Consider the following 545,033-nt stretch of genomic DNA (forward strand, 5'->3'; position numbering starts at 1 on the left):
ACACAGCGGCGCTCAGGATTCACTGGAGTCCGTCTGTCAGTGTCTGCTGCGCTGCTGCGACTCTGTGTGGATACCAACCGTGCTCGTAAGGCCCAAAACACGACTACAGAGCTGATGTCTGAATGATGGAATCCAAACTTTGTGACAATTTGTAAAAAAAAAAAAAATTACGCAATATTATAGATTTGGAAAAGTATACAGAAATTGTGAAAAATGTCATGGCAAAAACACAACACCACATGCACCAGTTTATCTGCAGGAGATTTCCCTTGTTTGGATTTCATAATCAGCTGGTTTTCCCCAGTTCATCCATGCATCATCACTAAAAACCCTCATCTAAACCTGTCACAATAAACAATAAATCAACTAATTGCATGATAAATTAAAGCGAGCTCAATAATTTTCATTTGCATAATTTATTGTTTTTTTCTCTCTCTCTTTCTACCAAAAACTGGATGAAGAAAGTCTTCACTCGGGTGCATTGGTTTCCTCCAAGAGACAATAAAGTATATTCTGTTTTTATTTCAACTAAAACCTTCTTTTTTTTGTTGAAGGACAATTTTGTTTATGGAGACTCCATAATTCATTATATTAGTTGTTTCTGTTTTGTTTATTTTGACATTCAAAATGTCTTCCAGTTCCAGTGTTAAATATTCATTAGAATTTGTATTAATTTTTGAGAGAGTGAACTTGCATTATAGTGCCATTACCATTATATTAGTTTAAAATGGTCTCTAAATGACAATATTTTATTGCAATAACTTCTTGAACAATTTATTAATCTGTTATTTTGACAGGCCTACTCTCGTTACTTTCTGTCTAAAGGCAGCTCCTTTTTTTAGTTGAATAAAAATAATATAAAGGTTAGGAAGATGATTATTAATACAAAAGAAGTTGCAATTCCTTATTGTTGGTTTGAAAATTAATACCCAATCAAATGAATGTGTCGCTCTGCCTTACATTTATGTTTTATAGTTCTTACAAAAATTTATCAGAATTGGAAACAGCAAGTAAAATATTAAATGTCATGGCAAATCCATGCTGACCAGCAGCAGCCTAATTGGTTCATTTCTAGATCTCAGTCTTATTAATAAAACATGGAAGCTTGCGAATGTTTATCAATGTCTGTGTCGTAACTAATTCTGTTCTTGGAACCGTTTTGTGTTTCACCCCACAGAGAACATGTGATGGTCCGCCTAGCGCCCAGATTCTGGAGTCGCTCTACTCCATCCTGTGTTCACAGTTTGTCCTTCTTCCATCTCTCATGCCACAGTTTGCAAGAAAACTGGGTGAGCTTCAATAACTCTGTGTAGGTAAATGTAAGATGTAGCTGTTTTTCAGACAAATATTTTGTTTTCAAGTAGCTTCATAAAGTTTTAACTTTATGAAAAGTTAGTAAAAATTCACTCTGTAACGGACATTAAAGTGACATGTAATATGATTTATATAATGCCTATTTAAAAGTATTCGCCACCATGGATGTTTTATCCTTTTTATTGCTTTTACAAACAAATCATGATCAACTCAATTTGGCTTTTTTGACAAAAGAAATTGCAACAAAAACCCTTTAATTTGAAGGTGAAATCTAATTTCTGCAAAATAATAATTAAATAAATATACATAACATACAATAGGTGAATACTTCTTGCATGTTTTTAAGGTTATCAGATGTAAAGTCTAACACGTCTTACAGTCAAGTCAAGAAACATTTACCTAAATAATACTATTTATAACCAGATTTACTTTAATTTCTGAGTTCTAAATGTCATATATGATGTATGATCACTTAGTAAATCTTAGTTTCTTCTAGTTTGTATACTTATTCATCTTGAAAGTTTTGCTTCTTCCAACTGAAAGTTCCTCTGTGACACACACTGGCCACTTTATTAGGTTCACTTTGCTATTATTAGTTTAACCCTTTAGGTTCCAGACCTGCTGTAATTCTTTGCTACATAAATTCAACAAGGTGTTAGAAATGTCAAAAAATTCTATATTGGATGGAGATCAGCTCACTGTGGAGGCAATTGTAACTTATTGTCATGGTTACAAACCCATTTTAAAATGTTTTGCATTTTATCACGCAGTGCATTACGTGAACTCCACCAAGTTGTATTTGCCGTGTCTAGACGGTTGAACGAATTGAGTTGCTGCGCTGTGATTGGCTGCTTTGCTATTTTTGATAAACAACTGAACAATTGTAGCTAATAAAGTGGCCTTTCAGTGTTCATATCAAAGTATTGCATTAATGTAATTTTCTTTTCCTGTTATGGTGACCCTTTACTGTCTGACAGTGGCAAATTTTTTTATTAAACTTTAAAAAATGCTAAACTTGTTATAGAGCTTTAAATACAAGATTAAATCATGCACATGAAAGCAGACACAACATGTTTAAGTTTAATCAACTAATCCTAATTGTTTTACAATCTTATATTAACTTCTAATATTAACGTTTATTTTTGTGCCTGTGTATATGGCAGCAGCAGAAACCTTAGTACTTACTGCTGACCTGCTTTCATCAAAAACTAAAAAGAATGAATCAATGAATACAATCAGACTTAATTATTAAAGAGAAGTTGGTCACCAGAAAGGCAGCTTTGAATAAAACAAGGCAGAGAAGAACCAACCGTGTTCTGCAGGATTGATGCAGAACATTTCCATAAAACGGAAGGAAAAAAAACCCTTAGCAGAGCATTTTTTTCACCACCCTGTAGCATTTTTAGTGGACTGCTGTGGCCATGTTTCACTCTGATCGTTCAAAATGCTTTCAACTTCAAAATAGAGTTTATATGTAAAGTATGAATGCTATATACAGTATGTACTATAAACCTAGTTGGATTTATCCTACACATTACTAATTCAACAGATGTCTCTCTTCATGTTCCACCTTCATAGTGTTTTTAGATGTTTTTCTTTGTAGGTTTCACTCACAAAGTTTGGTTTGGAGTAATATAAACATGTCCTTTTTAATTTTACTGTCTTTCTGAAGGTGTTTTTCATTTTGATATTGCGAGTCCGTTTGGTATGTCTCTATAAATATAAATATAAAGATGCACTTTAATTATGAGACCCAGAGCAGTTTTACCCAGAGCCTTCAGGTTCTCCGCAGGGCTTTCAAAAGCGTCAAATTTAATCATCCCAATTTTAGACATCAGGAAATCTTAAACAAGCCCAGATTTCTCACACAAGGTCTCAAATTAAATTTCATTACATGTCAAATTTAGTTCATTATTGCTTCTACCATTGACTTTTATTTCTGGCGTCTACGCATGCCAGAAGTTTCAGTATAAAGCATTTCAGCTTTATACTGAAACTATTTAAACTGGCCTGTTATAATTTTGTGAAGAAAATAAAACTGATTAAAAATAATTCCTGTAAGGTATTTATGATTAAGTATTTCAGAGAAAGCATACAGTATACTGAACAAGGTTTGGCTTCAAGTAACAATTGACTAAAACTCAACAGCCCTCATGATAGTTTATTGGTGTGTGGAACTTTTCAAATCACACTTTAAAAACAAGCGTTAGTGGATAAACTTGTTTTCTTGCTTGCAAGTTAAATACAACAAAGTGGAAGACATTCTGTCTCAGAGGAAGTTAAATGTAAAGACACAAGCTGTGGATTGTCCTGGAAGACGTCCTGGAGTCTCTGGAATAATTACCGTTGTCTCATTGTCAAATAATTGCTCTCCTCCTCACCTTCTCACCCCTCCAGTGTCTTCTGGTTTCTATCGGCTGGCGGTGGAGCATAAAGCCCTCCTCTGTGCAGGAAACAGGTACACCCACAGAATACACAGAGACAGGGACTCTCATAAACAGCAATTAACAAAATGACTCCGTTTAGACGTGGAGGTGTTCATGTTCTGTGTCTTCAGTCAGAACTCAGTGACACAATTGAAAAAATAAAAACAAGACTGTGAAACACCACTACGGATTCTGAGGTAGCTTTTTCAGAAATGTGTTGTACCTGCAGTTTTAACATTCCCTGTCTTATATGTAAGCATATTGACTGTTATTTGCACTTGTCTGAGGCTGCACGTTTGTGCTGCTGTGTGCGACGGTGGTTGTGGTTGAAGAAGGCTTCAGGCCCCCCTGCTCTGAGCTGTAATGAAAGTGAACTGCACTCGGTCTGTCTTTCTCGTTGTGAAAGCACATCCTGTCCTGTGTCTCACAGTTCAGTCTTCCATATACCAGCCTTTCCTGGGGTATTTCTTAGCTTCCCTAAGAGGAGACAATGTCTCTGTTGTTGTTTTCTGCTATGATCTTATGCATTAATGGTTATATTTTGAGTTTTGTCAACATTTCTCCCTTCTGTGAATTGTTGCAGGAACCCAATTCTGAACGCAACTTGCTGTGGTTTTCTGCAGAAACTAAGCATGTGTCTACTCTTCCAGTCGGACGCTCACTGTGGCTCCAGTCATGGTATACACAGCTTGCATACATGGTTGCACCACAGTGCACAAAGTCAATTAGGAACTACTGAGAATAATGTGATTTTACTGTGTGTTGTCTAGAGTTACCGCTTGTTGGACCAGAGTTTTTTTTATATTTTAAGAAAAGTGTAAAGTAAATGTAGATGCTACTGACTGACACTTATGTGGTTGCTGGTGGTGTGCAGCACCTTGCAAAAATATTCACACCCCTTGAACTTTGCCATGGTGTGCCAGCCTGCAACCACACATTTAAATGTGTCTTATTGAGATTTTATGTGGTAGATCAAAGCAAAATGGCGCCTAACTTTGAGGCGGAAGGAAAAGGACTTTTTTTCTTTTCTACAAATAAAAAAATTTAAAAGCGTGGTGTGCACTTTACCTCCACCGGTTCAGTGGTTTGTAGAACCATCTTTAACTGCTATACAGCTGCAAATAATTTTGGTGGTGTTGAGTTTGGAGCAGGAATTTGGAAGTTAGTGGAGGAAAGAGCAGAGGCACAAGAATAATGAAAATAATTATCCAAGAGCCAAAGAGCTCTGACATTCAAACTCAAACATATTTTATTGATCTCAGAGGGAAATTAAATCTTGTTGAATTAAAGAGTTGGTGATGGCTGTGGGCAGGAAAGATCTCCTGTAGCAGTCTGTATTACAACAACTTTGAAGAAGCCTCTGAAGCTCATAAGCGCTTCAGAAAGACGTGGAATTGGCAGGGTCAGTTTCTCCATTGACATAATAAGTGATGCACTGTTACCTCTATTAAAGTTCACTGTGCAAGACTCCACTGCTGGAAAAAAAGCATGTTTTTTCTTTGTTAGAGTTTACTGCAGAAGATATCGACAAGCTAAAAAAAATACTGGGATTAAACAGCCTGCCACACCCCAATTTTGGAGGAATAGTGGTTAGGCCTGTCACAATAACAAATTTTACTGGACGATAAATTGTCCCAGATATTATAGCGATAAACGATAATATTTTTGTTTTCAGACCAGTTTCAAGTAATATAATGGCAATGGTACAATGGCGCAAGAACACATTATCAAAGATAAATAAACTTTAAATTCTAGTGAACATTTAACACTGATACTGGAAGACATTTTAAATATCCAAAATAAATAAACTAAACAACAAATAAAATGAATTACAAAGTCTCTGTAAAGAAAATTGTTCTTCAAAAAAGACCAAAGCACCAGACTGAAAGAGAAAAACAGCAAATGATGCAAATGGAAATTGAGCTTGCTTTCATTTATCATGCGGTTAAATGATGCGTTGCTTACTGAGACAATGGGCCCTAGAACATTAAAGTTGAATCGATGCCACACTTTTCAGAGTGTTATTTATTTTCTGTTTTGAAAACAATGTATCTATTTCCTTCTGTGACAAAATGTGGAGAAGGCTAAAGGGTTTGCATACTTTTGCAAGGCACTGTACATAACATAAAAGAAGAAGTGAAAGTGTGTTAAAAGCAGCATGGCCAAAAAAATAAACAAACACCCAACACAAACCAACTGTTGATGCTGCTCTTAGATAAAGTTAGCAAGGTCACATTCAGAAACTGCGGATGTATTGAATGTGTGAACATGCTCTGAAGCATCCACATAGGAGAAATATCAGTAAACTTTTGTACAGCACAAGTCCAAACAATAAGAATGAGAACCAAAACAGAATCAAAGTCATCACTGCTTCTGCTCTCACACTTTCCACATTACTGCCAAATGAAAAGCAAAATGTACAAAAGCATCTCAGTGACTGCAGCAGTACCCAGGGGACATGTTACACTGTTCAGTAAAATATTTCTTCCAAGCAATAAGATGTGAGATGTGTATCAGTAAGCATGTTTGTCTGTCTATTATGTATGTCTGGAGTTGTGTGTGTGTGTGTGTGTGTGTGTGTGTGTGTGTGTGTGTGGGTGTGTGTGTGTGTGTGTGTGGGTGTGGGTGTGTGTGTGTGTGTGTGTGTGTGTGTGTGTGTGTGTGTGTGTGTGTGTGTGTGTTAGCAGTGTGAGCTGGAGTTTTGTTTGCTCCATTTTCTGCCTTGCCACACTTTTATCATTGCTATCTGCACCATCTTCAGTTTCCTTGATTCAGATTTTTTTTACCTCCTTGTCTTTGTTTTAGAATCCATTCATTCATGTTTGTCTTCATTTTTAGTCTTCCTCTTCTTCTTCTGTCCTTTCCTGCACTTGCGCCACTCCGTTCTCTCTGCAATAATCAAAACTCTTCAGTCTTCTGTGTACCTTTATCTAAAACTCAATTTCTGCTAAAAAAAAAGAAAAATAGTTAAATCTGTCTTCTTTTTCTTCTTCTTCTTTTTTATGAAGCACTATTACTGTTATACAAATCAACACTCCTTGCCTTTTTCTCAAGATCCTAAATCATGAATTTTCTTTTTTGTTGAACTCTGTGGCTGTTCCAGTCAATTTATTCACTCATATATTTCTGCAGGTTTGTTCTGCATTTATCCTTCTGCTTCTGAAAGCTTAAACCCCTTTAAGTAAAATATTTGTTGCTGTGAATAACCTAAATCATTATAACATGACCGCAGTTTAAAGTAGGATAGGCATACGTTAACAAAATCTTTTATTCTATATTCGTTTCTTTTTTCAAACCTGGTATATAAATAACAAAAAGCCCTTCTATTATCATCCCTTAAAACCTCCATTTGTTAGATGTTTCAAGGAAGGAATAATATATATATATATTAAATATAACAATATGGTCATATGTGTGGATTTGGTCTCTATTTTAAAGCGGTAAACAACCAATAATCATCTAAAAGGATCGGATTCAAGCAAGAATATTAAAGTTCCTTTTTATTAATATTACTATCATAGCTCTTGGTAAATCTTTTCAACACTTCTTTCACACAAAATGTGACATTTACTATGTACAATTCAACAGAAAAACAAAAATCTTTAGACTTGGACTTCCTTTGTCTTACTGAGAGAAAACTTGGCAGTGAAGTGTCGTTGCTTTGCTACCGGAGTAAACAGAAAGAATACAGAAGATTATAAGTGTGACTGTATGTACTCGCACGTACATTCAAGTTTTACTGGTGTAGGTATAGAAAAAAATAGAATAAATATAACATAAATGACATATTGCTATGTATGTACAAGAGGCAATAACAAAAACAATATTGAACTATTAAGATGTTCAGTAAAGATATTAAACGTGACTTAGAGGAAACTATTTCTGAGTCTGGCTGAAATTATTATGCTGAAAATGTGAAAATAAAAAAGCACAAACACAAAACCGGTGGCATCGATGTTCACACCCTTTAAACTAATACTCAGGATTCTGTCTTTCTGGACTCACTTCTGACAGTTTTATTAGTTTAACTTTCATGACATTCCCTCCTTTTGCTGAAGAATTTTTAGGAGCGCATTGTTATTTAGGTATGTCTCATCTGATCTGTTTTTGCTTTCTTTTATGTCTACTTTGTTGATTTATTAGAGTTTGAAGCTCGGCTTACTCTGAAAATAGAGGTTTCCACAGACTGCGTGAGTCCTGTGTGTTTTGCAGCTGTTTGGTCTGAGCATTGTGCAGGCTACATCTGAAAATGCAACACCGTGCAAAGCGTAATGTATTTTTTTCTATTTTATGGAGAGTGAGAGAGATGCAGCATTGTAATATCTTGTAAGAGCCTCTTCAGATTCATCTCTTTTACCTCTCGCCTGCATGGAAGTACCGTTCTCCATAACAAATGAATCTAGAAGCCTGAAACTGGTCAGGGAGACTGCTAAGAGACCGACAGCAGCGCTGAAGTAGCAGCAGGAATTTCTGATTTCCACCTATCCTGTTTTACATGTGACAACATCCTCCTGCGTTCTCCATTAATGTGCACAAAGCATTTTCATCAGCAGGAAAGATCCAGGCCTGCCTGAAATCTTTACAAAAACCTCATGGTAGAATGCGCTACAATCTGACAAAACTGACCTTGAGCCTTTTGCTATATTTCCAAAAAATGTATGTTTGGCACAAAAACAGCAGCAACGAAATGTGGTGGCTGCATCAATATAATTTTTCTTTCCCAATTTTGCTGAATTCATCAGCACTTCCTGAAGATGAAGAGGGATTTTTATGTTTATCTTCACTGCGAGTCAGATCTCGTGTCAAAACTGGAAGAAGAACACCAGAAGAAAATGAATGTTTTGGGATGACATGGCCAGAGTTGCGACAGACTGGCGACCTTTCAAGGGTGAAGCCCACCTCTCGCCCGGAACGTTAGCCGGAGAAAGGGACCAGCACCTCCCGACCCCACTAAGGGACAAGGGTGTTAGAAAATGGATGGATGGTTTGCCAGTTTGAAGCTAAATCTGACAGAAAATCTCTGAAGTCAGCTGAAGGCAGTTTCAGCTCAGATTATGAAGTGTCCTCATAATCTGAGTTGAAGAACTTCTACATTAATGTCGTTGAGTTAAGATGTGAGACTCTTATAGACTCCTACCAAAGAAGACTGAACACTGAAGATTGAAAGGTGGATTTTTTTTAAGTATTGGTTTAAAGGTGTTCACCTTTATGCTACCTGACTTCTGCTGCTTGTTGAAAAATGGAAAGCTTGGAGAAATTCTCGTTGTAAAACCGTCTTTTCAGAGTTTCTTTAAGGAATGAAACTCAAAACATTTCTGTCAGTATTCCAAAATGTGTTCACTCGTCATAAAAAGCAAATATTTACACGTTTGTCTTCAGTAGTTGACTGAAGCCTAACAAAAGGTTAGGTAGGGTGACTGGAATCACATGCCAGATCATTTCAATACCTAGATGTTGATATCGTACGTTTTTTTAATCAGTTTGAGATCTAAATCTTAATTATCTTAAATTGAACATAGCAAATCTTGCCACAATCCATTTTGATTATCAATAGATGGATGTTACCACAGCAACAAATATTGGGTGAAAGTGTTTAAAAGAATTTTAAAAGCTTTAAGCTTTTAAAATTCATCTTTCTGCCATGTGTGCCTTTATTAAAGCACCTATTGTTTGCTGCTCTTGTCAACCGACTCTCCAGGGACCAACGCTGACTGCTCACATTACAGTTCCTCTGCGATACAGATATTGGTTCCACACATCCATGACAGCATTGTTCTCTAAAGAGACAGATATTGACCTAATTGATGGTTTTGCCAGAAAATATTGGAAAAGTGACAAATCAGCACAACCTCACAGTCGTGGCAATAAGCCGCACTGTATCTGCAGTAAATAGGCCTCAAAGGTGTTTCTGCTGCCCTCTATTTACACTCATAAAAACATTTTTTTTGTTTGTTTTTGGTCATAAGAATTCTTTGTGGTATTTTATTTCTCATCCCCAGATTTTGAGGAGGTGGAAACTCTTCTGCAGTACAACCTTTTCTCTCTGTGCTGTCACCTGTCAGACTGGCCGTCTCTGCTGTGTGAATATCAAGAACCGAGGGCTGTCCAGTACTGCCTGGTGATGATGCTCTTCCTGGCTCTAAAGCAAGGAGACAGGTAAAATTATTTATGGTATTGACTACAGCAAATACCTTCAAGCAATGAAACTGTAAAAGAAACTAAGTAATTTATGGCTTTAATTGTGTTTTGGAAACACTTTGGGGATGTGGAATAGCATTTTTTAGGAGCGCTTTCTTCTTCCCTGTTCTTGCGCAGTGCAGAATAAAAGAAACATACAGTATTAAGTTTTCCTGTAAACTGAAGCTATTACACATTGTTCTTGAATCTACAGTATTGAGCAATATCTTCTTTTACATGATGGAAGAGTTTTTATTTTCAACAGAAAATCTTTTTTCTAGCATCAGAAAGCTTTTCTCTCCTTGAAAATGGTCTCCAAGGAGAAGAGTGAAGTCTGCGTTTGCGCTCTTTTAGCCATTCTTACCACATGTTGCAAACTGTTTCTGCGCGTCGCTCTACTGTTGCCATACCAGAATGTAATCCACACACAATCTGCAGCGCAAATCGCCTTGTGTTTTACTTAAATGTCACGAAGAAATAATTATTTCAGCGTAAAGTGAAAACCGCCTTTCTTCTCCAGTCTCTTTGTGGAGAGTAGTTTGATAAGAAAAGCAATGGAAGTTCAGACTGGCCGCCTATAGCTACATGCAGTGTATCTGCGCTGCTACAAAAGGAGTCTTTGATCAGGAAAGTCATTTACTGGCTGTCGAGTTTCTCTGGGGAGAACTATATAAACTGTGCTGCCGGAATCAATTGGAAAAGTACAGCGTCACCAAACTTTGTTCTGCTCACTGCCAGTGGAAAAACATTCATCTTTGCTGTAGTTTATTGTCAGAACTTTTAAGTTACCGAAACCTTGATGTTGCTGAATGTGCCTCAGAAATTAGAACTTGGGCCTTTATTATTTATCTCCACAAATACCTTTTGGGAAGTGTCGATATGATTTTCTATTTTACAAGTTATTCTGTGTTTTTTTTTTTTTTTTCATGGGAATCTGCTGCTTCTGGTTCAAGATGTTTTTCTCCGTTTGTGAGAAAACGCACTATTGAGAGATGTTCAAAGCTGGGGATAATGTTTTATAACCTAACCAACTTCTCCAACACGTTCTCCCTGACCTGTCTGCTGCGTTTCTTTGGTCTTCATGATGCTGTTTATTGACTAATGTTCACTAGCAAGTAGTTTCATAGAGCAGCTATTTTGAAATTGAAGTTAAATTATGCCCCAATTGACTCTATTTACAGTTTAGGTAAAACATTTTTAAGGCAATTGTTTGTGCTGGATTTTATTTTGAGGTACCAGAGTAAAGCAGAGGTGAGTACAACTGCACACTGAACATCTCAGACATTTTAACTATTAAAGAAAAAAACAAGAAATTAAAATTTTTCTCACAAGCTATGTTTCCAATGACCATATATTTGCACAGTTTGAGATTTCAAAAATAAATTAGCTTCATGAAGAAAGGCCAATTTTGAAAAAACTCCTTTTTTGATAAACGGTTTTGGCTCTAGGATGAGATGGGGTTTTTTTGGGGGGGGGGGGGGGGGGGGGGGTTGGCCAAATCAAAATTGGTTTATTTCGCAAAAGTGCAAAGGAAACAATTTTTTGCGTCACACGAGTCACATGATCAACAATTGAATGTTGCCAAACTATGAAGAAGACAACAGGAGGTAGTTGGATTTTCGTGGCACGGCATGTCTGATCACCCCAACAAACTTAATCGCATATGATTTTAATTGTGTTTCTCATTTAATGGAAACACCACAAATTGCAATTTATTTATTTTTATTTTTTTTCAACATTAGCAATGTATCAAGATTTTGCATGACATTAGATATGGAAACGCAGCTACATTCAAACACTACTTCATGTTGGTTTGTCACCTCAGGTTTCTTTACAATATTTGTCTTAATGTGACGAAATTTTTAAAAAGGTACAGAGTGTACATGGGTTTGTAAGGGAGTGCAAAAAGTGTAAATGCTGTTTATCAACCTTACTTCAATTGTAATTCAGTGTTGCCGTATTACAGGGCACACTGTAAAACGTTATTTGCATGGTTGACATTCTCAATGTGGAGTTTAACAGTGCAGGGTGAGATGCACTGTTACAATGTGTCTGTTCAGGTTTATATTTCTGCCAGACTGCTATAGCACACTCACTATGTTTTGAAGTAGATATTTTATGGCCCTCAGAAATGTTTGTTTGTCCTCTTAAAAGTTTTATCAGTCTTTCTGTTGATCCGTGGGTTAGCTTTACCTCCAGGGTAGGGCAACAAAAACCTCTCTGTGCCTTTTTTGTGATCTCACCAAGATTTACAAGTAGGAGATCTACATTTTATTGGGAGGCTTAAAGTTGATTCTGTCTCTGCTTACAGATTAGAGTGTCTGAAACCTTCCTACCTGGATCTGTTTTTGTGTGTTTCTGTCTTATAGAAACCAGTAGAGGAGGACTTTTGTAGCCTTTTCACACACCTATGTGTGCCCGCTGCCTGTAACCTCATAAAAGTCCAAATAGAGGCTGTAAATGTGATCCTGTGAGTTGGTAGGTCGCGGCATTGCTCTGTTTGCTTATGACACCCAGGCTGCTCCCGGACCAGGCCGTGTTCTCCAGTGTGGTGGTGTTGCTGCAGTCGGTGCAGGAGCAGGGCGACTGCGTCCTTCCCCGCTCTGTTCTCCGCTCTGCCCTCTACTTGCTGGCAGTGACCCAAGACAGGAGCCCGAGTCTCGACGGGGTAAGTCTGATCAGCTCACCAAACAGAGAAGGACACACCGTTGCTCTGCGTCAGCTGCAATGCACAACTTCATCAACTTTACTGTTTGGCTTTGTTGCACCCGTTTTAATAATGCCCTCAATGCTGTGGAAACGAGGCTTCAAGCTCTCAAACGTACACGATTCAAATGTCCGGGTCCTTAGATGTGAAAAAATATTTACATTTTGCTGAATTATTTCAAAAATGTTTATACATGTAATGTGTTCAGATGAAAACATTGCATGTATTTTTTTAAATTAAAATGTGCAATAAGTTGGTTTCATATATTTGCCCACCCTGGAACTGAATTTTAGACGCAGTTGAGCGTTTATCCCCAGTCCTCACCTTCTGTCAGCAGTATAGCATTAAACCCAATTCAGCTGCTCTGGTAAGATTTTTTTTTTTTTTTGTTACATTAATTTATTTGTCAGGGTGCAGAGGATCAAAAGTATCTCACTACATTTGTTGCCAGTGATGATACAATTGCGCAAATTGGAATCGTAAAAATAAATTTGCCACTGCTGCGCCCCGAAACACAATCAATTAAAAAAAAAAAAAAAAACGTATATTTTTCAATCAAAGGGTTTTGCGCCAAGATGAGGTTGTTTTTCAGCCATATTTAGATTTGTGTATTTTGCAAAACGGAAACACTTCTGTAGCAACGCAGCAGTTTGTAAACAGTACTAACGAGCTCACCTGCATGTACTAGAGCCCTCACAGGTATTGCTCAGTTAATGAAAATGTAAGTTTGTCATTCGAATTGAATCCAAAACTCTTCTCTGAAATCACCAAATACAATTTCTGCTTTTATGGGCTTCGCTCCCAAGTATAAGAGACTTGTCACTACAACGCCTGAAAAGATGCAGACGTCTCCTGTGACCACCAACTTGTGGTTTTTTTGCCAAAAAGAATAATCCTAGCACCCCTAAAATCCCTTGGATGATAAAACATCCAAGGATGTAAATAATTTTTAAAGGCACTGTAAATGCAAATTTGCTGAAGAGGCTAGATTTCCTTTGTTGTGAATTTGAGAATAATTGACTTTTCCCCAGAGAAGATGAACAGTTTATTCAAACGTAGAACGATAGAGCTGTCAACTTGAGTTGATTCACACATTCAAATGTGTGTTATCAACCAAAGTAGTAAAGATTTCCACAACGCGCTCTCTTTAAGGCACTATAGAATCTAATTAATTATTAGTAATTATTTCCAGCATTTTTATCTACTAAGCCATTATTCCACCCCAACAATTGCATTTTTAGCCATGTCAAATAGTCTGAGCTATAAATAGACTCCCGTTTTGGTTTTTTTTTTTCACTGACTCAGCTCTCACATTCTAAGGAAAATATTTAATCACTCTGCTTTCTTCGTGAAAGCTTTAATGGCAGCCAGCGCTGTTTTATTGTGTCCACGTTTTATCAGTACGACAGTACACAGACTGATGGATTTCCTGCACACAGAGGCAAAGATCAGCAGAAGCTCGATCTCTCTCTCTGAGATTTAATGTAAAAATCATTCAAGTGGAAGTCACGGGATGCTCATAATCCAAGATTAACGGGCGTTATCCATCTTTATGCACAAAAATCTCCTCGTGCTTTCCGTGATCCGGCACCCGTCTTAATCTTTAATATATTTTATCTAATGCTAAGCAGAACAAATAAAATTATCTGCAAATGTGTGCTGCTTTATTTCAAAGAGCATTAAACAGCTTTTCTGAAAGTGCTCAGAGGTAAATATTTCCTGAAAGATTAGATTATGTCATATCAACAGGGTAGATATTAAATTAGGCTGCTCTGACTCAGCTCGGTTTAAAAGCAATCTCCCTGCTTTGTATATTAATCTCGAAGAAAGCCCTTTGCTTTCATCATTCTTCATTTTGCTGGTCTTTTTTAGGCTCATTTGAACTACGTTAGCAAGGCGCTGTCGTCCTGCCAGAGCTTCGCCTCCCTCTACAGCCACCACCCTGCGCTGCTCCACTTCATCTGGCGCTATCCAGAGCTAGCGCAGAAGTATGGAGCCCTGGTCTTGGAGCTCTGGTTGGCCAAGAAATCGCAGACAGGAGCAAGGCAGGACACGGTACATACACGATATTACAGCTGCAACTAAAGATGGTTTTTGTTAGTGCTTAATCTATCACTTAGTTACGCAATTAATCGATTAATCAGATAAAAAAAATCAGTACATTCTGCAGATTTTTCATTTAAGCCTTTAAACCTTTAAGTCCTAAACGTAGCGCTGGTGGTCCAGCCAAATTTGCAGTACCGTAATTCCGCCACATTTTTTGCTATCTGAAAGTTTTCAACTGTACCACTTTATGAGTTTTGGGTACAACATATTTACAGACAAAGGTTTTATTTTCATCTTGAATCGAAAATGTGACTTATTTTTTGTACAGCTTTGGCTTAATTACTGTTTTTTTTTTTAATTGTGTATACTTCAGTCAACGATTAATCGATTACAAAATTAGTTGACGATTATTTCGAATAACTTATTAATCACGATTAATCGTTTCAGCCATACTCTATATTGTAATTAATAATAAAATAACCTTAATAATTTACCTTAATTTCTTTCCAGATCTTGCGATTAGAATAATGAAAAGTTTTTTTGTATATTACTCTTCCTTGCAGGCAGATGTGCAGGTGAGTGATGTAAACACAGGAAACCAAACACATCAGCAGGAGCAGAATCAGGAACCAGACTGGGAAACCTCAGAGCTGCTGGCTCTTATGGAGAAATACCCAAATGTGATGCTGACCCTTTTGGTGAGATTAATAAATTATTGCTACAGTTTAGAAATTTGTAAACCTTAAAATTAGCATTTAAAATCTATCCCATTTTCCGTAGGTGCTATTGTAACTTCTTTTCTTTATTGTAGTTATTTTTTTAAAGGTGATGCTTCTACTGTTTTGCCTGTGTTTATACAGGACATGGTTGTCGGCAGAGAAGCTCCTGTTGCAGAACATGTCCTGCATGTGCTAAAGGTTCTTCTGCTTGGACAAAGAGAGTTTGCGACAGATTTGTGCACAAGTCTTAGGCCAGCCCTGCTGCAGGCTTTGCAGTGGATCAGTGTGGACAACATGGCTAATGGGCCGGGACAAGGTCACGCTGCAGCAGGTACAAAACCTAATCCAAAATTACAGATATAAAGATTTACACAGCCATTATAGAATTAAAAAGATAGCTACTACATCACAATAAAAGACCATTCACTGGCTTCAGCGTATTGAATAGAATATTGTAAAATGTATCAAATTAAATCTATAAAACAAAGCAGTCAAATGAAATTGAATTATCCCTGCAGAAATAAAGTTGTCCTTGCTTGTAGGGCACTGACAAACCCAATAGATTAGTACATTTTAAATTTATCCGCCTCAGTTATAGATTCTCTCTTTATGTTTCTTTTAGAATGGACACATGTTGGTTAAATTTCATCACTGATTCAAGTTTGCAAGATAATGTCATATTTACTCAGACAAACTGCAATTTATCTCCATATATGCATCAGATAAACAGCTCCGGACTGGACTGACACGCATAATACTCACACTGTCAGGTTTAATTAGTGGATTTCTTCCTATAGGGGATATTTATTGCTGTAGATAAAATGTATTCATCGCTCCACCACTCAACAAACACTAAAGGATTTCACTCATTGCTTCAGGGGGAGGTTTAAATCCACTCATCGTAAGCGAGAATGTCATATTAAATATTGACCTTTTCTTTTTTTCTTTGCTGTGGTCTGATTATGCAGCATACATAACACATAGCAAATTATTAGGTTAAGTGTTTGTGCACTGATGCAACCAGATTGTTGGTTTTCCAGTCGATGTGTACATAATGGGACATTTTCATGTAGAAATAGTTCTGAAAATGTTTCATTCTTGATTTTTAAGTCACACAAAGCTGACATCTTGTAGTGATTTGAGTTTTTCTGTGTGTTTATTTTGGTTTCTGTGTTTTTGTGGAGTCTCTGTGTTGTCCCGTCTACCCCTTGATTAGTGACACCTGTCTCTTGTTTCCCCTGATTGTCTCCCTGTGTATTTAAACCCACCTGTGTTCCTTGTTCCTCATTAGGTCCTTGTCAGGTCTTGCGTCTTGTCTGTTGTCAAGCCGTCTTGGCTTGTTGTTCTCATGTCTATTGGACTGCCAGTTGCTACCAGTCATAACTCTTAGCCTTCAGCTCTTTCTGTGCTGCCTGGACAATGGATTGTGTATTTCTTCGTTAAATTCATCATTTCTTCACTTCAACCTGGGTCCACCGAGTCTTTCTCACCACCTTCACCGCAATTCATGACAGATCTATTTATTAGGTTTGATTTCTTCAGTTAATTTGTTCGATGAATTGTTCGTTTTAGTTTCAAACATCTCGTTCTTAATGACAGTCTACCTCATGTCTATATAACATTTATTTAAAGAAGTGTGTAATAATGAAAATGGTTAATTGGGGAGTGTTAACTTTCTGAATCCACTTCATATTTCGACATATTAAACCGTCCTAACTATTAGTATTAGCATAGGCTTTGTCACACTGTAGTAAACATGAGTAATCATACTACGGTTTTATCTGGAAATATACATGACGTCGGCATTAAAATCTGTGTTCATTTTTTCCCCATGTATTTATTGTGTCGATAAAAGTGGACCTATAATAAGAAACAATATTTATGTGTTTTCAATATTTATTTCTTTTTTAACGCAATTAAAATCACATGTGAATAAGTTGTTCACGCGAGAAGCGATTAAAAAACATGCTGCACCATCTTCCTCCTACCACTTCCTCCAGTAGCAACATCCGGTCGTTGATCATGTGATTTATGTGGTGCGGAAAAAGTGTCTGCATTGCAATTTTACGAAATAAACTAATCTCCATACAGCCGAAAAACCTCTTCCTCCCAGCGACAGAATTTTTTTCTGTCGATAAACGTGAGTTGCCATGTTTCCGTTAAGCAAATTTACTTTTGTAATTCAATTGAATTTGAATTATAATTATATGGCCAATGAAACACAACCTTTGTAGGTAAACATCACATTTAAGACAGAAAACAAAGGTGGGTGTGACAGCATTTGGGTTGCCATACAGAAATGTGACCCCAAAGACACACGGGTCACAAAACTTTCTGAAATAATTAAAAGGGTGGCGTGAAGTGCATGTGAGGATAAAAACTGGAAAGGTGTCTGTAAGGTCGGAAATTAAAATAAAAACCTTACCTCAGCTCCGACACAGCTGACTCAAATGGTTCGACTTCAAATGTCCAAGCTCTGCAGAGTAATGAACCATGATTGGATTCAGGTGTTGAGTCAGAGAGAGGACTAAAACATCGACTCTTGATCACCGACTTTAGGACACCACTGAGCTTTGACTTATCAGATATTCTATGAACTTGAGCTGCAGTTTTAAAGCACTATGCCAGTCGTGTAATGAAAAGTAGAGTGGCGGCTGCTGGAGAGAAAAATACACACACACACACACACACACGCACACACACCCCAACTTACAACTGAGCCCTGCCGAGACAGCAGCAGAGCTGTAAAGTGATCTCGAAGGTTTAATAGGTTAGTTTGGCACGGCGTGTTTTTGCAAAGCTTAATGGAAAGCACTTTGTTTAATTATTTTCAAATCTAAGAAAAGTCTTTAAAAAAAAAGTAGCTGCGCTGAATTATGTTTATGGGATAATTTTCCCTGGCAAGAGTTTTCTTTACAAATAGTGGCAAATTATGCTTTAAGATAAGATACAATGTTTCTTAAGGTGTTTTCAGGTACATTTATGCTGTATTTTCTCTTGTATCTTTTAAATAGGTTATTAGAAAACATTTAAAATAGACACAGAGTTAAGATTAATTCAAAGTTTTAAGTCCAAATGCTTTACTAAAATATTATGTAGCAGGTGTTTGTGGCTGTTTTTAAATAGAGTTTGTAACATAAATTCTTCCATAACGCTTTGAAGAGTATTGGAGTGTAATTAATAACAAAGCTATTAATGAAAACGTAGAATCATAAGTCTTATTTGCACTCATAAAACCTGCTGCCATCATCTCGGTAATCTCAAGTTTAGTCTGATTTAATGTCACAGTAAAATAACAAACATTTTGTCTTTACAGTGCATGTAACTATGGAAAGAACATTATTGAGCTCCTCAGACACGCTCGTTGATTTTTTTTTTTTTTTTTTTTTTTTTTTACCCCTCCAGGGGGTCTTTTGTGGGCTCTAGTGTCCCTTAAATCATAGTAGACTGACAGGAAACAGGGACGAAGAGGGGGGAAGACATGCGGCAAATGTCGTCGGGTCCGGGAGTCGAACCCGCGACGGCCGCGTCGAGGATTCAAGGCCTCCAAATACGGGTCGCACTAACCGCTACGCAACCACGGCACGCCCATTCGTTGATATTTTTAGTATTAACAATAACGCTGGGGAAAAAGCAGCCCAAGAAGCCATATTGTGTAAAGTCAACATTTAAGTTGTTTCGCTTTTATTCAAGCCTCAGCTGTTAGAAGCGGGAAAAGAGCAGAAGTCTCTTCTGAAAACGTGAATAAATTAATTAAAATGATTTTCTTGAAGTCTTTCTTGACTACCGTCGGACCAGACAATAATCAATTTCATTTATGTACCATGGAGTCCCCTCTGACAGCAAAGCCAGTGTGATGTAACACACTTGTTTACCTAGATAGAACTGCCATATTGATTTAGTTTCTTCAATTTTAGTATTGGTCTGCCTTCAGGGCTGAGATTTTTATTTTTTGTGCACATTGTTTATTTGGAAATATAGCTTCAGATTCACTGTTTAAACAGCATAACCTCGTCGTTAGGTTGACAACAGTGGGTCACATCAAGCACTCAACAGAAGCTACCAGGTAACGAACGGGTCAGATCTGTTTGATACGAGTCTGCTCCGCTCATATTTTCATTGCATTACCGACAGAGGCCGTGCGTTTTCTCTGAATTACTGATTTCCAAATACAGAAAACAAACTTTGTGTAGGCAAGCTGATGCTGCGGAGAAGGTAATTCTAATTAAGCGCACACCTCCTTGACATTTCAGCGAGCCTCCGCAACTGGTCTCTGCATCACTGGAGCAGGAATCTTCTCGTGTTGTTTTGTGAACAACAAAATAACAAGACACGATTTGAATCTTAATTAGGTATCAATTAGAAATTCAAGCAAAAGCGATCACAAAGAAGGCGCTTACGAAACGCTAATGTTTATTCAATAAAAAAAACAACATTGTTTTCATCGTTTAAGCTTCGGTTGTGTGGAAGTATAACAGATACGTACAGCGCCCTGAGATGATTTCACCGTGGAGTTTATTTGACCAGGTTAATGAGAACAGCTGAAGGGCAGAAACGGCAGCAGGCCAGCCAGGGCTTCAGCAACTGTTGCTGCGGTCAGCCTCTGACTTCTCTCTGCTCGTTTAGCGTCTGCAGGGAATTAAAGATGGCTATCTTTGCACATGTTCAAGTACAGTTCAATGTAATTTGCATTAATACACGCTCTATATTAGCTCCCATGTGGCAGCATCTCCAGGGGAGATATTTTAGTGCAATGCACTCCAGCAATAAAGAGAAAAAAAAAGACTGCTGGTCTTTTCTGTGTAACCGCTTTGTTTTCTCATTTCTTCGATTCCTTCTTCCTCCCTGGATTGGGATGCAAAGTATTTACTTTGCTCGATTCTTCCCAGCATTTTGGCTGCAAACCAAAACGTGATTAGATCCAGATGTGAATTTAGGAGTTTTCTCCAAACTAAGCTATGTTAGTTTAAAGCCATATTCTGTCTTTTTGGCTTTGACAAATGCTCTGAGAACATCCTTTGGGCTAAATAATGAGTTTATGCTAATTCTAGATGAGAAGTGGAAGTCTACACTGGTCTCTTGTCTTTCTCACACAGTACACCGCTTTCTCATTATTTTTATGCTTTTATGTTTTTTCCCCGTCTTTGTCAAGCGGCCAGCTCGCTCCCCGTGGTGCTGAAGCTGCTTTGTCTGACGCAGGCCAGTGACCCGCCTTCACCCTCCATCTGCAGTAGCATGGAGGGAGTGTGTTTCAAGCTGCTCTATCACGGTGAGATGGAAATGTAGCGTTAATAACTCCCTTTGTCACATTTACGTAGCCTGTCTGCGTCGTCTAACTCCCTACTTTCGATGTAACGCTTCATGAAAGCCCAGCAAAACATTTTGGAGAACGTTCCCCGTTCAGAGGAACGTTCCCAGAAATACAGCAGAAGAGATACTAAACTAGCTTATTTTTATAGATTATGGAAGCATAAGTGTATAGTACATCAGGAAATAAAGTTTATAATGTTCTTCTTTTACTTTCTCACATTTTGCTGTGTCATAATCGCAATTTTTATAGTAGTTTATTAGGATTTTATGGAATTGGTTGGATTTTTCTGTACTTTGTTAGAATGAAACCTTTGCTTTCAAAGAAAGTTGCCACGGTTACAAAAATGTTGACGATTATCTCATCGATGTTAATTTTCAGTACCCTACTTTGGATACAAATGCGTCTCTGTCTGAAGGCAAAATTCAAAGTTGCGCTTTTGTTGGTGTTGTTGTGTTACAAAAGCCAAGAGCAAATGTTCTCCGCATATCCTTCTCGATTAACGCACTTTGTTAGTTTCAATGAATTCATGAAACGAGTTCATTTCCTGATGGTTTTCTCGAGGTAGCATGCACAGCGGCATGCACTTAAACAATGAAATCGAGATTAATAGACACCAATCATGTCGGAATCTCAAGACAGCAAAGTTTGTTTTCTCGAGATTGACTCATTGACTCGAGGAAACCATCGGGGAAAAATATATGCGGAAGGTGTGTGGTTGTCGCATGACAAAATGTGACCAAAGGGGTAGAGTCAGTTTTTAAACACTGGTGCTAACACGGCCCTCTTTGCCACAAAGTATGTTACACATGGTGTGTTTTATTGTTTTTAATTTTCATTGACATGTATTTGATTATTGTGTTTGTGTAACAAATATGATTACATTTAAAATTGCAGATTTTGTTACAGAGGATTAACACACTCATTAAGCTACTCGGCCTATAAGAACTTAATTAATTTTGTTGATGTGCGTGTGTGTGTGTGTGTGTGTGCGTGTGTGTGTGCGTGTGTGTGTGCGTGTGTGTGTGTGTTTGTGTCAGTGAGTAGCCTCGCTGGGATGCTGAAGCCTACCAACACAGAGAGCCTGCTGCCTGCCTTCAACTTCTTGCAGTGCTGCCTGAGTCTGTCCCCAGCACACAGCAGTGACCGAGGTGAGGCACCTTTCTGTTTGAGTCGGCTCCCATTTATTTCTTTTGCTGTTTTGAAATCGCATCATTTAAAAGCGCTGCCTGTTTTTTTTTTTACCCCTGATCAAAACGTTAAGACTGAGGAAGGAATTATTCGCGTTCGGTACTGGTGGCGTCTAACAAGGTCAATAATTAGAGCTCCAAAAACGAAATAGCAGCAAGAGAAAAAAAATAGCGTAGATAAATTATGGCATTATACTCGTTAGGGATTCACACTGTCGTGAATCCCCGATGGGAATGTGGAAAAAAGACTTTATGTCTTTAAACACGGAAGGATTGTTGCACTGAATCATTTTAATCTTCTTAGCTGATTCAAGGGGTTGTTGTGGAATGTAAAAGTGATGTAGCAATGTTAGTAAATGTTGCAATTTAAGCTATGACTTGTGATAAATGAAAAAATAATTAAAAAGTCTCACTGCTTTTCTGTTTTGGGCTCACAGCAAACAAAGACCACAGATAACAAAAAATACAATTCTATATTTTTTCTCTTCTAAGCAACAAAAAAGTTGCTTCTGGTCAGTTCCTGCTGTTTGATAGTAAAACTTAGTTATAGTTTAAAACCCAGACCACATTACCACCTTTTTACCTTATAAAACTTTTCATGCTGCATTAAACAAATGTCACTGAATATATTACAGGTGTAGACCATGAATGCATAATACATAGTAATTAGTTTATTCTTATTGCAGTACAGCAACTACTGAGTCCTTTTTTAACGCTTTAAATTCTATATATATATATTTTTTTGTTTGTTTTTTGTTTTGTTTAATGGTTGATCAAGTATGGGTTTCAATAAATTAATCGCCCTGCTGTTTTTTTTGCTCTTGTTTCTTCATCTTGCATTTTGAAGCTTAATGTCCAGCATGGTTTTAATTCAAAGTTATGAAATGTTAAGGCTTTTTTCCTAGTTTTAATTTTCATATCAAGAGTCTAAACTCTACTTAATAAATTTCTCTGCCATCTGTCTGATAGGGTTTCATCATTTCATTATTACACCTCAGAAAATGTGAAAAATGAGAAAAATTTCAAATTTTGCTTTCACTCATTTCAGATCCCATTTATTATATAGATTCCTTAAACGTTAAATACTTTATTGCTTGTCATTTTGATGACTATAGCTTCCAGATAATGAAAACCAAAAATTGTGTTTTCACAACATTACATAGGATCAATAAAGAAATGACACTATATACAGAAATGTTTAAATTATTATTTAACTTATCAAACATGTTGCTATATGATTGATAAACTCTTACTGCATTACATGCCTGCATTAGACACAAATGTTACAAAAGACTAAATGGTGAAAATGCTTTTTTTCCCCGTGTTACATGCATCCCTAACTCTGATACTGACTTTTTCTTCTTTTTCTTTTGCTAGTTATCCAGAGTGATGTTGATAAAATTGCACCAAAACCTGCCGATCTCTACTTGTCATGAACAGCAAGAACAAATTTACTTGCTCACACAGAATCATGTTGATTAATTTCTGGCATTCCACAGGAACTGAAAAAAAGCTCCTATTTAAAATTTAAATGAATAAATAAAAATGTGGCTTATCTCCCAAAAACAGATAAACTGAAAATTTACATACCACAATTTGATTCGGCTCATGCATTATTGAACAAAAATAAAAAATTTGGGTGTTTTTTTTTTATTTTTTATGCGGCATATTCTAAATCCTAACCCTTTCTGACAAACGGTCCAGCAGAAATAAACATCAAATTAGTCAAAACAAGCTTTTTGGATTATCATCAATCGCTGCATGATGATTATGGAACAAAAACATTTTGTTAGCAATTTCCCAAAACTCAGTCAGACAAAAAGTAATTAGTGCCTCAGCTCTGAATATTTTTTTTGTTTTTATTTGATTTGCAGATGAACTTCAAAACTTTGTTTGCAGTTTTGTTCTCTGCTCAGACTCGCACAGGAATCCAAACAACCCAAATAAAAAAAATGTCTTCACTGAAATCCAAGACAAAACAAATATCTGAACAAAATTCCACACACACACACCATTTGATGTGACACAAGTTGAATCTTCCTGCTCATGCCCCCATGGAAAAGAAAAAACTCAGCAGAGGTCAGCAATGAGCTGCGTTGTGGTTAATAAGGTGGCGCTTGGCAGCAAGAGAGCAGGGATTCAGATGGGAGGGAAAGTCTTATTATGCCAGTAGTATTTTTCTGTATTAGTGCTTCTGCTGCTGCAGCCTGTCTGTTTTCTCTCTCTGCTGCTGCTTCATGTGTGGTGAGTTCAGTTGTTTCAGCCTGAGGCCACTGAGTGTTTGAGCCGATGGTGCGGCACGCGGGGATCCTACCAGATTCCTGTTTGTGAAATGGAAATCTTCTGCCAGGATGAAGCTAACCCATACACACACCACTTTACTGCTGGGCCATGTTTTCTATGACTACAGCCCAGATTTGCTGCGGCATCATTTTTGATAAGCCTAGGCGATGTAAAAAACTAAGAATGGGTCAGCTGATCGTAGCAATGTACGCTGCAAAGGGCTGCAAAAAGATGTCATCATAACTTTCCAAGGATTCAAAGTCCTATTGATGACATCTCAGAAAAACAGCAGGAGTAACCTCTTTTATTTTAGAGAAACTGCTCTCTCTCTCTCTCTCCGTTAACGTAACACTATTTTGAAATTACTCTTAGCTCAACGAGCCTTCTACAATCAGCTTGTTACAGTTTATAAAGGACAGAACTATAAAATGGTTCATTGTACAGGGGCATCAAAATAACAATAAGAAAATAGTTCAGATAACTAGGGATGCACATTATTATCGGCATGGTATCGGTATCGATCAATATTAGATGTAAAATTTTATTTAATATCTGCCATTCCGTGAAAATAACCAGTAGAAATAGTGTTTTTATATGGCAAACCAGTGACAATGAAGACTGCAGCACAGCACAACGTCTTGACTAAGTGTCCAGGTGGAAATGTCAGCAGTGTGGAAGTTTTTTTTAAAGTGTCAGAAGCTGACAGCAGAACTGCTATTTGCAATGAAAGCTCAGCATCACTGATGCAAGGAGGAACAACAACGACGTCCTCCAACACTTCGAACCTAATTAACCATCTCAAGAAGCACCATTCCGATCATGCGATGAGTTTATGGTGGCCAAAAGGAAAAGCGAGAGAACAGTTAAAAACCTCACCAGGAGTCCATTCTACAAGCTCTGGATAAATATCGGTATTGGTATCAGTTATTGGCCAAATGAGTTTTAGTATATCCGCATATCGGATATCAACCAAAAGTTGCATATTGTGCATCCCTACAGAAAACAATACCATTATTACATCAATCAGTGTGTTTTCTTTCAGCAGTAATTGTACAAATTGCTACTGTTATGTTTTTAAACCACTGTATTATGTTAAGCATTTTAGTTTTCAAAATTTGTCCTATTATTAAGATCCACATAGTAGGGATTAACAGATTACAGTTTTTTTTGGCCAGTCATAATCTTTAAAAAGTCTGACCTGCCGATTCTGAGCTTGACCGGTGTTATTGTTGGGATCTGGGGTTGTTTGAGTTTGGTTTTGGATTTTTGTCTTTTTTGGGGTCCCTTAGGTTTTTCTATTTAGTTTGCCCTGTTTTCCACAGCTGTTCTTCTGTAGTGATTCTAGTTATGTTCCTTGTTTCTAGTTATTCTAGTTTATCATGTTTCTTTAGTCTAATTATTCTTTAGTGTTAGAATTAATTCCTATTTCCCCGTATTCTCTCCCTCGCTCTCCTGTGTCACTTTCTCTTTCCCCCTCCTCAGCCTGGCTCCTACTTTTGCTGCTCACACCTGCAATTAATTAGCTCATCAGCCCAGGTCTTTTGTCAAGCTCACAACCTTCTCATTATTCATGCTCCTCTTGCCTGTTCATCTCGTTACTTTCTTTACTTCACTACTCCTCATGGTCCTCTGTGATCTCCTCGTGTCTGATTTTTTTTTTTTTGTACTTCTCTGGATGTTCCTTTTTGTAAGTTGGTTTCTGGTTTTTGTTTTATTAAGTATTCTCAACTATACTTTGTCTGTCACCTGCTGCATTTGGGTCCACTTCAACAATCCACCATGACAGCCATAAGGTCACAATACACCTTCAATCATTGATCTCACAACACAATGAAAAGTTGCTAAGTTGGCAACAGTGGGGTGACTATTGTTGACCACATACATGTAGCCGTGACCTGATGGGAACAGTGGCTGAGTTTTAGACCTTTGCAGAGGTAGATATGATCAGTTTCATATGTAAGTATCGCCCAATCAGACAAAATGTACTGAAGGTCAAGATCAGCCTACAAAGGCACAACTTTCCTTTCAGATCTGCATTAATTTCATTCTAGGTATTTCTTTTCTCATCTTGGAATGTTCACATTTAATATAGAAGGTGAAAAAAAAATCTGCTGATATACAAAAAAAATGATTCTTCACTGTTCTCAAAGCTGTATTTTTTTTGCATTACATAACTCTCCCCTCACAGCCATGTGTGGCTGACATTAGAAATGATCACTGCATCGCCTCATCTGGAGCCAAAGAAAATTTATCACCTTTTTCCACCGTTCGTAGATTGAAATCTTATTGCTATCTTGTAGTTTGAAGTTGGAGAGAGGTTACATTGTAGGAATATCTGCAATAAATTGAAAGTGAAGGTTTGTCTTTACTCGTCTTTACTCTGTAAAAATGGCTAAAAATGACCGGGAACTAAGCTTGAGCCTGGAATGGCATGAAGGAGCCGTGATTATGCTTTTAGATTTGCTTTCAGTGCACAACAAAGAAAAAGGCCCTGCTGGTCTGGCTGTGTGAAATTGGTGCCATAGAATTTGTCAAGCGAGCAATGAAATCAAAAGATTGTCCTAAAAAGTCTCTACTTATGACTCTGGTGCCCAAATGGCCCAAACAGGTGGCCTGTTGGTTTTTATTCATGTTCTTGGGGATTAAACGTCTTATCGCAAAATCCCCATTGCTCTACTTTGGGAAAATTAAAGAATGATTTGTGATGGGTTTTCTTTTCCATCAGTACAAAAGGCCACAAACTGAAAAATATTCAGTTAACATGACCTCTGTATGCAGCTGCATAACATAAAATAACAAATCCCATGAATGGTCTTCGTTCCAGCGGTCTCCATGTTGCTCTCCAACGGTGGGCTGATGGACCAGCTGCAGACAGTCGTCTCTTCCTCCTCCTCCTCGCCTTCCTCCTCCACTCCGTCCCCCCTTCCGTCCTCCTGTCCTCCTTTGGCTCTGCTGTGCTGCAGCCATCTTCTCCTATCCTCCCTCATTACCTTGCAGCGCGTTCACTCCACTCAGGTACATACCGCCGCTCGACTCAGCCTGGCTCTTATCACAACTCCGGGGCTGAACTTCACACAAAACAGAAATAGTCAAGGGCGAGACACACAACACTCAGCTAAAGTGACTAAAGAGCCGTCTGTGGCTGTGGAATAGGGAACAATTGCATTCATTTGATATGTATCACACTGCAAATCTGCTCTGCTTTATTCTGTTCACAATGGAGGTGTAATACATTCTTGAATATGACGATTTTAACCTTAACTCTCTGATTGCCTCACACTTACATTTTGTTCCATTTTTCCTCTCTCTCATATTTATCTCTTTTGTAAGGTTCATAAGAGTGTAATTTGGAGTCTGGACACGGCTGTGCACCGACTGTTTTGCCAAAAACGAAACACAGACAATCTCTTGCTGGGTAACGACAATGTTTTTAATGTTTTAAGACTAGTGCTTGCAGAAAAAAGGGTTTATCTAAGTGTGATTTTCTGGAGAATTTATTCATTTTTGATTGACTCGTGTTTTTGTTTTTGTTTTGTCTCTGTTCATGTCTGCAACCTGCCACTCACCAGCTGCGTTTCAATTGATTTTGAAATTACACAAATTGTAATTACAAAAATAAATTCACTAGATCGAGGCGAGCCAAATTCAGGTTTTTCGATTAACAAGAAAAAGAAAACTGCGCTATGATGATGTAGTTTTTCCATCGGCATCAAAATTGGTGCAATGGAAACTTATTTTTTTCTCATCACACCAGTTTGCATACAGCAGCAACATGCTGATTTCTTCAGACCTTTTCACACGAACAGCTTATTCACGTGTGATTTCAATTTAATCTCTTTTTAAATGAAAATGTGTGTTTTTCAACCTTAGCAGAATGTCGAGAATGTTTTGTGCACATTTGTAATGGAGACACAGCTAATGACACACACTTTAATGTTTTCCCATACAGTCTGGTTACCACAAGTTCTCCCAGAGTATGAAGCTTTTTTACATACTGCGTGAATCACAGGATGCTAATCTGGCTCTCTTGCCTCCAGTTTACATAAAGTTCTGCAAACTTCCTGTCAAAGCTTCATCTTTAGCGGAGTCTCCTAACCCCATGCTTGCGTTTCACACTCACTCATCATATTAAATGTCCCACAAACTACTGTAGCGCTCGTAGACGGATCATCCCTGCTGCTCCTGTGTCTCTGTCTGTCAGCTGAATAAGTAGCCTGTCAGGGTCACTGTGATTTATTGGCTCCCTCCTTCTGCGCACCGATCTCTCTTCCCCTCCCTCTCCGCTCGCTCAGCCTCCTCTTTGTCTCACTCTCTCAGTTTTTAGCTCCCCAATGTTTGCCGTTCCAGCACTGCTTTTTTGAATCTCTGTCTTAGTTTCCTCTTTTGTGCGCACTAATTAGGGCTCCTTCCTCAGGGCGATTACAGTAGATCTGGGTGTTCATGGCGTCAGTGTGTTTCAGATGTTTGGACCCTTTTAGTTTGGATTCTTCTCTTTTAGTAGCAGTTTTTGGGCTTTTTATGCTCTTTATTCTCCTGAAGATTTGGTTATTGCTCCTTAGACCCTCTCTCTCTTTCTCTCTCTGCACTCAGACATCTTCAACTCGTTGCCTGAGCTCTCCTACACATATCCGTTCAAAAATTGCTTTGATTTGCCTTTACTTGTTTCCACTCTGCCTCAGTTCCTGCTGCTGTTACGTTTTTCCAACCCTCCAGTCAGTCATGTACCACTCTGCGCTTTTACAACTTATGTTTGCTGTTTTCTCTTCATATCTGCCTTGTCTTTGTTCATCAGTTTATTCATCAGATCTTCTGGAACAAACAGTGAATGAAATGGTAAAAATAAAATTTCTGGCAATACTGTCAGTTTTTTAAATTTATTTAACATCATTAGATGAAATTTATTCATGCAACAATAAATCGAAATTTTTATCAGTCGTTTTTCACAATAAATGATAAACGATACGATTACCGAGGAGGTTCATGGCCTCCAAATATGTTTACCCACTTCTAAAACAGAGACTATATAAGAATACTGCACTGATGCAGTAATTCATGCAAAAGGAGCCCCAGCCAAGTCTTGAATGCATACACTGAACAGTACATGGAGGTACTTTCCATCCGCTGTAAGCCATATCCATTAATCTATAAACAATGCATGAGTTTTACTTTCTAAATTAAACTGCTAAAATAATTTATTGAAATGCGCCATTTTTCTTTTCTTTTTATCTTACCACTTTCTCATTTTCCTCTGTAGTCAGCTACCTTCGGATGCTGCAGGCTTTGCTTGATGCTGACCTGGCGTCACCAGTGGTGTGTCTGAGCACCGGCCCTGCACTAGTCGGGCCCCGGCCTCTGGAGCCTGAAGATGGAGCGCTGTACCCACTTGGCTCGACGGGGGCCCAGTGCCTCCTAATCACTCTCAGCGGTCTTCTTATGCAGGTGCTGCACAACATATGGAATCACATTCATACTTGCAATATTCATGTTAGCAATATCACAATCGCAAAGGAGTGCTTGAACGCTATTATTAAGCTGTAATTCAAATTCTATATGCAAGTTGTTCATGCCAACACTAAATATGACCTTCTGTCTCCTAGTACAGAGCTGTACAATATGTCTTGGATATATCATCATTGCAATGCAATGTCAGCGTGGGCTGCATGAATATCAAACTGTAAAAGTTAGTCATTGAAATTGAAAGTGTCACACTTTGCATACCAACGTTCTAGTATGTTGTAAGTTTATTTATTTTGCACCTTTCATAGATTAGGAACCTGAAGTGCTTCACAGAAAACATGATTAAATTAAAACATTAATAAAAAGACAAAGGGCAAATTAAATGATGGAAATAATGAGCTTGTTAATAGCTTAGGACCCGTTGAATTTGATCCAAGTGATAAGTGTGTTACTGTAGTTTAGGCAAGAGGAAAAATAAGCATCAATAACCGTCTCCATTGTTTAGAAATGTGTCTAAAATCAGAAACGGTGATGAACAAGTCGTTTTAAGAAACATTGATTGGTTGAAAAAAGATTATTTTTCAAGGTTTTTTTTTTTCAAGTTCTATGTGCTAAGAAGTTCAGCAGATAAAATCATAAGTCATGGATAAATAATCAACAAATTTTGGACACTTTAATTAGGATGAAACAACTGGGGTTTTTTTTTTGCCCTTTTTAAGACTTTACAGTTGGAGTTTAGGTATTGCTAAGAATATCTTCCAATAAGACATAATTACATGGTCATATATTCAAATTTTCTGTCTACTTTAAAAAAAAATTAACTCAAAAACACGGTGAGCTGCAGGATGACAGCCCTAGCGCTCCTACCGCCAGGCTTAGCAAGTTTTCTGTGGGAAACCCTGCTTCTGTTTTTAAAAGGATCAGCAGAAGTTGAAAATATTTCTATCTATTTCTGAATTGGTGATGAGATTTGTTCACAAAAACTACACGGCTATTTTGAAGCGAAGACTGTGTCTCTAGGAATGCAAAGATGATAGAAGCTATAAATGCACATCACAGTCTTTAGATTTTTAAGCACTACAAATACTTTTGCAAGGCCTGTATGTGTAATACTGTGTCTGTGCTGCACCGCACCAACCTTTGGCTCCTTATCTCCCCTTTGTGTAAAAAAATAAATAAATAAATAAAAGCGGTAGCGCGATGGTTCAGTGCTCTTTGGTCTGCTGCTCTGCAGCTGATATGAGTAACAGTTCCCAAACCACTCCTCTGCTATTTTGCTCTCTTTACTCTTGGTTCTTTGGTTCAGCTGCAGAAGGAAAGCGCCACAGCTCCTCTCTTCTCCCTCCGTTCATGTTTGCTGAAGGATTTGCTCCAGTCCCTTTCCCTTCACTGACTCTCGTCTCCTTCTGCCCGACCCGTTGACTCCTGTCTCTCTCCCTCTCTGACTGTAGCTTAGGTTATAGCTCCATCTTCCTGGCCTACTTCTGTAATTTTGGACACCATGCAGCGCTCCCTGTCAGCTTCTGTACTGTGGGAGAAGCATGCATTATTAAAACCTTGCTCAATCACTGTCACCCATGTCATCTTGTTGCCTCTTCTCTGTCTGAATGCATCTCTGTCCATCTGCGAGCATGCATCTGCGTGTATTTATTTTTTTCCCCCTCTGCATCTGTTGCTTTATTTTCTCCCAAGTGAGCTCACATTACTGGTATTGCTTCAACAAAATGATTTTATTTTTTTCAAAATTTGCAAGAGCTACCCTGCTTTACCTGCTTGAAGGATAGAATAAAATCCTCTCTACTGTTTTGTCCAGTAAACATTTGTGTTTCCCAGGATACGACTGTTTAAATACCCAAGACCGTCTGAGCTATTTGTTAAAAATCTGCCGATTGAGTTTTTACAGCAACGCGGTCTCTCAGGAGAGCTGGCGAAAAGGAGATTGAACAACTCGCACCTTTCTGCATCCGCCAGACAGCTTATCACAGCAATCTAATGACAAATGTAACTGCTGAAGACACATCAGGCCGTCACAGCTTGCAATTTGTCATTGTCGCCTCACTTTCTTACTGTTGTCAAGATGACATATGAGCGCAGTGACTGAGCGTTCCCGACTCCCTTATGCGTTTCCTTTTGTGTAGAAGAATCCTTTCATCAGTCCAGACCGGTCCTGTGATTAAGAAGTGGTGCTGAGCTCGGCCGTTCCTCACCTCTGTAGTTTCCTTAAAGAACTGTGGTAATAAAACATATTTTTTGTTGGGTTCATAAAAGATTTTCCAGTCAGTTTGTTTCCACATTGCTAGAAGAAATAGCTGGTACTTTTTTTTAAATAGTGTATCACAATACAGGCACAAACTTCACTATATTTCATTTGGATTTTAATTGATTAATCAAAAAAAGAAGTGACTTAAATTAATGGATATTCATGTGTTGGTACAGTCAAAGTCCAGATGTCTGTTGTAAGACATTGAAATTAATGTTCATAGATGCATTTGACTGAGGTTTAGATGTTTTGCAAAGCAGAATAAGGAGGAAAGACATGTCTTTAAGACTTAGCACAAAAGATTTGTAACGAAAATTGGTTCTTTACAGTATGAACACAGAAAGGCTGAAAAAATTCACAGATTATGTCAGATATTTTGATAATTTGCATCATTTTCTTTCCACTTCACAGTTACCTCGATATCGGTCCATCAATCCCATAAAATCCCCAAAAAACACGTCGAACGATGTAACAACTTGAAGCCTCTTGTTCTCAACCGTTTTTTGTAAACATGAGCTGTTGATATTTCACATAAGTTTTCTCAGATAAGTCATAATTTCAGCTCTCTAGTTCTGTATTGTTGGATTCTCAAACGGTCGTGCGGATGTTTTCCTTCTCAGAAACACGAGTTGCTGCTGAGAACGTCGGTCAACTGTCTGAGCTCCCTCCTGGGCTTCCTTAAAAGAAAGAATCCTGATTTAGGTACAAAACAGCTGAAATAGTTATAAAATTTCTGTTGTTAACACTGCAGCACAACCACGTTTTACAATCTTTGATGCTTTAGAACATTTTAGGCTTTTAGTTTTCTGTGGTTGGACTGTGAATTTTCATTTTCCTCTTTTTTTGGGTTTGTCTCCTGTTTTAATTAGCCAAGCAGGCAGTGTGTCAGCCTTGGTCTCAGTTCCTCCTCTACTGCAATTTCAGCTCAGGAGAGAAATGCCTTCTGCACCCCGCTCTTCTCAGACTCATCACACTTGTAAGATATTTCCCACAAACGCTTCTCTGGTCATGAAAATTTAATGTGTATCGTATTGTAAACGTGTTTACATAACCAGAGTAAAGGATGAATTTCGTGTTGTGTAGGTTAATGCAAGAGAACTACAGAAAAAGTCTTGAATGTTTCATTCAGATATTGCTGGGAAAGAATAGTTGGAACTACTAGATATCTCTAGTCCTGAAACAAACCAATGCATCTGAGATTTTCTGTCATGATTTAATTGATTTGGTAAAATAAAGTGTCATCTTAATTGTTCGCTTTGCAGTCTCACCAGGATGCTGCAAAGTTTTTTTGTGATTGTAGCGGCCTAAAATGACTGATTTTGCGGCACATTTTTCTAAAAGCTGTGGCCAGTGTTGCATATTTTTATAAACTTTATTTGATTTATTTTTTTTTTTACCCCTCCAGGGGGTCTTTTGTGGGCTCTAGTGTCCCTTATATGACAGTAGGCTGACAGGAAACGGGGAAGGAGAGGGGGGAAGACATGCGGCCGGGAGTCGAACATGCGACTGCCGCATCGAGGACCCCTACGCCACCACGGCACGCCCAATAAACTTTATTTTTGCAATAACATGTTTTCAGTATATTTAAAGTCCGAATAACATTTTCAAGTACTTTCTTGAAATAGCACACGTATCCTTTCCGCGGTCTTAAGAAACGGGGTCATTTTTTACTCCAGAAGTTTTTTAGTCTGTATACTGTCCCGCTTTTACAAGGTTTTTTTGTGTGTGGTTTCGGGAACTGACAGTCTGACGGGACAGTCCCCAACTTTTCCACTGTCTGACCGTGACATTTGGCGTGTTCCTTCTGAGCGTTACCCTTGCAACGCAGGAGGAATAATACAAATAAAATCATGGCCTGAGGAGTGACCAAAGTGCAAAAGAAGAATTCCATATTTGTCTTTTAAGTTAACATGAATAATATAAGCTAATCCTACAGAATAGACTCAAAACTGCTTTTGCAAATAAAAGAAAAAGGCCAATTTTACGGCTTGCTGTAACACATGCTTTTGGCCCCACAGACTCAGTAGCTAAGATAACTCACCGTTTTTATGGTTACCATCTTGAATAAATAGTATACAACACTGCAAAAGTGCCAGCTACCAGGATTGTTTAGGTCCTTTAGTCCTTATGGTGTTAATTAGTGTCACATTCAGTCTGCTGCATGGAACCATGACCAGTTTCAAAGGACTTTGTTCTGTGGTAAAAACAAAACAAAAAACAAGAGCCTAATTTAATGCATTTTGTGTTGTAATATATGCAAGACAAGATGGCCACTATTTTTAAATCCCACCCTAATGTACATTTAATGAAATATTAACTAACATATGATTGCCTGTATGTTTCAGAGACGACGCAGTTCTTCACAATCCGAAACCTCATTCTCTTGCTGTGCCTGCGGAGGGTTGTGCATTTCTATTTTTCTGGAGGGTTTTCTGATTGTGTGCCTTGTTTGCAGTTGTTGCAGTACGGCAGCACAGCGGTCCTGTGGGAGCCGGACCTGCTCCGTGTGATTGATACCGTGGAGAGGAGTGGGATAAAGGAGCTCAACCACGAGGCGGCACGGGCGCTAAGGTTGCTTCTTGCACAGGTGAGCCGTGTGCACAAATATTGTGAGGATTCTGACAGAATCCAAACAGGTGGAACCGTTATAGACCGCCATTTTCTCACCGTGGAACGTTCCCCTCAAAGCAGCAGCGCGTCGTCGGCCAGCAGAAATATACAGTTTATTGCCTCTGGGTGTTTCATGTAATTTATGAGTGCAGATTTATGGAAAGATCAAAACTAATCTGAGGGCAGTGATTACGGGTTAATGTTCGTGCAATCTAATTGCAAAACCGAATTATCACAATGGGGGGGTAATTACCTGAGCAGCGCGTCGCAGGTAATCAGCTTTTCAGAATAACTCTGTCGATAACGATGCAAACATGTCAAAAAACCAAATGATGTTGAAAAGGGTCTTCTGAAGTATGATTACATTTATGAAAAATAATGATGCGGTTATGTCCACAGCAGGCGTCCGATTTGCCATAGAGATGTGTGCCATTAAACTGGAAACTGAACAAATTTGCAAAGGAATAAATTACATTTCCTTTTTCTTCCTGTATAAAATCAGTTAGAGCCTTTGTTTGGCTCTTTGTGCACATTTTGTTGCAAACAAAAGAAGATGCACAAGAAGTACATTATTTTGGTCACTAGCCAATTTTCTCACTGCATCTTTAGTTAACATAAAAGCCTCACACTTTATGATTTCAATCTGGATAAATATAAATCAATTAGGGATGCACCTATCCACTTTTTCACCTTCTGATATTGATATAGATTTATGAGCTTTTGTACTGATCCGATTCAGAAAAATAGAGCTGAAATGACTTAAAACGTTTCTTCTTTTATTTTTTTAAAATACAGACATAAATGTACTGGTTAGTTGTACAAATGTATTCGATAACTGCACCGGTACAACACATGCACCACTAGCTTCATACGCTTGGTCAAACATGTAAAAACAATACAACTTTGATTTGTTCAGTCTGTTCAGATAGGGGTAAACAGCCAATGTAAAATAATAAAGAAATTCAGACAACAGGTTGACTAACTTGGTCAAACATGTAAAAAATAAACTGCAATAAACCTTCTGTTAAATGGTTCAGAAAGAGCAATTAGGTTATCTAAATATAATGTAAAATAAACAATAAACCCTGGCGTCACTGAGAGCACAAAGGATAGAATTAGACTGAATTTTGTTCAATATCGGTACCGATAGAGATATTAGTATCTTATTGGCGCAACTCTAATTTTTGGTAGACACAAACAATTTAATTGTATCATTTTCCTATATTGTTAGAGTTTCTCTGCTCTGTTGTCATCCCGGCTCTGACACGAACGTCCACCGCAGTTGGTGTCGTTTTGCCACGTCACTCAGATTATCCTCGCTAAAAATGTGCCGCCTAAACACACGCGTCCTGGTTGTCATCCTTGTCAGCTTTACAGCAAGGCCTGCTGGGATTGCTTGAGCACGTTACAAAACGCAGACGGCGTCAGGTCGAATAGATTGAATCTGAATCAGAAATGACCAGAACTGCATTTGGTATTCAGTAAAGAGCTCAGAGTACAAGAGTGACAGAATGATGGCATGATGGCACATTCACTGGAGCAGCTCCCAGTGCCCCAGTGAGTCATGAACTATGTGTCAGTCTGTCTGTGCCTTCGCGTACTGTTCCTTTAAATACATGTTTATATTTCCAAAAGCTTTGATTGATCAGATTCTGCCCTCACAGGTCGTTTGATGTTTTCCGCTGCTATCTCCGTTAGTTAAAACTGACACACATTAAGCTTCACAGTACAATGTGTTCACCAATGATGGATGTGGAACCAAATGATTGCTTTGAGCCGTGGCATATCATTCACCTGTGTGTCTGCGTGCTTTGAGGACATTTACCAGTTTAACTCTGGGTTGTTTACCAGTCTTCACTGGAAAACTACGGAGCCTCATAGTCAGTGTGTGTTTCCATATGGCTAATGGGCCACTTTGATTGGTCAAATGCCTCGTCTTTGGCAGCACATTTGGCTTTATCAAAGTGATAGCGCTTGAAAGATTTTCACTCAAATCTCTATTTGTTTCATTTGTTGGATACATTTGGTGATTTTTCACCTTCTTGCCTTTACTTCTACTCTGATTTCCTTTGCTTCCTCCATCTGTTTCGCACTCAAAATGATATGATGTAGCTTTAATCTTCCTTTCTTTTTCTTCCTTGCTTTTGAACATCTGACCAGATTAAAACCCAGAACATGCAATTTAAAAAATCGTTTCCCCTCTAATCACCGTCTTTTAGAGTCGGACAAAAAGAGCCGTTATATAAGCAGTGTTTTAGTGTTTTTTATTTCTGCTAACCTACGATGATATAATCAGTTTTTGTTTTATGAAAGGTTTAATATTTAATGAGTGCAGACAGTTTAGGAAGGCAGCCTGTTATTCCAAGTGATGTTTAAAAGCCTCAGTTCTGTTTTCATCAACTAGTACAAAACACACAAACCAGTTTGTTACATCAGCTTCATGTTGGGAGGTGGAGAACCTGAGTGAAGTTGCCCTGCACCTTCTTCAAATCAGACTAAATTGGTGTCAAATGTTTGTGCTGCAAAATGTTTTGTTTGTGATGCTATCATTTTAAAGATATTAAGAAATGTTTCTACAGGTCATGAAAGGTCAACCAGCCCCCCCTACGTTCTTCAAATCAAATAATTTGGTGCCAATCAACTCGACTATATTTGTGCTGCTTTGGCTTTGAAAATATTCATAAAACTTTAAAGGTAATTTTGATTTTGTAAAAGTGTGGGGCCTGGTCGACTTTTTGACCTTTAAACTTTCATTAATATCTTAAAAGCCAAAGCAGCACAAACAAAAACCTTTGCTGCACAAACCGCCACAAACATAGCCGAGTTGATTGACGCCAATTTCATCTGATTTGAAGAAGGGGCTGGTTGATCTTTCATGACCTCTGGAAACATTTCTTAATATCTTTAAAATGATAGCGGCACAAACAAAACATTTTGCTGCACAAACGTTTGACACCAATTTTGTGCCACACAACGTTTCCACATCATCTCAGGTTACAGCAACAAACCGACACCAAGAAGAGGGTAATGGTGAAAGAAAAAAATATGTGGTTTCCCAATAAATTTTTAAGTAAAAATATGAAAGAATCAATTTTCAAGTGAACTTTGACTGGGCCATTCTAGCACATTGCCACGCTTTGATCATTGTAGCTGTGGCCGTGTCCTCTAAGCTCAGTTCAACTTTCCTGTCCTCAATGAATCTCCGAGTTAAAGAGGATCTCTGTCTTCAAAGGTCTGTTAATGTCACTGGTCTCACCTGGCTTTAAACTTGAGATCATGTCGTTCTTTTAGATCCAGAGCAACGTTCCACTTCCTACGGAGGACCACAAGCTGAGAGTGAGAAAAATGGTGGAGTCGCTCGGACCACAGACATCTGCTGAGAACTGCAGTGTGTCCAACGTTTTGTATCCGTAGCCTGAAGTGAATCGAACTCGTTCACATGAAACACAGTCAGACAATCTAGTAGGTGGTAAACGCTTCCTTACACACAACCTGCAAAACTCCTAAACGAGACCCTGATTATTTCTGTAATATATGAGTTACAACATTTAATTTCATTTTGGGATCAAGAAAGTATTTTTGAATTGAATTAAAAGCATAAATACCAGTTATATGCTCAAATTAGACATGTGTTTATGTCTACACACTTCCATTTAGTTGATTTTTCTAGAAGTTTCTTTAATGTTTGTTGAATTTTTTCAACATAATCGGCTATGTTATTCGTCAGCACTTTTTCTAACACATACCATCACAGATATGATGTTTATTTCTTTTTTTGACTATTATTCTGAGACAGTTACAGCACAAAAAATTAGAATGTCATGAAAAACTTCAATATTTTCAGAAAGTAAAACTTATATAGATTCGATACGTCTGGTAATGAGCCATTCGTTCGATTCAGGTGTGGTGGAAAAGAAATTCATCTAAAATCTGAAGGTCAGCAGCTTTTGAGGGGTATTTTTTTTTAACTTTTGAATTTTTTTGACATTGAATTTTGGCTTTTGAGTATCTGTATATAAATATAATTATCAAAATTTGCAAATAAAAAAAATGGAGGCTGGAAATATTTGACTTTGTATGATAAGTCTGTAATATGAGTTTCATTTTCTGAAATGAGGGACAAGAAATATTGAACTTTTTCATAATTTTTTTTAGCTGTATCTCTACAGAGTTTCTAATATCGATTTTAATCTCATGATTCGTTTTGCTGCTGTACTAAGGAAATCTGACCCACGATAAAAGAATCCAAAGGATTCACAATAAGTTAAATTCTATGATCTGTGACAGAATATCTACCTGAATAAGTAATTGTGAGTTCATTTTGGAGAAAGTTGTTTCTTGTTTAAAGTGTTTGCTGCTAAATTATTCACATCCAAGCCGTCACCCTCTTCATTGACCCTTAACTCATCCCGTCAGAAACGTCGGCGATGTCTCCCTCTGTATGTCCGAGTTCTCTCTGAAAACACCCTGATTTTCTGTTATCTGTTTTATTTCTAAATCTCTTTCTTTCTTCTTTCTGGCTGCGTTCCTCACCATACCTCATTTATCTAACAGCCGCTCAGCAGATTACGATGAAGGTTTTTGTTGAAGGGAGAAAAAAAAAAACGATCTGACATTGTCTGTGCAGAGAGGATGGCCTTCGCTGCCAAAAAGGAGCAGATGTTGGTGTCGCTCCTGAGAGAGCAAGAAATGTCATTTTAGAACAAAAAATGTCCTTGGTGATGTTTTTCTGCAACATTTGTTGTATTTGCTGCTGGTGGATTGTTGTTTGGGCGTTCTTAGAAGACAATTAAACCACCGCTGCTGTTGTTCATGACTGACTGCTAATACCGTCTTTGTGTTTTTTAAAACTGTACATCTTCAGTGCCTCACGGAGGCATTTATAAACTTTCTTACTGTTGTGCACTAAAAATTATCGTCACGTGAATGCAAAAGTATTCATTCCTCAAACTTTTTCACATTTTGTGTCACGTCTAGGGAAGGATGATACAGAGCAAATATTTTATCAAAAATAATGTGGTGGCATTAAAAAATAGTTTAGCAAAAGTAATAAAGTTTTGCAAACTCTTGTTTATAACAATAAACCACAGCTCCTATCATATTTTTTTTTCTTCAGTAATTATAAACAATACAATAGTAACCACATCCTTAATTACAACTTTCTCCTTATTTTATTGGGATTTCATGTGAAACGGAGGGAAACTGATTCACGGTTTTCTTTTTTCCCTAAGAAGCGTGGTGGTGTTCATTCGGATTTAGCCCCCTGGTGGCAACATTTGGTGGTTGCCTTCTTGATGGGATTACATCTGCATGTTTTTGGGACGTCTCTACCAACTTCACACTTCTAATGACAAAAATGTCTGCCTTTGCTTCTTTGTAAACAAAGTGAAGTTCCGTCTTTGATTGAGATTTATTTGTGAAAATAGACTTTCCAAATGTCTCTTCTCAATTGGATTTAGGTCTGAACTTTGAGCTGAAAGGTGAAACTCTTTCCCAGTCCGAAGGCTTTTCCGACTTCTCATCATCTCTGTCCATCTCCTCATCGACTCTTACCAGTTTCCCCATTCCTGCTGAAGAGCAGCATTCCCACATCATGACCCTACTACCACCATTTCTTACCTTTGGGAGGGTGCGCTCACGGTAGCAATTTTCTAGCTTTGCTCACTTCACCCACGCTTTAGCCTGCTTTAGATTATTTACTAAAGCAGGCGAAATCATCTCAGAAACCGCCTGAAGCCTGGCTCAGTGGAAAAGGTTGTTTTTTTATCTTTAAGCAAGAATAAATAAAGTGTTGCCCTAGTGACATAAACACAGTTAAAAATTAAAACAAGCACATTCATGTAACAACCCTCTCTGCTTTCCCTTTGGTCCAGCTGTTGCATAATAAAGACTAAGGCTATGATTAGGATCATATTCAAAATGTATGTGCTGGCCTCACAACATATTTTTTTATTTACTCAATTTAAAGATTCACACATCAACATCTCATCCTAAGTCCTTACTATTATTCTGCTTGTTATAGGTTTATTGTCCACTTACTGTGCCACTGAAGCTTCAGCTCATGAGTGGACCAACAGGATAAAAAAAACTTCAGTTGTCACTTCATTTATCAGCCAAAAGGCGTGCTCAGTGTTTACGAAAGTAAACATGGATACTAATGATGAAGCATATCTTGAGATTTTAAAGTTGTCCAATCGTGGCTAGCACGATAAAAATTTAAGCCTCATTATCTTTGCTACGATTATTGTTTTTCTTCCCTCTTCCACATACCAGTAACGGAGAATAGAGACGTTTGACGAGTATCAATGGCGTACAGGTCGGATCAATGCAATCTGGCCATATTTGAAAAGATTCGATGCATATAAGATTTAGGACCACATGTTTAAGTGCCCTCGCCTCATTTGTTAAAATCCAATCTGTTTTGTTCAGATTGTTGTAAAAAGATCAGATATAAGATTGGGGCATAAAGGCAAAAAAAAAATCAGATTTGGATCACTAGGATTTAGTGTGAACATAGATTATTCGTGACCTGCTGAGGTTTGTTTACTAATGATCTCTAACAAGATGCATTCACAAAACAGCTGAATGTAATCAGTTCATCCGAGCAGGGTTTTTTTTTTGTTTGTTTTTGTTTTAGAAATATTAAAGGAAACCGAATACAAAAACACACCGCACTTTTCAGATTTTTATATGTGAGACCCCCCCAAAAATAAATAAAATACTTTATCATTTAAAATCCCTGAAGGATTTAGCGAACTGCAATATGATAAAGCAGGAAAAGGTTCGCCTACTTTAGCATGGTGGCAATAATTTCTACGTGGCAGCCAGAACTCACCCCTGTTGTGCTACAGTTTTCCCAAACCGGTTTTATATTTACTTAAACTATCTCTGGATCTTTTGTTGATTCTGTCTTTAAATATTTGCCTCTTATTTTTGTATATTTTATTATTATTTTTAACTTGACTAATTGAGACGTTAACATGGAATAAGGAAACTATGAGCCTCTATCGGTGCGTCTGTGTAAACCCGCCGTGTGGAAACCGCCTCCTCCTCCTCCTCCTCCGCGTTCAGCGCCCGCCCGGCCGCTGTCATTCGTCCAAGTCAAGCCAGCCGGTGCGATCGTGGCGCTGGTGGAGTGGAGCGTCGAGAGCCGCATGTAAATGAACCGCCTCCGCTTCTGTCACCTGAGGATCGAGTCGGGCGAACCGCATGTCCCGTCTTCCGCGGACGGACTCCTTTGACGCTTTGTGCGGGGGATCCGAAGAGATTAAACTGCGCTGCCGTGGAGCAAAACGCTGCCCGCTAATCGCCGCCTTTCCTCGGCGCTCGCTGTGCCTCGCTACAACACGGTGAGTGGACCTCGGGCTGCGTGGCTGCAACGTCCGGAGCTTGATCCCTTCTTCGCCTGCTTAGATAATGTTGCGTCGAAAAGCCGCTTAAATCCTTCATAAAGTCTTGTTTGCATGTTTGTCACTATAATCGCAGGGTTTTTTTTTTTCCTCGTTGTTGTATTTTTGTTAAGATCGAAACTAATGAATATTTGCCCCTATAGTTGGGTCAGAAAAGGGGACCGTGTAATCAATTAAGCAATCTTAATTAATGGTCCGCGTGACACTGTTTATTCAGACATCGTCATTACGCATGTCCGTGGATTTGCATGATTGATGACAAGAGATGAGGTGTCTTGGATGTGATGGAGAGAGAGAGAGAGAAAGATGAAGTGTCAGTCCTTGAACCTCAAGCCTCCCACAGCAGGCGCAGGCGCGCAGCCTGAGGGGGAGCAGCAGCATCTCCTCCTGCTGCACATCCAGCTGTCTGTCTGATGAGCGTCTTGCTTCGCCATTCACCTCACGGGTCAGCGTGCCTCATGAGATAGATGCTGGAGCGTTCCCCCCAAAGTGCATCAGAGCGTAGCCGTGTGTTGGATATTGTTGCATGCGTTTCCACAGCGCAGAGCAGAAGCACGTTTTTACAGGCTGGCTATGCCTAATTGACAATTGGCAGAACTCTTGAGTCTCCCACACACGAAACCCAAACTTGAGTCTCTCAGCCCCGGGAGGCTGTTGTTTGGCAGAGAAGGAAATCTACAGCCAGGGAAGGAGATTCACGTGGGCTTACATGGCTTTGGCGAGCTCTCCGCCGTCTTTAGCCCTCCACATTGCCGGGACACCTTGCCAACTTCAGAGCAAATCTGAAACAAGCCCACCTGGATGTTTGAACATCAGGAAAAACCATTGAATCCTGGACTCCGTACAGGAATGTGTGTTAGACAACCTGGATTGGACCCAGCGAACATCAGCCATCCTGTATAGTTTGTGTGCCGGGCTTCTGTTTTGAACCCTAAAGAATGAAAGGCGAATCACGCCGCAGGACACATTTATGGAGCTAGAAGTGTAGAAACCAATCATCGTTTTCAAGAGGCACAGTGTGTGTTGTGTCACAACCTCTGTAATATTGGTCTGGGTAGATCCAATAACCCCCACCAATAGATTTCCTGATGACTTGGATGGTGTAAAACTATCATCCTGTGTAATTAGAGTTTCCTGCTAACAGCTAATGGCTGCGTTTATACTCTGTGTCTGTGCGGCCCGCGCCACATTAGAAATGATTGATCTGCTGTTAATGTCCTGCTTACACTACTTATTAATGTCTCAGCACTTTGTTCTCGCTCTGATAGGCTGGGAGCTGTTGGATGCGCATTACCAGGATTCCTGCACAAACTCAAAAGTATGTGAAGAAGAATGAAACTTATTTTTATTTTTCAAAGTCTGGTTTTAGTATAAAATGGAAAATTACAAAAACAGTTTGTTTATCCAAACACTTCTCAAAGTGTAGTAGAGTAATTTTTGAAATATTTTAAGTATAAATAGAGTTTATAAACATATGGTCCTTTACTTCCTGCTGTGATACATTTATGTATTTTCTTCTAGGTTGGTCATCTTAAAATAATTACATAATAAAACCTTCATTATTAGAAAATTAATTGGGAAATCTTTAATCAACCAGGTTCTCCATAGAGTTCAGTGATATAATGAAACCAAATGTGCTTGATTAGTTTATTATCTTGCGATAATGAACGAACCAAACTGTTATCACTACATTTGCATCAAATGGTTCAATATATTACTCTAAATCAAGATGAAATATTGAAATTAATTATGACAAAACTCTTGAGCTTGAGTCCTTGTTGTCTTAAGAAAATGACACAATGAAACTGAAATCACACCAAGATAAGATTTAGAAATAAGGAAAGAGAGATTGTATTTGTGGGAAATCAACTCATCCAATTAATATCACAGCAAAGTTATCTTTAACACTTGTTTCTCATTAAAAAGAAAAAACAGTAAACATGAGATAAATATGGCATTACTGCAAATATGACATTTGTGACACTTATCCCATCTCAAGATTATGACCTAATCAAAATATTGTCATTATTTAACTGTCTTCATCTTATTATCTTGAAATAATGAGACTGGGAATTTAGGATCGCCATAAAAATGAAATCATTATGGTAACAAAAACAAATCTTACATTTTTGTATCAAGATAATACAACAGTACAACTATATTTGGAACCAAGAGTTCCACATCTTGTTAAACTGAGATGGTATAATAAAAAGGTAATGAGTATAAAGCTTAAGACTTTGCTTTGAGAAAATTACCTAATTGAACTGTTAACACAACAAACTAGGTTTTGTGATCTTAAGATAAGGAAATTTGTCAAACTTAAGAGATCTTGATCTCAATGTAATGGGATAAAAAAAAACGTATCTCGAAAATGTCATAAAAATAAAATGCTTATTCTTAATTATAGTTTAAAATTATTGATTGAGAACCAAACAATCCGCAAATTCTTACAAAGTTGCGTCTTTTATGAGAGGTTGTGGGTTAGGAGGTGAAATATGTTTCAAGGTTTCCCCAAAACATTTGCTAAGCCTGGTGGTTAGGGCGCTGAGACAGTCATTCATCCAGCAGCCCACCGTTTTTTTGAGTAAAATTTTTTTTAAAGTTGACAGGAAATTTAAAAATATCAATTGATAATTATGTGCTATTGAAATATTGGAAGATTAATATCTGAACACCAACTATAAAGCCTTTAAAAAACTTAAATAAGCAGTGCTTAGCCTGATGAGGGCACAAGTAAAGCCTGGTGGCCCACCAGGCTTATAAAACCCTGATGATTTGTACACAATGTGGGGGGCTTTTTGATGCTGACGGCACACTCATACTAAACCCCAATCGCTATAAAATAATACAACATATGACATTAAACGTTTTTATTTTTAATGGTCTGAAATTTGAGTAAAATGTTTGGAAGTTAATAATTGACAATGTGTAGGAATCATGCAGGATTTCCTGATTGTGCCAGTAACCATCCTGGTTTTGGTCAGAGGGCGCCATCCTCTGCCGTCGAGGCGAAACATTGAAGCTTCTTCTCAGCACTTAGTGTCATTTAAAGGAGCTTTTCTCAAAAAGCTTGGAGGCTGTCCAAATAATGGTCCCTAAATGAGCAATTGTCTTCACTCAGCTTTCTTCAGGAACGCTTGTTTCTGCTGACTGCGAAATAAAACCTTCTCCTGCTCTTTCATCTTCGGATGAGACACTCCAATGACCGCAGAGACTTCCGCGGTACGCAGAAACGGCTGCTAAAAAATGAAATTCTCACACTCGCATCTCTAGAAATAATATCTCAAGACCTTCTTCAGAGTTGGAGCGTTTGAGCAGCTGCCAAGCAGCTGTCAGGATGTGTCAGGAGCCCCCTGTTTAACAGAAGGCAGCTTTAGGGGAGGAAATGATTACTGTTTGTCTGTGTTATCAGCTCTTTTAAGACGGAAAGTGTGACTTTTTCTCATAGGACTCAAGTGAGACTCTCAAGGGGAATTGCTAAGTCTGAATTAACATTCACACCCCGAGACATTTGCTTACTTCCTAGTGCTTCAGATTCGAGAACGGGCACCCGAGCTTGTAGAGATTAACTCAGTTAGAGCAGAAATCCAGTCCCACTTGCTCATTATCTTCTTCCACTGATCCATGTTGCATTTGCTCTGCTCTCTGTGTCTTGGAGGAGGATGAAATATTCACCAGGAGAGCTGTTGTTTTCCCAGAGGAGCCCCCATCTTTACCTCGCATGCCCTGTCCCGCTTCCCGTCCGCTCAACCTTTCCGAGCCCTCTCTCCGTCCTCCTCACGGTCTCGGCGATGGAGCCCTTGCTAAATTATGCATGCGTTATGTGAATTATATCCTGTAGTTTTTCATCAAGCATTGTTCAGTCCTCCTTCAGTTTTCTGCTAATGGTATCTAAAAATGGGCTTCGGGAGGTTTCCATTTATTAGTTTCTATTTTTAGCGCTCCTTCTCGTTTTTATCTGTCGCTTTCAAATGTTTTTAAAAGCTCCAGAGGAGGAAAGGAAAATAGGAGTCGCAGACCAATGAAAGTGTTATATAGACCCCGTGTTTTCAGTGGGGCTTGAGCCGAGCAGGAGTCCGTTGCAGAGATTGTAAAAGTTCCTCTGGGGATTAAGCGAGCGCCAGACATCAAATGTGTCTTAAAAGGAACATAAGGGACCCCGTTTATGAACGCCGGCTACCCTCTACTCCTCCATATTGACCATATATCCCCTGTGTGTCTTTCTATTACATGTTGTACAAGTATCAGAGGAGCCAGGGAGATGGGCCAAGTGCTTTGGGAAAAGGAATGAGATATCATATCGTCGTCTTTCATTTCTGTGACGTTTCCACCATGTAAACCAATGTTTACATGAGAGATGATGAAATGAACGAATGGTGGGTTGTGGTAACCTGTGATTGTTTTACCTACCGAGACAACAGACTTGATGTCAGCTTTTGTGTAGCTTCAAGGTGCATTGCGCAGGAGAGTCAAGGCTGCATTGTTTTAGTTTTCTGGCTTTTTCTAGTTTAAAGAGAACAAAAAAGCTTAAGAACATTTCCTTTCTAGTGCTTTTGCATGTAGTGAAAATGATTTGGTCTTCAGCAATCTAAATCTAATCGCATGTATATGAAAAAATCCACAACAGATTTCTAAACAAAACCGAGGAACGTTGTGTGGAAAAATGAATTATATCCTGTTTGTTTTCACTAGATTTAGAAGGGAACGTTTTTCTTTTGCACTTTTTCTTTGCTCATAGCAGATTTGTTGCCACCTCTGTAGAAGCACTTGCTGTTCTGGAACGGGTGGAAATACTAAAGCACATCAGCAAGTAGTTTAAGGAAACAATTTTCAATCTGGCAAAAGTCACAAGACCATTTCCAACCAACCCGAAGTTCTTCATGCTACAACGACAATAGTCATTCACCAGTGGAAAACATTTTAGGCCTTCCCTGGAGTGTATTTTCCAGCAAAGCAGCAGCACCCTTTTCAGACTATGCAGAGCACAGAGAAACTGCAAAAGACCCAGGAGATGCGAAGGCCATGATCATTTTTCAGTTTTCAGTCTGAAAGAAAAGGCTGAAAACTGGTCCAAGTTTCCAAATGTTTGGCCAATGCTTAGATGAAAAACCAATCTTATCCACCAACCTCCTTAAAGGTCTGAAAATCAACCACTGTCCCTTTTTGCTCTTTTGTGAGACAGACCCGCCCACTTTTTACCAGGACAAAAGCCTTTTTCTCTCAAAAGAATATGATGGCACAATTTCTTTTTGCATCTGAATTAGTTATAAGCAGAGGAGATATGAAACTAAAGTAGAGATGTTCAATGTTTCATGAAAAGTGAGGTTTCCAGGCACAGTGGTGGAGGGGTGATGATTAATTAACTCGATGTCAAAGTTGTCTGGAGATAAACGCGAGAAAATCAATCCAAAAGTCAACACTTTAATTTCCACAATTAACAAAGCAGTGTCGTACAGAAGGCAATTCCATAGTTTTTCACAAATTGCTTTTCTATTTTAGCTTGTTCTGTGTTTAGTAAATAATGACAGTTGTAGTATGCCTTAATGTGTAAGAAAAGTGTGAGACTAAAGCTAGACTGAGTCTTTTTCCCGGCTGCCTCTGCTTCCACGGAGAATTTTAAAGTTGCTACGTTAGACGAAGGAGCGAGAAAAGTCATTTCAGTTAAAGTGGAAAAACATCCGAGGACGCGGCTCAGGCAGATTCCTATCCTGTGGTTTAAACTGGATTCGCTGGTCATGTGACTTAAGGTGAGGCCTGTGTGCTAAACCTACTGCAATAACCCTTAAAGTGAGAGATGCAGCCTCAGTGTGTGGCTGTGTTGTTCAACAGCTCCTTCTCCTCCCTAGGAGTGCTTCTCTGCTGCCCCCTGGTGACCATGTGGAGCGTGAGCGCTGTGATCCTGGCCCTGGCCGCCGTCGCCCTCGGCTCGACAGACCCCGACACGCAGAGACTGCGACACGACTCCAACTTGGAGATCTGTATCCTTCTGGTCGGTGTGCAGAGGAGGTGGGGGGAGAATCCGTGCTGCTTCTGATTCTCCCTGACCTCCTCCTGTTAGACAAGCGGCTGTTTGAGACGAAGAGGAAAGATCAGCTGAACGCCCTGAAGAACCTCGTGGAGCTGAACGACATCAACCAGCAGTACAAGATCATAGACATCATGCTCAAGGGGCTTTTCAAGGTGGGACGTCTTGCGTTTTCCTCTGGCGTAAGAACGCACCTTTTCTAAGAGTTCAGATGTCTTCTTTTTTTTTTTTTTTTTGGATGATACAAACGCTTTCCGCACAATGTTTTCCTTTGAATGGTAATTCAGAGTCCTTGCAGCACGATTTCACTCCGGGAGCTTTGATTTACAAGTCTATGTCGCCCTCCTTCTCCTTTTCCTCCTCCTCCCAGCAGACAGATGTCTGTGCATCCGCGCAAGGACACCAGGCGCAGGCAACCTTCGGTGGCAGGAAAAACATCGTCAGCACTTTCACACCACTCCATGTTAGCGTGATGGAGCGCTTCGCTGATGCCAGTCAGTGGATAGAAAGTATCACGTAGAAATACAGAGAGGGGGGAGAATTAGCATTAGATCAAAGCGGCACCGTGTGTGCAGAGCTTCTGTGACGTGGAAATTGTAGGAGACTCCATTTTTATATTGTTTTACGTTTAAACTCTTTAGCTCCTTTTGTACAATCACCTATTTTAGCAACTATAATCTGTAGGTCTTTTTAGATATTTTTTTATACCATCTTCAAACTAAATTGTTGTCCATTCTTCTTTAGAAAACACCTCAATCTCAGTCAGATTGAATAGAGAGCATCTCTGTTCAAGGATTTTCAATCCTTCCCAATTGACTTTAGGTCTGGACTTTGACTAAGCCATTCTATCAACTTAAAAACTGCAGCTCTGACTAGGTTTAGGGTTGTTCTCTAGCTGGATGATGAACCCTTTTTCTCACCGACTCTGATCAACTTCCCAAACACTGCTACACAGCGGCATGTTGCTGCCACCACTTTACTTTAACCTCGTATTTGAGGTGTTCGTGGTGACCGAGTTCATGGTTATTGCCGTTATTTTAAATAAATCAAACGCTTATCGCAGCATTTGCCTTCATTGCTGCATGTTTTGCTCATATTGTTTTGCTTGGAGTGCATGATTAGCAGTTATCCGTTAAGTGCGCCGCACTTTTCAGATTTTAGTTACCGGAATGTCTTAGAAACGATTCCCTTTTCCTTCCTCTCAACAGTTATACTCTACCTTGTGTTGAACTGTCACATAAAATCCCAATGCAGTACATTGACGGTTGTGTAATGTTGATCAAATGTGGAAAAACTGGAGAGTGTCTGAGCTGACTCTGATCTGGAGCTCTTGTCGTTAATCTGCAGGTGTTGGAGGACTCGAGACAAATCCTAGTGGCAGCTAACATGCAGCCTGATGCCCCCTTCCCTCTGGATGATAAGATCAAAGAAGGTCTGACTCACTTTTTCTTTTTTCTTCTCGCCAAAGAAAAAACAAACTCTACTTCTGCCTCCTGCCTACGTCTTTCTGCTGCAGCTTAACATCCCACGTTGCGTCAACGCGTTTTCTTTCATCAGCGCCGGTGCGTGTAGCAACCTCGGTTTTTCCTCTTACAGCTTACTCCCATGTGGTGGAGAACACGGCGTTTTTCGGCGACGTGGCGCTGCGCTTCCCACGCATCGTCCACCACTACTACGACCGCAACGCCGACTGGGGAGGGCTGCTGCGCTGGGGGCTGAATTTCTGCAACCAGACTGGAGTTTTCACAGGAGGAGCCCACCAGCATGTCCTCACACTCGTAAGACCACAAACACTCACACACACACTCCCCGTTCTGTCACGCACTGTACCTGTCAGTAGCACTCTTGTCAGAATTTGCTAACGTTCTGGAAACTTGTCCTTGTTTCAGTTTGCGACTTGTTTTTGCTTTGTTTTAATTTTGAATTCATTTGTTTTTAATTTTTAAAAAATCTAGTTAACTTGTTAGATGTTTCCGGGGGACATTCTGAAATGAAGCGCACCTTTTTGTTGCTAAAAGAAATACCGGGATTAACTTTGATTTGTTTCCATGATGCGCATAAGTCTGGCCTTTGAAGCAGAGACGAGCGCCGCTGATGAAACGGTGCCCCCCTGTTTTTATGTTAATTAACTCAACTCTTTCAGGATTACCCAGCAATTTTAATAATCTACCGAGAGGATTACAGAGTAGATTAATTTGGTCAAAGCGGCAGTTTGCTCCCTGAAAGTGTGAGTTCAACCCCACAGTGGCGCAACAGTAATCCCATGTTTAGTCTCTTCAAAGAAGAAGTGTTTCATCTCCTGATTCTCCTGCATCATCACGTCTTTTCTGTTCATCTCTCAGATGTCACAGGAGCTGGGAATCACGGAGAAATCCCCAGATTTTATAAATCCATACCGCACAGAGAGAGACGATGTGAGTATGATGCAGATATTTTGCCCCACATTTATCATTTTTGGTTTGCTCCCGATTCTGTGACAAACTAACGTCTATTTTCAATATAAATACGTCTTTCCTTTTGATTACAACAATATTTGTTTGTAGGGATGTGCTTATTTATTTTTAAAAGTATTTTTTTTTTTTAAATCAGTTGCAAAACTGTATTTTTGGCCTCCCAGATCATCTTATTCAGCTGATAAATCTTGGTTGACCCTAAAACTTCTGCCAGTTTTTGCAACTTTTCAATGATGTTGAGATTGAAAGCAGGACTGAATGAACTGCTTCAGCTCTTGTTTCCTTTGAATCACTTACTAAAACATTTTATGTGAAGTTTAAGGAGGAAAAAAGAGCCAAATTATCAACGAGTCGAAAACATTGTCTGTAGGAGTAAAGAAATATACACAAAAAAATTATTTAATTTTCAAACCTGACTGTTGGTTTCTTTTTTTTTCTAATTGAAACAATAGCCTTTGTCCTGTGTGCATATTTTTGCATTGAATTCTTGTGAAAATTAATGTTTTGAAGTCATTACAATTGTAACTTCATTACATTTTTCCCTCATTCCCTGATGTTAAAATCCCTTTACAGTTTGATATTTTATTGTTTTTCACAATGTGAAGATATTCTTTGCTTGCTGTAAAACTACCAATTTGCGTAAATGTGATATGGAAACAACATGAAGCGTTTTATCTACAAAAGAAATCATTTAATTGCCAAAACTGGCTGGTTAAAATAAAATAAAATACAAAAAAAAACATGTAATATTTGTTGTGTATTTTCGAGAACTGGTGCTATAATAATGGCATTCATATTAATGTATTGATACGTAATATTTTTATGGCAAGTAGAGCAGTTTATTTCAGTGCTTTAAGTCTGTAATTAGTTTTAAATGAAGACTTAAATTTCTCTAAATTACATTAGCAATTTTTTAATTCATGGAATTTTATGTTTTAGACTGCAAGTGCGTCATTGCATTGATTTTTTAAAAATGAAAAATATTTTTGACACATTTTTAAATAAAATCTAAAAGAATATTTTTTTTAATGTCGGATGAAATCAATCTGACTCAATCCTCCTGTGACGATCGGTTTTAGCACAACATTTCTTAAGAATAAAACAAAACAGCTGCAGCTTTCATACCAACACGGACCCCCTCTCGTCCGCTCCAGGTTCTTCACACGGCCGAAGCTTTCCAGAAGATCCTGAGGGAGGAGGAGAAGAGAAGGAGGAAGGAGGAGAAGAGGAAAGAAATCCGGAAAGGCCCCCGCATCTCCCGCTCTCGCTCCGAGCTATAGCGCCACCCCTCGGCGGTGGCGAGGAGCAAGAGAACAGGAGCGGGAGGATCTGGAGGAGCAAACACAGGAGTCCAAACGGAGTAGCCCGACATGCAGAACTGCGACGACGGTGAAGGAAACAAAAGCTGCTGTCAATTGTACCATACAGAAGGGAAGGCGCTCCGACGGAAAGAACAGAGGAGCCGTCGCTGTGACACGATAACGCGTTTATTCAGAGGTTAGTCAGGTTCTGATCGAGGCTCGACATCAGCGCCGATCTCTAATTGGAGAATCTAACTTTGTCCTCCAGGAGGATTCTGGGAAAACAACGGAAAGTCAAACTTCCAGAGGCGGACGGATTTATTGGCACGCCTGGTAAAGATGTGGAAAAGCATCTTTTATCCGACACTAGAAAAACCTGGTTCATGCTCAAACCTGCTTCGAGTGTTTGTCGCTGAAATCCCAAACTCAGCTACCAGTTAAAGTCCGAGCATGTTTACATTTGTGATGTTAGAACCTAAAAAGCCCTTTTCTTGTTCACTCCCAAACAATTGGAAACAGTTCATTGAAATTGATCAATTAAAAAAAAATCAAAGTATAAGAAATTCTTTTTCCGTACTTGTTTTAAAGAGATCACTACAAGCACCAATATTTGTCCTCTGTTGATTTTGTTAGAGTTATAAACTGAATAATAAAATTTAGCAACATTTTCTTAGTGCTAGATCATACTGTTGCGTTGAAAAATATAAATTTAAAGCAATATACACATCTTTACCTGGTGAGCCAACATACTTTCCAGTTTCCTGCACTGTATTGGGTTATATGGCTACTGAACTTTGGCATATTATTCATTTAAAAAGTTTACTTCAGAACTTTACAAACCCCTAAATGTATTGTCTGGTCCAGATCTAATATGTGTAAAACCCCATATGCTTTAAATATGTGTCGTTATTTAAACAATTATAAATTTGACCTCATTTAACCTTGGCCTGTTTTGTCATTTTGAGAGGTACCTTTTTTTCTTTTATTTTTTTTTGTAAAAATGAAAACTCTCCCTGTAATTGCTGCTTAAAGTTGTGGGGATGGCTCTTATTTTGTTTGCCTGAAAAAAAAAAAAACTTTATGATGTTTTTATTATTTTGAAGGGGATCGCCTCCATTTGCATTCTTTTTTTTTACCTTGTATTTGTTTGTGCTTAAAAGATTATTAACATTTCTTTCTTTCTGTTCCATCAGAATATAAATTGTTGGCCTTCACCTTGTCTCTGTTAAACATGTTTCTTGTTATCTTACCGGAGAGTTTTCCATTATTTAATGCTTTATATCTATGAAACTGAAGATCGGTGTAATTTTTAAAGTGGTTGAGCGACTGTTATAAAAAGTTATATGTATATTCAGAGAAGCGATATCATTGCTGCAAGACCAACAAGCCATTTTGTTGAGACATATGAAATAAAGTGATTCTGATATGTCCTAATGGAGAAGTCAGCTGGCCTGTGTTGTGTCAGATTTCAGAGATCAGCCAACAGAGGGCAGGCAGCTAGCAGCTTTCTGAAGCGAACAAAGTCCAAATGTTGGGTGTTTCAGACTCAGGCTGACCTCTGACGGAATTCCCTTAAAGGTTGGAAGCCAAATAATAAACTACAGGAGGAAATAACCCCGCTTTTAGCCTGGGAAATGTTTCCGCTGGAACATGGAGCGAGGTAAGATGATAGCCTTCTGTGTTAGCAGGATGCTAACAGTAGCGCGCAGATAATCTGATCCGATGATAAATGATTCCTCTTTTGGTTAAACGTGATCACTGCTTTTTGATTTTGATTTTTTTTTTTTTTAGTGTGTTGGCTGTGATTATAAATCAGCGCTGACGGTTTTACATGACGCTTCTCGACATTTCTGTGCAGAAAGTTCCTGAAGCGCCAGAAACGTGTCACTGTTTACAAACAACACTGCTAACATTGAAGTAGAAGCTGATTTTCGCCATTTTTACTGGGCTATATAGAACACATTTACAAATCCAGGGCCTAATCAGGTTATAAATTTAATCCAGGCCCGGCTCGAGGTAGAAGCAAACTTTGCGCCTGAAAAAGTTGTACAGATACTAGAGAAATCCTTCCAGCATTGAATGTTACTTAACTAGAGCAATAAGTCGAGGCTCATTTAATAAACCTGCTTATGTTTAGAGTCTAAGCCGTTTTCAGACACCTTACACTCAATGAAAATGTTTTAGAGCTGCCTATTTTAAGAGTAAAAACATCACATACAATAATATGCATTAATAAGGACAGTGGACGCCATCTTAGCACTAACATTGCAGTCTTCCCTATCTCCAGTCTTGGGGGTACAACCAAACAGCGCCAAGTAAAATAATGTTCCTGAATTAGCTGCTCTGCAAAACACAACAATCTGTTAAAATATTATTAACAGGGCCAGCCCAAGGCATAAGCAAACTAGGCAGCCGCATCACAATCTGACAAAAAACAATACATAGGCTACATGGGTCTACCTAATCAAAATGACATGAAGTAATAAGTTATTGAAGAAAAAGTGATAAGTAATAAACGGGACATGGGTAAGCTTTTCAAAAGTGTGCTGACTTTCCATCTCATGTTTTTATAAAGCCTTTGCTCTGCTGATGCCATTTGTGGCCAATTCTTAAATTATTTTTAAGAACCATAATGTGAGGGGGGAAAAAATCAGCAATTAAGATGTTTATTTCCAGCCTTTAAGCTGTGACCAGTTATTAATTATTTGTGTTCGGAGAGATGGCTCCATCACCCCACTAAGTGAGAAAACTGTCACCTCAAAGCATCTTTGAAAACATTGTAAACCGTCTTCAGCGTCATCAGTGGCCAGCATGTATAACAGGGTGTTAATTTAAAAATTATTATACATGTGAAACTTGTCAAAATTGGTTTATTTATTCTTTAAATTCAGTTTGGTTAGTCAAAAAGTATTTTCTTCTGAAAATAACACATTTGCTATGTTAGTTATGCTATGTTGCTTTGAACCGTTGGTGGTTACCACAGCAACCAGTAACGGCTTTTTCTGTTGCTAAGTGTGGTTTGTATTAAGTTCAACTCTATATTTTAGACACATTTGACTATATTCAGGGTTTCATGTGTAATTTTGCCGTGTTTTGTGCATGTGTTTTTTACTGTTACCATATTTAATGTGCTTTTTAGCTGTGTGTAATTTTACAGCTCTTAACCACTGTCAACTCTTCAATCAGAGCTATTGTTTGGTTTGTTTAGGGTTATTCATTGTATTTTGTTTAATGTGTAGGTGCTGAAGCTTATGGACTGATGTTAATCACCAACTTGATTTTTTTTCTTATTAGGTATGTTTTAATTTTAGATTCAAAGTAATGTTTCAGGTACTAATTGTGTGGTAGTCTTTGGATGTTATATGTGTGATTTTACATATTTTTCCAGAATAGACAGAGCAACAAACACTGCTGTAATATGTTCATTCTTATTGTTATCTGCTGAAGTCTTGCTCTCTCTCACTGCCTTGCAGCCAGAATGAACCACAGACATGTCTTTGCATATCAGTACAGTGTTCTTTAAAATAGTTTCTTATATATCTAAGCTTCTTTTAACACTTAGTGATATTGAAAATACCTCACTCAGTCTTCTTCATTCAGTAAGAGTCTTTGCACTGAAGAGTGTGGTTGATAACTAAGTCATGATAGCATGGGTTTTTGAGTTTCCGGTAATCGTTTGAGGCGGAGCAAACTGAAAATTGTCTAATTCTCGTCACCACCTAAAATCTTAGCGCACTGTAGGGTTGAGAGATGGAGATGTATTCTTCATTGCTACACAAATTTTACATTACCCAAGGTAGTTGTTGTTAAATGAGTAATGTTAATCAATAGTAATTTAGTGTAATTACCCTTCCTGTTACAGCATTCCCACCTGACAACAAGAACAGAGAGACCGGTGAAATGGAGGAGGACGTTGAAGGTACCTGGGGCGAAGAGCTCCGACTAGTCCTTGTCGGAAAGACCGGGTCTGGAAAAAGTGCATCTGGAAACACCATCCTGGGGCGCAGGCAGTTCCTGTCGCAGATCAGTGCCAGCTCTGTCACCCAGATCTGTGAGCTGGGCATTGCTTCAATGGCAGAAGAAGAGGACGCAGAGCAGGAAGGCAACGCTGTCCCACGAAGGAGGAAGAGGAAGATAATGGTGGTTGATATGCCAGGGTTTGGTGACACTCACCTGAGTGTGGAGCAGACCCACGCAGAGATAGCCAAATGTGTGTCTCTGTCAGCTCCCGGTCCACACGCATTCCTCCTTGTGGTGCCAGTTGGACGCTACACAGACAATGAGAACCAGGCAGTCTGCCAGTTGGGTGACATATTTGGAGCCGACGCGGTCTCCAACCACACTGTAGTTCTGTTTACCAGGGGGGACGATCTGGACGGGGTTGGGATCGAAAAGTACCTCAGAGAGACGGCACCTGATGGACTTAAAGCCCTGATTGAGAGGTGTGGGGGTAGATACCATGTACTCAACAACAGAGAGCCAAATAACTTGGAGCAGGTTAGACAGCTGGTGAGGAAGGTGGATGAAATGGTGAAGCAGAACAACGGAGGGTTTTATACCAATGCGGTGTTTCTAGAGGCAGAGGCCGCCATCACAGAGGAGCAGAACAAGATGTTGAGGGAGCGAGGGCAAACAGAGGGGGAAGACGAATCGGAGGGATCGAACAGTAGCAAAGTTGCAAAACGAAGAAAGTGTGAGTTGGAGTCGGATGGAGGTGATAAGGATTTTAAGGTTGAGAGATGGACGGAGGAAAGCAGGAGCAACCCCTTCCGACTCCTCAGAGACCGGTTCAGAGGCAGGAATCAGGGCATGGGCAGGAGGAGACAGGCTATCCATTCATCCTTGAGCCGCCTGAGGAGGGAAGCAGCTCTGTCCGCTAAAGTGCTGGACAGGGTGAAGATCCTGGTGGCTGCAGGGGCAACGGGCATGGCGGTTGGGGCCATGTTTGGGGCGGCTGCACCTCTGGCGGCGGCAGCAGGGGCCTCTCTCGTAGGGAACTCCGTTGGTTTTGCCGCGGGACAGATGGCAGGGATGTCTGTAGCTGGAGGTACCAGTGTTGGGAAAGCAGTTGGGGCCATAGTGGCGGCTGCCTCTGGAAAAACAGCAGTGGCTCTTGGGGCGGCGACAGGAGGGGTCTTGGGCGGCTCAGTGGGAATTGTCGCTGGCAGCGAGGCCACGAGTTCCCAGGAGGGCGTTTTAGACGCCCTGGGCCAGGTGAGCATGATAGGAACCTCTGCTGTGGGAGTGGCAGCTGGAGTGGGGTGTGCCATGGGAGCTGGAGCTGCTTTGGGTGCAGCTGTGGAGGGAGCAGCGGCACTCAGTGGAGCAGAAACTGCGGTGGCCTCTGCAGGAGGCGGAGCTGCAGGAGCTCTTCAGTGCTCCGCAGCCTTAGCGCCAAATGTCCCACCGGGGGCCGTGTGTGAAGTAGCGGGGCCTGCGTCGGGCCACTGGGGTACTGTGGCAGCAACTACTCGGATCTTAAACGCAGTGGCTGAGATCGGAAAAGCGGCAGCAGGTATTGCTCTGGCTGGTGGTTTGGTAGTGAAAGTGGTGAAGGAGAAAGTGAGATCTGGCACCAGCACTCAAGAGGCCAGTTATTCAGAGAGAAAGTCATATGAAGTCTACTGGAACAAATAAACTGGGACTTAATCTAGAGTGCAATGCCTCTAAATTAGATCATCTTCATGGAACTGCCCATTGTGATGCAGTGGGATATAGTGTAGCCTTATATTTCATACGGATGAAAAGATCCAGCATTTCATTGAAAAGATAAAAAAAGGGAAACAGAAAATCTCGACTGCAGTCCTGAAATCCACTTTTCTGTTTTTCGCACCATTTATCTTAATCAGATGTTAAAAAGTTGTGCCTCTGCTCTTTCCACTGGAACCAAAAGCAATTACATTATTTTTATTAGTAGTAGTAGAGGTGACATCACACCTGCTGTGGTAAATGATGAAATAATTACACAGTTGGCGTAATAAACCAGGTTTTGCAACCTATGTTAGCATATAGCGCTGCTAGCAATAAAAACAGCATACATACTTTTCTTAACTCTGAGATATCCAAAAGGCTGCCACCATTTCTACATCCAGAATTGTTAATAATACAGGGTATAAAAGCCAAAAAGAAAAAAAGGGTTTGCAGGTAATAGCCTTACTATTACCCGTGAAGGTCTTGTTCTCCCGTTAGACATGTTGTAAAAAGTACAGTTTTTACTTAAAGCTTTCTTTGACAGAATTTTGAACATATTACTAATCCTGAAAATATTTAACTTTAATTTTTCTTTGGTCTCCAGCAACTTCAACACTGATACTGAAACCAAAAGCACTTAGGTACAGGGGTTTTATAAAAAATAAAAAGTCACAAACTGATTTGGTGCATTTTGACCTTTGACATTGCTGAAAGAAAATATTTTTTTTAATTTATTTACTGATGTGTTGTTTTCAGTAGTGTGTGGCTTGAATTGAAACAGAAGCACTGAAGGTTCATAAGTATTTTAATAACAGGATTTTTCACTTCCAGAAAGCAGTGGATGTTTTTTGTGTTAGAAGAAGCCGATTTCAACTGGTATTCATTTCACTGTGGTAATAAAGTGTTCCTTTTCAAATACCACAAATGTTATTTTTCATTATTGTGTGTATTGATTGTGTTGTCTTTGTTTGATTAGATAATTGTAATAATAATCTATTTATTCAACTTTCTTGAGCTTATTACTAGTTGAGAGTTTCTGTCCTACTAATGGTATTAACCAGTAAGTGTTGTGTTATTTTAAAATTCAATAAATGTTCTTCAGTTCATCAATCATTTTCTTTTTCTGCTTTGTGTACGGTTTTATGTGGCAAAGGAAAATGATGTGTGGAGTTCAAAAGTTTTTTTTGTTTTTTTAAAATAAAAATCTGAAAAGCACAACATGCATTTCTTTTCTGCTACCGAGTCAACTTTTCAACCAGCTTTGCACATTCAGACTGAATTTAATTTTATGTCTTCTTAACATCAGTTGCTACTGGTTGCCAATTGGATTTAGTCTGGATTTAACTGGGCCATTTCGACTCTTTAAAATGCTTGGATCTAAACCACTTCCATAGTAACTCTGGCCGGATGGTTTGGTTACTGTCCTGCTGGAAGCTGAAGCTTCATCTCGGTCTCAAATTATATTTTGCAGCAATTTTTGGATTTAATTGTTGCAATCTCCATTTAAAGGGGCAGGACACTCACACAGGTTTGTATTATGATTAATTTTTTTTTATTGACTTTATATAGATAATTTGTAAACACGGGATGTGGAGTACTAATAAAAAAAAAACTCAGATTGCCAGCTGAACCAAGCTAGATGTTGTTTATTTATTCCCCTTCAATATTTCCAGGGTGGTGGATTTGACTCATGCGCCGGGTTTCTTTATAATAAGAAGATGGGGGCGCGGTTTATTCAAATGACACACAAGCTTCTGATGCTTGACGTACTATCAGACCACAGTGAATACGAGCCTCTCATTGGCCGAGGACGGCTGGTCTCATGACAAGAACGGCTGATGCCCAGCCAATCAGGCCTCGCTCTGGGCCACAGAGTGTGTTTGTGAATGACGTAATTAGCGTGAAACAAGATGGCGTCGCCTTGGAAATAATTTGCAGTTGACGAGTTTGGAGGCGGTAAAGTCTGCCTGCCGTCGGGCTTCAGTGTCGTATAGAGGCGGTTTTTTGATCAAGTACGTGTCGTCGGATTAGATAAGACCGCGGAGGGCGTTGGGAAGCGTCCAGGTGGAGCCCACCAATCTCTTGTTTGTTCCCTCCTCCGACCCTCCGGTGACAGCCGGAGAGGTGAGCCGCTGACAAACGGGATGGATCCTGGAGAGTTCATCTCTCCCATGGAGACCATGGACTCCACTTTAGCGGAATTAGGGGACGAATTCACTTTGGGAGACATTGACGGTGAGTAGACCTACCGCTGTCAACACTGTTCAGGGATGTTTACTAAACATTGGCCCGTTTCCATACAGTCTGCCCGCTGTGGACATCCTGACGACCCACCAGTCTGATTCATGACAACCATTATTTATTGTCAGAAGCATTAGCTTTTAGTCCTAAAGTTGGAGTTATTTTAGAAAAAAATATATATTTGTGAAAATTATTATTACTATTATAGAAAATATTGGCTGCATTTTTGTACTTCCTGTAATTATTCACTATCTTGAAGATATTTATACACTGTTGTCAGTTTTCTTCTCTCTAGAAATGAATACAAGATCAACACATATCTGGGTTTATTGTATTATTTAATTTTTTTTGTTTGTTTTAATGTAAGAAAAAAAAATTCTGGGGAAACATGAGATTAATTTAAGAGCTTTTAAAAATAAGATTTTAATAATAAAGGCCACATCTAAGAAAACAATGCCTCATGAAATGTTCTGGCTTGTTGTTTCTTTCCTGTTTTCTGCAAATCTGCATCCCTTTGGTTTTCCCCTCTTCCCTTTGCCAAGCTTGTTCTGCAGTGATAACCGATGAACCCTGCAAGCTTGGACCCACTGAGCAAATTTGGCAAAGAGGAAAAGATCCGAGCAAATGGTGGAATGCTGATCGGTGCAGCGTCAATAGATTTCCCATTAGGATGGGCAGGTTCTTGTCTGCTGTTGTTTTGAGTCACCTATTTCTAGTCTAGCAATGGGAGTTTTAGTTTTCAAAAGTAAGTAAATATTACTGTTGTAAGATTTAGCTGTTTTGTTTTTCCTCAAATGCTTCAATAAACAGCATGCAGAGCTGGATTGTTGTTAATAACATTCTTGTTATGTTATAAAAATGTAACAAGAATAATACTGAAGGGAGTTCAAATCTAGTTATATTTATTTCAGTCTTGACAAGAGAAATGTGATGCAAATGAGCAGATGGCAATCCGGGGCCAGGTTATGACTTCCCTCTAAATGCTGATGTCAAAAGAGAGGAATGTGTCGATGGCGTGAAAGAGAAGCGACAGATGATGGACTGGCAGGCGAACCGCAGCTTCACACTGTCCTCACCTGACTCAGACCCAACAGATTGAAACACTGAGGCCTGTTCATTTGGACTAACTAAGAAATAACAGGAAAGGATTTCTAACAACTTCTTTCAAAGAACTTGGAGAGCCTGTTATCACCTTCCTTTCGTTTGCCGAGCTACTGCAGATCTCATTATATAACTTATTTTCTTTTGAAACTGCTCTTGGTTTTATTCCTTTTTTATGCGTCCCCTGTTATTGTCAGCTCAACCGAATCTTTGGGGTCTAGAACGTGGACCAGCATGACTAAAGTAACCTTACATACACTATAACGTCTGAGGGACAAGCTAACAAATGTGTTACTGTGGTGTTGGCTTATTTGAATTTGTGAACTCCTTTGAGTTGCATCTATAATCTGCAATCTTTCCTGCTTGTCACCTTCTGTCTTTTGTAATCTCCATTCAGTGATGCTATTTGCTTTTTGATTGCGCCCATTCCTTTTTGAGGTAATCCACTGAGCCACAGAAGGGTGTGTCTTTATTTGTTTGCTGAAAAATAATATAATAAATGCAAAAGTTAAGCAATAGTGCCCTCCTTCAGCCTTTCACGCCTTTAGATAAAGCTCCCTCTTAGAAACATCGCCTGATCTTGTCTTGAATGTACTTTATTTGTTGTTCATGAAGCTCAAGCTAACACGGCCTCACCAACGTCTGTCTAGTACTGCCAGTCAGCTGGCTGAAAGAAGGCCGCTACAGTTTTCCTTTACTTGCAAGAAATATGCATTTTGTTGTTTGGAATAAGGCCGAAACAATTAATCGGGTTAATTTTGATGAATCAATTATTGAAATAACCATCAACTATCAACCATCAACTTTAGTTAATGATAAATGGTTAATGGTAACTGCAGACACAAAAAAGGCCCTTTGTTGAAAAAACCCCCAACATATTCAGAGCAGTAGTTTACCCATTACTGCTCGTTGGTACAGTTATGGGCAACATAAACCTATTTACTTTTGTCTGTTTTACCCAAAGCTTCTCAAGTGACGTAGGTTTAGTTTTACTCAGTTCAAATCCACTAAAAGAACGCCTTTTTGGCAGCAAGATGCTTATTTACTTTTTAATAAAGCAATTTAATTATTTATTTTCATCTTTTAATTTACTTCCTATATTGTATTTAAAAAAGCTTGAGTGGTTAAATGAAAAAATCTGTAGAATGTGCCAATTTCTTTTCTTTATCAAATTAATCAATAACTAAAATAATTTTTAGTTTTCGCCCTAGTTTGGAAATATTTTCACCCATTAAAACCCCTGATATGTCACAAAGCTGAAGAGTCACTCCTATGAAGTTGATGCTGTTTTAAACTGCTGTTGGCAAACGATGAGTGACATGTTTGTTAAACAATTACAGGTTAGCTACCAGAGCAGATAGCCCTGCTAAGCTAAGCTACTAGCTTAACCAGGTTGCTATACTTGTTGGACTCTTTGCTGTGCTTTAAACTACTACTAATTTTATCAGGTGTTTCTATTTCTCCTTAGGCTTACGAATCGCAGTAGAAATAAATAAATAAATGATACGGGAAACAGTCTTACATGTTTAATGATCAGTGTCACTATGGCAACATGGACATTGTTCAAAATGTGATTCAACACCAACTTGTTTTGCCTCATCAAAAATAGCCTGAAAAGGAAGGAGGATGTCCGCCATCAAAACAAGTCACTTCCTGTTTTTAGGGGGTGGAGCTAAAGTGATGTCAGCAAATGACCATGTTAATGCTGTTCTTATTTTGACTACTATTTCCACCATAGGGATTAGTACTGCCAGTCAGCTGCCTACATGGCATCTATTGCCGTCTATTCCATGGCGATAGATGCCATGGAAACAGAAGGGGGGTAAATAATGGATGCAACATTTTGGTGCAGTGTGTTCACATTCTGAATGCCCAAACTACACCAGGCCATCTGGATGGACATTTACTGCCCTTATGCTCGCATCTCGTCTAGATCTTAGTGACCAAGACGCTAAAGCGGTTTTGACTTGAAGAGTGAAAAAAAATGTGTTCATCACTGTTGATCAATATCAATATTAATCATCGTCAGTGTAGCAGTAAAACCTCTCTCCATGGAGCGTGAAGAGCACCTGACTGTTTTACAGATTCCAAAAATCAATAAAATGCTACAAAAGCCAGAGAGTTTAGCTCCAACCATGTTGGGAAAGTATATTTTTCTGCATGCAGAAACATTTTTAAGGGTTAATTCTCTGTATTTGTATTATTTGTCCTTCATTTTGTAATTTTTCTATTCTATCATTAACATATTCACAATCAAACTCTGTCCTCTGATTTTACCCTGTTTATGGTCTTAAATCATAAATTTGCATGGCTTTGCAAGTGTGTAGCAGCACAATAACTAACATAAAGATGTCAGTGTCTTCATTTGATCGAATTTCAGCTGCAGATGCACAGCAGAGTTGGAGGTTTGGGGTGAGACAGGATGTCTGCTACTTTACTGACACACTTGAGAGCATTGAAAGTTATTTTTAGCTTGGTTTACTCGGTTCATGGAGTAAGCACAAGTTATGAAGCACAGGTTTCAGAACCTGTGCTTGTTTTCTAGATAAGTTTCTCATTTATAACCAAATAAGCTGTACAAATAAAACGAGGAGAACATCTAAAGGTTTTACAGAATCTGAGTTTATATCACAAATCTAGGTTATATATGTGTGAAACAAAAAAAAACCCCAAACAATCAGCAGAACAAAGGATCCAGCTGATTGTAAAGTAATAACAGTGCGGAGACCGGCTCTCTGTCTGCTGGACTGAGTTCAAGGTTAGAGAATGCTGGTGACCCTGACATCCTACCCATCAGCCTTCAGTCAGGGAATCTTCACATGACCTGCGGAAAGCTGCAGGTCCATAAAGGCAACCTGTCGCAATAACAGCGTCTCTAATCCGGTTCCTTCAAGGCTCGGAGAAGATTCCAGATATTTAGCTGTAAAGGGAATACAAGATGTTCACAATTAGGCAGGCCTGTCACAGTGAATGATTTTATCAGAGAAATAAATTGTCCCAGAAAATGTTGCGATAAACGATAATATTGTTCTTTGGAAACTATTTCCAAGTAATATAGTGACGATGGGACGATGATTCAAGATTGTGCTCTGAAAGACCAGTGGATTTTAATTATGCAGAGGACATGGACATAGACTGGAAGTGGAAGACATTTTAAATATCCAAATTTAAACACACAACCAAAACCATAAATAAAATGGTTTTCAAACTCTCTAAACAAAATTGACCTTCAAAAAAATGTTAACAATCAAAATGGAAGCTATTGAGGTCGTTTTAATTTATCACGTACATTTGATGGGTTTTCTTGCTTTCTTCTTGAATTCTCATCACCTGTTGTTTTGGCATTTTAAGCGTGACACATCTCCATTTTTGACCTTTCAGAGGTCGTTTGTTAAATCTCTTTCCGCTTGACGAATAGAAGCTGCCTAATAATCATACCCACCTGGATATGAATATCCTGATCTCCTCAGGCCACCTCTTCTCATCACACAATTTAATCATGAGTTTCACCTGAAACTCATGATTAAATGAGTTGTGTTGTATTAGCAAATGTCTAAATGCACATCTATCTTCTTTCAAATAACATGTTGTCTTGTCTTTCCCTTTTTGAGGAGTAGCAAATAGATAGGACATTGCATCTTGTGTTTTTGCAACAAGGAATCGGATATAGTCACGGGTTACTACTAGATAAACATTCTTAAGCACAAAAATGTATAGTGTAAATTAACAAATATCTTAAAAAATAATAATTTTAAATAAATTCCAAAGAAACTCTTAAAGGAGGTCGGGGTTTCCTTGATAAGCCCTGTGGCAGGGAGGCCAGCAGTTCACCATGTTTTTGAGTTTAAAAAAATGTTTAAAGTTGACAGGAAACCTGAAAATATAGATAATTATGTGCTATTGGAAGACATTATTAACAATACTTTAACACAAAGTTAAGATATATTACAGTAATAAATAAATATATATTTTTTCACTTCAATGTCTAAATTGTTTTGACTTGTTTGCCTGACGGGGGCTCAAGTCGTCTGGTGGCCCGCCAGGCTTATTATGATAGCCTGTAGGTAATTTTGCATAAACAAATAAAACTGAATTTTCTGCTGCACAATGTTTTTGTATTGCTATGTACCATCAGGTATGTGGATTATTTCTGGCATGCGTTGACATATTATAGTTACACAATGGTATCTATCTGCCATCTGTAAATAAGGGTGATCTAGATTAGCAGCGTTTTTCAAGGCTGATTGTTTGAAGGCTACTTTCATATTGATTTATGAGCTGAACAGTACCAACACTTGAAGAAAGGTGCAGATTCAAGGTCACTGCTGACTCTTATCTGCCTGCAGGAATTAGAGATCTTAATAAGATGTTTTATTATGTCCATGACATCCATTTATACACATGGTTTCCCCCAGAACACTTGCTAATCCTGCTGGTTGAGCACTAAGGCAGTCATTCATCCAGCGGCCCGTCGCCTTTTTGAGTTAAATTTTTTTAAAAGTTGACAGGAAATGAGTTATTGGAAGATTAATACCTGAACACCAACAATAAAGTTTTAAAACATGCAAACATTTAAAAAATACTTAAATAAATATGCAATGCTTAGCCTGCTGGGGGCACAAGTAAAGCCTGGTGGCCCGCCAGGCTTATAGAACACTGGGGGGAAACCCTGATGCATCTAAAATTCAACTGTGGTGAATTTTTATCCTTCTTTAAAATCTGGGACATTCCCTCATTTGTTTTCCCACAGAGATGCTGCAGTTCGTCAGCAACCAGGTGGGGGACTTCCAGGACATGTTTGAGGACCAAATCTCCACGGGGGTCTCTGTCGTCGGCGCCCCCCAGCAGCCGGCCGTCCAGGCCCCGCCCACTCCCCAGACCCCAAGCACCGCAGCTTTCCAGACCTCCACCATGAGCCTCGTCTCATCCCAGACACTGTCTCCTCAGACTGTACCCCTCACGCCCCCCCTGACCCCGGCACAGACCCCGTCCCCCACCAACACCCCGCCGGTGCAGCAGCAGCAGCTGACCCGCAACCCGCCGCTGCTTCAGCCGCGGCCCCAGGTGGTCCAGGCCATCCAGCCTCAGCCTCAGCCTCAACAGACGGCCCAGGCGGCCATCCAGGTATTTAAACATCCACCTTTTATTAGGTCTCCAGCTTGGAAACATTGTTTAAATGTTACGACTTCATGTTTTTTGTGACTATAGATGCACACCCATGGGGTTCCGCTCCAGACCCAGAACTTCCCTGTCCAGACTTTGGTTCAGACCCACACCCAGACACCGCTCCCCATCCAGACACAGGCAGCCCAGACTGTGATGATCGCCTCCAGCGGGGGCCAGTCTCACTACATCCAGAACCCAGTCATCTGCCATCAGAGTCCTGCTCCCAGTTTCCAAGGTGAGCACACAGTGTTTGTTTTTTATTTTATTTTCTTTCTTCTTCAGGGTTCTCTCCCTCCCTGCATATTTTGAAAGCGTCTTTGTTTTTCCTCCAGTCCTCCAGCCACAAATGCAGAGCATCATGACATCACCACAGCTGCAGCCAGTCACCATTCAGCATCAGCGTGTTCTGACCCCAACATGTCAGACCATCCAGACTCTCTCTACAGCGCCCACTGCAGTCCACACCATGCAGCAGCAGATGCAACAAGTACCGGTCAGTGAGACTTCACACAGCAGCCAAATCTACTTAGGTGTTTTCCATCCATCGTTTTTTTTTGGCCTTTTATTCTTTCTTCCAGTTTTCACCTTTATTTTCTTTCTTTCTCTTTACCCTTCATTTCCTCCTTTTTTTCCCATTTATTTGTGTTCTATGACTTTGTATTTTTTGTGTTTTTATGATATAAAGCACTTTGAAATGTCTTGTTTCTGAAATGTGCTACACAAATAAAATTTGATTTGATTTTGATTTCCTTTAATTTCTTCCTTTTCCCATTTTTTCCCTTACTTTCTCCTTTCTTTTTTCTCTCTTGCTTTCTTTTACGTAATTTTTCACTTTTTTGTCGTTTTTTGCTTTTTCTGTTTTTTTCCATTTTCTTTTTTTGTTCTTTTTTTCCTTCTCTTTTTTCAATTTTTTACTTTTTATTTTTTCCCTTACTTTTCCTTTATCCTTTTTACTTTCTCCATTTTTTTCCTCTTGTCCTTTTTTGCTTTTACATTTTTGTTCTTTTTTCCTTCTTCTTGTCCTTAATTTTTTGCTTTTTTATCTTCCTTTTTTCTCTTTCTTTACTCTTTCACATTTTTTCTTTCTCCTTTCATTTTTTTCCTTTCCTCCTTTGTTCATGAATGTAGAAACCCTGCATGGAAGCGAATGTTAAATCTTCTTCTCCTCTTCTTAGGTTCTGGTCCAGCAGCCTCAGATTCTTAAGACGGACTCACTGGTCCTCACGACGCTCAAACCAGACGGGACTCAGGTGCTGTCCACCATGCAGAGCCCCGCAGGAATCACCACCCTGACCACGCCCATCCAGAACACGGCGCTACAAGTCCCGGTATGCGGAGCAGCCAAAAATCATCCCACGTTCTCTCCGATCGGTGACGATCGCTCCAGCATCATGTCTGATTTACTGTTCCCAGACTCTGATGGGCAGCAACATTCTGACCACAGTTCCGGTCATGATGGGAGGAGGAGACAAACTGCCCATCAAGCAGCTCCAGCCAGGCTCCGCCCCCTGCGCTACCGCCGTCCGACCGAGTATGGAGCAGAGCCCGGTGTTGGCAGGGCAAGGAGTCGTGGTGAAGGAGGGCGAAAGGAGGACAACCCACAACATCATCGAGAAGAGATACAGATCCTCCATCAATGATAAGATCGTGGAGCTCAGAGACCTGGTGATGGGCAGCGACGCCAAGGTGGTATCATAAAATAAAGCATCTAGAAAACACGCTTCAGTTCAGACAAACTTATTTTGCCTTTTTCCCCAACAGATGCACAAATCAGGCGTGCTGAGGAAAGCTATTGACTACATAAAGTACCTGCAGCAGGTCAACCACAAACTACGACAGGAGAACCTCTCCCTCAAGATGGCCAACCAGAAGAACAGTAAGGCTTAGTTTATGTTTCCGAGTGTGTTTGACCATCTGCTTGACAGGGAAGCTCACGTGATGTCAGTCGCAGAATCTGGACCTTCTTATTTGTACGGTAAATTCACGGGTCTTTACAGTAGGAACAGAGACAAAATAAAGCACCTCGGTCCGTCCAAAAGTCAAACTAAGCATTTCATAAAAACACGAGACACAAAAGATACAACAACATGACACATCATAAGCAAATCCATACCTAGTCATAATAAACGAGCTTGTCTGTGGTTAGGTAGCCTTTGGCATCACACAATCTTTCCTGCCTAACAGCTGGTCAAACCCTGAACCATGTATTAACCCTCGTTTTGTTGCCATTTGGACCAGTGGTGTCCAGTTCCAGTACTCGTGAGTCGCTTTTCCGTCCATTTTAGACCAGTTCCTCTTTCAACACTTCTATTCAAATGAAGCACAAATGAGAGATTGGTGGCACAGCTCAGTTGTTTAATAAAAGTTCTGACAGATGAATGCTGGTTTCATCCAGTTCAGATTTATTTTTGAGAACTACAAACAACATTGTTCAAAATATTTTTCCTAGCCTTTGTTCCTTGAGAGGCGGTTGTTTAATTTTATTAAGAGCAGAGGTCATGTTACACTGTGTGTGAGGGAAAACATTATTAGTTTTACTAGCTTAAAACAAAGAGAACATGATGAGGAGTTTACGTCTCAAGCTGCTAACATGTTAGCGATTAGCTACGCTTGGTTGTCTTCTGTCAGTTTTGTAGACCTGTAATTTTTACTCAGATATTTCCAAAAGTCTCAAAATGTCCAACTTGCAACATGTTCTACAAAAGACAGAGACTTAAAAAAGAATAAAGATTGTTCTTCCTTTTACCAGCTCAATCCTTAATTAGCCTACATAGTTTAAGGCTTATAGCATCTTGAGGATCAATACTTTGTGCTCCAGAGCCTGTGATCCTGTCCGAAGACGTCGATCTCAAACAGGAGGGAGTGATGATGTCTCCTCCGGCCTCGGATTCCGGCTCCAGCTCCCCGCACCAGTTCTCTCCGTACTGCGTCGACTCTGAGCCAGGCAGCCCCTTACTGGATCACCATCAGGTAAAGCACGTGAGGGCAGGATTAATGAAATATTTAGATGTTATCAGGACCGGCTTCATTCAGAATTTCATTGGTTTTTTTGTTGCGTCTCCAAGGTGAAGAGCGAGCCGGACTCTCCCTCCACGGTGGGAGTGATGGACCGTTCTCGGCTGCTGCTGTGCGCGCTGACCTTCTTCTGCCTGTCTCTAAACCCACTCCCCTCTTTGCTGGGCTCAGAGGACCCGGGTAGCCACGGCCTGGCGGCGGCCCACGTCCCAACCAGGACGCTCGTCTGGTTTCCAACTCACACACAGGACTTCGGTGAGCAGCAGTCACTCCCGCGTGCGTCAAGAGTTTGTGGCATAAGCTAAAATGACTTCATTAAATCTTCTTGTTCTGCAGCTTCTTGGCTGCGCTGCCTGTTGCCATGGGTGATTGTGTGGGTCCTGAGTGGGGTGGGGGCGCTGTGGGGATGTGTCAGGGTGTTGTACCTGTGGGAGCCTGTCACACCCCTTCACTCGCCCAAATCAGTGTCCTTCTGGAGGCACCGCAAACAAGCAGACCTGCATCTCAACAGGGTGAGTAGAGAAGGCAGAAGAAAAGAGTTTTTAACAGAGCAATATTATATAAATTCAACTTTTTTGAGCTGTACATCATGTTTTAATGTTATTCCCTCTTCAAAAACGTACCTGGAGTGTTGCCTTGATTCTTTCATGCATGCTTGAGAAATCCTTGGGTCTCCCGTGGCAACCAATCAGCTGGGCAAAACGCCTGGATGGACTCACAGAGCATCTCCCACTCAGTTCCTTCAGACTAGCCAGCAGCAATTAGCAAACACCTAGTGGACCTGAGCATCGGCTGAGCTCATCATAGCAGCTACTTTTAAGAGCAACGCTGCTAAAACGTTGTTAAAGGGTTAATAGAGGAGCCATGCTGTGATGACGTCCTGAAGGCGGAGTTTCAGAAAGAGCAGGAGTTTCTTAAAGAGGCAGAGGCCCAATTTCAATGTGGTAAATTACGTCAATTTTATTTTAAGTCATATTTGACATACAGTCTTTTTATAACAACTGAAGTCAGCATAGTTAGTTGAATGATATAAAATAGCACTATATGTCTGAAAAATACATAATTCTGCCCCTTTAATAATAAAAAAAGAGCAGCAGTATTCAAATCTCTTGAACTTTTTCTCTTAACACAAACTTCAATGTGTTGTTATTGGGGTTTATGTGATAGACCAAATGTTAGGTAAATTGTATTATTAGTATTATCAAATATTTGTTGTATCATGTAGCTTTGTAGTTACATTTAGATATTGTTTGCTTATATGCTTTTACTCTTTATTTTTAGTATAAGTAATGCTTCTGTGTGTTAAATAATTCTGATTCTTTCCTAAGGCTTCCTTGAGAGAGAGAGGTGATAGGTATTCTCAGCATGACTCCCTGGGAAATGGAGGTGTGAGTTGCTCCCAGCAGAGTTTTACAATCCTGCAATAAACTCTGCTTTGTGATACAAAGCCGTTGCTTTGAAGCTATGCAACGTGTCTTTTTCAACGCCGTGCCTGGAGAAAGAAAGATCTAGAGTCTAGATAACATGTGTCTAGATAGTGAATGTCATTAGCGCTGCAACGATGTGCCCCTCCATCCTTTTTAGAGTTGCAGCGCCCCGTGTGGCAGGGTTCCTAAAATCAATAAAAGAGAGGAACAGACAGATGTGTGGCAGAGCGGTCGGAGTTTTGTAACTGTAAACACATCTCTGTCTGCTCTCCTCGCGAGAAACAAAGAATCTAACTCTCTTGTCTTTCCTGTATTTGTTTAATTGTCTCTAATAGGTATTTAGACCTGACATTATTTGGTCCTTCGCAGCCGGATGCCAAAATACCGGAAGGATTCCAGCGGGCATGGTGGACCCCAGTAAAGACCGTGCGCACGGCAAGTTTCCTAGTGGAAGCTTATCAGAACCTGTTCAAGGGCTGGCGCTCTGCCTGCCTGCTGGGATCTTACGGTTGACGGCTCTGACGGGAAGACAGGAGAGGGTGAGTAGATTCTTGTTTAAAAGTGTGGCGAATGACTGCGGGTCATTGCGCGAATAAGAAAACCCTGGACATTCTAGACTCTAACAGGTAAAAAATAAAACTGAATCCGTGAAGGGCGTCCGAAGTCCTTACGTAAAAATTTCGTGGAAAAGGCGCACGGAGCCTAGTATTAACCTGCAGTAAAATTTAATAAATTGGAAGATAAAAAATAAAAATAATAAAATTTAATCAATTAGCCGATAAAAAATTAAAATAATAAAATTTCCTCAATTCGATATATAATAATAAACTTTAATCAATAATAAAAATATTTAAATCAGGCATTAAAATTGTAATTGGAACGGATGGCGGAGTCCGGCTGAGCAGGAGCTTAAATTCCGCAGCAACAAAACGTGTGATTGTGAGTGTGATTGGAGATATAAATACCACTTGGTGTTTTATCTCATATAAAAACAGTAGGGTTGTAACCAGCAAACCTGTCTTGGATGCAGAGGTAAGAACCCCCCACTCGAAAGAGTTGAAGCGGGGGTTACCACTACAGGTATTTTTAATTGCTGGCCTACTGAAAAGATCTCCAGTTTATAGGATTCCCTATGAGTCGGACAAACTGGGCTAAATTGTATAAAAACAAAAAAAAAAATGGGGAAGAGTCTAAGTAAAATTAAGCCGACAGCCAGTTTAAAATCAAATGACTGGAAATATGTTGAAAATCAGGATCCGCATAAAATAAAACATTTAGATAAATGGATAACAAACTATAACTTTGACGGCCGTCTAAACTCACAGAAACTAACAGTACTACAGGATGAAATAATGCAAAAAACAAAGTCAAACCCAAAGAAAATGCGCAAAGAAGGGTATGAGGATGTAAAATTTTGGTTGGAATTAGCACAAAAAAGAGAAGAGGAGGAAGAATCGTTTGATGAATACAGCCTGAGAATACATCAACATTACATAGGATTGAAAACTGGGATTTTAGATGGATGCATTAACCACGCTATACACGTAGAAAAGGTCTCAAAAGAACAGACAAAGGTTTCAGGAGCCTTTTTCCCAGATGAGGAGCAAATATTATATCATGACAGGAGAGGAAGAGGAAGATTTAGGGGTAGAGGTCAGAACCCCAGAGGACAGAGAGGGAGAATGGGAAGAGGGAACTACAGACAAAATAATTACAGACAAAATAATTTCAAACAAAATTATTTAGGATGTTGGTGTTGTGGGAAGGAAGGACACATAGCCAGACATTGCCCAGAAAAAATACATAGATCAGTCAGCATGACTAGAATCAGAAAGTTTAGAGAGTGAAGAAGTCCAATTTAAATCTACAGGATTTATTATCTATGGACAGTGTAAGACCAGAAATAACACTTTTCATGCAGGGATGGCCTTATGTAGCTAGGATTAGTTTTGATTCCAACCACTGATGGGCACATAGCGGTTAACAGGCAGTCGAGCAGCAGGAGGGGGAGGGGAAGTAGCTGAAATTACCAAATACCAACATAATAAAACAGAAGGGGAGGAAAAAATAGTACAAAATGCAAAACTATACCCCGACTTGCCCGCACCCCCACACTATGAGGAGAAAGGTAGTGAGGGGTCTAACACTAGATCACAAAAAAGCAAACTTTAAGTGGTCTAAGAACTGGGGAGAAACTTTTCTCCCTCCCCCATGTTGCCCTTTTAGAAGAGCCAAATAGTCAGCCACACACGACTGATCTTTATCCTATGATACAGTTAGCAAATCCAAATGTAGGGGAAGATGGAGCAGCGTCCACGATTCTGGTATATAGAACGTGGACCTCCCCGCATGTAACTTTGTTTAAATAAACTAAAAAAAAATAAAAAAAAACAAAAAAAAAAAAAACAAAAAAAAAAAACCCCAAAACACAGATGATGTCTTTTCTAGGGTTAACTAACTATTGTCGAGACTGGGTGCCTAATTCTGCAGTAATAGTGGTTCCTTTAAGCAAACTAATATATGAAAAAAAAAAAATTTAAAAATGTCTTCCTCTTTGGAATGGACAGAGGCAGCAGAAACAGCACTAAGTGAAATAAAGCAGGCCCTAGTGTCAAGTGCTGCGCTCGCCTTACCAGACTATAAAAAACATTTTTTCCAGATGGTGGATTGCAAAGGTCAGTATATGACCTCGGTGCTAGTTCAACAACATGGTGATAAAATGAGACCAATAGCTTATTTTTCTTCCAAACTTGATAGTGTGGCGTGCGCCCAACCTCCCTGTGTGAGAGCAGTGTTTGCTGCTTCTATGGCAGTAGAAGTTAGTGCTCCTATTGTACTGTTTCATCCGTTAACATTAAAAGTACCACATGCAGTTTCAGCACTATTATTACAAACAAATATGACTTTCTTATCGCCTGCGAGGCATCTCTCCTGTATGAGTACATTATTATCACAACCTCATCTAACTATTGAAAGATGCACGATTTTAAAATCCTGCAACTTTGTTACCTCTTCCAGATGATGGTACAAAGCATGATTGTCAGGCAGAACAAAATGCAAAGAGTAGAAATGATTTAAAAGATCTACCATTAGATCAAGGTGAAATACTTTTTTGTTGATGGTTCCTCAAAGAAGAATGTACAAGGGAAAACTCAAACCGGTTATGCAGTAGTGACTGAAAAAAAATAGTGTTAAAAGCTAAAAAACTTCCCTCACACTACTCGGCTCAGGCTGCAGCATTGATAGCGCTAACCACCGCTTGTAAACTAATGAAAGATAAAGCAGTGACGATTACACCGATAGTCAATATGCGTTTGCAACAGTACACACGTTTGCACAGTACTGGCAAAATAGGGGTATGATAACTTCTACAGGAAAACCAGTAACTCGTGCAGACCTATTAAAAGATTCTATTTATGGATTTATTTATTTTTTTAAGAACTTTTAATGCATTACAAAAGGTCATTTCATTTCAAAAAAGTGCCTACAGAAAGAAGAGAGGGCTGCAAATGAAATAAGGAAATAAAGTTAATAAATAAATAGAAACAGGCTCTAACTGTAAGAGGCATTGCTCCGATAACAACAAACTGCAGTATGCAACCGATTCTAGATAGTTTCAAAATCAGTCTTTTTAAACTGACCAAAACTTTAGGATAGATAAAATATTATTAAATCTACAGGAATTATGGATGAATAAGACAGAATACAATAGAAGTAACTCACTTGTTAACTAGAAATTGATTGAATATAGAAAAAGTTTGCTACACTGTACAAATTTGTTGTTGAAGGATAATATTAAGTTAGAAATAACTTATGGGTTAATTAAAGAGGATCTGGTGGAATTTTTGTAGTGAATGATGTAGATCAGGAGACTTGCAGCCCCCCCCTTGCAGCAGCTCCGCAGGGGGGCCACAGAGTTGGGCTGTAACTGCTACCCCACTAGATTCAACTAATTAACATGTGAAGCCTCCTTGCATACCACTAATTTTAAGTGCGAAGTAACCTCTGCTTACAGCAGTTCAGCAGAAAAGGACAAGCTGCTGTGAGGCACATCATTGTCTCTCCCATCTTTAAATTTGTTTTCATTAGTCTGACTTTTTATTTAAGCTATAAGTGTCAGTTCTTCTATATTTTGTTAAATATAACAAATTCATTTCTTTCTTTTGAGTTACCAGTTTCCTCTTGACCCGTTCAAAAAGGGGAGGGGAAATTTGGTTTTTATTTTAATTTCTTTCATTTGTAGATTTAGTGATATACTGACCAGTATTTGTTAGGGTTTTGTGTGTTTAATTGCCCCTTAGTGTGTGTTAATGGTCTGATCAGCCATTATCTAAGTTCCCCTCATGTCTTGTTAAGTCAGTTTGTGCTTGAGTTTGTTCTGTTACCGACTGCATTGTACTTTGTTATGTTGATTTTAGTTTGGGCCCAATTTATCATTTTTGATTTTTTGTTGACTATATTTTGAATTTTCTTCACCGTCTCTCTGGCTGGTTAATGCGAAACCTTCACAGAGTCTAAATTGGTAAGCACGCCTTGTCAAACACTAGTGAAAATTTTTGAGGAGTTTGTAAAATGAATTATTTGACAATCATAAGAGTTAAATGTGATAAGGAGCTTTAAAACTGTAATGTGAAGTGTTTTGGGAAAATAGTAATCTTGAAGATAAAGCATGCTAACATAAATTGTTTTGTTTGTTTTGACGAGTTTTACCTTTTGGGAAAAAGGCAGCATTGAATTTGGTAGAATTTCTCAGGGAACATCATAAACCTGTTTTATCAACATCGTTATTTAAAGTAGTAGAAGTATGATGCATTAGCGAGTAATGCATCATCTGGGGGGAGAATATTGTTATAGGTTTATCTTTTATATTACTTAAATAAGAATTTTTTTTATTTTGAAGAATTTTTTTATTTTGAAGAACATGTTTGATCCGTGTTACACATAAAAAGTGAAAGGAAAGATATGGTCTGGTGAAATATATGTTTCTTTTGAATGGTTTTGAGTCGTTCTCCATTGAAACATGTTCTGCAATGGGCTAAAGGATTTTGAAACAATAGATAACAAATTTATAGCGATTAATGAAGCATATTTTGGTAAATTAACTTAGGAAAACAATTACAGAAATTAAAAATATTATTGTGTTAGCCATTTTCAGAGCATTAATTTAATGGAGCAAGAATGTTTAAAGAAATGTTTTGAAGAATCTGTTATTGATTAAAGTTATCAGTAATCAGTAAAAGTACTCAGGTGGGATTATAATGATTTTTCTAGACTTGATTTTTGTTTTGATTTACATCCATTTAAAATGATTCTGAATAAAACTTTAAATTCAACGACAAGTAAAAGACCTAGGTAAAATTGGTATATTTTGAAAATGTCTAAATTTGTTAAATTATACATTGACATTATAATTTCTCTAAGTTTAATTCTTTTGAATTTTGTTTAAGGAATGCATGTTGAATGTTTTAGACAAATAACTAGTAAGATCCAGTTTGTACTATAAAAGTAATTTAAATTGGACTGTCTAGTTCACTTTGATATTCATTGTTTTGATGATAAATGTAAACTGTACAACTGCAACAAATTTTAAGCTTTTGTTTATTGTTTTGTTTTGTTTGTTTAGTTTTATTTTATAAGATTGGTTTAAGAGAAAGATCTGCATATGTTTAACATTTTGGCAAAACATTACTTTAGAAACATGTCTTTTGAAGCTGGTGGTAACGGGGTTTTGTGCATTAGTTTTCTCTGTTATTGCCTGTATATGTCTGTCCTACATCTGCTGAAGATCTAATACTTTCTTTGTCTAGTGTTTTGTTTCAGAAGAGGCAACACTTACAGAAACGTGAAGTGACATGGAAAATACAGATACTGATCCGACATACATCGATGCCATCGGAGTCCCTCGTGGAGTGCCTGATGAATATAAATTAGTTGATCAGGTTGGAGCTGGTTTTGAATCTACAATTTGTTGCTGGTGCACGATTAACAAAAGCGTAGACGGAATAAATTACATCCATTACAATGTGCAAAGACTGGGAAATTGGACACAGGCTGGTTTCGAGGCAGTGCATGAACAGCTGGCTGCTACTTCACTGATGGCTTTTCAGAACCGCATAGCTCTTGACATGCTGCTGGCTGAGAAAGGAGGGGTGTGCATGATTTTTGGAGAAAAATGTTGCACATTTTTACCAAACAATACAGCAGCTGATGGAAGCTTAACGAAGGCCATTACAGGGCTTCGCACCCTTGATGGCAAAATGAAGGAACACTCTGGAGTGGATACTTCCATGTGGGATGCATGGATGGATGCTTTTGGGAAGTATAGAAACCTTGTGTCCTCTGTCTTAGTATCAATTGCAGTTTTTGCTGCAATTTTGACTTTGTGTGGATGTTGTTTTGTTCTGTGCCTGCGTTCTTTGTTTAATCGTCTCATTACCACAGCGATTTCACCCATGGAGGACCAGATGGCACAGATGTATCCTTTATTAGAGAGAAAATCATTTGAAGAGACTGTTTTTGGAGTTATATGAGCGGGGCAACAAATATTTGTTAAACAGGGCGGAAATGTTAGGTAAATTGTATTATTAGTATTATCAAATATTTGTTGTATCATGTAGCTTTGTAGTTACATTTAGATATTGTTTGCTTATATGCTTTTACTCTTTATTTTTAGTATAAGTAATGCTTCTGTGTGTTAAATAATTCTGATTCTTTCCTAAGGCTTCCTTGAGAGAGAGAGGTGATAGGTATTCTCAGCATGACTCCCTGGGAAATGGAGGTGTGAGTTGCTCCCAGCAGAGTTTTACAATCCTGCAATAAACTCTGCTTTGTGATACAAAGCCGTTGCTTTGAAGCTATGCAACGTGTCTTTTTCAACGCCGTGCCTGGAGAAAGAAAGATCTAGAGTCTAGATAACATGTGTCTAGATAGTGAATGTCATTAGCGCTGCAACGATGTGCCCCTCCATCCTTTTTAGAGTTGCAGCGCCCCGTGTGGCAGGGTTCCTAAAATCAATAAAAGAGAGGAACAGACAGATGTGTGGCAGAGCGGTCGGAGTTTTGTAACTGTAAACACATCTCTGTCTGCTCTCCTCGCGAGAAACAAAGAATCTAACTCTCTTGTCTTTCCTGTATTTGTTTAATTGTCTCTAATAGGTATTTAGACCTGACACCAAAACAAAGTAGTGAGTTTTTGTGAAGTGGAAGAAAACCAATATGTGATTCTCAACATTTCTGTGATTTCTGTGCAGCATTGGTTTTTATTCAGCTCCATCGGGTCAATATTTATTTTCCTGCTAATGCAGCTGCAAGTCTTTTGGCTAGAGTCGCAGTGTTTGCACATTCTTCTTTGCACAATAGCTCAAGTCCATTTGGTTTGGACCAATATCGTGTGTAGACATCAGTTTTCAAGTTATGCCACAGATGTGTTGTTGGATTTAGATGTGAACTTTAACACGTGAATATGCTTTAGTGTAAAAAAAAAAAAAAAAAAAGCAGCAAATTAAATACATTTTTAAAAAATGAAGCAATATGAAGTCTTTGCACTTCACAATTATGCGCTACTTTGTGTTTGCCTGTCCCAAAAAGATGTTTGTGTTTGTATTGTGAAAACATGTAGAAAAGTCGGGTTTATTTTTTCCACCTGCTGCTTGTTCTCGTTTTCTGTCACTTGTTTCTGTTTTAATGTCTCGACTTGGCGTCCCTCCTCCATGTCTTGTTTTATTTTTAGCCTTTGTTCAAACGCCTTTTCATGTCTGAGTCGTGACGCCCTCCACTTTTCCCTGCGCTCCACACTGAGCGTCTCCTTTTCCCGCTTGCTCTCCGTTGCAGGGAGATTACACGGCGGCAATGGCCAGCTTGGAGACTTGCCTCTCCGTCTTGACGAGAGCTCTGCCCTCCAGCGTTCTGGACCTGCTTTGCTCCCTGTCCTGGAATTTCATCCGCTACTGTCTGCATCGTCCGGTGCCTTTCGGCTGGCTGGTCCACCAGGTCGGGGGGAAGCACGAGGGAGAAGAGGCGAGGACGAGCGCGAGGGACGCAGCGTTGGTTTATCACCAGCTGAGCCAGCTGCAGCTCACAGGTCAGGGAACAAAGTGAAGCGCAGAATCGAATTCGGCCGATAAGAGTTCATTCCCGACTATCAACAGGGAGTTCTCAAAAGGCCTTACACTCACGTATCTAAAATTAAAATGAAGGCCTTAAGATGTCTTAAATTCATTCAGTAAAAAAATATCTTAAGTTGGCCTTAATCAATCACAAGTCTTGAATTTTGTAGTGGCAAGACTATTTACTCAGACTGAGAGACAGTTGTCTAAATGTTTAGCATTAACTTCAGCTAAAAATTTTTGTCTGTGCTTAAGGGTTTACTTTAGCTTCTGTTAATTTTGTACATGCTTAGCGGTTTAACTTTAGCTTCCGCTAATTTTTTTGTATGTACTTAGGCGTATACTTCAGTTTCTACACATTTTTTTTTTACATCTTTAGCACTTTAGCTTCTGCTAATTTGGTTACATGCTTAGCAGTTTAGCTCTAGCTTCCTAACTAGCTGTTAATAGAGCTTTGTTAGCTAGCTAGCTTTTTTGCGTCTGTCATTGGTAAGTGTAAATTGTCGCCAGTTGGTCAGACATTGTTCTAATACAGCACATTACTGTGAAAAGGCGTTTTCATTGTGTTCTGTGGCTCTGGCTGAAAATGTGAGACAGTTGTTTTCATTTTTAGCTTCAGCTTCTGCAAATTGTCTTCTGTGTTTAGCATTAGCAGAGCTGAGAGTCTTGTTTAGCGGACAAGCGGTTAAACTAACAAATATTCTCCGTTGCAAGCTGTTGCCAACCCGTGCGTTCTTGGCAAAAAAATGTTTGACACTACTTTATGAAATGTGTGATTTTCTTTTGTGCATTTCTGTTACAGGTCCTAAATTTCAGTCATCATGGTCTTGAAAAAATGTCTTAAATTTGAGTTTGTGAAGCCTGCAGAGACTGCGGTCAGCAGCGTCCAGAGGGGATAAGTGTTTGTTTTTCTTCTCGTCTCTGTAGGGAAGCTGCCTCAGCGCAGCAGCCTTTGGGCTTTGTCTCTGTCTCTGAGCGCCGTCAACCTCAGCGAGAGCGCCCACGGCAAGATGGCGCCGGCTCAGTTCGCTCAGATCTATGTCACTGCAGCGACGGCCCTGCGCTGCGTCCTGGGACACCATCTCACGTTCCTGCCGGTACGTCTCTTCTTCTTCTGTCCTCTGTTGCTGATCCAAAAACAAAACGTCAGACAGGGAGATCATTCTGTCGTCCGTCTCCCAGGGATACCTCCTGGGTTGCGCAGAAAACGTGGCCAACCAGTCGGAGACCAAGCAGATCCCCGACTGCCTGCGCTGGCTCTTCACGCCGCTCGGCCGGCAGTTTTTCCTGAGCTGTGATTGGTCGGTGAAGTCGGACAGCAGCGATGAAGTGTTTACTTCTCAAAGAGACCCAGGTTCGATTCGTTGTGCCTCGTTTTTCCGCCTCTTTGACGTCCTGTTTCTCTACTCACCTGTTTCCGTTTTTGTTTTGTTTCGTTTCGTTTTGTTTTGCAGCCGACCCCATCGCCCAGCTGCACCGCTGCTTCTGCAGGAAGCTTCTGGAAAGAGCCGTTCACACCCTCATCCAGCCGCAGAGCGACGCCGACGCAGGCAGCTGCAAGAACAACTTGGGGTGAGAAGGAGAGAGCTGCCGTCTCTCCACCAGCGGGGCGCTGGCACTAATCATGTGATTTATTCGTTGTCTATAATTGCGTCATCTCATTTATTTATTTTTTTCCAGGGAATTCTCCAACGCCCTGGAGTTCCTGGAGTTGCTGAACAGCTGCACAGAGGACTCTCCTTCTCCACCCACCCCCTTCACGACTCCTCCCACTTACACCGCCATTCCAGGTTTGAACGACATCCAAAGAAACTCCTCATAAAGAATCACGCTGAATATTTACTTAGACGATACAGCAGAAACGTGACCGTGTTTACCATGCGCTTCCTTTAATATTCCTCCGTCGGTTTCCTGGTGGCCAGTGGGCGACCCGGTGAGCCGCTGGTGGGCTCTGGTGCTGAAGGCGGCTGCTCATTGGCTGCAGGGCGACGATGTCGCAGTGAGGTCCCTGTTGGCAGAAGCGGAGCGGATGCCGAGAGCTCTGCTCATTCTTGAGTGAGTATTAGAAATCAGCAGAATGTGCTGATTTGATCAAATTAATCGTCAGAATAACTGATTACTGAAATAATCATTAGTTGCAGCCTCAAACTTTGTAATTTTATTGTTTCGTTGTGTTGTTTAATTATTTTGGATATTTAATGTGCCTTCCAATTCCAGCCTTAATGAAGGTTTCTTGATCCTTGAGAGGCTATTACTTGCATTTGAAAATTGTCTCCAATCAACATTCTCGTTCCTAACGGGTCGGTCTCCCCCGTTCCAGCCGCCCGCTGCCCAAAGCCGTGCTGCTGCTCTGCAAGGTGGTCCAGATGAGCCTGTCTCCTCTGAAGGGGGACGGCGTGGCGGCCTGCCTGTCTCACTGCGACCGCTCCAGCAGCTACCTGCGCTCCAGCGTCTCCGTGCCGCTCGGCCCATCTGGGAACTGGCTCAGCAAGGTGCGGCGGACGAGACCCGTCAGAAGCTCTCCACTCTCTCCTCCGCTTTCAGATTGAAGCTCCCGCTGGCCGGGTTCTCGCTGGTTTTCGTTTCTGATTAGTACGACACAAACGCACTGCATGCTGGGTGGTGGAGAGGACAGGCTGGCCCGGGGCTGTGTGTGTGTGTGGGTGTATGCATGTGTGTGTGCGCGCGCAGTGTGGGTGGAAGGAGGTGGCTGTGGTGCATTGTAGTTGCATTGCATGATCCTCAGTCTGAGTGCAATGTCTCTGCAGTGCAGTACAGAGGCCTCTCCGATCCGCGCCACGCCCCGCCGCCCCGCCGCTGACAATCAGCAACACAATGGCTGCTTGATTTCTGCCACGCATGCCGGGGTTTGGTTGCAGGAGCTTCTGGTGATCGGGTTTTCTCTATTGTTTTCTTTTTTTTCCTCCCCAAATTTCAATCAAACTTCTGTATATATTTTTTTTCCTGATGTGGATGTTTGTGGTTTTATTTAAGGGGGTGGAGCTTCTTGTTTGTGATCTGCTGCTGACATTAAGGACCAGTTTATGGCAGCGAGGAGGCAGCAGCAACGGAGAGCCGGGTCCGGCCCCCGGATCCCAGCTGGCGGGTTTCCAGAGGGACCTGAGCGCTCTCAGGAGGCTCACACAGTGCTACAGACAGGCACAACACAAGGTACACACACATACTCACACACTGCTAGATCCACCTCCATATGCACGCCACTACCTGGATTTAAAAGGATTCAAAGCAGTTTGATGCTTTTACGTCTTCAATGAAGTAAAACTAACTGTGATTTTTTTTTTTCTTTTTTTTTTTCCGGGTTGTTCTGTTCAGGTTTTTCTTCATGAGACCACGGTGCGGCTGATAGCTGGAGCCAGTCCCACCAGGACGCACCAGCTGCTGGAGCACAACCTGCGGCGCAGGACGAACGGCTCGTACTCGGCCGGTGCGCACACTCTCACTCACACACACACACACACACACTCACACACACACTCTGGCTACAAGACCAGTGACGTACGACTGTGCTTTTAGGGACATTGTAGAAAGGAAAAAAAAGAGGAGTAAATTTGCTAAAATTTTTAGCTTTTGAAACTCAGTAATTTCCTTTTTTTTTCTTCCAAATGTTCAACTGTTTGAGTTCAGAAATTACCTACATTTTTTTTTAAAGAAGATTTCTGAGATCAATCTGAAATTTTCTGAAATTTTTCTCACAAATTAACTTTGTTTTCCTATCAACAGTATGCTGTCGTAGACTGTGAAGTATATTTTAACACCTAGAATCATATAAAACGAATGCATTATTATTATTATTATTATTATTATTATTCATGACCTGTCTAACTTATCAGAAATGTTTCCAAACTATTCCTGAGTAGACGCCATGGTTAAAAAACTTCACTTTAATACTCAAGTATTTTCGAAGGCACCTGTAGTTTCAGTAATTGACCATTTTTTTTCTTTTACTTTTACTTCAGTAATATTTGACCAGTAACGATGAAACTGAGTCCTGTATAAATCTAAAGCCAAACTGATCATTTCTTTTGTCTCCTCTCTGCCTTCGTGCTGCCGTCAGATGGCGAGTGCGTCGTCGGGGAGCGGGAGCGAGCTCACGCCATCCTGCTGGCCTGCCGCCACCTGCCCATGCCCCTGCTGACCCCACCGGGCCACCGGGCCCGCCTGCTGGCCGAGGCCAAGCGGACGCTGGAGCGGGTGGGCGACCGCCGGTCGGTCCAGGACTGCCAGCAGATCCTGCTGCGCCTCAGCGGGGGAACCACCATCGCTGCTTCCTGAAAACAGAAAGAAACACCGCTGAAACTTTTGTTTTCATGCTGAACAAAAAAAACAAACAAACAAAAAAAAAAAACACGGAATAGGGAAAACGGCTGATGATGTAGGGGTGAGATGAATGATCCCTACACATTTTCTAATTTATTGTTACAGTGCTGCGGCTCCACCGTCTGGACAGTAGTGGTACTGGCAGCCTCCTTTTGAAACCATTGAAACTCGTCGGTCAACTTTAATCCGAAAACAATCAGGAGCTACATCAGAATTTAGCTTCTTTATTCGCAAACAAGCCCACAAATGGATCCAGAGGAACAATCCAGGTCCAGAAAAACAGGATGATGCATCACAGCTGATGCAGTGCAGATCAGTTTTGGGTGATGACGTCGTTCAGTCATCATCGGCACGCGGTGATGAGTGGTTAAATCGCTGCTTCCTTTTTAATTTGCAAGCTCCCAGAGAGCGGAGGAGGCGTGCAGACCGGCTTGTTTTAACTGTGCAGTGCCGAGTGTTGTGTCGTCTTAATCTACCTCAAACACTGTCCAGTGGCAGCACCGTTTCATGCAGCAACATAGGAAAATGAAGCTGAAGGCTGAAATTTGACTCTTTACTTAACTCTGCAGACCCGTTGAACTCGGATCGTGGGGTTTCGGCAGAACGAATTCTTGTGACGTCTGCAGATGTCGAGAAAACGAATTCCGTTTTGATAAAATACAATTAAAGCAGATTATTACATTCGATGTGGTAGTTGTATATAAGTTGTACATAGGAGTAGATTAAAAAGACGACGTTCTTTGCTTGAGACGATGCACATTGAAGCGTCAGTGAGGCGAGGTCAACCGTCTGAGCCTTCCGGCGAATCGCGTCGCTGCAGCGCGGCAGTTCCCTGGAAGTGAGGACCATCTGAAGCTCTCAAGCAAAACAGCCTTTTATGTTCTGTACAAAGCAAATATTTTCTTATGTTGTATCAATTTTAAAAAAAATCGACAAGTTGTATCTTTTTAATTTCTTTTTTTTGTTCGATTAGCTTTTTACTTGTAATTATCGACGTGACGCGGCACTTTTTAGTTGTTGTTTCTTCGCTCTGGATATATTATTTAATGGTGGTGTGAGATAAATGCTTTTGGCCGGTCGGTTGTTATTGTTTTTGTATCTGTTAAAGCAGCATAGGGGCCAGAAACTGTAACATCAAGACATTTCTATTGTTTTTATACAAATGTAATCCCTTGTTTAGTCAAGAAAAGGTTACTTCTGTCAAGCAGATGGTTTTTTTTTTTAAAGATGTGCAAGAATAAGGACAGGATATTCTCCCACTATTGAAAACAAGTTAACGTTTAATTAGTACTGAAAATATTTTTGTGTATATTTAGTTAACTCTGCCTGCTAAATGGATTAAGCGAAAGGCAATGGCTCAGCTGAGAGTTTTCTGTTGATGTAGTTGTTACTTTCCCACCCCCGCCCCTCAAGGTGTTTTATTGTTTGAACAGTTTTTGTTTCATTTTATTCTTTTCTAATAAAACAGCAGAACGTTGTACAGCCAGTGTGGTTATTTTTTTTTATTTTGGTGCCTAAATATAAATGTATGAAACACACTTTAAAAATCTTTTTTCTGTGATCCACGCACCGTTTTCTTTCCACTTCTGCTATTTCCTGTTGAGCAATAACATAAAAATCACTATAAAGCAAATGAGTTTTGAGGATGTAATGGACAAAAGGATAAATAGTTATGAAAATCTCTTTGCAATGCGCTAAAGAGAGGAAACATTGTCACTCGGTTTGACACTGTGGTGGGTGTTGGTAGGTGTTACTCTCCTAACAGTCGCTGTGTAAAGTTCAATTTTTTTTTCTCTCTGTTTCAGATTGTTAATGTGGACCAAACTCATTAAAATTTCTTGGACAATTTAATTTCCTGACCCAATATGAGCCAGGCTTCAGCTGTTTAAAATACAAACCACAGCTTATAGACTGAGAGACGCTTAGACTCGAAAATAAACCCTAATCATCACACCTCCACCAACGTGCCAAACAGTTGGTATGAAGTGTTGGCACATATCCTGTTGTTGGGTTATACCAAATGCGCTTGAGTGCATTTTGGCCAAATATGTCAGGCGTGTAACTGTTTAGATGACGTGTTAACCAGATGATTGGTTTTACTCATCAAATATAAAATTTCAACAACAACAAAAACACCAATCATGGGCTAGAACCTGTTTCCAGTAAAGTATCACAGCTTGAATTTACCTCAGATAGTTTCAAAAGGATCAAAATGTATTTTCGTAGTACTGTTTTACAGTACTACTGTTAGTATGACGGTACTTGCTGCGAAAAGTTTGACAAGCATTCATCTATACTTTTTACAGAAATGTAAATTTCCGTCGTTGTTTGATGACGTGTCGTGACTTAGCGGACCACTGACTTACATGCGCGTGTTCCTTACCGGACATATTTTAATGACGGAACCGTGAAACGCCGTGAACTCACGTGTACAAGATGAAAAACCCAAAACACAACAACAACAACAACACTGCGTCGAAAAAGGCTAAATTTAAGCCTGGCTCGAAGAAAAGAGAAAACAAATGCGTCGTGATGTTTGACGACAAGGACAGACAGTGAGTAAATATGACGTCACTACCAGCAAATTTCGGATGTGTTAGCCAGCTGGCTAGCATGTTAGCTTAGCAGGATGGCAAGAATGTTCTTGTTTTTGTTCATTTTAACTCTTATCAGCGGGAACGCTGTGATCAAATTAAAGGGACTCATGTACATGTGAGTGAATACCACGTACAGTAGTGACGCTAAAACCCACAAGCTATCTTTAGCAAGTTTGACGACTAACCAGCGTCATTTTCTGTTTTTGTTCTCTATCAGGGACTATCTGACTGGATTTCATAAGCGAAAAATAGAAAGGAGAAAAGCAGCGGTGCAAGAAATTAAGAAGAAAATAAAGGAGGAGCAAAGCAGAGTTAGAGAAGAAGTAAGTGTAATTAAAGAAAAAAAAAAAAACAGAAACAAACATTGGGTTGCAGCTTTTCAGCTCTTATTGTTTTCTTTCAGCGTCATAAGGAATATGTGAAGATGTTGAAGGAGAGGGAAGAAGCTCTCGGTGAGTTTTAATGGAAGTATAATGTAACTTGTAATGTTTATTTTCTGTTTTTGTTTTAGTCACTTGATTTTTCTTCTCGTCTGCGTCTTTCTCCTGCAGCGGACGCAGAGGACGAGCTTGAAGATGCGGTGATCAGCACCACAGAGTCTGTTCAGTACGACCACCCGAACCACACTGTCACCGTGACAACCATTAGCGATCTGGACCTCTCGGGAGCTCACCTGTTCAGACCTGCGACAAGTGATGTAAGTGTTTACGTGCTTCTCTGACATGATTTATTTAGCTTGTCGTCGGGACTCCAACGTACATTTGTTTGTGATTTGAAGGCTGATGAAGAGAGAGAGGATGACAACAAGGAGGAAGAAGAGAAAAGACTTGCGATGCCAAAAAAACCGAGGGACTTGATCATGAACAAAAAGTAAGTTGGGTTTATTGAAGTTGGTCAACATTGGTGGGACAATGGATGAAATTATTTCTACATTTACCAGATTTAGGTGTAACCTAAACATTTTTAAAACATGTTGGTGAAATGTTATTGATTTGAATCTAGAGGAGGCTTGGAGGTCATCACCAAAGATAATTATCAAAAATGCAAAAAGATGTTCAGCAATAAGAAAAATTCAAAAGTAAAAGTAACATTTTCCCATTGTTTATTAAAAAGTAAATTGCTTTTGTTGTTGCACTTTTGTAATCTAATACAAATATAATCATATATATATATATTTTATGTTTTTTTTACTGAAACGTTACATTTGTCTTTTTTGAGTGGTTGTGTTTATTACCTATCAGAAATACGCTTCTTGGTTGAGTTGAAATAATTTGTCAAATAATCCTTTCACAGTATTTACTCCAAAAAAAAAATGTTACCAGAAAAGCAGCAATTGTGAAAATAAAATTACATATTTTTAATCATAGTTTTACTATTTTCTATTTGGTTCCAGGCTTAAGCAAAAAAAAAAAGAAGAAGAATAAACTCCAGTTTTATAGCCTAATGAATAGATTTCAAGTGGTAATTAGGCATAATATCATTTTTTTTAATTGTCCTACTATTTACAATGTGACAGAAATATAACACACTGATAATTGGTAAAAGTGTTTTTAAATTTTTTTGTTAATAGCCTTCTTTCAGGTTGCTGACCGGCAAAGCGGGTGATGGACACAAGTTTGTCCAGCACTTTAACATCTGCTGAGGAGTTTAAGTGCTGGAATGACATGATTTAACATTTTAGTGGTTTTAAAACAAACTTTCCCTTGCTCTTGTGGTGGGGAAAATGTTTCACTGCTTTATACCGCTGCCTTTATAGCATTGTTTATGTAATTTGTGTCACATTAGCTAGACTTGCTCAGACAATTTTTCTGTATTTCTTTGTTCCCAATAATAACACACCCATTATGTAATCGGCTAAAGTCATACCTGCTACCCCTCTCTCATTTTATTTTATTTTTTTTTTGCGCCGCAGAATCCGCTCCCTCACGACGGCACTCAGCTCGTGCACCAGCAAGCGGAGGAGGAAAGGGAAGCAGGAAGGCCGAGACAGACGAGGACGCCGGCCAGACAAGAGACCCGGTGTCACGGAGGGTGTACACAGAGGCGGGAGGACCAGCAAGAAACAGAGGCGGAGACAAACGGGGAAGAAGACGGACCATCTTGACTAAATGTGTGTGTGTGTTTTTGTATGGACATTTTATGTCAGAATCAGCCTGAGAGTCTGTGTTTTAAGCAGATGTTCAGCTGAACTCTCCATTTTGAATTCTTACAGTATTTGCCTCTGGAAATATCTTGTATATTTTTCAACAATTTTGAGTTTATATATATATATATATATATATATATATATATATATATATATATATATATATATATATATATATATATATATATATATATATATATAGTTCACAAAAATTACTGTATATGCTTAAAGTTGTGTCAAATAAAGTCGTTTTTTTCCGCTTGGGATTTGGTTCCTCTGCGTACTATTGTTTAATTAGGAAACCCGATGCTGTAGTCAACATCCTCTGCGGTGCATCAGGAAACGGAGCCTCGGCCGTGTTTTTCCTTCAAGCTCACCAACACCTTTCTGTATGTGAGCGTAGTTTAAAACGTCGCCATGTTTAGACGATATTTACTGCTCAGCTTGGCTCTGTGATGTACGTTAAACGCCCCCTGACTCACTTGTGTTTACTTATTTACGTTAACCCGAGCCGGGCGCGTGCCAGCTGTCACTCGCCCGCGCGTGTCATTTCGCTTTCTAAAGCCCATGATATTTAATACAGCTGAACGCCCTAGTGCGGGGAACCGGCAGGGGCCCACTGGTACCATGTTGGTTCTGGGCTCGTGGGCGCTTCGGGGTCAGCGGTGCGATAAGAGAGATCCACCATGGATGCTCCAGTGTCAGCCTCCGTCAGAGCAGCCAATCGGGTGGATCCGATGTTGGCTTGCCCCGCAGATCCAGGCGGGGGTCCGAGGAGCATTTTATCCTCAAATTCAAACAGCACAGCCCCTCTCGTCTGGTAATTACATTTTTTTTTCGTGTCTTCTACGTTGGAGGAAACATTTCTAGCAACCTAAAATTTAAATTTGTTAAAAACTGCTCAGGTATGTAAACATTAGCTGCATGACTGTGTCACTGTTTGTGTATTGTGGTTGGAAAGCAACCTCTATTGTTGTATTTCATGTCCATTTATCCATTTTTGTAACTTGTCAAGGGACTGTAGATGCAAATTAGCTTTTGCCATAATCTGGTACAGCTCATCCAATTGTGGCATTTTTGAGTTGTACATTATCACCTTTTCAAATAAAGTTTATCATTAATTTAATTGTTTTTTTTTTTTGTCACCTTAGAGGCTTCAGTTTGTAAATTAATCTTAATTTAAATGTAGTGTCTTGCAGTAATTGGGAGTCCTCTGACTGAATGTTCTCTCAAAATGTACAAGTCTAGCCTTATGTTGCGGATGAACAATGAAATTAATCATTCTTTTATTTATTTTTTTATTATTATTCGGAGCTTTTGCTCTTTGCTCAGCCACTACCTAAAAGTAGTTACAGTCCCGTAAGAAGATATGTATTGAAAATAACTGATGGGATGTACCAGATGATTTCTGTTTCTCTTCTATAGATTTTTCCACTTTTCTTTTGTTTTTAATTGGACCATATTTTTCTTTTGAGAACACCTGGAATGCCACGATCGTGCTCACCATGTCCCACTCCAGCGATGAGCCCACATGCCCCAAGTTCCAACCCAATATCTTTGACCCCTCCCGCTGCCACGAGTGCCTGCGCCAGAGGCACCTGCACGCGAGCGCAGGGGAAAGAACCGAGCTCGAGCCTCAACAGAAACCCCTGCCTGAGGATGGGGATGCAACTGGGAAAAGCTCTGGACTTGGAGGTGGGATCAGGTTGAGCAGAGCCGCGCTGCTGACGCCAATCTCTTCCCAGACAGAGGAAAGAGACACCAGCAGCAGCAGCAGCAAGGTAGGAAAGGACTCTGGGTAGCCTGGAGAAGAGATGCTTTGTGTAAAACCAGAGTACAACGGGTGCTGACTGATGAGATTAGCCTAGATTGGAGGAAAGCCTGGCAGGGGAGGCTCTTTTCAGGTCGGAGGTCAAGGTGGCAGACCTCCAACCTCATCGGTTAGATGAAAAACATCATAGTGGATTGTTATATCTAAGATCTAACACAAAACAAAATATTCTTTTTTTTTGTTGAGCTTAAAGTGATGTTTTGTTAAGTGTGAAAGTACACTGTGACAAATATGAAAATAGATTATGGGGTTATGCAGCAATCTGTTGCCTTTGAGTAAATTAAGAAAAATTTGACTCATTATAGCAGAGTTAATAATGTGGAGGAAGGCAGCAGCTGCGGCTCCTATTATAAATGAATGAAGTTGGATCACTTACTGGCCTCCAGGGAAACTGTAGCCTCTTAGAAAGAGGCGCAACGTACAGTAAGCAGGAGCAGGATGAGCCGGACTGAAGCTGTAAAACTGCCTGTTTGCTTCTTCTGCCTGCATTCGCAACAAAAATTACATGTGTGGTTGGTTTTCGTTAAATCAGGATATCATTATTTTTAAATAGTGCCAGCTTCTCGGTTTTAATAGTGGTTTCCTAAGAGACGACACTGTCTGACAAATGTGATAAATGGGTCTATTTTTTATCCCTTTTAACAGAAGGCAGTTAAAAGGAACCGGTTTTAGTGTAAAAACACAGGAGGTTGAAAAATTAATGAGGAAAGCCACGAGTCTGATCAAGTTACAGAGTGTAACCCTGATCAGACAGCAGCGTGAACATGTGAGCGTCTGACAGAGAGGACAGAGAGGAGAATCTCTACCACTTTCTAGGAGATGGAGTCAGTCAGAAATATGTGGAGCTGTTAACTTTGAACTCATCTGTACTTTCACATCCATCATCTTCATCCCATCTGTGGGGAGTTTTTTTTACCCTTTGCTTGAAGACCCAGCCTCAAAGATCAAAGATCAATGTCTTTGTGAGTGGGAGCTAGGTTGTGTTTCGACTTTGTGATTGGTCCATTTCTTCCAATCAGGAAGACTCTGACAGTGTTTCAGTGGTGAGCAGCTGCTGTGATGTCAACGGAGGCCAGGCGCGTAATGGGGAGACCTCTCTGTGCATCCTGAGCCCCGACTGCAAGTTCTACATCTGCGAGGACGACAACACCACCGACAGGTGAGAAACCTTTACAACCGGAACATTTGGATGAGCTAGAAATGTTCATTTTAGGGCTATATGCGGAATGTAAGTGGTCTACTGAGTTAGGTTTAGCAGCTAGTCATATGTAATAAAACACAAATTCTACATGCAAACATTACATTGCAGCTGTTTTGGTGTGTCTTGGTTGTGTTGATGTTGAAGTCTCACCATCCCACGTCTACATATGTCGATCTTCCAAACAGCTGTCGTGGCCAGAGTGAAGAGTTCAGTTGCTCTGTTAGTACCGACGAGGAGTACTTGCCTATTCAACGTCACCCCACCAAACTCAGGATGACCCGTCTGGACCCGCCACCTCACCGCCCTAACCCTCGGCAGGCCTGGATGGAAGAAACGCGAGGCGGCGGCAGCTTTAGTCGAGGCTCAGGTGCTTTCAAAACTGCTGACATAATTCTTTAACAAATCGATTTCATGAAAAAGAGCTGCGTGTTACGTACGAGTGACAAGACACTTGAACGTCAGAGAAAAGGATCACCTGATCTTTGATGTAATGTGGTTGTGGATATTATGTGAAGCAGCACACTGAGTCCTTAGTACACCTATGACTTACTGCACTTCTTTATCTATATCCAGTTACAACCAGAGGTGTCTTTTTCTTGGAGTCTTTTGGAGTCACCAGCTGAGGTGTCAGGGAGTAATTATCAGTAACACAATACAATACACACTCAGCGGCAACTTTATCAAGTAGACCTGTTGAATGTATGGAACCCAGCCAATCACATAACAGCGACTCAATATATTCAGTCAGCTAGCATGGGGAAGGCAACACATACAGTGGCAACCCTTAATGGCAGCCTTAATGGCAGAGGAGAAGGGCAGAGTGGTCCAGGATGGTGTCTACCCCTTTATGGCTGTAGTGTCACCATTCTCAAATTAGTTCCTTTACTCTTGTGGCCTTCACAGTAGTAAAAGGTAAAGAAGTGGGGTGATGGTAAAGTCATCAAGAAACTACAACTAAGTTGTTTCAGTGCGAAAACAACAGACCTTGTCTGGAAGCAACATTTTTAATAAAAGCTTGTTGTATTCTTTCATAAGCTGGATACTCATGATCTGAAGTCTGTGTTTGCTATAAACCTAAAGTAGATTACTTGTGGGTTGCAAGTCATTGATATTGCTGCACGGCATGTTTTCTTAATATTGTGTGGCCTTGCTCTACATACAACCACCAGGTCTCTGTAAAACAGCCACTATTGATATGTGGTCCAACAGCCACAAAAATATGGAGCAAGTTAAACTGTACACAATAAATTGGCCATTAGGTATATTTGGATGTAGGATTTGGATGTAGGCAGGCACCAGGAAAACCCTGGTGCCTGCACTTTGGTTGAACTTTACTTTATTCTTGTCTCTTTCTTATGACTTCTCCTCATTTCCAGTTCTCTCAAAATGCAAGTCATCACCAATTTTCGTGTTTCTTCCAGGATTAAAAGAAGACAGAGAGAAGCGTGAAAGTGGCTACTACTCCCTTGGGAGGGCAGCTGGTGCCCGTTTTACTGAAAAAAGCCCACCCACTCCTTTCCGCCATTTTGAAAGAGGTCATCCCATCTTTAGTCACAGAAACATTGAGCCAAAAGATACTATCCCCTTCAGAAATCCCAATCTTGGTGTTGCCTCAGAAAGGCCGATACCAGAAGTGCTCAATGAGGACCTTGCGGTGGAAATCCCTCCCCCAGACCCTTATGAAGTTGCGGTTGAAGTTGAAGCACAAGTTGGGCCTCGATCTCCCAGTCCTACTCCTTTTAAGATTGCGGAATCCCTGGCCTCAACTAGTCGAAAGGGTTTAAGTCGAACAAATCCTCTGAGTAACATCTCTTCCTATCAACAGTCAGGGCGATATGATTCCTCAAGGCAAGGCTCAACTCTCCAGTCTCGCTCTTCATCCCCCTCACGTGAAAACTTGCAGTTAAGACGCAGTGAGTCCAGCAGCATTCTCAGCAGAACAACCTTTGATGGTGGTGGTTGGTCTCAAGGACCAATGCAAGGATCACAAAGCTCCTTACAAGGAGCCCAAGCTCGACGTTTTGAGTCGGGAACTCTACCAAAAAACTTCAAATCCTTTGCTTCTTCTCTCAAGTCCCAGTCCAGTACTGTTTCTGATTTTCGGAGTGCCTTAAAGAAGACAGAAGCAAATAGTTCTTCAGCAGGACTAGGTAGTGACAAAAGGAGCTCATCACCTTTGAGGAGGGTATATAAGTCTTCAGTCCAAATGTCTCGCAGCACCGATGTAACCGCTAGTTCAACACATCATACTTTCTCCCCATCTAGAACTTATGATCGTTTTCAGGAGAGTCGCGCTTCCTCGCCGCCTAGGAGAAACTTCAACTCCTCAAACCAGTCCCTACGAAAATCTGAATCAATCACATCCCTAAATGATCGTAGTCACCATCGAAATAATGGTTCTCCAGTATCTTCCCCACCGCCAAGGAGAAATTTCAACTCCTCAAACCAGTCCCTACGAAAATCTGAATCAATCACATCCCTAAATGATCGTAGTCACCATCGAAATAATGGTTCTCCAGTGTCTTCCCCACCGCCAAGGGGAAATTTCAACTCCTTGAGCCAGTCCCTCCTTCATAAATCTGAGTCAATCACATCCCTGAATGACCGTAGTCACAGGAGACGCAGTGGATCTCCAGTATCTTCCCCACCGCCAAGGAGAAATTTCAACTCCTCAAACCAGTCCCTACGAAAATCTGAATCAATCACATCCCTAAATGATCGTAGTCACCATCGAAATAATGGTCCTCCAGTATCTTTCCCACCACCAAGGGGAAATTTCAACTCCTCGAGCCAGTCCCTCCTTCATAAATCTGAATCAATCACATCCCTGAATGATCGTAGTCACAGGAGACGCAGTGGCTCTCCAGTATCTACATCGCAACCAGGGAGAAATTTCAACTACTCAAACCAGTCCTTACGTAAATCTGAATCAATCACATCCCTAAATTACCGTAGCCACCATCAACGTAATAGTTCCCCAGTTACTTCTATGCCACAGAGGAAAAATTTTACCTCACCAAACCAGTCCTTCCTTCGTAAATCTGAATCCATTACATCTCTCAATGATCGTCACCACCATGGGCGCTGTGGCTCTCCAGTAAGAGAAGGCTATGGGACAGAAGGACAGGCTCAGCTGCGCAACCTAACGACTAGAAACGAACTGGATGGTCAAGAGTGTGAAGTCTCCACTGTGTCTTCGTCTAGACATGATTCTGACAGACCAAAACAGTCCATACTACGAAAGACTGAGACAAGCGGCAGTCGGGGCTTAGGCAGCCGTTCTTCATCTCCTTCTAGGAGAGGTCATGAAACCTTTGCTCAAGGAAGGGGACACAGTGGTGGCTCATTAAATGGTCATGTTCATAAAAATCTGTACTCCTCACCTTCAAGGCAAAACTTTCATGCTCCTTCTCAGTCTCAACGACATAAAACTGAGTTTACCAGCTCTGTCAGAAGCCGTGATACCAACAGTTCTTTGACTTTGAGGGGAAGCTATGATGCTTCTGACTATCACTCATCTGGAAATATGCGAACTGGCAGCTCATTTAACAGCAGGAATCTACACACCAGCCGCTCCCCCTCTCCTTCAAGAAAAGGCAATATTGACCCCCCAGGGTACTCAATTCTCAGAAGTGCCACCAAAGGAGACTCCAGTGTCTCATTTAAGAGCAAAAACACAAATAATGAAACAAAGTATGACTCCCATTCTTCATCAAACTCATGGCGTGGATCTACACATTCAGTCCGCAGCTCCTCTGTATCTCGATCTGCCTCACCATCTAGACAAACCACAAGTAACAACAGAGCTGCCTACATTACTTTGGAAACATCTAGAACCTCTGGCAGCATGAGATCTAGGGATGGTAGACATGGCCACGATGATCACCATCCCCCTCCTCATGACAAGAGGTCCTCTCACCGTGCACGGAGCCCTTCTCCTCCACCACAGATACACATTCAGACCCACACGTCCTCGCAAAGCTCCTTGGAGTCTTCTGAGTCAGGCCGGCTCTCTGAGGGATCAACAGGACGGAACAGGGAGGAGTACGCTGCGATGGCTGACCTGCCAAAGGTCAAAATGATCCATCAGAAGGAGGGACCGGGCCACATTGGACGGCCACAGAGTCATCAGCCTGTCCGAAGACAGGAACTGTTTAAACCAGCCAGGTCAGACTCACGACAGACACACAGAGATGAAAGATAAACAGTTTGTGTTTAATCCTTGTAGGGGGTAAGGCCACTACATTTTTGAGCCAAACTGCAGCTAACTTTACTTTGACTCCACCTTTCATATCTTATGTGTTTGTGCCATTTCAGCCACTCTCTGAGCAGGCATCCCTCCATAGAGTGGGATGATCCTGGCGATACAGATAAAGACGGGCATTATGGGGGCAGTGGATATCTATCTCGAGCTCACTCCACCACATCACTGCAGGTAGGCTGCTTGTGAGTTATGTTAAGGGATAATACAAGCTTGTTAGAGTTAATGACAAGCTGAATGGACCTAAATACAGAGATTCAAATTCAAAAGACTTTGGACTGGTGTTATAGTCAAGACCGCATAACTCAAAATCGAACAAAGGCCAGATTTTCATAACCATTACTGTAATCATAATAATGGAGTTGTTGCTGCAAACGTTTTAAAGTTTTAAGCTAACCATTGGGAAGGCTCCAGACTCATTGGTTGCACTGCCACAACCCAAACTTTCATGTTAGCAAACCCTCAACTACATACCTTTTGTCCAGGTAACCTGACAAGCTAGTAATAAGTTAAACAGACAAACCAGATGACTCCGAAGAGTATACACGTCTGGCTGAACGTTACTGACTCGGAATTAGCTGCAGGCAGAGTGAGTGGGGACGATAGGTGGACACCTGGCGTTCTTTCTTTCTGTGTGTTGTATAAAGGAACGTACATTTTACATTTAAGCTGGAGCTTATCTCTGTCTCTTGTTTCTTCATCCCAGTGTAGGCACACGGGATGACACTTTCAAAGTAAAAAACTTTACTGGTTGCATTTGAATGCAGGCAGTAATATCACCGTAAGTTGCTTTAAAAAATGATTCTGCAGCCAGTGTCTATGGCTGGTCAGAAGGAATTTATAGCACAACTTGTCCAATCTGTAATAGGGTTATGAATACTTTAGCTAGCCTCAGTCCAGCAGGAGAACAGTGGATGTGATTGGTTTTGGAATAAGTTTTTGAATCCCACTGTGTAATGCGTCCTTCCTTTTGCTCAACATAATCCACAGCAGTGCAACTGAACTTGAGCATTGTTATTTCCACCCACCCCCCACCCCCAAAGTGTGTTAATGCTTAACCCACATCTTTCCCATATGCCTGAGAACGTGGAGCTGTGTGATGACTTTCTGTGTTTGTTTGGTCAGACATTGATTATTTTTGTAACTGCAAGCCACTCTTATCCAGAGATCAGGCAGTCCCACGGCAGATGAGGGCTGTTTGTGGAAAAGTAATCATCACAGATCGGAAGAAATGCAGGTAGGTGCTACAGCCCGCATGTTGAGAGTTAATGTCTGAGTCACCTCTTTTGAAGCATACGAACAGTTAAGCGTTTTCTTTTTGTCTGTCTCTAATTGTTGTTATGCATGAAATAATCCTGCACTCTCTAGAACATTATTTTGGCTTCTAGCTTGTTTAAGTACACATCATCTTTCTGCAATATTCACTCATGGTCTTACATATTTGTATTTATTTTTGGATTTAATTGCTACCGTAGCTTCACGTTATGCTCCCGTTTAGCAGCTGTTTGTTGTGTGTCTGTAGGCCTTACCTACACCCTACAGTCATTTCATAAGACTGACTTGAGCTTTGTCAGTTGTGGTCTGCTGGGGCATGTGTTGAAATTCCTGAAATGAAACCAGTAGCTACAGAGGGTGGATTTTAGAGAGGGGGGGGAGTGCCACTTCGATTCCAAGCTTAGGCTATCAGGAAAATGTGGCTTGGTCTGTTCTGTGAGTGTGAAAAGAGATGATTACTGATCTTCCTTGTCAGGAAGATGTATCGCTGCTGTGAAGACTGCTAGTTGAACACATTTTCTTGCAGTGATAATGTTTTTTTTTTAGTAGACTTCATCTGGATTAAAACATTATTACAAGGCTTGGTCGCCCCCTCCAACTCTTTCCCTCCCTCATGAGGGTCCCTCTAATCCATTTCTCACAGATACAACACTGGGGTCTGCGTGTTTTCTTAAACGAGCATTGCGGATCCGCCCAGGAAGTGGCAGACAGGGCAGAGACAGAGAGCAGCGAGTAACGACGCATTGAGCTGAAGGAAGGATCTCTCTCTTCCCCCGCGTATCAGAAAAGTTTAGACATGGTTCCACCTGAATTGGAGCATTTAATCCACATTTAGCGGGACAAATTCGCCCCCTTTCTCTCAGACCACGGCCAGTATCGTCGTGGGAAGATTACGGCACTTTGGCTGGAGTTAAAAATGTGGATGAATGGTCATGGCGGGGTTTTATCTGAATTTGCGTGACGTGCGCGAGACCGTAAGGTGCTTTCTGCACGAGACGCTTAGCTGAGACGAGAAAGAAAAGTTTTTCTTGCGAGGATTAAACACGTTTCCGTTTTTATATATATATATTTTTTTTAAAACTTTCTGGATCCTGTTATCATGACGGTAAGTTGTAGCCTCCTAAAACACGTCTATGCTTACAGCAGTTTGTGTTTTCCTGTCTGTCTTTCCTTCCTGAATTAATATAAATGAACTAAACGTTTGCCGTGACGTTAGCCGTGTTTAGCTAACTTTCATAAAACGTTGGTGCTCTTTTAGCTTCTTGTAGCTAGCTGCCTTTTTCTGTTAAGCATTGGTTTAACGCAGAGAGGGTGTGTTAAAAGTTTATCGAAGTGGCTTTTGTTTTCGCACGGCTCAGTTTGAGTGGCGGGGGCGAAATACTTTTGCGTTTCTTTCCTTTATTTACCCTCCATTTGTTTACAGTAGCAGGACGTTTTATTAGCACGTACAGTCTGACAGGATTCACGACCAGCTGTGACACACGCTCCGTGTTTTCCTCTGGCCTTTAGGAGTGGGTGGTGGGCACTTCGTCCCTTCGCCGTTTCGTACCTCTGTGGCTTTGAGCGTTACGAACCCAACATTTTTGTGTACGAAATAAAGCCGTCTGCCGCGGATCGTTTATGCTAGATATGTCAGTAAGATTTTCAACAGACTTGTAGGTCAAATCAAATCAAGAACATATATTTGATAAGCTAACAGCATCTTTGAAATCAAATATTTTTTCGGTGAATTAGGTTTAATATACATTACAGCCAGTGACTCAAATCTGAATGTTCATCAGAAACATATTCCCAATTCCCAGATGTTCTTTTGCAGCCCTGAACACAAAATCCAATATGGCGGCTGCATGTTTAAATGCAGTAAATAACAGTCTATTTCCACTTCTGACAGTTTGCGTTTATGAAATGTTCACAAGCATGAATATATCTGTTTGTGAACATGCTCCTTTTGGTCTTGTAGAAACAGGAGAATACACCTTTTGCGATTTGAAATAAATCCCACCTTTGTTCTGCTTTATTCTTGTTTGGAAAATACTCCTTTAGTTACCTGTTAGCCATTGGCATCGATTATCATGATTGTGATTAGCATTGCTAGCATCTGTCTCCATCTGTACTCGCTGTCGTTAGCAGTCTTAACCGTGAGATTGTCAAAAGCCTGACAACATTTCATAATCCCGTCAAAAAGATAACATAGATCAAATTTACTGTAAAACTCTAGCTTCCTATTATCAGCTGTCATCTTCTCGTGTAGCGCGCCTCAGTAGAAAATAGTTTCCTTCTAACAACCGTCTTGCACCTTTAAAACTGAAAGAGCTAACTTTCAGATCTTCTTAGTGTAGCAACTTCCACATGAAACTTTTGACATCAGTGCGACCTTGTAGACGAACAGATGATTTCTTAGTAGATCTCTTAAAAGAAATCCACTAATACTTCTTGACCAACTGGAAAACATTGACACGGTTCATGAAATGTGTTCTCAACTTTGACAAGTAGCAGAAAATATAAAAATTTGACAGTAAAACTTCTCACTTATCATCAGCCACCCTGCACAGGCGCCTGTCGCAATAACAAATATTGCTGAACGATGATGTTATTGCGATAGATTATAATAATGTTGTTTTGAGACCTTTTTCCAAGTAATAGAATGACAATGTCATAATGATGCAAAAACACATTATCAGTAAAGATCAATAAACTTTAAATTCTAATTAAATATCTAATTAATATTTAACACTGGTACTGGAAGACATTTTAAATATCCAATATTGATGAACAAAAACAACAAATTTCCAGAAGTAATGAAGTTTTTAGAAATCAATTTAAAATTAAATTAAGCAACAAACTTGCTTGGTTGTGAATTAGCAAAGGGGCAAATTGACCTGGAAGTAAAACATGACAGGAATCATGTAAAAACAACAGACCAACATAACAATTTAGTGAAATCCAGAATGATTGTTATGATGAGCTGTTGTTTCTCTATTACCAAATATGTTTTCCGCACAGTCATGGAAACCCGATAAGTTGCTTTTTAAAAAAAAGTAATCAAGAAGTATTGGCTCTCCGACCCGCAGTAATCCAGGAACTGTCATCACAATGAGCGTTCATTTGGATCCTCCTGTTCTCATTGTGCGCAGAGGTAACCTATTTAGCCGAGCCTTCAGGACAAAACGGCCGAGACAATACTCCTTTATAGTGACAGGATAGAGGGGTCAGGAAGAGTGCATGACGTCTCTGTAAGCTGGAGTTATTTTTCCGACCCGTTTTCCTCCTATGTGAGCAGAACCTGCACGCACATGACCACTGGAAGCGTTGGGGTTATTCCTAAAATATGCTTCCTCCGCCATCTGCTTCCTGACCCGGCATATAGGCAAGTGTGGACTAGTCGTGAAATAAATTTATGATGAGCGTTGACACGTCATGAGTTGCACCTTTTGGTAGTTTCACTTTATTGCTGAGAGAGAGAACGTGCACAAAAACATTTTAGTTTGTGCGGCTCAGGTTTCCTTTAGCATTTTTCGCCCTGCCGCCGTTTTGCTGCCATTGTGGCTCACTCAAAGTATAGGAGTTGTCTAAAAAGTTCACAAATATTATCAAGGCATATGATAATGAGGAAAACATTGTATTTGTTCTACGCAGGCTGTTTGCAGTCGTCAAGTGGTGAAATTTGTTGAATGAAAGAGAATCAGTTGGATGGATGGCTAGGTGGCGCTGTGGTGTTTAGGAATATTAAAAGGAATTGTGAACAAGAAATTTGATTTATAGATGACAAAGCTCAGAAGTTAATGCTTTACTTTTTCACATTTTGCCATAATACAGCTACCAACATTAGTGTACGCTTTCTTTAATTAAACCAACACAAACCAAAACATAATGGTGAACTGTAGTTTTTTTTCTTTACCAGTAAATAGGCCTGTGACCATAACCAATTTTACCGGATGATAAATTGTCCCAGAAGTTATTGTAATAAATGATATTACGGTTGTTTTGAGACTATTTTTCTCTTTGTAATGGTGTAATAATGCAGGAACGCGCTCTCAAAGGTCGAGTGAACATTTCATGCTTGAACTGGAAAATATTTTAAATAAACAGAACAACAAAAACAACAAGGAAAGTAAATTATGAAGCCTTTGTAAACAAAACAGAGGCTAATGTGCCAGACTGGAGACTTTTGTCATCCAGTTCTTGGTAGAAAGAAAGAGAAACGATCAATCATGCAAATTGAAATTATTGAGTTTGTTTTAATTTATCGTGCGATTAACTGCTTTATTGCTTAGTGCAGCAGGCTTACCAGTAAAATTCTAAGAAACTAAAGCATAAATTTGTATCCAGATCCTCTTATTCTGATTCCTTTAAGCCAACTGACTAAAGACGTGACTTAATGGTGGAAGAGGACTAGTCTGATGAGATTCCTTTTTTATACTTTGTAGAGCTAAGAAAGTCTTTTGGGATGTGTTTTTTTTATTAGCTTTACACATCTAAAGTTATTTTTCTTAATCATATCTGACCTTAAAGTTATCTTGCAGAGTATCTGTCTGACCACAGATTGTTAGTTTGATTTCATCATTTTAACTGTGCCGTTTCATTGTGGGGATTGCCTGTTCATGTGCACTGTTAGTTTTTCTCCACTAATAGTATTTGTTGATCAATAAATGTAATTTTAGTCTCATCTGAGCGGAGTTTAACTTGATGACTTTTGAAAGTTGTGCTGGTTTTTATTTCGGGTGTTGGGGTAAAAGAGGCTGAATTCAAAGTAATTATAGAATCCAATTGTTATTTATGTGAAATCCATGTATTATAATGTTTCCACTTCATTAATCCGCACTTCTTTCTCTTGGTCTACCAAATAAAATACACTAAAGTTAAAAAAGCACTTAAAAAGGTTTGTGAATACCTTCGCGAGGCGCAGTGGGTAACAGCAGGGGGCCAAACAAATCAAACAAAAGCCTAAGTGTAACAAGATAAGCAGACGGCCAGGAGTGCAAGTTCTGCAGAAAACGGCGTGAGTAATCCGAGGAGATTTGAACTGAGGAATGTTGGAGAGCGATAAGGAGCGGGATGAATGGATGTTGCCTAATCTTAATCTGGGACCGTCGCTGCTCTGAGGCCTCCTGCACATGTTTTCTCGTCCTGCGCTTTGGGGGTGGAATGCAAAAGCGGAGGCTGCTGCAGCGGAGCAGCAGTGTGTTTAGTAAACAACACGCTGACGCGAAACCACTCAAGCGGATCAGTGTGTGTGCAGCAGCAGCATCAGGCTGTCTGGCCTGATTATAGCACACACTGGTTTTACCATCTTGTCAATGCTTAAAGGACAGTTAGACAAGAACTATTTTTGATTAAAAGGTGAACTCCTCTCCTGGAAACTAGCTGACGTCCTTTGTGGCTGCATGAGTCTGCAGCGTGACACGCTATTATGTTTTACTACAATAATGGAGTAAACCTGCGGAGGTGTGGACGCATTGAGCGCGCAACGTCCTTTGACACGGGCTTGTGTTTTTCTTTGTGTCATCCCCTCTCTTTCTTCTATTCTCTTTTTGTCTCCTTACGTGTGAAATCTACTCTGACTTGCTCTTTTAATGCGCGGCTGATCACATGAATGGCGCTGACACACAAAGACATTCGTGTTTCCTTCCTGTAAACTGCTGCGTTCAAACGAAGGGTAACGAAACTGACTCTCCGCCCTCCTGTTTGCAGCCCGACCTCTTGAACTTCAAAAAGGGATGGATGTCAAAACTGGACGACTGCGGAGAGGTGAGATATTCCTCCTAGTGACACTTTATTTTTCTTTTCTTGCTTTCTTTAACTTGGTTTACTTTTTCTGTCCTTAGTGGAAGAAGCACTGGTTTGTTTTGACAGACGCTGGGCTGAAATATTACAGAGACTCGACTGCAGAAGAGGCATGTTCTGTTGTTCTTAGTCGAAAATGTTAGCAGTTAGCATGTTGGAGTAAATAAATGTGGTTTTGGCTTGACAAGGCGACTTGTTTCCCTGCACAGAAAGACGACCTGGATGGAGAAATTGACCTGAAATCTTGCCTGAAGGTGTCCGAGTTCGACGTGGAGAAGAACTATGGCTTTCAGATTCAGGTGAAAGTCTGTCGGTGGTCAAGCGCTCTTTCAGACAGCATGCTTCTGTTTTCTTCTTCCTCTTCAAACTGTCCTCATCAACTTTAGCCACATATTTCTTCCGTTTTCTACGTTGCACCTCTTGTCCTGTTTGTCATCTCCATCTCACCCGTATCTTTTTACTTCTCGTCCCTGTCGTGCCGCAGACTCGGGAGGCTGTTTTCACTCTGTCGGCCATGACGGCCGGGATCAGACGAAACTGGATCGAGGTTTTAAAGAAATCTATCCGGCCCAGCAGCTCTCCTGACCTCACGCAGTAAGTTCCAGCAAATCTGGTGAATGCAACATCTCATTTGTTTTAAGTTTGGTTTGTGGTCATCATTTCTAATATTTCAAAAGGATGCAGTAAGTAAGAAGAGATAAAATCAGGGTACGAACGGGCAACGTGGCCGAATTGACCAGTACCTTTTGTGCAATAAGCAATTATGGCCTTTGGGGAATTCGGGTAAGAGGAGAGCTAGCTTTAAGAGAAAGTTGTATGAAGTTTTGTTCGCAGTTGTGAGGTGATGCAGCGTTTAAATGTGAAATGGATGTGGCTAAATGCAGAGCAGCCATGAAGCTTGTTAGAGATGGATAAAATCTTAGTAAACAGCAAACAAATCTAAACGTACATATGCATGCATATTCATGTGTTAGGCCTAAATCCATCTGAACTGAGTCAAACGCCACAGTTAACCTCCAGATCCTCTCTGTCCTGTCAGACGGAGTTATTTTCAAAAAACGTTCAGGCAAAAATGTTATAACCAAGAAGACTTGCAGATGTAATAGCAGCAAAAGTTGATTCTGTAAGTCAGAGGTGTCAAACTAATTTTCATTTTGGGCCAAATAAAAAATCATAATGTTCTTAAAGGGCCGGTTGTGTCAGAATGTATTGATAAAATCCATAAAACTGTTAAAATATTCATATATAGCTGGTTGTTTCAACATTCAATAAGTGTTTCTTAAAATTAAATAATATTAATCATCTTTTCACGCTGATCAGTCCATCCAGGATGTTGTGACAGATTTTGTAGTTCTAAATTAGAAATATTTGTAAGGAAATCTTACGATATTTGAGCTTATGTATGATGTTAAGGTTGAATTTTTATTAATCGCCGTATCGATCACGAACTGCAACTTGACATCCAGTAAGGCTGAGGCAGCAGTCACTTAAACTCAATGTTTTTGGCCAACGCTGAGAAAACTTTCCAGTAAAAAAAAAAGTGGGGGTCTGCTGATTTTGTGGGAATTTTGCAGACTTGCGAAAAACTGGAGGGACTTATTGATGTAATTTGGTGTCTAGAGGGCCACATAAAAACCTACAGTGGGCCAGATTGGGCCCCTGGGCCTTGAGTTTGACACATGCTATAAGTTATTGACTCAGAAGTACAAATGCATGTATTTGTAAAAAAAGAATAAAAAAATAAAAATAAATTTAAAAAAAACTGCCCTACACTGCATTGTAGGGTATGAAATACTTTCATGCTTGTGGTTGCTGAGTGACAAATTGTTAAAAGATTGAAGGGGCATGAAAACCGTTGCCTAGCATTATACTTGTTGCATCTGTGTTTTGCCATCAACCTTATTCTAAAGCTTTAACATTCTAGTAAAAAAAAATCAAAGACTTCTAATCTTAGTTCTGTCATTTGTTTTTTTATTAGATTACCCGACAACAACAACAAGGAGAACAACGACAAGGAGGACTCCCATAAACGCTTCCCGCTGTCTTCTCGCCGCCCCTCGGCGCGCCACGCCGACTCCCAGCCAGAGACCCCGAGCTCGGCCCATCCCGCCGAGCGAAGGTTCGACTACGTAGAACTGTCTCCTGTTCCCGCCTCCTCCTCCGCCCCTCTCCCATCCAGTCAGCGGGAATCTGGGGAGGGGCAGGGCCGGGAGCACAGCCAATGGCAAGAGGAGAGGAGCATGAGCAGCCAATGGGAAGCAGTTCTGTCGCGGAAGGGCTCGGGGGTGGGATCGAACCAGAAGCCCCACCTGGACGACGAGATTGAGAGAAAGTGGTACGAGTTGGAGCGAATGCCGCTAAAGGACCCGAGCTCCTTGTCGTCGATGGGATCGCGGACGTCTAGCCAGTCGGCCAACGAGGCGCTGCAGAGGGAGGTAGTGTGTGGAGATGATTCTGTAATTTGCAAAGATACTAAAATGCAAATTAACCCTTCATCCGCGTTGATGAAGTAAAGCGATTCTTTTTCAACCGTTTTATTCTTTGTACAACTTTCTGACTTGTGTGTTACTTTCAGGAGTATTTTCCACCTTAAATAATGTGCATAGGATGTTCAAATACATGCATTCATGATTGGTCTCAGGAGTGTTAATGAACTGATGTGGAAGATGCTTCTGAAAAGCCAGTCTGCTCTGTTTTTGCGTGTTGTGATGTGCTTCTTAGCGTGAATATACATATATTTTTATGCATCCATCTGGTGTCAAATCAGCTGGCTTTACCTCCGTTTTCATCTCTCTCTCTCTCTCTCAGGTGGCGTCACTGAGGCAACAGCTGGAGAAACGACAACAGGGGGGACGGGAAAGGGGGAGGGGTGGAAGTGTGGGCGGCGACTGCGGCCCTGAGGCGCCTTGCAGCCGCAGCCTGGCGGCCATGGAGCGCGCCCACAGACACGCGCTGGAGGAGCTGCAGAGGCAGCATGACCGCCAGATGAGGGAGCTGGAGACGGAGAAGGAGCGGCTGCTGCTGGAGGAGACTCGGGACACGGCGCGAGGTCGGTCACTCGCTCGGTCAGGACGCTTCAAAGAGAACGCTGCCATGTTCACTACGGCCTCTGACTGTCTTAAAGGTTTATTTAGATGATATTTAAATCCCAACGATCAACTGGTCATCACAGTCAGGTAGAGATTGTAACATTTAACACAATCATGTAGGGATGAAACGATTAATTAGATTAATTGCGATTATTGAAATACACACCAACTAATTTAGTAATCAATTAATCGTCAACTAGAGAATACGGACTCAAAAAATGCCTTTTCTCAAAAGAACAACACATTCAGAGCAGTAATTAAGGCAAAACTGTACAAAAATGAATATATTTTGCAATTAATGTGGAAAACATGTCCCGCTTTTAACTCCTTAAGTGGCATATCTTTTAGCTTCACCTGGATCAAACTGTGTAAAAACCAAAATTTCCAATTGAACACCTTTAACTATCTATTTATTAATCGGTAAGGAATCTATAACTAGTCAAGCATACACAAAAGGGATGTAATTTATTGCATTTCAGGCAAAAAAAAAAAAAAAAAAAATCCTTTTTAAAATGGAAATTAAACATTTGCTTATTTGTATCTTTTAACGTATTCCTAACATTGTGTAAAAACTACTGAAGTGGACACATGAAAAATCTGCAGAACGTTCTCATGCTTTAATCCGATTAATCGTCCGAATAATCGATTACTAAAACAATCGTTAGTCACAGATTCTGTGCAAAATATTTGCCATTAAAGCTGAAACCTTTTGTTTTTGAGAGTTTGAACTTCTAGCCACTGATAACTTTAGTATGTTGTACATTTTAATAATGGCAAACATCAAAATTTCTTTAAAAAGGTATTTTGCTGCGGTGCCGCCCAACGCGAGATCTGACATTTTGATATTTTATTTGTTCATTCAACCGAAGCCAAAACACAAACGCTGCCAAAAGCGACTGGATCTCTTCTCCCCGGGCGTCTGGAGACTCAACAGGTTCTGGTTGAAACAGTTGCTACTGCTGGCATTGTGTTTTAATTTAGTTTCTCTGGCGGGGACAATGCATATTAACGTTTCGTGAATTTTTATTTCTTGTTTGTTGAGTCATCAGCTGATGCTTGTCCCTTTAAAAGATCCTAACTCACTGACCTTTGCAGGCACTTGGTTGCAGGAGATTTATTATTTAGGGGCTTTCAACGAAAAAGGAAGTTAAATGCAAATTTTAAGCAACACATTTTGCATTTATTTGTAAAGCTGCCATCCGTTTCCAACTTTTACACGCATCCCTTCTCCAACACAACTCAATCAAGTGACTAAATTCCCTCCTCGGCAGTCTTGTTATTGATTCAGACGTAGTGGAAATGAAAAGTTTGGGAAAATGTGACTTGGTCACCAAGAAAAGAGCGTCCCATTAAAACGCAATAAAGTTGGCAGTTGTACAGTGACGTGAAAAAGCTCAAGAGGCATGAATAGTTTTTCAAGGCACTGGACATTTTGCTGGTGAAATGACATCTACAGCAGAAAGTAAGAGCGTAAAAATACGAGTAAAATGTCTCATAATATTGGAAAACATGCCACATTTCTGTTTCAAAAAACATGTTCACCACCATGTCAGATAACTAGACTCAAACTGTTGGCGGTCATGGTGAGAGATTTAGGCGGTGTTGCTCCAGCTCATGACAAGAGTGGATTTCCAGTGGCTTTATAGTGGCGTCCTCGATGCGGACGTCGCGGGTTCGACTCCCGGTCCCGACGACCTTTGCCGCATGTCTTCCCCCTCTCTCCTCACCCTCCTTCCTGTCTGCCTACTGTAGAAAAAATACGAGCCACTAGCGCCGCAAAAACTCTTCGGAGGAAAAAAAAAAGAAAAAAAAAGTGTGTATTTGTGTTTCAGTGATGGATGCTCTGAAGAAGAAACACAAAGAGGAGCTGGAGAGAGAGGTGGAGAAGGTCAGGAGGCTGAGCAGCGGGAAGTTGGACTCTCTCACTCTGCAGACACAACAACAGTAAGACACTTGAATGAACTCCTGCCAGTGGAACATTAACACCCATTCTTCCACTATAATCTGCTTCTGTTATATCTCATTTCTGCAGAACTAGATCATAAATGTACATTCACTCCTGGCGAAATATTCAGTTGCAGTTTTTGGTAGTTGTACTTGGAGGCAGAGTTTGTGGCGAGCGCGACACTCCCTGCTTGTTAAAAGAAATCCATTAGTAAAGTAGTCGCTGGACGCTGCTGGGCTCCAGAGGAATGTAGAAAAATTTGGTCATGGATGAGTTTCTCTTAGCTGTCTTCATGAAGGACGTTCAGTGGCGGTTTCTGCATTTTTACAGCTAATCTGTTTTAACTGCTGGCCATTTTCAGCTTGTTTCAGCTCTTCCTCTTTTTGAGGTTATTGGTTGCAAGATGCAAAGAAGCTTTATGTCTACTACAGGAAATGCTTGAGGGACAGAGAGAGTGTTGCTGCTGTCTACTCATAGACTGGTTTAGTGGAGTCTCTCAGAAAGCAGGATTTTGGTTCATACTTAAGCATAACGTCTTACTTAATAAGGAGAATTAGTTTCCCATGCGTATAGGAGATGAGTAGCTTTACATTTTCACATTTCTTTTTTTTTTTTTTTTAATTTCTCTTACTCGCCGCTGCAGGACTGAAACGCTGGCCTTGCAGAGAGAGCTGGCCGGTCTGTCGGAGCGTTACTCTCAGAAGTGTCTGGAGCTGAACAAAGCGGAGCAGAGAAACGCCGAGAGAGAAAGGGAAGTCAGTCACAGAGAGAGAGACATGGAGCAGCTGAAGAAAGAAAACGTGGTGAGTTAGCAGCTCAGCGTGTGAAAGTGATCAGCAAAGCTGAAAATAACCAACTCTTCATTTGTGAAAAACTGAAAGACAAAGAGGAAAACTTGTAGCACGGAGCAATGTGATGCAATAATGGACATATTCCCTGAACAAATCTGTTTTTTATGGACTAGTCCACCACAACATAGTGTATAACTGTGAAGTTGAAGGTATGGTACATGGTTTTCAAACTGTTTGTTTTATTCAGTCTACTTTGAGGATGTCCTTCGGATTTGTAAAACGTCTTAAAATTCTGTCCTTCAAAATGTCTTAAATTTATTGAAAATTGTAAGTTGGACTAAAATATATCTTAAATTTTGTTGTGGCAGCAAAACTATTCAATCTTTTATATTCTAAGTAATTTTCTTTTTTCTTTTGCGAAACTTTGAGTCACACGCAGACATCCTCAAGATGTCCTTTTGTTACTCAAGGCAGTTGTGGCTATGGGTAACCAGCTGCTGCTAAAGCTAGCTAATTGTTTTTTTTTATTATTAGTTATCTGGCTGATGTTTGGTTTCGCCTTTGGCTCATTTCTGCTGCCAAAATGTACAATTATTATTATTTTTTTGTACAATTTTCTTTTGTACATTTCTATCGTAATTCGAGTCTTCAGTTTAATTTAGTGGCCTTTAAGTTGGTGGAACCTGCACAAACCGTGCCCTTCAACCTCTAATTCAGTGAGACCTGCTGCCTTCATCCAAAGAGCGGTGAGAGTCCAAAGTTGTTTGTATCGATTCGGTGGATTTGAGTTGGAGCTACGCAATATAGCAAATCTTTGCAATATCGCAATCGCACAAAACTGATTGAATAAAGTATTTGGTGGAATATTATATTTCAAGGAGCAAGTTTTGATGGTGGATGGACTCTACCACGCTTTTATGCACTTAGCGGTTTGGGAAGCTAAAGCTAATGCAGAGAGAGGGGAGGACAAATGAGGATTAATTGTAACTGATATTTTTAGCAATAATATCATAGAAATTAAAATGTTTTTTTAATATTTTGCCCAATTAAGAGTAAAAAATATTTTTCAGATGTATATTATTCAGATTTTTATTTACAATAAAATAGAAAACCGTGTATCATTTTCTTCCAATTCACAGCTATGGACCACTTTGTGTTGGTCTGTCACATAACATTCCATTAAAATCCAATTTTAATTTGAATCCCTGATGGATACGAATGTGTTTTTAACACCATATGCTGCAGCTCTGTTCCTACACAAAAGAAACAAAGTCGGGTGTTTGTGTTGAAAACCTGACCACGCGTTTTGTTCTTCAGGAGTTGAAGGGCCGCTTGACGGACGAAATGAGCCGAACGCGATCCGCCCTCACGGATAGAGGCTCAGAGGACGGCAAAGACAAGATGTCCTGCGAACTGGAGGTACTGTTGTTTTGGAAACTGAAAGCGGACTGCTTTCTGTGTGCATCCTCCTCACACTGCCAGTCAAACTCTTCATGTGGTCTGCCGGTGTGAAAATATGCAAGTCTTCACACCAACACCCATCTGCATCTGCTTTAGCTTTGTGTTTTGTGGGCGAACGTCAGAGACGGGGCTTTCTGTGTGGCTTTAAGTTGCTTTAAAAGGAGTTTTGAAACACCTTCCCTGAAAGCACCATGGTGGTTTTGGTTTGCCCTCCAGCATCTGTGGTGGACTGAGCTTCGCTTCTTTCATCCCAAACTATCAGAGAGACGGTTTGAATAAGAGGGAGGGAAATTTGATACAAATAGCTACAGCTGGGTGATGGGAGCTTAAAAAAAACTGAATCTGTTTTTCCCCTCACTTTCTTTTCTAAAAAAGAAAGGACAGAAAAGCAGCTTTTACTTTAACTGTCTCTTGTGTGAGTTGTACGGCTGCGGGAGTTTTTGTTATTTTATGAAATAAAGATGCAATTTTACTAGCAGAACAACCTTAAAATTGCGGAAATATTTTTTTTTAGTAAGAAAAACCTTTGATAATTATTATTTTATGTTTTTGTCTTGGAGTTTTTATAAATTACTACTTAATTTTCCTAATATCAAGACTGTATTCTGGTGATATTAAGACTTTATTCATATATTATTTCATACGACTTTATTCTTGTATTGCTACGAGTGTATTCTTGTAATGTCATGACTGTGTTTTAGTAAAGAAAAAAAACCTAATCTTTGCCTGGGCTTAATATTTCGTAGGGGGTTGTTTGTGGAGGGTTGTTTGTGGAAAAGTAAAAAACACACTCCTCTCTTGTCTTGCAGGTTCTCCTCAGAATGAAAGATAACGAGATAGAGTATCTGCACAGGGAGATCAGCTGTCTCAGGAATGAGCTTCAGTTTCTAAACATGGTACTGTCACTTCATTTACCTCTGAAAAATATTCCATAATGTTAAACTTGATGCAGACATCAAACCGCTCAGAGGAACTCTGTAATTTAAAAAGCACAGCGCTGTTTTTTTGGGGTTTTTTGTGGATGTAATGCTTCGCTGTCGCAGCCTGAGGCCTCTCTGTAGATGACGCCATTTTTCTTTCTCCTTCCCCCTCCTCTGCTCATTGTTGTGCAGGAAAAGCAGCTGGCCTGTGAGCGGTATGTAGAGCTGCACGGAGAGCTGAACGGGATGAGAGGCCGCACGGAGCGCGAGATTCAGAGTCTGAAGGAGCACCTGAGGCTGGCCATGGCCGCCCTGCAGGAGGGGCAGAAGCTGGGCAACAGCCTGGACCACTGACTAGCCGCCGGGCTGGAGTCGGTCCGTAATCCAGGCAAAGGACGGAACTCTTTAGAGTCTTTTTTTTTTTTTTCCCAATTATTATTATTTCAACCCTTCTTTGTTCCCGGACCTTAGTTTTTCAGCCTGCAGGGCGGCTGGATCCAAAGGAAATACCCGTGCAGAACTTTTACGGCCGTGCGTCGGAAATCGAACGCGTCTTTCAAGCCGATTTGCCAACGAGTCGTTTTGTCGGCTTCATTACACTGGGCCTTAATTTGTACTTCAAAAAACAAAATAAAGAAAAGTGCACTTTTCACTTTTGGTTTTGCTCTTGAGAGTGCTAGCTTGTATCGATGTGCATTTGGTCTTACAACTGGAATATGTGAGGTTTTTTGTTTTTATATATTTTGTCGTCCTCTGTAGATGGTTTGTACCGTCTTCATTTTAAAAGCGGAGGTCAGACTCTTACTGTTTTAATTTTTTCCCCCCCCTGTTTTTACAAAGGTGGTACACTTTCTCAAGAAACAAGAGCTTTTTCGTATTTGCTGTTATTTTTATTCCTGTTTTGTTTGTAAAAGCGAGTTTCTGGAGAACACATTGGGATTCTGATATGGGAAAAGGAATACAATTTCTAACTCTTGCAGACTAAATGGGAGAATTTGATCTGATTGTTGAGGAAAACTCAGGCTTCTTTACACAAAGTTGACTGTAATCTGTCATTTCTACAAAATATTTATAAGCCATGGAGGAGAAATCCCAAACTTTCCTGTCTCCGTTTATCATTTATGAGCATTTTCTGCTTTGTGCCACCACAGCAACAAATAGCAGGTGTTGCATCAATGAGCCATTTTTTTAAAATAAATATGTATATGCTTTTCTTATTGAAAAGAACTATTGTGAAAAGAGCAACTACCTACTTTTTGAAAGCATTTTCTTATTTAAAGCCTCCAGGGTTTTTGTAAATTATGCTCATTTTTGGAATCAATAAAGTTGCTTCCTTAGAAATCTATAAAAACGTTGCAATTTTAAAAAAAAAAGTGAATCAGTACCTACAGTGCCTTCCAAAAGTGTTCACCTTTTCCAACTTTCTTTTATTTCCTTGGGATTTTATGGTATGGACTAGCACAAAAAGTACTGCAAAATTGTGAAGTGAAAGAAAAAATTATACTTTTTTTTTTTTTTGTTGGTATTTTTGCAAATAAAAATCTAAAGTGTTTTGTGTCGTTGGGTTCAGCCTTCTTCATCCTGATGAGCCTAAATAAAACATGACCCTAAAACACACCGACTTCAGGTTGAAATGTGGAAGCGTCATGCTGTGGGAATGCTTCTCCAAGTAAGTACAAACGCAACAAGTTCCATTGTCATTATTTATTGAACAAAATCAAAAATAGCAAAACTGTTAAAAGTTCACTCTATGAACCACAAATCGTTGCAATAGCTTGTAGTAGCTTTTTCTGTAGTTTCTGTCCAGTTTCCTCTGTTTTTAAGTCCTACCACAGCACTTCACCTGAACTTGAACGCCCAGACTTTGACGAGGCCATCACAACTCCTTGATGGATTCCTTTGCCAACTTTTATATTGTAGATTTTACATTTGTGAAAAGCGTCATATGTTGGACAGATGGGCTTACGGTTGACTTTAGAAAAGGTTAGTGGAGGATTTTGCAGATGACTTAAGATCCCGGGCTGCGAATAAGTCCTAACCATCACCTCTCCACCTCCATGTCTTTGCACTAAATTTGTGCTTGGTTTTTGCCAAATATCAGACTGTATTATCGTCAAACATATCTACTTTAGTCTCATTAAAATAGGGATACATAATATATCAGCATTAACGTTGGTATTTGTCGTTTTATAACAATAAACCTGGAGCCAAAGCTAACCTGACATTCAATTAACTTTTTTTTTTATGATACTGAATAACAAAAGTCTTTCAGTACTTCCTGCTATGATCCATTACCATTTTTCGATAATAATCCTCTGTTGTAACAAATTATGCAGGGAATACATTTTTTTTTTCCGTGAACCTTTTGAGTATCTAAGTAGTCATTTGTTTTAATAAATACAAATTATTTGTACAGTATTGGAGAGTTTCATAACTAAAATTACCTTTTTTCGTCTTCTGTTTTCCAATTCATCTCGACAGTCAAACAAGCCGTGTCTTGTATCGAGTCTGTCTGACCACTAGAGGGCAGCTGCGCTCTTTTCTTCAACCTATGAGAGCGGAAGCGCCTTCAACTTCAGCAGCTGTCATGGCGTCCACGGCCGCGGCTCGAACAGCAGCTGGTGCTGCCAAGGTGGTGAAGCCCATTCTTAGTCGGGACTTGGACGAGGCGAAGCGCAGAGTTCGGGAGCTGTACCGGGCCTGGTACCGTGAGGTGCCTAATACAGGTACGTGGGCCCCGTCGTGGAGGCTGGAAGCCGGGTGTTGAAACGGCGGCGGCAGCGTCAAGGTCGTGCCTCTGTGGAGCTTTAGATTATTGTCGAGGTTAACTGGACCTAAACCAGAACGCCAGCATTTCAGGTTTTCTAAAGCTTTGGAGACGCGTTGGCAGTATCTCATTTAAATCTGAATAAACAAGAACTGCTTGCCATTACTTACAGGTATATCATACTGTTAAAACAATAGAAAGTAGAACAGGAATGCCAAGTGGAAATTTGCACACAAAAAAACAAAGCAAACATGCTAAACTCTGTGTGGCAGAAGTCACCTGTTACACACCATCTCCATGATGAGACCTGGTGGCAGCATCATACTGTGGAGATTATTTTTGTCAGCAAAAAACTTGTTGGAGCCTATAGCAAAACGTAAAGGGGCAGTATTATATATTCTCCAGGCACATAGTGCCATTTTATAGCATTATTAAATACATGTTACATTAAGTTGACTTAAAAAATTTGACTTCCTGATTTAATGCCTTGAAAATTGGCCTCTGTCTCTTTAAAAACTCTTTTTTTTTTAAATTAGGAGTAACTTTGATTCTAAACTTTGTTGATTACAGTATCCTGACGTTTCCACTTGTTGCAGCGGTCATTTCCTTTTAATAAAGCTGACTCTGTGTGTCTGCAGTGTCACTGTTTCAGCTGGACATCACGACTCGCCAGGGCAGAGACAAAGTGCGGGAGATGTTTGACAGAAACAGGCACGTCACGGACCCCCGCGTGATCGACATGCTGGTCATTAAGGTAAATGTGACACTTCACCAACCCAACATGCAGCTAGTAGGCAGTCTCGACTCGAACGTTGATATTGGTGACGTCTGAGTCGGTGTAGATGTTCGTCCCATTGAACTGTCTCTCATTCACACCGCAGGGTAAAATGGAACTGCAAGAAACCATCCACATCTGGAAGCAGAAGACCCACGTGATGCGTTATTTCCACGAGAACGAAGAGCCTCGAGCGACAGACTTCCTGTCCAAATTCTACAAAGGACACGACCCTTGAACTGTGTAGCTGACCCTCTGACCCATCTTTGCTCGTTTCCAGTGTGAAAGATGATCCCCTTTATTGTAAATACACACTTTAACTCTCACATGCTTCCACCTGTTTTGTTTCAGTCTCGATGAGTCATATAAGATCCAGTTAAATTAAAACGCGAGTGTTGTTTTGCTCTTGTGATCAAATCTGTGCGTACTAGGGGTGCACCAATAAGCTGGCCCCATTTCCTTAATTTTGTGTGATCAGCTGATACTTGCAGGAGAAACCGAGCTCTTCCTCCTTCCCAGAGGTTTGAAAATCTGTGAAAAATTGCCATCAGGCAAAATTAGCTTTTTAAAAATCGGTTAAGGACCAGAAAACTGCAATCGGTGCACCGCTAATGCATAATACTTATATAGGTGTCTCTTAGCAAGTTGAAGAGAAACAAGAGTTGCCCTGATTTAAGGGCAGCTAAGATTTTCCCATTGATTATTGAGAAGGGTAAAAATAATTGATATTTTGATTATTCAATTGAGTACCTGTTGGGTTTTGGAGCAGGGGCTTCTTGGTTGATAACTCACTACTAGTTTGAGTACAAACTTGCGTTTTGAAAGTGGCATTGCTCTAAAATGGCCAACTTTTTTTTTTTTTTTATCCTCTGAAAAGGCAAACGTTAAACATTCATTCAAGTGCCAGCTTAAAAACTGGCACTTGAATGAAGACCAACGATTGGGCAGGCCTAACGTTAGAGGAAATGGATATGGAGACGATTCCAAGTACGACCCGACTCAGGACCTTGGATGTGCTTCTGGGACTTGGTGGATCCAAACCATCAACAGAAATAGTTTTATTGAAAAGGTTGTCAGTACGTTAATTAGAAAACCAGTGGAACTACCTGGAGTTAAAATGTTTGATTTAGTTTACCATTAACTCGAAAATTACATTGGGGGTGAAGTACAACAGCTGGAGTTCATAAAGAATCTACTAATCACAGAGGAGTTGGTTGTGGCTTTAAGATCTAGTTGGAAATGGTTGAATAGTGACATTGGGACACAAGCACAGTTCTGTTAACAAGGTCTTACTAACAAATAAATTTTGAACATGTCAGTAATTGACATTACTAAAGAGTGGCAATGTCCCAAGAATGATTAGACCTTACTTTTGCCTTTGCGCTAAAATGTTTGGACGCCACATGTCTCTGTAGGTCGCTCTCATCCTGTCAATGACCCATCTTGGTTCTCATTTCCAGAAGGTAACTGCCCTCAAACCAATTGAGTTTTGCTAGAGTTTTCTTTTTATTAAGACTCTTGTAGTGCATGCAAATACAGTACGATAGGAAAATGTAGCGGCAGTCTGTGTATGTCAAATAGGAGCAAAATCCCTGAAACGAGTGCAGGCGGAGGTGATTTAGGGTGATGGCAACAGGACCTCCAGGAAGGCATTTCTCTACGTTGGTGTTCACTGACACTTGGTAGCGCTAAAAACATCAATCGTCTGCAGAGAAAATGAGACATAGGAGGTCAACTCAGGATCTTCACATCGGACTGAACGTGAGCAGAGAGGAACCCAGAGTTACCTGATCAGTCATCGTCGTCGTCGTCCTCCGGGACGAATATGTCGTGCTCCTCCAGCAGCGCCGCAAAGCTCTTGCTGATCTGAGTCCCCACATACAAGAAGGGAACCACTACCAGAGCGATCCGGATAAGGCCGAAGGGGGTCTGCCACACGACCCCACCATAAAAACACTCTCATTAGTTTAATTAAGCGGCAGCTGTGAGACAGACCTCATTACAGACTCATTCCTCCCTTCAAGGATTCACAGTTGACTCTCTCTTTCTCTCTCTCTCTCTCTTCCTGCTGTGTTAATTTCATAACCGGGCTTCTTTCTTTTATGGCACGCCATGTTCTCAACAACAAACGCTGCTCTCACCTTCTTGGGTTTGGGCAGAAGGGCGCCGCTTGACGTGCACACGGCCGTCCGGCTCGGCGTCACGGTCCGCCCCGGCACGGTGGAGGGGCTCGGCGGTGAGAGGGGCCCGTTTCTGACAGCTGACAGCCTGAGCAGGCGACCGAGGACAGCCGAGGCCATGTTCACAGCTTTTTTGACAGGTGATGCGGCAGCAATGCGGAAAAGACGGGCTGGAAATATCATTCTGCAGATTTGGCTTTGCAACACCGCCATCTGGCGTCGATAGGTGAGAACTGCACCCTCCTGTTTAACAAAGTACGTGGTTTAAGCGAGCCGTAACCGTAGCAGCTTTTAAGAATAGTTTTTACTGCACCGTAAATTTCACTTTTAAGTGAGGAATATTTAGAAGTGACGCTAATGTTACTGGAGCACAATGTTTGGTTAAACAGCCAAACAATTTATAGTAAAAAGAGACTTTAATGGACTCAAGCTTCCTTGTTATTTTCTGTCTTCGCCTAAGTGAGTCGTGCTTTCCCCTAATACTTTTTACTCTTCCTTCGTAATTTATTTGATGTTTACATTTTATTTCAACTCCATTCATGTTGTAAGATAGCAATACTCCTACATGAGAGAAACTTTTTACTACTACCCACTTCTGGGTTTTACATCTGGCATTCAACAACTTTGTACAAGACTTTTCACCCCTATAAATCTTAAAAAAAAACCCAAACAGAATTTCTCTCTTAAATATTCACAAAAACAAATAGCAGTTTAAACATAGTTTTGCATGTCCAAAAACAACTTTGTAATAAATTTGACTTCCTGCTATAAGTCTCTTCCAGCTGCTAACAGCTTTTTGTTCTGCTTGTACTCTCCAGATATTCAGTTTCTTTCCCTATGATTTCCCGTATCCATTTCCAGAAGTCCATGTCTTTCTCTATTCAAAAAAAAAAAAATCTCAAAATTAGCCACAAGTAAATTTCAGTACCACTTTTATTCAGTGTGCCATTTCCAAGCATACAGAATTTGATGTTTGTTGCTAATAACACCTTAGCAACGCCCATACAACAAGTACTTTATCAGTCACCGGAATGTCAGGCATTTTTGTCCCCTTTGGGCTTCCATATAACAGGGTAAATGCATCCTCCATTATGCGTACAAACAAGTAGCTCAACTGTGTGTGCAGGCAGGATTGACTTCCAGTTGCGTTGTGTAAAACCCCCAGCTTATTCCAGCATGTAATAAAACATCGCTCAATTGTACAATCCTTAGAAGATAGATAAAAGAAAATAAATAATATCCATTCATAAATATTTACAGACTCCCGCTAGTAAAACTCGGTGTTGAGGAGAAGGTAAATGATAGAAGCTGCATGACAACAAGTTATTGGTAGACATGAGCAGTAAATATGGAAGATCTATATACAGAATGTCAATGCATTCAAATGTTCTGGCCGCAAAAATATCAAGTTTTAACTACAGAATAGAGTTGCTCTGCTTCAGTTAAATGAACACTAAGAGGAAAATAAGTTAATTCAGACATTAAGAACAAAACAAATCAACATGAAGAAACATTTTACACAGAAAAGAAAGATTCACAGTAACGTAGAACTTCTTATTGGTGCTAACAGAATGTAAACAGCTTTCAATGCATTGTGACCCTTTAGTGCAGAAGAAGTGCTGACGACTCATGACGTTCCAGCTCTATATCACTACACACACACACACACACACACAAAAAAGCATTCAGTTATCACTTTATAGATGAACATGTAAAAAAAAACAACAAAATATTATTACAGCAAAGTTACCTGAGGTTTGAAGGAGAGGCGCCTGAAAAACGCGTTCACCTCGTGCGCGGCGACTTTCCCAGCCGCCTCGGTTTTCTGGGTTTCGCCCAGCTGGACGATTTGTCCCGTCTTGATGGCGGCTCTGAGGCTGGTGCTCTCCACTATCTGAGCGCTGGACTCCGAGCCGGTCGTGGGCCGGGAGGACACGGTGATGTAGGTGGCGTCTTTCAGATACTCCAGGTAGCTCACTGTCAGAGAGAGTGATGGATCTCGCAAACTGGAAACATTTTTCCCCTCAAGTTTCTACTAAACAATTTCGACTGGTTTCACGTTCTCAGCCAACAAAAGTAGACATGAGTGTGAGTTGTGAAGCAAAACTCGGTTAAATTGGATTGAAGGCCTTTTTTTGAAAAGCAGTTTTGTCCAAGTCTTGTCAATTTTCGTCAGATCTGAACTTTGACTGGACCGTTCTAACTTGGTTAAGTGTTTTATTCAAACAAATGTGGTTTAAATACACCAAATGTTCAGCTCTGATTGTTTAATTGGGATTGTTGTCTCAAGTGTTTTACAGCCTCTGAAAGGTTTAAGTTTTCCCACAGCATGATGCAGCCACCACCATGTACTCCAGTGGAGGTTGGTGTGTTTCATGTGATGTGCAATATTAATTTTATAAGCACACACAGCATTTGTGTACACAGACAGACTGACTCTACTTGGTAATTATTTAACTTGCAATGGATTTTAAAGGAATCAAATCAAAGGCGCATGCCGCACTTTTAAGATTTTTTTTTTTTTTTTTTTTTTTTTTTTTTAAGTAAACATCCATTTCACAATTATGTTCTACTTTGTGTTGGTCCATTACATAAAATCCCAATAAAATACATTGAGGTCTATGACTATAGTGCAGGGGTCTGCAAACTGTGGCTCCGGAGCCACAAATGTTTTTTTTAATGGTTCTTAAAATCTTTGACTAAAAAATGATAAAACAGTTTTAGAAATAGATACAAAAAACAAATGCAGGTTTTAGACATTTTACCCAGAACAATTGTCATTTCTACAACAGAATGACACTAAAAATACCAGTCATTTTTATTTGTCTAATTTGTTATTAGGATGGAAACTGTGTTTAAGAACATGAAACTTTTTAGAAAACGTTTAAAACCTAAAAATAGGAGCAAAATAGTTATTCTTTAAAAAAATGCAGTGGATATTTATCAAAATACGTAAAATGTCTTTTCTTTTTCTTTGGAAAGGTTATGTAATATTTGCGGCTCTAAGTCAGTTTTATTTAGTTAGACTGAGGATGAAAACGCCTCCTTGGGCTGTAAATCTTGCTGACCGCTGCTATAATGTGGCAAAAAAAAGATTTTAGCTGGAACATGAATACTTCTACAAATTTGTAAATGATTTCATTTTAAAACTTCGGCCTACAAATGAAGTGAAATGGTGAACTACCTCGCTTTGTCTCACCTGCAGATGTGACCGCTGTGTCCGTGGTGCTGCTGAGCTGCAGCAGCGCTGCAGGATGCGCGGGATGCAGCAGGAAGAGCTTCCTGATGAGCGGCTCTGCTGCGGCCACGCCCGGCGCCATCTGGACACAGTTCGGCACAAGTCACGCGCACCCGTTTTTATTATTCCTCCGGCAGATGCTCGGCCTCGGCCGTAGAGACTCACCGTCGTCCTGGGAGCGTTCCTCTGCGCTCTGATCGGCTCGCTGCCCCAGAACAGGAAGACTGATTGGCCGGTCGAGGTCGATACGGCGGACGCTTCCAAAACGAGACGAGGGCACACAAACTCAGCCTTCCAGAGGGGCGTCCCGCTCGCCCCGCTGAGGATCAGCGCCTAGCGGACGAGGAGCAGGGCGGGAAAACTGTGGGTCCGCGTCGAAGCGTGTTTGCACGAAAAAGAAAATGTCTGACATTACCAAAGAGTCAGATAAGCAGATATTTACCGTCATGATGCCGTTTGCCGAATGCTGAACAAAAAGGTCCAGGACTCCATCGCCGTTGAAGTGACCCAAAGCTGGCTCGCTGTGGGGGAAACATTTTTTTTCTCTCTCTTATTACATTCATACTGAAGCTATTCAGCACATTGATTAAGATTCAATAACTTTGCAATAATTTGCATTGACAGAAGCTGAAAGGTTTCATCATTTTTACGCTGCTCAGACACTCGGAGCTGTGGGACCTGTGAATCGAAGCGTTGCTGAAAGTCCACTGCTTGTGCAAGTCGCGCTGTCTCAGCACGGACAGCGTGCTGGCTCCGTAGAACAACACCCAGTCGCTTCTGGTCGAGTTCAGGTTGGAGACTGCGTCCAGACTGTTGCGGTTGTTCCCAAAACCGGCCACTAGGGGCAGCAGGAACTCCACACGCTCTGATCCACTAAAAAGAAGAAAAAGGGACTCGTCAAAAAGGGAGGTCACTCCATTATCTTGAACATGGATTATGGTGCATTAAGGCCATTGTAGATAGCGAAAAGGGTAATTTAAGCAGAAATAGACTGAAATTTTGAGATTAATCTCAGAGATTTTCTAGAAAAAAAACTTGGAAATTTCTGAGTTTGACAATTTTAGACTTTTGAAGCTCAGAAATTTCCCGATTTTTTTTCTCTAGAAAATCTAAGATTAATCTCAACATTTCTGCGATTCACTCCTTCTTGGTTTTTCTATCTACGATGGCCATAATAGGCCGTCGTAAATACAAGACTCCCGTGTCACCAAATATCACACGTCATGTTTCTCAAATATTTCTTTTCCCTCTCAATATGTAAATGCACTCAAATGTGCAAATGCACTCACATTTTTTCCTTTCTCTTTTAGGAGGAGTTTATCTTAAAACCTTAAGAGTTCTTCCACATTCCTTCCAGGAGAAGCAATAGCTGAAGGTCGTACCTGTAAATGGAGATAAAGGAGGAGGAAGTGGCGTTCTTCATGTTCTCCCAGCTCATATCCTTCCTCAAAACAAAACGCGTTTCGGGCATTTTGTCCAACGCACGAACGTAGATGTCTTGCAACGAGATGGCCTGGACGTTACCTGGAGACATGAATCACAAACAAGCGGCTTTGATTATGAACGTGGGACTCAATCGGTTTCAATCGGTTTAGCTGTGGTTGAGAGTCCGGCCTCGCTCTGCCTCACCCAGTCCAAACAGGATGTAGTACGCTCCTTGCTGGGTCTCATGCAGCAACGGACCAATGAGCTTTCCTTGACCCTTAAGGTTGAAGGGGACGGGATTTCCAATTTTCTTTCCCGTCTGTCCGGAGATCAAAGTCAGCGATAAATCCAAAGTCTGAAAATGAATATTAAAAACGCACGTTAATACAGAAATGAGTCGAAACAAATCCTCGGGATCCAGGTTCCTTTAGTTACACGATATAGAAGAATCGGGGGGGAAAATGGCAGGAAGAAATAGGAAAAAATCTTTTACAGTTACACTCATTTTTAAATGAAATAAAAGCTGAATGTGAAAAAGTCAAACAGTTGGCATGTTTTTACCTCATCAGCAGGTAGAGTAGCTAGAAGCAGATCTGGGACGGAGTCGCCCTGGATGTCAGGAAGCAACACTGCCTGGGATTCAATGTTTCTAAGGGCGACCGACCACAACTTCCTCCCTAAAGAGAGATAGACAAAAAAAACAAACACATCTTTGATCAACTATTAGGAGCTTGAGCACTATTTCTATTTATTAAATAACAAATATCTAATATTTATTCTATATTATAGATCTCAGTAATTAAATAATCATTTCCAGATTTTCTTATCTTCAATTGTCTGCAGAGTCCTTAAATTAAATTTTAAATGCTAAAGTCAAATTATGTCTTCCTCCAAAGATTACGACCACTGAGCATAAAATTAATTTACATGTTCTATAATTCATCTGGCATTTACATTTATATCTTGTTCTCGACTGCGCATTTTTTATTTTCAATAAAGTTATGTGGGGCGGATGGAAAACGTGAGGAGAGAAAATGACTTCAAAATAAAAGCACGGATATAAACAGTTAAGTTGAAGAATTCTTAAGTTGAAAACCAAAACTTCAACACAGAGGTCGAAGTTTATTAAACTGAAAGGTTACAAAGCAGCCAAGTAAATGACTGTTTTAGAATTTATATGGAAAATATAATTTAGGGGATGCCAAGTCCGTTTACAAAGTTAGCAAAAACACTAAAGCGCTAAGCTAAAAAGTAGCTGCACTGTTAGCGCATTAGCAAGATTAGGAGAAGTGTGCCCACCAAACTCTGAAAATCTTACACAATGGAGTTTGGTGGTATTCAGAAAATGACGAAATACAAAAATAACTTTTTTTCTTAGGTGATTTGTCGGTGCTTCATGAAGGCGATCCTAACCTGTGGAGCCGTTGACCGCCATGAGGTTGGACTTTCCGATAATGAGGCAAACAGGCGACGGTTGCGTGCTCAGCTGCAGACCGCACTGGAGGTACATGACAGGCTCGTTCAGGACTTCCCTCCACAGCAGCTGGCCGCTGGCGGCGCAGACGGCCACCGCGCTGTAAACTGGAACAATCAAATCCTGTTAGAGGGGGGGAAATAAAACAAACCCAAAACATCCGTTTCACAGAGCTTACCTTTGCTCCTTTGCGTTGCATGCGTGCCGTTGGTCCATTCAGTAACACCCAAAAGCACGTCCTCCACCGAATCACCGTCAACGTCCCATAAAGCCAGCGCGGGCGGAGTGACGCCTGAACAGTAACCAAGGAGAAATGTTAGCCTACTCCTGCTAAATCCACCAGATGCTTTAGTTGAAGCTGGTTTTATTTTATTTGAAGCATTTGAAGTGTCGGGATGCAGAGAAACACAAACCATGCTGTATAATCACAAGTGACTAAATATAAAAAGGAGACCTGGCTGTCTAGACAGCAGGACTCCTCAGTAAGTCTTAAGTGCCACTTTAGGTGTTTATTTCGCCCTGATTTGCCGACCTGCTAATAAGTGTTTGTGTATGTTTGACTGTAAACTACAGATTTCTGAGTCATCTACACCTCCTGCGTCTCCCAGCGCTCGTTCCCACCGCAGCTTCTTCTCCAGCTCTGCCTTCTGGCAGGGAACCAGGAACGCACACAGCAGCACAATCAACATGGCACAAGCAAGAGGCACCAGGAAAAACGCGCTCCGGATCGCATTTTTCGCTCTCTTCCTCTTCTCCTCTGCCTCAGAGCTGTGAGAGCCCAGCCCTGCGGCCCCAGACGGCCCGGCTCCTCCTCCTCGGTCCTCCCCGGTCCCCAGCTCCCTGCGGCTCCAGTACTGGCCGCCCTTCAGGTCGTCTCGGCTCCTTCTGGGCTTGCCGGAAACTTGGTCCGTCCACTGGTCGTCGTCTTCTTCTTCCTCCTCCTCCTCGTCCCGCGCCCCGTCAGTGGCGCCGACGAGCCTTCCCAACCTCCCATTGCGCAGCTTGGAGGAGCCCGGGGCCAGGCAGCCGTCCCTGCCCAGGCCGTTTCTGGGGTAGTTGAGCACGAGGTCATCCTCTTCGCTCTCGTCGTCGCTGTCTGCCTGGGTGAGAGGGTCATACTCCCCGAGCTCTGAGCCCTTCTTCCCTGCAGGAACAAGAACAAAACTGGATTTGTTGCTATGACAACAGAGTACTCATAAAACCAAGGAAGTACACTCTTCAGGGTTACCACGACCACTCGTATAATGCTAGCAAATGTTCTTAGTAGGTCAGCGATCATCCATTTAACTTTTTTGTATAATTGATTGGATATTGCATTGAGAATTGATCAAAGTTTGGGTTTTCTTTTATAACCAACTCTTGCCTTAAACGTCTCCACAACCTCCTGTCTGTGTTGTTGCTTGGCCTTCATGATGAGGTTTGTTCACTAGCAAACCTTTGAAGGCTTCAGAGGTTACTTTGTTTTTCAACAAACAAAGAAATTCATACTGAGACGAAGTTAAACACATATTCAATTGTTTACTTACTAGGTGGCTTCTGGAGTTGGCTTTTATTTAGGAAAGCAAAGGAAGACTGAATATGAATTTTATTTTATTCGTAAAAACATAAATAAATAATATATACATATATATAGAGAGAGAGATAGATAGATCTCTCTCTCTATATATATCTATCCACTACCTTACTGGTAGTGGAGAAGGAATGTTTGGAATTAGCACCTTCAAGTGTAGAAACTCTGTTTTTTTCCAAATTGCAGGAATGTGCCTCCAAGCAGTCTGTCACCACCGTCATCGTGCAAATTCTGTTCATTTTTAGCATTATTGGCATATTTGTTTATTTTTCACCGTCTATATTTGACTTTAAATACGTTATTTAAGATGGTGAAGAAGCTAAACATGGTGTGAAACTATCTTAACCATAGAGCCATAGCACAATAATAATAAAAACAACAATAAAATTATACATATTGAATAAATGTTAATTACATATATATATATATATATATATATATATATATATATATATATATTTTTTTTTTTTTTTTTTTTGGTAGCACACCATTTGTAAAATATCATCTTCTTCATCCGCTACCTTATTTTCTATTTCTGCACGTAGCAGCAGGTTTTTCGCCGGGTAAACATTAGCTTACATTAGCTCGCCGTCAGCTAAATGTAGGACTGATAAATAAACAGGTTTCCGCCATATGTAGCATCGTCATTATTCACAAAAATGTGATGATACAGACCAGGTTACGCTTCACAAAACCAGTGAATGAACCAAACATTCGTCGTGCCTATAATCATAGGAGAATACACCAAACCGTTCATAGCGTTACCATTAGCGACCTGTCGCTTTCTCTCTCTCTTTCTCTGTCACTCTATGAAACAAGGAGGAATAACTGTCGCACATCTCACCAGGCAGTTTGAGGGCACGGGAGAGAGCTGCAGCCATTGTTTCTCCTCTCGACATCGACGCAGAGCAGCGAGGACGATAAGCAAGCGCTGGCCCCAACCAGCTGTGCTCAAATGCATTCTGGGAGTTGGGGTTTTTTCCCCCCCTGAGGCTGGTGTGGCGCGTTTTTGTCCTGCAAATAACCCAGGGGAAAGTAAGACGGACTGTTTGAATAATTTGTGGGGTTTTTCCATTGAAATTATATAACTAAAAAATGCAAATCCTTTTATAGTTATTACAAAATTAATGTAAAAAATACAGTCATATTGTTCTATAGCTTTTATGTGTTCATTTCCCCCTTTGAAATCAGATAACTAAATTTGTCATCAAACTTAAAGTAATATAGGTTATTTGAAATGTCTAACAACAGCTGACAGCTACTGGTGCGGCTTCTGGGTCCTGATGCCCAGCTGTATTATCGGACTTATCTTTCTAGCAAAATAAGAGTTGCCATGATTAATGTATCCATAAAATCTGTAATTTTTCCTTCTTAATGTTTTGTTTTTCACATGCATTTGGTGTCGGGGAAGGTCCTGGTCCCGCAAGGCATCTCGCAAAGTAGGCGAGTCACCTAAACAGGCAGACCTTTGCCCTTTCAAAAATTCCTCTCGTATTGTGAACGAGGATACGGGCGTCACCCCGCATCGTTATTTTCCTTACTCATCAGTTTAAGGCATAACTAATAGAATGTCGATTAGCAGCTCTAGACATCTTGCCATGGCGTTCTCAGTCAGGGTGCGGAATGAAGGCGACCGACTGGAGAGCAACTATGTTTGCACGAATATTTTACAATAGGCGAAGTAATATTATTTAAAAACAATGTACTCTGATAAACATAAAATAATCTATTTGCCTAAAACACGTATATATTTATCAAAAAAGGGACGCAAAGCCTTATGGGTAATCCGAATTCTTTTGGATGTCGTCAAGAGTAACTAATAACAGATTATAAAATAGTAAAACGGTCAATTTTAACAATTCATGGTACGGTATCCTTAATGTTAAAGTCCATGATGGTAAAAGGAATAAAACTGCCAAGTCTAAACAAGAATTTATTCAGTCCACGGACACTCATTTTCGTCCTTTTTGGTCTAAAGCGGTGTCCATAAAGATTGTCAAAAGCTTCTGTGACGCGCACGCTCAGAGGTATTCGTGTATGAGAAAATGGCTGACGTCTCTTTGGATGAAGTTATACGGCGGCGCCGTATTAACCAAAAACCTCCACCTAATCGGTACGTAAAATGCAGTTGAACTCTAAATTCTATTAATGGAGGATTTGTGAAGCCTTTTGGTGCAAATGTGAAAGAATACCGTTAAAATAAAGCTGCAGTTCGCTAGCTGTTACGTGTGGCAACTACGGTATGCTAAACGCTAAGCTAAGTAGCAACCGCTAGCAGGAGGCCTATAGAAATTAAGCGTTTAAGTTTGAGAAAACACGACGTAATCCAACGTGTAACGCCTAAATCTATTGGTGAGTGCAATAAAAGCCCACTAGCGCATTATTGCGTCACGTTTACTTCGCGTTCTGCTTTTATCTTCTCTCCTTTCGGTTAGCTCTGCTAATATTTAGTCTTTACGTCGAATTGTGATTATTCTACCATTTGAAGAAATGTGGCTCCTGCAGGTTCTGCTCTGTTTGTATACAAACTATATCAACCTTAATCGCTTTCTACAACGTAACAACTGTACACTGTTAATTTAAAAAGGATCAAACTTAAATTACATCCAAACATTACAGAAGACGAGCAGTGTGAATGTACGTTTCTAGCGCTGTTTTAGAAGGTTAACTTAAGTACAATGAAATTACACTATATTTAAAAAATATTAAAAAAAAAAAAACTTTTTATTTTTGCAGTTTTAGAAATGTACATGCATTCAACATTCACACTTCCTACAGAAACAAAGTAGAGAGCATCTATTTGGACAAGAGCAATTAAATTAAAGTGACAAATTTTGATAAGAAAATCTAAAACTTTAGTGGCGTGATAAGGTCTGGAAAAAAATCTTGAATTAAAAGTATTTTTTCCTGTCTGGATAAGCGATTGGTGTAGAGCAATATTTGCATTTCCAGATTTTATTCTTTATGTGATTGACCACGTGAATAAAATCACAACTTATGAACTTAAGCGTGCTTTATGAGTTGATCCAGACCTTTCATTTATTTGTCTTTTTGTCTGTTTTATAAAAATATGTAAAGTCAAGACTGCAAAAAACCAGGAAAATATATAATCGCAATTCTATTGCCAATCAGTGAGTCGATGTCAATTCCATCTATCCCACATGGTTTAGTTTTCTTTTCTTTATTTCTGATTATTAAATTGTCCCAACCACCCCTTTGTCAGTCAGTGGGTCTCTTTGTTTTTCTGTCCGGCTGATAGTTTTTCTGTTGGATTGACATAATGTTTGTGTCCATTAGGCCCGTGTTCGGACGCCTTGGGACGGGAGATGGAAAAAACTTCGATGCCAGGCAAAAAATCGGGCAGAACGATGCAAGGCAACGCCTAGGAGGAGGAGGAGGAGTTGGAGGAGGAGGAGGAGGAGGAACAGGAACAGGTAAGGGGTTATCCAAGGGGTTATGCCTCCAAGTCTAAACAACGAGGCGAACAGCTGAAGATTTAAGATTTCCATCTCCGCCCAGGTTTTCAAGTGAAGGACGCCAGAGAGAAGCTGGTCCAGAAAGACGCTCGGTTCAAAATCCGCGGCAGGGGCGGTGCAGCGGCGGGAGGCGTGCAGGACGCCCGGCAGATGATCAACTCGCGCAAGCAGGGGCAGAGCCAGAGTCAGTTCGGCTCCTTTGCGCAGACCACACTAAAGGCGGCGATCACGCAACAGCTGCAAAGCAAGACCGCCGTACCTCAGATCCAAATCCAAACCGGCAACACCCTCGCAAACGCCAGGCAGTTCACAACTACCATACAAGGACTGATTCCCCAAGTCAGCACGACACCGCAGTTGAGCAATAGCGTTCGAGTAATGGACGCCCGCGACAGGCTGAGCCTCAAGAGGAGCATCGGAGGAGCACAGACGCAAACAGCTGCGGAGCCTCCTCTAAAAATAACTAAGACCATCCAGGTGAGGGTGCAGAAAGTTATTATTTTTTTTTTTCTTGTTTTGACGAATCCTAAAAGTGCACGATCAAGCTCTTTTAACGATTACCGACTCGCTTTTCAGCAACGTCCAGCTGGGACCTTGGGGGGAATCCGTGCGATGACGCAGGTACATCTGTTTTCATTTTCAATAATACAAGGTATTATTTATCTTCAGCGTTGGTTACGGCTGTAAAATGTGCTGCTCAATGAATAAATCTGTTCCTCTCAGCCTGCCGTAAGTGCCCTCGACAGCATCGCCAGCAAACAAATAAAGATAACGACCGCCAACAGCATGCTGCAGTCCCGGGTGAGACGGTCTTACAGTTCCTTAAACTTTTCGATGAAGCGTTTTGATATTTCACCTGGTCCCCACAGAAACAATAATCATAAAAACCTCTTCATACAGACTGGCACTGCAGGGTCCATGTTCTCCATAACTGCCCCGATCACTAAGGTGGTTAAAAATGATGCCTACACGGCCCCGCGGCCCCCAGTCCCCGTGGCCCCCACCCGGCCCAACACCAGCACGGCGGCCGCTCGTTCCTCTGCTGCAGCGTTGCAGCCCGTGTCCAGGACTCTGCAGCAGAGCGCAGCGGAGACCAGCACGGCAGCACCAACTCCTCCACAGGTACCAGCTGCAGCTGGCGTCCACATGACTGTTCTCTTGTCACATCGTCATCCTCCTCTGACTTGTCTTCACTTTACTAATATGGTGTCTGATTTAAGTTTCCTTTGGGGGATAAAAATATATGTATAATGACTAAGTTGCAACAAACATTAAAAGAAAAAAAAAAAACAATTTTTGAGGCCAATTTTTAATTTTTTTTAATTTTTTTTTTTTGTGAGTTGGCCACAACTTTGAGTGAAAAATCTGTTTCCTCTGTAACAAAGTGGATCCCTGCAAGTCTAGCTATATTACCATGGTAACAGGCGGTTTTTATTTTACATCTCCCTAAGAAGCGTCCCATATAACTTATTGTTTTAATATCCATGGATGAGGAAGAAAAAAACCCTAGACATTTATTCAAAAGTTATTGAATTATCCCGATTGATTAAATATCTTGTTACAGTGAAATCATTCCTTGAGTGCTGCACATGCAGATTTTAATCTTAATAGAATTTTCTTTTTCTTCACAACCCTTTGCAGTCCAGTGTTTAATGGACATCCTGCTTACTGTAGTTCTTTAACAGTGTTATCTTTTGAGAGTGGTGGCTGCCGCTTATTTTGTGTACAAACAACAACAGAGGGAGGAAGGACGATGCTGCGATTCTTAATTCAACTTGCAGTTTGATAAAACTCTTTCTCTCTCTACAACTCTGTTATGGTCGCAAAACCGCATGACTGTAAAGCGGTAAACTTGGGGAGTAGGTAAGTTGTAAACAGTTTTCTCTGTCTTTTTAGCCTGCATTCAGCCCGTTGGAGGGGACTAAAATAACGGTGAGCAACCTTCATCCGCGGGTTAGCGAGGAGGACATAATGGTGAGTCCATCCCTCTGTTTGTTTTTCACTTCACTCTCTTCTGTTTGTTGTCCTTTAACGTGCTCAGTGTCTAAATCGGAACGCGGCTCTGCTGCTTGTTTGTCCAAAAAAGGAACTGTTCTGCGTGTGCGGCGCTTTGAAGCGAGCGCGCCTGGTAAAGGTGGGCGTGGCCGAGGTGGTGTTTGTCCGTAAAGAGGACGCCGTCAGCGCATACAGGAGGTACAACACTCGCTGCTTGGATGGTGAGTGTAATAGAAACGCCACGGGTTCTGAAACCCGTTGGTTCTAGAACTACTGCAGCCGGGATATTTTGGCTGAGTATTGTTTGTTTGTTGTCCTCTGCCAGGCCAGCCCATGAAGTGCAACCTTCATATTCAAGGAACCGTCATCACCTCCGATCAGCCGATCCTACTGTGAGTCATCCACTTTACTAGAACTCATCTTCTTCTGCATTCAGTCAGTAGTTTAATGTTTTCATGAGGTCCATTTTATCTGAAGTTAACATTAGTCTTTGAGATCCTCTTAAAGTGATGTATAACCTTTAAATGGAAGGACGATCAGGTCTGTCGCACCGACATACTTTGCTGGACGATAAATTGCCCCAGAAGTTATTGCAATAAATGATATTGTTGTTTTGAGGAACATTTTCAAGTAATATAATGGCAATGGCATAATAATGCATAAACACTATTTCAAAGATCAATAAACTTTAAATTCTAATCAACTTTTAACACCAGAATTGGAAGGCGTTTTAAATATCCAAATAAATAAAAACAACAACAAGTAAAATAAATTATGAATTATCTGTAAACCACAAAGAGGCTAGTTAAACTAATGGACCAGATTGAAGACTCTTTTCATCCAGTTGTTTGTAGAAGAAGAGAAAACAGCAAAACAATAAATCATTATTGAGCTCGTATTAACTTATAATGTGATTCATTGATTTATTGCTTATTTTTACATTTGAGACCTTCCTAGAGATCATTTGCTCAACCAACTAAGGGCTTCTTAACACAGCCATTCATTTTTATTTCAGGGTGTCCGAGTAAATGAAGCGAAATCAAAAGACAAGCCAAACCATTCAGATTTAAAATTGGGAAACTGTTGTGTATCACAAAATTCATAAACTAGTTCCTAAGTTTTCTCTAGAATTAAATGTGAATGTGGTGCTCCAGCTGAAAACAATCAACAAGTCGATGTAAATAGCTGTGCAGGCGGACGAAGACAAAGAGACGGGTCTGTTTTCTTTCTTTTTTGTCCTACAGGAGACTCAGCGACACCCCAGGCGCTGGCAGCAGCGGCGGTGGCGGCACGAAGAAAGACGGCCTGCCTCCCTCTCTGTCCCGTCCCAGCGGCCAGCGCGCCTCCTCTCAGCCCACGGCCGAAGTGGACCCCCAGACCATTCTCAAAGCTCTGTTCAAGTCCACCACACAGTCCACCTCCACCACCGAGGCCCCCAGCTCACAGACCACCGCCTTCCGCATCAAGATATAGAAGCAGCAAGATACAGGCAGCCCGCAGTCTCTGATGAAACTGGTTTTTACACATTTCATTTCATTGAGTACTCGGAACAAGGGGGGAATAAACGGATGATCAGCATCTTCTTCTGTTTTTGGTTTTGTGCAATCAGATGTTACCTGGACCAGATGAAGAAGCTTCGATATAGTGAGTCGGCATAAAGAGGGAGTGCGTTCTTTTATGAAATCGATTTATTATTATTTTTCTTCTACTCTGCAGTAATCTGCAGTTTCCAAAAGAGAATAATTGCTAACCGAAGTTATTTTAAAGAATCAACACCATTTAAAGAAACGCACGCATACTGAGTGTGTTTAGTTATTAGGACGTCCGTCACAGTTGGATCTATCCATTACAGGATATTTCTGGTTTCTTTAGCAGTCCCTCTCCCTCCCCACTTTGGGACCTATTGAATCCATCTAACAGTTCTGCTTGTAAAAACATAATTGCTACATGTAACGCGGAAGCAGGAAGTAACCAGTACCATGTTTCCATTGGATTTCCAGTTTGTGTGGAATTCAGTGCTGTTTGTAACAAGTTTTTGTCATGCCTGTTTAGGTTTTGGAACAGAATTAAACATAATTTGTGGTAGTACACGTTACGTTCTGTTTATCAAACGACTGTAAATGACTTTTAGGTTGCTCTGTCAGTTGGGGTTGTATCCGTTTGTGAAATGTTTCCATTAAATATTTAGCTTTGTAGATCTAGTCTGAAGGGTAACTTCTTTTTTTTTCTCTGTCGATTTGATCACAAAAAAAGGCATGAAAATCTTCTAAAAACATGGAAAGAGGTTACAGTTGAGTAGTAATATTCTAATACTGTGCACTTATGATTTTTAATGTCTTTACACCTTTAACCAGATGCCACAAAGATGTATGCAGTGCGCCAGGAACACTTCCCACAAATGTCCTCAAACACACATGAATCAAACTTATTTTCATTTTGGGCCGTATTAAAAGTCGCAATGTTCTTAAAGGGCCGGTTGTGCCAGAATCTATTGATAGAACTTAGACTTAGACTGACTTTATTGTCATTTTGCATGCACAGTGTGTATACAGAACGAAATGTCGTTGCATACGGCTCAGGACAGTGTTTTGAGCTTCCAATGTTGTGAGGTTACTCCAGAATAAAATAAAATACAGTATGAAATATGAATATAAATATAAAATATAAAGTGCAGGACTGACAGTAAAAAGGAAGTTATTTAGCTCTGTACATGTGCAAGGTATAAAATGGAGACCAGATTTTGAGTGCAGTCCAGTTAAGAGTTCAGCAGTCTGATGGCAAGTGGGAAAAAGCTGTTTCGGAACCTGGTGGACCTGCACCGGATGCTGCGGAACCTCTTTCCAGAGGGCAGCAGGGAGAACAGTCCATGGTGGGGGTTTGAGGGGTCACTGACGATGTTTCGGCCTCGGGACACGCAGCGCTGGGATGAAATGTCCTGAATGGAGGGAAGGGGGGCCCCGATGATCCTCTCTGCTGTCCGCACCACTCTCCTCACGTTCTTCCAGTCGGAGGCGCTGCAGCCTCCACACCACACAGAGAGGCAGCTGGTCAGAATGCTCTCTATGGTGCTTCTGTAGAACCTCTTGAGGATGGGCGGGGGCAGGTGTGCTCTTCTCATCCTCCGCAGGAAATACAAGCGTTTCTGTGCCCTCTAAACCCATTAAACTGTTAAAATATCAATAAATATCTGTTGGTTTCCGCCTTCAATAAGTGTTCCTTAAAATGAAATAATTGAACACCTTTTCAGTCCACCCAGAATTGTTTTTGTTTCTTATTTTTAATCAAAATCACAGATTTTGTGGTGTTAATTCAGAAATATTTGTAAGGATTTTTTAATGATATTGTATGGCCTTAGACGTGACTTTTTGTTAATCGGCGTATCGATCGCAGACTGCGACTTTACAAAAAGGGCAGCAGCAGTCACTTAAAATGCTTCTGGCCATGTTTGAGAAAAAAAATTGCAGTAATACCTGAAAAAAATAAAATAAAATTTCAGATAAAAGTGGAGGGACTTGTTGATGTAATTTGGAGTCTAGATGGGCCACATAAAAAGCTACGGAGGGCCAAATTTGGCCCCCGGGCCTCGAGTTTGACACATGAAGCATAAAGCAACAAAAGCTGAATTATGTGATGTCATCGTATCACATCCATGGTTTTAACAACTTACAACATTGAAGAGTGCTATTTGAACTTTTTCAGGACAATTTAGAGCCCAATTAGCCCAGCAATCATGCTTTTGGACTGAAGAAGGAAGCTGGAGTGCCCAGAGAGAACCGTGAGGTAAAAAAAAACATCCTAGAAGAACTCCTTACTGCATTTCGACGGTTCTTCCAACTGTGCAACCCCACTTAGCATCAGTCAGTTACGAAACATGGACTCAAATTACCAGCATGTCTCATTTCTTCAAACTTTAATCATCTCCAATTAGCACCGCCAAACAAGAGTCAATAAAAGAAGGAGTTTCCTGGCAGTGAGAATCTGACGAGGGCAGCGGTGTCAAACACGTTTTCATTTTAGGCCACGTCAAAAATCTGAATGTTCTTAAAGGGTCGGTTGCTCCAGAACATATTGATGAGACCCATTAAATTGGTAAAATATCAATAAATAGCTTTTTTCAGCAGTCGGTTCATTTCTTAAAATGAAATTATATTGAACATCTTTTCACACTGATCAGTCCATCCAGGACTTTGTGGTTGTTTTTGTGTTTATTTTTTTGGCAATCAAAGTCACGGAGTTTGTTGTGATAATTTAGAAATATTTGTACGGAATTTTTGCAATATTTGCACTAATACATGATGTTAAATGTGACTTTTTTTTTGGACATCTACTGAGGCTGAGGCAGCAGGCACTTAACCCCAGTTTTTGGCCAATTTTGAGGAAACAAATGTAGGTGAAATCAGAAAAAATATGGGGATTTGTTGATTTTCTGTGGATTTGTGAAAAACTGGAGGGACTTACTGATGTAATTTGGAGTTTAGAGGGCCAAATAAAAAGCTACGGCGGGCCAAATTTTGCCTTCGGGCAAAATCTTTATCTGAGTAGATAAAGGTCAATATGGAAGTTAGCATACCGAGCTTTAGTGAGAGAGCAGCAGAGGTGAAGGAAAAAATGTTAATGGTAACAAAGAGTTACCATCATGTACTCAACTCACTGAATACATTTCCCCTAGAAATGTGGCACTATTTAAAGGAAATATACAAGATTTCAAATGGTATAAAATTTGTTACTATTAAACTTACGAGAGTCTTAATGTCACAAAATATAGCTGTTAATGTTTGAGTATATCTGCACAAACAACACCTAATATATTTAACAATAAGTTAAACAAAACAAAACAAAAAAAAAAAAAAAAAAAAAAACAGTTCAAGGCGAACGTTGATGCGCTTCCGGTTGAAAGGTCACACAACATGGCGCCGTCTAAGAAGAAACATGCTACAAAACAGGCGTGTGTTACTCCTGAAGGATTTGCGGGTATCTATCGTTAATTTATTCCCATTTATCGAGTCCAGAATTACAGTATCTAGATGCATTCTTTAACCAATTCGTGTCTTGTTGTTTGAGTCAGTGTTTACGGACCGGTTTGATGGGAGTAAGTGCTTCCGGTTGCTGATGTTTGGGTTCTCCTCCCGTCTCTCTGCAGTTCTGCCCTTACAGTTCAGCCCCGACAGCGCAGCGCGACATTCTCTGTACGTGAAGGAGCACAAAGTCCGAGCAGAGAAGACTTCCTGCAGGCCGCTGGATCGGACTTTATTTGTGCTCAACATCCCTCCATACTGCTCACAGGTGAGGCATTCCAGCTCCCAGCATTTAGTCTGGAGCAAAAACAGGCCGAGTGTTTTATATATAACCAGAAAGGCTGACATTTTCCCTCCCCCCCCCCTTTTTTTTTGTTCTTTAGAGTGTCACCCAAGACTTATTCTCAAAGTTCGGAGTTGTTGCTTCAGTAGAGCTGAGGGATGTCCCGGGTTCCTCTCAGGAGTCTGGACCCAAACTGCCCAAGATCTTCAGACCAGCAGCCAAACAGGTCAGCCTGAGCTGAGAGTTTTTCCCATCTCTTTAGCTCCTGATATTAAGAGCAGCCAAGTTCATTGTGTCTCCATTCGTGTCTTCCAGGGTTTCAAAGTGGGCTACGTTGTGTTTGAAAGCTCCTCCAGCGTAACGGCAGCTAAATCCCATCCGCATGATGAATCTTTGGTGGTCAGCACAGAGCAGAAACCAGTGAAAACTGGAGTCCAGAGTGAGCGCTCCTTCACATTTCACATTACAAAACACACGCTGAATAGTTTCAACAGGTTTTATGTGATGGGCGAAACCAAAACGGAAATGTTTCTGACTGGGAATGCAACAAGAAATCGTCATTTTAGGAGCTTTTCTGTAATATCCACAACAGGCTTCTGAAAGCAGCCAGCTTTAAATTATGCCACACATATTTCTTCACTTTCCTCATTTATAGATTCATTTTGTTCTCAAATTTTATTTCTATTTTTTTCAGTTATCCTTTATTTAAGCAGGTAAACTGAGAACAAATCGTCATTTTCATCATGCAGCAGAAAACAGAAGAATATCTCAAAACAGAGAAAGAAAAATAGAATCTCAACCGTTTTCATACTGACTAAACACAAAGACATACGTAAACCGTTTTTAATAGCAGGTACATTGATCATGGATTTTACTGAGTTTATAGAGGTCAATATTGAAGTTAGCTTACTGAGCTTTAGTGGGGTTTTTTTTCTAGTTCCAATCTTTGGGTGCAAGAAAATGAAATGATGACAAATGACCTCTGAACCGTCATAGTGGTGAATTTATTAGAACAAAATGTTGGAATTATTGAGTGAGCGAAGGTAAGGAGGGTTTTTTTGCTACTGATTGTTTTGTAGATGAATTTGTGCCAACTTATTAATCTGTGTGAATGAAGTCACTGAAAGTTCACAAGCGAGTCTAGACGATCCCAGAGCGAACTTACGGCGTAGTTTCAGATTCAGGTTCTGAAAATAGAAAAAAGAAGTAGTTTAAAATTTGTTAGCTTTTGTAGTAAACGCAGTTGCACTTGATTCATATCTAGAAAACTGTTGGTTGTAGCTCTACGCGAGTTTTATTTTGTAGTAGCAGAAGTGGATTTTTTTTTATAAGGTCGCTAGAAGAATAACAAAAGCCAGAAGAAATTTTGTTTAAAGTTTCCCACAAGCCACAAAGGCAACACAGCAAACCATAACTGCATTGAAGAATTGCAAAGTGATATATGAGCGGGAAAAAATGTAACACTACCCATCCAGAACAGCTCACTGTTGCCGTGGTGAAACGTGGGGATGCATTTCTGGTTACACGTGACACTCGCATGTTGATCGGCGCGTCTCCCCCGTGACAGAATGGATACAGCATTACACAAAGTCCATCATCCACCCCGACAAACTGCAGCAGACGGTCGACTCGTTCATGCAGGACTACGACAAGCGGCAAGAAAAGGTAAAAGCAGCACAGCTCCTCCAATCGACGTCCGAGCGACTTCAAACCTGACGCTTCGTTTTTGTCGCAGGAGGCAGAGCGGCAGAGGGAGGAGGCTGAGAAGCAGCAGGAGGACGAGGAGGGCTGGGTGAAGGTCACGAGAGGTCACAAGGGCGCCAAGGCCCGCCCCCACAGCGAGGCCGCCAACCAGAGGACCCTGCAGAGGGAGGCGAGGAAGAAGAGGAGGAAGGAGCTGATGAACTTCTACACCTGGCAGCACAAGAACACGCAGAAAGAACGTGAGTCGGTCGTATTTTAATGGCGCCGAACTAAGGAAGCACGTTGAGGCGGAGGAGTTGTTGAGCCGTTTCTCCTTTAATCCGTTCCCAGATATCGCTGAGCTGAGGAGGAAGTTTGAGGAGGATAAACAGCGAATCGCTCTGATGAGGGCACAGAGGAAGTTCAAACCGTACTGAAGCAAACCGCACGCTTTTGACTCATTTCACTGCTTTTCTGTTCTTAGTTGAACCATAATTCTTGGAATTTCATTCAATAAACCTGTTTGTATTTTCATGGCTGTCAAACTATCAGTAAGCGAGACTTTGGGGGATTTTAAAAAAATAAAGGATCGCAGCAAGTTGAAGAAACAATAAAGCTTGTTATAATGCTCAATCCTTGAATCTCCCGTGGCAACCACTCAGCTGTGGAAAACATAACGCCTAGGTGGACCTAGCTCCGCCTTTGAGGCGCAACTCCTCCTCAGAGCTGCAGTTTCTGAGCTCTTAATATACTTTTACAAAGAATAATAAAAGGAAAATGATGCAGAGTTTAATATGATAATCAAAAACCTGCATGTTTAGGACCAGTTATATTAATTTTATGAATCCTGCTTCTTAATGTAATTATTTCTAGAGGCTCCTCACCATGTGTTTGACATTCTGCTGGAGCTCGCTCTCTGATCTTAACTTTGACTTGCTTTTATCAACTCCAAACAACTCTTTATAGATGTCCCACTTCTAATCCAATCCATCTTGTTGTCAAGGAAACGCACATTAGCAGGAGAGTGCAGCGATGCAATTTGCCCAGCTGTGGCAGGGTAGTGGATGTAGTGCCGAGGCATGTTTGCATAAATCTATAAATCAGAAAAAGAAAAACTATATACACAGTTTTTCTATTCTAAAAGCTGTTCTTGTCTTATGCATCTTAGCTTTGTCCTGCTTAAGTGCAAACGGTACTTTATCTACACCCAGATTGATTTATCCAGTTGATAACTGCCTTTGTACAACAATGGACGCAATTAAGGTTCCTTGGTTCAAATGCCTTTGAGATCTTAAACCCACTGCGTCATAGTCTCTCACTAACCAGAAACCGTGTAAAATCTCATAACTGTAATTTTATTAAGATTTTCATAATTGAAAAAAATAGAAGCCCCAAGGCTGAAATTGTATACAAAGCAAGAATGGAAATGCACTTTATTTTTAGAAGAGCTGCAGAAGTTCATTTCCTTTTCCTCTAAATCCCCAAAAAACACGATTTAGAAGGTAAACTTAAACTTGGAGCGTAGTAACAAAAACAAACTCATTGCAAATAATAATGCAGGTCAACGTATTCGGTTTATTTAAAGTCTCGCGTAGCGGCCCTCTGCTTGCAGCCGCATCTTTGGATGCTTGACCAAAGAGCAAACAGCAGGATCAGCAGCAGGGCAGCACCAACGCCAGACAGAACATACACCATCACTCTGAACACTAGGAAAGGAGGAGAAGAGCTGCATTATGATGCAATCATCAAAAATGTGCCGAGCGCTTTATTTGAAATATTTACGCTTGCTCAGTTTTCCACACTGAAGGTCATCCAGTTCTGCGTTTTCGTGGACCAGTTGAAGCGGGCCTACGGAGACGAGCTGGACCTGGCGGGATGCAGGAGGGGTCTGCCTTCTCTGTCGCTCCGCATCCGATGCTGCGGAGGTACAATACAGTTAAAGAACAGAAAGAAAAAAATAATAAAAAATATATATAAATATATATGAAAGTCATACTTACAGATGATAGTACAACGCTGGGCACAGTCAACATCTTCTGTGCAGATTTCCACCCAACAGTAGAAGTACATCTAAAAAGAGCCACATTCATTAGCATCGCTGGTATAGATGTGTAAAATAAGCTTATTGCAGAAACATTACCCCTCTCTAAATGTCCTTTAAAAGTGTTTTTATATTTAGAGGGAATTAAATTATGCCAATTCAGCAGCGACGCACCTCATTCATACTCTTAAAAATTTTATTTAGTCTTTAATAAAAGACAAAATAAATAACTAAGTTAGTTGTGGAAGGACTATTTAATTTCACAGTTTGTTTTGTTTGCTGGCCTTTTCTCTCAGGCAAATATTTGAGTAGCAAACAGACATTTTCACTGTGTTCTGACGGCTGAGGCTAACAACAACTAGCTGCTAAAATACCCTCGATAACCTTCTAGCTAGCCGGGTTTTTTGCATCCATTACGGATAGGTGAAAATCTTTCACCAGTTAGCTTTGACGACAATCATTGTTGGTTTATTTATGTTGAAAAGCCATATGAGGCTAAGCGCACTCTGTGCTTGGACAATCAAAAGACCCCAAAAACGTTTAATCAAAAAGGTCTTATAGAGTCTTACAAAAGGCTAACAGCATGCTAATGCAGGTTTTAAAACAAAAATATCCAAAAGTAAATGTAAAATTAGATAAGGGTACCTGCTCTACACTTGGTTTGCCAGTATCAGGGTCCAAGAAGGCAAAGGTCTTCACATCAAAGCGCCTGACCTGAGAGTAGGTGGTGGTCTTCCCCTGGTTGTCCACAGGGACAGAGCTTCTCATGGTGTCTAGAGGGTTAGGACATCTGTCCAGGGGTAAGGAAAAAAAAGCATTAACCATTCCACTTTGACATTCCAGCATTGATTGTCAGATTGACGCATTGTAGGCCCTACTAACCCATCATGGAGGAGGGTCCACACAGAGTGCTTGGACGCGGGGTAGGCAAAGCAGTCTCGCACACGCAGCGAGAGTGCAGGGTCAGGGGACGGTGGGACGATGGAAATCTCCACATTCACCGTCTGACGCAGCGGTAGTTTTAGGGGAAGCTGGTCTTCTTGGATAAAGTTGGTAAAGGAAGAATCTAGAAAGGAACCAAAGTAGGTCAGAAATGGGTTTTGAGCAGCTGAAGCTGCAGAAAAATAAAAAGAACGATTCTGGTACCTGTAGCTAATCTCATCTGCACCCTCATGGTTCCCTGTGCCACTACAGCCGGTGGATTGGTAACGGTATACAAAGACCTCAAGTCTTTTGCATGTTTCAGATCCGATTCGTCATATTCACACTCAACCTGCAGACTTAAAAACGACTCCAACATCTCATCAGCTCATTTGTACCACCAGAAGAAAAGGAAAGGGTAAGCAATACCTGAAGGCTGAATGTCTTTTCTTTTTTTTGTTCTGCTCCTCCACTTCAACCTCATAGATCACCAGATCGCCATCTTTCTAGAAGAAAAAGCAAATGCTTTAGCCTCCATAAAAGGATTCAGTTTGGACATTTAAAGTGAAAAACTATTTTAAACTAAAGCCAACATAAGTAGTGTCGAATTTTAAAGTGGAAGGAACAGGGTAGATAGAAAAAGTCTGGCATTCAATGCCACGGAAGGACATATGGCTGCAATTGTAGCTGCCGATCTTTTGGATTATGTCTAATATCTTTACACAAATTGGAGGGAGAGAATCTGAGCATCATTTTTTTTTTAGATCTGGACTAAATGTTTAGGGACATAGTCCTATTGGAAGGTATTTTCTCCCTGTAGCCTCCACCAGATTTTCTTCCAGGACCGTCCAGCATTTAGCTCCATCCATCTTTTCCTCAACATACAGTCTAGCAGAGACGTTGGAGTTTGCAGATACATATGATTGTTGTCCATTACGACTGATGGGAGAAACGGTTTGAACTTCCTTCTTCTACATTGTTGGAAATGAACGTCGGGTATGAAATGATACCAGGTTGAGGCGTGATGGGTTACCCTCATCTTCGTGCCGCAGTCCATGACTCCCATCTTGAAGACGGCAGTATCTGAAGTTGAGATTGCGGGCAAACAGTGAGGCTGATTCTTGATCGCAAGGCTGCTGGGGTCAATGGGCGGATGGGTGTCTGTAGCCTTGACCGTGAACACAAAGTGTCCGTCCAGAGAGCACGCTAAATAAAAAAAAAGCAACTCAAGGAAATAGTTTGGTAAAACATTAAAAGGGGGGAGGGTTGTTTCTCTTTTGTATTAGCTACAATCTCTGAGAGGTGAAATGTTCCTTGTACCGTTAAGTCTGTAGTAGCAGGCGGTAGACTGAGCGTCGTAGCAGCAACCCAATTTTTGACAGGCGCTGCTGGTGATGCTTTGGTGACCACAGTTTAAACGCAGGGACTCATCAGCATTGCATTCACCGAGGGAAGCTGGAGAAGAAGCTAAGAACAATAACCAAGCATTCAGTGTTATGATTTCATTTGCCTTTTTTTTTTTTTTTTTTTTTAAAAAAGCTTGCTTTTTTACATTTAAAAACACAAAACATTCCGAGACATACAATATTTATCGGGTATTTATGTGACAGACTAACTCAAAGTGGGAGGAAGAAAAGAGCTGGGTTACTATAAGTACAACCGATCCAGTTGGTCGGGGAAAACTGTTCGCTTGGACACTAAACAGATTTGAGTGCGACAAGAAGAAAGTCGTGTGGGAAGAGTTGAACAGTATCCATTGGATCCTGTTGATGATTAGGTCAGAGGTCACTCACACGACATCGGCTGGGTTTTCTGACTGCTTCTCTTGATCAGAGGACAGCTGATGTTTACTCTGATCCACCGGTTCTCTCCTGTCAACTGGACCAGCAGCGGGACCACCACTTTGTTGCCCTGCAGAGGGAAAGGAGTCAAATATGCAATGCACAGAGTTGGATTATACTTTCTTTACGTTTTATTTTTTATAAATTAAAGTCTTACCTCTATCCTTGCATAGCAGCTGTCATATCTGCTGAAAAGCGAGAGGTTCTGGTTCTTCTCTTTACCCACCTTCACTCCACAGGACCCCTTAGAATTACTTAAAGGGACCGGAGCACCCGACAGGTCTAAACGCAATTATGAGAGAGTATTTCCGGGGGGAGGAATAAAAGATTAATTAGAAATAACTTTGAGATATTTTAAACTAAATGACTGAAATGGGCAACAGCCGCGATCTTACCTCTGACATGCAGTTTATTCGTGACCAGCGGACCAAACACCGCTTTAATCCCGCGGACTGAGCAGGTGACTGCAGGTAAAGCCAGCTGTGCGTTTTGCAGCCGCTTTTCCTTCCCCTGAAAGCTGGAGACGCAGCAACAGCGCTGCGCCATCAATATCAAAACTAAAGAAGCCAGTCTGGCTTTCATGTAGTTGTAACTCATCTCCTTTTAATTTGTATTGGGTTTTTTTTGTCTTTCTTTCTTGTCTCCAAGGTTCCCAGGTCTTTGTGTGACTCTAAGTGAAGTTTACGCGACTCGTGGTAATTAGCGTTAATTAGTCCAGCGCTTGTTTCCTCCTCAAGCAGAGAGCTTCACGTTTCAGTTCTACCGACATTTATCTGATGAAGTTCAACCCGTCACGATTAATTATGTTTACTATCAGAACTGTAAAACGATATACTGAATAAATGGCAGAGATTGTAACGAGGCCAAAAATGTCGCCCCGGTGGCGGAACGTTTTAAACGGCGCACAAACCTGTAAAAAAAAAAAAAAAAAAAAAAAGGTTTACCAACTACTAAATGTTAAAACAGAAAACTTAACACGTCTGTGAAAATGAAGAAAAATAAAAGAATAATAGTAATAATTTTTATTTGAATCAAAATGGACAACTCTAGGCTGCATCTAACACGTGGCATATGGAGATATAAAAATTAGCACGAAAATTAGAACATTTACAATACAAAGCAAAAAAAGATAAGAAAAAATACACAAAGGAGGGATATTTCAAAATTTGTCTTTCAGTATCAAAAAAAGCTTGTTTTGAACCGGCTTCATAGCCCCAATTTAGCTTCATACGACGTCCTACATTTTAAAGAAAAAGGATCACTAAAAAAAAACCCCATTAACTGATAATATTGTCATGTTAAAACTGAATTACTTAATCTTAATGCCACGACACAGTTGGATCAAGTGTTCCATCTAAGACCAAAATTATTTACAAATACATTCAAAGAGAAGCTGTGAAATTATTTTCTTAGTTATTTTACAAAATGTCAAAGATTCATTTAAGTTATTTCTATATTTTTTTTAATTAATTGGTTTGTCGGATATATTTGATTATTCAGAAGTAAACTTCCTTTTTGGCAACCAAGTACTTTGTTATGAGTCCAGATCAAGGGTCAATTAATATTTATAAAGTCATTATTCCAATGAAACTGACAACAATTAACTACAAGACAATAAATTACATTTCTATTTTTTCCTAGAATTTACATTTTATTACCTTTTTCATCCAAACTATTAATGCCAATACAGTATCTTTTCTTAGTGATGCATATATGACCCATTTCTGTTTTGCAGCAACTTAACAAAACTGTGACTCATATTGAACTGTACAGTACAGATCAATATGATTCAAATTAAACTGCAATATACAAATTAATATACAGTCTGTACTGTATTCTCGCACAGATGTTGGAACATTAAGCATCCTCAAAAACTCAACATGTTTATGGACTCACTTTTCATCCACAATAGTTGGCGTACAAAGTTCATAATATTTTTGAATCATTTTCTCATAAAGCGTTCAGCAGATATTTGAAGATCATATCTGTCATTCAAGGATAAGTAAAAAACAACAACAAAAAAACAACAAAAAAAGAAGCAAGAAAACTTCCAGTCAGGTCACGAGTTTCCAGACGGTGTGATGACGTAAGCGTTGTGTCATCCGTGACGATTCCAGGCTTTAGCGTCGACCACAGGCAACAGGAGAAGTTTCACACGGCTCCTGAACATGGCTCTAAATCGGAACCATTCGCAAAACGGCGGAGTTTTGATCAATAACGGAGAAAGGTGCGTGTTTTATGGGGTTTCTTCTGGGTTTATGTAATAAACTAAGCGGCTGTCGTCTCGTCATGAAGCTTGTTGACATCTGTTCAGGTGGAGCTAGCTCACGGGATAGCATTAGCAAAGCTAGCCCGCTAGGCAGCTGCGCTTTCTTTTAACACCCCGAATTTCTGTGACTTAAACTTTACCTTTTTAACAATATACCGAAAATATAATGCTGTCTGTTTTTTTGTTGTTTTTTTTTACCCCTACGTTTTTGTGAAATGTAGTTTTGCTTTTGGCTAACTCATTTCGTTAGCCCCGTCTGTCATAACAGGAAGTAATGGCTGCTTTTCTCATGTTGACATTTTGTTACGTCAATAATCTCATCCGGCACCAATTTGACGCAACCTCGGGTTACAAACCGCAAGTATCTAATATCGAAGTTACCTAAAATGTCACAGAGCTTTGGCCTTATTTGTTTATTTATTTATTTACATTATCTCTAAGAATACTCAAAAGCACTTACCTGCAATGAGAAGTTGACCCAATCTCTACCTTAGACTTTACCATAATGAAACCAAAACTCCACATTTTTTTGAAGGGAATATAAATTGACACTTTAAAAGTGATAGTTCAAGCTGGCTTACTTGCTTTAAATTGAGATTTTAACTATTGTGAAATTTTCCTGAATTTTAATTGTTTTGTTTATTTATTTATTTATTTTTTGTTCTCTGCAAGGTGTCTTTTGGTTTTAGAAAGATATCATCAAATAAAACTTATTATTGAATATTATAAGTAAAACAAGATTGGTATTCACTCTAAAAAACATTATCTCTGTGCATCTCTAATCAATCTGAATGTGTTAAAACAACAAAAAAAGAAACTGCATTGAAGTATACAGCCCTGACTTTTATCTAACTATTCTGCTAAAAAAGTTGCATCAATGTAAATCTTGTTGGATGATGTGATTACAGTCCAGTTTGGGCTAATTTTCTGGCTAATTAGCTGGTGCATCTCTGGAGATTAGCTTAGTCTAATAATATAATAGAATACATTATATATGGAAAAGATATCATATTGTTTTCTACAACTCCAACGATTCATAGTAAGGATATTCACTGTCTTTGAAAGTTTTTGTTTTTTGTGGGTTTGGTTAATTTAAAAAAAAAATCTTTTATATCTTCTTTGTCCTGTTAGTGTCTTAAGACAATGTAAGAATGTGGAGCTGTCATTCAGCGATGTCTCCTGCAAGACTGATCTGCTGAAGGGGACCAAGAAAGGCACCATTTATCTAACTCCATACAGGGTAACTCACTTTTGTGTAGTTAACATGCTTAGGATGCTGCTGTGATGCTCATGTTTTTCACACAACTTTATTTGTTGTTATTCACCTTCTCAGCTGATGTTCGTGTCCAGCAACAACAAGGACTGCTTAGGCTCAGCCATGTTCCCCTACTATCTGATGAAGGGCTGCAGCATTGAGCAACCAGTGTTTGGCGCCAACTACATAAAAGGCACCGTGTCGGCTGAGCCTGGTGGTGAGTGTCCTTTTTAGCAGATAGGGAACCAATGATCAATTGGATTAATGTTGTAATTAAGGGCTTCTCTAATCAAAACTGTTTATTCAGGCGGCTGGGAAGGTCAGGCTCATTTCAAGATGTCATTTCCCAGCGGAGGAGCCATTGAAGTGGGGCAGCATCTTTTCAAACTGGCCACAAATGGTTTGTATTCACATATGTGTTTTTTTTTTTTAGTTGTTTTATTCCATTTTGGATGATATCAAGCTCATAAATAAAAAGTGCACACAGTTTATGTTGCCTTTAAACCTTTGTTTGTTTTTGTGTACTAGCATCCCGTGCTGCTCCGGCCCAGAACGGGGCTCCTGCCTATGGTTACCCCTCACCCGGAATGGTGAACGGGTACGGTCCGCCTCCACCGGCTCCTACCGGCTATCCTTATCCGCCCCCTCCCCAGCAGAATGGATTCTACCAGGGTCCTCCCCCTCCCACTGCTCCTGGCAATATGGGCTACCCCTATCCAACAGCAGCAGCAGGTACAGATTTTAGTGTACATATTGTACGAAATTGGTAAAGTTGTTTCTAAATGCTTTATACCGAAAATGTACTAACATAAGTGGTGGGCGTTCATCCGCTGCCGTGCTCATAGTGGAGGAAATTTTTGGTTTAGCACTTTAGCGTTTTAGCTAACTTTGAAAACATTTAGCGCAGTTAGCCATTGTTAAACAGTAACCAGTTTAAAATCTTTCAATTGAAGCCCTTCTGTGGTAAATTGGGCAAAACTAGCAACAGAATTGGCAATACTAAAAAAACTATTAAATTGAAGCACAAACCATACAGGTACATGTGCCTGTAACAAATTTGAGATGGTTGGAATCAATGTAGTTAAATGTAGTGCTTTTGCATTAGCTCCTGCTACATAACATGTTGGTATACTGTAGTGCTTTAGCGGAACTGAGGTTTATGATTGGTGCTTTAAGGTTGCCAAAGCTAGCTTTTCATTTGGCCGTGCCTACCACTGAATTTAACAATATTTCTGCCTTTTTTATGTCAATTTGGTCTGCCGTGCCTTGAAAAAAGATATTCACACTCCTTGAACCTTTTCACATTTTGTGAGGTTACAGCAACAAACTTCTACGCATTTTAATGGGCTCCTGTGTGGTAAACTTCTACAAAGTAGCACACAAAGTGGAATTAAAATGACACATAAAATTACGATTTTTTTGTGATGAATTGATTTTTTTAAAACTAATTATTAATTAGTTTAGTGATAGATTAATTGCTAACTGGGGCATACAGACTCAAAAACATTTGCTGAAATCAATTATTAGATCAATGATCAGGCCAAACATGTACAAAAATATCAACCTTTGTCCAAAAATACTTAGGTGGCACAGATTTAGTTTTACCTGCCTTAAATTCTGAAGAAAAAAAAATTTCATATTAAGCACATTTTACCATCCAATTATTAATCAGTTAATCCAAAAAAAAAAAAAAAAAAGTGAACAGATTGGCCAAGCAGAAATGGCTGATCTTTTCACATGTTGATGTAAGGAATATGTTTTTTAGCTGCATCCTTTACTGCAAATGATCAAGCATACACCAAAGGGTTTTATTTTCCAATTTAAAAAAAGGAATTGAATTATTTGTTTATTTGCATATTTTAATGTATTTTATTTCAGCACAAAAAGGGCTTAAGCAAAAAAAATCTGCCAAATTTTTTAATCCGATAAATTGATTAGTCGTCAGAATAACTGATTAATCAATAACTTAAATAATCATTAGTCACAGCCCTTGATACATCAAATATTATCTAGGTCTCACAATTGTACACATCTTTTTCTTTTTTTTTCTTCCATTGACCTTCTTGTCTTTTTCCTGTTCCAGGAATGTACCCATCTGGATTCGACTACATGGCCCCGCCCCCTCCTTACCCTGGGCCACCTCAGAACTGGGCTCCACCCCCTCAGAACTGGACCGCCCCCCCACCTCCTGCAGGTCTGTTGGTCTCTCTCTCTCTCTCTCTCTCTCTCTCTCTTTCTCTCCTCTCTCGTTTTAAGCCTGTGCCACTGCACCCATCAGATCTCATCTGTCTTTTTCAAGATGAATCATTTTGGGGGAAAAAAATAAATAAATAAAAAGAAGGGCTGCTAGTGTCTCATGTGTTGAACATCATAATTACAAAGGTTAAACAATCCTCACATGCAGAGCTCTCAGCAAACACTCCCCTCCCGTGCTCATATGCAAGGACCCATTGTTCCAGGGTGACACGTCCTTTCGTTTTCGGTGGACGTTCAGTCGGACGTTTCCCGTCCTGCTCCTTGGGGACTGCGGCTTGATTCTGTCTGGAGGATTTTCCGGAGCTGTCATTTAAGATTCATGTGACTAACCGTGCGCTCCCCGCCGTACAGTGGTGTGAGCTGTAGCGTCTGTACCCTGAACGCGTTCTGCGTTCACGACTGTCAGCATTAATCTTCTTGTCTCTGTCACGTCTCGTTTCATGCACAGGTAACTCGAAGGCGGCCGAAGCGGCAGGCAGCGCGTATTATAATCCCAGCAATCCGCACGCCGTCTACATGCCCGCGGTAAGCTTCTGTAGCAGCGCCGACCTCGTCAGCCGTCCGTTTTTTTAGGGACGCCACTGAACTGTTTTTTTTCTTTTATGTCCACCACAGGAGCGGCCTCCACCGTACGCACCTTACCCGAACTCCCCCGACAAGAAGAAAGACTGAACACCTTCATGGCACTCCTATTGCTTCCCCAATTTCGATTCCGAGGCGAGTGAAGTTGATGGAAAAACTGCTTGGTTGATTAAAAACTGAAGGCTACTGGCACAATCGGTGATCTCTCGGCGTAACTGTGTCTTTGATATTCTGTCATTATAAAACCGACCATCTTAACTTTTACTTACATTTTCAGATAGGAAATGCATTATTTTCTTAATAATTCCCAAACACCTAAACTTATAAAATGCAAAATAAACATATAAACGAACCATTTTCTGCCGATTTGATTGCGGTTCCTGAAGAAAATTCCACACAAAAAACACTTTTGTATAACATCACAGCAAATACTGAGTTTTTCTTTCTTTCTTTCTTTGTGTGTGTGTGTGTGTGTATTAACATATAGCAAATATCAACAACTTAATCTATTATGAATGTGTCCTTTGTACTCATTTAAATAAGATAAAATAGCTTAATTTTCAGCTCTTGTTCTCATAATGTTGTGTTTCTTTAAGATGGTTTATGATAAAAAGCAGTGCAATGTTTGGGCTAAAGAGGATTCTTAAAGATTTCGTATGTGTGTGCAATCTCTGCAAATCCAAGCTAACACCAGAACTCCAGTTATTACACTAGTGCAGGGCTACATGGCCTAGTTCAAGGCTGATGAGTGATTGCTGCTGTTGATTCTTCTGAATGCAAAGCGTTGGTTGCTGGTTAATAGCATTATGGGGCCAGCAGGCTATATATCTTCCTTAGTGTGCAACAGTTACAGTTTGTTTGATGGATTATTTGCACACAGATGTAGTAAGTAGATACTTTACCCAGTTTAATCAAATGTCTGTATTTTAATACCTTTTTGCAGTTCTCTTTCTTTCTGCTGAATTTTGTTCCAATTTAAATCTAATAAATGATTCATATATTAAAGCTAAAGTTTTAATGTTTTTTATTCTTACACCATCTTAATTTAAAATAAGTGTGAGTTTTTGAACATCTTCCAGAATAGTTGCATTTTTTGTCACCCTCTGCTTTTCTGTTTAGTTGTTGTATTTTAAGTATGAACTTGCAGCCCTTAGGTCTTTTGCAACCTGTAATATATTTTCTTCCAGTATCCCCACAGCATGATGGCGCCATCATCATGGTGTTATAATGTCTTTGTTGTTGTTTTTTTTTTTTGTATATGGGCCTAAAAGTAGGAATCTAAACCATTAATTGACTTGTGATTAATTTCCGATTAATGCTGTATTAGATTCAAATTAGTTTCAATCGATTAACTATTAAAAGTCCGCTTAGACCTTTTTCTAGTGTTGTAGTTTGGCCGCCATCCAGCAGAGGGCGCCGTTTAAGTGGAGACAGTTGACGCAGGATTAAACATGGCGAAGCTCTACCAGAACGGGAAAGAGACGCTTTATTGGGTAAGTATTTAATACAGCTGACACAAAATAACGTTAAAATATAATGGTGGGTTTTTTTTATTCAGCATGTTGTGAAAAATGTAGCCGTTCGTGTTATGCAAAGACGGTTAGCCTTCTTGCTACAAGAGAAACCTCGGGTTTTCAAGAAAATGGCCGCATGTCAATTAAGCCGTTCGGTAAGATCAATCAACTTTAGATTAACTCATTGCTCTATAACCTAAAAGTTAAATGTCTGTCTTATTTTACCACAGCACTTGCTGTCTTCCCCAAAAGGCGTATGTCAAAAATGCAGACAGGATTTATTCTTGCCACTCTCTCCTAAATACGAGTTTCCCGATTTTTTAGTAATCAAACAATAAGAGATTTTGACTGACTTTGTGTCGCACAAATGAAAAGACAAGAACAGCAAATACAGACTATAACTGAATAATGCTTTTATTTATGCAATAAAACACTTTCAAGCCTTAAAAATGAAATTAACATCGACCACTAAACCCCGGCCTACATGTACAGATGGATCACAAAACAGTAGAGTTTCACGAAGTAAAAATTAGCTTATATCTCATGCACTAAAACACAAAACTCGCCACTGAAAACACGGAATATTTTTAGACAAAGTATTGTGGCTCAAACAACCAAAGGTCTCCTCACAGCTGCCATTCGTCTGATTCAAAATGTTTAATTCCACTTAATGGTTTAACTTTACAGTATCTTATTCAGATAGAAGAAGCTTGCTTTGGCAACCACTTTTCTTTATGTTTCTAGTTGTTACTGTCATTTAAAGATGTGCAAATTAGTACTCAAAGACATGGGAACTCTGTTGGGATTTATCACCTTCAAAAAACAAATACAAGTCTCAAACTATATGTATGTTAGTGGAAGCTAATTTAGTTTCCAATATTTTTGTCTTTCCTTTCTTTTGGTCATTCTTATGGTAAATACCGTTTGGTTTTTTTTAGTGTAGGAAGCGTAGATACAGAACGTCTCGCTTCTTCCAGCTTCATTTTGAGCCCATTCTCTGTTTACAGCTGTAGGTGAAGATTACATTTTTTCCTTTTTCGGAGGACTAAGCATCAGATGGGACTGAGTGGGCTTTCACGGGTCCTCCTGTAGAAACCAAACTTCATTTCTACGTCCGTAAGGCTTGAGCGGAGGGTCGTAGCTGCAGCAGAAGTACTGCTTGCGCTGAAAGGGCGTGGTCTCGCCCAGGGCGCGCGTCAGGCGGGAGGCCTCGGCCCGATACTCGCTCTCCCCGGCGAAGCCGCCAAACTGTCTGCAAAAACGGAACAGAACGGGTAAATTTCAACTCGTAGTCACTTATAATGTCTTAACAGTTGCAGCGCATACAATGGGAATCAGAAGTGTAGTATTTCGCGTTGCCTCTGTGTAAGAACTGCAGCTTCTTCGTTGGTGCTACTGTACTCGGTCCTGAACTTGAGCTGGGAGGTATTTCCAGTCCAGTTCACTCTACAGAACAGCTTTGTCTCTGGGGCGTTGGTGCATTTCCTCAGTTGAACCGCTCACGTCATCTCTATTAGCTTAAAGTCAAAGACTTTGACTTGGCCTTTCCCAACATTGTCCTTAAGCATTTTGAAAGAGTGATTTGTGCAAATCTCTTTTTTTTTATTTCGTCTTTTTTATTTCAACCTTGTAGGAATGCAACCTTGTGATCCTACAAGGTTGCATTCATAGCATCGACTCTAAATAAAAAGTGAATAAAGTAGACGACATTGGATCACCTTCCATACTAAATAGGCTAAACATAATGTATCAGCTCTTGCGTGTTGGATTGAGCTTTCTTAATCCAATTTACCAGCGATTACAAATATGTCTTGCAAGCTTTTACAAACAACTTGATTTTGTAAAAAATAATGAACATTATTATAAGATATACTGTCACAAATGGCACATACAGCGTGTATACAGTCATGCCGGGCCGCTCCTCCACCACGATGGCGCTGTCGGTGGGAGCTGGGGGGTCTTGCTGGTAGGCGTTGGGGATCCGGATGCCCACCGCCAGACGTCGGGAGAAAACGCCATCGTTCCGCGGGTACACCGTGATGATGATGGGAAATGCGATGCCCATGGCCTCACCTTAGAAAATGAAATGTGGATTTGAAATATACGACAAGATGCATTGATGTTTCATTAATGTAAAGTGGGGTTTGGTGGGTTTCAAGCGTTTCTCTTTCTAACCTTGCTCATTGTTTCCACCGATGTACGTCAGCAGTTTCCGGACCAGCTCCCCAATTACTTGCTCATAGGTCCTTCCTTCTGAGTAGACGGCAGCGTACTTTGCCGCATCGTACCGTCTCACCTCAAAGCCCACTCCGTTCTGTGGAACAAAGAGAAACGAGAGAATGCTAATAGTTTTCGGAGCAAACAAAGTGGTGCCCTTCTGAAACACAGACGATTGTGACACAAATTTTAGTTTGTTTATGCCATATGTTCCTCCAAGTCTGGGATGAATGGAAGGGTGGTGAGAAGAAAGCCTTAAAAAAAGAAGTTCTATATGTAATTTTCTCTACAGGAGACACGGCAAATATGTGGTGGAAGGGACTCCGGTCTGTTTTGACCAAAAGTTTAAGCTGTTTGATCTACATGTAAAAAAAATTTCTGGGTAGAAAAGTATCAGTGTACATCAGTCGTGTCCAATACATTTTGTCCTGGGGGCCATGATTTGCAATTTTAAACTACTGGCGAGCAACAAAGTTAATCGAATTAAAAATGCAAAAACTTTTTTGTTTTGTTTTACCAGCTCAACAATGAACAGTTTTTGTGAAATCTGTTTATCATTAAAAATCCAAAACATAAAAAGGATTCAGACTGTTGCCTTATTAAAAGAAAAAGAGGCAATTTCCAAACTTTATGCTTAGCGATTGTTTTTTTTTTTATTTGTTAGCCAAAATTGTTACCATTTTTGACTTGTGGTCAGGGGTCAAAATCATTTGAAGGGCCACAAATGGCCCCCGGGCCACGCTTTGGACACCATTGACGTACATCATAATGAGCACACCATCCTCATGATGAAACCTGAGCAGGACTATTTTCTTAGCTACATTGGAATAGATTAGATCATATCATATTTACGCCTTAGAGTAGCCTAGTCAAAGTCCATATCAAAATCTAATTGAGAATTTGAAGTAGAACTTCAAATTGCTGTCCAGTCTGACTGATCTGTCTGTGTCAAGACGTGCGAAGCTGGTAGAAAGACACACCTAAAGTATTACATTTGTAGAAATAATGCTGTTAGGGAGCCTAAAAACAAAAGCACTCTGCACTTTTCAGATACATAGTTATTTGTTTTAACAAAAAATGGAGGGCAACCATCTGTTTCCTTCCAGTTCACAGCAGCGCTCGGCCTGCGTTGGTTAAGTCCCAACGAATTACTTCGAAATTTGACGTGACAAAATACGTAAAAAGCTCAAGGAGTGGGAATAATCTTCGCAAAGGCCACACAAAACCCTCAGTGGGCAGACCCACGTGAACCGTGTTCGCCCCGATCCGATTAGATGTCTCGTTCTGCTCTGCAGGGTTCAGTGAGCTCACGGGGGATTCTGGGCCAGAGATGTGTGTGCTCTTACGTAACGGCGCGGCGCCGGCATTAAGGTGACACACGAACATCTGCTTTAAAAGCAGGCCACTATGTGGGGTCAGCGTGGAGCGCGGTCGCCCCTGCTACGTGGCTCCTGCTACACGCTGTCGTTTTCGAAGTATTCCACAGTGTGTCGCTTGGAATTTAATAGCGTCATATTGCAGTTTAATTTCTCTAACGCTTCGAGAAATGAACCGCCGGCTGCTGAGGATGATCGTTGCTCGCAGTGTGACACCTGTAGCACGAAATGAAAACAGAGAAATTATGTCTTATGTTTTTACTCGTGCGTGAGCCGTTTGGGATTATTTTCCTCCCCCATGAGCAACCTGCGATGCTAAGAAGTATCATTCAGATAATGGGATCTTCATCCCATAAAATAAATGTGTAACTTTCAATCCTCTTTCCCAGTCTCAAGGTACTAAATGCACTTTCTTTTTTCAGTAAAGCGCTTCAACAAATGTTCCTCCAGAGGCATTAATTCCAGTTCTGCAGCGAAAAGGGTAGCACTGGGCTGTATCTCGTGTCAGATCCACATGCTCCTGCATTGCAATTAAAGAGTTAGCTTTGAAGAAGTTGTCACTGGGGCCGACGTTAAAAGTTGTGCGAGGCTGACACGAAAGCACAGGCCTTGCTTCTGTGCAACAGTGCAATTAATTTGTCATGTGCATGCAGGCTGTGTGTCTATGTGAGCATGTGCATTGTAATTAGCCTCTGCCTAAAAAAAGAAAAAAAGGGCTTACACCAAAATAAATAAAAATTCTGCCGTTTTGGTTTTAAAATCGTGCTCTGTGCTCATTAGCGGGGTTTGAGCTCAGTTTCACCCACTGTTGCTGCTGCTGTTCAGCCTGTGAGTGTGTGAATGTGCCCCACCTGGCATCTCCTCTGGAGCTGTCGGTTATAATTAAAAGTGTCAGACAGATGCTTTATGCAGCAGAAGCCAGATCTTGACACGGGGCGTACGAAAAAGGCGTTTTTTCTCTCGACGCCTTTTTTCTGACGGTAAATCCAGAACTTTGCCGTTTTTGGGTCGTTTGGGATAAACTAGATTATTTTTGTTTGCTGACTGAATCATGGCGAGAGGTGTTTTTTTTTTTTTTTTTTTTTTACTATCTCCAAAGCCACAAGTTGTGATTTTGGGTCAAATGTTTTGAGTTCACAATAGTTTGCTGGAATTTTGGCCTTTTCCATTCCCGGAGAAAAAGAGGGTCTCACACACTCTTCTAGCTCCACTTTAAAATTGTCTGAGATTAGGGCCACTCCAAATCATCGATGTGTTCCAGTTACCCTGGAACTCAGAGCTGGGTTTGCCGTAGGACCAGAGGTGACAATGTTCCAGGGTAAGAAGTTGAGATTTTGAACATTGTTCGCATTACCTCTTAGAAACATTAGTTGAAGCATAACAACTTTTAATTTGTTCAGCTTAGAGTTGCATTGATTTCAGACACACTCTTAACCCTCCCTCGGTCTGAAGAGTTGAGGTCATTTAGGCTACATAGCCTTTGACCCCACAGGATTTTTACTCTGTGTGGGGGAGGGGGCGGTGTACAGTGACCCAGCGTGTCAGAGGTTTTTTTGGGTGTGGTATCGGGAACTGATGGTGTGACGGAACAACCCTCCCGCCCTCCCTGCTTCCTCTCTGTCTGACCAGGACATTTACCGTGCCCCCCCTGTGTTGTGCAAAGACCACGGGAGGGTTAAATGTGTGTTTTAACATACATAGATTTCCAGCGCAGCTTGCTACCTGCTGATGTGAGGAGCGACCATATTGAAATGCTACATTAACCTTATAAGTCATAACTGTGGGACACTGCAACTTCTTTAAGTTTTAGCTGCCATGTACCCAAATTTGAAACGGACATTTCTGTTGATTTAAGTCAGGAAAAAAAAAGGAAAAGACCCGGGCGCCTCATGCATGAATAATGTGCGCACGCATTTATAAAAATTAACTTTGCGTCAAAGTTTGCGTAAATACACGCACACTTTCTCGCTGGCGTGAAAATGTGCGGCCGCCACGCAAACGTTTTCTGTGGACAATATCAAACTACAAAGTGTCAAAACTCACCTAAATACACTAAAATCTGACTACATTCAGTGTTATTTAGAGTAAGAAGCATCAAACCCGATGTTTTAGTTTTTTTTTAAACGTTTTTAATGTTTTATTGTTTAAACTACACAATGAAACTGAACCCCATTTGTCCTCAGACAATAACCTAACACACACACACACACACACAAAATAAAGAAAGCAAAAATAAAAGGATGCGAAAACCTCACTAGAATGTAAAAAATAAATTTCCTCAGCTTTGTCCCATAAAGATGTAACGCAGTGTTCTGTGTGCCGAAGCGAAAGAAATGCATCTATGGGGTAATTTCATTCTCACAAAAAAACAAAAACATGGTTGGATCAGCAGATTAACTCCAAACAGGTTTGATTATTTTTAAGGCGATGGAGGTGTGTAGACAATCACACGTATAAAAGTAGCTGCGCAAAGGTGAGCTGCTAACTGTGGAGCGCTTTGGATCTGATGGAGAACATCGCCAAGGGAAGGATTCAGAGGGAGCGATTGATCATATAGATCTGCTGGGATCTATATGATCAATCATAATAAACCATCATGGTGATGATGGTTTATTAGCGTTTAGATTAATCCAGACTGATTATCCCGGAGCTCTGAGCAGAACTGATAGAAGGAGCCGTGCGGTACCGGTACCGGTCCAGCTGCAGCCATCCTTCAGTCGAGCCGCCCGCTTTGTGAATGCGCCTTACTGGACAGAAAGCATCTCTATTCTGTAAACTGTACAACTTATGCACATGATTCCACTACTTCTAATAAACGTCCATTTTACCCACTCAAATGACTCTCTGTCTGTCTTTAAATCCCGGCTGAACGCTCTGCTGTTCAAACAGGCATTTGCACGATCTCTTTATTTTCTTTTTATTATTATTATTTGGATTGTTTTCTTTCTTTAAAATTTATTATTGTTATTTTGTGAGGTTACCGTATGTTCCCTGAAAGCACCTTTTAAATAATATATGTAATTATTATTATTATAAATACTTGTACTGTTACAAACAAGGATGTTGCCATGGTTATTGCTTCAGGTGGTGGCAGTATAAATTAGTATTTATACTAATTTAAATACTAATTATACTAAGTATAAATTAGTATTTATACTAATTTACATATGTATTTATGGAGGCGACAGGGCGGACCAGCAGCTGCGCTCCATTTCCCGCAAATTTGGATGTATAAAGGAAAGGTGCGCGGCCACGTGTCCGCACGGCTTTATACATTCAAAGTTTTTTGTGCGCCTCGCTTTTCTAAATTTTTCCGTACGCCAAGTTTCCGTGTGAAAACTCTTTTTATGCATGATGCTCCTGGAGTTTGAAGATGTTGGTTTTGGAACAAGGTTTGTACCAACATCTTCTAGCGTGCTTGAGCTTTGATTGTTCCTGAAAATCCAAACCAATTTCCTTTCATCAGAGGAGAACAATTTGGGTAAGATGATTTAGACTCGGACACAATTGGTTGTTCCGACAGCACAGTGATCCCAAACACTCATCAGTACTGGTCTTAAAATGGGTAAAGCTGGCTGATATTAAGTTTCTTCGATGAACCCGACCTCAACTCTACTCAGAGATGATGTGCTTTGCTTAAAAAGCAAAGTCAGATCAATGAAATAAAACTTCGGTGATAAGAAAAGTCAGCTATCTACATGCTGTTCATCTCCGTGAGGCGTGTATGTAAACTTTTAACAGGCATTGTGTTTATGTCTATTTTTGAAGACCACCAATAAAACTCCTCCTCTTTGGACTGTGGATGTTCACATGGGCCATGTGTTGCTGAGTTTTCAAAATCCCTTTGTTCGTTTATCTGGCGAACAAAAGACAACTTCTGAGTGGGAGACAAAGAGATAAAAGCGGATTCCCATTCCACATGAGAGAACACGGCCCGTACTGACACACACACACACACACACACACACACACACACACACACACACACACACACACACACACACACACACACACACACACACACTCACTCACTGACAGACAGATCTGTTTTGACATGGCCAAGTGCACGTCATGTAAAGATGGGTATTTAGAAAGGACTCTTGAAGCCAGCTGTTGTTTCATCCTGCAAAACAACATGAAACAAACATTTAAAAGAATATTTTTCTTCACAGCTGTCAAGTGGCTGTTGGTTTTTATTGTGATTATATATATAGTAGGTAGAATATAAAGTCTGCGTTGAGAATACATTTACATTATTTTGCCATACAACCTAACCAGATATTTATCTAGTGTGTTAAAATTGACATTTTTTTTATTCAGTATGTCAGATCGCATCAAACATTTGCTCAGCTCCTTCAGACTAGCCAGCAGCAATTAGCAAACACCTGCATGAAACTGACTGATCTGCTGAGCTCATTATAGGAGCTACTTCTCAGTGCAATGCTGGTAAAAATTTTGTTAAAGGGTTAACAGAGGAGAGAAGTTGGTAACTTCTTGAAGGCGGAGTTTCAGAATGAGCAGGAGTTTTTCAAGAGACAGAGGCCCAATTTCAACGCGTCAAATCAAGCGGAAAAATTTCCTTTAAGTCATATTTGCATTTTGGTAACAGCTGAAGTTAACATTGCTACTTGACTTTGCTATAAAATGTGACTATGTCTCTGGAAAACATACATCCTGCCCCTTTGAAGCAATTTTGTTCAACGTCGTCAGATCAACTCTCAATGAGATGCGTCGAGTCGCGAACATATTAACATATTTTTCATGCAAATTCAATAACTAACCATCTTTCTCATAGATACTGGAAAAATATTCATCTCCACAGCATGATGCTGCCACCACAATGTTTCAGGGTGGGGATGGTGTGTTAAAAATGACGCCCAGAGTAATCAGTTATGCATAATGATCAAAATAAACCAGTTCACAATTGTGAAATGCAAGGGAAATTATGCATAGCTGTAAAAACAAAAGAATAAAATAAAAATGAGAAAAACGTACATTTGTTTGTTGTTAAAGCTGGGGTGCTGTCGAGGCATGTCCTTTCCCCCAGATCCTCAATTGAATTAGGTCTGGACTTTGATTAGGCCAACATAACACATGGTTCTGGCTGTATGTTTAGAGTATTTCCCCCGTCTGTGAGCTGAACACGTTCTCTACTCTGAATTTATCTCCAACCAGCTGTGCAGCCTGACAGAACAGATTCACCCAGCATGGTGCTGCCATGATGTGCGGCCACCTGACTCACTCACTCTCACGCGTTTCCATCATTATTCGTTTCTGCCCTGTGGAGCCACACGGGCCCTCGGGGCTCCCTTCTTTGCGCGGTCGCGCGCTGTGGGTCAGCGGGCATCCTCACAGGTCACAGGCAATTAGCCTTACTGCCAAGGTTACAGGGCGAGTGAGAGACTTGCGTTTTAAAAATAAATTCTGCTGCATGTGTCTAATGTTAGAGTCGGGAGTTTGATGAGAGGACAGCAGAAAAATCTGTGCGTAAAATTGCGCAGAAACAAACAAAACCTAAGCCATCGTGCAGAAGGCGCACAGATGTCTCTCTGCTTACCTTAGTCTCGCTGCTGAGCACTTTGTACTCGGTCTCCTCTGAATTCCCAAAGAGCGAATTTCTGATCATGCCAAACATCGCTCCGTTGGTCACTTCCACTCTCGTCGCTCCGTGCGCTTTTTTTTTTTTTTTTCCTGGTAACGCCTTTGCCCTCCCTTCCTCCAGCAACCAGCTTCCCCGGAGAGACAATCTGCGGTTTGCAAATCAAAAACAACTAAGCACCTCGTCTTTGTGAACTCCCTCAACAGCTGTTTCCCCGTCCCCGCCCCTCCTCTTCTTCTCGAGGAGGAAGATGATGCTGCTGAGCTGATGCTGCACCTTCCGACAAACCAATGACCGAAGCAGCCGCCGCGCTGTCCCCGCCTCCCGCTCTTCTCCTCCAAGCTCGATGCTCATCCCCTCCTTCCTTCCCCCCGGAATAATTAAAGTTGCGCCGACTTGATTAAAACGTTTTTTGCTGATGTTTTTTTTTTTTTTTTTACTCGCACCACTTCCACCTCTCTGGAAGCTACAAACCTCCAGCGCCACTTTCGGTCACCTGGTTTCTGTTCCAGGATGGCAGGACCGGGAGACGCGCAATCGCGAAATCAATTTTGACACTACAGTTGTTTCTTTGTCACTACCCATTTTGTGCGTTTGATTTGTCCCGGCTGCGTTTGCGCATGTTAAGTTTGGGGTTTGTACATGAGCAGCGCACGTCTTGCTCTCTCCTCCCTCCCCTGTGCCACTGTGAGCATGCTTTGCTGCAGGGTTAGTCTATTTTAATTCACACTGAAGGCAACGTTAGTCACCGCTGCACACTAAGAGCACAAAAAAAAAAAAGAAAAAAAATGGGGGTAAAGGGTGGAATCATATGATGGTGGTTGGGGAGGGGAGGTATGATTTTTGAGAGAGCAGAGAACTCTTCCTGCACATCCATAAAAACAGGCTGTAAAAGTTACATTAAAGTGTCTCATGCTCAGCCTCCTTCTCTGTAATGCCGCCCTGGACAACCGCCCACGTGGTCAATGTAAAAAGCCATGGCTGTCTGGAAAGCGTGTGGCAAAAATTGATAATCTCTTTTTGTTGGTTTTGCTCCAACAATTTGCAAATGAGGGCTTCGTGGAAAAACAAACAAACTTTTTCAATAACATCAAAGCAATAAACCAGCCCTGACATAAACAGTAACAGAAATCAAATAAATTCAGTCCTTTACATTTATTTACAGCTGCAGATCTTTTTTGGGTGTGCCTCTTCTAATTTTGGACTTTGACTGGACCATTCTAACACATAAATATGTTCTGATCTAAACCATTCAATTGCAGCTCTGGCTGTATCCTTAGTGTCCATCTTTCAATCAGCTCCACTAATTTTTCCTGTCCATGCTAGAAAAAAAAAAGAAGCATGATGCAGCCACCACCATGCTTCATTATACTTGGGTTTGGAGCCGACTCTCTAAAAAGCAGAGATGAACAGAAACTGTTTTTTATAGGTTTTTCTAGAAGGTCAACAATTACTTTGTTAGGTCTTCACTATTTATTAGTGTTGAATTACCATTTTAACATTTCTTGTTTTAAATGTAATTTCATTATCTGTTCCTTTATTTTTCTTGGAAGAAATGTTAAAGCTACGTGTAAGTGAATACTAATATACAAATGGAATAGCCTTAAGCTAGCTGGTGAGGTTTCTACAGTTTTCCCATCTCAAGCTTCTACACTTCGTTTTCTGGATTTTCCATCGGTTTTTAGAAAAGTCTTTACATTTGAGTTAAAAATAACTACTTACATGGGCTTTATTGACTGTTGTCTTCTGAAACCTAAGAAACATTTCCCTCAGTAATGCATGGATACACTTTTACATGCACAGGATTGTTAAAACAGAAGTTTGTATGAAGCTTTAGACAAATACTTTTCAAGAGACGTATTGGATACAAATAAGAAATTGCACTTTCTGGATGACTAAAATATGCATATTTTTACTTTTGTTGCCAAAAAAAAAAAAAAAAGGTTTGAGGTCATATCCCGAAGCTCGATTTCACATTGAGATGTTGGAAATGAAAGCCAAATAATAAATTGGACAATTAGCTAAATATTGATGGTCATTTATTTTAGCCTGTTTGTTCATGTGCACATTTACACACAACTTCAAAAAAACAAAGAAGCTTTATTTACATACAGTCAAGTATTAATCACCATTTATAGGATTACCTTTAAATGAGTAGACATACACCACATAATGGGATATTCAGTGTTTTTGAGGTGCTGCTATTGAATACAAAGGTTTTAACAAGTTTTATATTTTAGCTGACATTTTTATTTTTTAATTTTATGAGTTCACATTTTTTCCCCCCTCGGTTCGAACGACAGTTGCTCAGGAGAATGAAGAACAAGTTCCATCAGTCCACAATGCCACAACAAGCAAACTCCTAGAGTTTAAGTTACATGAAGGCAGCCGATCCATCCACTGTCCATATAAATGTAATTCCAGGAGCGTTTCCTGATTTTCTCCCGCAGACTGACTTTCCGCTGTCCCTACTTCTCCCAGCCTTTCCCTCCTGGCTGCGTGGGCAGCCTGAGCCCCACCAGGCCGGCCACTTCTTCTGGGCTGCGCTCTCCCTTGCCATGGTAGAGGTTGTGGAGGGCCAGGTGGTTCCTGGTGGACGTCAGCAAACACAGGTATGTGAGCGAGGCGTGGTGCGCCTCCTGCTGGGCTCTGCAGTACCTTTCCCCTGTAACCTGCGATCAGGAAAAAGAAAGAAACAAATCGTTTCTTTGTAAAACGATTAAATTACAGTAATTTCCATCACTTTAAAGAAAAACGCATGGCAGGAAACCATAAGAATGGTCTGTGTTAGAAAAATTATCCTCCTGTTCATTTACTCATGAGTTTATTTTACAAGTTATGTTTTCATATTATTCTTTTCATATTATTACTCTCATATTCTTCTTCTTTTTATATTTACTTAACTTCTCTTTCTTTTGTAGTGTAGTATATTATTAACTTTGTTTAGGATGTTTGCTTGGAAGCTAAAAACGTTAAACATTCATGTGTTATTAGTTCCATATGTAACTGATTAGTTGTGGTCAGTCACATGCCCTTGTAAGGGCATGTCCATAGGAGGCTCCAGAATGTAAAGACGGTTGGTCAATTCTCTGTGTGACTGTGTGAAGAAGCCCAACCTCCTTTTTCTATACAATAAAGAGAAATGCAAAGAAAGAACTGGCAGAATTGAGTCCAGACAGTGTTTGACAGCGATTCGTCGCGTCTGTTCTCAATTCTCCTATTCTGCAGAAAAGAAATTAAAAGAAACCTAATCTCTGTCTCTGGCTGATTCTTTGCAGGTTATGACAAATAAACCTATCAGTCTGACTTGTGACCGAGTTGGTATTCCAACTCATGAAGTTCTAAAAATGCAAAAACGTCAAGTGTACGAATAACTGAGTGAATACACTTCAGGCAAATAAGGGAAGCGCAATGAAGAGCTTTCTGACATTCATCCACCACTGCAAGTACAATAGCACAGAGTAGGGTCCATTTAGATACTTTAATGTACACTGTAAAGCCTAGAGAGCAATGCACAGTTTGACATGACTAGCAAGAGTTGCTTTAAGCTGTTTTGCTTCAGTGACAAGACATGCATTCAGTATTCCTGCTGAGCCATGTTCTCCCAAGCATCAATAATGCAAGCTCTAAGCCTACATGGCAAACAACACACACACTGACGCATTCTGGACAATGTGGAGTGATTTTTGAAAATCACATGTGAAATAGAGCAGCGGTAAAAGCAGAGCTAAACATGTAATTACAAGCTTAGAACAATTATTTTGCTATAAACTATCAAATCATCATTTTATTTAACATTAAACAGCACCTAAATAGGTATCTACTGAGGAGGTATCTACTTTATACTGCGGATAAACACATTCCTTTATTCAGGGTTTCCTCCCAGTGTATTATAAGCCTGGCGAGCCACCAGGCTTTACTTGTAGCCCCACCAGGCTTAGCATTGCTTATTTATTTAAGTTTAAAAAAATTTTTTTTCCGCATTTTTTAAGACTTTATAGTTGGTGTTCAGATATTAATCTCCCAAAAACATATAATTATCAAGTGATATTTTCAAGTTTCTTGTCAACTTTGAACATTTTTTTAACTCAAAAACCTGGCAGATCACTGGATGAATGTCTGCTGATGCCCTACCCACCGGGCTTAGCAAATTGTCTCGGGGAAACCTTGTTTTTATTAATTATGCATTATTATTACTATTAAGGCGTCGTTAAAGTTATACATTACATAAAGTGTCCTGAGCAAAATAATGTATTTTATAGTTGTCTCTCTATTTACCACTAAAGCAGGTATCTACAGCAAATTGTTATAACTGAATTAACAAGCAAACAACCTATGAAGAAAGTTGCCCGGCAGTCATTAATAAAGTTAATTCAACGGGTAGCCAGTGGTCTCAAACTTCAGTTTTCAGGGGCCGGTGTCCTGCAACTTTTACGTCTCAGCTTCAACACACCTGGCTCCAACATTAGCTAATCAGCATAGCGTGATAGCGAAGCAGTTCAGTCATTTTATGTCAGTATGCACGAAGGGACGCGTCGAAAAAGTTACAGGACTGTGGCGCTCGAGGACTGCAGTTGGCTAATGCTAGCATGCCCTTCACAACAACTCACCTTGCTTTTTAAAATGTTTTATTATTTGACGGCAACCGCCTGTGAGTGTCAGGTTCTGTTGTCCTTACATTGGCCTTGCTTGTAAACGATTCAAGAGCTTTGACAACTAGCATATGCTTAATACGACTTATTAGGAATATGCTACGAGACTGAAGGATGCTGGTAGCAGCCTAGCTAATATTAGCCTTTTGCTAAGCTGGGGCTAAACTCACCTTATTCTTGCGAAACTGATCTATGACGTAGTTATAAGCCAGCGACTGTTTGTAACTCGGCCCTTGAATGGCACGTAACTCTTTCAATATTCCTCTACAGGCTCTCAGAGGAGATGACAGCGACGCCATCTCTCCACGATGTACCGAAGTGGAGCAGCTCAAGGCAGCCAGACAGTCCCAATCAAACCCAGCGCTGCCCTTCTGTCTGCCAACCACAAGATGGCGGCATCTTGCATATAAAGAACACAACGGCACTTTGGCTTCTGCAACAGGTAATGTCTTTCTTTGATAGCTTTACTCATAATTAGTTGTGCAACCTCTCAAAAAAAAATTAAGAATGAAATTAATGTTGATATAAAAAAAAATGAAAATGCAACAAAAATATATAGTATCAAAGAAAACCGTTTGGACCACCTTTTTTTGAATCTTATTAATAATATAATTTAAAATTTTATATAAGCTTTTATATCTATAATAAGCCGAGCAGCTCCAATAATTAATTACCAAGTCAGTTGGAGCTGTTTTATTTTGACTAGGTGTTATGATAATTCACAAAAGTAGTGTGTAGGTGTATGTAAATATCAAAGCACAATAAATAGATAAATAAAATACCATGGAATATTTTTTTTGCCTTGACTCCATAGATGTTACATGACATTAAACCATTTAAAATAAGACAAATCGCAATTTTTGAGATCTACTGTGATGCTCATCCTTAAAGAGCCACCATTTTATTTGAATTTAGGTTTTGAAATACAGAAAAGCATTTAAAAAGAGGATACATTTTCTTATGGGGGTTGTTTATATTTGTGTAAAAATTATGTTTAAAGAAAAAAAAAAAGGCACCCAATGACAAGAAAAACAGAACTAAGACACTGCCGCTGGTACTTTCAGTATCCTTCTGAAAATTTAATGCAATTATTTCATGATAAAATATAAAAACAGATAAAACCTCCATTCATTATATCTGTATTAAAAAACACCTTAGGTGGTTCTTTATCATTTTAGCCAAAGTTATGAGCCGCAACATGCGGAAACAAAAGTGAATTGAAAAATAAGAATGATATAGGCATGCAGGCAGGCTTGTGGTTTGTGATGTGTGCCATGTCACATGATCATTTGCTTAAAAAAAATAGTCCCGAAACTGAAAGAAAAACCAAGCACAGCGGTCTGTTGAGAGCCATTACAGGCGTGGGAACGAATTTATCGGCATGGCAACAGTGGGTTTGGGTGAGGGCGAAATGCAAACGAGACAGTTTGTTTTCACAGCCATGCAGACATGAATCAAAGTCCTTTAATGCTCTCGAGTTCAACAAGATGGAGTTCGTGGAAACCCGAAAAGTAGAGGGAGAGAAAACTAATTACACGAGTTCGTCTTACACCGAGCAGTAAATCGTTTTGAACGTCACCTTGACGTCAAGTAATCATACAATTCCTTGCAAAAGTATTGACACTTCTTGTTCTTTTTCACATTATGTTACACGTCAAATATAAATGTAGTTTATTAGGATTTTACTTGATAGCCCAACAGAACGTAGCGAATAATTTTGGAGTGGAAGGAAAATGATGCATGACTTTCTAATAATAGTAAAAAAAAGAATCTGAACTGCATACACTTGTCTTCAGCCACCATATAAAAATACTTAGCAGCAACAGCTCTATTGGCTCATGCCTTTAGCAACATTGCACATCTAGATCTGAGTTTTTCCATTCAAGCTTGGTCAGACATCAATGTTCCTTTCTCGCCACAGCATGATGCTGCCACCACCGAACAATCCAAATACACAAAACACTTTAAATTCTTCCACTGGTGAACGTTAGTTGAACATGAATTTTTCCCAAAACTCATGTATTGATGATGGACTCTAGAGGGAGCCAGTCTCTTATTAGTTTCACACCGGTTTGGTTCCTCGACATTTATTGGAAGGCCCCCTTCTACCTTTCCAATACCACTCTCTCTCTCTCCCTCTCACACACACTCTCTTTCAATGAATACTAATGCAACGAGTGGGCTCACCTCCCTTCCTCCTATCTTTTTTTTTTGCAGGGATGGGCAAGCGAGGAGGGGGGGGAGAGACAGAGCAATTCCAGCTCAGTATCTTTCCTCATGAGGTAGGCTGTGCTTGACTAGCACCAGCAGCAGCATCAACTTCCCCTCCCCGAACCTCCCCCCCCAACGATGCCTTTTTTTTCTTTTCCTTTTTCTTTTTTCTTTCTCACACTGAGCAATATTGGTAACGCCGTCCGTTGCCACTGCAACAATGTCTCGCCTGTGCGTGGGGCGTGCGGCGTCTGAGCAGAGTTGAGAGGAAAAAAGCGGAGAGGAAATCTGTGCCTGGTTTTCCGTCATCTGGATGGGAAGTGCTTTTTGTCAGGGGAGACAGAGAGAGAAGAAAGCGGAAGGCAAGCCGGGGAAGGGGAACAACTGGCACCAGCCAATCCCCCCCCGTCCACTCTCAGACTGGAGACGTCGGAGGCCACCGGAGTATTTGCTTTTATCTTTCGTTTTTTGTTCTTTTTTTTCCTCATTGCGCTGCTGGGAGGTGCTTTGCCTTTTCATTTGCTCGCTCTTTCGGTCCTCTGCCTCCTCATCTATTTTGCCATTTACCTGGTCAACAATTTCGTCCATATATGAGCCAGACAAGGAGGGAGAGGGAGAGAGAGAGAGAAGCAGAAAGACAGAGAAAAAGAGACAGAGGAGGGGGATTTTTGTTTCCCCCTCTTTATCCTCTTTTATCCCCTCCATCCATTCTTCCTTCCCTTTCCATTGCTTTCCCTCCCTGTGCAGCCCACGCTCCCTCCTTCCTCCCTCCCTTCCTCCCTGCCTCATCCTCCTCCCCCTCCACCCGTAACTTTGGCTACTTTTTTTTTTTGACTCCACCTGTCGTTTTATTTATTTCCTTTAAGCAGCTCTAATAGAGTCTTTTAATTAGCTTTCGTTCTATTTATGCCTTTTTCACTTTTATACCTATTTCCCCCCTTCTTTTTTCCCTCCTTATGCATCTTATCTGGCTGATCCCTAACTAACTATAGGTAGGTCTGATTAGTGTTTAGTGTCTGTCTTTGTTTCCTTCCTGTGTGTGCGAGACGTTTTGTGTTTGTAGCACACCTTGACAATGATCCACACACACACATACACACACACACACATTTAGCAGATCCATGGCTCTCCTCCCATTTCGCTCTCAGCTGATTCCTGCCCTCCTTACGTCACTCTTCCTTCTTTCATCCTTGTTTTCTGACTTCATTTCTTCTTTTTTTAACCCCTCTTCCTAAAGTGACTCATCGTGCGAGCACCTTCTCCAGCCATCATCACGGACGTGAAACGTTCGACTGCCTTGTCACATTTTAAAAAGTGTGTTGTATCCATTAAAGCGGCTTCATCACGTCTACATGTTTGTTCCTTTTTGTTTTCTCGTCTCCCACACGCGCACACACAAAAACTCACGAAACTTCCTCATCTGCTGAAAAGCGTCGGTTTTACAGTCCCCCACCCCACCCCCCCGTTTGATCAGGTGAAGGTCAGACCGAGCAGGAAGGGCCCGTTTCACGCGGTCGCTTCAAAGCCCGTTCTGCCAGGGCGTCATCTGTGTTTGCACAGTCCTCTGGCTCCGTTTTCGATGCCCTCTTTTCCTCTCTCCTCCCCTCTGCCTCCTCCCTCTTTCTGTCTCGTGTCTTTCCCGAACTGAACTGACTCCCATTCCTGCATACAGACACACACAAGCACCTACAGAGAATGGACTAGGAAAAAAACTGGATTTAAAAAAAAAAAAAAATCTTCCAGGAGTTTTAAACATTTTTTTATGATATTTTTTTGGCTTCACATTTACCTACTTTACTCATTTCTCTTCCTTTGCTAACATCCAATCATCTCTTACACACTGATCCCACTTATTGATTTGTTATTCTTTATTTCATTTTTCTTCGCTGTGGAAAAAGCATCAAAGGAAGATTTTTGTAAATTGTTTTTGTAAATTAAACTTTACTATTTGAATTACAAGACAGATAAATATCTTTTTGACTGCAAGGCAACAGAACAATCTGGAGTAGTAAGGCATAGCAAAAAGCACATAGGCATACACATGAATAGCAAAAAAAATACATGTACATTGGAGGAAGATCACACAATTCATCTCATTTTCAGTTTTTTTTAAACGTTCTTTAATATTTCCATTCTGTTTCTGACGGAGATTTAAAACCGAATGAAGACGTCGGAAAAGTGGGACTTTGGATATAGATGTTTTTTTTTTTTCTGTGGAATTACCCTTTAATCCTGGATTAGATTTTGAATGACCAAAAAATATATATTTAAAAGTAAAACAAATAAAATTCTGGACTTTTACGTATTCAATTTGATTTAGATTTTTTTCTCTCTTTTTTTTTTTTTTGTACAATTTTCAAAGGACCGAAGCTGATCTGTCTCTCAGCTTTTAAATCTTAAGTGGATTTCACAACTATGGATTAAAGACTGAAGCAGCATCTTTGTCGGTTGACCTTGATTTTTATTTCTCCATCCTACAAAAACTCAACACATTTCACATATTTCATTGTTTAGAATTGAGTAGGTGAGTATGTTTCTCTGGATCCACACATTCAATTGCTGCTTTTGGATGGCGAAGAGCTGATTTAGTCTTCGAGTCGACGTTTTTCCATATCCATGCGTGGATGTGTGTGTGTGTGTGTGTGTGTCTAAGTGCTAAATGCTGGTGGATTATTTACGTCATTAATAGGTCTCAAACTTCACCTCCTCATCTTTTTTTTTTTTTTTTACTTTTCCTCCACTAATTCCGCCTTTCGTTCTCCTTTTTTAATTCATGAGAATCAAAATGAAAGAATAATGATTGTCTGGCCTTGTAAAAAATTAACTTCAAATGTCAAAATAATTCCCATCGCAAATCCTTGGTCTGTATAGCTACTCGCTCTGGACAAGGAGGAGAGAAAAAAAAACTGTTACTCGGTGCGGGAAGATGTTGTATTTGTAGATCAATAAAGTAATCTGCACGAAGAAAAAAAACTACATTTCCCCTTTCTGAGAGCAATTTTTCTTATCTGACGTTATTCCACCAAAACCCAAATTGCTTTAGCAGTATGAACGTGATAATGATGTTACTCCAGAGTCAAATTCCTACTCTATATCTGCAACACAATGCACATACAAACCCATTCTATTCATCTGTTTCTCATCGCAGACACACACAGACCCCATTGTCCATCTATCTACCACACGTGCAGCGGTGATTGACCCTGTTTCTCTGATTAACTTTCCAATCATTTGTCTGACAGCGTGATTTGGATTTACACCGCAAGTGTGTGTTTGTGCTTGTGTGTGTGCTTTTGCTCAGTCAAGGTTGTGGCGTCACACCTGTAAAACCCACCTGGGACCTGCTCTCATAAACTCAGGGTCTATTACCCATTCTGCTAGCTGCTCCCTGGCACACATGTGACCCTCCGTAGCCTTTCCGCAGATGGGTACTTACGCTCAGGTAGTCTGTCAGAGCTGTCACCGCCGCTGCCACGCTGCAAAGCGGACATCTCGGGGCGCAAGCTCTGCGGCCTGACACATGGCCCGCCGCCGTAATGATTACAGAGACCGTCCGTGGTAGTCTTTTATGGTCAAGCGTAATGTTTGTCGTGTGGTCTTGAGAATAGGCAGTGGAGTCAAAATGGATGTTGATGTGGACTTTATAGCACGGTTAGCTGGAAAAAGGCATTTCGTACGCCTGCTTTAGCTGATCCACTAGTTCTGTAGAGCACATCGATGGTGTGAAGTAAGCAGTTGTAAATACAGGTATAGAGGGGGTTTGACACCATGGATGGAACATGTTTTCTCTGCGAATTGTAATCATGCTCATACGTATAAAATTACATCATCTAGCTTGATGTCTTGCTGTCAAGAGTAAATGTTGTCTCCAGTTTCCAATGAATAACATTTAACCTGTATTGCCAACAATTAAATTGAACAATAAATTGTTTGGAAAAACTTCACCACTAAGCTGGACTTCCAGGAATTTTCAGCTCCTCACAATTGAAGACAAGACATCATCTTATTGTTTCTAATCACAGATCAGATCGAAGGGATAGTAATATATTTACGAGTATTAGTATCTTTATTTTGTTTAAATAAAGATTAGTTCTTGTCCCAGACCCTTAAGCTAACACCATTTCTGACAGGGACTTAGACAAAGCAGTCTTGTACCACTTTTAAAAGTTTCAATCTAAAAAGGAAAAAGTCAGATATTATCCCAAGTATTTCTTTTGTAGATTTTTACCTTACAATACTTTACTACCAAATTGTTAGACGGACGGGAAAAGATTAACAATAAAAGCATTAAAAAAAAAGCATAACCTTTCTGGGAAGATCTTTGGTGATGCACAACCTCCTTCCTCCATTTCTGGTGTAAATAACTAATCCAAATGTCATGAAAACTAAAACTGTTCATCAAATTGCATTTGCATAAACCCTTATGAAGTTTGAGATTGGACTTTTGTAAGATGTTTAGATTTGGCCCATAGCTGACTAGCAAACAGCTAGCTAAAAGCTAATCTGAGAGGGAAAAGGTTTAGTTTCCGGGTCAAAAACTAGTCTTGATTTATAAAAAACAAAGATGCTAGCTGCTAATTTGAAACTACAGTAATTGTTTTACCCAGTTTGAACTTTATTTCAAATGAATACCATTTATAATATATTGGCGTTAATTTGACTAACCAATAAATCCGTTGTCTTCCAACAACTGAGCCACTCTGATACATCTATTAGATGAAAATGATAGAAATTAGTGTGGTTTTGTTAAAAGGTTTGAGGCGTTTATATTGTTTTCTGTATCTCTTCTAGAATCTTAATTTAGCATAAAACTAGTTATGTTCCCAATTAGTTTTATTCCCAGACTAAGGGGTCAACACCCTGCAGGTTCAGATGTAGCCCAAAGTGAGTCTCAATAAGTTAGTCAAAACAATCTGTTGATCTTACCGGTTTTTTAGAAACAAAGATGGAAAATGTTTTTCGTGTTGTTTTTTTTCCTGAACTTTCATTCATTATCTGCATAGAAGTTCCCCATTAGAACGTACTGTAGTTAGAAGTATATGGACAGGTTCTTTTTATTTTCAATTGTTGAGTTTTTTTGTTTGTTTTTTATCAATAGATCACATAGTATGGGGTTCATTCTTCACTCTGCATAAATTTAAAACATCCTGTCAAAAAACATATAAAGTCAGTTGCTATAAAGGTTTAATATGTGTCCTGTAATGTACCTGTAGCCTGTTCAAGCGCCATGTCAGACCGTTTTGCTTGTGGCTTACTACAATGGATGGATGACTGAATCTAACAGAAAGCACTTTTGACTCATCTGGACTTGACATTTAACTGTCAGGATCTGTGTTTTCTGTGTTTATTTAGAGTTTTCTGTGTCCTTAAGTCTCTTCGTTGTCCTGTCCTCCCCTTGATTGTTCCCAGGTGTGTCTCGTTTCTGTGATTACCCTCCCGTGTATTTAACTCCACCTGTGTTCCTTGTTCCTCGTCGGATCCTCGTCAATGTTAGCTTCTTCGTCGTCTGTGTTTCCATGTGCCTGCTGTTCGTTGTATGGACTGTGCTTCTTCATTAAAATCACCATATTCCTCATACCTGGGTCCGCTGCCTCTACCTCACCACCTCACACCGCACCGCTTCATGACATTAACTTTAAAGCAAACACTTCTTTAATCTATACTAGCAAATCTTGGAAAGCTGTGCTTTTTGGAAGGGTTGTATAGTTTTTGCTGATCTAGACTATTTTGATTTAGTAGGAGTGAACCCAAAAAAGTTCACGACTAAACCCAACAGACAATTGAAGGAGCAATATCAAAGCACACTTCTATCTTAAAAAAGGTCAAAGCAGTTCAAGCAAACCTTGTTGTTTTGATCTCTACTCTGCATATTTTACTTTTCTTTGGGCAGAAAAGCTTAACACGTTCAATTTTGAACTAGTGTTTCACAGGGAAAATCATTGGTGGCACACTACGTCCTAGCTTCCTGTCAACTGTGAATAACTGTCCAATTCCAAGTTTAAAGGTTTTGAAACGATATTTGCAAAAACTGCAACAGTGTTGCTGAAATTGGAGTTTATTACAGTGATTTCTGCACTTTAGTCTTGGCCTCGGTTAGACTAGCTAACTGTTAGTTAGAAAGAAGCTAGCCTCAGCATCTGGGGCAAAAAACTAATCGGAATTTATGCAAGGTAAAGATGCAAGAGAGTTATTGTCTGCAGGCAAAAATATGAACTGCTTCCAACCTTTAACCTTGAACGATTCCAAACTCTCCCTTTGAGAGATTTTAAAGGCGCCACGTTTGCAGTCTCCATTGATAAACAGGATGGAGAGAAGACAGCAGGGGCTAAGGAGATTCATAATCCTATCCCCTCTTCCTACTGATTTCCACTCTGCCTCTCTGCTGCTTAATGAGACAACAAAGCAACTCCTGTTTGTGGCTCCGAGCGCTGCGCCCGCCTCGACAGAGCCAGCAGTAACCCCTCCGCTTAGGTGTTTTGTATTCCACTGACTTCCACTCTGTGCCATCTAGGGATCACAGGATCCTAATTCACCGCCGCTTCTGACAGTGCGCAGCAGAACCGTCGGCGCAGAGCGAGCTTCAAACCCCCAACACCTCGGATTCACTTTTATGTGCGGTGCTGCAAGACGACCCCATCCATCATCTTGTTCTAAATGAGAAAATCCGTCCGCAGAGCTCCATCTGAAGCTCGTAATGGGCCCGCTCGCGTCTCAATCCCGTTCACCCGTTACAGAGCTGCTAACCTGTGTGGGACAACTCCGAAAAGGGGGAAAAAAAAAAAAAGTACATCTGGATTTTATCGGCTGTATATTCACTTCAAGAAAACAGAATATGGGTCATGATCTGATATAAAAAAGGCTGTTCAATAATTCATCTGAGCTGATTAAGAGGACTCGCATCGACAGAGACGCTGTCCATGAGAAATGATGTACACAGAGTGCACAGAAATGCAGTTAGGCCTCTTTACAAGATTAGGACTGAGCTAAGAACGAAGGTTCGACAAATGCCTCTGAGCGTCAAGTGGCCGCTGAAAATCGTTCTGCTTTAATACGCTTTAGAACAACCACGCTCGTTGTGAGGCGACGTGTTTGTGATCATGTGCGTTTTCGTCTGTTGTGTGTGTGAGGCCCATCAATCTATTAAATATGAAAAGAACAATCTGTTGCCCCGCAGAGACTGGTTCATTATTCATTAACATTTTTCACTTAATCATTTATTCACCTAAAGTTTGGCTCAAACACGCCTCTAAAACTGAGACGTTCTTGTACTCTTGTTTGTTAAATATGAGATGTGTATCGGCTTTATTCGATTCTTTCTTTTGTTTTTCTATACGTTTTCCCGCCAACCTGTACCGCCTTTTGGGGATACTAATTTAAAATGATTCACATTTTGGCTTTCTTTCAAAATAGCAATGTAGAAAGTGATCTGAAGTTCCTACAAGGTTTACAGTTCAAAACGTCATACTTTTAATTTTTAAAATGTTTTTTATTTTGGTCATCAGTTTTTATGACATAATGAATATTTCGGTACAAACCATTCTCATAGTTGGGCTTTATTTTGTTGGTTTTTTTTCACCACAAAGTATTTAACAGCATACAACTATTTTCCAGATTTTTCTTTTTTCTTTCAGGTCAAACTTTAAGAAGAAGAAGAAGAAGAAGAAGAAGAAAAAAAAAGTTAATAGGGTTAACTTAGAAGAAATAGAGATCCTTTTTTTGTTACAATTTGTGATAAGTGATACCTTTGTGTCACAAAATGAGTAAATATTTCAATTACGGTACTCTTAATATCTAAACCAAACCCAGTTCAAGAACCTAGTAGCCACTCTAAAGTACATATCGGCAAAAGAAAACCCAAAACAGCAAAATCTCCCCTTCTTCTTTTTTAATGGGTTTGTTTTGCTGTAATCTGAAATGATCAGTGAGTTGGATAAAAATGCATAAATAACCGTCAAGATCTAAATATATCTTGTATATATCTAAATATAATATATCGCAACAAAACGATTAGTTACTAGGTTGTTGAATTCAGATTCTTGTCTAAAGATACTGGAAAAAAAATGCAATTAAGCTCATGTTTTTCCATACTCATATTTTATTTTCCCCACACATATCCAGCTTTAGAAAAAGAACGACACTCAAACCTTGTCAGAACTGCACAGGAACCCATTTCAACTAACTCAACCATTTAACTTCTCAGTTGTACGCTTTAACTCGCCAGATTTAACCAGATTTATTCATTCTGAGGAGAGCCGATCGGAGACTGCACACCATGCCAAAGCACATTGCAGCTTAATTAGAGTCTTGAATGAGCGGGGCCTGCTCCTAACCCTCTGTCCTCCTTGTTCCCTTTGCAATAACAGAGTGGCAGACGTAAGAAAAGCAAGATTCTCCGAGCATCTTTTAGGAAGAAAAGTGACGCCGGTCCAGTGGAGTGCAATTACCTCAACATTGATGCTTTGCTCCCTTGACCGTCTGAGGATTTTACCTAAAACGGCTGCAAGTTGTTTGTGAGTAGCTCCTTGTTTACGGTCAAAACAAAAAAAAAAAGGTGGAATTTGGAGGGGAAAAAATAGAAGAGTGAAGCAGTTGTGCTTCATTCTTAAACTTAGTGATTAGTGAACATCTTGATTTACGTCATCTGAACTCCATTTATACCGGCGACAAAAATATTGCAAAGCTGGTTAAAGCAAACACAAAAAGCAGAACAGAAAAGAAGAGTTTTCTTTATAAACCGTAGTCATTACTTTTCAAAAATAAAAAACCTGTACTCTGTTAACAATAGTCGCCGCGTTGCCTTTATTCAGTCAGCGTTATTAAGCAAAAATCCATAAATCTGAACATTTTTTAAAAATCCAGAAGCTGCTCCCGGTCGATACTCATCTTGTCTTTTGGTTCGTGTTGATTCCCCCCCCAGCCTCCCTCAGTCTGAGGCTATGAAAGGGAGAGAGGAGTCCCAGGCCGCACCACCATGCTACTTCTGAGAAGCTGGGATGAGACTTTGGCTGGCAAAACACGAGGTAAGACAATATTGATGCATGGGGCCTCCTTCCACCGTTTTCTCATCCCCGTAGAGACGTGCTGTAACAACCCATCTTATCTCTGCTGCGTGGTGTGTTTGTGCGTCTGCAGCTTCCCAGTAACTGTGTGCCTCTCCTTTAAGCTCCATGATGGATATTCTGAAACTCCTCAGAGGCATTTTTTTTTTTTTGCTTTGTGTCTCATGCCAGGTTTGCTTGAGGGTCAGGATAAGGGTTCAAGGTAGAGACTGCAAATAAATGGTTTAATCCTTGGTTTGTAGAGTGGCGCGCGCCTTGATCAATGGCGCTCGTTGGTCGGCGGACGTTTGGCCTGACCCCAGGCCAGATCGACTATCTGCCTCATTTCTATAGCTCTACAGGCACTGATCAGACAAATAAAGGATTAGTTGGATGTGATTTTGTGGTCAAAGTGTGAAAGTATTGGGACAGGAACTCATAATAGATATGTTCATGTATGCAGTGTGTGTAGTGTCTTGCAAAAGTAGTCATTTGCCTTGAACCTTTCCACATTTTGACACATGTAAAACGCTAACTTCAATGTGTTGTGTTTGGATTTTATGTGGTAGACCAACTCAAAAGGGTACAAAACTGTGAAGCAGAGGGGACATTTATTTATTTTCCAAATTGATATCTTAAAAACTTGGCATGCATTGTATTTGCCACTATTTCTTTAGCTTTACACCTTTAGAAACTATATTTTGCCTGTTTTTCTTTGCGAAATACCAAAAGGCTGCATTATGTAATTTTTATAGCATCTCCTCTGCCTTCTTCCCGTGCTCCCAGTGCTAACTAGAAGCAACCAATCAGAGCCAGGAGGTGGGTCTTAGCGCTGTTAATCAGAATTTCATGTGGCGCTGCTCTTCCCTTTCCCCCCTTGCTCTCTGGTACCCTGCAGCATGTTGTGAATGGTCAGGTTAGTTAGCATGGCGGATGAAAGGTTGATCTGTAATGCTAAGCTGTTTCTCCGCCATTAGCACATTGAGCAGCGAGTACATGACCCAATCAGACCCACCTCCTGGCTCTGATTGGTTGTTTTTGGTCAGGAGCGGTGAACTTCTTCAGATGCTATAGTAGCTCAAGGAGGAGCTGGAGGAGATCGATCTTTTCACAGATTATCTGTCGGACACCACGAGATGGTGACTGTTTTACTAAATACGTGAAAAACATATTCTTATTAAAATGATATACTATAACTTTAAGCTCAGTGAACATCAGCTTTTAAGTCTCGCCACAGATTCTTAACTGGCTTTCGTTCTGGATTTTGACTGTAATCCCATTGTTGCTATGGTTGCACATTAAGAGTTGCTCTCCTGCTGGGCGGTGAACCTCAGTCTGAACTCTTTAGTTCCCTCCAACATGTTTTCTTCCAGTATTGCGCTCCGTTTATCTTGATTCATCTTCCCGTCAGTTCTGACCACCTTCCCTGTCCCTGCTAAAGAAAAGCATTCCCATGGCGACCATGTCGCGTTGTATGGTTGTAATGTTAGTTTTCCACTAACCAAAGCGTTTTGTTTCATAATTAAACACCATACCACATAAAACCCCAGTAAGACATATTGAAGTTTGTGGCTGTAACATGTCAAAAGTTGTGTGTAACGTGGATGAAACAGAGCAACTGCATGTTTTGTATGATAAGATAAAAGAAGGCATATTTTTCATGATGTTAGATTACAAAGGGCAAACACATTTGCAACAAGTTCTCACGAGAGGTCACTTCGTCATTTTCTTTCTCTTCTTCCCCAACATGAAGCTTTATTAAACACTCCATTTAAGTTGTTCGTCGACTACTTATCTAACACCCTGCACCTGTCTAACCAACCCTCTTCCCCCTCCCTCCGGGTCCCTGCTTCTCTTCTCGCAAGCTATTATTCAGCGGTGACGTTAAAAGAGCCATGAGTCTTGTTTCAAAGGTGCAGGAGGAAGGAATGAATTTTCTTTGTTTTTTAGTAAGAGATGGGAGCCAGCGATTGTGGGAAGAGCAGGAACTTGTGGCAGTGGGGGTAATGAAGTATGCAGGCAGTGTGTGTGTTGGTGGGGGTGTGTGTGTGTGAGAGAGCAGTGCCAGGACACAGTTTCTCCCATTACTTTAAGTAGCTGCCTCGGCCAGCGGTGGAGCAGCTTTGTAATGAAGTGCCTCGGCGTCGGCCACTACGTCGTTAGCTGAAAGTCACACCGCGACTTCAGCTGCTGCTGCTGCTGACGCGGCGCTTTTCCTACTACCACCGTACGTCAGAAAACATTACCACATAGATGTTGTGTCTTGTTCATATTTTTGTTTTGCAATAATGAAAAAGTAATTAAGGTCGCTGCCAGGGCCGGCCCAAAGCATAGGCGAGCTAAGCGGCTGATTAGGGCCCCCAAGAGCACCAAACTAGCATGATAGACAAATGTACATATATTTTAAATAACATAGAATATTGCAAACTAAATGCTATTACATGTGGAAAAACAATTTCTGTCTTGTTTTTTATAACTATTAATAATTCATCTCTTCCTGTTGATGGCTGCTGCCACCGGGGAAATATAAGATGTTAAATTTAATGTTTATCAACTGATGTTACTTTCAGATAGTTAAAATAAAATGGCACTTAAAATTTAAGTAATACATTGCATTTCAAAATCCAGATTATTATTTTTTTCTTCGTTACTCCTGTAAGGTTAGAATTTACAGTAATAATGGCACTAGTATAATGTATGCTATTTACAAATGATTCTTATGATAGTAGGTGTGTTGCACACATAGAGTTTCTTAGGAATGATAAATCATTTGGTGCTGACATGTTGGTATGGCCCCCACCCCCCAAAAAAACTGCTTAGGGCCCCAAAAAGGCTTGGACCGGCCCTGGTTGCGACTTTAGACTATGGGTCCTTTCAGACTGCAGGCTGAAGTGACCCGGCAACATTTGCTGCACATCTTCCCCTCTTCCCTCTAAGCCAGGGGTGGGCACTCCTGGTCCTCGAGGGCCGGTGTCCTGCAACTCTTAGATGTCTCCCTGGTCCAACACACCTGAATCCAACAGCTGAATCTCCTCCTAAGTGCAGTCAAGTTCTCCAGAGTCTTGTTAACGACCTCATTATTTGACTCAGGTGTGTTGAAGTAGAGATGCATCTAAAAGTTGCAGGACACCGGCCCTCGAGGACCAGGAGTGCCCACCCCTGCTCTAAGCCTACTTTCATATAAGGGATACTCGAGCCCACAAAAGACCCCCTAGAGGGGAGAATAATAAAAAATAAAACATTTAAGCTATTTCAATACGTGCAAATTATTAAATGTCTTCCAATTTTAGAAATATAACTTGCTAGAATAAAAAAAAAAGCTGTACCTTGTCAAGGTGTTCCTAATCTAACTTTACACAAACTGAATCTAAATTTCTAAAGAACCACATGGGTTTTATTGCCTCTTTAAAAATAAAATCAATCAATCAATCAAATTTTATTTGTATAGCACATTTCAGCAGCAAGGCATTTCAAAGTGCTTTACATCATATCAAACACAGAAACACAATGCAACATAGAATCAACAATCAAAACACAGCATTAAGTCAAGTTCCATCAATAAATTTGTAATTGATTACATTTTAAATACAATTCTAAACAGGTGGGTTTTTAGTCGAGATTTAAAGGAAGTTGGTGTTTCAGCTGTTTTACAGTTTTCTGGAAGTTTGTTCCAGATTTGTGGTGCATAGATGCTGAAAGCTGCTTCTCCTCGTTTGGTTCTGGTTCTGGGGATGCAGAGCAGAACCAGAACCGGAAGACCTGAGAGGTCTGGAAGGTTGATACAATAAAAGCAGGTCTTTAATGTATTGTGGTGCTAAGCCATTCAGTGATTTATAAACTAACAACAGTATTTTAAAGTCTATTCTTTGAGCTGCAGGGAGCCAGTGTAGGCTCTAACAAAACGGATGAATGTCCATTTTATGGAGAACAGGGGTTATTATGTTTAAAACGACCGCATTGTTCAGTAGAGACTGATGGCAAAACCATGAGCACACTGACGTTATTGCGCCCTTTACTGCGCAGGCGGGACACTTTCAGGTCGTTTGCCCGTTCACACCGGAGAACAAATACGGGTCGCATTTATGTGAAGGTGTGAACGACCAAGGCAAGAAAACACGATTTGACAAAAAAAAATAAATCTGAATTGGGTCACTTCAGGCTGCAGCGTGATCGCAGCCTTTGACGCGGCCGTCACAGGTCCGAGTCTCAGCCCGGTCCGTCCTGTCAGACACCTGTCAGATAAAGGCCATTAGAGCCTACAAAACCTTTTTTTTTAATTCTGTCACATTTACTCTTACAGACTACTAATTTTCTTCTAATTATTAAAAGTGTTACTGAAGTCCATGAAGCTGGTAGTTTTTCTAGAAAAAAACGATGGGTAAAAATAAATGAGAACATATTATAATAATAATGACTCATGAGTTTTTTCCCCCTCTAAAAGCCTCTACCTCCAACCCTTGCGTCCCTTAAGCTTAATAGGACTCCGGCCCTCTCATTATATCAGCACAGCCCAGTGCCATTAATTAACTGCAGTGTGGCTTTTCAATCATTTTTCAGTCAAATCCATTCAGCACGAGTCTCCCATTCAGACTGTGGGAAGCCATGTCATCAGTCAGAGATAATAAACTGGTGAAATATACTGAGGCTGCGATCTTTGATGTGTGAAAGATATGCTGTTGTTGTTGTTTGTTTTTTTCCAGGGTCATCCTTCCTCTCTCTCTCTCTGCTGACACATTAATGCATTAGGGTGTAGCAGTGAGATAAATGAGCACCTTCTGTTTTCTCCTCTACTGTAATGTCACAGAAAAAACAGTTGTTGTTTTCACTATTTTTTTTATATTTTCAGTTTTTTTAAATGGAATGATTCGTCTTTAATTAGAGCACTGGGGGGGGGGGGGGGGGACGGAAATTTAAGAGGGAGGAAAGAAAGTCAAATTTGTGGCACACATCACGGTTTTGCATTTATTTCTAAACATATGGATATACATTTTCAGTATGTATCGAGAACCCGTCTCTGTGGATGCCACGTAAACAGTCGAACCGTTTTGACTTGATGACCTTTGATATGTTTGTTCTGCTGCACGTCCTCCAAATAATCCAAAGTTGTTGTTGTTTTTTTTCCCGCAGCAGTGTGTGGGCAAATCTCATTAATCTAACGGTTCTAATTTTCCTAAAACATTCAGGCCTGCCTCAGTTTAATGAACACCAATCATACTGAGCATGTTGGGCATCTTACGATGCTGCGTTTCTTCACAGAATAATCTTGAATCTTGTAAAACGTTGACATCCAATAAGATGGAGGAGGTCCCAGTCGGTTGTTTATTTTAGTCCAATGCTCATTAGCATGAATTAAATTCGAACCCACATGCTTTGGCTTGACCTATATACGACTGCTAGGATCCATGTGGTAGGATGAATGGGGTTGCAGGACACCGGATCGATAGGGCTTCGCTCATCCCTGCCCCCCCCCACGGCTGAGACGCAGCAACATAAGTCACCTGGAAAACGGCCTGCAGATCCCGTCATTAGCCGAGCGCTGCACTTCCAACATTTGCTTTGGTGGCATCTGTTGTTTTCTGGCACATGCTCAGACGCTGCTGCGAGGAGGCTTCAGGTGCTGTCAATGTTTGTGCTCCAGTTGTTGGATAGATCTAGTGCCTAAATGAGTTGTTGATTATGTGAACTGAGCCGCGAAGAACTGGATCATTTTTGGTTGCTCTACCTGATTTGGCGTCGGTGTCGACATGTGAAGGAGCGAGGTTTGTTTTTGTTTTAGATTTTTATTGTAAATACATACTGAAGTAAACCAAAGAGACAGTCTTGTAAGCTTGATTGGAACAAGCTGCAATTAACTGAAATGAAAGCGTCTTTTTTCTTCCCAGCGTTTGTTTTTATTCACATTTTTCTTCTTTTATTCATATGTGTGACTGTGTGTGCTGACATAGCAAAAACGTGTTTTTTTTTTCTGTTCATGTTCTCCCAACTCCTCATTTTGAGTGTGTTCCAACATTTTTCTGAGCTCTGCCGTTTTCCGTTCTCACCTAAAGGTTGGGCTGCGGAGGCAGGTGAACGATTTGTTTTTACTGCATGAATGCCAGGGGTCAGCATCTTTATGCAGCCGTGATTGACAGGAAACACTTGTACTTGCGCCTCGAGGAGTAACGGTGCAGAGTGTTGATTGTTTTGCTGCGGAGGTGAGGCAATGCATGATTGCAAAGCAAACACACTTTTACATGTGTGTGCTGCGGCTTGGAGTGGCGGTGAAAAATAATGCCACTTAAAATGATGTTCTGGGTTTCTTGCTCTATAAGGATAGGCTGTTATTTTTACGGTAAGATTCTGTTAAAACCTTATAAGCAGTTAATATTTTTCTTAAAGTAAGGTGTAACTTTCGAAAAATGGCATATTTTCATAATGTTATGGTACTAACGTATATATTTAAAATAAAAAAAACATTATTATTATTATTGTTATATTAAAAATGACAAAGCAAAACTATAAAATATTCACTTATTAAAATTTGAGTAAGCACTAGTTCCCAAATTCTTACTTTACGAACTATTTGACCCCTTTTGGTATTTATTGATCAACAAGTTATTCAGTCAAGATCTTTGCTCAAAATGCCAGTCAGTGGATTGTAAGTGTGATTAAAGTGGAGCCAGCTGATTGACAGTGTGCAGCATCAGGTTGGGGACAGGCACTCTGGGCTCCATACAGATGAAAACAAAAAACAACAACAACTCGTAAACATTCTCTGAGAGCTCAATAAATTGAATTTAACATATAAAGATGGTTTATTGAAAGGTAACTTTTTAAATATGTTATACCTTGATCCTGGCAGCAGTCTCATGCCTAACTGTAAATAACTATTAGGGACTTTGTTTAGTGTAACTCCTTAGAAGATTAGTTTGGGACAGGCAGAAACAAAAGAGGACTTTATGGCTTTAAAACAACTGCATTCTCAACAACATAGTTTCAGGTTACAGTGGACCAGAGCTGCTCATGGATAGAGAAAACCTGCAAACACCGGAGACCCCTTCTAAAAACACTGACTGCCTGTTCAAACATAGTTTATCCCTTCATATGCATTAGTATACACAGTGGAAATTGTTTTAGCACGACTGCAGAACTAATATCCAACATGTAAAGCAGCTCGAAGACCATCTACAAACTTCCTGGTCTCCACTCTTGGGGGTCCGGTCAATTAGTGCCAAGGACAGTGATTGGTGCGCCGTTGCATTTATATGTTGGTTATTTACTTACACAAGAGTCAGACGTAGGAGATGGTGCACCCCCAACGACCTCCATCAGAATGTAACATATAGATGTTTCTGTTCAGAATTAGAAAGGTAAGGCAGTGTAAAATCTGTAATAGTTCTGCTCTACAATGCTTTATTTCTATATCAGTTTCTCTGACTTGAAGCTCTTCAGGAAAATCTTTTGTTAGTATCGGACATGATTAGATTTCCTCAGAAATTGCTCTAAACAGAGCTTAAAGGGATTGTTTATAATTTTTCTTGAACTACCCATCACCTTCTGCCTCCAGGACAAACCAATGTTAGATCCTCCTTTTCAAAAATCTTGAATTATCTTCTCAAAGGTGCATCCAGTACTATTCTGGAATAGCGACTCCAGTGTCCTGCTGGGTTATTAATACTGGACAATTAGACTTGATTATGTTGTTATACAGAAGCTGCAACTAATTAATTCTATTTAAATCTCTTTTTCTCCGGCGCAGCGTCACTTTTATACCCCGATTACATAAGCTGTGCCAGACTATAATTCACTGTATAGCAGGAACAAAAGACCCCCGCTGCTACAGTGTTGTACAGAAGTCAGTTACATCCCCTGCCTCGCTATAAGAGACTAGACGGCAGTGTATCATCTGTCTTCTTGCCACTCTTAAAATCTTTAACAGACTGCCTCTATAGCTGTGAAGATAAAACATTGAGGCAGTGGCAGTGACCCTAAACCATCCCTGAATACGCTTTCTTCTGTTAGCAGAGCCGAATGTCAGGCGGCATCTCTCAGCTCCGCTTCAGCTGAAATGTCAAGGCTAATGTTCACCCTGTATCTGTGGGCTCACCACAGCATGATCTGCCCCCACTTCAGTCTCTCAACCTCGGTCTGGCCCAAAACCTCCTGCAGCAGCCCTTCGCCGGGACTCTATATTAAAAGTTATTGATTATTTTGTGTCAAAGAGTGGGGAGGGGGAAATGGCCGCTAGGAGTATAGCAGAAGAACTCCCAATAGGGAGCTAATACCTCCCTGAGGGACCCCATTCACACACTGTCAAAAGCTGTGATATGTGGGAGATAGGCTACAGAGAGAAATGGTTGGAGAGAGGAGCAGCGTCGAATGGGAAAATGCTGGGAAAAAAATCGGGCTCATAGACAAAAGGAAGGAGAGGAGATGTCACATGGGCTATTCTAAAGCACACAGACATAATGGGTTTGTCAAAGTCTGACTGATTAAACAAAATGCACCTGAACACAATGCAGCGCTCCTGCAGCTATTTAACTTCGTCTGTGTGCTCAGTCGATTGTTCCTGTTTGCATCTCACATCGATTTCTGGGAGCCAGCGTGGAGTATCACAACTATTGAAAACAGTATAAAATTGCTCAGTTGGAAAATCGCCACCGGCAGTTTCATCCTCACCGGGGGTTTGTTCCTATCTGCTTTTTCTGCCAACGATCACGAAGAAAGATAATGTTGGCCAAAAGTTTGCCATCTTAGTCTTTTTTTTTTTTTCAGGATAGTTGTTCCTTTTTTTACTTTAAAACTCAGGTATTAAAAATGCTTTTTTTTCTGAAAATATGCACACAGGTGCTTTCATTTGCTAAAGATTCATGTCTTTATTTATTTGTGTAATTTGTAGCAGTATTAATAGAATCTCTAAAGCGAGGATTAAACCGGTTTGCCAGCCTGTGTTGAATTGGTACTTCACTGTTGTCCGTTTTGGCTGTTCCTGCCTGTTCATGTTGTACTCAAAGTAAACGATTTGTCTAAAGTGATTTACTTTGTTGGTGTTTTTGTTTGAAGAGATATCCATCTAGTTCAATGATTGATGTTTGATTTTGGTCGTCTTTATTCGTATAATCTCTACAATAAAGCGTCTGTAACACTAATTGACTCTAGATCTCTGAGGCAGTGGCAGTGACCCTAAACCACTGCCAGAGATTTATTCAACAAACGATTTTGTCTAAGACATCCGATTATCACGTAGTACAGACAAGGAGTCTGCATTAATTGTACTATGGCGATAAATTTAAATATTGATTTATTGTTGTCACCATAAATTCCAGTTGTTTGAAACCACCCAAAGCTCTATGTATTGTTGCAATTGTTAGTTTGACCATTTTCTCCACCGTTTTCCCCATTGAGAGCATCAATAAATATCAACAAATTTGAAACAATGACTAAATACAGTTAATGTGTGCAGCGTGGTGGTGCAAATCACATTTCTTTGTGACTAGTGTCCTAAAGTAGCGTGCCATAAAGTTTTTCCAAGCGCTGCATTTGTGGAGCTGTTTGCAGCGTTATGCAGTCACAGCCATACCTCAAGTTCACTAAAGAAGAAGAAGTAACAAATATTTCTTACCGTCACTTTTATTATTATCACAATAATACCACAAAATATTGTGATAAACCTTCAAGTCCAAATCGCCCACCGCAGCACAGACCTTTAGTGTTTGAGAGAAATTCAGTCTCATGTTGCTAGCACTAGCATTAGCATTATCCACTGGTTTTGTGACTTTAAAGCGCGGCATGCTAAGCTTGGATGCTGCTTCCCTCCCAGATCTAAACTGTAACTAGTTGCAACTTCATTCTCTCAGGTAGTTAAACGCAGTTCTTCTTAGAACAATGATTAATCGGTAGTTGATGTGATGTTAATGCAATCTGACTGCGGTTTGTCTGATTCGCAGAGGACGCCGTCTAATTGGAGTCTTTTTTGTTTTGGCTGGAAAGTGAGTTTTCCTGTACTCTTGTTTTCTAACACAGGTGGTATGCAAAACGGTAGCTTGTCAGTTCATCTACCGTGAGCTCATCGGTATGGGACGCCACATAGTGAGTGGTATGACTCATTGGGGTGATGGTGAGGGTACAAGGCTACTTTTGGAGAATAGAGTCCTTGGAGTAGGTGTACTACTTACGGGCATGTGTGTGTGTGAGATGTTTTGCTGGAGGTGGAGTGTAAATAAAAAGCAAGGCTAGATGTGGATCAGGTGTGAAATTAAACCCCAGTCCAACAATGTGTCACCTTTAAAAGATGAGATAATTAGAACATGCACACGCGGCCAGACCTTGATGGCAACCTTATTAAGAATGCGTGTGTGAGAGTGTGTGTTTCTGTAGAAACTAAAGATAAAAAAGAAAAAAACAACACACACACACACACACTGGCCAATCCAGGAGAGACTAGTGAAACGTTGCACGATGCACGATGCACGCGCCAGTGCGCTGAGTCATCTATATGTTCTATTAAATTCATCTATGATAAAAGCTGGAGCTGGATTATCTGTTTTAAATTGTCCCAGGCTGGTATAGGGCTCTGGGACATTCATATTAATGGTGAAAACTGACAGCTTATCTCAAGATTCAAGCTGTTTCTGCTTCAGGGCTCTCGCATAATGTGCCTATTTATCTTTCTAAGGCTTTGGCTGCACCGCTAATACGTGATGCAGTTTTGGTCACAATGCGGAGGGAGTAAAATATACGTCTAAAGGAAAATGAAAGAGCGAATTGAAGAGGTAACAAATGCATGTTTCATTGACTACAGCATACCATCAATGGGCAAAGTACAAACAATGCAGACTTGTTGGGAAGAACATTACATGCTGAAGCTGCTAGCAATATTCTGATAGTGTATTTACTTTAAACAAAGTCCGAAAGACGCTGAAAAGAATCGTGTTTCCTCCCATGTCTAAAAACAAGCAGCATCTTTTCTGCCTGTATGGGCACATTCAGGTCTGACACCTGGATAATATATTTCTGTCCAGGGCCACTGGAATAACATTGTCAGTCATGACAAAACTACCCTTTGACATAATCTGTAATTGTCGCCCAGGAGTCTGATGTCCTTTATAATGCAAGGAAACCCTCAGGGTGACAAGAGATAGCACCTTCTCTATTGCTCTGAATCCTCAAAAAAGCAAGAGTGTGTGCATATAAAGCGATGAGAGAGCATCATGACTGGAAGATATTACTGGTGAGCGTCACCGTTTGTACAGACGTGTTAAAACCTTTAACATAAATTATCCTTTTAGTGCAGAGAAAATTTTATACCAGTGACACAAATACAGCTTGAGACATTGAGTTATTCAGTTTCTACTTTTGCATTTCTAGAAGCTTCTAATTGACCTTTAAAAAGTCATTTTAAAGTAAACATTTCACAAATTTCAAGTTTTAGCTTCAAAGTGTCTTCTTCTGTCAGTTATATTTTTTGTAACATTTTGAAAAGCTGAGTACAAAACATTAAACTAATTGGGTTTTATTTACTTATTTTAATCATGAATTAACACAAGCCCCATGTTTGTGCAATTGTTTGCACTGTTGCCATGCTACATCATGACCTTTTTCTGCTTGGTATTTGCAAGTCTCCTTGTGCATGTGTGGGTTCCCTCCAGGTACTCCAGGCTAAAATCATGATTTTAGTGTATCTGGCCTCAAAGTGCCTGGTATGTTGATGCTCGGTTTTCAGTGCCGTCCATCTCCGTGTTGCCACTTTCGTGGACTGGGGTCTTGACCGGGATGCATGCAGTCTCTTGCCCACCAGCCCAAACATGACACTACAATTTGTTGCAGATTTAGACAATGGATGGATGAACAGATGACACAAGAAAGTGGCTCTTCAAGTTGGCTTATCTTTCCGGTGGATACTAGATTTGGAAAAGTTGGATGTTACTATTCAGTCTCTCAACCACTATTTTGTATCTTTAGACTTAGACTTAGACTTAGACTGACTTTATTGTCATTTTGCATGCACAGGGTGTATACAGAACAAAATTTCGTTACATACGGCTCAGGACAGTGTTTTGAGCTTCCAATGTTGTGAGGTTACTCCAGAATAAAATAAAATACAGTATAAAATATGAATATAAATCTAAATATAAAATATAAAGTGCAGGACTGACAGTAAAATAGAAGTTATTTAGCTCTGTACATGTGTAAGGTATAAAGTGGAGACCAGTTTTTGAGTGCAGTCCAGTTAAGAGTTCATCTTTGATTCCTTAATTCTGTTTATGACTGTTTTATCAGTCATAAAATGTAATTTTTATAAAAGTAACATATTTCAAACCCAAAAGGACCGGATTAGATTAACATTTTCTTATCCGTCTAATCACAAAATGATAGTCGGGAAACTCTAACATTTTTCCAAACACAGTTTTCATTCTTCCATATTTATCCAGAGTTGGAAAACCATTAAAAGAACATTTCAGACTTTTGGAGGCTGTGTATGTGCCAAACTAATGTTTGGGAGGGATGCCAGGTAAGAGTTTTCACTCCTGCCATCATAAACATAAGCACAACTATAACAGCAAGGTTCACAAAACATCAGCCTTCTTCCCTCAGACCTGAAATTCTCTTGCTGGTTGAGCTGAATAGAAAAGAGCCTAAAACAAGGTCCAGGACTCTGGATGATATAAAGAGTTTGTACAAAACATAACTGCTCAAAGATACCTCTCTCTGTGTGCGCCAAGCTTGTGAAATATTATGCCCTACTAACAAAAGGAGGCACCCATTTGTGCCACCTCTGACTGCATGAAAAACAATCAGCAAACCAGATGGTGTGTGATACCCAACAATCTGGAAAGTCATCTGTTTGTAAAAGAGTTGGCACTAACAACCAGTTAGAAACAACAACAACAAAAAACTTGGATTATGCCCTCTTGTCGAACTAAAGTCTTGCAATAATGAGTCGAAACATGCAAGATCTCTTTTAGTTCCTTCATTAAATATAAGTACAGAAAGTTACCTTTCTGTAGTGTCTGAGATTTATTCATACAAAGTGTATATGTTCAACATCTTAGAGTATTTTTGGACTAATTTCTAGTGCAAATATTTTAGTAAACTTAAAATAAGACTAAACTAACTTGCAAGTAACTTTTTAGCACGATGCACAAACTTGTTTTAATGTAATAGTTCCTTAATATTAATTTAAAAATACTAGCTATAAATGAAATAATCTGCCAGTGGAACAAGACATTTTCACTTATAATATGGTAAAAATGTCTTGTTCCACTGGCAGATTATTTCACTTATAGCTAGTACTTTTTTTAATCAATATTAAGGAATTATTTACCTTAAACAAGCTACTATATCTTGCTGAAAAATCTACTTGTAAGTTAGTTTTGTCTTATTTCAAGTGTACTAAAATAGTTGCACTAGAAACTAGACCAAAGGATTTTGTGTTTTTATAGTGAAGCACTAGATGCACGTGTCGTGGGAGGAGGGTCAGGGTGCGCTCTGGCGCATGTTTGCATGTGATTCAGCGGTTTTACATGTGTGCACTTTGGTTTCTGTCATAATTGTGATGGAACTAGCCCTTAAAAATTAAATGAGAGAGAGAGAGAGAGAGCCCTGTAAGCCGTTGAAAATAAGTGCAGAGGAAGGACAATATTGCAGAGACAGAGATGTTCTGTTTTCACTTCTCTGCAGAATAAGTTGCCACTTATCTCGCTCATGTAATCACTCGGCGTTTTTTTCCCCATCGTTCTCGTCTTCTCTCCTGCTTTCCATCTCACTTCAGAACTCCTCCGCGCTCTGGCCGTCGTTTATTTTTTTCTCATGTCCCGTCTCTCCCTCTCTTCTTTTCTGCATTTATCTCTCATTTCTTCCTCACTGCCTTTTAATTAAAATTTGACCATATCAAGGGATTCAGTTTCAGTGGTGATTTAAATGGAGGGTCTGACATAAACGTAACATTACTGTCAGACCAAAGCAAATTTCATCAGCCCTGGTTAAATTTGCGGTTCTAGCTTTTTTATACACCACCACCACCTGCCTATCTATTATATCCTCTCATGATATCCATTTAGCCAACTTATTTTGTTCATTAAGTTAAAAACTTGAGACAGGAGAAGCTTGTCAGATTGGATGTTTGTGTAGAAATAAGATGAAACGGTGACCAAAGTTGAACCAGACTTGGAAATGTAAGCTCATATTCTGGATTTGCTTTGTAAGCATCATAAAAAGCTGTGAATATTTCAATAAACATCAATTTCTACAAGCATAAGCTAATCAAAATAAGTGTTCAGAATGCATTGGAGATGTTAATTATTAATTAGCTGGATCTGGTATTTTTCTAAATTCAGAGCTCTCCATACCTCCCCAGTAATTCATTCCACTTCAACTCTGCACCCATCTTGATGAGTAAAGGTCACCACCCACAGAAAATCATTTGTAAATTTTGTCTTTGGCTTTTCGCTGGCAGTGTGTGAGTGTTTGCTGATGGAACTTTAATCATGGTGGATTCTCACTAGATCCGTTTCCATTACAGATGTGCACAAAACCTTGTCGATATCAATGTAGAAAAAACACAAATTAACAATTGCAGTGTTTCCGCTGAGTAACGCCATTAAATCATACAAGTCATTAAAAAACATGCGGCGCCGTCATCCTCGAACCACTTCCTGCTGTCTTCTTCATGGTTTGCACCAATGGCAATATCCAGTTGTTGATCATGTGACTCGTGATGTGAAAAGAAGTGCTTCCTTTGCACTTTTGAAAAAGAAACCAATTTCGATACAGCCTGAAAACCTCCTCATCCTAGTGCTAAAACCTTTTATTGAAAAACTGGAGTTTTTAAAATTTATTTGTGTTTTTCCATTAAGAATTTATTTTCACAATGTCAAATTGCGCAATTCTATACAGTCAATGGAAACAGCTACTGTGATGATCCAGAAGTCTTTGTATTGTTTGGTTCTCACTTTTTGTACTTTTTTTCTACATTTTGATTGGGCACAGTTGGTAACACTGTTGCTTTGCAGCAAGAAGATCTTGGGTTTGAATCTCCACCAGGCGTCTTTCTGCAAAAACATGACTGTCGGGTTAATTGGTCCGTCTAAAATCCTCAGTGAGTGTGTGTGTGGATGGTTGTGTGATGATTATTGTCACTAACTCATTCCTTGGTGTTTCTTAGTACTTCTTGTGTTCTGCTTTTTGTGTCTTGGTTAAGAATGTTTGAAGCTTTTGATTGGTAAGATCATCTTGTGTTTTATTCCCTCTGTGTTCATGTCTTTATTCATTAGTCTGCATTCTTCTCATTTGTCATAGCTGGCTCTCGTCCTCCCACTCATTCACTTTTCCAGTTTTTAAAAGGCATCTTTACCTCTCTGACACATTCTCCATCATTCATTACATGTACTCCCTTTGTGTCTTGGTTTTTACAAAACTTGTTATATAATGTCTGATCACAACCTGAGACTTTAGTTGTGCCTGTGCTACAACATCCTCAGAAACTGCACAGAATACACCTTCTACAATAAAAATGTGCATAATGGTTACCTCACTCTATTTTTAAGCTGTACCTTGCTGTGCTGTAGCGCTCATGCCAACATGTATGCGAACAAGAACTCCGTTCACAGTTGCTGTTTTTTTTTCATGACTGGATGCTGAATGTCTACAAATATCTTTTTATGGCTACTTAACATTGGGAAGTCTTTGTCTTCATTTAGAATAAGATGAACGCCCATTGATGCTTTAAAAATTAGCCTTGATTAGCTTTTGTTTTTTCCCCAAATGCTTGTCAGTCTCATTTGGACACCAATATACATAATGTTTTCACTTTTCACCCAGATTTTCACATCGTTTTGAATTGAAAATGAGCACAGCAGAGAGAAGTCAAAAGAATAAGCTTGATTAAGTTGAGTTGATCTTGTTTAGTTTCTAAATAGGCCAGCATCATAAGAAGTAGAAAACCGTCTTTGGCTGTCTTTACTAAATTTGATTAAGAGAAAAAAAGGTACAAAAAAAAAGACATTATTAGAGAATATAACCAGGAAATGCTTTATAAATAGATTTTTACATAACAGTAGATGTGTAGGGGTGTCCAGTTATGCCCTATATGTTTTTGATGTGCTCCTGCTTCGGCACATTTGACCTAATTCAGTGAGCCTTTAACAGGACTTGATGAAATGTTTAGGAGGTAATTCAATAATCTAAATCAGATGTGTTGGGGTAGGGACAAATCTCCAACAAGTAGGGCATTTTTCTTTAAGGACAGGAATTTGACACACGTGTCTTAAATGGGCGATTAACAGGCTTCTGCAGCACTTAACGGCATAGTGAGGCGGTAATGCAATCATTTGACTCAGGTGCGCTGGGACAGAGACCTCTAAACATAAAGGACAGCAGACCCAGAGGAACCTAAATATACCTTTCTGACAACCAAAGTCAGGAAAATGATGTGAAAAGGCATTTTAGCCTCTTTTGTCACTTTAGTGTTTCACATCCTCGAGCGAATTTTAATGTTAGACGGCTGAGTAAATGGAACAAGTTGTGTAGTTTTCAAATGAAAAGGGAGCAAAGATGCCACCCTTGGTGGCAACAAATTTAAAAAGAAACAAAAAGAAAAATTAAATAAAAAAATATGTGTTACCTTCCGAGTAAATAAAGGTCTGCCATCTTTTGCTAAAGGTGATTTAGACAAAAAAACATATCATTTTCTTGGGCAAAAGATTTATTAGGACATAATTTTAGGAAAGTGATCTACTTATCAGTTTTTGGCCATAAAAGCAATATTAATATCGGTATCAACACTGGCCCAAATTTTCAAATCAGTGCACCACTAATCCCAAAGCCTTAAAAAGGCTTTCCAGACTGATAGATTATCCATTTTTAATTTGTGTTGCTTTTGGAAGTCTTTGTGTTGTCAGCCAGGTGCAGATAAGTGATTACTTGACTCTACCAGACTGCAAGAATCTGCCTCGGTGTGCAAATGAACAAACAATAGGGCTAATAATCAAGTCAAGAATTAAAGGAGACAGTTATCATCTTTTAATAGTGCCAGATTGGCTTGGATGGATTTTTCTGCTTTTATTAGACAAGGATAACTCAGATTAGTGAGATATAAAAACAACTGCTTAATGACATCTACGTTAGACAAAGAAATGCACGAACAGAGGAAATCCATTTCATTATTCCACTGCAGTAGTATCAGTCAGGCTCATACACAGACAGACCTGCACACAGCCAGTCTGATGCTCTCACACAGAGACACCCACAGAGCCTACCACCTTGCTGTGAGGAATGAGATGCCTCCCCTCCCTCAGCGTTAGCACCCCCTGCTCCTCACCCTGCCCATCCTCTCCCCCAGTGAACTCACTCTCGATGGTGATGGAAGCCTGCAGTTGGGTCTACATAAATCAAGATGTTACCACCGGCACTATAAGGCTACTTTTTAATTAAAACTGTGAATCAGTCTGGCCTGATTATGAATTGTACTCCGCTGCCACTGAATAAAATATACAGGGCTCACTTCTTCTTCTTCTTCTTCTTCTTCTTCTTCTTCTTCTTCTTCTTCTTCTTTGCCTCTCCTTCCTCCTCCTCCCACCCCTCTTTCTCAGGTTCTCTCTTGTTGCTTGCAACTCAATTTTCAACAGTAAATTGAGAACGTCCACAGCAATCCTCGTCCATGCACAGCAACTCGGGGCTGACAGCGTTGTGAAATGGTACAGGAGCTTAGTGGCTGCATAAATATAATAACTTGATATGGAGGGTCTGGCACCACTGGGGTCAACACCATTCTATCACATGAAACAGCCAGGAGGGCAAATACAGCACCAGAGGCAGCTGTAAGGCCAGAGGTTTGTCTTGCGTTTATTACCACTGCTTTAATTGTGTTGCATCGAGAGTGAAATATGTTGTTGTTGGTCCTATCAGAGAGAGAATGGTTAGTGTTGCGATCATAACAATGGAGATTTTGCTGCCCTCTGGCAATGCAGGATGAGAAGTAAGTGCACAACATGTTGGCTGATTTTCTGCTCCTCGTGCAGATTTAGCAGATGGAAAGAGCTGCTCTTCTGACTGTAAAACGGGCAATGATAACAGCAGAAATATATTGTTGGAAAATAATAAATAGCGTTCAAATTGAAATGTAAGATGGCTACTCTCAAAAGCTCTTCTCAGAGAGCTTCCTTAAATCTGCTGAGTGTAACTTTATAAAGATTTTTTTTTTCATATTGGGTAAAACTGTCACCAAAGATTGTTCTCCTCCACCTCCTCCCTGAGCTACTATTGTTGTCTGAAGAAATACACCGCTCCCAACCAAAACCAACCAATCAGAGCCAGGAGGAAGGTCTCAGCACTGGCAATCATCCTTATGTACTCGCTGCTAAATGTGCTAATGACAGAGAAACAGTTTATCTACCGTCATCAGTGCTAACTAGCCTGACATTGAAAGAGGCTATGCTAGCTGCAGTGTACCAGAGGTCAAAGGCCAAAAGGTATTGTGATTGACAGCGCTAAGACCCGCCTCCTGGCTCTGATTGGGTGTTTCTAGTTAGCACAGAAGAAAGCGGAGGAGCTCAATTTTGTCTCTATTACAATATTGTCACAATGTAGTTACAGTTCCAACAAATATGCAAAAACTATTTTTCATAAGTTACATACTGCAGCTTTAAATAGCTATTTTGCTAAATTCTGAACTTTGAATGTCTTGGGAGTTCCAACTGACACCGTGCCAGGGAGAAAGGAGGATGAACTGAGAGCTCTGTGCTGGAACTCAACGCTGCTGCGGCCGAATCCGCGGCTGCGTGCTTCACCGTTATTTCAGCCGGGGCGAGTGTGTGGGGAGAAAAGGGCTAACAGAAATTCAATCTCACAGCCTTGCACAAACAAACTCATGAATGATAATGGGTTGCTAATTGAAGGTACTGGAGCGATTCACCCTGCCGACTGTTTCTCTGCAAATGGACTCCGCCGGGTAGCCATGGCGACAGGCACAGAAAGGCTCTGGAGGTCTCCTGACCTGAGCTGGCATCAGATCTTTTTTTACACATGCTCCCCTTATTTGCTGCCACCGTTTGGGTTTATTTGCATCCATAAATATGGATAAGTGAACACTTTGCATTTGGTGCACCAGTAACTGTTCTAAACATTATTTTACACGTCGTCCCCAGCTGTGACAGCCATTTTAGTCACCACTTACAGCGAACGCTAACTTTTCAGACACATTTTAAAAAGCACTTTACTATTTGTTTCTAAAGCCCCTTTAAATTTCTTTACTGTCTGAATTTTCTTTTGTTATTTAAAAATAAATCCTGTTTTTGCTGCCAAGCAGATGCTAAATTAACTCAATTATTTATTTGAATGCATTCACAAACACTAGATATTTGGGTAAAATGCAAATTAGTGACATTAGGCATAATTGGATGCAACAGTAATTACAAAAATTTCCAGATCAATGTTAATTATTTTATGAATGCTGCTACAAATAAATAGGATGTTGAAATTGCAACACCAGTTTCTGTACAATCCATTCTGGTCCAAATTAAAATGATTTTACAAAACAGCCTAACACTATAAAAATCCCATGACAGATAACTTTCAAACTCTGACCCGTAAGTGGCAGCAAAGCGCTTGCAATTTGATCCTTGGTATGTATGGAACGTACAATAATTAGATTTTTTGGTTGGATTATGAATGAAATCAGTATTATGCCATTGAGACAAGATTCTAAGAGATATGAACTTGTACGAATGGTGCTAGCATTGCAGGAACACTGGAATGATAACATCACTGTCAGGTATGAGGGAGAGGTGCCTGTGCAGCCACTTACTTCACTTGCTAACAGGGTAATCTGTCAAAATCCATTACTGACTAAGTCGGCATCCACCTGTCATTTCTCTTTGGTCGTTTCAGATATAGCAGAATGTCAGTCTGTCTTTCATGCTTTTCTTTAAGATAGTCTCTTTGGGTGGACTCACACCTGATAGCTCAGTGGATTCGGTTCAATTGGGGAACAAAGTTGCAACTTTTGTTACATTTTCAACTGCTGCAGTTTGCTTTCACACTATATGTCAAATGATCCAAGCTAATTGAAAAACCTGTTCTCCCTCCTCACCTGTGGAGGCAAACTAATGAAGAAAGCAACACAAAAACCTCAGAAGGCATGAGTGCAACTTCCGCCTTTACTAAAAGTAAACAAAGATGGAGTAGAGACAGATGTTAGTGGTTGTAAGATTTCTCTTTTGTCTTTGGTAAGAGAGCACAGGACATTTCTCCCTCGAACTTTAGACTTTCGCGTTTGTTTTGGCTCCATTTATCCAGAATGCCCTGCACTGTAGTTCGCTCCTTGCTTTTGGAGCAGTCTGGTCCGCTTTAATTCACATTTGCGTTTGAACCGCGTCAGAGTTAATTTCAATTGAACCGAGACCTAGGTTTTTAGTCAGACCAGAGTTTTCTTTTTTGGTCCTCATCAGAGTTCGATTGAATATCCACACCTTTCTAAACGAACAAGAGTTTGATCAAAGCGGACTAAGCAAGAATGATGTGAAATCACCCTAAGTGTCTCTGTGCTGCCCTTCTTGAAACCATTCCATTGTTCAAAATCTTGACCTGTATGCCGCCATTTTGGAGCAGTCTGTGCACCGGGGGCAAGCCGATCCTCCAGCTGAATCCTCTTTAGGGCGTAGTCCTGGCACTGACTGGTTCTCAGCTCTTGCCAGTAACTGAAACTCTGTCCTTAAAGTCCCTGCTGATTAAATAACTATTGGATTTGGGTGCAATATTAATAGCAGCAATATCTTTACCCGTGAAGCCATTTTGATGGAAAGTAATGATGACAGCACATGTTTCTTTGGAGGTAACCACGGCTGACAAAAGAAGAATGATTTTAAGCGGCGCTCCTTTTTAAAGCGATCATTCTGCTTCTCTGATTCGATCAAAACGAAAACAGTGACGGATGCCCCTTCCTCGTTACCAGTTTCTCCTGAGATCATTGAAATGATGCCAGCAAGTTGTTTTGCTTAAGGGCTGAGCACGGTGCGTATGGATTTTTAGTGAGGTGGCTAAGTTTAATTTATTTTTCAGTAATTGCATTTCATGCCATCAATTGTCGTAGCAGCCCAGACTCGATGCAAGTTGCCACCGTAGAAAAAGAGAAAACTTGCTAAAATCTTCGTCCTACTACACCATATTCAATTATATGCCCTGACTGTGCGGTGTTCTCTAAGAAAACGCTATTTTTAACAGATCTTTTACATCATAGGTTGAGTGAGTTAGCTGATAGGATGTATAACCTCATCAAGCTAGTTTTATATACACAGCAGTAGATATCCCCGCCCCTGTACTAGTGGTGGATTAGAAAAGCTGTCTTAGCTGTGTGGAGACTGGTCTTACTGTGATGCCACCCACCTCATGTAGTTGTTCACCTGTGTCAGTGTGTTTGTTCCTGTCTGCTTCTATTCCTGCCAGATGTCTGCCGGTTAGCCGGCCAGTCTGACTAACTGTCTCTTTGTGTATCTCAACGAACGGCTGCCTGTCGAACTGGCAGAACCGGCTGTCCTCGCGCGCCTGTGTGTTGTGCCGCTGTCTCGGGGGCGCACATTTCTCTTGGGCTAAGCGTTGGATGGCATTAAATCCAGGGGACATCCGCTGGAGAGACACTCTTAGATGTCATTATCCCTGTGGGGAGTCTCATCACCATCCTCCAGCAGAGCCGTGCTCCACACAGCGGGCCGGGGAAGGCTGCAAGAGAGAGAGGAAGAGAGTGAAAGAGTCATGACAGCTTTGGGTAGGCAAGAAAATTGTAACGATCAAGTGAGAAAAAAAAAAAAAATTACACGAAAAAAGGTTGCAGATGAAAAGTGGCCGTGTGGGTACTTATATTAAAAAAACAAGGGGAATAGCTGTGCTGACGTCTAAAAGGGTAAAAACCTTAACCCTTCTGCAGCTTCTAATCAGAGTGAGTCTTCTCCAAGAATACTTGGGAGTTAATTAAAAAAATGTAAAATTAGCAACGTGGCCGATAACTGAAAATGAAAATCATCAGTCAGTATTCAGCCCAGGGTGGTAACGAGGAGATAGCTCTTCTTGTGTGCTTTCCAAGGTTGATATGAATTAGAGGGGTCTACAAAAGATTAAAGGCGGGTGACTTTACATAACCTTTTTTTCTGTTTAATCTATTCACAGGGCTTTCTTGAATTTGTGCAGTTATCATTTATTTAAACAATGATACATTGCAAACCAAAAGTAATTTGGATTTCCTATATGCGAAGATTACTTTTTGCTTCTTTGATAAAATGTGTACTCGTGTACTTAAAGCTGCTGTGATCTTGCCGTTGGCTATGTGGGTTTAAGTGTGTGGAAATGAAGAGCGTTTCTGAGCATCAGCTTCGGTCACATCTTTGAATTGTTCATGATTTTATTTTTTTCCATACCCAATGCTCTGGAAATTATCAGACCATTAGACCCAATTGGTCAAATTATTTGTTGAGTAACCAGAAAGAAAGTCGTAGCATGTCGAATGAAGCATCTCTGACCAGTCAGCATTGCAAAGCATAACAAAACTTCATCAGTGCAGAGAGAGAGTCTGCATATTGCAGCATGTGATTACTCAATGAGTGTCTCATTGCTGCGATACATTAGTAGCACTTGGACTGATAAGTAGAATATCTATACTGGAGTGTTCAAACACCACTTAAATGCCAAGTAGATACACAAAAATGGGACTGAGGTGTATGAGATTTATACACAAGTAGCATTGGATGCTACTTGTCTACTGACATACAGATACAGGTTTTTATGCACAAAATGAGATTTTTTTTAAAACAAAGATTACTTTTTTTTTAAAAGCATTTGAGACCCATTTACAACTTTAAAGTAGCCTTAGTGACGATTAAAAAGCAATAAAAAAAAACAGGTGGTAAAAGCTAATGCACCATTTTTATATAAATGTAAAGCAGGACTTTAACTGTATTCTGATCAGTCAGGACAGATTTAAATGGCAAGAGTAAATAGTAGTTAGGCTACATACACACACACACACACACACACACAACACAGGTCAGTCAGGAAGGCTCCTGATATGTCATTTAATGAAGAATGACAACGCACATTCAAAAACGGTGGGATTCGTTGTTCATTTTGGTGTTAATCACTATAAGAAATGCAATAAGACAATATTTCTTCTCTATTTTTTGCATTTTAACACATGGGAAGTGTTCAGCATTAGCTATTTCACCATATGTGTCACTAGTCTAATGGGATGCAGTGCTAAGTTTTATAGCTTAAGTCGGAAATGTACTTTGCATTGTATAGAGAGGGGACTTATTGCATACTGACCCCTGGTTTATTGGATGAAATCTGACTTTCCTGGGAGGATTTCTGAACTTAAATCCTCCCGCTGTTGTTTTTCTGGGAAGTCGGACAATACGACCTCCGAGTACGAAGACGACATGCAATAAAACCAGGACTGGACAAAGTCATAGACTTCACTTTAACACCAGTTTTTTGTGACATTATTACAAGATCTCATGACATAAGGTCGAGTTAGACCTCTATACAATACAGCCTTCCATGTAATGCGGCAAATATCGGGTTTGGAGCCACATTATCTTCTGCTTTGAAACAAATCCATCCAAAAATCAACTTGGAAATATTTCCTGGAAAATAGTGGCAGAAAAAGTAATCTTTTTGTATCGTTCAGTTACACACATAAACTCACTTAGCCTGAGAGGGAGAGAGGGGAAAAAAACACTTGCACACCTACTAATCCAAAAAAGCAGAATATCCTGGTGCCAAAAATAACAGCTTGGAATGAGATGGAGGGAGGAGGACAGATTACTGTGGGTCTAATCTGTGAAAAAGATGACAATAAAACACATTAAAAGTGATTACAGGACTGTTATTGGAGGTTTGGGGGGATTTCAATGCACTGGGCTCTTTTCTGTCCCAAACCCTACCTTTGAACTGACTGCCACATGACTCCACATAAAAGCAGTGATGGACTGTAAGAGATAAAAAAAGGAAAGGAAAAAAAATGCAAGAAAGGAGGAGGAGAAGAAGAACAGAGTGAGGGGATTTTGGCAGTGAAGCCACAAATCACGGAGAGGATTAAGCATCCCTTCTGCGTAGTAGAGGAGGTGTAAATAGAAAAATATGTCCCAGAGTGAGATTCCAGAGACCTGCCTCTTATCTCTCCGAGTGTTGTCAAAACACATTTTCCAGTCTCGAGTATCTCTGTCTCTTTGTGTCTGTAAGATACCCGATACTCAAAAGCAAACATCTAACGGACACAGCAAGATTGTTGCCGTCAACCGCAGATGCTCACGTGGACAGCAAACAAAGTCAACCTGTAATCAGACAAAGCTGCGTCCGCTATGGCGTGTAGCCCCTGGCATGATGGACCCAGTAAGAACCAGCAAGTTAATCGTACATCATCCATGTGTCTGTCTCTCAGTGGCAGAACCAGGCACATCATCATCAAACAGCTGCGGGCAATTGTACCCATTCAACAGCTGCTGCGTTTCACAAAATGATGACAAAATGGCTCGCATTGCTACTGTCTCTGCCCAGTAAATTAGCCGAGGGAGTCTGGGGCCCTGGCCACGCCGTGTTCTTCCCAACACAATGCGCCGTTTCCTTTGGGAGCATCTTCGGCCCGACTTGTGGAGGACTCGCACAGCTTTCCGGCCTAAGCTCTGCCAGGAGTCGCTGCTGGGATTGCAGGCTGCATATCTACATTATAGTTAATCTATGGGGATCAATATTTAATATCAAAGTGGCCATCTTGTTGAATTCAATTCATGCAAGACGAGTCCCTCTCTCTTCACCCCCCCAAGCAACTAAAATCTCATCAAAGAAGAGCCCGTTACTTTTACAGCTGTCGATGTTGAAGCGTAGGCAATCAAAAGAGATTGCTCAGTTTTTACTTTTATAATGGACACTGAGAGAACAATAGGGACCTTTACAAATACAGAACGTCACACAGTAACAGTTATTGATACTTTTATATGCACAAATGTGATCAAGTGTGACAACAAGAATGAGAAAAAGCAGCTGGAAAAATCTTTTGGACTGTTAAGATTGACCGAATTCAAAGTAGACGAAAGCTAAAATGTATTATCCAAATGCAAAAACACATAATTTACAGTTTGGTATCAGCCTTTGTCTTTTGGGTCTTTGTTATGAAATGCAGTACAACAGGAAGGGAAGTCAAGTTAATGCTCTAACCTGGTGTTTCTTTTGACACAAAACAACACTCAAAGAAATAGACAGAAACAGAATCCACTCTTGAAACCAAGAGCTTCTACATACAGCAATGAAAGCTTTGCATATTGAGAAAGTCTCTTTAAAATCTAAAATGTTTTCCTCCAATTTGAACTGAAAGGTGTCCTGTAGGCCAACAGAATGTTTGATTTAGAGCAAAACTAACTGACAATGTTCTGTCTGTAACTGTGTGAGTATTAAGTATTCAATGTTCTGCAACACGACTGAATAACTTCTCTAAAGGTGAAAACAAAAAGTAAACGGGCTTCAAAATCTTAGGCACTTTCTCCCATCGGGCTTGTTTTGTTAATTGTCTGCTGGTGCCTGCAGGCGTATCAGGCCTAGGAGAATCTGTATGGAAAACCACAAACTAATAAGCAAAATGACACGTGTTGTTAAAGATGTCAAATTAATACGCAGACTGTCTTGCCATAAGTGAGCTACTCTCCAGTCACTGCTATTTGAACTGCTCGAACTGTACCGCTGTTATATCACAGTGAACTTAACACTCTATGAGCTACTGATTTAAAAACAAGTAGGCGGATCATCAGGACCAGTTATTCCTGCATTGCTTTGGTGTGGATTGCTTTACACAGTATCTTAATCTAATTATTGTCTCTTTTGCTTAAAAAAAAACAACAACAACAAAAAATACAAGATTCAGAGTGGTGATGTATTCCTTGAGTGACTACATCAGTCCACTGAGGTATGAAATGTCAATTAGGACTTTTCATGTGTTTTTGGTACTGTCTTTATGCATACTAACATGTATTTAGCAGATAAGCAATGTAAAAACATCCATCTATCCATTGCTTCTCCATGCAACGTTGCATGTGTTAGTACGACTACATGTACCAACGTGCAAACTCGACCTGGTTGAATCACAATCCAGCTTTTCCTGCCAGTTTGCAAATTATTCAGCACCACAAAGATGTTTTGAGGCTCCCAGCACTTACTGCAATTACCTCAAGAAAGGAGAGGCTTGAACAAAGTCTAACATCAGCTTAGAAGGCGATGCTTTGTCTTGTTTATTGCACAGAATCCTATACTAAGGGGTATTAAGGAGTGGATTGTAAGTTCATAAAACCTTATCCTCAGAGAGAATAATTGACCAAGTGGTGCACTTATGTGCATTAAAGCTGGGACGCCCACAAACTGTTAACATTCTTGTTAAGATGGGTTTTTTTTAAAAACAGCTGAATATTTACAAGTTTTTATCCTCTCTTCCTCTTTGCATTGAAGAGATTTCTGGCGGCAGGCCAGAATGAATTTATAACCTCGTAATCTTATCAATTCATTATGGAGAGCCACTTCATGCTGTCTTGTAATTGAGGAGGGCAGCGTCGTTTGTCTGAGGGCTGGTGTTACGTTGCATCCATCACATCAGAATCACTACCATCAGTAAACACTTGGGCTGTCTGCCAGTGAGGATGGGTCAACGTCAGCTTTCGTATTTAGTCCTAAAAAGGTTCCAGGGACTTTTGGGACTCATAACTCATTAAGGAGCAGATGTATAAATGTAGAACTGGCATGAAACTGTCTGTGCACCAAAAGAGGGGCTTTTTGTTATTTTTTAAATTAATGTTATTTATTTACAAATGTTTATACTTTTGTTGTCTTAGTTAATGTTAATTTGATGTCTAGTTTTGATTTTCCTTTATTTTAGAGGTATTTCATGCCTCTGTAATGCATAGCGTTATAAATCGCTGAACAGCTCAGCACCACAATACATTAAAGATCTGCTGTTGTTGTATCAACCTTCCAGACCTCTCAGGTCTTCTGGTTCTGGTTCCGCTCTGCATCCCCAGAACCAGAACCAAACGAGGAGAAGCAGCATTCAGCTTCTATGTACCACAAATCTGGAACAAACTTCCAGAAAACTGTAAGACAGCTGAAACACTGACTTCCTTTAAATCTCAACTAAAAACCCACCTGTTTAGAATTGTATTTGAAACGTAATCAATTACAAATTCAATGATGGCACTTGACTTAATGTAACATTTTGATTGTTGATCCTATGTTGCATGACTCTGTGTTTTTGTGTTTGTTATGATCTAAAGCACTTTGAAATGCCTTGCTGCTGACATAAGCTATACAAATAACATTTGATTGATTGATTGATAGCAGCAAAACTTTCAAAGGAACTTTTGTGGATGAAGAAAAATGCTAAAAAATATATATCTAATTTCAAATCAGAAACGTGCTCTAAAAGATCACCTCTCACAGACGACCTCTAGATAAAAAATATCTGCTAAACAAAGCATGAAGGGGCTTTCTGAATAGGGAGGGAAATCACTCTGCTCACCCGGGACTTTTCCTGTAAGTCATGGCTGTAAGGCGGAGGTGGTGAGCTGTACACCTGCAGGATTGAACCCAACAGGTTACACACACACACACACACACGCCCACCCCCACTCTATTGGCTTATAAATAAGGTAGAAAATGTATGCAGAGGCGTAATCACAGAGCTTTCGTATAGGAAGTGATTGTGTCCCTGTTGCTTTTCTCCTGGGACAATTGTCCCATATGTAAAAATAATCTGTGTTTGTAATTATTCCTATCATTCAGATGCAAAAATACAACACAAATGGCAAAACATGTCGACTTTCTATTCTTCGCATCCATCTCGACATGGGTTTAAGAATGCTCTAGTGAAAGACAGAGATGCACTGATCAGAATCTCCCAGACAATACTTAGGAAAGTTAGCATTACTAAAAAACGACATTATCAACAGGTAAACTGCATTTCATTCCTCGCAGAAGACAATTAGAGCTTAGCAAAGTTAGCATTAATTAGACAAGAGGCATTACCAAAAGGTAAACAGCATTTCTTTCACACCGAAGAGAGCTGTTACCACCACATCATCATCTTTAGAAATGGTGTGTTCACTTACTGGAATAAAGATTAAATTTTTTGGCTTCCACTGTGCTAGTCACGGGTCAGGGCCAATCAAGCTAAAAACTGGCACAAATCTAGATGGCATCCCAGGTTCTTTACATTTTAGTTGCAGATTTTTATATCCAGAAACATCAAGTCCAAACACTATAAAATGAATCGCATTTCAAGCTACATTTAATATTTAAGCCTTAAGATACGAACCAGGGTTTGAGTTTGGAGCTATTGTGGGCCCTCTTTTTTTTTTTCTCCACCCACCACTGTGCCACAGATCGGGTGAGTGTGTGTGTGTGTGTGTGTGTGTGTGTGCGTGTGCGTGTGTGTGTGTGTGCGTGTGTGTGTGTGTGTGTGTGTGTGTGTGTGACTTATCAAGCGCCCCCATGTCTGGCTGTTGTGTGGTCAAAGAGGTTGTCCAGGTAACGTTTTCTTTCCTCACTTGTCAGCGGTTGTTGTCTGGGTCAGAACAAAGTGTCGCCTGACGATTTTGTCCTTGAGTCCCACTGAATATAACAGCAAAAAAAATGCAGGATTTGGACAGCATGTTCAAACGAATTAGTCACTTTCCACAGTCTCACTCAAGACAGAGGCTTAAAGGGGTACTCCAGGATTTTTTAAGTAGCTTATGTGAAAAGGCTGTGAGGAGGTAATATCTTAATTGGAGCAGATAACTCTCATGGCATCTTCATCCCCAAATTCAACTGGAAACCTTCTTTTAAATTTGGATTTTTGAAAAGTAATGGCATCTTTCCTGCGCCCACATCAAATTTAAATTTGGTGGCCTGACGCCTTAAAGGAAGTGCCTGCTGCAGTGATAGGATCCATCTGGTGAGGTGATGGATAGGATAGATCTGGATCTCTTATGCACACAATTTGTTGCACAACCTTTATCCATTAACGTGTTAATCAATAGTTAACCTGCTCACTCACAAAAAAAATTGTTAGTCTTACCGGTTTTCCATCTTTACCACAGGATGTTTGTCACAAGGTTCATTTAAAGTTAATATCTTATATGCAAAAATGACTCTCCTGGTGTTGTCATGTTGTTTACACCCCAAATTAGTTGATCCCAGATTGCAGTTACGTTAATGCTATTTTTAAAACTTGAAAATGTCTGTTATGCAGTTATTAAACGCACATTTATTTACAATGGGTATTTAAATGGGAAACTGTCAAAGGAAGTGGTGCGCCACCAGTCATTTTCCTGTTTAAAGCATGTTCTGAGAATGCAACATGTAACAGTAATTAAACTTACTGTCACATAAAAGTAAGGTACTGTAAAACCTAGTCAAAAAATAAATTAAAGCTTTGTAAAATTTCTGGTTTTTTAGGTTGCTTTACTTTATGTCAGTGACTGTATCCAGGAAATTTTTAACGCCTGCCGAAGTCTGTCAAATTTCTTATTCGACCATTCTGCAATTTTTGAGTGGGTTTCTGTTCATATATTATAAGCTTAAATATCCTCGCTGCAGTGGATAACTCTCCTAGCATCTTTTGTATGAATCCAGATGATGCGTTATGCACATTATGCATTAATACACTCAGTGAAAACCCTCCTAGAACTCCTACAGAAGCTAATATCTACAATCTACTGTCTTTCTTATCTCAGCTCTTAGGCTTGCAGCCAATCATACCCGAGGAAAATGAATAGTGCTCCTTATTTGGCTGCTTTGTATATGCCAGCCAGTAGCATGTTCAGAAGCATTGTCGCTAGGTGTTTCATCTTCCCAAGCTGCATTTTCTTTTGAGTATTTTAGACATGCGCTACAGAAAAATGTAGCAAATAGATGGATTTTCCACAAATAATTTGGAGTGGCGTTCCACAGACAAATATGCAAATGTCTCTGGGAATACTGAATGTTCGGGGTCCAATGTACTAGCTCTCTATCAGGAAGTCACTTTGACATAAGAATCTAAAGATATTCAGTTTTCAGTATGTGGCACAGCAGCTCCAACCTCCATGTCCTCTGCAAATTAAATAATCATTAGCTTGAGTGTAAAAAAAATAAAAATCTGCTGTTATCATCAGTCTCCGGAGCCAGCTGATATAGATTTATGCTAAATGAAGACAGCAAGAGAATTATCAGGTAAGATAATAGCTGCTAATAATCTTTTAAATAGCTCCTTAACAATCACCTACCGCTTTGATGTCCTTCAGTCCGGTTCTGTGCTCACCACAGTGCTAAGACAGCCCTTGTCTAAATGTTCAGTGACATTCACCTAAATATGCACCTAATAGCTCAGAGAATAGACTTTAAAATACTTATTTTAGTTTATAAATCACTAAAAGGTTTAGTAGAAAAACACATTAAAGACCTGTTGTATTTATAATCAGATCTCTTCAGGTTCATGGAGAAGCAGCATTCAGCTTTTATGCGCCACAAATCTGGACCAAACTTTCAGAAAACGATGCTGTAACACTGAGGAGCTTTAAATTAAGGCTAAAAACTCGCCTGCTTATTGTGTAATGTTTGAACTGCCCATACAAATAAACGTAACTTGTAACAGAATCCGCACTTTGAAATACCCTTTAAAGGTACATTTGAGGTTTCTGCTCATTCTTCAAAAATCCTACAGCGAAACGACAAAGTAGTGGTGACAAAAGAGTCAGACTTCTAAGTAGGCTCAAGTGTGCGTGGGTTTGACAGAAGGCCTGGTCCTTACTCTGCTGCTGCAGCAGCTGGCATGTCAGCCTCTCATTGACACATGGTCGTTTGAATTAAAAGGGGGAAAACTGTCAGCTTAGCACAACTGACTTAGAAAGATTCCAGAGACGTGTGGGAAGGCCGTCGCGACGTCGTCCTCTGCTGTTTTCCGAAATATCAAACCAGACAATGAGCATGAAGAATTAACAGTCTCCTTTGTCCTGCAAATAACGCCATCGACAAACCTGACACTTACCACATAATGAGAAGAGGGTGATGAGAGAGTGCGAGCACAAGAGAGAGATAAGTGGGAAAACTGAGTGCTAGCATTGTTCAGGCGCAAAATGATGCAGGAGTGAAAGAAAGGGCTCGAAAGTGTGGAGCAAGAAAGAAAGGAAGGAAGGAAGAGAGGGCAAATTTTATGGGGCAGATAGGGATGTCCTCCTCAGTGGTCCCTTCTTTCTGGAAACGGTGACCATCGTACCTGCCGATTAGCCCTGGAGACCCGGCGAACATGTGACTGCAAACCTTGGCTGGCCCTGCGCTGGTGTGGAGGGGGGGTGGGGGTGGAGGTGGTGAGTGGCTGCATCAGAACACCGTGTACAGACACATGTCCAAACACATAATCACACACACACACCACCTTCCACCTCCACAGCAGACTGCACAGTCAGTCCTACATGAATATTTATCCGAACACTTCACGGACTCACTCCTCAGACCAACGGCGCTTTCATAATCTCGAGTATCGCAGGTTTGGCAGCGGATCTGGCGTCCAGCTGATTTCTGTCTCCGTCTGTACGCTGCGCGGTGACCCGAGGTGTTGCCTGGTCAAGTCTCCACGGGAGCCGGGGCTTGCCCATGGGTTAAAGTCATTCCTCACTCGGATGAATGTTTAATACTGACACAACCTGCTCTGAAAATGTTTACATTGGTAAAGGTTAAAGTCAGAAGTGCTCCAATGACACAGGAATATTTTGAGAAAAAACTTGTTTTTAAAATTGTAGTAAAGATGTTATAACTCACAGGTTATGCTTGAATTAAATCTCCATATAGTTTATAGTGATCTAGTCCAGGTTTGACCTCTTCGTATATTATCTTTTGGTTGCGTCTTGTGTTAGAAAGCTCTAAAAGTAGATGCTAACTTTAGCATCATTAGCGGCTAATTGTTTGCCAGTTTCTGTATTCTCACAGTGCTTACAAAATCATTGATATCTGGTCAACCAGAGTGCTTAGAAGATACAATGCAAGCAATTTGGACATGGTGATAGCTTCATCAATGCCTTTATTACAGAGTGCTGCTCTCTTCCACCAATTTCTCTATGGAAAGCTAAAAAGATTCAAATATTTTCGGGCAGGAATATGGGAAGAGTTGCTCAGCTTAAAATTACAATTCTCAACATATCTTCTACTTTATTCTCATCTAATTTCAAATTTTCTCTCCCCTCTACATTACAGTTCATGCTAGGACCACCACAGATTATATAAGTGCTCAAGCTCCATGTTTCTATTTGCTTTCATGTGAGCAAAAAGAAAGAAAGAAAAAAAAAAGCATAAATTTGGTCTCTGAAAAGGTGTTAGATTAGAGAGAGCAGACTGCTTTTGGCACTGGTCACTGCCTTTCAGACTGAATCCATCAACTATAAACACACATTTACATGGCACCACAAGGGCACAAACCTTTCAGGCTGTAAAGCTTCCTGTGCGGTGTAGATTAATCACAGCGAGAGCAGAATATGTTGTAATTGGAAAGGAGTTGCGTTGGGCCCCATATATTAAATACGAAGCTCAAACAAGAGGCCTGTTTGTTCACCTGTAAAGCGAGACGCTGTTTTTGATTTACTGGAAAGCCGATTTTCAGCCACTCTGTTTCAAACAGGAGAGAAAAAAAAAGATCTGTGAAAAACACAGCAAAGGAGTTGTTTGTGTGCCATGCTTCATATCCTCATTTCCGCTACAGCAGTATGACCCATATTGTGTCTGAAATAAATTAATTACTATTGCCTTCTTTATTGTGCATTTGGGCTTATTTGGACCCCTTTTGCTTGCTAGGGCTGCCAAGCTTCCAGAATCACCATCTTTTAACCTAATTGGCTTACGGCATGTTACATCTGGTCATTCCCTCGAGTAGGTCATACAAAGGCAGCAGATCTAGTAATATCTAACAAGGAAATAATCCTGCAGGGTTATTTTTTCCCTCCACCATCAAATTAAAATAGGAATTCATACTGTAGTCTGCAACATCATAAAACTCCTGTCAGGAAACATGAGTAATACTGATTAGCCGTTCGTGAGATATTACCCCGACAAGTGCCACTTACCTGAACGCTGCTTCAGAGCGAGCATGCTCACCCCGTGGTAACAGCAGAGTGGCAGCAGCGTCCGCCCCCAGCAGGGACAAAGCGCGCTGACACAATTAAAATCCTGGTCCTTTGACACATACCGACATTTGTTCTTTGGCCACGTATTGAAATACGCTTGGATTTTTTGTTCCAGTTTAAAGTCGCTAACTTCCTGAAGCTCAGTCTTTTGTGTGTTTTCAATTGTCTAAAAGTTTAAAAGCACGTGTAATAATTTTTTTCCCAGCTTTTTCCCTTTAATTATGTTCCGAGCTTGCGGTTCACGATAGCTAAAATGATTTCAATGTCCACAATCAAACATTTGTTAAAAAACTAACAAAAGATGGGGGGGAAATAACGGTTTAGTTGAGAATAAGGCATACAGAATGCTAAAATTAAGCATCACAGATTATTCGTGAAGTGATGCTAAAATCTCCAATATATAATTCAAATATTTTGATTAGAATTTGTCCAGTGAGGAGTTACAATGACAGAGAAATGTTGTCTGAAAGTACTACCCTGGAGATCTAACAAACCGTTCTTGTAACTCACTACATGTGACAATAACTATGAATAATAATAATTTTGAAAATTTTGGCAATAATCTTTGACATTGCCATGCAAGAGCACTCCCTTTCCTCAAGTGTTTCTTAAAAAAGTTAATATATTCCGTTCACATGCGAATGGAAAAAGCCAAAAGATTCACTTTTCTGCTCATAATTTTAAGGAAACTCATTGAATTAAAAGGTGTGTCCAAACCTTTGGTCTGTACTGCATATATACAATTCAATGAGTTTCCTTTATTTTCATGACTATTGACATTGTAGATTCACACTGAAGGCATCAAAACTATGAATAACACATGTGGAAATATGCACTAAACAAAAAAGTGTAAAACAACTGAAAATAGCCCTTATATTCTAGTTTCTTCAAAGTAGCAACCTTTTGCTGTGATTACTGCTTTGCACACACTCTGCATTTTCTTGATGAGCTTCAAGAGGTCGTCACCTGAAATGGTTTTCACTTCTTAGGTCAACCTGCCCTGTCAGGTTAATAAGTGGGATTTATTGCCTTATAAATAGTCATGAAAATAAAGAAAACCCATTGAATTAGAAGGTGTGTCCAAACTTTTGGTCTGTACTGTATATATATATATATATATATATATGGTGCTATTTATGACAAGCTGGGGTGTGCCTCTACCAGTGTCAGAAGCTGACTGTATTCAGAAAAACTAACCTCAACATCTATAAACATCTATAGTACCTTAAGAGCTCTTACTATACTATAAGTCTTATAGTATTTATAGTTCTAAAAATACTATAAGGTATTTATAGTACCTTAAGAGGTCTTAAGGTACTATAAATCAAGAACTTCAAGATCTCTTTGCTCTTATAGAGATTTTGAGATGGCAAATGTGAGTTAAACTAGATAAACTTCGTACTTGCAGCAGTAAGGAACAATCAGCAGAAAGTAGGTCTTAGAGAAATAGCGGTTAAAAAATAATGACAAAATAGGGAACTGGAGGGCCGGAAGCCTATATCTCGCCTTGGGCGCCAATATGACTGAATCTGCCTCTGGCCTCCACAGTAGCCGCAGTGAGAGGTATTCACTGTTCTGTTTTACATCAATTCACAGTGCTTTCAAAAATCTTCCTTCATAATAAATGAACTGCTTTGTTTTTACATCGTTCCTTATTTTAGATTAGTTTTTGACAAAACGCTGTTTTGACTTGTCCTGAAAAGTTTTCTTTGCGTTTACTGATGGCATCGGTCTCTCGGCAGGAATGCTACCTTTTGTTCCCAATATGTTTGTGTAAAAAGTGGCAACTGCTCAATGCGTTAGGCCCACTTCAGTTCTTAAAGGAAAACTGCTGTCTTGGTGTTTGTGAAAGGTGTGAAATATGAACCTTTCCTAACAGTGGTGTTAGTTTAACAAAAGGATTTATTATCGAACATGGAGAAACAACGCTTCTTTTCCTTGGATATCACTGACTCCATATTGAATCTTCTGTAACTAGATCCCAATGGGACATACTGACTTGGGAAATTTAGAAAAGAAATTCGTGTTTTACGTAGGACTAGCCCCAGTTAGATGGTCTGCCTCTAACTACTCTTGTACTCTTCTTCCCCTCATGTAAATAGGACACACATACATTCTGAAAGCTGATGGGATAAAATCAGCTCATTTGGGTTATTTTGCTAAGCCTTTCTTGGGTCAAACATGGACTGATCTAACCCATTTCTACCGCTGCTTTAATGTTGCAGGATAAATAACTATGCACAAAGTTACACCCAGGGGCAAATTACAGTAGCCCATTGACCAAACTTTCATGTTTTGGTACTGTGGGAGACGCCCACAATGCAAACACCACGCAGGAACGATGGGATTTAAACTTTCTTACTGCGAGGCAGCAATTCAGACTCAATATAAAACTCTGCACAAAATATTGCTTGAAAAAACTGACTTGATGACATGTTCTTTGGTATAAGTGTGAATAATTAACAAAGCTTGTACTAACTACTTAGCAGATTAAAGGCTAATGGGTGAATGTTATTTTAAGTGAACCAAACTCGATCCCAAGACTAAAGTAAAGTCATTAGCACAACTCACTGACATAAACATTATTATACAGCATTTCACCATCTTACCTCCTTGTATTCTTCATGTGGAAGAGAAGTCTGGTTAGGTCGTATCAGGTAGCAAACTCATGTAAAAGTTTTAACTAAAAAAATTATGAAATGTAAAATAATCACAGTGAAATGGACATGATTCATTTAGGTTAGGAATGAAGACAGTCATGTTTTAAACACTGTAATCCTTAATTTTAAGAAACATTATAAATCCATATATATAACAAAAGGATCAGTTTTCTGCTTTTTCTCTCTTTCTGGAGGTGTAGAAGCAGCCTTGTAGGATATAACCGTGTATTTCCTTCATTCTATTATCTCCTTTCTTTTTTTAACTTTTTGCCCCACCTCTCTCCCTTTCTTTTCTGTCTTTGTGCCCTTTGCATTAGAAATAAACCCAAAGCAATTTGTATTTATGTACATATGCAGGGTTTCCCTCAGAAAACTAGCTAAGTCCGGTGGTCGGGGCGCCAAGGTGGTCCACCGGGTTTTTGTATTAAATTATGTTAAATTGACAAGAAATGTGAAATTATTACTGAGTAACTATATGTAACGGGAAATCATCGCCAGTGAAACGCTATTTAAAACCACCACTAGTCTTAAAAACAACAAATCAAAAAATACAATAAAAATGAATATTAATTATTTGCACTTCTGTTTAATTCAAATTAAGTCAGTGGCTCCATAAAGTTCCCCAGGGCTTCAGGGGCCCCATAAATGCTAATATTTTAACATAGATGATACATAAATGTAACATTTGTTTATTGGAATTATCAATGCTGCTAAATTTGATTTAATGTTTTCAGCATACATAAAAGACTTTAAATTGGTTAACATTTAAATGTAAGATTTTAAGGAGCTGGCAAGTTTACTTTGTAGAAGTTCAAACAACAGTATTCATAGTTAGATTGTTTTGTTACCATAGCAACAGTCTGATGCTGTGAGTTTAATCTTTGAGTTTAAGTTCTGTTTGTTCACAAATACAAATTAGTAAACTGTAATTATAATTTATTGCTTCTTATTTTGGCCAATTAAACGTCTCCCCCTCTCCCAGATTTCACTAAATCTAACACATAAGCTTTTAGAGGTGCTGGTGATTTTAGCAGCAAAAGGAGCCCCTAAGTCAAATTCTGCTCAAGGCCTCATGCAGCGTAGGACCGGCCCGCATGATGACTTACTGTACATCCACTGCACTGCGCACAGAAATGTGCAATAAACGGTAGATTTAATTTAATGCTGCTAATGTGGCTTTAGTAGCTCTTCCATTTCATATCTGTTGAGTTTTTAATAAGAGCCACAGAAACTGTTCTGGTTGCTGGAGTTAACGGGACGAGATTTTCAGAGGGTGCACGCATTAACTCTGGCTGACTAAATAACGCATTTGATACGGTTTGGAAAAATAATACTATATATATATATATATATATATATATATAAAAAACCAGTATGATGCATGACTACAAGGCGAGCGCCAAAGCTCCTCACCGGGCTGAACCTGCATGATGAGGTTAGCGCCGGTTCGTTAACCACTGACGTTCCGGCCAACCGGGAACAAATACATAAACTTTTTCAGTACAGACAGAGCCACACGCTGGGCAGCGTGTTCGAGATGTAAACACCGCACATAATTGTTCGTTCACAAATATAAATCATTCTCACCGCTCCCTCAACGCACCTCTGAATTCGCAACTACAAGTTATTCCCGAGGTTCACGTAAACCAGAGCTAACGCGGTGGGTTTTAAACTCCTGCCTTGAGTTCTGCAAAGAAACATAAATCCTCACAGGAAGCTGATGTAAATATCCATACAGGTGAGCCTGCGTCCAATTTGAGTGAAAAGAGGCGCGCGCGATCTGCGCTGAGGTAAACTTCATCAAGCAGCGGCCGCGCGAGGAGGCGCAAGCTTTGTGATTGGTCAGCGCGCTGCCGGCTTAAAATGCATCAACTATTAACGTATCTTTTAGAAATAAATCTGCTCTGCTAGTGAAATGCTCAGAGTAACAGAGACGCTTGCAATCCGGCTTAAAAAGAGAAAAGAAAAAAACATTAAGCGATTTTTAAATTATTATTTTCTTAAAAACATAAACAAGCAACGCTTAGCCTGGGGGAGGGGCTAGTAAAGCATGGCGGGCCAGGCTAATAATACACTGGGGGAAACCCTGATATGTCAGGTTGTGCATTGTAGAGAAAGGCGTGATGCTCCACCCGTGAAAATAAATCTGTTGGGATTTTCCTCAGCACTCAAACAATTTTGAGTGCCAAAATGCTGAACGGGACATTTCGACATAAATGTTTTGCCTTTTTAGTGGTTAGATAAAAATGTATTGGTCCTTATAATGAGGAAAAAAAAGTCACATTTTCATTGTCACAAAATTTTTCCAAAGTACTCTGTTATTCTGTAAACAAAAAGCATGCACATATGGGTAAATTATCATAAAAGCTATTTCAAATTTTTAATTGCATCTGGACTTTGCACTGGCTGATTATGCATGATTGTCAAAAATGTTTAACTACATATTTATGAAGTTAAAAACAGAATCCAAAAGACTATTTAGTTGATTTTGGAAAAAATAAAAATAAAAATCTACCCATAATCAACTAAATGATTGTTTTAAATCTTCAACAGTAAGGCCAAACTGTGTTGCAAACTACATAAAAAAAAGACACAAGATAATATTTGGGCTATGTTTGCATTATCATGGGAAATTCCTGAAACTGGAATTTCCCCCAACATTAAATGAAAAGTTATTTTTTTACGAGCCAATAGAAAAGTCATCATCCAAGTTATGGGAGCACATACATACTTAGCCGTAGAGTTCAAAATGGCAGTTTGTGGAGCATGACACAATCCTTCTATAAATAAATAAATATATATATATATATATATATATATATATATATATTAGCCGATGTTTGGGTAAAACTTCTCAACTTCTCTTCCAGCAGTATAAACCCAGTACTTATGTTGACAATAAGGTGTGCAATATTTATCCTTGTTGCACCAATGTTATCGATTGAAGTTGTTTTCTTTTTTAAGCCCGGGTACCTGCACGGTCTTAAGTCTGTAGAAACTGCAGGGCACATTTGTGTAACTGATATGGCTGCTATGTTCCCTGTGTGGGTAATGGGGCAAATGGTAGGTTCCCTGATGAGAAAATGGGGTTGTCTTAGTGTCATAACATCAACTGTGCAATGTACAGGTGAATACATGCCCCTTGTGTTCCTTCATGAGACATTCTTCCAGTCACTGTGGGACCTTTTTAATGGCTGCATCTCTCTGAATGATCATTGAAATCACACAGTTTGTTGGCTAATATAATCTGTAAGGGGGTGGCGAGTTTGCGTCGAGTGCCAGCGAGTGTGTGTGTGTGTGTGTGTGTGTGTATGTGGCTGCTGGGTGCTGAGTACTTGTGTTAGAGGCAGCGAAAGGGAGAACAAGATGGTAATTTTGCTGTTAGAGGATGCATGAAAAGCAGCATTTCTGTGTGTGTTTATTTGTAAAAATCTGTCCAAAATCTTTGTGTGTGCGGCGGGAACTTTGGTTTAAGTACATCCACTTCAGCGATGCACAGCAGAGTGAGTGCACTCTAGACTGTATTGCCGCATTTACGTGATCAGTGCCTATTACAAAACGCCGGTGCATGCTGGTGGGTATGTGTATATCTCAGTGTCCATCAACTGTGTCTGTATATGTAGGCCTATTTTAATTGTTGCCATGGAAACAGAGTGCTGCCAGTGAAGTCCAGATTCAAAGAGGCCAAATCTTTCTCTCTCTGTAATTCTCCTTGCTGTCTTTCTCGTTCCCTCCATCCTTCTCGTTGAATTTCTCTTCCCTTTTCTCTCCCATCCTCCAGTCTGCACTGTTGCTTTCTCTTGTTGCTTTCCTCTCCCCAATCCCCACTTTATGTCCTTGTGCCTCCTATTATCTCTCCTTCCTCCTTTCCCTCCCACCTCTCCACCCTTCCTGCGGAGTGGTGTGCAATTGAATATTAACACAGGGACCTGTAATTAGAGCTGACGAACCTCCAGCAATTAGTTTTCCCCTAAGAAGTTGTTCTGTCATCTCCGCATGCATCCCTTTATCCCTCCCTCAATCTTCTTCTTGCTTTTGCCTCCCTCTTTGTCATTCCCGTCTTATCAGCTGTCAGCTTCACGCGGTGGATATTGTCTGAGTGTTTTTGTTTGCCATTGTAACTTCCATCTGCCTCGTTAGCTGCATTAATTTGCGAGTTAGACCCACGATGCGCCGCTTAAGTTTATGAGCAGCTACATCCACATCTTCCCTGGTATCATCTGCCCACGAAAGTGAGGCAAACATCCATTTCACCTACACCCACTCTGACTATATGCGAACAAACTCAGGAGGATGAACGCCCTCCCACTCAGTCACATGTAAACATACAGTAACAAACTGTCTTCTAAGAGAGCTCCTACTTCATTTGCAGCTTTTTGTCTCTTTTTCCTGCCAATATCTCAGACCTTTCCACACAACCGTTTTCCCAGCAGCCCTTTCCAGCTCATTTAGGAAAATAGCAAGGTATCCCTTACCAGGAAGTATATAAAGTGCCTCCAGTTTCTTCTTGGTTTGCCGCTGGGTCTCTTCCCAGTGACATGCCTTGCAAATCTCCCATGGGTTCTTGGAGGTATCCAGATCGAACAGTAGAATCACCTCCAGTGGACCTTTTGACGGGGCAGAGCAGTGACTCTAATTAGTTTTTCATGGATGAGGGAGATCTGAGTCCACCTTCCCCACAAACAAAGCTGCTTTTATCCAGCTTGTCAATCTTCCAATCACATCTCTTGAGAATGGGTGGGAGTTTGAAGATAGACAAAAGAGTAAAAAAGCTTTTCTTTTTAGTTTTATTCTTTCTTTACCATGACAAACCAGAGATGGAATCATATTGTTGCTGACAACTCTGCAATCTCTGTCCATTGGTAGATCTATCCTACCATCACTCATAAAGAAGAGTGATGGTAGGATAGACCATCAAGACACTTAAGACCGAAATTACCCTCAACTTTGTAGGACCAGGCGACCTTTTTCCAGATCACACCCCTGTTTATTAGATACAGAGGCTCTGCTTCTCCTTCTTATCCCTTCACGCTCATTTGGGAACCGTTCCGTTGACAGATTATGACTTGAAGATGTCAACAGGAAGACATCATCATCTAACAGCCAGAGGTTACCAAACCAGACATTTCTTCTCCACAGATATGCTGAGACGCTGGCCTTAAACAACACAAATCGGAATCACTGCACTGAGAACAAGCTTGAATATTAATTGGGAATGTCAACAGAGCTCTTTCTCTGGCTATACAAGGATTGCATAGTTCCCACATGCATTCCTGCCACCCTGTGGTCCAACAGAACTTCCTCAAAATGACCATGACTGGCTCGGTGACTCCACAGCAAGAAAGATCACAGTGTTTCTCTTGATTCTGAAGTTTCATTGCCATTTTCCGTTTTGCTCTGCCCACTGTTCATTGCCTTGCCAGGCCCTCCCACCCATCTGCATTCCCATTATTAAGAAACTCTATAAATAAGCACTGAAAAAGAGGGAGTCAGTCAGTGAGAGCAAGGTACGGTCAAGTAGAACAAATGGAGTGTAAGGATGAAGGGAGGGGTGGACAGCAGAAGAGTGTTAAAGTAGGCCAACAGGGGCTGACGGAGGAAGAGGGCGGGTTTCATTTCAAAGCCTTGTGAATTGTCCAGAGCGCCTCTACCGTCAATCACTTAATTAGTTTCAGCATCAGTCAGTTTGTCTGCATCTCGGGTTGGTGTGTCACTCATTTTGCTCCAGACAGTTTGTCAGTCAGTCTGAGTTGACGTTTAGTTGTCTTTCCCTCCATCTGCCCTTTCTGTCATTTACGTTTACTTGCTTCATTTTTTCCCCTACATCTCCTCTCTCTGTTACTCTCTCTTTTGCTCCTTTCCTTGTGTCCCTCTGTTCTCCCATCCAATCAAGAAACCAGCGTCTTATCTGTAACATGTACTGTAACTTTCATTCTCCAGATTCTGCATACATTATTGATTCATGTTTGACATTGTTTTCCGTATTGTCGCTTTAAGTGTCAAGCATGATTTCTTCGATGTACAAAGATGCTTTAGAACAAGGGTTTCCCTTTTTTTTCCCATTACTCCAATTCTCCAAATCTTTGAGCATATCGATATGATCTGAAACATATGATTTATGTAACATTTGAATTTTTTGTTGAATTCAATTGATTTACAACTCTATGCTAACTTCTGATTCTTTCTCTTCACCTCCTTCCTCTCTCCCTTTGTCCCTGCTCATTTCCTGTCTTTCCAGGTATTTCTCTCCCACTCCTACATTATGCCTCTTCGTGGACGCTGCAGCTCCTCCCTTCCTCACCAACATGCTGGGGCTCACTTCTCCCCCCGAATGGTTGCTCAGGTGCAACATGGGGCTCGGACCCTTCATCCACCTCCACCTCCATCGGTTCACCGCACCACCGGCACGTCTTTATGCCTGCCTCTCCTTTTTCTGCTGCTCTGTCTTCTCCACCTACCCCCAGCCTGTCACTCACGGAGAGAAAAGGGTGGAGGAGGCGGTGGCGGCCATTACATGCCCATCCCACAGCCCCCTCCGCACCACATGGCCCTGCCTAACATCCTGCGGGGCCTAAGCATTGCTGTTGTACTGGTGGGGAACTCCAGCGAGGTGGCATTGGCAGGGGCCAGAGAGAAGGAGGACTTTCTCCACATAGCTCCGAACGTGGAGGTGCTGACCATGAATGAAACGGACCCCAAAAGCATTATAAAGAGCATCTGTGACCTGATGACAGAGCACTGGCTGCAGGGTGTCGTCTTTGGGGACGACACAGACCAGGAAGCCATCGCTCAGATCCTGGACTTCATTTCAGCCCAAACCCACATTCCCATCCTTGGAGTACGTGGAGGCTCTTCAATGATCATGGCCGCCAAGGTAGGACTCAAGAAAGATTGCAGAAAACCAAAAGCTTCTAGAATTCTTCTCCAATGATTCTGTCCTGCTTTTATGCAAAAATGTCCTACAGATTTCACTGCATATTATGCTGGACTAACAGGCTGCTGTTAGTCCAGCATAACCTTAATAGATTTGATTAGCCCACCAACCTCTGCATCCATAGTTCTGAAAGTGCAATTTAAGCACATTTACCACTGGTGGTACTTTTGCCGCCTTTATTGGTACATTGGCATGAATTATTTTCTAAGGTAAATACATTTTTTTTTACTGTGATTAAATGTATACCAGTGAACCAAAACAGATAATTAGTGGCTACATATATTGATTCATTGGCCTCTGAAGCTCAGAGTTGGAGTGTTCATCTGCGTATTTGCAGGTTACTTCTGTTTTTGTTTTTCATAAAACAAATGCAAATTTAACTGGCGTGCAGTTTGTGGTTCCTTTGCTGTTTTGTATGTTTATTTGTGGACTCATGGAGTAATTTTTGGTAGGTCAGCCACTTCAAGGAAGATTCGCTATTGTTTCATCATGAAAATGGCTCCCACTGTGGTTTGCTGCAATCCCTAAGCCTCTGAAAATTATAGACTTGTCAATGACCATTTGTCATCTCTTAGCCTGCTTTGTGCTATCCGACAGGTTCTATTTAAGTGATGCGTTACCTCTACCTGTCTCACAATAATCAATCCCGAGTGTGGCTTGTAAAATTGCACCCCCCCCAAAAAATCTGGTCAATCACAAAATATTTTAAAGGAAGAGTTGTGCGTTTTTTCTCAAGAAATAAAATCGTCTGATGTTAAAATTTCATTAAATATCTAAAACATTTAGGTAAATGCAAATACTTTTCATCTGGTGGTGAAACGCAGGGTATTAACAAATTTTGCTCTCATAATTCACTTTTCCTCAATCTGGATTTTAATGCGCTTAACCATTATTAGCCTCAGCATGCCTTTTTTGCACTATTGTGACTTCATGACCGCATCCTGCAAACAGAAAAACGCCTCAGCTCATGCTCTCACTTGGTGTGAAAGTGAACCGCGCTGGTTCATATTATCTCCATGTGCATAAAGACAGACAGGCGGGCTTAGCTGGGGGCCCTGACTTGAAAGACAAACTGCCAACAGAGCTGATGCCAGCGACAGGATCAGCTGGAGATTGCACCAGGACAGAGCGCTAGATCTCTGCCTATTTACTAGGCCTTGCCTAATGGGATAAAGCAATCTGCTGCTGCTTTATCTGTGGCCCATTGAGATCTGTATTTGAGCAAAATCGGCTCATTCAGTTTGTGCTGTCTTGTCGCCGAACTGAAAAATGACCAGTTAAGAAAACAAAATCTCTTTCCATCCATGTGGAGAAAGTGAAACCTCATGCACCCATTAGAGTTTCCTCAGCTGCTGACAATATGTTGACTTTTCTGATGTACTAAACTGTTATATTCACTTTAAAGAGGGAGTATAAGGCACAACTGAACTGAACTTGCTTTGGTCATGCTGTTCGTGTTGGGGAAAGTGAGACACATTTTCAAGTGGCAGTGTAAAGCCCACACTCGAGTACGCTCTGGCTCATCCGTCCTATCGGTGTCTCCGTTGTCATCTCTGCATTTGTCTGGTGACCCTCTGGTGTCAACAGGTTGTTGTAGCTGCAGAGACATGAGCTGGAGTGACATGGCAAGACCAGCAGCCACCACTGAAGCTCTACTTTCTGTTGCTTCTCATTACTGCTGGAAGGGAAGATATGGCGGGGAACCGTCAGCTTCCATTTAAAAATGCACTCCTTCATACACACTGCTGTGGACTGCTGCGTGACACCCACATTTGGCAGTATGATTCCTGGTAGACAATATACAAATTAAGCTCAAAATTGTTTATAACCCATCAAATTCGTATGTTTTGTTTTTTTGTTGTTTTTACAGTAAATACAAATGTTCTTTAGAAATTTACTAAAATGTTTCTACATTTGGCTTGATGGATGGAAGGATGGATGATACAGAGACGGATGGATGTGCTTTATTTGTGTGGTTCATTTACTACTAAGTTGGAGATTTGGCCATTTTTAATCCCTAATCCCAAACTCAAGAATCAATATGGCTGCCACGTGATTTAAACAGAGTATTGGCGGCCTTGATAAACTCTTTATTAATACTTTTGACCAATATCTTCTTAAATCTTTCACCTCTGAAAGTGAACAATTACTTGAGTGTTTGCCCTTATCAACGTGTATTTGCTAACAGTTGTTAGTTTGTCATAGATCATAACGATCAGCGTCTCCTAATGGTTTTCTGCTAGCTGTAAATCACAGTTGACTATTTTTGTTGACCATTTACCTAGTAAGTTGTAGATACTAATATTTCTGATGAGTACCTCAATCTTGGTCTTCCTGTCGACTGCCTATGGAATGAATGTTTTGACGTTACACTGAAAGTTCGAGGCATGTAGGAGAATAAAAGAGCAGCTGGGAAGTGAAGAGAGTCACAGACCTCTGCGCGGGCTTGTATGTGTGTGCAGGGACAGCATTCCCTATTAAGCACATGTACTGTACGTGCAGCAGGCAGCAGGAAAGAGCAGTATTCCGTGGCAAAGGTTTAAATGGATTTCCCAGGCCACGAGGCAGAGTTTGCTTCCCCTGAGAGCTTTCTCCTGGCCCTGGAGAGTGAGGACGGGGTTGCGCTCAGGCTCTGTCTCCAAACGGATTTGTGTCTGCCTAATGGACTGAGACAATGGAGTGGCAAAAATACGATAGAGAAGGATCAGAGAGAAGGAGGGAGAAGGGGGGGGAAAGGCGAGACATGTGGGAAAGTAGAGTAATTGAGATTGTGAGCAGAGAATGAGATTGGGTGGAAGAAATTGTGCTTTTAAAGAGAAGCAGCTGGGAGAAGAGAGGTAGGACTTGGGTGAAGAGGGTTTGGCTTGATCAAAGTGTGCTTGTGAAGGTGCTGGAGAGGTCAAATTCAGACTGGGAGGCAAAAGAGAAGAGGGCAAAAAAGAAAAACTTCCCAAGAGACTCTGATTTCCTGCCACTTCAAGAAATAGAATTTTATTATTTAGTCTCACTAAACTCTTGGTACAGAATCTTTCTCCCAATTTTTCTGGTCTCTCAAAACAGTAATGTCTTTCTGACACTCCACGCTATTTGTTGTGGTGTTTGTTTACTTAAAGCCACCTGGCCATAGGGAGCACTGGGACATTTCCCGCTGGCCTGGCCGCTGGCCTGGACCGCTCAGGATTGCTGAAGGGCAGGACCAAAGATTTGGTTCGGGTCGCACTAAATAAAAAACAATTCATGCAGCTTCAGTATTTGCCTGGCTAAAACTTCCACAAGTTTGATGGGGAGAAGACAGACGTATCCTCTTCGTTTTCTGAGGCTGCCTGTTACAGCAATGCAGACACACACCACGCTCCATATGCAGGTGTTATGCTAAAAAGGGCATGCTCAAGTTACTTGCACACCCTTTCGCTGGAAAACGGTAGTGCTCAAAACTTCCGCATATTGATGAGGAAACCGAAATATGACTGACGAAGCATTTGAAAAATATGTATAACAGGTTTCTTGTCTGATATTAAACATTTCCATTTGTTTCAATGTAAAGTTCCCTGCCAGTGCAGACAGACAACTGTTTGTCCCAAACCCGCTTACATTTAGTTTGCATTCATTCACTGGAATGGTTTCAAATTCCTGGCCTGGATTATTGTACTAGTCCGCCACTGCCTACAGCAGACTTATCAGAGACAAAATAGTTGACATCCTGAATGTCAATGGCTAGAGAAAGGAGAAAAAAAAGCTTCCATTGAGCCATGAAGCCGAATCAATCATGTCAAAAAGGGTCAATCATCCCACGGACTGCAGGTGTTTACGATCATGTGCTATGCGAAGTTTGGGCAGGTTTCCGCTACAGGAACCAGAACCACGTCAGACAAAAGTGGGTGGAACCAAGAAAGGATGGATTCTGAACCAAACATGGCGCTTCATGATAGAAGTAGGCTAAACAAATCCCACTAACTAAATATCCCCAGCACTTTGTTTCAGTCATCTCCTTCTCTGTTGGGCATCTTTCTGATAATGTTAACTTACACAGCAAGAGTTTTACATTTTTACTTACAAACACAACGTTAAGACCGATCCACCCTGGCTGAATATCACAGTTTCTAACACTGACTCAACTTCATGGATCCCATTTATGTCCATCTCCTTTGTCACCATTGAATCATGAACACTGAGCTTTACCATAGCGATGAGGCTAGCTGTGCTTTGGATGTTATTGTGGGTTCCTTTGTGACCTATCGGATGAGCTCTCAGTAGACGTGTTTCTGTTGCAAATGTACATACAACGTTTCCAATATTCTACTAATGTCTGAAAAACACAACTTTGCTGTTGCAGTGTTAACATTAGACAAGAAATGCACGTGAATAAGCTTGTTCACAAGATAAGTCATTGAAAATCATGTCAGTGATGGATGTACACATAATTCAGCCACAGCACTAGCGCTAATCAGAGGAGACGTTGGAGTGACAAGTTGCTTATACTTGGAAGCGGCTAAGTTTGCGGCGTTTTGGTGAAATTGTAGTCGCTGTTTTTTTCTTATTAACTCTTGATGAATTATATGATACTGAGCAACCTTTAGTGCAGCCAGCTGCATTGTCCAAGGAGGCCACTGCCTACAAAACAGAGCAGTTTGCAGTTTCCATTGCAATGAAAACTGCAATGTTTCCATTGCAGTTTTGCCAAATACATAAATTTTGGTACGGCTGAAAAATCACCCCATCATACCGCAAAAACGTTGTATAAAATATTTTTTTTCCTGAAATTGCTGTGTTTCCATTAAGCCAATTTATTTTTATAATTCCAATTTGCACAATTTTGTGATGAATGGAAATTCAGCTAACGAGCTCTTTGAGTAAATGTGGTCGTTCAGGCAACTCTTGGGAGGATTCACCGCTGACACACGTTCTCATCACCTGTGGATAACGTGCGATTCACGCTCAATATAAAAGTAATTTCCTCGATAAGCCGTGAGTGCTGTATGAGTTATGAGGCTGATGGTTCCCTACAGTGTCTAGAGACGGCAGAAGACAGAGGGCTGTTGTTCTTTCTCCTGTCTTTTGGCCAGCTGAGATCAAATAAAAGAGGAGGAAGTAAAAGTAAAAGACAAAGTTTGAGACATTGTGGCAGAGTTTAAGAAAAATAACGATTGGCCATTTGTCTTTTCCTTTTCTGACTGAGCGTCTCAAGTAAATGGACTGACAGAGGGTGCTGTTTACCTCTGGCCTTGTGCCACACACACGCACACACTCACTCACACACACAGGGTTGCACCCATCATGGGAGAAGGCCAAATACTGCTATTACAGTTGACAAGACAACCCCTCCTTTTTTATTACACATCCATGGAAAAGAGGGTAACAGGGAGCGACATGGCAGGGAGAAAACACAACATTTAGGGTTTTAGTGAGAGTAGCGAGAATCTGAAGGACTAATACAAGATAATTCCATAAAATCTACTCTCTGGAGAGGCCTACCGTCGTGCTGCACGATGCGTCGCGTTGAATTATGATCAGGAATGTACTTTTCTTGCTCTCGCATGCAAACAGAGTTTCTAGGTGTTCAGAGATAAAACACAAAGCTAAGCCCACTGTTGCGTGCCGCTGGGAGACACAGACACTCATTTAAGTCCGGTAAGATTAAACATCGCTCGCAAAGTTGAGGCATGCATGGGGCGTGCTGTGGTGGCGCAGGGGGTTAGCACGCCCCACGTTTGGAGGCCTTAGTCCTCGACGCGGACGTCGTGGGTTCGACTCCCGGTCCCGACGACCTTTACCGCATGTCTTCACCCTCCTTCCTGTCTGCCTACTGTTGAAAAAATACGAGCCACTAGCTCGGAGAAAACAATGGAGAAAAAAGTTGAGGCATGCCACGCATCCTTCGCTCAATAAGCCCCATTCCCCCCCGTGAGCCTTCCGGGATCTGTAATGAGTACAAAACTGGATATTTTAGACGGTTTCCTCCGGAGGACGAAGCGGAAGTGCAGCAGCGGCTCAGCAATAAAAAAGTGGGACTCCAGCTGCCACGCCTATTACACGTCCACACACTGTATGCCAACGGGAAGTTCTTCTGTAGCCGGTGTGAAAGAGGGAAAAGCTCTGAAAGAGGGAGAGCTGAAAAGATGGAGGAAGTTGAACGGGGAAGGTAGGGGGAAAGGAAGGAAGGCAAAGGGCACTCGCATCTATATCAATGAATGAGATTGGTGAGGGAGGACCGGGCGGTAAGTAAGAGGATGAGTGCACTGAGTGCAGGGCCGCATGACTGGGAGAGGAGCGAAGGAGAGGGGGGAAGTCGAAGTGACACAGGGAGGGTGTTTGCAGCAGGTGTGATGCCGTCTATCCATGGAAGGAAAACAGAAGCTGCCTCTTTGCTCTGGAAATCACAGCCTGAATAGAGGAGGGCTGAGGAAGAAGAGGGATGGATAGAGCACAGCTGTGCCCACATCTGTGAAAGACGTGGCGTGATAAAGGAGGAGGAAGAGACGGAGAAGCCAAAGGGACTCTTCCAGTGGTTTAGCCAATGACTTGAAAAAGTATTCTTCACATTTTGTCACCTTACAGCCAAAACTCCCAGTCTGTTTTACTGGGATGCACAGAGCAGTGCATAAAATATGACCTGGAAGGAGATTTATAAATGGTTTGAATTTTTATTTGGCATGAAAATTTATAAAAGTGTGGCATTCATTTGCAATTAGCTGCCTTTACTTTAATAACAGTAGATCAGTAGTCTCAAACTCCAGTCCTTGTTGGCTGGCGTCCTGCAACTTTAAGATGTCTCTCTACTTTAACTCATGTGGCTGCAATATTAGCACATTAGCAGAGTTCTGTAGAGCTTCACTGGATGTTTGTGAGGCAGTTCAGCCATTTAATTCTAGTGTTTAGGACAGCAGAGACATCTAAAGGTGCCATCGAGGACCCCAGTTCATCTAGTTTGGTAAAAACCAGCCCTTTGTTTTACGCTTTGCTTGGTACAGTCTGGAAAGTCGGCTGTTGAGAAACGATTCCTACCCAGAGGCATGTACTCTGTTGAGGTTTTAAATTTTACCCAATTGCTAAAGTTAGCCTGTGGCATGGGTAATGCGCCAGTTCAACCCTTTGAAGCTTACCGGAAATTGCCTGTGCTGTAAACAACCGTCCTCCACCGCAAAGAGAAAAGAACCGAGCTCGCGAGGCGGCTGTCAGGGAATCCAAGTCAATTGGAGACTCCACTTAAAAGTCCATAGACTGCAGTTCATTGATGATTTCCATCCAACCTGACTGTGCTTGAGCAATTTTTCAGAAAAGAATGTATAAACATTTCAGTGCAAATGGGAGGAGATACAGTATAATAGAGTGGTTCTATAAAGCATTGACACAGACCTGATGAATGCAAAGTGCATGTCAATTTTTGTCTTCATTCGTAAAAAAAGGAGATTTATATAATCTCCAGTCATTTTTCAGGCTTGATGGTGTTGCATCAAGCCTGAAGGTAGCATGTCTGACTTACCTGGGGTCTTTGTGCATGGAGTTAGCATGTTCTCCTTGTGCATGCACGGGTTCTTTCTGGTTACTCCGGTTGCCTCCATCGGTCCAAAAACATGACTGTTTGGTTAATTGGTTAGTTTAGTTGGTTTGGTTGGAATCTTGACACAATGTGACAGAGTTCAAGAGTACGAACTCTTGCGTGGAGCCATTGTGGTTGTTACTGCCAGTCTTTTTACGCGGGTCGCCCAGCTCCCTGCTGCTCAACAGAGTTTGTTGGACTGCAGCAATCACTGCCATCTAAAGCTGTGGCTAATGGTCATATTATCAAGACATGTTGAGCTATTTTTCCCCAGCTTGTCTAGAAGCTTTGGCTTTTGTAGCGGTACAAATAGCTGCAGTTGTCATTGATCACCCCAGGGCCACAGCACAATAAGTACACAGAGCTAATCCATGAGAGTCGGCTGCTGCTGCAGATCTGGAGCGATAACATCCACTTGCACATAGGATTTAAATTCAAGACGGTTTGCAAATAATGAAAAGGAGCAAGGCAGCCAATTTAGATGACCTGAGAGGAACAGGGATAATGTGTAGCATTTTCACATTGCGAGCATATACAGGGCGACACACGGGGGAAAGCAGGAAGACTTTTTTTCATGAATGTACTGTTAACTTTTGCCCAACTAATTTCAGCTTTTCATCGTTTCCAATGTGGTCATTTGCCTGTGGTTGTGCTTTTTGTCTCTCTGTGAGAAGAAAGGCAGCAATTTAGTCTGAGAACAGCTGTGTCCCCGCGTCTGTCCTCGTGACGTTTCTTCAGAGGAAACAGGTCCGATCATAGTGCAGAACCGGCGTTGAACTGCGTCCGGGGGTAATTGTTGTGTCCGCGCGTGTGAAGCGTTTAATCACAGCTCATGGGTGACCTCAGCGAGGCAGTTACCACCCGTACTGTTTTCGTACCCCCTTGCTTACAGTATTTACCGGATCGTTGGAGAAAGCCGTCCCTCGTTTTTATTCAGCCCCTACCCCCAAAAAAACCGACGACTCCCGTCAACACTGCATCCTCTTTGGAGCGCACTGCCTCACTGCCTCAGTCCTTCTGAGGTTCAACAAAATCTCTCTGCATTTATATCGGCAATTAACGTTGTACAATGGAGCCTATTGTTGTAGTAATCACTGAGGTCCTGTACTGCTCAGCTTGGCAGCGCCATGTCCTTGCTAAAACAGTCACAATTAGGAGCATTTGTAAACGATAAGACAATTAAAAGTGAGTGTTCCTTTGCCTCGTGCCATTTGGTGTGCCAGTTTTTATTTTCCTGCTTCTTTTTATTTTTTCCCTTTTTAATTGTCCCCTTCATTCGATCTATGCCCAGTAAAACACCGTACCTGCATCTCCTCACCCCAGATTCACAGGCGCATCTCTTTCATCATTTGAGAGCATTGCCGTTTTGAGTTTCACGAGCAGTGACCTGGAAATTTCTTTGTGTGAAACTTTTGCACATATGTGGAGATTGCACCTCCTTCCTTTTATTGGGACACAGAGTGTCACCGGGGAGTTCGGCCCGAAACACAGGTAGGTTAAAACTTCTAAAGAAAGAGCAGGCGATCCATGAAGCAAACAGGAAAGGTACCTGAGCTAAACACACATATATTGATCTGACAAAAAAGGTAGTTGACTAGAGATTGGTAGGGGTAACTGACAAAGTGAACACGCAAAGATAATGAAGGACGAATTGAAAGTGCAGAGGAACTGTCATTAGAAAACAAAACGGGAAGCAAATTTAACTGCATTCTAGGGAAATCCTGGAGGGGAAGCCTTTTTTAAAGTTGAATGAACAGTTGCACAAAAAAATGACTTCTCATAACAAATCTTTATTCGTTTACTATGCCATCATTTATTTCCAAATCCCATCAAATACAACACAGCAGCTGATCGAGAGTGTTGAACAAAAATATAAAACCAAAGGAAAACAGTAAAAAAATACGACAACTGTAAGAAATATAACTCAACATTAAATGCTAACTCTCTCTGGGTTAAAAGCCAAAGAGAAAATATGTTATTTAATGAGATTTAAAAATAGAGGTTTTCAAAAATTATATGTATAATCAGAGCAATTCGGTACAACCTAATCATTCAGATTTAAATTTAATGACATTAATCTACTTTGATTCTAGCTGTAACACAGTACAAGCAAATTTAGTTTATGTTACCAACTAATAAAGTTGTCTGTCTCAGTAGATTTCACTGAGTCACTGCGTTTGCAACAATCCCTCTGCCTAAGCAAGCATGTGGTGACTGTGGAAAGAAATGACTCCCTTTCAACGGGAAGAAAGTCTATTGATCAAATAAATTATAACTAAATGAATCAGAAAAGTAGTGTCAGATGCATCGAAAGGTGTGAAGGTGATAGCTTCACACCGTTGAGACACATAGCAGAGACACAACAGTGCCGCCGGATTAAGAGCTAACGTAAATTGAATCAAAACCTTAGAAGAAAATATGAATGTTGTCCTTAACTGCACGAGCCATAATTAAACCGTAGTTTAACAGATTTATGACAAAATAGTAAAAGTCAAACATTTTATTTCGCACAAGAGATAAAGAAATGGTAGAAAATGTTTTTTTTTATGGTCGTGCTGACTTTATGGCCACACCTGACCCACCAACCATTCAGGCTCACACGCTAAATTCCTCATATTTTGTGTCTCTTCCTACTTTCTCATTGTCCTGGTTTAGTTCGTGTTACGGCCCACTGTGTGTGTTCCACTATTCTGCAGAGAGAGGGAGCGAGACGGGAAGACGTGGGGAAAAATATCGCGAGTCCTAAATTTATGTGTCCTATTTTCCAACCCTGTTGGTCTCAATTTACCCAGGCCGTTTAGCTCCCTCCATAACTTTCTCATCCACACCTCAGCCTCCCTGAGCTGCCTGCCTCTCACCTCCTCCATTTCATCTTCACGAAATAGAAGATGAAATAGAAAAATTGGGATGTGTAGCTTACACATATTCTAACAATATAAAGCTGAAATGTTTGTAGGATTTCATCATTTTTTAAGTGATGTGTACAGGGCTGGTCAAAAATTAACATACATTTATCATGAGAAGAATGTAAAGCTCTTTTCAGTGATGCATTTTATTTAATTTTATTTAACGTGCGTATTTTCTCAAATCCACACAGGGTCAAAATTACACATTCAAGCTCAAACACATATTTAAGTCTCCACTGATGCTTTGAAAGGCAGTTTCTGTAGTAGCCAATCAATTTCTGGCATAATTGTGAACTTATTATAATTGAATATTTTCTATCTTTTTTTTCTCTTTTTTTCAGTGGCACTCTAGATAGTTTTTGTAAAGGCTGGTGAGACCAGGCTAGTAAAAATGTTTTTTATTTTAGTTTATTTTATTTATTTTACCAGTTAACAAACTGATTCAGAATAAAACAAAGCAACTACAGGTGAGAGAACACTCTGCATTTTCACGTTCCTGTTGGGATACCCACGTTTATCCAGGCTAGCTAGTTGGGCACAGTGTTCTTTAAAAACTTAATGTAAACCCTCTAAGTTTATTTACTTATTTTTTTTATCTTATGTTGAGATGGAAAATTCACAATAGAATCAAATTTGTGCAACCAAATAATTAAAAAAAAAATTTAATTAGTGTCGTTGGTTGTTTGATCACTCTATCTAAATTCCCTCAATGAATGTATGTATATTTCTAACATGTACCTTATTTCTATAACAGTTATATTATTTAAATTAACTCATCAATGCAGACTTGTCAAGCTCATGCTGAAAATACTGGAGCGACAAAATTACTCACAGACGTATTAATAAGCAGAATCTGGAGATGTGACCAATCATCTCCAGGTTTATTAAAATCCCACAGAAACATGTTGAACCGGAAGCCGTTATTATCCACTGCATCAAGTTCCAGACACTTCCCAGAGGTACAAGGCATCACCCAACCTGATCAGCAGGTCAAAGGTCGACAAAGCCCACTGCAGCAGTGTGATGAAGAACTACTGGCAGATAGATTGCAACAGTTTGCTGGATATATGTACTTGGTCGCTGATCAGACATCGCTTTAGTCTGATCAGAAGACGCACGCCAGTCCGGGCTGCTACGCTGTGACTAACAACGAGCCGCCGCAGACGGACCTGTTCCTGTTTGAGATCAAACTACAATCGGCTGCCCACCCATCAAAAGCGGTTCTTAAAAACAGTGTTGGAGGAGACGGCGTCATCATTTAGGGCCTTTATCTTTACGCTGGGCAACGCCGTGTCTCTTCTCTCCCTGTTCTCCACCACTTTTCAACTAGGGAAGGCTTCAGACGTGAAAGAGTGGTGACTCACTCACTCGCTCGCTCACCTGAGTCCAGGCCCGTCGAGAACTCGTGTTCCTGTCACAAAACTAAGTGCAGTAATGGAAGACTTTGAGTAGCTTTTCGAGTGCTTTGGTTATTGTTTTGGTGAAGATTTAAAAAAATTTAAGAGCCTTAAAGACTCCATAATGAGTGAGAATTTGGGTAATATAATATTTCTGTAATATTTATGAAGTCATTTTTCACCCCTGCAAAATGATATTCGGTCATATTCAGTAAATTAGAATATAATTAAAAATGTATTGTATATCAAACTTAATATACTAAGTGAAACACAGAGATTTTTCTCAAACCTTTGTTTCTTGTCCTATGGCTGCAGATTTGTTTACAGTGATGGACATTATTTCCGCTCAGTTATATGGAAATGACAGCTGAATTTTGGGAATTTATTTGGTGTAGTAACTCATAAACCTGGAAATCATTCTCCAGCACTCCACAAATCTGTGTTGTTGCTGTAATATCAGCCACATTTTCTCTCCCTTGCTTTCTCCTTTACTATTTACATTGATCATGACCTTCATATTTGCACAAAATTTCCTCGTCTGACCTCCAGCCATTTTCCTTTTCCCCCCCTTTCACCTTGCACCCACCTTTACCCATATTTACCTCATCTTTGCCTGTCTCCTCCCTGATTTAGTGCAAAGGCAATGGGGCTCCATATTTGCATAATTGAGAGTCGGTGCGTTTCCATATCGGACAGTAGAAGAAAGACGTTAATAAATAGGGCTAGTTAATTACCGAAGCTTTGTGACGCTTCCCCTCACATCCTCCTCTCTAACCTTTACCAGCCCTTCCGCCCCCCTTTAGTCACCACAACACGTCCCGTCTGTCCACTTTCAAACCTCTGCCGCTCTCGTTCCCGCTGACGGACATTGACACCGCGGCTAACAGGCTGCCACAGATTCTGGCCCAGCAACACCCACTGTGTTCCTGTGAGGAAACAACCGAGCGAGATTTCACCGCGTCCTCGCTGTGGGAACGTGTGGCTCAGAGCGGCGATCAAAGGTGATGACAGAAGCATCTTAACGTCCGGCGTTTTTAAAAAATGTTTAATTTCTTACATTTTTGATGCATTGTCTGACATCTTTCACTTTGGACACGATTCGAAAGACTTTTCTGAAAACATTCTATAGACCGACGAGGCAAATGGGAGAATTTTCCGAAAAGTGTACTTAAACACTTTTCTGAAAAAGAATATCATCAGCATATTAAGAAGCTTTTTCTTCCAGAATAAAATAAATGGTGCAGTATTGCCTTCATAAAATAGAGGCGGGAACTATTGTGCTCATGAAAAGTTGCAGGATTTATTCTTTTTGTTTGTGTCCAAGTCATTTTTACTTTAGTCTCGATCATTTGCCTCGACTCTTTCGGTTCTTGTTTTGTTTCGTTTTTTTTTCTATGTAGCCTACATTGCATCACTAACCAAGATTTACACTTGTTACCTCTCAAACCTCTCAGCCTTCATGTGTAGTAACGTAATGGTTTCTAATTGCTGCCCCTGCATTTGTTTTAACAGTGTCCATTCTCTGTCTTGACTTTCTGTGTTGTGAAATTATCTCTTAAGTCTGTCCACAAAAGAGAGAGAGAGAGAGAAAAAAAAACAGGAGATCAGCCAGAAAGAGAGAGAACATATTAAAAAAAGAGAAGGAGAAAGGACAAGTGGAGGGGCATGTAAAGAAGACAGAATGGCAGATGGAAGAGGATGAGATGTAGACGAAGGAAACCGCAAGACTGTGATGTGCTCACTTAATTATTCACCGGTGTTCAGTCAAGCTGGCCACATCAGAGCTGCTGGCAGAGAGACTCGGAGAGGCAGCCGACACGCATGGATCTGCAGGTTGCCGTAGCAGCCTGCAGGCTAAAACCATCTAAAGATGTTTGCAGGATATGTTCATGGCACGCTGAAAATCGTACCTATATGTCGGCCTGAACTGACGAGGAGAGAATTATTCAGAGCAGCTGCAGAGATGCACAGGTCAGGTGGGAGAATATAACACAAAATCCCCAACCATGGCGGTGGCAGCATCATGCTGGGAAGTTGTCCAGAGGTGGAAGTTGTTCATACATCTAACAATCCATACAGTTGTTAGGTGTATGGAGCTAAATACAAGTCAATCCTGAAAAAGAAAAAAAAATTAGAGGACAAACATAATATGGAACTTGATTAGGGGCACTGCCAAAAATTATTTTGACTTTTTTCTCAGAATATTCTCAGAATTGAGACTTTAATCACAAAATTCTGTCTTTTTTCCTACTAATTTAGACTTTAATGTAGAAATTATGGCTTTTCCCCCCTCATAATTCAGACTTTAAAGTTTGAGAAATGTTTTTTTTTAATGTAATGATTTTTTTTTTTTCAATGGCTCTATTCCTCTTCCGTAAACACAATCCGATCTGCCATGTTACGGTTTATATCAAAAGGTATTCATTTATTTTTATTTATTTATTTATTTTTTAGAATAGAATTACTTTATAAATGCAAGGCCTCAGTTTTTACTTTTTTTGGTGCATTCTAACATAAACATAATGAAGCCACAGGAGGAACATTCCCAGAGGTTTCTATTCTTCTAGAGCCGTGCGCTTTAAAGAACAAAACAGAAAAAGCTCACCCTGGAAACTGCATTGTGAGTTTATTCCTGGTGTAATTACAAATAAAACAGCTCTCATGTTTGCTCACTTATTTTTTTAATCTTAGCACCTTGTGCTTTTAGGTTCTTAACAAAGCAAGCACTCCTTAAGGTTCAAGAAAAAAAAACAAAAACACGAAGCAGAGCAAAGATCTCTTTGCTCAACCCCATTCTGTCTGGTTGCGTCTCTCCTGCTGTATATATATATATATTGTTTTATCTCAGCTGCTCCGCTCTCCTTTCTTTCTCGCGTCCTGCGAGTCGAGGCTTTTGTGATGAATGTAAATGCCCGCCCCTCCCCTCGTTTGTTCTCAAATTACAGCGAGCGCCGTCGCTTTTTAGGCCTTCACTCCCGTCTCCATCTGCGGTTTGGTCGACGGGGCGGCCTGCCCGGCCTCCAGCGCCGCAGACACAGACATATGAGTCACACAAGGCACAGTATTGTGAAAGGAAGAAAGCTACCTCCGGGATGTATGGCGTCTTATTCTGAGTCCAGGATGGAGAACCTTGACTCCATCCTGGACTCCTCAGGCTCAATATGCTTATCGTTGCATCACACATGATCAGCCGGTTTTATTACCCGATTCGTGGCAGTTTTGTGGGATAAAATATTTTCGTTAAATCGGTTTTTACAAAACTGAAAATAAACAAACGCTTATTTCATTCCCTGCATATGAATCTCTCCTCTTCATATGTAAAAATAACAAGCATAATCACTCGTATGGCCCTGTGAAGTGCCAACCCAGACATACAGGGCACATGATGTGCTCTGCAGCAGGAAGTAAACAATAATGCACTCAAGATTTTGTTTCAGATGTCTTTTTATTAGTTTTTTCTTATCATATTCTGCACCACCGTATCCATATTTATCAGTTGTTATAAATCAATCTGACACAAGAGAGAATTGCAAAGAATGTTCTTTCACCTTGTCTGTGGCCAAATGATTTAAACTGGATGGCAAAGTGATTTTTGACCCAGAAAGTTTGTGAATATTAAAGAAACTTGAGAAAATACAAATATGACTTTAAAGACTTGGTAGTGGTGCTCTGAAGAAGAACGCCAACAATTGTTATGTAATAATCCCACCTACAACAGAGTTATTGGCTTTTCATGAATATGGTAACATCTTTATATACACAGAATCTCTGTATTTGTTACATTTTGTTTTTCTTTTTTACATTTTGGAAGTGCAGATTCCGGAGTGCAGCACTGTAGATTCATCTCCGTTTTGGACAATATGTGTGTATTTGGATAAAGGATTTAGGAAGTTTTCTTCAGGTCTCGTTTCTTTCCTGTCAGTTTGTCATCATTCATTTTGTATTTTATAACATCGCCAAATGAATGTTAAAAGCTCAACATACAGTTCTCCTAACTGGTCAAATATGTATCAGCTGACCTGATCAGAAAATAGGTCAGGCTGCCGTCAGCTGGAGCTGGTCCAACCAGTGAATCTTCAACAATGCAGATAGAGAGTCTGCATAATGTAGGAGATTGTGTGCTGCATATATTTTACCTGGAGCCATCTTTTATCAATTTTACTTAAATATGTAATAACCCTAAGCCTGAATTGTTTCTGTTTTCTACAACCTAGAGATAAAAATTAAATCTATTTAGCTTTTTTTTTATAAAAATGAAAAGAAAAAAACTTAATTAAATAATAATAAATATATATATATATATTATATGGACATTTCAGAAGCTTGAAAAGTCATTCTTTTTCACTGTGCCTAGTAAGTTTTGTGGCTCTATGGATGAATTTTAGTTAGTGTTAGAAAGGTTGCAAACCTCTGAACTAAGCAAACACTTTAACCTAAAGAGTCTGTCTTAAAGACATTTTGAAAAATGTTACAAAAACAATTACTACTTTATGGACATGCACACACAAAGAAATCACATAGCAGTCATATTTTTGTCATTGGAGACAGACTATAACATGTCCAAAGGTCTGTTTTAGTAACTCAAATGAAGGATAGAAAGTATAAATGACCTAAAATAGGCTCTTAATCACTTAATGATAAAATTGAATACATTTTTTAATGAGTTTTACATAATCATGGAAGTTATTTAGCCTATTTATTTTTTGTTAACTCCCTTTATCGTCCTCGTAATTAGAGATCATCATCACAATCACTGACCGTTGTTTCGGCCATATCAGGCTTCTGTCAGGCTCTTCTCTATCTTCCAGTTTTTTTTTTCTCCTCTAAAGGCTAATTTGCATGAGCAAAGTCAAACTGGCTCAATAGACTTTTATTGGCAGGAGGCATTGGTGGGGCGGGCTTTTCACACAATGTAACAGGCTAATAAACAGAACTCTTTGTACCAGGACATCATCTGCGCCCGTGCAATCCTGCACCTTATTAATCGACATCTATAAGCGTTACGTTTGGGTTTGTGGCATTTTGGGGTCACAGCTCACACCGTCGCACCCCCTCCACCCCATACCGTTTTTGATTTATGGTTATTTTGGTAGACAGGCGTGGATATGGAGCATGAAGCCAGTGCTGTATTATTACCTTGCTTGCCATTAGGAGTAATTGGCTGCTGAAGGGAAGCGGGCATCATGCTATACTGCATTCTGCACTTTTATATCGGTAAGTGAACTATATGACATGCAGCAGCTTCCAAAAGCCACAGCTAAATTTGGATCCTTTTGGCACCTGACCCCCCCATGCGATGAGAAAGCAGCACTAGTTTGAAGACCTGAAATGAGATGCTGAGTTTATATTATGTATGGCACCATGTTGTAATGGAGACATCTAGAATGGTTAGTATGATGCATGGGGGTAAAAAAAAAAAAAAAAAAAAAAAAGGTTAAAAATAAAGTGCCCCGGTGGACAAACAAATCTATCGCTCCTCTTCGGCTGAAAGGGGTGTAAATCCACATTTCCGTGTGCACCCGTAGGTTTCGGTGAAGAGCGTGGAAAGATTTCATCCCCGTTTTATGAAAGCACTTTGTATAAAAGCCATTATCAAGATGACATGTGACCACGTTGTGAAATATGTTTTTCAGCACGCGGAGCAGAACAGCAGCCATAAAGCCGTTGGCTGTTACGTAACTGAGGGAAGTAATCGCTCCTATAGGATACGTCAGCAGTAAATCTTTGACATTGTTTTCAGGAATTACGCATGCAGAGCCAAATATGATCCTTCTCTGTGGGAATACCATAAATATTGGATAAATATGTCGGTGTTATTTATGAATAGAGGAGTAGACGTACTATGCAGGACAGTTAGAGTCTGGAGCATGCTACCTTCTTTGACTGCAAAACTAGCATACATTTTCTTATAAGTATTCACTGTGAAATTTTTGTGACTTTCCTTTTGGTCTCGTGTCGTGAACGCCTCTACACGGTTCGTGGCAAACGCTCACTGTGCCGAGTAACATTAAAGCTTTAGCAAGGCACTCTTTTACACTCGAGCATAAACTCAATGATCTCAACACTTTGTAGATTGGCGTTGTTTTCATTGTTTGGCTCGGCAGCGACGGACAGAAATGGAAAAAGCGTCAGAAGTGGCCTGTGTTTCCACTCCCTCATCAAAATGAGCTTTCATTGTCAGAATGCTCTTGGCTGCACACCATCTTGCTGCCTGCTGCATCGTATGTGCTTCCATAAGCAGTGCTGCTGACATAAGTGGTTTTGCTGACGCTGGAGGTAGTTACTATGTGAAACATGCGTTTCAGATAGAGATATGCACACAGGGGAACAAGCGTGTCGCCTTCTATGCCGTCCTGTGTGCCAGAACTACAGCGTTTCTTCACATTACATTTTGTGCATTGCTTGGATTTCATGGAACGAAATGACAAAATGACTCCGAGACACGAGCCGCAGATGCACAGAGTTCACGTTGACATGAATATTTTACCTTTTTTTTATTTTGGAAAATAGTGAAGAAGTGAGCTTGTGGAGATTTTAAGCCTTTTTGAACAATAAAGCATGTTTGTGACAGCTGCAGGTCAGCCATCTGTGAGAAGCGTAGCATATTGTCCCTACAAAAAAAAGACAAAAAAACGTCCTGCTTATTTTTAGAAAGTCTGCAGTTAATTCTCTATGTTAATCCACAGCAAGCACTTTTCTGTGGAAACAGAAGACATTTCGAAGAACCTTTAAAAATAATTTATTTTTCCCGTGCAAGCATAACGCTCGATTTACCGTGTTTCCCAAATGGATCCTCTTTGTTTCACAATGCAAAGTTAGATCCCTGAGTCCATACGGTTGTTAATCAATATCGGAACCGTAATAAAGATTTATTTGTATTTTTTTTGGATAAATGAAATACAGTCTTAGAAAACACTTGCTGCTTTAGAGATGTTTTGTGACATTTGTTTCAAATCATAAAACAAGTTTTTTTGTCAGTCAATAATACAAAAATCTGATTTTAAACAACAATTTTTACGTAGGGAAAAAAAAATCTAACAAAGCAAACCTGACCGTATGTGAAAGTTTCTAAACCTAATAACTAGTTGAGCCATTGTTGATGTTGCTGTGATGTCTCGCGATGAGTGAAGAAGGTTTTCTTCATTTAAAAATCATTTCTGAATTAAGTCGCATTGGATAGTTTTGGAGCTTTTGGATCAAGCCACAATATCTTTATCCGATTTAAGTCAAGGCATTGACTAGGCCACTTCAAAAAACCGATTTTTTTTTAGAATCATTATCCAAGAACACTTATTAATAAAGTTATGAACCGATTGCCGGACTCTTTCCTTCCAGGTTTTCTGGCAGAGAGCAGAATGTATCGTTCCATATGTCACAAATTATCGAGGTTCCCAAACCCCAGACCGTCACACCACCATGTTGACGTGATGGTATAACATCCTGTTTTTCTGAGTTACTGTGTTGGTTTTACACCAGATGTAGCAGGACTCACAGCTTCCATAAACTTCTGCTTTTGTCTTTTCGCTCTACAGAGTATTTCTCCAATAGTCTTGGGAATCATCCAGATGTTTTGGCAAACGAGTCTTTATGGTCAACAATGGTTTTGCCTTAGAACAGGTTCTCAAAAATGAACATTAACAGTAGGAAAAGAATAGAGATTGTACAGTAGTGCTGAATACAATAGAGAGACGAGAAAAGTATGTACAGATTCTACTAAAGACACATATACAGTATGAGTTAAAGATTGTGCAAACAACACTTTTGTATAAATGTGTTTAATTTTGTTCGACAGGACAGACAGCAATCATGTGTGTGTATGTAGCTATTGAAATTTATCTTCACAATCCAAATGAGTGTGGTTAACTACAGTCAATTCACGATTTAACGACAATGCTGATTACTTTTCCCACATGGGATCTATAAGGAGCACATTTTTTTTTTTTTGTAAAAATCAGTATATCAATTAGACAAGTTAATTTTTTTTCAATCATTTTTGTTGAAAATGCATCACTTCCTTATGTTACCGAACCGTTCTGTATTTCCTCTTCTCAGAATAACCCCAGAGGTTGAGCATGTTCCACTTCCAGGACCGGTATCAGCATCATAATCTTTAATATCACACAAGTGATTAGATTAAGTCCAGTGCAGATGAGCCTATAGCCTGTTAAGTCCTCACTCAGCTGAAGTAGATTTTCACGTATAATTCAGGATGTAGCGTCTGAGTCCTCAGCCACTTTTGTTTTTTTGGGGTTTTTTTTTCCACCATTGGCTTGGAGGATGCGTGATTAAATGTAAATGAAATAGCAGAGCAAGATTTACAGGGCAGGGCATTCATTTTGGAATACTCTAATAAATGACTGTAACCCTTGACATGTTTCATTTTCTGTGCTATTACTATAAAAGCACTTTCCAAGGTTGTTTCTTTTTTCGTGGAGAATTTCATTTAGGAATGAATCTGCTTTAAACATTTGTTTGTTTGAACTCTTTTGGCCACAAGGACCAAAACAGATAAATAAAAAAAAATCAGAACATGCTTTATGTGGAGATGAAATTTCTGTTACGCTCGATGGATTATGAACAAGCTCGGTTTGGCTCTACGACCCTGCCGTGGAAACTGGGTTGCTGTCTCGGGTTGCCCAGAGCGAAGCGGCGAGCGACCAACGTGTCCGCTGCCTACAGTGATGTCCACATGCTGTCTTGTGTCCGGACTTGGAGAAAGTGCTTTACGGGGAAATGTGCTCACGCTGTTGGAAGTTTTACAGCTTTTTTAACATTAGAACCGCTGACTATGACTACCGTTGGTTTTAGCTGTCAAGTTGTCAACTTACTGAGCTAAATCATAAATGTATGCGTGATTTGCGAAAGAAAAAGGGGGACGCAGCGCTTTGCTGGTAAATGTCATCATGACACCTAGATAACAAGGTCCAAGGGTATCACATTTTACAGGTCAGAAGGAAGTTTTAATTTTAAAAAAATGGCGAGGGAATGCTAGCTTGACTTTGCCAACCTTAACATGTAGATATGCTGCTGAATTCAGTATTTTCCTTCAGGTAAAAAAAAAAAAAAAGAAAAAAAAAAGAAGATGGTCCTCACACCAACTCTGCCAGCTCACCAGTGGCCAGTGTTTAAATGAGCTAATCTACCGCCGCTGTGTTCAGACGATCAACTATTAATAATCGCAAAACAAACATATGAAAACATAAAACTGTAACGGACTGAATATTCTGGGTTTTTTTTTTTTTTTTTTGTGGGAAATGTTTGCTTGTTTGTTTTTTTGGTGTTGAATCATAACACACTAGTGGAGTTGTTGTCAGTCGGTTGCTATGGCAACGGGTCTGTGTGTAGCGTAGTCAACACAAAGAGCCAGGAATAAATAAGACTGAGTGATTTTTGAATTGTTGTTCAATGGGTTTTCTGTGCTATTTTTCCCTTTGTTGTGGCGCACTGCAAAAAATTAATAACACCTACATCTTCAGGTTTTATTTAACGAATGGGATTGTTTTACTGCAGCAAGTGAAGGAATTGTCTTTTTGCCCTCCAGTGTTGTGAGAACTGCAAGATTTCTGGACGTAAACAATAACGTGTAATGGATCTGTAGAATTTTAGGTCAAAGGTCACTTTTGAATAAAAGCCACGGGATAGGTGAGGTCTTGGCAAGAGAAAGCAAAAAGCTTTGAATTGTAATGAAGAATAGGAAAACATTTATGAATCTAGAAGTACTGACTTCTGAGATTTTTACTTGAGTAATTTTCTTTCCACTTTCCATTAAAATACAAAATACACCGTAGTTTCATTTGTGATGAAGTGAAGTGTTAAAATTTTTAAGATGTTTGAACACTTTCGCAAGTACAGCAGATTACCAGCTTCTTAGTAAACCTCTTCAAAAGTCGCATTGTGAAGTCAAATATATCAGAATTGCTGTTTTGAAATTGAAGCCAAATATTTCCTCTAGTTTTAAAAAAAACTCCCTAATGCCCTCCATCTCTTTGCCAGTCTATCTTGACTCATCAAGGCTCGTCGCCGAATGGGGATGCTAAATGTGACAAACTATCGACGTCTCTCCAGAATACCAACAGGAAACTACATCTCTCTGCAGTCTCCAAGGTCGGGTTCTGCTGCGTTGACCTTCTTGGGGCGAAGAGGTGCGCCCTGGGTTTGTGTTTTTTACAGTTGGAGAACCAGATGAAGGATAAATGGGTGTCAGACAAGCTTTTGGGTTGTTTCCAGTGAAGTGCAGCACGCTGAGTCCATCTTCCCCCCTCTTCCCACAAAGACCTCTGAGAAGTCTTGATGAGCCGAGACTTGCGCGGCTTAAAAAGACGGAATGATTGGATGCTTTTATTACCCAGAAGCCCCAGCAGGACTGATTGCAGGTGAGAGGTAGAGTAGTATATGTCTGCATTTGTTTGAGTTCCTGTGTGGGCAGTGGGGAAGTGGCAGCAGCAGTACTGAGTTGCGAGGTGAAATGGGTTTAGGAGGGGGGTGGCAGAATGCTGCGTGGGTGGCTTCATGTGTGTGTGTGTGTGTGTGTGTGTGTGTCGGAGTAGTAGGATGTAGAAACGCATGTAGGAGACAGTTGTGTGTAATATTGTGTTCCCCATACAAGCGTTGAGTGGCGTTCTCTTTTAGTTCCTGACTAATGGCATCCTTAGCAGGTCTGTAACGATGGCAACCATGTTGCTGTGGAAACGCTGGCTGTCTCTGTGAATTAGAAGTATTTCGCTCCCGCTCTCTCCTTCTCTTTCTCTCTCAGCCCTTTCCCACCCTGTTCCTGTTCCTCATCCAGCTCTCCTTTTTCCCCCCCATCTTCCTGTCTCTTCATCTCCACTTCTCGTCTTCACCTGGCTCCCCGTAATCCTGACGGGGGGGGGGAGAGCAGCTGACACTTGAAGACAGGTGTGCGCGTACATCAAAGAGCGAAGGGACGGGCTGACAAGGGAAAAAGATGATGAGTAAGAATGGAATATTTTTTTCGAGGTAAAAAACGTAGCCTTTTTTTCAGGCGTGAAGGAAAAGTTGGTGACGGTTCAGGCAGATGCATATAAATGAAAGAGTCAGCAATGGCAAATGGAGCGGCGTTTCTATGAGAGGACCGAGAAAGACAGACGAGTGTCGAAAACTATGCTCACGTTCACAATCGGCTTGTTTGAGCTCGACATTGTCATAATGTTACTCACTCATGAAAAACGTACCGGGAGTGTTCATTCTTTCGTGCATGATTGGGAAATCGTCTAATCTCCATTGCAACTTCTGCAAAGTAAATGTAGCAAATTCTAAATTATTTACAATGTTAAGATATTTACCATATTGATTCTTCAAACTTAATGTTCTTATTCACTGTAAACAACAACAAATAGAGATGTATTTAAGCCTAAGCAATTATTACGGGCCCTCATGGTCTGGGGGCCCAAGCAGTGGCTTAGTTCTCATATCCCTGGGCCAGCCATGCCTTTCAATATTAGCTGTACTTTGTTGATATTTTGCTGATTTTGACAAAACACAATTTCGCAATTGTGGCATTTCCATTATATACTCAATTAAAATCACACAAATAAGTTTGTTCATGCGATAAAGTCTTTAAAAAACATTCCATGCCATAATCCTCCCACCACTTCCTGTCGTCTTCTTCGTCTTTTCCACCAGTAGTAACATCCGGTTGTTGATCATGACTGGTGTGATGTGAAAAAGTGTTTCTGTTTCAGTTTTGTGAAATATGCCAACTTCAATGCGGATGATTGAAATTGGTGTTTTAGTAAAGAAATGTGAGTTTTTTGTGTTTGTTTCAAAATTGGCATGTTTCCATTAAGAGAATTTATTTTCTTAATTCCAATTTGTGTAGTTCTATGATCAATGGAAACACAGCTATTGTGACCTTTACCTGTTTGACTATCGGTGGGCTTGGCGACCTCTAGTCGGTGTCCAGCTCTTCATTTTATATTTAACCTTTTATAACAAAACTCATCAGGATCCCCAAGCATCTCCTGAAAGAGAAAATGTTTCAGAAATATCGATACTTTTCAGTCTCTGCCCCCACTAAATGACCCGTGAACCCTAATAGCCAACCTAATTATAAAACAAACATCCTCCGGAGCCATTATGCAGGTTTCTGCCCAATTATGACTTCTGCTTTCGTCTCTCTGACCAATTATTGTGAAAACATGCTATCAGCAATCATTGTTCTGAAGTTAATGTGTTTCCTGGAAGTGAAATTAACACCTCCCACTCATTGTTTTGTAACCCACACTGAACACCTCACCTCGTCCTCAGAAGTCATCGCTGTTGGATCGCTTGTTTTCTAGTTAAATCTCCTTTTTAAACTCACCCTCTTTTCCACCCAGCTGTAACTTGCTTCTAATATCAAACAGAAAAGGTATTCAGAGCCAGAACCAGGCATACACAAACTAAGCCACGGCTTAGGACATTTACACCAGCATGGGGCAACCAAGAGCTCTTGAATACTCACACTTAATACGTATCAATCTGTTTGTTGAGATTCTCCTCATTTTGTTTCCCCAGTTAAGATTCACAATTGTTTTCTATTTTACTTTATTTCAGTTTTGTATTAACTTAGCAAATACACTAATAGATATGTACAGAAAACAAGAACAACCAATTAAACTTAAAGACGTTTTCTTGAGACTCGAAATTGAACAAAACTGTGATTTTCTTTTCATAAGTGAAACATTTTGTTTATATATGTAGCTAACGACGATACAGATGAAATATCGGTAGTGTTTTAGTAGCAGTAGGTAGAGAGCACCGAAAAATTTAACTCAAGTGAGAGTAACAGTACTTCAACATATTTTTATTCAAGTAAAAGTAAAAAGTAACCGTCCAAAAAATGACCAAAAGTATTTGGTAAGAAGGCTAGTCAAGTACAAACAAAACAATCGTTTTATATTTAAAAATGACATCATCAGACTGGCCAAATATAAAGTTATGTGGAAATTTGGATATTTTAAGGACAAAATGAAAATAATTCATAGAAGACGATTACAAACTAACAAAATCAGTCAGAAGAAAAACTTTTCAATGTCAGTGTCTATCAATATAAAAGAACAGGTGTGTCTCTGTCTTGTTTGGTTAAAACAAGCTTGTTCATCACTCAGTGAAGTTACTCACAGTGATTATACATAAATTTTATTCCTGTAAGAGTAGCAATACTTCATAGTAAAATGACTCGGGTAGAAATACAACCTATAGTCCATAGTAAAATATTCCTAAAAGTACATTTTTATCAAAAAATGTAACCCAACTCATTGGGTTCTGCTTAAGCCCCATCAAACTTGGACCCCACACAGAAAAATATTACACACTTTTTTTATCAGTATTGTTTTTGACACTGTTACCAGCTTTCCTACTTCTGTTTACATGCTGCTACGTCTCCGTTATTGCAGTTTTACTGCGTGAATCCCACGTTTCTCTACATGTTGGAACCACCTCAACTCCTTAATTCCCCTTCAAGACGAACAGAACTCCGAAATGATGGGAAAGGTGTTGAAACTGGCAGACAGAGAGCGAGTAAGAAAAGGAAGATTACAACCAAGAACCGAAGGAGAGAGGGGGAACGATTCCTGCTGCACTTATGGAGGGAATACAAGATGGGGTGTGAAAATGGAGAGAAAGGAACAAGTGGAGGAACGGAGCGATAGAGAGCAAGATTGATTATGTTCTCTTAAGTGCTTTCGGCATTATTGGAACTGTACTCTCTTCCCAAACCAGGCAATTTGAATTAACATCGCGGGGGAGAGTGATTGAGGAGGGAGAAAGAGTAGAGCGGCAGGATGGTGGGACTGGGGGAGAAGGAAGCCGGGTGGCGGGAGGACGAGAGGACGAATGGCAGGGAGAGTGAGGTTCTGGCGGGTGGACAGAGAGATGGAGAGAATAACTGGGTTCAAAAGTAGGACAAAGGGAGGCGAGGGACAAAGAGAGGAAGGAGGAGCGCACAGAGTCAAGCCAAGATGAGCCAAATTAAAAAAGTAGATATATATGAAAAACACACTTTTACTGCTTTCTAAATTCCAGCTGCGTCCTGCATAATAACTCATCTTGGAGGATGATGACTTTCGAAATTCCCCTTTAAATATTAATTCAAAACGCTGCATAGTCAGGACAAAAAAATCCATTTGCGAGAATAATAGTAATCCAATCAGAAGGGCGTGCATCGTGCAAGAAGACGGAGCGATGGTTTCTGGATAAAGAGGGCGAACGGGAATTATCAGGCGTTGGGAGGAGGACAGCTGGGGAGGCGGAGAGGGAAGATTGAGCGTGGGAAAACGGGAACAGGGTGTGTCGAGGAAGCGCGCGGCAGATAAGGAGTTGTTAGGAAGATAGCGGCAGAGAGGAGAAGAGTAATGTATGTTCGGGATGAGAATGGATGAAAACGAAGCTGCGGGAGCAAAAAGGAAGGAAGCGGAAGAACTGATTTTTTTTTGGTTTGTTTTTTTCCTGATTTGACTCTCTGGTTCCTCCTGTGTTACAGTTTCACCCATCATCGGTTTTTTCGGCTCTTTCTCCCCTTTTAAACACCTGGGCAGACAAATAAAGCAAAGCACCAAGTCACGCTTCACGCTGTACATGTGTCTCTGTAAGTGGAGGGCCTGATGGAAATGAAATGCCAGCGATGGGGCACCTGCCCCTTTAGACTAATGAGAATCCCGGTCAGGTGGTTATTTAATTTCCCTGAGAAGAAAGATGGGTGGGCGGAGCCCGGATGCTGTGCTCAGTGTGGGATTTTTCAGATTATTTGGATTATAAAAGCTTGTAAAAGTATTCAAACCCGCTTTTGTCACATCACAACCCCACATTTCAGCTCATTTATGGACTTTATGTGGTAGACCAAGACAAACTAGTGCATAATGGTAAAGGTGAAATATTCAACTCTTCTAAGTCAATACTTAAGGTGCATTCACATCAGCCCTGTTCAGTTCAGTTTAGTCAAACTGTAGTCCATTTGTCCAGAAAGTCTGGTTTGTTTGGGGAGCTGTGATTGAACTCTGATGCAAACCAAAAAAGCAAACTCTGGTCCACCTAAAACCCAAAGTCTTCGCGTGATTAAAGTGAACTCTGGTGCGATTCGACTGCATATGTGGATGCAAGCGGACCAGAGTCTGCTCCAAAAGTATGAAGCAAACTATAACGCAAGGCATTCTGGGTAAATACAACCAAAAAAACAAGAAACGTGTGAGACTAGCTCTAGCAGGAGGAAATGAAAGAAATCCTACAACTGCTAACAAACCATTTTTATTGACATTTTGCGAAGACGTAAGTTACGCCCCGTGTCTTCTTCAGAGGTTTTTGTGTCATTTCCTTCAATAGTTTTTGGTACAGCGCCACCGTAGGCGAGGAGGGGAACAGGTTTCTCAATTAGTTTGGATCGTTTGACACAATGCAGAGGGAAGGCAAATACATACAAATGTAACAAATGTTACAATACTGCTTCCCAGTGGAATTTAGTCTACCGGACTGTCAGGTGTGAAAACGCCCTTAGTGTCACGTTCCGTGTTTTTCTGTGTGTTTATTTCGAGTTTTCTGTGTCTCTGTGTCTCCGTGTTGTCCTATTCTCCCCTCGATTACTCCCAGGTGTTTCTCGTTCCCTAATTACCTCCTGTGTATTTAGTGTCACCTGTGTGTCTGTGTCTTTGTCGGGTCCTTGTCAATGTGTTCTTGTCCATGCGTGTAGCCTGTTGCTACCAGTGCTGAGCCCTAGCCTTCTGCTCAACTGTGCTGCCAGGTTTATGGACTTTTTGAATTTATTTGGGCTTATTTTCATCATTAAACTTCCATCATTCATCTCGACCTGGGTCTGTTGCCTCTGCCTCACCACCACACCCCGCACTTCATGACCCTCAGATACTGTACACACACCTGGAAGTCTTTTAATGAATTTCTCATCTAGTTTTTTCACATCTAGAGAATTACATTTTTCACTCTTCGCTGTTACAAGGTAACTCAGCACCTGAGAACATTGCTATCAACACTGATCACAGATTCTCAACTGGGTTTAGATCAGGAATTTGACTAGGCAAGTTTTGTTCCAGGATGATGCTGACATGCTTTGTAGTTGTCGTTTTGTGTTCAGGGTTCAGGTTCTCACGAAACTCTGAAAACATTCATTTCATTTATTTGATTCGGACAGTGGACATTAATCAACATTACCACAATTCATAGCAGTGTAAATATGCAGGAATCGGTAAACTAGCTAAATTTCATCCTTTGTCTTGAGATGATTAAGCAGAAAAAAACAACCTCACTTTACAATTCACAGGACAGAACACAGGACACGTATTGTTAAAAGAAGTCAAAACATAATAATACCAACAAAATAAAACATTTGCACAAGAAATAATTAACCAACAGACAAACGGTACAAAAATAGGACACATTATAAGACATTATAAGTAGCTTGCTTTCCACCAATGCTTCAGCTTCTTTTCCTTGTCTCTGATATATTCCAGTAGTATTTTGGAAACCTGCATTTCCTAGTACATAAATGCACAAAGAATTCAGTTATGATGAACAAATACAGCTGCAGTATCTTAAAATGTTTTACAACCAACTTTTATTCAGTATTTTTAATTTCGACTGACTTTTATTGCCGTTTCATTTTATAGAGTCATGATTTTTGTAAAATCCTTTTAGAGAAAATTTAGAGGGGGAACCTTTTTTTGTCGTTTGCATGGCAGACATTTATTACGGAGCAGCATGTATCATAGAATAATTTCCTAATTAGCAAATAATTAACTTGTGTAATGACCCCAGTATTGTACAGAGATGGGCTGTGTTTAATAAAACGTCAAACGTGCCGGGACAGCAGGCAGGCGGCTCCAGTTCTCCGACGCTGCTTTTTAACGACGGGTTTAATGAAATGCGTGCTGCCTGTGCGTGTTATTGTTGCTCTGTCGCCCTATTTACTGGACTGAAGCCCAGCATGCCTGCTCAGTAACTAAGCTACGCAACTTACCCTCTGCCAGTAATTGTGCAATACATTATGTCTGCTTTTAGAGTTCATACCCTGAAAGTACTCTCCGAGGCGCGCTAGCTCAGCTCTCGGGCTCGCTGTAAAAGCGCGCCCCCTCACCGCGCCTCCTCTTCCTGTGGAGGGATTTGTCTGGTGAATGCGGTCGGCCTCTCACTTTAATTCATGCTGCAGGTGCTGCTGTGCTTCACATGGTTTTCTCACCTGTGTTTCAGTTTCACGCCTTTTTGGTGTCCCCCCCCCCCCGTTACTTCCAGTTCTGCCATTTATTTCCTAAACTTTCTTTTGCCTGTTTGTGGGAGCTCAAGCACGGCTGTGATGTGATAATTCAGCGTCTCTTTGTTCCAATTAATACGGTTTGATTATGAATTCAGGTTCGATCGTGGAAAACGAAGGAAATGAGTAGCATGATGAAGCAGAAAAGGAGGACTAATTAGCAGGAAAAAGATGGCTTGAAAAAAAAAAAAGATTAGTTTAGCAGAGAAACACACGGAAAATCACTTTTTCTGGTGTTGAGAACCAAAGTTCAGGTCCGGCCTTTATGGAAGAATGGAAAGCAGCACGTCACTTTGAACTCAACAAGCAGCATCATGTTGTGGGGATGCTATTCTTCAACAAGTCAGACTTAAAGCTTCATTATGTAATTTTTATTGAAAAAAATATTTTTTGCGTATTTGTTCAAACTGTCCCTATGTTCTGACAGTGTAATACAAGACAGATAAGATGTAAAAAATAAAAAATCGAGCTCCTCTGCCTTTTCCCAGTGCTAACTAGGACCAACCAATCAGAGCCAGGAGGCGGGTCTTAGCAGTTTTATTTGTTTGTTTGTATTTCTTACATAAAACAGAGTTTATTGTGAATGCTAAGGCTAGTTAGCATGGCCACCAATGATGGCGGATAAATGGTTTTCCTTTTAACCGAAAGTTATTCTCCACCATTAGCACATTGAACAGTGCATACCCGAGGTTGATTGACAGCGCTAAGACCTTCCTCCTGTCTCTGATTGGTTGTTTTTGGTGGGGAGCGGTAAATTTCTTCAGACGGCAATAGTAGCCCAGGGAGGAGGTGAAGAAGTTTGATATTTTTACAGATCATCTGTCTCATATTATACTGTCACAACATGGTTTCAGTTTTAACAAATATGTAAGAAACATATAGTTTTTAATAAAACTTACATACTGCAGCTTTAATGATATGACAGAGCTTAATATATGGAAATTATGCAAATAAAATAACTTGTTACTTGCTATGAAAGACTTGAGACTGGGACTGAGTTTCACCTTCCAGCAGAACAATTCATACAAACATCTTAAATTGCAGAGGAATGGTTTAGATCAAATCAAAATTTTTGTCAGAATGGTCCAGTCAAAGGCCACAAGTCTTTGATGATAGGATTGACGTGCTGCTTACATCTAATTTAAATCATCAGAAACTGTTTGCAGAGAAGAATAGACAAAAAAATGAGTTTGTATATGAGCAAAACTGATAAAAACAAAGTTTTCAGAGAACGCACAGCAACATTTTTCATTTTTGTGTTTTAGACAGAGATGGAGAGCGCCACAAGCAAAAGCTCCAGATGCAGAATTCAAGTTCTAATCTATGGCACAGCATGCAGGGAAGCAAGGAGAAAAATGGATATGTCTGCCAAAAGAAAAAAAAAAAAACAGGCTTCAGAGTGTGCTCACGTGTGTGCGTGTGTGCGTGCGTGGGTGTGTGTGTGTGTTTGGCTGAAAATACAACACTGCACCTCCCATATCTTCTGCATTGAGAGGTAGATTTCAGGCGCCGGGGGTTCGCACATTTAACAAGCACAAAAGTCATACATGTGCACCACTGCGTGTAAGTGTGCACACAGACGCTCAGCGAGGGAGAGGAAGAGGAGCTCACACCTTTGCTGTGTGTATTCAGCGGCTGCTGCCGCAACCAACTGTCAGCCGCCGACAAGAGGAGAGAAGGGAAGAGGAGAGGAGATGAAGAGGGGGGATGGGAGCACGGTGTGAAATCCTAACCAGCTCGTGTGAATGTCAGAAACCATACATCAGGGCTGTTTATGCTTATTGTCAGGTTTATGCACCTAGAACATTAAATACAGACACAAGGAAAGCCAAGAGAGAGTTAAGATTCTTCTTACTCGCGAGGAGAACGGACAGAGACGTACTCAGTTACAATCTCGACCCGCTCTGAAAATACGTCCTGCCGCACCCTCTCTTTTTATTTCATTCATTCCCTAGTTACATGCACGTTGCATCTCTACGGTCACACAGCTGCAACGTGATTCAGAGTTACACAGCATATCTTCTGGAACACATGTCCATGTACGATTAAACAAAAACAAGTTATACAGCTTCGCACAATCTTTTGTGTCAAGGGCACAGGAACTTCTTCCCGAGCGATTATCTGCTGAAACCGGCTGCACCCTCTCCCTCACTCAAAACATTCATGTTGACCGCTTCCCTCAATGAGGCCTCCTTAAATATAATGATTAGTATTTATATAGGTTATTATTTTAACTCTATCACTTATGAAATCGCAGCCAAAGGGTTAACAGGTCGTTCCGTGTGTGTTTTAGTCTGCAGCTTGTCTTCTGTGTAGACCCAGGTGTCAATCAGCGGCTTCACAGAGGTGCTTGTGTTGAATATTTTACCTGACATCAGTTTAGAGGATCAAAACGCTCCTTTTGAAAGACTTTAATGCCATAACACAATCTGTGGATAAAGCGCTCATCCTCTGAGTACCGAGGGATAAAAGTACACCATTAAATTTAAAAAAAAAAAAAAATGTTTAAACCAATCCTCTTTGTGAGTTGAAGCCTTGGATCAAACAGGTACTGGGTGTTTGTTTGTAGCTGTAAACTCTATAGCTTCATATTTACTGGCCCAATTATACATTTATTTAAAGTGTTTCTGCTGTTTTACTGCCATTTTAAATACAAATGTTAAATCGATGGAGGAATTCTGCAATTGTTCTGAAGGTTAGGATTTAAAAGCTGCTCCTTTTATTATTAAATCAACAACATATTAGGCCTGTCCCAAAAACAAATTTTGCTGGATGACAAATTGTCCCAGAAATGATTGTGATAAATGACAGTAAGCTCATTTCAAGATCCTTTTGAACAAATATAAAATAATAATAATGGCTTATTAACACACGTACACCCACTCAAAGATTGTAAATAAAAGGGATTTTTTTAAAAGACATTCAAGACTGAAACCAGAAAACATTTTGAATATCCAAAACAGTAATAATTCAAATTAATTATGAAGTCTTTGTATCCAAAATTGCATTTCAAAATATAATAATTACTGAGGTTAGACAGGGAAAACTGGCAAAAGTGGCAAGTAGTGCAAACTAACTACTTCGTGTCGAATGCTTCCATCTTTTCAAAAACGTTAAAGTGGAGCATCGCTTTACCGACCAAATGAAAATGACGGCGGCCATTTTCATTTTTCATGCAATTGATTGATTTATTCCTTATTGTGGCAATGAAACATGAAACATTTTTTATATCAGTAAAATAATCTAGCAGGACTTTTTCAATCAATATTCAGAAGTTATTGGCTTATACAAGCTCCTATATCTTGCAGAAAAGCTCCCTGTAAGTTATTTTCCTTACTAAGATATTTGCACTAGAAACTAAACCAAAATAGTTGGTAAGATTTTGTGGTTTTGCAGTGTAAGCCCCCATGTGGCCACCCTTTCAGCTTTCGTGACCATTTGGTCTGATTTTTAAACCGGAACATTGACGAATTTCCGGAGAATGGAAGTGAAGTGTCTCTGCAGTATCTGTGAGGCAAAAGGTCAGTTGTTTAAACTACAGTTTTTGGTTTTGCAGGATGTTGAGAATTAATGATGAGGCTGCAGACTTACCAAAAAGGGGGAGGGGGGGAGGAACCTGTCCTGGCATTAATAATGCATGCACTTTGACATCTCTAATGGAAAGATGGAAGAACGAGTATTTACAAAACGCTCCAGAACATTACCATCTCCGCTTGCTTTCCAGAGTTATTACTGTCGGAGTCGGCTGAGCAGCATCAGAAAGAAAAGGACTAGGAGAGGATATTTGAGAGGGATTTTTCTTCTTCTCTACAACATCTCTAGACATTAACAATCCATGAAAGTGACAAACCACAGAAAATGCGCATAAAACCAAACGAGTGTCAATAACTTTTTGTTGAGTGGTTTTACTCTCCAGATGTCATTCAATCCCTGTTTTCTTTTTTCTTTGTACCTAAGCTTTTATTTTTTTCACTTCCACAGCTGCTTCCTTTTCCCTTCAGTCTACATCGTCTCTGGAAGCTGGTCTGGTTCTGTGCCGACTGTTTCCATGAACACTAAACCTTTTTACATATTCTCCATGATTACTGCGGATAGCGCGCCATAAAGCGCCTCATCCAGCGGTTTCAAATCTGTTAATCGATCCTGACATTGATTGCCGGCACCGTAGTGAGGTGACGACGACTGTGGAGAGAGAGAGCGAGACAAATGAAGAGAGATGGCACGTGAGACGGTATCTGCACATGCAAAGAACAGGATGAAATGGAAGCAGAGGGAAGAGATGAAAGCGAGAGAGAGGGAGCACATGCATGAGAGACAGGAGGAGGGCCTGTGCTGGTGTGTGTGTGAGTGTGTGCGCTCAGGGCTGTGAGAGTGAATCAAATATATGTAATTGCCAAGTTGAAGGTTGCCGGTTGCTGGTGTAATGGTTTGATGACTCTAATGGGCCTTTGTGTGCCATTTAGATATTGTTGTGGCTAAAAAGCTTTGGCAGACGCAGAGGACTCCTTCTTGCTGCAGAGAGACGACAAGCCACAGGTCTCATGTGTCTGCTACAGCGACAAGACATCTGTGTGTGTACACACACACAAATATTTCATTTTTTCCATCATGAAAATATGAAATATTATATTTTAATGATATAAAAAGATTTTTCCCACTTTTTTCAATCAAATATGACTTATTGATTGCGGCACAGGGTTTCTCCCAGTGTATTGTAAGGCTGGCGGGCCACCAGACTTTAATTGCGCCTCCACCAGGCTGAGCATTGCTTATTTATTTAAGTCTTTTTAATGTTTGCATTTTTAAGACTTTATAGTTGGTGTTCAGGTGTTTATCTTCCAATAACACATAATTATCAGGTGATATTTTCAACTTTCCTGTCAACTTTAAACAGTTTTAACTCAAAAACACTACAGGCCGCTGGATGAGTCACCCAACCACCAGGCTTAGCAAGTTTTCCTGGGGAAACCTTGACGGCAGCAGGTGGTGCACAGGTTTAAGAGGAAAGTTTAGACTTTTCTGATTGTTGTTGTTTGTTTTTGTTGTAAAAGTGCTAAATCAGCAGTTCTTCTTTGACACCGGAGGATTATGTGCTCAAACTTTTTTCACAACAAAGGATTTGGTTTAAGGAGGGAGATAATTGCAAAATCTGACTGTGTAGATCTGACTTTAAATAAACGATTCCTGATTTTGTATAATTTATCTCTACATTACTATCCCACTACTTACCCATTTGTCCATCCATACTATTAATATTAAACTAATATTAAAAGAATAAATAAAAAAGAATTAGGAAATCAGGAAATCTTTGACATTTTCATTTGAGAAAAAACTTATTGGTGAACCTTGTAAACACGCCACTGCCTGATTAAAAGCACAAACATTTTCAGCCTTAATAGAATCTGAATAAATTCTTTATCTTTAATCTCTTCTATAATTTGAACCCCCTTTTTTTTATTGGTGGACTACATGAGCAGTTACAATGTTGAGTGTACATTAGCGAGAACTTGATAGGGCTCTGATTTACTTTGGCAGGCTGAATTGCGATGGCTGACGGCAGACAGCAAGGCTCAATTACACGCCTGGGTTATTCTCTGCTGTGAATGTGCTGGTCGGTGTGCTACCGTCGGGATCCTGTGCATCAATTAACAGCAATTACATGGCAATGAAAAGCCAAGCAAAGAGAGCGAATCAGAAAACCAGCATCATAAACCAAAACTGAGACTTTAGCGTGTACCGTTGAAGCTAGCTCGCAAACATGTTCCTGCAACTGTAAATACAAGAAGGGAAGGTGTGGAAGAAAATCAATCCCCGGACTGAAAGAGGCAACCAACTTCCCTCCAGTTGTCCCAACTAACGCTAAATCTCTACTCCACCTGCTAGCAATAGCATTCCTCCATGTTAGCGTCTTTGAAAGAGTGGTGAAAAACAAGGCAGGGTGGCAGGCAGAGGACACGAGGGCTTTATGCGACGGATTTTCAAAGCCAAAACACGGTTCGTTAGACATGCAGGGAAGAGTGGAGAAAGAGGAGCATGCAAATTGGCTTATTGTCTCAGCCTTTCTCCCAACATGTTGCGTTGTGGAGACATCCCTCTGCCGCCGTCACGCATATAAAACAGATTAGAATTTGAATTTGAAGCCACACTAAATGCTCGCAGCTCTCCCAAGAGGAGGTTTGTAGCGAGAGATCGTGTTGCTCTTGCAGAGAGGGTGGTCCGCGTGAGTGAGGGAGGAGAAATCAGTGCACAGACGTTCCTCAGGTTTGCTTGTTTCCATCATTTCATTGATTCGTAGCATTTGTTAAACTTTAGAGCTTCTTCTGTTGACCTCTGGTTCCCGGTGGTGCAGGAGAGTAGAACTACATGCTCATTGTGAAGTTACGTTTGATATGAAGCTACCAGCTAAATGCGGGAAATTTAGCTAAAAGTGCAGGGCACTAAAAGAGAGAGAAATCTCAGGAGATGAAAGAGGAAGGAAGGCTGTTTTTTCCCTTTTTTTCCTCCTTCTTTGGAGAGGATTGTTCTGCAGGCGGAGAAGTTTCGCCTTTGACCAGGGGTGGCATTAAACCCTTTCAGTGTTGCTCTGAAAACATCACAGAATCCAACACCTCCAATTTTATGATCTCTGTGGATCTCCAAACTTTTTTTCCACACTTTTTCTACATCATCTACAGGAAGATGTAGAAAGGAATAATTTCTTGTTCCTAATTTCAGAAATTAGGAACAAGAATTTGTTCCTAATTTGAAACTCGTATTACATTGATTCATTACACGAGGAGTGAAATATTGTAATTTTTATTATTATGGGTAACGGATAATAGAAACTTATGTACCTGCTCCACATTGCTTGGTTACTCCATATAACCAATCAAAATCCGAGAAATCATCTCAGAAGAGAAAAATGATCCCTCACAAATAAACATTTTAAGACGGTTTTCTAATGCAGTAGAGATATTGACTACTCACAGCTACTCGACAGAAGCCAGACTGAACAGTATCATAACTATCTCCTTAATGGCTGCCACCAGATCCTCACCTTGTTTAATTTGCACCTGTGTTACGTGTTGCAGATAAACTGTAGAATTGGGTGGGATGAGACTGCCTGGATGTACAAAGATGCCAGCGTGTGTGTGTGTGTTTGTGGGACTGAATCCGTCTTTTTCTTGTCTTTATTTTTTTTTGTGGGGTGTGAATTGGTGAGAAACAGCCTCAGCACGATGATGGCTTTGTGCCTGCGACTGACGCTGCCGCTCAGGTGCCACCCGGGTCGCGCGACAGAGCCGGGAGAGGAAGACAAAAAGAAAAGGAGAGAAGGAAAAAGAAGAGGACGATGAGCTGAGATGATATGAGTAGAGGCGAAAGAGCCGAGATATAAGATTTATGGGAAAGCGAGAGCAAGAGATTGCGATCAGACGATATGACCAGAGCGCTGGAAATAGCAGTGGACGGACGCAGAGATTGGAGGGAAATAAATGGATTAATAACACCCCGGATTTGGTTGGATGTCCCTCCACCCCTCACTCCTTTGCGCAGCTCGTCTCTGTCTCTTTTTCTCTGATGCTCAGCACAAGCACCACCTTTCCCTGCCTCCTTTTCGCTTGCATCGAGGTACAAGAAGAAAGATGTCTGCCTGCATAAGCATGCTCACCTCCGTGACTCCCTGAACCACTTCATGTTCGCCTCGGGACGCTGTGGTGAACCTCAGCGTCCACATAGCTTCCACCCGAAGCTATGCAACCTATACTCCCCTTACTGCTGTGGCACTCATCTGGTCTGATTTCATTTTGGCTAGGTTCATCTGTGGACACAGGACACATCCCATATACTATGAAGCAAATGGGATGTTTTATTGGTTTGAACTGAAGAAATTATCCTTTCCCAAGTTAAATTTCTGTTTTGTTTTTGAATTAACAGGCAGGTAAAGTTTCTCCTTTAAGCTATAGCTAGTCTGGACTAGCTTTTCTGCATGCATTTCCATTGTGTGATGGAAAAGAGACCGCTCCAAAAGCAGGCAGTAGACTGAAGCGCAGGGCATTCTGGGTACATAGAACCAAAACAAACACTAGCAGGAGAATTTTCACCAAGGAATTTTTTACCGAAGACGAAGAGAAATCCTACAAACGCTAAAATCTGACACTACTTCATTCTTGTTTACATACATCAGTGTCTTCTTCAGAGGTTTTTGTGTCATTTCCTTCAATGGTTCTTTGTGCAGCGCCACCTCAGGTGAGGAGGTGAACGGTTTTCCAAAGGGTTTGAACCATTTGACACATTGTAGTGTGAAAGCGAACCGCACCAGCTGAAAATGTAACAGATGATGGTACCCAATCAAACCGAGTCTACCGAACTATCAGGTGCAACAATGTGCGGTTCACTATCCGGTCAAACATTTTTGAAAGGTACTGCCTTAAATCAAACTGACACCAAGTTTTATCAGTTGTGTAGTCGAGGCTAGCTACCTAGCTTGCTTCCAGTATGCATACCTACTTTTTGACATTTTTTCCTCAAGTAATAACCACACTTCAATCTATTCTATTAGAATTTTATGTGACAGACCAAAAATGAGCGGAAATGAACTTTCAAAATTATTTACAAATATTAATTTGAAAAGTTTGGCATATCTTCAGAGGTGACTGCATCATACAGTGGGGAGACGGTACATATTTGTCTTTTTAAATGGTTATATACTTTACATTTTACACTTTTTATAATCTTTTTTTTTTTTTTTGCATGTCAGATTGAATATTCTGATTAACAATGAACAACTGTGAACAAAATCCACACGGCACTGTCCACCCCTACATTTGGGTGCAACCATTCGATGAGCCATTAATCTGTAATATCCTGCAGAATTCACTAATCCATTAGTTATTCCATCTCGCCTAATATTCATTTAGCGTCTCTCAGCAGCAGAAACTCACACAAAACGTGAGCAGCTGTGCGTTTCACTCGCTCACCTTCCCCCGTCGAGCCTCGTTCGCCTGGTTGTACAAGGCTCAGCCAGACTCGCTCTGTGACAGACCCATTAGCGACCTACAAGGACCAGAGGACAAACAGGAGCAGCGGCACCAGACTGCCTCATTAGGTCCTCGGCTAAACTTGGAGCAGAAATGGGCCACAGAGAAACACTTGCTCGATTTTTTTTTTTTTTTTTTTGCATTTGTGCTTCAAGTTGAACCTCATCTGACACTTGATTTGATCCCCACCACTTCTCTCATTTCCGTCTTTCTAAGTTTTAACGCGTGTGACGTGTGGGGCGCGTCCCTTTGCTTTTCCGAGCTAGTTTGGGGCGGATTCAGCCCAACGCTTTAATGAAGACGTGTCCATTTTTAATTGAGACTCAAAAAGTACTTAAATAAGGTCACCGCTAATTAGATGACGCTCTGACAAATGTTCGAGCCAATTAAGCTTGTATGCGTTTGATTAAAGATAAGTAGGCTTGCTTGATAAGAGATGTGACGATGGGGCTCCAGGAGAGGGAAACAGAAGGAGACGAGGAGGCTGGGAGTGAGCTCAGGTTTAATTGAGGTAGAGATAATAATTGTGTGTGTGTGTATATGTGTGTGAAGTGCGGGGAGGGAGGAGGCTTGTTATCAATAATTTCAGCGCATGTGGTAATGGCGGCTTTATCAGAGCTGAACGTCGGCGGTGTTCGTATCATTTTCTGCCGATGAATGCCTGTGGCTGTGGTGAGTTTCTGTCTCCTTCCCACCATCTTTTCAGTTCATATATTGAAGCGAAGGCCAGCTGTTCCTTCTCTCCTCACCTCCCACTCCAGCACTCTCTTTTATCATCCCTCCATCCTCTCTCTCTCTCTTCCTCTCTATTCCACGCTGGCTGTACTCTCCATCAGGAAGTGCAGCAGCAGTCAATAGCAACACCCCCCTGTTCAAGTTCAAAGGATCCTTTATAGGCAGGACAGAAATATGCATTGCCAAAAACCCTCCCAGCGACAGACTCCATTGGCTCTACGGCTTACATTTTCTTATCTCTGTTTCTATCTCATTTCCTCTTACAGGGGACGAAAAGAAAAAAAAACCAAATGATGTGCGTACAGCTCCAGAACGTAATCCAAGATTATGTGGCAAAATCACAGTTTGAATTGCCTTGCAAAAGTATTCATGTTTCTTGACCCTCTTCACATTCACAAAGTACAATGGATGTTATTAGCATTTCTTGTGATTGACCAACACAAAGTAGTGTATAACCGTTAGGGGAGCTTTATTTTACAAATAAACATTTTAAGAAACATTTTAATTGATGCTCACATTTTCCTGTGAGCATCAATTTTTAATACTTGAGGCAACCTTGGCTTTGTCTTGTCTAGTCTTTGTCCATCCATCAGGGGCGTTTGCAATGTTGGCACATTGAGTGGGGCAGAGTTGTGGATCTCTGCAGCACCTCCAGAGTTAACGGGACCTTTTTGGCTGATTTTCTGGGTAATGGTCCTCCTGCCTGGTCTGTCATGATTGTATATTGGTAGGTTTACCGTATTGCTGTCATTTTCAGATGATGGATTGAAGCGTGCGCCATTAGATCTCCAAAGAGCATTTAGTGCATAAAACTTTTCAGCACATTGATTCCTTTCTTTACGAGTATCACAGTATGCTGAGATGCATGAGACATTTTGTTGGGGCAGTATTAAGTGTTTTCCATGCACACATTGCCATTGTACAGCACAATCAAGTAACCGTTACCTTCAGTTATTATATATCAAATGTGACTTTGTAATTTAACGCCTTGCAATTGGGCATCTATCTCTTTAAGAAATCTCTGCTCTTCTTGAAACTCCTTCTTCAGGAAGTCATCACAGCATCGATCTTCTATTAACCCTTCATCAATGTTTTTACGAGTGTTTCATTGAGAAGTAGCCCATATAATGAGCTGAGCAGAAACGCAGTTCCACCAGGCGTTTGCTAATTGCTGCTGGCTAGTCTGAAGGAGCTGAGTGGGGGAGGGCTGCTCTGTGAGGCGGTAGCTCAGAAGCTCAGAAACCGCAGCTCCGAGGAGGACCCCTATGTCCACTCAGGCATTTTGTACAGCTGAAAGGTTGCCATGGGAGATTAACGGATTTCTCAAACATGAATGTAAGAATCAAAGCAACATTCCTGGTATGTTTTGATAAAGAGAATGACATTATAACATGATGTAAAGCTAAAACAAAAAAGGAAAAAAAAGTCAGCTTTACATTAAACTGCCCCTTAAAGGTTTTTATTTGTGTGAAAAACTACCTAACCTTATATTCTTGTCCTTCTCCATTGCTTCAAGCATCATTTGTCATTTGGAGATGTCCTATTTCATTATATTGTGTGAACGTAAACTGATCGTGGCAAACGGATCACACAGACTTTAAAAACATTTTTTTTATTGATTTTTAACTTGACGCACACTGTCTGCCAGCCAGGGTCAAGTAAAAATGAAGTGCTCACTCTTTATACTTAGCCTAACCTCTCACAGCTTGACCACTATATATTGTAACCATAACATTGCTGCTCACTTTCTTGTGGCAACCGGCGCATAACCCAAAGCAATAAAACCTTCATCAGCTGAAATGACGTCCCATTCATGTCCCCTCTGATGTGACATTTAGGCACATCTGCACACAGCGCTGTAAGACGGAGGAGTGAATGTTGACCCTCGACCCGTACTGTCCCGCCTTCCCTCTCACCTTCGTTGTGTGCTCGTTGTACGGCACACTCTCCCGTTAAGCAGCTCCTCTCACAGCATTTTCCTGCCCCGTTACAAGCAGGTACGAGTGCTGAGGCTCATCCTGGTTCGTCATTCACGGCGCGTTTCGGTCATGCTGCAGCTTTTGTAGATGCGTTTGTGCACGTGCTTGCACTCCGCTGGCAGTGTGCAGATGTATATGTTTGAGACCGCTCAAATGTGCGTGCGTGTTTGTGTGGGGGGATTTTTTGTGCATATTTTAGAGGAAGAGCGCAGCAGCCAATCTGGTTCTTTCATAGCCAGTGATGTGCCCCTGTGTGTGTAATTGAAGTACCTGAGCTATCGACTTTCCCCTAGCCTTCAAGTCGAATAAGTGCTTCAGGAGTGTGTGAGTGCGCTCATTTGAAAGCTCTGGGGCAGAGACAGCAACTACAGCACACCATGGCCCATCAACCATGGACTACCCCACACACACACACGTACACGCCCACCCACCCAAAAGAACAAACACACACACCAAACTGCCTGAGTGAAGTTGCCCGCCCTCCTCCGCCACATTCTTCAAATTAAACAAAATTGGTGTCAAACATTTATGCTATTTCTATATGTGCGGCTATCATTTGAAAGATATTAAGTGTTACTCGACGTCATCAAACCTGCTGCCATCAATTATATTGATTTTGTTAATGTGGCGGAGGGCGGAAGGCAAGTTGATACCTGGTGATCTCTTTTGTAAATCTTAAAAATTATAACGGCAGAAACCAAAATTTTTGCTGCACAAACTTAGCTCAGTTGGTTGACACCATATTTTGTTTGACTTTGTGAATGTGGACTGATTGGTTGGACTTTGATGATCTCTGAAAACATTTACGAACGGTTTTTAAAATGATAGCGGCACAAATAAAAAACACAACTATTTATGTCAGTTTTGTCAATGTTATCTTGGAGAACACGCTGATCTCTGATGACCTTTGGAAACTTCTTCACAAACCACAAACCCGATTTTTTTTTTTTTTTGCTTCACCAGCGTAGCACAACTGATTAACACCACATTTTGTTTGATTTTCTAAATGTGAACTGGCTGGCTGACCTTTGATGACCTCTGGAAACATTTACTAATATCTTCAAAATTACAGTGGCACAACTAATCATTTTTGTTGCTGCACTAACGCAGCAAAATTAATTTATGCCCATTTCATTTGATTTTGTTAATGTAGTGAGAGAGGCGGATGGCAAGTTGATATGTGGCGACGTCTGGAGTTTTTTTTTTGTAAATCTTAAAAATTATAACGGCACAAACCAAATGTTTTTGCTGCGCAGTTGATTAACACCATATTTAGTGTGATTTTGTAAATGTGGGGAGGCTGGTTGACCTTTGATTAACCCTGGAAACATTGATTGATATCTTTAAAACGATAGCGGCACAAACGAAAACTTTTGCAGCACAAACGTTTGACGGCAACTTCACTCGTCAATAAGCTTGCCGTCTTTGACACAAAGTTGTGAATTATGAATGAAAACACACCTGTATTCAGGATTATAAAGCTTGCACGCGATCAATGGAGACACGGAAACCTTTCTGTCCTGCAGCACACCCAGGTTTCCCCACAGAGGAGGACACCCGCGTCCCGCTTCTGTCGTCCCGTCTGACAGCGGCTGTCCTCCGCGGTCGGGCAGCTCGGGCAAAGTCGCCTTCCCTCTCTGTGTAAACGCCTGGCCGACTGCCTGACACCCACACACACACACACACACACACACACACACACACACACACACACACACGCCCTCCAGCGACTCCTGGCTCTCTGCCGCTCGCCCCGCTCCATGCAGGGCCACAGCCATCTGCCGGCACGGCCCCCCTTTCTCCTCCATTCATCCCATTGTCACCACATTGTCCTCTGCTCCTGTCCCTCTGGAGGCTTCACATCTCTGCCGCCACCCCCTTTTTTTTGGACATTTCTATCTTTTTATTCTTGCTTTAGTTTATTTGCTCTCTCTCTTTTTATTGCTTCCACCGAGCATCCACTCTGCCGCATCATGTGGCGTAGTCTCGTATTGTTTTCCGTGTACAGTAGCCAGCGCTGACGTCAGGAGGCGGCCCGATTAAAGCCGTCCTGGCCGCCTTCCTGCGTCTGGCCGGGCGGCTCTCTGGCCTTTCTGCCCCTCTGGGAGTTTTAATACTCGCTAATCGATCACTTTGTGCCAGCAGAGGTGATAATGTGGCCAAAGCCTAATTGGTGTAGCTGTAAATGAAGAGTAGCGTTTTGCAGGACTTAATTTCAGTCGACTGACTCACAGCCTCGTCCTCAGGGTTCCTGTGCAGTTTTGAGGAAAGACTGGAATTGATTCCTTCCTTACTATTGGCATCCTTCCTTCTTTTCATTCTTCAATCCTTCTTCTCGTCCTTACTTCCTGTCTTCCTTTATCCTTTTTTCCTTGCTGATATACTTGCTCTTGTCCTTCCCTTCCTGTATCCCTGTCTTTTCTATTTCAGTTTTATCAAATTGTGTCCGTATTTGTTATTTTCTTTTTCTCCTGTATACTTTTTTCCTTTTTCTTTCCTTCCTTCTTTGGTCAGTCCTTGTATTCTCCTCTCCTTCCTTCCTTTCCTCCTTCCGGTTTTCTGTTTTTGCGGCTCTTCTCGTAGCGTGCGCTCCTCCCCAGCCTAATATAAATTTCTCAGACCTCTGGTCTCAGTGTGTTAGGCGCCGCTTTAATACCGCTCTTATGAAGAGAGATACGGCGAGAGGAACTCAGGGGAATCGGCGAGGCGGGGGTGCGTGGCGACGAGGGCGCTCTGTGGAGTATAAAAGGGAGGGGGGAACGGGCGTGCGGCGCGAGTCTGGAAATTCAATTATAAGTGTGCCCTGTCCGTGATTCCAGTGGTATTAATGGGTACGGCAGAGCGGGAAAAGAGATAGAGATGGATGAAAAATGAGGGGAGGGAGAGGGGAAGGAGGATGAACAGAGAGAAATGGAGGAATGCATTGAAGTGAAAATGGGAAGATGATGCAAGGTCAGTGCTTGTGTGTCATTATATCTTCATCTTAAGAAAGCTGCCAGTGAAGCAAGCTGCCAGATAAAACACAGTCACCTTATTATGAGATTGTGTATTCTTATTTAAACGTTTAAACTACCTGACTTGAAACTACATTGAATGAAATATGTCAAAGCCCTGATAAGAGTGAATCCGAGTCGACGTAAATCTACCTCTGTGATCAGGGAGGTCCAGGTTAGAGAGATATGTCAGAGCTTTTACAGTGGAAATATGTTATGAAGAGATGACCAGACCTGTTTTAGATAACCCTCACCATTTCTTCACTATAATCAAACAGTGATTACTTCCTTAGATAAGGCTTATTCAATGTAGCTTTAAAAGCAAAGGAGGCTAATACCATTTTACAAACCCTTTAAATGACTTAAAGTCTGTGAAAATGACCACATTTCATATTTGAAGCGCTTGTTGTAAAATGGGGAGTGTGAACCATTAGGGGTTGTGCTTCGTTTTTCCACATACTTCTTCAGTTTCGGTGGAATTTGCTCTTGATGTTAGATTTGAATAATTTAAAACCCAGATTAGCAGATTATGTACTTTTAATTTACCATGTCTGTACATAAACCATTAAATACATTTAAAGAAATTGTTTGAAGGGCACACATCATCATTTTTACAACCTTTTCTTTAAAATTTTATTTGTGCTTGTAGCTCCAGATAGTAATATTCATTTTCAAGTTGTGTGGGAAAAGCTTCCAGCTCAAATCAAATGTTTGCTCAGAGACGGAAAAAAGTCAGGAGAGTTGGTGCCCGAGACCTAAAAAACCGGCACCCTACCTAGAAGTTAAAGCACTGTTTGGTAAGTCCGGTTGGATTGTGATTCCACAACAGTAAATACACAGCAGACAGGCACATGTAGCAGTTCCCTCTTTTTGTCCAAAGAACCGGAAGGCTACTTCATATTATTTAGCACGCACAGTTTTATAACACATAGCATTAGTAAATGGAAGCTGCTGAAAGTCTCATACTATTTTACTTGTTGCAGTTTTGTTGTATTATTCATTTATGTAGCTGTCAGAACATTGTGGTGGGGACAAGGTCTGCCATAGCATTTAATTCCTGTGTCCATCTATACTTAGTTCTCTTCAAGCTCCATTTGTGGTGATTGGAAGGAAAGTCATTCATTTGGCTCAGGCACTGAGAAAAATAGAGGAATATTTGGAGAGGACAATAATGTGAGCCACAGAGGTTTAAAAGACTTCAGAAGACAAAGCTTTTTTTTTTTTTGCTTGGAAACTTTATGCTCACAAACAAGACCCATTCTTACCTCAATAGTTTGGCAGCTAACAGTGTTACATGTGGGGCATGAACTGAGTTATGCCCTCATCTCTCAGAACTGGGTCGTTCCTTATCTATTATTTTAAAAAATGTAGTTGCTTCAAAACTCTGAAGCAAAACTATGTTTTGGTGGGTGTGGAGAAAAATGTCCTTCTGACTTAGTTACTTTCATAAACCTCTTTTTCTTGGCTGGAGGATATTTGGATAAAGTAAGAACGCTCACTCAATGGTTTTCTGTGTTCTGAGAACACATCCACTGGACATATTCCTGCTAGAAAGTTGTTGTTTTTTTCTCAAAAAAATAATTTATTTTCTGGTCATAGCAGTTCTTTGAGTGAAGATCTTTCATGCCAAGAAAGTGTTTAAAAATGACTCAGCCGCTTATAAATCAGAAGAATTTCTGATTGCAGTTAATGTGTCCCACTGTTTTTTACTTTTAATGTAAATCTGAAACATTTGTTTATAAAGAATGCACTTCATGCTGGACTCTTCTTTATTCAGCCAGTGACACGTTCCTCTCTAGTGGTGCCTGGTGTTTAGGAGGGGAACTGCAGTGACAGGTGAATCAGTCACTGCAGTTCGCGTTGAGCATTTGATTCTGAAGGCACCTCAAAGACGGTTCATTGCCTCATTCGAATGCACAAAACAATGAAAAAGCTCGTTCACGTGAATTGGCCCGTTTGCAGCATGGCTTTCCAGGAAAATGAACATGCTACTGTACATCGAGTTTGACTCTTAACACAGCGACTCACATACACAACAGCCACCTGATGATGCAGAACTGCTGGACCGCGTCTAGACTAGTAGTTCTCACCTCCTCCTCTTCTTCTGTCTGGCTCAGCGATCTGGTGCCAACACCAATCGCAATGCGCAGGCTTGAAAAGAAGTGTTTAAGAAATGTTTGCTGAAGAGTCTGTTAGGTGGCACCGCTTATTTATTTGGTGCCTGTTCTCTATCTGTCAAACTGAGATTTAACACTTCCTGGGTGAGGGGATGCGGCCTGTGAACGTTTTGAATTTCCTTTGCAGTTTCTGCCGTGTTTGCTCATTCACTTTCTCGAAGCTCGCATCTTTTTTCCCGGCTAGAGGATATTTGGGTGAGGTAAAATCGCTCACTCGACGTGTGCGATTTCTAATATATTATCTAATCTAACATTAAACAGACTTGTTGGTTGTAATAAAACAAACTGATGAAAGCGGCTGACAAGATTAAAGACGGCAGCTTTGAGTCCACAGAATTTGTTCCAGCCACAAACTCATTAAAGGCGTCATAAAGGGAACTGATGAAAATCATGACCGGTATCATTACAAGTCCACAGGAGTCCTCTTGTCGCTCTCCTCAGTGAGCCAGAGAAGAAAGGCGGCTAAATTAATGTTCGCTCCAATAATGTTACAAAACCCGCCACTGTCCTTTAAGTCGTGGCCGTTCTCCTCTGTGTGCAATGCCAGCTAAATTAAAGTCCAGGCCAGTGTCGTACGCCGTTGCATAACCGTTTTCACTCTGTCTTTGTTTTTCTGTTATTGCCAGGACGACAACTCCATGTTCTTTCAGTTTGGCCCCTCTATCGAGCAGCAGGCTTCTGTCATCCTGAACATCATGGAGGAGTACGACTGGTACATCTTCTCCATCGTCACAACATACTACCCCGGCTACCAGGACTTCGTCACCAAGGTAAGGCCGAGGATCATGAATGTACAGTATTAACACCCCCTTGACCTTTTTATCACTTTGTCTAATATATAACGAGCTTCAAAGTATGTTATCGAGACGATACGTCACATGTGTCAAACTCAAGGCCCAGTGGTCAAATTTGGTCCGTCATCGCTTTTTCTGTGGCCTTCCATATTCCAGATGCTAAATTACTTCAACCAATCACTCAGGTTCTTTGCGATTCCCTGGAAATTCACAGCAAATAAACAGATCCTCTCATTTTTTCAAGCTATTTGTGAGCTAACTTTGAGTTTATTGAAAAATATAACCAAAAACGGTCAAAAACATTGGGTTTAGGTGACTCACTCCCACCTGCAGGTAGCAGTACTTCTTACTTTTACGACACATTTTCCTCATCCTTGCTTGAGGTCCAGCTACAGTTTGTGATCGATATGGTGAGTAACAAACAAAAAAAAAAATCACATTTTACAATATACATAAGTGCAAATATTGCAAACTTCCTTACAAATTTTTCTAAGTTAGCACCACAAAATCTGCAATTTTGACTGTAAAATAGATTCACCAAAAAAGTTACAAAATTCTGGAGGGACAGTAAAATATAATTTAATTAATAAAACAAAGTAAAACATCGTCATTTTGGTTCTTTTGTCCCTTTTCAAATCTCATTTTGCACCTAAAACTTGTCATTTTGTGCCTCCCTACTTCTACTTGCTACACATAAATGACTTTTCATGAAATATGGATGATTAGAATAGTCCTAAAATTTCATGTGGATTCTAATGTCATTGCATGTAATTATTTTAAATGCTGTTTATTTCGGCTCTGATCTGGTCCAGCTCACTCGTATGAAATATGGTGAATTAAAACACCTAATCAAACTGAAGGAACCACCCAGGGAGATTCTGCTGGCAGATATTATTTATTGGAGTTTATTATAACCATATTTCCTTACTGCAGACTGAGTAGATTATAGAAAATGAAAGAAAAACGTCGGTCGACCAAAAACTATAGATTTTCTTCCTTCCACTTTTCAATTATGCGCTACTTTGTTTTGATCATTTACACAAAACGTTTGTTGTTTGTTCTGTGACAAAATGTGAAAAAGGTCAAAGCTTTTGCGACGTATGCCCAGATTTTCTTTAAAAATAAAAAAATCTTCAAAGCAGCCAGATGTTTGTTTGGCGCCTGTCAGCTGGTCTCAAGTGATTGTCACCTGGAAACTTTTCAACCCTCATGTTTGCCTTATAGACATTTAATTAGCATCATTTCTCACTTTCTTAATGCATCCAACACATTTCTTACTGTGGCTTCAAAGTGTTGACATGCAATAAATCCACCAGCTTAAAAATGAGTCATTACCAAAATGATGTCTCAAAGTAACAAGAAGTTTACAAACACAAAATAAGAAAACTATCTAAATTTTCCCCCCACACAGTCAGAAGTTAAATCAGATGAAACTTTTCTTTTGAGCTTTCTCTCATTCCTTAAAGAGATAGTAATCATTCTGCATTTAAACTCCTCATTTTGAAGGCATTAATAATGAAATCTCATTATTGTCGCATTTATAAAATTGAAATAATTTTGGTAATCCTAACCAACCTAAAACGAGAGAAGTTTGTTCTGATTTAACTTCAGACAGTGGTGTGGGTGTTTTTTTTTTTGTTTGGTCTTCAACTATAAGACATAAAACCAATCCAGGAACGAATTACAAAAATGTAATACTGTAACTATTTTCTACTTTCATATAAGTAGAAAATAACTTCTGCCAAAACAAATATTTTTGACCACTGTTCAAGTTATATTCAGCTTTGACTGTTCTGAGGATACTGAGTGGTTCAGGAATCATATCGGTGCCAACAACGTGAAAGATTTTTTGTTTTTTTCACAACCTGAATTTTAAAACACACAAAAGTTTGATGATGTCACATTTGGGATTTTTTTTTCTTCAGGCTGAAACTGGAGTCACGTTTTCCTCAGATAATTTAGCAGCAACTGAATTTGGCTGCATTGTGTTATAACCATGTTTGAATTAAAATGCAAACAAATGAATTTTAATCTGTACATATGGTGGCATAACACTGGCTTTGATGGTATATTGCCATGTTACTGGATTCGGATGTTAATGAAGTTCTTCCTCATAACCCATCTTTGTTCTCCACATCCGTCTCAGATCCGAAACACCATTGAGAACAGCTTCGTCGGCTGGGAGTTGGAGGAAGTTCTCCTGCTTGACATGTCCGTGGACGACGGTGATTCAAAGATCCAGAACCAGCTAAAGAAACTCCAGAGTCCCGTGATTCTTCTCTACTGCACAAAAGAGGAGGCCAACACCATCTTCGAGGTGGCCCACTCCGTAGGGATCACCGGCTACGGTTACACGTGGATCGTCCCTTCGCTGGTCGCTGGAGACACTGTCGTAGTGCCTGCAGAGTTTCCCACAGGTAGGCAAAAAAAAATGGCTCCTTTTCTATGAATTTAATACAATTTTATCCTATTTAGGGAAGCAAAAAATGAATCCACTTATTACCAATAAATGGTTATTAGACAAAAATTTGTTCCAATCGATTAACTGATGACGTTCCCTTAGACCACAGGTGTCAAACTCCAATCCTCAAGGGCCGGTGTCCTGCAACTTTTAGTTGTGACTTTGCTGCACCACACCTGAATAGAATAATTAGGTCATTAGCAAGGCTCTGGAGAACTGATCTACACAAGGAGGAGGTAATTAAGCCATTTCATTCCAGTGTTTTGTACCTGTGGCACTTATAAAAACTGCAGGACACCGGCCCTTGAGGACTGGAGTTTGACACCCCTGCCTTAGACCTTTTTTCATTGTTGTAGTTTAGCTGCCATCCAGTAGAGGGCGCCATTGGTCACTCTGAAACTGAGCCAGTTGATGCTAAAATAAAGATGGCGGGACCTTGCCAGAACGGAAAAGAGAAACGGTGCAAACAGAGTTCGGTCTGGGATGGGAAATGCACTTTATGCGGTTCTGTTTTTAAATATGAACACATGACAAGCTGTCTAAGTTTAAACCCCATAGCGTTCATTCAGCCGAGTTGTGTGGTGGAGCAGCATCAGCTTCTCGACCAAAAATTACGGATGTCCTATGAAGGCTAGGATGTGATGACAGAAAAGCGGAGGGCATTACGCAGAAAAGTTGTAACATGATGGAAAAAATTGAGCGCGGTTGACTTTTGAGAGCTGTCGCATTTCATGAAGCAAAGTTTTAACGTCCCTGCAAGAACAGCCACAGATGATACTTCTGTATCAACATTTCTCTGTTCATGGGGAATTAAGTGTTTCACATATTTTATTCTTTTTTTCTATTTTTTCCTGTTTATTCAGTCAGTGTTTAATACAGCTCACCCAAAATAATGTTGAAACGTAGTGTGAGGAGGGGTTGGGGGATTTAGGCATATTATAAAAAATGTATCCCTTTATGTCATGGAAAGATAGTTAGCCCTTGTATTATAAGAGAAAGCTCAGTTTTTTTAGGAAATGGCAGCTTATCAATTACTCATTAGTTGATGAGAGCAATCATCTTTATATAGTCAACAACTTGTGTCCCTAAACCTTAATGTTAGCTTTTTATTTTAGTCCGAGATCATCACCTTGTATGAGAAGAGTTACGAAGCATTCCCTCCTCTTGTTCTACGAAGTGTAAATCCGTTCTGCAGTCATAATCTAAATAAATCAAGCTGAGTGAACCACGACCCACTTTTTAGTTGGGGCCCATTATTTAAGAAAGAGTGGTCTGTTCCATTTTATGGCATGATGAAATAAAAAGAAACCAGCTTTCAACACCGATTGTAAACCGAACGTGACATGCTTCTATGTCTAAAGAAAAGGAGCTGATTTAATCTACCTAAAGTCGTCATTCTCTCCCTTCCGGTCTGCTGAGAACTGATTTCTTCACTGCAGAGTTTAAGTCCAGATGTTAGGGACTATTCCTCAGATAAAAAAAGAAAAGAAAAGAAACAAAGCGACCTTTTGTAATGATAAGTTAGGAGCCTCTTCGTCTTCGTCTCCGCCCACATCACCGCCGGAGTCGCTCTAACCTTTGAAGGTCAACTCAAGTGACTTCTGAGTTGGGGCGCATTAAGCGCTCAACCCGCACGCGCGGTCTATCAGGCACACCTGTCAGGCTGCCAAATGTAACACGAGTTGCAGCACTCTGAGGTGGACAGGCTGTTTGAGGAAGGCCAGCTCCCAGCGGGAACCTTTCAGTGTTAGGCCTGGAGCTGCCGTTTCTACCATCAGAACGTCGCTTTATTTCTGTCTGCTCCCCCCGCCGTGACGCAGTCAGGGTGGATGTGCGCACACGAGGAGCTTGTTGGTGTTTGACTAACAGTGATTATTAAACCACTGCCTGTCCTCAGCAGTTTCAGGGGGAAACTTCTTACCTCTACTGCCCCTTTGGACATTTTTGTCAGAAATTGAGCCTCTTAGAGCACCAGGGGAAAAATAACGCAGCCCAGTGTGTTGCATGGTATCGATGAGTGTGTTCAGTAGCTGTTTTCTGATATGGGCGAAGAGGGCAGACGCCCTGGGCGACTCCACCTCTAGGGCGGCATCAGCTGCCACACTAGTAAACATTTTTGCAGTAAAATCTTTTGCCTATTTCTTGTTTGAAAAGTAATTATTTCACAAATAGTAGAACTTTTTTTTTTTTTACAATAGTTGTCAAAATTAATTTGTTTCTTGGAATATAATAGTTTAAATTGTCTTTTAAAACAACTTTAGATGTTAACTGACGGTTGTGCAATGAAATTTGTATCTTGATCAAAATGCAACTGTGGTACACATAATTATATAAATGTTTATCTAATGGTACAGTTAGTCAGCTTCACTTATTTTACTTTTCATTGCATGGTATGGTATTTGTGCCTTGCTATGTGTATATAGTATTGCTCTTTCTCCCACATTTTTTCAAATCAAATATTAGAAAGAGATTTTAAGTGTGTCGGTGACAGTACATTATAATCTAAATGACGCATGTTGATCCGAGGGCCAGGACCGCCCCTGAGTGTGTTTTCATGTCGGCCTACGGAGCCAAAATGGTGGGTTCACACACCTTCACTTTGTGAAGTTTGATCCATCACCGTATTGGTTATTTAAATCACATAATGACTTTCCGCTTGATTTATGCGGCCAAAAAGATAATCGTGTTGTTTGTGTACCACCTGACTGATTGCTAAGTGGAACTGTAGAGTGGCTACATACACAAACCTTGCTTTTTTTTTTTTTTTTTGTCGTTGTTGAAGCTGAATTATCGTGGCATAAATCAAATGGGACGTAATGACAAATAGTAGGCAAAATGTCAACCTCTCGTTTTATGCGTGATGAATAAGGTACAGAATGTGCCAGAACACGTTAGCTGAAGCAGGCCCGGATTTTGAACAGCATCAAATGGAGAGGAAAGCGTGTAATTCATGGTGAATGAAATATGCTGAAACATAAGTCAGATTGTAGATGGCCCTGCTGTTGCTGGTGCCAGGCAACTGTGTTGATATTGCTTAAAGTTTACCACATTTTGTCACAGCCACACATATAAATATCTTTCAATTGGGCTTTTAGGTGATAAATGGTTTTCAATTGCATTTGTATTCACTCCCCACCAGTCAATACTGCAGGTCTTTTTGAGTGGTGTTTCTTAAAGTGGCGGGACCTCAGAAAGATGAAAAAAAGTGAGGATTTAATCCAAAAATGTGTAAAATCTAATCTTTTAAGTTAAAATAACTTATTGAGATGTAATTTGCCTTGCTCCTCTTTCTGACTGAAGGAACCGTCCGTGCTGTGGAGGAGTCTGCTGCAAAAAACACTAAGACCTTTATTGAAACTGTGTGGATACAATAACATTTAGTGTATGGTTTGCAGTAGAGCCATGGTTCTCAAACTGTGGTATGCCTTTAGGCGTATTCAGAAGTAAAGTGTGTATTAATTATTTGGATGATAAATCCAAAAAAAATCAGCAATAATGGAAACGACAACAATGGCCCAAGAACAATGGCCGTTGGTTTTTAGTATCAGGCTAGCTACTAGCATTACAAGCTACTGCCTTCCTTTTGTACTCTTAAACTCTCTGGCAACAAAGTCACTGAGTGTGAAAGACTGAACCAGAAACTAGATATGTAATAAAACTTTTTTTTAGTTTTTTCAGTTTGACTATGACTAAGGTTACATGTAAGGCGGCCATATTAGATTTTGAGTTTTGGTTTGGTGGAACCTTTGATTTATCTTTTAACTTTTCCAATTTCCAACCTGAACATTTGAACTTGTGGATAAAGCTGGAACACCTGCAGCAATTAAACGGCATCATTCAACAAAACATGCACTGCCAATGTATAAAATATCTTTAATTTATCTTGTCTTGTACAACTGCTTCAAAAAGTTCAAAAGATAGTCTTTGTATTTACTTTGGTAGTAGCTGTGATAACAGGTTTGAGAACCATTGTGTGGAAGACTCTGAAAAACCTGCTGAAGTGGAGAAATGCTCATATCCAGACAAAAAAACAATTCTCTTCCAAAAACATTGTCATGAAAAAGATAATAGTCCTCTTCGCCCAGCATACAAATTCTTCTGTAATAAAAGAGGACACATAATATTTGCCCCGTAAATTCATTCAGCGAGCTTTTATCTCTTCTCTCAACTTGAACATTAAAGGAGCCACATGATGCCTTCAGGGGCAGTCAAGCGCACCAACTTCTAAACAAACATGGGGTGAGACGACACTGTGGCGTAGCATGCAACTGATGATTTGTGGTTCAGAGTTCAGCAGAAGGTGCATGCTGGCTGTGGGGATAATTTGCTTGGTTGGTACGCTTAATAATTTGCACGGTGTGTGATGAAGTGCTTCCAAACCTCAGGGGTAATTCCAGTGATGCCTTCGCTAAGTCGTGCTCTGGGGAACCAACTCACTGCTCTGTCAAAATTAGCATTTCCATTTTCTTCATTTTATTGTATTTTTGTCATTTCTGTAAGGCTTCTGTCTTACTCCCGCCTGCTCCTTGTTCATTCTGTTCACATTTCTCTTTTTGCTTGTACTCCTATGCGCTAGCATCATCACTCAAATGGTATTCATTATTGACATAAATACGCTACCAAGCTAAGATTTCTAGATTTGAAATTTAAACCAATAAATGCAAACCAGACTTTGTCATAAAGTAAAAAATAAAATTAAAAAAACCATTAACAAGGTTTTTAATCCAGAGACTAGGCCTTTTAGCATTATTGCTAATGGATAGCCAGTTGTCATGTTCGCCCATTGCTTACAAATCATTCAGATCTTCACTGTAAACATGTTATTTTTCCATAAAGTGCCAAAAACGTCACCACTAGTGTTACATGGATTGTATATTTCGCTTTAGTTTCAGTCTAGACAGGTCAGGGAAACATCTATGGAGACATTTAGAGCATGGTTGGGCTATGAACACCTGGTGTTGATCTTTCACAAAAAATTCAAACATTTACGTTTGTGGTTGTAATGTGACAAAATATGAAAAGTTAAACGGGTATGAATAGTTTTGCAAGCCACTGCACATGCAGGACTCGTAGCAATGAACTTCTTCTGAATTAAAGTTTGGGCTTCGTAAAGACAGTCATAAAGAATAATACAGTACAACTTTAATTCTGCCCTTGGTACAACACTTAACACAAAGTAATCTGTTATGAAACTAGCCTCCTCAAAAAATCTGGAGAATTTAATTCCTCTGACTGTAGATATGAGAAAATATAGGCTTTTGAAGTCACTTCCTGTTTTATAAAGTTCAAAACGCACTTCTGCCTTACCTGAATGGCATGTTCCCTTACCTTTCCCATTTTGAGGAGTTGCTAAATAATATAGGACACCATATTAGGAAACAAAAAAAACAAAAACATGACTTGGTAATTAAAGTTAGGCAAAGTTTGAATTACTAAAATTATACATCTACATTTTTTTATAGGAATTATTATGAATTGTTATTAATGCTAGTTGTAGGAGTTTGGTAACAACAAATATTTTCTTACTTCTTCTTGGAGGGGATTTTTTTTCCCCCCTCACAAGAACATAAAAGTATGTGAACTAAAGATTGCATTTTTGAAAAGCTGCAATAAAAGATTAATGTTTTTTTTTTTTTTTTTAGAGTTTATCGGTGAGCATGTCACAGGAAGATCCAGATTTTAATCAGCAGCCGCTTTTTCTAGCCGGTGAAACATTTCACAGATGTGGTGGCGTTGAGCTTATACGTCACCGGTTTACGTGGCCGTGTTATGACATTTCAACAAGTCCTGAGAGAGGAATGAATCCATAAGCGTCAGGCAGCATGCTCCCAAAGTGCAGAGGAACCCACCTCAGAGCACGTCACACATTCCTACCGCTTCCTTCCCATAAGATACAAGCAGTGACTTTGTGTTAAAAAAAAGAAAAGGAACAAGCTATGGGAGCGAGTTTGAAGAAAGTGTCAAAACTGTGAGATTTTTAGATGTGGTCCTGAAGGGCCGGAGCTGTCAGCGCTAAGGCCCCGTGAGGAGGGCAGGTTGCCAGGCCGCCTGTCTATTTATGCCCACTGACATGATAGTGGACTGGCTGACATGTGGTCATACACTGTCAGACCGCCGCAGATCAACTGAAAGACACAGGGAAAGGACGAGGCTAAATGGAAGACGGAGCGATGGATGGCGAGATGAACCGGGCCAAAGACCGAAACGGTGACAGAAATCCAGTTGCTTTTTAACGTACCAAAATGGACAGCTGGCAGAAATGTACATTTTTAATTAAAATGAATTTGAGGTAAACAATTCGCTCTATAGTCACTGGCTTTCTTAAATGGCACCCCTACTTTGAGGCAAAATGTTATGAATAGTTGCTAGGAAACTAGAGCAATTCAGTGCACTACAATAATACAACTTTGTATTGTGTAAAGCCTCCTGGTTTCTGAATTTTGTTTTTTCTAGATTCACACGGATTAAAAGAACTATTGATTTGGCTGATACATTTGCGCCGTATTAATGTTTTTCTTGTTTTATCATATAAAGAACTTTGAACTGCTTTGTTCAAACCTGCTATACAAACAAACTTGAACTGATTTTTTTGTTTGCTTGTGTAAATAATTCCATGTCCTAAATGACAGGCAAAGATTTAAAGGGCTGTAGCTCTATCAAAGTAACATGTTGAGATTAGCTGTGCACCTTTCACTCAACACCAAAGTGGAGCTCAGAAGGGAATAGTTTGAATTATATGTATAAGAAGCCCTCTAACCCTATCCCTACCCTTTGCTAAGCTAGTCACCTACCTGGATAACCTCCTTTCTCTTCTGTCCATTAGCATTGCTTTGGTGGCTTCTCTAGCACAGCGCCCCTATGTGCTGCATATAGTATAATACCAAAATTATGCGCTTTGGGCTAACGTTAGCATTGGTTGGCTTAAAGCACCTTCCACCTTCTGTGTATATGTCTCCATTACATTTGAAATAAACCCAACGAAATGTCAAATAAAGTTTTAGGTAAAAGTAGAGCGTCATGGCGGAAGCCGTGATGCTCCGCCTGTGAAAGTAAATCTGTTGGGTCTCACCTTGACACCTGGCCAGCAATTCTGAGGACACATTAAGACAAAATTTTAAAAAGTTTGCGTATTCAGACCTGTAACTGATTTAAACGTACAAATACACAAACCTGCTTCCCAAAGAGGAATGAATGAGCTCCTAAATGAATCGGACTTGTTGTAAGTCCGATCTGAGGAGAGTCATTAGATCCAAACGAGATGAAATCACGACACCAGTTTGTCATTAAAAGAGATAAACATTTTTGCACAAGGCAACACACACTGCGTCTCATCTCTTAATGCTGATGCTTTGTCATTAGTTAATTACATTCTGAATGAAAAATATGGATTTTAATCTGAAATGACAGCTGTTTATTAGATGCACGATTGGATGATTTTCAAAATAAATCAACACTCATCATACTTTAGTCTGCTCCCTTTTTCTTAATTCCTCTCAGATTAATATTGTTCCAAAATAGGATAACGAGCAAAAACGAAGTGCCGGATGTGACCCCAGCTTTATAGAAAAACATAAAACAATTCCCAGAGCTTCAGACAATTATGTTGAATGGTTTACGCACTTGGTTACAAGACAATGTAATGAAGAATGAGTTTTCTCAAGGTCACCCTCAGAAATGGGCTTTGAGAAAAATAAACACACCAAAACATATAAATGAAAGTACATGTTTGTAAAGATTTTAAAGTAGGGTTTTAAAAAAAAAAAAAGACAAGAGAAAAGGTTACAGGCGGTACAAAGGCCAGCAGACGGCCAGTCTGTTTTGGACAGATGGACGAACTCTTTAAGGCAGTGGTTCCCAAAGATTTTCTTCTGGGCCCCCCTATGGATTACAATAAACCCCGCCCCCCATCCCAAAAAAGAAAAAAAAAGTCAACTGGCCACCAGTGATGGCATAGTTACTTTGAAAAGTAACTTTTATTGGATTATTGATTACTCCTTGAAAAAGTAACTTTGTTAAATTACTGATTACTTGATTTGAAAAGTAACTAAGTTACATTGAAAGTATCTTTTTTAGGTATTGTCAGCAGTTGCTGACAACAAACCTCTGCCGTCTTACATTGATCATTGTCAAAACTTAATTGCAAGTTATTTCATAATGGTAACATCAACAATATGTCTCCACTTATATGGTTGAGCAGTATGGGAGATTGTTTAATGTGACAACAGAAAAAACGTTAGTAATTTTTGCGTGTTTTTTCGTGGTCCACTATTGTCTGGAAAACTATAAATGGGAATTTAGAACATGTCTCCACCCCGGCCCCTTCAGCCTCCAGGTTCTGCATTACGGCCCTGCATTTACTGTCAGAGCGCAGAGCTCCTCCTGCGGCTCCACAACTCAGATGACCTGCTGCACAGATTTGTGACACTTATCTTAATATTAACAATTATAATGCTGTTTAGTTACGGACACGTTCATTCATGGCTGTTTTCACGTTTATTGCGCTGTCCAGGTTAGTCTCGATGTTTGCAGTTTTTTGGAGCGCAACGCGAAACTCGACGTCATTCACAGCAAATATATTAAATTGACATTAACAAAGACACAGCGGGACGGATCATCCGGGAAATAATGGATGGGGAGAGTCTGACTAGGACTAACTGGATGTCAGACAGATTCTGGGGCTGATTATGTGTCTCTTCTTATGTCCAAGCCCAAATGAGCAACATTCAAAAATGAGCCCCAAAACCGCAACCCACGACTCATTAAATTTACAAGTGACTTTAGTAAAAACAAGCCCAAAGTCCTGGAAGCTCTCTTGAAGTCAGTCAGTATGTCAGCTTCCCTTGGAAGGTTCACCACTGTTCCCACGTTTTCTCCATTTGTGGAAAATGGCACTTATTTACTTTGTAAATCCCAAAGAATATCAAGACGAATAGATGTCTAAGACTTTGTTTCTCACCTTTCATAGCCACATACCATCATTTTATAGCCCAATCAAGTAGCCTTCACTTGGTATAAAAATACTAACAATGTCAAATATGACTCAAAAGAAATTTGACGTTGCAATTTGATGCCTTGAAATTGTGCCTTTGTCCCTTTAAGAAGCTCCTGCTTTTTCACAGCAACGTTCCTCCATTATTCCTTTTTACAACCATTTTTAGGAGTGTTAAACTACAAAGTACAAGGGAGAATGAGAAGCACATTGTTCAGAACAGTGTGGAAATAATCACAGCTGATATGTAATGTGTAAATAATGTCTCTATTTAGCATAGAAAAACTAGTTATGTCATGTTATGGACTAACCCAATGTTGTAATCTTGTTGACACATCAATTGTATTGGGCAAAACTGAGTCGGACTTTCAATTCTCTGTGTTGAGCAAGGCTGACCTGTCCTCATTCTTCTTAGAAATTGCCTGGAGAAGAATCAGCTGACTCATATCTTCCTTAATTAAATGAAAGTGCAGCGTTTTATAGCCTGGCGTTGTGAAACAGGTTGTTTTTTTTACTCATTTATTTGTTCTGCTGGTCTGACAATAATCACCTGTGGCTGCAGCTAGTGATGTCACCTAGGTTAATTTGTGATTTAATAAGAGGGGGCAGAAGGCAGGTCTATTAGGTTATCTTTGAATTTTGACAGTATTTGATAAGCTTAACATTTAAATCTGACAAAAGAGAAAAAACAAAAGGGCAAATACTTATTTACAGCATATATTGTCAGTACTCTGAATCTCACCTCGTCGTCCTGCTTCGTCGTCGCAGGTCTGCTCTCCGTATCCTACGACGAGTGGGACTACGGTCTGGAAGCCCGTGTTCGGGACGGTGTGGCGATCATCACCATGGCGACGTCCACCATGATGATGGACCGTGGACCTCACACCCTGCTGAAATCTGAATGCCATGGAGCGCCGGAAAAGAAGACCCCAATCTCAGGCAACCCCAATGAAGTCCTCAGGTAAGACGGAGGACACAGCAAACCGTATTTAAACTTTCTAATGGGAAGACACCTGCACTCATGCAGCGATTGGATCAATTAGGGAACAATGTTCCTCACATCAGGGTGAAGTTTAATTTGGGGATCACCAGGTCAAGAATCGTTGTCCCTAATGCTGAGACATTTAGCAATAGGAATTCACAGAAACCAAGTCCAAGTCTGATGCGTTTACATACATTCGTCATGGTCTTTAATCTACCGAACATATCTAGTCAAAGCATTTTTATTGCTCCTTTTTTGTTGGGGTGTCATCAGACAGCAACTAACTTTCATTTTGAACTTTAAAAAGTTTCAAAAATTGAATTTTAATGGCAATTTTTGAACATATTTCCTACAGGCTCAAAAGTAAACTCAAATATTTCCATACACCTCTACTAACATTAGAATAGGTGTCTAAGTCGTAACTTGCACCTCAACCACACACTTTTTGTAGCTATTGAAAAACTTCTGGCTTTCCACTCCATAACTTTAAAAATCAGCCTGATTTATACTTTACGAAACCAGTTTTGTTGTGTGTTTGCCATCCGTCGCATGTGGAAAAACACAGTTTAATGTACATTTCAAACTTCAAGCAGATGACTTGAAGCAAAGTTGAATAATATTCAAGACACTTTGTGCAATCCTCCTCCTCTGGAAGCTAAGCATGATACTACCACCGCCATGCTTGACAGCGGGCCCTGTCATAAAAAAGCCTCACTAGCCTTAGCATTCACGACAAACTGGCTCTGCTATCAGGAAGCGCAGCGCAGCAGAGAGGAAAGTGTGGGGTGGAAATCAGGAGGTAGTACACATGCATGATTGGCAGCTCTACGACCCTCATTCTGGCTTTATTGGTTGTTTCTAGTTAGCACTGGGAGAAGACAGAGGAGCTCTTTTTTTCAGATTGTCTGTTTCATACAATAATATCACAACATAGTGTCAGTTTCAGCAAATATGTAAAAAAAATATTTGTAGTAAAAGTTACAAACTGTAGTTTTAAGATCTAAAATAAATCTTTATGGGTTTAAAAACTACACTTTTCTCTTAACTTTCAGCGAATTATCACACATTTGTTATCTTAAAATGTAATCGAATGCAAGACTGGTGCTGAGGGGACAAACATTAGATACTTTTAAGTTTTAAGCATTCACTTTCCTTTAAATTAACAAAGATTAATATGGGATTGATTAATTAAAGGGAAAATGCCACATAGAGCTGCTTCATAAAAGGACACGTTCAGGTGATTCAGCATCTTAGTCTGGTGTAGATCAGCATGTTTGCAAAAGAACACAGATGCTGGTCCACACTCCTGAACGCCAATCCCACACCTTCCCTACACAGAGATCAGATCCCCTTGTTATCCCGCTGAAAGGAAAGCCCGCCCCTTCAGCCGTCCGTTCCAGCAGCAGGCCTCTTGAACCGGTCTCGAAGCGTGCGTCCGGCCGCGCCGCGCTCCGCCTAATTGGTCCCAGTGGCGTTTCAGTCGGCGAACGCCATCCCCTGTCGCGGTGTGCTCCAGAGCACAGCGCCGGAGAGTGCTTTCAGGAGCAGTCTCACCTTCCCGCCGCTGTCCATGTCGGCTCACTCACAGTGTGGGGGGTTTAATGTCGTCAGGACCGAACAGTGTCTGTCTGTGCAGGAGAAGCAGCGCCGTCTGAGGCGTGTTTACTGAAGAGGTTGTCAGTGATTCAGTGAGGACACCGCTCTGGTTGCTGTTGTGACAAAATCGGCTTCCTGCTCATGTCTTCTAACAATGCTGCTTTGAAATGGAGCTGAAGGGACACACACAGACACACACACACGCACACACACACACACACACACACACACACACATACACACACACACACTATGAAAGAATTTTAGACCCCTGTGCCCTGTCCATTTTCACTTTTAGATATTCCTTATGAAAAACACCTCAATTTTGGCAGAGCAACACAAAGCAGTGCATAATATGAAGTGGGAGAAAAATAATGCATGTTTTCTGACAAGTTTTTAGAAAAAGATCTGACGAGATTTCTGTTCATATATAACGCTTAGAAACAGTTTTTGCTGCAGTTACAGCTGCAAAGCTTTGGGGGTAAGCCTCTACCAACAAACCTTGTAGATACTTTGAGAATGGATGGACACGGTTTGGCACTTTTCCTCAGTCAGATTTAATCCGGACATTGACTTGGGCATTCCTTTAAATGGCTTTAATCTAAACTATTGCATTTTGGATTTGGTTGTATGTTTAGGATTGTTGCCTGTATATCCACTAGCACTGCAAGCTAGTAGCTAGTCGCTGTATAGCTAGTAGATATACTGTACATGTATATAGTTTATTTTCATTTTCAGATGACTTCTGAAGTATTTTAATTTTAATTTGGGTGTATGTATATTGGCTTGAACAGAAATAGTGTGACAAAGTAAAAAGATTTGCTTAAAAGGCTTAGAAACACTTTGCACACAACATTTTCTGCCATCCCGGTGTTAGCTGCTCACCAGAAGCTTAAGTTAATACAAAAACACCACTTTTTTTTTCTTTTTATAATCACACTCCAACATCCCACTTTGGCATCAGCAGAAACACATGCTCACCTCTGTGGCTGATTGCATGTGAACCCCAGCAGCCCTCACCAAAACCTCATAGCTCAGCCGTGTACTCCTCTGATATCACTTCAGTCCCAGTCTGTGCTTTACTCCTTTCTGAGGTTTTGCTCTTGTTTCACTACTGCTTCCTGCTTTGAACCAGTGGTGGAGTTCATGGCAGCTACTGCTGCCCCTGGAATATTATTCCCCTACTCTGTTTGTGTGTGCCTGAACTGCTTTGTTCAACTCTCCTGCGCCGCTCCCTGCTCTATTGAACCTTATCCTAACCCCGTTCCTGTTTGCCTTTGTCCGCCTTGCCCCCACGGTCTTCTCTTTTCTTCTTCTCTGGTGCCTTTTTTCGCCCCCTACGTCTGTTTTCATCTATTCTGCTTTCTACGCTCACCTCTGTGAATTGGTGCTCACACCTTCTGTCCTCTCTTCTCTCCTCCTGGTGATTTTCCTCTCATCTGCACTGCTCTGCTCCTCCCCGGCCATTGTCTGCACTTCAGACCTGCAGTTTTATAATCAACTTAGCTGTGTAGTTGATTAGATCAGTTGCGAGTGCTGCTGAGATCCTTCGCCTTTCGCTGCCTTAACTAAATTTGTTTGGTGATAACCTTTGTCTTCAAGTGTTCAATCAGGAGATTAGCAATTGGCAAAGAGTTTATCTGCTCTGAACTGAATGAAGCGCTTAGTTGGCTGGAAGGATGCTCCACTTCCTGGACAGTTCACAGCTGAGTCTATTTTGTTTGGCTAGGAAGAAGTCTGGTTCTTTTGGGGAGGTGTGAATTGGACTCTGACGCGGAACAAAAAAGCAAACTGTGGTCTGCCAGAAAACCTATGTTTCGGTTCAGTTCAATGTATATGTGAACATCAAGCGGACCGGAAACCGCCCCAAAAGGAGGAAGTTGACTATAATGCAAGGCATTCTGGGTAAATGCAACCAAAACAAACGCGTGAGTCTAGCCCTAGTGGGAGAAATGGCTCACGGTCTTTTATCAGAGACAAAATAGAAATTCTACAACTGCAAAAATCTGACATACTCAGTGTCTTCTTCAGAGGTTTTTGTGTCGTTTTCTTCTGTAGTTCTTGGTGCAGCCAGTTTTGGTCCCCAATCCAGCCGAGTCCACCGGACTACCTGGTGTGAAAACAGCCGTAGAGAATCAAAACAACAGATGAGGAGAGCATGACTAGATATGCAGGGTATTTGTGATAAATATGTTCCACATTTCTGTCAATGTTGCTTTAGTTATTCATCATGACGGCATCGATATCATTGGTGATTAAATAGTTCCCTTACATTTCTTTTTAGGAATTTCAAACCTCATGAACTGTCAGTTATTTTACTCTAATAGCTTAAAGTTCTTTTAGGTGTCGAAGAAAGTCTAAAGCCACATGGATGATAGAGTAACTGATTTACATTTCTCCTGTCATGTTGGTGCTGTGCACTGCTAGTCAGCTGGATGAAACAAGACCCCTACACTTTAACATTTAGCTGGTGTTTCTATTCTAGCTGGACTCACATCTCAACAGTGCATCCCTATGAATGATGAAATACTTTAAAAAACAAGGAAAGACCATAAGAAACCTATGACAGCCTTTTCATTTTTCACATGACGTTTTGAAGCTCCTTTCTTTTGCGATTTATTTTTAATAAAAGGAAAAGCGTTGTCATTTGTGCACCACTAAACCACTCTGAAAACATTACACTACGAGACAAAACCTTTTTTTTTTTTTTGATGACTTTCTCCTATTTATTTGCTAATGAAAAGCACAAATGTTAGAGTTATGCATTACTTTGTGTTGGTCTATCACATAACATATAATACACTAAAGTGGGACAAAATGCAAGAAAAACAGAAAACAGGGTGCTGTGAATATTTTGTTTTCACACTTTTATTGCTAAACGCTCCAGCTTAGCAATCAAAAGGACATCTTTAAAAACACATGGACGTCTCTTTCTAATGGTGCTATGAATTTTCCACACTCATTGGTCACTCATCTTAGAAAGACACAGTTGTTAGACATCTCCAGTTTGGAGAAGATATTAAGCCATCCTGTTTCATTGAAACCTCTAAATTAAAATGAACCGTCTGTTTGACCTTGTTCTGTTTCTACATCTAATATGCAGCTTATGTTGTGGAGAAGAATTCATATATTGTCTGTCACATTTAATGATTTCCCCGATGAAGGATGCGTAAAAAGACCTAAATGTATATTAATCTTTTGCTGCAGCACCATAATCTCACACAGAAAGGCTGAATCCATAAAGCAGAGAGTGACGAAGGTTTGAACTTCAGCTTGGTAGTTTGATTATGACGTGGTTCTCGTTTTGTCACATATTCTGTATTTAGTTTTTTGGGTAGCTATGTCCTTTTAATGTTTCTAGATTCTGATTGGGCTTGTAGTCACAGATTCTCCATTCACACAACAAAATCTGAAGAAGAGTTTGGCAAACTCTACAATCAGTTGGCCTGTAGATGCCGGTGGTTGCTATGGAGACTTTGTGATCTCATGATGCTGCACTTCTCCAACTGGGAGCTCTGGAGGTGTGTTTGTAATATTTTCTTTATTATCATCCTGCAGATCTTTTGTGGTGACAGAATAAATAGTGATTCCCAATCAGAGTTGTGTCCATTGTCCAATAGAAACGGGCCACTTCATATTTAAACCCCATGGAAACAGGAAGTCATGGGTTACCATTAAGTGGTTTGTTGAAACTCAAATAAACATCAATAAGTAAAGAATAATTTAAGGATGATGGAGTAATAAGGCGAGATCAAAGAAAAAAAAGTCTGACCCCAGATTGATGCATAAAAAAGATTCAGAAATGTCAACATTAATTTATATATGTAGAAAACTAAGTTGATATTATCTGTTACTTCAAGCAAATTTTTCACAATTAATGGAGTAAATGTACAATATTAAATCTCTGATATTCTCTGACATTGTCAAGTCAGACATTTGTATAAAACAAAACAAAATAAAACCAAAAAAAAATTATAAGTATTTGAGATTAATATAATGTCAGACATTTTTGAAGAAAGAGCCAGAAACCCTCTAAGGTTTTAGTGGTAGACTTAGGAGATATGCATCCGGATATTTCCCAGAGACTAACTGGTACATCCTGGTTCTTTTTCTGGGTGCAGACTCGATGCAGCCATGTTGAAGCTTCCTCTTCACTCTTAAACGTGTATTTGGCAACACCTTTTCCCATTCAAGGCCTTCCTGGTGAAATGTTCTGATACAATAAAAGGGCCCTGATGTACCGCTGACATTTTCATATCCTGATGTTTATCTCCTAAAGCAGGGGTGTCAAACTCCAGTCCTCAAGGGCCGGTGTCCTCCAACTTTTAGATGTGCCTCTGCTGCACCACACCTGAATAGAATAATTAGGTCATTAGCAAGGCTGGGAGAACTGATCTACACAAGGAGGAGGTAATTAAGCCATTTCATTTCAGTGTTTTGTACCTGTGGCACATCTAAAAACTGTAGGACAGCGGCCCTCGAGGACTGGAGTTTGACACCTGTGTCCTAAAGTTACCACTTCAGTCCCAATGTAGAGGATCTAAGCATTTTTTGTCACACATGTCTAATTTTATAATCAGTTTTTCATGTAGATATTTGACTTCACACTGTCAAAGAAAATCTAAGTTAATATTGTAAATTTATGCCTTTAATCGTGAAAAATGATCAGGTTGTCCAGATTTTTTTCTTGTAAATATGTAAAATAAATGTAGAGGTTTTTGACAGAAATTAACTCCTTTTTCAGCTTTTATCTGCTTGTTTCAGTGATCATGCTGCAGCAATAAAAGCTGCATTTATTTTAAGCCTTTTTATAATAAGCGCAAGTCACTAATTAACATCTTACATGGCTTTACAGTCTGTTTCCCATTTGGATTATGCATCATTTTTATCACAACACTGTTGATTGAATATGTGCATTGAGTTATTGATCCTCCGGATTTGAAAACCTCACCCAGTGTGAGTTCCTGTCTTACGTTGAACGATCTGCTGAGGGGTTTTTGTCATCTGGTCGACTTACACCGATTGCACGCTCTCTGCCTGGCTCAGCATTTTAGAGAGAAGGACACATGACTGCACTAAGTAAATGAAGTCCTTCGTAGCCAGCGCCGTGACATTCCAGCTAACGCCACAGCACCCGCCTGACAAAAGAAGATAGCAGCAAAGAAGAAGAAAAACAAAGGCGAAAGCTCGCAGAGACAGAAAAAGATGGTGGCGGAAATCACTTGTGAGCAATACACAACGGCGCGAGAATCATGAGTTTGACAACGGCGGCCCTGACCTTGCCAGACGTGGACAGGTTCCAGATGAGCTCGGAGTTGGAAAGGTGTCAAGTGCTTTTAAACTCTGTGGACGGGTTTGAACTCGCGTGGCCCCCGGTAAGCTTTCAGTGGAGCATCTGTGTGTGTGTGTGCGTGTGTGTGTGTGGGTGCAGAACACTCCGAGGCAGCATGTTGACCCGGCGGAGCAGAGGGATGAGTGTGCGCCTCTGTTTCCTCAGATGTCTTTCTGTGCGTTTGTTTGTCTTGGCTTTTCTGTTTTCCCCCATGTCTGTGTCTGGATCAGAACATTTGGCTGTGTTTTTATGGAGCAGATCAGAGGGAGGAGTTTGAAAGGTGGCATTTCTTTTTTGAGGGGGGTTGAGGAGAATGATTGGAACTAGGTCAAGAAAACTTGTATTTTTTCCCCCTATCATCCATCCTCATGTCTTTTTTATCTGAACTTTAATATTTTAATCTGTCTGTCTCTAAATGTCCTTCACGCAGTCATTTCCTCCAAGCTCTACGCAGACATGTTAAAAAGTCGAACACTTCTCTTTCTTTGTAATTTCTCATGTAATCATCAGTTTTACCTGTTGTACAGTTGCAGCTGGCTCTCAGTCCTGTTGTGCAATCCATTCATGAATAATAAAACTCTTACTCATCAATAGTGTGAACCACCGCGGTCTGTCAGACCCTCTTTAGACCTGCGTCTTCCTGGTTTGACACGTCTCCTGATTAAATCACAGGTGAACGTGTTAAGTTATTTTTTGAAATGCCAGCTATTATCGAGTTTTTCTCATCTAAAAATCAGAAATTTTTACCAACTGAATTTTACAAACTACTTTTTTGAGCAGGGATGGAGGGCTTCAGACATTGACGCATGACTCCATTTAATAACCCTATTAGTTTGCTACTTGCAACGATATTTAAAATGGTATTGTCTAGTGTTTGTAAAGCAGCCAATCCAGGAGCGCCATTCATTACCCTTGGCACTGATTGGCTGAACCCAGAAGAGCGGAGATAAGGAAAACTATAGATCAGGTGTGCCCAAACCTTTTGAGACCAAGATGTAATTTTTCTCTCAGCAGCTGGCTGAGATCTGCCACATGACACGAACATAAAAAAAGTGTAAATGAAACTGTTTTTTATGTGAATATACATTAGTTATAGCAGACATATTAAAGTGATAGAAAACCTAATGCAGTTTCTTCCAATTAATTAAATTTCAATTGTTCCCAAAGAAAACACTGACCTGGCTGGGGAAGATTTTTCTGCGGCTGACCTCACAGCAAAAGCCTTTGCTGAACTGACGTGTCAAGTTTTGACTTCCTCAATTTCATTTCTGGCTTTGCCAGATAAGCCTCCACTAAAAGGCACATACACCAGCGTCTTTGAATTACCAAGTTCCCCAGATGGGGAACTTATCTCAGAGGCAGAGAGAGGCAGAGACGTCACAGCCACCAGTTTGTCCAAAAGGTAATCTCTGAATTGTAGGGTTTCTGTTGTTTTTGAGGTTGACTGTTCCCCGGACAGGGAAGTTCAGTTAACCGATAAAAACATCTGTGAAACCCCAACCAGTGGTGTGTTGCTAACAGTTCCCACAGACAAGGCTACCCTGGCTGGGGTGGCTCTAAGAACAAGAGCAAAGCCGCTGTGAGCGATTTTTCAACTGTTCTGAAAGGAATAAACCGACCCGGACGGGGAGGTTAACAATTCGGAACAGGGAGTTGGTTCAGACGTCCCAGATGTGGAGAGGACAGAAGCCGCACAACAAGGACAAACTGACATGGGAAACAAGGAGGAGAACTACTTTACGTTCTCCAACAAATTCCATAACAGTTGGGTGAATGCCAGTTTCCAGTCCATCCTTAACCTGAGCGTTACCAGGAGGTGTCTCACTCGGGAAAGGGTGTTTATAGAGGCTTCATCGATCCCATGTCGTGCGAGTCTGATCCACTGAGCAGTGAGACATCCAGGCAAACACTTTTCCCCCAAACGAAATCTCTCCAGTTATGATGAAGCTGAGAGGGAGAACAGTGTTGTCAAAGTTGGGAAAAGAGTTTGTGATGAAATGCTTACTGGAGTCTGTGTTGGTCTGGCTGGACTCATTTGGTGGTGACACAGACAGGGAATTGTACACCTTACGTTTCCTGTCTACTTACCATCTGTTAATACAAAAACCCGTTGGGCCGCCTTAGCGCCCCGACCACCGTGCTTAGCAGGTTTTCTGGGGGAAACCCTGCTAATCCTGTGAATATGGTGTCCACTGCACCTCACCTCTCAACCAGCCACCTTGCAACCCTCTGAAGATGGATGGATTTAACCAGGTTTCCTCTACGTTACAGGAAAACTAACTTTTTAAAATCAGATTATCACAGCTACTGCTCGTTGTTCATGCCTGCTTGATTAAACGGGTAAAAGGCTGACGAGACCTGAACTATTGTTTGGTCCAACTGTACACACCCCAAAATTTCGCCTTAAAGGCACAAGTTGTATTAAAGTAATCTGAGAGAAGTCTTAGGAACATACTGTAAATACCGCTTCAGTCAGAAAATATCAATAAGAAAACTTCCATAAGCCTTTAATAAAGAGTTGTCTTACTGGTTTTGTTTCTAATTTATGTGACCTGCTATTGCCTTTCTCCTAAAGTTCTTTGTTTCTATAAAATAACAAGATTCTTGGCCTTCCTGTACACTAATGTGCTCTCACGGTCACAAAATGCAGGTATCCATGGAAATATTTGTTTATGTAAATTGAGCAGTTATTTACAAAAGACCACTTGGTTTGTTGCAGCCAGGTCAGACCACAGAGGACACGTAAAAATCAAAAATGAATGTCTCCAATTATTTTGCTGAGAGAGTTTTCTCCAGGGATGGAGCGGTTCTGGTTTGATTTGCTGTTCCTCTGTACTCTTTACAGAACATCTGTATTTACACTCAGACTAAATTACATGCAGGTGGACGCTGTTTACTAGTTAGCTGAATTTGGAAGGCAGTATGTTAAATTCCCATGGAGCATTGAGAGAAAGTCCATACCACCAAAAAACAAAAAACTAACTCCAGTCAGCTTTCTTTACAGGGCGTAATACAGTTTGAAAACTTTGTTTAAACAAGCTGCGTTTGTCTTAGAAAAAATAGTCATTTTCTTGCACAGCCCTACTTTTACTGAGCTGCATTATTTAGTTGTCTCTGCTGCGGGCTTTAAAAGGTTTCTCATTTGTTTTCCTGTGCCTATGTTATGCAGGTTTCATTCCAAAATACTCTGAAATAGGAGTTTAAAAAGGCAAGCATTGCCTCAGGTGTCTCTCCTCTTTTCAAGGATGTTAACCCAATCTGTTTAAGACGCATCGTTTTCCAAAAATAAATCAAATCAGAGCCGCATGTCTCAGTTCTAGTAGCTGCTCTGTCGTTTTTGGCTCTACCTGTTAAAATTATGAACACAACGAAATAGAAGTATGGTTTTGTTTTTGGTTGTAAATGTAGCCATGACTAATGCCTTACAAAAGTATTTGTACCAGATTTTTCACATCAAGCCACAAAATGTTTTATTTTATTTGGATTTCAGGTAAATGAAAGTTTAACCTTAAAATGTAAGAAAAACGATGAATGGTTTTTACAGTGTTTGCCATCTAAAAATCTGAAAAGTGCGACATGCATCTGTATTCATCCTCCTTTAGTCTGGAGCCCCAAAATAAAGTCAAATGCAACAAGCTGAATCCAGAAATCTCAAAGATTCAAATCTCTTCTTTATGGAAAAGTAGCAGAGTTGTTGTTTCAAGTTAGCCACAAGCCATGTGGATCAGGGTAACTTGGTGGTGGCAGCATCATGCTGTTGGGATGCTTTTTAAAAATGTTATCAACGACAATAAACATGATCAGTGTTGGTGGGAAGATGGATGGAGTTAAACAATGGCCAGAGAGACGTTCAAATTCCAGCAGGACATTTTTATGTCAGAATGGCCCAGTCAAAGCACAGATCTAGATCCAATTGAGAGTCTATATCAAGTCCTAAACCCTCATTATTAGAGATGTAACAACCAGACTGAGCTTGAGTTATTTTGCAAATAATGGGTAAAAACCTGAGCAAAGCTGGTTAAAGTTCAACACAAATCGGTTTCAGAAGTAGCCTGTTAGCACAGAGGAGTGCAACATGCAAGCCACACTTTTCAGATTTTTACTTCTAAAACCATTTTAAATTTACGCTTTTTATTACGCAGCACTTTCTGTTGCTCTCTCACAATGAATCTTAACAGAAATACTTTTGAAGCTTGTGGTCGCAACATGACATAAAAGTGGAAAAGTTCAACATGCCTTTGTGAGGAACTGTGAATTATCCGTCACTCAGCTCTCAAGTTAAACCAACTTTGTGTTTTTAGAGTGTTTATGCATCTAGTCTGAATGCACACTTGAGAGTACAATCCCGTTCACACACCAAACAACTTCGCACCTCGTCTCCCATTCGCACTGTACAACCCATGTGTGTACGCTGCACAGCCGCAATATGCCACAGCACCATATGGGTCATTTTATCCTCCCTCACGTTGGATTTTATTATCCCTCCCACCCCGAGCCCCCTTCGCAAATCCAATAGAACAATAATTGCTAAGGAGTGTAATTCATGACTAATTGATGCTGCGGTTAATTTATTAAAACTGACTTATCAATGTTTCACGCGGCTCCTCAATTATTCACGGCAGAACATGTGCTGAAACCTATCTGTGTCAGGCCCACGCGGCGAGCACGGGAAACGTTTGCGTCGCTCACGTAGTCCGACGAGTTCTTATTGGGGTTTTTTGTTTGTGTTTTTTGTTATCGCAGTAATTTCTGGGTCAGTTTTGTCGTCCAGCAAAATTTTGGTGTTGTGACGAGCCTGGTCACACAACGAGAAGTGGATGAGGTGTGTTTATTATTTACCATACTAAATTTATCATAATACTCTAATAAGCATCACTAAAGTAAAATTGGTGATGCTTAAAACCCCCCAAATGTATCTGCATTTTTAGGATTTTCTCCACTGTTTGTTCAATGAAAGTATCAATAAATGTCAATGAAGTTGAAAATATGATTAAATGCAGTTACTGTGTGCAGTTTAGCGATACAAATCACATTTCTTTATGTGTCTGGTGTCCTGAAGAAGCAAAGAGGAATGTTTTTCAAGAGCGATATTTGTGTTTGTGGGGCCATGACGCAGTCACAAGCACACAGTTACCTAAAGAGAAGACCTAATAAATAGTTCTTATTGTCACTTTTATGGTTTCACAATGGAACAACAAAACATCATAATAAAACTTTAAGCCCATAATTCCCACTCTAGTGCGTTACAGTGTAGTAGTAAGCACCAGTCTACTTCCTCTTTCTTCCCCTCCGAAGCCCACCCCTCACTTAGTCTCATTCCCACCCTCTGTGAGATTACCGTTGCCACAGCAACGGCCGCATATTGGCTCAGAAATCACAGTGGTTGTGGGTGCCATGGCAACACATTTATGCTTGTGTTTCACTGCTATCAGAAATGCACACACGCACACACACCATCTTAAATGTAGGGCCTGAATGACAGCGTATCGCTTGTTTCCTTTTTTCTCTCTTCCCCCCCCCCCAATAAAGATTAAAGCTGCCGTGGTGTCGAGTCATTTTGTAAATGGCTTATGATTTATGCAGCAGATTCTGTGCACTTTGTACCAGCGCCAGGACTCTTCAGGACGGGGCTCTTAGTCGGACACATGGGGCTGCATGAGATGGGAAGATTCGGATCATAAGAGCCCATTGGAAAATATCAATATTTAATACAGGAAGTCGAATTACAGAGACGCATTGTAGGAGATACCGAGTTACAGACGGACCTATTAGCATTACAAATAATCACTTTAAAGTCAGGTTCACTAGTCTTACTCTTTATCTTTTTTTTTTTCGTATAATCATATGTAACTTGTGCACGGTTTTGATGCAAGGTTACCATGGAAACAGTCACAGGGAAAGTGAGGAGGAGATGGCAGCGTGAGCGATTGAAAGCGTTCAAATGTTTTGCGTGTGTGTGTGTGTGTGTGTTTGTGTGAAAGAGATGATTTCACCTGACATGAAAATCCTTGGTTTTCTCTGCACACACGCCTACACACACGGTGACCGTAATCACCGCGAGGCTGCGGGTGAGGTGCAGCGTTCGCTCGAAGACGGATCAAACGATCTGGTTTGGCAGAAGCAATAAGGTTTTCTTACTTTCCTTTACAAACCCAGATGTGCACACGCCAAAATGCGAGCTGCTTTGTCTCCACAGGCGCGCCGTCTTCCACCAGCCCTGTCGGTAAATGTTGGCCTTGTTGAAATTGCCGCCCTGTTGCTTTAGATGACGAGTATAGAATGCAGCGTCCGTAAAATAATGGCATTCATTGCACTGCTCTCTTTTTCTACCTGTGGGAATTCCCAAGAGTCGCACTGTAAGGGCAATATTAAAATGAAAATGAAGTGAGACATCTTTAAACTATCGAAAAAGTCACACAACAACAGCGGTTCTGGCACAAATGACTCCCTGGACAGTATTTAGACGACCTAGTTTGGTCAATGCTAGTTCTTCTGTATCAAACTGGTCAGTTCCTCTGTTTTCAGTATCATCATTGGGTTTGTATTGGCCTGGCTACTCCATAATTTTACGCTAATTGGTCTGGAATCAAGATGCTTTTCACTTATTGGCATGTTTGGGGATCATTATCATCTTGAAAATAATATTTCAAGAATAATTCCTCTTTCGCATAAGCAATGCAAGTATTTTGATTCTTGTTTGCAATAAATTAGCCTGACACTGTGGTATGACAAAAGGGGGTGCAATGATTCCAATTTTGGCCTATACCAATTTTGTCTTTTGTTTATTTCTGAGTCGCTAAATATAGTGAGAAAGTTGCGATTGGGGATGATTATTGTTTCTGCACATGTGCAGACCTGACCTGGTGGCCAAGTCTGTCAGTCAGCACTTTCTCACGGCAGAGCAAAAGAGGACGATAGCTGCGTTTCCATTACAAATGTTGAAAAAACACACTTTTGCAATTGCCATGTTTCCATTAAAGAAGAAAAGCAGATTAAAATTACGCATGAATGAAGGTTTTTTTGCACGATAAGTCATTAAAAAACAAGCCGGGCCATCATCTTCCTGTCACTTCCTGTCGTCTACTTCCTGCTACTACTGGTTTCTGCCAGTAGTAAGGTCCACTTGTTGATCATGTGACTCATGATGCGAAAAAAGTGTTTGTATTGCAGTTTTGTGAAATAAATCTATTTTTGATTAGGACAAAAAGCCACCTCATTAGCACCCAAACTTTTTATCAAAAGGCAAGTTTTTTTGTATGTTTTTTAATTAGCGTGCTTCCATTAGACAAATTTATTTTCGAAATGTCAAATACAGCAATTACATGGTTCATGGAAACGCAGCTCCTGGCTGATTTTTCAGACCTTTGAGGAGGTGAAGAATCTATATTTCTTTAATTTAAAAGAAATGTGTCATGCCCTAATGCAATCAATCACTGACTGAAGATATCCAAGAGATAGAAAGAAATATAATTGTGTATCTGCATACTGATGGGACCGATTGTTTTAATTCCCAATTGGAATTAAATGTCATTTATGGAAAATTGTGCCAATTGGGAGGAGCTAAGTAACGATGAGGTCCAAGCACAGAGCCTTGGGGTACACCAAAAGAGAGTGGGAAATACTAAGTGGTTTCACAAAATTATTTTATTTGGTCCATATAAGTAAAATCAGACAATATGACCAGTTCATGGTTGTGTCAGCTGATGGTTCAGTGATCAGCTGAATCACTGAACTGATTTTGTAGATTTTGTAACTGAGACAAGGGCGGTAAGGAGTCAAGGGTTTTGCAACCTTGAGGAGATGATTGGCAACTTTTAAGATTCATTTCAGTTGTGTGAAATCATTCACACAACTGACTGGAACTGTTCTTATAGATGATTGAGAGAACAGTGACCATGAACCTAGAATATACATGTTTATTTTGTAGAATTTTGGAATTGAAAGAGAAATAAAAATGAGAAGAATATTGTTTGACACTGTCTAAATATTACGTTTTTGAGCAAAGATGTATAAGATGTAAAAAAAAAAAAGACTCTTCACTGTTTAAAAGCAACCACACCACTCAACACGATATACTTAGACATCTATTGCAAATGTAGGACATATGTAAATTGGCACTGACAACAATGTTTTTCAGCAAGTGATGCTCTCTCCCTCTCCTCCTTGTTTCTCTCTGCAGGTACCTGATGAATGTGACATTTGAGGGGCGCAATCTGTCGTTCAGCGAAGATGGGTACCAGATGCACCCCAAGCTTGTCATTATTTTGCTCAACAAAGAGAGACAGTGGGACCGGGTAAGACGGAGCGAGACGTGGCAGCGTCTGGTTGTCTGTTTGCAACTCAATTTTCAGATATCTGGAGGAAGAGCTGTACCTGCTCCATGCATTTACTTTTTTTATTTTAAGCTACACTCGAAGCTAATTGTTGGCTTACCCAACGGGCGGATTGAGCGGGAGGTCCAGGTATTCATCTCCCTCCAGACCTATTGTCGGATTCTTACTGTTTAAGCATTTAAACGGTGTTAGGCTTCTGAAGCGCTGCTCTGATTAGATATCATCAACTCGGTGAAGGTGCCTTTGAGCCATTCAATTCAGTAGAAGCCTTTGACTTCGGATGTGCAGAGACTGCTGATCTAAAAGTAGATATTCAACAGTTTAATGCTGCTGTTTATGGCGGTAGTATGTTTAGTTTAACTGTAACTTTGTTTTACCATGAAGTAGTGTCACTTTTTTTGAAGAAGCAGAATCAGGTTGACTAAAACCGACGTGCAAAAGGGATGTAAACAATACATGCTATACTTTTTGTATGCTACAGCCTGTGAAATCCAGCTGTTCACGTTACTTTTAGGTGACTTTATTATTTTTTTTCTGACATTTGCCCTTAGAAAGGTGTTCTGGAAATGATTCAAATAATTTGAAAAACAATTACCTAATATCCAGTGCCATGTTAATACTATTGTTACAATTATAATTGGTATTTTATGTGGTACACCAGCTCAATTACAAAGTGCTAAGAAAATGCCAGATGTTGTGACATTTAAAAAACAAAATGTTAAATGTGTGTTAATTTATACATTGAAGAGTCAGCTTTTGCTACAATTACAGCAGCAACATTTTTATGGAGGGACAAAAGGGACAAAATTAAATATATAAATAACGAAATTGTTGATTAATTGTCTTTGAGTGCCCCAAAAAGCGCTATATAAGTTTGATGTGTTATCATTATTGTACCATATAATAATGTACCATGAAATAAACAAATATTTAAATTTAATATGTGATTAAATTGTTAAAATCCAAGCTTATTAGCTAATGCAGATAAGTAAATGCAGATATACAGTACAGACCAAAAGTTTGGACACAACTGTGTGTCCAAACCTTTGGTCTGTACTGTATATTTAAGTATTTCATGGTTCCTGCTCCTGCAGGGTCACCATAAAATAAGTTTATCAGTCAAACTTGGCCGTCAAAGCTGAGAGGTTGGGTTACCGGCGTGGCTACCACTGATCTGGTGAACTCCACTGGTTCAGCCTGAGTCTTTGAGCCAAATTCGACTTTATCCAATCCGCCATCATCACCCACTGTTACAAGTTTGAGTTTTTAGGAATCAGGCTAAACTAATGGATTTCAATGGATCAGTGGTAGCCCCATCACTCGACGTTGATGACGGAATTCTTTCATTGCATCCATCCATCCATCCATCCATCCATCCATCCATCCATCCATCCATCCATCCATCCATCCATCCATCCATCCATTTTCTAACACCCTTGTTGCTAGTGGGGTAAGGAGGGCTGCTGGTGCCGATCTCCAGCGAATGTTTCGGGCGAGAGGCGGGGTCACCCTGGACAGGTCGCCAGTCTGTCGCAGTCATTGCAACCAATTGTCTATTAAATAAATTATGTAAACATTTATTTCATGGTACATTTAATTAAGGAATTAGCAATGAATTTATTTTTTTATTTATTTTTTTACCCCTCCAGGGGGTCTTTTGTGGGCTCTAGTGTCCCTTATATAACAGTAGGCTGACAGGAAACGGGGAAGGAGAGGGGGGAAGACATGCGGCAAATATCGTCGGGTCTGGGAGTCGAACCCGCGATGGCCGCGTCGAGGACTGAAGGCCTCCAAATATGAGTCGCGCTAACCGCTACGCCACCACGGCACGCCCGATGAATTTATTTTTGACCCTTCTGGCTCCCCTTACATTTTCCTGTATCGCTCCCTAACAGTTCAAACTTAATACTGACAGTATTTAAGTTTCAATGCAGATCCTCAAGTGGATTTAGGTTTGGACTTTGACTTGGCCATTCTAACGCACAAATGTGCCTTTATTTGAACTATTTATCACTGTAACCAGTGCTAAAGAGAAGCTTACCCACAGCATGACGCCACAACCACCGTGTGTTACCATGGGATTGCCCTCTGGTAAACTTTCATATTTCTGTAGTGAATTAAATGACTTCTGAAGGAGATTGGTTTCACCGAGTGTCTCCTGGTGGCAAAGGTGGTGGATTACAAATCCACGACACACATTTCTGAAATGTATTTGGAAAAAATAAAATAAAAAGGTATTGACCAGAATCTGGTTCAGAATCAGTATCAATACTTGAAAATTTATGATTTTCGTAACACTCTATTCCATTTAACTGAACTTGAAATGATAAACTGGTAAAAAGAAAAGAAAAGAAAAGACTGTCAGTCATGATGGGTAGAACTGCAGTGAAAGATAGTTCTGAAAATAAACCTCCAACATACTCTTTAGACTTTTCTTTGTAAACACTGATAATATTGCATCATTTTCTTTACACTTTATGAACTACCTTGTGTTGCTTTATCACATCAAATTGAAAAAAAAACCTAAATGGGTCTTGTGGTTGTAACATGAGACAACTTAAAAAAGTAAAATGTGAAACTGTAAACTTGGACATAAACTATGCAGATATAGTAGTTGTACATCTGTGTATCTAATCAGATTCCACTATATGTTACAGTGAAGCTCCGTTATTTGGATGCGGTTCACAAACACTTGGAAAAAGTCTGGAATGTCGACTCGAAAGCTTTTTATGAGCATAAACAACAACAACATTCCTGTCTGCTGAACTTCAGTCCATTCATGGAGACTCTGAAACTCGGCTCCACAACATATGTTCCGCATCCTCGGGGTTAGAACCTGCAGGCTCGCTGTGTGGTACTTCTGTGTGAAGCGTGCATAATTTCCCCGAGTGTGCCTGGGTTATCTCTGCAGACTCCATTTTCCTCCCACAGCATAAAGACTTGCAGGTTAGGCTTAATTGCTGACTTCAGAATTCCCGTAGGTGTGGATGTGCCTGCCGATAATTGCCTGTCTTTTCAAGTCGACCCTGTGATTGACTGGCAGTCCGTCCGGAGTGCGCCGCCCACCTCTCGAGCTATTATAGATGCCCCCCCTTCCCCCACCTTAGCACAGCGGCAGCTATAGATACAGGAGGAAGCAGACTAAACAGAGCATCTATTGTTCATAAGCATGGAGGCCTTTGAATGGAAGAAGAGGGACACTATTAGCAGTAAGGAAAAAAAAAACTTCTGGTAAACTTTGCGTGCTGATTCAGCTTGTTTTGAACAAAAACAATCCGTTATATGATATGATATAAACAGAATAAAAAGCGACGGAGTACGGCGGAGCAGAGAAGCCAGCAGTGTACATATGGCATCGATAATTCAAGCCACCCAAAATGAACCTGTCGCCGGCCGCCACCTGCCGAGTCAGCACGCATCTGTGTTGGAGATCTGCTCCGTCTGACTCCCTCACCTCTCTTTCTCTCTGTCTCGCTCTCTCTCTCCCCCACTGCTTTCTATTCTCCGTACATCTCTCCTTCTTCTGCCTTTCTAATCTATATTCTGTCCTCTGATCAGAGAACAAGGTGAGTCGTTCCCCCCTGGTCTCCCTCTTCTTTCTCCTCCACCTCAACCTCCCCACTTTATCGCTCATGTTTAATTCCCAACTTGATTTCCAAATTTTCTCGACTCTCACCCCCCTACCCCCGTCTCCGATGACCTCCGGCTCCTTCTTCCCTCCGCCGCCTCTTCAAAGTGGTGCGGTAACGTCCACTTCCCGTCCCTCCCGTCTTTCTCCTCTAATTTCTCACATTGTTTTGGTCCAGACAAAAAAAAAAAAAAAGGAGCTGCATTGTGCTCCAGGGATACACAGCCTCGGCCTCATCCTTTCCAGGCTGCGTTGCCAGGTTTGTGTTGTTTCCTCCCCCCCAGGAGAGAGCGATGTGTTTGAACACATCTCCATATTTAATGAGTGTGCAAACTGGACTTTACACACTTGACCACAGTTTCCTGCTCTTGGAATTAAGCTGTGGCGAATTGTCTGATCTGTTTCTACTTCAATCCCCCTCTGTTCCCCTTGATGAAGGGGGACTGGCATGTCCAGGTAGTTTTATTTTATTTTTTTATTTTTTCCAGAGTGGCATTGTGGGGACATTGACTAATTGGTGATGCTTGTTCAGTGGAGTAGAGCTCCAGGGGCTAGAGGGCCCTCCAGACGTACAGCTGGACACTCTTCTACTCAAGATCCAGCATTTTGCATTTGAATGAGTTCCATGTAAACTCTCTTACCACCCGCGTTTACTTCAGATTATACTTTTTATTCAGCAGAAATATCTGTTTTTATAGCTTGTTTTCTTTAAATCTTCCTGTTTTTTTTCTTGTGATCTAAATTCTGCCTGATCCTCTGTATCAACCTCGTCCTTCTGGTTAACCTTGTTCTCATTCTCTACTACCAGTCTCAGTCCTGCCCCTCCCTCTCCTGTTCCTCTCTTCTCCTCTCCATATTTAAACAGCGCGTGTTTGGATGCAAGCACAATCCCTCAATCAGGAGCATCTCGATGAATTTGTCATTTAAAAGTTGGTTTGTTTGTTATAGTTTTCAGATCAAAATGTAAGTACTGAGTTGAGAGGAAGTAAAAAGTGCTTTGGAAAAAGTTGCTTGACGTTCAGTGTGAAGTTTCCACAGCTCACAGCTGTTTCTATTAAAATTCTTGTCTGCATTTTTGTTGAAATAACACAATTTTACACTTGTAGTGTTTCTGTTAAATAAGAAAGGAAACTAAAATCCCATGTAAATAAGCTTGTTCACATAATAAGTAATTAAAAATCATGACAGCGACAGATGTAAACAGTTACATGACATTTATTCATAATTCAGTTGTGGCGCTAGGGGTTATCATCTATCAGCCAGTCAGAGGAGACATTGGCCGTTGGAGCAACAAGCTGCTACTACTTTGGAGCAGCTGCATATGCGATTTGGGGAAATTGTAGTCGATGATTTTACAGAAGAGTTTTATGAACTTTTTATGAGGAGTGCGGTGCTCTGAGAGCTCAGCTGCACTTTGTCCGAAAAAAACAAAAACAAATTATCAACCTCCTACCACTGTACTTCCTGTCATCTTCTTTGTCGTTTTCACCAGTAGTAACGTCCTACTGTTGACCATGTGACTCATGTGATGCGAAAAAAAGTGTTTTTATTGCCGTTTTACAAAACCTTTACAAAATCTTTTATGATATAACTGAAAAATCACCACAATCTAGCGCAACAACTTTTTAGCATAAAACCCACGTTTGTTTTTGTTTTCCAAATTGGCTTGTTTCCGTTAAGCAAATGTCTTTTCTTACTTTCAATTTGCATAATTTTATGATCAATGTAAACTCACCCAGTGACGATTTTAGAAGCCTTGTCATCTGCTGGTGTTGATTTGCTGCAGTTCATTTGGTCCATAATCCAAAGGACTCATGCTTCTCTCTGCTGACAAGCTTAATGGTGATGCTGAATAAATTTTACAGCAGGACTTGGCATCTGCCTATACTCACAAAGACACCAACGCCTGCTTTAATGACTACGCCATCGCCATGACTGATAGGTTAACGAAATGGTCGGACCAGAACCCCACACAGAATCCATCATGCACTGTCAGGACCAAGACGAGAGACACCAAACTAAATAATGCTGATTACCTGAAGGCCACTGTTAAAGCACCTTATACTGGACATGTTGCACTCAGGACTCAGACATTTTTGTAGTAAAATCCTACCTTTGTGGGTTATTATATAAGTTAATGTGTGTGTAATGAATCTTTACAAAATACGAGTTTCACTTCTTTAATCGAATGACTGAATTGAATTAACTTTTTGATGATATTCAAAGTTTTGACATGCACCCATGCTTCCGCACAATAATTTTCAGAAATGCATTTGCAACTTGAATGCCTGTGGGTTCTGTGGACACGTTTATGTCGTTGTCTTTGATTTCCTTTTTTTTTTGTTTTTTTTCCTTTTCATTATCTTCGTTTTCTTCCTTTCTTTTGTTCCGTTTGTCACCGTTATGGTGATCTGGTTATCATTTCTCCGGCTTAACCCGCCGTCTTTGTCTCCTTTTCATTGACTTGGCCTCTTCACCTCGCCCTCTTGAAACAGATACAGTCTATTGTTCCGTTTGGTCAGTCCGGTCAATTATTCAACAGGAGAATGTGACCTGACACCGCAAGGCAACCAGACCCACCGCATTGTTTGTCTAAGCTGCCGGGTTAAGAAACCGAAAAAAGTTTTGTTTTTTCGTCTCTTTTTGCCAACTTTCAGTAAGGATGAACTATCATTCTTTAGATTCTTTTCACCCGATCTAACTTGTGTATTACACGGGCAGATGGCCCACCTGCAATAAAATGCAGGACGCTCGACATGAGGCTTTAAAATCCCAACTGGGTGAAGATGTTTTTGCTGTAAGGCATGCATACTCCATATTCCTCTTTGATGATATGCCTCAGAACTGTTTGTAGCTGCAGAGCAGCCGTTATTTTTTCATGGACTGAAGCTACTGTAGTGTAAAATGCAATCTGATTTCATTTTTAACTTTGATCCCTGCCAGGTGAGGCGTTGAATGTTTATAAGGACAATCGTCCACAGCGGAGCTGGTGGGGAAAAAAAACAAAAAGCACTTAAAAAAATAAAACAACAATAATAAAAGAATAAATGTTACATCTGTGTTTTACTTACAGTTTCATACAAAGGGATTCATACCACATCTCAGCAGAGCCACAATTGTTATAGGCCGACATAAAGCAGAGCATAACTGAAAATGATGCATGGGTTTTCTACTAAATTAAATCTTTTAAAAGCGTTTTCTTGTATTTGTTTTCATCTCTTTTACTTTAACAGCATTAAGCAAACTCCAGTACTGTCATTAGCCGCCTAAAAATCACCTAAACAGTGACTAATTGCTCATGCGTGTTTGAGAAATCCTTTAATCACCCGTGGCAACCAGACTGGGTGCAGAAAAAGTGCGGTGTAACCAAACACTGCTTTTTTGACAAAGCTCATCTGAGAGTCTACTGAGGTGATCATATGAGCTACAGCTCAGTGAAAAGGTGGTAAAAACTTTGTTAAAGGGTTAATAGAGGAATGTTGCTGCTAGGACTTCCTGAAGGTGGAGTTCCTGATAAAGCAGGAGCTTCTTAAAGAGACAGAGGTCCAATTTCAAAGTGCTAAATTGCAAAGTCAAACATTTTTTTAAGCTATGTTTGATGTATATAATAATTTTATCATAACTGAAGGTAACATAGTTAAAAATAGCACTATGTGCATGAAATATGCATATTATTTCCCCTTTAAGGGGCATGAATGCCTTTGGATGGCACTCTGTGAGGAAAACAGATGTCTTGAAGGTGAAACACCGTTGAGTTTGTTTTCTGCATGTCTCTGCAGGTGGGTAAATGGGAGAACGGCTCCTTGTCCATGAAGTACCATGTGTGGCCTCGCTACGAGCTGTATGGTGGGGCGGCAACCAGGGAAGACGACCACCTGTCCATCGTGACGCTGGAAGAGGCTCCGTTCGTCATCGTGGAGGACGTGGACCCGCTGAGTGGGACCTGCATGAGGAATACCGTCCCCTGCAGAAAACAGATCAAAACGCTGTGAGTCTGTGATCCAAGATGTACCAAATCATGTTTAACAGAGTCGAGATTAACAAAGCGTGACATATTTATCTTCACACATGTTGCTACGGATTGTTGCGTTTTTTTTCTTTTCTTCGTTCTTCATCCCCAGCCCATCTGTCACAGTAGCTGAAACTGACCGTAGCAAAAACGGCATCCACAACAAAAAACAAAAACTAGCAGCCGAGTCAATTATGGAGGTTTCTCACGGTTGCTTTACAGCACCGGAGGTAGAATAATTTCACACTTCAACAGTGTGAGAATGACAAAGCCAGAAACGCTAAACAGCATTCATGAGTGAAATCGCTAATTCAGACAGATGCACTTTTTGGATTAAACACCGTTTATCTCTCTGTTTATGCAGCAATCAGACCAAGGAGTCGGGGATCTACATCAAGCGTTGCTGTAAGGGCTTCTGCATCGACATCCTGAAGAAGATCGCCAAGTCGGTCAAGTTTACGTACGACCTGTACCTGGTCACGAACGGGAAGCATGGCAAAAAGATCAACGGGACCTGGAACGGCATGGTGGGAGAGGTGAGGGAAAAGTCTATAAGTTTTATAGCCCCTCTCCCTGTCGCTTATTTCTGTTTACTCTGCTTGTTGTTGCTCTGGCTTTCCACTTCCAGTGTTTAAACAGCGCAGATCCGACAGATTTCACAGGTCAACAAATTCAACTCTGTCGTATCCCTGAAAATTGTACTGCCATGTCATTTATCATTTGTCGTGCGAAACTTGCGAATGAAGATTGCACCTAATTCACTGTTTGTGACACTGTTAATAACATTACCGAGGTTTATGGTGTTGTGAGAACCTGTGCAGTCAAAGTGTGTGCTGCTGTGCTGTATTTGGCTCAGTGTCAAGTGAAGACAGGAGGAGAGCTGTGAAGTGTTTGAGGTCAGCATGGAAAATGCTCCATTACCAAACAGCCTTCGGTACACAGAGATCTGAAGTCAATTTTAGTCAGTAAATAATTGCAAATACAACAAATGATGCAAAGGGGGGAAAATGTAGTCGTCATCTGGGTCCAAACTTCAGCTGTTCTCCATTAGTGTCCTTGATTTAATGCAATTCTGCAACTCTCCTTTAAATTTATGTTTAAGCAATTGCTCTATATTTGGTTGGGTCAAGACTAAATAAATCTCTATATATTTTGATGTGTAATTGACCTAATACCAAAACTCTATGCCCAGTATGTGAATCATTTTCCAGTCCAGTCCAAAGTTTATTCCAGCCAAGTATTTAAAAAAAGATCTTCAAAATGTCACTTGTTAGACAGAGAACGTATAGAAGAATTTTACTTTTATTCTGCTGGCAAGTGTTAAGGTAACCTTTCTGTCTTTAAAAATGTTTCAGTTTCCACTACTTGACAGTACTGGATTAACTTCCCTTATGCTTGAGGAATTAAAGAGGGCTAAATTAAAGTCCTTAAGGAAAATAAACTACTTCATCAACTACCTGAACAGAGTCTATCCCTTATTTAAAATGTTATAGCTATATTTTTAGTTCCATTCAGATTTTGGGGTTTTTGAATCAAAAACCTTGGCCCTTATGTGTATTACATCATCTTGTTTTCAGCCTGCCAAAACCAATCGCTTTGGTGTTGACAACATTTCTAATGACCATTGGTCCCGTGGCAAGGTTACTGTCAGTTTTCACACTTAAGTCTGTAGGTGCCAGCTGTGTTTCTGTTGACTGATCTTGGCGTTTTGTTAATGAGGAAAGCGGTAAGCCAATCGATTGTACCCTAAAGGTCATCCGTTGGAAACATGCTGAGTGGCTCAATGTCTGAACGTTTACACGAAAGACCTTCAGAAGTCACGGACATCATGCTTCTACCCCCACCCCACTAGAACTAGTTCTATTCAATTTACATTAAAACCAACCCATTTAATGTCTCACGTAGAGCCATTATTGTCATCCTGCCAGCGTCTTTAGTGGGTACTGAGCTGTAAATGTGGTCACCTGAAATAAACCCTGTCAGCCAGGCTAAAAGCACGGTAATGCGTCCAGTCCCACAGAGGAGCGGTCATTAGGAAGACAAAGAGCTGCGTTCAAGAACTTCTGTCTCACCTCTCTAACTCACATACATGCACACAGACAAAAACATTTATAAAAGATTAAAGAAAGAGGAGAGTAAGACTCAAGAGGAATTTCTCTCTCTCTATTATCTATTTATCTACCTATTAGTGTAGCCAGCTAGTTACCATTTCAATAAGCTAGCTATGTAGTTATCTACTAGTTATTTATCTATGTAGCTATCTAGCTAGATATATAGCTATATAGCTAGCTGGTTAGCTAGCTATATATCTACCTAGTAAGCTAGCTATGTAGTTATCTAGCTAGATATCTAACTATGTAGCTAGCTATCTAGCTAAATAGATTGTAGATAGCTACACAGCTAGCTGGAGAGCTAGCTGAATAGCTATCTATGTAGATAACTATCTAGCTAGCTATGTAGCTATAGATGTAGCTAGCTACATACATATAAAACTAAAGACATGTTACAATATATACCAAAGAAAAGGCTGTACCTAATTTTTTTGTTACATCCCTTTCAGATAGGCAAACACGTCACACAGATGCAGTGTTCTTTTAAATCAGTACACATGTGGAACATCCATGTACATAACTAAAGCAATTATATACTCGCCTTGCAACTAAATTGGACCAAAACAACTCAGAACCTGCAGCAACCAGTTAAGTCTGCAGCTACAGTGATTATGGTAAAATAAAGGTGGACTGAGCCAAAGCTTTAGACAGTTTGGGTCTGATGGCTAAAAAACGAAACTGGTTTTGGAATGAATAAAGCTGCTTTAGATTATGATTTTGAAATGGTCCAGATCTTAAACCTTTTTATATGAATTGCCAAGAAAAGTGGAGTAATGTCCAGCCAGAGCATTGCCACATTCTTGTTAATGCCTACACAAATGATGTAGTGTGTGTTTTTTTTTTCTTCATATTGCTAATGAACATTTATCCAAAGATTTGTGGAATATTATTATGATATACTTGATCATTATTGTCTAATTTTGATACTTTACATTTTAGGGAAATTCAACAATAAATTCCTTCATGACAGACTTTCTAAGAATCTTTGAATCACTGGGTAAAGACTTTCAGATTTGTTATTAATAAATACATTTTATGGTGTTGTTAACATATTTCTGTCTACCTACTATTTCAACGCTGCCAAAACAAGAGTATGTGTCAAACTGTCAATAGGCTGATTTACAGACTGACTGACACAGAGATGCTGAGCAGATCTCTCTATGCTTTTACCACTCGTCAGACTTCAGATGAAAAACAAATAAAAAGAAAGGAAATTATCAAATGCTTTGAGAGGCCCCACACCTTTCCCTGACTTTGTTGTGGCAGCCAGAATCTGTGTTCATGATCCGCACCGACTCGCGCTCCAAACCTGTAATATTAGAGACAATACACTCTGAATTTCGCCTCGCTAAGAGAGTTGCAGAAGACACTGGTCAACACACGCACACAAACCGAGACACACAAACGCACACAGATCCTCGCTCAATCATTCTCAATAACACCCACATGGGTCACTTTCATAACACGGAGAGAACAAGCCGTAGGAGGGAGATGGAGAGAGCGAATGGTGAAAGGGGAAGTGAACACACTGCTGGATCCACTCGTTCGCCTCCCCAGGGAGATGTTCGCGCATTCAGGCGTACACACGCAGGCTCCGATGCACATTTAGATCCATTCTTGCATACTCTCTGAATAAATATGACTGAAAACTTACAAACGTGCGCAAACAACGGAATGGCAGATAATCTGCAAGGCAGGCATGTCACATTTTCCTCTGCCTGAAAAGGTCCACTTCACAGGTAGACGAACAAAGCTTCTCTCACGTCTCTTTCTCTTTTTCCCTTTATGACTCACACGGAAGTGCTCAGTGTTGAAGCGCACAGCAGAGCTTTGACTCACACAGTCTCACACACACCTTATTAACTCAGGGAGACAATCTCGTCCCACTTTACCCCAATGCTTTAAGGCTATGAAATTTGGGTCTAAATATACCACCTGTGCAGGAGAACTGAAGGGAGTTAGGCAGGTAGCGAGAGGCACTGAACCGGCTATTTCCAGTAGCCATGACCCACTGTGGTAACCCACTTTCTTCCTCTCTCCTTCTGTCTTTCTCCCTCTTTCTGTGGCCTGGTGAGCATCACGAGTGTCCACTCTAGAGCTCTGCGAGGAAAGTAGTTTTGCCTCCTGTCGCTACACGCCATACTGCATCTTAGTCTCCAGTGTCTCCAGTTTTAGGCCTCACTTTCCATGTATTAATAACTTCTTTTCCTGTTTTTGCTGAAGTATGCCATTACGCTCTCTTACTATAGTCTTCATTTCAACAGGTTATGACATCTAACATAGTGATTTCATCACCTATTGGCCTAATGCAAGTTCATGTTGGGGGAAAAGAAAACTATCTATAACCACATTTACAACATGGTTTCATCATAAAATAGCAAAGAGAAGCTCCTCTCTGATGATTTATGAGGCAATGCAAACAAATCGGTGATGTCCTACTCACATGAACTTTGAAAAATCAAGCCGGCATTGCGGAAACAAACTCTTCAGAATCGATGTAAAGTGTCACACTTAAAATAAACGACAGACATTTCCCTATTCTAAAGGGCTACACATCAATGGTGATGAAAATGTATCAGTTTGGTTCACTGAAAGAACTACCGTAGGTTGAAGTTCCCCAGTCTGTTCAGATGAACCCGTCCAATGTGTGTTAGTGGCAAGAGATTGTGTTTGTGAAGTCCTGCTGTGCTGGGGCCTCAAATATGCCGGCCACCTGCTTTCAAAGACTGTAATTGTTTCGTCATGAGGTTAGAACATCCTCACACAAGTCATTGTATAAAGAGACCCGCAAAGGGGAAAAAAAGGCGAAAGTCAAGAGGTCATCGATTCTTCTGTTCCCTTCATTGAAACTGGAATTAGCGTCAAACTCCGTCTTTGACGTGCGACATCACCCGACTGACTTTTAAGTGCACGAACGTTCAACTTGAGGCGTTGGACACCTTTCTGTTTTGTGTGTTGTTTTTATGTTGTTTTTAGCATAACTCCTTTCTTTTGTTGTTGTTTTTTTTTTGTTTTTTTAGACAATAAAATCTCCAGCATTGCATTTGCCTTTCTTGGACAATTCATTAGTTGTTGGTGAAACTATACCATCAGCTAACCAGACGACACAACACATTATGATGCTGAATTCATGAGACTTTTAGCACAGCTGTTTGAAAAAAATAAAAATCCCCATGTTGTGTTTTTCACAAATCATGTTTTTAAAGACTCTGTAAACACTGTAGGACTAATTACAATAGAGCTCTAAAAAATTCAGTTTTTATAAAATTTTGGCATGACAAAAGTTTCTTATACCGTTTGTCAATAATCAACTGGAGAATCTTACTGGTATTCCAGCAGTCAAAGCCCCTGTTAATTTCTGACCAATTTTGAGCGTCTCTATTGGTATTTTGACAATTTATCTCTGGCAGCAAGCTCCAACTGTTTGAGGTTAGAAGGTCTCCCTAATTTTTTGTTCAACAGATTGTTGATCGCATCCTGTCAGGAACTCTTAAGATTCCCTGCTGAAGTGATTTTTCTTTCACTTACTGCGCTTTCTTGACTTAATTCTGCTCTAGTAGTGGATTCATTTCCAATGTTTGCTTAAGCAATGGATGCCGTTTTTTTTCTCTTGCCCAGGTTGTGTTAAAAAATGCCCACATGGCTGTCGGATCCCTAACCATCAACGAGGAGAGGTCAGAGGTCATCGATTTTTCTGTTCCCTTCATTGAAACCGGAATTAGCGTCATGGTTTCCCGCAGTAACGGCACCGTTTCACCTTCCGCATTTCTAGGTGAGTAGCAATGATCAGCCGCCATCTTTAAAAGATGAATAAAACCCGTCCAGTTATCGCGTAAATCTAGAGCAGAGGTGTCCGGTGTCGATCCTTGAGGGCCGGATGTCCTGAATGTTTCATGTTTTCCTGGTTCAACCCACCTGAATCAAATGAGTGGTTCATTACCAGGCATATGCTGAGCTCGATGGCATGCTGAGGAAGTAATTGCACCATTTGAAAAGGCTCGATTGGTGGATGGATACATCAGAAACACACGGCACACAGGCCATCGACAACCAGGATGTGCAACTGATGCTGAAAATAGATGCAGGATATGGAAAGGTTGTTACCGATGTGCAAAAGCAAATATAAAAACTGTCTTTATCCAAGAATGCAACTGGCAGTACTTTGGCAGCAATGTTAGATGTTTTGTTTAAGTTAGATGAGATTCATTTGACTATCCTACGTGGCTTCCTGGAAATTTGAAAAAAATAATTCAATGACTTAGTGAGATGTGGTAGTTGATGAATACACAGCACATCATTGCTTCTCTAAATTATCTAATAGCTAGCACTTACGTTTGATAGTTTATATTCATGTTACCCTTTTACAGTCTATGAACTTACCAAATTCGCCATAATTCAGCCATGTTCTGCCTGATTGTTGGAAATTTGGAAAAGTCTCTTTTAAAGATAAGGAAATAATTATGCTTATCTGCTCTTGTCACACCATTATAGGAGAAGTTAAAATCATTATGTTATTGTTAAATACTAAAATGACAATTAAATACTAAAATGACAATGTGTGTTGCAAATTATCAAAGTTTTTCTCAGTCTTTTCTCAGTCTCTCACAGAGACTCTGTGAGAGTCAATCTAACTGGTCACATATATTACTGACTTGATTGCGTATTAATATAATAACATACCAAGTATTGCATTCAAGGATGCGATTGCCATTATTATGTTTCACACATTGATATTGCAATTTGGTAGCGCTAGATTTTTCCCTGATATGTTATATTGCGATGTATTATACCCATAGTTCAAGCATGAACTAGGTCACAGCTACTGTCAATCAATCAATCAATCAATCAATCAATCAATCAATCAATCAATCAATCAATCAATCAATCAATCAATCAATCAATCAATCAATCAATTTCATTTGTATGGTAGATTTCAGCAACAAGGCAGTTCAAAGTGCTTTATATCAAAAAATGTAAAAATAAAAAGTCATAAAAACATGATACAGTCACCAATTTCAGAAACCAGTAGCAAAAATTACATTTTGTCAAGCGCCATCATCAAAATCTGATGATTTTGATGATGGCGCTTGACAAAATGTAATTTTTGCTACACGTCAAATATGCTTGTCAGTGTTTCATTTATTATGGTTCAAGGACCATTCTACACAGGTGGGCCTTTAGCCCTGGTTTAAAGGAACTCAGTGTTTCAGCTGCTTTGCAGTTTTCTGGAAGTTTGTTCCAGATCTGTGGTGCGTAGAAGCTGAATGCTGCTTCTCCATGTTTGGTCTGAGTTTCCCCTCTAGCTGGTTTGGTTCCATTGTTTTTGTTAAAGTCTTCGGACCGCCCTTTGGTTCATTCAGAACAAAAGGCCCTTTTAATTAGACGTTGTTCTCTTGAGTGAGTTTAGCAGGTGTTTTAGTTAGATCTAAGTGTTTTTGTTTACTTCTCCTCCTTCATAAACTGAAGGAATTAAAAGTGATCTAGCAGGTGGAAATGCATTAAAATAAGTTTCAGTAAACTTTCCCTGACAAGGTGTTCTAAGCTGCATGATAATTCAGCTAACTGCTCCTTTCTCTCTCTTTCTCTTTGCCCTCTTATGTTTCCCACTCCTACTCAATTTCTCTGACGCTCCCTTCCTCTTTTCAATATGACACCCGGCATTTGCATATCTCTCTCTCGCTTCATTTTCTCTTTCTCTCTGCTGCCCTTGCTCAAGGGAAACTTTTCCTCCCTCCTGATGTTCCTCCTTTCTTCACCACCTCCCGCCTCCTTACGACTCCTTTCTGAAATATTCTTTCTGCTGCATCTCTTTCCAACCATGCTTCCTTCTTTTATCAATCCCTCGTCTTCCTCCTTCATCTTCCTCGTCCTCTGCACCCTTTCAGAGCCCTTTAGTGCAGATGTGTGGGTGATGATGTTCGTGATGCTGCTGCTGGTGTCAGCAGTGGCTGTGTTCGTGTTCGAGTACATCAGCCCTGTGGGCTACAACCGCTGTCTGGCTGATGGCAGAGGTGAGAGTTCCCCACACATACACACCCGCGTGACTATCTTTGTGGGGACTTTCCATTGACTTCCATTAATTTCTACAGCCTAAACCTTACCCATACCCTACTCATGACATACCTAACCCTAACCAAAACTCAATTCACATCTTAGTCCTAAATCTAACCCTTGACCCAAAAACAGTGTTTCCCCTTGTGGGGACCAGGCTTTGGTCTCCACAAGGAGCAGTGGGTCAACCACAACGTAGTATGTGTCGGAAAAATGGTCCCCACATGGTATTACAAACAAACACACACACACACAAACGTGCACAAAACCATAGCCGGCCAAAGGCAAATATGCAAGTTAAGGGCCTCCACACCACCAGGGGGTCCCCAAGAGCACTAACCTAACAGGAGAAAAAAAATGTGTATCTCTCTCTCTCTCTCTCTCTCTATCTCTCTCTTTACATATATATATTTCAAATAACATTGAATAATGCAAACTAAATGGAATTACACATGGCCAAATGATTTCTACAGACATGTTGCATGTTTTGCATGCTGGGCAAAAAGACGATTCTTTTACCTCCCATCCATATCCGCGCTGTCGCAGTAGAACAACTCCATTAACTAAATGAAACCTGGAGATGTAGGTGTTATTAATTTAGCAAAGGGGAAAATAACGCAGAACAACCATAGAAGAACAACCACTCATATTCTTGCTCTCTGTGTCTGCTACTCTACACACAGACTCGCTACCATAGCAACTGACGACAACGCCACTAATGCATCAGGATCCAACACCAAAAAACACAAATATTTCCCACACAACGAACAGAACTTTCAGTCCGTTACATTATTATGTTTTCAGGCTTGATGTTTATGTTGAGATTATTAAGAAGCGATCGCTGTGGTACCTTAGCTACTGCTGCTATTAGCTACTAGCTACCACACCAGTGGTTGGTTAGCTAATTTCAACACCTGCTCTACTGATGATTTGTTGGTGTGTAGGCCGGTTTTTAATTTTAATTTTTTACTGAAACAAAACACGTCAAATTCTGCTGCACATCTCCATGTTACAACTTGACTTGTCAAAGTCAAGCTAGCAGAACTGACCTACTTCCGTCTTTTCCCTCTTCCTTGCTATTTTTTTTATGAATACCCCTTCACCCCTGATTACTAGAAAGACATTAACACTGTAAATTCTATTGCATCGTTTTCATGATATTCTCCTGAATTAACGCATATCGGTTTTGAGAATATCGTTCAGCTCTCTAGTAATGGATATTTGAAAACTTAATAGGCTTGCCTCATTCAAAATTGTTGTGTAGACTTTGTGGCTCCAGGCAAAATGTATTTAGCAGGAGAGAAGGTAAAAATAGTCACTTTGGATGGTGGAGAGTACAGACCTCTGGTCTAGACGTAATCCAATTGAGAAATCTGTGATAAGACGTTAAAATCGACGTTCACTGACACTCCCTGTTCACTCAGACTGAGCTTGAAGAAGAAAAGAGGATAAAATATTATCTAGACGTATAAGACTGGCAGAGACGTACCTCAAACGACCTGCAGCTGTAATTAAAGAAAAAAGTGTGAACTCAGGGGAACTGAGGTGAAATGCAGATTTTAGGCATCTGCAGGGATGGACTGTTTGGTTTCCCAGGCCTTTCTGGGTTTTTGCAAGTTTCCTGAAAAACAAACAAACATGCTAATATTTAACTCAAGATGTCAATCAACTTTTAAAGGAGGGGGAGGAAAATAGTAAACAAAAAAAAAAAACAACAGAAATTTGGAGTGAATGCGGAGAAAATGACAGTTTAAACCTCATTAAACAAAGAGGTTTAGATGAGTAACGCTCCAACTAGCCATTTTCTCCCAGCGATAGTACAGATGCTTCGCAGACGATGCTCCTCTTCTCTGCAACAACACAAACGCAAACTCTGTGTGTGTGTGTGTGTGTTAGCCGCGCACAAAGACTGACAGGCACAGAAACACACTGCCCCCGCACGCAAACCAGCCGTTCTCACTGACCCAATGCCTTTATTCTTACATCCTCCTCCTCTTCGTCCTCCTTCTCCTCCTCCTCCTCCTCCTCCTCCTCCTCCTCCTCACTTCTCTGCTCTCTTTTCATCATATGGATCTAAACACTGGTTTCAGCAGAACTCTGCCGCTGGTTCCCTTCACACTGGACCGGCCATTTGCATAAATTTCCATATTTCCAAAAAAAAACAAACGAAAAAAACATGACACCATGAGGCTAGTTTCGTCTTAGATCTTACCATCTGAACAGATGAGAGACAAAAAAAAGAAGAGGAAAATCAATCTCCCTCTAGTCTATCTCTGATGTGTCTATATATAGACAGTGGTTATCTTTTTTTTATCCCTCTCATCCTTCATCATCTGCTGGAGAAGATGAACTTCTCCCCACAGCCCTGTTCTCTTTCCTAGGACTCCTTGTGTTTCGTTTTGTGTGTGTGTTGTTTTTTATTTTTTTGTTGCGTCGTGGGAGTTTGGTGTCATGAAGAGTGCAGATCGAAGTTTGCTGTCAAAGGACCTGACGTAATAATGTATCAATGAGTACATCGGCGAGTTGTGAAGACTTTGCTGGGTGCGTTTAGGCAGCTCTCCGGCTGGCAGACTTAACAGAGGAACGTTTGGCGCCGTATGAAGCCAGTTTGTCCAAGAACATAAAAAAATAAAAGCACTTTGCAACAAAACACACACCCACACACTCGCACACTCACCCCTTGCTGCTCACACACACCCACACAAACATTAAAAAAACAAAAAAACACAGCGATCGCTTATTGCAGTATAATAGCAGCTCACAGACAAAGTGAACAATTTCATTAAGGTGTGATTTGTGCTACTTATATGAATGAAGTGAAGCGATGAGAAAACGTCTTTTCCCTGTTTGTCATGGTGCAGCCACAAAGTCTGATGGATTTATTGGATTTTGTGTGACAAGTCTGAAGTGGAAGCGAAATAACACACGGTTTTGTTTTTATTTTCAAAAAAATACTAAAAGGTGCAGATGCAAGTTTTCTGCGTTTTTTTCTGTCAGTTTTCCACATTTCTGACTGTTTTTCTTCACAAAATCAAACTGAAGGAACCTGAACCAGAGGTTGGTGATATGGACTTAAAAGTTTTATCACCATGTTTTGTGGTAGTATATTGTGATAATGATAAGTGACAATAATAACTATTTATTTGTTGTTTTTTTATGATAATTGTTTGGTTGTGACACAAATATTGCTCTTAAAAACATTCCCATTTGTGATACGCTTCTTTAGGACACCAATCACATAAAGAAGTGTGTTTTGTATCACTAAAACACTCAAGGAAACTACATTTAATTATATTTTTAAATTTATTGATATGTATTGATGCACCATTGTTGTACAAACAGTGGAGAAAAATAGTAAAAATAATCCAGACAAAACAGTTTTAGGGTTTTTTTCAAACATCATTAATTGGAATTTATGCGTCAACGATAAATCACAAGCTTATCATGTTAAAAAATGTATCACGGCAAACAATACGATAAAGCCCAATTGTAATTTTCAGATTTTGACACGTTTTCATTTAGATTATGGTCTGAACTTTAACTAGGCCACTCTAACTCAGGAATTGGCATGGATTTAAACCTTTTGTTGTCGCTCTCTGCCATTTAAGGGTCATCATTCTGCTGGAAGGTGATCAAAATCGTGCAGTTTCCTTCCACATATATCACTTTTAATCTTCGATCATTCAGGTGGAGTCTTTTTAAAACTTAACAGAGTTCTGAAGGCGAAAGCTTGTACTGGAGTTTATTTACTTGAATCATAGTAAAGACTTTGCTGGATAATGTGAGTTACAACAGATATAAAAATGAAAGCCCCCACAATCTTGTGTCTCCTTGTTGATCGATCATTTTAATTCCCCTCTCTCCCCTAAGAAACATTCATTTTTAAATTGTAACAGCAAAATGAAAACGAAAACAATTGTAAATTATTTTATAAGCCACTGGTTCAGAAAGTCATCCAAATGTTACATTTTTTTAACAAACCTTGCCTGTCTCTTTCAGAGCCTCACGGCCCGTCTTTCACCATCGGTAAGGCCATCTGGCTGCTTTGGGGTCTCGTCTTCAACAACTCCGTGCCAGTCCAGAACCCCAAAGGCACCACCAGTAAAATCATGGTGTCAGTGTGGGCCTTCTTCGCTGTCATTTTCCTGGCCTCGTACACTGCCAACCTGGCTGCTTTCATGATCCAAGAGGAATATGTGGATCAAGTCACGGGTCTCTCGGACAAGAAGGTAAGGTTGAGGGTTTCTAACCTAGAGCGGTCCTGTTGTATCACTTAAAAAAAAAAAGCTGTGAAGATTTTTTTCATTTCTTTTCCTGTAATTAGTTCCAGAGTCCCAATAAATTCTCTCCTCCGTTCCGGTTTGGCACGGTCCCGAACGGGAGCACGGAGAGAAACATCAGGAACAACTATCCAGAGATGCACACCTACATGACCGCGTTCCATCAGAGGAATGTCAACGAAGCTCTGCAGAGTCTGAAGGCCGGGTAAAGACCTCGACATGGTTTAGACATGTTTACAACCAGATTGAAAAGCATTGTTCCCAGCAGAGATCAGGCCAGTTCTCCCAGAAGTTTTTGTTCACCATTAATTTGAAGTTCCAATGAATTGGGTAAGCTGAGAGACGTTTGATGAATCTTACTTTTTTTAGAGGGGAAGTTGCTGAATATTTTCCTGGAGAGGGAACTGTCTTTGTGAAAGTTTGAGGTTCAGGTTGTCGCCATGCCGACTTTCTGTTTCTTAACTTTCCGCTTATTTTGGTGTGTGTAGCTGCGTTCAAAACCCATTTTTAAGCATTTTTCTTAGAAGAAAAATAAATCAAAAAGAAAAGTTCAACATCAAGTCCTGCCATGTTTATAAAATATTTTTCTCAATTTATTGTTTTGCTTTTCTTTGTGTGCTTGATGATCGCTTTACCACCTGGAGTTGAAAGTTTAACACCTTACACAAAATCTATAACTGCTGTGAAGTGGTTAAATTAAATGAATTATGTTGAAGAGAAAGTAAGTCAGACTGCAATGCTGTTGGAGCCACTTCAAGCATTTGACATGCTGATGTGAGTCTTCACCAGCTTGATCTCAGTATCTAGGCTCAGAAGAGAGGGACGAAAGTGTCTTGATTTTAAATTACGGCACACTTACAGAAATCTGAATCTTATTAGAGAAAAATTGCATTTTCTGCCATTTAAGAAAATTTTTTTGACAGAGAGCAGCAATTTTTTACCACAGTAAAATATATGAATATACGGAATAGAAGAGAAGTGAACTATATGTGAAGGACTGGATGAGGGCAGACTGTACTTACAACATAATGATGCAATGGAAATATGAATTACCGAATGGCGTTGAAAACCAACATTTGTTGCGTTTTTAAAAGATCTTTTTTCAACACTTTGCCTGAATTAACATGTATTAGTTTTTTTGTGAACTCTCAAAAAACGCAAGAAACAAGAAGCTCATTGCCAAACAGTAGAAATAACAAAAAAATAATTTTCTTTGCTACTGAGTCTAAACGTGAATAGGACTGTAATATGACCTTAATAATACCTTCAGTCCCCCTCTTCAGTTTCCTCCGCGCGTTCCTTTTCGCCAGCCTGCGTGCCAGCCTCAGCCACTGGCAAAACCAAGTGAAAGTCTATTACTCTTATCGGCGGCTTAGTGCTATTTAGCAGGTTAATTGGAGTGTTGTAGCTGTAGCTGTCTGACTTCTAAGTGCTAATTAATTGCAACCTATCTGTCTCTCTCCCTGCCGTTCTCTCTGTCTCTTTCCCCTCCTTCCTCAGCAAACTGGATGCTTTCATTTACGACGCCGCCGTCCTGAACTACATGGCTGGCAGGGACGAGGGCTGCAAGCTGGTGACCATAGGCAGCGGCTACATCTTCGCCACCACGGGATACGGCATCGCCATCCAGAAGGAGTCTGGGTGGAAGAGACACGTGGACCTGGCCATCCTGCAGCTTTTCGGCGACGGTGAGCGCAGCTCGCCGCTTCCCGCACCGTTTTTATTCATAGATGCTTAGCGCTCCCTGCAACTCCATCGCGCGGGAAGCCTGCACTGATGTGATTAGCGGTTTAGTAGCGTGCGAATGCATCAGATATGCGACCGTATTTTAACTGATCACAAATTCTCAACGACCTTGACGCGAGCGGGAAAGGATGAAGCCAACTTGTTATCTGTTTTAACACTGATAACACTGTCCTCGTAAGGGGAATTGCTTGTAGCTGGGGGCATGAAGACACTGCTGAAGTAAAGCTTGATGGAGGAAGAAATTGGAAAAAGAGCATATTGACAAGTTGGCCGCAAATCTATTCTTGGGATAAATTTGCTAACATCAATAAAGAAAGGTGTTTAAAGTCACTAAGAAGATCATTTTAAATGGTCTTCTTGCAAAGAAAAATGCAAAAAGCAGAACAATAATGAACCACGCATTGCTGTTTCTCTGCTCCATGCTAACCATTGCATGCGTAAGCTAGCTCCTACTCATCTGATAATTGTATTAATCAGATTTAAAAGAAGTTGAAGGAGGTAGATGGCAGAAAGTAGCAGAGGTATACAGCAGAAGACATACAGGCAATATTCGGGTTGACAAAAAAATACTGGAACATCTGCATCACCTTTTAAAGCAACAACACTGGATCCTTCTACATTTTGCTTTTGCCAGTGTGATCGAAAATGCTGCCTCCAAAAGAGTTGACATTTCATCAAATTGATTTTGATCCATTTAGCTAAAACTAAACAGAGCTCGGCTCTGAAAGGACGCCATGACTGTTTGAAGTCAGGAGCCTTACAGCTGTCAATCTCTGGTGAAAGATTCAGAGAAAATATCTGATCTAAGACGATATCTCATCCAGGAGAGAGACAAAAATAGCTCTGTTTCTGTTTGTCAAGCAAAACACTTGAAAACTCAAAATATCACAGTGGTCAAAAACTTAAAGTTCTGTTAAGAATTGTAAAGCTGCTGTCACACTGTTTTCTATTGTGTCGTACATGCTGCCATTTTGAAAAACCCTTGTTAGTTGAGTCTGAACGTGAGAGCATGAATTAGATTTATCGAACATAGAGTCCTGTCTTTAAAGTATGGGCATCACTTTTAATATTGTTTATACTGAGAGAAGTGAGATGGAGTTCACAGCATTCTGCTGCGCCATGACCGGGTGTGTTGCTTTTTGTAAGGTTTTATTGTTTTCTTCAACTGGGAATGAAGCTTAAATGAACTTTACGTGACCCCATTTGACAACTGAATAAATCCAAGTAAGGCGTGCCTTAAGTTGCTCTTTCAGTTTCAACCGTCCGAGGAGGCATCTGCGTAGCGCAGAGTAAGATTAAGTGATGTTATTGTTGGGCCGCCGCTGGATTATGTGACTCATAGCTGCTTTGTTTCTGCAGCAGTGATGTATATGCGCACCATGAGATACCAGAGCTGTGGCGCTCATGGGGCGAAATTTTTCGACATGTCCAGAAATATATATTTGATGACTAAACTAAGTATCCTACATTTTTAAATGTGAAGGAAGGGGATGTGGAAGCATTATTTTGCTATTGCTGTTGCCTCTTGTCTTCAGCTGACAGTAAAATAATAATTTGTAATTATTATTACAAATACTAATTTTCTAATAATAATTTTACTGACAGTAAAATAATAATTTGTAGAGTCTATATAGAGAGAAACTGGGGTGTAAGGTTCTTCAAGCAGACGACATGCAACGAAACGACGAAGAGACTAAAGTTGACTCAGTTGAAGCCAGATTGATGAGTGAAACTCTTGTTTTTAAGGCTTAGAGCTGAAAAAATATCTTCTAGTTTTTCTCAACTTTTATAGCTCAACTCCCCTGTCGATAAAAATCCAGATTCTTTCAACTTTAATCAAGCTGACTGCTCTTGTCCGTGTGCTATCTCTTTAACGTATCTGCATTCACGCTGTTGCTCCATTCAGCAGCTAATCAACAAATGTCAGCCTGTCATGTCTACTGGCAGCTACCCATGCCTAGACCTTTAAGGATGGACAACTGTGTACAGATAATTTGGGTTTTTATATATATATTTCCAATCATCTTCAGATGCGTATTTTAATTCTCCATTGTTGTTGCGTTTTCTATAAGAAAAAAAGAAGTCGGAGAATGTCACAGAAAGTCCTCTGAGGTTTCAAAGATAAGAAGTTTTGTTCACTATGCTCACATCAATCCGTGCTTCAGACAGGAAAACGGTTTGAGCTGCTTTCCCTTTAAACCTGTAGGGGACAGATACATAAAACTAAAGTTTATTTTCAACACACTTTAGTTCTCTTTATTTTTTGTCTCCATGTCTGAATTTGCTGCTGTATTTCTATAAAGTACAGTGCCTTAAGGGTGCAACAACGCCGTTTCCAGGACAATAAGTTATCGTGTTTTAAGCCGTTATCCATCTGATTAGCATGTATGAGAAAAGAAATCTGGCTTTTCTAAGGAACTGGTCTCTGATTGGCTTTGCGACTTAAATGTAAAGTAGATTCAGACAAGGAAAGATAAGGCCGAGCTTTAATGCAACCTGTGATTTAGCTCCGCTGTGGGGATCCTCGGCTTTATGATCGCACTTGGCTTTCATAAGACTTTGCCCAAACTCTCCAGGGTTTCTGCTTTTGAAACGCTGCTTTATTCCAGCTCCAACTTGAGCATGATTGGGTGTCTACAAGTGGCGATTAAATGTCGTCTGAAAGCCGCTCTTTGTGCAGATTGAAGCGGTAGAGTACAGCTAATCATTTTCATACAGAAGGTCTGTACCACAAAGTGCTAGTAAAATATTACTGCACATGTACGTATTTTATGTTACTATTGTATATTTAAGTTTAAATCATTTGTTTGATAAAATTCTCAGCAATCTTTGTTGTTCTCTTGTGCTTTTTAGGCCAAATATTTGGCATTTTTCTGCTTTTCATCGATTAAATTTCAACAAACTTTTTATAATAACGGCTCTTTATATGAAATAGAATTTCTGTGTCGATTGGCCAGGTGAACCAGTTCTCCCAGTATGCGTTTCCCCTTTTTGCTCTGGGAGTCTAAAAGCCAGTATCAGCTTAAAAACAAGCCTCCTCAATAAGTCCACATGCATGTTCAACCTGTTTTAAGTTATTTAAACCAGAGCTTTCTATTTTATACATTTTTAAAACAGAGTCAAAGGGGCACTGATGTACTGATTTAAATATAGTTTGCCTAGAAATAAAAGAAGAAGAAATTTTTAAGTATTTTATCTTGAGAATATTAATACAGGTTTTGTATTCTGCTTCCTCAGAGGTTAACTTATCCAGATAGGAAAAAGCTGATGTTTCATTGTTGTATTTATCTAAAAACAACACACAAAAAACACCATTGTTGTTGCACCTTTAAAACAGAGAGTAAAAGTGTTGGGGAATCTTCTTTCAGCCAGTGACTATGTTTACGCAGCTACAGGTGGGGCGGGGGCAGCACTGCATCCATCTACTCCAAGGTTTGAACATCTGGAGAAAACTCTGTTTAATCTGTTGCCTTTTCTGACATCTCATTAAAAAGAGTTCAAACAGTAGGAACGGTCTGACAGACATTCTTAAATTGCAGTATTATGTGTTTTCCAGGCATATAGTATCATTTTACAGCACAATCAAGTAACTATGGTAACTTCAGTTGTTACAAAAATGCTGTATGAATCAAATATGGCTTAAAAGAAATTTGACTTTGTAATTAAACGCCTTGAAATTGGGCCTCTGTGTCTTTAAGAAACTCCTGCCCTTTCTGAAGCTCCGCCTACAGGAAGTCATCACCTCTATTAACCCTTCAACGTTTTTACCAGCTTTGCACTGAGAAGCAGCTCGTATAATGAGCTCAGCTGATGCGCAGCTCCACCAGGTGGTTGCTAATTGCTGCTGGCTAGTCTGAAGGAGCCGAGTGGGGGAAGTCAAGGGGAGAGGTGGAAGCATGGAAACTGGCCCAAGGAGGAACTGGCTCTCGAAGGTGGAGCTAGGTCCAACCAAGCGTTTTGGACAGTCGAATGGTTGCCATGGAGATTAAAGGATTTCTCAAACATGCATGAAAGAACCAAAGCAAAACTCCTGGTATGTTTTTGATGAGGGAATAACATTACAACATGATGTAAAGGTCAAAGAAGTCGATTTTTACATTATACTGCCCATTTAAGTTGATTTGAAACATCTTTCAATCCTTGTCGTACTGAAAGCCAGCCCATGCCAAACTCAGCAGCTGCACCCGCTGTATAATCAGGCTGACCTTTTTTGATACGCAATTAAACGCAGAACGGAAAATGTAAGAGAAGTTTAATGTGTCTGGAGGTTTTCTCGCGTCTCGGAGCCAACTCGGCTGGACGTGCTCCAGCACATTGTGAGCCTCCTGAAACGAGGGCCGTCCGGAGGCCCGCTTCATTGTGTCCCAGTTAGGGGTGCCAGCATAGCTCCTGGTGTATTTCGACACTGGGTGCTGTGTGAGAGTGCATGTGTGAAGGCGCGCACATGTGAATATGGGTCAGCCCTCTGAAAATGAGCCGATGCGTGTGAAACGAGTGAGAAAGTGTCGAGATTCTGCGTATTTAAGAGAGATGATTATTTTCGTCAGCCTCCATCCTAAGAGTCTAATAAGTTTTCTCCATTTATCGATTCTTACTTATCGATCACCAGTACCAGCAGTTTCTGATCTGGCTACATTCGTCCCAACTTTCAGAGTTGCTTGTGTATGTTTGTACGTGAATATGGGTCGGCTCGCTGTAACACTCCCCTCCATCCCGTGCCACTGCAGGAACCGAGTGGCCCCTATCTCACAACCTCTGAGGATTTCAATGTCACTTTGCCACGCCTTGCCGTCCACTCGGCTCCTAGTGGCCTAGAAAGGGATCCGGCTCACGCGGAAAGCCCCGTGGTTCGCTGTGGAGGGAGTGTGTGGGTTGTTTGACGCAGGCAGGGGCAAAACGTATATACAAGAGCTGTCCTACAAAAACAGAAACCACACATTTAATTCCAGTTTTTTTTCTATAAAATAGAAAATTTTCACGTGGCTTGACCTTTTTCTGATCAACCAAGACTTGCTGCATAAAATCAGAAGCTCTCAAAAAAGTTTAACCTGCTCACTGAGTGTTTTTATTATGCTTGTCTAAATCTGAAGTGATTCTGCCACAAATTATTGTTGGAGATTCTCTTTATGTTCTCATCGGAAAAAGGTTTGATCAGCTTGAAATAGGCCAGTCATGACAACAAATTCTGCTGGACGATACATTATATATAAATAATAATATTGTTGTTTTGAGACCATTTTCAAGTGATTCAAAGGTAGTGGAATAATAATGCAAGTACACGTGTCAAAGATCAATAAACTTGAATTTCTAACGAACATTTAACACTGGAAGTGGAAGACATTTAATGCATCAAATGAATTATGAAGTTTCTGTGAACAGAAATGCCTTTCAAAAAGGAGCTTGTGAAGACCAATGGACCAGACTTAAGACTTTTGTCATCCAGTCTTTGGTAGAAAGAGAGAGAGAGACACGAGAAAAATGAACAGCCACACAAATGGAAATTACCGAGCGCATTTTAATTTGTCACGCGATTAATTGATTTATTGCAGCAGGCTTAGTCTGAAGCTTTAAATACTCTGTAGTTCAAGTTTGATCAGTGTCAGTATTTAACAAAAAAAGACTGATGCCAGTCTACATCTGGTGGTGAATTTGTCCTTTAACTTGTGCCGTCCTTCTGGTCACTCCAGCCTTTTTGGTATAAACTCGTACATTACTCACATCGCAGTGTTCACAGTAGCGGCTCGTAGTGCGGAAATTACGGTACAAATCCCATACTGACTTCGACGTTGTTAGCTAGCCTTGGTAATTCACACAAATAAATTGCATTTGGAGAACTGTTCTTACCATCAGAGCAGGTCAAGAACTTTCTTATTTCGATACACAAGACAGACTAGTTTACTTTTTTAATATCATGAAATCCTTTGCTACAAAATCTTGTTACGCGACCGAATCAGGGTTGCTAACTCTCACTCTTGAGAGACTAAAGTTTTTTCCTCTATTCCTCCCACTGCCCACTGTCCCCAGTTAAATCTCTCTGCATTCAAAGAAACTACCTCACTTGATGCATATCACCTTTTATCCTACTGTTCAAAACATCTCTTAGGTTTTATCAGTGAAAAAGAGAGAGAGGTTTTCACACCATATCACCGAACGTCCTGTTTCCCTCTGACTCTTTATTTACAAGATGTGAAGCATCGAATGCACAGCTTCCTTTTTATACTTCCTGCATCTCGACTTACTTCCAGCTCCACTTAAAAGCAGAAATCCATATTTTTAAACATAACCACACTTTCAAAATGAGAAAATTAAAACAAATGTAATCTCTAATTGCCTAATTCGTCGACAGATCCACAGAGGAGGTGTGCCGTGCGTTTTCTATATCTCTGCTTTCTCCTGACGGTGCAGCCACCGCCGCTGACTGTATGATTAATTAAGCGATTCCCGCCATGCCTCTCTCGGCTCTGATTGAGAGCAGCTTGTGATGAAACAGAAGGTGACCCACAAACGGGACCGCGAGCTGACGGAGCGGCGTCATACGCACCTGCGAACATATGCTGGGACCGAACCGTTTGATGTCATCGACATGCGACTGTGTGTGTGTGTGTGTGTGTTTCTACTGGCTGGTCTTGCTGTGAAGGCCGCTGCCCTCGTCCCTCGCAAATCCTCGAACCGTTTATTAAACCCTCGTTTCATCTGCTGCGTCATCACTTCCACGTCTCAAGCCGTCCCACGCCAATTCTTTACGTCGCATCCATCCTCTCAGCTGTGTGTTTTATGTCCGTTCCCACCACTTCCCAACCTTTCATTGTACGCCTCTACTGCCTGTTTTAGTGCTCCATCAACTCCTTATGCCTCCCCCTCATCCATCTCTCCCCGCTTCCTTCCCCCGTCATACCATCTGTTGCAGTCCTCACCTTCTCCCTGCCTTCGTCCTTCCCCTAATATTCCCTCTCTACAATGTCATTCCCCCTCCTCCAGGTGAGATGGAGGAGCTGGAGTCCCTGTGGCTGACGGGGATCTGCCACCACGAGAAGAACGAGGTGATGTCCAGCCAGCTGGACGTGGACAACATGGCCGGGGTCTTCTACATGCTGGGCGCCGCCATGGCTCTGTCCCTCATCACCTTCATCTGCGAGCACTGGTTCTACTGGCAGCTGCGCTTCTGCTTCATGGGCGTCTGCTCCGGCCAGCCCGGCTTCGTCTTCAGCGTCAGCAGGGTGAGAGGCGACAGAGGGAGAAGGGGTTGGGGGGCCAAACGGGAGTGAGGACTGCACGACATCCCGAATATACACTGTAAAAAAAATACTGCATATTTAACGGCCATAAACTGTAAAATTGTGACAGGAAAATTTCGTATGCTAAAAAACAATTTAAAACTGACTGTGCCATGTAACGCTGAAAGAAAGAAGGAAAATGAGAAAGAAATAAATGTTTTACCTCAGATTTTATGGTGGAGTTCTGGCAACAACAGCAGCCGGCGATTAACTGTAGAAATGTACTTTTTTTCTTTTTTACAGTGTAAGATGGTCCAGACGAGTTGAGTAGTATTCATGTCCTTACATATAAAATATCATGCACTAAAGACACTGATAGAATCATTTTAAAACATTAAACTTTGAATTCAAAAGCATTTTTTCAACCATCTATTTCCTGTAGCAAATAATTCTTGAATTTGTTCCACTGACCCTTATTTGGAAGAGTTAAGGTATATCCATATGATTGAATGGCCTAGTCAAAGAGCAGGCTTAAATCCAGTTAAGAATCTTTGTCAACCCTTGAAAATTGATGTTCACCGACACTTTGTTCAGTCTGAAATGGGTTCTGCAGACCGACATGCCACTAAAGACTTCCTAACTGAGAAAAAGTTGGAATATATTCAATACAATTTTTGTTTTTTGCCTTTTACAAAATTGTTTCCTTTCCCTTTACAGTTACCAAATGTAGAAAAGTACAAACAGATTAAATGGGTTTTTTTTAAGGCATTGTATTTATTTTCCATTTTCTGATGGCCACAGGTTGGCAGACGTTCCCAATCGTCGCTTACAGAAAACAACAAGCTCTCCTCTTTAGTTTTTCTTGTGATTCATAGGCGTTCCTGGAGCCCATGAGGTAAACATTTACAAAATGCTGAGCTGAAATCAATAATTCACTCAAGGAAGAAAAAAAAAAATCAGCCTCTTAACCAGTGAGGGTAGATTACTGCGTCCCGGGAGACCAAAGTCACCTCAAGGTGTTGGATTTGCATCCCAATTGTTTTGACTTGGCTGTGGTGTAATTCACTGCATGCCTCTGAAGGTGAACCTGTGCAGGCTGAACCACGTGGCTAATTTACAGCAGAGGAGCCACATGTTGCTGCTCTTCCTCTCTCTCTCTCCCTCTCTCTGTTTCTCTCTCCATTCGGTGTGCCGTTACCTTGACGGAGCTGTGCAGCCAGAAAGCAAAGCTAAAATCGTTTCCATGCTCTCTGATCATGCTTGAGTGCCCAGCTTTCATTACTATCTCCATAATGGTCGTTTTATTTTGTTGATGTGTGTTTGTGTGTAACCGTGTCCGTTTACCAGTCCTCCTAGGCAGTCTGGAATAATACAGAGCTTCATTATTGTTTTGGGGGGTTTTTTGTCTGAAATGTACAAAAGTACAAGTACAAATGAAGTATTTGTACTTTCAGATCATTATTAGCTGAGAAAATGTTGTCCTCACTTCTGTCCTTCCTTATATGTCTGTTCTTTCATGCATATTTGCCTCTGTTCTTACCTACTTATCCTTTATGTTCCCTCCTCCTTATATACCTCCCTTGTGTCCATCATTCCTTTCGTTTTTGCGTCCTTCCTTCCTTCTTGATTGCAGGCTTCTTTGTCTTTTTAACCTCCCTTGTTTCGTTGGATCGTTCTGTTCTTTTGTCCTTCGCTCTTTATTTACTTCTGAAGTTGATTCATTCATTCTTTCTTTCCTTCTTCTGTCTTACATTTCTTTGTCCTTTCACCGTTTTTCTTCCTTCCTTGTATCCATACTTTTTTCCTTCTACCCTTCCTGTGTTGAATCCTCCATTTTTCCATAGCTTCCATTTTTTCTTGTTTCTTTGTTTTGCTTCTTTCTTTCCATGTGTCTTCCCTCCATTGCCTCCTTGTGTCATTGCATCTTTCTGTCCATTTGGATGTCCTCGGTTCCTTCTGCACTCTTTTGGTTCCTTCCAGTCTCTCTTCCATACTTTGAGTCTGCTTATAGCAGATGTATCGGCCATAAATCCACAGTGAATATTTGGTCATTTATATTTTAAAACGATCATAAAGTTACCGGGGATCCGGGATAGCCGAATCTGGAACAGTATTGAATTTTTCATGAAAACTGTGGCGCAAACCCTGATTTCCATTTGCCTCTCAAACGCCATTTGACTTCTCATTTTCAGAGCCGAGCCGCTCGCTTATGTTTTTTTTTTTTTCCTTTTCTATTATTATTGTTATTGCATCATTACAATTTGTATGGGTGGCTGGAACAGAGACCAATTAAGCTTTGTGGAACATTCAGCGATCGTCCTTAATGGCAGAAATTACGCCCGTCCGTACCGCAGCCTGGTAAAATGAATGAGCTGCGCGTGTCCACGACTACAGTGAGATGATTCAATATGAGAAAATATTCTGGGCAGACACTCATAGAAAGAAGTGATTTGCATTTAGAGCACTGGGCAGGAAAACATCAACAGGAGTTATGACTCTCTATCATCTCAGCACAACCCGATGTCCAAAGCATCATATCGTCCATGTCTCATTTACTGTAACATTGTCTCCTCAGCAGCAGCCATTTCTTCCTTTTTCTCTTCTTTCTTTTCCTCTCTCTCTCTTGTTCTGCTCCTCAGACAGATTCTGTTTTCTTTAATTTCATAGCCTAATCTAATAAAGCTTATTGCTATTGGCGCAATTAACTTTTAGGCCCGGCACAGTGAGAAATGATATCCGTCACGGTTGCCGTGAGTCACGCACTCACGTGAGCGGCTCTCCTCAGACTCGCCTGGTCCTTCAGGTCCCACCTGAAAACACTCAGACAAATGAGTTGTGTTGATTTAAAAAGCCTGTGATGACTTCAGAACTGTAGACGTATCGGAGGTTTTGATCGCTGCACTCTGCGCAACAAATTATTTGGAAGTTCATTTGCGCGTCGCAGCGTAAACATTGCCAACGTTTGGACCGTGATAAATTAGGAGGTGCTACACAATCTACAGTTTTGTTCCTCTCTAACTGTGATATCCATGATCATAGAGCTGATGGTGTTCTTTATCTGTTATGGAAGGAGAGTTATACTGAGATAAAGGTAGAGCAAAAGTGTTCCCACTTCTTAATTTATTGTTATCCCATCATGTTATCGCCACAAACAGGAATTTTATTTGATTTCATGTGATAAACCGACACACAGTAGTTCACTGCAGTTACAGCTACAAGTCTTTTAGGGCGTAGCTCTACCAGATTTGCACATCTAATTTCTTTCTTTCTTTCAGTCTAGGTAAATATGGATGGGATGTTCAGTTTTCAAGTTTTGCCACTGATTCTCAACAGGATTAGGACTTTGACTGGACCATTCTAACACATAATTATTGTTTCATCTTAACTGTTTCATCTCATTCTGTGTGTTGGAGATCATTGTTCTGATGGAAGGTAAATCTGTGCTTTAGTATGAAGGTTATGAAGGTTTTGCTTTTTAATTATTTCTAACAGTGTTATCCTCTACACTGCAAAAACACAAAATCTTACCAAGTATTTTTGGTGTAGTTCCTAGTCAAAATATCTTTGTAGAGTTGAAATAAGACAAAACTAACGTAAAGGTACTGTAACTTTAAGTTAGAGACATAGGATTTGTTTTAAGTCTTTAATGTTGATGGAAAAGTTCTAGTTCCACTGACAGATTATTTTACTCAGAACATGGGAAGAATGTCTTATGAGGACATTCTTCGATGGTGGACGATGATGGAAAATGGAGATAATATGCCAGTGGAACTGGTACTTTTTAAAAATCAAGATTAACAAAGTATTTCCTTAAAACAAGCTTCTGTAACTTGCTGGAAAGTTACTTGTAAGTTAGTCTTGTCTTATTTCAAATGTACTGAGATGTTTGCATTAAAAGCTTGACAAAAATATTCAGTAGTATTTAGTGTTTTTTTGCAGTGTATGATTGTCCCGTATTTAGCTAAATCCTTATCAACGCTGATCCACTTCCTTGCTGAGAAAACCCCTCGTTAGCATGAGGCTGCCACCAAAATGTTTTCCACTTTAGGGTATTCTGACTTGCAGCTTGTCCAGATGGCCACTAATGCTGTCTAACACCTCTTAGGCCTTTAATGCACTTATGCCAAGATTAAAATTCACACAAGTGGACTCTACTTACTAATTTGGTGACATTTGAAGACAGTTTGTTACCCTCAACATTATAGGAGTCTAGTTTCACTATGAATAACTATAAATAACCTGCTAAGGTTTTGGTTTTAAAATAACAATAGATGAAGGAATAAGTCCAGTGCTGTTATCTGAACAGGATATTACATGTCTGGGGAATAAATACAATATACAGGAATTTGACAAGAATGAAAATGCAACCTTACAGTTAAACATGTTATTCAACAAACTCACTAAGCTAGTAACAGTTAAAAAAGTTGAATGATTAAACTAATGAAATGCTGGAGGCAAAAACAATAAAAATATATCTAATAAAATTATGCATCGATGCTACTGTTCAATGTTGAGAAAACAGGTTTATCTAAGAGGAATTTGGAAATTTGGCCAATTTAATTCTTGTTTTTAGTAACTCTTGTTAGAGTAACAAAATGTGAAAAAATTAAATTGACCAGAAAGTACATTTGAGTACTTTTTTTTCTTTTTTTCTTTTTTGAGGGAAAATGTGACAAATTCAGTAACCAGGACGAGATGCTTCTGTGTAGAAAAAGCCAAAAATATCATCAAACCAGGTGAACGGGTTTGTTTTTGTCTTCCTCCTCCAAGTGCCTCTCCTGCTTCACCTACTTTCCCAACAACTCTTGCTATTAACAGACTGTGAAATGAAAGCAATATCACTGCTTGTAAAATAAATATTAGAACAAAGCCTTTTCTGCGCCATTGCAGCAGTCCAGATCACCAGAAATGCGTGAACTGTGGAAGAACTACGAGGGTCTCGAGGAGAAGACTCCAAACTGTAAAAGACTTCTGATCCCGCAGATCAGCTGAGTTTTGACCAGCTGCCGTTACATTATCCAGAGCAACCTCCTGTGAAGAATCAGTCTTAGCGATTGATCTGCTCCTTTATGGTTCTCATCTGTCACGCCTGGTTTGCCCTCTGCTCAACATCCATTTTTATCTGAATATTGTATCGTACATCACTGAATGCAAATGGAGCCGTTTGTCTTTCTGTCTCTGAGGGGCTCAGCTTGTCTCCCCCTTAGTGTGGCCTTTGTCTTACAGTAGGAATTGTGTTGCTGCCAGCGGCGCCAAGAGGCTTGTGAAACTGAGGTTTTTAATAACTGCCAGAGGAAATAGTTGAGCTGGATTCTAATTGCATTGATTGAAGGTATTGACCAGTGGATCTGAAAGGGTTTTATAATCCCTCTGCCCATATCAATCACCTAGCATCAAGTCGCTCCGTTCTCTCTCCGGGGTTGTGCTGTTTGATCAATTGTACTCTGTTTCACAGCAGCGAACATGCTGCATCACATTGCGTTTGATTTTCTCCCTTATCCTGTTAAATGTAGATTCATTTATAGATATTTACTCACAATATACGACTGTTCTAACTTTTTGTCCTCTACACTAAGCATTTGTCAGGATGCAGTTTTAAGCATTTTTTTTAATACAGTCTAATAAAATGTAGAAGGAATAATTAATGTTTATTTATTAGGTTGATAACCAAACTTTTATTGCCTGACATATTTATTTTTCAGCACTAGTCTTGAAATATTTCTTTAAGTGCTCCTGGTACTTTAAGAAATAGCCACTTAACATTTGTGTTATCCTTAACTATGAGTCTAAGGAATGACTGGAGTGCTAATTAAAGAAGCGCATCCCTGTTAGAAAAGACAGAAAATCTGAACCAAAGTAGGCAGGAAAATACAATTATTTCATTCTTGTGTTTAGACACTCTCATACCTCATAGGATAAAATAAATATATTTTAAAGAGAATAAATGAGAAGCAGTTTTAGCTATGAAAAATTACTTTATAGTTTTTACATGTATTTCCTTCTTCTGTAGCAGATTTAGGATGGCGCTAACAGGGCAGTGCTGGAAGAAAACCTTTTTAGGGGCCTCTAAAGACTTGATATTGGGGTTGAGGTTCATATTCCAGCAGGACAGACCTTGAACATACAGAGTGTTTATGTTTGAGAATGATCCAGTCAAAGTTCAGACCTAAATCCAGCAAAAATACTTTTGCAAGACACTGTACATGCAAAAATGGTAATTATGCAGATGGTGGCCGGAAGCATTGTATCATAGCTGTGCAAGAATCGTCAATCGATTAGTTGGTGGTTCAATCCCGGCTCCGTCCGCCTCTGTCATTATGTCCTAGAGAAAGACAGCTCATTGCTGGTGGTGGTCAAAGCGTCCGGTGGTACCTTGCCTCTGTCAGACTGCCCCAGGGTTACTGTGGCCACTATCCATTGTATGGTTGAATGACTGAAAGTAGTGCGAAGTGCTTGAGGTCTTCTGGACTTGATAAAGCACTATACAAGAACAGGCCATTTACCATTAAAGTGCAACACTGACAATGCTTCTCCTTCTCTGTATCTCTTTTCTACAGGGAATATACAGCTGCATACATGGGGTCCAAATCGAAGAGAAGAGCAGCTCTGCATTGAACTCCCCGTCAGCCACCATGAACAACACCCATTCAAACATCATGCGCCTGCTACGCACTGCCAAGAATATGGCCTCCCTGTCAGGGGTGAACGGCTCGCCGCACAGTGCCCTGGACTTCATCCGTCGAGACTCTTCTGTTTATGACATCTCTGAGCATCGCCGCAGCTTGGCTGGCCATTCCGACTGCAAACCTCCTTACATGCCTGAAGACAACATGTTTAGTGACTACATCAGTGAAGTGGAGAGGACATTTGGCAACCTTCATCTCAAGGACAGTAATTTGTACCAGGATCACTATCTACACCACCATGGTTCAACCCCAGGGCTCACTGGTCCTCCTCCCAACAGACCCCACAGTTTGGGCAGTGCTAGTTCTCTGGAGGGTGGCATGTTTGACTGTGACAGCCTGGGTGGGGGAGTGGCTCCCATCTTCACCACCCAACCTTGCTCAGCTCTGACCCACAGGAACATGAGCAAGTTTGACCTGTTGTCCGGACAGACTCCTCCCTCAGGCCAGAGCTTTAAGGGAGGACTGCCTGACGTCTACGGGAAGTTCTCCTTTAAAGGTGGTGCCTCAAGCTCCACTTACATTCCGGGACCTAGCTACTGTGGGGGGAGAGGAGACGATGATGGAAATATACGTTCAGATGTTTCAGACATTTCCACACACACTGTAACGTACGGGAACTTGGAGGGTAATGCCAAGAAGCGCAAACAGTACCGAGACAGCTTAAAAAAGAGGCCGGCCTCTGCAAAGTCCAGACGGGAACTGGATGAAATTGAGCTGGGTTACAGGAGGAAACCCTACCACATCAGCCACCACCACTACCACAGCCAACGCTCTGTCTCCCCGCCACTATTGCCCTCTGAACGTAAGCGAGGGGGTGGAGGAGGAAACAACAATGGGAACTCTTACCTCTTCAGGGAAAAGGAGAGTGTTCGGGACTTTTATCTCGACCAATTTCGTCCCAAAGAGGGAGTCCCTCAGTGGGAGCATGTGGACTTGACGGAGGGCCCTGGAAACAGAGATGGAGGAGTGCCAACATGCACCTCCTTGGTGCCAGTTGAAGACTTTCTGAAAAGCAAACCCAAAAAGTCTGACTCAAAGGGTGGACCAGGGTCTGGATTGGCAGGCGGAGAATGGGAGTGCAGGAACTGTCGAGCTAGTGGGGGCAAGCAGATATCCATTCATGGAGGAGGTGGTGGGTATTCAAGTGGTATGGGCTGTGGGTCCTCAGCTGGTGGCAGCCGCCCTAGCTCTGCAACCTGCATGCGTTGTGAGGGTTGTAAAAAGACAGGAAACCTTTACGATATCAGTGAGGACAATAACCACCCCTTGGAACAAATGGGGGGAGGGAAAGGCGGGGGAGGAGTGGGATGTATGGCCGCAGGCCCTCAGGCTCAATCTCAGGCCCAGCAGAGGAGAAAAAGTGGAGGATTTGGGAAGCAGCTAAGGCGTCAACATTCGTACGACACATTTGTTGACCTTCAGAAAGAGGAATCAGGTGGAATGGGAAGTCTGATGGGAGGCTTAGGGGGAGGCATGGGAGGACCTGGGATGGGAGGAATGCTGCCCCCACCAAGGAGTGTTAGTTTGAAGGAGAAAGAACGCTACATGGAAGAAAACAGCCCCTTTGCACACATATTTGAACGCCATGGGGGCTCAGAAAGGGAAAGGGAAAGGGACAGAGACCCATTGTTTTATGGGGGTGAGAGCCAAAAAGGCTCTGGTTCCCCATTCGGACTGTTCAGAGGTGGTGAGGGCCTCCACCGCCGCTCCATTGGAGAGAGAGACATGAGAGACAGATCTTTGATGGAAGGGGGAGGTGGGGCAGCATTCTCTTTATCCAAATCTCTTTACCCTGACCGGGTAAACCAAAACCCCTTTATACCCACCTTCGGCGATGACCAGTGTCTGATGCATGGAGCCAAACAATATTACCTGACAAAGCAACAGCAGCAGCAACAACAAGTTGCCCAGAACAGCAGAGGTGACTTCAGGAGTCAATTGAGTGCAACGTCATATCTGCCAGCATCTGCCACAGCTGGGGTGATGCCCAATGTGCCCCCCCGGTTCCCAAAAGAGCTCAGCCTGGGTGGGATGAACCATCACGGGTCTATGTTGGCAGTCGGACCCCCACGTCCCTTCAATGGAAGCAATGGCCATGTGTACGAGAAACTCTCTAGCATTGAGTCTGACGTGTAAGAGACAAAGAGGAAGAAGGAGGAGAGCAACAGAGGTTCAAAGTGTTTGGAGATTAGGGGTATTTCTTAGAACTATATAGACACAAAACAGCTTGAGTTCATGGGGACACAAAGAGATGACTGAACGAGGTGTCAAATGAGTGGCAGAGGCAAAACAGGTAGAGACTGTTGTGCAAGATAGAGAATGAAGATGGGAATAAAAAAATCAGGACATCCTTAGGGGGTAAAGGATGCTAAACCTCTCAAAATGGCCAAAGCTACTCTACTTTTACATCCACATACAATCAGTCAACATTGTCTTTAATCCCACAAAAGCTCTACACTTCAACAAGTTCCATCCTCATAGCCACCAGTGTGCTAGAAGTCACTGTGCGTGATTGATATCTTGACAAAGCATCACCTTGTTTTAGTTTTCTACAGGGGCCACAGTTTGAGGGCTCCTGTTGGGGCCTTGTGAGGAACCACAGCAAGAGCGGCAACGGGAGAGAACTGCCCATGTGCCCCTGTGACAATTTAGAAATTAGATGTCGTCACATTCGCTAGAGCCACAACACAGCCTGTCTTGGAGATCTCTCCCTGAACCCTTGCCCACTCCTCTTCTTCTCTGCCCCCGCTTCTCCTCCATATCTTTGACACCTAAAGAGCTGTTTGCTGATGAGAAATACAATCATGAATGATAATAAGATATTCTTATAGAAAAACAGGGTATAAAAACAACAATAACGTTGTGAATAACAAAGACATTCATGCTGTTTATGGTAACTTTGCTTGTGAGACCAGACATTTTGTTTTGTATTCTGTTGGTATAGTATTTGACTATTCTCTAAGTATCTGTAGTAGTTGTGTTCCATTTGCTCCTGGTGATGCCAGGAAGATTGTTCTTGGTTCAACCAACAAGCCAGAAAGACTGAGTCTTTTACTCCTGTGTTTTCTTCTGATTTCTGTAGAATATTTTACTCCATGACCATTAGTGTATCTGCTCCAGGATTTCAAAGACACATTTGGAGCTGGGAAATTCTTGATATTTTAAGACATTCCTAATAATCAAGCACGCACATGCTTAAAAACACACACAGTTTCTTTTGTTTTTCTTCAGTTTTTTGTCAGTCTGAACTCGTGTTACTGTGAAGAACGTTTTCACCAGAAGCTACTGAGAGGAAGGACGTGCCTTAAAGGTCTCCAGTGGAAGTGTCCTCCAGTTCACACGCAGCTGCACCAGAACAGACCAGCGCTCATTCAGGCTGCCCAGTGTTGCCATCACATGAGCCAAGCCCGCTGTAGAAATTCGACAGCAGGCTGCAGATGATGATGGTGTCCATACAAGACGCTGTTTGAGATCTTTTATACCTTCGTAAAAATATTTCATATGTCAGGTATGGATGGTGTTTTATGAACCAGTCGTAATCAGGATGTCCCACTGTTACTAATAAGCTGATGTGTCAGTTCATAGCAACGGAAGCCTACAGACCACCTGTTTAATCCATCCTACACAACACCTGTCACTTGGTTCTTGCTAGCATTACTTCACATCACACCAACAGTCTGAAAGGCTCGCACAGAAATCTTTGCTTGGACATTGTGTAAAACCAACATTATGCACTGTCACTTATGCAGACCTGCTACAACAAAGTTGTAGAAGAAGCTGATAAAAGGCAGGGTTGAGGAACTGGCTAGGCAACGGGAAGGCAGCTGTCTTGTGAAAGATTGTTTTTTCTTTTTTACTCAGACTGTTGTAGATAGTCTTTAGCTAAAGAGGCCTCATTTATTGCACAGGACATTTTACTCAGTGTAGGTTCAGGCACTCAGTAGACATGCCTTACGATCCCTCTCCCCCAAGTTGATGACTCATCATGTACAGACTTCAGAGGCTTCTATTAGTTATTTGAAGGTCCGATCTATGATTGGTTGGTGTCACAAGTTCAAGGGCTGAGAGATATCATACAGGAGTACTGGCCACAGAGAGGACCTACCGGACTGTGTGTTAAATGATTTTTGTAATTATGTCACACCCCAATATTATAGCACTCATGCAATAGATTGATATGTGTGTTTGTGCGTTTGAAGAGAAGCAGACCATTATTCAACAGTAAGTGGTTTTTTTCCCCCTAATCACGCTGTTAAATATTCATTACTTCAACAGCCTGTACTCCCTAACTCTTCGGATAACACTGAGACTGATCGAGTTAGCCTTAAATAAGATGCACCCTCCCTCCCACACACACACCCCAAGACACTCCTAATAAATAACTTGGGATCTCTGGAATTTTTATACACATTTTGAAAGTTCAGGTGAACCAAACTCGGCAAAGAGGAAGAAGGGTTTGACGCAGAAATAAATGGCTAGTTAAGATTTTTGAAGTGAGGTTCTGTGATGTTATCAAGAGTAGTTTCTTTAGCTGTACTAGAAAGATCCGTTATTTCAGTGAGTTAAGTAGAAAAGTGAAAACGTTGTTATACATCAATCACACTATAGAGTTTCAACAAAGTCTTCCTGCAGATTTGACAGTATAGCTGCTAGTTTCATCACCAGTTAAACCAGATTGCATAGCCTATTTTCAACATACGGAAAAAATCATGGCATGAGCCTTTACAGCTAAAGACGCCATAAACTGCACACTTATGCGCCACTGCTACAAAAGGAATGTAGGTGCTGCAAAAATGCCGCAGCAATGATCCGACAATAACATTAGTCAATTTCACGCGACACCATGCAAAGGCTCTGTTTGCTTGGAAAATTCACTCGCGCTAAATACTTGGAGTGGCTCCAACAGATGGGCAGTCTGACCTACTTTTTGATTATTTCAGCTTGGGATTGTTTAACCTCTTGGGGGCGCACTTAGATTTATAGAGCATTCAATTTTAAGCCCAATATGGTCAGACAAAAAGAAGGTGATGACACAGTATATTAATATACTCTATCCCAATATAGGACGCCGTGCATTTTGCCCCAGTACACATCTATTTTGCAAACCAGTGGTGTTTTAAACATAAAATGTGTTTATTTAATCTGCGTTAGACACATGTAACATACATTTCTTTTGATAAACCAACATAATAGCAGATTTAATTAGTGGAAGACTAGCTGCAAATAATATGCAGTTACATTGGTTGCATGTTATTTGGCTGAGAAAACAACAACAGCTCCTGCACAAACAGGTAAGATCTGCTAATCTAGTGTTTTGTTTTATTTATTGGAAAGCTTTCTAGACATGTTTCAGGCTGAAATCAGATAATTTCTTAACCTTTCTATAAACCGACTGCAACATGACATTTTTCTGTCACGGCTAGGGCAGCTATCACTAGTAATAACTTTAGAGAGCCTCACTTCAAAAACTCAGAACTGCCCCTTTAAGAACCTGAGAGACTTTGGTTTGGGCATCAGTGTCAGCATTAGTATGTTCGATCTTTTTCATGTAAATAAATATATATTTAAGAATCTTTTCACTTTGTACAGTAAACAGACAGACAGGATGTAACTTTCAGTATGTTTTACAATTTAAGAAATAAAACTGTGATAAAAACTCATAAAATAAAAAAAATATGAATAAAAATATGCAAAATATAGAATAAGACACAAATATTACTAATCATAAGTGATATAATTGAACCTTTTTTCTTTTTCTTTAAATCTCATGTTTACTTGATTATAATAGTTTTACCAATACGGATTATGTTAAGAGTTCTGAAATTTTTTTCTTCTTATTTTCTCTAAATTGTTGCAAACTGAGGATAATTTACTGTAGGTGTAGACGTTTAGTGATTAAAAAGGGAAAACTTAGTTTTAGGAGTCTATGTTAAGTTTCCCTTGGATTGTGTTAGACTATCTTTTTAAGATAAGCTCTTTCTCCATGCTTGTCAGCATAGATTCAATTATCTAAACATTTATAATACGATATTACATGTATACAGAGGTGATATTTGCATATAGAGGCAGCAGTATATTGTGATCCTTCATTTCGAAGCAGCCATTCTTGTTTAAACGTTTTCGAGGCGTTTGTGCTTTTTTGTTGCCCATTTTTTTTGGACTTGGGCTCTAAACCGTAATTGCACACAGAATTTAGAGCCATCATCGGCCCGGCCTATCCTGCTCCCTCTCTTTGTTTGGGATAGACATCACTGTGGTAATGGAAGATTACACACACACACACACACACACACACACACACACACACACACACGCACACACACACACACACAGGTACACTGGACGTTTTTCCAGTGTTGATGTTGCTGAGACTTTCAGCAAAATATTGTGGAGAAACCAACCAAGCTGAAGTGCAGATTCATCTCCGTGAGAGTGCGGCTGAAATGCATTTGTGCAACCCCTTATTAAAAGGTGAAACATTAGTTCCGTCGTGTCTCATTTTGTGCAGGCTTTTTTTCCCCCCCGCTTCTTTATTTAAACTGTTACTTGACAGCCGAAAAGCCCTAAAATGTTCCGTATTCTCATTCATTTTATTCTTATTTTATTTATTTATCTCAGCTCTTTTGTGTGTTCCTCTGCATTAGAGAGGGAAACAGCTTTATTAATTTGCATGTGGGACGCCATGCATTCGGAAATGATTTTCCTCCTCCTTATTTTGCGTGGTTCTAATTCCAATAAGTCTGTGTAATCTTCTCCAACACCCTGAGAGAAGAAATTCGTCTCTCCACTGTTACTTTTTCTTTTCTTTTCTTTTCTCTCTAACTGCTTTCGTGTCCACGGGGTTGATTGAAAAGTGAAAAATGTATCAGTGTGCACATAAACTCTGTTAGCGGTCCATTCCCCCCCCCACAAGGCACTGAAATAATTCAAGTCATTTGCAATAAACAGCACAACCAAACAAATAATGTTCATATTGTACTCTAAACATGCTAATTTATCAGCTCTTGTTTTACAGGCATCAAGGTGGTCCGTAGAGGTGTACCTGATACTGTTAAAAAAAATAAAATAAAATGAAAAAACATACCGACCGTCAGATTTTCACCCCTACAGCTCAGGTCCGGCTGTGAAGCAGATTAAGTTGGGCTTGTCAGGAGTCTTTAGTCCCCCCTTAAGGCCAAATTGGTCCCAGTCTCCGGTTTCTGCAAACGAGCATGTCACAACATATTTGGTTCACGAAGGGCAAAACACTGTGTCCCCTCTTTCCCCGGTGTTAACACACGAAGAAGAAGAAGTGGCTGTTTTTCTTTTCGATCAGGAACACCGACCCGAACCAGGGGAGCAAAGAAAAACAGGTGTGTGATGACATTCACTTTCCTGTCTTTGAAACTGCTTGTGTTTATTTGAAAGAAGAAATAATAAAAAGTATGAGTCAGTCGTGTGATGTCACCCCATGCAGACAGGAAGAATTAAACTGTGATATTACATAACTGATTGTTCTGAACCTTTATGTAACTAAGCAGTTCACACTCTATCAGTTCCTCTCTGTTCATTGAAAACATTTCCCCCCCTTCATTTCATATTTTAGTTACAGACCTCTGTGTGTGTTTGTCTGTGTATACAGTGCCTTGCAAAAATAATTCATGGCTCTTAAATTTTGTCACATGAAACTGCAATACCTTTTACTGGGATTTTATCTGATAGAGCGAGTTGAAGTTGAACTGGGGATCTGCCAAATTTTTTACGAAAAATCATCCATAGTTTTGGCCTCTATTCAATAACTACGTCTGTTTATTTTTGTTTATTTAGGCATGTCAAAGTAAGGGCGGTTAAAGGAAAATGGTTTTCAGATATTTAATTACACATTTTGGCTGTGGGTACTAATTGGGTAAGCCATTTTCATTTAGGCGTATCAAAGGAAACGTGGTTGAATGCAGCCTACTTTAAAGAATTTTCTTTTTTAGAAGTAAAGATCTGAAATTTTGACATAATTGCTTTGAGCCACATCTACTCTGACACCCCTAAATAAAATAATTTGTCTTTGTTTTCCAGAGATGGGATCAAATTGCACTCTGGGGATGCTACTGGTTTTTGTTTGAAATTAAGTGGTTGTGTTATTTTTCTTTAGGGGTATCAAAGAAAAGGGGTCTGAATTCAAATTCATACCACATTTATTTATTTATTTATTTTAAACTATATATAAGTTTCCTTCCACTTTGACAATTATACCCTGCTTTGTGTCAATTTACCACATAAAACCCCAAAATGTGTTAGAGTTTAAGGGGTTGGACTACTTTTCAATGTGCTGTATGTGTACTATCTCTTGATACTGCTTCATATTGATGCACACCAAGTTTTCTACTCAATTGTGTACAGTTCTGTTTAATATTCCTGCTGCCCATCTTCACCCGCTGTCATTGCTGAGGTATTTCCTCAGTGTTGCATAAGGGGTTGCAACACAATGTATTTCCCAAAGCGAGACAAAGTCGCCGAAAACCACTGAGACTGCATAACTTGACCACAGTAACCATGGCTGGCGGAAGTGCAACATACGAGTAGTGACCACTTGTGTGCGTAATCATGCGCAGAACATTGCTCCTGGCCATTGTTTTCTCTTTTCTTGGCCATTTTCTTTGAAATAATGCCAAAATTTTTACAGCAGAAAACCCACACAAAATCAGCTAATTGTACAGGTTCTGTATATACCAAATACCGGGGGGAAAGTATTTACCTTCACCTTTTTTTGTATTCAAAATGATTGACGTATTCTCAATAGCAAATTTAACCATGTCATGACAAAACTGCAAAAAAGAAAAAAAAAACATCATTAAGGTACTTCTAATAAGGATAATGCCGATATCTACCATTATAAGTGCTGAAATAAGACTATTCTTTCTCTTTGTACATGATGAACAAAATGAAGTGTTGAGTATTAATAATAAAAAGTATAAGTTTCAGATGGATGGAAGTGAGTTGTTTTTTTTTTGTTTAGTTTTTTTAAAAAACCTTCACTTGTTTGACTTTGCATGTCATTTGAAATTATTTATGATGTCTTTCATCACGTGTCTTTATGCGTTCCTCCGTGGGACGGTTGGACATTCTGCTGCCACACACAGGTTGGCGCTCTGCCTCTCCAGGCCCGCAGGAATTCCTGCAGGAGCAGAACACGATTGGAGAGGGCTGCCTGAGAAACCGCAGCCATATGGTGACGGTATGGAGGGGTAGCTGGGTCGGGGTCTGTCCCCCTCCGTGACCCACACTGCTGCTGGCGCTGCACACAAGCTCATCTGAGGCCGTCCAGCTCCTCCGGGGTCTCCCGGGCTGCTCTCTCTCCTCCTATCGCTGCTAAGGCTTTTGAGTGGCACCCGTAGCTGGTAACAACAACAACCCTTTCTCAAAACGTCAAAGCTGGAGTGTGTAGCTTTTATTCATTTTGTAAAATGTTTACATATTTGTTATTGCCGTAACCACATGAGACGTGTAATCTGTGAAATTTTTTTTAATCTCCTCCTGTTTATCCCAGCGCTAACTAGAAACAACCAATCAGAGCCAGGAGGCGGGTCTTAATGCTGTCAATCTCGCTCATATACATGCTGCTCACAATCCTTTATCCTTCAAACGTCTCCCTTTTTCTTTGCTGCAGCTGGTTCACCACAACAAAGCAACCAATGGATGCTAAAGCTAGTTAGCATGGCCACCAATGATGGTGGATAAATAGTTTTCTTTTATTATTATTATTGGTCATTTTAATCTTTTCTACAAACAAGCGAAAGAAGAAAAAAAGCAACAGTTTCTCTGCTGTCAGTACAATGAACAGGAAGTATACGCTGAAACGCTCCTCCTGATTGGTTGTTTTTGACTAGCGGTGCATTTCTTCACAGGACTGGGAGAACTTTGAGGACCTCGATCTTTTCACAGATCTTCTTTCTCATACCGTCACGACATGGTGATACTTTTTAAAAAATGTATAAAAAACTACTTGTATATATATATATATATATATATATATATATATATACTTCATATACAGTATATATATAAGTTGCACTGCAGCTTTAACATATTTTATTGGCATTTTCAGTGATAGACTACCACAAAGTAGTGGAAGTAAGGTGATGCATGCTTTTCAGATTTCTTAAAGTATAGATTAAAAAAGTGGGGAGTATGCTTGGATTTGCAATCTTTTGGTCCTCTGAGCCATGAGGAAAACCTTCATTATTTCCTGACTACAGTGGATTTAGGTCAATGATGGTGAAGGAAAGTGAAACGTCGTCCCGTTTCTACATTTAACATCCAACCGAAACCAAGAGAGCCATTTGTCTTCCGCTTGACACTGCTGCTAATAAGTGTTTTTCACATGCATAAATATTAGTCAGGACATTCTCTAAATGAGTAGATAGACAAAATGTCCCAAAGGAAATCATCTGCGAAAACATGCTGTTACCTTGGGTGCTAATGATTGGAGATGAAGGCGTAATGTCCTTAAAATCAGAAGCAAAGGATAAACTTAAGTTTAACGCGGTGGTTTGGGAAGATGATTCACCCTATAAACGCAGACTTGTTTTTCACTCCTCTGCTGAGTGGAGCGATGCGGGTTGTCAAAGTGACGTTCTGGCATTTAGTCAAGCATCTTATCCAGACTGACTCAAAGATGCATTAAGGTTTTTACAGCCCTTCAGTTACATCAAACTGAGTACGTTGTATCTGCTGGGGCTTGATGGGGCTGTTTATCAGCGGCTGGGACTCAACATTTACTTTGCCAGGTACAGTGATAAAATATTAATCGCTCCTTTTCCTGTTCAGTCTCCACTGCCCACGTTTTCAATTGGTCAAAGGCAGGTTGGGTGCCGTGTGGGGAGAAAGACAGACATTACCCCGTCAGTTCTGATGTTTTTAAATCAGTCTGTGTTTCTGAAGCTTTTTGGGGTTTTTTTTATTGTTTAGAAGGTTTTCCGTCTGCTTTACACCCAGCTAAAACTCTGTTTATACGTTTTTGTTTTTTTTTTTAATTCTCAACCTTTACTGATATTTCGTTTAAAACCAACCAATCCTAAAATCTGCTGCCTCTAAAGAGCCACAGGGCTGCATCATCCCAGCTATCCGTGGTTTCTCTCCTAGTTAAGGATGTTTCTTAAAAAACAATTAGCCCTTGGGCAGGTTACTTAAGATTAGCCGTTAGCCAATATTGAGTTCCAGTCACACACGACATGTCAGAAAAATGTTAAATATAATGATCAAACTCAAAGGCCATAGCAAAATGGGAGACACAACATTTACTTTAGTCTTCATTCGATATATATAGGCAATTTCCCAGGGTGGCATCGGAAGACGGGGCGCACAAGCACCATATTTTAACAAACTAACATATTGATCTGGCATTTGCACCATGGATATGTTTTATGTAGTTTTGATACACGTTTATCTTTACTGGCACTGAAAAGCTATCCTGCATCAACACATCTAAAAAAAAATTAAGAAAATGCTTAAAGTTTTGAATTGACCAAGTTAAAATCTAAGATTGAGATGCTGTAAAAAGGTTATTTATGCACCCATGGTGTGTGAATTAATTAAATTATTTTCTCACCCAAGTCAGCTTTATCTGATGTTAAATGAAGCAATGCACAATGGGCATCTCGGGTCCTAAGTCCAAATCCTGTAGAACAAAATATGAAGTGAGCTACAGAGAAGTGAGAGCTCTGAACTCTGGGTAATCCAGAGAGTGTGAGACCTTATAAGGTTTTCTGGGAGAAGAATAACTGCAAAAATGGGTGGGACCATGTCTTATATAACGACTTAACATTTTATTTCTTCCTTCAGTAAATGGAACGGGGGTTCCACTGAATTTGCCCAGCAAAAACATTGGCTGGAATCTGAAACTTGAAGGTTTCGCAGGGCAAAAACCTCACTCAGTTTCTGTCTTTTGCAGCGTTTTGCTCCTTTGCTGTTGGATGGATGGAAGGCAGGCCTGGGCAAATAACAATAAAATATTGGAGATTATTTCCTGAAGAAAGGTAAATGACAAAGACAACATGGGTGTTGGTTCTGTCAAGCTAGGGGGAGGTGAATGTGAAGATCAGAAAAACGTAGATATCCTGTTTCAACAACAACTCCTTTTACTGAAAATCTGTTGAAACACCAACCAAACGGATGCTTCCCGGCATCCATCCCTCCTCTTCCTACCCTACTCTTCCTCTCGGCCCTTGAGCTAAGAAGTCCTTGTAGTGTTCATCAGCCTGAGTTATTGGGACTAAAAGCTGGAGGGGGCCTGTGAGTTATGACGAAGAGTTCACTGGCTTCAGGAGGAAGAGGACGGTAGACATCCCAGGGAAGAGAACTGTTGTTTCATTGTAAGTCCTTAGAGGAGCTTTTAGCAAAATGTTGCTTCTGTTATGTATAATCTCTCACTTTCTTGCTCTTGCTTACATTTTTCCTATACTACCTCAACTTTCTTTTTTTAGCTTCTCTAAACATTAACTATTAACAGTTACCTAGCAACAAGATATGTCAAAAAAAAAATAGAGAACAAGATCTAAGGCCGCTGTGAGTGTACAGTAGTGTCCATATGTTTCTACAGTAACATTTTTATGTCAGTGATGCATTTCAAGCTGAGGTAATATAAAGTAAAAGGCAGAACGGGAACACCTAATTTAACTCAATTGTTTTCAATTGACACCTGCTGATTGAGCACATACATCCTGCAGATGGTGAACCAAGTATTGCTCAAGCTTTATTTTGGCTGAAAGCTATGATTACCACGCATCGTGCTCCTCGCGAAGCAACATCGGCTGCTCATTTCAGAACAGCACCTGGACTGCACAACCGCACGTGCGGCGACGTAAAAACAACGGCGACGGCACAGTTTTAATAACGACGACGACCATATGGGAAGACCGATGTATTAGGACGACAGCATAATTTAATGTAAACCATACGAGCTGAAGATCCGACGCAAACTCCAATCGGATCAAAACATAAATGAAATTGAGCTGAACTGACAGAGTGACACAAAGAATAGGCAGCAAACAAAGATGAATACCAGTCTAAGCAGAACTTTATTTGAAGGTCAGGTTCAAATAATCCGATTTCTAAACCAGTTGAAAAGGGCGTGCCGTGGTGGCGTAGTGGTTAGCGCGACCCGTATTTGGAGGCCTTGAGTCCTCGTCGCGGGTTCGACTCCCGGACCCGACGACATTTGCCGCATGTCTTCCCCCCTCTCCTTCCCCGTTTCCTGTCAGCCTACTGCCACATAAGGGACACTAGAGCCCACAAAAAAAACCCCTGGAGGGGTAAAAAAAAAACTGTTGAAAATGTGGTTTAGAATTAAAATGTGAAAACCTGTTCACATGGAGACACTGCACATGCCTAAACCAATGGTTCCCAAACTTTTTCCCCTTAAACAGCCGGAGCTTCTAGACGGAGAAGGTAAACCCACAGACAATTCTACAAAATGTGTAAAGAAACATCAATTGTTAGAATGATTTTTCTCACTTTTATTCTCTATTCCCAATATTTATTATATGAGATTAGCATAAATGCTAATCTCATATAAATACTAATCTGATATAATAATTTGACTGTAGTTAGCCATGCTAAGCTAGCTTGAGGAGAAAAACAGTTTGATTGATTTGACTGGCAGTCAATTTTAATAAATTATTTCAAGTTATATATTTGCAAAAATACTTAAAAATAGATTAGACTTTATGATTAAAAAAAAAACACATCATCTGTATTTTTGCTTTATTTATCGATCCTAAATACTAGCTGCTTAATGTGCTAATGGCGAGGAAACAACTTAACATTAAGGAAAACTGTTAATCTGTTGCCATGCTAGCCAGCTTTAGCATTCATAACAGGATCCGGTGTGGTGAACCAGCTGTAGCATAGCAGAGAGGAAGGGGTAGGATGTCAGCAGCCTGTATACGGGTATGATTGACAGCTCTAAGACCCGCCTTCTGGCTTTGGTTGTTTTTGACAGAGCATTGTATTTCTGCAGATGGCAGAGGAGCTTGATATGTTTTACAGATTATTTGTCTCGTAATTGAGATATTCTGGTATATAATATATATATCATTCATTAAATCATTCATTTAACGAATATATTCATTCATTAAATGAATGATTCATTTAACGAATGAATCATTTGTTAAAAATAGTTTCAAATGTAACTTTTTGTTTTAAAAGTGACGAATCGTGAGTGGCACCACTTCTAAGGACATTGGAATAAATACATGAAAATGATAATTTAGCTTTTGTCCATTTAGTAAAATTTCCAAATCAGCAATTTCCCCCGAGTTCTGTTCCTGCTTCAGGTTTGCTAATTGCTTTCCTTCATGGCAGTAGTGGGGGAAAAAAATAATAGATAAATAAAAAGTTCCTCCATGTCTTCAAGTTTCCGAAATCATCCCAATCTGGAGTGAAACAATGACTTCCTGATGCTCAACACGGTTCGGCACAAACTGTCGCTGTTCTGCTGCACCGAGTGATTCACGGCTGACAAAGCACGCCAACATGACGACCACGAATAATCAAGATGAAGATAAGAGCGCGCGGAGCTCTCGCGGACCGGAGGTTGCGCAAGCGCCGCGAGCCGACAGAAAGGCGCGCGCAGATGGCGCGACAGAACATCAACAAGCGAGAGATCGCCGCGACGCTAAAAACACAGAAGGTGAAAAGAAGGAAGTGGTGAAGAGAAAGGGTTAAAGAGGAGAAGGAAGAGAGAGAGTCGCCTTGGCAACAGCAGCCAGCGCTTGCTCTGTTGTTAACAGTCTCTCTCTCTCACACACACAGAGAAACACAGAACGTTCACATCCTCTCCTCCTCGTTCATTCATCTCTAGTTCACCAGGTGTTGGGCGTTTGACATTTCTGGTGGCAAGAGCATTCGGTACTTCTAAAAGAACTGAATGCTCTTTTAGAAGAGCGACTCTGCACTGCATATTTTTATTATTATTATTATTATTATTATTATTATTATTATTATTATTATTATTATTATTATTATTATTATTATTATTATTATTATTATCGGGTCCCGTCCCTGTCGTCGCACATCACCGATCCTGGCGGGATGTGACGTGAGATATGGAAGTGTTGAGCACAATTATAATCATTAAACACGTCTCATCATTTCACATTTATGCCACGTCATATTATGTGTAACCACTACATTTTAAAACGTATTAAAAACCTATGTACAAAGCCTAACACATACACACAGCGCCATGCTAAAGTATTCATACTGCTTGTAGTTTTTCCACATTTCGTCAAATCTGTGATTTATTCAGATTTCATCGTGAGACGGACCAACATAAAGTGGATTTAAAAATTATTTTAAGAGAGAACCAATCAGATAGCTAATCAGGGCAACAATTAATCATGCACTCCGACCAGTGTGACGGAAGAAAGAAAGATAGATTTCATTTCAACAAATGGCCGTCCACCACCGAGAGAAAAACTCAGTCAAGTTATTCATCATCATTGAAGAAACTCAAGCATGAACTCAGCTCTTTCTTTGTGTCAAACTTCTTTAAAAGATTCTTCAGTCTTCCACATCAATCCGTCTTTACTGCCTTATTGGTTGTGTGGAAATACCACCCGATCCTCCCAGTCAACAATAGTGACTCATAGTTGAGTATTTCACCATTATTACCAACAAACAACCAATTACTTTTAAGTGGAAAAACAAGAAACTTTAAAGAACCCAAACCTGTGGCAAAAGATTAAGAGATGAAGGTAGGAAGCAACAGTGATGAGCTTCCATATAACTTTGCTGCTACCTCAGGGTTTTGGAGACAAAGTAGCAGCTGGGTGTCGCTACATTTAAGAGATCCTTACCAATCAAGCACTTCTTCAGAGGTAAAGGTTATAGCAGTCTATTGATATGTGTTACTTCATCCCCAAGATGGCAAGACATCAGTGATCACCTTCAACATGCAATTGTGTCTGACTTTCAATTTGGGAAGGGTTGTAGTTCAATTTCAAGTCCGTCCTTGAATTCTTTTTACAATATTTACAAGTAGAAAGTGCCGTAATTCAGACAGTTCATAAGTTAAATGTAAAATGAGGGCCAAATACCTCAACATGATCGTTTCAGAGTCGTGACGCCGTTAAAACGGTGTCAGCTTTCAGTCGAACTGCTCGTTTTCTGCGCCGGCCTGACCCCGACGGCAGCTCTGTCTTCCAGACCCAGCTCTGTCATGCATGCCTCTGTGTGGCACCTCCTCTCATGATGGCCGCCTCGGGGCGTCGGATCATCGTTGTGTAAGGTCAGCGCAAGGAGTGTGGTAAACCTTGTTCACATTTGTGCGGAAAGTGTGTCTCCTTTGTGACTTTTGAATGTGTACCACTTCCTGGTCTCTGTTTACTGATCAGGCGACGTCTAAAGACAATGGGTTGCACTGGATAGTGGTGTCACGTATCACTTTCCTTACATTTCACCTTTCTGCTTGGCACAACTGCAATGCACTACATATGGCATCTGTATGATGTTTTATCAGACATTTTGCAGGGTATGCACATTTTGTCGTTGTGCACAAACAGCTCCACTCCCCGTGTGAACCATATATCAAACCTTGAGGTTGGGGATGAAGTATGCACCTCCAAGGAGGAGCGAAGTCATAAAGAACAGAGGCCAGTCATGAGTCACAAGGACAGAACAGAGATGATGATGGCACCATCAAATTTTACAGGCAGGACTCTGTAGTTGAGCAAAAGAGACAACAGGAGGAGATGTTGAGACAAAGGGGACCCTCAAGACAAGCTGGCTTAAATTCAGGCAATCACTCTCCTGCACTTCACATTATCTGGAATCGCTGACTCCATTTGTGACCTACGTGTGGCCCTGAAAAACTTGATCTCCGCCATGATCATCCCCAATAACTCAATGCGCCAACTACTTACTGAGGTTTCCATCCAATCACATCCGCCGGTCGGGATGCCAAGTCAGCCCATCGTCCTCCTCCTCTTTCACAAGTCTGAGACCCTCCCTTCCTCCATCCATCTCTCCTGGTATCCGTAGTGACTGGAGGTAGGGTTAGGAGGTTGCTAGGAGACGGACAGAGTGTGACAGCAGGCCTCAGTGTGAGGGAGCGCTGTGGAGAGTGGCGAGGGACATTAGGAGAGAGCGCTCTCTTCTGGTCTCTGCTTGCTACTGACGGTGCTTTGCTTCAGTTTAATGCCTTAAACCAGCCCTCATCTTTTTGGTGAGCACACAAATGATCAGACAGAGGTAAGTGCGTGTGTGTCTGTGTGTGCTTCAGAGAGTGAGAGAGTGAGAGAGTGAGAGAGATCGTTCGACGGCTGTGATTTTGAGGAATCAACTTGCTTGATTGGATCTGGTAAAGTGAGAGGACCAGTGTGTGTGTGCGTGTGTGTCATGTTCCTCTGAGGAGGATCCATCTTTGCATCATCAACCTCTGTTCAAGAAACAGTGAGAGACTTCCTGAAAGCCAGGGCATTTCATCTGAGCACCATTATGTTCTTTGATCTCAAGCAGTTTCACCAAGACCGCCGTGGGGGTCAACGCACCTTCATAACAATCACCTCCGCAACTCATTTCACCGCTGCCTCAGACAGTTAACTGTTTACAGTAATTTAGCATCAAAGCGGTGCTCTTTACACCGACATGATGCCTTATGTCCACGCCACACTAATTGTGAGACTGTGAGGCATTCCAGAGGAAGAAGGATCAAAGATGGAAAAATTGCACAAAGCATAGCTTGAGACGCGTACACTTCAAAGGCACTGACACGTTTTAGGAGGGTTATTTGTCATCTTGTTCAGTGTAATGCTACATCACAAGGCCAATGGGTTGTGAGCAGCAACACATTTCCCATGGCTGTTTATAGTGTGACGCTGCCTCCTGGTGGTCGTCTGAAAAACTGCTGATTGATGCAGCTTTTAGTTCAAACCTTGAACAGATCAGAGTGCTGTTGTTGTCTGAGGCTGTAAGGTGTGGAGTGTGTGTTTGAGGTGTCAAACACACACTCAAATTAGGCATAACTTTATGACCACTTGCCTAGCAATGTGTTGATCCCATTGCCCTCTTATTACCAGTTAGGTCACCAACGAATTCTGGGCTTCAGCGAACATGTTTGTTGTTCATTTTTCCTTCCTTGAACTTCTTCTAACATTTTTCACTGCAGACCTGGAAGACCAAACTAGAGTTGCAGTTTTGGAGATCATCTGGTTCAGAAATTAAAATTTGGTACTCATCCAATTTGCTCAGTACCTGCCAACAAGATGCTTATATTCAGCCAAACATTTACATCTCACCCACTATCACCGGGTCATCTAAAGGGCGGCCCGGGGGCCAGTTCCGGCCCTTGGTATTGCCCCCCTGCGGCCCTCAACTGCAATTAAACAGTTGTATAAAGCTGGCCAGCCGCTAGACACTTTTTAAAAAATTTTAGGGTCAAGTTTTTCCAGAGAAGTTAAAATCTTTTAAAATGAAAAATATTAGGAATAGCACAAATATTAACCGTGTTTTTTTTTTTCACTTTAAAATCACATTAAATTGGACCTAATCCATCCAGTGACTTTTACTCAAAGTCGAACTTATCAAAAATTAAAACTTGAGTAAACTGTGTTTTCAAAGACAGTGGAATCCATATCCAGTCTTGGTTGAGAAGATTTTATACTTTTGGTGAGGAATACAAGCAAGTCTCTCTTTTTCCGTTTTGATTCTATATTCATATAGAAAAAAAGTTTAAAAAATAAAAATCAAGTTGTTTCGTTCTTTTTATTAAAAATATTGCATGTTTAATTGATTTGCTTGGCTATTAAAAGTTTCAACAAAATTGCTATATAAAATGATTTGTTAAATAGTAAAACAAAAACAGCATCTGTTAGTGGTCTTATTGTCATATTTGATCATTTTATATACTTCTATCTACTGTTCTGAAGAAGAAATTAGATTTAAAAACTAAAACTACTATATATGAGCAAATGTTCACGTGTAAATAGAAGTAGTGCTTTAGAAAAGTGGTGCTCATGTCTCATCTTTTTTTTATTTATTTATCTTTAAGCCTGACATGTATTAGTTCATTTAAAGGGATGTTATAATATTGTAATATTTCATTGAACTTTTTCATTTGGACCCTGTCTCCCCTTGCTCTTACTTTGCTTGCTCCTCAAATAATTCCCAAACAATGTTTTCTTTTTAATTAATGGATGAATCTGTGTTGTCTCTAGACAGACAATTTGACAAAAAAAAAATCCCATCATTAAACATTGTGAAGCCAACAACCTGTCACAAAGTAAAATATGCCACTTTAAATGTTCCTTAAATGCCACAGAAACTATTCATATGCTCTGGGTATTTTATTAAGACTTTATTGGTTTTTTTTTAGACGTTTACTTGTCCGCTTTGCTCTTTTTATAAAAACATACATCCAAGTATGTTAAAGGTTGTGTTCTGGAGCTGGATGGAAAATGAGCTTTTAGCAGCCAAAGTGCAAAATAGAAACCTTAAAAACGCCTGGCGAACCATCGATCAACACCGTTCTAAAAGACTATGAAGAAGAACGTTTTTAAACGCAACGTTACAGCATTAGATAAAAATCTAAAGTGTTCTTTGTTTAACGATGGTTTACAATATAAAAAATATTAGTTTGTTGTTGTTTTTTTTACAGTGTTCTTATTCCCTATGTGACTATGTGACTTAAGTTTCCAAAAACATCAGCAATCAGCACCGGTCAGAAAAAACCTCTCTGAGTAGCATCACACTTTACCATTAGAGTGATGCAGAAAAACTAGATTGCATTCGGTGAGCACAAACTGCAGGCACTTAGCCATTGTTCCATCTCCACAGGTGCTGTGCTCCAGCTGAGATTTTATCACCTGTTCTTTTGATTGAGCGACATACAGTTTTACGGCCTTTTACTCCGCTGAAGCCTTTGTATGAAAACAGACATAAAGCTTTCGATTTGAGATGATAGACTTGGTTTAAACTTGTCAAGAGATTTTCTTTCCTTTTCTCTTTTGAGCGCAGATATTGGCTTACATCTTTATAAAGATTGTGAGAAATTGGTGCAAAGAGACGGTGGCTTTTGTGTTATTGTTTTTTTTTTTTTTTTCTACAGCAGTTGCTGCAAACCCACATGTAAAATTAGTCTATACGATTTTTATTTCTTTTTTGGCATATTTCTGTGGATCAGTGAACACAAGCTACTTGGACCTAGCCAGCGAGAACATGCGGTTATTTATAATATTTCTGGTCATGTTTGCAGTACAGTATGATAGGGGGCGATAATGGACCCATTTGTATGTTGTCTATTCAGATTAGAAGAAGAACGTAAAAATAAAATGAAAAGATTTCTCGCAATATCACTTTTTTAAATATATACTGTATATATATCTTTTATGTTCTTGACTCCATATTGTTCAAAAACAAATACAAACCTTCTTGTTGCAAACAGTTTTTAATTATTAGTATGAAAAAGGAGGAGCAGTCACTGCAAAGAAGGGTACTACTATTTTAGAACAAACATAAAAACAGTTGCAAACTGTCTTTAACACTATGCTAGTAATTAGCGCAGTTAGCATGCTTAGCACAGCTAGCTTTGCTAAAACGTGAGTTGCTACTCCATGTCGGAGGAGCTTGAAAGTTTAAGAGAACCCTCTCTTGCATCAAAACAAGGTTGGAGGATGTGCAACACTGTTAATCTTCCTGAGGGAAACATATAGTGAGATGAAAACTTGCTAAGTATTTCCAGCCTGATTTATTAGCCTACCTACCAGTATCTACAACAATATCGTTTTATTCTTTATGCTGCGTTTCTGTTATTTCAGTACACAACTGCACAGGATCTTTATAAATAACCACGCAATGCAAAAAATAAAAAACAAAAAAGTTTAAAGGAGAGGGGCAAAAACTAACTGTAAACTGCAGTTGCTTAGATTGATGTTTAGACAGAAATAGAGCATGTTAGTCTTCGCTCATCTAGTTGGTTTGGGACCAAGTAACTAATCAGGATTCATGGAACAAAATATGCTGATGTCACTTGCTAATGGTGGCGGTGCTAACAATAGTAAACATACGCACAACATTTGTTAGCACCAACCAACCTGCAGACGCAAGGCACAAGTTTTCAGATCAGAATTTTGATCCGTACAAAAGAAAGATAACCATGAGTGTCGTCTACTGTATATTAACTGCTTCTTACCTCACCTCAAAATTCCTGACTTATTCCCTTTTTACGGGAGCTGTAATGCAGTTTTCACTCTCCTGTGTGCTCTCCATGTCTATTTCTTTTTTGTATTCGCTAGATGTTTTAAACCTTATGGTCTCTAAACTGGCTGCTTTGTTTCCCCACATCTGTGCGCTTCGAGCTTCCTCTGTGGAAGATTTTCTGACCTTGCCTGTGAGGGAGAGAGTCTGAGTGTTTCTCAGCAGGCGTTCCTGTTGATTGGACAGGCCTGGCTGCCTGGCCTGTTGGCCCTGAGTATCGCGGCCCTCTTCATCTGGCCCCCTCTGCTCCCTCCCGTCGACATTTTTTTTTTAAATGTACTTATTTTTTGTTGTTGTTGTGGCTACCACGAGCCGCTCGCGATGGGTCTGCTTGCGCCGACAAAGAGGAAAAGGGAGCCTGCGTGAAATCGTCAATGAAAAATAAAAGGCAGCGTAAAAATTATCCTCCGTTAAGGCGCTGTGATGCAGTTGCTATGGCAACTATGATAGAAATAGACGTGCATCTGCAAGGGAATGAAATGTATTGAACTGTTGGTTGGGAACCGGGAAGATGTTAGTCCGTGATTGACGGGTTAAGTGTTTGGCTGAATGCGGACGGCGGGCGCCAACTGTTTGTGAGTAAAAAGATGGAGTCCGCCTTTCATCCATATGCCGGTTCCACGTATGGATGCGTGTTGTGGCTGTAAGAGGCTGCATGTATGACACACTGCAGTGTATTAAACGTGCAGCACCGCGGATTGGGGGGGCCATAGGGCACATCATTACGTTGGCTGGAGACTGTGCCTCGCTCGCGGGCCCTGTGTGAGTGCAGATAAGCCAGGCTAGAGACAACACAATAAATTGAACCAGGAGAAAGGTTTCTGTTTGTTGCGCCTCCGCTGTTGCAGTGGCAGTGGTAATGGACTGGGGAGTTAATACATGTCTTAAAAGTTTCCTTCGATTTGAGTAAACAAACCTTTTACATCCGCTGATGTAAATGAGGCTTGCAAACTTAAAGCTACTACCTTGATATATATTTTTAAATTCACTCTGCTAAGACGCTCCCCCTTTTCTCTGTAGTGACTACAGCTAGTTCGTCACAACACTAGCCTGCATTGAATGCTAAGGCTAATTAGCATGGCCATTGATGCTAACTAGCCAGTAAGTTGTTTCTCTGACATTTGCACATTAAGCAGCGCTAGCGCAGACCTTCCTCCTGGCTCTGACTGGTTGTTTCTGACCAGGAGCGCTCACGACTTTGAACAAATATGTAAAAAACATTATTTTGTCTAAGTTGCATACTGTAGCCCTGAGCAGGATTTGTGGGATAATTGTGGGATGGTCCAGGTGCTTTTTTACTACTGTATATTGTATTTTGTGAAATCCTACTGTCTAAATTCATTCTTTATTTGATTTTTGGATTTGAGACCAGTCAGTCAATGGTTATTGTCAATTATACCCAATATCTCTCTACTTGTGGTCCATCAGAGCCAAACTCTGGGTCAGACGAGCAGGGTTAGCTCCAATGAAACCCGAAAGCTTTTAAGCCGTTGAAATCTGTCAGATTCTCATCTGCTATAATATTCACAAGCATCAGCTGATCAGCTCCATTCTCTTGCGCCTCTCGTGATGTCATCGACTCAAATACAAAGCAGAGTCAGGCATATTCTTTCTTCTTCTTCTTCTGTTAGCTTTCTACATGAAATGTGTCGGCGGAAATCCATCCCTTTTTTCTTTTTATCGTCTCTAAAAACGTGTTAGATTTTATTTTTTGCTATCTTTAGAACCTCAAACCAGTACACCGTATTTCTCCCTCACAAACGTTCTTCCATCTGTTGCCCTGCTCATTACAGACATAACCTTCTTTTATTGCGTTCAGTCCTGACTCCTCTCCATATTGCCTTTGTACCCTGGTGCCTTCATCAGGCTAATTCACTTTCACTTGACATGAAATATGAACAAAGAAGCAGAGCATGCTTATGCAAAAAAAAAAAAAAAAATTTAAAACAATCCATCTGTAAGCACTGATATAATCTTTAGATTTTGTGGCAGGAATACGCCAAGATCGATGAAAAAGCCAAAGCTTCACAGAAAGGAGGGGAGGTGGAGGGATGTGATGGAGACAGATGAGGGAGGGGGGTGTGCAGGAATATGAGTGTGTATGCATTTTCAAGGCGGTCTTTCTGTTGCAAGAAGAAGAAGAAGAAAAAGAAGAAGAAGAAGAAGAAGAAAAACAGGAAAGCGAATATCTGGAGCTGCTGATGGAGGAATGGAAGTGCATTTCCAGTAACGGGAAGGCACGTCTGGACAGTCTGCGCGCGTTGAAGGAGGCTTGAGGGAAGAGAAAGCGATGCGTTTCATTTTAGTTGGACATAGGTGGAAGCACCTCAGCGGTGTGTGAACGGAGGGGGAGAGAGAGAGGGGGAACAAGAGCAGGGAGGGGGCGGGGGTGTATGGACCTCGCTGGTTACGGGACCCACAGGCACCCCGATTGTGCTCCGCTCTCATCATTTCTGGAGGTGTAAGGACAAAAGGAAAGAGAAGAAGAAGAAAAGGCCCGGGTTCTGGGTGTCGTGACGGGGCCCCCGACTTCGCCGCCGCCGCTTGGTTCGGGGTAGTCTGGGCTCGGAAGGCTGCGGGGGGAAAGCGGCGGAGCGGTCGACTCTAGGCTGGGGTTTCCTGCCACAGCAGCGGGATTGTCACAAAACAGCCTTTCACTCTTCGAGGGGCCTTGTATTGCTGCGTTTCCAGGTATGCCTTCAGAGTGTTAGCTAGCCCCGTCTCTCCGGCTGACCTGCCTCTCCTCTCCTCCGGGGAACGTTTGCTGTGTTTATTAAGGGGGGAAAAACAACAAAAAAAAACAACTAAAAGTCAGACTGCGAGACGGCAGTGTTGTTTTGTTTTTTTGTAACGCAGTAGTCACGGCAGGTCTCCTGTTGGGAGACGTTATTTCTGCTGCTAGCTAACCCATTTACTGAGAGGCTCTGGTGATTTCCGAGGGAGTAACATCTGCACCTAATCACCTCTCAGTAGCTGCTCCTTTTTAGCCTGCTTTAACTATACGTTTTGTGTGCAGTGGCCTTTGTAATAACGCAATAAACACAAACCGACCGACTCAGAGATGCTATCGAGTGGTTCCATCTTAGCTAGCTCACAGTTTACGTGGCTAGCTCGCATATTTAATTGGAGATATCTGAGGTGTTTTAGCTAGGGCTAACCTGACAAGGCTAAAAGAGGCAGCAGCACTACAAAGCTAATTGTAATGCGTATTCTTTGCTGCCGGCTAATGTGTAGCCGCTGCATCTGCAGTGCAAGAAGCCCCCCAATGTGGTATTGATGGCAGTATGACAAACCTTACAAACAAACCAGAGCTAACGCTGGCTCATTCTCTGCAATACCACTGCGTCTGCTTGCATCAATTAGGCAGCTCTGCTGATGATTGACTGGCTGACAGGCTGCACTGAGACAGCCAGATTTTTTTTACATTTTTTATTTTATTTTTTATTGCTGCTGCACTGTTTTGTGGGTTGGAAATGCTGCTGCCTGGTAGTACACAACGAGATGTTTAGGGTTCCTAAACAGGAAGGGGAATACATGGCTACGATTTGATTGTCATCCAATTTTTTTAAATTTGGGAAAACGGGAACAGAAAATGGGGGGGGGGGGGGGGTGCAGTTTGTTGCATGTTCCATTGCCTTATTTGACACATAAAGGTTCAAAAGTAGATTGTTCTAAGAAGTGCACTTGATTTAATTATCCATCATCATCAAACAATTCTCCCCTTTTTTCAGTTGATCATCCATCCACACCCATATGTTTATTATTTATCCCCTGTTCAATATCCACGCATCTATACATTCATCTGTTATCTGGGGTTTTTTAGCCATAAATTTGAGTTCATCCTGCTGCCATTTATCTATTAGTTTGCCATCCATCAAGTTGTTTCTCAACCATTTTTATGTAGATAATAAACATCCATCCATCAGTTCTGTCCATTTTTTTTGTTATCCATCCGTCCTTCTATTCATTGGCCATCCCTTCCCCCAATCAGTCCGTCAATCCATCCATCCAGCCGTCAGTCATACGCCAGTTTCTTGTTTTTGAAGGTTTTGCCCAAAATCAAGTGAAAACTTTTAAGTTTGAAAAGCTATGTAGTTTCAACACGGGGTTTGAACAAATTAGTATAAACCCTGGATGTTGTGATCAATGAATAACTCCTCCAGAACTGCTGTCCTTCAGATTTGCGCTCCGAAATCAAACGCAATCAAAACGAAGCGGCCCAAGCCGCAGCGCCGCTCTGATTGATTGGCTGTTGTCGCTCGGGCTTGCAGCCCTTCCTGGCCCTGTTTTACCACATGCTTTGCATTCAGCAGCACACTCGTTACAGAGCGGTCTTTGTTTCAGAAGCCACGCGCAGTTGTATTGGGGGACTACTAACACTTTTACAATGCAGTTGAAGCAGATAAAGAGGCCTGTCCTCACAAATGGCAATTAAAGATACTGACCCCGCCTCCCCATGAAAGCTGGTGCGATCCTGCCTCTAGCTATCTCCCAAAACAAGTCCCAGTATTGGACATGTGATAAGGACTTTAGTTTGTCTCGGATCTTTCACAAGGTTATTTGTTTACATAATAAAAGCGAGTGTTTTGCGGATGTGTTACTCTGTCGGCTAAAATGAATCCCCAGCTTTTTTAAGATTGTATTTTATTTTTTCTTCCAACAAATCTGTTTGCTATAGGCCACAGGAGACGGCGAGAGCATGCATTGTTAAAACAAGAACAGATGCAACGCTCTCACAGTGCATATTAAAATACGAGCAGGAATTTAATGCAGTGCTCATATTAAATTAAAATCCAGTGATGACTTGAATGGGTAATATAAGTGCCATGTGGTAACGCTCATATCATTGTTGCTTCAGTAAACACTGCGTCCTGTTATTGAGCTGAAATTATACGGCAGTGTAGTTGCAACATCTTTAGGTATATTTGATTGTTTATATTAAATAGGTAAAGCTTCAGCAATAAAATAAACATCCCAAGTTCAGGAGGGCTAAAAAATCATAAAATATTAATATAAATAAATTGTTTATTAAATGCATTATTGATACCTGTGGAGACGCTCAAACCTTTTGGCCAGAGATTGGAATTGGCTAAAATTCCCTGAACAATTGGCTCTGATTGGGTGATTGTTGTTACATGTCAGATAACGGTCTGGGACTGATGTTTTTATGCAAAAATTGGGTTAATTGTTGATTTCACACGTTTTCTGGTGAATTACAATAGCAAAACTCTTATCAGTGAGCGAACAACACCTTATGTGTTATGGTTCAGAATCAGCAGGTCAGAACTCAACGAAGTCCCAAAATCTGAATCGGATAAAAATGATCAAAGTGATAGCTAAAATCTCTTGTTTTATAATGCATATTAGAATATTCCTCAAGTTCTGTTTAATTGAAAATTAAGAATGTTACACTTCCTTAGTCCTTTGACGTTTCTTTTTTCATTTGTTTTCCAGGCCAACATCTGATGGAAACCTGAATGCCGTATTGTGTGTGGATTTACAGATAACCCAAACTGGAATTGATGGAATCTGAGGTGGAATAAATGGATTACCCTGTTTTGGAAAACTGTTGCCGTGGAACTATTTGAGGTTAAATGACGGTTGACAAAGAACAGCAAATTGAATGCTGAAGGCGGCCGGGAGAGCACGGCCGCCTTCAGAGAAGTCTGAGGAGTTCAGAGGAGTCTGAACACACCCCCCCAAAAAAAGAGTACCGCAAAAGGGACCAAATGCATCAACCGGTCAAATGAGTGTAAAAATAATTTCATCTGGCACCCAACAGCTGACTAGACTATCCATGGAGACTTTGCTTTTTGGAATGATTAATGAGGATCACTGTTTAGACTTCTTGATTCTCTCCGGGTGGGTTTTGTGTCACACAGGTGTGAGTCAAATCCACAGACAGTCGCACACAAGAAGGAGCTAAAGGGTCACTGCAACAGAGCAACTTGCGTGTGTCTTTTGAGACTTTTGTTTCTAAAGTTTTGAATTTTTACTTTTGGATTGGAACGTCTGTGGAGTTTATCCGTATGAAGAAAATCCCTGCTGGCCATGTGGAAGTCCATGATATTTCTTTCACTGTGCCAAACGAATTTCGCTTTTTGGAAATGAACTAATGCATCTCTGCATATCTCCTGAAAACTTTGGAGATTAGCAAACAATCAACAGTCACGCTGAACTGGTTTTTGGGGTTTACTGGTCACTGATAAAACTACAAAGAGTTCCACAAATAACCCCAGAGGAGGAGATTTTGATATCTGTGATATAAATGTATAGTTTTTACAATTTCTTGTTTTCCTGCCAGGCTGTTGACTCTCTTCATGGTTACTGCCATAAGCCTGCCAGTTTTTCAGTCTGAAGCATTCCCTTCTATTTACACTCACAGATTTTTTTCCTTTTTTAAATCTGAATTTGGGGGAAAAAATGCAGAATTTCTCCAACAGCCCGGCTCCACCCTCAATCCCTCCTGGATTCAGCGGGAGGAGCGTGGGCGGACCGCCGTATCCCCCTCAGCCAGTGGAGCCCCAGATCTCTCCGAGGATGATGGAAGATTACGTCGGGATGCAGCAGCAGAGCATTCACAGAGGCCACCACCATCCGAGCCAAGCCAGCCACATGCTTGCGTTCGGCGTGAGGAACAGAGGAGCTTTGGAGCCTCCGCCAACACAGGGTAACGTCCACGCCGGTAACAATAACAACCCCTACAGGAAGGAGGCTATGGAGTTTTATTTTTCAATGGGTGGAAAAGACAGACATAGGAGGGGAGGGATGGGCTATGGGGGAAGTTTTGGGTACCCCGGTATCGATGGACATATACCTCACCAGTATCGACATCCTGGATCCAGTTCTGTTGCATCGTCTGGCCTGATGTCGCCATACCCAGTGGATTATGGCTCTAGTGCCGGTTCAGGGGGCGCTGCTGGAGCCTTCTCTCCTTCCCATCAGTACAATATGAATCAGAACCCTGTGATGCAGTCAGTTCCAGGCTCTCAAATGCAACAGCGCCAACATGGGCAGAGCTTTCCTCCTGTCCACCAGGCACAGCAGCAAAGAAACTACCCACACTCCGGGCACAGGATGACCCCACAGTACCATTACTCTCCACAGGGGGGAGCATCCACAGGGTCATCTGGAATGTACAGCCCACCTCTGCAGAGATATCTGGATGGAGCTGCAAACAGCAGCTTTGATCCTAAAGTCAACAGTTCCCCAAGTGTCAACACTAGCTCCAATTCAGTCTCTAGTACAGGCACTGCTAATAACGTGGGCCCTGTGGAGAATGTCCAGCAGAGCTATCCAGCTTCGAATTATTCTGGATATCTCCCACAGTCTCATTCACTTCACAAGCAAGCCACACTACAGCACAGAAACTCGCAGCACAGTTTAGGGGTTGGTTATGACGGATCTCTGAAAATGCCTCACCAGGGTCTGCCTGCAGGCAGCATTTTTGCAAAACATCATCAAACCTCCAACCCAAGTATAGTTCAGCCATCCTCCCAAGAAATAGCCAAATCCCCTATGCATTCTAATGCGCAGCAAACTCAAATGAACCAAAACTTTAGCCCGATATCAAACCCCTCCCCTGCTGCCTCTGCAGTTCATTCCCCCAGCTGTAGCTCTTCTCCTTCCCCTCTAATGGGGGTTTCTGAGGCACTTGGGAATGCCTCAAATCACGGCCCTCCCATGTCGAGCACCCGTAGCGGCCCTGGCCACAGTAGGCTACTGCAGACCGCACCTCAGTTGAGTCCCACACCCAACTCAAATAGCAGCGTCAGTAGTTGCGGCAGCAGTGGCAGCCACAAAGCTCACAGCCTGAGCACAGTTGGGGGGAGCAGCCTACCTCCAGTGGGTCGAAATAAAATGAGCCAGGGATCCCGAGAGGAAGGCTCCTCTGTTTATTCCACTTCCTCTCTTGACAGAATGCAGGATGCCGGCCTGAACAGTCTCAATGCCTTGAGCTCCCAAGTAGCTAATTTACCGAACACAGTACAGCACATGCTCCTCACTGACACGGTGTTCTCGCACAAGAAGAGAGACGGCGGGCAAGCGCCACACGCGGCGCACTGCGTGCCCCCATCGCAACCCAGGAGCCGGAATTTAAGTGCAGCCTCGAGCGGCAGCACAGTCAAAGACGTCAGAGCTGGTGACGGGGCAGAAGAAGACTCAACTCTGCTACCTGTTGGAGCGCCGTCTGGGACCAAAGTGGAGCCAGAGGAGCAGCTGGCTGAGAGGGAGCGGGGGAGAGCAAGGCAGGTGAGTGGTGCGAGCTCTGGGTCTGAAGTTACGAGCTATAATCCAACCCAAACGCAACCTGGACAGGCATGTAATGTTAAAATACTCGTCCTCGAATCACAGTCAAAAGAAGCAGCAGAAACTAAAACAAAAGAAATTAACATTCCTTCATCAGCAGCATCTCTATCCTCTGAAGGTAGTCTAACTTTACATTCAGCACCACCAGTTTCCTCATCCCCCTCCTCCTCTTCCAATATTCCTCCTGCCACAACACAGAATTGTGTCTCGGAAACTGGTTTGGCATATAATGACCATAGAGGTGGAGAAATTAAAAAGGAAAGTGAAGCAGCAGCTGAGAAAACACAGAAGGTCAGCAGCCAAATGCAACAAGATGGAGGAGTGAGTGCAAAAAATGGCCAGGAAAAGAAAAGCATGTTGCACTCAGAGTCCAAGTCGCACATTAACAAGGAGGAAGAAAAACAGGCATTAGAGGAACAGCAAAGCATCAGTAGCGTTGGTGTGATTGTTTCAAGTCACACTGACAAAAGTAAGCATCCCCAAGACAATTGTGTGGAAGAGAGAATGTCACTCTCTTATTTAAAAGAGGCAAGCAGTCATAATGGGGAGGAAGGTGTAGATCTTAGTCTGTATTCGTCCCATCATCAAAAGTCAAACAGTGGGAGGTCTCCGAATCCTCCCCTAACTGCTTCGCATAAATACAGCTACCCAGAATCAACATATGGCTCAGATTTGTCGATAAAAAACAGAGTGAGGGCCGGCACAGGCTCTGTAATGGAAACAAACCCCAGATTCTTTGGATACCAGCTCTCGCAGGTCGGTTACAGTCATGTGCATCCAAAAGATGGGTCCAGTTCTGGGGTTGAGATGCTAGTGAAGAGAAGTCATGGGGTGGGGTCTAAAGCTCAGGATGAGAACTCACAGATGCAGCAATTCCCAAGTCTCCTGCAAGAAGTTCTTCAGGGTTATAATTTAGACAGACGCTATAGTAGACAGGAGCAGACGTTCCCTGCACGTCATCAAGCCCCACAGCAGTTTCCATCTAGACATTCACTTGACATCACTGAGGGTTTGTCTTACTCGGCTCAAATTGTAAAGACCACAAATCAGAAACATGGAAGTGATCCGGATTTTGCCACAGATACTCAGTCCTTAGTAAAGTCAGAGGTCTTTAATGCTAAGATTATTCAAAATGCTGAAAAACCTGACATGGGTGTGTCCCAGAGCCATTTAGCACAGACTGTAGATTCCCAGCAGCCCCCAGCTAAACACATCAACTTATCTGACTTCTCTATGCCGCAGAGAAAAACATTATCTAATGTACAAGAGCTCCTTTTGCAAGAGCCGGAACCGTTAACTCTCACTTCTCAAACCGAGCCCCAGAAATCAGGATCCACATTAGCCCCGTCGGAACGGCGATCCGTCATCTGCGACGTGTCGCCGAACCGACGTAGCACACCAGAGCGAGAAAGGGAGGGGGGGAAAGAAAAGGAACGGGAGAAAAGTCAGAGTGCAGCCTCGGTGATCCAACAACCATTTTCTTCTCCAGCTGCACCAAGTGATCTCAGTAAAAAGGATGTTATAGAAAAGCAAGTGAAAATGGAAATGGTGCACAAAGAGTCTGGAAATTCACAAAATGAGAATAATGGCAGTCAATCTGAGGCGGAGTATCATTCTAAACCTCCTCATTTGTCAAGTGGGGTAAGTGCTGACCCCTACAGGCGTGGCACTGTCGATATAACCCCCATGCCCTCACACCCTGTGAGCATGACTGCTTTGACCTCACCGACAAGGCATCACTCATATCTTCATGGAGTCGATCTTTCATCCGGCAGCAGTGGTACATTTCCGTACCAATATGGAGACTCAAGAGAAGATAATGTGATGTCACGGAGTAATCTGCCGTTTTCCTCTCACCATCCCTTTCACCATTTACCTCCTCAGTCTCAATCCACCAGTAAACTTCAAATGTATCCGCATCCACGTGGCCCCCCACACCCCCCTCACGACATTAGTGAGTGGGTAAAAGCCATAAACAGGCCTCCGAAGGATATGATGATGATGCAGCATGGATCTTCTCCTGGGAGACACAAGGTTAACCAGTCAGAGCAGAGACAGCGACTAATCCCACTGGCTGACATCCAAGTTGAACACACGAGCAAAACTCAGTCAGTGCATCATCAAAATCCTTACCATGATATGAAAATTTGGGAGTCTACACATCCTAGGAGAGAGGGCGCTCGGATGATGGAAGGAGACGCCTACTATAGAGCCCAACCTCCTCCTCTTCCTGGCCCTCCTCCTCTAGCTTCACACAGTCACGTTCCGACACAACTGACTCACAGCCACAATGCTGTCAAATCCGAGGAATCCAGAGTAGCTACAGACGAGGCCAAACATGCCTGTCCACCTTCCCCATCCATCTCCTCTAAGCCTCCTTCAGACACAAACACCACTCAGCCACAGCGTCCAACAAAAACCGGAGGTTCCGGAGACACAAATCCCCTGATTTTAAGAAGAAGGGTTCGGTCTTTCATATCTCCCATTCCTGCAAAAAGACTGCTCCAGGACTCACCTCAGCAGAGAGCCGCTACAAACTCTCATCACTCCCCTGGAGCTCAGTCTGAGCCCAGCCATCACAACGACGATGACTCATCCACCACAGAGGTGCCATGTCCTCGGCTCTCCTCCCCACAGCCAGGTGAGAACAGCTTCCTACAACCGCTGTCTCCTTCAGGTGGTAACACCAAGGTTTTGGCTGCCAGAAAAGGACGAGGCTTGAAACTGGAGGCAATAGTGCAGAAAATTACCCCAAATATTAAAAAGCCAGCAGCCCCTACCGATGATGAGTCAAATCATTACCCCGGTTTCTTGCACTCAGACATCCCAGCGTTTAATGAGTCACAGGATCAAGACTTGGCAAATTTCCCCAGAGTTGCAGGAGGAGAGGATAGTTACATGGATGAAAGTCATTCATTAAACAACATGATTCCATTTAGAGGAGTTGATGAAACCGGGCCTTTACCCACATCTTCCTTCCCATGTGAATCCCATCAATCATCTCAAGTCAAGCAGCAAGACTTTGACTTCGGTTTAGGGGCCACCGTGGCGTCTGCATCAGGTGATAAGGAAGACTTTGCTTTGCTCGGCCCATTACCTCCTCCCCCACCTCTTCCCCGCCCGGTCCAGGGTTCTCCGCCTCCGTCTTCATCCGCCCTGTCGGACATTCAGCATTTTACAAACACATACCAGCAGCTTGAGACTCGAAGGGGAGAGCAGTCTGCTGCTAACCTCCTTCGACAGAAACTCCAAGAATCTGGCATGGGATTTGAGGATTACCCTGGCAGCGACTACTACGGGACCACCCCGCCCCACCAAGGCCACATGCTGAACAGACAACATCAGATGTCCTCTGGAAGGTCCAGTCTGTCGCCGACAGACTCAAAGCCATTGGAGAATGTTGTGCCCAAGGGCTATTTCCCATCTGGCAAGAAGAAGGGCAGGCCCGTTGGAAGCGTGAATAAGCAAAAACGGGCTCAAACCCAAGTCCCGGTGCAGGCCCAGGCTCAAATCCAACCACAGAGCACAGCTCTAAGTGTTCCCCCAGTTCCAACCACTCCACCCCCTCCAACCCCAGCGCCTGCCTCCACCCCACCAGCAACACAAACTCCCAGCAGCACATCAACCCCTACCATACCCACTCTGTCAGAAAACACAAACACTCCCCCAATAGCCCCCCCTGTTCTGACCCAAGTGGTGAAAGCTGACGTCGAGAGTGAGGACACGCAGCCAGAGACTGAGGCAAAACAGGTGCGATGCAGACGCAGAGGCGTGAAAGTCGACGGCGAGGCGCTGGAGGTGAGGGGGCGGCAGAGGAGGAGGAGGAGAGCACCGGTACCTGCGGCGCCACCCATATCTAAAGATGAGCCAGATGCACCTTTGGGGGCAACGGGGAGTTTCAGCACAAACAGAGGTTGCCCAGATCCAAATAGAAAAGGCCTGTTTATTCCTCACATCCATGTGGAGAAAAAAATACCTGAGATCGGAGCTGTGTGCACTATTGTTAACGCCGAGGACGACAAAATGAGAGGAGAGCGCAGTGCAGCGGGAGGAAAAGCAGGAGGTGTTGGAATTGATTCGCTCCTGACCTCAGCGCTTTCCTCCCAGTTATCTCGGAGAGACAGAGAGTTGGAGAAAAGGGAGACGGATGAGGTGGAAACCACACTTCAGTCAGGCAAAGCACTTCCTTCATCTGGCTATGTCGTTACAGGGTCTGTGATCACAGAAAGCAATCACTCCGGGCGCCTGCTGTGCTGTCTGTGCCAGAAATGGGCAAACTACAAACATCTTGGAGATCTCTACGGGCCATACTATCCGGCTGAATACGCCGCAAAGCTCCCCAAGAACCAGCCCCAGATCAGACAGTGTCAGCCCTCTACAGGCCCAAACAAAACTGGACCAAATTTAGACACGAACGCTTTGAGTACACTTCAAGTCACACCAACACGGCTCGCTCAGTTCAACATGCCCTCATCTGAGAACGACAATTTCTGCTCAAACCCAGCAGAGAGAACTGCCTTCACAGCCCCAACAGAGGAGATGATGATGATGATGTATATGCCCGGAAAGCTCAGCAACAAAACACCTTTAACCTGGGAGAAAAGCCCCGATCTGCGACCTATCCCTGAGCTTAAAAGAGAGCCAGACCTTGAAGGCGACCAGCAGCAGCAACAGGCACAGAAGCAGCAGCCGCAGCAGCAGCTGACAGACGACACTCAGCAGCGACCTCAGCACAGAAAGCTGACCTCACATCCCCGCTTTAAAAGGCGACACAAGTCCAGCGAGGACTCCCCTCGGATGGTTCCATCCAACAGTAAGGCTTCCCTGCCTTTTCAGCCCCCTCCGCCTGCCTTGGACTCCCTGGGGCCCTTGGCACAACTCGCACAGCTGCCACAGATGCCCATGGACCCAGAGGAGCTGTGGGTGCATGAAGGATGTATAGCATGGACAAGTGGAGTGTACCTCGTCAATGGGAGACTGTACGGCCTACAGGAGGCACTAGATGGAGCCAGAGAAACTGTGAGTATCAGCTGTATTTGTCCTTTTTACTGTATGCCACAAGTTAAGTCAAAGTTTACTTATGGGACATTTACAACAATCTCAAGTGACCAAAATGCTTCATAACAATGACATCATCATAGGTAGATGAAGGAAAGAACAAAAAATAAAATATACAATAATATTTTAGTCAAACTTGTATCTAAATTGTATCTTTTTCTCTTTGTTTTTCCTCTTGAAAGGTAGGTTTATGTCCAAGTCAATCGTTTTGCTTTTGAAGATGGGTCAGTATTGGATTTTTTATGTTTTTTGTACTACATTTTTGGCCTCTAGGTAAATTGAAATAATACTAATTAAAAAAAGTAATTTAAATTCCAAATAAACAAATCAGTGACACAGTGTATATATATATATATATACACAGTACAGACCAAAAGTTTGGACACACCTTCTAATTCAATGGGTTTTCTTTATTTTCATGACTATTTATAAGGCAAGAAATCCCACTTATTAACCTGACAGGGCAGGTTGACCTATGAAGTGAAAACCATTTCAGGTGACGACCTCTTGAAGCTCATCAAGAAAATGCAGAGTGTGTGCAAAGCAGTAATCACAGCAAAAGGTTGCTACTTTGAAGAAACTAGAATATAAGGGGTATTTTCAGTTGTTTTACACTTTTTTGTTTAGTGCATATTTCCACATGTGTTATTCATAGTTTTGATGCCTTCAGTGTGAATCTACAATGTCAATAGTCATGAAAATAAAGGAAACTCGTTGAATTAAAAGGTGTGTCCAAACTTTTGGTCTGTACTGTATATATATATATATATATATATATATATATATATATATTTAAAAGTGTGTGTTAACAGAAACAAAAAAAAATAGATAAGTAAAAGAATCAATTTACAAACAGTAGTTTAAAGAATCTGCATTTTCTGGTGTGAATACCAGACATGAAGATCCCTGTAATTATTTTCAGGGATGAAAATGATTACAGTTATCATTACAGGGACTACACTGCCAGGTAGTGGTGTGCTGCTTCAATAGCACACCACTACTTACCACTACCTCACCTACTATTGAAGCAGGTGAGGAGGTGCATGAAATACAGCCAGTCTGTTGTTTCCTTCGGCACCATTGTTTTTTATTACTTTAGCCTATTCTAAAAAAAAAAAAAAAATCCACAATCTGATGTAGATTATAGAAAAACTCATTAAGAGAAGCGAAGGAAAATTGAAAAGTCCATGAGAGAGGTTTACTAGTGCTACTATTGTGCAATCAATATTAAATGATTAGGAGAGAGATACTTTTACAACTTAATGAGACATTTTTGTTTTTTGTTTAGAAATTATCTCCAGACACTGCAAGAAAAATAGCTGAAACTCGTGTTTTATTTATTTTTTATTTTACTTCTATATATGAAAACCACTGCCTGCTCCTATAAATGTTATAGGTGTTAAAATAGACCAGATTTGTTGTAGAAGATTTTTGGGACATACAGATCATAAAACTCCACTATGGTAAATGTTTTTTACTCTGAAAGTGTTAATAGAATTAGGGGTGTACCGATAAATTGTCTGGCCAAAGAAGTGGCCCCGATTTCCTTAATTTTGGTGGTCGACCAATTTTACATGTGAAACCGATCTTATCCATCAATCTTTGCTCCCTCCTCGAATGTCTGAAAATCAGCCACTGTCCTCTTGTGCTCTGCCATGAGAGAGGGCTGACTGATGGACCCGGATGGTTAACAATAGTCACCCCTCTGTTCCCAACGGAGCGAATGTGCCACTATATTTAGCAACTTTTCAAACAACAACAACAACAAAAAACGGTATCGGCAAATCAGATGTTTTAAAGATTGTGATCGGCCGTAAAACTGCAGTCGGTGCGCCCCTATTTAGAACTAATGGCAAATGTCAAAACTTCAGGCTGGAAAAGTAATAAAGCATATTTATAGCAACCCTAATTTTATATCTAGTATGAGCTTTGTTAAAAGCTGTTGGTCACTTGCCAGTTTTAAGATGATTATTTATTCACCAGAGCTGCTCGTTCTGCGAGATAGTTGGCTCGACGCTGGGCTGCTACAGTAAAGGCTGCACGCTCCGCTACCACTACCTGTGTGCTATTGAAGCAGGTGAGGAGGTGCATGAAATACAGCCAGTCTGTTGTTTCTTCCAGCACCATTGTTTTTTTGGGGGTTTTTTTCCCCATTCATTTTTGGCATCCCTTTGTCTTTTACTCAGACTGTTCTCTGAATGAAGATAACTTCTCGCTGAGGTGTCCGAAGCACAAGGTAAAGAAGGAGAGGTTCGTTTTTCTCTGCCTTGTTCACTAATCCGTTTATTAGAATATTCCCGCACGTGGAAAACTGTCGTGACCTTTTCTTTTTTTTTTTTCTCCCCATTAATCCAGTTTACCCAGAGCATCCGGCCAGCCAAGCCAGTGTATGTGGAGCAGTCAGAGAGAGGCTGAGGGAAACTGGGAGAAGGAGGAGCCGGATTTGGGGAGCTGTAAGTCAACACTGACTTGGTACCAGATTTAAAAAAAAATTTTTATTAAATCGCAGAACGTGGTTAGGGTTAGGGTAGGGTTAGGGATAGGGTTAGGGCCACGGTCCGAAGTGGCAAAATTTCCCATAGGCTTTTGCACCGCAGTGGCTGCCACTATTCCCAAGTGGCTGCAAGAGCTCGTTTGCCACCCCGGTATTCCTTTGAATGGGCCATTTGGGCGCTTTTGGTGCCATACCGGTGCAGATGCAGTTCATGCAAAATCCCCTGGATGGAGCTCTTGTATTAGGAATAGAATCGTGTCAGATTTTCACTTTCAGCTCAGAGGGCCTGCCACCTGGGTGTTCCGACCGGTGATCCTTGGTGGCAAAGTGGGTTAGCTGGGTGTGCTAAGTGTCTGAGTGCTGGTGGTTCATGGGTAGTGTGGTCCACGGGCATTGTGGGGGATGGGGAGGCCTGCCACTTGGGTATTCTGACCTGTGTTCCTTGGTGGCAAAGTGGGTTAGCTGGGTGTGCTAAGTGTCTGAGTGCTGGTGGTTCATGGGTACTACTCTGGAGGTCCATGGGGGTGGTTCATCTGTCCTCCATGCGGGGTTATGGTGCTCCATTCCTGGGTACTTGAGCTCCATGGTGTGCCCTGGTTCTCTGGAGGTCCAAGTGTTCAGTGAAGATGTGCCCTGGTTCTCTGGAGGTCCATGGGGGTGGTTCATGGGTACTACTCTGGAGGTCCAAGGGGTGGTTCATCCAACCTCCATGCGGGGTTATGGTGCTCCATTCCTGGGTACTTGAGCTCCATGGTGTGCCCTGGTTCTCTGGAGGTCCAAGTACTTAAGCTCCATGAGTCCCCCTGGTTCTCTGGAGGTCCAGGGGCTGGTTCATCCAACCTCCATGCGGGGTTATGGTGCTCCATTCCTGGGTACTTAACCTCCATGAGTCCCCCTGGTTCTCTGGAGGTCCAAGTACTTAAGCTCCATGAGTCCCCCTGGTTCTCTGGAGGTCCAGGGGCTGTTTCATCCAACCTCCATGCGGGGTTATGGTGCTCCAGTCCTGGGTACTTGAGCACCATGATGTGCCCTGGTTCTCTGGAGGTCCAAGTACTTAAGCTCCATGAGTCCCCCTGGTTCTCTGGAGGTCCAGGGGCTGTTTCATCTGTCCTCCTTGCGGGGTTATGGTGCTCCATTCCTGGGTACTTGAGCACCATGATGTGCCCTGGTTCTCTGGAGGTCCAGGGGCTGTTTCATCTGTCCTCCTTGCGGGGTTATGGTGCTCCATTCCTGGGTACTTAACCTCCATGAGTCCCCCCTGGTTGTCTGGAGGTCCAAGGGGTCTGTCTCCCAACCTCCATGCGGGGTTATGGTGCTCCATTCCTGGGTACTTTAGCTCCATGAGTCCCCCTGGTTCTCTGGAGGTCCATGGGGGTGGTTCATCTGCCCTCCATGCGGGCTGTCAGTGCCCTAGCCCTGGGTAAATGAGCTCCATGAGTCCCCCCTGGTTGTCTGGAGGTCCAAGGGGTCTGTCTCCCAACCTCCATGCGGGGTTATGGTGCTCCATTCCTGGGTACAGAAGCTCCATGAGTCCCCCCTGGTTGTCTGGAGGTCCAAGGGGTCTGTCTCCCAACCTCCATGCGGGGTTATGGTGCTCCATTCCTGGGTACTTGAGCTCCATGGTGTGCCCTGGTTCTCTGGAGGTCCAAGTGTTCAGTGAAGATGTGCCCTGGTTCTCTGGAGGTCCATGGGGGTGGTTCATGGGTACTACTCTGGAGGTCCAAGGGGTGGTTCATCCAACCTCCATGCGGGGTTATGGTGCTCCATTCCTGGGTACTTGAGCTCCATGGTGTGCCCTGGTTCTCTGGAGGTCCAAGTACTTAAGCTCCATGAGTCCCCCTGGTTCTCTGGAGGTCCAGGGGCTGGTTCATCCAACCTCCATGCGGGGTTATGGTGCTCCATTCCTGGGTACTTAACCTCCATGAGTCCCCCTGGTTCTCTGGAGGTCCAAGTACTTAAGCTCCATGAGTCCCCCTGGTTCTCTGGAGGTCCAGGGGCTGTTTCATCCAACCTCCATGCGGGGTTATGGTGCTCCAGTCCTGGGTACTTGAGCACCATGATGTGCCCTGGTTCTCTGGAGGTCCAAGTACTTAAGCTCCATGAGTCCCCCTGGTTCTCTGGAGGTCCAGGGGCTGTTTCATCTGTCCTCCTTGCGGGGTTATGGTGCTCCATTCCTGGGTACTTGAGCACCATGATGTGCCCTGGTTCTCTGGAGGTCCAGGGGCTGTTTCATCTGTCCTCCTTGCGGGGTTATGGTGCTCCATTCCTGGGTACTTAACCTCCATGAGTCCCCCCTGGTTGTCTGGAGGTCCAAGGGGTCTGTCTCCCAACCTCCATGCGGGGTTATGGTGCTCCATTCCTGGGTACAGAAGCTCCATGAGTCCCCCCTGGTTGTCTGGAGGTCCAAGGGGTCTGTCTCCCAACCTCCATGCGGGGTTATGGTGCTCCATTCCTTGGCAAAGCCCCCCCAGAGCAGGGGGTCATCAGAGGAGGTTGTGCCTGGTTTCGTTTATTCTTCCAAGTGTGTGTGATGACCGGAGCCCACCTTTGGCCCAATAAATGCGCGGGACCCCCCCTTAAAGCCCCCGTGAATGTTGGTTCCCATTTGGCATCAATGCATTTGAAAGTGATACCCGGATGGCAAGTCCTGCAGCTCAGCGTCCCAAGCTGGTATCGAACCAGGCTCTGCCGGGTGGGAGGCAAGCTTCTTAACCATTGTGCCACGGGGAAGCCAGGGTCAATGTGCCCAGATGGCAGAGCATTTATATTGAAATGTGGCAAGCCCCAATGGTGCCGAATACCCATTTGGCAAGCCCATGTTCACAAAGGGAGCCTTACCAGGGGCGCGAGACTCTGGGCCATGCATGCTGGTGGGTCTAGTCCGCGGAGGGGTGCTTAAGTGTGGGGTACCCATGTTCGAACGGTCCTTAAGTGTTGGTCCCCAAAGTGGCAAGCCTCCCATTGATATAAACACCCAGGTGGCAAGCCCCATGTACTCGAATACCCAGGTGGCAACCCTCCCATTGACATAAACACCCAGGTGGCAAGCCCCATGTTCACGAATACCCAGGTGGCAAGCCCCCATTGTCATAAACACCCAAGTGGCAACCCCCCATGTTCACGAATACCCAAGTGGCAAGCCCCCATTGTCATAAACACCCAAGTGGCAACCCCCCATGTTCACGAATACCCAAGTGGCAAGCCCCCATTGTCATAAACACCCAGGTGGCAAGCCCCATGTACTCGAATACCCAGGTGGCAACCCTCCCATTGACATAAACACCCAGGTGGCAAGCCCCATGTTCACGAATACCCAGGTGGCAAGCCCCCATTGTCATAAACACCCAGGTGGCAAGCCCCATGTACTCGAATACCCAGGTGGCAACCCTCCCATTGACATAAACACCCAGGTGGCAGCCTATGTTCACAAAGGGAGCCTTACCAGGGGCACGAGACTCTGGGCCATGCGTACTGGTGGGTGTAGTCCGCGGAGGGGTGCTTAAGTGTGGGGTACCCAGGTTCGAAGGGTGCTTAAGTGTGGGTCCACAAAGTGGCAAGACCCCCATAGTCCTAAACACCCATTTGGCTTAAGTCTGGGTCCCCAGGTTTGAATGGTGCTTAAGTGTTGGTCCCCCAAGTGGCAACACCCCCGTGGTCATATACCCCCATTTGGCAAGTGTGGGTACCCAGGTTGGGACGGTGCTTAACCCTTGGTCCCCCAAGTGGCAAGCCCCATGTTCACGAATACCCAAGTGGCAAGCCATGTCCATAAAGGGAGCCTTACCAGGGGCACGAGACTCTGGGCCATGCGTACTGGTGGGTGTAGTCCGCGGAGGGGTGCTTAAGTGTGGGGTACCCAGGTTCGAAGGGTGCTTAAGTGTGGGTCCACAAAGTGGCAAGACCCCCATAGTCCTAAACACCCATTTGGCTTAAGTCTGGGTCCCCAGGTTTGAATGGTGCTTAAGTGTTGGTCCCCCAAGTGGCAACACCCCCGTGGTCATATACCCCCATTTGGCAAGTTTGGGTACCCAGGTTGGGACAGTGCTTAACCCTAAGTGTGGGATACCCAGGTTCGAAGGGTGCTTAAGTGTGGGTCCACAAAGTGGCAAGACCCCCATAGTCCTAAACACCCATTTGGCTTAAGTCTGGGTCCCCAGGTTTGAATGGTGCTTAAGTGTTGGTCCCCCAAGTGGCAACACCCCCGTGGTCATATACCCCCATTTGGCAAGTTTGGGTACCCAGGTTGGGACGGTGCTTAACCCTAAGTGTGGGTCCCCAGGTTTGAATGGTGCTTAAGTGTTGGTCCCCCAAGTGGCAACACCCCCGTGGTCATATACCCCCATTTGGCAAGTTTGGGTACCCAGGTTGGGACGGTGCTTAACCCTAAGTGTGGGTCCCCAGGTTTGAATGGTGCTTAAGTGTTGGTCCCCCAAGTGGCAACACCCCCGTGGTCATATACCCCCATTTGGCAAGCCCCATACCCTATCCCTGGGTAAAGGAGCTCCATGAGTCCCCCTGGTTCTCTGGAGGTCCAGGGGCTGTTTCATCCAACCTCCATGCGGGGTTATGGTGCTCCATTCCTGGGTAAAGGAGCTCCATGAGTCCCCCCCTGGTTCTCTGGAGGTCCAAGGGGTCTGTCACCCAACCTCCATGCGGGCTTTGGGTGCCCTATCCCTGGGTAAATGAGCTCCATGATCTGCCCTGGTCCCCAAGTGGCAAGCCCCCATTGACATAAACACCCAGGTGGCAAGCCCCCATGTTCACGAATACCCAGGTGGCAAGCCCCCATTGTCATAAACACCCAATTGGCAAGCCCCAATGGAGTGAAATGTGACAAAGTGTCAGTTGTATGGGTAAAAATACCCAAGTGGCAACACCCCCATTGATGGAATACCCATGTGGCAAGTTCGGGTCCAATACCCAAATGGCAGTTTTCCCCATTGAGATAAACACCGAGATGGCAACGATGCCATCTGGTGGCAGAAACACGTTACTACAGCGAATCTTGCCACGAGGGAGCAAAAGCCATGATTTTCGTGAAAAGTTTGTCCTCTTTGGGGGTCTCTGACGGGGAGACCGGGGGTCTTAAAAATCGTTAGGGGGGGTCATAGGGGTAACGAGGGATAACCGGATTTTTAGAGACTGACCCCGTAACCCTACGACCTAGGGTTAGCCCTCCAGAATTTTTAGAAAAAGGCCCTTTTTTCCTCCCAAATGTACACTTTTTTGGCCCTGGCCCTAAATAGGGTTAGGGTTAGAAAGTTAGAAACAGAAAGTTATTCATCTCCAATAAGTTGTATTTAAAATGATAAATTCTCTGTTTTCTCAGATTTTTGCATTTAAAGGCGCAGCTTAGCCCTCTAAGGTCGATGTCGGCTCGCTGGGGCGGGCGTGACGTGATGCATTCAAAAGGCTACTGCAACCAAAATGGCAGCATGCCAAGTGTTCATTTCAACTTGGTTGGACAGCACAGACTTTAAACTTTATGAAAGTAGTGTTTTTATATTGGTTTTGTTTTTTATTTACTTCCAAATAAAACCAGATTTGTGATCAATCATTTTCGCCATAATTTTAAGTGCTTGAATGCAATATGACACCAATTTGTTTTCGATTTTCTCAAATGCACCACATTTCTACAACAACCAATGAAAAGGTTTTTGTCAGGATGCTGGCACGGTACAGTGACAGATGTGGTGAGAGAAGGGCTCTGGAGAGAGTTTTGGAAACGGGAAGAGCGCAGTGACGTTTTGGATTTTACTAGGAAAGTTTTCGGTGAATTTTTTGGACTTTTAGTGTGTTAGTTAGAGTTTGTGAGTGTGTGTGCAGAACCACGACCTTAGCAGGTTAACTAGCCTTCTTAGGACCCTACTGTGACTACCACAGTCACAGTAGGGTCATCTGACAGAAAGACAGAAACCCGAGGAAACAATTATTCTTCCTGAAACTTGGAAAGTAAAAAGAAATTCACCTTCCTAAGTCTGAATAAACAAAACAGTTTTTTGCTTTCATCCAACCTTTAATTTGAATACATTCATTCAACGGGTAAGAAAACCCAAAATTAAGAAAATCTTGTTCTGCACATTTGTTGTGTGTAATAATGCCTTTAAAATCATGTAACTTCTGATTAGGAACCCATGACTTCCTGTTGCTCTGGGGTACAGACATGACGTGACACAGAGACTCATTTCTTTAACCAGCGACCACTTGGATGTTTATCTCATCGCCATGCAGAGTGAGGAATGTACGGCAGTGAAAGAAACCTCCAAAGGGGCATCTTGGAGTCACCACATCTCCATAGCAACGATCGGATGATATCTAAATACCAATCAGATGAGTGTGTTACGAGGAAAAATCCTTTTCCGTCACAAACATAAACATGGGGAGTTCGAGTGGAACTCTGTGGTTTGGTAATTGAGCTTTTTAATAAACAATCCAAAAATGTGGAAATCACCTCATGCCTAGTGTTGATCATGGTGGAAGAGTTCTGATGTTGTTGGCCTGTTTCTCTTCAAACGGTTGGGAAATCTGATCATAAAATCGTAGATTTTCACACGTCACGTGGTTAAAGCACACAGCATGCTTCCATATTTGTTGGAAAAGAGAGAGAGATTTTTTTTCTTTCAAGCTTCAAAGACATCTTTTTCCAGGGTGCCAATAAATCTGGCAATATTACCTCATTATTGCCAGTTTTTTTTTCATTATCTTAGACTGGTTCATACTGGTTGTTACTGGGCTGATATTGAAACAAATTTTAGATTGGGTATTGGTGACAATGTGCCTGATCCACAAGGGCAGATCTGTTGAACGCTTTGTGCTTTGAGCAATTCTTATTCCTAATTGCACTTTCTGAACCATTTGAAAGAAGGTTTGTTGCAGTTTGTTGTTTGAATGTTTGACCACGGTAGTCAGCCAGTTTATCAGTTTCTTTATTCAGTTTACACTGGTTGCTCTGCTCCTAATTGGACTGACTGAACAAATTAAAGTTCTTTTGTTTTTACATGTTTGACCAAACTTCTGAAGCAATTGGTGTATTTAAATGTGCTGTACTGGTGCAGAGTTAGCAAATAAAGTAGTGAATTCAGGGCATTTCTGTCTGTTTAAAAAGAAAAATACGTCTTTTGTCAATTCAGCACTGTTTTTCTGTATCGGATTAGTTTCAGCCGATACTGAACATCAGATATCTGTATTGGTATCGGAAGTGAAAAAAGTGGATCGGTGCATTCATACCTCATCCTCCCAAACTATGTCATTTAGCTCATTGCTGCACGAGCCACACTCCATTCATTCTTCTGCTCCCCTCACCTTTGTAACGGTACTCCTGTCGCTCGCTGTCACTTCCTCCCCCTCACATTCAAACCAACCAGTCTCCATGGAAACCAATCCACATACAGTATAGCTCATATTTCTGTCTCTTGACGTAGGTTTTATGAAGCCGATGTACATCTCAGGCTTTGTCATCGGGGCGCATCCCTTTCCGTTTCTTTCAGTTTTACCTTTGAAAGTTTAAAGTATTCATTCCTCTCTTGAATGTTTTCACGTCATGCAACAGCCACAAACTTTAATGAATTCTGATTATAGGTGATAGACCAGCAGAGAGTGGTGCATATTTGTGAACTGGAAGGGAAAGGGTTACGTAGTTTTTGGTGAGCAGTTCCCTCAAGGCAGTCGGTTGTATCTCTCAGCTTTCTAAAGATGGAAATGTTTGCCTATTCCTTTTTATGTACGGTAGATCTCAAGCTCAGTTACGTTCAGTGGACAACATCTGTCGAAAATCTATTTTCTTTTAAAGTCTTGCCATGAGTCCCGGTTGGATTCAGGAGTAGATTTTAACTGTTGCACTTTTGACATCAACCTGAATTTTCTTTGATCTAAACAAGTGTTTCCCAGCCCTTTTTTTTCCTGTGCTCCCCATCCACAACCTAAAAAAAAGTAAATTCTGTTTAAAATAGTTGAGATATTTTCTTTGAGCTTTCATCTGTCTGTCTAGGGATCAGATGTCAGGATGTACCAGCAGTTAAAGGCGCGTTTTTCTTTTTCCGTAACAAATGGCTAACTTTTTATTTTTGAATAAAGTAGAAATCAAGCTTTTTAAAATTATTATTATAGTTTTCCGTCCTGATTCCACAAACTCATTCGGACACTTATTACTAAGAGCACCGTTTGATTCAATTGAAGGGTTTAATTGGGTTTAGTTCATGCTGAGATTCTGAAAATGTAAAATCAAATGAAACAATACTTGATTGATTACCTAACAGTGACATTAACAATGCATCGGACAGGAAGCAGAAATGTTTTACTGCCATGTTTGGGTGTTGTTAAGCAGATGGAAGATTTTCAAATTCTAATTTTATCAGTAACTTTAGGAGGAATGAATTCTCCTGAAGTGCGTCTTTATGCAGATGACACCGTGCTTCACACCAGTGTGAGGCGGGCTGTTAATGAGCTTCTGACTCACTTTAAGCTGCCGCAGCGATTAATGTTTGACATAAAGCTGGCTCCGAATGTGAAGGAAACCAAACATATGTTGTTTAAAAAATTTTAAGAAATAAAACCTCATGCCTAATGTTGGCATTTCTAACCTAGAAGGAGTACTTATTTATCCAGAGAGCATCCTCCTACACATATTTAGTAATTTAGCTGAGTGATATATTATTTGTTTGGGTTCATATTGAGCACTCATTCAACAGATTTAGTTTATCAGTCATTTATGAACGTTGTTGATTGTTGATGACATCACACAGATCATGCCAACCTGGTTTTTTGGCCCTCTTGAGTTGAGGAAAGAACACCACTACTATATAGTCTTATGCACAAATTATATAGTTAAATGTCTTCCCACCTCATAACTACGCCGTCTTTTACACAAGTTCCCAATAGAATACGTTCTGATTTGTTTTTGTAGCATGGCAACATGTGTGCGAATACTTTTGGAAGGCGCTGTATAGAAACGTTGCGATTGATAATTATTGTTTCTCTTCACAGGGTACCTTGGACAGTAGGCCTCGGTGGGGGAAAATGTGAAGAGACCGGACAGGAATTCGTCGAGGAGAACGACTAAAGGGAATGTACAATTTCTCAAACTGAATCAGCATTACTTACATTTACAGGACAACGGAGAAAGCAAACCATTTTTTACCAGAGTCATCGCTCTTTACTCGAAAGCAGAAACAACACAGAGGAACTTAGCTGAGAAAAACAAAAAAAAAACACACAACCGTTAAACAAAACCCCGACAAACTACAGCGATCGAAGCGGGGACGAAATGAGACGTCGAGACTGACGGAGGGATTTCGCTGTAAAGAACAAAAAGAGACAAGCTTCTTCTCTAGGCTCTCTTTGATTTTCCAGACAACATAAAGCGTTAAACTCTTGCTTATCATTTTCTGCATCATCATTTACCTTTTTTTATCCTTTTGTTTGCTTTGAAGAGATGTAGCGGGAGCAAGTTGGGTGTCGAAACCCAAACAAACAAACAAAAAAAAAAAGATGTTCTGGGAGAGTTGGTGTCATTTTACCAGTTTAGTGTTTTTATGTTATGGTATTAGGATGATCGCAGTTATTACTTTAATCCTCATTATTTTGTATCCTCGTCAGTATTTACTTATGACAACAAAATGGATGTATGCCGCTTTATATTCAATCAACACCCGAGTTGGAATTTTTATTTTTTTATACTTTTCTGTCGCTTTTCCTGGAGAAGGAAAAACCCGAGCGTCTGATGTCTGGAATGTCAGGGTTGAGATTGCCACAAAGACATTATTGCCTTGGAGAATGGACATCTGTTGCCTTTAAGAAAAAGAAAGAAAAACAAACCCAAGTTGTGAATGAGCGAGCGATGTGTGTGCGCGCGCGTGGGACTGGGGGGGGAATGCCGATATCTGGGTCTTTGATTCCATTTTTTTGGTCCTTTTTGAAAAGTGTTCTTATTTTTCATCACAGGGGTTTTTACGGTACAGATAGTATTCATTAAAAAGAGAAAGAAAAAAAAAAAATCAGATGGACAGTCTTATTTTTCAAGAACAGAACGTTCATAATGTGCAAAGAGAGAGAGACTTGTAAGAGGACGAGATAACACTATGGACTGAGGCTTTGCTTGCCGTCTCTAACCGGGAGGACACATGAAGGACGAAACGGGGAGCTTTTTCCTCGTACGCTGGCGAAACCTTGGAAGTCGAGACGGAACCCGAAGCTTTTGGACGCGCGTTGCCACGCGACCGGCCGTTTCTGTCCTGGTCAAAGTGAGCCTGAACCAAGTACGTTCGAGAGAGGTTTCCCACTTCAGTGAAGCAGCGGCAAATGAAGCGGAAGATCCAAAATCCATTGCCATCAGATTTCAAAGTGAGTCATACATGGTGTTGTCTTTATTACTTTTTATTGTTATTCTTGTACAAAACAAACAAACGAAAAAAAAGGTCAAACTGAAAGACAGTTACACTATCGAAACCATGCTGTATTAGAAACCTGTCAATATGTATATGAATTATGAATACACTTAAAAATGCTTCAACTTTGTTTCAGCCTTCTTCATCAGATTTGCGTGGGGGGGTTTTTTCTCTCTCTTTATTTTGTTGTTTCCCCTCCATGTCTTTCGATGTTTCCAGCTGACAGGCAGGGCCTGTTTCACACAGTTACACCCTCCATAGAAGATCTGACAGACGCACCGTTGAGTCTAAAACAACCTGTTGCGGCAAGCCCAGGACGGGCATTCACCGCAGGTTTCAGGCAATAATTAAACAGTCCTGCGCTGGTTTGTTCAAAGGAAGAAAACAATCGTAGGGCTTGAGAAAGCCTTAATGGAGCTCAAGTTTAACGCTCATTTTATTGTTTCCCAAACCGGCAGGATGATGCAAATAATCCGGGAACAAAACTACAAGGACGACGTGGCAGATGCAGCAGAAAAGCTGTTTTCCTTTTTTTTTTTTTTTTTTGGTTGTTGTGTTACAGACTATAAAACCTGTTTTATGTGATTCGTCTAAGACAGACTAAGCTGATTTTAATCTAACTAGTTAATACTTTGTACCGTCTCTTCCGAGTGGAACAGCTTCGGGTCTTCTGTAACGTTTTATTAGACCACGCAGCTGACCGGTGGAGCCTTTGTCTTTATTGATTTGTTTTAGAGCGAAGGTCTCAAACTTGTTTTATTTTTCATTTTCGCCCAATTTCAAAATCATGAATGCACTCAAAGGGCCGGTTCTGCCAGAATGTACCGATTAAACCCGTAAAGAAAAAAAAAAAACGGATAAAAGAATAATAAATAGCTGCCTCTGCATTCGATAAGTGCTTCTTAAAATTAAATATCTATTCACATTGATCAGTCCCTCCAGGATTCACAGTTGGGTTTCTTGTGATTTTTTTTTTTTTTCTGCAATCATAATCGCAAATTTTCTGCCGCTAGACAGACAACATAAGAATTGGGCGGACATCTGCCTGAATATTTATGTAAGTAACGTTTTAGTTTGACACATGTTTTAGATCACTACTCTTCTGGAAGACCCAGAGACAACTCTTTTCTATTTCTAGTAGAATCCATCTGATTTCTGATGGAAATCTCATTTTACAAGGAGTTGAGGACGCCACGCTCTCTATTAAAGTTTCATAAGCCATTTGAAGAAAAACGCACCCACGGAGTCACAGATCATCTACCAGAATTATCACGAACTTTGACCTCACTTGACCAAAGCACACAGTTCAGGTTAAGGTGCCAACAGACTTTGTCAGCTGCCACTTTGTTGCATTTATCTGGAACAAAATGAGAGGTCATGTTGGCCTCACTCTAGAACGGTGGTCCAGGGCCACACAAATTCATCCAGGGTCCCGCAAGAAAGCTTCCCGGGCAGCACTTTGGACGCCGCAGCCTTAATACATGGAGTTGTCATTTGAAAACGTTTTAAATTCACACAGGTTCTTTGATTTACAACAGCATGTTAGGGCCATTGTAGATGGGGGGGGGAAATGCATTTCTGCCAAAAAAAAAAGTTCAAAAAATCTTCGATTAATTGAGTACTCTCAAAACTGAGGGGGGGTTTTCTAGCGAAATTTATACTTTCTAAGCTCAGATATATATATATACACAGTACAGACCAAAAGTTTGGACACACCTTCTAATTCAATGGGTTTTCTTTATTTTCATGACTATGAAAATAATCATAGTCAATAGGCAATAAATCCCACTTATTAACCTGACAGGGCAGGTTGACCTATGAAGTGAAAACCATTTCAGGTGACGACCTCTTGAAGCTCATCAAGAAAATGCAGAGTGTGTGCAAAGCAGTAATCACAGCAAAAGGTTGCTACTTTGAAGAAACTAGAATATAAGGGGTATTTTCAGTTGTTTTACACTTTTTTGTTTAGTGCATATTTCCACATGTGTTATTCATAGTTTTGATGCCTTCAGTGTGAATCTACAATGTCAATAGTCATGAAAATAAAGGAAACTCATTGAATTAAAAGGTGTGTCCAAAATTTTGGTCTGTACTGTATATACAGTATATATATTTTTTTTTTTTTTTCTTGAAAATTTCATAGATTAATCTCGAAACGTCTTGAGATTTGTGGCGGAAATTTACGGTTAGCCTGGAATATTAAAATGTAACAAAAAAAAGTATAAAACAGAAACTTGTGGGGGGGACAAACTATTTAATGGAGCTGTACATACATAGAGTTCAGTGCTTTGCACCCATCAGGTCTTAATAAATGAATTTCGTATGAATGCTGTTTGTCAGTATCCCGACTAAGACTCCAAAGGTCCTACTGCTTTTCAATATACAGTTTCTCTCTCCAAATTTAAAGTTGTGTGTGTGTGTGTGTGTAGCTTTGGTCAGTGTGTCAAGGTTAAATTAAACCGACATTGCTTGTGCAGGCTGAAAAGGCTTGGCTGGAGATTGGGGGATGGAAGGGAATGAAAAGGATCAAGATGAGTCTAGGAATGAAATTGAAACAGATGGACCTGAGCTGTCTGTTTTGGATTTATTTATACGGCTGGATTAAAGGCGTGTGTGTGTGTGTGTGTGTGATTGAGAGATACGCTCCTGCTTGTGTCGGAGTGACAGTCACACCCCCCCCCGCAGAGGTCACCGTGGTGACCAAAATCCTCCCGTCATCAGTGGAGCGGAGTGGGAGTGGGGAGCTGTCACTTCTTTTCCACTTTTTCTCTCCAAGAGGAGGCTGAGGGAAGACGCACAGCAGGTAAGAATCCTTCCTTTGTCTCCAACACACAGTTTGGCTCGGATCGCTCGGCTGTGTCGCGTCCGTCCCCTGGATGGTTTCCATGGCGATGCCAGATTTCCTCTCCAGTTGATATAATACGTCTTCATCGGGGCTGTGTGAGTTCCTGTCTGTCTGCAAAAGTTGGCAACGATTGGCGTTTTGAAAAATTCATTCGTAGCCGTTTGCAACTTCTGTGAATTTTATTGGGACTTTTTGCGACCGACCGACACAAACGGCACAACGTCGGGAAGTGGGGCTAAGAATGACGCATTGTTTGAAGTTTTTTTTTCTTTTTCTATCAGCAAAAGGAAAAACGAAAGTCGTGACAGTGTGATGTGTAGTTTTGTTCAGGCCTCTGAGTCAGTACTTCGAAGACCGGCTACTGTCTGGTAAATTCCTGTGGGTTTTTCTCTAAAGGCCGTGTCCAGCCAGAGCAGGGGTCAGCGACCTCTACAGCACTAAGCAGGTTTTGTCTTCGCTCCAGCTGGACAACGTGAAGAGCCACAAAAGATACAAGGCGCTTCAAAACAAAATAGCCACTTTTACCAATATCTGTTGGAAGAATTTAATTTTTAGATTCAAGAAAAACTTTTTTTATTTTTTTTTTATTTTAAAGGGAATAAATAGATCTTTCTTACCAGAATGTTTATGTTTTATGTATCTTTTTTTTTTTTAAGCAGGCAGTTTGCAACCTAGAGGCAGAAAATATTCCTAACACTATTAGTTTAAAAAAAAAAGCAGCATGTATTTATTACATCCACTTTTTTTATATATCTTGCTGTGATTTGTCATTTTTAGCCATAGTTACAGCCACAATGGATGGTCTAGGGAAGTTGCAGATCTCTAGAGAGTGAAATTTATTATTATATTTCTTTTTTTTTTTTTTTTTTGCAAAATAATTCAAACCCAGATTTGGGTGAATATCAATTTTCATGTCTTGCCACAGATTCTCAGTCGGGCTGGACTCTCACTGAGCCGTTCAGACATGCTTTGATCCAAATCCGTGGTGAAAGAAGTAATTATTTCAATTTTGTTTATCATCATTAAAAGGCGAAAATAATTTTTGTGTGAATATGGCTCATTTAGAAAATGTAATATTTGAAAGAAACAATGTTAGATTGTTGTAGAAAGGGAAATCTGTAGTTCATTGTAGAGTTGAAACATAAGGAGGTTCTCGCACTTTTGCAACATTAAAAGAAAAGCAGAAAAGTTTCTGATTTTTTATTCTCCGTATTTACATTTAGAAAATAGTCCATGCTCAGCATCTAAAATGAGATGCGGCTGAGCAGATCACTCGCTGTCTTCCACTGTAGCCCTGGCTGTTTACGGTCAAGGGTGAACCTCCAGCCTTTCTCCTTTCCTGTCCTCCATTTTGTATCGGTCTGCCACATAAAAATCGCAACAAAACACACAGAAGTTTTAGGAGTATATTACACAGAATTCACATGCACTCATCTGTCGCATCTCCTTGGAGATTTAGTTAGAAAAAGTGTATGTCATCTCAACAAAGCGTTTCTAACAAAGACAAAAAAAAAAAAGGGATCAGATGTCTTTATTTAACTCTTGTTTCCCTCCACCAGCCTCCTCCTCCTCCCTTGATGGCCTTCCTCAAGAGAGTGCGCTCCCCTTCCCTGTCCTTCTTCCAGACAGTCGTGTCCCTCCTGCTGAGCACCGTGGCCCTCACCTCCTCCTTCTGGTGCACGGGCCAGCAGAAGGTGCCCAAGCCTCTCTGCACGGCCACCAAGTTCAAGCGGTGCATCCCTGTGCCGGGCGTGTCCAACACCTCCAACATCCAGTTCTTCTGGGAGACGGGCGATGACCGCTTCGTCTTCCCAAACTTTCACACCGGCCTGTTCATCATCTGCGAGGAGAACATCTACGTGGACGAATGGGGTGAGAGAGCGAGGGTTTTGTCGGTTGGCCCTAAAGAAAGAAAGGAAAAAAAAAAGTAAATAAAATGAAGAGACAATGCTCTCTGCAGAATCAAAAGTAAAGTCCTACAGAGGACTGGCTAGTTCCAGCAGCAGAAACGTCCAGAAACCATCTGCAGTGACTGCTTGAAAAAACTGAACAAGAAAATATGAAGTTAAAGGTACAGTTTTTTTGTCTCAAGGCCAGTTAAAGTATATATTCTTCAATATAAAACATTTGTTTTTAACTCCTTATGTCAGTTTCACGTTATTTTAGTAACAAAAGCCAATTTTGTTTTTAGTGTGATGAAAGATAGCAACATTTAGCCCACACTACTTATAAACGTCTCAGAAAAATCACTACCGTTGGAGTGACTTATGTTGATGCTCTTATTTTGAAATATGACAGGATGTTGTATCACTACCGTTGGAGTGACTTATGTTGATGCTCTTATTTTGAAATATGACAGGATGTTCTATCACTACCGTTGGAGTGACTTATGTTGATGCTCTTATTTTGAAATATGACAGGATGTTCTATCACTACCGTTGGAGTGACTTATGTTGATGCTCTTATTTTGAAATATGACAGGATGTTCTATCACTACCGTTGGAGTGACTTATGTTGATGCTCTTATTTTTGAAAAGTGACCGGACGTTCTCTGTTGAGAGGCGGGAGGAAAAATGGAGACGCCGCTGACGTCAAACCGGCTAACGCAGTTAGCCTGCCGTTATTTGATCAATGTCTACTGATGTGTTACAACAGCAAGCTCGTGAAATTAAAAAAGGAAAGGAAAGCGTGGACTCTGTTGAAGTTTTAATCATCCAATTTCCAACGTTTTCCTGTGGCATATGCAATGAGGCAGTTTAATGCTAAGAAGCTTACAGGAAATTGCCTGCATTGTGAACAACAATCCTGCCAGGCAAAGAGAGAAGAGGGGAGCCGAACAAGGCGGCTGCATTTTTGGAATCGCAGCCAAAAACACACTGAACGACTTTGGTTAATTTCTACCGAAAATCAACGTCATCCTTCACAGCCTCTCCTCCTGTTCGCTGATTGGCCCCGTTGAAATTCTACCAAAGAAATCGAGTTCAATTGGAGAAAATCAGATGGAGCATCGACAAGAAGTTAGAATTGAGAAGAATTGCATAGGAAATCAATGGCTGGATGTAAAAGGACAACGTTGCTTGTTTTCTTTTTTTTTTCTTGTTGTTGTTTGATGCAAAAGCCTGAACATGTCACTAGAAGCTCTGACAGGGATTACATAGGTTGAAGAAAATTAATAAATGAAAGAACAACGGATTTCTAAGGAAATCTAAAGATGCTAATCCATTTTTCCGTGCGACGCTTAGAATATTAAAACAATCTCATCATGAGGGATTTCAATGACATGCTGTTTACTGGAAATGCTAATCGGACTTTATGTAGCAAGGCCACTACTGGTCCCACTATGAAGCAGGGGCACAGAACGGTAGTTTGGATGAGCCAGGATCTCCTTGGCTCTCATGTAGATGTGTGACTGCGGTGCTGTGTGCTCGGCCCAAAGAGGATTATCACCATGGCGAGTTCTGCTCACAGAGATTTAGACTTCAACAGCACGACTCAATTATGGATTAAAAGCCAGGGAGGCGAAAGGTTAACAGGATTCACAAACATGGGCCGAGTTATCATCGTCTCGTTTGCAGCTGATTAGACGGACTGAGCAAGAACGACGTTGGGAGCTGAACCGTCGGCCTCTTAACTTCTGCGCAGTAGGAGCAACTGCTCGCCTCTTTAGAACGAAAAAGGACAAGAAGTTCAAATGCAAAAACTAAAGTGTACGTCCGGGATTCAGTGTGCTAGATCAACAAGAAGTAACGCATGATTCTAAGGTTTTCTTGGATGGTTCGGGGTTATGTGTGGCGTTAGCTTTAAACCGTTTGAATGTAGGCCAAAAAGTTTGATATTTGCTAAAACTGTCAGTTTTGTGACAGAAGACAAATAATCTGTGAAAACATTGAGCTTGTCGTATGACGAAATGCTCCCAGTCGAAGATCACCAATCAGAGCAAACTCAGTTATACCTTTTTTTATTGATTAGAGGCGATTGGTTGTTCTGGATTGGCTTTAGAGATGTTAACCACGTCTCTAATGTTGTTTTTTTTTTCTCCACTTCAAATCAGAACTACCTTATGTCACTTTGACACATAAGTTACGTTGAAGTTTGTGTTTGAGACTGGAAAAAAAATCGAAGTGTGTGACGACTGTATTAAAGTTAGAAAAGACGTCTGACAGCACAAAATGGCGTCTGGTCCGTTCTATTTCCCAACTGTAGTACATGTCGTTGATGTATGCTTGATTTTCTCCTGCCGTCCCTAGTTGCACCTGTTTCTTTAAGATTCATCCTTTTGTGAGTTCGGAGGGAGATTATTGGAGCTATCATTTAAACAGTTTGGCAATCAAGCCGCAAAGAAGCTTAACTAAAAACTGAGACGGGACGATGCTGCTGCTGCTGCTGCTGCTTTGCTCTCTGTGCATGCGCCTGGAGCCAATCAAGATTCTTCTGAGAGCAATAATTGCTTTCTGGTTGATATCTTTTGGAAATTTCCACTATTTAAATGATCATTTTTAACGTCTTAGGGGGGGGAAAAAATCCCCACTAGCCTGTGTTTCAGCTTTTGGTGCAGCTAATATTTTTCTTTCCGCTGCCATGCTGGCAGATTTACACCAAACAAATCCTATAATCCCCCATCAGGTTATGCCCGGCATTAGAAGCGCTATGTGCAAACGGTCTTGCTACATAATAGTTGATGGGTGTGCTTAATTAAACTTGGGGTTTCCTCTAGAAGAAAAAAAAGAAGGTTTCTGATGTAATTCTTGGTGTTTAATGTGAGGACTTTGGATGTTTATTATGTTTTCTGTCCATACAGATTTGTGAGTTTATTTTATAACCCCCTTTTTTTTGTTGTCTTTTTAGAAGAGAAATGTCGATGGTTTTCCAGTTTGACTCCCGAATCAGAGGAAGGTAAATTCTCCCTCTTCCTGCTGGATGATTGTTTGACATCCATGTTTGTTCTTCCAGCTCTGAGCCTCCGTTTCTTCCTCTGCAGCAATAATTTGGCTGTGTCTCATGTTGGAGTTCATGTACATCAGTCTGCTGCTGGTCAGCTGCCTGCTGCTGTCCGCCCAGCTGTGCATCACAGCCTGGTTTCCCTCCACGCTGCGCTGGGGCCAGATGCTCAATGCCTTTGCAGCTGTCTTCACGGTCCTGGGAGGTACAGCTGTTGCCGCCTCAGATCTGTATTTGGGTTGCTGGGTTTTAACTGAAATCATTGATTTTTTTCTGGGGGTGTTTTGTGCATTGCAGGTCTTCTTGGGATGGTGGGTCACATGATGTTCATGCAGGTGTTTCAGACCACGGTTTCAATGGGACCAGAAGACTTTAAACCTCACAGCTACGGCTACTCCTGGGCTTTCTAGTGAGTCTGTTGGACCTTTCTGTTTAATCGGAACATTTTAAAGGCGCACTTATAAGCAGAAACAACATGCGCGGAAACTCAAAGCGTGCGGATATGATATTAACCGTAACATTTTGTGGAAAAGTAAAGCAATAGTAAAACTAGACAAAAAATATGGCGATTTGCAGCCAGGAGATGTTCGTCCTAATATTCTGAAATAAGGTTCAGATTTCAACTTTAAAATAAGAATGAACTTGTAATCACTTATTAATTTATTTTAGGTCATGTTTTTGTCAAAGCTGCAGGTATACTTACTATTACAAATATTGTAATGGGTCACTTCTGTTTCAATTAATTTATATTTAAAAAAGTATTTTCTGCTCTTACATTTTCCTCGCTGCCCTCCCAGTATAGGAAGGGTAAATTGAATCCAAGACTTATCTCAGTTTTTTTGACCACACCTATCTAACTAGTTAACTAACTAGCTGGTTAGCTAGCAGGAGTTCCACAAGCTAGCTAGCTAGTTAGCAAGTCTAGCAGGAGAACCTACTATACATCCCTTTTCCATCACTCTCTAGCTAGTTAGCTAGCAGGAGTCCCTCAAGCTAACTAGCTAATAGGCCTATAAGGGGAAGTTACTATCTCTCTCCCAACACTCTAGATACTTGGACTGTTTTGTTTGGGGCAGTGATTGACCCCCTATCCAGAGGGGGGGCAGTTTACCACTCCTGACATTTGGTTACAGTCCTCCATGGGCCAGCAATGATAATACCATGGTATCCTTATCCTTCAGCTCCCCAGGACAGAAGTCATCCACTCCTGCTACACTGTCCTTGGGGAGCTTTTTAACTATTGAAACAACCTTTGTAAAGGTGATGCATTTACTTCTTCCCTGCTCCCGTGACCATGTCTAATCCATGGTGAACGCATTAAGGATATTTGAAAAAACTTGTTCTGCCAGTCAACCATCAGAGGAGTCAAGGTTCCCAAATCAAACACATCCTGTGTCCCGTTGGAGTCGCTTGCTTTAGGACAAGCAAATGTCGATCTCCATAGCCTCCCTGAATTCCCCTCGCACCCCAGTTTTTAGTTTGGTTCGGTTAGGGTTTTGGGTCACTTGGTACCTGCCTGTTATTTCAGAAGTCCCTACAAACAAGCAAGCCCTACAGGACTCCTTCACTTTTGGCGTTTACCAATGGTTGCTCTGGTCACCAAACAACAAATAAACCAAACCATATTTCTACAAACACATGCAATCGATTAAAAGAACAAAAGAGAAAAATCCTGCGGCGATTTAGCTGTTTTTGCTCGCACTTTAAGTCTGATTGAAACAGACTCAGAAACCGTTATGAACAGCGTGTCACTGTGTTCTTGTCTCTGTCAGTTTGGTGTGGCTTGCCTTCACCGTGTGCATGGTGGCGGGCGTCTCCACCCTGAACAACTACACCAAGAAGGTCCTGATGGTGGGGCCCAGGAGTAGCTCCAGCCTCAACCCCTGCAGCTTTAACTTCGTGGGCCTCCTGCCACCCGCTCCCTACTACACCCCCCCAAACCTGCCCGTCACCCTGTCCGCCCCTCCGCCTGCCCCCGTGATCTCCCACCTGTCTCCCTACTACGAGCCTCCGCCGCCCGCTTCGCCGAGGCTCACCCACTCCCACTCGCTTCCCCTGACTCACTCGGACTCCTTCCCTCCTCCCCCACCCCACCCGGCACCCGCGTCCCCGTTCCACCGCCTCTCCCTGTCCTCCCCGTCTCTCTCGCCCTCCATCTCCGTTCACAGGATGCTTCCGGGACGCAGGGAGCATCCCTTCGATCGGGACGAGGATTACAGCCCGCTTTGAACTCTCGCAGGCGCATCTCAGCGAATCAGAATATCGTCAAAAAGGGAATTTATTTCAGTGAATTTGTTCAAAAAGTGAAATGCATATCATCACATATCAACACTTTTGGTCAAAAACGACTTATGTTTAACAAGGATAGTAGGTTAGGTTTTGGTTGAAGACTACTGAGTTGACCAGCAGACGGTCACTAACTCAACAACAACCTGTCTGTTCACAGAGCACTCTGTCCAAGGATTTTGATGGAAAATTGAGTGGAAGAAAAAAGTCCAAAACAGCAAACCTGAATTAAATCAGCTGCTGTTCTTTCAACCCTTTAGAGTCCATGTGAAAGTAAATTTGGTCTCTTTGTGAAGATATCGATCAAAGATGTACATCCATGCAGTTAAACATAATTTATTTGCAATAAGCATACAGTTATGAAGTTCGAAACACCAAACAAATTAAAAATTTTTTTAAATGTATTATTTTTATGTAACTGCTTATGAAGTGTTGAAGGTACGGACTGGAAAATCCAATGAAACTGCAAAACGTAACTGTCTACTTCTATTACAAATTTGATTTAAAAGGAAAATATCTCAAAAAAAGTTTTCTGGACAGGTTTTTGTCCATTGCTGTCCCGCGGTTATCCACATTTATCCATTTTCTTTCAACATACAGTCATCATCAGTGAGGATTCAAATAACACAGCAATCCTCCGCTATATACTGAAGTGTAATTATTGCCATATAAATACAACAAAATAGTAAGTTACCTTGCAGAATTTGAGATTTTAGACAATAATTTTCTTCACGTTTTCTCTCTCCAATCAACCTTTAAAGTATAGTTCTTTGAACAATTTTTGGATTTTTCTCCTTTTCTTAGAAAAGAACGCAACATTTTCAGCATTTCGTCCTTGAATAAGAGTCACCTGTCTAAACACAGAATGAATGACCTCATCTCTGTTTTAAACTCAAACGAACATCTTGTTGTGAACCATCGACCCTGTATGTCTGTTTCACCTTTGAGTCAAAATCACTGAACTACACCGTTCACTGCAACGCTGGGGAAAAAACAATTAAATGACAAGTCACCACTGAATGAAAAGTTTTATTTCAAAAATCACTCTGAAGGATCATTCATGTAGCAAAAATAAACATCAGACACACGGAGCTTTGTTGGGAAGAAATCCTATTTACACATCATGTCTCGCGCTTCATTACTCAAACGGTTGCCTTTGTGGGAACACGGCTGGTGGAAAGATTTTAACGGCATTTCCGCACGAAGTTTGGATTTTTCTGAAATTGACATGAATCTGTGGCGCCGACAACTTCGCTTCCAGAATATTTAGACTCTCCTAATTACAAATATCTCTTATTCCAATATCTATGATGTTTTTAGAGGAGCATAATTTAATCTAAGGCCTTTTCGATCATTTTAGTTCAGCATTATAAAGTAAGAGAACGTCTTTTTATTAGAGAAGATAGAAGAAAATTGATAAACTAACAATAAAATAATGCAAAAACATCAAAGAAAATAACGAAATACCCTTTTTTTAAAATCTACTGTAACATACATATTCATAAGTGTAAAAGTACATTTTAAAAAAATACACTTGAATATTTAGTGATCATCGTTGTACTGCTGCCAGTCGAGCACTTAATGATCTCTTTGAAAATAGTGACTTACTCGACGAAAAACTAATCATTAAGTTCGAATTTATTGTAAACCTGAAGGATTTCTCTGTTCAGCTTGAACAAAATAATTAAAAAAAAAACAAAAACGTATCCTTAGATGCCCTGAAGAAAGCCAGCCCGACTCCGGGCTGAAAACACACTTGGACACGACCGCGGTCGACTGAGTTCGACTGAGTTCGACTGAGTTCGACTCCTGCTTCATTAGTCGAAGGAACCGTCTGAAGGCAAAGTCGGTCAAACGTTAAGTGTATGTGAAAATATACACAGGTCTGTTGTTTTTATACTAGCAGCATAAATTTAATGAAGGAACAAAAAAAACCAAACAGGATTGTAGCTGAAAGAGTAGATCTTTAAAAAAAAAAAAAAAAAAAAGACAAAAACACAAACAACGTGGAGTGTGATCCAGTGTCCAACTTGCTCCACGCTACTTCTTGCGTAGCACAAAGTAAACGATGGAGGAGATGAACGTCAAACCGAAGGCGATCCACGCCAGGATGAAGCTGTGGCCGTAGTTACCGATGCTGCGCTCGTTGGCGTGGAAACGGTCCGTGTAGATGGACGCTGCGATCATGATGAACAGGGCTGAAGAGGATGATGAAGGAGGAGGGGAGGGGGAGAAAAAAGAAAAGAAAAGATAAGAACGGTGACGATTTAGTCCCGTCGGGAAGCGTGCAGAAACGTTGTTATGAAGCGCGACTTACAGGCGAGGACTTGGAAGACGCCGGAGACGGTGAACCTGTTTCCCTTCGGCAGGGTGAAGAGCTGAGCGATAAACACGAAGAGGCCGATGATGGAGAAAATGCAGGCGAGCACGGTGGTGGCCTGCACTGCCTGGAGGTAGTCTGCAGGGGGAGCCAGAGAGAGCAACAGACATCAGCGAGGGCTCAAATAAGGAGGAGGCGTGTGTGACATCATCACAGATTATTTTTATACTAAACAAGACCCCAATCTTCACTTTTGGAAGAAAAAAAAACATTTATTAGTTCATTTATTAGAAACATGTATATAATTTTCAGGTTGTTTCTCTTGTTTGTCCCAAATCACAATCTATAAATTATATGTAAATATATATATTTACACTTTGCAAGTTCAATCAATGGAAGATTGTCCCAATTTTAGCACTAACAGTGCTCTTGTCTTGTGTTTTTTTTCAAACAGGATAAATGTTTCTTTCGATTATATCGCTCTGTTTTAAAAACAATAACCAAGCGGCGCTAATTTGATCAGTCGAGTATTTTATAATTTAAAGAATAGATGAACAAATCCAGTTGAGATTCATTAAAAAAAAATGTTTTTAAACTGTGAAATTAGTGGTGAGCCATTTTTGCCTATGCTAACAATCAATATGTGAACTCGTGTGAGCAAAGTGATAATGCATGGTTGGGAATCGAGGTGAAATTCATCAGTGTTTTGGGAAGACAGTTGATGCTTACCTGGTGGATAGCTGGCGGGGAGATCGGTCAAGTTCCACTTGTTGCCTGTCAGCATCCACCGGCCCCACACGTCGGTGCTCGTGGTAGAAGTTACCCACCAGGCCTGATGGGGAGAGCAGCCAAATCAAATCCTTTGACACAATCCATTTTGTTATTCCATTACGTCAATGGATGAGTTAGCCTTAGCGAAGAGGCAAGCGTTATTAGGAGGTGTGTCGATTGAAAGGACAGATGCCGCATAGCCGTGGTATTACTCAATACTCTTTCCTCACCGCTCCGAGGAATCTTAGATATTTGAATGTATCTTGAGCAGCGTGTGCAGGTTGGCTCGTTAAACTAACTGTCATCTGTCTGTGTCGAAGAGAAATGACGGGTACCTGGCCTGGAACGGAAGAGTGAAACGCTAACAGGAAAGGAATGAAAGGCTAGAGAGACGACACACAGGTGAACAGACTTAGAGACCCGAGGGTCTGTCAGATTAGGTTATATGCTGTCAATATCTTCCCTTCACTAGATTACTTTCTTGGTCGTTGAAGTTCACGGCTTAAAACAACGAAAGTCTCTAAGTTTACTGTGCTGATGCCATTTCGTGAACCTTTAAAACCGTGGTCATGTTTGCATTGGGTGGTTAGTTCCAGACAATTTGATTTACATGGGAAATAAGGGAAGAAATGGTGCGCCACCAATGATTTTCCTAAGAGAAACAAACCGAGAACTGAATATTTAAAGTGTTTGTTTGATAGTAAGCAGAAAAAATATTTAGTTTTAAATTGTTATTACTATTTTGTTATTTTTGCTATACCTTTTCTTTTAGCTAGTTACTCTATCTGGAACCCTTTACATGTTCCGTTACTAGTTTGTGTTTCACATAGGAAGATCAGAGGTGGTGCACCGCCTCCAACCTCTATTCTCTACGTCAATGATTCCATGTAACTAATCAGCCAAATCAAATGTTTTGATGGTTTAAAACATGATAAAATAGCCTTAGCATGAACTAGTACGATGTTTTTGACTGAAGTTGTTTCAAGATGCTAGAAGTCAACTCCAGGCCCCGCCCATCTTTGAACAAGCAGTTAGCTTAGCTTTAGCCAAATCTGAATTTAAGACTCTGTTCATATTAACCTGAATATTTAGCAAAACGTATATTATCTGCTACGTTTGCATCTCAAATCAGATATTTTTAAAAGCGCTTTTCAGTGTTCTCAAGCGTGTGGACATCCTGAGGTAATTTCAAGAACAATCGAAAGCGATGATGTAGAGACTCGCTTCTCACTTTTTGTGTTAAAAAAATCACAACAATAATATAACATCTTTTATATCCCCCACCACCGCCACCCACATCTGTCTCATCTGCTTGATTATGCTAATCGCAACGTTATCGCCCCCTGCTGGCAAAACACATTTTGGAAGAGTAGAAACCAAAACAAAGACCCTCCCTTCAGTCTTAGCATGTTGCTCAGGAGGAGCGTGGCAGATGTCACGGATAGACATCTGCCACGGGAATCGGGGTGTCTTGTCAGACAGTCAGTTTCCCGAATTCATATCTTTTTCTCTTTGCGCCTAATTCTCCGTTATAGATACGCTATTAAATGCATTTGCTAAGCTATCCTTTTCACTCTTCTTGAGCAATCTTTATGACGAGCTAGAACTGAGCAAACCTGCGCGACGCGTTTTCGTGTCAAGGCAACACGGAGCCGTTACTCACATTGTCGATGGTCGCCACCAGCAGCAGGATGATGGCTGCGAGGTGCAGAACCGAGAGAGCGACGAGAACCAGCATGATGACTTTCCTGCAGGGACGAGCAGAAAGAAAACGGGGTTTTTGAAGCTGACAGTGTTGAACGTGCAGCTGACCGCTACAAGCAAAACATCACAATAGACGTCAACACGCTCACTCTAAAAGGCTTGAAGCCAAAAGGCGCCACACCCACTCAGGGCGTTCCTACTCGATTTCTAATGTGGGTTTTTGAGAGAGAGAGCCAATAGATTCTCATGAACCAAACTCAGGTTAATGTCTACAAAAGAGGTTCTGCTGGGGAACGAGGTGGAGGGGGGGTCAGTAAACACAGAAGCTGTTGGCAGAGAGGCCCTGGAAGATTTCCTGGTGGGTAGATGAGTATGGGCTTGTCTAAAGCTTGAAGGATACCTGCCACTCCCTGAAATAACTGTAGTGTACACGCCCAGTTCTCTCACCAAGATGCTGATCCCTCCACACTCTGGCACACAATGCAGCCCTGCCTGCCTGCCTGCCTTTAAAAAAAAAACAGGACTAAAAGCCGCAGAAGCCATTTTACAAACTGCTTCATGCTTTCACTGTAAAACTGTAATTACAGTTTTAGTCGCTCGTAAAGAGCCTCGTGTGTACACGAGCCGCGTTTGGGTTAAATCCGGTCGCGCGGAGCCACGCTGGGGTGGGAGACATCAGAGGCTGTTGGAATGTGCCGGTTCGGGAAAGGAGCGGTCAAGGGTTGGGCCCTCCAAAAAAAAAAACAACAAAAAAAAAAAACATTCTGGCATGTTCCGTGTCATCATCCCACCAAAAAAAAGAAAGAAAAGAAAAACCTCCTGAAGGCACGGGGCATGGAGCTGGCAGACATGTGACCAGACCCCCGGGCATCGTTTCGACTTTTCCGCCTCCCGTTTCACCACGAGAAACCACGAGATTCACTTTTCTTTTCTGTTTTTTTTTAGCTACCTGTGCTGTTTCAGCTTAAAGCGCTGAGGAGCTAAAAAAAAAAAAAAACACAAAAAAAAAAACACATTCTTTCGAGAAATTAAACAGATTAGAAAATCGAGCTGAGATTTCAAAAAAAAAAAAAATTCAATATTAAAAAAAAAAGATTCAACTGTTCATTTTCAGAAAGTTTAATCGAGGAATATTCGGTTCGTCCAACATTCACTCAAAAAGGCCAAACTTGTCAAATATGGCTGCAGGGACTTTAACGTCTGGCCTCGACCAGTTGCCGAGTTTCCAATCCCGGGAAAAAAATCAAATCAAATCTCATTTGCAATTTTAGAAGTCGGAAATTTAAATTGCTTAAATTCACCCACATTTTCAAGCCAAATTTCAGTGTATCCCACCATGCCTGGAACGTCAAACCAGCAGTGAAAGAGTAACAGGGTGGAAAATGGAAAACAGGTTCAGGCTAAGGTGGACAACTGAGTGTGCACATTTCTTTCTCTGAATTTGAATTAAAGCATCCAAAAGCAACCCTTTAGAAGAAAACATAATCAAATGTGGTTTCTCTGACCCTCCTGGACTCTGCCTCGGCCCTGAGAAGCACCGGGGATAAACGCTGACTTACTGTTAGACGGCTGTGTGTCTCTTCCACGTCCTTTTCCTCCTGCTGTCAGTGATCTTAATTCCAAGCTGCGAGTCTAAATGCACAAACATAAGAAACAACTCCTACGCCCACTTATACCCAGCCCTCTTTTATGTCCACACCCAGACAAACCTCTTGTTTGCCTTTCACACAATCTGCCTCCTTTTCCTGTCTGTTCTGTCCATATGTTTCTCTCTCTCTCTCTCTCTGTCTCTCTCACACACACACACAAACCCAAGCAAGTCACTTTTTCCCCGCTTTGTGTTCGTTCTCATGCCTTTGCCAATCAGCTGAAGATGTTGATTTCACTCTCATGAGGGCCGCTGGTGACTCACCGGCCATGTTGAGGGGGGGAACTCCTAAAACTCTGACTGGACGCACGCTGCCATGGCAACAGACTGCAAACCAGCTAAGCATAATCACAATGTCGTTGCCACGGGCGAAACGCACGTGTATATTTAGGCATGTAAGCGACGACCCGTGTAGCTTCTTCCTCCTGATGCATGCAGTGTTTTCCCAGGGTGTTTCAGGACGAAGGCATGTCGCCGGTGGCAACAGAGCAGGGGACAAACGGGGGGGCAAACGGGTGCAAGTCGTTGCCTAAGTGCAAACCGAGGAGGAACATGTTGGTATGCAAAGGGTGGAGAGGTTGGGAGACATTTCGCACGGCTGTGACATCAATTGTTATTACTCATGGTCACCGTTTAATTCTCAGTGATGTGCTCCAAATGAGCGCGGTGACAGATTGTCATTTACCTCTAAGACACGTTGTACCATTTAGATTACAGTGAGCTACTAAAGTAAGGCGAGGCTATAGTTTATTTGGCGTCTCATTTGTACTCTGCAGGTGTGTTATCGTCTGTATAACGAGGCATTTCTCAGCGTTTTTTAGAGGTGGTGTCGAGCATTTGCGGAGTTGTGGTTCCCTAAACATCCAAGTGGAGCACGGTTGAGTTTCCTTAATCTAAGTTGGGTGTTTTCAGAAAGGAGGACTTAGCAATAAGCAGCTACCAGCACTTGTTTCCTGTCTAATATCGACTGTCACAATATAGTTACTAGATTCATATCTACCTCGAAAGCAGTTGGTACCAGAAATTCTTGTGACTGGCATGAAAAGGCAGCTCAAGTACAACCAGTAAGTTCTTGTACCACGTTTTGAGAATCCTGGGTTTGAAAAAAAGGAATATTTGTGTTTTAGAATCAGCCGACCAGTTTCAGACTTAAATGTCTACAGCAAAACTGGAAGATGGATGTTAACAGATGTTCTCCAGGAAGTCCAATTGACCCGGAAATATTTTCCAAATCTGAACAGTCGAAACGTTTACTCTGTAGATGTGCGACGGTACTTTGTAATGGTAAAAAAAAATTTAAAATTCCCAGAAACTTGTGGTTGTACTTTTGCAAGAAACAGGACAGTGAGGGGGAAACTCTTTGAACTGCAGCAAATCTTCTATCCGTTAAAAACAAATCAAATGGAAAAGTAATAAAAAAACAAACATCTCCTTGTTCATCGTCGGCCTGCAGGGCCGGGAGCGGATTCCTGCGTTTCAAATCCGACACAACTGAGGCGCGGGGGCAGAAGCCAGCATCATTTTTCAATAGGTCAAACGGCTCAACATGTGGCAATGTCTGAGGGAAGAGAGCAGCAACACGGCGAAACCGGTCTCATCCTTCCCCTCTGGATGAGGGGGGGAAAGAAAAGCTGCTTAAGAACGGCATCAATTTCCATATCGGTGAAATGCTTTGTGCTGAAAGCCGAACTATCTACACACTTGGCATCATCTCTGAAGCAGAACTGCGTAGATGGCGGGAGACGTTAGCGCGATTTAATGTGCTGTTGACAAGCGTCAAGGTAATCACATCGGGAATCAAACGAGCCCACTGATGGCGCTGACGGCTACTTCCGCTCCCCGCCACACGACGGAGGGCAAAACATTCACCTCTCGTCATTTTTCCTCCCCACAAGTCTTTGCAAAAGATGGGGAAGAAGTTGGAGGTGCTCTGGTGCGTTTTGGCCCAAATAGGGAGAACAGAACTCGAAACTCTCACTGCAAACACACAACGATGGCAGCATCATGCTGTGGGTACACGCTTTTTCAGCAGGGACTGTTAGTCTGGTTGGTGGTAGATGGGAAGGTAGGTGGAGATAAATTTCTGACGATCCTGTTAGCGGTTTTCCTTCCATCAGACCGAAAGGATAGTCGTGTGTCAGAATGGTCTAGTCAAAGTCCAGACCTAAATTTGTGTACAAATCTTTAGAAAGACTTGGAAACGTCTGTCTTTCAGTTAAATGAACTCAAACTCTTTAGTTTTAATTTAATCCCAACAAAAGTTGCAATAAGCTACACTGTAAAAACGTGTAGTTGTGTCTAACTTCTGATCTTTAAGTCAAAGAAATATTGCAGGTTTAAGGTTTTGAACTCAATTATGTGAGTTTTGAAAGACAAACTTACAGCTGTGAGACGTGTTAACTTTTTCCTCATTTTGTCGTACCTTCAAAAGTTGAGAGAGCTCAGGTTTTTAAGTGAGCATTTAAAAAAAAAAAAAAGAACTGAATGAGGGAGTGGGAACTATTTCCCAGAGTGCTTTGCATCACCTGTTTGTATCGAAGATGGATGTGTGTTACAGCGACCCGCCTCTTGTGTGTTATCGAGGCAGATGTTTGTTGAATCTGACTAAAATTCAATAAACTGCATTTTAGACATTTTTCTTCCAACTTACAATAAATAATCAATCTTAACTCAATAAGGTAATTCAGAAGGATACAGAAATTTATCACGACGACTCACAATTAAAGATTAGTGCACTATCAGAACTAAAAGAAAAACAAACCCCAAAACAAAAACAATGTTTAGACTAATTGTTTTTTGCTGAATCATTTTTTGATGAACTTTTCATTTTTGAATTAAAACCAGAACGATTCTCCCATTGACTTCACTTGCATCTCCAGCCTTCGTTGTCGAGCCAAAACCCACCTTCGGATGTTTTGCAGTGTACTTATTGAAGATCTGTGCCTGTTTGGGTCGGAAACGTCAAATCAGCGATGGAGGCGTAACGCGCAGCGAGTACGCCGACTTCAGCCTGGAGGCGCGCTGAATGGGAACTGGTTCCAAGTTTAAATCCAGTTTGTAGGTAACTGCGAGTTCATTAAGAAGTGGGCTGAAGGGGGTCGGGGCGGCACGCGCATCAGGAACAGTTTGTTCATTTTCATATGCAAAACGTCTGAAAAAGAAAAAAAAACACAAAAAAATACCTTGGGACATACGGAGAGTCTGAGCTCATCATGAGGGGAAACATAACACCAACCGGACCCTCGGTAAGGAGAAAACACGCAGCCGGCTCAGACTTCAGACGGCTGCCTGCGTGTGGCTGCATTCTGACCGGGTCGAAGGTCAAACGCAGAAGCCGCGAGCGTGATTACATAACGGAGTGGGAGCGAGATGTACTGGAACGGATCATTCCGTGTCCCAGACGCCACACCTTCAAACAATCCTTTCAACATGCCAGCTTCATTTTATGGGAGGTAATTTTGAAGACGCGCAGCCTGGAAAACCTCAGACAAACACACCAAACCGAGATGAGTAACTCGGCCTCTGATGCATGGAAACAACACACGTCCCGCTTCACAATGTGACTCAGGATGCAGTTGGGGGGAAGGCGGGAGGAGAGAAATAACCGAATATCTATGCGGTGAGGCATCTTGAGACCCAAACCGCTTCCAGGACGCGATGTGAGACGGACGGCGGAGGATTGAGGACAAAAAAGGACAAAGCAGAATGCGGTTGGACCTGCTCGTTGCTCTGGGTGTGGGCTACCCCACCCCGCAGGTGAGATGAGGCAAGGTTAGCAACGTTCGCTTTAGGAGAAACGCGCCACTCCCTGCCGCTTAATCTATGCAGCAAACAGTATGCGCAGAGAACGTCTGCGTCTGCCATCCAGCGTCTGAAGAATAAAACACCCAAAGGGAAATGCCTGTGGAACGGCAACAACAACAAAAACACTAAGCAAAGAATGTTCTTTTACAGCTTTTCCTCAAATCTTAGTTTATTTTAAGAAGAGGAAACGCCATGAGTCACGCATCAGTCAGCTATGATTTAGTTTCTTTCTCTTTTTTTCTTTTTTAGAGTGGAAACCTATTGGATGTTGAGCCATGCCACGGCAAAGAAAGGGGAGGGCAGGAGTTTGGTCACAACATGTCTTTAAAATCCCAACAGAAGAAACGGACCAATCAGGTGCCTGTAAAAGCCGTGGAGGAAAACCAATAGGAGAGGCCAGTGGATCAGTTACCTGACAAACCAGAGCGGCGATGAAGTTTGACTCGCAGCCTTGCAGAGATATTACAACCCCCTGAACTCACTTTATCTCACGTCTTACAACCAACTTCATTGTATTTAATGGCTATTTTGTGCCAGACTAACTTGAAATATTGCATTTTTTATTTATTTATTTATTTTTTTTTACAAAGGCACAAGTCTAAACCGACATATGTTATAGTAAATTACTGAAAATAAACCAATTAAAATGAAACATTATGGATTCAACATCAATTGCTAGCACAGCTTAGCATAGCATTAAAGGAGTTATCTCTTTTCATTGCATGTGATTTTCTTAAAGCGACTGAATTGACGATGCATTTTTAGAAAGGTGAAACTCCCTTTTTGTGATCTAAAATGCCACGCGTTTTTATTCTCGGCTTTCAAGTCTTGCTACAGATTTTCGGAAGGAGTTGAACCGCCACGCCCGGGTGCACCGATCCACTTTTGTCACTTCTGATACCGATGTCTGATTCTTAGTATCTGCAGATACCGATCCGATACAGAAAAACTGGATTGACTAAACACTTTTCTTTGAAAAAAAAACAAACAAAAAAACCCCGCAGACATAAATGTACTGAATTATAAATTTATTTGATAACTCTGCACCGGTGCAACACACTTACATACATTGATAGATTCACAAGCCTGGTCAAACATGTAAAAACAACTTTAATTTGTTCTGTCAGTGCAATTAGGAGTAACATAAATAATAAACTGAAACAAACAAAAACAATAAGTTGACTATCTTGGCCCAACATGCACAAAATAAACCGGGGGAAAAAAAAAGTAGTAAAGTTTTGAACAAAAATAATTTATGTTCTTCAAATGTTTCCTGCAGAACATCTTTTTTCCCCCACCATGTTCCCACTGAGCCACTCTGAACATTATTATTGCTTCCATGTAAAAAAAAAAAAATCATCTTGGTCAAATTCAAAGGTCACTTCAAACCTAAATTTGTCAAACTCTGATCAGTGTGCCTATTTTAGAAAAGCATTCCCACAGCATGATGCTGCCATCACTACTTTAGATTCTTAGAGTGCAGGATTAATAGTTGAGCTGTCCACAGGTTTTCTTCGAACCTCTGCGTCCCAACTGGGGGATTTTGTGGCAGCAAGTTTGTTGCGCTGGATTTGATCCACGGGTGCGAGAGGAAAAGGGCGGAACACAAATGCACACCGCACTTACCAGATCTCTTTTTGCAGAAAACAAATTAAGAGGCATAAATCGTGTCGGTCGACCGCATGAAACAAACAACAAAACAGATAGATTTTTTTATATATTTTTTGTGGTTGCAAGGTGACAGAATGTGGGAAAGAGGCGGGGAAACTTTGTCAATTTTTTGTCCGCTGTCCCAGCTGACAGCAGCTGCGTTAAAAATGACTTCCCCTCGCAGGGCTGAAGGACTAGTTTTGGTTTTAAACCCGCGGTCAGAAAGCTGGATTTGCTCTTCGAACAACGACCCACCCTGCACTTTGGCATTTTGATTTTATTTTACACAGTGGAAACATGACTTAAGAGGTGGCCGCTTTCGAACAAGGACTCCACTGTCATGGCGCGGACGCGTCTGAGTCACGCATTACCAAATTAACGGCCGCCGGTTTGTCTCACTGCTGATGCTAACCACTGATGTCGGCGTTCAATCATCCTGAGAAGTGTGAGGCATCGGATCTGAGGAGATGGAGCTAAACCAAACGCAGCCCAAATCCCACCACCACCCCAAAATGAAAGGTGTGTGCAAGAGAGGAGTCAGGAGAATTTCAAAACAAAAGCCTGAAGCCGGCCCGACCGCTGCCATGTCACTGCTGGCCTTTTCTTTTTGCACAATCACAAATCTCTGCAGTCTGTGGTCGGCGGTCTCATTCCTTTGTCGTTTTGCACAACGTTGTACCCTGCCCTGAGATTTCTTCACTTTAAAAAAAAAAAAAAGAAGAAAACAGCCCTCGGGCTCATTTACAGGATTTACAGGGAGGAGGAGGGATTGCAGGTGAAATACGTCTCTGAATGAGGCAGATCACACAAAAGGAGGGGAGGTAAGAGTTAGTGTTGCAACTCCCACCTGACCTGAGGCTGTTGAGCAACTGAGAAGAAAAAAAAAAAGAAAAGTCAGGCTTTTTCCTCCTGGCGTCACCAGGCTGGTTTTGGTGATAAACGTCCTGGTGGTGGACAAACATCTTAAAAAAAAAAAGAAAACGCCTTGGATTTTTTCATGTTTTGTCTCTTTAGCTGTAAACTCTAATGTACTTTATGGATTTCATGTCAGGTAGACACAAAACAGTGCATGGCTACAACAAAACAACAACATGGCAATCTGAAAAGTGTGGCGTGCATTTGCATTCGGCCCCAGTGAGTCGGTGCTTTGTAAAACCAATTACGGCTGCTAGTTTTTTCATTTTGTCCTCGTTGAAGAAGTTGACTGTGTGCCTTTTTGTGACATGAGCATGATTGGCCAGCACTTTTCCAGTGGGGGATGTGTGGCCCCTTCAACCCCCCTATTAAGAGCCCCACTGTCTCCACTTCTTCTAGAAATAGAATAGAATAGAATTCAACTTTATTGTCATTGCACTGTCACAAGTACAAGCAACGAGATGTAGTTTGCATCTATCCAGAAGTGCTCTACAAGATATAAATATTTATTTACAGATGTACAAGACTATGTATGTATGGACTAGAAGGGGTTATAGCAAGAGATGTAGATATTGTGTATAAATATAAATATGGGAGCTATATGCACAGACTATACAGAATATACAGAATGTACAAGAATGTTAGGGAATGGATTATATATGTATATAATATAATACAAAATAAATAAAGTGCTAAATATAGTCCAAGTGCTAAAAAAAACCCATTCATGTACTTTCTAGTAATCGTTTACTGTTATTTGGTGTCAGAAACCTCTTAATACTGACATCACAATCATCGCCTAGCAACCCAAACAGAGCTCCGCCCACTTTGTTACTAGAACACGAGCACGTCTGGTGAGCTGGGTTTTTATTATGGACCGGAAGGAACAGCATGTAACCGTAGGGTTGCACAGTTGCTCATGTGTTTGAGGCTATTTTCACGTGTGTAAAGTGTTAGTGAACAGTTTCGGGCCAGAAGCAGCTCATTTGCATAAAAGTGACAGAGTCCTAAAACAAAGAGCTAAAGATGGGAAGAACAGAGTCTATTTTGAGGGAATGATTTTGTGGAAGGAATGTAGTAAACATCTTTTCCCACAGACTTTTTCTTACTTCTTACTAACGGATCTCCTTTAAGTTCTGGGCTTTGACTGGGCCATTCTAACATTTTACTATAATTTGATCAGAACTATTGCACTGTAGTTCTGGCTGGATGTTTAGGATTGTTGTACTTTCTAATTACTTCAGATATTTTTAGGGGTTTTAGACAAAAAAAAAAAAAAAAAAGAACTGAATGCAAATGCACATCCTATTTGATTTACTATAGTTTATTTATTGTCTGTGTTTACCAAACCACCATATCTATCTTCTCTGAACAAGTCACCATAGATATTGAAGACAAACACAAACTTCACAGTTTCCATTCCTTATTTTCTCTGTTTCCGTTGCTTAGCAGTGCGGTTATTACCAGCTTCCTTTTCCCAGACAATGGATGCATATTTTCACGTTCTACGCCTCACACTGCTCAACAGGAAGGGAGTCGTTTCTCACTCCTAACCAGCCGGGGATTATTGAGATGTGGCTCCGGTTCAGGTACAAAACACATTGCTAACCGCTGGACCTGCGCAGCACAACCCGCGCGACAAAACAGCCTTTTTCCCCCACACCTCCAATGAGATCATGCCTGTGAAGGTAACAGCAGGTCAGAGAGTCTTTCTTAAAGGTTCATCACCTAAAATAAAAGGACTTCTAGCAGCATCAAGGGATGGAGTGACAAACTGTGTGGGTTGACGACGGGTTTAAGGAGATACTTTATATAGTAGTCAGGTTAGACTCCAACATGAGAACCTTAAGATGCTGGTGTCTTAGTAAACACTAAAATACTTATGCTTTTAAAAAAATAATATTAGTGAACTGCTGCCATATTTAAACTGGTGACTAATATGTTGCAGTCATCATGTCCAAAAATATCCTGTTAATTCTGCTCTTTTGGAGAGACTGTACAAGAAAATGTACTGGACTCGGTTACAGAAACTCTTAAATTATGCATATGAGCTCAAATGTTTACATACACCCAGCGGCGGTTCTTGCAGTACTGGTGTCCTGGGCAAGCCCCTCCTTCTGCTGCCCCCCAACCAATTAAAACGCAAAACATTATCGCAGTTTTATTTTTTGTAATCTGGAATCCAAGCACTTAGCAGGAAACAAAATTAAATTACTCCACATGTATACCAATACCAGAGAACCACTGACAGATAAGTTGTACTTTATTTTCCAGTTCTTGGTCACCCCGCCCCTTTCTAATGCCACCCTGGGCAACCGCCCATACCAAACACAGCCACGGCTCACACCACTCATAGTTAGATCAATGTCCTTCAACGAGTTGCAGATTTTTTTGTTTTTTAACAATCAACAAATTTCTGAAGTTTAGCAGAGCTATCCTAAATTGTTTGATTTCCACAGACAAACATGTTTTCCATTGTCTTCTGCTTGATGACAGGCTTCCCCTTCAGTGGCTCCTGGGTTCTGACCGTTTAGGTGAGACAATTAAAATCTGGAGAAAAATTGGGTGTTTTAGTGGAACAACAGTGTCAAACACAGATTAGAGATGGTTTTAGGAAGGACGAAGCAGGCTAGCGTCAAGTTTCTAAAGCCACGTCTGTGTGAAGGAACCGACCAAATTAAATGAGAACCATGAAGAATTGTAAAAAAAAAAAAATACACCAGTAATTACACGTGGCACTTTCTGGAAGGTGTGTGTCCTGTTACATTTGGAGAAAAATTAACTACATTTCAGCAAAAAACCAAAAATAAAAACTCAGTCAAACATATACTTCCACCTCTGATTGGCCCAAATAAATGCAAAATGAAGGTTTTTATGTGCCTTAGTCAAATTTGAGAATAAATCTGAAACACACTGGTGTGACCTTTATCTAGTTGTTTATATGAACAAAGATAGTTTGATGATCTGGACCATTTAAATGTAACAAAAAAGCAAAAATAAATCTTCCTCACTTTTTCCGAGCATTGTATCTCAATGGAAAATGTACTTAAATATTTTCCCACTCTCACTTTCTACTCGGTTTATGAGTAAAATGAAACGAGTAAATACCAGCTTCAAGCCAAACGAAGACAGTATGCCAAGCAAGCAACTAATAAAACCTGCTAGGGATCCGTTTTACGCATCTGTAAAGCGGAAACTCTAGTTTTATTGTACAGTAAACATTTCTAGCGATTTTCTAAAGGTTAAATATCATCTGAGCCACAGTTTTCACTCAACAACAACTATTTCCTCATGTATTTAGCCGAGCTAGCATGTTTCCACGATTACCAACCGCAGAGGTTTCAGTTACTTGGCAACTTTTTCCCCTCAAATCACATCTAACTCCACTGCAGTCCTTATGTCATCACTTCCTGTCGTTGCAAAGCATTTCTGCTTCCTCCTGCTCCCAGTACAGTGACACCCATTGCTTTTTTTAAACATTTTTTTTTTTATTTCATCCAGCTCACACACACAAAGCCTTCCTCTCTCAATGAAAACCAGACGCACACGGCGTCCTCACACTCCGAGCCAAAAGAAAACAACTCCCGGCCGTAGCTAGGCAACTCCAAATATGAGTCATCCCACCGCCGCGCCCTTCATCAACGGATCGGCCGCCCGCCTCTTCTGCGAGGTTCTGTTTTAGAGGCGACGTGAGAATAATTCGACTAGCGACCGGACGTCTGCGTGTTTCATCTGGCAGAGCGAAGTGGCTTCGTTTCTGAGCCGCTTCAGGAAGACAGACGTGCATACGAGGACGGTTTTACTTATTATTCTGTTCCTTGACATCATAAAAAAAAAAAAAAAACTTATCGAAGAAGTTGTAAAATGAAATTTATGACAATGGTTGCATTTTTAAAATGGCATTTTATGTGTAAACAATGAAATAAAAATGTGTTTTAACAATGAAGCTAAACATTCTCTGTGGGGTTTTGGAAGGAATTCACTGGCTCAGTCTGAAAAGTCACGGGAATTATTTATATGAAGGGCAAAGGTCAATTTACTAGAATCCCTTCATTGTCATCATGTCAGTAATCTAATGTGGCGCACTGTCGCCCTCTAGTGGAGGAAGCTATGCCGTGAGGCCATGTACTGTAGGGCTGCACAATATTGGAAATAATTAACATTTTCTAAATGATTGAGATATAAAAAAAAAAATTAATATTTGATTTTTAACCCAGTTGTGTCACTTCCAGTCGGAAAAATAATTATTAGTTAAAATTACTAAATTTCCACCATGCTTTTGAGATTTTTATTTATAAACAGAAGTTCTGAAAATCATGTATCCAGTATTTATTGTTGCTCTATACAAATATCTAATGTACTGAAGTTTCTGGTTGCGATATTGTAGACAGCAGGGTAGATTATTAGTTTTACTCTTTTGTAAGTAAATAGTTCTTTAAGATGCCAGTCTGAGTTTATGTGAGTAATAAAGTTCTCAAATGTTGTGAATGTTGCTTTGAGATTTATTACATTATAGCGGTGCCATTTAAAACCTTTTTCCCCAGCACTCAACTTTTTATTATTATGTTTGGATGCAGCCTTCTAGGAACAGCCAACTTCTTCAGTAATGGCCTTTGGCAGCTTATCCTCCTTATGCCGGGAGTCTAGGCCATAACTATTGCAAGCTTAAATGTATTTATTTTTATTAGTATTATGTAATACTCTAATTATCGGAGAAACAGAATTGGAAGATTTTATTCATTGGGAACCGCAATAAGCAAAAATGGACAGAAATGAACGCTTAAAATGTATCAGTGTGTGTGAAGAATCTATCTAATTCTGCTGCATTCATTAAATACATTCACCTTTTCATTGTGTCTATATTTACTAGGTTGTAGTCCAGAACCTAGTGAGCATGCGCGATTAATTTGTGCCAATTAGTGAGCAGGTGTGTTAGCGGGATGTCTACAAATCAACCAGCCGCTCTTCACTCGGTCCTCGTGTTGTGGTGCGTAGAGAGAAAAATAATCGTCTCTGCAATGTATTTGAAACTGAAAGCATACTGCTTGGGTGTTCCACTTTTATACACCTTATCGACAATAAACCTATCTTCATTAGTCCGGTGTGAGCACACAGCTCACTCCTTCCAGCCAACCTCTCGCTCGGCTCCCCACAATGTCCGGAGCGGTGTTTTAACGACCAGAGTCCCCAGCGACCCCTCCACCACTGCGGCCGCCTACTTCAGCGGCCCAAGGCGCCAGAACCTTGAAGGCGGTGGCTGGACAACGACGAAGCTCCCCGGACTCGGGTCAAAGCGGGGAATTGGAGCCAAGATGGCGTCGTCTTCAAGTTTAGCACCCCGCTACAAACGCTGGCAAACGGAGGGAGGGAGGCTGTTTACTTCTCACGAGGTTCTGGGTGGGAACTGCAGCAGGGGAACCATCAGGCGTGTAGTTCCCGGGGATTTTTACATCACCGGTCAGCTGGAAGCAAACCCCCGACACGGAGGCCATCAGTCAGATTCTGCTGCTACAGGTGAGACTCCTGGCTTCTGCTACTACATGTTGTTGAACGTAGAAAGGTGCTGGCATAATTCTACCTCAATACATGTGACATTTTTTATCAGCAGGGCCGGATGTGGAAGGGTACGGGCCCCTGGGCTACAGCCAGTTTGGTGCCCTGCTCACACAAGTTTCTGTCTCAGACGTTGTTTGCTGTAAACTGAGGTTTTTAAGCTGTGTGCACATCAAAACTGAGCTTTCCCATAATGGCTCTCGCAATTTTCATTTTTGAAAAAGCTTCTCAGAAGCATGCAGTGTTTCTAAAAACGCCCAATAAATACATTTGTTGTCCCTGAATCCGGCGAAGCGTTTAAATACGGGTTTCTGACAGTGCTGAAAGTATAAATTTTGCTTTAATCAGTTTCCATGTTTGGTGAAATGGTAAAATAAAAACCCACATATTTTGTTGCTTCATTATTTAGTTCCCATAGTGCCATCTGCTGGTGGACATTTTTCTGCATTAACTTTTGTTTTTATAGTCAGTCATTGTGTGGTACAGTTGAGAAACGCATCTTCAAACAAGTTCAGACTAAATTATTATTATTACTTTTATTATTATTAATGTGGACAGTATTTCTGAACAATGCTTCCGTGTTTGCTTCTTTGGCTAAACAGAGTTGCACATGTTTTTGTTGGGCGTTTAATTTATTTTATTGATTCAAATTAGCCGTTTTATGAAGATTAAAAATTGAAAAACGTTTTCTATTTAGTTGGACTTTTTGAACTCTAGTCAATTCCCAGAAGAAATGATTGAAATAAAAGCAACTTTTTAAAAAATACTTTGTCTTCAGTGTTTGTTTTTTTTTGAAGAAAGGCCATGTTTCCTGTCAGTCAGGCCCAACGCGCTAATTCATATCCAACACTTGACTGCAACCTCTCTTGTTTCATGATTACATAACTTTTCTTATCAGTGTAATAAGGAGACGTACAGTTGCGTTTCCGTTCCACCCCAGACGTATTCAGATGTCTTGTGTATCCCAGGCCAGATTCGGGACAGCCGGGCGAGCGGCACCGGTCGGCATGCTGGCGGTTCTGAGGAGAGCTGGCGGAAGCTGGAGCCGTCGGTGGAGTGTGGAGATGACGCCATGACTCTGACTGTGAGGAGGAAACGAGCCGTACAACTGCTGCTGGACCAAGGTGAAGCTCGCTCTTCACCCAAACCCTCATCTTTTATAGGTTCTGTTTCATTCTTCCAGTGTTAATGCAAGAAGTCTAGTTGGAAAGAGGAGATGTTGAGGGAAAAACAGTTGGAGAGCCGCAGCATTAGGTCGGCTCGTATGGAAAGCTGTGTAAATAAATATATTTCTCACTGTATCCTGACACTAATATAAAACAAAAAAATCACAAACAAGCATCAGAGATCTACGGGGAAACATTTTTCTTTTGCGTTCCCTTGCAATACGTTTTGCATTCCCTGTTAATAAGCTATTTTGCATACAGTCACAAATGTCAATTTACATTTTATACACATTTAAAGAGCCTCGGTGTTTATTACTAACTCTTGGGTGCAAAAAAATTGAAACTCGATTTCATGTTTGTCTGTCTGTGTAAGGCTGAGATGGAATTGCACATGGAAGCATCTCTTTAAACCAGGGGTCCCCAAACTTTCTCCTGTGAGGGCCACATAACTTGTCCCTTCTCTGATGGGGGGCCGGGGTCAGTTTGTAACGGAAAAAGTGTGACGATTGTAAGAGTGCTAAACATAAAAATGTATTGTTTTTCAGAAAGCACAATCAAATAACCTTTTCTGGATTCTTCAGAGAACAAAAGTCAGGAAATAACACTATTTATGAAATAAATAACCAAATAACACTGGGTTCTCCACATAAAAAAAAGGGTTAGGGTCAATTATATGCATGTATAAAATAGTTACTAACTAGTAGTTAATAATAAAGTTCATTACTAAGGAACATTTATTTTATTGCAAAAGTCCAACTTATCAAATAAAAATGAACATATATGAAAATACTCTGGTATTGTTCAGGGGGCCGGACCAAATGTGGAGGCGGGCCGCATCTGGCCCGCGGGCCGTAGTTTGGGGATCACTGCTTTAAACCATTCAGACCAACACGAAAGAGACTCAATCAAAAACTGTCGGATTATTCAATACTCTGTGATAATAACTCAGAAATAGCCCAAATAGTTTGGATGTATTTTTTCTTTCTTTCCTACTTGCGAAAAGTTTCTGTTTGTATCTTAGGTTTGCGATGCCTTTTTATACTAAAAAAAAAGATGTAAAATTTCAGATATTTCACGAGATATTAACATACATGGAAAAACCTTATAGCAGAAAGTACAACGGCCACCGTAAGAAAGTTTTTCAGTATGAAATTATGCTTCATGAACTGATCAGTACATTAATGCAAGGGAATGCAAAAGAAAACTAAAAATCCTCTCTGTCCCCGAAGGGCCTCCTTAGAGATCTCTTTCAGTATTTTGATAAAAATTTAGTTCACTGATTTTGATGAAAATGATCAAACGTACGATGGGGGTAAGGAAGTAGCCGCCACTGGGGGCAGCATAACATGAGCTCTGCTGTTCCTATTAAAGTACAGTCATTCTCCGTGCTTTCTAAGGATCTCTCAAAGGGTTTTGTTGGTTAAAAACGAGGTGAAAATGTCTGTTTAACCTCGTATTTCTGTCTGGCTAAACCATTTGAGCATTAAGGTGGATTATTTCTATAAGGGGCTGACAAATTGTTACCAATAACAGTTTCACGATAGTTTTTCTTTAAACTTTGTGGCAGAAATGCCATTTTCCCAGATTTCTTTACCAGGATATTTGATTTCAAGAATGAGGGGAGAAACAAGCAGACACACTCCTTTATGTCTCTATTTTATTCCATTTCCAACAATCTAAGCAAACAACGTTATTGTTTTAATCAAAACCAGATATTCAATGTTCTGAAAAGAAATCAGCTGGTCAGACTGATGGGAGTCTAAGTTTCTTAAAAACGGGCTTAACGTGTTTAAAGGGGGGAACAGACCCAGTTTGGAGGGAAAGTTTAATAATGCCTGCTGATATTCACTCAGTGAAGTCTAGATCAATTATGGACATAAAAGGTGGTGGAAGTCGTCAAACTGTCCAAACATATACTGGTACACCAGTAAAACACCCTGCACTTCATTGCATCCGGAGGCTTTGAGTTTGATTTATTGTCGCCATTGATTTTGTGATTACTGCTTAAAGCTTTTAAAAAGACTTTTGTGTAGCTGAAGGGTGTAACAGCTGTTAAGCTGAAGCTTAGACTTGCATTATCTCCAGTTTATTGCATTTGGATAGAGTTGTTGCTTGTAACTGCTTTGTTAGCCAAATGTGTTCTTAAAAAGGATTTCCTGGCTACATGAAGGATCACGTTTCCAGTTTTTGGAAACCAAAATAGTAACTAGAAAGTTGAGATTAACCAAACACGCTTGGATTGTAGTTTTTTTTTTTTTTTTTATTGCTTTGACCTGCTGGAGAAACGGGGATCGACTCCATTCATCATCTGTCTCAGCCGACCAATCATTCTCTCTCCATGATTTCGGCCCAAAGCATGACTCCTCCACCTCCTTGCTGACATCACAGCTGTGTTGGGACGTGGTGGCCGTCCACTGCATCCATCTGGACCATCCAGGGTTGCACAGCAGTCATCAGTGAGCAAGTCTGTTTGAAAATTAATCTTCATGTACGGCTGGGCCCACTGTGACCGTTTCTGCTTGTGAGCTCTGGTTAGGGGCCCAATAGTAGGTTGATGCACTACAAGCCTCTGGAGGATCCTCCACCTTGAGATTCCAGAGGCTCCAGCAGCTTCAAATAACTGTTTGCTGCTTTGTAAAGGCATTTTAACAGCTGCTCTCTTAATCTGATGAATGTGTCTAACAGAAACCTTCCTCATTTTGCCTTTATCTGTACAAACCCATCTTTGTTCTGAATCAGCCACAAATCTCTTCACAGTACGATAACGTTTCAGTTTCGTTAAATATCTAATGTTTTCATACCTTGTCATACGGCACTACACTATCTGATGATTTTTGTCAGCAGAGAGATCCTTTCTCTTTCCCATATTGATTGAAACCTGTGGCCTGCTTAATAATGTGGAACATCCTTCTTAAGTAGATTTCCTTTAATTGAGCTCACCAGACAAACTAATCAACCAGCTCTCTGAAATTAAAGTGATTCAAAGAGCCCTGACATACAATACCATCTAGAAATTTAATAGCACAACAAAAAATTTAATCTTTATGACACTTAAATCCAATTTGCATAATAATTTGGAACACGGTGTAGAATGGGCTGCAATGACAAGCTGAGGACTCTACGTTGTCCATTAAGCAATTGAGAGGAATGTCTCATCCATTTGGTTGCAAGCTGTGTTGTTTTAGGGTAATGTTTGTTTTTTGCTTCATATTTTAAATGTTTTGCCACAGTCGGTCCCCTTTCTAACAAAACATATCAGTTTTACCATGATGAGGCTTCTGTAACCATTTTGAAAATGTGTAGTTTGAGTCAACAGCTGACTGAAAGCAATCCAGAAAAACTGTAAACTTTGTCCATCATTTGTTTTAACTATGTTGCAGTGAACGGCTCATCGATGCCCCTGCTCCATCTGCCTCAGCAGTGTGGCTACTCCGTTCGAAGCTCCTGGAAAGACCTCACTCTGATGGCTCAGTATGACGCCTGCCACATCGTTCGAGAGGTGTGCTGTTGATTTTTAATTCCTATACAAATCGCATCGTCTCATGTATTTTAGGGTTATTAAACCCAAACTTTGACTTCACTGTTTTTAGCTGAAATGACTCAGAGGTGCTCTGGAGTCTTCCTCTGATGCATTAATTGCTAGATTCTTCTCTATTGGGTGTGAAACCTTGTTTTTGGACATATTATTAAAATGCTTCCCCTCAGGATGATGGCTATGTGTTGCCTCTGTTGTGGAGGGGGATTCCCGTCAAGGTTTCCTGCCCAATCTCCCAGCTCCACCTTCAAGGCCAGGGGCCGTCCTCGCTCTGCTGCTCCCTCAACGGCATGATGGTGAAACTGAGAGGACCGACTGCTGTGGAGAACCCGCATATAAACGGTACCGTTTCTTTAAGAATCAGGAAGCGCTCACAAAAAGCATAATCTTTTATTCTAATATCAGGTTACCCTTCTGCCCCACTACAGTTCGGGGTGAATGGACTCCTCTGGGGCTGTTGGCTGAACAGTGTGGTTATACTGTGTACAGACTGGCTGCAGAGACGGTCGTTGCCGTGCCGTTCCTCACTTGTGGTGTAACCGTAAAGGTAAAATTAAAAAAAAAGAGTTTACCAGTCAGTCTCTCCAGTATTTTTGCAAATTCGCGATGACAAAAATTGACGTAAAATCAACAGATGCCGTCATTTAAATGCTAATTTTCCACAAAAATAGTCAAGCATTGGATTTTAAGTGACTAGCTTCCCCCCTGTGGTGGCAGTATTTATTTTTTGAATTTGTACAAAACATATTTACAGAATGGCGCAAAATATCAAAACTCAAAGGATTAACTAATGTACTGTGGTAATTTGGCAGTAGCAGGAATAATTGTTGCTTTGCGACAAAACTGAACCATCTTTATTTTTTAAACCTGCCATAAATTCTCTTTCAGGATGGAAAAAACACACTTCTGCTTAAATTAGGGGAGGAGATTTTCATGTTGGCTTGTCCTAACTCTGCTTTTGGAGAAGTCTCAGCCGCCCATCGGCCTCTGGCTGACAGCCCCACGGATTTCACCAGAAAGCTGCCAAAACCTGAATCCCTCAGGCATTTACTGTTTATGCCGCCTTTCTACTTGGCTCCACCTTACTATCCTCACCCAACATATCACCATAGTTACTCTGAAAATAAAGAACGGGACACCCAGAGTCATCCTGCTCCTCTTTCTGTGGCTCCGATGGCTGACTTTAGTTCCCAGCTGAACTCTCAAGACCATTACTTTCGGTCTCTTAAAGATGTGCATGAAAACTATCGTACCCAAAAGCCTCTTTCATCTAAAGAAAAGTTGGCTAATTTGGGTTCATTACATAAAGACCAAAAGCAGAAACAAGTAGCTCCTCTTTTGGATGTCTCAACGAATAGTTTCTCCCCTACAGCTCTGCCGGTTCAGGTGGCAGCTCCTCATCCCCACCATCCCAGCCATGATTTTAGCTCCCATTACCACTACTACCATCATCCAAAGATCCCTGCTCCTGGCACACCTCAGGGCCCAGGTCCAGGTCTTCCTGGATCACAAACCTCTTCCGATTCTCCGAACCATCAACCTCCGTCTGAGCAGTTTGAGAGTCTGAAAGAGGGACCAACCTGGATTTCTTCACCTGAAGACACCCAAACGAAGAACAAAGTGACAGCAGTTCATTCACCTTACTTTACTCATCCGTTTCCTTTCTATTACTACCCACGTGTTACAAAGGGTGACGTGAAAAGACTGGGGCTTCTCCATCTAGATTGGACTGCAAAAACAAACATGTCTTCAGTACCTTTAAATCCTGAAACGCAAAGTATTAATCCAGAGCCAGAAAAGGAGAAATCCGATTTTCAGCCCAGTTCGAAACCAAAGCTACAAGACAAAGACAAACGTTCGACCTCTGTGTCTCCAGCCCCAGAAAGACCAGATCCCATCGCAGTTCCTCTTGACAAACCAGTGTTCCCCACTCCAGGATTCACGTATAACGCAGATCCCTACAAGTACTACTACCATCCGTACTATAACTACTACCTAAAGTATTATGCACCAGTAGCGTTGCGTGGCGTCTACAACCGTCTGGGTCAAGCTTTGTCAGAATCCTTATCGGTACAACAACCTTCCCACTTGAGATATCAAACCAGTCCCCCTCCCTCTGAACCAGGGTACGACATTCCCAGCAGACTGACGTTCCCCTACTACTATTACTATCACTACTACCTGCCTCAGCTGTTCAGATACTACCAGCAGCTCCATCTTCCAGGAGGTAAAGACTCGGATAAAGATTCTACATCTCTGCTTTCCCCAAATGTGGATTACAGTGACCTGCAGAGGTTTCCTCGTGCTTCTGAGGGCCGTCGTTCCAGCACCTTCAGTCCAGCTTACTCCAACTATATTGCTTGGCACTGCAGTGGGTTTAATGAGAAGCTGGGTGACTACATGAGAGGTAAAGGATTTCATTAGGAATTGTTTGTTTATGCTTAAAATACTTGTTTTTGTATTTTTTTTAGCAGTAAAATTCTGTAGAGATGTGCTGAGGAATCAGTTTGACTGGAGCTGAATCAGGAAATGCACCATGCATAACCAGGAAATGTTTTCTAGGTGTTAGTTCGGTTGACGTGAACTCTGGTGCGTGTAAGAGAAATCCTGCAACCACTAAAATCTGACTCCTCTCCAGTTTACATTTTGAAAAGAAGGACGTTGCGCTCATGTTCAGAGGTTTTTGTGTCGTTTTGTTCAGTAGTTCTTGGTGCAGCGCCGCCACAGGTGAGGAGGGGATCAGGCTTTTCAAAGGCTTTGGTTCATTTGACACAGTGAGGTGTAAAAGTGAACCACACCAGCTGAAATGTAACAAATATTACAACCGTCATCCCAAATTGAACTGAGTCTACCAGTTTTATTGGTGAGAAGACTCCCATAAAATAAATTTGACTTCGTACCACAGCCATATGATGCCTTGAAATTAGTCTCTGTCTCTTTAAGAACTCTATACACTTTCTGACACTCCCCCTTCAGCAGGTCATCACAACAAAGCTTCTCATCATGCCGCTACAGCCGTTCTTAGGAGTACTGTAGTTTGTATGATGAGCTCAACAGACCTGCAGCTCCACCAGGTCTTTGCTAATTGCTGCTGCCGCTAGTCTGGAGGGAACTGAAGCTCCGAGGTGGAGCTTTGGGAAAATGGGCGGTGCGTTTTATGAGCAACCCTGAAAGGTTGCCATTGAAAATGAAAGGATTTTAAAAACGTGTATAAATGGATGAAAACAATGCTCCAGGTATGTTTTTGATGAGGGAATATAAAGTAAAAAAAATAATAATAATCTGGCCAAAAACGTAAATATCTGGGTAACATGTTTGTGTCCTGAAGCGTTAAGGCATCATGTTTAGATGTTACTCATCCCACAAGGATTTATGAGGATGTTTTTATCAAAGCAAACAAAATGAATCAAGTAAAATCATTCCTGTTTTCATTCCCTCCTTTCTTCCCCCTCCACATATGTGATCAGAGTATGACTAATCCAAACGGCCCGCCTCACCCTGCTGCCTTGAACCCGTTTCAGATATTTATTCAGTAACTGTTTTTGGCTGCCGTTCACACATTTTGCCTCTACCTTCTTTCTAAGGAGGAAAAAAACAAAAACCTACCTTGTTGGTACTTGTCCTAAAACCTAGAAACCAACAGCTGAGTTAGTCTGAGGGTTGTTTCAAACACAAATGTTGAAGTTAATTTGTAATGACTCTGTGTACTTTGAGGCGCCATGCTAAGCTACGTCTCACAGGTATGACCTTTGTGTGTGTTGGAGTCAACAGATGGCCGCGCGGGGCTGTGTTTTGTCTTTGCTGTGCCTGACTCTTTGTTGAATCCCTCAGCGGCCCCGCCTGCTCCCTCCTCTGAGGACAGGAAGGCTCCCTGCATGCTGCAGAAGCTTTCCTCAGATCCAGACGTCCACGTTGCTCCCCTGGACGGCTGCAAACATGTAACAAACACTTCTGTTGATCTTGAATTCATTCATAAATTGCTGAATAATTTTTTTTCTGTTTGTATAGATGAGTCATTTGCAGTTAATGAAAATCAGTATTGCGTAAGAGCAGTAAAACAGGATTAATAAAAGGAAAATGATGTAGTCTGGCTTATGCAATCAGAGAAGAATGCTGACTTGGCATTTGTCCCTCATGCAGCCGGATATCGTGAATAAGGGAGAAATGCTACAATAGGTCAGTGTTGAAGAAGATGGTGGTTCAGAGTGCTTTGTCCATGCATGTTGTCAAATTGAGTGGCAGGAGAAAGTGTAGTTCAGGAAATGTGCACATGCAACAGGGGTAACTGTGAACTTTAGCACCAGAAATGAAAATGTTGATGGATCAGATTTTTTTAATTCCCAGGTGAAACGATGGCTAAACAAATGTGTACACTGATTTATACTGCACTACTTTGTTGTGAAGAATTAGTTCTCTAATGTTTGTTTTCATGCATGTTGAGTGACAAGGATTCTGTGTGTGTGACGGGAATCTTTAATTTAAAAAAATATTTTCAGTCAAGGACTGGGTTTGCAAATTAGCCGGGCTAGAAAAGCCATGTACGAAATGATTGCGTTGTTTTTAATATTTAACTCTTAAAAACGGTTGAAGTAGATTAAATAAACTTGAGTTGCACTGTAGGTGGAGTCGGTGCTTCAGGAACTACCACACACATGTTTTCAGCGCCAAGTGTTGCTTTCCTTGTATTTGTACTCCTGAAATAATGATTTTTCTTATGAAGAACTGAAAATAAAGAACATTTGGAAATGGAAAGAAATGACGCATGACCACAGGATGGGCTGGGAAACTGGAATTTTGTGTCTTAAGAGATTCAGCCTCAAACTTTAAAATTGATTAATTTTCCATCTGAGTCCAAACTTGACACCAGAGACATAATGAATTATTATTCTGTATTTTTATGTATTTTTTGCTCTTTTCTTAGATGCCTGGTCAGAGGATGGTCCATCAGCCAGAAGTTCACGGTCTCCTATCAGACAGAGGTTTCTTCCCTGTAAGGTTAGCAGTCGCTCTCTAAGTGCAGCTTGGGTTGAATAGTTGATTCTGTTCTGAATAATATCGCTTTTGTGTCTGTCAAGTTTTCATTCACAGTCATGTTGCTTTAGGTTTATTTTTGCATAGCAAATCATTTATTGTTGCATATTTTGGCCACATCCTGCTGGATGCGGTCTAATATGTAATCTCTTTACACTCGGTAAGAAGAAAAGCATAATATGGTGTAATGCAAAAAGAAAAATCAAACAATTTCACTTGGAAAGGATTGTCTTACTACTGACTCCTTAATAGATTCTGCAGTTGCTGGTACATAATGAAAACCTAAAAGTTTGAAGTGGTTAATTTTGTCACCATGATGTTAGCTAAAGCATTAGCATACTGCTTTCCCTCCTGTTGAACTTTTCCAAATCTAGTCATGTTAATGTTACTATGTTGAACTGATTTAATTGGGATTAAAATGTTGAGAAATTTCACAATTTAATCATTGGGGGGGGGGGGGGGGGGGGAATGTGGTTTTTAGATGTTTGTTAAAGCTGAAAGGCGTTACTTGGATTTGCATTCAGCCTCCCTGGGTCGGTACATTTGTGGAGTCACTGACTCCAGCTACAGTACAAGTCTTACAGGTTTTTCTACCAGCTTTGCATACTGAGGTCATTTATTTATTTTTATGTCCAATTGGTGCTGCAAAATGATTCAGTCTTGAACGGAGAACATCTAGGAGGCAATTTTCATGTGTTTATATCTAAACTGTGACTTGAGAAGTATGTAAACCAGCGGTGCCCAAGTCCAGTCCTAGAGGACTACTGCTCTGCTATTGTTTTACAAGATGTCTGTACATTCTTTAAAAGTCTTAAACTCGTGTATGAATCTAACCTGGGCTCCACTGATCCAAACTATTCCATTGTGACTCTGTTAAATGTTTCCTTGTTGGTAGATCTTCCAAGAACTTATTTATTCTTATTTACCGTATTTTTAGTACTATATGCTACGGTGGCCGACAGGTGCAAATGCGCAGCAAAAGAGAAACATGCAAACAAAAAAAAAAAACACGCGCACAAATTAAATGCGGCAAGCAAAAAGAGAGACGCAAACACCCCCGAATGAAATGCAGCAAATAAAAAGAGAGACGCAAACACCCCCGAATGAAATGCAGCAAACAAAAAGTGTTGAAAACGGAAGTGCTCCAGACCACTAGGGGGAGTCAAAGAAAATAGTATTCATTTCTATGGGACCAGATGCAAGATTCTTCTTCTTCTTCTTCTTGGTATTTATTGGCGGTTGGCAACAAACTTACAGTAGCATTACCGCCACTTACCAGTATGGAGTGTGGTTCGAGATGGTCTATAAACTTTCACTTTCTACCTTTTCCCTCCATTAACTCCTGATTAAACATACCCCCACACATACACACCTGCTTATATTATCCAACTTGCTTATAACTTTATATACCCCTCTTTGATATTCTTTACACATTCACACCCAACTTGCTCTACTCATATCCTATGAAATAGCTTTGTTTTTTTAAGATACCGAATAATTATTTGAATATGTCTACTCCCGAAATCTCTCCTCAAAAATTCTATTAAATTAAACCTTTCTTTAATACCTACACACTCTCTCAGCATGCATCTTCTCTCTTCTTCATACTTTCAACACTCTAAAATAACATGCTCTATTGTTTCAGACTTCTCACAATAATCACACTTTCCAGATGCAAGATTCAGAGAGATACCTTTACTTTCTTTCAAATTTCTTTCTCTGAATCTTGCGTCTGGTCCCATAGAAATTAATACTATTTTCTTTGACTCCCCCTAGTGGTCTGGAGCACTTCCATTTTCAACACTTTTTGTTTGCTGCATTTCATTCGGGGGTGTTTGCGTCTCTCTTTTTGCTTGCCGCATTTAATTTGTGCGCGTGTTTTTTTTTTTTGTTTGCATGTTTCTCTTTTGCTGCGCATTTGCACCTGTCGGCCACCGTAATAAGCAGCTACTTTTTTCTCCACCCTTTGAACCACGCGGCCTTTAGCCCGGTGCGGCTTTTCTGTGGATTTTTCTTCAACCACTAGGGGGGGCTCTTTAGCAGGAAGTGAATCATTGGAAGTCAAAATTTAAAAATCAAAGAAGAAAGTGCTGATTTTCATTTAGAACAAGCACATGCTAGCAGCAGACATGATGGAGAAATGTTTTCAAACTCATACCATCATGGAAACCACACGAAGAAGTTAATATGATGCAGCTTTTAAGTGGAAGGATATCGATCTGGCAGTACAGATCGATAGCCGCTGCGCGTAAACTCGACGTGAACGAATCCTTGGTTCGGCGTTTAGCGTCCTTAATAAATCCAGCAGATTTATTATGGACGCTCCCTCTGCTGGGTCCTTGTGGAAAACCGAGAGCAGCGGAGATACCAGCGGATTATAGCCCGTTGCGGCTTCTGTATCTACGTTTGCAGTTTTTTGTTTTTTTTATATATATATATATATATATATATATATATACTTTGTGGGTGCGGCTTATGGTGAGGTTTGCTCTACAGTCTGAAAAATATGCTATTTTATTTCTACTGCCACCATGTTTCACTGTTAATATAGTGTGGATGTTATGCAGTGCTCATTTTAACCCACACAATGCAACACATGTTGCACTTTCTGTACACTGGCTGCAATAACCACTTCCTGTGACCTTGTAAAACAGTTTTTCTTGCTCCACTGCTCTGTGAAGCAGAGATCCAAGTAGTTCAGTGTCGCGTTCATTTGGTTGCAGTGGATTTATTTTTATTTTATTTTTTTTTTGTTCACGGGAGTGAAGGGAGATAAACAAAAAAATCGTCTAATTGTCAAAGTGAAAATGATGTGTAATTTTGCATTCGCTCCACATTTCTGCTCTACTTTGTTTGAATAATAATAACTTGGCTCTGTGACCAGACGTTTTCTCCCTGGTTAACTTTGTCCTCCTGCAGGTTGATGGTGGGATGCGGCGCCCCCTCCGATCCGGGTGAAGTCAGAACCTCAGCTGAGCCGCCGCCGTCCGCCGTCACCGTCGTTCTGAGGATAGCAACCGGTGAGGCGTCCATTTCTCCATCTGACCCATGAAAAGTCTGAAATGTTGAAAATGTTACTGCTCATGCACATCTTGTCGTTTTTGCTTTGTTATAAAAATCACACACTGAGGTAAGTGTTTTAATATCTGTAGTAGATTTGGGATTTTCAGATTAACGTTTTATTTGAGTAAATTTGCATTCCATAAAGAAAACTAAATTAAAATCTATTTTACAAACCAATAACTTACCAAAAAAATGAATAGACTACCTAATCATAGACTAAGTGAATAATGAAAGATATCTACTATCCATATATACATGAATTGTACTTAAATATGAATATATTTGTTACACAATACATATACACACGACATGACAGTGTATATTTTATAATTTGCCATATTAAGCTCACCAAAAAAATTGATTTATTCCAGTTTCACACCAATAACTGAAACAAATCTAAATGTAACTTTTTCTCTTTAGCACGTTAACAAACCTTGTAAATTATATTTACTCTTAACTTCATGTCTGAATTCCAGAAGGAAAACATTTAATGCTGTACATACCATTTCCAGTGTTTTTACATATACAATATCTTTAAATGTTAAAGTATTACTTTGAGTAAAAGATTTATTAGTTTATTAATAAACCCAACAGCTTTGTTTTTGCGACCAATATGCCAATAATTTTTTTTTTTCCTCATATTTCTGAGCAATATGACAAATGGACCATAACCAGAAACGAGTACATAACATGCAGGCCTTGTGCGTCTCTTAAACCTCTCCCCTCTGTCTCACAGATGCGTCCTTCTCCAGCTTCCACCCTAAAGCTCAGCTGCCCATCAGCCTCCTGCAGGGTGAATCTGTCCATGTGGAGCTCAGCCTGCTGCAGCCTGCTGACCCAACCCTGCTGCTCCTGCTGCACTCCTGCCTGGCTTACACTTTGACCCCGCATGTCTTCTGGATGCTGTTTTATGACCGGTACGGTGTTCACACAGGCTGTGTGGGCTGTGGTTGGTACTGCTGCATGTCTGCGTAACAGCCACACATTGTTAAAGCCCTGCTCCAAACTATGAACGGCTCTTATTTTAGCTAAATCAGGAATGGGTTGTGGCTGCTTGTGCTTGTTTGACATCTTGCAGAATAATAAAGAGCTCGGCTGGAACGTTAATCGTGGCTCTGTGTTCAGCTGTAGCAGCCAGAGTGTGTCGCAGCTTCTTCCTTCCCCTGACCCTCGGCACATCTGGAGGATTAAAGTTTCCAGCTTCCCCTCCCTGCCTCCAGCAGGCTACACCTACAGGACTCCTGGGGGGCCAGCTGCACCGGAGGACCCAGAGGTAGGGACAGAACCGGCTCCGATTCTTCTGGGCCACGTCCACACCAGAGTAAGACTGTGCTGTTAAGACGGAAATCAACCAGAAGGTCATGTTTGGTTTTAGTGGCGGAGTGGAGCTGCGTTTCCATTAATCATAGAATTGCGCTACTTGAAATGACGAAAATAAACTCGCTTACTGGAAACAATTTCCAAAAAACTCACGTTTTTCAGTAAAGTTTTTGCACTGGGATGAAGTGGTTTTTCAGCTGAATCAAAATAGCTTTATTCTGCAATGAAACACTTTTTTTTTCCTGCATCACACCAGTCACATGATCAACAGATGGGTGTTTGAAACACAAACGCGCAACAAAAGGTATAAAAAAAACTTCTAGAAAATGGTTAGTTAGTCATGCTAATCATCCTAAATGCTAATCCTACAGACAACTAAACAGAAAATAGTAAGTTGTTTTTAAAGATAACATTGTGCTACGTTGACTACACTTGTTAATTTTGACCCTGAAGAACAAAGTCAGTATTATGATGTAGAACTTTTAGAAGAGCAATAACAAATATAAGATGTCTATATGTGTATATAAAATATAACTATTATATGATTGCAAAAACTCTTGCGTTGGTCTAATGTAGTTGCATCTGTACCAGATCCCGTAGAATTTTTATTGTGTTTGTAGGTTTTCAGTGACTCAGAGAAAAGCTTCCTGACTTTGACTCTATTAGAGAAAGTCACTGTTTTTTATTTCATGCAAAATGACTCCTAAGCTTGTTGCCCTTTGAACTTCTGCTTGTTTTGCTTAAATTTATCAGTGAAAGTTGAGATGAGATCCGTGTAATTGGCGCATCTCTGGTAGGGTAAACGTCATGCACAAACCTGTGGTGGGTGCAACCAGGTCGGCTTCGCCTCACTGTTGCTATGGACGCAGGCTTGCACGCTCAGTCGCATGTAGCGCTCTGTATCAAAGACCCCGTCACCTGGATCCTCTAATGCTGCTCATGGTGGAAACTGTTGGATAAGATCAGGGCAACCTGCTGCTGTTGATGCCGTGGTGACATTTTCCAAATCTGCTGTAATCAAGTCACAGTAAACTGTTCAGGTCACGGAGAATATTTGTGAAGTCTTACTCTGGTGTGAAAGGCAGGCCTTAGATTATGTTGCCACACCATGAGAAGATGATCGTAATGTAAAATCTTTTCTCCTCCCATCAGGTTTACTTCCTGTGCCACACAGAGCTGTGCTCAACTGTTTATGGTGACTGTGGTGTGAGCTGCAGCAACGGTAAGCGATAAAGTTGTAGCTTTAGGTTTAATCTATAAAGATCCTTCAATATTTGTCCTTACAAATATATTTTTTAATATGACTCTTTTTCCAATCACCAAAAAAACCAACATAAAGCACATTTTTTCCTGCAGATTGCAACATTCCTACATATCTGTTTCTTTTTACTCCTGGTAGTTTAACCAGCTGAAATTTGCTTGCGCATTATTTTTAAAAAGCTAATTCAGACTTTTTTTTTTTACCAGTTAAATATTTCTTTATTAACTACTGGTGTCAAGGAATGAAACGGAAATGATGACGATCTAATCTTTTGGCTTGCCTCATCAAAAAGAAAAACGGCTTATAGTCCAGAAATGACGGCAGGTCCAACTTTGAGGACCTTTATGTAGTCTGGTCCTTCAGTGTGTCTCACAAGGTCAAAGGTTGTTGCACGTAGCGACTTCTCAACCTGCAGGGTTTGATCGTTTCAGTTGAATGAGGATTTTCTTTTTTTAAAGATTTATATCTTCACACCAGCTCTGATTCTTGGTCAGTTGTTATATTCTGGTCTGAATGCGTCATCATCCCAGTTGAAACTAACTGTATTTAAATATCCTTCATACATGACGGCTATGCGACTCGCTATATATTTTAAATCACTATTGCGTTATTTTTTTTACTCAAACACGTCTTCTGAAAAAGCTCAGACTTGAAAGTGTTTTTATTTTTGCACCATTTTTACCTTTTATTTCATGTATTCAGCATGGCTTTTTTAAAAAAAAAAAATCTTTGCAGGTCCCAACACTGATGTAACTGGATGAAATAAAGACACTTTTACACATTTGACTTATTTCTGTGTTTTATCAAAAATGTGTAAAAATTGTCTATTTTGAGGGGGAGAAAAATACATTTGGACATAATTCAACTTTCCTTGACAGTCGTGTTATCCTTGAAACAAAGATGAAACTTAAAATATAATTTTTATGAAAAGCTTAGGGGAATCCCTTTCACCTTCAAAACGTTTAGTGTAGGAACCAGGTGTGTGTGTGTGTGTATAGAAATGCCCTCGGTTATTACAACACTGAACTAATTAGGTGGCTGTGATTTACAAAGTGAGCATTCATTGGATGAAATTAAAATTTTTGAACATGGAAGAAAAGCTTTGACTCTAGCAGTGGCTGGTGAAGGTCAGACATTTAAAGTAAAATTTGTCACCCCCAATATTTAGGTTTTAGGACCCTAAATATTGGGGGTCTTCCAATATTTCGTCCTCTTTAAAACATGGCAGAATATTTAAAGAACGTCCTTTGCTGAAGCAGACCAGGAGTCTCGTGCATCAGTGTGAAACTGTCGTACTAAAAGTTTGCAGTACGACGAAATTAATTTGATCTCTGCCCCTAAATGCTTATGAAATTTCATAGAAATAACCAGGTGTCCAAACAACCATGAAGACGGCCGCCGTTTGTAGTTTGTTTCCAACATTTACATATTAACAAAATACATTTTATTTTAAATGGGCCTTTCAGGTCCCACAAACGTCATCTTAAAGAAACTAAAAGCAACATAGTTGATTCGTAAAAAGTTGGAGTAAAATGATATGTTGATCAAAGTAAAAATGATTTTAAACAGATGAGTTCTCAGCCCCGATTTTAATAACAGCATGCCAGAGTGGTTTGTTTTTTTTATTCCAGTACAGAACATGCCGCTTCATTTGTTTGCACATTTATAGAATGGAAACGCTTTCTATTCACAAAGAAGATTCATTTCCAGACTTTACCGTTGCAGCAAAGTGGCTCGGATCATGTTCTGAAATCGGCTAATTACTTCAAATCACAATTAAATTTCTGTGGCCTGTTCTGCCACAGTGCAGGGAGAACCTCATGCTGACATTTATATGAACAGTTTCTGGTTCGCTTTTGGAGAACACAGCGCCAAACAGATGACCGTTTTCTACAGCTCTCTGGATCTGTCCTCGCTTTTGTCACCTGGTTTGGCCGTTTCAGAGACGAACGGGATCAAGCACATTGTAAAAGTAGCCAACAAAGTTACAGGCTTTAGATTACCTGATTTAGTAGAAAAATTTTAAAGACTTCTACAAAAAGAAGACATTGTCCTACTCTCCAAATCTCCCACTTCTTGGTGAATTTCAGCTTCTGCCATCTGGGAAGAGATTCAGGCAGCCCAAATCAAGAACCAACAGATGGAGAAGATCTGATTAGCCAGGCTATTATTCAGATTTCAAATGTAATCAGGCTCTTATTGATATTTGTACATAAACTTTTAACTGTTTTGCCAATGTTTTTTCTTTTTCTCTCTCCTTGCTGCAAGGAAACTTTTCTAAGTGGACAATAATAACGACATACTGATGTATGATATAATGTACAACACAAACTTTCAAAAGCACGACTAGCTCAGCCTGAATCCTTTTGTTATAACTTCATGGTGAACTTTCTATTTTAAATAAACACAAAGCACTGAGAACCGTAGAGAGTGACTGGAACATTTCTGTATTTCTGTGTGTGGGAACCCTAAACTTCTCTGTTCTTGGGATATACTACTTCCACTGTTTTCAAATGGCTTTTTGCCAGACTTTCCTGGAAGAAGTTGATCCTAGAGTAGGTTTTTAATCCACCAGTTTTATTTATGGCAGAATTTCTAAGCATTTTTTTTAAACCAAAAATCTGGTGGATTCAACAGGAAATCTGCACCAGCTCTCTACTCTCCGTCCTTGTACTATAGCAGATCGTCTGTCTTTTCTTGGCGTTTCTCGATCGGAGACTATTTCGTCCTTGGCCCTTATCACAAGCGTTGCTGCCAACAATTCTCGTCTTGGCAACATGATTCTGTAGCATAAGCCTTAAAAAGGCGGTGGCCCTCTGTTGGATGCGTTTGCACGTCCTGAAGCTGCCTTCCCTGCAGCCTTGTGATTCAGAAAACTGCAGTTTTCAGCATTACAGCAGCAAGAGGCTGCTGTTCATGGGGGAGTGTTCAGTGTTCATGTCATTATGTCTCTTTGGCCTGAAGAAAGCTTCTGTAATTGTGCAGTCAGATGAAAACCTATCGGACGATTGTGCAGTAAAGATGAAAACCGCTTGATGTCTGCAGCTCAGACACCAGAGGGGTGACATGAAGAGAGTCTGAATAATTGACTGAGGCGCTTCAGTCCCGATGAATCTTTGAACTGAACAGGGCGGCGCAGATGACTTGTGTGATCTGTGAAGGAAACGAGGGTTAAAACGGTTTGGCCCGGTGAGGTCAGTGGAACATTTTGCCTGCTTGCGAAGCAAATTGAATTACTCGAACATAAGTTTCACACTTGTTTACTTTCGCACGGGTCAAACAGTCGACTATTCATGGCTGTATCTCAGGTGAAATGTTTTTCCCTAAACAGACGGGCAGAATTTGCCTACCAAAAGAGCTCCGGTTCCAACGAAGGCGCCAGTCACCAACGGTGCGCGTTGGTCAATGAAGCTTTTGATGCTCTCTTGGCATGCCGCCTGAAAAGGAGAAGGTATAACACTTAACGTTTTTAATTTAGGAGTTTCCAGGATTAGGTGCTCAGAGGTCTCCCTGCCGATGCGTGGGTCTTCCTCGGGTTTTTTCCTCCCACTTCCTCCCACGGTCGGAAATGAGTGAATGAAAATATTTTTGCATCCACCGGTGTGGGGAGAAAATGTTCCTCAAATAAACATGAAGTCTTTGAAATGGACTATTCAGAGTTGTGAAAACATTTGCTTCCCTACAAATTTCATCTGCTTTGGAAAGTGAGATGATTTTTATCCCTCTGTACTTTACAGAAATGCTTTATTTAAACCACGTTAGGTTGAGCGGCCTGTTTTTGGCTTTTTCACAGCATCTTAATCGGATTTAGGTTTGTAATTTGGCTAAGAATCTAAAACCTCAAGGTAGAAATCTTTAGTTATAAATGACTAAAGATTTAGGGTATCTACCAGTAGACCTGTCACAATGAATCAATGGCACAAATTAAAACAAGCTCAGTTTCCATTTGTATGATTTATCTTTTATTTTTTTTTTTGTCTTCTACCAAACACTGGATGATAAAAGTCTTCAGACTACTGCTTTGGTCTCAACATTTTTTGAGGAACGATTTAGTTTAGAGACGTCATAATTCATTTTGTTTCAGTTTCTGCTCATTTTGGATATTTAAAATGTCTCCCAGTTCCAGGGTTGAACGTCCTTTGGATATTTAAAGCTTATTGAACTTTGAGAATGTGTTATTGCATTATTACACCTTTACCCTTGAAAACGGTCTCAGAACAACAATGTTACCATTTATCACAATAACTTGTGTGACAATTTATCGTCCAGCTAAATTTATCGTGACATTTCTACCTAGCAGGTATTTTTATGTTCTGCTGAAACCAGTTGTGGTTTTCTTTGCCTTAATCTCTGGATTACTCGCCCTCATGATGAAGTTCTGTCTGGACCAAGCATGGTGGATTATTTTTGATGAAACACCAACTTACATGCCTCGTCGCATCATCCGCCTTCGGGCAAGTCTTCTTAACCATCTCGGTTAGTTGGACTCCGGCCGATCCGCAGCAGTGGAGCTGTAGAGGAGAGAAGGAAGATGGAGGAAAACACGAGCTCATCAAAATTTATTCAACTCAATAAATTTTAATTTTAACAACCATCAGTTGATTTGTTCGGTGTATTCGACTTTCACAAGTAACTCGCGAATTATAATCTGAATTCCGCCCCTTCCTCTTTTCTCTTCTTCTCCCTTCTACAGTTTATATATTTATTCTTTGGGTTCTTGAAACCCAAAGGTTGTGGTCATTAAGCGACAAATGCAACCAGTTTAGAGCTACTGAAATTCTTAAAAGGAAAATGCTAAATAAATTAAATGACCGTTTCGGTTTTCCTACCGTTGCAGTGAGCGCTTACCAAATCATGGACGAATTTGAGAGTAGCGGCCACCGTTTCGTCTTTATTCTTCTCGTAGAGTTTATATACGTCGCTGTACAACTCTCCAAACTTCTTTCCAACCTTATCGATTTAAATTCAACGATTAGAATACGAAGTATCGAATCTTTACCAACATCTGAAGACGTTTGATGTTTTTTTTTTTTTCTTTTCCTGCTTACCGTGTCCTTGCTGGTATAAGCAAGCGCTCCTACGGCGATTGTGGCCACAGCCAGGAGGAAGAGGAAGACACAGAACTGAAGAGAAATGAAAGGATAAAACGAACGATTTGAAGCCTGACGAGTCAGAAAATGATATGGTTTAAAAACGAACCTGTCAATACAGCAGATTTTACTGGAAAACTAGTAAACCGTTGGAGTCGGTTGAATCATCTTTGATGTTTGATCTCAACCTTTGTTCATCAGAATGTCTTTGGTATTGTAGTGACATGAAACGTCAGAAGTATGAGTACTTGATACTTTCTGACCTAGACTGTGGAGGAGTGAGGGCCTCCACCATGACATTAAACCGAGCAGAAGACAAACCATCCACTCTTTTAGTCTGAGGCCGTTTGGGAAAATTTGTTGATATGATGGACTGATGGTTCCCCAGCCAATCTGTTCTTTCAGGAGCCCATTTCTGAGGTCAGACACTGACGTTGGACAAGAAGGCCTGCCTCCCTGAATCCACTCAACTTCATTGTGCATTTGAGTGGACAATTGGAGGTTTATTTTAATTAATAGTAGTAGCTTTTGTTAATTTCTTACTTTGGCTTTAGGTGGAGAATTACGTATACATCGATCAGGTAACAAATACTCAACATTTGAGTGTATGCATTTTCAAGAATATACATTCAATTGTTGGACAACTGTTTGGTTTTCTCCCAACTTTTGCTGTCGCCGTTTAGCACGAGTGCCGCCCTGCACGTTGCGTGGCGCCGTAACTTGCCGACAGTTGACGTAAACCTTTCAGTTTTAGAAACACAATATAACTCCAGTTTTAGTTCTCACCCATTAGTTTTTATTTTCACTGAACAAAAATGTTTGTCCAATTTCAGTTGTCGTTTGTTTTTAGTCAACTATAACAACCTCGGTCAGAACCTCTGCATTCAGTGACGTAGATGAGCAACCAAATACTCTACGAAGCACAGATCACTATGAATGAACATGTGTGTTGTTTTCCTCAAAATACTACTTTGCATATGTTGGTACAACGCAGCACAAACCGCTTCTGGCCAGAAAGAAATGATTTGTTGTTTTGGAACAATCTCTTCCAGAAAACATAAACACAACTGGAACCTATTTTTATTTATTTAAAGTGACGAGGCAAAGACTTTCAGAAGTTGTTGATTAGAAAGTTCCAAATTTAGTTTCCAAGACAAATTTAACGCCACAGTCTGATTCTAAGTGACAGAAAATCAATTTTTGCATTAATTCTCTGATTGCTTAGTTGATAAACTAAAAGGTAGTTCTTTTGTGGTTCTTTCTTTGTTAATCTCCAAACTTTCCCCTTAAGGTCGCATCAGGAATTGAGTGTTACAGGTTATGCGTGAACGGCTTGATTTTAAATTTCAAATACAGACATTAACATAACTTTTGACAGGCCTGTAGACGTCCTTTAATGTTAATTATACTTCATTCTCATTTCCTTTGGGGGTTTCTCTTAAAGTGGATAGATTTCATGTTTTAGTGTAATTGCTAAATAAGGTAAATCTTAATTTTGCCAGGAAATGGTGATTAATTACTTAACTCCCAAGTGAAGTAGATATTTTTAAAATGTAAACCTCCTTTTGTAGCATAAAATAAGATTTCTTTCTGATTCAGTAGTTTACCCTTCAGACCGAATATTGACTTTAATAAAAATAAGAAATCTCACCACTTGGAGAGCAATTTTATTGTCATTGCAGGCAGCATGCTCTCCAAAAATCCCCAAAGCCACCATTACAGAGCCGAGGATTACCAGGATGTAGACGACTGGTGAGGTAGAAAACAGGAAATGAGGTTAGTCCAATGCAAAAAGAGGTGGGAGGCTTTACAGTAACAACTCATTTACTTACTGACCTATGTGAAAGATATTTGAGTCGATTCTTGCTTTGTTGCCATCGTTTACATTGAACATGTCTCTGGCGTTGTCTTGGAAATTCAGCCACAGGCCAAACACTAAAGACGCGAACCCCAAAACCTACAAAAGAGAGACGACGACGTTGAAATCTGTTGGTTCAGGTGCATTTCAAGATATTAGACCATCAACAGATCATTGACTTTTTGTCAGCAATACAGCTTAGAAAGTAAAACATGCATTTCTCCAGAGAGATGAATTTTAAGCAATATATAGTTATAGTTGTAGCTCAGGGAAGCCCAAAACCGTTTCCAAGAATGATTTCATTTTAAATACAGAGTGGTGCCACGCAATCGAGACAGCTGACGCACAAAGGTCATCGCTAAGGAAGCTGGTTGCTCACACAGTTGTACAACCAAGCATATTAATGAGAAGTTAAGTGTAATAAAAACTGTGGTTTTAAAATAAGATGTAAATTAGCCCTGTGAAGTCTACTAACCCGGACTGACCACTTCAGGCTCAGGAAACCTGTGTGTGTGTTTCGATTTAATAAGCTGATTAGGCGAAGACATCAATGTTTAAGTCTTGAATAATGTTGTTTTTTGAGGCATTGAATTACCTGTAAGCCATAGCCATCAAAATGACAAGAAAAAAAAAAGGCTTGAAATATTTCAACTCTGTGCTGAATCGTGATTACGCATTAATGAACAGGGAAATTAATTTATCCAGGAATTAAAGCTATGTGGATTTGGGGGGTTTTGTGTGTAGGTGTGTGTATTTATACATACAGTATGTGTTTATGTACATATTATGTATGTATATATATGATTATACAAGTCAAACTTCGTCATACGCTTTTTCAGACACTGAAACCAAACTTGTGGTGTATTTTGAGTATATCTGGTAACTGTATTGTATTTACACTTAGAATATTAAATATTAAAGTTTAACTTTTAGTATGTTTTGCTGGTGAAACGTCTGAAATAAAAAATTTATCATAACGTACAAACTCCACATTTTGAAGCGAGTTACAAAATGCTGAAATTTTATCACATTTTCCAGCCTGTATTTAAACACATCACTCTTCAGTAAATCGGAACTTTACTTTTTTTTGGGATCCAATTACTTTAATAAATTCATGTTTTGATTTGTTTCTCTCATTCTCTGTAACTGTAATGTTCCACACGTTTGAGCCTTTTATTTGTGTTTATATAAGCCAGACTTACCGTGAAGATTATGTTGAAAACGATGAGGATGTATTTGCACACGACCCCGCATCTATCCGCAACGACGTCAATTTGAAAGCTGGTTTCTGTCGATGGCTTCATTGTTGTGAGACTCAACGGACAAATATATATATATATATATATATTTTTTTTTTTTTTAATTAAAACTAAGCACAAGCAGTTACTAGTTAAGTTGCTGGTCTCATCCTCCTGAAACGTGAAGACTGTAAACGTTTGAGCTGTAAGTGAAATGATTGACGTAGAGTCGCTTGTTCAGGTGTTGGGAGCGACAGACTGAGCTTTCTAATAACACTGGGCTCATTTTGACCCAAACATATGGAGGCTCCGCCCCTCGGCTCCAAGCCGGGCTTCTCATTGGCCAGGAGGTGTGGCTCGCGCAAGCAGGAGGCTTCAGGACGAGAAGTGATTGGGCGTGCAGGTGCATCAAGCCGTCACGCTCTTACAAGGGTATTCAAATATGTTTTATGGAGCTAAAATATTAAAAAAAAATAATAATAATAATCTCAAGCAAAAATGAGTGAGTTTAATAATGAAAGTTTTTTAAACAACTTTTTTCTGTTTAAAAAAAATCATTACAATTCAAAAAGTTTTAACCACTTTTTTTATTTATTTATTTATAATTGAGAAGTATTTTTTTTTCGTCTGAAGCAATAATTTTGTTGCAATTCGAAAAGTTTTGACCTATTAGATTTTTTTTTATTTGAGATTAGTTTTTTATTAAATGATTGTAAAACAAATTTAACCCCATAGCTTATACTCTGCAAAGTTTATATCCATTAATCATTTCACAGGCATATAATGGCAATAAGAGGCACTAAATAAAAACAAATCGTCCCGCTGTTACTTTTTACAAATAATTTTTAAAAAATGTAAATACCCCTCTTAAATATCAACTGGTCCCTGAAATCACCGATTTAGTTTTTTCATCAAGACTAATTCAACGCAGATCCATGAATATCTGCAAATTTATAGCTGAGGAATGTGTTATTTCTAAATGTCGATTGTTTTGGCTCGCAGCTAATCAAAACAGAGAAATTTCAACACTATATGAGACTAATAAAATGAGAACCAGTAGAAAAGTGCGAAGATTTAACAGCTGCCCCACAGACGTTCAAGGGGAGCGTGAATTTGAAATAATTTTCCTGTAAAATGGTAGTCAGGAAGTTGTTTCTCCAGGTGACTCAGGCGGTTGCCAAGGCAACGGTGTGCTTAAACAACGGAGAAAGAGAGCAGGTTCGAGTTGATCACCTGTTCAGGTTATTTTACGTTTTGTTTACTTTCGCCACAGCCGCCATGATTTCTGAACGTTCAATAAACGACAAAGATTGGACTAATAAAGCTGTTCGTTTTGCGAGTATACGCGATTCACAGCAAACATCAAATAGGACATGAAGTATTTAAGCATCTGGCTGGTACCGCGATAACTGGAAGAAACTGCATTAGGTTTTCTGTCACTCTAATATGTCTGCTTTAACTGATGTATATTCACAGATAAAATAGTTTCATTTACAATTTTTATATCATGTGGCAGATCTCAGCCAGCTGCTGAGAGAAAAAGTAGATCTTGGTCTCAAAGTTTGGGCACAGCTGATCTACAGTTGGTGAAGACATGCACTTTTAAAAAGAGAAACGATCTTTAAAAAACACTTAAAAATAATTGTAATGCAGAATGTTATTGGATTGAGGCCGTAATTGGCTCCAGAGTGGTATAAATTTCAGGTCAATTTTAAGCCATTTCAATACGTGCAAATTATCAAATGTCTTCCAATTTGGAAACATAACTCACTAGAATAAAACAAACAAAAAAAGGTTCATGGCAGATGCTGTACCTTGTCAAGATGTTGTTCCTAATCTAACTTTACACAAACTGAATCTGAATTTGTAAAGAACCACATGGGTTTTATTGCCTCTTTAAAAATAAAAATACTAACAAAACGGATTTATGACCATTTTCTGGAGAACAGGGGTTATTATGTTTAAAACGACTGCATTGTTCAGCAGACTGATGAAAACAGCAGATGGTGCTTCATGGTCCTGTTCTTTACAAGCTGGTGGTTCAGAGCAACTTTGACCCACATCTTTATCCCATCCGATAGAATATCTTAACTTCGAACTGCAGGCTCATGTGAGTTTAGCTTTATTAGGGGGGCTTTTCCTTTAAAAAGCTGGCCAAGTACAATAGAATAGAAGTACTTTATTCATCCCTGCAGGGAAATTACTTCGCAGTTACAGCATAGAGACAAGACACAATAACAACTACCACTGAGTAGCAGTAGTAGATACAGTAGTAGAACATGACCTCATTCAGGTTTGTCCTTTTTGTAGTCCAGAGCCATATATTTATTTTTTCCCAGCTTTTGAAATACTTTGAAAGGCATCTCTGCATCAGACCTAGAATTCAGCTGAAGATCGTCGTTTCCACTTAAGAATTATGTGTAACTACTATTTTCATTAACTTTTTCAGGTCTCGGCAGTGTGGTGAAAAGGAAATAACGACACATTCACACATGCAATTTTTTCTGTTATTTTTATGGAAACATGCAAAGCCACAACTCTTAAGAGAATATTTAGCTCTAACATAATACAATGCAGTAGTCAGGACTACATGGTATAGTGTGAAGAAAAATAAGGCATTCAGCTTTTAAACATATTACTTAAATTGTCTCTCTCTTTTTTTTTCCCAATATAGTAATTTATACCAAGGCAACAGTTTTAAGTTACAGCTTTAAAAGACACCTTTTAAATGTTGTAAAGTTTTTTATTATTATTTGGTACTCAACTTCCTGGCCATTGCTGTGGCTCTTAAAATATCAACAAGAACAAAATGAAGCGTAGTTAGCAACAGCAAAAAAAAGTTTTTGTTTACCTTAAAATCTGTAAATATATATAAAAATGTTAAAAAAGTGAACAAATCTAATAAAATTTCGAGCATTCCCCATGAGGGCCGCGTGATCGGACACGAAAAGAAACAAACGGTAAGCTTAAAGGTTTCAAATGTATAATCGGACCTGAATACAATCAAAGCTTCTAAAAGTTTATCATCCCTTTTTTCTCCTGTTTACATTGCTGACAGTGATGTTCACCAGTGTTGCAACAACAAACGAGCTAAAGCAAGCTCACTAAAACGCAGAAAAAGTTGTAACCACAGAAAAGAAAAGAGCTAACGCGTGTCGAGGCTGCATGCGGTTCTGTTTGTTAAAAAAGGCTCAGTGTGGTTTGGCTACTAACGTTTGCAGATAAATCGTCGAGTTGTGTTTGACGTTGTCGGATTCAGTTTCGCTCAGGTGTCTGCTGGCCTGGTGTACCTTTTCTTTTTATAAGTTGGTTCATCTAGTGGTATACGACAACATTTTCAGCAGCCTCCCAACTGGAACTGCAGTCAGTAGTTCACACACGTACATAACACACACATTGGAAAAGGCTGTAAACACTGATCTGCTGGCTGACTTTCCAGCGATGGTCGACTTAGTACACAGACGAATAGTAAGTGGTGATGTCCTGATGCACTTTCTTGAGCTGTTTCAGGAGGACAATGGCGCAGACCAGGGCAGTGATCTGTCATGCAGACAAAGAAGGAGGGAAGTAAAGAACAGCGAAGGGAAGAGGAACCCCCCGCGCACACCTGGCACTAACGTCCAACCTAAACGCCGAATGGAACGGATTAGTCCCGAGGTCGGCGTACATTCAAAGCGGCGAACGGAGATCCGATCGTTCAGGATGGATTTTAGTGTCACGCTCCTACATTCATGCTTAAAAAGGGCAGAATGTCCTGCTCCCACCTCTACCACGTTTTCACAAATTTAAACCAGCCACCCGGAAGATTTACACACAACCCCCCCCCCCCCCCACACACACACACACACACACACACACAAAAAGAAGCATTTGTGAAATCAGAAAATGAGTTTGTCTAAGAAAACATTTGAAGGACAAAAATCCAACCCTGTTACATCAACATCTGTTAGATTAAAGAAAGTGAGAACAAGATTTGGTTAACGGTGAGTGTTGCTCCAATTAGTGGAACAGAAATCATTCGTTTCTTCTTGGTGATTGACAAACCCGGTTCTGGTCAGAAGTTTATATCCAGTCAATCGTCACGGCCATGAATGTTGCAGTGAGGCAATCTATCTGAATATGTTGACAACGTTTCTCATCAGAAATGGCTCAGATCTCCTGGCACACATTTGTTTTTTTTACTCCACAAACGTTCAACAGAATCTTAATGTTGACCTTCTTTTGCCCACTAACAAATAAACGACAAAGCTCAAGTTGATGCCCAAGTAATTTTGATCCTGAAATATCTCTGAATGAACAAGTTGTAATTATCAGTTATTGTTTTGAAACAATACAGAAGTTCTATGTTGTAGCCATTCCTGAAAAAATAACACATTAGCTAGTTCGGTAGCGCTTTATTTGACGGGATGTGCATAAGACTGACATGACGCTGTCATAAACGTGACATAACGACTGTCATGAACATGAATTAGTCTTTATGTATGTCTGACTGTTGTCATGAAGTGTCATTCGGTAATTAATGACAATTTTAATGCAAAGTTGCTCTAAACGTTGCTTTGAAAGTCCATTAAAAGTGCCAACTTTGCATTAAACTGTCATTATTTACAAAATAGTACAAAGTTAGCACTTCTAATGGACTTTTAATACAACTTTACATAAAGTGTCATTATTTACCGAATGACACTTCATGACAACAGTCACAGACATTCATAAAGACTAATTCATGTTCATGACAGGTGTCATATTTATGACGGCGTCATGTCAGTCTTATGCACACCCCGTCAAATAAAGTGTCACTGTTAGCTTTAAAGTCTTAAATTATCATGAAATTCATGTCCATGCTGGGTGTATGTAAACTTCTGACCAATAGAAACCCATCGGTTGCATCAGAACAGTTGCTTGTCCCAATTTCTTGGAGAATGATCTTCCCAACAGTAGGTTTAGATATCTGAGGAGGGGATTTTTTTCCTTCTAAAAAGTATGAAGCTCAAGCGTGATCATGCCGAGTGAAGCAAAAGGGTTTGTCACGTCAAGACGCTGTGGAACAACACAAATCCACAAAAGCGAGAACGGAGTCTGTCGAGACGCTTCCTAAGCCTGAGCCACAGGGATGTTGACCACAGAGAGGGGCGTGAAGACGACGGGGTCCTGGTTGGGGAAGGAGTTGTTGGAGGCGGTGACATGCTGGGGGTACGGCTGAGGGGCAGCCGGGGAGGGGGTGCTGGAGTTCAGGATAATGTACTGAGGAGATGAGGAGGCCTGGCGAATCTGTGAACTGAGCACTCCGCTGCAAATCAGAGCTACGATCTTTTGGAAGCAACGATGGAGGAAATGAGGGACAGAAAATAAAATAAAACGACAAACAAAAAGGTGGGAGGGGGAGGAGAGAAAGATGGTCAAACTTAAGAACGTGAGCAAAACACAAACTTGTTTAGGGCTGTCCTTATTTAATTAAATCTGCACCTTCAGATCTACAATCATAATGCAGGCTACACTTCACTAAAACGTCAAATTAGGAAGGAATTACCGAACGAGATGTTTTGTTAGTGTGAAAATTTTAATTTGGTCTTTTTAGACTGCTTTTAAGCAAACACAAATACGCAGAGTTTTCCTACCAGAAGAGCTCCAGTTCCGACGAAGATGCCCATCACCAGCGGTGCCCGGCTGTCGAAGACGGTGACGATGGTAGTGGGACAGTTCTGGTGGAGGACAGAAGACGCTGTGAGCGCCTGAAGATTCAACACCCAACCCAGAGTTTACAGAGCGAATCCACCAGCAGGAAACCAACTGGTTTTCTACGACTTCCACCTCTACAAGCATCTCAGCTCTGAATCAGGGACCACAACCACCTACGAATAGCTAAAACCTGTGAACACTTGAAGAAATGGCCAAAAGCTCATTTATAGCTGCCTATTTTAATGCTTCAAATACAAAATATACCTTAGTAGGGACTAAGACGCAAAGTGTAAAGCACATGTGTCAAACTCAAGGCCCATGGGCCAAATCTGGCCCGCCATAGCTTTTTATGTGGCCCTCTAGATTCTAGACTAAACACTAAATTTGCTTAAATATTATTTTACAAGTCAAATCAATGCAGTTTTTATCCATTTGCTGCCAAATTATTTCAATCGGTCTCTCCAGTTTCTTGAGAATTATCATGGAAATTCACGCTAAATCAACAAATCTAGACTTCCTGTTTCCTCGGACTACAAATATGACAAATCTTATTTCTGATAGCTTTCCTTCCTCATTTTCTTGCGTCAGGAAATACTTAAAAAAAAAGACTACTACTCCTTTTAAATAAGCCTATATCTATAGTCAGAGTGATGCAGGCTCCATCTCCTGCTCCAGATCTTTTGGCTTAAGCCTCTATCTCTATAGCTTTGCATTTCTAGAAACCAAATATCTCAAGCTCAGTCTGATTGGATCTCACCACAGACTCTCAATAGAATTTAGACATGGACTTTGACTGGGCCATGGTAACAGACAGTAGTTTGAATCTAAACTATTCCAGTGTAGGTAAGCCTTCGATAATCTCCTCTCATCTGTGTTGAAGTAGATTCATGTACCATGTTTCACCAAGGGGTGGGAATGTAGGCCAATAGGTGATCATAATCATAAAAAAATAAGAAAGCCACTTACAGGCATGACGAGGTGCTCCAGAACGCCGTTTGGTTTAGGACAGGTCTGCTTCACTAGCTCAACTAGCGGGACTCCAGTCATTCCACAGCAGTGCAGCTGAAGCACAGGAAGTGGAAGTCAGTAAGAGCACTCAGAAAAATGAACATGTAGGTCAACATATAAATGCACACGATTTTTATAATAAAGCAAGAAAATGGTGCACACTTACAGAGTTGTGGATGAATGCGAGTGTGACACCAATTGCTGGATCTTGGCTGCTCACATAGAGGCTGTATAAAGTGGTATAAAACTCTCCTAGTCTCAGTCCAACCTTGGGGAGGAAAACCCAAAAACACAATTACTATCAGGATGGTTTGGTTTGGGACAGATGGCTGTGGCTTTTACCGTGTTGCTGTTGGAATAGGCAAGTCCTCCGATGACAAACTCAGCCACAGCCAGAAAGAAGAGCAGGATGGCGAACTGGAGGGAGAAGAAGTAGATTAATGGAGTTACTGCCAGTCGTTCTGCAGCAAAACAACAAAAAGGGAATCAAAAGAGTTCAGTTCATTTGCAATAAAATCTGCTTTTTGGATCGTTTCAAAAGAAGCTACAGAATAATATTGGAAACATTGTTTTCTCTTTAATTCGGAGCCAAACAGACAGAATTCTAGAAATACTCTCTTCTAGGCCACACATTTCATTATAACTTTTTGTTTCTATGCGCCATGTAGATGTGATCATCCTGAGAGTCATTTAACGACAAAAATCCAAACACTAACCTAAGTAATACTTAATAATTAATTTGTATAACACCTTTTGAAAAAAATGTTACAAAATGCTTTTGCATTTTTAAAAAAGTCAATTAAAACATCATGAATGATGTCAAGAAATGCAAAAAAAAACAAAAATCAATTCAAATACATAATGTAAGACAAAATGAAACAATAAAAATATTTAATCTGTTTTTAATGATCATTCTCTGCTGTTTTGACGCATCGTCATCACCTCTGAGCTGCCACTACAGAAATTATGTTATGTTTTGCTGGATGCTGTATTGTCCCAGTGTTAGTGCAATAAATTGTAATATTGTTGTTTTAAGACTATTTTCAAGTAGTATATTAATAATGGCTTCATAATGCAGGTTTGCCATCTTGAGGAACAATAAACTTTAATTTTGCTAATAACATTTAACACTGGACCTGGAAGAGATTTTAAAGCCTGAAAAAAAAACACAGCAACCAATAAAATATATATAAAGCAGAAATAAACCCAAACAGAACCATAACCATTAATAAAATGGGTTATGATGTCTTTGTGAACAAGATTGCTCTGATATTAATAGCAAGACACCAACAATTTCTGTTGAGAAACTGTCGGTGTATTTTTATGGAGGGGTTTGTGTGTGTGTGTGTTTGTGTGTGTGTGTGTGTGTGTGTGTGTGTGTGTGTGTGTGTGTGTGTGTGTGTGCATTGCCTTACCACTTGCAGGGCACATTTTTTCTCATTGCAGGCGCCGTAGTCTCCAAACGCCACCACAATCAGCATGATTGAACCAAGAATGATCAGTACGGTCACACCTGACGGAGCAGAAAACAGGAACAGTTTGCCATAAGATGTAATCTGAAACCGACCTGCTATCCGACCGACGCGTTTGCGACAAACCTATGACGAAAGCGCTGGAGTTGAGCGCGTCGATACCAAAGATCCCTCTGGTGTTCTCGCCGAATCTGAGCCACAAGCCGAGGCCCAAAAACGCCAACCCAACCACCTGCCACGAAAGAGGAAGCGAAACTAGGTTACGAGTGGTAACACCGTTCGAGCAAACTCACCTGTGGTTGCAGGAAGAATAACCAAAAGCAGCCACAGCTGCAAAGACGTTTCTCTTTGTGCCTACACAAAAAGTGGAGCCCTACAGAAACTAAATCAAAAACTGTCAGCGTGGTATCAATCTGTGCGATATCACAAATGTAGATAAATGCTCAGATGCAGTATTTGGTAGGAAGTGAGGCAGGCCTGGGCGATAGACCAAATATTAACCGACACTGAAATTTATGACGATGACCAACGTCATTTTGCCCATGTCTGTATTTTCGGTGTTTAAAAAAAATGAAAAGAAAAGTTGTTTTTGGCCGGTTAAAATGGGTAGACTGCGCTCCTGTCCCTTTAAGACACTATGTGTACAGTCTGTGGTCGTGCTACTCCAGCCCACAAACAGTAAATGGAGGAAATTTCAAATGTTGATGCGGTGGCGGTTGTGTTTACAGGAAAGTTATTTTATACTTCTAAGCTTGCTGATGAGTTGTGTTTATTCATTCAAGATTTTTTTTTTTAGCTCATTTTTGTTTAGTTAAAATTTAGTATTTTTCTTCAATAGCTTCTGGGATACGTGACATATTGACTCAAAATCAGCGTGAACTTGTTCTACCAAAGTGTGTAGATGAAGCACATTCATTTTTACTCCATTTCAACCCTATTTTTCTTTTTAGCATTTTGTCAAAATTTAGTAAATATATTTTTAGTTATTTTTTTGTCAACATTTTCTACATTTGTACTCAATTTTGACAAAAAATTACTAAAAAATATGTTTACAAAATTATGACACACAATTACTAAAAATATGTATTTACTAAATTTTGACAAAAAACTGCTAAAATAAATAAAAAGGGTTAAAATGGAATAAGAATGAGTGTGCCTCATCTAAACACTTTAGTAGAACGATTTCACACTCATTTTGAGTCAATGGGGCACATGACTTGGAAGCTATTGAAGAAAACATATTATTTAATATTAAAATTATTTAAAACATTGAAAATGACTTACAAATTCAAGAGAGGATAGTGTGTCTCGTGTAACCCTAATTACCACTTTTTGTGTCAGTCGGTCACAAGGCAAAGCATTTATTTACATTTGTTTGTCAGGAGTGTTTGGTTCGGACATTTGTTGACAGTCCCTAAGTGAACCTTTGAGCGCTTGATGAGGAAGAGGAAAGGAGCGATAGATTAATGCCTGAAGAAAATGCAAGGTATAAATCTAAGCATTTTGAAACTACTGATATTGAAAGACCAACATTTTTGTAATAACTAATAAACTCTTTGATCAAACATGACCTACTTCAAAACGTATTAATGACGAAGAGAACAGGCAACAGCGACACTGACCAGCAACATGAACTAACAGCATGGACCAACGGCATTGGCCAATCACAGAAGTTATTGTGATTTGTGATTGTGACTTCTGTAACTTCTGTTATCTGTTACTATCACAATAACAGAAGTTATTGCAATTTATGACATTGCAGATGTCATAAATTGCAGATATTTCTGACATCTGCAAGGGGTTCACTGCTTTACTGCAGATGAATTGACAAGATGACAGTGAGAAATAGAGAAATAACATATGCAACATCTACATACAACATTGACATATCTACAAGTACTAAGACCATAGAGATCAAACAAAGACGTAGACCAACAACATCTACACATATGGCTTATACTTATTTTTGACACAAATGGAGCCCCATATATGCTAGGTTAATTGGTCTGTGATAATGCATCTATATTGACTTTTGCAGAAAGAAGGGACTTTCAGCAGATACGTCACTACTGCAGTATTAGTTATTAATGTTAATAACAAAAGTTTTGAATTACACAGATAAGTCCCAAAATACTGAATACAACAGAAAATAAAATCATCAAAAGATAGCTAAACGGCTGTTTGTGGAGAGATTGCATCTTCAATTACTTTTTACCACACAAGCAAACAGTAAAACACAAAAACTTCCACATTTTAGTATTATTCTCGTAATTATTCTCCTAAAAAAAAAAAAAAAAGCAGTTACTTGCAGTAAGATAAGTTCCTGTTCTCGGTGTGGCAGGGACTAATCTTGATCTTATAGACCAACTGAAGAAACATCAGTATGTAAAAACCCTGAAAAACAACCAAACGGGAATTAAACCTAAATATTGCCCGGAGATGAGCCCTCTCTAACAAGGTGAGGTAATACTTGAAAGGGGGCATTGGCATTTCTGGAAAAACGAAACCTCTAACACTGTAACTGTAATCTGCAGGCACTTCCGCTCCCCGTGTCTTGGAATAATAAGCACTTAATACGCCGCCTTTTTCTGGCAGCTGTGTAATTAAATTCACTTACGGCGAAGATAATGTTGAAAAGGATGAGAATATATTTGCACACGAGTCCACATCCGTCGACAGCCATGATGAGCAGCGGTTTGTCAAACTGCGCACTTCTGAAGTCTGAATAAAACCCAAATGGGAATGATGGAGCTCTTCCAGCAGCACGGGCCTGTTCGGGTGAAGCATATAGAAGAAGAAGAAAAAAAAACCGCGTTAGTGCATATCGGTGCGAGTCAAAGTCAGCAAACGTCGTGATAAATTTTTTTTAACGTCAAATATTTCACACGGAAAATATGAACTACCAACACAATTCTCGTTCTGAAACCACCAACATGGCGAACACGGATATAAGAAAAATAGCTTCAAACGAATTAAATACCTTTTTTCAGCTGTGACTTGATTAAGCAGCACGCGCCTTTCGCTACAGCATCCGATTAAACTGCGTGTAAATTTTCTTACCTCAACGTGCGACAAGCCCCGCCTCCTCGACCTCTTCCAATTCTCTGATTGGCCGAAAGGTTTGACCGACGAGGTATAGCTCCAATGAGCAGGAGGAAGGGGAGCTGCTGCCCACAGAGAAAGATATCAAAGGGGTTAAAAAGGAAACTTAAGGAAATGAGACTGCGTCAGGACGCCTTTGTTTACTGCAAGAAGACAATAGACGTTCAACTACGCTGGTGTTAAATTATTACTGGGGTCTATGGACGTAGTTGGTACAAAGTAAATCTGTTGTCATCACCGTTAAAATGCTTGAAAATGCAAAAGCACGTTTTAATTTTCCTCTTAAGCTCCAAAGGCAACAGAGAAGAAACGAAAGGAAAAGGAAACGACTTTGCCGTCTCTCTCCTCCCCCATACACACAACCAGCCCGAACAATACTGACATTTTCCAAGGTTACACTTTCACGCCATTACTTCAAATAAAGGAAGAGCAGCAGAGAAATTGCTCACAATGATAAGGCTAAATCAGGCGGATCTCGGAGTAAAAGTAATCCAAACTTGGAGAGAAAACCAAAACCACTTGGATCTGGTAGTAAATTACTGTGTAACAAGATCTGAAAAGATACAAAAAAGAGCTCAGCTGAACAGATCGGCTTAGAAGAGAAACTGGGCATGTAGTCTTATCAGTTTTATGCGACTGATTATATTGCTATTGCTATTCTATTTGACTTATCTAAAAAAAAAAAAACAGAAAAACCTGGGAACTGATTCACCTAGTAATGGCGATCCACCATGATTCAATGTTTTATTTGAGGAAACATTACAAATAAAAAAAAAAAAGCTCTGAAACATTTCTCACGAGATTTCCACAATACTAGGGAAATCAAATGTAAAACGTTTTTTATGTAGAAAACATTTGAGTTTCCTCTTTTTGTTTCAACAGTGCATTTTAAATGGGATTTTATGTGCACAAAGTAGAGGATAATTATTGAGCGGAAGGAAAAAAAGAACACACACACACACACACACACACACACACACACACACACACACACACACACACACAGACCCCTGGCTGAGTTTTAATTAATCAGAAGCAGCCAAAGAGGCCTGTGGGTAACTCTGCAGGATCTGTGGAGAATCTGAGCTCATGTGGGGGAATCCAAGCGACAGGATAACTACCAGCTGCGCACGTCGCAAATCTTTCCTTTCATGGAAGCAAGACGAAAGCCGTTGTTGAAACAAAGCCTGTTTGCCACAATTCACATTAATCTCACTGTACGGCGATAAATAATGCATTTTAATAAATGCGCAGGTCAGCTAAGAGAAAAACCTGAAATGTGTTTGTGTCAGACGACTAACACTGCACATTCCCCTAAGACCAGGCAAGTTTATTTGCACAGCACCATTCATACACAGGACAAAAAGTGAATGAAAAGCATAAAATGTTTATTGGTCAGATTGTTTAATCTAAAGCTGCTGAAAACAAAAAAATATATTTATACATTTTGAATTCAAAACACAGCAGTTTCTACACATCTCAGGTTTTCAGGGAGACTGTTTCAGAGCTGATGGATGCTGTTCAGTTACGGTCAGGACTCTGACGACCTAGGCACACCATACCTATTGCAGAACACGGTGGTGGCAGCATCATGGTGCAGTGAGGCTTTTCTTCAACAATAATCAGAAGATGAACAGAGATAGAAACACTAGCAATCTGAAGGAAACCAATGAGAGGTTGCGCAAGACTGAAGTCATGGGCAAGGTTTTGTCTTCCAGTGAGGAAATAATCAAAAATTTGCTACAATAAATGGTCAGTTTAAAGTTTTACTGGTGTGTTAGAATGGCCCAGTCAAAGTCTAGACCTCAACAGAATTGAGAATATGAAGCTGGCAGAGTCTGAGCTATTTTTCCAAATCAGAAAGTACAAAAACAACTTGAGTGCTTAGATGTGCAGAAATTTGTCGCTCAAACTATTGACTCGGGTGGGAGGTGGAGTACAAAAGCATGCCGCACCTTTTAGATATTTATTTGTAAAACATGAAAATAAAAGTAAACCCATTCATTTTTTTCTTTTTTCTTCCCCTAGCCAGCGCTGCTTTATGAAAGACGTATTCATATGCTTCTCAGCTTTTATTTTTAATTGTGTCTGTCTAAAATACATTGAAGTTAGTGGTTATCATATGACAGAATGTGGAAAAAGAACAGCCAATCAAAAACACATTTTGCGCGGCGCCGCGTCACACGGGGTGCGAATATGCATCACGACCAAATGAAACAGACGTTCCTCCTTGTAACGGATCTGTTCGGAAGCGATGCCATTTCTCAGCCTGTGAGGTCTGTCGCCGCGTTGAGAGAGTAATGGCTCCGCCTGCCTCTCACCGGCCTTGTCGGGGAGAACTGGCTGCAGCGTGGAGTTATGCGACCCCTCTGCCATCCATCAGTGCAGGTTCAGTGGGTGGCACGGGGAGAGAGAGAGAGAGAGAGAAGGAGAGGAGGAGGGTGACGGAGCGAGTCACAGAGAAAAGAGAGCCTAAGTCTCTCTCCGTTTCTTCTATGCATACAGGCCGTCATGTTGAAGAGCTGGAACTTTGCACTTAAAAAGCTTGAACTCACTGTGATCCGACAGGTAAGTTTAGGAAAGGAGTTCATCTTAGAGTCTGAGTAAAGCCTCGGAGAAGCGGCGAACCTCATGTGAATACTACTGAGTCGGGGGGAAAGTTGGGCAGCAGCTAGTTACATTTTACTTGAGTAACCATTTGGTGGAAAAAACTGTAAGTGTATCACTCTTATACTTTCAGTGTGATATCTCCTCACTGGAAGTGTAAATAGTACAGAAGGGCTGGATTTCTGGATTACGACAGTCTGGCGATATGAGAGTCACGCTGGTCAAGTAAAGTCTATTTGTGCAACACATTTGAGCAACAAGGCAGTTCAGCGTGGTTTACTTCATAAAAACTAGTGTGAAGCAAGAGCTAAACATCACCTTTTGTCAAATGCTACCATCAAAATTGCCGATAAGCATAAAAAAAGTTGATCAATGTTTCATTACTACTAATCAAGGACAACTCGAAACGGGGGCTTTTTTCTTTTTTCGTTTCTTTAGCCTTGCTTTCAAGGGAGTCAGTGTTTCGGCTGTTTTGCAGTTTTCCGGAAGTTTGTTGAAGATTTGTGGTGAATGCTGCTTCTCCGTGTTTGGTTCTGGATCTGGTGGATGCAGAGCAGAACCAGAACCAGAAGACCTGAGAGGTTCTGGAAGGTTGATACAACAGCAGCAGATCTTTGATGTATTTTGTTTTTATTTTTTTGTTACTAAGCCATTCAGTGATTTATAAACTAACAACAGTATTTTAAAGTCTATTCTTTGAGCTACAGGGAGCCAGTGGAAGGACTTTAAAACTGGTGTTATGTGCTCTATCTTCCTGGTTTTAGTCAGAACGCCAGCAGCAGCGTTCTGGATCAGCTGCAGCTGGAGGATTGATTTTTTTTTTTAGGCCGACATGGGAAGATGCTGTTGCAGTAATCAATGAACGCATGGATGAGTTTCTCTAGATCTTGTTGAGACATTAGTCCTCTAATCCTGGAGATGTTCTTCAGGTGGCAGAAGGCCGACTTTGTAACTGTCTTGATGTGTCTCTGGAGGTTCAGGTCACTACACTCACATTTCGGGCCTGACCGCTAGTTTTTAGCTGTAATAACTGAAGCTGCGTGCTGACTCCAGATCGTTCCTCTTTAGATCCAAAAGATAAGAACGTCAACCCTCATGTACCGTGTTTTAAAAAGTAAGACATTGCAGTTGGGAGACCAGCTCAGCAGAGACAGCCCCACCCTTGCAAAAGATTAGCAACTCAGAAAGGGAAGGGGCCTTTAGAGGGAGAGAGAGAAAACATAGAATGGAACGACCCACACAAATATTCACAATAACCTGAATTCAAACATTTTCTTCGAATGCAGCTGAAACTGAAATTGATAAAACATTTTCAATGCGTTTTTTACAATGAGATCCCAAAAGAACAATTACTTCCCCAGTTTTCGGTGAGTCTGTTAACCTTGCTACATTTAACTTCTGTAGCAGAAAGCAGAACTTCTGACAGAAAAAGCCAGTGAAACTAGACTAGTAAATGCAGACAATAATACCCCACACAGGTGTGCGTAGCTGTATTTTCCTCACACCAGTGTTTATGACGTTAAGTAGCCGAGGAAACATCTGAATACCCAACATTTTCCATTTGTTGCAGAATCCAGTCACTGAATTCTTTTCCTTCCAGCGCTCAACTCCCAAGTGTTACACAGCTGTTTGGTTTCCACACTTGTGTAAAAGGACTCACTGGTGCTCTTTATTAAATCAAATTTAAATGGAAACTTAACAAAACAAAACAAAAAGTCAAGAAAATGATGTGATTTCTGCAAAGAAAATAATTCGCTAGCTTGCCTCTGGAGTCAAGTAGTTTGTTATTTGCAAACATAACAGTGCTGCTAATCATTTTATCTATCACTGTTCATCATTATTTCTAACTACGTTGCGTTTATGCACATATTGACAAGACAAACTGCACAAAGTTGCAATGCCCGAACTAAAATGAAGTTTATTTTTGAACGTTGTAGTTTAACTTCCCAATAGGGGGCGCAAAAGTATTAAAAACATCTAAGGTAATGTAAAGGATTCGGTGAGAAATCCTATTACGACACAGTGTCTCCAAATATTTAAACACATTTACATAATAAATGCACTATTCATATATTAAGAGCTGTAGAGTGAGTCTTTTTAAAGATACTCTACAGTGCTGCATTGTTTTTCACTAAGAAATGTACGGTTGTAATAAAAACACAGCTGGGTAATAAGCTATAGATTTCCACTGCTGGATTGAACAAAAATATATTATTTAAAAGTTGCACATAGGAAATAAGAACCCATTTGCTTTGTGTTTACTTTGGTTGATGACATCACAGGAGGCAAAAAGATGGAGAAGATCAACTGCTTTTCATAGATACAAGCATAGATGTGATAGATTTTAATATAGATTCTCAAGAATGCAACCTTTAGTTGTGTTGCTAATGGTTCAAGCTAATGAATTTAGCCAGAGTTTTACTCCAGTGACCTAAAAACAATTTCAGATACTCTTGTGCCTGAAGCTAACGATGATTTTTACCATAGTCAACTTAGCAACTGTAGCTAGCATGATTCCGTTTAGATTCCTACTTGAATGTTTACTTTGATTTTTGTGCATTTTCACCTTACCATAAAAGAGTAAGAGGCATATTAATTGTGTTTTGGCACAAAATGTGAATATCAACCCTAAAACAAATTCAAAAAACCTTGAGAAGATCCTACCAACTAAGTCTGCTAGAAGTGTTATTATCCGCATTTTCAGAAGTTCTGGTTGTGGTCTTAAACATCACTCAGTGAGGAAGAAGCTTTTGTTCAAAAATAAACACAAGAAGCCTAAATGCAGTTTGTGAAATGCTGTAAGTGACAAAGACCCTATAATGTTTGGCCATCACTACATTTGGAAGAAAAAGGAAAAAAGGAGACGCTAATAAACCTGGTAGCACCTTCCTAATTGGGAAGTACAGGTGTTTGCAGCATCATGTCGCATGGAAAATTAGCAAGAGTGACTGTTGTGCTTCACTAATTAGGAAAGAACAATAAACATAATGAAGCAACTCAAAGCAACAATCAGGGAGTTAAAACCTGGGTGCAAACGAGTCCTTCAAATGAACAACGATCCTAAGAACACAATTAAATTAGTTACAAAGTGGCTAAAACACAATAAAATCAATGTGTTGGAGGCTAGCAAAACATACAATCTCTGATCAAACAAGAGGCAAGAGTTGTTGTTTTATTTAATAAATGGCTTCATGACCAGACTTAGGCAGAAAGCCTTTCGGGTAAATCGTTTATTTCGGTATGTTGTCATTTTACCACCACCAGGGGGCGCAAGAACATTAAAAACCTATAAAATGCGTACTAATCGTATGGAGGTAAAAGTCACTGATCAATCTGGCTTATTTATTTTTATTTACTGCATTTATGATTGAAGTTACCTTAAGTACACAAAAAACAAGTAGATAATAAAATTGAAGGTAAAGAGTAGGGGCCAGTCTGGTTCATTTATTTATTTAGAATACACTTAGAAAAATTAAGCACATAAACAAGATTTAAATAGATTAAAATAAAGCAATACCTGGGCTAATTATTAAGTGATTTATTAAACTGAGTTAAATTTGAGTAGGATAAACATGAAATAGCAGTAATGTGGCGGATTTTTGTCCAACGTTTAATTTACTGTGTGTACATATTAAAATAACAGCATAAAACATTTTAAAGAGCATTGACCAGTCGGATTAATTGGAAATATTAAAGATTTAAATTTTTGTCTAAAAAAACAGACACAACAGCTAATTTATGTACGTATTTATGTTTGATATTTTTATTTTAGCACATATTAAAATATTAAATATTCAGTTCGAAATTGACTGTGGTGGAATATATATATATATATATATATATATATATATATATATATATATATATATATATATATATATATATATATATATAAAATTTCAGACATAAATAAATTATATATATATATATATATATATATATATATATATATATATATATATAATTTATTTATGTCTGAAATTTTATTTGAGTAGATGAAAAAAGTGATTACAGGTATATTTATAAAGCGTGTTATAGATATGGAGAATATGATGAATGAATGCATCTATTACTTAAATAAAATAAAAAGCGACTATATTGAGTAGTACTAATACTTCCACCACAGCAATATTATTGTAGATATATATATATATATATATATATATATATATATTAATGTGTTATTTTTTCTATTTAAACATATTTTTGTGGGTTTTATGTCACAAAAATGTAAACAAAACACAAATGTCTTCGGGGTTTTTTTTTTTGTCGCCCTTATAACAATTTATACCAATCATGGAGGAGGAGGGAGCAGTGGAGGAGGTGGCGGTGGGGAGCTGTGGGAGGGGAGGTGGAGGTTTAGGGGAAAAGGAGGAGAAGGAGACTCGGGGAAAAACGCAGACCTCAGACCAGCCCATCTCGCCTCTCAGTCCCAGCTCCCTTATCCCGGTGTCAGCGGAGAAATCTGATCCCAGGTCGGCGGACCGCGTCTCGCCCTCCACACTACGAGCCTGGGACTCAGACCAGAGGAAATCGTGTACCGTCGGCAGCCAGGTCGGCACGCCAAGACTCATCCACGGCAGAACACGGCGAGGGAACGGACCGGGAGGCTGCGAAGGCGAAGGGAAGGCTTGCAGGACCCACGGAGGAGTTTAATGCAGAAGCACATCCAGCGGAGGGGGAGAGCAGAGAGGACTGAGTGGCGGCGCATACGGAGTAGTATTACGCTCAGCTAATTTCCAACATTTTCCATTCTTGGCAGCGACAGTGAGCTCTCAGAGCCACATTTATAAGGAGAGCTAGCGGAATGTAATGCTAGCGAGCTAGCTAATGGTAGCTAGCTAATTAGCTCGCCAGGCACCCGAGAGTCGGACGTGTGATCTTTATTAAAATAGGTCACTGTTTTGGCGTCATTTCACTTTTCAGCCCCTCTCCGATAAAGGCTGGGCTTTCTGTTGTTGTTTGGGCAAGATTTTAATATGGTCATTATGGTCTGTGTGTGATAACCAACGCCAAGTTAGACAATAAACGGAGCGAGCTTTCCATATTGATGAAAATCTGTTCAATATCATCCGTCCGAAGCTTTTAGTGAATATCAAGCTGTGGAGGAGAAAACAAAGGAACAAACGGGGAAAGGAAAAAAAGAGGAGCAGACTTTTCATCAGTGACTGTCCCCCGTCCAATGTTAATGTCGACCGACGTTGCATCTATAATGCTGCCCGTTAATCGGGGAATAATGGAGCGCGACAGGGACCTCGAGACGGCGGCCGGCGGAGCGCATCCGAACGCGGCCGCCGGAGCCGCGGTTGTCCGGGGGATGAAGCGCGGAGACCCGGAGCCCGACGCTCAGACCGCCGCTGCCCTGACTGACCCGACCGGGGCGGAATGCAAGAGACCGAGGATAGACGGCTCCGGTGAGATCGGACAGGTATGTGAACACAAAGAACCCGTTAGTCACATCTGTAGCTATTTTTTATTATATGTATTTATTTATTTATTTTTAATTTTGTGCAATATTTTTTATACTTAGCATCTACTGAGCAACACAAAAATATATTTATATGTATATACCTCCAAAAGGCCGCTTCTGTCTCATCAATAATGTGATTACCCCTTTCAGCAAATTACACTTTCAACAAAATGAAAGTGTCGAGTGAAAGCGACACATTTTAGCAAGCAATAGCTAGATGTTCTTTGTTGAGATCCTGCGCCTGAGCTCAGTGAGGGAGCAAACCCAGACAAAGGTAATATGATACAGGCTCCATTGCTATGACAGACAGCAGCCCAGCAAAGATCAGAGCCATCCATCATGCCTGCCTCACATGTTGCAAGGCACTGTAAATACATTTTTCTTTCTGTTCACAAAGAAAATAAACACCTGGAATGATGATCCTGATAGGAACGCAATTAATCACTCCGTCCTCCCCTATCCCCACCCCAACGCCCCACCATCACCTCCTGCTTTAATGTGGCTAGGTGTTAAGAGAGAGGGAGAGACAGACAGGATTGGGGGAGGGGTCAACCCGAGCCAAAGACAAAGAGCAGAGTCTTTTTGCTGGAGGCTTGAAGGAGCAAAAGGGGGCTCCAGGGTGGCGGAGGGGTGCGGGGGGAAGTTCTCCTTAACACGGGTCTTCCCTGCTTTCATGACTCCACAGCCGAGACAGCAGAGCATCAGCCGCCTCGCTGGAATAATCTGGTTGCGGCGAGCCAGGGGGGCTTCAGGATGCGCCTCTCACTCGCTCTATCTGGATCTGTTGCTATTCAGCACTAATGCGCGGCGGCGTATGTATTTTTACTTTTTTTTTATTTTATTTTTTACACCTGACGTTCTTGCTCCAATCCAATAGTTACAGGGACGTGCCGTGTTTTTTAGAGCCGAAGGAGCGAAGCCGAGAGTAGTGGAAGGTCAGAGGTCATCTCCTCGTAAGCGAATCCGAGGAAGACGCTGGCGAAGTCAGCTTAGCGCGAGAGCAGCAAGCTAGGATGTGAATGAGAGTGCAGATAAAGTTGGAGAGCTTACACTGCTGCACACTGCTGGTCAGCTGTTTGAAAGAAACTGTGACTTTCTTAGCCTTAACAATTAGGGCTGCCTGGAAACATTCGCAGGTTTTGGAAAGTAGATGTCACACAGTTACGTGGAAATTATTATTATTTTTTTTTTTATCTATATCTATTTTTTTTTTTTTTTTTTTATTAGAATAAAGGCGTCAAATTAACCAAAATCTAGAGATGACATGTAGAAGAGTTCAGTCCGGATTTGACTGTTCTGTTCCACAGACTGGGTTTTAATTATTCAGTATGCCAAAAACGAGTGGAGCAGAAGTAGTGGTGCACCGATTGCAGTTTTCTGGCCGATCACAGATCTTTAAAATTCCCATTTTCTTTGTCTGAAAAGTTGCTAAATTTGGCAGCAGACTTGCTTAGTTGGCCACGGCGGGATGACTGGGAGATTAGTTTGAATTTGCATATAAAACTCGGCCGATTCGTGATCGGCCAAAAGGAAAATGAAGTTAGCCAGCTGAATAGAGACTGGATACCTGAACAAAAAGCCGTAAGAATTCAACATCTAATGCCTCCTTGTCTTACTTTTTATCTTATGGAGAGAAGAAAAGGATAAAGGTTAAATTGCTCTAATTGAAAGCTGCTGCAACATTTTACATCCGTTTTTTCTAAATCTAAATTGAGGTCATATGTACAAAAAATAAAAACAACCAACTAGTCAATGTAGAGATGCACCGATGACATAACCAATCGGCCAATATTTCCTCGTTCGATGGTTGGCTAAATAACAAATCAGCTTTTTTTCTTAGTAATTAAATGCATCAAAACTGAGAACTACAAGACAATAAGATGTTCTTCAATGCACTTGTTTGGCTTTAGTAATCCCTATAGAAGGTCTTGCCAAATTTTTTTATTTTTTTAAATTTTCTTTCATTTCATTCACAGCTGCTGTATCTATTTCTGAACCTGAAGCTCAGTTATTTTCACTTTGATGGGTTATTCTGTTCAGAATAATAATAATTAAAAAAGAGTCAGAGCCGGCCAATCAGATGGCTAAAAATATCGGTAGCAGTCTGAAACGGGAATCTGTGCATTTCTAGTCGCATCAGACTGCGACCGCGTTGAGGCAGACCAAAGGAGAAACGACTGAATGAACGGGTGGAGGAATGATGGAACAACCTGCGCAGACGAAGGACGAAATGATCTGTAGATGGATAAAGTTTCAGAGATGGATGAAAGCGCGGGGTTGGGGGAAGAGGGGAAGCGTCGTGTGCGGTCGAAATGCAGCAAATATGGAGAGGAAAGGAGAGTCGTGGGGATGTGTTTGGGAACCGGTGGACCAAATAAAGGCCCAGAGAAAGAAGGAAAACCGGAAATAAAAATGAGAAGCACTTTACGGAGGATAAAAAAAAAACAACTTTTGAGACGTACGATCCCGGTCAGGACGGAGGTGACGAGCTCGGCATGGGTGTTCACCGCAGGATCCCCACTGCTGAGGCTGCTGACCTTCCAGTCTGCCTGTAATAATAAATGAGAATGCAGCCTCCTCCATTTGTTCCCCCCTCTTCCTCCTGCATGTCCTCTGATTTGTCCCTCCTCTCTTCCCCCCCTTCAGGCTTATTTCCAGATTGCTAATTGACTCCTGATTTGCAGCCTTTCAGTCCACCAATGAGGTGGAGCTATCCCCTCCTCCCCTCCGCTGCCATTTTTGATTATCTTTCCATTTCTCAGTCCATCCAGCTCCATGATGGCCGTATTGATGTTTACCCTTGAGGCGGTGCTGCGGACGGACTACAGTTTCCCCCCACCCCCCATCCAACTCTCCCTCTCTGCGCGCGCTGCGCTCTCTCCGATCCAGAGAGCCGATTTGTCCTATCGCTGGCAGTAAAGAGGCTTTGTGTCGCGCTAACGAGATCAAAGCTTATTTAGGCGAGGGCATTAGCCAGACTGATCGCTGTGATGGGCCAAAGCCAGAAGCGGAGGGCTGGACGGAGTAATATTAGGTAGCGAATGTTAAAGGTTACTCGGCATGCAGTTTAGGATTCACGCTCCGGGCTTGGAATGCAAAATGTAGCTGAATATTATAGGTTTTTGATGTTGAGAGTAGAACATCAAGTTGTTTTTTTTGTTGTTGGTTTTTTTTAAGTGGCTTTTTGAGCAAAACTTTAAACCAGATGTTCCGTTTAAGTGCCAGGCATTGAAAATCTGCACTTGACCCACAGGATGGGAGCTTACCTACCATTAGCTGAACGCTTTTAGTTACGTTAGTGCTACATCGTCGAGGCTCGGCCTGTCAGAACAGACACAATAAATCAAGTAATCGCATGATAAAGTAAAACCAGCTCAGATTTCCATTTTTATCTTCTACCGAAACTGGATGATAATAAGTAACTTGCCCTTTTCCCTTTTTTTTCCAAGGACAATTTTGTTTACAGAGACTTGTTCATTCATTTTATTTGTTGTTTTTGTTTATTTATTTTGGATATTTAAAATGTCTTCCAGCTCCAGTTTTAAATATTCATTACAATTTCAAGTTTATTGATCTCTGAGAATGTGTTCTTGCATTGTTATTATACCATTAGCATAATAATATTGCTTGGTCTCAAAACAACAATAATTATCATTTATCGCAATAACTTCCGGGACAATGTATCGTCCAGCAGCATTTGTTATCGTGACAGACCTAATCATGGCAATTTCTTGTGAAAATATTACAATTGTACACAGCTCTTTTTAAAGGTGTAATAATGAGCATCTGGTACAAAAATGAAGCGATGTAAAGTTTTGAATGTGATGGTTTTGCGTCATGATTTTTGTTTGGAGGCTTTACTTTATTGTACCTTTGAAAGTAGCCTAACCTCCAGTCCAAAGCAACACATTTGAGTTATTCAGGCCTAAACAGGCAATATTATCCCCATCAATAGCCTCCAGAAGCCTGACCAGCTGGAAGACATGTAATACCCTGGGGTTTAGAATGAGTGGATGTGATAGAATATATATTACGGTCGCACCAATCTAAAGATTTGGGCCGATATGCTTCTTTGCTTCAGTTAAAAACCAAGCACTATGCTGTGCTGCATCGCCATGGCTGCCACATGACTGCACAAATGCTACATGGCTAACTCCCTCTGAAACGCATACAGAAACGGCAATAAGGTGGGGGGAAAAATAGATCCTTAATATCAGCTCGGTATTATTTATCGGACTAATACCGAAATGTTCAAAATTGCATCAGAAGGATCCTTTGTGATTGCGATATTTCGCACTGCAGATTTTAATGTTGTGCACCTGTAATTTTGACTTAACTGTGAAGCTAGTATTTATTCCACCAGTTGAAAAATCTACAACAATCATACATAGTAGCTTCATTGCGATGGTTCTTGACAAAAATGCAAAAAATAAAAAATTTGGAGTGAATAAAAATCATTGAAGGACATTTCAACACCCTATGGTTAGAAATATGATTGATTTATAGTTTTTTTTTAACATAGCGCTTAGCAACAACCAGCTAAGGTGACCAAAGCGCCTTACAATAAAAATCACATCACGAGAAAAAGAAAACACAAAACCAACAACAAAAATAAGGGAAACCGCCACTACGTTTTTATTAATAAAGTATGCGATTAGTGATTAGCGATTAGTGATTAGTGATTATTGCGCTGGACGTCCAGTCGGCCATCTTGGTATCTGAACTACATGTGTGAGCTGGAGGAAAAATTACGCAGTTTTGTTTTTATAACAATTTGAACTTCTGTTACATGATCCTCTCTCTAAAAATAAAAAATAAAAATAAAATAACCCAAGTGCCCTCATTGTGTTTCATTAATCTGGTTTGCTGCTGCATAATCCATATCAAAATTAGAGCAGATTACTTACTGTCTGTTTTTGTAGGTACTTAAAAAAAGACCTAAAACTTTCTGTTTGAGACACTTTTTCTTCCTTTCTTAATGAGCATTAAAACTCTTAACAATAATAGAGGTTTGTCCACTTCATTTGAAATGGTTGGGAGGTAATCTGCAGATTTTTTTCTTTAGCTCTTCCCTTTCTCTCACAGAGCATAAGCTCAACATACCCCCGGGTTGAGCTGGTGGTGTGGAGCTGTGCTAATTGTGCGCCAAAAGTGTGCTGCTTTGACTTGTGGAGGTCAAATCCGGTCCCGCCGCCGTCCGACTTCAGGTTCCCCGCCGCCGTTTAATGATTGCTGTTAAACTTTGAGCCGCGGCGCAGCGGAGTCACCCTTGACCTTTGAACCGGCAGCGATAAGCTTAAAAATTTCACCCAGACAAAAGTTGCTCAACTCATATTGTCCATTTCTCTCCCTCTCTCTCTTCGTTCAGCTCACTTTGCTGCTTTGTTTACATAAGTGCAGCAGTTGTATTGCCAAAGTGTGGAGGAAGAATTGGCTATAAAAAAGAAAGAGGGAGGAGAAAAGGGAGAGTTTGCATGAATACAAGAATAGCTCAGCATGTCTGCGTTCTCTCCTGTAAAACGACGCTCTGTTATGCTCCTTAGCGTGCCGCTTGCATGTTCAGCCTCCCTTTATGGTCATCATGTCACAGCTTCTCCCCCACAGCCACACAACTCCCTGTTTTCTCCTCTCCAAGGCTGCCCCCAAACTGTCACATGTGCTCCCATCTCCACCCACACAGCCAAATGTCAATTTAGTGTTTCCCTTACATGGGGGTCAGCTGTGATGCACTGCCGCTGCTTTGTCTTTGCAGCCCGAGTGTCACGAATGATGCATAATCTGTCATGCAACAACACCTTTAATCAGAGGAGACTGTGAGAAGCACATAAAATGCAGGTACACCGATGAAAACTTCAGAGTGCAACTTTAAGATTTAAGCTGCCACGCACCTTTAAACTTTGGATACGTTCCAGAATCTGAGCTTCATGAATTACTGCTGCTGTTTTGAAAGCTTTTCTCTGCCAGGATGCTAATTTTAGCTGGTTTGTTTCCCCTGTAAAAGCTATAATGTAACAAAATATGGCATCAGTATTGAAATTCTTTATTTACAGAGGGACCCCCATCTAGTTGCGGATTCACAGATTTGCATAGTTTTCTGTGGAAAAGATTTCTCTCTTAGACCACATCTAAAATATTAAAAAGAAAATGCTGCTTGGGAGGCTGAAATAATGAGGTGCAATGCTACCTGACGTGCTATTGGCTGGCATTTGTATGTCATCCAATCTAGTAATGCCATCTATTTTCCTTGGTACTGATTGGCTGTTCTCCAAGAGCAGTGCTACGGAAGACTATAGATGCTAACTTTTGCATCTATGGTTTCCACTCTGCGTACTAATACAAGTTAAAAGGAGTAGGCTATTTGAACTTAAAGCTTTATCATATTTTGTAGTTCTGTTCTGATAACAATAAAAGTGAGTACACAGACTATGACTTCTTTTTTAGCTAACTGTATGTTGGCAACTGTGGGTCAGAGCAATTATAGGCCCGCGAAAAACAATATGATAAATACCCAGCTGTAATCTTTAGGTATGTTTGGGTTTTGACCTATTAAAATTGGCAGTTCTACACATTTTTAGAGGGGATCTTAAATATTTGTGGATTTGAGCTGTTTGTGGTCCCTAAAGCTTGATTTATGATCAAATGATGTCATTTCAGCAACTACGCTGCCCAAATTTTTTGCACCGGTTGCCGTAGGTGCTCTATACTGCCCTCTAGACTCTATCAGAATATGGGCTCCGGTGGGAACAAGCCACATCCGGTATAAATGCTGCAAAAGTTATTGGCCTGATTTCTTGGTTTACTATAAAGACGAAATAATTGAGTTGACATTTTTTTCTGAGTGTCCAGTTAAAACGGGCGTCTCATATTGGTAAATTAGTGCGGTCAGCACAGCTAGCATTACTAAAACCAGAGAATCTAGACCCTTACCTTCACCCTGACTTGTATGATGTTACATAACTGAGATTAAAGACTTAAAAGGATAAGGAAGCAACAACGCTGTAAGACGTTAATTCTTCCTGTTAGCACCTGAAAGTGTTGCTCTCTCTCACAGCTGGAATGAGCTACTTAAATGTATGAACTTGTCCTTGAAAACACGGCTTGAGTGTTTTTCCTGTTGTTTTGTTGGAGCAAAAGAGACAAATGGTGAGACAAAGTGAGCACTGAGAAGAGGTGGGAGGTCGCTGTGTTATGTGTGGGAAACTGTTCGATGAACTAGAGAGCACAGTGTTTATTGATGGTGCAAAATGGGCTAATCATTGACAGCTCAACAAGACTGACACTTCATTCTTAAATATCCTGCTGAAAATCTGCTTTTAGTTACTGTGCAACAAAACTCAAACTTGACTGACATGACATGGGTTTCATTCAGTTTTATGTATTAAAAAGACAAATAAATGAATATGAAATAAGATTGTGCAAATAACCAAAGCGACAGCTCGGATTTCTGCCGCGCTACATTTTTAATCAATCAGTCTGTTACCTGTAGAAACAGGCAGTCTGCTTCCGCAGGAACCTGTTTGCAGATACGTTCAAAGATCGGCTCTTCGCAGGCCACACAGGCAGCGGAGAAGCAAACAGTCATCAATAAGTCCATCCTGCGAGTGCCCTAAAGCTACATCCTGTTGTTCAGTCATGTCTAGGACTCCCACTCTCTTAGAAAACGCATTAACTGAAGCTTCAAAGAAAGCGACCTGAGAGGCTCTGCCTGTCTCGTTCTGTGAATACATTTTGTTTTCCCAAGGCCGGACCGAGGCATGAAAATAATCCTCAAGTGCTTGAAGAATCTAGTTCGTTTGGGCTTGTTTACGCCATTGTTTTTGCACGTCAAAAAGTTGTAGCCCGTGACCTAATTGCTTGACTATAAACGGGAAAAGTAACTTGTTAAACCGTGCTGAAACTTTTTAACACCTGGCTATGCCTTGATTTCATGCTAGCTTTTAGCACTGGTGAAATGGTGTATGTATATCGTAGGGTGAATGAAATCATCTCAATGGATGTGCCAACTCTACAAGATTCTTCCTTTTCCCAGAAAACAAAACTGCATTAATTTTAAAATTTGGCTTTCGTTTCCTTTTAAGGACCACAGAGTTTTCCCTCCAGAAAACCTGTTAAGCCTGTTGTTAGGGGCGCTAGGGCAGTCCACCAGAGACCCGCAGTGTTTTTGTATTAAAATTTTTTTAAAAGTTACTAAGATTCAGAGGCAAGTGCAGGGATGACGCAATTGGTGCACAATCCCTTGTGCCCAAGTTCAATGCGTCAACTATAAGCGTAGCTTAATCTATTCTTAGGGTCACTGGTGTATAAAACCCCCCCCATCTAAAATAAACAATGCTTAACCTGGTGGCCCGCCAGGCTTATAATATACTGGGGGAAATCCTGCACCATTGTGTCGACTGAGGCAATGTTGCTTGTGTTCTTAGCTTGGGATGATACTTGGTAGTTGATCAAAGTCCTGTTATCAGACTGTTGCTAGGCTACTGTCTAAGATTAATGTCCGTCACTGGAAATTTACCAACATAGCTTACAGAACAATATTTTAGGCTTTATACAATAGTTTACTTTAAGAAATCTTGAATTTACTCTAGAAGATTTCTGAGATTTACCGTAAAAGCTTGTAATGTTTTCAAGCACATTTTTTACGTTTCAAACTCATAAATGTCCTCACATTTTCTATTCATTTTCTTAGATTTTTCAGCAGAAATGCTCTCCTTTTTTAAAAAATTTTTAATGTACAGTGGTCCTGACACGCCGCCGCACAGTGCCAAACTTGGTCACTGCTCACCCGAGAATTATTTAACAAGTTTTTTTGTTTTGCAACTTTCTTTGCAAATTTCTCCTCATTAGCTGTACCCTGCACCCGGTGGTTGCTGCCCCTTAACTCTCCTGCATATCGCATGTTATCATGACCAGCCTTTGTTTTTGCAGCAGTAAGAAGTCCTTCTTGAAGGGTTTAAAAACTCCACAATGCGTGAAACAACATCTACGGCACTTCAGTTGAACGTGGGCACGTTTTAGCTCGACCTCGAATGAAAACTCGAGTCTTTTCTCTGAGTGTCTGTTAGCCGCAGCAGGTGGAGCTTCCTTAGATCCGGCATCGTTCCTAACACCACAAAGGCAGCCTCGGGTGGCAGAGTCTCGCTCCGCTCCGCGGGCTGTTCTGTCCGGTACCTCCGGATGCCTGCAGCAGCCTGCCTAATTACACCCTCCTGCCCCACCCACCCCACTCTCCTGCCCCTCTCTCACCATCTGTTGACCTCATGTCATTCCGCCTTCCTTCACCACCGCTGCTCCCTTTTTCTCCCCCCTCCTTCCCTCCACGTTCAAACCCCGCTCCTTGCAGTTTGCTCCAGCTACTCCCAACTTTTTTCGTCCTCTCCCTCCTAAAATAGCTGGCGGGAGATAAAGAAAATAAATAAAGCCAGGCGCCCTCTTTCAGGTTTGCCCTCGCGTCGAGTTTAAGAGACGGGGACCGAGAGAGTGGGCGGCCGTGTGACTGGTTGTCTGTGCGTTCTTCTGGTCTCTGCCAGTGGAGTCTGAAACCAACGCCTTCGAAAAGTTGCAGGGAAAAAAAATTGTGTAAAGCCATATGGTTTGTAGAAATGAGAGTTCAGGTTTTTTTTCATCCTTAAAAATGCCTGTGCTTATTTAATATACTTCAAAGTCTTTGAATCAAAGGCATAATGTGTGTGTGTGTGTGCGTGAATAAAGAAGGCAGAGATCAAGTACAGACCCCCGGACCCTTCCCCCATCCTTTAAGAAAATATAAGTCACATGACATTTTTTACTTGTGACTCATTGTCTCCGTTTCGCTCATGTTTTTTTTCGTAATATTTTACTCCCCTTTCTTTACTTTGGCCATCTTTTCACCCACATTCCTTCGTCTGTTTTCATCTGCTCCTTTCTTTTCTTTCGTTCTCAGCCGTCCTCCCCCCGTTGCTCCCCCTCTCTTCTACCAGCAGATTGATTCCAGATGTTGCTAAACTCATCCACCCCTCCTTCTCTCCCTCCTTGTGTTTTTCTTTCCTCCATAAACTCCTCCCTTCTTTTTGCCTTTTTCTTTCCTTTTTTCACCGTGGAGCCTCCAGAGACTCTACAATTTGATGGTTTAGGATCGTTTCGGCTGGCGTTTCTGCGGCGTGTCGAGGTTTCCTCTCACTTCTCATCACCACTACGTCAAACGAACCCCCATCACGTTGACCGAGGAAGACGCATTCAGGGCCTTTTGGTTAACGGAAAGGAGTTAATTGGGGGTAAATGCAGAAGAAGCGCTGCAGATGTTTTAGAGTGTCTCTGGAAAACGTGCCTCCGGATTCGTAGATCCGAAGTTCTCGGCCCCTCGCATCACCAGCGGTTCGTCCTCGGCTCAATGCGAGCCTGTGAAGGAGAGTGTTCCCCCTGGGGACGAGGCACGAGGGGGAAATTGGTTCCAGATGAAACAGGAAGTGGAGGGAAAAGACAAAGAGGGAGCTGTTTCAGGCGGGGAAAAGGGAGGACGGGCCCCAACTCCCGCTTCTCTGACCGTCTGAGTTTACAGCTCATATAACAAATGTTATTTTTTGTTTATTTTATTCATTTATTTCCTTCAAATTCGGCTCATTTTATGAAAACCATCTTGTTTCTATTCTCCTTTGGCTTTCATTAAGCACACACCGTCCAGACACGTCTTTATTGGTCCACGCGCTAGCATTACAGTGCCCTGTGGTATTCAGCACAATTGAACCTTTTAAAATTTTTTGTCAGAATTCAAAGTATTTGGCTGAGATTTTGTGAAAATAGCCCAAAATTGTAAAATGTAAAGAGACATAAAAATCTGGTGAGAATAGATGTCCTGGTACCTTTACTCTTTCCCAATAACGTCGCATATGTAGCCACTCCCAGTAAGTAGAAGGGATGTGCTCCTTCTACTTATTTGCAATGGAAACTGAGGATGCATTTACAACAACCCTACTTAGTCCGCTTTAATCAAACTTTAGTCTATTTTCCTAGAAAGTCATTTGGGGACGTGTGAACGCACAATCCAACTCTGATGCAGACCAAAAAAAGCTAACTCTGGCCCACCTACAAACCTAAGTTCAAGTGAACTCTGGTGCAGTTCGAATGCATATGTGAACGCTAGAAACCGGAAGCGGACTGTGGCGCAGGGCATTTTGGGTAAATGCAACCAAAACGAACATGCGTGTGTCTAGCGCTAGCTGGAGAAATTGCTTGTGGTTTTCTGCCAAAGACGAAAGAGAAAACCTACAACTTCTAATAATCTGACATTTGACACAGGGCAGCGTGAAAGCAAACCGCAGCAGGTGAAAATGCAACAAATGTTTCAAATTTGGTTAAGTCAGGTTTGTTTGTGTAGCACGTTTCAGCAACGAGGCAGTTCAAAGTGCTCTACACCATAAAGTATCACACAGTAACCAACTATGAAACAAGCAATAACTGTTGCATTTTGTTAAATTCCATCATCAAAATCGTCAAACAAATAAACATCACATATATTGATCAACGTTCCAGTTATTCTGAATCAAATTGATCTGTGATCAAATGGGCTCCTAGCCTTGATTCTAAGGATGTCAGTGTTTCAGCAAGTTTTCTGGTTTTCTGGGACTGAATGCTGCTTCTCCATGTTTGGTTCTGGTTCTGGAGATGGACCCGAACCAGAAGACTTGAGTGGCCTGCTAAGCTGATACCATGGCGACAAGTCTGGAATGACCCAGCCGAACCAAGTTTACCGGACTGTCGGTTGTGAAAACACCATGAGATTTGCAACACCCGCCATCGAGTCTGAATTTGAGCTATTTTTAGTAAGAAGAATAGTCATAAGTGTATCTTTACACGTTCAAAAATGATAAATAAAACCCCTAAAGACTCTCAGCTTTAATTGGAGTGAACGTTGGTTTAACAAAGCTTTGACTCGGTGGGCCTCAGTACTGTACAGATTCCTTTACACAGCTCTGTCTGTACATCTGTGTTTCCCATTAGCCCCTCTCTCTCTCTCTCTCTCTCTCTCTCTCTCTTTCTCTGCCAGTCCCAGTTTTACAGAGAGCTCTTCTGGATTAATAGCCTTTTCGCCGTCTGTTTATATAAACTTTGTGTCATCACGGCCCTCCGTCTCATACACTTGGCCTTGATTGGCTGGCTGAAAGCAATTAGGAAGCGATTCCTGCAGCAGGCAGCTTGAGGTCGAGGCTAGGAGGTTAACTCTGTTGACAGTCCTCTGAGTCTAAATCTGCTTTTTTTTTTTTTGGTTAGCGCAGCCCGCAAGCTCATGGATTTCAAATATTTCCTGATTAAATTTACCCAACGTTGGGTGTATAGTTATTCTCAGACACGTTCGTGTTTCTTTCTGTTACCCCTCCAGGCCTTCCCCTCTCACCCTCCTCCTTTTTGCTCAGCCAGACTCGCGCCTCGGCTCCTTTGCGAGTGCAGAGACATGAAACTCACCAGGCGGTCGTGTTTTCTCTGCGAGACGTACCAGTAGGCCCAGAGTCATTTCTCTCTCCCTCTCCATCTTACTGCTGTCAAAATATCATCACTTAGTTAACTTTCCCCATTGTTCCAGACCCAAACCCCCGACGCCCCGAAACCTACTGTAGCGCCGAGGCAAACAATGGATCCTCTTGCCGGGTCAGAAACGGCACGGCGTAGGAAAATAAAAAGAGCAAGAGAGACAGAAATAATCTAATTAAAAGTAATTATTGAGCAATTAACCACAACAGTGGGTTTCTAAGTTGGGGGCGTGGGGGTCGTCGAGGAACCCAGTGCTGCCGGTGGCTTCCGATTGGTTGGGTCGGCTGGATCACAGTTCTTGGGAAAGTTGACTTGCTGTACAGAGCTGGATACTCAGTCTGGGTGTGAATGATGCTTAACATTAATTTTAGCGTTTTAAAGAACCTGTTGTTCCTTTTTAGGGTGGAATAATTTTACAACAGCCAAGTTTGATGTTTACTAAAAAAATAAGAACTGGGTGCATACTTTTCAGTTTATTCCTAAAGTAATACATACAAACTCAAACAGAAACATTTGGAAGAATGTCCTTCAGCAAGTTTCAGAGAAACCGCACACTTTTTTTAAAGCTGTCAACAAGCAATATGTGTTATTATTGAGCAATAAGGCTATTGTTTGTCATTTTATTGTGACGTATTTAATTCTGGGAGCAGCTTTGTACAGCGTACAATGTCCAAGACAGACTTCCCTTTGGGGACAATACAGCACCTATCTAGCTATCTATTTAGCTGACCATTTTAAAGCTCGATAGCTTCCTAGTTAGAACTCTATCTACCTAGCTGAGCGATTTAAAGCAAGCTAGCTAGCTTTTAAATGAATCAGTTTTCTGAAACTTGATGTTTACCCATTTCAAAACCAGAATAGTTGTGTGTTTGGAATCATTGTCCTATTAGAATTGAAAGGCCTTATTGAAAAACGCTGTTTAAAATCGGAGTTTAAGTGTTTTGTTTTTCTTCTCTCTTATAGTTTATTTAATTTTTGACTTTAAAGGACTCTGTTTATCAGAATTGGTTGGCCTCATTAAAACTGGTCAAATATTGAGCCAGACTTTTCCCTGACCGTTGTTGATTAGTCCGAAAAGTGGGACAATGTGCAGGTAAAGATGGATATATTAGCTTTGATTTATAATTTAGACTCTTTGTGAGTTGGAGAACATTCACCAAATTCATTCACAAAGGTCAAAAATCCCCAAAGTTGTTTGTTGGATGATAAAACCGTAGAAAAACAGCGGTTAAAATGCATCTTTAAAATCCCCAAATTAATGTTGATTGCCTATAATGTTCAACTTTCAGTAACAATAATGTAACGGTGCATTTTTGTTATTTATTTATTTTTTGCCTTTTGAGAACGTTTCAAGTTTTGCTCCATCGCTCTGCTTTCCACTCATTTGTAGAAGCCTAGCAACTTAACGCCGCTCTCATCCCTCCTGTTGTCTCTTTTCAGAACAATGAGCCTTTAAACCCCGGTTTCCATGGATACGCACCTCACAGTCAGGTAAGAGACTATTATTTGCTTGCAAATCTCAGCAACAATAAACTTTGAGAATCCTTGACTCAGTCGAACGTTGCTGGTCTCATCATCCGGCTGCTTTGAAAGCTGGGGGGGGGGGGGGGGGAAAAAGAAAAGGCAAAACAGACGTCACTTCTACTGCAGTTATGCGTTTACTGCTTCGTCATTGGACGCTCAAGGTTGCTGAAAATTTTTTTTATGCATCTCTGTTTAGACTCGGGGTACTATAAAACAAAGTATTTATATGCTTACAGATTTATTCAGTTTTTGCTTTTTTTTTTCCAGCTCAGATCATCAAACAAATTGGATTGGATTTAAAAAAAAAGGGCCAACCTCGAGAGCAACACGGGGTGATTGCGCATCCTTTAAATGTCTTAAATTGATATTTTCTAAAATGAAGGCCTTTAAAATTTATAAAAACATATAAGCTGATAGGTTGATGACGGATCTTAAATTTCGTTGCGGCAAGACTATTTAATCTTGTAGTTTATTTTCTCTTGTGGGACTTTGTCAGGCAATACACCCTTGCTAGCTTGCTAGCTTTTTTTCATCTACCGTGAATAAGTGCAAATTTAGCGTAATTTGGCTGGATGACGTTCGCTTTTGCCACTGCCACTTCTGTTGACAACTCACACGAAGCTAAGTGCATTTTGTGTCGAAAAATAAAAAGATAAAGCTAGGCTCTTTGGGATTTAAGACTGTAGAGAGTCATATGCAGTGTGAGAAGCACGACACAGCTACAGTACAAACAGACCCCAGAAATTTCAGTTTTTGCTACGATTGACTGTTATACAGCAGGATACCTCAATCATCCTCCTGTATTTTTAGTTTTTTAGTCTTAAATTTTATTCAAACTGCCATTAAAAAGGTATTTGTGGAAAATATTCCCTAGACTGAAAGGAAGGTGTCTATCCTGTTATATTTGACATAAAACTAATAGCATGTCAGGGGAAAAAACCCATATTGACAGTCAAACATGGTGGTATGATGGTCTGGTGTTACTTTGTTACTACAAATTACCATAAATAATGGAAACATAAATTTTGTTCTGTAGCAGAAAATTCTGACGGAGAATCTTGGGCCACAAGTTTGTAAGTCTCAAGGAAATAGATAAAATCATGAACTGGATGTTTTACTTCCTCATCTTATTTCTACGTGATTTAACATCTAAAACTTTATGACAAAGCACATGTTCAAAGCACTGGGTAAAAGAATACTTTTGCCTCTTTTCCTCGTCTGATTTCACTCGGCAATTTCATTTTGGGAAATCAGTAAACGTCTTCGTTCCTCCCTGCTGCACCCCCTCGTTTGTTCCGCCTCAGATCGGAGACACGCCTCGTTACCTCGTCGGTGTTGGCGACTTGGAACGCGCCGCGAACGCTGAATGGAAAGCGGAGCAGCTTGTGACTAAGCTTCCCTTTCAAACACTCGAACCTCGGAAAGTGGGGCGAAATTATCCCATCATCGGCTCGGAGCCGCGCTCCGTACTCGTGCTGGTGGAGGTTGTGGTGGGGGGTGTTCACACGGATGTTGCCGTCCTTTCACTCCTCGGCTCCGCTCTCATCCTCTCGCTCGTTTTCTCTCTGTTTCTCTCCACACGTATTGCTCTTGGTAATCACTGCCTTATGTGTGCAGAGGAGAGGAAGAGGAGTCGAGTATTTTGTTATCTGCCTTCCAGCAGCAGCAGCAGCAGCAGCACACGCTCAGCGGTTCAAACCGTCTCAGGACTCTTATGTGTGTGTGTGTTTAGTTATTCTAATGTGGTTTTGAGTGCTGCAATATGTGAGTATTTGTGCTCATGTCTGTGTGTGTGTGTGTGTGTGTGTGTGTGTGTGTCTGCAGTCTGTGTTTGGGATGTGCAGCTCTCTGGCAGTGCCACAGGAGGGGGGTATTGGTCTGTGTGCCTGTACGCCCCCCCCCCCCCCCCCACTTCCCTCCTTTCCACACAAGATGGAAGAAACCTCAGCTCTGTCTTTAGTATTGTGCTCTTCCCCTCTTCTTTTTTGTTTCTAGAAATACTATTCTAAGATACGACAGAGCATGAGGTTTAGAAGCTAGTTTTATTTAGATTCCTTGTTCCTGTCCCCGCTGACCAACAGTTCAGTTATTTTTAGTTGGATGCTCAGTTGACAAGAGAAAAGAGGAATAAAAGGCGTTAAAAAAAAGAAAAAAGATGACAAGACAGAGCTGGAAGAGACACAGAAGCGAGTTATTTAAAGTAAAGCTTACAGTACTTTACAAATCTGTTCAATCTTTTGATATTGTGTCTCTTTATAACCAAAAAATGGGTCTTTGTTTAGAAATAAAATCCCTTAACGGTGACTTCCCTAAATAAAATAAAGTCCAACCAATGGCATGAACTCGCCATCCCCTGGCTAAAATATGGTGGTGGCAGCATTAGGCTGTGGGAATGCCTTTTTTCAGAATTGATAGGATTGCAGTTGAGACAGTACCACTTTACAATAAGGCTCCCCTTACAGATCGCCAATATTTAGTATATAGAGAACTGATCTATGGATACATTATAAATCATTAATACCTGCTTATTATGCATTAATTAAAGGGGAGAGAGAGACTATATGCTAACAAAATTGCATTTACAAGTGCTTACTGTGCTTACAATGTTTAGTGTAACAACTTTAGATAAAAATATGTAGGCGAACACATTTACCTCACTATTTGGCAAGAAACCAGTCGTTTTGTCTCCTCACCCTTTATTAATGATTTCTAAAGCTTTTAGAGATGAATTAATAACATATCTATGAACTATTTATTATCCTTCTTTGATGATAGCCGTATTGTAAAGTGGTACCGTTGAGGCTAAATGCAGAACGATTCTGGCGTGAAACTGAGGGTGCACCGATTGCAGGTTTCTGGACGATCACGATCTTTTAAAAGTCTGACCTACTGATTCCAACTTAGACCAAAACCAAAAAGTTGCTAAATGTAGCGACAAAGTCACTAAGTATCATTCCCGATCTTCCAAAATTAAGGAAATCAGGGCTGATTTATTGGTGCACCCATACATGAAACTTCGGAAAAGGTTTGAAGTGAACCCTAACCAGGATGGCAGTCCTGACCATACAGGTAGAGCTACAGTGGAGTAGGTTAGATCAAAGAATAGTCATGAGTTAGAATGGCCCAGTCAAAGTCCAGACCTAAATCCAATATTCATTCTGTGTCAAAATGCTGTTCAGATGATCTCCAACCGTCAAAAAGGCAAACAAATTGACCTAAAGACGTGTAAATCTGATCGAGCCAAACCCCAGGAGACTTTCAGATTCAAAACGTGGCTCTGCAGAGTCCAAGCTCAGAAGGGCACCAAATAAAAACACACACCATATTTTTCCAGACTTTATTTTTTTGCCAAAAAAACCTTAAAAACCATGACTCATTCTCCCTCCACTTCATAATTAAACACATTATGTTGGTCTCATAAAATCTCAAAAGCCCATTTTCGGTTTGTTGCAAAGTGCTAAAAACGCACCAACAAAGCACCTGGAGCTTCATCTGCTTGCAAAACAAGCACCCAGCCTGACAACCCCGGCCAGTCCGAAGCACATTCAGAACTCTGTTAGTCATCTTTCACATTGAGAACCAACACACACTTCTGGAATTGCGCTATAAATGATTTAGAAAGTAACTCCTGTTAATATATTTTACCCTCAAGCACGCTGGCTGCTGGTTATCATGCAAATGGAGTTAGCCGAGCCTAGCTTGGGAAGATTGGGCCTCTCGCGCCGCGGCAGCAGTACATTTGTCTTCGTCGAGCTCCTGTCCTGTAATATGTATGCTTGTTTGAGCTGCCTGCAGGTCTGCCTGTGTCAATATCAAAGTGTTAAACGGTGACAAGCTCGTGTGGGTCCCTGCTGCTTGCCTCTCTGTGTGTTATGCATTCATTTAGGCGGCCCATTGCAATGTTTTACGATTTGAAGTCGTTACTGTTGCGGTGCTTCAAAAAGTATGTTGATTTTACCTCAGAATGGTCAGCATCGTACGGTTTATGTGCACAAATATTTTCCCCCTTAGAGATTTGTTTTATGTGATGTGAAAATCTTGGCCGATACCGATACCCGATGTTAATATTGCCGTCGATAACCAATATGTGCTGATATACATATCACACATTTGCCTACCCTGAGAAAACAATCGCACTTCTCAGCTTCAGTTAAACACCCCACTATCCCACGATGCATCACTATCACATGACCAACCCCCAACATAAACGGCAACAAAATGGAAATAAACATCTGTTATTAATATCGACCAACTTTTACTTATCGGACCAATACCACTACCTAAAATACCTATACTGTTGTACCAATGTGCAGCTATATCATAAATCCCTCATTTTTGCTTCAGTCACCTATCAAACCAGTTTTAATGTCAAAGATAATCCGTATACATTAATAAAAGGCTGCTTTCAGTGGGCCAAAGCTTTCCAGACTCACCTGATCCAATGCCAAAACTAATAATAAAACAAATACTCCCTGAACCTGATAGCTGGTTTGTGCTGCTCTTGCAAAAGCAGCTGCTATCAAATGTTTGTGATAACATACACTGTGGAGAAATGTTGGCCCTTTTTTCTTTATTTAATTATTTTATGTCAACCACATTGGAGGATTTTCAAGCTCGCAAAGTCTTTTTAAGGTCATATCACAGTGTCTCACTCTTATTTAAGCTCGGACTTTGACTAGGGCACATGGAAACCTTTGGTTTTTTTTGTTGAGGTTGACTCAGGTGTGCTTTTTGATCATTGTCCGACTGCATAACCCAAGTCTGCTTCAGCACAAACCGATGACCGGACACTTCCTTCTACACACAGAACCAAGTTGGTCCAAATAGCTTGTTTCCCTTTATCTTTATTAAATCTTAATCAGAAAATGTCACTTTGTGTCTACTAACTTTTCGTCTCGTAGCCTAATTAGTTTGAGGATCTGAAATATTGAGACAAAGTCCAAAGCTGTAATGGGGAACTTTTTGCATTCTTCGCTCTGAATGACTGGTGGTCGTAGGCTTTGTTTTGCCAGCCAAGGTGCACCAGCCTGAATCCAATCAAAGCACATCTGTGTGTACACTGTACGCATGTGTTTATTGCTGCGTCCAGCCTGTGGACTTAATCCCAGGATCATCCCCCATTCATCCTCTCATCCTCCTCACTTACAGCTCTAATCCCGTCATCCCTCGCTCTTTTTCTCCAGCCAGCCCTTTATCCACTTATCTCCCTATCCCGTTATCTCTCGCTCACATCCACTGCACCCCTACTCTAGTCCAGCTAACCTTTTTTTAAAGAATAAATAAATAAAAATGACCCCCTCTACATCTCCAGCACCACGTATCTTTCCCTTCCCTTTCATCCCTCCGGACTCAGTTTCTAGCCAGACTCAGCAGATGCCTGAATGTTTGGCATCAGGGCTTTTTTTTTTTTTTCTCCGCAGAGTTCAGTCCCTCCCATATGAAAGTGCAGCGCAAGGAACTGCACTCCCATCTCTGCAAATTAAGCGCCTCCTAACAATGCAGTGTTGGAAAGTGGCGGACCTGAGCCAGAAGGGGGTGAAAAAAAAGGCGCAATGCAGCGAAATACAGATTCACGTTCAGCTCGGAAGCTCCAGGTTCTGGAATTGGAGCTCAGTTGGACAGCTGCAGGAGAGAGAAAGAGAGGGAGAGATGGTGATCTAGGAGCCTACCCACGCAGCTTAGTTTCTCTTCTGGCCTACCTACCACTGCTTTTTTGCAGCTGACAGCCTGCCATGCAATAAATAAATCATCAAAAAAAAAAAAGCTGCAATGCAGTGGGGGTCGCATTCTGTTCTCTCAGGCAGCCACTGCGTGGATGGAAGACAACATCTTCTTCCTTTCCCGTTTCTTCTCCCTGAAGAGGCTTGAAGCGGCACCAACAACAACGTTCTGACTCCATCCGGAGACGGAGGGTTTAAGTGGCTGCATGGAGGGATGGATGCTTTGATGGATAGGAGGCACTGAGACGGAAAGGGAGGGAAAGTTTTTAAAAAGAGGGGCGGGAACAAGAGGGAGCCAGAAGGGGGGAGCAGCAAGACGTGTAACGCGAGCATGTGAATGACAGCCTCGGAGCGAAGAGAAGAGAGAGAGAGGAGGAGAGAAGAGACTCAGCCTGGCAGGAGGAGAGAGACGGAAAGGCCCAAGGGGGATCAGAGCGGCCGGGCCGCCGAGACGAGGAGAAGAGAGGTTGAGAGTGACAGGCAGACGGAGCTTGCGCGCCGGAGAAGTGGGAAGAAGGGAAGCCGGTTTAAGACGAAGGGGGAGCAGGGGAGGTGGAGAGTGAACTAGGGAGAATTTAAACGTGCGAGACAGACGTGGACTGAAGCCATCTTCAGCTCATGGTCCTGGGGCACAGGCGCAGGAGAGGTGGAGGAGTACGAGGAAGAGGAGAAGAGACGCAAAGGGAAGGAGAGGGAGGAAGCGCCGGGATAGTGGAGAGCTGGTCAGCGGTTCTTCCTGTAGATCAGACGATGATGGGGCTGTACTACCCAGCTCTGCTCCCGGTAAGTTCACTCCTTCGGCAGAGCGTGTTTTCGTAAACTAGCTCTCGCACGTGTCCGTCGATGCAAGGCTGAGCTGCAGAGACACTAATGGTTATTTCCTCTGAGTTTGGTTTGGCTTCGTGTTGAGGTAATTGGCTGTACCGTTTACGGTACTGCCCCTCTCTGCTTTGCTGTGTCTTGGCCCAGGTGAGGCCTCTGTCAGATAGTTGGCAGAGTTTCAGACCAACAGCAGGGCTTGTCCCTGCAGCTCTGCTGTTCTCTCCTTGTATAACACCCTGCAACCGATTATTGCTGATTGCTTTCCTTGTTTTTCTATAGTTCAGGATGCAGTGTTCAGAATTTTGCAGCCAATTTGTGACACTTTTTTTGTAAAGCATTGACCTGCCTATGAAGGTTTTAACTGATTCAGATTTCTCTTAAAGAACTATCACTTTGGAAGAAATCTGAATAGAACAAAATGTTTTTATAGCTTTCTTGCTGAGTGGTCATTTATGTTGGAAGCAAATGGCATGTCACATCAGTCACAATAAAACAGTGACTAATTTACCTTTAGCGTAATAAATTAGTGGTCACAGTGAATCCCAAGATCAAGGACCATTGCTGTCCACAAATAGCTTAACTCTGGAAATACTTACAGCCCCCATCTAAAGACACGTATAAGTGTTCATTTTAATTCTTAAAACACCAAATATACTTTAAATATACAGAGTGGAAACTGTCTTAGCACTAACATAGAAGCTAATATGTATAGTCTTCCTTATCTGTGGTCTTGGGGATACAGCTAATCGGCTCCAAGGAAAATGAACGGCACTCCAGAATTGGCTGCTTTGCCAATGCCAACCAGTAGCATGTCATGTAACATTTGGCATAGGTATTTCAACTTCCCAAGCTTAAATTTCTTTCTTAAATGTTAGAGAAGCTATACGAAACATCTGTGACTAGTGTAGTTTCTGCAAATAATTTGGAGAAACTATGAAATTTAGCGAATACCAAACTGTGAATAAGCGGGGATCCACTGCCGTCACTGCACCCAGCATTGCTAAAGCAGCCAAAATTTGTTTCCTCTTAACCATGTTTGTAGCAGCTTATATTAGCTATTAGCACGGTTCGCAGATAATAGAGCTAGCTAAACTTAAGAAGCCGTCTACTGTGTATGTAATGCAAAAAAAAAAGAGCATTTCCAAATCTAGCATCTTCCATGACGTATCAAAGGGATAAAACTGACCAGCTTTGTAGTTAATTCAGAGTTCCTACTAGCTGCTCAAAATCTTTCTAACTCTCTTGAAAACCAGAATGAACCAAACATGTCGTGGCATGTTGAAACATAAAGTTTCTTGCTGTCTGCTTTGACTGCCCCACAACGTATTTTAAAAGTAGTCGTCTTGCCTGAGAAATGGCGTCCCACCTTAAAGAGTGATGTGAGCAGCTGGTATGGTGCATTCAGTGACTGGAAAAATATTGGATTTTTGAGATTCGCCTCTGATCAAGCTGAAAATTGGCCAAGTCCTGTTCATCACGCCTTCCAAGTTCTTGTTTTTGTTTCGTCTTTTCCGCTTTTATTGTAATATAAAACATTTTCGTGTTGGGTCACTGCGGTGGAGGCGAAACGAGGGCAAAAGCTGCATATCTGCATTGAGCTGGCAGAGTAAAAACACTGTATAGCACTAAAACCGACTCAAAATACTAGATTGTAATGCAGTTGATGTTGCGTACTGGGGGTGTTCTCAGCATATGGTGGGTGTGTCTGTGCTACTTTAGCTGAGAGACAGCCTGAGGATGAGAGCTGCGTTCTGGCCCTGTTGCAGCACGTCCAGCTCTCCGCTCGTGGTTTCCTCTGGGCCCGAGGGCGGGCGGCTGTTGGGATCGCATGGAGATGGTAGAAGAGGGGAATGCGCACGGATGCGAGGTAGCGACAGCTGAAAACCGCATGTGTTGACATGCACATTTACTTTTGATACTGCAGGCTTTCTCCGTGCTGACTGCACACACTGTCACGTTGTGTTTCGCACGCTCGTGTTTGTGTGCGCCACATCATGTCGGTGAGAGGCAAAGGTTTTGTCCAGCATTTTTCTCTTTTTACCGTCGTCATCCAAGCTGTCCGACCAGCTTAACCTTCATCTGTGCACTGGATTATTTTTTTAATTTTTATTTTTTCCCCTCCGAAGGGGTCTTTTGTGGGCTCTAGTGTCACTTATACAAAAGTAGGCTGACGAGAAGGGGGAAGAAAAGGGGGGAAGACATGCGGCAAATATCGCCGGGTCCAGGAGTCGAACCCGTGATGGCTGCGGGTTCGACTCCTCTTCTCTATTCCCTACGCCACCACAGCACGCCCATCTGTGCACTGGATTGAGAGAGGCAGGTACTGAGGCACACTGGTTTCTGCGCACAAAAATACCACTATTAAAGAACTTCGCTCCAACATTTCCACCTATCTTTGATTTAAGCCTGTTTTTTAGCCAATCAACAGAATTTAGCTGATTCCTGTTTTTTGTGCCTTTCCAGCCTTTATTGGTCATTAATAATTCAATCTACAGAAAGAAACGATGTCACACTGTGTGTGAGCTTGTAAAACAAGAGTTTTGCTAAGGCTGTGACAAGATTAGCCATGTTAAAGTACCAGGATATTTTTCTTCCATCTTAAATTTGCTTCCCAAAGTGTTGTCTTGGAGCTGTCAGCTTGTGTCTTCCTATAGTGAGGGAAAGGCAAACAGCTATCTAGAACCCCAGAGGGAAATGTACTGGCTTGACAGTTAAACCCAAAACCACTCATGCTGTAACCCTGGCAAAGTCTAAGTTTGAAGTAATCTTTTAATATTACCGACACATTTCATCTGATGGAAGTTGTTGTAACATATTGAAGTGGCTCAGCCAATCCTAACTAGAGCACCTCTTTAACAAAAATAAACTTTTCTAAACACAAGTTGAAACAGGCAAAAAGCAGACCAGCAATTATGAAAAAGGTTTGTTCTAAATCAGCCAATAATATGAACAATTGTTGGCTTAACTGTGTGATTGAGGCTCTTATGGTGATGTTTAAAAGAAGATAGAGCTCAAGCTTCTTACGTGGCTAGTTAGCATCGCTCCAAAGTTTACATGCTAACAGAGCTGAAGTCGGTATCTGCTTTTAGCTTCCCAGCAACATTAGCTACAGTATTATTTCACAGCTTACCGTAAGTCTAGGCTGGATTTGATCATCTTTAGTCCAGAATCTAAAAGTATGTACACCAATCAATCTTTTTCTGGATTATTCGATATTATGAGTTGACCTAATTTCCTTCATTTTTAGGAGGTCGCAATCGGCAGATATTTGAATGAGGAACCGATTTTATCCAGGGATCTACGGACCAGGTCAGGTCTGCACATGTGCGTTTAACAAAAATCCTCCCCCAACTGTTGCCAACTTTGTGACTTTGTCAGTATATTTAGCGACATTAAAGACAAAATAAATCTTTTTCGGCCGGGATCGTAATCGGCAGGTCAGGCTTTTGAAACATGGGTGATCGACCAGAAACCTGCACCCATGTTCAATATTTAAAACTGTTTAAAATTTATGGAATCTTTCACTCATTAGTAAAACCACAACAAGGGAGCATATTCAAGCTTTTTTAGACATCAGGGCCGTCTTAGAGTTACACATGTAGCATAAAACCATGACACAAACCTAAAGTTAAATACTGATTACAGTTTCTTTACAACTCTGGTTGTGATTTGTGAAACCTTAATCTGCGTACCCAAATGTAACGAGCTTTAATTTTCCCACAAATAATGCTTTTGTGACCCGGAAACATCCCCATACCTGGCAGACTTTGTATCTTACCTTAAATCTTAAGGGTTTCTAAAGATGGCCAACATTCCTGAGTCCCGTAGACAGTGAGTGCTCCTATAGTAACAGCTTCCACACTGAAGGGTGGGGTGTCGCTTGTGTACCCCAGCTGTGTTGCATTAACTGACGGGAAAAAGATTCAAGTTTTGACATCACGTCAGTGCTGGCCAAGACCCGGCGTGTGTTTTTATTGGGACTTTTGTTCAGATTCGAGTGCTTCGTCAGCTTGACAGCGATCCTGCAGTTGAACGGCTGGATGTCGACGTTCAGTTGTAAAGCTATACTAAACATAGAGTGTTGCGTAAGTATTGAACAAACACCTCTTCGTCCTTACACACCACTTATGCGTTTTTATATATTCAACAGCACACATACTGGTCCATCCTCACAATTTAAATGCCTCTCTTGCAGGAGAGTTTTCTGGTTTCTCCAGTTGTTGTTTTTTTCGATATCCCTGCAAGCATGTGCAGCTCTAAGCTAAACACATTATTCATCTCCGACGAGAATGACGGCAAATGGAGGATGGCGCTCGTAATGAGGGGTAGAGGGGGTAGTTCCGCGTGGGAATGCGCTGTGAAGGTGACACTCCACCAGCCACGCCGCTGCTCTGCAAATTTTCTCCCTCTATTTTTGGCAGCCCGTCTCCAGAAGGTTTGGAGACGACCAGAGTTATTTGGAGAATAGAAGTAACCGTGAGTTTATCTGCGGAAGATCGAAGTCACAGTTTTACCAGTTGCGTTGGGGGTTGAGAAATAAAATAAATAAAAGAGCAAATAAAGAGAAGATTTCATGATTCACTGCTTTTTATGAGAAAGGTTGAAAGCCTTCAGACTTCACTCTGGTATCCTGCTTTGTCTGGAGAAAGTATTTTCTCTGTCTGCATTAGTATGGAAAGATGACAGAGAGTGAAGTGATATTTCTTTCCAGGCTTCGTTCCCAATTCATTTGATTGTCCAAGGATTGTCTATTCGGCCATCTATGTATCTATTCATACTTCCGTTTATCATCAGTTCATCTATTTACGCATCCATCCATCCATCCATCCATCCATCCATCCATCCATCCATCCATCCATCCATCCATCCATCCATCCATCCATCCATCCATCTCTTCCTCTATTTCTGTCTTCTTTCTCTGCTTCTTTCTTTCTCTCTCTCCATCTTTCTTCTCAGTAGTAAGAAGGAAAATAAGTTACATTAACTTTTGATTAATTAATATTAACCAGAAGTTAATTTAAATGCACACCAGATTTTTTTTATTTATTTATTTGTAGAACAGTTTAAAAATGATTTAAAACCGATTTTCCTTTCTTTTGACAAACATTGATAACATTTTGTCGGTCTTTCCTAATATACACTGAAGTGAAACCACATTCAGACATTTCAAGCCCCGACCGCTGTAAAAATATCTGTCATACGCATATTTATCTTTTGTGTCACGTGAAGTCAGAAAGTTCACATGAAAGACGCGCGGCCATTCTCTGGTCTCATCAGGCCGGTGGATGTAACTTTGTGCTCCCGTCCGTCCCTGCTGGGCTGTAATGGCTACCTGCCCTGCTGTCGGCACATATCAGGCCGATGCCAGCAAACACAAACTGCAGGTAGCACATGAATTAGACAGCACCGCTCTGAAGACTGAACCTGGATGTCCATATATTGGCAGTGACCATCTAAACGTGAATGTGCCTAGCTTTAAAAAGAAATAAAGAAATCACAAGTAGACCAAAAACCTCCATTCTGAGCCCTTTTTTGTTTTTTTGAAAATGAGAAACTACATTAAAATAACCCCTCTCATGGAGATTTATATTTCTGAGCCAGCTGTGCTGCACATTTGTCAAAGTGACAAATCAGTTTAGTCAGAGATTTAATCAGGAGCACTTAATGCCGAGCCAAATCATCTACCTACCACACCGGACAGAGTCACAGGATGAGATTAATGGGATTCGTACCGTCTAACCCTGGAAGTCCCAGTTAAAGCAGAGCTGTCTGCACCGCTGGCCTAATGTAGTGTGTGAAGCCTCTTCACCTCTGGGTTAACCGCTTCCCCGCCGTCCGACGCTAGCGCCGCTCTGAGCGCCCGCCGTCTCAGGCTCCCGAGCTGCGTGCAGTCGGAGGTGAGGTGTGAAAGTCGCCTCGCACCGCGCGTTGATGTGGAACACAGAGGTGTGTCCAAACAGCCCAGCAGCATGTCTGGAACATCTAAAAACCGTAGAGAAGCGACCAGGGCCGGGTAAGGATAAAGGCCCCTGGGTAGGAGCCAGATTTGATACCCTATCTGCTACGGAAAATTTTCTTCCACTAATGCAAATTACAATACATTCATGGGTAGTGACGTACATGAATTGATATATTGATTTAGGACATATCCTGATCAGTAGTCCATGTTATCTCCCTCCTACCCCCTACTTAAATTCATAATTTTTAAATACTTATGTGTTGTTTATAGGCCTGTCACAATAACGGATTTTCTGAAATGATGAACTCTCCCAGATGTTATTGCGATAAACAATATTATTGTTGTTTTGAGACTATTTTCTTGTAACATAACGGTAATAGCATAATGACGCAATAACACATTCCCAAAGATCAATAAACTTACTTAAATTCTGATTAGCATTTAACACTGGAACTGGGAGACATTTTAAATATCCGAAATAAATTAACAAAACAGAATCAACGAATAAAATGCACTGTTAAGTATCTGTAAACAAAATTGTCCTTCCAAAAAAAGGGCCTAGTTTAGACCGAAGCACAAGACTGAAGACTTTTGTCATCTAGTTTTTGGTAGAAAGAAAGGAATGAGAAAAGAGGGAAAAACAAATCAATAAATCATGTAAGTGGAAACTATTCCGATTTTGACAGATACCGTTTTTTTTTGTTTGTTTTTTTGTTTTAGTCTGAAAAGTCACTAAATACAGCTACAAAGTGGCTAAGTTGATATTGATAACTGCGCATTTTCAGGCCTTTGCAGAGGCAAATAAGATTGGTGTATAAGATCGGTTTCAGACACAAGTATCGGCCAAAATTAAGGAAATTGGGGTCGATTTATTGCCGCATCTCTAGTTGATACATTAATTAATATTAACCCTATTCTTTTATGTGGACAACCTGGTTTCTGTCAATCCAAACAATCTTGCAGCTTCATATATAAAGCCTGACCACTCTTGATTTATCTACCAATAATTTATATTAAACTTTCCTCTTTATACTTTAAAATATCTTGGACTAATTTTTCAATATATTATTCTATTTAACAAAAGGTCTCAGCTATAATAGAACAGGGTTATAACAGAAACAGGATCATCTAAATATCGGCACAGGTTTGTATTTTGAGGCTTCATTGCCCAGGGTGGCATAAAGAAAAGCCCCGTCCCTCTGATTATGATAACGACGCCGACGCTGACGATGATCAGAATTGTCAATAACCGACGAGCCGCGTGTCACAGATCTCAGCAGGCGCACAAAAGCCGCTGGCGCCGAGCGACAGCGGCCGCTTTGCTTGAGTCATGAGCTTCCAGTTTCACACGTCACGGCAGAACGTCTCCGATTCACACGCAAGCTTTACGCTTCTTTCAGTCGGGTTTTCGAGCTCAGACGAAATCTTAAATAAAAAGAAAAGTGAAAAGTCCCAGAGGCTATGTGAAGCCTGTGTGTGAGACTACGTGAATCTACGGGACTCCTGGGGGTCCCAGGGAGTTATTAGTTGTCGCCAGAGGGAGAACACCAGTCTTGAAATGAGCAGTTCTATTGAGAACAAATGCGGGTCTGCGGCGGCCGCAGCGTGCGACTAAAAGTTCTGTAAAGTGGCTCCAAACCCTGACTCTGCATTTTCGGCTTTTCATTGTTCAGTGTATTGTAGGGAAAGTTTTATTTGATTAAATTTTTTACTATACCATCTGTGCTATGCTGCTGTAAAACTACATAAAATATGTTTACAGTGCCTCACAAAAGTGTTCACGCCTCTTGGATTCATTCAGGATTGGTTGGGAAACTACCACAAAGTTGAATGTGCTTTATTTGGATTCATGGCAGACTAACATAAAAAAAGTTAGGAAGTAGAAAAGATAAGGTTTTAAAATCTGCAGCTCTTTTTTGGTGTATTATTGTCCACCAGCTTTGCACATCCAGAGAATGAAGTGTTTCCTTATCCTCCACAGGAAATGATCTCAGGCTCCATCAGATGATTCATGTCATTTAGTCATTGTAGCATCAATGTGTGCAAAAGTCGCTTGGATTCGAGATTTAATGGATGATTATATTTCAAGTGCCGTACATTTACTCTCTGCATACAGATGAGGCCTTTGACCATTTTCTCTCTTTTTCTTTTTATCTTCTTTACTTTCTCTCTTTCTCTTGTTCTTTCTTTGTTTGGTCTTTGATTTGTTCTTTTATTTGTTTGTTCATTCTTTTGTTTTTGTTTTGTCATTTGATCTTTTCTTTTTTCATTTGTTCTTTCAATCATTTGTTCATTCTTTAGTTTGTTTCATTTGTTCAATCGTTTGTTCTTTTCTATCTTTTTCTTTTTGGTTTTGTCTTTTTATTCTTTCTCTATGTTTTCTTTCTTTCTTTCTTTCTTTCTTTCTTTCTTTCTTTCTTTCTTTCTTTCTTTCTTTCTTTCTTTCTTTCTTTCTTTCTCTCTTTCTTTCCTTCCTTCCTTCCTTCTGCTCAAATGAGATCAGAGGTGAATGTAAATGCACACCACACTTGTCTGATTTGTATTTATTTATTATGTGCAAAGCAATTTTTAAAAAATCATGCGTTTTCCTTCCTTTTGACAAATGTTCACCAACATTATGTTGGTCTGTCCCAATGCACTAAGGCTTGTGGTTCAATTACGACAAATTTCAGGGGGTATGAAAGGTTTTTCCAAATACTCACAGACATATTTGATTAATAAATTTAGTTTGTTTTGAATGGAACAAATGGTGGGGTGAAAGGCCCACACGTACACGACCATATAAGGAAATAGGCTGTGGCCTGTCCTTTGATGGACATCGCAGTGCAGACGGAGCTGTAAGCTGTAATGGTGTCTGCTGGTGGTTTACAGGAGAAATTACCGCCTGGGTTTCATCAAGCAAAGGGAGTCGAGGTGGTTGGGTTGGGGGGTTTTGTTAGGAAGATGGGAGATGAAGGTAAACACCACTTACTGGAACCGCAGAGGAAGAAACGAGACGGTTCGCAGGACCCGAACCTATAAGTAGAGCGGCTCTCTCTCTGCAGACGGCAGTCGGTTCCACTAGTCTAATTATCATGTATTACTGTGATTGATGAGCTTCAGCAGCTTCACTACGTGGCTGTCAGTTCTGTCTGCGCTTTAGGAGGCTGGAGTTGGAGGCTGGAGAAGGCTCCCCCTCCCCCACATCGCCTCGCTCTGTGTGTGCGGAAAGCCATATGGTGTCACAGGTAGCCGAGCTGCTGCGCATTTCTGTGTGTGCATGAGTGGAGTGCTTTAATGACTGTGCTTTCCCCTCCGTTTTATCTATTTATTTATTTCTGCTTTTTGTTACGGCCGTGTCATGTTGCCAGAAAATAACCTTTCGCCTGATAACGTGATCTTCTCTGTCACATCGGCTCAGCTTGGTTTTTGTGCCGTCTGTTTAAATCACATCTCAGAGTGTCAGAATTCACAGCGGAAAGTTTTTTTTGTTGTTGTTAATGTTTTCAGGCCAGCTGTAACTCCAAAAAGGAATGCCTCATCATTTCCTATATGGCCCCACTCTTAGGCCTCACTTTTATTATTCCCATCATACTTTTTTTTGTCTTTTTTTCCATTTTCTCCCTCTTCTGTTAGACCATATGATCGTGCCATGTGGAAGCAAGCAGCTCCTTAGTCAGCAACTCTTGTGCTGATTTCAGTCTGTCTCATTATTATTATTATTGTTATTATTATTATTATTATTATTATTACACCATTAGGCTATTTAGACATCTATTAGTGAACAATAAAGTTTCCCTATTTTGTACTTTTGGGTTTAGAAGCATTAAGATATTTTAGCATTAAAAAAAATGTGTGGATCAGCGATACAGAGATTTCTGGTGTTATATTTTCTCTGGAATTTATATAATTAAACCAACACAAAGTTTTGTATAATTATAATTATGAAGTGAAAACAAGAATATGCTTTTTTTATGCATTTGTATTCAGCTGTCTTTACTTTGATTCTTAAATAAATGGGCAATATGAACGTATCATTTTATTGCCATATTTTGTGCAATTATTGGTAGCAACAATAATAAAAGTGATAAGAATAATTTTCATTACTACTTTCTTTTAGGTAGTAGCTGTGACTGCATCATAGTCACACAAACACAAATGCGGCTCAACATTCCCATTTGCATCTTTAATACACCAGTGACATTAAAAAATTGTGATTAGTATCACTAGCCTGCACATGCTCTCACTGAACAAACATTGTAGAAAAACGTTTAAAAAAACCCAACAAATCTTGACGAAACGGACCATTTAAAAAGAAAAAAAAAGTCATTCATTGGAATTTATTGAAATAAACGATAAATCAAAGTTCTTATCACAATACGGAATTTATCACCATAAACGCTAAATTTCCATCCCTGTCGCCTAGTTGGTAAAACGGCATGTAATTGAATCTCCAGCTAACTCTGGAGGAGCTGGTGAGATCCGCACCTCCGGTGGGAGAATGGGTCGACTAGGTGTGGGTTAGTTATAGGTACGACGGCATACCACTGTTTCAAACACTCTAAAATATTCAGTCGAACTATTTCTAAAGTCTTTTTTAAAGAAGATTCTTGAGAAGGATTTGTGGGGAACGGAGTGTTCCTGCCCGGCGCAACTACAATCAGTCTGATTTCTGTTGGCCCGAAGCAACACAGTAGGCTGTTTGGAAAGTCACAGCATGGAAACTGAAGGAGCACGGCTCGTTACTGCAATAAAGACGGAACTGTTTCTTAGCTAGGCTTTTTAGGCGGCTAATATCAGCTCCTTGAGGATTTAATCTGTTCCTCCATGAAGAGCAAAACACCAAGAAGCAATCTCATCTCCAGCCCCACAACTCTCATGTCTTGGTTTAGTCCTCTAGTATTGTGTGTATTTGTTTTAAAATAAATCTTCCAAAACTCTTGAAAAAATCTCACTTTCTTCTAACTGATTTTCTACGCTTGTCTTAAGCAAAATAGTAGGAATTAACGTCGTTTACAACATTATTGTAGCCAGTGGTGGGCACTGTTAACTTAGTTAAAGCACTAATTATAAACTTTAATTACACTAACACTAAAGTGCTACTCCAACTGAGCTAATGCTAAAGCACTAACTTCAAATCAAATGATATCTGCCCTTGAAAGACTGTAACCCTCAAGGACCAATTTAATTTTGAAACAATTCACATGTTCTAAAATGCATCCTAGATATTGTATTTACGTTTACATGTTGTTCTCTACTGTTTGTTTTTTTTTGGTATGAAATTGTTGGTGAAAAAAGAGAGGAAATGGAACTGACTTCTCCCACTTCAAAATAAGAGCATGAACATAAACGTCTATCTACTTGAAGAATTCTTAGCGGTCGATAACCAAACCTTATCCGGAAAAATGTATTCAGGAAAAATTCATATAGGGAAATCTAAGTGCGCCAATTGTTTTTAAAAGTGATCGAAATCACAATACGGAAAGTTAGCTCCGCATTAGCAGAAGAGTGCCCACCACCAATCGTAACGGCAATATTAGCAGCACAAATATAATAATTGCTATGTGTTATTTGCTTTAAACAACGACACATAGTTTAGTTAACTCAGCAAAACTGTAGCGTTTTTACTCGAGGGTAAAATCTTATGTAAACATTAGAACTATTAGTTACGCAGTCCTCAGATTTGGCCATTATGTAAGAGTGGCAAGAAGACTTGAGACCCTCCAAAGGGACAGCCGGAGCTCCAACAAAATGATTTGTATCAAAATATAGTCATGTTACAATGACCCAGTCATAGTGTGGTTCTGAATCAGATTTTGCAAGAGTTTAAAAAATTAGGCATTCTCCATCCAGTTTGACTTAATTTGAACTAGTTTACTTTTCAATCGTGGCATAAAATCTCAACAAAATACGTTTAAGGGAAGAAAATGCGGGAAATAAAGTTTGAGGGGTGTTAATACTTCTTTAAGGCGGTGTAGAAAATGAACCCCACGCTACTAAATCAGCCTCAGGATACAAGTAGATAATCAGAGTCTAGATTGCAGAATCGCAGTCAATAAAGACTTCTCTCCCTGCACTCAGCCTCCTCTTTTTTCTTTTTTTTCACCACTCAATATTTCATTCATCCTGTTTTCCTTCCTTCTGCCCAGCACTTTGTGTGCTGTATGAAATGAAGCCCCGAGCTAGGCTTCATACAGGCTACCGCACGCTCACGAGCTCGCGTGCCTTAACAAGTGCGCTCATCCAGGGAATTACAGAAGCCTGGTCTTCTGACTAGTCTGAGTCGCGCTCAGCGAATTACTTTTGTATTTATCTCTTTGAACAGATTTGTTGTCTTTGTTTCCATCAGCTGGTGACAATAAGCACGTACAATAAGATGCAGCAGCACAGGTTTTTCCCCAGCGCTTCCTATCTCTCGCTCGTCCGGATTGTGCGACATCCCCTATCTGTCGGGCCCAGGCCCCAGAAGCCGTCTGTGCTGCAGATGGGCCTTTTAGCCTCGGCTGCCTGCTTACTGCCAGAGCGCCCATCACTGCAGCAGAGCGGCGAACTGTCAGGCTATAGGATTAGAGGGAGAGCCCAGTCGCGTTGCGGCATCTTAGTTACTCCGGCTAATTAAAAAGGCTGTCTGGAGACGGAGTGTCTCCGGGCGTCAGCCAGCCCAGATACAACTCATGGCAGAGGGCCAGTCGCTGGTTCACATGACATTACCATGGGATCATCGGGAATGGACCAGAATTTGATTCATTATATATACCATTATGATTAGTTAGCAAAGATTCTATTTACAATGTAGAGTGTGATATAAGCACATTCCTGTAGGAATATGCACAGTCTCTGAACATCCATAAAAAGTCTTAAATTCATGTATCTAAAACTATAGCCCTAAATGTCTTGAATTCATGACAGAACATAAATTGCCCTTAAATGCAATGTCAGGACACTCTTGTAAAAGAGATTGTTGATCTAAAGGACTTTTATCCTGGTTAACCCTCTCGCAATCTTAGCGCAACGTGTAGGAGGAGCGTGGGGAAACGAGGGGTTGTTCGTCAGACTGTCAGTACCCGAAACTACACACACACACACAAGATCTTGGCGGGTGCTGTAGTGGCGCAGGGGTAAAGCATAACCCATATATGGAGGACTTAGTCCTTGACTTGGCTGTCCCAGGTTTGACACATGTCACATGTCTTCCCCCTTTCTCATTACCCAAAAAACCTTTAAAAAAAAATCTAAACCTCACAAAAACACACGCCGGATAATTGTGATTCCGCCAGACCGCAAACAGAGTAAAAAACCTGTGGGGTCCAAATAAGGAGGGCTAAATAAACTTTGAAGAAAAAGAAATGTGTTAATCACAGGTCTTACATTTTTGTTGTGATTATTTAATCTCGTATATTCTATGTAGTTTTAATTTTTCTCACGGGACTTTAATGTTGCACAAAAGTTTGAGTTGCGCTCAGACATCTTTCCTGCATCCTGTGACTCAGCAATTGTTGCTACCTGTAACCAGCTGCTAATATATTATTGCTAGCTAGCTTGTTAGCTAGATATTTTACATATACGGAGGGTAAGTGCAAATTGATCGCCAGTTGGCTGGACAATGTTATCGTTTGCTATTGGCTCTCCTACTCGTACATTTCATTTATTTGCAATTTTATTTTTGCACATTTCTATCGTGATACAAGTCTTAAATTCTATTCATAATTCATAATCAAAATTAATATCTGACTGCTGTGAAGGCTGTAGGCTCCTAAAGTTGCTCTTTATTGGTGTGATTGTGTAACATGAAGTTGACTCTTAACTATTAAGAAAACTTTTTGGTTTTGTTTTGTTTTTCTGGTTTAAAATGCCTTTTTCTCCTCTTCTTTTTGTTCTCTATTAACATTTCTTTCTCTTTCTTTACTGTAAAGCTTACCCTCATACAGCTCAGTCCGAGATGCCCTTGGGTGTGAAAAATGATTTCGTCTAGCAGCGGTGCAGAGTCACCACACGCTGGTAAATTGGTTTTGCTGCAATCTACAGCTCATCCAGCTGCAGATACAGATGCAGCTCTGCTGACAGGATACACGTATATTTAGCCCGCGGTGTTATTTTCTGCTTTAAAAGTCAAGCGGGAAAACGCAGAAACAAGAGCATAGCAGCGGCTTTGAACGCGTCGCTGTATTTTATTATATATATTTTATTTTTGATCCCCCTCCTCACCTCCATCCACCCCAAAGACATCTTTGTATTTCAAACTGTATCAAATTTTGTGACTCTTAATAATAGATGGGTTTGCTGTAAATATTTCATGGTTGGCTGACTGAAAACACATGCCTGTCAGAGATATGGAGGTGTAGAGACAGGGTGGGGGAGGGGATTATTCACAGGGAATAAAGGGAAGGGATGGAGAGCGAGTGTGACATTTGGTGCCAAGAATTTTACCCCTCCTCGTTTTGCCTACACTCTGTAAACGGAGAATAATTGTTAATTTCTCTCAATCTCCCCCCCTCCCGCCTCACCCTCTTCCCTGATCCTACAGGGCTCCCAGGACTCAACCGGCGGACAGGAGGGTTTAGTAGCCCCGCCCTTTACGACCTTCCCCCCACCTCCCCCTCCTCAAAACGGCCTACCGGGGACGGAGTTTGGTCCGGGGGCCATGTTTGCCGCCGCGGGCCAAAGTGCAGTGGAGGTCGGAGCGGGTGCTAACGGAGCCACGACTACAGCCAACAACAACAACGTAAGGACTCCTCCGTTAATAATATGTGAGATTGGACAGCAAATGTTTTCCTAATCCCATTACAAGTACATCCCTCAAAACTAATATCACCTTGAAAGAGTTGGATACCTTTTCTCACTCATTTGAGACACTGAAACTCGTATATTATATAGATTAGAGCGGAGACGATTAATCGGATGAATCATGATTAATCGGTTATTAAAATAATCGTCAACTAATATAGTAATCAATTAATTACTAACTGGAGTATGCTGAAAAAACATACTCGGAGCATGAATTAACCCAAAACTGTACAAATATATGTACATATACATTTGCATTTAAGATAAATGCACTTTTGTCTGTAAATATGTTTTACTCAGAACTCCTCAAGTAGCATTGTTTTAACTTCACTGGGTTCAAATTCACTAGAGGAAAGCTATGTTTTTGCATTTTAGGCAATAAATTGTTTATTTTCTTATTTAAAAAATGAATAGATTATTCATCTTTTAATGCATTTCTAATATTGTCTAGAAAAGACTACAGTGACTAAATGAAAAATCTGTAAAATTTGCCAATTTCTTCCGATTGATTAATCGTCAGAATAATCGACTCCTAAAATAATTTTGTTGTTTGAGTGACAAAAAATCCAAGACTTTTTCATAATTGATTTTTTTTTTTTATTTTGGATGTACTTTAATATACCTTAGTGCATTTTGTCACATTATCCCCCAAAGTATTTGACTGGAAGGATATTTGATTTTTAAACTGCAGGATTTAAATCTGTACTTTGACTGGGCCATTCTAGTGCATGAATACACTTTGATCTGTTGGCGCTCTGGCTGGATGTTTAGGTTCGTTACTCTGCTGGAACATGAACCTCCTTTCTTCCAGCATCCCCCACAGCATGATGCCGCCACCACCGGGTTTCACCAGCGGATAAGTGGTTGTTTGATCAGGGCTCGTCACTTTATCTGATATCTGTGTAGGTCAAATGAATGAAAATGTAATTTTATGGCATTACAGTCAAATTACTTAGAGCGGCGTGCAGTGAGGGTTTTATTTTTATTGCCAAAGAAGCTAAAATCTAATAGCCCTTCCCATCAGCTGGAGCCGAGTTTAGCTTTAATGATATAAATGAGCTTTTTAGGAAGCTAACAGCAGATGACAGTAATATGATGAAACAGGTTCAGGTTACATCAGCAGCGTTTCAGCATTCAGTGTATTAACATGCAGACATCGGCAAATAACTGAGATGTGCTGCTTCGCAGGAGGAATCTGATCCATTTTCCTCAAGTCATTATTATTATTATTAATTCTATTTTAATTGGGCGTGCCGTGGTGGCGTAGTGGACAGCGTGACCCATATTTGGAGGCCTTGAGTCCTCGACGCGGCCGTCGCGGGTTCGACTCCCGGACCCGACGATATTTGCCGCATGTCTTCCCCCCTCTCCTTCCCAGTTTCCTGTCAGCCCACTGTCATATAAGGGACACTAGAGCCCACAAAAAGACCCCATAGAGGGGTAAAAAAAAAAAAAAAAAATTCTATTTTAATTAGTCAAGCTGCCTACCACTTTTAATTTGAAAGATGCACAGTTTGCATGATGCCAGCTTTCATTTGCTATCTTTTTTTACATTTTATTAAATTTTTTATTTGAGCTCAGTGAAATTTGTTTATGGAGCACAGCACATTGCTTTTCACCCTGTATACTCACAAACATCCACACATAAAGATCTGAAGCAGCTCCGGTTTGTGCTGCGCTTCAGTGTCAGAATTGTTTACTATATAAATAAACGCTGCTTTCATGCTCAACGGTGTGAAGATGATCAGTTTCTTGACATGTCAAACGAGAACTTCAGTGAGATGCAGAACTCTGGAAAGATTACGGCACTGGCAGCTGAGTGAGGACAGCATGTATCAGAGTTAATGGTAACTCTGGAGGAGCTGCTGGGATTCACTGTCGATACGACGGCTAACTATCTTTCCTTTTAGGCACAAGTGCCATAAAGAACGGCCATCGCTGAAAGAAAGTCCTGCTTGTTTTCACCACCGGGCATGTAGAGGATGTGAGAAACATGTGGCAGGAGGTTCTTTGTTCAGACGAGAACAAAATGTTCGCGTTTCGCCCAACATGGAAAGCTATCATTGCATTAATGGTACTGGAAGATTTATATTAAAAACTATTCCTCATTCATCTAAAAAAAATTTAATGACAGGAAATGGTCTCTCAATTTGTAATTGAAGAATAAAAAGAGGGATTTGATTTAGAGGGGGGGAGGAATTGGTTTTAATTTGCATCTTAATAAAAATGGCATGCTGGAATTGATTTATACTTTGTCGTAATTTTGGGACCCAGACCTTTCTGAGCGTCTTTTTGATGATGAGCTAAAAGCCCAATGTTGGAAAGCCTCCTCACCGTCACACTAATATTTAACTCATTTAGCTTCTGTGATCAGATTCAAGTCAGACAAAACAATTTAATTTAGAATATAAAATGCCTGTTAGAGGCCTTAGCCTCAAACCAGCAAAAAAAAAAAAAAGATGCTTAAAGGGGCAGTGTTGCATAAAATTTACTTTTTTAAGCTTTACATCTTGTTATGATGTTATTCCCTCAACAAAAACACATCTGGAGTGTTGCTTTGATTCTTTTATGCATGTTTGAGAAATCCTTTAATCTCCCGTGGCAACCAATCAGCTGCGCAAAACACCTGGGTGGACCTAGCTCCGCCTTCAAGGACGAAGCTCCTTCCCAAGAGCTGCACTTTCCAAGCTTCCGAACTTCCACGACTCCCCCACTCAGCTCCTTCAGACTAGCCAGCAGCAATTAGCAAACACCTGGTGGAATTATGCATCAGCTGAGCTCGTTATACGAACTACTTCTCAGTGAAACGCTTCTAAAAAACTTTAAAGGGTTAATAGAGCAGCCATGTTGTGATGACTTCCTCAATGCAGAGTTTCAGAAAGAGCAGGATTTTTTAAAGAGACAGACGCCCAATTTCAAGGTGTTAAATTAGGAAATAAAATTTCTTTTTAAGTCATTTTTGATAAGCACATCATTTTTATAACACCTGAAGGTAACATAGTTACTTGATTGTGCTGTAAAATTACGCTATGTAGCTAGAAAACACATAATGCCGCCCCTTTAAGACAGAAATTTTTGGAGTTTGCAGACACTGTCCATCCAGTCTGCCTGAATTTGAGCTATTTTGGAATGCATTTCCGGATGTTGTTTGTGTAAAAGTTTCCTTCTACTTCACTTTTATTGTCTACCTTTTGTCAATTTTCCATGTTAAATCTAAATTTTCTTTTAAAAAACCGCTGTCTCATTCCTCCTCAGGGAAAGACGGAGGAGACGTCTCAGGGCGAGGCGGGTGCGCAGTGTTCCGCAGGAGGCACGGGAGCGGGCGGCTCAACGGGAGACTCCGCGGAGGCCAAGGGGACCCCCAAGCGCCTCCACGTCTCCAACATCCCCTTCCGCTTCCGGGACCCGGACCTCAGGCAGATGTTTGGGGTACGGACCGCTCCGGGCAGGATCAATAAATCAGTCTAGACGCGTGGCGGAGCGCTCTGGCGAAACGACCGCTTTCTGAGTGGGCAAAAGAGTCAAAGTGGGACACGGGGGGAAGGCGACCATGGGGGTCCTGCTAATGCGTTGAGGGGTCAAGCTTCTAACTGTGTCAGTGTGTTAGTGTGAGTCGCAAAACCTGGGGAGGGGAATGGGACAGAGCAAGCAAGAGGTAAACACAGTTTAATGCTGAAAAAATGCAGAAAATTGTCTTTGGTGTAATAGTGACCCCTAGTGTACGTTTGCTGAAAACCTCCTACTTCCAAACAGGCTTCAAAGAGGCTTTACTGTGTAATTATGCTCAATTACTCGTTTATATATTTACTGGACTCTGCCTTCTGGTGTTTTTGCAGCAATTTGGGAAGATTCTGGATGTAGAGATTATTTTCAATGAGAGAGGGTCAAAGGTGAGTCGTTTCTTTTTCTGATTTGTCTTTGTTTGAGTGAGATCAGTTCTGATGTGAACACGATGCTAGAAAGCAGTCAGAGCTCTGATTGACAGATTGGATTTTCTCCCGAGGTTTCTCCCGAGGTTCTCACTGTGTGATTTAAAAAAAACAACAACAACAAAAAACACACTTCAGCAGTATTCACACTCAAAAAAAAATTAACCCTCTATGGCATGACTTTTTATTTTTGTGGGGAAGACATATTTTCCTGCATTCTTTGGGAGCTTGGTGGTCCCTAATTACATGTCAATCATAAAATCGGACTCTGACACCTCCTGGAACCAGATTTGGGTTTGTTGCCTCAGGGTAACATTGGTCTAGAACACCAAGATTTTCTACACTGATTATGAGAAATGAAATACAAATCAAACAAACACTATATTCATAAAATAACTTTTTTTTGGACAAAAATATGTCAAAAATCATGCCCCCCAAAAAATAAAATAAAGGAGCAATGTGAGGTACAGCTATGTGGTTTGTTGCCTGAGGGCAACGCCATGCCATAGAGGGTTAATAAAATGTGTTGCATCATCTGCCTGCTTTTATTTAAAACAGAAAGGCGACGATAAACTCTGCTGCTACAAGAATAATAAGACGCATTGAGCGATAGTTCCTTTGCCTGACCTTTGAACTCCGGTTAAAAAGTTGCTCTGTGTACACGTGCAAAGATAAAATAAAGCTGCTTCTTTCTGTTTGATTGCACTTTCTGGAGCGTCTACATCTATATCTCCAAACTAAAGATATTGTCAACAGATGTTATGTTTTTCAGTAATCCATTTCAGAGAGGAAAATTTTAAGTTATGGCCTACACAGTCATGGGGAAAACTGCTGAGTTGGCAGATTTAAGAAGGCACTGCTAACAATGAAGGAAAGTTTGGTGGAAGGAAAAAGTGTACAAGTAAAAGTTGCAGAAGCAGCAGATTTGATTTTCTCCTGAGATTCTCACTGTATGATTAAAAAAAAAACCTCGTCAGCAGTGTTCACACTCAAAAAAATTAATAAAATGTGTTGCATCATCTGCCTGCTTTTATTTAAAACAGAAAGGCGACGATAAACGCGCCTTTCTGTTTATCGTCAGGCTTTAGTATAGCGGCTTTGAGATGGCATTCAGAATATATTTTCAAATTGATTCTTAATTTAAATTTGAGACGATTGCGTTGGTTCTCTTTCGTTGACAATTTTGACTCATGTTACAAAAGGTTTGGACACTTTAAACTTAAGACCGGAACACTTTAGCTGTAAAAAAAAAACGGCAATAAAATGGTTTTTTTAGCAGTGAAAACCGGACCCGGTCCGTTCTGCCGTCGCCCTTCCTCTCCCCTCCTCCTCCTCTTCCTCCTCCTCCTCCTCTCTAACCTCACTGTGTGCCGCAGGGTTTCGGCTTTGTGACATTTGAAAACAGCGCCGACGCGGAGAAAGCCAGAGAAAAGCTCCACGGCACGCTGGTGGAGGGCCGTAAAATTGAGGTAATTTCCCCTCTTTCTTTCTCTCTCTCTCTCCTTCATCTTCTCTCTCCGCTCCTCAATCAGTTCTGCCTATCTGTCTCCATCCCATCATCCCTTATGTGATATGCTCTGATGCAGCCCACTGGTATCCTACTTCCCCCAGTCCTCTGCAATCTGTTTCCTGTTTGTTTAAAATCCAAAGAGACCTCACCTTCTTCTTTTTTTTTTCTTTTGCAATGTTTTGGGTTTTTTTGTTGTTTTTTCTTTAAATGTGCTGGGATTAATTTTCTTTTTAATTTTGGAGGGGGTGCAAGAACGTGAGCAAAAAGCATGCCTTGTTTTCACGTCAACCTGTCGGCCTCCTTGGCTTCGTTTCCCCGACGACGCTCCCCTCGTTAGCCACGCCGATGTTCCGATTTTCCACTCAGCAGCTGGAATGATGTTTGTGTAGCTGCCTCTGGAGGGCATGAGAGAGGAGCCCGGTGAAAGTGAAAGTATGATGCATGGCAGATTGCAGTCGGATGCTCTTTTGTTTCTTCTCCGTGGCATTGGGTTCACCTCTCTCTCTCTCTCTCTGTCTGTCTGTCTTTCTCTCTCTCTTTCTTTCTGGTACTAATGGGTAATTGCAGCAGCAGCATGCTGGCGTTCGCATGCTCACTGTTACGGAACGCTGGATTCTTTTCTGATGTTTATAATCTCTGTGTTGTTATTTTTTAATTTTAGGTTTGTTTGGATACAGTTACACATTTTCTGTTTTACTGAAGCATGTGCTGAGTGTTTGAATGCAGATTTTGGTTTTCTAATCAGGGAATTTTTTCCAGCCCGTCATACTTGATCCACCACTTTAAGCTGGGATTTCTGCATGGGCTTACAACGGGGATTCACACACCTGACTCTCCTTTTTGGGCGTGTGCAACTCACTTCCTGCATGATGGATGAGGCTGGATGCTTTTTCTATTTTAATTTTTTTAAACTTCTGCTGCAGTACAGTCGAGAAAGAGAGGCAGCCACCTGCATCCTACGGTGCAACATGATTCCCTTCCCCCTCCCTCCCTTTATCCTACCCCCACCCTGTCCACCTTCAGCCAATCAGCAAGCAGAGCGGATGCCACTGGAGCCAGTTCATCCTGCATCAGTCTCACCCATGTTCAGAGTGTCTTTGTTTGACCCTTGGGGTTCTGCATGAAATCTGCAAAAGATAAAAGAAAAGAGTGTGTTTGTGTTTCAGTCGTCTCGTCGCATGCGTCCCGTGGTGATGGTCTGTAGCTTTGCCAGGCGATCGGCAGCATGAGAGAGAAGAGAAACTGTGGACCTTTTCTGTTTTCCGTTTCTTCTCGCTTAGATTCGGTCACAATTTCAGAGTTTTATTGAAGCGCGTTTTGGACGGAACAAGTGGGATATTTGTCTTGCAGTTCAGAAGCTCTGAAATGCAGGCCTCAAGTTACGGTGTCTTGCAGTAGGACTCGGACCTATTCACTGTGTTTTATTCGGATTTTATGTGGAAGGTCGACGCAAAGCATTGCGTGACCTCAGCAACTTTAATTCAGTCCAAAGAATTAATTATGTTACTACATAAACTTTGTTTTAAGTTGTAAAAAAATATTCCTTGATTAAAAAACAAAAAGGGCACCTTGCAAATAACTGCTATAAAATATGACAAAAAATTAAGACTGCACCCATTGTAGTTTTCAGATTTTATGCCGATACCAATTTATTTTTTTCTTCTTATGTTTTTGTCTGAGAAGTTGCTAGAACAGTAGTTGATTTTCAAACCGTTGCGGAAGTTAATGAGATCAGTGGATAAGATAGATTTCCTGCGTAAATATCGGTCCAAAATTTGGGGATTCAGGCCTGATTGGTCGGCCAATCAATCGCTGCACACCTTAAAAAAAAATCTTTCTCAATTGGTTTTAGAATAAAGAAAAATGTTATTACATTTTCTAATTACAAAGTTTTCTAATTACAAAAATGTGTATGTTTTTTTTTTTCATGAAAACAAGGGAAAATTCTAAACAAACATTTTCTATATTTTTCCATTTAATAGTTTTCAGTATCGTTTAAACTATTTAGAGCTGACATGACATCAAGTGCCTTTTAATAGTCACCCGTTCACTTAAATCGGATGTTTTCAAATTTGTAGATGTAAGAAAGAAACGTTTGCAAAGGTGAATCAGTATGAATCCTTTTGCAAGACACTGTATAGTGATATCTATATGTGGCCTTTTGCCATTTCTGTGTCTGAACTGTCCACTGGCATGCGGTTAGCTAAAGAGGCCTTGGTGTGCATGGTTCATGTTTTAACATCGCTAGCCGTGCGCTAATGGAGGCCGTAGTGTCGACGCAGATGTTTTCCTTGCATGTTTGTTTTGTTCTGGCGGATTAGTTTTAGTAATGTGGCGTCATTATCAGTTTCTTTGTTTAGTCAGCATGACCGCAGTTGCCTCCAGACGGCCTGAGACCCTTTTAGAGAGGCCGAACAAACCTGATGACGTAGAAGGGAATGCTGCACTCGATCACTCGGTGCATGTCAGTGGAAATTTGCCAAAGCTCTTTTGTCGTGGCTTCCCATTTTGTGCATGTGACGAAAACGAGAGTAGAAATGGATTTGCTGTGTTCAAAGTTATAACGTACTTTTTTTTGTCTGGGGTAAAACTCTGCGCTTTGAAGAAGTCAGTTTCCTGTATGCTTCCAGTGTATCCATGTAAGTGGCCCAACTACAGTTCACTACCTGCTTTTCTGTCATCCCATCACATCATAGTCATCATAAATTATATATACATATGTATATATACACACACACACACACACAAAGCATGGTTCAGTGTCTCATAGGATGCACTCTCAAACACTGTTCATTCCTCTCATCCCATCCATGGCTGTTTCTGTTATCATGTGTATGCCTAAGGATAAGCCATTGATAGTCACATTGCTTTTCTTTTCTTGTCTAAGATAATTATGAATATATAATTTCTTCAAATTTTCCTCATTTGACCCATATTTCACTCTTACGTGGCCTCAAAGCATCGTCTCTAGGTATGGGCTTTACTGAACCATTTGTGTTATAGTAGGGAAAATAACCTTGGTGAGATGATCAATTCAGCTAAAGGCAGACAAACACATATGAGAGTTTCTCTGATATCTTGAACAATTTGGAGTGGAAATTTATTAAATGGAAGAATACACAAATTTGATCAAATGTATAACAAAGGTGCGAGAATATAAAAGGAATCATTTTAGTGCCGATCTGTCTGGTGGCAGCAGTTCAAAAACGGTTCGACTTCGTGTCTGGACATTGATTAACCAGTTCCACCACTTCTATGGTATCATCCGCTGATTGAGCAGTCAGGTTTTCCTCAAACATGGATCTGCAGTCTTGTAGTTTGATAATCTGATCAGCAGTGGACCCATCACACAGCCCTGAGGGACCCCAGTGTTCAGTATTATTATTACTATTATTAGAGATTATTAGAGAATCCAGCTGGGTCATTTAAATGATTCATTTTTCCTCAAGGAAACCTAGATATTTGACTAAGCGTTGTTGCTTTAGTATTTCATGTCTGCATTATGGGTGCACAAATAAATCGGCTCTGATTTCCTTAATTTTGGGAGTTCTGCAAAGATCTGAAAACCAGCCACCAAGTCACATCTATACGCGCATTAACAGTAGTCACCCCACGGATGCCAACTTATCGATTTCGTTGCTATATTTAGCAACTTTTCAGACAAAAAACCCCCAAAAAACTATTTGAATTGTTGAGGCTCTTTATAACCCCTTAACTGGCTGTACCAAAATCAACAAAAACGGCTAAAAAGCTATACCCAAATTAAATCATCTGCTGTTCTTGAACAATTTGGACTACATGCAAAAGCTTGGTCTCTTTATGAAGAAGACGAGCTAAATTTTTTATTTGTCCAGTCAAATATACTTTAACTGTAAGTAGTTTGTAGTTATTACGTTTGTAACACAAAAACATTTTTTTGAATTCTGCTTCACCCAGATTTTTCATTTTTATTTCTTGTAAATGCACATTGAGTGTTGATTGTATGGACTGGAAAATACAATAAATCTGTAGAATAAAGTATTCTGCTCGTGGATATAAAGACTGATCAGAATAGCACAAAAAAGAAATATCATTTTGGACATGTTTATTTTTGAGAAAGTACAGGTGTTGTCCAAGTGGTGCCATCTGGAGTCTCCATTTGGCGTCTCCAAATAGCACACTTGGACAACACTTGATATACGAACTTCAAATAACTGTAACTCTTCAGTGCCTCTGCCCCCCATTCTCGCTCTTTGGTACACTCTACCTCCCTCGCTCTGACTGTAGCAGCAGACGACTAAAAGTTTCTGGTATTCTCAGATCCAAAACGTGTCAGCACTCTTACGGCCATAATCGTCCACTCCCGTGAGTTGTGAAGTTTTGCTTTACATTCAGTTTTGACACGTTCTGACAACGTGTCTCTCCGTTGGTGAGAAAAAGTCCTGTAAACACCGTTACGCATGAAGGCGCACAGAGCCTGACTTTGATGCAGCACAGGCGCACACATTACCCGTGGTCACGCATGCAGCTGGTGGATTCATCTCAAAACAAACCCTAAAATGCCTTATATCCTTATGACAGGACACGTGTTGGCTACACATCTGTGGCTTTAGATTTAGTCTCCGAGTTGAGCAGTCAGAAATATTCCAAAAACAATACAGGCATGTCAAAACGGGCTCAAGTCGCTTTCTGGATATTATTGGCTCGGGAAAAGCCATTTCATAACATTATTGGTGGAATGCGGTGTCAATCAAAAGGGGCTCTAGGCTGCCCAATAAAAGCGTCATAATGGACACCGGCAGAGTTTAAAGAGGAGAAAAAGGCAGAGAATTCAGACAACCTTGATTTGTCCCATGGATGGGATGCCGCCAGTTAAGGGGTTAACTAACCAGTTAAGGGATCGGCCTGAGAACTGCAATCAGTACATTCCAGTCAGTACATATACTAGGTATCAATCAGTTTAATGTTGTTGTAGTTGAACTTTTTTTTTTGTACCACTTATGAGACAGTAAGTAACCAAAATAGCAGTTTAATTTCGGGAATGTTGAGGGAGAAAAAAAATGTAACTACCAGAGGAGAGAACGTCCCTGTTGACCCCGAAGGTCGGCTCCTGTTCCAAGCCGAGTCGTTTGTGGGCGATCTGTTGTCGGAGTGTTGAGGAAAGTGACGGTTTCTCCGCAGCGCAGAGTTTTAGTCGGATATCACAGCAGTAAAGGGTGGAAAGGCTGAGTTCTGCGCGTGTGTGTGTGCAGAAGTAGTGTTGCAGCTCTGCATGCAAGCTGATGGTTGTGCTGTGGGGCATCAGTGAATACAAACAGTCAGTCCTCACTGCATGGATGTTTGTGGTGAAAGTGGTTGGTAGGCGATTGTGCATGCCTGACCCTGCGGACCCGGTCCAGCCCAAAGCATTCCATACTCCTGGACGGGACGCATTCAATTAAATTTGACCGAGTGTTTTGGTACGCTGCACCTCTTGCTATTGTCCCATTTTGGCAGATGAGCTCCGTCTGAATCTGACCAGTCAAAATTTTTGTTCCTGCATGACTTTTTTTTTTTTCCCCTCCTGGAATGATAAATGACTGAAGTGTGAACTTATTTTTGTGTTCTTTGTACATGTGTAAAATTGTAGAAAAGTTTGAAAAGAGTGCGACCTTTGTCCTTTTTACCCTCTCTCTTTTTTTTCTCTGTTTTCACTCATTTGTCTCTTTCACATAAACCTCTGTGATCTCCTTGCCAGTCATGTTTGTCTTTTTTATTTTTATTTTATCTGACATTAACATGTAGCTTTTTAAATTTATTTCCTCCTCTTCCATATTTTATTTTTAGCTTGTTTTGTTTTTTTTAACTGTAGTGACTGCCTTCATGGTGACTGGTAAAAGACGGTAAATTTAGCCCAGTGTCCCAACACACACTTTCCCCTTTATGCCGTAACTTCACCGCTAGAATGAGAATCGTTCCCTCATCTAACTAAAAGTGCTCTCGCTTAAAACCGATAGCAACAAACTCATTTTGCTGTTCTTGTTTTGTGGTGGACAATATTTGTTTTAATAAGCTGCAAATTTACAACGCCTTGCAAAAGATATTCACACCTTGTGAACCACTTAAATGCATATTGTGGGGAGGATTTATTCGATACACCAGCAACAAGTAGTGCACAATTGTGAAGTGGAACAAAAAGCGTACATTAAATAATTATTTTTTTCCCCTTTTTATAGAATATGATCTAAGATGGTTAATATTAGGGCTGCTTATTGAATGTTTGTAAAATTACAATGATTCAACTTGCAATCAATAATAACATGCTTTACTAAATAGTGTTTTAATGCTTTTTATTCATTATAAATTTACCCATGATGGATGCAAAAAAAAGAGTAGTTGCTGGAAAATAATTACATGTGTGACTAATATTTCAAAGCAAGATTTTATTTTATTTATGAAGTAGCATTAGGCCAAGTGTGTTGGAACAATTAATTTAACACACTTTTTTTTTTGTTTTATCTTCAAAAACAACATAAAGAGCAATGATCACATATTGTACTCCAGGCATACCTGCTTTAGAAATGAAACAAGCAAGTTCAAGTGTTATCAGAATCTCCAACAACCATTTGGAAATAGTCTGGCAAAGTATGGAGTGAGTGTTTGTAGCTTGTTTTTAGACTTTTGCCATTCCATGGCAGCTCAGGCTATTTGTGTAGAGTCATTGTTTTCCTTTAAGGTGAACCCCTGTGCCACGCTACAGTCTTATACCTAATCCAGAGTTTCTGCAGGGTTCTCCATCTCTAATTTAAGACTTTTAAAGACCATTATGAATACAATTTAAGACCTACAGTATATCACAACTGAAATGTACAAAAGAAATGCCTTCTTTTCAGGAAATTTGCAGATGTCATCCAGCCAACTGCCAATAAATTTACACTTACCAACAAAAAACTAGCTAGCTGTTTTGTATGTTTTTTTGTTTTTTTTTTGTGAACGTCGTCTAGCCGACTGCTGATAAGTTCACACTTTCCCATGGAAAATGCAAGAAAGCTAGCTAGCTACCAGTAATAGTAGATTGTTACTCATAGCCTTTACCACCTGAGACACAGAATATAGTGAGCGATGATGTCTGCAACTCAGACATTTGCCTGATACAAAAGTCCTGTAAGAAAAACGGGACTTTTATATCCCGTGTCATAATTTTGTCGTGTCATAACCACGACAAAATTTAAGACCGGTGGTTAACAAATTTAAGGCCAACTTACCTTCTCTTTAATGACTTTAAGACTTTTTAAGGTATTGATTTTAGCTTCATGAATTTAGGACTTTTGAAGGATGCACAGACACCCTGAAATCTAACCCTGGACTGGAGTTAAAGATATGGGTGAAAGAGTTTTAAGATGTTTGTGGAAAACATGTTTAAGGCCCTGTGTCGTTTTCCTTTCACTCAACAAAAGTGCGCTACTTTTTGTTGGTTTATTTGCCACATGAAAACCATGAAAGCTGAAAGGGTGTGAATACGTTTGCATGACACCGTAGTCTTACGGTGTCTTTCCAGTCTTAAAGGTGGTTTAGGCTGTTATTTACCAAACGGCCCCCTCCAGTGAACCAGATCTGCTACTGGTCAGACTGGTGGTTTGAGCGTTGAGAGTTAGCATCCCCACCTCTTCCTTTTCTCTCCTCTCTCCTCCTCTCCCTCAGTCTGCTCTAAGCTGACACTGCTGCAGTCAGGTTTTCTTTTTAATTTTTTTGTTTGTTTTAATTTCAAATGTTGGCAATCAGGGGGACAACTAGGTTTCTTTTATTCCTAGGATGATTTGTTCCTTTATTTATTATATTTTTTCTGTTTCCCTGACGACTTCTGTGTGTTGTTGTCAGTCTCCACGGTAACCACTCGCTGTTTCCTCGGCAACGGTAAGTTGTGTACAAACATCTATCACTGAACTGATCCCTTGAAAAGAGGCATTTGACAGTATTCTTTCCAGGCTAGTGCAGTTAGAGCGAGCGCCATGACATCTCCACGTGTGATTTATTGATTTTTTGATTTTGTTTTTTATTGTGTCTGGCCCCTTTAAGAATAAACACAACACATATCTATATATTTATATACACACAGACAGGTGGACATGACATATTTAACTAAGTGTAATACCCTGTTCACACTACGTCATTAACACCTCACTGGGAATGACTGTATGTAATCACCTCCTTCTATGCAATGACACATTAATTCTCCATTGGACTCGATATGTGCAGCATTCATCTTCTCGTATAATGAAACCCCATCAGAAAGGATGTGAAGCTTTGCTCCCTGTTGCTGCCCACAGTTTCTTTCAGCGAATGCAAAGCTGCAGGGCAAATAAGGCTGCTCTTATTTCCTTTTTTTCTTTCCTTTTATCTTTATTTTTTTATATATATATATGTTTAACTGACCTGTTTGCTTTAGGCAAAGACATTTCGAATGTCTAGCAATTGGAGCCATTGAGACTTTGAGATTGTAGACACTGCTGATAAAGGAAAGGATTTCATGCAGGCATATGATTGATGTCCTAACGTGAGGCCAGACGCGGCGCTTGGCGCACCGTGTTGGCAGACGAGGCCGTGACGCCCCTGCCTGACTTTCTTCTTTTTTTCTTTCTTTTTTTTTTTGGAGTTTATAAATGTAAAACAGGATCTCACCGAGAGGAAAGGAAAATTTTGTTACAGTGCCTGGTAAAAGAATTCAAACCGCTTGAACTTTTTTTGTTGTTGTTTTTGTTTTGCATGAGAACCGCAGACTTTATTGTGCTTTTACTAGATTTTATGTGGAGTAGTCGGAAAATGAGTGAAATTATGAAATAAACAATATGTGGCATAGACATGACGGCAAAATGTAGCCAGCAAAAAAATTTTAAGGTAACTTTTTGTGTTCTGACTACTTTTGCGAGGCACTGTAAAAATTTTTATCATTTTAAATTCACTTTATATGAACATTTAAATTAGAATGCTCCAAATCTGGGCTGAGTTGCACCAGTTTTTCATAAATTTGTTCATACCAATTGCCAGATCTTTTTGTTTTTGTTTTTGCTGGGTTGCTCCACTAAAGATTAATTTCCTTTAGCTACCAGTTATTTCTAAGTCATCTACTGCTTTGCCCGACAGCAGACTAAGAGGACAGTTCCATACAACAAGCTAAAGCAGCAAAAGTTGTTTTCACAGTTGGCTTAGTTACACCAAATATTTTTGAATATTGATTGTCAAACTTAGTCAGAACTTTCAGACAAAATAACCTTTTATTGCTTTAAATAGTATGAAGCTAAAAACTTTTACAGATGACAAACCGAGTTTTGTGTTCAAAATCTGTAAATAATATCCCAGGAGGTATTTGTGTCCATGTTTGCCTAGTCCATAAATGTAAAAATATTTGGTTGTCTTGTTCTGAATTGGTTCTAATGCAAAAAAGCATTAATGGTACAAGCTTTTTGTGTGTTTTTTTTTTTTCAAAAAGTATAAAGTTACATATAGCGAAGGCTTTTGAAGTGTGAAGTTGTCTATTACATATTTGAACATTTTAAGTAAATATGGTCAAAAGCTGTTCAAACTTGTGAAAAAACTCTGATTAAGCACCCAGACTAACTTTAGCATCATTAGCGGCTAATGGTTAGCCAGATGTGCTATTCTGTCTGGGCTTAGCAGTCATTCATGTTTTTTTGGCTTTGTTTTTATTTTACACCAAGGACCAAACTGAATTTAAGTTCAGACTCTCAGCCCCCGTTAGCTTAACGCTGAGCATTTGTTTTGGTGCTTCCCAACTTTAGCGTTAGCCAGATGCTGTATTCTCGCATCGCTTAAAAGTCATTCACATTGTTTCTTTTTTGCACCTGCTACTGAAAATGCTTTCACACAAATGATTTAAAGTGGCCAAAGCTACTTTAGCACTTTTGTAGCTTGGTGTTCTTTATATCTAGGGCTCATTATGTTAGCTTACAACAACTTTGCTAGATTAAGTCACATTCTGACAACAACTTTACAGCGTGTCACAAAGCAGATTTTACTTGGGGTTTTTTTTCTTTAATGTGGTGCCACAAAATGTCGTCATACCTCTTGTTGTTACACCTTCCTCTTTGGTTTGATCCAACATAGACTAATATAAAGCAACTCAGATTATTAAACATTAAAAATATTCAGAGAATGAAGAGCTGGTGCAACTGACTTCTGGTCACTCACTCGATCAAGCTAGTTTTTTGCTTTTGTTTTTTTCTAACCATATGCATCTCTAAACCGATATGGGGTTTACCTTTGCTGTTTTGGGCCTTTCTTCTGCTGCCATTTTCTTTTCTGTTTGGTTTGGTTTTCTTGTAGTGGATTGTCTGTGTATTAGTAGTCGTAGTAGTAGTTACAGTGTACTGGTCCTAAGTTTGTGACACGAAATTTTAATGCCTGGCAAAGTGTCTCATGTTTGTTGTTTTGTTTTTTTTACTTTTCTCCTTTTTTGGGAATGAGAATTGCTCTCTATCTCTCTCTCTCTTTCTTTCTTTCTACCTTTGCTACCTTTATCTCTCCCTCTGTATCTCGCTGTCTCTCTGTTCCCTCCATCCTTTGGTGCTCTGTTTCTCAACCCACCACATATGATGAGATTTTTTCAGGAGAATGGTCACCAAATGTAATTGCTTTATTTGAATGATGCACTTTGGTATATATACGTTTTCAACAGTAATTTATTGATATTTTTTTTTCCTTGTGTTGCTTGTGTAAACTTATTTTCCCTCTTTTTTTTCATCTTTATGTTTCCCTGTTTCTGAATACGGACTGGCTCTGTCTCTTTACTTCTCACCTGCATCCCTCACCCCTAACGTTCCCGTCTCATCTTTGTCTCTTATGTGTTTGACGTGGGAGTGCTCTAGATTGTTTTGATTGGTCTCTATTCTGCATCCGAAGCTTGCTGATTGGCTAAGTTTTTTCTTTTTTTCTTTTTTTTGGTTGATTTAGTTTGTAACTCACTCTGGGTCATGTGATGCGCCTGTATATGGCTGTGTGTAATTTTTTTTGTTTAGATGATTATTAATTTTATCAAACAAATGTTTTTTGCACCTCCCTCTTTCTCTCCCTCTCTTTTTGTATTTAATTTAAAACTGCATTTATTCTTTTAGGTACGTAAACCCCACAAGTTTGGTTTCATATGGAAATGTGATTTGTTTTTTTGTTTGTTTTGGGTTTTTTTGTCCGGATTTATCGGCCAGGCTGGACTGGGAGGGCAAAAGTGGGATGAGAAAGGATGAATGTTTTCGAAATCATGAACACTTTGCCTTCCATATTGGTCTTTGTTGATTTGCATGTGTTCATGTCCCATTTCATTGATTATGCATGACCCAAATGCACTTATCACTGTGTCCATATGCAGTGCCTTGGGACAGTATTCAGACATCACTGGATTTTGCTTCAATCTCAAACTTCAATACATTTCACTGGGATTTTATGTGACGGACCAACTCAAAGGAGTGCAAGATCGTGATGCGAAAACGATATGTTTTCAAAGTATATTTTACCGTTTTTAGTTGATTTGATTACACCTGATCAACCTGTGCAGGTTTTTGAAACATTGGTGATCCGACAGAAAACTGCAGTCTGGGCTCTTCTTGACCAACGGCATCAGATCCAGTGACTTAAGAAAACTCAACAAGCTGAAAAAAAAAAGGACATTTCCCGCCCACGGCCATCAACTCTTTGAAGAAATGTGTGCAGTAGGAGCTTCAGCATCATTTAATCAATTTCAATAAAGTATAAAACCCAGCTTGTCAGTTTTGACTGAACAACAACTTCATTTATTCTAAAATCAAAGCACAAACATGTGGACTCTGTGTACAAAGAAGGCGATGTCTTAAAGTGATTGTACGGAGCTAAATTGGTGCCATAAAATTTGTTAACAATAAAAAGTGAAAAACAAAATTCAAGTTGAAAAAAAGATTTAAAAATGGGAAAAAAAGTAAATTGAAAAATAAAAGTTTGAGTTTACTTTTCAGTTTCCGATTGTATTTTTCTTTAGTTTCAGGGTTTTTTGTTTTAAATCGACCTTTTTAGTTTACTTTAAAAAAAAAAAAATGTTTTGCAACTTTATTGCTCCTATTTAGCTCCATACAATTGGCTGCAGTGGATTTTATTCAAGAGTATCACCTTAAATGGACTGAATACAAATGCACACAACACTTTCCAGATTATTATTTTTTCTATCTACTCATCATTTTTGTTTTACTATGTTCCGTTGGTCTGCCACATAAAATCCAGATAAAATACATTACAAATAGTCGTTGTCGCAATGTCCCAAAATGAGTAAAAAGTTAATTGGGTGTAAATACTTTTGCAAGGCGCCGTATACAGACCCACCATTTACATCCACTAAACTGAACTGGTAGCGCCATCTGATCACATACAGACCAAACGCTCCTCCATTTCAAGGGATTTCTTGATTCCCCTTTCCATTCCGCAACATCTGGACAGCTGTGTGCAACAGGCTAGCTAGGCTAATTGAGTCATTCGCCCCTGACCTTGACATCTGCGATGATGGAAAAATGAGGCAAACCTCATTTCCATTTGAATTAAGCTCTGCAGATAAAGAACGTGACTCACCAGAGGAGGCAATGCGAACGACAGCCGAGGCTTTAATGGTTCCCTCTCTAAATGGGAGAGTGGTGTGGGTGTGTGTGCTCGAACGCGCTCATTCCTCGACCCCATCTCTCTCCTCCATTTGCCGCATGCTAGCACTCCCTCTCTGTGAGTTCTGCCAAAAGGTCGTTAATCTTTAGCGTCCCAAACAGTCAAACATGCAACTTGGGCAGTGCGCTCTCAGACAGGACGGCTTATTACGGAGAGCCACAGTCTGCCTCTCTTAAAGCCCATCAAAGGGAAGACGAGGATACATCAAGGGGACCAAAGTGTGAGCCTTTGAAGCTCAGGAAGGAGATTATCAGCCATCTTTGATAGGAAACCTTCTAAAAAGAAGCAGGAAGCATGCACAGAACATGCACACACCATCAATAAGAGCCCCATTTTGTTCGTCTGCGCATGCTGAAAAATAAACAGCTGGGTTTCCTTTGCTGCGCACCCTCACGCATCCCTTCAGAGCCAACCACCGAAAGAAACTCCGCTGCACAGCTTGCTTTTTGTTGCATGACTGAAAACCACCTTAACGACCTCCATCCACTTTTACCCTCAAACACAGACACAGAGTCAAGTCGTCACTGGTGATGCGTAGTTTTACTGCACATCGGTGACGTTTTAATGTCTGCAGAGGTAGATTATAACTCCTAAAATCCTGCTCAGACATGGTCTCAGAAATCTAGAGATTTACTCCTGTTTCAAGTTTCTTTTGATAATTTAACGACGATCTTATAATCTCATGTTAAACCAGCCAAACGGCAGACGTAATCTTCTGTTGTCTTAAACACAGGGCTTCACTTTTAGTGCCTTCATCAGAGTTTAACTCGACCTTTTAATGTTGCTATGTGGGCAGATTTTTAAGATTTTTTATTGGTTATGGACCAAGCCCCTGACAGCTAATGCTCTCTTTCTGTAATAAAGTAGATTTTATTTATTTTTATTACTGATGCTGAAGACTAGATAACAATGAGGTCCTGTTCACATTAGAGAATAGAGTATTACTGGCTTATTACGTTCTACCGCTCTCTGAACTACATGTGTGTTATATCGTCACCTTCCTAAAAAACAAGGCCCAAGTCTTTTTTTGCCTTTTTTTTAGGTTACAAAATGACTTGGGCCATTATTTTTGGAAGGCGATGTATACCAATCAAAAATGTGTGATCTATTCCCAGTTTACAGTTTTTATGTTTTGACCTACTTACACAAATTGTACCTAGCTTGTATTTAAGAACCATAACTAGCAGCTAATCTTTCTAGCCTTTCTAGTCATGATGAATTAACAAATTCCAAATTTTTAGAATGACATATATAAAAAATTACAAATTAGAGGAAGAGATAAAAATGAACCACAGAGTCTTTAGCTTTTTTTTTGTTTAGGATATAGAACTAGCAGCATGGTTAGCATCGCTATCTGTATATATCAGCCTCTGTTAATTTCTTATAGAATACATATCTTTTAACTCTTAAGTTTTCCAAAAATTATAAACATTTGCAGAACCAGAATTGTCCATGGCAGACAGAAGCTAAAAACTCAAAAGTTTAAGAGAAAATAAGCCATAAAATGTTTAGCATTTCTGCTGAAAGTCATACTTTCTCTTTTTTAGCAGCCATAATGCAGAGTTGTATTGAATACAACTTCTTTTCTAGAAGCTCCTTATGCTTTTACAGATGACTCTGATTTCACGTATATCTAACTTTGAGTTTTCTTCCATCAGTAAAACTTCTACTGAGAAAATTATTGCTATTAGCAGGAACCATTATAGGTTTGGTGATTTCATGGCAAAAACCATCAGATTTCCAAACAGCCTAGTCACAAAAAAATGTGTTTATATATTTCTCAATTTGTGATTTTCCTCCCGTTTAAGAGGAAATATTGCAATGTTTTCCTTAGAAACGTCCCTCATGGCATCATTAAGGTTCAAAACAAACTTCAGAGTGAAATTGCTCGACATGAAAAGTAGATGTTTACACAAGGAAATCAACCAGCGCTCTAAATGTTCTATATAATCATTTTTAATAGCACACCAAATAAAATTGTCAGAGGGAGGCATCATAATCAGCAATATGCACGTTAATTATCTTCACAGTGTTAAAAGCAAGCTACACATCATCCTTGGCCTAAATTTTGAGTTTGTGTGCTAATTTTCTCTTCCTCTGTTGTCTGTGCGCTTGACTGTCTGCTCCTCCGCCCCCCCCACCAGGTGAATAATGCCACCGCCAGGGTGATGACTAACAAGAAAATCGTCAGCCCTTACCCTAATGGAGAGGCTCTCAGCACGCTGCCCTATGGTAACAACCGCAGTGACGCACGCCAACACCGAACCTAAAAAAAACCCAAAGGGAGAGGCAGTTGGACTGAAATTCCCACTTTGTCCTCTCTGCTTCCTTCAAAATGTTTAATTACGCTCGTACACATGCTAGCTCATCAAAACAATTTGTGCAGTAGTTCAAGCTCTCATAGAAAAAAACTATCACAGCATCATAAACTGTACATAAAAGGCATTTCTTCAGAAAATGCTATGATGCTACAACTACCTGGTAAAGCAGCTGAATTGAAAGCAGTAGTCTTTGGTAAAGAGTACAAAGTTGTAAAAATATAAGAGCAGAAATATGTATAGAAAAGTGTTGAAGAAACTGAAGTCAAAGCACACCAACCGACTGTAGTCGATTATTTATTCATTTTTTTAGAGGTATTTTGAAAACTGAAGAGTCAGCATGGAAGAAAATAGCAGAATTAACTGGTTAAATCACAATATAGAACATATTTCTAATAGCATGTTAGCTAACAGTAGCTAATGTTCTCTACACTGCTGGAATTTAGCATTATGCAACAATTGATAATTTTCTAGCTAACATGCTAACAGTGACCTTCTCGCTATCACTAGCGCTAAACACTAAGCACTATAATTTAGCACACTATCATCAGGTAATATGCCGCCATTAGCTAACATGCTACTAACGTCATTTTTATTATAATAGCTAGCACTAGTATTTTGTGTTGAACGTAGATAGTATGCTAGCTAGCATTAGCAAACTTGCTACTAATAGCCTATTGGCTAACAGCAGTCAACAGGTTCTGCTGAGTTGGAATTTAGTAGTTCCCACTTGTTGCTACATTAGCCACGATGCTAGTAACATCTGCTATGTTAATGTGTGGGAGTATGCTAGCCACAGCTGGAATAGAGCCGTGGTGAATCACTGTTTGCAGTAATAAACACCAAACAAATAACACAGTGCAAAGTGAAAGTGGTGCATTGGAGTACTTAGGCAAATTGTAAAGTGAATAACATTTTCTATTTATTGAACGTAAAGGTAAACGTTTTTTAAAGTGCTTCTTTCATTGCTTGCCTTTGCCCGTCTCTGTTACCAATCAGCAGGGTGGAAGCTAAGTCCCATGGTGGGAGCGGTATATGGGCCCGAGATCTACGCAGGTAAGGGCGTCCGCCGTCTGCCAAATGATCGCAGCGACGTTCTCACCTTCATCACCAGAGTCCTCAACAAACCCATGTTATATCCTTCCAGTCCCTGGGTTTCCCTACCCAACCGCAGCGGCGGCAGCGGCAGCCACGACGGCGGCGGCGTTCCGCGGCGCCCACCTCAGAGGCCGAGGCCGGCCCGTTTACAGCGCCGTCAGGGCGGCCGTGCCTCAGCCCGCCATCCCTACATACCCTGGGTAATGAAAATCTTCCTGCTTGGTCAACAGCAGCTGTTGACTTCATATGTGCAGCAACACGGGACATCTGGAAATAAATCTTAGTCGGTTTTTAAATCTGGTCGGCTTTGTGTGGTGCTTGAACGAATCTGCTCGCCCAGGTCTCTGTCTGACTCAAACGCTCAGTCAGTGGTCACCCTCAGCTTCTTTTCAGTCTGTTCACAAGCAGTCGAAACGTGGTGCTGCGCTCTGATTGGATTGCACCACTGCAGGTTGATTTGAATAAACAGACGCCGCTCGTCAGCAGATTTGCATAAGCACACACACAAGATGCAAAACGCAGTCACCTTGTACACGGGTTTAGCTACAGACGAACCCGTTTTGCCTCGGCCTGTTTTCTGTGTACTGTGCATGTCGTTGTGCTGTGATGACGGGGCTAATCGGGGGCGGAGTCCGCTGCTGCATTTCCACTGCAATCAAAGCAGATTTGAATGATTTACGGCCTAGCTGTTACTTGCTGTGATATGATTAAGCTCGGCTCTGGAAATTGGAGGATGCAGGAAATACCCTCTCCAAACCGGCTCCACCTCCAGGCGTAATTCTCTATAAAACGACCCAGTCAGAGAGGGAACAGTCGCACTTTACGGTCACGTTTTAGTTCATTAAACTTGACATATTGACCCCGGGAGCAGAGCCGGCCCAAGGCAGATGCAAGTAAAGCCCCCACACTACCATAGGGGCCAAAATAACACCAAGCCAGCATGATAAAATACATTTATTTAAAATAATATTGAACAATATAAACTATATGGAAGAAATGTCTGTATTGTTGTATAGTTGGTACACAAAATATATATTTATATATTAATCTCTTCTTCTCTGTTGTTGGCTGCTGCTACTGTTGGGAAAATATGATTCATCAAACTTGTTAACTTACTGTAAATTTGGTGTTTATCAGCTGATGTTACTTTAAAAATAATTAAAATAGTATGGAATGCTTTAATACTGCTCTGCATCTCAAAAGCCACTTTTTTATGTTTTTTTGGTTGCTACTGTTGCATGGTTAAAATTAAAGCTGCAGTATGAAACTTTTACACAAGCATGCTTTTTTCCATATTCATTAAAACTCATATTGTGACAGAATCACATGAGACAGATAATCTGTGAAAAAAAAAAAAATCTGTTTTATCATTTATCTACCTGTGATGTTTGTTGTGAAGCTCTTTCGTCAGCTGAGGAAGTTGTAAATGTGCTTTATAAATAAACTTTGACTTGACTTGAGCACAAACATGATTGAAAGTGCTAAGACCCTCCTCCTGGCTCTGATTGGTTGTTTCTGCGGTTAGCACTGGGAGCACTGGGAGAAGGTAGAGAAGCTAGATTCATTTCTTCTTTTTTTTCAGATCGTCTGCCTTATAATTATGCCGTGACTGTAAGATATAACTTTAACAAATATGTAAAAATATTAAAATTATTATAAAAGTTACATGCTGCAGCTTTAATAGCCCTGACAACGCTGGCATTATGTAAGATGATTACAAATTATGCTAATGATTACGGGTATGTCACACACATAGAGTAGCTTAGGAATAATAAATCATTTGGTGTTGACATGTTGGTATTGATGGGGCCCTCAAATGAAAACCCGCTTAGGGCCCTAAAAATGTTTGGGCCGGCCCTGCCCTGGGCGTGAAACGTCAACATTTTTCCAGCTGCACTCGTGGAGCTTAAGTGGAAGTTGTATTTCCTCTGCATGCTGCATGGGTGTGAAATAACACTTTTTTTGTTCTCTGTTTTTTCTCCTCTCTGTTCCCTCTCTTTGTTTATGCTGTGTTGTGATCCTCATCCACCTTGGGGTTTTTTGGGGGACTGTGCACCACTCCGTTTGCACCCCTCCTTCCACTCCACCACACCCTCCCCTCCTGTACCTTCCCACTCCGCTTCCCCCGTCTTCTCTGTACATCTGCCATGTCCGCCCCCCTCCTCGCTCCCCCTGCTCTCAGCGTGGTGTATCAGGATGGGTTTTACGGAGCTGCAGACTTATATGTAAGTAAACTCACTTCCGAAACAACACGTCATCTCTGTCCCTGCCTTCACGGCCTTCTTTCTGCTCTCTTGTTTTTTTTTTTTTGTTTTTTTTTGTCCTTTTCCCTCTTGGGGTGATTCTGCATGTGCATTCAGTCATGCGCCGCACAGAGCCGCCTGTATGATGGTGAAGCTGCTCAAACGCATCAATAATTTGCAAGATACTTCATGCTGGAGGGTTTTTGTTGTCTGTAGTTAAAAAACACCGACACACGCACAAACACACACACACAGATCTGTCTGGGTTTAAAAATAACGCAAGCTGATTAAGAAAAAAAACGAGACCATCTTAATCATAGTAGGGAGGATCTGAACCACCACTATAAAGGCTGCTTTGTGGGCGGATGCTGCGGTGTGCATCAGTGTTTGAGAGCGTGTGTAGGCGTGTGTGAGTGTGTGTGTATCCAGGTTGACAACGGCTGTTTCTGTTCTCTCTATAGACTAGTGTTACAGGACTCAGTCCTTAGTCCCAGATTGCCTCAGGTAGGGTCACCTCACCATCGAACCTCCAGTGTGCATTGTTTGACTTTACTACCTCCTCTGATCTTAAGAATCATCCTCTGATCTGATCTGGAACATGTCGTCTTCTAGTTGTTGAGAAAAATGCTTTGGAGTTTTGCTTTATTTTTTTAATTTTTCTTCTACTAACTCACTGAATCTTTCCAGTTGTGGAAAAAGGGGAACTTTTTGTTTGTTCACTAAACTACTACTACTATATGTCACAAGCTGTTCAAAAGAGAACCTGTTGGTTGTTCAGGAAATAAAATTTTCATTATTCGATCTTCCCGTTGGCAAAAACCTGATTTTATCCTTCATTTACGCTCGGAGGTTTTTTTATACCTGCATTAGAGTTACAGTGCTGGTCTCAGTTTTTGTAAAAGAAATTTTAATGCAAATATTTTTATCTGAGTTCTTTTTAATCAGCGGTAAAAGTAAAAAAAAATAAAATAAAATCCATATTACAAAAAATTATTTTCACAAAATCACCAGTTGTACTACTGAGTACGTCTAGCACAGTTGTGTCCAAACTGGCAACTTATTTTATTTTATTTGTTTTTTTAGACCTAATAAATAAACAAATAAATTTTTTAGGAAAGCAGTATAGCATTAAAGGGCTTTCAACTGTTGCCTTATTTGCTTCAACCTTTTCATTTAGTTGGCCAAATTCTTACTATTCTTGACTTGTGATAAAGAGGTCAAGCAAAGTAATTTCAAGGGCCACAAATGGTCGCTGGGCCACACTTTGGACACGCCTGACCTGGCGCTAACGGGTCGAACCCAAGCTGAACTGTTGACATGCAATTTTTGTCACGAAGCAACGACAATGTGAACTAAACTCAGCAGTTGGGCTCCACCATGCAGAGCGCTTCAGTCTTCTTTCAGCACCTTTGAGCCAGGAGCGTCCTGATCCGATACTCATATCGGAAATCGGTCCGATATCAGACGAAATATGAGTATTGGACTATATTGGTCTGTATCTGAAATCTGCGATAACGCTACTCGACACAGGATTTGCAAAGCAGCCAAACCAGGAGCTGCACTTATTTTCTTGGACACTGATTAGCTGAACCCCCAAGAGCGAAAATAAGGAAAAGTGTAGATATTGGCTTCTGTGGCGGTGCTAAGACGGCTTTTGCTGTGCGCATAATGCATAATAATACACATTTGCTGTTTTAACTATTAAAATACAAGCATTTCTTAGAGTTGAGTCTCAAGTATTTGCCTAATTTAACTCCTCGTGGGCTTTCCTAGCGTCCGTGGATATCGGCGGTCCATTTCATGCCACATCCGAAACTGCAGCCTCTGTGCAACAACTGTGACCAGGAACTGTTCACGGTTTTTTATTTTCCTCCCCCAAAACAATTATAGCTGTGTTACAAACACAGCTCAGGCATCTTTTATTCTTTTTTTTCCCCCCACTTAACCAGTGGCGTCTGTCCATTTAGAGATCTGTGGTTTGGTTTAGCGATGTTAGCTAGCGAGATTCTCTTTAAGCCTTCTGCCTCAAGGTTGAAGCGGAGAGCATGTGTTCTTCCTGAATTGACCCCCTGCCAGGATAATAAGCCAAGCATGCGCTGATCAGCTGGTGCATGTGGGCCTACTACATTGCTGCCCCCCGCCTTGAGAGTCCCACTCCCTCCCATTAATAACCCCACCCTCCTCCTCCTGCTCTTTCTGCTGCTGCTACAGGAGCCTCAGAGAACGATCTGGTGTTTCTTTTCGGCTTTGCTGATCTCACATTCACCTCAGGTTCAAATGCAGTGGGGGTGTTTGTTGCTGTTTGTTTTTTTTCTTGTTAAACTCTGAATTGTAATTCTGGGTCATGCATGGAGTCTCGGTGCAGAGGGATGATTTTGTCTGTCTGGGCCTGTGTGAGTGTGTTCCCACTTGGTTTTCCATCTTTTCTTTTATCTCTTTATTTGTCCTAAATCCCTCTGACAGAACACAGTTTGTTGTAAACATGAATCTGATCCACATCATCATCAGCGTTATGTTTAGCCACCATTAGACTGTTTTTCTCTTCATCATTTGAGTCCTTTGTCTCCTCTGCACAGAGTTTTGCTTTGTTCCCTGAGCAGAACATTCTGTCTTCCACCTTTTTTCCCTCCTTCCCTTTAGTGGTAATACAGTAATCCTGACACTCCAGTGTCCTCTGTCTCTTCCTCTGTCTCACACTGACACATTGTGCTCTTTGTTTTTTTCTGTTCTAAGTTTTGTTGTATATAGTTATTTTTAGGATACAGTGAGGCTTTTATGGGATAAAATCCTTTAGTTTTTGTTTTTTTCCCCCTAATGATATCACCTGTGTACAGTAGCCGTTTCCTCCTCGGAGCCATGCCAGTTAGTGGTGTGTGTGTATGTGTGTGTGTCTCCAGGGAGGCTATCCTGCTGCTGCCGCGGCCGCCGCCGCCGCCGCATATCGCTACGCCCAGCCTGCTGCCGTAACCGGAGCAACAGCCGCAGCTGCCGCCTACAGTGACAGGTGAGGCCGGCCCTGAAGGCTGCACTGCGTGACCGAGGACTGGCTTATCCTTGGATGAAGATTGAAAATTATTAACGTTCTAACCTTTGTTTTGTTTTTGTTTTTTATTCAGTTATGGGCGGGTATACACTACAGATCCGTACCACGCTTTAACTCCAGCTGCTGCTGCCTACGGAGTGGGAGCCATGGTAAGGGTTACATCTCTAAGATGAGAAAATCAGAGATTTATTGCCACTTTCTGGTACCCAGTTTTTGTAAAGTTTGGATTTGCCAATACAATTTTCTCGTTAAGAACTTTCTCTTGTTTCCCGTCCTGCTGTGAGTGATTCTTTGTCACCCGGTGTGAGCCGACAGTCCTACAAACAACATAAGATTTTCTTCCATTACCTTCGTAGGTTAGCAATTAGCATAGTTAGCGTGACTGTGTTGTAAACAGCAGCTTCGTTGCACATTCTCTAGAATGTTGATCGCTACCTACCTAATAGATAATAGCTGTGGAGGGCACACTTCTGCTAATGTGCTAATAGCGAAGCTAAATTTTCACTTAAAGCTTTTACTAACTTTGAAAACAAAAGTTAATTTTTCAGGATTCGTTCGAAAGCGCTGCGCCTTCATCAGTTCGATGAAATGGAGTGGCGGACGAGATTCCTTTTAAGGCACGAAACAACCAAATCTGGGAAAGGACCTCCAACAGCAACATCATATTATTCAAAAATTAAACAACAAGGGACCATTTTGAAATTAGTTTTGGCCATTCATATTGTTTTACTGCTGGAACTAAACTAAAAGTTGAGGTTATATCAAATAGGTATAGTTTATTTTATTTATTTTATTTTTTAAGACAGCCCGTTACCACAATGGAATCTAACAGAATAGTGGAACAAATGGACTCTGGAATGTTGAAACAGAACATTTTCAGCAACTTGTAAAGATTCAAATAAATGTAGACATTTCTGTAAGGGTCTAATTTTGTTGTTTTTGTCTGTCCTCTGTCTTCCAGGCTAGTTTATACCGGGCAGGATACAGTAGGTTTGCTCCTTACTAAAGCCACAAAAAACAAAAACCCATCCGAGGAATTCCACTTCTCTCCAAAACTCCCTCTGAAGCTCCGTGTTTTTGGCAGGAGCCTCCCCTCCATTTTATCTGCAGGCAGACTATACTAGCGACAGCTCACTTCTTACCTTTTTTTTTTCTTTCCTGTTTTATTTTTTCCTCTCTGTCTTTTTTTCTTTCTTTTTTTTTATTTTGTGTGGTCGTTGCCACATCACCGAAACCAAACTCTGCCTGTAATTTTTTCTGTCGCCGACATGAAACCAGTGGGGGGTAAAAGACGGGGGGAAAAAAAAACAAAATAAAACAAAAAAACCTGCCATGATGAGCGTCTCCCGCGTACGCAGCTGGAGCCTGCTGCTGGTTTGAACTTCAGAGCATTTGGGATTATTTCAAGAGGGAAAACACAACTATGGGACCCAGGCGGAGAGCGACCTCTGAAACACTACAAATCTTTTTTATTTCTTTATTTTCCTCCCCATACGAGCTGCCCTGTAAGACCTGACCCGACCCACTTAAACCCACAGCTACATTCAGCACCAAGTGTAACGTTTTCTCTCCCGGTGTTGGACTGAACTGCGACTCTGAACTGCCACAGCATTAATGTACAAAGGTACTTTTTTTGTTTTTAAACACTACATTTACAATGACACACATAGATCTCCTGCATCCATCTTTTCTGGCTTAACAGTTCAAACAATAATGAGAGAGAAAAAATGGATGAAACCAAGTACTGGCTTCAGGATGTAGGATTTTCTTTTATTCTTCATTTCATTTCAATGATGGAAACCACTGCTTCGAACTATATATCCCACTGCCTTCTTTGTCATTTCAATTCAGTGTACTCGAGAAAACTCAAAAAGACGAGATAATCAATCCTCCGATACGTTTGAACGTGACAAGGAAAGATACGTTTTTCTGCATTACCTCAGTTGTTTGGTTTACAACTCCAACAGAGATGATTATTTTCTCCAGCGGACGCGATCCCAGTTCGTTACGAAGGTTTGGCGCCTCGCTCTTGATACTTTATTTTGCTTCTTCCAAAAAAGTCACAAAAAAAAAAAAAACACACAAAAAAAAAAAACGGACTCTGTACATTTTTGTGTCCCAAACCGTCAAGACATTCCAGCTGCGGCGAACGAGCGGATCGGACGGACATGGATGCGACGGGACTCAAAGGAAAAGCGGGAGCAGCTACGAGGGAAACGATTCGGTTCTGTTCCTTCTTTCTTCTTTCTGTTTTTTTACACTGCAGTTCCAATCCAGCAGCATGTAGAGATCACAGTAATATAATGAAGTAGGAAAAACAACACAAAAAAAATAGGATTTCATCAACTAGTTTAGTTTAAAATTCATCATGTTGTGGTTTTACTTTTGGTGACTCTGAAGGCGTCATGGAAACGACTGACTTACCACTTCCGCACCCCCTCCATGAATCTCGCTATTATTTGCCTTTCTTTTTTTGAGGTTCCAAAGATTTCTTTCTTCTTTTTTTTGTTTAAAGGCCGCATATTTAAATTTTTTTGGTCCTGATGTATTTCTTCTCTGTTGTTTTTTCTGTTGTTGTTTTTTAAGGGATTTTGCTTTTGCAATATCTTACCCAGCGGTTCGCAGCTGTACCTCGGGAGGGGAGAAACGTCATTGAGGCAAAAACGACAATAGTGTTGAAAGGTTGCAGTGAACATGATTTGAATTTGCTTCTCACCCTTAACTTATTGAGGTTTATTTTTTGTATGTTGTTGGGGGGGAGGGGGGGGACACACAAACACAGCGTTGGACGTGTAGACGAAGGAAATCGGAGCAGGTAGAAATGGGTCCAACGCCGTCCACGTTTCGTGAACGATGAAACGGCACGTGGACGGCGAAGGCGAGAAGCGGCGCCCGTCAATCATTGGCTGACAGATTTACAGCGGGGGGGGGGGGGGGGGAGGATACGGAACTTCGGGAGGGTCGTGTACGTCTGAACATTCCGCATTCCTTCGACGCCATAACGTATAAAGTACGCAATGTTTACACGTTGAGTACGAATCAAAACATCACACGCAAAGTATGTGTTAACATCACATCAACAGCACAACGTGTTGTTTACGTGACTTTTTGACGTATTCGACTCATGTACATCATTTGCTTTACACGTTGTTTCCACGTTGCTTACTTGTCAAAGTAACGCAACATGTTGACGTGTATTTGACCCTGCTGGCGTTCCGTAGGATTGGTACCAGCGCGACGCGTGATGTGCCGTGTTTTCTGTTTTTCTCGTATGATTGTGAAAACCGTGTGCAGTAGGTCCAACGAGTATTTCTTGACGAGCATTACCTCTCTTTTTTTTTTTTTTGTCTTTCTGTTCCTTACAAGTATTATCAGAAGTGTTGCTATGCATGCTCTTGCGAGAGAGGAAAGATGTCAGTCTTGTTTTTTTTGTTGTTTTTTTTTTTTATTGTTTGTGCATGAATTCAAATCCTAGTGCTGGAGGAGGACGGGAGTGTTTACGGCGCAGGAAGCGGGGAGAGCTTTTGCGACGTGATGCGCTGCGACGCGACTGACGAGGAATGTTGGGGAAGGTGCGGGGTGAAGTGTTTAAGGCTCAGCGGGAGGCGACAGGAGCGCTCCGCGTTAGTCTGGTGGGGAGGATCTCTCGCCTGTACCTCCGTCGTCATGGTGAACGTCCAGTCGTTTTGGATGAATAGTTCAATTCGGCTCCAACTCATCCGAGGTCGGATTCCGGCACACGGAGGGATCCCCCCCCCAGCCGACGGGTGCTTGTTTCGGGGGCATGAGGTGTTTTGCTTGTTCTCATATCTGCTAATGGGGGAAAATTGTATTTGGAAAGCGTTAAAAATTTTTTACCGATTGATGCGAAGGAAGCAAAAGTTCTCCTATCCAGCCAGCCAGCTCAGTGGGAGTCCGTGTACAGCAGTTAATAAACGGGTTTGAATTGCATGTGAAGGTTTGTTTTCTATGTCACATGCTCTTAAAAGCTCATTTATCCAAGTGATTTTTTTTAAATAAGTGAAAGTAAATAAGTGTATTTTCTCATGATGTTTCATTTTTGCCAGCCTTGTGTCTGCCTTCTGTTTATTCTCTTCATTATTATTGAATGTATATAATAAATAAACTGTTTGGTTTTTATGCTGGTCTTCGAATGCTCTCATGTCTTCTCTCACATGTAGTTTTTGGTTGTCCCTCGCATCGCCTTGCAGAAATATTCACACATCTCCAGGTTTTTCTTGCGTTTCGTCACATCGCAATGGCAAACTTCAATCTATATTGTGATTTCATTAGGGGTGCGCAGATTGATCGGCACAGATTTCCTTCATTTTGGTAGATCGGCCAATACTTGCACGTGAAATCGATCTTATCTACCTCAGGAAAGGTCTGAAAATTAACCTCTGACCCCTTTTGCTTTGCCAAGACTTGAGACATTTGACTGGCAGATCACCAGGTTATGCCTGCGTATGCTCAGGTAACTATAGTAACTCCTTTGTCGCCAACTTATTTACTATATTTAGCAACTTTTCAGAGGGGAAAAAAAACTATCTCTAAGTCAGACTTTTTCAAAATCATGATCGGCCAGAACACAGCAATCGGTGCACCTGTAGATTTTATGTGATAGACCGGGACATAATAGACTGTAATGGAGTGTTTCAGATCATTTAGGCCGTTCGTGTGTCGTTAAAAAGTCTTAAATTCGTATTAAAATCCTCAAAATGTCAAATGTATTTTAAAAAATTTAATTTGGTTTTGAAGGATGATTTGACTTAATTTTGTATTTCTAGTTTTTGTTTTGTTTTTTTTGTTGTCTCTCGCTGGACCTTTGTCATTTTGAGTCGCACGCAGTTGCAGTCAAACCTTTACTATGCTCTGACTCGAGGCTAACGAGAACTAGCTGCTAATAAACGCTAGCTAGCTAGCTTTTCTGTCTATCAAAGTGAAGTGCAAATTTATCTTTAAAGACAAAAAAACAGGTTTTGTTAAAGTCTGTTACAGTAACAGACTTAATTAGAAAACTTAACTGCGGTGAGCAGCAACTGGCTACAATTATTTTAGTGACTTTTGGGGGGAAGCGGAAATACTTTTTAGAAATAGTTTTACAACACTGGATTTTATTTTATTTTTTTACTTTTGCTTGAGTAACAATATGAAGTATCGCAACTGAAATATTTGGCGATTATATTTTATGTTTATGTACATTTCTCATTCTAGTTCTTAAAATATTTTTGCACTTTATTTGTCTGCCCAATTACGTCATTTTAAAAATATTACACTAACTTGAGTAGCTTTTTGTTGTTGTTGTTTTTTTTTTTACGAACTTTATTTTTACGCCAGTAATTTCAGTTTTACTTGAATGAAACAACATGTTGAATTAGTGCTACTTTTACTTGAGTACAGTCTTTGGGTTCTCCGTCAGAAAATGGGGAACCGCAGCTTCCGCGAGCCAAGATGATTGATGGAAGAAGCAATTGCTCTGGATTACAGCGGCCGGCTCGCCTTGCAGAGGCGCTCCCGCCTCCGCTTGTGCTCCCCCGGACCGAAATCCTCCGAGCGACAAGCGGCTCCAAACTTTTTCCTCATCGCTGCCAAGGGGGAAGCAATCTGGAACGAGCTTTAATTGCATGCGGAGCCAATGGCCGTAAATGGGTTGGATGTGGCAGGAAACCTCATATACTTGCTAATTGCTCTAATGCACGAGAGGCCAATTGCCAATTTGATGGCACGTGCTTTTCGGAATAATTGAAGTCGGGGTAATTGGAAGAATAGATTGAAGAGCGTCTGACAAAGAAGAGGTGGGCCGTGATTGGGGTTTATTGAGGTTAGGAGCTGGCCCTCGTGTGGGATAAATCACCGCGGTTCTCAGTGGAGGGAAAAATGCGATTATTTAATTTAAATCACCCTGCATGCTGCTTTAGTTGGAAGCTATGATGAAATTTTCTGTCAGTCATGCGACAAAACCCCGAAATGCCTGTATGTCGCCATCTGGTGGTCAAACTGTGACACTACAGTGTGAGAGGATGCAAGTGATTGGAGAAAAAAACCCAGTAAAACTTGTTTCATTACTCACCGATTTTTCCCCCTCCAAGTGTTAGTTGCTGTTATTTTTTATGATTATGGTGTAAAGCTAATGAAAGACCAAAATTAAGTTTCTCAGAAACTGAAATGACATGAGATCAGGTTTTTACTGGAAGGTTTGTCTTGCTGTACAGCAGCTGCACTGTACACTGGGCCTCTTAATTAAGTGCTTTGTTATTATTTTCTGAGAAATGTAATTGTTTTCATTAGCTATAAGCCAATAAGACTTAAATGTTTGAAATGTCAATCGGCCTATATTTCAGTTATATTAAATGGCTTTCACTTCTTGAATTGAATTACCTTATTAATGATCGCATCTGAGCCTGTATGCATAATCATAGTGCAAGAAACTGAGCCTCTGTGAAATAACTTTTTATTGACAAAATATTTTATATGCTATAGAAACTGCAACGTATCGATAGACATCTTTCTGTGTAATCTTAATTTCAGGGCTTCACCCTGAAATCTGCCACAATTTTCTTAATTTTGGGCGATTGCCAAACGGACGGTACAAGTGACACCGATCTCATCCACCATTTAACAATAGTCTCCCCACTGTTGCCAAGTTAGTGACTTTTTCACTATATTTAGCAACTTTCAGCCAAAAAAAAAAAAAGATTCGTCATCAACAGGTCAGGCTTTTTAAAAATGCAATGAGTGCACGTCTACTTAATCTACCTTGTGCAGGAACAACCACAGAACAGCAAAACTGTAAATCTCAACGAGAGGATGTAACTCAGTCCTGTCGTCCTTTCCGTCTCGTCTCATCCCGTCTCTCAGATCCCACCCAACGTTTTCATCTCATCCATTGGCCTTTCTCCTCTCTGACAACTCGCTCTCCTCAGCGGCATTTGGCACCGTCGCTGTGATGGTTTCACGCCTCCTTTATCGCCTCGGGGGGCTTTTATATACATCTCTGATCAGAACAGAACATGACCACATATATCGACAGAGACTCACTTCCTCTGCTCTCCATCCCAACCTCGGCATGTCAGACGTCTGATTCCCATTTCACTTACAGAAGCATTTCATCTTACGAAACAAAACACCAACAATATTTACATTTGCACATATGGAGGTCCATGACCTTTTGGTCTTGCGGTGGATTTTCTGTATCTTTATTCTTCTCCGTAGTATTCATCATAGGGTTGATTGAAGTTGGTGGTCTGAGGGCGAGGGATGGTGTAATCCTTGTTGGGGTCGATCTCCTGAAAGACACAGTGATGCTCTGGGTAAGCGGTGTGTTCATTAAGTTTATTGCATTGCTGAGCTGCTGAGGTAGAAAGTCTCAGGGTGGAAATGTGGAGAATGTTTTCCTTTTTCTTTTTTTTACCGTCATGGAGAAGCCTGACTCGTAGGGGGATCGCAGCGCTGGCTCAGCTCTCCTGCCTGAGGGGGGGAAGACATGATGCAGTTTGGGAAGAATCAGGTCAGCGTTTGCAGTTCATCATAAAGATACATAGTGTGACCTGAGCAAAAATGATGGCACATTCACCTGACCAGACTCAATCTTTGCTCTGTTTCTTGCAGTTTTTTATCAGCAGAAAAATTTATTTCCCCATAAACACTCACATACACTCAGATTTAGCGTCTCCCAGTACAAAATAGCTCTTTGCTTTTTCATGGCAGATATTTTCATATTCAATATGTTCTATATGTTATAAATCATAATCATGCCATAAATGCTACCACAGGTAGGGCTATTTGCATTCGCATGAGGATGACAACCATTCACAGCAGCAGCCCAGTGCAGGGAGAAGGTTCTCTCAGAATCTGGAAGGGAAAAGACTGAACGCTGTATTGACCAGGTCTGGACCTGGATTCACTTTTTATTTACTTATTATTCTCTTTTTATTTTACCAGTCAGAAGAGACTGTTAATTTGGACAGTTTCCACTGTCTATTTTGGAGCAACCTAACCAGAGTTTTGACAGAATTTGAGAGAGAATCTGTGGAAAGAGCTAAAGATTAAGATGATGGCAATGAGGATTTCTGAATTTCAAAACTATGAACTCATCACCAGAGATAAATTATCAAAATACCAGTGGAAACCTACAAAAAGCTGCGAGAAGAAGGGGTTGATTGGTGTTGTCCAAATAAAAAAAATTCCACTTACTGTTAAAAAACACTTAGGTAAATGGAGTAAAATATGTTAAATCAAGGGTATGAAAAATTTGGAGCTCGTATGGAAAAATGTGTGGAGTTTCTTAAAAAAAAACAGTAAACATGTCCAATCTGCAGTTTTTCATCCTGATCATAGAGAATAAAGGGTAACAATCCCATTGCTACGGATTTACACAGAGCCATATTTTAGCAGAGGCTCACCAGGGCAGTGTGCTTGGGCCCCAAAATATTTATATAATTAATGACTGTTTTGCATTTTATACATTTCCCCCAAAAAATCTATTAATTAGCTTTTTTTAATCCCTTGGATTTCTGCACAGTTGGCTAATATTTGACACCAACTATTGGCAAATGATGATGATGTCATAGCCTGACCTCTAACCCAGTGTTTCCCAACCCCGGTCATTAAGGCTCTCTTCCTTGCATGCTTCAGGTGTTTCTCTGATTAACAGGCTTTTCTTGAAGAAAACCTCTGAAACATACAGAGCAATGTTGCCTTGAGGACAAGGGTTGGGAAACACTGCAAATCTAAGCTAACACTCATCCCCAACCACATCAGATGCAACGTTTATTTATTTTTTGTGGATTTCAGCAATTTGGTTCCATCACCACATGCAGGCCCAGAGGAGCAACTAAATATTTGGCTGTAGATATTTTGACAAATGCAACAGATGAACAGTTCTGTCCAGCCTGTTCATCTGGACAGAACATTTTTCTTATATAGTGTCCCATAATTACTGTTAGAAGTTTTGAAGTGGGCGTGGTTACTACATTGATGCATGTTACAGTGGTAGAACCTTGTGGGAACTTCCTGAGAGCCAGAAATAACTTTGTTTATGTTCTACCACTGAAGGTAAACAAATTATGTTCTGACCTCTAGAGACGGCAAACATAAAATATCTTGAATTAAGAAACTTGTTGGCAAACCTCTGAATGTGAAGTGACCTGAGCTTTCAGTCTACAGCAGGCGTTCTATGTGTTTTCCATGTGTCCACGGTTCAATACCACTGATTCAAATGAATACATTATCTCCTTAGACTGACACTGATTTCCACAGAAGCCTGTTGATGACCTACTTATTTAAATCAGGAGTGTGAGAACGGGGAAACGGGCCAGTTAGCAGATCCTGGCTTTACTGGGTATGTAGGAGAAAACAAGGGGTGATTGGGTAGCATGCAAACTGCAGTATTGACACAATTGTTAATTTTGTATAGTTGGCTATGTTAAATATAAAAATTGTCAGGAAACATCATAAATATTTGTCTTTGGTTTCAAACGTTAACACTTTAAAATTTTTCAAATAAGAACTTGTGGGGTTTTGTAATTCAATTCACACAAGAAAATCCAAGCAGGAAGTAGTTCCATACATTTCCTCTAACTTGGACTGTGGATTTGCTGCTACTGGAGACACCAAGACAGAAGAATATAAAATGTAAAACATTCTGTTGCTATGACATAAAGTGTATGTAATACCAGCCATTCAAATTACAAGCCAACTATTTTATGGATTTCCCCCCTGCCCTCTTCTCTCAAGTTGTCGAATCGCATGTTTGGAGCTTCTGCATTTGCTTCAGTTCAGTAAGTTTCTTTGATCGTTTTTGTGTAAAGTTCCTTTAAAAAGTATTTACACCCTTTAACTTTTTACCATTTCCTCAATTTAAATCTGCACCCCTCATGTGCAACTTCATATTGGGATTTTATGTGATCAGTCCTGTCTCTGTTTGCACTGGTTGCACTGGATTTTATTTGGGGCATCAAAGTAAAGTGGGCCAAACACACATCCACACTGCTCAGATTTTCAAACAATTTCAAAATTATGTTCCGCTTTGTATCCACGTGATAATTTGTGTTGCATCTCAGTGAAATATACTGAGTTTGGTCATTGTAATGAGACAAAGTTTGAAGGGTGTTAATACATCTGCATGTTTTAAAATAAGCTTTTTTAAAAATCATTAATATGCCAATAAATTAGTAAATGGATATTATACTTCAATCTCCTCTGTACTAGAAAAAAATATATATATTATTGTGATTTTAGTTCGAGCCTTTAAACTGTTTGATGTTATTGTTTAATTGAATTAAGACACATTACTAACGATAGAGAAATATGTGAGTCTTAAGGGGATTTTTTTGAAATGGTGATTTACCTTATTACTAGTATTTAATTCATATGTAATTGGTCATTAAAAAAAAACATAAACATGCTGCAATTTTAAGTTCAAATCTTTTCATCTCACTTGATTTGCAGGATTATAAACAAGTTCTAGGCCTGCTGCTTTGGACTTTGTGCAGCTGAGGTGAGTGAGCCCAGACTAAAGCTGCAGGACAACACATGCAGTACGGATCCAAGTAGATTTAATAGATTTCATAATCTATTAAATGTAATGAGTTTTGTTTCTGCTACATCAATAACATAAATACTTGCTGAACAGAGTGAGAACAGAATCACAGTTGAGAATAACTCTAACCATGTCTCCATCTCACCTCTCCTGTTCTCGCCATCTGTCTCGAAGCTTCCGTTTTCCTTTCCTTCCTTCTGGCTTCCCAGTCCGGGAATGTCGGCGCTGGGGCTGGTCCAGCCTACAAAGTTTAGAGGAACTTCCTGCGCTGTGGCCTCCCCCCTGCAGAAGAAGGCGACCTGGGACAGGCCGTGCCCGATCACCAACGCCCAGCCGTTTGCAACCAAGGCGATGCTCAGCACCGGGTCGTCCCAGACCGGCCGGCGGTCCACCTCGGGGTTCCCCCTAGTCAGCATGGCGATCCACACCACCCAGATGCAGGCGGAGAGCAGCAGGGTGAAGCAGAGCGTCGCGGCCTGAGCCCTCCACTGCTGGTTGATGGGTCCCGTGTAGCTGTAGCTGTGCGTGAAGCAGGAGCGGCACAGGATGTGCATGGACAGAATCAGACTGATCAGCAAGAGGCACAGCACGTAGATCTGCAGCAAGGCAAACTCCGTCTGGCTGTATTCGCAGGGTTTCTGGTCCCGCACCAGGACGATGATGAGCCACTCTGTGGAGATGATGACCTGCACGGCAAAGAGCCCCAAGGCCACGCCCGGTTCCCCCCAGCCTCGAGCGGCAGCGAAGCCCAGCATTGCGAGGCAGCGAGCCAGCAGGCAGGAGAAGGCCAGCGCGAAGAGCACCCCGAAGAGGAAGACCCTGGTGGGGCAGGTCTGGGGGGTGAGGCCGATGATGAAGGAGAAGGTGATGGCGAAGATGCCAGCTGTGGCCAGGAGGAACATGCACACGGAGAGTATGGAGCCCCCGACTGTGCCGCTGCGGCTGTGCCGAGAAGACACGCAGGCGCACAAGGTCCAGAGCAGCAGGCCCACAAGGAGACCTATACTCAATAGGAAGCCTGCAGAGGCAAGGGTCTCCAGCACTATGCCCCATGCCGCCCGGCGGTCACACAGGTACCTGTACTCTGGATTCAGTCCAGTTCCACAGCCTTTCACACCTGTCAGGTAGGTAATGTTTGAGGGAGTGGTTGCGGAGCTTATTGTGGTGTTTTGGGACTGGCATGCGAGAGGGGCATAGACAAGGAAGACAAGGGGGAAGAGAGATGTATACGAAACAGCCATGATGGCTTTAGTAATCCACAGGAGGGCCCGGCCTTTCTTGATCAACTCTCTCGATGTGGCAGTTTGTTCCTGCAACAGAAAAGCACATCAGACCATGGAGTCCAAAACAGGACTTAACAGAGTCTGCAGCACAGCAGAGGTGAAAGAGGATTCTCAGTCAAAGTGCAGGAACGGGGAGTGTGCGAACATGCCAGGACAAAGCAGAGCAGCGAGTGAGCCCAGACTAGAGCTGCAAGATCACAAATGCAGTACGCAGCCAAGATTGAGACAGAAGTAAAAAATAAACCTCCAACAGATCCCAAGGATACAGAACCCAAAAGATTCTGTTGCCTTAGCTGCTCTTACGTCTTTCTTCCACAAAAGTTCTGTTCACTCTGTGGACCACAATATTTGGTTCTCTAATCTGAAGAACTACGTCTGAATTATGTCAGATTTTACATAACAGTGAACCTCTGTGAGTGTCTCATCCTCGGTGCAATTTTTGGCCGGAGTGCCTCAAGGCTTAATTCTTGGGCCCATGCCATTCACCATTATCTTCTTTCATAGCCACACAGAAAAAATCTGATTCAATTAAATTGTAAAATCCCTTTTTCTTGCTTTCTTATTTTGATTTAATCAAACGCTGGAAGCATTGATCATCCACAGTGTCAGACAAATAAAACCTGACCTAATCATCTTTGGTCATAGTGGTACTTGCAGAAGGTCAACTTTGGAACTGGTACCTTTCACGAAATCAAAAATCTGGGTTTGATATTCAACACTGATCTTGAATTTTATAACTGAGCACATTCCGTGGAAGGAATTGGTTATTATAAACTGAAGGTTTTATCCGCAGATCCTGCCTTTCATGCTCTTTTTGTCTTCTTAAGATCCCCTGTTAAGATCTTATTGCTGACCTATCAAATTTGATTTGATTTGGTCTGTCACGCAAGCGATTTATATTCTGTGCATGTCAGAATGGCGCTCAGAGATGAGCAGTCCTGATAGGTGAGTACCACTTCCTTCAGCCTGTAAAGTGAAGCCTTTGTTTGCCTGTCAGAGAAATGACCTTTATGCAGATTTAATCCAGCCCAAATCTTAAATTTTAGCTTGACACTGTCCTGTTTCGGGCTTCTGATTGAATTCTGAGGAAACCCTGAGTTTTATTAAAGTGATTAGTTGGGTGCTATAGATAAGCAGCTAAGAGTTTAAGCATGTGTTAGTGTGCATGAAAATAAAAATCCAACATGTTCACGGAGCGCGCTGCACTGGATCCATGCTTTCATCCTGTTCAGGTCCAATTCTAAAACTCTCCTGAAGCGTTTTTATTAAAATTGTAGGAACAGATTCCTGTTTAAGTCTGGACAAATTTATAATAAAATATACTTACCCTTTTGAGCTCTTGAAATCTTTGGTGTAGAGTTTCCTCAGTGTGTAGCCATGCAGATCCTATGTGCTCCTATCTCTGCCAACGCCAAGTAAAACGAAGGTGGTGAGGTCATGCGTTCGAAGGCTGGATTGTTTTGCCTTTCGCAGCAACAGAAAACAGAAACCTGCACCCAGACTCAGTCTTTCCTCTCTAACCTGCCCCGCTCGGGTCCCACCCTCAGAGTCCAGGTGGGGCTCGTACACCTGGAAGCGGCAATGGCTGCAGGAGTCACACCTCCGTACATCCAAACCCCGTTTCCCATCAGAATTTGCATCCCATTTGCTGATGGCGCTGGCGCTCGATCTGGATTAACCAGAGTGTCTGGGGTTGAGTGTTGAAACACGGGCTCAGGAGGGGTGAAAATCACAGAGTAGTGAGGAACGGCTTTAAGGCGAGTCCGACTGACTCACCCCCAGTGTCACTGGGACACAGCCGTTGCCTGAGCTACTGGTGAATCACAACAACATTGGAAATCAGTTTGTTAGCCTTGGGGAGAGTTGCAGTAAGCCTAGAGAATACCTTTAGACTTTTGTCTCTCATGAGTCCTTGCAAAACACTGCAGCTCATGCCTGTACAAGCACAGCGCTCGTTCGTTCAGGGCGTGTTAAACTCGGTTTTTGAAGTCACCCTTTAGCTCTAATGCCAGAAAAGCAGTTAGGCAACCCGGGAAGTGTCTACTGCTTGATGGAAATGTCAGTATCGGGACGTTCGGGCGGTTAGCCGTGAACCCATGGATCCTTTACAAACTCTGCTGCCTTTAAATGCCACAGAATAACCGAATGGTGCCGCTGGCCATATCCACCTGCTCATGGCTGCTGTAATTACTAGTTTCTGCAGGGCAACGTGCGCTCTACCAGGTTGTTATGATCAAAGACTGTCATTTTGTGCATTACAAAAACAGCCTGTTCAGGTGATTTCACTTGCTAGCAGCAGGAGGATGTGGTGAGATGCAGCTTATGTTCTGTAAATGAGCTGTTTACAGATAACACTGCATGTTGCTCCAATTCCCTCAGTATCATTGAGCGTTATTTATGCCTTCACAGATGTTTATGTCATGCAAGTACGGAAACTTAAATGTACTTAAGTTTCAGTACTTAAATGCTGAAATTGTTTTCAACATTTTCTGATGTTGAAAACACATTTCAGCATCAGAAAAAGATAACTTGAGGAATCAAAACGAATTGGGTCTATGTTTAAAGTTTTAAAATGAACCTCTGGTTGAGTCCCTTTTGGAAGCAACAGCAGAAATGAAGCATTACTGTGCAAGTATCAGTGGCGCAGTTGGTAGCACTGTTGCCTTGCAGCAAGAAGGTCCTGGGTTCGATTCCTGGCCCGAGGTCTTTCTGCATGGAGTTTGCATGTTCTCCCTGTGCATGCGTGGGTTCTCTCCGGGTCTTCTGGCTTCCTCCCACAGTCCATGACTGTTAGGTTAATTGGTCTCTCTAAATTCTCCCTAGGTGTGTGTGTATGGTTGTTTGTCTTGTCTGTCTCTGTGTTGCCTGCGACAGACTGGCGACCTCTCGCCCGGAACGATAGCTGGAGATAGGCACCAGCACCTCCCAACCCCACTAGGGGCAAGGGTGTAAGAAAATGGATGGATGGATGTACAAGTATCAGTCGGTCTTTGTGGACAAATGTTGTCTCACTTTACTGTGCAGAGTTCTGACCGAACTAAAGCTGCAGTATGTAACCTTTAGAGAATTTTTTTTTTTTACATATTTGTTGATGCGGTCACTGTCATGACATTATTGTATGAGACAACTAATCAGAGTCTGAGCGCATCTTAGTGCCATCAGTCACACGCCTTGTGCTCTCTGCTACGCCACAGCTAGCAGAGCCTGTTGAGAATGCTAAGGCTTGTTAGCATGGCCACCTTCACCAAAGACGGCGGATAACCGTTTTTCTGTGATGCCAAGACCCTTCTCCTGGCCTTGATTGGTTGTTTTTGGTTGGGAGTGGTGTATTTCTTCAGACAGCCTCTGTTGAACACTGCATCTTTAACCCCAGACTCATTAGATCACTTCAAAGTTTTTTTTTGTTTGTTTTTGAGGTTGATGTGGTTTTGATCACTGGCTGTTCTCAAAAACCCAAGTTTTCATTGGCTTAAGGTGACAAATTGATGTCCTGACATTCTCCCATTGGATAACCCCCTGAAGAGCAGAAATCATAGCTCCATCAAATACTGCAAGTCTTCCATCACACTGCCACTGCCATGTTTGGCTGTTGGCATGATTTTCTTTTGTCTGAAAAGCTTTTAGGTTTTTTTTGCCAAAAGACATATAGATACATTTTTGTCTCTTCAGTGAACAGAATAGTTTCACAAAAGTCCAAAGGATGATTAAGATGTCTTTGTTACACATGAGAAGAACCTTTGTTGGTTTTTAGTAAACATTAGTTTAGATGGTTGGGGTTCTTCTGTGACTTCCTGGATGAGTGGTTGATGCAGTCTTGGAGTAATTTCTGTATTTTGATCACTCTTGAGATCAACGTCCACCAATGTTCCATGGTTTCTCCATGTATCTGCTGTACAGTCTCCAGACTGACAGATTTCAATGACTGTGGTTTTTTCCATCTCTTCTTGAGTTTCTTTAGATCAGGGGAATATTTGATTCTTTTTATGACGTTTGAATCTTTTCCGTGTAATTAGACAGGTTCTGTTATCGTTTTTCATTCTTATTTATTTCTTGAGGTCTGGTAGAAATCATGTCTGAGTATTTCCAGTAAAATTTAACCCAACGAAAATGTGGCTAACCACAGTTAAGTGATGATTTCACAAGTAGACACAGTTTTCACACAAGGCTTGGTCAGTTCAGATGGCTTTTTCCCCCCTTAACAAACAAAATAGTTATTTAAAATCTGCTCTCTTAAAAGCCTGTCTTACCCTTTTGCAGGGGAAATGACTCAATCGTTACTATATTCCAAGAAAAAGCCAACATTTATAGTTTAACATACCACCAAACCAATTGAACGTCTGACTTAATACAGATGTTTTCAGTATATTAGCTTTAGCAACAGCAGAGACCGACACAAATGCTGAAAATATACACTTTACTGGCAGCTATCAGTACACACCAGTTCACAGTACATTTTCTGAACACAGAAGGAAAACATATAGCTTCTGTCTTTATTTTATCTGAGAGGGAACTGGGTTCAGACAGCGACAGGAAGAAAGGGAGGTGGAGTTCATCCTCCATGATCGTGTGAAAGTGCGTTGTAGCTTTAGCATGTTGCACGCTCTCCTTGGTGCTGAAGGTAAAACCTCGGTCACATGGAGCAAAATAAACACACACACACACACCTACACACGCATTCACACACCATACGACGCAAAAGAGGAGGAAAGTACAAAAGGAAGGTAAAAAGGTTCACGCCGAGCAGACGTTATTTACAGTTTAACAGACAGCTACAAGCGTTAAATACGGGGCTAGTGTCGAGCTAGCTTTTGGCTTGCATCCGTTGCCGTGGTTACGGAGGGGCAGGGAGCGCGCGGGAAGGCCGAAGGAGGAGACAAGAGAGGCGGAAGAGGAAAACTGCTCTACCTGGCTGTTGGGACGGGAAAAGGTTCCTGGGTTTTTGTTTCTCGTCTTCTCATTTCAAGTACATATACTGTAAACAGTATCATATATTAATAATGATATAAAAATAATAATATCCACTTAGTGGAATAAAGTATGAGGTAGTCAGACGAGAGGGCGTTAGGGGGTTGGCCGGCAGCCTTATGGCGGCCCGCCGAGCCGAGACGGAGAGGCGGCCGGGTGGAGAGGGGCGGACGGAGGAGAGGTGGAGGAAGGCAGGAGGCTTAGATGATGCCGTATTTGGCCAAGTCGCTGAGCTCCATGTCGCCGAAGGCTTCCCATGGGCACACCACTGTGATGTCGGTGCCGAGACCCTCCATGCCGGGGATGTCGTCGCCGAAGCTGCCGAAGGCGAGAAAGGTAGTAAACCGTCAGATTTGCTTTCTCGTGTCATTTCCGATAAATAAATAAAAATACAGTCAATTTCTTTTTTTTTTTTTTACCCCTTCTGGCCTGGTTTGGGAGCCTTGCTCTTGAATGTGCGAGTCTGCCTCTGCTTGAACTTGGGTGGGCCCTTTTTGGGAGTAGTGGGCCCCGCGGTACTGCCGGGGGACAGGGCGCTGCCTGCTGGTGGACTGGCGTTCATTTCTGAGGAAGACAAAGGGGAGATATTTTAAGCCTTTGGCTTCTGCTGTCCCGGCTGTAATCCTGTTTCCATCAAACTCTTAATGCCAATCAGGGCAGATTTTACAGATTAGGCTAACCTGATGGATTAGCTCTAATCCAACTGCAATCCTCAGACCACTAATTGTTCTTCTCAGTGTGAAAACAGAAAGCAACATACATTCTTGACCTCAAACCTTCTTATTAGCTCTTTAAGCTCGACCTCCAACCTGCAGAACCCTAAATCGGTTTTGGTTTTCTAACTTTGGCATTGGTATGACATTTGATTATTTATCAAGTTTGATGCTTAGAATTTACAAAGAACCTCAGATACTTTCTAACCTCCTTTATCTGCCTGCTGAGACTTTAGGGAGTGAAAACACCCCCTGTTTCATTTTGTTATTTAACTCAAACAGAAGCACCACCTGCATCAGTAAATAGCGGTGGAGAATCTCCGTCAGAATACTGCAGAGATCTCGTTAAGGAGGCTCAGTGATGTGGGGACAAACCATCAGCCATCTGCTGCTTCTCAAGTCAATCTGCTTCACTTTGAGCCTTTAAAAGTCCAAACGCAGCTTCCTTTTTCAGTTCTCTGGTAGTATAGTTTAAAACATTTAAGATTTTTCAAGCAGCAAATGTTTAAAAAACAAAACAAAAACGTAAACCTAGTTCTATCTCCTTAGTTTAAAGTTTTGCCGTCACCTTTTCCTCTCGACTATTTTGCAAATTTTGTGACATTTTTATTTCCAAATTTTCATCAGTCTGGGAAACAAAGCTAGCATCAGTCCAGTGTGCTCCTACCTGTTGTTGCAGGTGTCCCACAGAGCCTCTGGTCACCGCTTCTTCGTTTTTCTCCTTGACTTTGAGACACATTGCCTGCTTTGTGCTTTTATACCTCCAGCCCTAATCCCCACATCCTCTGCTTACCAGTCACATGGTCGCTGGTAGAGGTCAGCCAAATTTCTCGAGCAAACCAGCATCTTCTTCTACCCCGCCCCCCCCATCCCTTGCCCTTGTTTCCATGGCTTTGCCCGGCCCCTCCCTGACTTCCTGCATGGAGAAGAAGTGCTGGCCGCTTGGAAAACAATGTCAGAGATCAACCTGGAAAGATTTTTATCCGGCTTACTCCTCTAAACCGCGGCACGCCTGCTTTTAGCGCTGCTGAGAGGAGACAATCAACCGCTCGCGTTCCTCGTCCATGTGAGCCGCTGCTCAAACATGTGAGGCGCTGGGCTGTGGGTTTTATTGTGGAACCCCAGGCAGAGAAAAGATAAGATAAGATAAGATTTATTTGTCATTGTCATCAACAGATTACAATGAGATTGAGATTTGCTCGACTCGAGTTAAGATGCAGGTTATGTGTATATACATAATATACAAAGATAAAGAAAAGAGAAAAGTAGGATTAAAACTTGGGAATTTAAACAAAATTCAATAGGAATGTAAAGAAAAAAAAAGTAGCTCCGTAAATGTTTGGATAAACATTTAAATGTTTTGATTTGAAACAATTATTGACTGATGTGGTCCGATTCTGAGATTTTAAACTTGTTAGACATTTCTAGATGTTTTTACCAAAACTGATAAGTGCACCCCACATTAACATTAACGGTTTTCAGAACCGTTGTACTTTGTCACATGTTTGGCGTTTGACCGAAGGAGAATATGAGACCCAAATAGATCTGGTATTTTATCTACTTTATTTGTTAATTGCCTCTTTCATTTTATTCTTCATTCTGTTTAATTATCCTGCTTTGGTCAAATTCTGTTGTTTTTTATGAGCTACATACATAATCTCACTTTGACAATGGGATATTTTTCACATTACAATCAAAGACTTCAGTATTTTACCTATATTATTGGAATTTTAAGTGACAGACCAACTAGAGGTGCAAGAAAAATAATATGGGGTTTAGAAATGTAGATCTGAAAAGTGGGGTGGGCATTTGTAGCAAATTAATTGTCGTTGCAATTAATTTGCTGCAAGTCTTTTCGGGTGCATCACTTAAAGCTTTAGAGATGGGGATTGTTCTTTGTAAAATGACCCAACCTTGGATGATTGCATGGACAGCGTATGTGCAAATCAACTTTATATTCAATATGAAAGCATAAAATAAACAATCGACACCAGTAAAGATAAAAACTTTCAAAAAAAAAAAACTGCTGTATTTTTCAGACTATAAGCCACTATTTTTTTCTACTTTTTTTCCCACGCTTTGAACCACGCGGCCTATAGCCCGGTGCTGCTTTTCTGTGGATTTTTCTTCAACCAGCAGGGGGCTCTTTAGCAGGAAGTGAATCATTGGAAGTCAAACTTGGAAATCAAAAGAAGAAAGTGGTGATTTTCATTTAGAACAAACACATGCTAGCAGCAGGCACGACGGAGAAATGCTTTCAAACTCATGCGCCCTCATCATAGAATCCACACGAAGAAGATAATGTGATGCAGCTTTTAAGTTGAAGGCTATCGATCTGGCAGTACAGATCGATAGCCGCTGCACTTAAACTCGGCGTCCGTAATATATCCAGCAGATTTATTAAGGACCCTCCCTCTGCTGCGTCCTTGTGGAAAACCAAGAGTGGCAGAGATACCACCGGCTTATAGCCTGGTGCGGCTTATATATGTACGTTTCCAATTTTTTAAAAGAAACTTTGTAGATGTGGCTTATAGTAAGGTGCGTTCTATAGTCTGGAAAATACGGTATATTTAGACTGCTTTATTTTCCCATGTTTAGGAAAGCCTGCCCAGAACACATGAAAGCACATCTTGTTGCATCATGTAGCTTAAAACCTGACTGGAGTTGAGGTTTAATATTTTAAGATGTCAAACTTCTTGCATTTATGCCTAGAAACTGAACCATCTTTGAATTTTGGTGTGTTAGCTCCTTTGTTGTCTATTTGTATGCATACATCACTGGGTAACAGAAACAAAGGTCAACCATTATGCAGATGACACGATTATGTATTTGTTCAGCTTATAACATCGACTGCAGAAGAGTTTAAAACTGATCTTAATGTTCAGGGGGAAAGAAGCCGTCTGATTTTTCAACGTTTTTACAATTATTTGATAATCATAAATCTTTTTAATAAATGGTAAAACCACTAAAATGATGCCATAAGTATCACACAGTAAGTTTTCATTTAGTTCAGTTTAATCTAATTAAATTCTATGTATGAATACTACACTTTTTAAAATGCATTTTTTAAACGGGTAAAAAAAATATTAAAATTTAGAGGTAATTTCTGATTTTGTGCTGTTAAAACTTAACAGTTTGGTGTCAGAAGATTATGTCTTGGCTTTATTTACTCATGATCTCAATGTTCTGTCAGGAAAACTTGGAGATTTTTAGATTTGGTCAAATATTCACCCAACAGGATAGCTTGGATCAAAGCATATTTTCATATGCAAAAATGGCTCTGTCATAATCCAATTAAGAATCAATCTAGACTTTTACTCTGATGTTCAAAGATAGCCTCCTTAAGCTTTAGCAGCTTTGCAAAGAAAAATGGGCAAACAACTCAGTCTCTAAATATGCAAAGCAGGTAGAGATATATGCAGAAGATTTGACTGAGACTCAGAAGAGCTAAATTCAAACTCACAACACACTTTCAGATTTCTACTTGTGAAAAACGAGGAAATGTTGTATACATTTCCTTTTACTTCACAATTATCCATTGCTTTTGTTAGTCATTCACGCGTAATCTCAAAATACATTGAGATTTGAAGTTTTAACAACTACTATGAAAATCTTTGCTGGCCTCTATTACATACAGATTGTTGTATAAAAATCTATTTGCTCTGACTGTTGTTTTACATGGATTCTGTAATGACGTGTCAGGGCTGATCTGCATTCTGTAAACTGGAGCAGAATTGGGGTTAATCATATCTTGTGCTGGTCTGGTGAGGTCTGACTAAGGCAGCATTGGTGCTGAACTCTGAAGGAGGACATGACCAGGGCTAAGCCACTTTATCACCATCTAGGCTGAACATAGAGGTGTTGGCCACTTATATAAAGACTGTTTTGATTTACTTGTTCTTATAAACCATTGACGTTTCTTGATAAACCCCTACATATCTTTGTAATTGATGGTATTCTAGTCCTAGTTTTTGCACATTTACCATGAAACTTATGGAACTTCGTAAAGCACATGACCGACTTTTAAACTTGAATCCATATAGTAGTTCAATTACTTCTGTTTCGTACCTACTGAGTAATACAAGCATGTTTAAAAGTTGCTGTAAAGACACATGACGTCAAGTGGCCCGTCTTCTTCTAACAGGTCAATGTGTCAACTTTAGCGACTCCTGCTGCAAACATGTTAATACGTCTTCTACTAATTCGATTTAAGGAAAGGAGACGGTATTAAAACGTTGAAGAGGAGCAACAATATTATCCAAGTCCGGCACTCTGCACCTGGTGTGAGTTTTTGTCACATATTTGGCTTTGCGTGTCGTATGATCCAACCTGTCAGATTTACATAAATATGAGCTAAGTATGGCATCTTATAATTTCCATGGATTTTTGCCTCGACTAAAACGCCTGCCATGCACTGCAGGGGGGACTTTAAAGGTGACGCATGTGTGGGATGTCATGAGACTACATATCTGCGTGCTGATGGATACCCTTTGAAAGAAAAATGTCACGATTTCAATAAACCAGTGTATGTTGCTGCAGGCTCAACTACATTCAGGGTTTGAACACATTACAATGTGTTAAAATATGACCAAAGTTATTATAGCATTTAGTAAAAAAAATCACCTACCTCACAGTTTCAGATAGAAATAACAAAATTCTTCCAAGTTTAATTAACGTTCCTACTTGTCAACATTTAAAATGGCAGAGTCCCATGATTACATTATTATTTTTTTTACAAATCAAATACAAATATATTGTGGTGGAGTATTAGTGACAGCACAGCAGCTAGATTTGACCAGCTTGTTTACTGAACATCAGCTGAGAACAACAGAGTAAAGGTAAGCACAAAAAACGTTACGATTCTATATAATTTTTTAAATCAAAACATCCCTCCGTCTAAATGTGGTTGGAAGCGTGCTGTGGTGGCGCAGGGAGTTAGCACGCCCCACATTTGGAGGCCTTAGACCCGCGGACGTCACGGGTTCAACTCCCAGTCCCGACGACCTTTGCCACATGTCCTCCTTCAAAAAAAAATGGCGCTGGCTCAGCTGGCTGCCTGCAGACGCAGCTCCCGTCGTGTGTGTGTTAATCTGTGTATAAAAAAATATATATATTCTTGCTGTAACTGCGAAATAATTTCCCTGCTGGGATGAATAAAGTAATTCTTCTTCTTCTTAAATGTGAGTGGAGCCCCCTGGTGGTGTGGCCCAATATCAGGAACTACAGTTGCACCAGTGAAAAATATACTGTACCTCTTCCCGAATGTTAATGTAGTTGTCTTTTTTTTCTCTTCTAAATTGTGGTTAGTTAATGTATTTTTTCAGATGTTGTAATGACGTGTCAGGGCTGATCTGACACGTCAGATCAGCCGTGTCAGATCTGACGTGCTGTATTGTGTTTTAATTTTGTTTTTAGTCTGTTGTGTTATAATATGTTGCTCTGTTTTTCATGTGTAGTAGTGTTTTTAAATTTGTCGCTGTGTTTAGTGAGTTGTTGACATGGTTTGCACTTCAGGGCCACCATAGAAGTAAGTATCTCAAACACCCTAGAAAGGTTATTTGGTCATGTTACCATTCAAAAGACAAAAAACTCTATTCTGCCTAAAGAAAGTCAGTCCTCCAGATAGCTGTATTAAAGAATTTATACTTACATTTTCCTAGAAATAGAAATTTTGACAAGAGATTTTGTTAAATTTTCTATTTGCATGCCGTCCCAATAAAATCTCAACCAAACACCAAAAATGACTGTGGATATTGCTGCTGATCGTTAACATAATTACATAGGTCTTAAAGCACTTCTTAAATGTAACATCAAAATATGATTAGTTGATATCATAAATAACATTTTATTAGTTAAAATGTACTTTTTAAGGTCCAAAATGATGAGATTATTTTGAAAAAAACATTTGATATTTAAAATAAAACTTTTTGCTTCTGAAGATCTCTAAACCTAGGAGGAATATAATTGTTGTCTGCAGTTAAAAAGGCAATATTTGTGATAAAACAATTATCTAATTTTCACATCATTAAAAATGAGAATTATGGATAGTCCTGCTGAGAAATTAAACTGTCGAAGTTAAAAAGAAAGTTGTTTATTCCCTTAATATCACAATCAACTTGCAACTATTGCAGCCTTGTATATGTATGCTTCTGTTTGTGTAACCCAAAGCCGCCTCTAATATTAGTCATGTGGTCAGCCACATGTGTTTTTGGGAACATGTCTGCTCTGAATGAATGGAGGCAGAGAGCTCAGACTGTCTGGTTTGCTCAGTACGGAGTCAGATGTTGGTGAACCAGAGCAAAGTTGTATATCGTACTCAAGGAGCAAAACCGCAGCCCACTTTCAAAATGCAATACTTTCCAAAGTCAGCAGAGACGTTTCTAAAGACAGCAGCACTCACCTCTGACCATGACATACAGCAGCAGAACGTATCACACGTTTCTCTTCAGTCATATCAGTGACGTGCGTATGTTCATTATCCCCTAACCTAAATCTTTGATTCTTTTTTTGTTTGTTTGTTTTACTTACTGTGGTGTTCAAATGTTACTTTTATTGCGTTTTTGAATATTTTTTCAAACATTTTCTGACTTGATTAGACCTCAGAGTATAATTTATAACGCGGTTTCTTATGAGTGTTCAATCAATTTAAACAAAAGTTCAGTAATGCCACAAATTAAAAGACATGTCAATCATTCACTCAATCTAGAGTAAAGGCTTCAGCCAGAAACAGGAGCGGTTGTTAAACACTCGTTCTTTTTTCCCCATAATGTAATCAGAAATCCTTCTTCAACCTTCAGCGGTCTTTCTCGTCTTCCAAGAACACTCTCAGAGTCTTTCAGCAGCTCTGCTTCTCCTCCTTTAAATAGCTCCGGTAATTAGCGCTCACGGCATGCCGTTTTGCTGCAGCGCAGTTCCAGGCTAATCCTTGTTTTCAGGGTTATTTGCATGGAGCTCTTTGGAAAATGAGGGAATAGACATGTAAATATAACGTGCCCGCTGCCGCTTCACAAGTCTTTTATTCAAATATTTCTATTCTCAAACTGGAATCAAATGATTCCCATTTGTGCAGCCTTTTCTATTAAACCTTCTCAGACTTTGTAATGATGTGTTTGATGAAGTAACAACATGACAGATGCTTGATATTAACAAGTGTTTGTCACAATTGCAGAGCACAAAAACTATTCACTCCTTCATTTGGCTCTGGCACATCCAAAGTAAAAACAACAGGAACAGACCACATTTTTACCTTGATGGCCTGGCTGCTGATTTCTTATTGCTGAATTGAGATTTCAGTTGTTTCAATGGCGTCCTAGTATGAGTAACAGAGGTGTGCATTACAGCATCTTTTTTACTGATACAAAGTTAATACGCAGCTTGTATCGCTTATACCAATACTTTTTCCATCAAACTTCTCACCTTTAGGTGTTTATGTGGGGGGGGAGTTTAATCATTTTGTTCAAATCTAAACTTTGTGTATCTACAAAATACTCTTAACATATTTACATGATTTCAGAATAAAATATCTGTAATCTTTTTCATTTTGGAGAATTTCATTGACTTCAATGTGTTGCAGGAACTGAGAGCTGTCCTTTCATCGCTCAGAAGCCACACGTCCATTTTGTACATTCCTTCTAGAACGGTTTGTTTTGTCTACCAAATAAATCATGTCCTGTCTACAAAAATAGGTATGTTACTTCAGACAGTGTGACGTCATCCATACATACATATACGTAAGGCGGTGGCTTTCTATTTTAGAGAGGTGTGGCTCTAAAGGCTCTTTTTGCGTCAGAAAAGTTTGTTTTAAAATGACTCATCTGATTTTAAAAAACACAATCAAGACGAGGACCTTTGCAACAGTTTGGATCATTCACCTTTTAAGTTCTACTAAGCAGTTTTAAGTGGTTTAACAGGTTGTTTAGTGTTGCTGCTGCACCAGTTTTAGATATTAAAACTTCAGGTTTTGTTTTTTTTTGCATAAGGCTGTTTACTTTCAGTTCAGCCTCTTCAGTTCAGGAGAAGGATCTTCTCCTTTTAAAAATAAAATACCAAGAGCTCAGCTTTCAGAAATGTACTTAAAATATGCAAATGCATTATGCATTTCCATTTTCTGTCTCCAATGCACATTTAATCTCTGGAGTGTAAAATCCCATCAGTTTTAGCCTTAATCTCTGACTCTCATGGAAAATGCAATTTGTGTCCTTAAACAGAATGCACTGATATTATTTGTTTGCTTCTGTTCGAGTTTAAGAAATGCAAATCTGATCTTGCTTCTGATGACCTGTTTAAATCTTGAGTAGCATGTCTCCACATCTTGTGTTTATCCTTCCCCACCTTCTCCAGGTGGGGCAGGGATGTGTTGTTCTTTCCTTTTTGAGAAAACATATTCTCATATTCGCTCCGTCACTAAATGAATCATTTGTTCCTTCGACGGTTGGCAGGAAAAGTCTATCTAAGTTTTGGCGTCTCTCCAGTGTTGCTGCCAGTTTTCCTTCTTGTGTCAGTGTTGTATAAGAGCTTAAGGATTCGGTGTGCTGAACCAATTGCTCTCTGGAAAAGAATCCTCTAACGCTCAGATTGACCTGAATCTTATTGTACGGGCTTATGTGGCGTCATTGGATCATTCTGAGCTCAGTTTCTGGAACTCTTTAAGTCTTTTGTTCCTCTTCCACAAAGCATTTATCTTTCTAAATGGATAAACAAACTAAAATGAATAGACTTTTATTTTTCGAAGTTTATCTGGTGCCTGGCAAAGGTAAGTTTTTAAAGTTTTACCTCCACATAAGCAGGGAAAAGGCCAAACCAACAGCGAAGCACGGTAGTGGCTGCATCAACATTCTTCTACTGATTTTGACTAGAACTGATACAGAACGAACTAATGATTTTAAGTTTTAAGAAATTTGTTTTATTTTGTTTATTTAATTTGTTTTAACAACAAATGCAGGGTTTTATTTTTTCATGGAATACATTTACTGAATTCCTCAACTGATTCACACCAAAGGAGTTAGATTACTGATATATCAATATTTTTGATGAATATGAATATTCTTTATTAGGTTGTGCTTTTCTTTTTTCTTTTTTACATGTTTCTTTCTGAAAAAGAAATCAACCCAGACCAAATTTTATCCATAAAATTAGGGTTCTTTAAAAGTTCCTGCAAGAGATTGATCAAAGATCTAAAGTTGTCTTTTTTTTTTTAAATGATAGTGTAACATTTGCGCTTCCAAATAGATCCTATTTAGCTGCGGTGAGGGTAAAAATGGCTCTTTGGGTTAATGGTTGAAGACCCCATCCAATCTAACTGAGTTTGCGATATTTTGCAAACAAGAACAGACTGAAAATGTTCAAATCTACACGAGAAATATGCTAAAAAATCTGCAGCTGTAATTGCAGCAAAATTTGGTTTTATTGCGAGTTGACTGAGGCGATTCCAGATAAAGATTCCTGCCACACTTTTCAGTGTTTTTATAAAGTGTTTTGAAAAAAAGAGCATTGTTCTCCTCTACAACTAACTACTCGTTTTGCTCTACCGTGTAAAACCCCAATGATATAGTCTAAGGTTTGTGTTGGTAACATAAGAAAATGTAAAAAAAAAAAAAAAAACATTCAAAGGAATACTTCAGCAAGCTGTGCTACTCTTTGCTTTTAACAGGATTCATATTTTGACAGACTTTCTACTAATCTCCTGCTTTCCTCCAAAACATCTGAGTCTCTAAAAAAACGAGAGAGAGAGATTTATGTAGAATAAATTAATAATTTTTCAGATCAGAGTCACAGCAAGGTCTGCTGTGCCATAAAATCCTGTTATTATTTTTCCTCTCGGGCTGAACGGCTTGCTCTGCGGCAGGCGTGTGGGTGTGCAGTCATTTGTTTTCCATATTTCATTTAGGGGACCCAGTGAAAACACCGTGCCAAGGGAAAGAAGGAAGAAAAGAAAAAAACATAAAAGAAACAGCAAGCAGGGAAGAATTGAGCAGCTCTGCAGCCATCATCAAAAACAAAAGAATGAAAAGAAAAATGTTGCACCATTTATTAGGAGTTTAGTGCTGTTGTAAAGTTTGGACCCTGATTTTGGTGTCATAGAAGGAAATGGAAGAAAAAAAAAACAGATCAAGATATGAGATCAAATTTACTGAATAATAAGGGAAAAAGCAGAAAAACAAAAGTGATTGAATTAAATTGCAGAATGATTGAGTAGATATTATATACACAGGTACATATATATATATATATACAATATATATATAAACATATACATACAAGAACATATATCAGTCAAAAAACATAGAAATTGTTATTCCATATAAAGATTACAAATATTTTAAGATAAATTCAGAGTTTTTTAGCTTTTCCATCAAATCTGAGCTTGATAACGGATCTATCTAGCAGGATTCTGTGCTCCACACTGCCCTCTTGTGGACACTCCCTTTTCTGCTCTTATTGCCCTGCCTTCCTTTCTTCCAGCCGGCTTAGTTTTTTTAGTGACACAATATAATACGTCACATTTGTTGTTAAGTTTTTTTTATTTCACATAAGACCAAAGGTGAAATTCCATGTACTGACATTTAAAATGGAATTTTTTGCTTTATTTTCTAGCAATAAATAAAATCAAATGACTAACTCTACGAGCATGAATCTTGAGATAACATGATTTTGCAAACAAGCTGGAGGATGGGTTGGACATATGATGTGGCAAGCAACATTTGGAGCTGCAAAAAGGTGAAGAAGCAGAGAAGAAAGTAGGTTACAGTAGATATGAAACGGATTGGGATAAAGCGCGGACCTGGAGATGTAATCCGAGCCGTGAGTCTTATTGAGAGAGGTTACTGGGCGGATTGTGATGTTTGCCTCTCAGGGGGTGAGACTAATTGGATGTCTCCAATTCAAAGAGATTGATGTTTTCATGGCACAAGATCTAACTGTGTGGGTTGAAGACGGTGCAGTTGGCCTCACAGTCCTGAAAACAGCAGTCAGAGTTAATTATTTGAGACTAATGATGCTGAAGCAACACAAGCACAAAAACAGATGGACCGGGAAGCGTCCGTGAACATCCATCTTCTAGGGTCGCAGCGAATTCTCATTTGGGTTTTCGTCTAGACTTTGATTGGGACACATTAGATGCTTTTATCCATTCTGTAAACTTTCTTGTTGTTGATGTTCCATTCATACATGTTTCACTGGTGGTGTTGGGTTTACCTTCAGTTGCCTTGTCAAACACTGTGCCAACAGCCGGAACTACTTTTTCCTGTTCACTTAGCCTCCAGGGGAAAAAAACACACCCAGGGCTTTGCGGACAACGTAGACGAGAAAGTCCATGAAAATCCCAACTTTAAATAATATGGTCATACTTCCTACATTCATAATTTATCTTTGCTTGGCTCAGACTTTGTCTTGTCACTCACCATAGCTTTAGGTGCTAAAAATCTCTCCATTTCGTCTCTGGCATAGGCTTGGTGAAGACAGCTAAATGTTTGCAGTTACAGTACTTTTTCTCCTCGCTTTCTCTCAACAATTCTTGTTAGTCTTGCATTAAGTCCAGATTTGTGGAGAGCACAACTAATAGTTGTATTGTAGACAGAATCTCCTGCCTGAGCTTTGAATCTTTAAAACTCTTCCATGGACCTATAGGTTGATCAATTCTCTCGTCTTCTGTCATTGTATGTTTGCAGTTTTTCTAGCTCTCCATTTTCACTTGACAACACTCTGGCAGATGTCCAAACTTTACGATGCAGCTTTGACAACCTGATCCTGCGTTAAACATCTCCAACGTTCTCCCTGACCTTTCTGCTGTGCTCCTTGGTCCTTCATTTGTTCTCTGATGTTCTCTAACAAACCTCTGAGGCCTTCACAACAAACATGTAATCACTTTATAACTTGTCAAGAGGTAAAACTTTTGCATAAAGACGTTCAACATCTCTGGAGAGGGACAGCATGTGCTTTGATCAGACAGTTACTCCCAGAGCATTAGAGACCTATCATCCTGAAAGCTAACTCAATGGTGCTGATAGATGGAGCCAAATGTGTGTTTATGGAACCCAACATATGGAGTTTTTCTACAGATTTTCTGCACCTTCCTTTAAATATACATCATACACATTTCCTCCCGCCTGCAGACATTGTAAATAATGCCGTTGTTGCCGGATCGGGAATAAAATGGAAGGATCCATCAAGGGAAACGCGTTAATGAAAGCCACATTTTAATAAATTCAACATTCCCGTTTCCTTAATGTTAAAATCCTTAATGGCAGCAATCAGTTCAGCATGCTTGAGCGTGTGTGTCTCCCTCCACTTTCCCCCTATACCGCAAACCACATGCTCACGTTTGGCTGCCATATAACTTCCCTTACTGCTAATGAAAGAGATTAAAGAGTGTGTTTTGTTTTGCTATGGTGGTGTCTTCGGTTGTAGCCCATAAATTTCCAATCTGTTTTGTTCCATTATTCACCCCCACTACTCGATTCGCCCCCGGCTACCTAAATACTCCATTTCCAGCTCGCAGTGCAGTAATGTGCTCATAAATACTTTAACAGAGTCTCTAACATTGTGATGCAGGGAAGGAGGCTTTCTGGCTGTTATTAAAACCTGAGCAGAGGGGGTTGGAGAAGCCACAGTATGGATCCTGTAGGTTTTCAGCAGCTGTGAGATAATAAACTGAGGACACACTGGGCATTTTTAAACAGCAAGAGACAAACCCAGCAAGCACATCTTAATAATGTCTCCAAAACTCAATACAGACTCTAGAAGTGTCAGCATTTCACTTGGGAAAGTTAAAGAAAGCAACTAAAGTATGGATGCTCCATTAAGCTGCTCAGTTTATGTACCGTATTTTCCGCACTATAAGGCGCATAGAATAGACGCTACATTAGAGGCTGGGGTTACGTTATGCATCCATTAGATGGAACTGCGCTAAAGGGAATGTCAACAAAACAGTCATATAGGTCAGTCAAACTTTATTAATAGATTACAAACCAGCTTTCTGAAAACTCCGTTCATTCCCAAAATGAACAGCTGTTGCTTCCTCCACTTCCGCTATAACCATTGATTCGTTCATGTTAAATTCTCTCGCTGCTGCTCTATTCCCGTGTTCTACTGATTGACTGATCGCCTTGAGCTTAAACTCTGCGTCGTAAGCGTGTCTCTTAATAGGAGCCATTTTGGGGTCTTTACACAAAACCCAGCATACACCGCGCGCTTCTTCTTCTACGGGGAAAATGAAGTCGGCGGCTGTTTACCGTAGTTGCGAGACCTGTTGTGGCTCAATATTGGTCCATATATACTGTAAGGCGCACCGGAAAGGCTTTTGAGAAAATTGAAGGTTTTTAGGTGTGCCTTATAGTGCGGAAAATACGGTAAATAATAGTAATAATCTATTATCTAAAGTATTCTTCAGTTGTTATACATCCCAATTCACCATGTTGTCCTTAACATATTTGATTGTTGATTATGCTAATATAATGTCTGCCACCCTTTGCAGAGATAACAGCTTCAACGCTTCTTGGAAGGCTTTCCACAATGTTTAAGAATTGGTTGATAAACACATTCTCAAGGTCAGACACTGAAGAAGGTCTGACTTGCAGGAACTTGGAGACCAAGTCAATCCCTCAAACTGGATATTTTGCTTCTAAAAGTATTGCTGAACTATTCTTGCTTTGTGGCATCCCTCTGACAGATAGACCTCCTTACTGGTCCGTGGCGACACAGCAAGCTGTAATGCTGTGTATTGACAGCGTTGGAACCAGCATTAAGTTCTTCAACAATTTTAGCTTCAGACTATTATTTGTTGGATCAGACCACCTACACTCCTTTACTATCCACATGCACTACTGATTCAGCCTTTGCGCCTTTCTTAGACTTTATATGGGCCCAGATAGTCATTAGAAGGTGTGCCTCGAATACGTTTTCTACGCTTTCATACATGTTCGGCCCATGGGGAGCTGACGCCACCTGCTTGCTACTGAGAATAGGAGAATATTTTACATGCTTTATTAGATGCAATTTGACTGTGTGGAGGCCGACAGAAGGCAGGGGCTTGTTCAGATCATTCATTCATGTCAGATCCTCTATTGTACACAGCTGAGTTTCCATTACAAATGTACACAAACCTTTTTTTGATATTCTATTAATTTCACAATGATGGTGTTTCCATTGACAAGAATTGCAATTAAAATCACACGAATAAGTTTGTTTGCATGGCAAGTCATTAAAAATCATGGCACTGACGGATGTAAACACTTATATGAGATCTAGTCATATTAAATCCACGGCACTCATCATAGCCATTAGAGGAGACGTTTGGGGTGCTTTCCAGGTGTTGGAGCAACAAGTGACAAGTACATGGGAGCATGAGGGAGAAATTGTAGTCGGCGATTTTACAGAAGAGTTATGGATGCAAAATGTTCAAACGTTTGATGTCCTGTGATGCTGTGAGAGCTCTGGTGGAGTCAGCTACACAGTGTCCAACGAGGTCAATGCCAGCAAATAAGCGCGTTGGTGCTTCATGCAAATCGGTGTGACTAAAAAAAAGTGTTTCCATTGCAGATTTTCAAAAAAATACCAATTTCAATAAGCTGAAAAACCACCTCATGATAGCACAAAAACTTTTAATCAAAACATGTTTTTTTGAAATTATCTTGTTTGAAGCAAAAAAAAATTCATAATTCCAATTTGCGCAATATTATGGTCAATGGAAATGCAGCCAATGACCACTACAGACTGGAAACGATGCGCTAAAGTTTTAGAGATGCTTCGACCGTATACCACTCACTGTTGGATTCATAAAAGTGCCCGTGTTTCCTGCTTCCTCCTCAACAACCTTGAAGACAAAATGTTCTAAAGCTGCCTATCAGATGGGGAAATACTGTAAAACAGAGTCAGAGTGAATAATACATTAAATGCTAACTGGATTTATACATTTCTACTGGAGCAACAAAGCAATTTCAGATTGTTCTGTCCATGAGGAGATATTTTTGGATCTGTGTGCCTGAGATGGCTCAGCCACCTCCCTGCTGCAGCGTACTGTTCTCCCTGTAAGCCACAGTGAACTTTAAAAGCTCCTCTGAGCCCAAATCCCCTCTGTAGGCAAGTGAAGGAGAGGTGGGAGATTCTCTTCAGTCCGTCACCCACTCACACTGCAGCAAAAAGGAGGCACGTCACAGGACAGATTGACTGCAGCACCATGAAAAATCAGAAAGACAGAGAAGTGATGGGCCCAGTGTGGTGAGACAGAACAAAGAGAATAAAAAAAAGAGAGATTGCCACAATTAAAAAGAGACAAGGGAGAAATCTTGAGGTGATACTTAAAGAGAAGAGAGAAGGAGGAGGAAAGAACAGATGGAGTGTTTCTTTCCGCCCTTCCCCAGGTGCCTCCATCAGGGCTAATATCTCATTACAAGTCTCAGCCGGCAGCTCTCAGGCAGTCAGGCAGAGGTCAGGAAAGCTCTGGGGAGACGAGCTAGCAGCGAGACTCTCATTTAGCCCGACAGCGTGAAAGTCCAGAGACGGGGAAAGACTTTGAAGTATGGCCTCAGCGGAGGGTTTTGCTGAGATAAACATGCACATAGCAACGTGTGAGAACGAACCTATCAGGAACCAAGATGTAGCAAGAGCAGAGGAAGCCCTAATAAAGATCCAGTGAGTCTTAAATCATCTCTTACTGTACTACCTTCAAACCAGAAGGTCAGCCCGTTTATAATAAACGGGTTTCTTCTGTTTCTACAGTTAAGAGAGTCATTCGGATTCCTGACGTTTCCAGTCGCAATTACGGCTTCAGTCCAGCAGGGGGCATGTCAGGCTCACGAAGTAGATCCTGTCCTCTCAGACACAACATTTTCTGCTTCTGTTTTTATTTTCATTTTTTGTAACCCCTGCTAAAAGGGTTAAAGAGGACAGGCCTGGTGTGTCTAACCACATCTTTACATTATACACGCTTCATTCACGAGTCTGCTATGAATAAGGTCAGTGGTTTTCCTTGCATAAACTACAGACGTGATATGCAGACGACAGAGGCTTTCCTGTCATGATTTGGGCTCATAATCTATTTACCCAAATGTCAATCATTTCACAGAAATCTGCTCTGTGGTAGCATTGCTTTTCTACATTTAACCCATCATGTTGTCTGGTTATTTATCACCTACTTTACATAAGAAAATAACAAATCTTACCTGACGAGTAGTTTAATGAAGAAAACTTATTTTCTTTCCACTTCACACTTACCCATTTTGTCACATAGAATCCTAATAATACATGCAATGAAGGTTGTAGTTGCAACCCGGCAGCTTGTGCGACATTAATACACCATTGATAGCAATGTTTTATCTTATATGTTCCTGACTGACAAGTGAAGGAATGTGGGTCAGGAAGAGTCTGTAGGGTTGTCAGCAGGATCTTCATCACTCAGTGCCCAGTGGATGCCTGCATGTCACAGGCCAGTTTGCTGTTACTGCGTTGTGTTTGTGCAAACATATCATTATGCCAAGCGATGCTGACGGCCTCAGACAGCGAGAGGAAAAGACGGAGAGCCGGAGTGACGGCTGGCAAAGCAGACAGATGAAGTGAGTCGACCAAAGCAGTCCGACCCAGTTTATGGGGCCCATTTAGAAGCACACAGCAAGTTTATTGCATGATGGTACACGTTTTTTATTTGTTTTGGACAACTTGTTGTGCAATTGTAAAGTTTAAGTTTGGCCTGTTAAAAAGTGACATGTATTTCAAGACTTTGGAATTTGGGTTCCAAAAACATTGCAGGAAATCAAAGACGGTGGATGTAAGTCTGGTCTTACAGCGTTGCATTCATTTCAGCTTCTAAAATACCAAATGGTTCACTACGAAATTATGGTAGCTATTTCTGCAGTGAGAAAAGGGAGGTAAGATGCAGGGAGGTAGGACACAAGGAAGGAAGGAACAAATGGAAAAAAGAATTAGGACACAAGCAAAGAAGAGGGTGAGGATGAAGGAAGGATGAAAAGGAAGCAGGTATGAATGAAGGACCAACGGCATAACAAATGAAAGGAAAGAAGCAAGAACTCAAGGAAGTGAAGGATTGAAGGCCACAAGGGTGGAGAGAAGGGACACCACTCATGTGTCCCTTGTCCCCTCAGGAGAAAGTGTCTCCTGAAGGACAGGAGACACCTTAAGGTGAGACCTTAAGGAGAAGATAAGGTGGCAGGACATTATGAAAAAAGGAAGGCAGTAGAAACTAACAAGAAAACACAAGGAAGAAGGGAAGATGGAGTATAAGTACATAAGGTAGGACACTTAGATGGAGGGATGCAAAAAAAGGTAATAAGGAGAGAGACAAGGAAAGGATGAAAGGCAATACAAAAAGTAAAATGGAAGGTCATGAAAAAGGGAAAAATAAGATGGAAGAAAGACAAGCAAGAGAAAAGGTAGGACTGACAGAATGAAATAAGGTAGGAACTTGTGAAGATGATAATCAAGAAAAACAAAGGAAAATACATGGAAGTATAGTAGGAAGGACACAATGAAGAAAAGAACATATAGAAGAAATGATGGGAGGACACAACAGACATGCCAAAATAAAGTCTAGAAATAGACTTTTCTAGACTGCATTAGGGTGTAATTTTAAAAAATAGAGAAACTTGAGGGATAAAGTGGAAGATGGGGGAAAAACTACCAATCAAGCTTTTTAACAGTAGAAGGAAAAAAAGTGGGAAGTTGTACAAACAATTCTGACGTCCAGATGTGGAGCATATTGTTGCACTTAGATGTTTTTGTTGCCATCCATGGTAACATTTTCACCACATACTTTTCCTTTTATTCGGCTTTTCATAAACACATGCAGTGTCTGGGATTACTTGTGTTGCCAGCTTTTGATGGTTATCTGATTCATTGGATTTTTGTAAGAGTGCAATTAAAACTCTTTGGAGGCATGTTTGTTGTATCTGGCATGAGAGGAGCCGGAGGGTGGGGATGACTTAAGCAAACAGCACATGAAATTTAAAAAAAATGGTTGATGTTCCCATGAGAAATTAAAGCTGATAGCTTTTCAGCAACAAAAACATAAACTTCGTGAGTACAGATGCAGTGGGATCCACATTAGAATCCTGACAAAAACCTCAGTTTTTGTCAAGATAAACATTTGAGCCTGTTTAAAATAACAACTGAAATAGCAACGCTAAGCACCTCTTCAATCAAATCTTGGACATTTTTAGATGATGTCAAGGCCTCTGCTGTTAAATTTATATTTACCGTATAGAGGCCTACCGTAATGAAAAACCTACCGTAGCGCCTCGTTTGGGAGATCACCAGAGATGGAGCGAAAGAAGTAAAACGACACAAGCCATTTAAAAGTATTCATGGAGTTCTCGCTTCTATCCTAATTACCACTTAGCTTGACAGTTTAAAGATTAATCAGTGAGATTATAAGTAAACAAGAGTTATTTTTGGAGCAGCGAATGATACCAAATCTTTGCAGCGTCACTGCAAGAGACAAATTTAGTTAGCCCCACCTGGAAAGTTTCATTAATGACCATTTGCTTTCAGTATGGGCACATAGTGGAGGCTTGACGCCCAAATGGGTTTGGGAAAAATACTCCTTGTAAATAGGGAATTTTACGCCTGATTCGGTAAACTACAGGGCCTTGCAAATGTTTTCATACCCCCTGAGCCCTTGTTTGTATTCAACTAAAGTTACTGAAATTTCAAAACATTTTACAAATGACAATCACAAAAGTGTGCTCAGTGAGTCAGTACTTTGTGGAACCCCCTTTTGCTGCAACGTCAGCTTCAAGTCTTTTGGTGCATCTCTAGCAGTTTAGCACTAGCAGAGGCGTTGTTCTTAATTCTCAAACCTACCGTTAAGTTTTCTGTAGAACAGTGGTACCCAAAGTCGGTCCTCAAGGGCCGGCATGTTTTAGTTTTCTCCCTGGTTTAACGCACCTGGATCAAATGATGGCTCATTAGAGGCCTAAGAAGAACATTGACTCACTGAGGAAGTTGTTACTACAACTAGGGAGAGAACTAAAACATGCAGGATGCCGGCCCTCGAGGACCGACTTTGGCCACCACTGCTGTAGGCTCTCATTGGTTTTCTTTCAAAATTACCTGGTATTTAACTCTAATCATCATCACAGCTTCCATGCCACCACTGCTTTTCTACCCAGATATGTCCAGGGCTGGTTTTAACATCAGAAATCTGTCCTGGTTTCATCTTACAAAGAGTTCCACATGTTTGTTGTTTCCTCTCTATTTGTTTCCTATTAATTAGATGACTTCTAAGGGCCAGTGGTTACAGACCAAACCCAAGGCAAGAGTTGCTCGCATTGTATCTTGGAATCCCACAGGGCAGCCTTTGTCTCTAGGCCTGTTTGTTGTCTTCATGAACAGGAGCTCAAGGTGCAGTAATGGAGACAAGGGAGTCTGGTTTGGGACCATCAAGGTTTTACCTTTGAATTTTAAAAATGATGTGGTCATGTTGGTGTCTGCAGTAGATGACCTCGGACTGGTCCACATAGAGAATTAAGCTGATCTCTAGAAGGGATGAGAATCTTCTGTTCTGCAGATCAATGATCATTGTTTGCCTCAAGCGGAGGATTTCAGTGTCTTGGCATGTTGTTGATAAGTGATGGCAGAACAAAGGAGGGGTGGATGGTTGTATTGGGATCTTGTCTGCACTTGTGATTATCTTCCACTTTGTCATGTTGAAGAAAGACGTGGGTCAAAAGCAAAGCTCTTTATGCAACAGTCCACCTCCCTTCTAAGACTCACCTATGGCCATAAGATATGGATCATGACTGGGTGGAGGCGTGTCTTTGTTACCCTCTTGGTACCCAGTACCCACAGCAGCCAAACCTTGACTGAGATGAAAGCATTTTCCTTCCCCTTCAAAGCTACGCAATACTGTCTCATAAAATGCCGAAGTTTGTGGTTGTCATGTGACAAAGTCCAAGAAAGAAATTAAAAGAGTGGGAAAAGTTTTGAATGGCACTACATTAGAAAAACATCACGAGAGGTCCGTGAGCCCAGCAGTGCTTTGCTACATCCAT

At 40.8% G+C, this 545,033-nt stretch overlaps 25 protein-coding genes, 1 long non-coding RNA gene and 1 other non-coding gene across 46 annotated transcripts; 16 read left to right on the plus strand and 11 right to left on the minus strand.

Annotated features, from left to right (window-relative positions):
- The first annotated feature begins 4,372 nt into the window (after nucleotides 1-4,372).
- mei1 (meiotic double-stranded break formation protein 1) lies at nucleotides 4,373-39,323 on the plus strand. The gene is made up of 16 exons (XM_023349232.1): nucleotides 4,373-4,418; nucleotides 9,740-9,896; nucleotides 12,435-12,585; nucleotides 14,497-14,679; nucleotides 15,234-15,368; nucleotides 15,531-15,720; nucleotides 20,542-20,658; nucleotides 21,738-21,848; nucleotides 26,995-27,185; nucleotides 27,501-27,585; nucleotides 29,425-29,609; nucleotides 32,508-32,589; nucleotides 32,757-32,863; nucleotides 34,343-34,474; nucleotides 37,789-37,901; nucleotides 38,914-39,323. Exons 1-16 carry the CDS (start codon nucleotides 4,373-4,375, stop codon nucleotides 38,966-38,968), a joined length of 2,040 nt encoding a protein of 679 aa, XP_023205000.1. The 3' UTR covers nucleotides 38,969-39,323.
- Nucleotides 39,324-41,558: 2,235 nt separating this feature from the next.
- ccdc134 (coiled-coil domain containing 134) lies at nucleotides 41,559-53,119 on the plus strand. 3 transcript variants are annotated; one of them, XM_005814500.3, is made up of 8 exons: nucleotides 41,559-41,846; nucleotides 43,175-43,224; nucleotides 47,753-47,884; nucleotides 47,965-48,086; nucleotides 49,279-49,363; nucleotides 49,528-49,709; nucleotides 50,274-50,345; nucleotides 51,539-53,119. In XM_005814500.3, exons 1-8 carry the CDS (start codon nucleotides 41,707-41,709, stop codon nucleotides 51,662-51,664), a joined length of 909 nt encoding a protein of 302 aa, XP_005814557.1. In that variant the 5' UTR covers nucleotides 41,559-41,706; the 3' UTR covers nucleotides 51,665-53,119. The 3 variants fall into 3 exon arrangements, with proteins under 3 accessions (XP_005814557.1, XP_005814558.1, XP_023204633.1); XM_005814501.3 differs by lacking the exon at nucleotides 43,175-43,224 and having other exon boundaries at nucleotides 41,758-41,846; XM_023348865.1 differs by lacking the exons at nucleotides 41,559-41,846; nucleotides 43,175-43,224 and adding an exon at nucleotides 43,291-47,653.
- Nucleotides 53,120-53,157: 38 nt separating this feature from the next.
- LOC102219178 (immune-associated nucleotide-binding protein 9-like) lies at nucleotides 53,158-58,486 on the plus strand. Its single transcript, XM_005814503.2, has 2 exons — nucleotides 53,158-53,345; nucleotides 55,548-58,486. The coding sequence occupies exons 1-2, from the start codon at nucleotides 53,336-53,338 to the stop codon at nucleotides 57,320-57,322; spliced, it is 1,785 nt and encodes a 594-aa protein (XP_005814560.1). The 5' UTR covers nucleotides 53,158-53,335; the 3' UTR covers nucleotides 57,323-58,486.
- A 772-nt stretch (nucleotides 58,487-59,258) lies between these two features.
- Nucleotides 59,259-84,248, plus strand: srebf2 (sterol regulatory element binding transcription factor 2). Its single transcript, XM_023348430.1, has 20 exons — nucleotides 59,259-59,611; nucleotides 65,469-65,842; nucleotides 65,927-66,119; nucleotides 66,217-66,377; nucleotides 67,060-67,212; nucleotides 67,298-67,570; nucleotides 67,646-67,760; nucleotides 68,703-68,854; nucleotides 68,950-69,154; nucleotides 69,236-69,411; nucleotides 78,156-78,405; nucleotides 79,358-79,527; nucleotides 79,613-79,784; nucleotides 79,885-80,002; nucleotides 80,111-80,220; nucleotides 80,353-80,485; nucleotides 80,751-80,922; nucleotides 81,425-81,601; nucleotides 81,764-81,875; nucleotides 82,506-84,248. Exons 1-20 carry the CDS (start codon nucleotides 59,521-59,523, stop codon nucleotides 82,721-82,723), a joined length of 3,525 nt encoding a protein of 1,174 aa, XP_023204198.1. The 5' UTR covers nucleotides 59,259-59,520; the 3' UTR covers nucleotides 82,724-84,248.
- A 905-nt stretch (nucleotides 84,249-85,153) lies between these two features.
- On the plus strand, nucleotides 85,154-87,634 carry nol12 (nucleolar protein 12). 2 transcript variants are annotated; one of them, XM_005810909.2, is made up of 6 exons: nucleotides 85,154-85,323; nucleotides 85,583-85,688; nucleotides 85,769-85,817; nucleotides 85,917-86,062; nucleotides 86,144-86,235; nucleotides 87,278-87,634. In XM_005810909.2, exons 1-6 carry the CDS (start codon nucleotides 85,205-85,207, stop codon nucleotides 87,471-87,473), a joined length of 708 nt encoding a protein of 235 aa, XP_005810966.1. In that variant the 5' UTR covers nucleotides 85,154-85,204; the 3' UTR covers nucleotides 87,474-87,634. The 2 variants fall into 2 exon arrangements, with proteins under 2 accessions (XP_005810966.1, XP_023204388.1); XM_023348620.1 differs by lacking the exon at nucleotides 85,154-85,323 and adding an exon at nucleotides 85,343-85,480.
- Nucleotides 87,635-94,909: 7,275 nt separating this feature from the next.
- triobp (TRIO and F-actin binding protein) lies at nucleotides 94,910-110,873 on the plus strand. Of its 2 annotated transcripts, XM_023348686.1 has the most exons (13): nucleotides 94,910-94,978; nucleotides 95,970-96,041; nucleotides 101,771-101,827; nucleotides 101,905-101,973; nucleotides 102,073-102,162; nucleotides 102,348-102,457; nucleotides 103,842-104,298; nucleotides 104,672-104,912; nucleotides 106,785-106,896; nucleotides 107,541-107,700; nucleotides 109,006-109,107; nucleotides 109,959-110,045; nucleotides 110,262-110,873. In XM_023348686.1, exons 2-13 carry the CDS (start codon nucleotides 96,036-96,038, stop codon nucleotides 110,421-110,423), a joined length of 1,653 nt encoding a protein of 550 aa, XP_023204454.1. In that variant the 5' UTR covers nucleotides 94,910-94,978; nucleotides 95,970-96,035; the 3' UTR covers nucleotides 110,424-110,873. The 2 variants fall into 2 exon arrangements, with proteins under 2 accessions (XP_023204454.1, XP_023204453.1); XM_023348685.1 differs by lacking the exons at nucleotides 94,910-94,978; nucleotides 95,970-96,041 and adding an exon at nucleotides 96,786-97,184.
- An 827-nt stretch (nucleotides 110,874-111,700) lies between these two features.
- Nucleotides 111,701-113,937, plus strand: ndufa6 (NADH:ubiquinone oxidoreductase subunit A6). Its single transcript, XM_005810895.3, has 4 exons — nucleotides 111,701-111,738; nucleotides 112,551-112,795; nucleotides 113,475-113,590; nucleotides 113,718-113,937. The coding sequence occupies exons 1-4, from the start codon at nucleotides 111,716-111,718 to the stop codon at nucleotides 113,847-113,849; spliced, it is 516 nt and encodes a 171-aa protein (XP_005810952.2). The 5' UTR covers nucleotides 111,701-111,715; the 3' UTR covers nucleotides 113,850-113,937.
- A 1,156-nt stretch (nucleotides 113,938-115,093) lies between these two features.
- smdt1 (single-pass membrane protein with aspartate rich tail 1) lies at nucleotides 115,094-116,000 on the minus strand. Its single transcript, XM_005810896.3, has 3 exons — nucleotides 115,753-116,000; nucleotides 115,399-115,540; nucleotides 115,094-115,316 (listed from the first exon to the last, which is right to left on the minus strand). The coding sequence occupies exons 1-2, from the start codon at nucleotides 115,972-115,974 to the stop codon at nucleotides 115,403-115,405; spliced, it is 360 nt and encodes a 119-aa protein (XP_005810953.2). The 5' UTR covers nucleotides 115,975-116,000; the 3' UTR covers nucleotides 115,094-115,316; nucleotides 115,399-115,402.
- Nucleotides 116,001-116,706: 706 nt separating this feature from the next.
- On the minus strand, nucleotides 116,707-124,483 carry fam234b (family with sequence similarity 234 member B). The gene is made up of 13 exons (XM_014473247.2): nucleotides 124,343-124,483; nucleotides 122,521-123,072; nucleotides 122,107-122,220; nucleotides 121,868-122,035; nucleotides 121,016-121,131; nucleotides 120,659-120,809; nucleotides 120,412-120,553; nucleotides 119,708-119,902; nucleotides 119,472-119,550; nucleotides 119,195-119,362; nucleotides 118,991-119,111; nucleotides 117,542-117,768; nucleotides 116,707-117,442 (listed from the first exon to the last, which is right to left on the minus strand). Exons 1-13 carry the CDS (start codon nucleotides 124,395-124,397, stop codon nucleotides 117,440-117,442), a joined length of 2,091 nt encoding a protein of 696 aa, XP_014328733.1. The 5' UTR covers nucleotides 124,398-124,483; the 3' UTR covers nucleotides 116,707-117,439.
- Nucleotides 124,484-124,902: 419 nt separating this feature from the next.
- On the minus strand, nucleotides 124,903-125,056 carry LOC111611752. Its single transcript, XR_002754207.1, has one exon. It is a non-coding gene; the product is annotated as a U12 minor spliceosomal RNA (small nuclear RNA).
- Nucleotides 125,057-125,507: 451 nt separating this feature from the next.
- Nucleotides 125,508-131,170, plus strand: poldip3 (DNA polymerase delta interacting protein 3). The gene is made up of 10 exons (XM_005810911.2): nucleotides 125,508-125,611; nucleotides 126,796-126,932; nucleotides 127,018-127,451; nucleotides 127,551-127,595; nucleotides 127,698-127,775; nucleotides 127,875-128,096; nucleotides 128,871-128,948; nucleotides 129,061-129,190; nucleotides 129,295-129,361; nucleotides 130,214-131,170. Exons 1-10 carry the CDS (start codon nucleotides 125,544-125,546, stop codon nucleotides 130,440-130,442), a joined length of 1,488 nt encoding a protein of 495 aa, XP_005810968.1. The 5' UTR covers nucleotides 125,508-125,543; the 3' UTR covers nucleotides 130,443-131,170.
- Nucleotides 131,171-133,856: 2,686 nt separating this feature from the next.
- Nucleotides 133,857-136,484, plus strand: rrp7a (ribosomal RNA processing 7 homolog A). The gene is made up of 7 exons (XM_005810897.3): nucleotides 133,857-133,940; nucleotides 134,110-134,252; nucleotides 134,368-134,493; nucleotides 134,583-134,706; nucleotides 135,835-135,932; nucleotides 136,003-136,210; nucleotides 136,302-136,484. The coding sequence occupies exons 1-7, from the start codon at nucleotides 133,877-133,879 to the stop codon at nucleotides 136,385-136,387; spliced, it is 849 nt and encodes a 282-aa protein (XP_005810954.1). The 5' UTR covers nucleotides 133,857-133,876; the 3' UTR covers nucleotides 136,388-136,484.
- Nucleotides 136,485-136,486: 2 nt separating this feature from the next.
- Nucleotides 136,487-143,586, minus strand: LOC102222805 (zona pellucida sperm-binding protein 4-like). Its single transcript, XM_023349344.1, has 13 exons — nucleotides 143,483-143,586; nucleotides 141,149-141,663; nucleotides 140,911-141,035; nucleotides 140,706-140,823; nucleotides 140,233-140,379; nucleotides 139,946-140,118; nucleotides 139,342-139,418; nucleotides 139,138-139,271; nucleotides 138,874-139,057; nucleotides 138,637-138,781; nucleotides 137,951-138,020; nucleotides 137,733-137,867; nucleotides 136,487-137,656 (listed from the first exon to the last, which is right to left on the minus strand). The coding sequence occupies exons 2-13, from the start codon at nucleotides 141,348-141,350 to the stop codon at nucleotides 137,526-137,528; spliced, it is 1,641 nt and encodes a 546-aa protein (XP_023205112.1). The 5' UTR covers nucleotides 141,351-141,663; nucleotides 143,483-143,586; the 3' UTR covers nucleotides 136,487-137,525.
- wbp2nl (WBP2 N-terminal like) lies at nucleotides 142,850-148,120 on the plus strand. The gene is made up of 8 exons (XM_005810898.2): nucleotides 142,850-142,980; nucleotides 144,154-144,262; nucleotides 144,356-144,494; nucleotides 144,585-144,677; nucleotides 144,806-145,009; nucleotides 146,361-146,471; nucleotides 146,982-147,058; nucleotides 147,149-148,120. The coding sequence occupies exons 1-8, from the start codon at nucleotides 142,922-142,924 to the stop codon at nucleotides 147,203-147,205; spliced, it is 849 nt and encodes a 282-aa protein (XP_005810955.1). The 5' UTR covers nucleotides 142,850-142,921; the 3' UTR covers nucleotides 147,206-148,120.
- A 934-nt stretch (nucleotides 148,121-149,054) lies between these two features.
- hebp1 (heme binding protein 1) lies at nucleotides 149,055-158,055 on the minus strand. The gene is made up of 4 exons (XM_014473249.2): nucleotides 157,780-158,055; nucleotides 150,805-150,943; nucleotides 150,522-150,702; nucleotides 149,055-149,881 (listed from the first exon to the last, which is right to left on the minus strand). Exons 1-4 carry the CDS (start codon nucleotides 157,855-157,857, stop codon nucleotides 149,704-149,706), a joined length of 576 nt encoding a protein of 191 aa, XP_014328735.1. The 5' UTR covers nucleotides 157,858-158,055; the 3' UTR covers nucleotides 149,055-149,703.
- Nucleotides 158,056-159,843: 1,788 nt separating this feature from the next.
- fmc1 (formation of mitochondrial complex V assembly factor 1 homolog) lies at nucleotides 159,844-162,846 on the minus strand. Its single transcript, XM_005810899.3, has 2 exons — nucleotides 162,644-162,846; nucleotides 159,844-160,493 (listed from the first exon to the last, which is right to left on the minus strand). The coding sequence occupies exons 1-2, from the start codon at nucleotides 162,770-162,772 to the stop codon at nucleotides 160,290-160,292; spliced, it is 333 nt and encodes a 110-aa protein (XP_005810956.2). The 5' UTR covers nucleotides 162,773-162,846; the 3' UTR covers nucleotides 159,844-160,289.
- Nucleotides 162,847-164,691: 1,845 nt separating this feature from the next.
- On the plus strand, nucleotides 164,692-335,614 carry grin2b (glutamate ionotropic receptor NMDA type subunit 2B). Of its 3 annotated transcripts, none has more exons than XM_005810901.3 (17): nucleotides 164,692-165,676; nucleotides 173,048-173,194; nucleotides 173,602-173,704; nucleotides 215,752-216,387; nucleotides 263,069-263,212; nucleotides 265,383-265,653; nucleotides 275,455-275,647; nucleotides 290,776-290,890; nucleotides 298,337-298,545; nucleotides 298,931-299,102; nucleotides 304,296-304,449; nucleotides 306,563-306,688; nucleotides 310,728-310,957; nucleotides 311,053-311,213; nucleotides 312,509-312,696; nucleotides 319,733-319,971; nucleotides 326,526-328,790. In XM_005810901.3, the coding sequence occupies exons 3-17, from the start codon at nucleotides 173,678-173,680 to the stop codon at nucleotides 328,788-328,790; spliced, it is 5,130 nt and encodes a 1,709-aa protein (XP_005810958.1). In that variant the 5' UTR covers nucleotides 164,692-165,676; nucleotides 173,048-173,194; nucleotides 173,602-173,677. The 3 variants fall into 3 exon arrangements, with proteins under 3 accessions (XP_005810958.1, XP_005810957.1, XP_023204668.1); XM_005810900.2 differs by having other exon boundaries at nucleotides 164,696-165,128; nucleotides 326,526-335,614; XM_023348900.1 differs by lacking the exons at nucleotides 164,692-165,676; nucleotides 173,048-173,194; nucleotides 173,602-173,704; nucleotides 215,752-216,387 and adding an exon at nucleotides 251,737-251,802 and having other exon boundaries at nucleotides 326,526-335,614.
- A 14,655-nt stretch (nucleotides 335,615-350,269) lies between these two features.
- tcf20 (transcription factor 20) lies at nucleotides 350,270-374,253 on the plus strand. 4 transcript variants are annotated; one of them, XM_023349627.1, is made up of 6 exons: nucleotides 350,270-350,570; nucleotides 353,334-361,208; nucleotides 363,231-363,324; nucleotides 363,434-363,497; nucleotides 363,603-363,700; nucleotides 372,724-374,253. In XM_023349627.1, the coding sequence occupies exons 2-6, from the start codon at nucleotides 354,303-354,305 to the stop codon at nucleotides 372,738-372,740; spliced, it is 7,179 nt and encodes a 2,392-aa protein (XP_023205395.1). In that variant the 5' UTR covers nucleotides 350,270-350,570; nucleotides 353,334-354,302; the 3' UTR covers nucleotides 372,741-374,253. The 4 variants fall into 4 exon arrangements, 3 of the variants coding, with proteins under 3 accessions (XP_023205395.1, XP_023205396.1, XP_023205397.1); XM_023349628.1 differs by having other exon boundaries at nucleotides 363,434-363,483; XR_002754186.1 differs by lacking the exons at nucleotides 363,603-363,700; nucleotides 372,724-374,253 and adding an exon at nucleotides 361,434-361,471 and having other exon boundaries at nucleotides 363,434-363,483.
- A 1,972-nt stretch (nucleotides 374,254-376,225) lies between these two features.
- Nucleotides 376,226-385,876, plus strand: gsg1 (germ cell associated 1). 6 transcript variants are annotated; one of them, XM_023349298.1, is made up of 7 exons: nucleotides 376,226-376,926; nucleotides 377,894-377,962; nucleotides 378,528-378,840; nucleotides 381,814-381,861; nucleotides 381,947-382,111; nucleotides 382,204-382,315; nucleotides 383,679-385,876. In XM_023349298.1, the coding sequence occupies exons 3-7, from the start codon at nucleotides 378,546-378,548 to the stop codon at nucleotides 384,133-384,135; spliced, it is 1,077 nt and encodes a 358-aa protein (XP_023205066.1). In that variant the 5' UTR covers nucleotides 376,226-376,926; nucleotides 377,894-377,962; nucleotides 378,528-378,545; the 3' UTR covers nucleotides 384,136-385,876. The 6 variants fall into 6 exon arrangements, with proteins under 6 accessions (XP_023205066.1, XP_023205063.1, XP_023205064.1 ...); XM_023349295.1 differs by having other exon boundaries at nucleotides 376,226-377,962; XM_023349296.1 differs by lacking the exon at nucleotides 377,894-377,962 and having other exon boundaries at nucleotides 376,226-377,063.
- On the minus strand, nucleotides 385,209-390,643 carry LOC102220030 (peripheral myelin protein 22). The gene is made up of 5 exons (XM_005810902.3): nucleotides 390,547-390,643; nucleotides 388,947-389,031; nucleotides 387,242-387,344; nucleotides 386,510-386,650; nucleotides 385,209-386,390 (listed from the first exon to the last, which is right to left on the minus strand). Exons 2-5 carry the CDS (start codon nucleotides 389,019-389,021, stop codon nucleotides 386,233-386,235), a joined length of 477 nt encoding a protein of 158 aa, XP_005810959.1. The 5' UTR covers nucleotides 389,022-389,031; nucleotides 390,547-390,643; the 3' UTR covers nucleotides 385,209-386,232.
- Nucleotides 390,644-390,781: 138 nt separating this feature from the next.
- On the plus strand, nucleotides 390,782-395,091 carry LOC111611677. The gene is made up of 2 exons (XR_002754156.1): nucleotides 390,782-394,391; nucleotides 394,689-395,091. It is a non-coding gene; the product is annotated as an uncharacterized LOC111611677 (long non-coding RNA).
- A 6,855-nt stretch (nucleotides 395,092-401,946) lies between these two features.
- On the plus strand, nucleotides 401,947-421,087 carry LOC111611566. 2 transcript variants are annotated; one of them, XM_023348499.1, is made up of 13 exons: nucleotides 401,947-402,518; nucleotides 403,526-403,681; nucleotides 407,104-407,222; nucleotides 407,429-407,600; nucleotides 407,687-407,805; nucleotides 408,147-409,665; nucleotides 411,090-411,196; nucleotides 412,180-412,253; nucleotides 415,209-415,309; nucleotides 416,089-416,269; nucleotides 416,478-416,625; nucleotides 417,825-417,894; nucleotides 418,669-421,087. In XM_023348499.1, exons 1-13 carry the CDS (start codon nucleotides 402,023-402,025, stop codon nucleotides 418,692-418,694), a joined length of 3,288 nt encoding a protein of 1,095 aa, XP_023204267.1. In that variant the 5' UTR covers nucleotides 401,947-402,022; the 3' UTR covers nucleotides 418,695-421,087. The 2 variants fall into 2 exon arrangements, with proteins under 2 accessions (XP_023204267.1, XP_023204266.1); XM_023348498.1 differs by having other exon boundaries at nucleotides 416,431-416,625; nucleotides 418,669-418,710.
- On the minus strand, nucleotides 420,490-426,538 carry LOC102223578 (CD9 antigen-like). The gene is made up of 8 exons (XM_005810914.2): nucleotides 426,084-426,538; nucleotides 424,860-424,980; nucleotides 424,675-424,772; nucleotides 422,982-423,056; nucleotides 422,782-422,883; nucleotides 422,361-422,444; nucleotides 421,284-421,370; nucleotides 420,490-421,086 (listed from the first exon to the last, which is right to left on the minus strand). The coding sequence occupies exons 1-8, from the start codon at nucleotides 426,183-426,185 to the stop codon at nucleotides 421,033-421,035; spliced, it is 723 nt and encodes a 240-aa protein (XP_005810971.1). The 5' UTR covers nucleotides 426,186-426,538; the 3' UTR covers nucleotides 420,490-421,032.
- Nucleotides 426,539-428,614: 2,076 nt separating this feature from the next.
- LOC102220291 (CD9 antigen-like) lies at nucleotides 428,615-437,360 on the minus strand. Of its 2 annotated transcripts, none has more exons than XM_005810903.2 (9): nucleotides 437,256-437,359; nucleotides 436,893-437,045; nucleotides 434,402-434,507; nucleotides 434,219-434,316; nucleotides 433,146-433,220; nucleotides 432,970-433,071; nucleotides 432,762-432,857; nucleotides 431,735-431,818; nucleotides 428,615-429,659 (listed from the first exon to the last, which is right to left on the minus strand). In XM_005810903.2, the coding sequence occupies exons 2-9, from the start codon at nucleotides 436,956-436,958 to the stop codon at nucleotides 429,570-429,572; spliced, it is 717 nt and encodes a 238-aa protein (XP_005810960.1). In that variant the 5' UTR covers nucleotides 436,959-437,045; nucleotides 437,256-437,359; the 3' UTR covers nucleotides 428,615-429,569. The 2 variants fall into 2 exon arrangements, with proteins under 2 accessions (XP_005810960.1, XP_005810961.1); XM_005810904.2 differs by lacking the exon at nucleotides 428,615-429,659 and adding an exon at nucleotides 430,864-431,426 and having other exon boundaries at nucleotides 437,256-437,360.
- Nucleotides 437,361-444,355: 6,995 nt separating this feature from the next.
- Nucleotides 444,356-511,672, plus strand: LOC102223834 (RNA binding protein fox-1 homolog 2-like). 4 transcript variants are annotated; one of them, XM_023349161.1, is made up of 13 exons: nucleotides 444,357-445,412; nucleotides 459,396-459,446; nucleotides 480,484-480,681; nucleotides 483,999-484,172; nucleotides 484,580-484,633; nucleotides 486,049-486,141; nucleotides 500,975-501,062; nucleotides 502,148-502,204; nucleotides 502,296-502,446; nucleotides 504,429-504,471; nucleotides 507,387-507,493; nucleotides 507,606-507,681; nucleotides 508,494-511,672. In XM_023349161.1, the coding sequence occupies exons 1-13, from the start codon at nucleotides 445,167-445,169 to the stop codon at nucleotides 508,536-508,538; spliced, it is 1,383 nt and encodes a 460-aa protein (XP_023204929.1). In that variant the 5' UTR covers nucleotides 444,357-445,166; the 3' UTR covers nucleotides 508,539-511,672. The 4 variants fall into 4 exon arrangements, with proteins under 4 accessions (XP_023204932.1, XP_023204929.1, XP_023204930.1 ...); XM_023349162.1 differs by lacking the exon at nucleotides 504,429-504,471 and adding an exon at nucleotides 504,951-504,993; XM_023349163.1 differs by having other exon boundaries at nucleotides 502,151-502,204.
- Nucleotides 511,673-513,966: 2,294 nt separating this feature from the next.
- On the minus strand, nucleotides 513,967-519,416 carry LOC102224093 (retinoic acid-induced protein 3-like). The gene is given in 4 exon segments (XM_014473248.2): nucleotides 513,967-514,818; nucleotides 514,944-514,999; nucleotides 518,218-519,365; nucleotides 519,367-519,416. Coding segments are annotated over 4 exon segments (1,329 nt in total). The 5' UTR covers nucleotides 519,402-519,416; the 3' UTR covers nucleotides 513,967-514,728.
- Nucleotides 519,417-523,752: 4,336 nt separating this feature from the next.
- LOC102220713 (retinal cone rhodopsin-sensitive cGMP 3',5'-cyclic phosphodiesterase subunit gamma-like) lies at nucleotides 523,753-525,757 on the minus strand. Its single transcript, XM_005810905.2, has 3 exons — nucleotides 525,701-525,757; nucleotides 524,740-524,884; nucleotides 523,753-524,638 (listed from the first exon to the last, which is right to left on the minus strand). The coding sequence occupies exons 2-3, from the start codon at nucleotides 524,880-524,882 to the stop codon at nucleotides 524,521-524,523; spliced, it is 261 nt and encodes an 86-aa protein (XP_005810962.1). The 5' UTR covers nucleotides 524,883-524,884; nucleotides 525,701-525,757; the 3' UTR covers nucleotides 523,753-524,520.
- Nucleotides 525,758-545,033: the final 19,276 nt, after the last annotated feature.

This window comes from Xiphophorus maculatus, chromosome 16 (genome assembly GCF_002775205.1).
Source record: "Xiphophorus maculatus strain JP 163 A chromosome 16, X_maculatus-5.0-male, whole genome shotgun sequence".
Lineage (NCBI taxonomy): Eukaryota > Metazoa > Chordata > Actinopteri > Cyprinodontiformes > Poeciliidae > Xiphophorus > Xiphophorus maculatus.

Excerpts from the sequence above, each read along its gene's own strand:
- fam234b (XM_014473247.2), bottom strand. The coding sequence starts at position 124,397 with ATGTCGAGAGGAGAAACAATGGCTGCAGCTCTCTCCCGTGCCCTCAAA. Across the intron at positions 122,036-122,106 it reads TGCAACGCAAAGGAGCAAAG|TTTACAGCGCGGTGGCCGTC; the intron begins GTAAGCTCTGTG and ends TGATTGTTCCAG. Across the intron at positions 120,810-121,015 it reads CTACTCTACCTGCTGATGAG|ACTTTGGATTTATCGCTGAC; the intron begins GTAAAAACATGC and ends ATTCATTTTCAG.
- tcf20 (XM_023349627.1), top strand. The coding sequence starts at position 354,303 with ATGCAGAATTTCTCCAACAGCCCGGCTCCACCCTCAATCCCTCCTGGA. Across the intron at positions 361,209-363,230 it reads TAGATGGAGCCAGAGAAACT|AGCTGCTCGTTCTGCGAGAT; the intron begins GTGAGTATCAGC and ends TTTATTCACCAG. Across the intron at positions 363,498-363,602 it reads CACAAGGTAAAGAAGGAGAG|TTTACCCAGAGCATCCGGCC; the intron begins GTTCGTTTTTCT and ends CCATTAATCCAG.
- srebf2 (XM_023348430.1), top strand. The coding sequence starts at position 59,521 with ATGGATCCTGGAGAGTTCATCTCTCCCATGGAGACCATGGACTCCACT. Across the intron at positions 66,120-66,216 it reads TCCTGCTCCCAGTTTCCAAG|TCCTCCAGCCACAAATGCAG; the intron begins GTGAGCACACAG and ends TTTTTCCTCCAG. Across the intron at positions 80,486-80,750 it reads AGAGCTCTGCTCATTCTTGA|CCGCCCGCTGCCCAAAGCCG; the intron begins GTGAGTATTAGA and ends CCCCCGTTCCAG.
- poldip3 (XM_005810911.2), top strand. The coding sequence starts at position 125,544 with ATGGCTGACGTCTCTTTGGATGAAGTTATACGGCGGCGCCGTATTAAC. Across the intron at positions 127,776-127,874 it reads ACAGCATGCTGCAGTCCCGG|ACTGGCACTGCAGGGTCCAT; the intron begins GTGAGACGGTCT and ends CTCTTCATACAG. Across the intron at positions 128,949-129,060 it reads TTAGCGAGGAGGACATAATG|GAACTGTTCTGCGTGTGCGG; the intron begins GTGAGTCCATCC and ends TGTCCAAAAAAG.
- LOC102223578 (XM_005810914.2), bottom strand. The coding sequence starts at position 426,185 with ATGAAGCCATCGACAGAAACCAGCTTTCAAATTGACGTCGTTGCGGAT. Across the intron at positions 423,057-424,674 it reads ATAAAATTGCTCTCCAAGTG|TTCTGTGTCTTCCTCTTCCT; the intron begins GTGAGATTTCTT and ends ATTTCTCTTCAG. Across the intron at positions 421,371-422,360 it reads CGGATGATGCGACGAGGCAT|GCGGCATGCCAAGAGAGCAT; the intron begins GTAAGTTGGTGT and ends TCTCCTTTTCAG.
- hebp1 (XM_014473249.2), bottom strand. The coding sequence starts at position 157,857 with ATGTTTGGCATGATCAGAAATTCGCTCTTTGGGAATTCAGAGGAGACC. Across the intron at positions 150,944-157,779 it reads TGCTCAGCAGCGAGACTAAG|AACGGAGTGGGCTTTGAGGT; the intron begins GTAAGCAGAGAG and ends TTTGTTCCACAG. Across the intron at positions 150,703-150,804 it reads CGGTGGAAACAATGAGCAAG|GTGAGGCCATGGGCATCGCA; the intron begins GTTAGAAAGAGA and ends TCATTTTCTAAG.
- rrp7a (XM_005810897.3), top strand. The coding sequence starts at position 133,877 with ATGGCGCCGTCTAAGAAGAAACATGCTACAAAACAGGCGTGTGTTACT. Across the intron at positions 134,494-134,582 it reads TCAGACCAGCAGCCAAACAG|GGTTTCAAAGTGGGCTACGT; the intron begins GTCAGCCTGAGC and ends CGTGTCTTCCAG. Across the intron at positions 135,933-136,002 it reads ACGACAAGCGGCAAGAAAAG|GAGGCAGAGCGGCAGAGGGA; the intron begins GTAAAAGCAGCA and ends TTTTTGTCGCAG.
- smdt1 (XM_005810896.3), bottom strand. The coding sequence starts at position 115,974 with ATGATATTTCCAGCCCGTCTTTTCCGCATTGCTGCCGCATCACCTGTC. Across the intron at positions 115,541-115,752 it reads TTCTGCCCAAACCCAAGAAG|ACCCCCTTCGGCCTTATCCG; the intron begins GTGAGAGCAGCG and ends GTCGTGTGGCAG.
- LOC102222805 (XM_023349344.1), bottom strand. The coding sequence starts at position 141,350 with ATGAGTTACAACTACATGAAAGCCAGACTGGCTTCTTTAGTTTTGATA. Across the intron at positions 140,824-140,910 it reads GCTGCTATGCAAGGATAGAG|GGCAACAAAGTGGTGGTCCC; the intron begins GTAAGACTTTAA and ends TTCCCTCTGCAG. Across the intron at positions 138,782-138,873 it reads TGGACCCTCCTCCATGATGG|ATGTCCTAACCCTCTAGACA; the intron begins GTTAGTAGGGCC and ends ACCCCTGGACAG.
- nol12 (XM_005810909.2), top strand. The coding sequence starts at position 85,205 with ATGAAAAACCCAAAACACAACAACAACAACAACACTGCGTCGAAAAAG. Across the intron at positions 85,818-85,916 it reads GGAGAGGGAAGAAGCTCTCG|CGGACGCAGAGGACGAGCTT; the intron begins GTGAGTTTTAAT and ends TTTCTCCTGCAG. Across the intron at positions 86,236-87,277 it reads GACTTGATCATGAACAAAAA|AATCCGCTCCCTCACGACGG; the intron begins GTAAGTTGGGTT and ends TTTGCGCCGCAG.
- wbp2nl (XM_005810898.2), top strand. The coding sequence starts at position 142,922 with ATGGCTCTAAATCGGAACCATTCGCAAAACGGCGGAGTTTTGATCAAT. Across the intron at positions 142,981-144,153 it reads TTGATCAATAACGGAGAAAG|TGTCTTAAGACAATGTAAGA; the intron begins GTGCGTGTTTTA and ends TTGTCCTGTTAG. Across the intron at positions 144,678-144,805 it reads TTTCAAACTGGCCACAAATG|CATCCCGTGCTGCTCCGGCC; the intron begins GTTTGTATTCAC and ends TTTGTGTACTAG.
- LOC102220291 (XM_005810904.2), bottom strand. The coding sequence starts at position 436,958 with ATGGCTGTCGACGGATGTGGACTCGTGTGCAAATATATTCTCATCCTT. Across the intron at positions 433,221-434,218 it reads AAAAATGTGCCCTGCAAGTG|TTCGCCATCCTGCTCTTCTT; the intron begins GTAAGGCAATGC and ends TTCTCCCTCCAG. Across the intron at positions 432,858-432,969 it reads TCGCATTCATCCACAACTCT|CTGCACTGCTGTGGAATGAC; the intron begins GTAAGTGTGCAC and ends CCTGTGCTTCAG.
- LOC111611566 (XM_023348498.1), top strand. The coding sequence starts at position 402,023 with ATGTATTTGAAACTGAAAGCATACTGCTTGGGTGTTCCACTTTTATAC. Across the intron at positions 402,519-403,525 it reads GTCAGATTCTGCTGCTACAG|GCCAGATTCGGGACAGCCGG; the intron begins GTGAGACTCCTG and ends TGTGTATCCCAG. Across the intron at positions 409,666-411,089 it reads GCTGGGTGACTACATGAGAG|CGGCCCCGCCTGCTCCCTCC; the intron begins GTAAAGGATTTC and ends TGAATCCCTCAG.
- LOC102223834 (XM_023349161.1), top strand. The coding sequence starts at position 445,167 with ATGTTAATGTCGACCGACGTTGCATCTATAATGCTGCCCGTTAATCGG. Across the intron at positions 504,472-507,386 it reads ACGGAGCTGCAGACTTATAT|GGAGGCTATCCTGCTGCTGC; the intron begins GTAAGTAAACTC and ends GTGTGTCTCCAG. Across the intron at positions 507,682-508,493 it reads CCTACGGAGTGGGAGCCATG|GCTAGTTTATACCGGGCAGG; the intron begins GTAAGGGTTACA and ends TCTGTCTTCCAG.
- ndufa6 (XM_005810895.3), top strand. The coding sequence starts at position 111,716 with ATGCTGTGGGAATGCTTCTCCAA. Across the intron at positions 111,739-112,550 it reads CTGTGGGAATGCTTCTCCAA|TCAAACAAGCCGTGTCTTGT; the intron begins GTAAGTACAAAC and ends TCATCTCGACAG. Across the intron at positions 113,591-113,717 it reads TCGACATGCTGGTCATTAAG|GGTAAAATGGAACTGCAAGA; the intron begins GTAAATGTGACA and ends TTCACACCGCAG.
- triobp (XM_023348686.1), top strand. Across the intron at positions 104,299-104,671 it reads ACGAGGCGCTGCAGAGGGAG|GTGGCGTCACTGAGGCAACA; the intron begins GTAGTGTGTGGA and ends TCTCTCTCTCAG. Across the intron at positions 106,897-107,540 it reads ACTCTGCAGACACAACAACA|GACTGAAACGCTGGCCTTGC; the intron begins GTAAGACACTTG and ends TCGCCGCTGCAG.
- mei1 (XM_023349232.1), top strand. The coding sequence starts at position 4,373 with ATGTGTCTACTCTTCCAGTCGGACGCTCACTGTGGCTCCAGTCATG. Across the intron at positions 15,721-20,541 it reads ACAAGGTCACGCTGCAGCAG|CGGCCAGCTCGCTCCCCGTG; the intron begins GTACAAAACCTA and ends GTCTTTGTCAAG. Across the intron at positions 27,586-29,424 it reads CACAGACAATCTCTTGCTGG|TCAGCTACCTTCGGATGCTG; the intron begins GTAACGACAATG and ends TTTCCTCTGTAG.
- grin2b (XM_005810901.3), top strand. The coding sequence starts at position 173,678 with ATGAGACTTTGGCTGGCAAAACACGAG. Across the intron at positions 298,546-298,930 it reads AGAAAACAGATCAAAACGCT|CAATCAGACCAAGGAGTCGG; the intron begins GTGAGTCTGTGA and ends CTGTTTATGCAG. Across the intron at positions 310,958-311,052 it reads CGGGTCTCTCGGACAAGAAG|TTCCAGAGTCCCAATAAATT; the intron begins GTAAGGTTGAGG and ends TCCTGTAATTAG.
- gsg1 (XM_023349293.1), top strand. The coding sequence starts at position 378,441 with ATGTCATCTCAACAAAGCGTTTCTAACAAAGACAAAAAAAAAAAAGGG. Across the intron at positions 382,112-382,203 it reads TGTCTTCACGGTCCTGGGAG|GTCTTCTTGGGATGGTGGGT; the intron begins GTACAGCTGTTG and ends TGTGCATTGCAG. Across the intron at positions 382,316-383,678 it reads GGCTACTCCTGGGCTTTCTA|TTTGGTGTGGCTTGCCTTCA; the intron begins GTGAGTCTGTTG and ends TGTCTCTGTCAG.
- LOC102220030 (XM_005810902.3), bottom strand. The coding sequence starts at position 389,021 with ATGCTGGTTCTCGTCGCTCTCTCGGTTCTGCACCTCGCAGCCATCATC. Across the intron at positions 387,345-388,946 it reads TGGTGGCGACCATCGACAAT|GCCTGGTGGGTAACTTCTAC; the intron begins GTGAGTAACGGC and ends TCTCCCCATCAG. Across the intron at positions 386,391-386,509 it reads CGTCTTCCAAGTCCTCGCCT|CCCTGTTCATCATGATCGCA; the intron begins GTAAGTCGCGCT and ends CATCCTCTTCAG.
- fmc1 (XM_005810899.3), bottom strand. The coding sequence starts at position 162,772 with ATGGCGTCGCTGTCATCTCCTCTGAGAGCCTGTAGAGGAATATTGAAA. Across the intron at positions 160,494-162,643 it reads ATCAGTTTCGCAAGAATAAG|GTTACAGGGGAAAGGTACTG; the intron begins GTGAGTTTAGCC and ends TCCTGATCGCAG.
- LOC102220713 (XM_005810905.2), bottom strand. The coding sequence starts at position 524,882 with ATGAACGCCAGTCCACCAGCAGGCAGCGCCCTGTCCCCCGGCAGTACC. Across the intron at positions 524,639-524,739 it reads CCCAAACCAGGCCAGAAGGG|CTTCGGCGACGACATCCCCG; the intron begins GTAAAAAAAAAA and ends CGCCTTCGGCAG.
- ccdc134 (XM_005814500.3), top strand. The coding sequence starts at position 41,707 with ATGTCCCGTCTTCCGCGGACGGACTCCTTTGACGCTTTGTGCGGGGGA. Across the intron at positions 47,885-47,964 it reads CGACTCCAACTTGGAGATCT|ACAAGCGGCTGTTTGAGACG; the intron begins GTATCCTTCTGG and ends TCCTCCTGTTAG. Across the intron at positions 48,087-49,278 it reads TGCTCAAGGGGCTTTTCAAG|GTGTTGGAGGACTCGAGACA; the intron begins GTGGGACGTCTT and ends GTTAATCTGCAG.